Source organism: Macaca fascicularis, chromosome 7, assembly GCF_037993035.2.
Source record: "Macaca fascicularis isolate 582-1 chromosome 7, T2T-MFA8v1.1".
Lineage (NCBI taxonomy): Eukaryota > Metazoa > Chordata > Mammalia > Primates > Cercopithecidae > Macaca > Macaca fascicularis.
This window is the reverse complement of record NC_088381.1, coordinates 164,264,266-164,840,981: the sequence shown is the minus strand read 5'-3', so window position 1 is coordinate 164,840,981 and position 576,716 is coordinate 164,264,266. Positions and strand designations below refer to the sequence as shown.

Genomic DNA, 576,716 nt, shown 5'->3' with positions numbered 1-576,716 from the left:
ATGGAAAGGTGCATATTCAAAGAGACCCACTGTGCTAGCCATCCCAGTCAAGTCATCAGACATGTCAGTGCAAATGCTATCTTGGGTAATCCAGCCCTAGAAAACACAACATGGAGGCCGGGCGCGGTGGCTCAAGCCTGTAATCCCAGCACTTTGGGAGGCCGAGGCGGGCGGATCACAAGGTCAGGAGATCGAGACCACAGTGAAACCCCGTCTCTACTAAAAATACAAAAAATTAGCCGGGCGCGGTGGCGGGCGCCTGTAGTCCCAGCTACTCAGGAGGCTGAGGCAGGAGAATGGTGGGAACCCGGGAGGCGGAGCTTGCAGTGAGCCGAGATCGCGCCACTGCACTCCAGCCTGGGCAACAGCGTGAGACTCCGTCTCCAAAAAAAAAAAAAAAAAAAAAAAAAGAAAACACAACATGGAGACAAATTAAATTCAGCCAGCAGCCAGAACCAAGGCCCCAGTAACACAGCTCCAGTGGGGTCCCTCAGCCGTCTCTTATTGTTCAGGCCATCCTAGCTGAGGTGGAGCCATTGTGAATCAGAGACCAGCTATTTTGCATGTCCTGCCCCAATTCCTAACCTACAAAATTGTGCATATAATACAATGGGGCTATTGTTTTATGCCACTCACTTTTGGGGTGGTTTGTGACACAGCAAGAGATAGACATGATACTGGACAAATTCAAGTTGAAGTTCATCTGGTGAAACCATCCTGTGAACAGAAGTTACTGTTTGATAGCTACAGAGTTTCCCTTTGGAAAATGAAGAATTCTGAAGACGGATGGCACTGACGGTTTCACAACAGTGGGAATATGCTTAATGCCACTGAACTGTGTGCACTTAAAAATGGTTAGGATGGGAAATTTTGTGTTATGTGTATTTTACACAATGAAAAATTTCTCTGTCTTGTGAAAAGATTGGGAGTAGTGCATAGGCATGCACACACACTTCTCAAACACATTTCCTATTTCACAGCACAATCTTACCATGTCCTCTTCCCTAGTGTATGTCACTTCATAGCCACAATTCTGAAGCACCGGGGGCAGGGTCCCTTGAGAAGGAACATGGCCATAAATATGGAGAACCTCATTAGTAGGTGGGCTTCATTAATTAATGAGATTTAATACAATTCCAGGAGCCAAGCAACACCACCACGTTAGTCGTTTTGTTCCCATGGCAAGACCATCTCTGCAGCGATTTCTTATGTTCCTGGGTCAAATACAAGACCTCACTGCAAAGCCAGACAAAGCCTCCTTTCAAGGAAGGCACTTTTGGGCACTTCAAGACATTCGTCTTCTCCCAAGGCTCAAAGTCTGCCTAGGCACTGCCGAAGATGAAGCATAGCCTCCCACTGCCTTTCATATTGGAAGTGCAGGCGAGGTGCTGTGGGGCCTTGGGGAGGGGAAGCCATTCTGCAGGAAAGAGAAAGGGTTTGGGGAGGGTCCTAGAGTGAGCATCCTCACCAAGACGCTGCCAGAGAGGAGCCGAGCACAGGTCTCTGATCATATTTCACTCATGTTTCAGAGTGTTTTGTTATGTGTCACTCACATTTCAGAGTGAAATATAATCAGAGACCTGTGCTCAGCTCCCGGTTTGGAACCTAACAGTCTCTGTGATATTATGAGGGTTTCTCTGTGTCATGATGGGGGCTTCTCTGTCTCAGTGGCAGGCATCACAGGGTCACACTGAGGTACTAAACTTGCAAACTATCTATCAGGTCTGGGAGAAAGGGCCTTACCATGAGCCTAAAGGATTGTTGTGGTTGAATTTTGTCTCCCCAAAATTCATATGTTGAAGTCCTAACCCCTAGTACCTAAAATCGGAGCTTACCGATTGCAATATAATTTAAGATAAAGCCATACTGGAGTAGGGTGGGCCCCTAATACATCACAACTGATATGCTTAGTACAAGAGGAAATTAGGACACAGGTACACACCCAGGGAGCATACTGTGTGAACATCAGAGTCTGCGGCCACAAACCAAGGAGCTACCAGAAGCTCCAAAAGAGGCCTGGAACAGAGCCTCCCCTAGCACCTTCAGAGGGAACATGGCCCTTCCCACACTTTGATCTTGGGCTTCTAGCCTCCAGAACTGTGAGACAATAAATTTTTGTTGTTCTAAGCCAAGCAGTTTGTGGTACTTTGTTACAGCAGCCCTGGGAAACTAATACAAGGTTGATTTGTTTTGCAAACATGTCTTCCCGGAACTCCTCCCATGTCCTGGGCCCCATGTACTGAGATGGGTAGGACACATGTCTCTTTGTGCTCAAGTGTCCACTTGAGGGAAAAACTCATCACAAAGTGTTATGAGCAAATTGTGTCCCCCCTAGATTCAATATGTTGAAGTCCTAACCCTCAGACTGTGACGGTTGATTTGGAAAAGGCCTTAAGTTAAAATGAGTCCTTGGGGTGAGCCCCGATCCAATAGGACGGGTGTCCTTATAAGAAGGGGCAATTAGGACGCAGATACACACAGGAGGAAGACAACTTGAATACACAGCAAGATGTCAACCGTCTGGCTGGGCGCGATGGCTCACGCCTGTAATTCCAACACTTTGGGAGCCCGAGGCAGGTGTATCACAAGGTCAGAAGATCGAGACCAGCCTGGCTAACACGGTGAAACCCCGTCTCTACTGAAAATACAAAAAATTAGGTGGGTGTGGTGGCATGCACCTGTAGTCCCAGTTACTTGGGAAGCTGAGGCAGGAGAATGGCTTGAACCCAGGAGGCGGAGGTTGCTGAGCTGAGACTGCGCCACTGCACTCCAGCCTAGGTGACAGAGTGAGGTTCTGTATCAAAAAAAAAAAAAGATGTCAACCGTGTATAAGCGGAGGAGAGAGGTCTCAGGAGAAACCAGTCCTGCTGACGCCCTGATCTTGGACTTCTAGCCTCCAGGGCCATGAGAAAATAAATTTCTGTTGTGTAATTCCCCAATCTGTGGTACTTTGTTATGGCAACCTGACCAAACCAATGTGAAAAGCAACGTGTTAAGTTCAAAATGAACACAATGCAGAGAAGAGGCTCCCAACCTGACCCAGGGAATCTGGAAGGGTTTATGAGAATAAGTGACATCTAAAATTTGGATAATCCCCAGGACTGTGAGGGACAAGTTCTCCATTCCAGAAGCATCCCTGTTCTGTTTCACTTTGGGGATTCTGGCACTGGGCTTACTCTCTCCTATCTGAAGACAAAACCCAGAATGTCTGGGTGTGACCAAGACAAGAATCTCCTTTCCACAGAGGGGTTCTCATTAGCAGAAGAGCAGCCAGGTTGCTGGGGAGGGTCAGCCAGTCCTCTTACGATTCTGCAATTCCACATGAACTCCATTGGGCAGGGAGGGATGTCATTTCCCTGACTCTACCCCCATCAGGATCCATATTACCTAGCAGGCTCTCCGAAATTGTTCATTGAACAGAAGTGAGAGAAGAGCTGGACTCCAGCCCAGCCTATTCCTGGGGTCCAGTTGCCACAGTGGCCTTGAAGTGTTTGCACAGCTTCTGCAGACAACTGGGACACATGCTCCTTCACATTGGGGCATGGACCCATCAAGTCAGCCCATCTGTGACCAATGCAATGGGTCACTAGACAGGAAGTTACACCGTGCAAGATGGCAGTACACTGGGCATCTCATGCAAGCTGAGCCAATCGGCCCCTTCTTTGAGGATTCTGAATTGAAGGGATGGGGAAAAAAGATGGTGAAAGAGAGACAGACACAGACAGAACCTGGGACAAAGTGACACACACGCGCGCGGGTGCACACACACACACACATACAATCCACACAGCCTTTGTCCCTGGTTTGGGTCCCTTCCTCCCTTCCAGAGGCTGACAAAGCTCACCTCGCAGTGATGGGAGTTGAAGATTCCTATTATCCCTGCCTCCAACCCCATTGGTTCTTCCCAGGAAGAATACTTAAATATGCCTACCACCAGGTGCCTTGAAGGGTTATTTCACAACAACACAATGAAAAAATAAGAGAAATCTTGGCAAACTTTAAAGAAAATACAGTTAATTGCCACTGACATTCTCTCTTAGGTTGCATAAGCAAGCCCTGGGCTTAATCACATGCATTATTGCAATCAGCCTGCCAATCACATTTTGAAATATTTCATTTTTGACATAATTACAGTAGAATACCCACAACCCATCAATAATATGGATAAGGCAAGATTGATATTGTGTTTCCAAGAGGGGCCTGACAAAGGCATCGTAGCTTTTGTTCAGGGAAGAAAGACAGGAGGGAGAGCATCTCCCTCTCCCTTTACGACTGGTTTAGCCAGACTGTCTAGAACGTCACTCACAAGAGGCTGGAAAACCCCACTCGCCGGAACCGTAATTGGGAATTTTCAATTATTCAAGCCTCATGTAGGTTATTCTTATGGAGTAACAAATTCAAAATGAATGCTATAACCTGGGGCCTTTGTGCTTACATGTTATTGTGAAATGGAAGCCTATTGTGAATTGCTCTTTTATGTTAATTTACCTCATTTTACTTATTAGATCCTTGCTGTAGATCAGTTGATTCGTGTGTACGATTCTCAAAAGTAAAATGTGCAGAGAGAAATTGTAAAATTCAGACTTCCAACATACCCAGTAGCTTGGCCATGGGCCCCCTACCACCCCCTACACCTTTTGTCTTTTCATCAAGGTAGGGCTTTGCCTTTATTCCCAACAGCGGGGATTAGAAACCTCAGACAAACCCTCAGACAAGGTTGTTCAAAGGATGACTTTTTTTTTGCATACAGAGTTCAGTTCTTTCAGGAGAACCCGTTATCCACTTAGTTGAAGTGCAGAAGTTGAGAGAAGGAGAAGGAAGCTCAGATCTAAGGAGAGCATTTCCCTACTCAAACCTTTGTTCTAGAAGCTTTGCTTATGATGGACAAACCACTGGGCGTGTTTGACCAACAAAAGGGGGCAGGAAACCTCTCACAAGCACACCCCGGGGGTCTGGCATGGAGATGGGGGTAGAGTCCTGTGGGTCTGCAGCGTGGCTTTGAAGCTATTGCGCCCATCCTGGGCTCTCCCTTTTCAGAAAGGCCCTGGCACCTGCCAACTGGCCCTGCCCACAGGGCTGACTTCCCTACCAGGCAGCGCAGGCCCAGAGCTAGGCCCCTGATACTTTCCAGGGCCTACAAACACGTCTGATTTTCTTTCAGAATTAGAGGAGGGGAAAAAAAAGAAGTTTTAGATCACAGAAAACGTTTTAATATGCAATGTTAATATATTTGTCTTTATACTCATGCATTCATAAAATATAGTTTAACACATTTAAATTTTTATTGTGATAAAATATACATAAAATTTACCATCTTAACAATTTTTAGTGTACAGTTCAGTTGTGTTAAGTTCATTTACATTGATGTGCAACCGATCTCCAGAACTCTTTTCATTTGCCAAACCGAAGTTCTATACCCGTTATACAATTCTCTATTCTCCTCTCCCCCAGTCCCTGGCAACTACCATTCTCTTCTCTGTCTCTATGAATTTGACTAGTATTGGTACTTTATACAAGTGGAATCATACAGTATTTTTTGTTTGTTTGTTTTAAAGAGACAGGGTCTCAATCTGTAGCCCAGGCTGGTGTGCAGCGGCATGATCATAGTTCACTGCAGTCAGGAACTCTTGGGCTCAATCAATCCTCCTGCCTTAGCCTCCCAAGAAACTGAGACTATAGGCATGCACCCCTACACCTAGCTAATTTTTAAATTTTTTGTAGAGAGAGGAATCTCATTGTGTTGCTCAGGCTTGTCTTGAACTCCTGGCCCTGGTAGTATTTGTCCTTTTGTGTTGGGCTTATTTCACTCGGCAAAATGAACTCCAGGTCCATGCATGTTGCAGCGTGTGTCAGAATCATCTTCCTCTTTAAGGCTGGATAACATCCCATTGTATGGATGGACCACATTTGCTTTCCAGTCGTCTGCTGGTGGACACTTGGGTTGCTGCCACCTTTTGATTATTGTCAATAATGCTGCTGTGAACATGGGCGTATAAATATCCGTGAGTCCCTACTTGAAACTCTTGAGTATATACCCAGAAGTGGAATTGCTGGGGATCATATGAGAATTATATTTTTAATTTTTTGAGGAACCACCATATTGTTTTCCCCATCAGTTGCAGCATTTTACATTCCTATCAATAGTAGACAAAGATTCCAACTTCTCCACATCCTCATCAACACTGTCAATTTCTGTTTTTGGTTTGATTTGGTTTTTTGATAGTGGCCATCCCAATGGGTGAGAGGTAGTATGTTTAATATTTTTTATTGGAGGAAGAGACCCACAAAGGCAATAGTGTCTCAGACTCATGACATTCAGAGTATGGCCCTGCTGGCCTCCATCAGCCTCTTGGGGGTCTCCTGGCCTCTTGGTGCCGCAGCCAGAGTGGCCTTTCCCATTCCTGCCTGGAGATTTCACTCCTCTGCTCCCTACTCTTTTATGGTGTTCTGCATCCAGAATGTTCTGATCCCCTGCTTCTGTGCCTGTCATGCTGCCTGAAAGCACCAGGAGACAGGGGCTGACTTGTGAACAGTACTTGGAAAATACGGACTGAAGAACAGATAGCATTGCCCTGTCATGCATTCAAGAATGCACAGTAGCCCCCACTGAGGTTGTCTGCAATCCATAGCAACCATTCATGGGTGGGCCCTCAGCACTCCACAGAGGTTGCCTCGATTAGTTCTATGTTGATTCCTGTGGCTGTTATAACAAATCACAACACACTGGGTGCCTTTAAGCAACAGAAGGGGAACCTCTCACAGTTCCAGTGGCCAGACCTCTGAAGTCAGCGTCACTGTGCTGAAATTAAGGCTCTAGAGGAGAATCTGCTGCGTCTCCTGGCGGCTCTTCCACATGGCTGCCCACATCCCTTGGGCTATGGCCACATCCCTCTAATCTCTGCCTCCATGGTCACATTGCCTTCTCCTTTGTGTGTGTGTCACATCTCCTCCTGACTCTCTCTTACAAGGATATAGGTGATAGCATTTAGGGACCGCCAGATAATCCGGGATGATCTCCCCACTTTAAGGGAGTAACTCTATCACATCTGCAAAGAGGCTTTTCCAAATCAGGTAATGTTTACAAGTTTCAGGGACAGGGTCCTGATATATTTGCGGCGCATTATTCAGGCTACCACAGTTCCCCACACAACCCCATGAGGCATGCACTGTCCCCTGCATTTTGGAGGTAAGAAGCTGTGACTTGGGAGGGTAGGTGCTTAACGAGTGACAGGCTAAGGTCATACATCCCCTTTGAGTGAGATGGTTAATGCGCCAGATTCCAGAGGCTTAGCTCTTCATGGGGCTTCTCAGAAACAAACCCCAGCTTCTAGGACTCCAGCTCTGCCTCATACAACCCCTACAGTCCTGCCCCTGGACCTCAGGATGGTAGAGACCCCCCCGCAACCCAAGACAGTAGGTACCTGTCTTATTGAGTGCCAAGACTCTTTTTGCTGTGCTGTAGAGGGAGATGTAACTATTTGTTTTAGGAAGATTTTCTGAAATAAAAACTACTGTAAGAATGGTTTCCACATTACCCAGTATTCAAGGCAGAATTGTATCCCTCTAAATTCCTATTTTGAAGTCCTAACTCCGAGCACCTCAGAAAATGACCTTCTTTGGAAATAGGGTCATAGCAGATGTAATGGTTGAGGGGAGGTCATACTGGAGTATGGTGAGCCCTACCTCAATATATACTTATGAAAAGGGGAGACGTGGACACAGACACACACACAGGGAGAATACGGTTTGAAGGGAGCTCTGCTGCCACAAGCCAAGGAGTTACCAGAAGCTCAGAGACAGACCTGGAACGGATCCCTCCCAAGAGCTTTCAGAGGGAGCACGGCCCTGCCCACACCTTGATCTTGGACTTCTGGCCTCCAACACTGGGAAAGCATGAATGTCTGTTGTTTAAGTCACCCAGTTTGTGGTGCTTTGTGACAGCAGCCTTAGCACATGAATACACCTGGTAAGGCAGATCACTGAACTAACCAGAAACTTCATTCCCTTCTGCCTCTCTGTGCCTGGGTAGGCAAGGCTGACCTGCTTTTAGTCTGGGGGGTGCTGTTTTGTACCACTCAATGCAGGCACCAAAGTGTGCTTTCTATGGCCTTCCTCATCAGCTGTGACCATTATCATCACAATATGAGGTGTGGCATGGTGTCTTGTATAATATGACCTGGGAAAAAGAAAGAAGAAAGGGAGGGAGGGAGGGACAGAGGAAGGAAGGAAGGAAGGAAGGAAGGAAGGAAGGAAGGAAGGAAGGAAGGAAGGAAGGAAGGAAGGAAAGAAGGAAGGGAGGGAGGGAGGGAGGGAGGGGAGAAGGAAGGAAAGAAGGAAAGAAAGAAGGAGGGAAGGAAGGAGGGAAGGAAAGAAGGAAGGAGGGAGGGAGGGAGGGAAGAAGGAAGGAAGGAAGAAGAAAGGAAAGAAGGAAGGAAGGAGGGAGAGAGGGAGGGAGGGGATAGAGGAAGGAAGGGAGGAAGGAAGGAAGGAAGGAAAGAAACAAGGAAGAAAAGAAAGAAGGAGGGAAGGAAGGAAGAAAAGAAGGAAGGAGGGAGGGAGGAAGGAAGGAATGAATATAGGAAGGAAGGGAGGGAGGAAGGAAAGAAGGAAGGGAGGGAGGGAGGAAGGAAGGAAGTAGGGAGGGAGGGAGGAAGGAAGGGAAGAAGGAAAGAAGGAAGGAAGGAAGAAGGATGGAAGGGAGGGAGGGAAGAAGGAAGGGAGGGAGAGAAGAAGGAAGGAAGGAAGGAAGGAAAGGAGGAAGGAAGGAAGGAAGGGAGGAAGGATGGAACAGAGGGAGGAAGGGGAGGAAGGAAGGAAAGGAGGAAAGATGGAAGGGAGGGAGGAAGGAAGGAAGGAAGGGAGGGAGGAAGGAAGGAAGGAAGAAGGGAGGAAGGAAGGATGGAAGGGAGGGAGGGAGGAAGGAAGGAAGGAAGAAGGGAGGAAGGAAGGATGGAAGGGAGGGAGGGAGGAAGGATGAAAGAGAGGAAGGAAGGGAGGGAGGGAGAGAGAGGAGGGATGTAGGGAAGAAGGGAGGGAGGGAGGAATGGAAGAAAGGATGGATGGAAGGGAGGGAAGCAAGGCTGGGAAGGAAGGAAAGAAGGAGGGAGGAAGGGAGGGAGGAGGAAGGGAAGGAGAGCAAGGGGAGAGGGGCTTATCTACACTCATAGGCAGACTTGTGCAGGCTCTGCCCTTTATCTCCTTTCAGCTGACCTCACTTCCTCTGTTTTCCCCTTCATTCTTGCAACTGTAGTGTGCCTTCCTGGTTGTGCCCTCTGTGGGCATTTCCTCCTTGATATCATGTATAAATGTGGGTCCCCAAGGTCCATTCACTGCTTTACCACCTTGCTTTCCATCTGTTTCAGCTTCTTTCATTCACTTGAGACCTTCATGACGTCCTCTTCAATTTTCAATCTAAACAGAAGAGCTGCTTCTTGTCCGATTTTTTGCCCCAAATCCCCCACTATATTAGGGTCGATTTCTTTTTTAATTAGATCCTTTATTAGCTTTCTTTTTCTGAAAATAAAATGTTAGTTTAAACTACATGAAACTTCCATTTGCATAAATCAAAATTGGTCAAATACCAGCATTTCAAATGGACCAACCTAATGACAAAACATAAAAATAAAAATAATACATGTAATATTATCTCTACATGAAATAGAGGAAATTTGAAGAATTCAAAACGTATAATGGTAAAAATAAAAATCACTCATTTCATGGCTGGTCACGGCAGCTCATGCTTGTAATCCCGGCACTTTGGGAGGCCAAGGTGGTCAGATCACCTGAGGTCAGGAGTTCGAGATCAGCCTGGCCAACATGGTGAAACCCAGTCTCTACTAAAACTACAAAAATTAGCTGCGATGGTGGCAAGTGCCTATAATCCTAGTCACTGAGGAGGCTGAGGTAGGAGAATCACTTGAACCTGCGAGGCAGAGGTTGCAGTGAGCCGAGATTGTGCCATTGCACTCCAGCCTGGGCAACAGAGCGAGACTCTGTTAAAAAAAAAAAAAAAAAACACTCATTTCAGAGAGGATCAAAGTGAACAATTTGTCGTTTTGCCTTCCAATTATTTTCTATTTTTATCTTTAATACATATTATTAGAGCATTAGTAATGCATGTCTTTCAGACGTATTTAAGGTGTAATTGCAACCACTACTACTAATACTAGCAAGCACATACATTAATAACTATGCACAGATACTGTGCTATGCACTCCACAAGTATGAACTCATTTAGTCATCATAGCAACCCTACGAGGTAAGTACTGTCAATCCCATTTTACATAGAAATATTATATGTACAGTTTTGTACCCACTTTTCTAACTTCATTTGTGGTTCTCACACACTGTTAAAAATTCCTTGAGATCATATTCTTCAATGTTAGCAGAGTTCTTCATAAGTTTGTGCTATGGGAACAGGAAACTTTTCTTCTGAAGGGTCAGATTATAAATATTTTAGGCTATGTGGGCCAGACAGTCTCTGCTGTAAGTACACAAGTCCGCTGCTGTATTGAGAGTTACAGCCAATAGGCAAAGAAATGGGCATGACTGTATCCCAGTGAAAACCTATTAACAAAACAGGTTGCCAGCTCCCAGGCTGCAGTATGTCTCACTCTGCACTGTTATTAGTTCACTGTTTTCTATTGTTGGACGTTTAGTCTTCTTATAATTTTTAACACGAAAATGAGAATTTCAATCTAGTTCAATCTACTCATATTTTTCTTCGGCTTTGTTTTCGTTACTTTACAACTCAGAGAGCTTTTTCCATTTGTATTGAAGTCCTTATCTGTAGGATCTCCGTTGATGCCTTTAAAACAACATTGAATGTTTTCAGTCATTGTGGATTTCTTTTGTTGTTCAGCAAAAGGGAACTTCCATTCTCAGGAAAGTTTCAACTTTTAATAAATTGCATAAAGTTGGAGCAAGGTGTAGTAATAAGCCCATATGTACATTTCTTCTGCCACCAAAATCCCTAGAAATTATAGGGAAAAATGTTAATAATGAAAAAAAAAAACTACATAAAACTCTGAATACAAGAAAGAGAACACTGCCACTTGCTATGTTCTAAATGTTCGTGTCTCTTCAAAATTCTTATGTTGGAACTCTAATCCCCAAGATTACAGTGTTAGGAAGTGGGGCTTTGGGAATGGCATCAGTGCCCTTGTCAAGGAACCCCAGAAAGCTACCTTGCCCCATCCACCATATAAGGACACAAAAGAAAGCTTTACTTATGAACAAGAAAGTGGGCCCTCACTAGACACTAAATCTGCCAGTGCCTTATCTTGGACTAACCCAAATGGAATGCTATAACACCAGCGTAAACACATACGTAAAAACCCTCATACACTGTACAGTATGTTTTCTATGGTGCATTAGCTTTCTATTGTTGCATAGTGCCCTAAAACCAGGGGTCCTCCAACCCCCAGGTAATGGACTGATACCAGTCCATGGCCTGTTAGGAATGGTCCACACAGCAGGAGGTGAGTGGCAGGCAAGGGAGCAAAGACTCATCTGTATTTAGAGCCTCTCCCCATTGCTTGCATTACCACCGGAGCTCCGCCTCCTGTCAGTTCAGAGGCTGTATTAGATTATTACAGGAGCATGAACCCTATTGTGAACTGTGCATGGGAGGGATCTAGGTTGCACGCTCCTTATGAGAATCTAATGCATGATGATCTGTCACTGTCTCCCATTACCCCCAGATGGGATTGTCTAGAACAAGCTCAGGGCTCCCACTGATTCTGTGTGATGGTGAGTTGTATACTTATTTCATTATATATTACATTGTAATAATAATATTAGGTTGGTGCAAAAGTAATTGTGAGTTTTGCCATTGAAAGTAAAGAAACAGCACAAAGTGGACCTAATAGACATCTACAGAACTCTCTACCCCAAATCAACAGAATATACATTCTTCTCAGCACAACATCACACTTATTCCAAAATTGACCACATGGTTGGAAGTAAAGCACTCCTCAGCAAATGTAAAAGAATAGAAATTATAACAAACTGTCTCTCAGACCACAGTGCAATCAAACTAGAACTCAGGACTAAGAAACTCAATCAAAACCGCTCAACTACATGGAAACTGAACAACCTGCTCCTGAATGACTACTGGGTACATAATGAAATGAAGGCAGAAATAAAGATGTTCTTTGAAACCAATAAGAACAAATATACAACATACCAGAATCTCTGGGACACATTTAAAGCAGCGCATAGAGGGAAATTTATAGCACTAAATGCCCACAAGAAAAAGCAGGAAAGATCTAAAACTGACACCTTAACATCACAATTAAAAGAACTTGAGAAGCAAGAGCAAACACATTCAAAAGCTAGCAGAAGGCCAGAAATAACTAAGATCAGAGCAGAACTGAAGGAGATAGAGACACAAAAAACCCTCCAAAAAATCAATGAATCCAGGAGCTGGTTTTTTGAAAAGATCAACAAAATTGATAGACCGCTAACAAGACTAATAAAGAAGAAAAGAGAGAAGAATCAAAAAGATGCAACAAAAAATGATAAAGAGGATATCACCACCGACCCCACAGAAATACAAACTACCATCAGAGAATACTATAAACACCCTACGCAAATAAACTAAAAAACCTAGAAGAAATGGATAATTTCCTGGACACTTACACTCTTCCAAGACTAAACCAGGAAGAAGTTGAATCCCTGAATAGACCAATAACAGGCTCTGAAATTGAGGCAATAATTAATAGCCTGCCAACCAAAAAAAGTCCAGGACCAGACGGATTCACAGCCGAATTCGACCAGAGGTACAAGGAGGAGTTGGTACCATTCCTTCTGAAACTATTCCAATCAATAGAAAAAGAGGGAATCCTCCCTAACTCATTTTACGAGGCCAACATCATCCTGATACCAAAGCCTGACCAAGACACAACAAAAAAAGAGAATTTTAGACCATATCCCTGATGAACATCGATGCAAAAATCCTCAATAAAATACTGACAAACCGAATCCAGCAGCACATCAAAAAGCTTATCCACCATGATCAAGTGGGCTTCATCCCTGGGATGCAAGGCTGGTTCAACATATGCAAATCAATAAACGTAATCCAGCATATAAACAGAACCAAAGACAAAAACCACATGATTATCTCAATAGATGGAGAAAAGGCCTTCGACAAAATTCAACAGCGCTTCATACTAAAAACTCTCAATAAATTCGGTATTGATGGAATGTATCTCAAAATAATAAGAGCTATTTATGACAAACCCACAGCCAATATCATACTGAATGGGCAAAAACTGGAAGCATTCCCTTTGAAAACTGGCATAAGACAGGGATGCCCTCTCTCACCACTCCTATAGTGTTGGAAGTTCTGGCTAGGGCAATCAGGGAAGAGAAAGAAATAAAGGGTATTCAGTTAGGAAAAGAAGAAGTCAAATTGTCCCTCTTTGCAGATGACATGATTGTATATTTAGAAAACCCCATTATCTCAGCCCAAAATCTCCTTAAGCTGATAAGCAACTTCAGCAAAGTCTCAGGATACAAAATCAATGTGCAAAAATCACAAGAATTCTTATACAGCAGTAACATATAAACAGACAGCCAAATCATGAATGAACTCCCATTCACAATAGCTTCAAAGAGAATAAAATACTTAGGAATCCAATTTACAAGGGATGTAAAGGACCTCTTCAAGGAAAACTACAAACCACTTCTCAGTGAAATAAAAGAGGACACAAACAAATGGAAGAACATACCACACTCATGGATAGGAAGAATCAATATTGTGAAAATGGCCATACTGCCCAAGGTAATTTATAGATTCAATGCCATCCCCATTAAACTACCAATGACTTTCTTCACAGAATTGGAAAAAACTGCTTTAAAGTTCATACGGAACCAAAAAGGACCCCGCATTGCCTAGACAATCCTAAGTCAAAAGAACAAAGCTGGAGGCATCACGCTACCTGACTTCAAACTATGCTACAAGGCTACAGTAACCAAAACAGCATGGTACTGGTACCAAAACAGAGATGTAGACCAATGGAATGGAACAGAGCCCTCAGAAATAATACCATACATCTACAGCCATCTGATCTTTGACAAACCTGACAAAAACAAGAAATGGGGAAAGGATTCCCTATTTAATAAATGGTGCTGGGAAAATTGGCTAGCCATAAGTAGAAAGCTGAAACTGGATCCTTTCCTTACTCCTTATACGAAAATTAATTCAAGATGGATTAGAGACTTAAATGTTAGACCTAAAACCATAAAAACCCTAGAAGAAAACCTAGGCAATACTATTCAGGACATAGGCATGGGCAAGCACTTCATGTCTAAAACACCAAAAGCAATGGCAACAAAAGCCAAAATTGACAAATGGGATCTAATTATACTAAAGAGCTTCTGCACAGCAAAAGAAACTACCATCAGAGTGAACAGGCAACCTACAGAATGGGCGAAAATTTTTGCAATCTACTCATCTGACAAAGGGCTAATATCCAGAAACTATAAAGAACTCAATCAAATTTACAACATAAAAACAACTCCATCAAAAAGTGGGCAAAGGATATGAACACACACTTCTCAAAAGAAGACATTCATACAGCCAACAGACACATGAAAAAATGCTCATCATCACTCACCATCAGAGAAATGCAAATCAAAACCACAATGAGATACCATCTCACACCAGTTAGAATGACAATCATTAAAAAAATCAGGAAACAACAGGTGCTGGAGAGGATGTGGAGAAATAGGAACACTTTTACACTGTTGGTGGGACTGTAAACTAGTTCAACCATTGTGGAAAACAGTGTGGTGATTCCTCAAGGATCTAGAACTAGAAATGCCATTTGACCCAGCCATCCCATTACTGGGGATATACCAAAAGGATTATAAGTCATGCTGCTATAAAGACACATGCACACGTATGTTTATTGTGGCACTATTCACAATAGCAAAGACTTGGAATCAACCCAAATGTCCACCAGTGACAGACTGGATTAAGAAAATGTGGCACATATACACCATGGAATACTATGCAGCCATAAAAAAGGATGAGTTCGTGTCCTTTGTAGGGACATGGATGCAGCTGGAAACCATCATTCTCAGTAAACTATCACAAGAACAGAAAACCAAATACCGCATGTTCTCACTCATAGGTGGGAATTGAACAATGAGATCACTTGGACACAGGAAAGGGAACATCACACACCGGGTCCTATTGTGGGCAGGGGGTGGGGGGAGGGATAGCATTAGGAGATATACCTAATGTAAATGATGAGTTAATGGGTGCAGCACACCAACATGGCACATGTATACATATGTAACAAACCTGCACGTTGTGCACATGTACCCTAGAACTTAAAGTATAATTAAAAAAAAAAAAAAAGAAAGTAATGAAATAAAGTGCACAATAAATGTAAAGGGCTTGAATGATTCCAAATTCATCCCCCACCAACCCCTGGTTCGTGAAAAAAAATTGTCTTCCATGAAACTGGTCCCTGGTGCCAAAAAAGTTGGGGACTGCTACCTAAAACAACATCCATTTATTGTATTAGTTCAGAAGGTCAGGTGTCACGATGACATTGCGGGACTCTGCTCAGAACCTCGCAAGGCTACACTGAGGGTGTTGGCTGGCTGCTTTCTTATCTGCAGCTTGGTGTCCTCTTCCAAGCAATTCCTGTTATTGGCAGAATTCAGTTCCTTGGGACTGTAAGTTCTTCTTGGCAATCACCTGGGGGTCCCCTCAGCTCCTTGTGGTTGTCCTCTGGTGCTTGCCTGTGGCTCCCTCCACAGGGATCCCTCGCATGCACAGTTCTCAATAGGGTCCACGCTCCTATGAGAATCTGATGCAGCCACCTATCTGACAGGAGGTGGAGCTCAGGTGGTAACGTGAGCAATGGGGAGCAGTTGTAAATACAGATGACGCTTCACTTGCTTGACTGTCACTCCTTCCTCCTTCTGTCTCCTTCCACCACAGGGGTTGGGGACCCCTGGCTTATATGAATTAAATGTAGGCTTAGCGGTTATAGCAAAAACCCAAAATAAGTGGCTCAAAGAAAGAAACTTCCACTCACTTAACTGTCTAGGAGCTGGCATGGCAGCTTCATGGCACTAAGAACCCAGGCTCCTTTTGCCTTCTGGATCTGCCACCCTCACTTGCTACCTGACCCACCTCTCAGTCCCCTTTCAAGGCAGAAAATTGAGGAAAGAAGGGGAACATTTCCACATTTAAAGGCATGTGCCAGAAGTGGCACACAAACATCACTTGTCTTCACAACTGAAAATCTGAAACTTTTCACAGCCTGGGCTTTGAAACTTGGCCACCTCCAGCCACAGAGAAGCCGGGAAAGTGTCTCCTTCTAGGCATTTCACTCAGCTACAAGTCAAGGGTTCTCTTATCTGAGAAAAAGGAGAGAACCAAGGTTGTGGACAATTAGCAGTCTCTGCCACAGTAGTCAAATATCTATCTCTTTTTAAAAAATCACCATGCCAGATCGTTTTAAGAATAAATTCCCTCAAATCTTTAAAAAATAGTTTTAGATCTATTGACTTTTATAGAGCATAGGAAGCTTCCCAGCCCATACTTTCAGGTTGGCATCACCCTGATATTAAAAACACAAATAATGCACAGATAAAGAGAACTACAGGTCAGTATCACTTATAAACACAGAAGCAAATCCTAAATAAGATATGATCAACAGTCTGTTATGGAAATCACACAAATTAATCAAGTAGAGTCTAATCCCAGAAATGCAAATATGGTTCAACATTAGGAAATTCACTTTATTAACAGATCACAATATAAAATAATATGGTCACCTCAAAATATGTTGAAAAATAATCTGGTAAAATAAAATACCTAATCCCAGATTTAAATTTTTAAAAAAAAACTTTTTATTACCTGGAAATAGAAGGAAATTTCCTTATGTTGATAAAGAACATTGTGGCATTGATTGCTCTAGTCCCCCATCATCCATTCTCACTTCCTCCCTTTTGTAATGGTCCCTAAACCCTAGCTTTAGGTGGGTATGTGGTCACTAAGTTACAGACTACATTTCCCAGCCTCCTTTGCCATTGAGAGTGGTCAGGTGATTAATTTCAGCCAATGGGGTGTGAATAGAAGGCACACCTACAATTGCCTTGTTACTGCTTTAAAGAGGAAGCTCGACATCCGTTTCCCATCTCCTGCTAGCTGGAAAACAGCAATGACTGATCATGTTTGGAAGCTACCTGAGGAGAATAGCAGAACCAGCCCTGTGCTGCCTAGGAGAATAGCAGAACCAGCCCTGTGCTGCCTACCCTGGACTACAACTGTGAACTCTTATGTAAGAGATCTCAGTTAGCTTCTATCTTATTTATGCCATCGTATTTTGGAGTCTTTTTCTTGCATCATTTAGCCTATGCCCTAAATCCCCACAAACATAATTTCCAATGATGAATCATTAGAAGCATCCCTATTAAAGTCAGGAACATAAAAAGGATACCTGCTATCATCTTTATTATACAACATTTTGCTGGAGGTACTAGTCAAAGCAATTAGGTGAGAAGAAGGATAAAATAATAAATATAAGAAAGCAAGAAATTTAAATTCCCATTTTGTGCAGGCAATATGATCATTTTCTTTCTAACTGAAGAAGTACTAGAAAGAATAAGAGATTTCCATAAGTTCCTGGAATATATATAACAGGTTTTCTTTTTTTATTACTTATTTTTTTCAATTTTAAGTTCTGAAATACATGTGCAAGATGTGCAGGTTTGTTACATAGGTAAACTTGTGCCATAGTGGTTTGCTGCACCTATCAACACATCACCTAGGTATTAAGCCTCGCATGCATTAGCTATTTATCCTGATAATAGTTTTTGATACACAATGACCAATTAGAAAATATAATAGGAAAAAAATTCTGTTCACAGAAAACAAAAAACAATAACATACTGACAAATATGTAGGAAGAAACTTGACAAAACATGTGCACATTCTATTTTTTAAAAACACTAAAAGCTTTTCTTAATGATATAAGAAAGCTTTAAAAAATCAAGAGCATACCATTTTTAGATGGTGTATGCCACTATAAAGATGTCAGTATTCCTCAAATTCACTTTTAAATGTTATGTATTCCCAATAAAAAGTTTATAGAACTTGATAAAGTGATTTTCAAGTCCATCTGTTTGAGTCCAAGAAGAATAAAAACATCAAACATCTTACATGTTCTAGTAGCCTAAGTACTAGAAACAGACACAGAAACAGACAAATAGATCAATGAAATAAGAGAGAATACAAAAAACAACTGTTGGATAAATGACAATTTTGTTGGTGGTAAAGATGGCATCTTACATTGGTGGAGAGCACAGACTATTCGAGAAATAACCTTGAGATAATTGGCCCTCCATTTAGAAACAATTTTAGAACTTTACCTCACACCATATACAATAATAGATTCTAGTTAAATCAAATAGCTAAGAATAAAATTTTAAACTATAAAAGTATGTGAATAAAAGATAGGGGAACATTCTCTAGAATGCCAAGTGAGCAAGACCTCCCTCAGCAAGGCGCAAAAGAAGCCATAAAGTGGCAGACCTCAAATCTTTCCCTCTGTTCCAGCCACACTCCTAGCAGTTCCTGGACATTGCAGGCATGCTCAGCTCTTGCTGTTCCCTAGGCCTGACTGTTCTTCCCCCAGGCCTCTGTTTCAATGTTATTTTGTTAATGAGGCCTTTCCTGACCCTTTTCGAAAAATAGGCTTGGCTGGGTACCATGGCTCATGCCTGTAATCCCAGTGCTTTGGGAGGCTGAGACAGGAGAATTGCTTGAGGCCAGGAGTTAAAGATCAGCCCAGGTAACACAGTGAGACCCCAACTCTACAAAAATAAAATAAAATAAAATAAAATTAGCCAGGCTTGGTGGTGCACACCTGTAATCTTAGCTACTCAGGAGGCTGAAGTGGGAGGATCACTTGAGCCCAGGAGTTCAAGGATCCAGTGAGCTATGATTGTGCCACTGCACTCCAGCCTGAGCAGAAGAGCAAGACCCTGTCTTCAAAAAAACAAAAAATAAACAAACAAAAAATAGGCTTTAAAAGTAAAGTAAGCCTCTACTGCAATTCTGTGCTGAAATATAGCTCTAAAGGAACATGGTGGAATCAGGGGCTTTCTTGCTGGAAACATCTAATAGATTAGTTTGTCTCACAACACATTTAGATCCTGAAGTCTCTCTGCAACCTGTGCTTAAATGCTTCCAATGTCAGGGAAAGCATTATCCTCCAGGAGGATCTGTTCTGTCAATCTATCCACCAACCCATCCGTCATCCACCCATCCATCCATCCATCCATCCATCTATCCAGCCATCTGTCCAACAGCCCACCCATCCTTCCTTCCATCCATTCCTTCATTCGCTACCTCCTCATCCTTCCATCCATCTTTCCATTTATCCATCCATCTACCCACTCATTCATCCACAGCAGCATTACACAAACATTTACAGAGCATGTATTATGCACCAGGCATGGTGGTAGGCACTGGAGTTTTTGAATTGAATATATCATGGTCAGGCTGTCAAGGACTTCAGAGTCTTGTGCATATAAACAAATAAGAGTAACACATTATGACAAGAGCTGCAATAGAGTTCCTTTTCAATTGCTGTGGAAGAATGGAAGTAATAACTTCTGGGGGTATCAGAGAAGGTTCCCAGCAGGGATAGCACATTAGCCAGGAGCTGAAGAATGTCTAAGAGATAGCCTCCAAGCAGAGAAGGGAAGAAAGGCATTATAGATGGCGGGAAAAGAAACAGGATGCAAACATGTATACACATGAGAGCTTCATAAAATTGCAAATAGGAGGGCAGGACAGGGAATGCATGAGATGGGGGAGAGTGAGGCAGGAAGAGAGGCATCAGGCAGTGTGCCTGGAAAGGCGACAAGAGATGGATTCTGAAAATCTTTGCAAATCTTGCTTAGGTTAAAGTTTTGGTGAGTAGAACATTCTCTAGAAATCTCCGTAAAAAAAATATGCAAAGAATCCCCATGATGTTCTTACATTAATCTGTGCTGCTGGCTTGGGCTTAGATGCAGCTTTGCAGAATATATTTTTTAAAGTTTCATTATGCCACTGTACATCAAAATAGGCCAATATAAATTATAATACGGTCATGCCAATAGGACTTGCAAACACAATATTTTAAGTTTATATTGCATTCCAAGACCCATAAAAATTATTCCGAATGGCTGTTTGCTTTTTGAAGCCAAATGAAAAGGTATTTGCAATTTGATTATTAACAAATCAAATCACTGATATGATATTGGATTCGGTACATCTCAAACTGACTGAGAGTGAAAAATCCTCAGTGGTCAATTATGTAGCATGGCTGGTTTATAGTTTCCTGTGTGTCATTAAGAATAAGCACCACAGCCAACTCAGATTTTATTTTGATTTATTTTAACCATTTCTCTACTCTGAGAATTTCTCTCCTAGCCTCTAGCAGGCATAGCAGCTTTGCCCTAACTGACATTGGTGTGGGAATGACCTGTTGGATAGTTGACTAAATGAACAGATTAAGGGGTGGATGCCTAGGTGAATGAATGAATAAATCGGACGAAGCATTATCACATGGAGGAGGGAATTCGTACCACTTACACTGCACTCCAGATTGGAATAACCGGAATCTCAAGAACCGAGTTGCTTTCATAGTGGAAAGAGTGCTGGTTTTCTGACCCGCAGCATGTGGTCGCCCTTATTTTTGATATTGCTTTGTGGTTTTGCTCTGTGTCCTTGACTAATATAAAAGTTCCCTTTTTTAGATATGTTTAAAGCCTTTGGAGAATAATAAAGAAAGAAAAAATAATATGTCTTCCAGTAAAATTGATCATTCTAGATTGAGCCTCCTGTGCAGTGTCTCTGATCCCTCTGCAGGTTCAGGGGAAACGTCCTCCTTCCAGCAAAGATCTCTCTGTCCTGCCTCAGTAGGATGTGCTTTTGTTTTTAAGAAAGTCTCTTCTCACTCACTTCAATGTGAGACCTTCATTCCTGAGAATTCTCAGATGACCTAAACTCTGCTAATGTGCAGAAATGCATGACTCCAGAAAACACAGGATACATGTCTCCTGTTGAGAGGTCACTCCGTTTTGCCTTCTGATCAGAAACCTTGGGTTTTAGTTCCCTTCCTCTCCAGGAAAAGGATTTGGGTTTGGGGCAGTCACGCCTTGTCCTGCTCAGTTTTGAGCCATCTCCAGATGGCTACTGGTGCAAACAGGCCCCCACTCCCAGGTAGACACTGCTTCTGTGACAGCTTTCACAAGCTTCTTGCTATGCTGTTTTCAAACCTGAGCCTTACAATGAGCTGGGCAGGACAAACTTTAGAAAAGTTATGTGTCTTATACAGGGTCACAGAAACCGACATCTACTTGTGTCTATCCAGTGTCCATTTCCCCTCAGAATAGATATTTCCCTTAGATATTTTTTTTTGACGGAATCTCTCTCTGTTGCCAGGCTGGAGTGCTACGGCACAATCTCAGCTCACTGCCACCTCCGACTCCCAGGTTCAAGCGATTGTCCTGCCTCAGCCTCCCGAGTAGCTGGGACTACAGGAGTACGCCACCACGCCCAGCTAATTTTTGTATTTTTAGTAGACATGGGGTCTCACCATGTTGGCCAGGGTGGTCTCAATCTCTTGACCTCATGATCTGCCCGCCTTGGCCTCCCAAAGTGCTGGGATGACAGGCGTGAGCCACCGCGCCCGGCCTACAGATCTTCCTAAGAGATATCTTCGCCCACGCTCAGGACTTGATTTGGGCAGAGCTCATGCCCATTCCATCTTGGAGGGGTAGAGAATGTGCCTTCCATACCCCTCCCTTCTGGCCACATCAGGAACGTTTCAAAAAAGAGCCTGCTACCAGCCAATGAAGTGTCTTTCCAGGACTTTTGTTGAAAGCAGTGAGCAAGAGTAGGTTTGTTCACTGGCATTGCTGGAAGCAGGGGTGAAACCAGTCTGGGAGTTCTGGGGGACAGCCAGTGGAGAGAGGTGGTTTAGAAAAGAAGCCAGCACAAGAGAGCAAGACATGAGACAGGGAAAAACCAACACCCAGAGATAGTCTTTGAGCTCCTGGATCCAGCAATGCCTGAAACTAAATCTCCCTGGACTGTTACATTATATACGTATTCTGATTCTTCAAATGATCCGTCTCAAAATACAGTGGTGTAAAACAGTCATTCATGATTATCTGCGTGGTTCTGTGGGTTGATGAGCTCAACTAGGTGGTCCTGCTCAAGGTTGTTGACACTACTGTGTTCAGATGCCAGTCAAGCTGGATGAGCTGGGGACTGGCCAGGCATCGCTCTCCATGTGGCCTCCCACATGGCTCATGTGGCCTTCCTCATAGCACAGAGGTCTCAGGAGAGCAGGACTTCCTACTTAGTGTCTGGCTTTCCCTAGAGTCAGTGTTCCGAGGGAACAAGGTGAGAGCTGCAACTTCTGCCTTGGAGGCCAGCAGTGTTATTTCCATGGGGTACCAGCAAGTCTCAGGGCCAACCCAGATCCAAGGGGAGGAAGCTACACAAGGGCATGTATACGGAAGACATGAGTCATTGAGAAGCTGCCTTTGGAGACCCGCTACCATGATATGCCAGCCAATACATTCACTTCGATGCCTGTAAAGTTAGGTTTCTGCCACTTGCAACTACAAGCAAGTTTGCCACTCACAGCCATAACCACAGCCCAGGTTAGGATGCAGCCCTGCTCTCCTGTCTCCCTCTCCAGCCCAATCCAGATGCCACTTCTTCGTGCACCCTCCTCCATCCTCTTCCCCATACCAGAATTAATCTCTTCCTTCTTGAAATCCAAAGCTCTGTTGGAAATCAGTAGAAAGAAATGAACAAACCTGAGTCATCAATGAGGCTCAACACTCTACTAAGGAAACTTAAGCTGGGGAAACTGAGACCCAGAGAGGCAACACCAAAGTCACTCAACAAGTTTCTGGATTCAGGGAAGCACACAGAGCCCTTATCACATTCTGTCTTGTAGAATGGATATTGTGTACATAGCTGATTCTCTGCACTGGACTGTAAACTCCTGATAAGCAGGGATTGTGCTACTTCCTCTCTGTATCCCCCACCACACCTTGGATGGGGTTTCAACAGGGGACAGCTGCAGAACTTGTTTGCTGAAGCAACTTTTACCTCAGGACCTTCCCAAGTCTGCTCTGCCCAAAGCTACCATCCAGTTTCTGGGGAGCCATCTCTCAGCCCCCACTAGAAAGTAAGGGCAAGAAGGACAAAAGGCAGCATGATGCAGCAAAAAAGCAGCACACAGGCTTGGCATCAGACAGGCCTGCGTTCTATTTTTTATTTTATTTATTTTATTTTTTTGGAGACAGAGTCTCACTTTGTTGCCGAGGCTGGAGTGCAGTGGCGCTATCTTGGCTCACTGCAAGCTCTGCCTCCCGGGTTCAAGCGATTCTCCTGCCTCAGCCTCCTGAGTAGCTGGGGTTATAGGTGCACGCCACCGTGCCCAGCTAATTTTTGTATTTTTAGTAGAGATGGGGGTTTCACCATGTTGACCAGGCTGATCTCGAACTCCTGAACTCAGGCGATCTGCTTGCCTCGGCCTCCCAGAGTGCTGGGATGACAAGTGTGAGCCACGGCACCTGGCCAGGACTGCATTCTAATACAGGCTCTGCCAATTGCCAGGTGAACCTCCATTTTCTTATCTGTAAAATGGGACGTGATAATTATGCCTGCCTCCTGGCCATGTGTCTGTGCCATGCAACAATGTATGCAAAAGGGCTTTGAGATTCTAATAAGCTACACGCACGCAGGGGGTTGGTATCATTAATAAAATCGGATGCACAGAAGCCCGTGTGCTGACTGGGCTGGGGAAGGGATGGAGGGGCACCACAGCCCAGATCCCCAGAAGAGCTGCCCCCTCTGCCTTCCCTTCTTGCCCACCCCACAGCTTTTTCCAGGCCCAGGGAAGAGCAATGGCACCAAGAGCTGCCCATCACAGCCCAATGCCAAGGAGAGCCTGAGTCCCCCTCAGATTTCTGCTCCCCCTGCAGATTTCCACCCATTATTAGCCCCAAGTGGGGAAAGAGACATGACTAATCGTGCCCACAGTTGCCTCCTGGCATGGACAATTAGCCACCTGCATCTAATTCTGAGGCACCCAGAGGCTAATTGCATCTGCCAGACCCCATGGGCGTGCGTGTGTGTGTGTGTGTGTGTGTGTGTGTGTGTGTGTGTGTGTGTATTCTTGAGCTACCAGTGGGCACCAAAACAGAGGCTGTTAAGATGAGTGGGTATGATTGCATTTAACACTCACCAAGAGCCTGCTGGCCCCTGAACACAAAGGAACCAGGGCATGGCATTGTCCTTCCCTACGGAGGAGGGACAAAGGAGGCTTTCATTGGTGAATGAGCAAAGCACATCCCCTAGCTGGTGAGCCTGCTCTGACTCCCTGTCGGGGTGGAGGGACTGACTTCAGGGTGGCCACTGCCATCAGAACTACGTGCCCCAGGGTTCCGGAAAGATGCCATCCTGGACCCTCCTCTAAACCCCTCTCCTCCCTTCAGAGCTCTGAGCATGCTCTACTTTGATGCAGATATGTTGGCCTGTATGCCTTCCCCTCTCTCTGGCTCAGGGTTGGGCACACAGTAGGTGTTGAGAAAATGTGTGTGGATGAATAAATGAGTGAGTAAATGAATGAATGACACCTGCTGCCTCCATCAGGGCATCCTGGTTTCAGCCTGTTTTGTTAGGGCACCCTGGCATATGCCTTCTCATTTCATGCCCATCCTCACCCCCAGCATGCAGAGACCTCCAGGGGGTTTGGCTCTATGGGGGAACACTGACATCTCCCCCGATTCCAGCCTGCACCTGCGTTGTTGATCTGGACGCAGGCCGAGTGCCTGACCTTCACCTCCAAGCCTTGCTTTCGCTCCCACTCCTGCAGCAGCTGCTCCCCCTGGCTGCTGAGGACTCTGGGCCCCATCTAGAGACTTCCAGCTGGAATTCCCAATCCTTGGCTCCACATCCATCTCTTTTGCATCTGCTTAGGAGGCGGGCCTGCCCTGGCTGGTCCCATGGGACTTAATCTTCTCAGGCCACCTCCCCTGACCCCCTGTGGGGCAGATGGAGACTATCCCCTCTGAGCCACTTGAGCCTATCCCTGCCCAGGCCTCCATCTGGCCCCATTCCACTCCCCCACAGAGCCCTTTGCCTAATGTGGCTCAGTTGTTTGCAGAGGATTCTTAGGGCTGGCAGCAGGGAAGTGGTTGTTAAGGTCAAAGTAGACCACTGCTGTGATAAACTCCCACGTCTCAGAGGCTTCCCACAATAACACACAATGTAGGCGTTTTGCAGTGACTCACACCTGTAATTCTGCAATTTAGGAGGCCAAGGTGGGAGGATCGCTTGAGCCCAGACCAGTTTGAACAACATAGTGAGACCCCGTCTCTACAGTTTTTTTTTTTAATAAGAAATAAATAACACACAACACAGCCCAACATGGGTGGGTGAGGGTGTTCTGCTCCATGCAGTGATCCCACCAGCCAGGACTCCTCCATCTGGGGCTCAGAGTCCCGCACTGCCCCATCTGCATTCATCAGGCAGATGAAGGACAAGGGAGTATGGAGGATAACAGGGACGTTTCCATGACCTTGTCGAGAAGGGGCATACCTCATCTCTCCCGCATTCCATTGAACTCAGTGTCATATGGCAGCAGCTAACTGCAAGGAAGCCTGGGACTTGTACTTCACTTTTTCCAGGAGGAAAAACGAACAACTCACTGGTCTCTGACACTCCGCACCTAGGATCTTGAATATAAAGCAAAGAAAATGAGCGATTAGGTATTTCCTCTGTGAAACACCACGACATGGTATCCAAACTCCCTGCCTCATTCCTTGGCCTTCCCTCTCCCCGCTTCCACACCCTGTGTATACTCCAGCCACTTCAAAACCAGTGAGTTAGGCCCCCGAAGCTGCCCCCAGGCTGCTGGAAAGGTCTGTGGTTTGCTTATTGCATTTCCTCTGCCTGGGGTGTCCTCTCCACGTCCCCCACACTCTACTCCACCTTCAAGACCCCCTTCAAGGGCATGCTTCCCTGCAGAACCCTCCCCAGCCTCCTTCCTAGAAGAGGTGGCAGCCCGCTCACTCTCTGCCACCATCATGCCCTGCACCTGCCCACACACACTTTCTTCTCCATGGTCCACCTGCATGCATTGAATTGTGTCCCCCAAAAAGATATATCCAAATCCTGACCCCTGGTACCAGTGAATGTGACCAAGTTTGGAAATAGGGTCTTTGCAGATGTAATTAGGTTGAGCATCTCAAGATGAGATCATCCTGGATCTAGGACCTGTGCCCTTGTAAGAGAAAGGAGAGGGAGATGTAACACAGAGACCCAGGAAGGCCCAGGGAGAAGGTCATGTGAAGATGGAGGTAGAGGTGGGAGTGACACAGCACGAGGCAGGAACACCGAGGACTCCTGGCAGCCACTAGAAGCCAGGAGGGAGGCATGGGGCAGATTCTCCCACAGACCCCTTAAAGCAGCAGTCCCCCATATTTTTGGCACCAGGGACTGGTTTCATGGAGGACAATTTTTTCACAGACTGAGTAGGGGGATGGTTTTGGGATGATTCAAGTACGTTACATTTATTGGGCACTTTAGTTCCATTGTAACATACAATAAAATAATTATACAACTCAGCATCATGTAGAATCAGTGGGAGCCCTGAGCTTGTTCTCTTGCAACTAGATGGTCCCATCTGGGGGTGATGGAAGATAGTGACAGGTCATCAGGTACTAGATTCTCATAAGGAATGTGCAACCTAGATCCCTCAAATGCACAGATCACAACAGGGTCCACACTGCTGTAAGAATCTAATGCCGCCACTGATCTGACAGGAGGCGGAGCTCAGGCAGTAATGCTAGCGACAGGGAGTGGCTGTAACCACAGATGAAACTTCCCTCACTAGCCTGGCACTCACCTCCTGCTGGGCCGCCCAGTTCCTAACAGGCCACAGACACGCTCTGGCCCATGGCCTGAGGGCTGGGGACCCCTGCCTTAAAGAACCAGCCCTGCCGACACCTTGATTTCAGACTTTTGGCCTCCATTACCGTGAGAGAACAAATTTCTGTTGTATTAAGCCACCAGATGTGTGGCGATTTGTTACAGCAGTTCTGTGAGTCAAATACACCACTCATGTGGCCTCTGACCACTGAAAGCCAGCTGCGGATGTTACATCCGGAGCCACAGCTCCAATGTTTTGAAAGGCCAGGTAGGTGATGCGACTATGTGTAGGACCTGAGAGAATGCCTGGGCCTGTGTTGGGCATGAAAATACATGCCTCCCTGGAGAATGCTCACGTTTATTTTTGTTTAGAAAAGAAGAAAAACTAAAAGATAGTGCTATGACAGTGAAACAAAACAGTGTTAGGAATTTGGCCTGTAGCTAGGTGACCATATGTCCTCGTTTTCCTGAGACGACCCTGGATTCTCCCTGTTGTGCCCGTGTAATTTTTCATAGGCCCCTGGACCCTCAGAAGCATCCAGAGTGAACGGTGAATGACGGGCTCACTCATGGGCCATGAGTTTTCTCCTGCCTTCAGAACAAGCATTCAGAAAAGATCTGCATTACGCCACCTCCAGTCACGTCCCCGCCCCATTGAGAGTTTAGATGATTATTCAGCAAATATTCGCTCCGTCCTGACCCCAGTTCCATAGGAGGAACATTTTTCCCTCTCCAGCAGATGCAGGACTTGCCCGTGTGATGGCTTTGGCCTCACCGTGGGCAAAGTGTGCTTCCCTGCTGCTACATTTTGGTCCCAGCCCCATAACTTGCTTTGGTTAATGGGATGTTAGCAGAGATCATTGAGCCGAACTGAAAAGCACTCGCACAAGTGAGACATACCCCTTACACCTGTGGCATCACACGGAGAGTTTCTCCCAGGTACTTGCTGCTCCTTTTTAAAATTTTATTTTATTTTTTAACCTTTATGTTAAGTGTGGGGTACATGTGCAGGCCTGTTATGTAGGTAAACTACATGTTGCAGGGGTTTGGTGTACAGATTATTTTACCACCCAGGTACTAAGCATAATAATAGGTAGTTTTTCAATCCTCACCCTCCTGCCACCCTCCACCCCCAAGTAGGCCCTGGTGTCTGTTGTTCCCTTCTTTGTGTGGATACGTACTCAGTGTTAGCTCCTATTTATAAGTGAGAACACGTAGCATTTGGTTTTCTGTTCCGGCACTAGTTTTCTTAGGATAATGACCTCCAGTTGCAATCATGTTGCTGTAAAGGACGTGATCGCATTCTTTTTCATGGCTGCATAGTATTCCACTGTGTACACGTAACACATTTTCTCTATCCAGTCCACCGTTAATGGGCATTTAGGTTGATTCCATGTCTTTGCTCTTGTGAATAGTGTTGCAATGAACATACAGGTGCATCTGTCTTTATAGTAGAACAATTTACATTCCTTTGGGTATATACTCAGTAATGGGATTGCTGGGTCAAATGGTAATTCTGTTTTAGTACTTTGAGAAATCGCCAAACTATTTTCTACAATGGCTGAACTAATGTGCATCCCCACCAGCAGTATATAAGCATTCCTTTCCTCTGCAACTTTGCCAGCATCTGTTATCTTTTGACTTTTAGATAATAACTTGCTGCCCCTTTAGCCTGGACCCTGGGATGAACAACCCTGGAGTAGATCTGAGCCCAGTCCTCAGAGAGAAGCCAAACCCAGCCAAGTCCTGCTTACATCAGCTGAACCCCCACCAACCTGCAGAGGTATGTGAGAAAAACAAACGCATATTGTGGTATGTCCCTGAGGATCTGTGATTGTTTGTCACCCAGCAACAGCTGACTTATACAGCCACACGCTACCATCTGATCCCACTCTGTTTGTGTTCACTCCCAATTCCCTGGGTGCCAACTCCAGACTCCAGGCCCTGACTTCAGTAAGGGTCTCGTGCCTCTCCACCCAGCTAGGACCTTGGCTGATCTCTCCATCCCACCTCTGGGGAGGCCTCCTCATGTCAGACTTCAGCAGTGGGGCAGAGGGGTGGGGAGGAGATCTGGAAAATTACAGGATTTCCCTTGTTATACTGTATTAAATTAATGACATGTCTGCAAACCTTCTAAGCCAGCACTGTCCAGCAGAAAGAGAATGTGAGCCAGGTATATAATCTAAAATTTTCCAGTAGCCACATTAAAAAGTAAAAAAGAGGCCAGGTGTAGTGGCTTACACCTGTAGTCCCAGCACTTTGTGAGACTGCAGGGCAGGGAATCACTTGAAGCCAGGAGTTCAAGGCCAGTCTGGGCAATAAAGTGAGATCCTGTCTCTACAAAATATTAAAAAATTAGCTGGGCATGATGGTGCACACCTGTAGTCCCAGCCACACAAGAGGCTGTGGTGGGAGGATTGCTCGAGCCCAGGAACTGGAGGCTGCAGTGAGCTATGATCACGCCACTGCACTCCAGCCTGGGTGACAGAGTGAGACCCTGTCTCAAAAATAAATAAATAATTAGTTAAGAAATAATAATAGTATTTTTTTAAGTAAAAAGAAAGTGAAATTAATTCTAATAATACATTAAATTTGGCCCAATATAGCCCAAATATTATTTCAACATGTAACCAACATTAATTATTTAAATTATTGTATGTTTCTAATATATAATAAATATGCATTATTTAACAGATATTTTGCATTTCTTTTCATACTCAGCCCTTGAGGTCCAGTGTGTGTTTAACAGGCACAGCACGCCTCACTTCAGACCTGCCACATCTCAGTGCTTAACAGCCACATGTGGCTTACGGCTACCATACTGGACAGAGCAGCTCTGAATAATGGAAGGCAGAACTCCATGTCACCAGTGCGTAACGTGGTGCCTGGCACGCCGGGGGCACTCAGTAAATAATTCCCGAATGGATGAATGATAAACACATAGGCATTGCTTTAAAGCTGAGAACAGGTGGGCAGACCTGTTATCCATCGGGGGGGGGGGAAAAACACCTATGGCTTAGACCAATCAAATTTTCAATATAACGGATGGTGGTGTTTTGGGAGGTCACGTTGGCTCGTGCTGTGTCTGCGTCCTAAGCAGACTTGCTCAAAGGGGTCATATGCGATGAAAATATAATCTCAGATAGCATTTCCCAAACTTGTCTGACCACCGCATGTTATTTAAATTGTTCTTTTTTTTTGGTCAGGATGCCAATAGAGGCTCATGTGATACTGTTTAAATTAAAGCAGAGAGAAAAAAAAGTGGTCCCAGAGTTGAATTAATTGCTGTAAGAAATGATCAAAATTTGATTCATATGCTTAATATAAAGTAAACATTGAATAATTGCACCAATAAATGTTAAAATCATGAGATAAAATGCATAACAAAGACCGGCAATTGTCAAATAGAAACACACACAGCTTGGCAGTGAGAGGCAAAATATACAACCTGCTGCCGAATCTCACGCTTCCGGCCTGAGGTGATTTGTCAAGGGACTTCCTATTGTCAGGTGCGGGAGACCCTTTCCCAAAGGAAGACCAGAACTTAAAAATAAAAACTACAACCAGCCTGGCCAACATGGTGAAACCCGTCTCTATGAAAAATACAAACATTAGCTGGGTGTGGTGGCGCACACCTGTGATCCCAGCTACTCAGGAGGCTGAGGCAGGAGAATCGCTTGAACCTGGGAGGCAGAGGTTGCAGTGAGCCAAGATCACACCGCTGTACTCCAGTCAGGGCGACAGAGTGAGACTCTGTCTCAAAAATAAAATAAAATAAAACTAATAAAAACTACCACTAGTCAAAGACGTATCATGTGTCAGGCACTGTTCTAACTCTCTGAGGCTGAGACCACAATCAGGGTCATTTTATGGATGAAGAAACTGAGTCACAAAGAGGTCAAGTAATTTCCAGGTCAGGTTGAACCTGGGGATTCTGGTTCCAGAGCCGGTGCTCTTAACTGTTATACCACACAGCATCTTTTGTTAAATAATTAGAACCACTCTATACATTTTTTGCATTTTTCTAATGTACACTTTAAAATGAATTTAAGACGAACAATGCCAACAGCTGTGAATGCTCCTGTCCTTTGGAACACCTGTGAACATCTCACGGAACCTTTGTGTGCCATGGAACGGAGTTTTGGAAATGGTGCTGGAGGGATATATGCAAACTCTATTTAATATTGCCAGAAGCTATTTCAAACCATTTACTGACTGATTTCATCACTCCCCTTTCTCGCCACCCCTCTTTCCAGGAGAACATCTTACAATAAAAACAGAGTAAAATCAGAGCAGGCAGAGAGGTGTAATATTACAGGTAATGCTATAGAAATTAAGGCCGAAATCTTGTTCTGAGCTTCCCAACAGCTGGAGTCTGGAGTGAAGGCCAGCTGGCCATGGAGTTCTTACTGTCTTAGAGGTAGGACCAGCCCATGTGTCAAGAGAACCAATTTTTCTTGGCCCAGTGCCCTAGAATGCATTTGTCATAGAGGCATTTGCATAAGTGGCATTGAGCAGTGTAATGAATTATATCCCCAATAGTCATTTTACAAAAAAAAAAAAAAAAAAATGCAGTGCTGTTCCTTGGATGGTTCTTGCATCACCGTGGAACCTTTGCTGAGGGCAAAATATTAAAGTTTTGCTCCACAAAAGCAATTCTAGAGGGGAAATCGAGTAACTCCAGCACCTTCATTCTAGACCAAAAAGGAAGCGAAAGTAATTCTGGAATTTCGGCTTAAGCTGCTTTCCAATCTGTTCATCCATCTTTATGCCCGCAGTCTTCTTCGGTATTGTCTCCCAATACCCAGCTCTGAGCACCTCCTGTCTTGCTCAAAAGATTGCAACCATTCTGCAAGAATGTGGAAGTGACTACCTGGTCTGTTCTGTTTCTCTCCATGCACCAGCACATGATAGGTGCTCACTGAGTGTTTATTGCTGAATGAAGGACTCATTCAAAACTTAAAAATAAGAAAAAAAAGGTCTCACATCACTCCTGCCAACTTGCTGGTCCCCAAAATCAATGTGCACTCGCCTTTCTCTGTGCCTCCCCTGGCCTGGCCCCTGCTGTTAAAATCATACTCCGACGCCAACTCCTCTATGAAATTTCCCTCCTTGCCTCCCGCGGAAATGCGTACCATCTTCTCCATTCTCCCCGGCACCCAGCACAGACGGCTGCTTACCCGGGGCGGCAGGCAGCAATGGCTTTTAATGTCAGGAAGCCTGGCTTTGCCGGTGAGTCACTTCAGCAAGTCTGAGCCTCGGTTTTCTTGTCTATAAAATGGCCAAGCGGGGATGAGGAGAGTCCTCTACGTTACAAAGAGCTACGTGAATGTGCATCCACCCAGCAGTGCCCCTCCAGCCTGCAGGTGGCTTTACAGCAAGGTACTCATCAGCCTCACCTCTCCATCACCAAAATGTCTCGCAGGGGCCTGGCTCAGAGGACTGAATACATGCTGGCAGATTTAAATGCGAGGGGTACGATACATGTGCTTTACGGCTGGCATGCTAGGTCTCCAACCCAAATATTCTGGGCAATATTCATAAATATCTAGAATTAACTCCCAACACTTCACATTCTTTGATTTCATGGTTCTAAGAATAGAAATAACCTTTCAATTTTAAATAGAAATTGCGGAGCTGAAGACAAGTGACGAAAGTCTTCCAAGACATCCAGGCTCAACTGCAGAGTTCAGGCAGGGCACGGAGCACCGAGGGGGAGGGCTGCTCGACACATCTTTGAGCGAAGCCAGAGTTCCGGAGAGCGAGGTCTGAGGTGGGCTCCGCTGGAGGCAGGCACAGCCTGGGCAGAGATGATGATGAGCAATAAATGGAGAACACCTCAGGGGACCCTCCTACAGACAGTCTGTCACCCAGTGTTTTTACCATTCCATTTCGAAGTTTAATTAGATAATCACTTTCCAATGCCTAGATGCAATTAACCCCTTTAGAGCAGCCCTCGTTCACAGTCAACTTTCACAGGCCGCAGAAGCTGAAATACCCATGATGAGCCTGAGCGTCGCAGATTTCAGGAAAACATTTCTCAAGGAGAAAAATAACTAACAAATATTTGTGGGTTTTAAAGAGAGAACTTCTTTCTTAAATGCCAGAAAGAAACCATTTCTCATCCAAGAGTTCAGCGTGAACCATCAGTCTCCTTCCTCGTATAAGCCCATGGACAGAACCATCTTTAGGCACAGCCAGGCTGAACTTTTCTGTTGAGGAAGAGAAAGGGGCTTGCAGTCTGTCCTTCAAGGCCACTTGCCTGGCCAGCTGCACGCGCAACCCCCTCTCCCTTCCTTGCAGGATGCTGTGCTTGTCCCATTTGATTTAACACACTGGGAGAATGCAGATTCCCTATGGTCCTCCTTCGCCCGTGTGATTCACAAACCCAAGACGGCAAAAGGCCAAACTGATTCCACAATGTCCCTGAACTTTCTTTTCTTTTCTTTCTTCAGAGATGGGGTCTCACTGTGTTGCCCAGGCTGGTCTCAATCTCCTGGCCTTAAGCAATCCTCCCACCTCCGCCTCCTGAGTAGCTAGGACTAGAGGGGCACACCACCATGCTCAGCTTCCCTGGACTTTCAAAAGCAATTTGTTTATTTGCATGGTCTTTTAAAGCACTCCTATATTTCACGTGACCCTTCCACTATCCCCATGAGGTGGACAGGAAAGGGACTATTATTTCCATGTGACACACAAGGACACTGACTCACAGAGAGGCCAGATTCAATGTCTCACAGCTGGTAAGAGGCAGAGCAAGATTCCAACTTACGGCCCCAGATCTAGGCTCCCAGTCACACATTCTTTCCACTACGCTGTCTTTATTTATTCCACACCTACTTATTGATTACCTACTATGTGCTAGGCCCTGGGGATTCAGCACCTCACAGGTCACAGGAGCTACCTATTCTCAATAGATTATGAAACTAATGGAGGAAGCAGACATAAAGCTGAAGCATGAGAGTCCAGTGAGAACTGGAAGCCCTGGAAGCCACAGAATCCCAGCCCATGAGCCCAACCTGACACTGGGAAGCCAGGTGAATAACAGCAGAGCCAGGACTGGGGTGAGCAAGGCTGGAGGAGACACTCAGTCTGTGGGGCATGCAAGTCCTGGCCCTGTGACTCATGGGCACACTGGAAAATATTTAATGACTGGCTCTGGGGGGAAACAGACCTGTTGTGTGGTGTCTGCCCATTCCCATGGTGTAAACGCTTCCACAGCAGCTGATGTCAAGCTGCCAATGTGAAGTCACTGCAGGTTGGGAAGAGATGCACACCTGTGCTCCTGCAAGCTGGCACAAGCTGGTGCCAGCCAGTGGAGGCCAACTCTGGCATGTCACTGAAGTGACATCTAGAGCAAGGCCTGAAGGGCTAATCACAGGGTGGACACAAAAGATGGATTTGAGTTTGAGTGAGGCCAGAGGCAGAACTGAGGACAGGTTTTTACAGAGCTGTGCTGTCCAATCTGTACTCACTAACCATATGTGGCTATTTGCTTTAGACTAAAATTTATGCCGGGCGCGATGGCTCATGCCTGTAATCCCAGCACTTTGGGAGGCCGAGACAGGTGGATCACAAGGTTAGGAGATCGAGACCACCCTGGCTAACACGGTGAAACCCCGTCTCTACTAAAAATACAAAAAATTAGCCGGGAATGGTGGCAGGCGCCTGTAGTCCCAGCTACTCAGGAGGCTGAGGCAGGAGAATGGCGTGAACCCAGGAGGCGGAGCAGTGAGCCAAGATCGCGCCACTGCACTCCAGCCTGGGTGACAGAGCAAAGACTCCGTCTCAAAAAAAAAAAAAAAAATTATTACAATTAAAAATTCAGTTGTTTGGTGGCACTAGACACACTTCAGGTGCTCAATGGTTACCTGTGGCTAGTGGCAATCACATTGGATAGCACATATTTTAGAACATTTCTATCCTCATTGAATGTTCTATTAGCTAGCACTGTAGGGAAGGAGGGAGGGAGGATGAATTTCTAGCAAGAGAAGAGAATCTGTGATATGGAAGATGAAAGGTCAGCTAAAATAAGTTTCCTCACTATCCCAGTTTTACCAAGGATCAGCCTCAAATGAAGGATGCATTGAATGAATCAAAGAAAGTTAAGATGTTGAGCTCCTCTACTGTGGTAAGCCTCTTCTCTTCTTCTCTTCTCTTCTCTCTTCTCTTCTCTTTCTCTCTCTCTCTCCTCCCTCCCTTCTGCCCTCCTTTCCTCCTTTCCTTTCCTTTCCTTCCCTTTTCTTTCCTTTTCTTTCTTTCTTTCTTTCTTTCTTTCTTTCTTTCTTTCTTTCTTTCTTTCTTTCTTTCTTTCTTTGTCTGTCTGTCTGTCTGTCTTGTCAGGGCCTCACTCTGTCACCTAGGCTGGAGTGCCGTGGCATAATCTTGGCTCACTGCAGCCTCGACCTCCTGGGCTCAAGCCATCCTCCCACCTCTGCCTCCCAAAGTGTTGGGACTACAGGCGTGAACCACCGCACCTGGCCCTGTAGTGAGATTCTTGCTGGGTGATCTGCTCCCTGCCCTTGAGGAATTTACAGCCCTGGTACACAGTAGGTGCTCAATACATGTGTCAAGCATTTTGGACCGTCTCTGGGACAGTGTTCCATGGAGCATGCTTTGGGATGCACCTGTCCAAACACAGCCCTGTGTGAACAGGTGAAGCCCAGGGCTAAGGCTACTACTTAGGTGCTCAGGTGCTGGCCCACAGAGCATCTGACTTGGGTTAAGACACCCATCGGGAAGTAGCTTTCTCTCCGAGAATGTACTGTGTATGTTTCTTGTTTCATCGGCATATAGGAGCATGGTGGTGATGATCACAGATACACAGTGCTTGGGTCAGCTGCTGAGGAAGCCAAGCCTGTGTTTAACAGCTAAGGCAGCAGCAAGCCTTTGGTGGAGCCCAGCACTGCCCCACCTCATGGAGTGGGAGCCAGGCCGGAACCTAGCTCCACTTTTCTCCAAAACCCATGCTCCGTCCCTACCCCCTACAACCTCACCTCTTGATCACTTCCATATCATAGCCCCTGTTCATCCGAGAACCTGGTTTCCTTCCCAGCAGTCCTCCTTACCTCTCTTCCCGGAGCCCGTGTCACTTTCACAGCCACTCTAAAAAGGAAAAAGAAAGGTGACTTTTATTCCATTCTAAAAGTAAAATTGCACTGTTTCAAGAAAATTAGAAGGTAAAAGAGAAGCGGCAAGATAAAGGAGGAAAAACTTTGCCCACAGTTCCAACCATACAGACACAGGCACTGTGCAGGTATTTTCCGTGCAACTTACTTTGTGTAGCATCTTTTTTGTGATCATGCTGTGGATTCAGCTTTGAATCCTGCTTTTCATCTCAGCACGTGATCACCTGTACTCCCAGGTTACGGTACATGGTTCTCCACGGCAGCATCAATTTTAGGTGGCCGATGGTCCCTGGTTTACTTAAACCGTCCACCTTTATTGGACATTTAGGTCATTTCCAATTTCTCTTTCATGTATGGCAGCTTGGTTTACTTCTCCAGACACAAAGCTTTTTCCATGTTTCAGATTATTTCTTTGGGATAGATTTTCAGCAGTGGAATTACTGGATCAAAAGGTATGTTACCTGACTGGGTGTGGTGGCTCACACCTATAATCCCAGCACTTTGGGAGGCCAAGGCGGGTGGATCGTCTGAAGCCAGGAGTTCGAGACCAGTCTGGCCAACATGGCAAAAGCCCGTCTCTTCTAAAAATACAAAAATTAGCCAGGGGGGTGGCACATGCCTGTAATCCCAGCTACTAGGGAGGCTGAGGTAGGAGAATCACTTGAACCTAGAGGGCAGATGTTGCAGTGAATGGCTGGGCCACTGTGCTCCAGGCTGGGCGACAGAGAAAGACTCCATCTCAGAAAAAAAATTAAAAAAGGTATGATTATCTTAAAAGTTCTTAATACAGATTGCCACATTTCTTTTTACCAATTTATACCCCCAAAGCTCTGTATGCATCCTGCCTTCTCTTCTCTCACCAGCCTTGGGTTTTATTGTAATCTTTCCTCACTTCACAGGTTCATGTACTAACTCATTGTTTTGATCTGAATTCCTTTCACTATTTTGGTGATGGAGCCTTCTCTCAAATACCAACAACCTTTGAAAAGTTTGGTGGCCACTAAAACTGGACACATCTTTAATAAAAGTGTGCCGGTTCCAAGGCTGCCCGATCGGCAGGGAAGACGCAAGGCTCTCCTGGAAAGTCCAGACTCTGGGAGCTTGGGGAGGATTCTCCGTGATCGCTGCCTCCTGGGCTCCGGTATCCTGTCCCCATCACCATTCCATTCCTACACTCACCTAATGCCACCTCTTGAATGAGGACAGTGAATTCCAAATGAATGCCGATTTGTCTGTGTTTATAAAGCAAAGGAAAAACGAAAACAAGCCTGGCCGGAGTGAGCTGCAGAAGGCACCTGTGACCCTACAGACCAGAAGCTCAGGCAGCAACTTCCGGGGGAGACTAATTCCAAGACGTTGGATGTAAAAGAGGTGGCTTGCATTCTAGATGACTATGCTAGAGGCCTGTGATTCTTCTGTGAAACTCCCTGGGGAGCAGGGGGCAGAAAGAATACAACAGAAATATGAAGCTGGAGGCTGAGAAACAGAAAAGAAGAGAAAAGGCAGGGCCTAGTGGCTCAGGCCTGTAATCCCAGCACTTTGGGAGGCCAAGGCGGGCGGAGCACTTGGAGGCCAGGAGTTCGAGCCAGCCTGGCCAACACGGAAAATCTCCGTCTCTACTAAAAATACAAAAATTAGCCGGGCATGGTGGCGGGCGCCCAACAGTGAGAACTGGGATCGCGCCACTGCACTCCAGCCTGGAGGGAGACTCTGTCTCAAAAAGAGAGAGAGAGGGAGATAGAGACAGAGAGAGGGAGAGAGAGGGGGAGAGAGAGGGAGGGAAACAGGGAGGGGGGAGAGAGAGAGAAGAAAAAGTTACAAAGAAGAAAAAAAGACAAAAGGCAAGAATGCTGTAGGATGGGGAGAGGCAGAAAGAGGAAAGCGGAAGACAGAAATGGTGATCCGCTGCTCTAAAATAAATTAAACAGGGAGAAAAGAGAGACTCAGGGGTATGTGGACAGAGAGTGGAATGCGGAGGCACAGGACGAGGGAGTCCCCCAGGCCGGAACAGGCCAGAAAGCCAGACCCCAGTCGAGGGGAGGGGGCGAGCCGAGGGGCGAGGAGCAGACGGGAGAGAGGGCCTCGCTGAGCCTCGAACACCCAAGGAAAAGCAGCCCCGCCGCGCCACTTCCGGGGGTCCGGGCTTGGGCCACTCGCCCCATGCCCAGGGTTCGGGGGCAACACCAGCGGGCGGCCGCAGCCAAGGAAGGGGCTCCCCAAAGTTTGCAATAAAATCACCCACGCCCGCCTCCATCTCGGAGGGACCTCGTGCAAATGCACGAGCCCGGGCGCTCCCTCGGTCCCTCGCTTGTCTCGCCCCCCTCGCCCCCTTCGTCCCCCAGCCTTTGCTGCAGCCGGGGCTGCTTCTCCCGCGGGCGGGTGGTGCTTGGCGGCGGCGGCGGCGTGTGAGCCAGCTCGAGGTAATCCCCGATGATGACGCTAGAGGGCGCGCAAGGGTTGCTGCGCCGCGCCGGGTCCGCGAGGAGCGGCGGGTAGAAACGCAAAAAGCGTAGGGTCTGCGGGTGTCGGGACGAGCAGTGGGGTGCTGGGGGCTGCAGAGTGGGTGCTGCAGAGCCGGGTAGTGGGGTGGTGGAGGCGCTGGCCCCGATGGCTGATGGGAGGGTGCCATGCAGAGAGGTGTTGCGCACTTTATTTGGAGAGAGGTTGCCCCTGAATTAAATCTTTGCAAAACTGAAACAAGCCGGTGCAAAACTAAATGAGAGACAGGTGGAGGCAGGCAGGGCAGGCGATGCCCCGCACCTCGCTCCCTGGGTTACTGAACCCCCAAAAGGGCTTAGAGGAAGAAATAGTCTGATCTCACCAGTACTCACCTCTCCACACACACACACACACACACACACGTCCTTTCAGAATGGGGTTGGGCGGGGGAGGTGGTGAACTTTAAAAGGCTTTTAAAGCAAAAAAAAAAAAAAAAAAAGAGGTTTGCACGAGGCTGAGGTACTTGAAATGATTTTTGTGTTGCAAATTGCTATGCTTTTACTGAGGCGCTGATGAAAATAAATGAAGCTCCTCTCTCTCTTTTTGCTAATAAATGAAATGAAAAAAGCGCCATTATTATGCCACCTGCTTCTAATTCCTAATTGTGGTAACTTAATTCTCAGATTGTTGTTAGCTGCTTAATATCGCAGGCGCACAAGCAAAAATAAAAATAAAAATATCAGGGCCGTTTGGGTCTTTTCTGGCCGACGAGGTGGAAGGTGCTTAGACTCAGTTTTTTGTTTAGTTTGGTGACAGTTTCCACAGTGAAATGTGCGCACGGTATTGGAAGGGAGAAATCTTTATTCTCTTCAGCATCCCAAGGGGAGCTCAGAAGGAATAAAAAGGCTTCTGAGATGCTCAAAATCTAAATAAATAGTCCATGAAAAATGATCAGTGACAAGATCCATATTTTTTCCGTCCTGAAATAGAATGGTGCATATTTCCTATAAAAGAAGAAAACATTAATTTTTATACGCTGGTTCCTAAATGCCGTCTATGAACCTCTGAACCACACAGTTCCCAGCCTGGGCATTGTAGCTGGGTCCCCTGGCTGAAAAACCTTTTTTTTGGGTGTGTCACAGATGACAGGTAAACTCCTTCCCAGTCATTATTTCCAGGCCCTCCAGTCTGGGGAGGTGGAGATGGCGATGGGGCGGGGCTGGGCGGGGGCAGGATGGGGGAGAGACTCTGATTTAAAATTTCTCCCAGGCAAATAGAAATTACCAGATCTGAATCACAATTTTGCCAAAGTCAAGAGCTATGTTTAGCTTCTTCTCTTATTTTCCATTAAAACCAAGTTTTTTTGTTTGTTTTCCATGGGCTCTCTTGTTGTTGGGAAGTTTCGGAGTATCAGAGGTGTTAGGAGAGTGTGAGAGAGCCCCAAAGAATTACAAATTCAGGAGAGAAAATGCCATATTTCTCTGGTACAATTATGAAAGGATTGAATATTGCCTTACGCTGTAACACATTTTTTTTCTTCTCTAGTTCTAGGCAAACAGCTAAATAAACACGTAAGAATAATAAGCATATAATCAAGAACAATTTGTCACGATGTTGCTAGTCAACAAGACAGAACTGCCTTCTGTGAAACCGAATGAAATCAACTTAATACTTCATGCCCTGGCCTCCTTGGCCTTTGAGTTTTTCACAAGAGATGCGTTTGTCCCTTATGGCTGTGAATGAGAGTACCTTGGAAAATGCTGGCTAAATTGCATCCAAGCCAGTTTGGGGTCTGCCGGGGAAAGCAGCCAGACCTTCATTCCCAGTTCAAACTACCCTCTAAGTGTTGCAGTGACACATGGCAATGTCCTGTTGACTATAAAATCCCGTTCTAGCAGAGGAGAACACCGTCTAGCTCTTAAGCAGAAGGGCAGCCCGCTCCAGCAGTCCGCGAGATGCTGCCCTGTCCGAAACATGAGCAAAGTTCAGGGGGTGGGGGCGTAGGGGGGAGAACGCAGAGCAGCCGCCCTGAGTCAACCCTAAAGCAAGAAAAACCAAAAGAAAACACTCGTGAATGAAACTTAAAGCTCTCAATGGAGCTGGAGCAGCAGGTGCTGTTTAAATAACCAAAATAAGGTTGCAAGCAACAGATCCTATGTTTGCTGGGTTCTTTCCTATGCTGCATGACATTAGAAAGGGAGTGTGTAAAAATATAAGCCTACATCTGCAGGCAGAGCTAGGCTGATGGTGAGGAGATGCAGCAAATGAACCCCAAATTCAGGAAAATATGCAAAAGGTTTGCTCTTTAAATTCTACAGGAAAACAGAAAGTGGAAAATATGTGTGTCTGGGTTGTAGTGAGGAGGGATAGATGAAACATGGAATGCTAATGTGTATCATGATCAACCGAGAGTATCTTATTTACATCTTAAGCTATTTGTTGCTGATTTTCCATGCAACTGTTTTGTACTGGAATTCTCAAAGCTGAACCAGAAGCATTTAAATGACCCTGTACATTTGCTGTGTGTCTTCTAGAAGGCGTAGACACACACACACACACACACACACACACACAGCCAGTCCCACATCTATGTGCATAAGCAGCATACAGCCCCCCTTATCTCTACAAATCTCTGCCATCTCTATATTCCCAAACACAGGAGAATCTATGTATTTATTTCTCTCTTGAACTCGACTATGCAACACAAGTCAACACTCTTAAATGTCATCTTTTAATACCTCATATAAAAGGCAAACTTTTCCTAACATGCTTTTCTCCAATCCTATTTAATGAACTCCCCTGAATGCTGCATGTACCCTATTTCATCTGTAGAGGTAAGGCATAATATTTTTTTAAAAAATTTTTTTTGTATTAAAAAATGAAAGGAAAAAAGCAGGGGAAATATTTTGAAAGTCAATTAAAATTTTGTGTACGTTTTCATTTTTTAATGATAAATTAAGTTACTAATTTTGTCCGTGCTCTTTGTAGACACTGCAGGTTTAATTGCTAATTGTTAACTGCGAATGAATACATTTGCATATTAATTAGCTCCCAATTTACATTTTTAATTTGCTTCCTTCAAAAGGTGCAAGATAAAAGGTCGTGTTATTTTAAATAATTTATGCTTTATTGCATGAAATACGCTAATATGAAATGTGCCTACTAATTTTAACCCCTTTTCTAAGAAGGAAAATGAATACCATTAAAAGGGGAAGGCAGAACTGGTGGTGTTTTGAAAAACAACATGATGCTACGTTGTACCTCAGCAGCAGAACTGCTTTTTCCTGCAGCCTCCTTGGGCTGAAAAAATGAATGTATTTTTTTCCTTTACCATCAGTTTAAAAAGTGATAATACATTTGAACACAAAACAGCTGCGGTGGGGGGAACCGATCAGTCCTTTATCCAGGAAAAGACTGACAAAACGAGTCTTATTTTCTAGTCAATATCGCCAGCAAGTGGAAGCCTCCCCAGCGCCCCCCTATGCAGTGGAGACGCCTCCAGCAGAAGCCGCTTCTCCCCACGCCGGTCTCCTCGCCCCCACAAACAAAGTTTTGCAGCTCACATCTTTTTCTAGGCTTTGGAATCCAAGTTCCTCGCCCGGGCTTCCTGAAAAATCGTGAGGTGGTTTGCACAGGGAAGAGTTCGTTCTTTCCCAATAGCTGACCAAAGAGGTTCTCGAATTGTAATTTTCACGCCTCATCCCTTGTCAGTCAGCTTCACTGTAAGAAAATAAAGCCTGTTGTTAAAGTGGTGATATTAATACATCATGGCTTGGACCAGAAAACTAATATTCCGTTCTGAAAGGGGTGTACAGATTGGTACATTTTGACCATTACTGGAAACGTCTCCTTTTATTTTCTTCCTCTTTTTCTTTTGTATGATGTTGTTTTGAGACATACCCATTAAAATGGTGCTAATATTTCACAGAGCTTTTAAAATAATTTGTCTAAATAAGCATGCATTAAAAATTTTAAAAAACTAGAAAATATGATTATGGAAAAATATATGTACCGTTTGGAGGAAATTGAAACCTGTCACTTTGTTCTCTGGATTACTGCTGAGTCTCAGCCCTTTTTATTGTGTCTTATTTTTTGCAGATGGAACCCAAGCCAGTCTCATGGTGAGAACCTCATACCTGAGGGCCACCTAAGATCACACTCGCCAGGATTAGTTCATGTAGATATACAGGCAAATAGCATTGGGTAGCCTCACTGCACAGATCCAGGGCTCTGACCAAAACCCTCTTGTTCTGACACCAAAACCCCCTTCCAGACTATGAGGGACAGGCCTGGGATGGAAATGCATTCCAAGTGTTAAGCAATGGAGTCGAGTCAGTTGTTCACCAGAGGGTCGATCTTTCTAGGCAATTATAGCTGCAGTGACAGGAACACTCGCAGGTTCATTGTGGAAGATGCACTGGCAGTTAGGTTTATCCCTCCAGAGGAGCCAGGTGCATGAACACATCCGTCCGAGTGATTAGGATTTTCAAGTAGAAAGATTTCCTTCTGCTCACATGAACATCAGCAGAACAAAAACTCGTGGCAAGATGCAACCTTGGCTGTTTGTCTGTCTAAGGGCGGGGGACTAAGAGGAGAGAAGCTGCATTTTAACCATGTGTTATTTCAGTCTCACCTGGTCATCAAAAGAGGCGTGAGAATCGCCAAATCCACAAAAACCAACGAGCTTACAGCCATCGTTGCCTAATAGGGAGGGGTTGAACACAGGAATGCGAGGGACAGTTGCCTTTTGTGAAACGTGGATGGATAGATGGGCAAATACATACAGAGATACGCAGGTTTCAACTGCAGTGGATATTTTGGCTTTTTATTCAGCTGTGCATTGACACTATCATAAATTCGCTGGCACAGACGCCGTGATTGAAGACAGGCTCTCCCCGCATCATCCCTGCACACGAGTCGTCCTGAGTTTCTGTCTCTGTTGCCGAGGTTTCTCATATTTCATACCTCTACAGCCCTCCCGTAAATCAGGGGTTAATTGTGATTCTTTCAGACCCATGGAAATAAGAAGCCGAGACTTCTGAAGGATCAGTTGCAAGTCAGGAAGGGTTCGAGGGGAGGGGGGTACTATCTGAAATCCAACTTTACTGCTTTTACCGAACGATTTGTTGTGCATGTGTGTGTGTCTAAAAAATACATTTGGTACAAATGTTTGAAAGCCTTGGTGCGCTTTAATTAATAAAGCCACTTAGGACGAGTGCAAATCGTGCACGCGGAGATGTGCACAGCCCAGCATCTCTCTGACATCCAGCCCGGTTTGTTTAGTGTAATAGTCAAAACATTTTTTCTTCTCTCGGGTCATGTTGATCTGTAGAATAATTTGAATTCTCAAGCTGTTATCCATACATCACTCCCAATAGCATCCAAATGAAAGGAAACAATTTTATATTCTATAATTAAGCAACACCAAGAATGCAACAGGCAGAAGGCGTTGTGAGGAGGGGTTGGGGGAGTGGGTAAAGGACTGAGGTCTGAGCCCCAAGCCCACCAGGCGCGACCCCAAGCAGGTGACACAGTGGCCTCACCTAAAAGACACCCTTCACCTAAGTATTCTCCATATTCAGCCGCAGAGCTCCCACCCGCACTGTCTTCCCTCCTGAAACAAAATCTTTCTTTCTGGAAAATTCCAACATGTTTGACAGATTTATTCCACTGGGGATCCTCCACCCCCCTTTTTAAAGGAAACCACTTCTGGGGTGCACAGAGCAACCCTATATACCATGCGCTGTAGAAGGCTGGGCTGATGCCTTTCTTTTAATTTTTTTTTCCCCCGTAACAGGAGAGGGTTTGAAGAATGCTTCTACCATGGATACCAGAGAGGGGAATTTTAAGTAGGCAGAATGTAATCACCCAAATTGGAACTCAGCCAGGACACTGCCAGGGCAATTACTCCTCCTCTCGTGCTAAATACCAGGGGAGCGTAAATGACCTGCGGTTTTGCACCCTCCTGCAAGTGGAGGGGCTCCCAGGGGCAGGAGCCCAGGAGCTCACCTCGGACAGCCCAGCAGCCCCTCCCCGTCACCCCTAACTCATCCCTGTCTTCAACTTGCCCTGCTCCAGGTTTCTATAATTCCAAGGGTTTTTAAGCTGAGGTCGGAAATCACTTTTTAAAATAATATTCATTGGCTCCCACCCCTGGGGTGCCTTCCCTCTCCCAGAACCTGAGCCAAGGGTTCCCTGTGTCCTATATGATGCAGCCCACCTCCCAACAGCTCTGGGGACATGGCTTCTCTTATCCCACCTCCTGAGGCCAAAACTGAGGACCAAGGAGGTGGTAACCTGCTCAAGGTCACAAAGTAGGGTTTCAGCATCGTCAGACCCCAGACCGCACATCGGTCTCTTCTTTGATGGAAAAAGAAAAGACACCTCTGCTTATACTTTCTCATAGAGCACATTTCTCTTTGCGGGCAAGGATTTATTTTCTAAACAGGTCTCAGTGTTATAAGTAGGATTGTAATGAACATCCTTGGTGTATTTGTCTTTGCACACTTCTCTACGTCCTTATAATAATTTCCTAGCAGTGGAGTTGTTGAGTCAAAGAAAATACAAATTTTAAAAAACAACATATGATTAAATTGCCTTCTGGTGAGGTCTGCGTGCTGGCCAGTGGTGTGAGAGTGTCTCCTGAAAGTGTGGTTCTTTTAAAGCTCATTGGATACACATCCAGACTCCACATGGACCCCGACTTTGTGAACTCTCACAGTGACTGGGACACCTGACTATCACTGCTGCGTTCATCGGCGGCTTTATGTGAATCTGTTGGTTGTTCCAATGGGAGGGCGAGCTCACTGAGGTCAGGAATCGCGTTTTACGCATCTCTGTAACCCCAGAACCTAGCACAGAGCCTTGCACGTAAAAATGGCTCCATGAATGCTTGTGCCTGTGAATTTGTAAAGCCCAAGGCTGTTCGAATGGAGAACACACCTGTGCTGAGTGAGAGACAATGTGCTCGGTGGAAATTAACACAGGGGTTGGAGTCAAGGCCACTGAAGCCCCAGTTCCTCCTCTACCACAGCTGGATCTGTGGCCCTTGAGCAAAATCACTTAGACCAGTAGAGTCCCACTTCCCCCATATATAAAATGGAGCTAACGGTGTCTGCCGTGCAGCGCTGCTGTCAGGAGTAAAGGTCAAGTATGGTAAACCCCTGGCTCTAGGATTTTTAGCCTTCAGGTTCCTATTCACAGCAGCCCATGACTCGCAGGTGATGCTGGTTTATAACAAGTTTTCACTAACCTGCAGCCAGATGAGAACGAGGAAGATAATATGTGGAGTTTTTCATAAAGCGAAATCCTTTCCATCGGAAGGGCTGTTTTATTATGAGATGATGTCATTTCTACTTCTTCTTTGCTGTTTAAACATCCTTTTGTTTATGAAATGATGGTGACAGTATGCGGAAAGCTGTTTTTGTGTTTCTTTCTTTCTACATTTTCAACTTTGACAAGATTCAAAAGTTAGCGACTCTCTATTAGCCTCTCTCATCCCAAATTTGTTTCATGTATTTCCGGCTCATAAACATAAAGGGCTTAGAACAAATGGCTGAGGCTAAGCTTCATTCAGATTTCTGATCAAATCTCCCAATTCTAAACCCTTATTGAGGGTAAGAGAAAAAAGAACTGGGAGGCAAAAATGCAAATGTCCCCCATAAAACTACTCACAGTTACTTTTGAGTGATACAAAGAATAAAATGAGTATTTTTTTAGAACAAAAATGTGAGAATTTTCAAGTGTGCATGTTGTTCCCTTGGCAGCAGTGACTTTGGGGGGCTCAACCTCCATGCCACATTCAGAACCGCTTTCTACTTTGTGCCCCTCCTGGCTTCCTTATCTGCCATCCTTCTTGACTCCAAATGGTTTCTCCAGCTTTTTGTCATCCATCTTAGGAGCTGCTTCAGTCCCCCATGGCTACTGACTGTTTCTAAAAATCAAATCTACCCATAAAGAATGGAGATTTGCCAAGGTCCGAGAGATTCAAAAGAGGAACCGAAGCTCTGAAATGTGAGCAAAGCTACGTTACTCTTGATTACCTTCTGGGCCTGTGCTTTTTCATGTATGGCCTTAATATCTTGGTGGGTGCCATTCCTGCTTGGCTAAGAGACTCGGGACCCCAGCCGTCTTGGCCGGATGCCTCAGGCTGGGATGCCTGGTGGGAAGGCTGGATGAAGAGGCAAGTCTAGAAACGGTCCTTGAAGGAGACAGATTGTTAAGACCTGCTCTGAGAAGCAGGTAGGTGACTGTGATGCCGCAGCACTGGGTCTCATCCTGTGACCAGGGTTTGAGGAGTAGCCCCAAACGCTGCAGCTTCAAAGGCTCTCAGAACCAAAAGCCCCAGAACAGCGTGGTTTGAGAAGGTGCTTTGTCTGCTCACAGGGCAGGGGGGAGGCAGGTAAAGATGGCGGGTGGCGCTGGTACGGAAGGCAGCCACAGGAGGGGCCTCACGGTGGATTGAACAGAGACTCCCAAAAAGCTGTGTCCACATCCTGATGTCTGCTCTGAATGTGGACCTTATTTGTAAAAAGGGTCTTTGCAGATGTAATTCACTGAAGGATCTCAAGATGAGATCATGCTGTATTATCCAGGTGGGTCCTAACTCCAATGGTAAGTCCCTAGAAGAGACGCAGAAAAGAGAACAGACGCCGAGAAGCCATGTGAAGACAGAGGCAGAGATTGGAGTGATGCCTCCATGAGCCGCGGAACACCAGGAAACTCCAGGAGCCAGCAGAAGCTGGAACAGGGAAGGACAGATTCTCTTCTAGATCTTTTGGAGGATGTGCGGCCCTGCCAACACCTAAATTTTGGACTTCCGACCTCCAGAACTGTGACAGAATAATTTTTGTTGGTTTAAGCCACTCGGTTTATAGTATTTTCTTCCAGCAGCCCCAGAAACTGATACAGACCTGTCTGGGCAGAGGTGAGCTTTTGTCATCTTAGGAGATCAGGGCAGCCCAAGGTAGTGGCTGGGAGGAAGAGTCCTTGATGGATGCACATAGAGAGTGGAGGGGGTGCTGGGATTACAGGTGTGACCCGGCATTCTGGGAGGTTGAGGCTGGTGGGTCGCTTGAGCCTAGGAGTTCGAGACCAGCTGGGCAATACAGTGAAACCCTGTCTCTATAAAAAATAAACAAAATGGCCGGGCATGGTGGCTCACGCCTGTAGTCCCAGCACTTTGGGAGGCCGAGGCTGGTGGATCACGAGGTCAGGAGATTGAGACCATTCTGGCCAACACGGTGAAACCCCGTCTCTACTAAAAATACAAAAAAATTAGCAGGGTGTGCTGGCGGGTGCTTGTGGTCCCAGCTACTCGGGAGGCTGAGGCAGGAGAATGGCGTGAACTCGGGATGTGGAGCTTGCAGTGAGCAGAGATCGCGCCACTGCACTACAGCCTGGGCGTCAGAGCGAGACTCCGTCTCAAAAATAAATGAATAAATAAATAATAAAAATACAAATAAAAAATAAACAAAATTATCCAGGTATGGCATGCACCCGTTATCTCAGCTACTCGGGAAGCTGAAGTGGGAGGATTGCTTGACCTTGGGAGGTCAAGGCTGCAGTAAGCTGTGATCCTACCACTGTGCTTCAGCCTGGGCGACTGAGACCCTGTCACACACACGCGCGCGCGCACACACACACACGCATACACACGCACACACGTGCGCACACACACATGCATACACACACGCACACACATGCACAGACACGTGCACACACGCACACGTGCACACACACACGCACGCACACATACACACTCATACACACACACACACACATATACACACGCGCACACACACGCACACACACTCTCTCTCAGAGGTGGGGTAAATGAGCATCGCCGTAAAGCCAGGGAAGTACTACTGGTAAACCTCAGAGTCTTAAAATCTGAGGCAGCGTCATGTTTCCGGGATCTTGAAGAGGTTCTGGAACAGGCAGAGCCGAAAAGAGAGATGAAATAAATGGGAGAGACAAAGCATGCGCACACAGATCTGAGAGCAGAAATCATGACCACATCTTCCACAATGGCAAAAACCTTGAAACACTTGTACCCAACAATAGGGGATTGAAAAAAATAATATAAACCATTGAAACATTATGTTGATTTATAGTCGGTTCAATGGGCAGGGCTCCACTATACACCATTAAATGTAAACAGTCAACTACAAATAAATATCTACAATGTGATCCTGGGCCTGTGTTATGTAAATGTATGTTCTCCCTACAGAAAGTCTAGAAGAAAAGCTCACTAATGTGATCATCACTGGATGATATTTACTTTTATTATATACATATGTATTTCCCACTTTTTCTAATTTTTTCTACAAAGGAAGTGATGATTGCATAATATTTTAAGGCTTTCTTTTTAAAAGATCCTATGATAGTATCTAAATAGAATCTTTTAAAGTGAGGTCCCTGATATAAAATCATCACCAAAGTTGTCTGCCTACCTAGAAAAGCCTCTAACACCACTGGTGCGAATGTGAATTACTTCAGTCCTTTTATAGAACAACTGTGCAGCATCCATTCAGATTTTAACTGCACATACCCTTTGATCCAGCAAATTCATTCCCCAGCTTCTATCTTAGTGACTTTCTCAAACATCCATGCAAATAGCTTGTATATGGTATTCATGGAAACATTGATTGTATTAATAGCATCAAAAAAGTGGAAGTGAGCTAAATGTTCATAATGGAGAAGTATAAATAAATGATGCTTATTACTATTGTGGAATACTATGTAAGCATTAAAATGAAAGAGGACAATCTATATACAATGTGTGTGTGTGTGTGTGTGTATACTGTGTGTGTGTGTGTCCGTACACTAGCGTGGAAAGATTTCTGAGATGTTGTTAAAGGAGAGAAAAACAAAAACAAAACAAAACCAGCAATTTGCAGAGCGATACGTACAGTATCATCTTGTCTATGAAAAAAACAGCAGCCTACTTTTCTGCAAATACACATAGGTTTATAAAATGCTGAGCAAAAGGGGTGAGAGTGTTCAATCCACCCCTGCCTCCTTCTGATAAGGGTGATTACACTCTGGGGCCCACCTGAGCATCTAGAATAATCCCCCATCTCAAGAGCCTTAACTCAATCACATCTGCCTCTTGCTTCAGATGTCTCATTGCGGTAGTCAAGGAACAGAAGTGGCATTGAGAGAAGAGTAGTAGACACTTTACCTTTTGCTCCCACTAATTATGTATGGTTTGAATAATATACATTAAGAATATAGTTGTGTTTAACAGAATAAATAAATAAGCTGAATGAGTAAAGAAGCTTGAAGGCTTTTGCGCCCCTAAATGAATGCAGGACTGTGAGTCGGGCCAGGCCCCTTGCTTGCCTGGTCATCATATAGTCACAGGTCACCTCCTCTTTTTGCTCCTTGGTCTCCTCATCTGTCCAGCCAGGGAGCTGGATACCGCAGCTTCTCAAAGCCCTTTCAGCTCAAAGAATCCCCAGTTGTCTGTCTGCCATGACAAGAGAAACGATTAACTTTCCTTCTGTCCTGTGAACCCTGACGGACACAATGAGGCAAAGGGTTTGGCAGGAGACATGTTTCTCTGTTTGCAAAGTGAGCAAAAAAATTTAAAAACCTCTGCTTATGTGACTTCCAGAGCCCACCCAGTACGCCAAGCCCTCAAAGGGCCTCTTCTGCAGAAAATACTGTTCATCTCCAGCAGACTTTAAAAATAGTTGATAAGCGAAAAGATTTTCTGAGACTCTTTGAGAGGGATTTTTTAGTACCTTGCTCTGTAATAACCAGAAGGTGTTTAATAAACATGATATGCAGCAGTTGCTAAGAGAATCTGATTTATGTACAAAAGCAATACAGAGCAACTGTGCATCAGGGTGGTGCCCTTTTATTTGACTGTGAATGCTGATATTCTGATGGAAGCAATTGGGCTGAACTTTATTTATAATCAGCTTACAGCATGGATAGCTGTATTGTAAGTGCTTCTCAAATTACATAGCAAATCTTGCTGTCTCCTTAGGCAAATAAGAGACCCACATCATAAGCTTTAATTGTAATACAGGTCACTGTCAAGGGTAAAATATTTCCCAAACCCTTCTGATTAGCAAAATCACATATAGCTTAAGCATGGGCTGGGGCTGCAGCCACAGCACCTGAAGACAGCTCAGAAAGCAGCCAATAAATAAATGTCCAAGGAAATTGACATTAAGGAAAATCTCATTACAAAAAAAAAAAAATTTACTTTTTCTACATTTGTGTTGAAGAGTTCACCAAGAAGTGCAAATCGCTTGGGCTAAGGAGCTTCCTGGTTCTAAAATGAGTCCTGAATAAATATCTGACAAGTGTGAGGCAGTGAAGAAAGCTCATATCATTGGCTGAGAAGGAAATCAGAACAGATGCGGAAGACCAGTTTCCCAGATACACAAATAGGACGCAGGACCAGACTTGGAGGCTTTTTTTCTTTTGCTGGGGCTGCCTGTCAGAAGATTGCATAGCGATTCTTTAAATGTTAAGTCTAAAATTCCTCCCCGAAGAGGTATCCACAGAAAGGATCCCAGAGGGGCCCACCACATCTTTCTGAAATGTTCTCATAATTCATAATTAATATGCTATGGATCGGACCAATACAGCCTGCTTTTCGGGTGCCCCTTTTAAGTCTCTCTGTACCCTGGCTTTCTCATTCTGCAGAAATCAGCTGTAAGTGACTTCAGATCAACCTCCTTGTCTGAGGCTTGTGTCAGGGCTGGTGAAAAGCTGGGTCATTCCAGGCATCAGGCAAATCCTGGGACCGTCATAAAATCTTCAACAAAATAAATCAACAACCCCAAAATAAACATCTTCTTTCTCTGTCCTTTTGTTCCCCTTCAAGTATCCTTTTCTCATCTCCTCCATTTCTTTGCCCCTTTCTAGAAATTAGAAGCAGGCACTTTTCCCCCACACCCATCTCAGTTGGCCTCAGCCGGCTGCTGTGTGCACATGGTGAGTCCTGATGTGCGCCTGTGTGTGTGGGATAGCTACTCCCAGCCATTTGATGGGGCTCTCCAGGAGCACTAAATCAATCCCTTCACTCATCAACAAATATTTATCAGTATCCACAAATATCCATCAAGCATTGTGCTAGACTCTGAAGATACAAAAGCAACTGAGACAGAATGGATACTTTATAGTTTTATGAGGCAAGACAAAGAAAAACAAAATAAAAAAGAAACTAAGTGTAAGTTGGGATGATTGCCGTAAAGTAACCAGGGTTAAGAGAAACAACAGCAGGGGTCTCCTAATGGTCAGGGATGGAGTTCATTCTCACCCAAAGAGCTGGGTACGAGGCTCAGGTGTAAACACGGCAAGGAGGAAAACCAGGCTGGACTCGGTGCACAAAGTCCGGAGTTTTGTGGTCTGCAGGGAGTGCCGGGTGTTGCCCAGCTTCTCTGCATCCTTTCTAAACCCTGGGACTCCTGTGAGCAATGCAGATGAGAGGCGTTATTGTCCCCTTTTACAGACAAGGGAATCAAGGCCAGAGGGGTTACTGGAGGTCACTCTGCTGGAGGTCACTCTGAGTGAGCGGCAGCTCACCCCAAGTCACTCCAAGTCACGAGCTCCACGCCGTTGTTCTGTTTCCACCACAGATGGTATGGGAGCCACCAGATGGGTTCTGGCTCACCCCAAAATGACCACAACCCTGCTCTGGAGTGACGAGAGTAATGCTGTCCTCAGAGCCCATAGGGCGTATCTGTGGGACACAGGAAAAGGCAACCCTTCCTTTGAGCAGACCCAGCCCAGCTTTACCGGCTGAACACTGGCTGGATGTCAGACCCTCTCACCTGTCCCAACCTGCCCTAACTGCTTTGGTATACTTGTGCAGTGAACAACCAGCACCACTGCACATGGCAGCCCTAGAGGGTCCCTTCTGACAGAACCATGTTGGGCTTTTTGTTTGATTGTTTAAGATGGAATCTCACTCTGTCACCCAGGCTGAAGTACAGTGGCACGATCTCAGCTTACTGTGACCCAGTTTCCTGGGTTCAAGCAATACTCCTGCCCCAGCCTCTAGAGTAGCTGGGATTACAGGCACGTGCCACCACATTCAGCTAATTTTTGTATTTTTAGTAGAGACAGGGGCTGGTCTCAAACTCCTGACCTTGTGATCCACCCGTCCCAGACTCCCAAAGTGCTGGAATTATAGACTTACAGACATGACCCACCACGCCCAGCCAACCATGATGCTCTTGCTTCCTATTTCCTCCCAACATGTGGCCCTGCCTGCTTCCCACCCCTCCTCACTCCACTGCACACACTAGCCTCCCCGCTGTAGCAGCTGGACCTCTACAAAAGCGGTGTCTCTTGCTCCTCTGACTTCCTCTCGACTTTTCGATTTTCTTAATCCTGATTCCAGACACCTGTCTTGCCCAAGTTGCAAAAGCCGTTTCTCAGATTCCCTGTAGCCTACCTGACTCTTCTCTGTTCCAGTCTCCACTCAGTGGTCAAAAGAATTTTTAAAAAGTGCAAATCACATTGTATCACTTGTTTGCCTAAAAACCACTCCAAATCTTCCCACGGTTCCGAGGATACATGTGAAATCCTCGCTGTGACCTCCAGGAACTTGCTGCATCTGGCCTCAGCTTGTTCCATATATTCACACGCCACCACTCTGTCTCTGTTCTGGCCTTTGTCTAGTTTTTTTGAATTCACAGCTTCTTCCTGCCCCCAGGCCCTTTGCACATGCTCTTCCCTCTGACTGGAATGCAGAAGGAATGCTCCCAACCTTCTCATTGGAATATGGTCCTCCTGTTTTATTCTGTTGTAATGATAGTCACTGCTTAGTGAGTAATGCATGTCTCAGATCACTGTTCTAAAATCCTTTTGTGTATTTACTTATTTAATCGCCACAAGCACCCTGTGAGGGAGACGCTAGTAGTATTCCCACTGAAAAGACTCAGGGAGGCCCCGAGAGGCTAAACACTTTGCCCAGAGGCACATAGCTAATTAAAGCTAGAATTGTCATTCAGGTCCGGGATTGCAGAGCCCACCGCCTACTTCTCTGATGCTCTAAGGGACATTACCTATTTACAATAGGCTATGCACAGCCTTGCCTTATAGCGCACACACACACACACACACACACAAAATATATTGAGTACATATCGGGTACTCAATAAATGTGCAGATCCATGAACAAGACGTACTTAGGGAACATCATGACCTTTCTTAATACCATCCTCTACCGCTACACACAGGAACTGTGTGATGCATAATAACTACATTCATTCCCCATGGCTACCAGAACAAATCACCACAAAATGGGTGGATTAAAACAACACACATTTATTTTCTTACCATTCTGAAGATCAAAGTCCAAAACCAGTTCCACTGGGCTGAGATCAAGGTGTCAGCAGGGCTGTGCTCTCTGGAGAATCCATTTCCCTGCCTTTCCCAGCTTCCAGAGCTGCCTTTCCTCCATTCCTTGGCTTGTGGCCCCTCCCTCCACCTTCAAAGCCAGCAGTGTCGCATGTGGCTTGTTGTCACATTTCTTCTGTGTCAATTTCTCCTCTGCCTCCCTCTTACAAGGACACTCATGGTTACATTTAGGGCCCACTCAGATTATCTAGGATCATCTTTCCATCTCAAGGTCTTTCCCTTGATCCCATCTGCAAAGTCCCTTTTGCCATGCAAGGTAACGTATTCACAGATTCTGGGGATTAGGGCCTGGATATGTATCTCTGGGGCCATGATTCAGCCTACTATAATAATAATGGCTGGCTGGGTGCGGTGGCTCATGCCTGTAATCCCAGCACTTTGGGAGGCCAAGGTGAAAGGATTCCTTGAGCCCAGGAGTTCAAAACTAGCCTGGGCAACAAAGCAAGACCTTGTCTCTAATAATAATAGTAAAATAAATAAATTAGCTGGGCATGGTGGTGCATACCTGTAGTCTCAGCTACTCAAGAGGCTGAGATGGGAGGATCTTTTAAGCCTGGGAGTTCAACGTTGCAGTGATCTATGATTGCACCATTGCACTCCAGCCTGGGTGATAAAACCAGACCATATTGCTAATAATAATAATAGCTGAAAACAAAGGGCTAACAGTCATTGCATGTTGACTGTATGCCCAATACTCTTGGAGCTTCACAAGTACCGGTCACAGCATTGGTAGTGCTGTGAGAGACATACCATCATCATCACTCCCATTTCTCAGATGAGAACCTTGAGACTCTGTAAGCAGTAGAGCCAGGATTTGAGTCCAGGCTGTCGAGACCCAGAACCTGTGTGACTAACCTCACGGCACCTGTAAGCACCGTGGTGGTCATCCCAGAATCCAGAGTTGAGGGGAATGTGGCTGGGTGGCTTCACAGGAAACCTCACAATAAGCTTCAGACAGACGCAGCCCAGCTGTCTCAGCACTGGTGGCGACCCTTCCTCATCGGGCTGTGGACACCTGTGGGCTGGGAAGGCGGGAGGCCCAGCCCCTACTACTCACTGGCTTCACTTAGTACTTGCAGCTTTATGGCCTCTGCTCCAGCAGACCGCTGCGTCTGGCAGGGCTCCATTACTGTCAGCCCCTCTGACTCGGGAGCGCTGCACCTCGTTAATGTATTATTTATTTTATTACCTTATTGTGGAAGTTGTTGTTTATAATTTGCTATTCTATATAATGGCCTTCTAATGCACACACTGCTAAATAATTAAAAAATGTTTTGCCACCACTCCTCAGGAGCCCCATTCCTTTACCCTACTAACTAAGTCCATTGTTTAAGTCCAGTCTGATGTGCTTCTTTCCTGTAGAGTGTCCTGGTGAAGTGCGGGTCCCCAGATGTGTGCTCAGACCAGGGTGGCCAGGGTTACTGGGAACTGAAATGGGGGTGCTGCCCATCCCTTCCACCTGTACAGCAGAGAACTTGTGAGACAGGCTGGATCCTGGCCCCCAAAGATGCCCACCGCCTCATCCCAGGAACCTGTGACTATGTCATCTTACACGGCAAACAGGACTTTGCCAATGGGATTAAGTGAAAGATCTTGAACTAGGAGATGCTCCTGGATGATCTTGGGTGTGCCCTAAGTGTAATCTTACGTGTCCTTGTAAGAGGGAGGCTAGGGTCAGAGGACAGAGAAGAAAGTGCTATAATAACAGAGGAGGGAGCAGTCTGATAGTCCCTGTTTGGCTTTGAAGATTAAAGAAGAGGCCACAAGCCAAGGAATCTAGGCAGCCTCTGCAAGCTGGAAAAGGCAGGAAATCATTCTCCTAAAAGGCTCCAGAAGGAACCAGCCTTGCTGCACTTGATTTTCATCTTGTAAGATGCAATTTCTGACTTCTGGAACTGTTAGAGAATGAATTTGTGTTATTGAGCCACTAAATGTGTCCTGATTTGTTATACTTACAGGAGGAAACTGACCCACCATGTCACATGCATCCACCAGATACAGAGCTCAGTGCAGGGCAGGCACTGAGGGGAGGTCAGGCTCAGGTGTAGATTCCACAGGCAGAGGGTTGAAGGGAAGGCCACACAGTGACTCGTGAACACGGACCACAGCATTCATTTGCATTGAGTCCAGCTTGGCAAAATCCAGGCCGGATTCCCAAGCCTTGGCCAAATGGGGCTGGCAGGCAAACAAAACCCACAGAAAACCCAGATCTTCACAGCGGTGAATGGGCTTCACTTCCTCTCTTGCCAAGCCTTTGGGGGGTGATACCTACAACGGCTTGCTCATAGTGGCACACGTTTTATAGGCAGCAAAGTCCCCATCCCAACCAGACTTGAGAGTTAGGCAGAACAGGGTTTGCAATCCTAACAGACAAGAAAAGCAAGGCTCAGAGAGGTGAAAGGGCTCATCCTGGAGAGTTCAGTGAGTCGGCAGGTCCTGAAACCCCTGCACTCCCACAGTCTCTTGGGATACAGAGCTGGGGTGCCTTGCGTGGATGCATTTTCTTTCCTCTTTCTGGGGGTGCTAACCCACCCTGCCAGGGAGCAGGAACAGAGCAATCAGGGCTGAAAGGTCCAAACAGGTCCCTAATTTAATAATTGCTCCCTGAATAATTGATTGCTTGTCCTCGTGAGCTATCGGTTGGGGGCAAATGCCTGTTCCTTTCCCATCTGGAATCCAGTCTCTGGTCAGCCAGTCACCAGCCAAGATTAAATGCCACCCGCAGCACCACACGCCAAGCCCAGGAGGAAATTACATGTGCTATGGGTCTAGTTCCTGGCCCTGGGGACCCCTGCATCCACCCAGGTAGCCAGCCCAGAGCTGGGAAAGCCAGAATCAAGGAGCAGAAGCTGTAAAGACTTTGCCTCACTTTCTCCTGTCATCCCTCAGCTCACGGCTTATTTGGGGGAACAGACAGGAGGAGAGAGCATTAAAGCAGACATGGTTTATAAAGAAATGAGCCAGGGCCCTCCACTGCGCCTCCCCACCATGGCAACACAGTTGGTCAGTCGGGGAAGAGGCTCCTGTTCACTAATGGAATTCTCCCCTTGAAAGTCGTGTTCCCGAATGCAAAACACACGGCGAATCTCTGAATGCACAGTAAGGAGGGTGTGTTCCCGCCACAGAGCTCCCACCTCTACCAGGGCGTTGCTGCCAGGGCATTGCTGCCATGGTGTGTGGTAGTCATATCCCTAGGGTTATATTATGGGTTTGCATCTATCCCTGCCTTCCTTGGCTCATCCCAAGAACACGTATTGAGGGCCTAGATGGTGCCAGGCCCAGCTGAGAACCACGCCCCTGACCGTGAAGGAGCGTAAGCTCTGCGTGGGAAAACTGATGTCAGCAGACAGTGGCAGGACGAGTGCCCACACGAGGGTAGAGGGAAGCTCAAAGGGCTGGGGGCAGGAGAACCCACCCATCCACAGAGGCTTCCTGGAAATGTGACCCCTGGTCCCAGTCCTGAGAGTTGGAATGTCGCTCTTATTAATGAGAAACCCAGAAGTAAGAGAGGAAATAAAACTTATTCAAGCCCCCAGAAGAAATCCTTTCTGCATGAATAAATGGACAACTCAACTTGCGATCTTAAATGTCAGGGGAGGCCACATGGTTCAAGAAAGCCGAGAGTCTCAGCTCTTTCAACTACAGCGCGTGTTTATTCAGGCCGGGCTGTGACAAGCCTCAACTGGACTTTGGGTAGATGGCAATAGCCCAGACCCTATCAGCCCCTACAGAATTTGTAAAGTAGGGTGTTGGGAGTACGCCCCAGGCAGACAGGGCCGCCTGTCATTTTAAGCACTCTTTACTTAAGTACTCTCTAGTGGGCACCTGCCGCTTGTCGGCACACTGTTCTTTCTTTCGGGAGGAGAGCTGTGTCCACGCTTGGGTCAGATTTTACAAGATGATGAGCTCCCTGGCGGCCACCAAGATGATGGCAGAAGGAGTTAGCTTTAGAGACTGAGGGCCTTAGAGACACTTAGAGGTAGTGACTCTTAGCATCTGAGTTGGATCTGCTTGGTCATATGCCATGAACAGACTTCCACCCTGTCAAAGCCTCAAAGACTTCTCTTTTAGACAATACAACAATAATAATCACTACCTCAGGCCTCATCTGCCCCCAGCCCTCAGACATGGAGAAGGTTTTCCACTCAAGGGACCCTGACAGGAAAACCATCTCAGGAAGGCATAATGTGGGTTCTGTCACTCCACCCTCAGGCCAGCTCAGCCAGCACTGATTGGGGATGGGGTGCCTTTCCAAGTCCTGCACTGAGCACCCCAACAGGAGTGGCCCCAGCAATTGGAAGGCCATTTCTCACAAAGCTCCATCTTCCTGCAGGTGCTGTGTCAACTTTTCCCAAGCTGAGTGACCTTCAGGAATACCCAGAGAAGGCTCACAATCTTCTCTCTTAAAAAAAAAAAAAAAAAAAGATGAATGCCCAGTTGATCACTTCTGGGGCATTTTGAGTGAGGCAAAAAGCAGAAAGGAGCCTGTAGAGGTCTGGAGAATAGAGACCGTGCTCCTTGCTGCTCCCCGCAGCTCCCAGGACAGACCTGGCCAGCCCACAGGCCCTGCTGTATCTGCATCCATGCTCTCCTTGTGAAACTCTCCCAGCAGCAAGCCAATGAGAAGTTTCCAGAAAGTCAGTGACACGAGTGGACTCCACATTCCTCCCCTGCATTCTGCTTCTCCTTCAATAGTTGGGCTGGGATTTATGCAGATGTACAGATGAACAGAAGAAAAACCAGTGTAACTTGCTGTGTTGTCTATAACTGCTTTCCTCTTGCTCTCGAGTCCCAATCCTGTGATGGCAGAAACCTTGGTTTTGCCAATTAAGACTGCTCTGTGGTTGTCAGGTGAGATCTTAGCCTCTTTCTAGGCTTCTGCTCCATTTTCCAGGATCTTCCCCTCCTCATTTCATGATGGAATCTGGGGTCAAGGGGTCAGTGAGGTGCTGGGGGTGGGGAAATGTTGCTTGAGGCTCCCAGTGACCTCCGGTTAGGGTGTGACCCACCCCATGGGATGACAGATGACAGCCCTAGTCCCTTTTCTGTCCTGTAAGGAGACATATGGCTGTCAGGTCTCTGGATACCCTGCTCTGGCACCCACTGGTCTTTGTAGCATTGCCCTGTGCTCCCTGGATCTGGTTCCAGGGCCCCACACCATGTGGCCTCCTCACTCCCATTCTTATTTTAATCACATCTGCAAAGATCTCTCTGCCACTGAAGTTACCATATTCACAGATTTCAGAGATTAGGATACAGACATCTCCTAGAGGGATGGGATTATTCTGTTCACAGTGTGGGTGTCAGAGACATTTGAAACAGAACAACTCCATCTTGAATAGGAGCTGGGTAAAATGAGACTGAGACCTACTGGGCTGCACTCCCAGGAGGCTAGGGCATTTTAAGTCACAAGATGAGATAGGAGGTTGGCACAAGATGCGGGTCATAAAGACCTTGCTGATAAAGCAGGTTGCAGTAAAGAAGCCGACCCAAACCTACCAAAACCAAGATGGTGATGAGAGTGACCTCTGGTCCTCCTCACTGCTACACTCCCACCAGTACCATGACAGTTTACAAATGCCATGGTAACATCAGGAAGTTACCCTATATGGTCTAAAAAGGGAAGGCATGAATTATCCACCCCTTGTTTAGCATGTCATCAAGAAATAACTATAAAAATGGGCAAACAGCAGCCCTCAGGGCTGCTCTGTCTATGGAGTAGCCATTCTTTTATTCCTTTACTTTCTTAATAAACTTGCCTTCACTTTGCACTGCAGACTGGCCCTGAATTCTTTCTTGCATGAGATCCAAGAACCCTCTCTTGGGGTCTGGATCGGGACCCCTTTCCTGTAACAAGGAGACACGAAGAGTCGGCCTGGGGTATCGTAGGAAGGCTCTGAGCCTGTTACCATCCGTGAATGCGCAAACATTCTGAGCATTGTATAGTATTTAGCTTGGACTGCTGAACCAGAGACCCAAGGTACCAAATCCTTGCCTAGGTAGAACCGTAATTATCTCCCCAGGTAAACAGCTGGGGCAAACAGTGCAGGGCTGGGCAGCAGCCTCACGGCATCACGGGCCAGGCCCCTTCTGTCTTACTGCTGTGCCCTGTTAGTGCATTTCCCTTTGCTCCACAGCTCAAGGGGGCTCTCTGTCATGCCCAAATTCCAGCCAGCCTGCAGGGACAGAGGAAGGTGTGTGTTTACTCTTTAAAGGCAGGATGTAGAACTTACTCCTATCGATTCCCTCCCATTCCCACTGATGCAGGTGGCCACACCTCACTGCAAAGAAGGCAGATAAATGCAGTTCTCATTCTCAGCATCCGGGGGCATCGTTAAAACTTCTGTGTCTATGGAGAATGGAGTGAACAAGGGCAAGTGTCTTCCACCAACACCTTCTAAGTACATAGCACATGGCTGGGGTGTTAGGGATACAGTAGCAAGGGAGTCCTTGAGGAGCCCTCAGACCACCAGGGGATAGTTTGCTGTCATGGGTGTCCATGCAGCATGCCATGGAAACCCCAAGGCTGGGCAACTGGCCAGTCCTGGTGGAGGAGAAGACCCAGGGTCACAGTAGATGTCCTAGGGAAGGCAGCATCTAGGCAGTCTCCAGGAATCACTGTTCCTCCCTCATCCTCTATGTCTCATAGGTCGGTAACTCAATGTCCTCAGTGTCCCCACCCCCATTCTCTCTCTCTCTCCATCCAGAAGCACTCTGGCCCATGGCCACCCCTAGAGACTTTGTTCTGAGTCAAAAGAAGTTCTTCTCTGTGAGTGTGCACGTGCGTGTGTACATTCTTGGAACTCTTAGAACCTGCCCCACCTCTCAACTATAACCCCTACAGAGGATGGTTTTGGCCAGGTGCTCACGCCTCTAATCTCAGCACTTTGGGAGGCCAGGGCGGGCAGATCACTTGAGGTCAGGAGTTCAAGACCAAACTTGCCAACATGGTGAAACCTTGTCTCTACTAAAAATACAAAATTAGCTGGGCATTGTGGTGCCCCTATAATCTCAGCTACCTAGGAGGCTGAGTCGGGAGAATCATTTGAACCTGGGAGGTGGAGGTTTTGGTGAGCCAAGATTGCACCATTGCACTCCAGCCTGGGCAATAAGAGTGAAACTCCGTCTGAAAAAAAAAAAAAAAGCAAAGCAAAGAAAATGGGATTCTTCTGCTTAAATTAACCAAGTACATCGTGCCCACACTTTTGCATGCACACACACACACACACACACACACACACACACTCGTGCCCAAATAGACAGTTTTTCAGAAATGAGGATGCAGATGAGAGACTCAAGGACAGGCCTTACTTGCTCTCTGTCAGTTTACAAGAGAATTTATTCCACATATTCATCCATGAATATTTAGCGAGGCAACAATAACATTCAATGACACCCATGAGATACACAACTCAGAGAGCCCTCCCCCAGGAACATACACAATGCTTGATGTCAACGTTTTAACTGGACTGAATGTTTGAAATGCAGGCATTAGCTTACAATAATCCTCCCCCGCCCTCTCTCTGTCTCTGTCCCTCACTCTCTCTCTCTCTTTATTTGCATACGTAGACATCCCTCCCGTTTTTGATACAAACTGCCAAGCAAATTCTTTAACAGAGTACACCTGGTGGGGTGCGTGGAGAGCTACCAAAGGTTTAAGTAGTGCTAATGGCACAAATGAATTTTCAGACATGCCACTCTTTCTTTTTTCTCAAGAGAAACAAAATGAAAAAAACATACATATGAGGCAAAGCTGTTCTGAGATTGGCAAATAAGGTTTAGCATTCAGTAAATCTGCAAACTTTTGACAAGCCACTGCAGAAGGCTGAATCATAGCCCCCGAAGATGTCCAGGTCCCCAGCCCTGGAACCTCTGTATGTTACCTTATGTGGCAAAAGGACTCTGCAGGTGTGATTAAGTTAAGGATCTTGAGATGGGGATGATCTTGCATTATCCAGGTGGGCCCTAAATATAATCACAAATGTTCTTTTAAAATGAACAGTGAGGCTTGGCTGTAAGAGAGAGAGGGTCAGAGGCCACATGATGATGGAAGTGGCAGTGCATTTGAGGAAAAGGCCATGAGCCAAGGGTTGTAGGTGACCACCAGAAACTGAAAAAGGAAAGGAAACAGATTTTCCTCTAGAACCTCAGAAGGAACTGACCCCATCAACACCTTGACGTTAGCCCACTGACATCAATTTTGAACAACATTTATTACAGTTCTGGTCTCTAGAACTGCAAGAAAATAAATGTTGTTCTTTTAAGTCACTAAGTTTGAGGAATTTTTACAGCAGCAAAGGAAACTCACACAGTCATGTGGCTCCAGGGACAGGGCTTCGTCCCCTCCACAGGCGCGCCAGGCTCCTTCTGAGGGGCTCCGGGAGCTCCATTGTCAGTGGGGCCACTGGAAGCCATGCAGGTACTTGGGCTTTTGTGTTTGTGTGTTTCTAAAAGTCCTCTGTTTTTCTAATAAAGTCCCACTGTCAGAAATTTAAGATGTAAAGAAAAATTGGAAGAACATAAAAAGAAAAAAAATAAAAGAATACAAACCAAAACCAAAAACATTACACTCAGCTATAATCTCACCCTCTGGAAATAGCCTTTGTAATAGTAATGATCACAATTTGTAATTACAGGTTAATTTTAATGATTATTATTTTATTTTATTTTATTTTATTTTTTAGAGACAGAGTCTTGTTCTGTTGCCCAGGCTGCAGTGCAGTGACGCAATCTTGGCTTACTGCAACCTCTGCGTCCTGGATTCAAGTCGTTCTCCAGCCTCAGCCTCCCAAGTAGCTGGGATTACAGGCATCTGCCACCACGCCTGGCTATTTTTTGTAATTTTAGTAGAGGTGGGGTTTCACCATGTTGGCCAGGCTGAACTCCTCACTTCAGGTGATCCACTCACCCCGGCCTCCCAAAGTGCTGGGATTACAAGTATGAGCCACCACGCCCAGCCTTAATGATTATTTTTAAAATAATGTCGCTTTGCCCATCCTTTCCCCTGACAGTAGGGCCCAGGAAGGCAGGAACCCACTCCAGTGAAGAGCTCAGTGTCTGAGATACAGCATCGATCCACAATGCTTCAGTGTGGTCACTGAACGAATGGCCTCTGCCAACATTTTGATATATTTCTTTCCAGTCTTTTTTCTACGTATATTGCATATTTTTACAATTGCAATTGTTCTATGAACGTGTGTTTTTGCCCTACATTCCTCACTTAGTATTTTATTCTGAATGAGTTCTAAAATCATTAAATAGTCTCCGGAACTTTATTTTAATGGCAGACTAATAGTTCATACTATAGATGTTTCTTTGTTAGGTTACATTCTCTTTTTTTCCTCTTTTTCTGTTATAAATAATTCAGTAATGAACATCTTGGTGCGTAAATCTTTATCCACGTTTCCGATTATTTTCTTGGGATCAATTCTTAGGAGGGATATTATAGAAACAAACCATGTCATCATTTTTAAGATTCAGGTTAATGATCAGTGCATGCATTCACATCACCTCTGTTTTCAAGAAGGGAACCTCGGGGACATAGGACTGCAGTGTACACAGTTGCACGGTGAAGCTGATCCACTGGGTTTTCGTTTAAGCAGAGAACACTGGCTGGGTGATAGGAGACCTGAACTCTGGTCTGAGATTTGCCATTTCTTGGTCACATTGAACTGGATGTCCTCATATTTAAAACAGAAGGGCCAGATGATAACGTTAAGCTCTCTTCTATCAAGAAAATTCTAGTGGCTGGGCAAGGTGGCTCATGCCTGTAATCCCAGCACTTTGGGAGGCTGTGGCAGGAGGATCACTTGAAGCCAGGAGTTTGAGACCAGGCTGAGCAACATAGTGAGACCTGTCTCTACCAACAACAACAACAACAACAACAACAAATTAAATTAGCCATGCGTGGTGGTATAAGCCTGTAGTCCCAGCTACTTGGGAGCCTGAGATAGGATGATCTCTTGAGTGTGGGAAGTTGAAGCTGCAGTGAGCAACGATCATGCCACCGCACTTCAGCCTGGGTGACAGAGTGAGACCCTGTCTTCAAAAAATGTAAACAAGAAAGAAAGAAAATTATAGCAACTCCTCTTGGAGACCATTATTAAAGGGGAAAAGCCAATGAAAATTAGGAGCAATTCATGCCAGATAATCAAATGTTGATCTTAAAAGTCCAAGCCATGAGGTTTGATAAATTAAACCATGGTAAAAAGCATTTAGCCACTCTCCTCTCTGTACACACACAGCATCTGTTGTACCTGTATGTTTGTTGAACAATGATTCTAACAATTTAAAGAATGTGCAGGCCGGGCGCGGTGGCTCAAGCCTGTAATCCCAGCACTTTGGGAGGCCGAGACGGGCGGATCACAAGGTCAGGAGATCGAGACCATCCTGGCTAACACGGTGAAACCCCGTCTCTACTAAAAAATACAAAAACTAGCCGGGCAAGGTGGCGGGCGCCTGTAGTCCCAGCTACTCGGGAGGCTGAGGCAGGAGAATGGCGTGAACCCGGAAGGCGGAGCTTGCAGTGAGCTGAGATCCGGCCACTGCACTCCGGTCTGGGCGACAAAGCGAGACTCTGTCTCAACAAAAATAAAAAATAAAAATAAATAAATAAATAAAGAATGTGCAAAGCCTTCCTCTCAGTCAATGGACTAAATGAAGTACAGTTGACCCTTGAATAACATGTGGGTTCGGGGCGCTGACCCCGCCCCCCATGCACAGTCAACAATCTGTGTATAACTTTTGACTGCCCCAAAACGTAACTACTAATAGCCTACTCTTGACTGGAAGCTTTACTGATAATATAAACAGTCAATTAACATATGTTTCGTATGTTATCTGTTGTATCATAAGCTGTATTCTTACAATAAAGTAAGCTAGAGAAAAGAAAGTTATTAAGAAAATCACAAGGAAGAGAAAATCTATGTATTATTCATTAAGTGGAATTGAATCATCACAGAGGGCTTCCAGCCTTGCTCTTTCAGTTGAGTAGGCTGAGGAGGAGGAAGGGTGGTCTTGCTGTCTCAGGGGTGGCAGAGGTGGGAGAAAATCCATAGAGAAGTGAACCTGTGCGGTTCAAACCCGTTTTGTCTAAGGGTCAACTGTAGTTGGCCTGACTAACCAGATGCAGCAAATTCCACATATGAAGAATGAGAAGAAACAAAAGGTGGGCCGGGCGCGGTGGCTCATGCCTGTAATCCCAGCACTTTGGGAGGCTGAAGCGGGTGCATCACTTGAGTCCAAGAGTTCAAAACCACCCTGGGCAACATAGTGAGACCTCATCTCTACAAAAAACACAAAAATGAGCCAGGCATGATGGCGCGTACCTGTAATTCCACCTACTTGAGAGGCTAAAGCGGCAGGATCACTTGAACTAGGAGGCAGAGGTTGCAGTGAGCCAAGATCATACCACTGCACGCCAGCGAGACCCTGTCTCAGAAAAAAAGAAGAAATAAAAGGCGATTTGTAGAAACATGATTGATATTACCGTATTCCAATGCTTGGAAAAGTGTAATCCATGTCTGACCACAACTCTATTAGCTAGTGCTCTTCCAACCTAGTTTGTGCCTCTAAGCAAAGTACCTGGGCCACTTTACAGCTCCCACTCCACAGTTATCCTGGAAATTAGACACTTGCTCATTCATTCTTTGATTCAGTCAGTCAGTTGGTCAGTCAACAAACATTTGCTGGAAAGCTGTGCCAGGCCCTTTGGAGGCCCCAGTGGGACGAGGCTGAATAGAACAGGGTCTCCCTGGCATAGTGAGGGAGCCCCAGAAATCCCAGCTCTGCCTCAAAGTGGCCATGTTATCTGAGAAAATGCACCTCTCCTTTCAGCCTCCTGTCCCTCATTGGTAAAGGGTGACCATTAATACTTCACTTGGTCTTGTTAAAAAGAATAAATCGAAGATGGCGGATGAGGCCACGCGACGTGTTGTGTCTGAGATCCCGGTGGTGAAGACTAACGCCGGACCCCGAGATCGGGAGTTGTGGGTGCAGCGACTGAAGGAGGAATATCAGTCCCTTATCTGGTATGTGGAAAACAACAAGAATGCTGACAACGATTGGTTCCGACTGGAGTCCAACAAGGAAGGGACTCGGTGGTTTGGAAAATGCTGGTATATCCATGACCTCCTGAAATATTAGTTTGACATCGAGTTTGACATTCCTATCACATATCCTACTACTGCCCCCAGAAATTGCAGTTCCTGAGCTGGATGGAAAGACAGCAAAGATGTACAGGGGTGGCAAAATATGCCTGATGGATCATTTCAAACCTTTGTGGGCCAGGAATGTGCCCAAATTTGGACTAGCTCATCTCATGGCTCTGGGGCTGGGTCCTGGGCTGGCAGTAGAAATCCCTAATCTGATTCAGAAGGGCGTCATCCAACACAAAGAGAAATGCAACCAATGAAGAATCAAGCCACTGAGGCAGGGCAGAGGGCCCTTTGATAGGCTATGATACTGTTTTCCTGTGCATCAGCAGTCATTGCTGGGGTAGAAACAAACAAACACCAACCAGTATTGCTACTTAGTTTCTAAGGCGGAAAGACTGGGCTTTGGACAATCTAGAGGTAATTTATATCCGCCCCCAGGTGGAGCAACATGCGATCCTGGAGGCATGGGGGTAACTGAAAGTGAGTACATAAAGTCTTTCTGGTTTCTGGAGATAACCCATCAATAAAAGCCGCTTCCTCTGGTAAAAAAAATAAAAATTAACAAAAATAAAAAAATAAATCCAGGTGTGTAATGTATGGCACAGAGCCTAGTACCAAGGAGACAGTAAATGTCAGGCCCTCCACCCTGACCTAGAAACACTCTCAGCTTGATGAGCAAGACAGAAATATAGAAGGTTATTTCAGTCTAACAGAGGTTTTCACAAAGTTCTGTGTAAGAGTAGAGAGAGAAACCGATCGCTCTGGTTTTCCTAGATGCAAGAAGAGGAATGAATGTTTGAAGTGTGCTGGGGAGAAAGGTGAAGGGTTTGCAAGCCCCCAGTGCTACCCTTCCGAGCCAAATGTTTAGAATCAGCCTGCAAGGATCCAGGCTGATGGGTGTTTATTTAGACACACACGCCAACAGCCTGTAATGTGCCCAGAAGAGGGAAGGGGGCCAGCGGGATGGATAGATTTTATGTGCAAGAAAGAATTGCGGCTGTGAAATGTGAAGTGAAAGATGCCTCGTTTTCGAATTAGGCTACGGGAAGAGAGGAAATGTATTTTTCCCAAAAGCTAGAGAATTGGGCCAAGTTGGGCTACAGAGAGGATTTCTGCATTTGGAAGACAATCTAATTTGGTGGGTTTGGGTTTTGGGGCAGGCAGCCTGGGTTTGTGTCTCAACTCTGCCATTTACTGAGCTCATGTGGCCAGGCAAGCTCTGTTTCCTAGAAAGTTCCATTCTATGCCAGGTAGGGATGAATCCAGGGCACAGGTCAGGGGGTTGGTGTGAGCATGGATGGGGTGCTGCTGGGAGGACACCTTACACGGTACCCAGCCATCAGCAATGTTACTGTTTATTATAACAATAATAAATGTTAGTTCTTGTTATTATCAGGCAGGAGGCTGGTTGGGATGCTTCTAGCTAAATGTCCCTGTGTCCTCACCGTATACTCTTTCCACCACAGTTATGGAGGGTTGTGGGAGAGACTTTTAAAAACAGAGGAAAGGGACAGGAGTGCATTTTCATTTTCACCTTGGTGTGGATGAACCAGCAGCTACAGCTGGCTCTCCTGATCGGCCAGTAACCCACCCTTCTCATTGATCTATCGATCTCATTCCCAGGTGGAAGAGTGTCTTAGGATTCAGAGCCAACAAACATTTTCTCAGTAATCCTCTGTTCTAGGCCCTGCACTTCAGGCAGCACCTCCCCTCATTTGTTTTTTTGTTTTGTTTTGTTTGAGACAGAGTCTCCCTCTATCGCCTAGGCTGCAGTGCGGTGGCATGATCTTGGCTCACTGCAACCTCCACCCCCCAGGTTCAAGCAATTCTCCTGCTTCAGCCTCCCGAGGAGCTGGGACTACAGATGCCTGCCACCACAACAGGCTAATTTTTTTATTTTTAGTAGAGACGGGGTTTTGCCAAGTTGGCCAGGCTGCTCTTGAACTCCTGACCTCAGGTGACCTATCCGCCTCGGCCTCCCAGAGTGCTGGGATTACAGGTGTGAGCCATGGTGCCCGGCGGCCTCCCCTCGTTTAATCTCAGTTCTCTCATCCCTTTGATAGCAGCATGAATGCACAGTCTCAGAAAGCACAGAGAGGCCAGGTGACTTGTCCAAGGATACACAGCTTAGAGGTGGGAGAGCAGGCATTTGTAGCTAGAGTTGAATGACTACTGGTCTTTCATTACTTCATACCTGGAAGGACGTAGGTTCCCTTCAGGGATTGGGGTGCCCTAGGAAGACCCACACAGGGACCACAAACTCCCTCCTCACACAGACCTCCTGGCTACACTCAGAAAGGCATCTGTCCTGCAACTGGAGACCGGCTGCATTCCAGACCCAAGTTCCTGACCTGCAGAAAGGGTGAACTTACTGTTAATTCAATCAGATCAATGAATCCAGGCAAATCATTATTTCTGCATTGCCATGAACCTGAAGCCTTCCTGGGGTGCAGGATAAGGAGAGGTTTATTAAGGGATTAGGAACCATGTGCTGAGCAAGGTCCTGGAGTGTCAAGAGAGGAAACTAAGCCCTGGGGCCTGTCCGTGCATCTCCCACTGCCCGGCACCGGCTGGGCTGGCACTTGGCATTGCCACTTCAGGGAGGCAGGATTTGCTCAGGAGAGGAACCAGCCTCCGTCCTGATCCACTCAAGCTCCTCAGGAGGACAGACACCATCTCTGAGCCACCTTTAGCCCTCAGGGAGGGCCCAGAGGAGAAGCTCAGCCCCTGGACACTAAGAAGAACATGAGAGAGCCAGGCATTTCCTGCAAGGACAACCTGATTGCTCTCCACACTGAAACAACTAGAATGCAGCAAATGGCCCGGGATATCCTAACTCGGCATGTGCGGTCCCCCGTCCAGCCTCTGACCTCCCTCAGGCTCCAGCCACCTGAATGGCCCAGGAGCCCATTTCCATTCAGGCCCTGGTTTGTTTCAGCCCTCCCCTCTGCCACGTGTCCTCTCCCCTTGCCTGTCTGCATTCTCTGCTCCTGGACAAAGGAATCATTTGCTCTTCTCCAAGCCCCTCTGCCACCCCTCCCCCCGCTATATTTGAAGAAATGTCTCAAAACTCCTCAGGGGTATTCATCTTTGCAGCTTCAGATCAGCTCACACCCAGAATAACTGAATATAGGCATGGTTAGTAAATTCAATAACTAGGTCAGGTGCGGTGGTTCATGCCTGTAATCCCAGTACTTTGGGAGGCTGAGGCGGGAGGAACTCTTGAGGCCAAAAGTTCAAGACCAGCCTGGGCAACATAGTGAGACCCCAACGCTACAAAAAAAAATTTAAAAAAATTATCTGGGCCCGGTGGTGCACACCTATCGATCAGATACTCAGGAGGCTGAGGCAAGAGTATTGCTCGAGCTTAGGAGTTTGAAGTTGCAATGAGCTATGATCATGTCACTGTACTCCAGCCTGGATGACAGAGCAATACCTTGTCTCTTAACAATAATAGTAATAATAAGTAAAAATACATTTAAAAATTCAATAATTAGTTATAAATTCCTCATTTTCCCCATATATCCTTGCACTCCCATGTTACCCAATGTGGATAATTAAATAGCTAGACTTTACCTTTACAAAGCGTTCTCCAGTATGATTTTATTTCTTACAGTAATCCTAAGAGATTGGGGTTCTCACCGCCTCACAGAAATATTCCTTTCATTTTCTCCCAATGCTGAGACTTGGACCCAGAGAATTAATGACCTACCCAAGGCCGCAGAGGTAGGTGGTCACAGAAACGGGGCCCAGCCTGAGCTTTAGAACCTGCATGAGCCAAGGCCAAACACGTCCCAGTCCCTGGAGCCAGTCCTGCCCTGGACATAAGGCCCCGGAAGAGGTCAAGCCATGCCCAGTCTCAGAGAGCCTTCTGGGCCTGGCAGCCCCTCACCTGGGCCAGGTGGGGTGTGGCCAAGGCCTCAAGGCCCTCCTGCCGGGCAGCCCATCCTGCCTGCCCACGGGCGGCTCAGCCGGCTGCCCTCCACCGTCTGCCAGTTCCAAGCTTTTTGGCAAACTGGCACCTAATCACCCACCATCTGCGAGCAGAGCGAGTCTTGGCTACCTCTTGGTGCTTCTTCAAATCAACTTGCAAGTTTTCAAAGTGATGCGAGTTCTTGGTGCTTGCAAAAATGTCAGCTTCCGTCACATCTTATTAAAACTGAAAATATGAAAAGGTTTCAGATAAACTGAAACAAGCCCAGTTTTAAGTGAGATCACTTTTTTTTTTCCTAAAATGCACAGAGTTTTGTTGTTTTTTTCTGATTACCGGGGTGATAATCATTATCTTTACATCTGTTGTCCTCCGTGGGGCCCACACCCGGACAGGGCTGCAGCTGACTCTGTGCAGAGTGTGTCAGTGGCGGTGACGGTCACTGTCTTATGGTGGCTTATTCATGCAGGGTCCCCTTGGTGAGGTTACAGTGGTGGAGAAAGTACCAACAGCAAGTAACACTTCTGTGCCAGGAACGAGGTCCTCTATGCATTCTCTTATTGAATCCTAAATAAGATTCTCCTGTTCTCTCCATAAAGGTGAAGAAACGGGGCACAGAGATGCCACTTGTCACATGGCTAGTAAGTGGCAGAGCTGGGATTTTAACCCAGGCAGGACACGGGCTGCTATGGGACCTGCAGGCTGGGGGAGGTGCTCGGATCCACCCTAGGGGCCCTGAGAAGCTGAGGGAGGGTTCTGATCAGGTGTCGGCAGGGTCAGGACTACGTTGGAAATGTCACTGTGGCTACGTCATGAATTCACTCAGCACTCATTCAGTGCTACCGCTGCATAGCTTGATGCTGGATTCTATGGAGAAATATGAGATGGATAAAACCCAAATCTAGGGAAAGAAGGCCTGTGCTTAATTATGGTGCTAGCAGAATGAAGCGATAATGGCATCCTGTTGCTTCCAGAATGAGCACCAAATTTCAGCCTCAGCCCCTCACTCACCCCCACCCGCACTCCCCTCCACCCACTGTCCAGGCCCAGCAGGAACTCACCCCAGACTGCCTGGCAAACAGACCCCCACTCTGCCTCCCAACTTAGTTCAAAGGCCTCCAAGAGCCCCCTGGGACATCCTCCTTCTGCGGACTGCTCTGAAACAGCCACGCCCCTCCAAGCTGGGGGCCTTTCCCAGGAAACTTGAATCCTGTGGGTGGGCCAGGCTCAGCAGGTGGGCTCCCTGAGGGTAGGGGCTCCTTCTCACGTGTCTCTGGGTCCGCAACCCCTTCCATGGCCCTGGCATACAAGAGGCATTCAGAAGATGTGTGTGAGATGAGCACTCAGAGCACTCATGCAGGTAACGTCCTAGAAGGGCTCCTCAGGAGACACGTGGCACAGAGCACAGCCAGAGCTGGGTATGAGTCTCCACTCAGCCAGCCCCTCCTGGATGGTGTCCACCTGTCTTTCCTCACCTGTGAAACGGGAGTAGGCAAAAACCATCACAGAGTTGTTGGATGAACTGAATGCATGGCACTTGGCAACGCTCAAGACACAGCAGCTTTTACTACTGCCACCACCGATGCCACCACTGCTACTCCCACCACCGTGACCACCACTGCTGCTAATCCCACCACCACTGCCACCACTGCTGCTAATCCCACCACCATGGCCACCATTGCTAATAATCCCACCACCACTGCCACCACTGCTGCTAATCCTGCCACCACCACTGCCACCACTGCTGCTAATCCCACCACCACTGCTACCACTGCTGCTAATCCCACCACCACTGCCACCACTGCTGCTAATCCCACTACCACTGCCACCATTGCTGCTAATCCCACCACCACGGCCACCACTGCTATTAATCCCACCACCACTGCCACCACTGCTGCTAATCCTGCCACCACCACTGCCACCACTGCTGCTAATCCCACCACCACTACCACCACTGCTGCCACTGCTATTGCAACCATTACCACCGCTGTTGCTACTGTCACCACTACCACCATTGCTACCACTGGTTTTACCGCCATGACCACAACTGTTGCTACTCCTATCATGACCAACACTGCTGCTGCTCCCACCACCATGACCACCATTACTGCCACTGCTATTACCACTATTACCAAAACAACAACTACTACTATCACTAATACCACCTTCACTAGCACTGCTGCTGCTGATACTGTTAGCACTGCGCTGATGCTACCACTGCTACCACAATCCCTGCTACTACCATTACGATTGCTACTGCTGCCAGTACTACTGCTATTAATACAGCTGCTGCTGCTACTGCCACCACTGCCACTACTGCTAGTGCCACCAGCATTGCCACCACTGCTGAGTCACTTCCACTGCTCGCTGCTGCTACGACCACTCCTGCTACTATTGTTATTATTACCTCTACTGCGATCACTGCTGCTATTGCCAGTTGAGGAAGAACAAAGAACAGGTATAAAATCACACTGTACAATAGTAAGTGTACAAATAGAACACTTTTGTGTACTATTTGAAGAAACTGCACAAATAGTAAACGTAAGGAAAAATACTATTTCTGGCTATGAAGCAAAGAAATTCACTTTACAGCACCCTTGAAATACCGTGTTATAACAATTAATTGGGGGGAACGATTTTAAATAGACCTGTGCAATGCTTGTGAGATGGAGTTGCAGGCCTGATAAAATAGTGCATTGTTACAATGGACTGCTTTAGGACGGTGAAAGATAAGAACTATCAAAAGCCTTAAAAATGCCCTTGAATCAACAATTTCCACACCTGGGACTAATTCAAGAGATGACAAGGTGGGAGAAAAACATATTCCCCGAACCTTGATCAGCAACAATAAAAACAGAGGGGAGCTGAAGCCAACGTTTGTCTCTCAGGGAATGAACACCTCGACTGGTATTTTCCTGCTGGTGGGAATATTACACAGCTTTGAACAACTGTGATGATAAAAAAAAAACAAAACTGTACTACCCAGAAAGATGCTTAGGAAGTACTGTTGAGAGAAAAAGATTAAGATATAACAAAGTATTTATACTCTGTTTTGAGTATTACAAAATATGTATGCTCATAGACTATAAAACATAGAAAAACGAAAATAATTATTGGAAGATTTGTATAGAAGGACTAAGAGATGTTTTTCACAATTCTCTTTAATGTTGCTGTCATATTGTTTTCTCAATACAAATGAAAAAGAAACGTCCCAACAATCTATTGATAGGTTTTTTTCCCCTTTGAGTATAATATAGATGTGTCTATTTAAAGGATTTCTCTTTCAAAATCTCATTTAGCACCACAACAAAGAGTGTCCAACTTTTAGTTCATTTCAAATGAGTTCCTAGTCATAAATTTATTCTCATTCACAATGTGTATAATTTGTGCACTTCAGGAGATTTGGTGATTATACAGGAATTCAGCATTTTTAATAATTTCCTGAAGGGTTTTTGAAGCAGACAATGTGCTTTTCCTATTTCCCAAACAATCTGAATGATGGAAAATCTCCAAAATAGCTATGCCTGAGTCTTCCTTTCTTCCCTCTAATTTCACATGCATTTTTGTTGTTGGCGTTGCTGTCCTTGTACTTCTGCAAGCAGGAATTCTCCTTTTGAAGCCGTATCTTTGCAGACAAGAAATTATAGTCATCTTATCCCTAATGCACTGCTCCCTAAGCAAAGGACTTATTATCCTTCAAGACTCTGTGTACAAAGGCTTCATCCCAGCAGGCAGACTGAATCTCTGTGGGGCAGGTGCACATACAGTCTGACCCGGTGGATTCAGAACCTTGGAAAATGGGTATTTACGTCAGCACTCACACTAACAACTGTTTTGATTTGTATTTGATGGAGACCTAGAAGTAGAGGGCAAAGGAGCCTTTCCGATCAACTCATTCAGCCACATCATTTTATAAGTGGGGAAACTGAGGCCCCCCTCACTAAGAGGCCGTGACTTGTCCAAGGCCACGCTGTCATTTAGGGACTGAGCGGGGACTGCAGCTGCTCCCAAACCGCTGTCCTTTCTATCCCCTTCAAAGTGACCACATTTTCTTTTTCTTTCTTTCCTTTTTTTTTTTTTTTGAGACAGAGCCTTGCTCTGTCACCCAGGCTGGAGTGGAGTGGCACAATCTCGGCTCATTGCAACCTCTGCCTTCCAGGTTCAAGCAATTCTCCTGCCTCAGCCTCCCGAGTAGCTGGGATTACAGGCATGCACCACGACGCCAGCTTTTTTTTTTTTTTTTTTTAGTAGAGACGGGGTTTCACCAGTTGGCCAGGGTGGTCTCGAAGTCCTGACCTCAGGTGATCCACCTGCCTCGGCCTCCCAAAATGCTGGGATTACAGGCATGTGCCACAGCACCCGGCGACCATATTTTCTTAATCTAAATGGAGCCAAGTCTTCTGATGAAGTTCTCCCTAGTTTGTGAATTTATTGATAAAACATGCAGAGACCTGACCACAAGGCCAATGTGTGTGAAGAACTTTGGTGAGTGCTGACAGAGATGTCTAATTGTTTCAGGTTGCTTTTAGAGAGAAAAACCAAATCTCATTTCGTTGTACATTTAACCCCTATTTTAAAATAAAATGACATTAGAAACAAAAATACAATTCATCCTTACCCAGCCCCCAAGAGAATTTTTTATATTTCTCCACATCCTGTATTTTCTGGGGCAGATTTAAAACAGTTCACAATGAAAGACACAATCGTCAAGTTATAAAGTAGAATCATAATTTAAAATCAGCCCAAGGTTGATATTAACGCACATCATTCACCTCTCCTCCCCCTCCAAGTTCAAAACAGAAGAGATTAGGAACAGGCTTGTGGGCTCCACGCAGATAAAAACATGGGCTCTGTGACTGGCCAGGAGGAGGGACCCGCAGCCTGGAACCATGGCCGGCTTTTGCTCCATGGTAAACAGCTGATCCAGCCAGTGTAAACTATGTGTGAGCCACTGCTGATCCAAAGAAAGGGATAAAACAAGAGGGGCCGTAGAGGAGCAGCGATCCTGTCCTATTAACCTGGCCCAAGAGAGACCCCAGCCCAGGGCCTGGAGCTCTCAAGATACCCTTTTCCCCAGGGGAGGAAGGCGAAGGGAAACTCCTGTTCAATCCTCCCTGCAAATGGCTGAGGTGTTGCAGGAAGGTGCCCAGCTCTTCCCTGGTGAGGCAGAGGGTGACATCACTTCCTATTTATGGGCCAAACTGGGAACTTGGGGGCAGAGTTCCCCCAAGCCCTTCCCCACACAAGGCAGAGGAAAATGCAATGAATCAGTTAATCCATTATTTAGCTGTTGGAGGTCCTGGAAAATCTGGGGTGCAGGAACAGCCCAATCTACTAAGTCAGCACTGCCCCTAGCACCCACCCACTGCCTTAGCACTCCCATAGCACCCACCCACTGCCTTAGCACTCCCATAGCATCCACCCACTGCCCAAGCACTCAGGATTTTGAGTTCACATGGAGGATAACCACTGCCATAGATATGCACTGGCCGTTGGTGAGCTTTGCTGTCACAGTGATATGACAGCAGCTTGGAGGGGCACGATCACCCCAACATACAGAAGAGAAGAGCACAGCCCGGAGAGGCCCAGGCCACGTGCCCAGCATCTCACAGCTGGATGCTTCTCCCAGGGCTGGGAGTGAGATTTGCCTGTCACTTTCTGGCCCTAGTGAACTTGCCTGGACACTGCTTCTTTGTGAAACTCGACCAGGAATTTGAAGAGAGAACTAAGACTATCCAGAGACCAGGGAGGTGGGCCGCCCTGCCACACAGGGCATGTGGAGACAGGGCAAGGAGGCACCACGGAGAGTGTCTGCACCAATTCTATCGACGAGGCTCGGGGCCAGACGATGTCCCTATCTTGTAAGGTCACTTTCCTCCCTCCTGGCCACGATCTCTCCAGCAGGGCTAGGGAGCTGGTGGCAACATGAGGGATGAATGCCTCTCTCCTCATCTTAGTTTGGGTTCCCCATCTCTTCCTGAGACAAGGATTTGGGTGCAAGTAGTTTGTTTCAGAGGTGATCCCAGGAAGCAGGAGAGGGAGTTGGGAAGTGAGGCCGAAGTGGGGCAAAAGGCTGTAAATGGTGGCATTGGGGACCCTCAGAGAACCCCTGACCCATCCCCTGTAGGAACAGGGAAGTGGGGGCCAGGGAGCATTTGTCTACCAGCCACGCTTCCTCACTGACTGAGGGGGCTCCCTGGTCACAAGCTCCCGGGCCTCTCCACTGCCCTGTGGGGAGGGAACACCCTTGGTGGGAGAAAGACACAGCAAACCGTCCACACGGGGCTAAGAGCTGCCTGCAGGTGGCCTCTGGGACAGGCTGCGGGGCGTGGGTGGGCACCGACAGAGTGTTCTCTACCTCCTCTCCCCTTCCCGACCCACAACTCAAACCCAGGAGCTCCACCCGGTCTAGCTCCATCTTCCTGCCTCTGGCCAAGCACAGGTGAAGAGGGGGCCCCAGGAGGCCTGCCTGCTCCTGGAAGCCCCTCCCTCACTCCCTACATCCCACCGCCACCACCACTCACAGCCTCACCCCCTCCATCTGCCTTGAGGTCATGAAGAAAAATAGTGCAGTGAGTACCCCTGTGGCTTCTTCAGTTCCCCCAAGGCGCTGGGGATTCCGACAGCATTCCTCATCCGTGTATGGTCCAGGGAAGCCAGGCAACCCTCAGGCCCTATTCTCCCACCATGCAACCCATTCCCCACCCCAGGCTCAACCCCCTGCCCCTGCCCAGCTCCCCACTCTCCAGCCTCAGCTCCTGCGTCATCTTCATAGCACATCCATCTGACATATAACACATTCACCCACTTGTTTGTCTCCACCCACTGAGGGCACGGCCCCAGGAGGGCAGATGCCTCCGCCTGTTTCACTCCCTACCATATCCCTGCACCTGGAGCAGAGCTGGCCATAAATAGTCGGCAGTCAGTAAGTATTTAATGTGTGCTGAACAACAAAGAGAGCCAGCCCAGGTATCAGAACTACTTCCTCTGAGGTCAAGAGAGGGCCAGAAAAACAAAAACGCCACAACAGTCACAATGTTTGTGATACACATCTCATGTGTACATTTACTAAACCAACGCTTTTAACGAAAAAAATGCAGCATAATTTACTGTGCTAGTCACAAGATAATAACCGCATTGGTTTTGCTTAATGGATTTTTACCACCCTGCCTGCACCCCAGGAACAGGGTCTGTATTAGTCTGTTTTCATGCTGCTGATAAAGACATACCCGAGACTGGGCAATTTACAAAGGAAAGATGTTTAATGGAGAACTCACAGTTCCACGTGGCTGGGGAAGCCTCACAATCATGGTGGAGGGCGAGGAGGAGCAAGTCACATCTTACGTAGATGGTGGCAGGCAAAGAGAAAATGAGAGCCAAGCAAAGGTCATGGGTCCTCTTATCAAACCATCAGATCTTGTGAGACTTATTCGAGACAGTATGGGGAAAACCATCCCCATGATTCAATTATCTCCCACCAGATCCCTCCCACAACACGTGGGAATTATGGGAGTACAATTCAAGATGAGATTTGGGTGGGGACACAGAGCCAAACCATATCAGGGTCTCTGCGGGACACACACACAGAAGTTGCACAGAGAGAGTCTCCTTGTTTCCATCCTTCAGTGTGTCCATGAGACGGTGTCTGTAACCTTATCTGGACAGTCTGCCCAACATCCACATTTGAGGTTCCTTGTTACTATGAGCAACCCTGCTTCCTCTCGCCATAAGCCCTGCTTTTCAGAACACCCTCTGAGAGTCCTCACCAAGCCACCTCCTTCCAGTCTGTCCCCTGTGCCCCTGTCCACAGTGGGTGCCAGGTGAGTAGCAAACCACTTGGAGAAAGGCTCACTTTGGTCAACAGACGACCTGGGGAGAGTGTAAGTTAGGTCCAGACACCCTGCTGGCCACTCATCCCACAAGGAACGGAGGCCACGGTCCTTCCCATCCCCTTCACCCCGCCCCCACTCTAGCTTATTTTCCCCAGTAGCACTTACTACCATACCTTCTACTGTGTTTTCTCATGTGATTATTTCTGTCTTCCTCCAACACGAGGGCAGGGATGATGCTCACTTACCAGCTGCGTGTCTGCTATCATTTAGCACTGTGCTGTGCATAGTAGGTGCTTAGTAGCTGTCAAACGAATGAATAAATTGCCCTCTCCCTCAAGGCACCAACCAAGCTACCAGGCAGATGGGGTGGTCTGTCCCCCGTGGGTGTTTCTCAGCCAGCCCCAGAACCTGGCTCCCAGGCCCTTCCCTCTGCTAGGATCAGCAGCCCAGGGGCTTGGCCTGCCACATTCTGCCCAGGCTGATGAAAGCAGCCAGTTTTTCTACAGACACACACCTCCCTCAAAACTGGTACCGACAGGCAGATCTCATTAATTAGGGAGGCTCAGCCAATGACCTGTGGCATGAATACATTATGTCGATATCTTGGGGGTGATATTTTCTGGCTTTTTGAACAGGTCCCTCGTTAATGACCTGCTTAATCCCCTGCTGAATCTGTGCCAGGCTCATCCCAGGGGAAGGCAGGGGCTCCAGGGACAGGAGAGAGACGCACACCCCAAGCGATCTCAGTTGAAAGCTGACCTATACGGTATACTCACAGGGAACTTACCCCAGCTAAGTCATCTGGATGTGCCTCAGTTTCCACAACAAAATGAATGGGAAGGCCATTTTCCAATCCAGGAAAAATGAAATGGACACAGCACACAATACTCTGCAGAAGGACCCATCTACCTGAATGATCTGGAAGGACTGACCCCCCTGGGCTACATCATTGATAATGATGGTGACGATGAAAAGCTTTAGTGAGCACCTATGTATGCCACTCTGTTAGGTGTTATCACAAAACTCTTCTCATTTAAACTTCCCTGCAGTTCAAGAAATAGGCATTATGACCCCATTTCACAGATGCAGAGCTGGCCCTCGAAGGACTGAATGACAATGCTAGTGGAGAGGTCAGGTGGGGGAGCCAGAAGGTCTTTTGAGAAGGACCCTGTCAGAATCCAGTCCCTTGTGCTGCTTGCACTTCTATCTCAGGCTCCAAGAGAATCAAGCCCCCCCCCCCACCCAGCCACATGGCCTAAGTGGCCTATTCCCAGACACACAAGAGATGCTCCCGGCCTCGCTGACCTCTCACCTTGTCCCCAAGCCCAAGTGGCCTTGGAATATTTAGTGAGACCTGCTGGCTGAAGGGTGGAGCAGCCTGAGGGGCAAGCAGGAAGAGGCCAGGTCAACACAGCGAGGCCTCAGATGAAATTAGGAAGAGCATCCAGGGTGCAACTGACTGCCGAGCCCCAGGCAAAAGGATCGGGCCAGCTCTCGGGCCAGGGCTGGACCCTCAGGGGATGTGGAGTCTCTCATTGGGGACCAAGTCCAGAGCTCAGAGACCATGGCAGGTAGAGGCCTGTGAGGGGTCAGTCACTTCTTGACACTTTGATTGTGGACTCAAGCTCCTTTCCCAAGGGGGTTCCATAGGAAACCAGTCACACTTGGTGCTTCTAGGTGGGAGGGGGGTCCTGGCACAGCACACAGCACACTCCAACAGATGCCAGTGACCTTCTACGGCACCAAGCACAGCCCCAGATTCCTTGACTATGGGTGCCTTTCCACCTGCTTCCTCTCATTTAGAAATACCAGCTTATAACAGTTCTCTTTCCCACCTCAAAGCAGGGAGGAAACTCTGTTCCGCTTGGTAAGTCCATTGAGACTAAGGGTCTACACAAAGGTATTCAAGGAGGAGGGAAAGGAAAAGAAACTCGTGTTTGCTGAAGTCCCGCCACAGCAGGCACAGGCGAGGTGCCTTTACACATGATAGCGCTTCATCTTTCTATAAGTCGTGTAAAAGTGGGCATTGACTGTTTTTCCCTGCCCAGCATCTGTTCTCTAATCTTCTAAAAATGGCACCCAATTTTCTTTTTTTAGGCACCGACCCCCTACAACTCTTTTTTCCTCAAATAACAGCTGTATTAAGACATAATCACATACCATACAATTCACCCATTTAAAATGTTCAATTCAATGGTTTTTACTTTCTTATTATTTATTTTTATAAACAGGGTCTTGCTCTGTGGCCCAGGCTGGAATGCAGTGGCGTCATCATGGCTCAGTGCAGCCTCGAACTCCTGGGCTCAAGGGATCCCCCCACTCGGCCTCCTAAAGTGTTGGGATTACAGGCGTATGCCACCGTGCCTGGCCTCAGTGGTTTTTAATATATTCACGGCTATGTGCAAGCATCGCCACAGCCAATTTTGAACATTTTCCTCACCTCAAAAATAAACCCTGGGCCGGGCGCTGCGGCTCACACCTGTAATCCCAGCACTTTGGGAGGCCAATGTGAGCAGATCACTTGGGGTCAGGAGTTCGAGACCAGCCTGGCCAACATGGTGAAACCCTGTCTGTACTAAAAATACAAAAATTACCCAGGCATGGTGGTGCAGGCCTGTAATCCCAGCTACTCAAGAGGCTGAGGCATGAGAATTGCTTGAACCTAGGAGGCTTAGGTTGCAGTGAGTTGAGATTAAGCCACTGCACTCCATCCTGGGTGACAGAGTGAGACTCCATCTCAAAACAATAAATAAATAAAAATAAAATAATGTACCCCCTTTTAGCTTCCCTCCTCATTCTCCCATCTCCCCAGACCTAAGGAACCATGAACCTACTTTCTGTCTCTATAGATTTGCCTATTCTGGACATACGTTATAAATGGAACCATGTACTATATGTCTTTTATGTCTGGCTTCTTTCCTTTAGCACAGTGTCTCCAAGGTTCCTCCACATGGTAGTATGTGTCAGTGCTTTGTTCCTTCTTATAGCTGAATAGTATTCTCTTGCATGAATAGACTACACTTTGTGTATCCATTCACCCATTGTTGGACATTTGGGTTGTTTCTGCCTTTTGGCTATTATGAACAGTGGTGCCATGAGCATTTCTGTACAAGTTTTTGCATGGGCACATGTTTTCATTTCTCTTGGGTATGTACCCAGGAGCGGAATTGCTAGGTCATATGGTAAGTCTACAGTTTACTATTCGGGAAACTGTCAGGCTCTTTCCAATGTGGCTGTGCTATTTTACATGTCCGCCAGCATGTATGGGATTGTGATTTCTCCACATCCTCACCAGTACCTGTTACTATCTGGCCCTCTCTAACTCATGATCCATGCCGTTGCAAGGAGCTCCACAGCTGTGCAGAGACTTTACCTTAGCCACTCTCTCCTAGCTGTACCTCCATACCAGGCACTTTGTGCAAAGGAAAATGGTGGAATCTATACAGATGAGTAGTAGGTCGTGTGTTGTGGGAGAGAAATTCTAAGGCAGACACTAAGGGAAGTAGAATTGTGGAGTAGAAAGAGCCCAGTTCTGAGACTGAACTCTGGCTCCCCCTGCAGGTTGGGTGGCATATTCACAGCTCTGAGCCAGTCTCCTCACCTGTAAAATGGGATCACCAGACCTTTCTCATGGGGCTGTGGTGGGGAGAGCCTGAGATGACACTTGCAGCATCCGTTATTTGAATTTGCCTCACATAACCCCCCACGCAATGTCGGGGTCTTTCCAAACCATGCCGTGGGTGTTTCCCCATTCTGCTTGCTGGGATCTGACACAGGAGTTTCATCTCTTTTCCGAGCTGCACCAGCAATGCCTCTGTCTTTCCCCTGCAGCTCAGGGACCTGGTGACCACACCCACTGTATTATCGAATGTTCGTGGTCTGCCAGGCCCCACGCTGGAGTTTCCCAGATGCAGTCTCTAATCCTCACAGCCACTCTGAGAGAGATTTCCCAGCTCCAGTTTTCTGATGCAGACATGAAGCTCAGAAGGTAGAGAGCTCGCCCCGGGTCACCCAAGCAGGACGTGGCAAAACCAGAACAGGACGCCAGGCCTGGCTGCAGCCCATGGCTATCCTCATGTCACACCCAAGGTGCTTCCTCACCCCTTTGTTCCTCTTCATGTGTGCAGAAAGGGTGGTCCACAGACTAACAAAGGAACCAGGCAGGAAGCACCTTCTCTCCCCAGCTCTCGCCCTCGGCAGGCCGCTCTCACCTCCACTCGCCGAGCCCACCTGGCCCAGCAGTTAACAACATCCCGGGTATCATGACGACGAGAAGCTGGCAGTTTCCAGCTGCAATGGACTCCTTTTCGGCTCTGCACTAAGAGTCCATTAAGGATGCCCTCTCCTCTGAAGTGTGGTGTCCTCGGGTTAAATTCTTTCTAAGCAGATGTTTATTTTTAGAGAGCCACTGTATGGGCTATTATTGAATGCTTAAGCAGTTCCTTAAGATGAGGGTCACTGAAGGCTTCCACTGTAGAAAAACCTCCATATAATACCACCTGCTGAACAACACTGCCAAGGGGGGAAAACAAGGAGTCTTTTATTTAAAGAAGGAGGAATCAGATGAGGGGGAAAAAAGAACTCTGAAAAGCATTTCTGCTGAAAGAAGCAGACTTGTATGTTTGCATTCAATGTGGAAATAGATTCAATAAAGTATATTTTCCCAGGTATTTTGAATGACAATGACAACACCTATGAGGGGCACAGGGGACCGGCTGTGATGCAGAGACACCGACAGGCCTTGAACACGCGGCTTCTAACGAGGTCGGAGGTTAATGGATGCTTCACGGTGCCCTTTCGTGTGTTGTGTTTCCATCTCAAGCTTTTAGGCAGGGGAGGATGAAGGACCTCAGCTCTCAGACAACTTGTGGGATCTGGAAGAGGAGGCTGTGGGGCTTCCTTTCGGGCTGGAGAGGGGAGGTTTTTAGGAGATGCTGCCAGGGGCACTAACAGTTTTTGTCCCCATGCAGCGGTGCTGAGCCCAGATTTGAAAACAATTTAAGAAGGAAATGAGAGCTCACGTGTCCCATGCACTCACTCTATGCAGTTCCTCTAGAAGCAACCTCAAAACACCAGAGGAAGGGGGTGTTACGGCTCCCCACTTACCGCACAGCCCAGTCAGAGAGGTTAAGTCACTTGCCTGTGGTAGAGATTACAGTGTGTGTTCAATGAAACTCCTCTCCTTTTCCACAGGGACATACAGCTAGTGAGATGCTCCGGCCTCTTTATTAGGTGTGGCCACAAGACTGGGTTCTGGCCGAGGAAATGCGGGCTGAAGGGATGGGCACCACGTCTAGGTCCAGCCCACAACACCCTTCCATGCGCTCCTGCAAGCTCTTTCAACATCCACCGGCTGGACAGAAGAGTACCCCAAGACACAGGAGCACAAGATGGAAGGGCGCAGTGAGCACAGGGTGGCTGACTGGCCAGGAACACCTGCATTAGATTGTAATGTGAGTGATAAATCAGTTTTTTGGGTTTGAACACTGATAACTCCTGGTGCAGCTATCACGGAAGGCCGTAGGAGTAGAAGCAGTATCCAATTCCACTCTTATATGACCCAGAGAAAACTCGGAGAGTTTAAAAACCCAGAGCTTGGCTCTGCTTGGTGCAAGATTCTTAGCTGGTTCTCCTTGAGACCACTCTGCCTCTCTGACTTAAAATGAGTTCCCCAGAAGCAGCTCCTGAAATGAGGATTCCTGTGAAATAATCAATGAAGAAGTGTTCCAGGAAAATCGGGTAGGGGGACAAGGAGATGGAACAGGGGAGGGAAGGACACCAACAAGGAACTGGCACCAAACAAAGTCCCATGGAGAGCAACTGTGGCTCAGTGCCCCGACTTGAGTTGTTCCAGTCAGGGTGAGGGAGCTGCAGCATTCATACCTCCACACCAGCCCATCACTGGAGAAGCGCTGACCTCTGCAGAACATCAACCCAGATCCCAAGCATGGCCAGGCATTCATGAACATGACCTGAAGGCAGTCCTCCAGCACCAAGACGCATGGCAGGCTGTTGGGAGTGGAGGCACATCAGCAGCCTGTAGGCCTGAAAATGATCAAGCGATCACAGGGGATGAAGTGGACGAGTGAACTCGAGGGGACAAGTGAAGCTTCTGCTACCCTCTCCAGGCTCAGCTTTGCCATCTGGACAAGGTGAGAGCTCAGGTCTCCTCTAACTCAAACTTTCTCTGGCTATGTGACTTCAAGATAATACTCCCATCCCCAGCAGGCTGTTCCTGGGGGCCTCGAGAAGACACTGCAGCCATCCAGAAGTAACAGTGGTCCTCTCAGCGGCATCCAGAAGCCTGGTAAGGAGCACAAAGTGTAGGTGATGCTCTTGCGAGAGGCTCATCAACATGGCACCATGAGCAGCCAAGAAAGTTCACCTGCCCCAGCTCTCGTCACTCTCCTGCTGTCTCTAGCAATCAGAGATGCAGTCTTGTGGGGGGAATTCGGGCCTGTAATTTGTAACACAGGCTTCCTTGGGTGCCTTGGCCTTTTACCAAGGGCGATGATGGGATTTTCATACCAGGAAATGGTTAGGACTTACAGTGGCATGTGCCCATCTAGTGAAACAAACTTAAGGAGTGCAGATGGACCAGTACTTGGAAGGAAGAGGGCTTTGAGAGTCAGAGGGACTGGAGTTGAATTATGGCTTTGTCTTTGACAACGGTGTGACCGTGGGCAAGTGACAGACTTCTCTGAATCTCATTTTTCACTGTTGTCAAACCACACATAATCTTAGAGTTGTTGTGAGAATTAAACTGGACATTTTATGTAAAGTGCTTTGTATATAGTAGGCGTTCTGAAAACATCACCCTTTTACTGCACTTTATTTACTCATTGCATGCCTTATGATCGGTGCTCAAGAAATACTGGTTGCAAGAATGAATATGTGGATGGACAGACGGACGGACGGACGGATGGATGGATGGATGGATGGATGGATGGATGGATGTTTGATGTTTACATGATGGATGGATGGAAAGTGGATTCACAAATGGTCTGGACAACTCTCTGGAGATGATATTCCCACTAAAAATATTGATGCAATTCAGGTTCTCTAACACTCAGTCTTTTCACAAAGGGTTCATCTACTAACTACTCTTTCTTAGGCAGTCTCTACTCTTCTTTCTGCCCGCTTTCCCTTTCTTCCAGCCAGAACTCCTACTTACCTGTAGTCCCTGGACAGCCCACTTTCTGGGACTGGTTAACTTCCCAGCTGGGAACTTTTAAGAAACATCCTGGGAGAAGTAATTCAAGTGCAGGGAGTTAAGTCTCCTTGCAGTCTGTGTCCCTGACCCTCTTGCAGCTGAAATACTGTGGCCAGGCTCTGATCCTCCTCTTGAGTCTTTGCCTAGATTCTGCCTTGCATCCTCAACAACTAACACTTGGCTTTGGGCACCTCTTGCCTCAGGCCTGACCTCGCCTTTGGCTATTCCATTGGCTGGTGGAGTTGCGATCCCCCTGCCTAGCCTCTGACTCTCTGCTCTGTCATTCTTCTTAGAGCCTGTGTCCTTCTGCCCATTGGCATCTTCCTGGCTTGTTCTGACCTCCAGGATCAGTAAACAGCCTCCATTGAACTGATTAACATAATTAACCTTATTTTGCCTTGACCACATCAATTCCTGGGCTCCACCCATCCTCTGGCTGTCCCACATCTATGCCCTGTGACCCACAAAGCTCCAACCATCCCATCCCTTTTGCCCATGGCCATCCAAAACGTCACCATTTAGTACATAAGGATATAATTCATATCCCTTCTTCAAAATGAAAAGAGTGGGGTCGACCAAGGAAAAGGACATGACCAGGATTACTCATGAAGTTAACTGGGACTGGGACTGAGATAGCCTCACTCAAATTCTATATTAATCATAGCAGAGGCTTGGATAATATTGAACAATATAGCCTTACATTTATATGGTGCTTTGAGATTCAAAAGCAATTTTATATACATTGTCTTCTTTGAGCTTCACACAAGCTTGTGAAGGGAGGCAAAATGGGATTTCAGTCCTATTTGCCAAAGGAAAAATCCCAGCATGGGTCAGTGGCATGGCAGGAAGAGTCTGGGTTTTGGAATCAGACCAACCTAAGTACTAATCCTAACTCTGCTGTGTAAGCTTCTTCAAGTTACTTTCCCTTGTCAAATCTCATCTATGGAAATAGTAATGCCTATTCTCCAGAATTGCTGAGAAAAACAAATGAGAAAGTACGCATCACAGACCCGCGTATGTGAATGGGAAATGGTGGATGCTCAGCAATGCCATTTCCTGAGGCAGATTAAATGGTTGGCTCCAATGCCTCACCTTTCCCTGCACTCACAAGCTTGAGATGGCCTTGTTGTGGACAAAGGGCTTTTCCCTACCTCCTGACTTTGGGCTTAGTGGTGTGACTTCCTCGGTAGTGACATACCAGCAGGAGTAAGCTGGACATTTCCAGACCTAAACCTTAGGAGACCTTGTTGTCTTCAGCTTCTGCCATTCCTGTAAGAAACCTTTCACCTGGGTAGCTGCTGTCCCTTAGCCTGAGCCACTGAATGGAGATACACATAAAGCAGAGATGCCCCACCAAGCATCACCAGATCCAAGTGTGAAGCAGAGCTGCTATCTGAGCCCAGACAACCTGCAGATTAGTAAGAATAAGTGATGTTTGAGACTACTGAGTTTTGGGGTGGTTTGTTATGCAGCATTTTGTAGCAATAACTAACCAATACATCTCTTTTCTTGTGGGGCTCCTTAGGTTCCCATCTGCTAACTTAGATATCTGAAATAGACCCCATCTCTCCTGGAAAGGAATCTAGCATGTTTTTCCCTCACCACCATACTGTCTCACCTCCTTGATGTACAAGTTTTGCTCCAAATGTCCATCTCCTGCAGACACTGGTAGAGTACTTCTCTCTTCCAGCAGCATATTAACAGAAATGTTTTCACAGGCAAAGATAAAGCAACAGAGGCAAAGGCCTGCTTCTCAGCCTCTAAAATAATCCTTTGTTGGTGATAACGCCTTTGTTGACAGTGCTCACATTCCTAGATCAACCACTCAGCATAAGTTAGGGACAGAGGTGTTCGTTTCACCAAAGCTGCCCACTTCAGTTTTCTCTTTGTCAAAAGAAGAAACATTAAAAGTGCTTCATGTGTGCATTTAAGTACATCATTACTTTCTGAGTGCTTTATCATCGCTACCGAGTGTTCTCCTTCCATCACAGGGAGACCTTGACTCGCAGTGAATTGCATTGCCTTCTGCTTTGGGGCTCCTCCGCCGGGTGGGTTGCAGGCATTGTTCCACCAGCGCTATTGATGCCTAATGTGAAGGAGATGGAGAGGAAACTCTCCAAGTAAATAGATATACTTTCTGTTTCCATTCAAGGCTTTGAGCCATTCTTTAACCTCCAATGATGCTGGATAAGTCATCTTTGCTTAGGAGGTCTGAAAAGGCTCAAAGGGAAGAATTTTCCTCATGGACCTCCATTTATCTCAGTAGATAGTAGGAGGAATACAAAGAGAAGAGAGAGAGTGCTGGGTGAACTTGAGATGATTTGGGGGTCTGTTTGGTTTGGTGTGTGCAAATTGGATGACGAGTGTGAAGGTTGTCTGAATTTAATTGAATTTCTCTAATCCCTTAAGGCACTTAGGTTTCACGGAGTTACCTAATACCCCCGGGGTGTAGACAAAATAGAAAGTGCAGAAGAGCCCTGCTGTTGTCCTGGAATGCAGTCTCCCTTGGCACACCCCTGAGGCTAGTGGGGATGGATTCCATCCTGTCCCCTCCACTGCTCCAGCCGCTCATGGAGCAAAACTGTAGCAAAGATTTCTTAGCCTCTGCCGTTTGCACAAACAGCACCGCATATGTTCTCTCCTTTAACCTTGGTGCAAGGGGAAGAGGGCAGCAGGACCCAGAAGGAAACTGAGGCTGGAAAGGTTTGTCAGCTAAAGACACTCAGAGTTTGTATGCAGGGCCAGGCCGAGGTCTTAATTCAGGACACTTTCTGCTCTAAATCAAGACATGACTACATCCGCCATTTGAACAAAGATGGGAAATGCACCCAGAAATCCTGCATTCCTTTCCCAAATATTTATTGAGTGCCTACCATGTGTCAGGGACTCCTTATTTTAGGTGCTAAATAATAGTGATTCCAAGCTGCCAAATCACAGGTCTGAAAATCAGAAATCAAGAATCTGTGGAGACAGCTGTATACTTGTCTCAGATCCCAGTGACATGACAGCGACAGGGGCTGGGCTTATTTGTGTCCTGATTCCCGCAACCAGCACACACCTGCCCGTCGGGGGCTCAGAGGTATTCACTTGGTGGCTCCATGGGAGTCATTCAGACACTTTCTACGCCAGTTGGTCTGTGGCCTGCCTCTACCCCTTGGGCTCCACAGACAGCTCCTGGCCGTCCTTTCCTCCCCCTGGCTCACCCCCTCAGGCTATCCCCCACAGTCCTGCCTGCTGGAGGGACCAGGCCACACATCACCTTACCTGCAACCCACTTTCCAGTGGCTCCCGGGGCCCCCCAGGATACAGCCAAAACCACCTAATGAGGCCTAAGGTCATCCTCGGTCACCTAAGGTCACCCTTAAGCCTCCTTCTCCAGTCTCATCTCTCACCACTATGCACCTGTGACGAAATCATACACATACACCCACAAACACTCCATATACACACATAGTATACACCACACACACACACACATACTCCCCCTGCTATTTTTTATTGTATATAGTGAATGGGTACCACATGATGTTTGGATATACACGTGCACAGTGAAATGATTACTACACTCAAGCAAATTAACATATCCATCATCTCGCTTTGTCACCTTATATGTGTGTGTGTGGTAAGAGTACCTAAAATCTACTCTACTACGTCCAGTATACAATACAGTATTATCAACTCCAGTCCTCATGTTGTACATTATATCTCTGCACTTACTCATCCTACATGACTGAAGCTTCGTACCCTTTGACCTACACCTTCCCATTCCTCTCCCGTGGTACCCACCATTAGTTTGTTTTTTCAGATTCCACATACATGTGAAATCATGCAGTATTTTTCTTTCTGTGTCTGGCTTATTTTGCTTAGCATAATATCTTCTAGGTTCATTCATATTGTCACAAATGGCAGGATCTCCTTTTTAAAGGCTAAACAATATTCCATTGTGCTATGGTTTGAATATGTCCCCTCCAAAATTCAGGTGTTGCCAATGTCATAGTATTAAGAGGTAAGGGCTTTAAGAGGTGATTAGGGCATGAGGGCTCCTCCCACATGTATAGGATCAGTGCCCTTATAAAGGGGCTTGACAGAGAGAGCTGGGTACTCTCTTGCTCTTCGGCCTCCCACCATGTGAGGACACAGCAAGGCCCTCCCAGACGTGGGTGCCCTGATCTTGGACTTCCCAGCCTTCAGAACTGTGAGAGAATAAGCTTTTCTTTATAGTTACCTAGTCTCAGGTATTCTCTTACAGCAGCACAAAACAGACTAAGACACATTGTGTATATCCATTTGTCTGAGACATGGATACTTTGTTTCTGTATCCCAGTTATTGTATCCAATAAAGCTGTATTGAATATGGGAGTGCACATATCTCTACATGGTGCTGATTTCATTTCCTTTGTATCTAACCAACAGGGATTGCTGGGTCATATGGTAATTTTGTGAGAACTGCTACACTGCTGTCTATCATGGCAACGCTAATTCACATTCCCAGCAACAGTGTGCACTCCCTTGCTATGTCTTACCCCCACACTTTGACTTAAGCCATTCATTCCCCCAGCGCAGCTTTCCTGACCACCTCCCCTTCTAAGTTCTCTCCTTCAGGTATCCCAAGTACTCACTGGAGGTTAGGTTCCTGCAGTGAGCATTTATCATGCATCAGCTCACCTGACTATTGATATAGTCCTGTAAGGTGGAGATTCTGACTGTTTCTACTTTGCAGATAAGGAAACAAAGACTGTAGTTATGCAATGTGACCAGGGTCACAGTTACTAAGTGGGGGGTGCCAGGAATTGACCCAGGCCTGTGTAGCTCCCAAGCTCAGGCATAGGAAGAGGTAATTCCCTTCATCTCATAGAGGCTGAACTTGTAGCTAGAAAAGTTAAGAGGTTCCCCTGATTCCACCATTGTTTCACAGGGGTCTGATCCAGCATCCAGCTCCCAAATCCTCCCTAGGACTGGGAGCTATTGGAGGACAGAGAGAGTTTCTTCCTTGTTTCCACATCCCAGCACTTGGCACAGGATCTGTCCCCAAGCAGGTGCACCAACAAATGGGAACTGAATGAATAACCAAGCCAGCCAAGTGGAGAGAGACGGTCACACTGTCATGGTTTGTGGGCTGTATCCATAGGTCTGAGGGACAGAGGAAAAAAGACTCCAAGGCCCCTGCCTGTAGCAACCAGTCCTAGTCCTCTAGGAAAAGCACGGGACTTAGAAGGCTCAAGTTTATGTCCTGGCTCTGCCCCAGTGCGCTGCGTGTATATTACAGAGACCGCCTCTTTGCTTCATCGTGTGTGAGGAAGGGACAATAACATGACTTGCACAATAACTCTATCTTTGTTCCTGTTTCCTTTCAGCCTGGAGGCATTCCCTGTCCTGCACTGACCCTTGAAGGCTCTGTAAGCCCTGAAGGACATAATAGGGACTTGGACTTGCATCCTCAAGGCAAGGATGGTTTGCTTTGAGCAAGGGCCTGTCCCAGACATGTTTTCATTGGAGAAAGAGCTCCTCTGGGGCAGAGAGGGCAGGACAGGTGGCAGGTGGTGCCATGAAGGGGAGGCTGCTGTAGGGGGCCATCCAAGGGGTGATGAGCCCTGCTGGGCATGGCCCAGGGAGCTCTTCACACGGAGCCTTGACAGCCCTGGTAACTGATCAACCACAGAGACTGTGGGAGAGAAGATTTAAAGCTGCCTCCCAGGTTTCTGGCCTGTGTGGACGATGACACAACTTACCATGTTTATAGGACCACGGGAAGAGTGTGAGGGCAAAATGATGAGTCCTGTTTGGGACCTATTTAGTTGGAGGGTCTGTGGGACAGCCCGACGTGACTTTCAGGAGCCAGTTGCATGGCTATAGAGTTTGTTTAGAAGGGGGCTTTGAATTGGAATGCACATTTGGGATAGATGCTACAATGAATGGCCCAGACAGTGGGGGGCAGGAAAGAAGCAGCAATTGAGTCTGTAACCCTGGGAAATGTCAGTGTCAGAGGACGACTGGGAAGGCCCTGAGAATGAATAGTTGGAGAGGTAGCAGAGAATCCCAGAGAGACTGCTACTGTAAAAGCCAAAGAAGGAAAGAATTCAAAAAGAAGGAAGTAATAACAGTGTCCTGGGCCTAGGGAGGTCAAGAAAAGAACTAAAAAGTATTCACTGGACTCATCAGCTAGCAGTGGGAAGAGCCACAGTAAACGCCCCCTGCTTCTCCACCTTCCCCCTCCTCCGCACAGCCCAACTTGCCCAGAGATGGTCTCTGTGCAAAACCCTTCCCTGCTCCACACTCTGACTCCTTTTTAAATATTCTTGACCTGGTTGAGGGCCCCAGAACCATAGAACTGATTTTTCCTTGTTTCCTTTGTAGATTCTCCTGCTCACTTTGATGACAGGTCTCTCCATGGAAACTGAGGCAGGAAGCATGCCACACTGACATTGTGTTACAGAGTTACTGGACTTTGGGGAGAGCAGACTCAGTGGCCTGGGAGCTGGATGTCCCTGGCTGGAGGAACTGATGGGAAGTAGGAACGGCAGAAAGATGAGGCTTGTTCAAGGTGCTACAGGAATAGTGGCATCCTGAGAGAAGGTGCCCAACCCCACCTGTACTGAGAACCACTCAGGCACACAGAGGAGGTAGGAACAGCTCCTGGGCAAGTCCACGTGGTGACACCAGTGTAGACTCTTGGGCTCAAATAGTTTTGTGCATGGAAGTGCTATTTTCAAAGCTGTCCTGAAGATTCAAGGAGAAAGAAACTTAGTTGTTTTTTAAGAATGAGAAACTAAAGGCAATTTTTAAAGAGAGAGAGAGAGAGAGAAGAGGGAAAACCCATCAAATGTCATTAGACTTCATCAGAACCATTTCTCATACTGACAAAAGAGAAATAACAAAGAGTGTGTTCTCATTATTTTTCCAGAGGGACAGTGTGTATGCCAGAGAAGAAGGAAGTCATAAAAGATACCAGGGAAATGCAATAACTGGATATTTCAGTGCATGGGAGTCTGATTCTTCGGGGGCAGGGAAAACCACAGTGGAACACTTTAGACGCCCTACTTAATTTTGAAAGAAAAGGAAAATTATTGGAGATTTCAATGGCAGGCCGATCACAGGCCTCTACCTCTGCCTCAGCAAGGAAATTAGTTGCCATGGCAACTTCAGGTTGCATCATTAAGAATTTTTAAAATGTTGAGAGAGTGGGGAGGCAGAGCTTTAAACACTGAAGGAGGAGGTAGAGACAGGAAACAGAAGTGAGGCTTAAGAAGTAAAAGAAGTGATTCAGGGATGAGCGGAAACCTTGGCAAAGAGAGGAAAGGAGTGGGGCCTCCCTTCCCAAGTGGATGTTTTTATTGTCCCTCTTAGAATCATGGAAGGAGATGGTATATTACCCCACATTTGGGTTCCTTTTTGTTTCATGTCATAATTTGATCATTTTTTTTTCTCTTGCCCATTAAAAGGCAGAAATTAGAAAATCTCAAGATCCTTTATTTTATTTTAATTTTTGTTTGTTTTTTGAGACAGGGTCTCACTCTGTCACCCTGGCTGGAGTGCAGTGGTGCAATCATGGCTCACTGCAGCTTCAACCTCCCCAGGCTCTGATGTTCCTCCTGCCTCAGCCTCCTGAGTAGCTGGAACTACAGGTGTGTGCCACCATGCCTGGTTAATTTTTGTATTTTTTGTAGAGATGGAGTCTCGGTGTGTTGCCCAGGCTGGTTTCAAACTCCAGGGCTCAAGCAATCCTCCCACCTTGGGCTCCTGAAGTGTTTGGATTATAGGTGTGAGCCACCACTCCTGGCCTGTTTTATTGTTTAAAAGTATAGAGCCGGGTGTGGTGGCATGCACCTCTAGTCCCAGCTACTCAGGAGGCCAAGGCAGGAGGATGGCTTGAGCCTAGGAGTTCGAGGCCTCAGTGAGCTATGATCTCGCTTGTGAATAATCACTGCACTCCAGCCTGGGCAACATAGCGAGATCTCATCTCTTAAAAAAGAAAGATAAAAGTACTGAATGGATCATTATATTTCAAGTTATTTCCCCAACGTTCTTAAATGGTTTGGTCCTGAATTTGCCCATCTGACAGAATATAAAAATCAAATTTTGTGTTCCATGTCAACTTCTTAAAGTTCTCCCCTAGCTGTCCAGGTGTATGGGGAAAAAAATCATGGGTGTTATTAGAGAGAATTATATTTCTGTCCAAGGAAGCATTTTTATCCAAAGAACCATGGATGAGAGATTATACCACCACTCTATCACTGTAATATTATTTCTTTTTAAGAAATGTGGTTTTTGTTTTCCTTTTGCCTGCATATTTACACAGAAAGAGGAAAGGGAAATTCAGATGATCGCCAGGTCATTAATTACCTGGGAAAGCTGGGAAAGTTCTCCACTTTCAGCTTGGAAATACGTGGATGGTTAAATGTCTGGTGGGTCATCAGTTCCATGTTGCACCTGTCCTTGTATCGGCCTCAGCAGTTCATAGCCCTTCCTTCTGATGTAGGTCCTGGTTTAAATCCTCAACTGTGCCTGTCATGGCCCTTTGAAAGGGGCTCCCCTGACACACAGTTTTCCTAAGGGTGAGGGTTTCTGCAAATCCTGTGGAAAGCTGGTGAACATACCTGCATGTCGTGGTGACAGAGGGACTCAAACCGAATACAACATGGCAGTGTCTGCAAGGGAGGGGCCCCACTTTGGGGCAGCAAAGCTGGATATAGGGAGCCCCAGGCTGGAGATGGGCTGCCTGGGAGCCACTTCGTCTCTGCTTCCATTGGAGAAGAGAAGACAGAGCCACCTTTTGTGGTCCTGAGCAAAATCTGCATACACTCTCCAAGCCTATTTCTTTCCAGGGCAAATGGAAACAGTAATAATAACTGCCGCTTACCTTGAAAAGTTGGAGGAGGGATCAAGTGGGGTGAGACAGAGAGCCCTGTGTGGACAATAAAGGGTTACATGGATGTCACGTGTCCTCTTCAGGGGTACAGGTGCCAGGCTCCAGGTTTTATGGCACAGGATGATGTTGGCCACACTGAAGAGGCTACTCAGGACCTACCTGCCTGGTTCTCTGGATGATGGAGGCCACTGTCTTGGCTTTGGGCCAAGTAAAGGCAGACAAGAAGCAACACTAGTTGAGAAGGTCCACACTGCCCAAGCCATATCAATTCCATGGAGGCTTCAACCCCAGGATACCAGCCTCCTTACTCATGGGGTAACAGAAGAGTGAGCTAAGTGGTACAGCATCCTGGGCAGGGCTATGGCAAGCCTCTGCTCTCTCCTAGCTACTGCTCACGTCACTGATCCATGAGGCTGGCCTCACTGCACCCTCCAACTCTCCTCCCATGCCCCCACGCCCAGGGCCCCCTCCAACTTTTCTCAGTGACCATCCTCCTCCTAGCGAGGCAATGCTCCCTGAACACAGGCAACTCTTTTTTCCCTCTTGTGCAAGTGGCTATGCGGTTAGTAGCAGGGCTCTGACTTTTTGTACTTGGATTAACCCAGTTTCCAAATACTCACAAGTTGCTCTTTCTGTCAACCATTCATCCATCCACCCACCCATCCATCCCATCAATCAACAAACATTTACATAACACCTTTGCTACACAGCGGCTGAACCAGAGGTCAGCAAACAACAGCCCATGGCCAAATCCAGCTTGATATCTTGATGTTTTTGTAGATAAAGTTTTATTGGAACACAGCTATGCCCATTGTTTACATTTTGACTATGGCCACTTTTACTCTAAAATGGCAGAATTGAGTAGTTGCAAGAGTCCTTATAGCCTACAAAGCTGAAAATATTTACTATCAGGAATATTTACAGAAAAGGTTTTATGGATTCTTGGGCTGGTCACTCGGCAGGGTGGGGAGGGCCCCAATAGCAGAGGAAGGAGATACAAAGCAGGATTAAATTTGGGTCCTGCCCACAAGGAGCTTACAGTTGCAAGAAATAAGTTGGGGGTGCTATGAGACTTTTACAGGTCAGGCTGTCTTCAGGGACAATCAGAGAAAGTGCTAAGAGAGCCCAAAGGCAGAAAGTCCAGGTCTGCAGGAGAACTCAGGAAGTGTCTGGAGGCTGGGTCTTGCAAGATGGGTTGACTCAGCCATATGGCTATGAAGAGGTGAGGAAGAGCATTCGCAGGCAAGTGGCTCTGTGGACAAGGCCGCCAGTGCAGGAACCAGGTTGCCCACCGAGGAAGCAGGTGCTTCAGTTAGGTGCGAAGGTAAGATGCCTGACAAGGAGGATCGAGAGAAACAGGAGAAACAAGGAGAGGTTGGGTCAGGGTCCTGGAGGGTCTTGAATGCCAGGATAAAGAATTTGGAGCTTATTCTCTACATGCAGAAAGTTTTTTTAAAGTTTTTGAGCTGGAGAATGAATGGGGAAGCTGTGCTTTGGGACCATTAAAACGGCAGCCAGGTATAGTATAGACTAGAGATTGATACTTCCAAGAGAAATTACACCTTAAGATTTATTCTCCCTATCCTAGTCAAATGAAGTAATCTATAAGAAGGATTTTGTAAGCTATAAAATGTATGGGATTATTGTGATTATTTATTATAACAATAATGCTAACCCAGGTAAGATTTAGTCCTTTCTGTTCAGATTCATTTCCATGTTTCAATCACTTTAACAATTCCCCCATGCTGGGTTGTATGTTGACTTCCCCAGACTGTAATTATAGCCCATTTAATATTGGGTGTGATGTAATTCAACAGTAACATCCCGAGCCTTCATTTCCAAGGAAGTTATTTTTGGTATGACACGGAACATGTCATGTCATCATAATATCACACAACAAAGGGTTGAACTCCATCCAGGACAGAGCACTTCCCACTAAGGGGACTTGGACATACCCTTCCCATGGCCTTGGCCCAGAGCAGGGCTGACTCTGCTGTAATAAGACCATCACCAAAGGGCCAAGTCAAAAGGATAAAGAGCCACAGAGCCACGCAGTCCCCAGGCAGCCTGAGGAAGAAATGAATCCTTCGAGGCTGGGCATGGGAGATCTCTGCTAAGAATAAATCCACTGGGATCAGGAACCAACAATTCATGCGATTGGTTAAAAATGTGACAGATGCACTTTGTTTTAAAAAGTAAAACTAAAAATCTTAAAATCAAGCTTATTTTTAATAAAGTCAATAAAATTTAAATTATAACAGTAGCTGTGCATTAATTCTTTGAATGAATAAGCGGTAAATTGATGAGGGGGCATGATTTTTCCAATAAAATTGCAAGACAACAGGTTTTAATGTCCTTCATTCCATGTTTGGCCTCCCAGTATAGTAATAAAGTTTATTTTTTAAACAAAAATCAAGGATTTAATCCATTATCTCAGAGGCTTTTCTCTATCCATTGATACAAAATCATTCAAAACATCGATTGGATATCACTCACGATGGTATCTAAGCACTAACTCTTCTAAGGTGAGTCTTCCTTTTGCCAGTGGCTTTTGCAATAGTTCAAGCAGTTCTCTAATATCACTTGCAATGACTTCAAGAAATCCTTCACCATTGGCCAGTTGTATAACTTCCCTTTGTAACTGGTTGGCCACCACTGTCATCCTATTCATGCCCAGACTGAGAGATAGCATTGATGTGGTGGGCAGAAGAGAGGTCATGGGTTTTCAACAGGAAGGAGACTCTCAGAGGTGGGGGCCAGAAAACCTCCATCCTGAGGCCAGGAGCTTCTACAGCTTCAACAGGGTCCTGAAACGGCCCAGCAATCCCTGCCGTGGCCCTGCTCCACTCCTTACACATTCCCAGAGTCAGCTGTACTTAGAACCTTCTCTACACTCTTTGGAGGCCTGGCCTCCTCTGCTCACCCTCTGGGAATGACTCATCCACAACTCTGCAGGGAAAAAGGAGGCCTGAGATTGAACATCAACCACCTCTTGCCCCCACACCCACAGGCTCAGGGGTGTCCGCCACAGACCTCACCCACTTTCCTCGAGCCCTCAGGCGGAGGTCCCGCCCTCCTGCATGAGCTTCATCTCTCCCTGTCTTCTGGGTTCAAACCCCTTCCCACCAGTGCCTGGAAGCCACCTGTCATTTTATTACCAGTCTTCCGTCCTTCCCTGCCTTCACTGTGGCTTCCTTGGGAGTGGAGTCAACTTCCCACCCCATTGGCTGTGGACTTGACCAGGTGACTTTGCTGTAGCCAATGAAACGTGGGTGGGAGGATGGTGTGACAGTTCTTGATGGGGCGTTAAGGAGCACCGCATGACCTGGTGCTCTTGTGCTGCTGCCATTTGCAAGGAAAAGCCATGTTCAAGGTGGTTATTGTATTCTCAGCCCCAGTCCTGGGACAAGAGTGGATCTGGACTGAAGGCCATAAGATCCATAGAGAGAAGAAAATATTTATTTAGAAAAGCCTGGAGAGTGGGATTGTTTGCAGCATATCATCATTGCTACAAAACTAATACACCCTCTTTTTCTCCACAGACTGTGAACACATATAAATTTCTATAATGTTTATCTTGAAAAAATTCTACGGGTACACAAGTAAAGGGTGTAGTCAACCCTGCCAGAGAATAAGAAAGAGGATCCAGGTTATTTTGTTTTTTGGGGAGGGAGAGTTGTATGTTTTTTATTCTCTATCCCAAGAGGCAGTCTTGCATGGTAGTAATGAGTGTGGATTTTGGAGCCAGTTGGCCTCGGTCGTAGCTCTATTACCGTCTGACTGTATAACTTTGGGCAAGTTACTCAACCTTTCTGTTTTTTGCACCTGTGAAAATGAAATGTCAATAATAATATCACCTCCATAGCAAGGTCACGGGAAGAATTAACTGAGCTAATATACGGCACTTGCAGTCGAGCCTGGCATAAAGTAAGACGTGTTCAATCAAGGTGATCATTATTATTATGTGACTCTCCTCTCCTGCTGGCTGTGAACTCACACCCATCTCTGTAGCCCTGTGGTCTAAACACACAGCCCGTTACATACTAGGTGCTTCGCCAATGCCTCTGGAAATACCTGCAACCCACCTACCATTTCTCAGACTTCCCTGACTCAAGCAAAAAAAACCCTGTGCTTTTTGGAGAGGCCTCCAGGGACTCACAATACACAAACTCCCACTGTGCCTCTCTTTTAAAGGGATCGCCTAATTAGGTCAGGCCCACCAGGACAGTCTTCCTTTTGAACCATTTACAGCCAGCTGATTAGAGACCTTAATTACATCTGCAACATCCCTTCATCTTTACCTATAAGTAACCTAATCATGGCAGGTTAGTAGCCTAACTAACTAACTATGAGTAACCTAATCATGGCAGTGACATCTATAAAATGTATGTAAATGGCATATTCACAGGTTCCACCCACACCCAAGGAAACCATATGCAGGGTGTGCATAACATCTTAGAATTCCATCTACCACACCACACTAGAGATTAAAAACTTCCTTTGCTGGGGAGAGAGTAGAGCAGGAGGGAATTAAGAGGGTTTGATGGTGGTAGGTGCCCAAGAAGGGAACATGAACCCTAGCATCCTTGCCTCCAAAACCTGGCTGAGCCTCATAGGAGGAAGAGTGGAGATTGAGAAGAAACCCAGAAGTGATGGGCAGAACTTGGGAGCAATAGGGTCTGTCCCTCTTTTTCCGGATGAAGACATGGGAGGGGCAAGCTGCATTAAGTCTGGAGAAAGAACAGTAAGGTATAAATGGCTACACAGGGTATTAGGCAGAGAGGACCTGAGACAGTCTCGTCTATGTTCTAGAAGCCTCAGAGTGTCCAGGACAAGAGTTGGCCTCTTCCCCTCCCCATGAGAGGGCCTGCGGAAGTGACTTCCATACAGTCTGATGTGGAAAGACCTTAAGGTCAGGATGAGTGATGGCTCAGCTGCACATCAGCAGGTAAAAGCTTGGGGATCAGAGAAGATGATGTACATCTCAGCCAGTGGCATAATGGACAGCTAATAACTGAGCAATAGACACTCTGCTTCCTGGCCTCATTCCATGCACTATGCAAGGCTCTGGGACATAGTTAGAACCCTGGAGAAAGGCGGGAAAGAGCTACAATTAGGTTGGATAGGATCACAATTAGGTGAACATCACTCAGTGGAATGGGATTTGGGTTAGTTTCCAAAGACTGCCCTAACTAATGACCATAAACTGGGTGGCTTACAACAAAAGAAATTTATTTTCTCACAGTTCCAGAGACCAGGAGACTAAAATCAAGGTGTTGGCAAGATTGGTTCCTTTTGGAGGTTCTGAGGATAAATATGCTCCATGCCCCACTCCTGGCTGCTGGGGGCAAACCTTGACTTGTAGATGCATTGCCCCAATTGCTGCCTCAGGCTTCACATCATCTCTTCTCTGTGTCTCTCCGCATCTCCTCCTTTGCTGTCTGAGAACACTTGTCATTGGATTTAAGACCCACCCTAAATCCAAGATGATTTCAAGTCTAGATCCTTAATTTCAATACATCTGCAATAATCCTACTTTTAAATAAAGTCACATTCTCACGTGCTAGGGATGAGGACTTAGACATGGCTCCTGGCGGGAACAGAATTCAACCCACTACAGGGTTCAAAATAGAAATTAAGGTAACGTCAGCAGCTGTCACACGTAAACCCCCAAATCTCAGCAACTGTACATATCAGAAGTTGATTCCTTACTTACGTGACAGCCAGTGCCTATATTACTGGTCAGCAGGCGGTGGGGCTCTACTCCACGCAGTAGCTCAGGGACTCAGGCCCTGCCATCTTCAGCCTGCAGCTTCCAAGATCATCTCGAGCCTTCATAGCCACCTGGAAGTTGTTGAAGAGAGAGGGAGAAGAATGAGGAGAACAGATTGGGTAGAGAAGACACATCTGTTTCTTACCCCCAACCTGGCAATGACGTTGCTGGGAAGTAGTCAGTGACCCCACCTATATGCTGGGGGCCTGGGGCTCCCCTGGCTGGACAGCCATTCCCAGACATTCCTGAAGGGATTCATGAATCCTTGCGGTGAATAGCTGGCCATTTATGCCACAGCTAGTAATGAGAAAATAGAGTAAAATTTCTTACACATGTAAGCTAATGATCTGAGTTTTGTGCCCATTACACAACCATAACAAATGTATTTTCTAGGCCACACCCTCTGGAGACACATTGAGGTCCTGTTTTATTCTGTTTGGGCTGCTATAACACACCATAAACTGGGTCACTTTTAAACAACAGCTTATTATTGTTCACAATTTATTGCACACAGTTCTGAAAACAGGGAAGTCCAAAATCAAGGTGCTAGCAGATTCAGCATCTGGTGAGGGCCTACTTTCTGGTTCATAGAAAGCACTGGTGGAAGGCCAGGCACAGTGGCTCACGCCTGTAATTCCAGCACTTGGGGAGGCTGAGGTGGGCCAATCATTTGAGGCCAGGAGTTCAAGACCTGCCTTGCCAACATGGTGAAACTCCATCTCTACGAAAAATACAAAAAAGTTAGCTGGGTATGGTGGCATGCACCTGTAGTCCCAGCTACTTGGGAGGCTGAGGCAGGAGAATCACTTGAACTCAGGAAACAGGGGTTGTAGGGAGCTGAGATTGCACCACTGCACTCCAGCTTGGGCAACAGAGCAGACTCCATCTCAAAAATTAAAAAAAAAATTTTAAAAAGAAAGCAAGCACTGGTGGAAAGGGTGAGGTAGCACTCTGGGGCCTCTTTTATAAGGGAACTGATCCCATTCATGAGGGCTCCACCCTCTTGACCTAATCACCTCCCAAAGGCCCCACCATCTAATACTATCTCCTTGGGTGTTGAGTTTCAACACATGACAAACATCAGACCGTAGCTGACCCTAACCTGGAGCCAGTTAGTTATTGTGCTTGCTCCTGAAGGCTCCAGTTTCCAGCAGCACTGCATTTCCCTCCGAGTACTTCCCTCTGCTCAAAGTGGGGAGGGTGCATCTCAGCTCTCCATACTTCCCACCCAGGCCTCCACTTGTCAGGCCCCTGTGGGTTTGCCTCAGTCATACCTAACTACTCAGGAGCACCGTACCACCTCAGCTGCCCAGAGAATCCGCAGCTCTTGCCAGGCCTGGGGAGAGTAAACCCCTAATGCAAAATGACCTTCCTTACCTGCCACATGCCTGGATCATTTTCACTGCTGTAGGTGTCCCAAGCCAGGGCTTAGCTCCTCCCTGGGCCTTTTCTCCCAGCAGGAGTTCACGTCAGCCCTAAAGACCTCCTCCCCAAGTCTGCCTGAGGACCTGCTTCCCACACAGGGTCAACCCTCCTTCACTCTTCTCTAGGAAGCCCCATTTCCTGTCCTCCAGCCAGATCTTCCCAACTCCAATAGCATTTCCTGCCCTCAGATGAGCTGTGTGTTCTTTTGGAAAGAAGAGGTTGCTACTTAAAAATGCCATGGAAGAAATATAGCCACCCTTGCATATGTTTCCAAAAAATATAGGCCACATGGCAGGGATATGTGACAATTATGGTCAGATGTGGGTTTTTAATTCTGTGAAAAAATCAGGAAGGAAGGTATCCTAGAGGAAAATGGAGGAAGAAACTACCAATACAGACACCATCATAGCAGTGTTCCTCTTTCTCTTCAATCACCGCTGCATCCTTGGGGACCCCAGTAGGAGAACAAAGTATACAAGGTATCTCTCCACACTGGGGCGTCTCTACACTGGAGCGTCTCACCCTCAGCACGAGTTGCATTTGGGGCTGGACAAGGCTTTGTTGTGGGACTGTCCTGTGCGGTGTGTGGTAGGATGTTTGACAGCATCTTCAGCCTCCACCCACTGGATGACAGTAGCATCCTTCCCACTGCAAGCTGCAGCAGTCAAAAACACCTCGAAATATTCCCAAATGTCTCCTGGAGGACAAAATCACCCCCAATTGAAAAGCACTGCTTTTAAGCAATAGGACAAACTGTTGTTGAAGAAGCACACAGAAATTTACAGTTGGGAACAGCGCTGTCCAAATACAATGTGAGCCACAAATGCAAGCCACAGATGTGATTTTAAATTTTCTAGTAGAGACATTTTAAACAGTCTTGAAAATGGTGAAATTAGTTTTAATCATATAGTTTGTTTAACCCAATACGTATTATACAAAATGTTCTTTAACATGTAATCAATATTAAAAGTTACTAATGAATAGTCTTTTTTTTTCCTGGTACTTTGTCTCAGAAATCCAGTGAGCGTTTTTTTTCTAAAGCACATCTCAGTTTGGACTAGCCACATTTCAAGTGCTCAGTAGCTACACAAGGTGAGTGGCTACTGTCTTAGCCAGTGCTGGCTGGGAAGCATGCATGGCTTTATGATAAAACCACAGACATTAGAATCAAGCAAGCAGTAGCCTCAAGTTCCAACTCACAGGCTATGTGACCCTGAGCAAGTAAGTCTCTCGGAGCCTTGATTTCTCTAGCTGTAAAATGTGACAGTGACGCATTCTGCATGGGGTCTGTGTAAGTCCGTTCTCACATTGCTATAAAGAACTACCTGAGACTGGGTAATTTATAAAGAAAGAAGGTTTAATTGGCTCATGATTCTGGAAGCTGTACAGGAAGCATGGCTGGGGAGGCCTCAGGAAACTTACAATCACAGTGGAAGGCAAAGAGGAAGGAGGCACGTCTTACATGGCTGGAACAGAAAGAAGAGAGAGGGAAGGTGCCACACACTTTAAAACAACCAGATATCATGAGAACTCACTCACTGTCATGAGAACAGCAAGGGGGAAATCTGCCCCCATGACCCAATCCCCTCCCACCAGGTCCCTCCTCCAACACTGGTGATTACAATTTGACATAAGATTTGGGCAGGGGCACAAATCCAAACCATATCAGGGTCGTTGTGAGGATTACGAAGGAAAAGAGAGGTTTGAAGCACCCTCAAAACAAGCAGAGCATAGTGGTCCCCCTTTAGGGGTTAGTCCCCTTCCTCCCAGGAGCAGCTCCCTCCTGAGCAATGGGTAAGTACGCCTCGAAGAAGGCCACCACAGGGAATCCATAATGCCCCCACCGACCTGCTTTGCTCTCCCTCCCTGGAAACAGCACATCCCCAAAGGTCTCAGCCCCACTAAATCTCCTCTTCCAGGCAGCAAGATTCATCTGTGCCATGTGTTTGCCTCTTTATTTGTTAATAAAAGTGCTTTTCCTAGAGTGCAGTCAAAAGGGGGAGTGGGGAGTAATAATGTGTTTGGTGTCTCCGATATTAATAGCACCAAGTGTCACATGCTATGACAGCGATGAAAGTGGGTATGGACTCGAGACCCCCTCTTTTCTGGGAGGCAATGCTCCCCCCTGCAAACAGAAAATAAACACAGCCCTGGTGGAGCGCAAATGCCAATAACTGTGAGATTTTGATTAAATAATAGATATGTGTTCAGAAGCACTTCTTTATAGTATGTGATTAAGAAAGATAACTAGACATTCTTACAGCCCTAATGATAATAATTACCACAACACATAAAGTGCAGAATATGACACCAGAAAGGCCATTATTAACCTTTCCCAGGGTTATTTTTTTGGGGTGTATTTTTGACACCATGGACACCGGCATTCAGAAACTAAATGAAACTATAGCTGAGGCAATTACCCTCAGCCATTGCCCTGATCCAGCCTGGGATCAGGACAAATAAAGGGGGATGAGAAGGGGAGAGAGAGAAAGAGACAGTGTGCAGGGGGCATAAAAAGTCTTTTATACAAAACAGATGCTTGTTTAATATCGAACATCTGGCCAGTCTTATAAAGATTTGTATTAACATTTCTGCAACTGTCAGTAATTCAGAAAACTGACAGAGCTTCCCTGTTTAAATTTTTGCTATAAATAACAACCTTAGATTTTTTTTTTCTGCTTGCATGCAATTTGGGTCCCTGACATCTGATACCCAACTGCTCAGCACTTCCTTGCCTGACCTGAGGGTGCAGAGGGGTGGCAGCTGCTCTGGAATCTCACTGCCCTGCACTTCCTCAAGAACTGCCCAAACCTCTCCATCCTGGCTTCACAATACCTGGCCTTCATGCCATTGAACTTTCCTCTACTCTACACCAAGTGCATCAGTCAGCTTTTGCTGCATAACAAACTATCCCAAAATTGAGTGGCTTCAAAAAGTGACCATATATTTTGCTTATGACTCCAAGGGTGGGCTATTTGGACTGGGCTCTGTTTGTTGGTTCTTCTGGTCTTGACTGAGTTCATTCATTCTATTGTAGTTAGTTTCCAGGTTGGCTCAGGTTTGGGTGGTCTATGTTGGTCTAAGCAGCCTCTAGTTCATCTCTGCTTTACATGCTCTCATCCTCCAGCAGGCCAGCCTGAGAACATTCACACAACACAAGCAGGGGTCCAAGAGAGCAAGCAGCAGCATGCAGGGTCTTTTGGGGTGTAGGTTCAGAACTGGCATGCTATCACTTCTGCTTCATTCTACTGATGAAAGCAAGTCACAAAACCAGATTCATGGGGTTAAGAAACAAATGTCATCCACTGAGAGGAGCTACAAAATCGGATTGCAAGGATACAGGCTGAAGAACAATTGTGGCAATTTTTGCAAACAAGATCTCACCTCTGGTACAGTTTCTCAACCATTCTCCAATGACCCTTTGAGTCAGGCAGAGAAGGTATTGTTGTTATCACAACTTTAAAGCTAAGGAACTGTAGAGGCTAAGTGATTCATCTAGCGTTGCATGGCCTCTTAGAAAGCAAGATTCTTCCCAGATGCCATGAATCGAAAGCAAAGGCAACAAGATGCCTGGAGAAGATAAAGAGCAGGAAATATTTCCAAGTGGGCAGTGAAGAAAATTCTGGAAGATGGAGTTTACCACCAGCTGTAGCTGCTGACCACGGTCAGGGCAGACTTTCTGGCTAATACAGTAGTCAGCCTGATATGAGAGTGATTTGAGTAGCATCAAAAGGTGTACTTATTGTTTCACAAATTTGTTTCTCCCACCTTCTTATTCTGTAGAGGAATAAGGCATGTAACAAAAATATATTCAAATGTTAACTATATTCAAAAAATAAATAAGAGAGGATGCCAGTGAAAATAGAAGAAGCAGCCACAAAGCAAATCTTACATTATCAAAGGCTTTAAGAAGACACCTGGAGGTGGGTGAGACCCTCAGAGAAGACCTTGTAACACATGGGCAGCTGCTTACCAGGGGAATCCAAGGTCAGTCCCTCAAGAATCAGATTCTCTCTGTGGATGGGACAATCCAACTGGGCTCTAACAGGTCACCTGATACACCTCTGATCTCTGCCTGATAATGACTAGCTGCCAGCCATTCCTCTTGGCTGTGGTTAGTGTCCCCTGAAAATCCTATCTCTGCATTAATGGAGCTTTCCAAACCCAGCCCCTAGCTGCCCATTCTAGGATGTGTGAACGTCTAGCGAGTGGGCTTTCTGTTACATTTTGTCAATAGAGTGTTCAGTGCCATACCAGGTGTTGCCCTTGGTAGTCATTGTGCCAACACCCAATTGGGGTGTGATTAATTCCTCCCCAGAAACCACTCATTCTTGCCTTGGCCCAGTGTTTAGAAGGCCCACAGCACTAATTCCCCTGACTTCAGGCCCCCAAGGCCCAAGTTGAAGTTATACTTAGGGAGGATGAGGATCTACTAACCTACTAACATATCAGCTGGACAGAGTTCAGCACAGTGGTTCTCAGCCAGGAACCAGGCAGCCCAACAGCTGGCATTTAGAAATGGTATGAGGTCATTTTTCATGGTTGCAATAATGGGGATGGGAAAAGCCACTGGCATTTAGCAAGTGGGAGTTTGGGATACTTAACATGATGCAGTCCTGCCTGACACAGAATAGTTTCAACTAGAACATCAAAGGCAATCTCATTTTCCTGCTGCTGGTCTACAAGGGCCCCTAAGGAAATAGGACCAAAGACCAGCAATCTTTGAGGAGAAAATAATGCATTATATTCGCATGATTGCATTGTTTGCAAAGTTAGACATCTTTTTTGTCATTTAATCCTCAAAATCACCTTGTGAAATGCAGCAAATCTGATTCTCTGTTACACACACAAGGAAACTGAGACTCAGGGATATTCACTGACGTGCTCAGATGCATCTGTTCAGATCCTTTAAGAAGCAGATGCCAAGAGGGATGAAGGGGAGACAAAGCAGGAGTGGGAGGGGAGAGCCTTCAGACAGTGGTGCACTGCACTCCAGCTTGGGTGACAGGGTGAGACTTTGTCTCAAAAAAATAATGAATGAATGAATGAATAAATAATAGATTGAGACAGGCGCGGTGGCTCACGCCTGTAATCCCAGCACTTTGGGAGGCCGAGGCGGGCAGATCACGAGGTCAAGAGTTCGAGACCATCCTGGCTAACATGGTGAAACCCCGTCTCTACTAAAAAATGAAGAAAATTAGCCGGGCATGGTGGCGGGTGCCTGTAGTCCCAGCTACTGGGGAGGCTGAGGCAGGAGAATGGTGTGAACTCGGGAGGTGGAACTTGCAGTGAGCCGAGATCGTGCCACTGCGCTCCAGCCTGGGTGACAGAGTGAGACTCCATCTCAAAAAAATAATAATAATAATAATAATAAATAATAGATTGATTCCTTTCATTAGAAATCATATCCAGGGCACCAAAAACTTAGAAAACAGAGAAAATGAATTGAACGGCATGACTCCACCAGGTCCGATACCTGGGAAAGGACAGAGGGAAGGAAGGGGATTGGGTAAGAAGAGACTCCAACCACAGGGAGCTCTGAGCAAGCATTGGCCACTCCGATGGGTAACCCCAGAGCAAAAACTGCCTGTAAGAGGAATCCTGGTCAGGCAGGAATGGTGCAGTTCCATCACCCCATCATGACCATGGAAGGCCATGGCCTCAGGTAACCGCTACCTAGGACCAGAAGATGTAGCAGCTGAAGGCTCTCTGTGTATGACCCTCTTGCAGCAGGGTCTCTGGAGGGAGACCTGGGCCGCCACTCCATAACTATCACATCACACAAATAAGATGCAGTGGAGTCAAGACTCAAGGCCCACTAGACAGCCAACTCAAATGCAGATGAAGAAGAACAAAGGGACTTTGGAACATGAGGGATGGGAAGGGGCACAGCCCAAGTGGAGCCTGAGGGAATTCTTGAGTGGGTAGAATGAAAAGACAAAGAGAGAGAGAGGCTCTGACATCAAATATCAGCTGCTGGGACCCATCTCAAAAAAATCAACCAAAGCTAGAACATGCTGGAAAGGTTGGGCCAGTTGCTGGGCTCTGTGTTCATGTGATAGGATGACGAGAAGGTCCAATTAGCCAAAGCTTTGCCAACGCAGAACCCACAGTGTCTTACTGAAGGAGAAGACAGGAAAACAAGCAAATAAATACCAGGCTGGCATTTTCTAGCAATTGTCACTGCAAAGGGCATCCTGCTGGCATCTCCCAGCTGAGTGCCATGTCATGCGGGTACCCTGGCATTGGAGATGCTATAATGGGGTCTTGGTGTTACAGGGACAGGAAGCCAGTGATGCAGAACCTCTGAGTCACTCTGGAACCAGAGATAAAATTAGACGGCTGAGGCTTTAAGGGACCTTAGACATCATCTAGTGTATGACCTTCTCACCTGCATTTTTCAGAGGAGGAAATTGAGGCCCAGAGAGGCCAAGAGATATCCTCTAGTCCAGAGTTTCTTAACCCTCAGCCCTGCACTACTGACATTTGGGGCCATACACGGTTTTTTTTGGGGGGGGTGGGGGAGGCGGGGGAGAAGGGGAAGAGCTGTCCAGTGTATTACAGGTTGTTGAGCAGCATCCACAGCCTCTACCCACTAGATCCCAGGAACATTTTCCCAGTCTCACAACCAAAAATATCTCCAGACCCAAATGGCACTGTGAAATGCCCCCTGCAAGCCACAGTTACCCCCAGCTGAGAACCACAGCTCCAGGACAAACATCCAGAGCGAGACCTCCAACTGGCCTCCTGCCTCAAAAGCCACTGCCCACCTCCAACATCACAACAGTCTGAGAGGACAGGACCAGTGTCTGCCCTTTGACGGTGGAAATTTGAAAAGAAAAACAGGGAGAATTTTGAACTCCACTGAAATGCCCTGGCTGCAGCAGAGAGGCAGCTAGAAATCTAATATTTGACCAACGTATAATCAGAAAGAACTGCACTTTAAAAAAAAATTAGGCCAGGCATGGTGGCTCACGCCTATAATCCCAGCACTTTGGGAGGCCGAGTCAAGTGGATCACCTGAAGTCAGGAGTTCAAGACCAACCTGGTCAACATGGTAAAACCCCGTCTCTACTAAAAATACAAAAATTATACCCAAAGGATTATAAGTCATTCTACTATAAAGACACATGCACACATATGTTTATTGTGGCACTGTTCACAATAGCTAAGACTTGGAATCAACCCAAATGCCCATCAATGATAGACTGGATAAAGAAAATGTGGCACATATACACCATGGAATACTATGCAGCCATAAAAAAGGATGAGTTCACGTCCTTTGCAGGGCCATGGATGAAGCTGGAAACCATCATTCTCAGCAAACCAACACAAGAACAGACAACCAAACACCACATGTTCTCACTCATAAGTGGGAGTTGACCAATGAGAACACATGGACACAGGGAGGGGAGCATCACACACTGGAGCCTGTCAGGGAGTGTGGGGCTAGGAGAGGGAGAGCATTAGGAGAAATACCTAATGTAGATAATGGGTTGATGGGTGCAGCGAACTACCATGGCACGTGTATACCTACGTAACAAACCTGTACATTCTGCACATGTACCCCAGAACTTAAAGTATAATTTTTAAAAATACAAAAATTAGCCAGGTGTGGTGGCACACACCTGTAATCCCAGCTCCTCAGGAGGCTGAGGCAGGAGAATTGCTTGAACCTGGGAGGCAGAGGTTGCCGTGAGCCAACATGGTGCCACTGCACTACAACCTGGGTGGCAGAGTGAGACTCTGTCTCAAAAATAAATAAATAATAGATTGATTTCTTTCATTAGAAGTCACATTCAGAGCACTGAAAACTTAGAAAACAGAGAAAATGAATTGAATGGCATGACTCCACCATCGCTTTCAATGGATTTCTAAATCTCTTTGATTTCCTAGAACTACTTGGGATGCCTCCTGGTCATCATTGATTTAAAGAAGTACAACGGGAAATAACCCTGTGGGTTTCCTTCCTCCACTTTGATTGGGCTGTTTGGAGGGCACTCGAGCCTACAAACGTAGACTCATTCAGCAGCATACTGCAGGGCTCCACTACTCTGGCCTGCTAGGGTTCACCTGTGCTGGGATCAATTGGCAATGCCTCATATTTGTATATCACTTGCATTAGGTAAGTGTCTTACCTAATGTTTGGAGTATTTTTGTTGTTATTTTTATCCTAACAACCTGTAAAGTTGTCTGGGATGACATTCTTAGATGAAGAAATGGAAGTTCAGAGACATAGAGTCACCTGCCCAAAATCACAGTGACCTAGAAGTCAAACAGGATCAAGAACTTAGATCTTCTGGTTGCTAGAGAGTGATGCAGGATAAAGGAGCAAGGGTTTTGGACTCAAGGTGTGCATGCCCATGCTGCTCTGGCCCTTATTTGCAGTGAACCATGTTTAAACCTCAGTTCACCTATTAGTGAATGTGGAGGATGAGGATGTAATGCTGCTTCATGGAGCTGTTGGGATAATTGTATGAGGTAACATATATGGGATGTACAGGGAAGGCCTTCAGAGTTTGCCTGATATGTTTGGCATTTATTTGGCAAGGCTTTCTGAGCGAATGAGTGATGACCACCTCTGTAAATTATGTAGGTGACTACAATTCAATTCTAGAATAAAGAGGGCAGGCTTCTGCCTCCATGGGTGATGGACTGGAGGAGGCATTGTCTTTTTTGCCACGAGGTGTCACCAGCATTGGTTCAAGGCAAAAAGTTCCTCTGATCTGAGAGCACCAGATTGTCACGATTCTGCTGAGCAAACCCTGTTGCTCTTCATCACAAAGATCCCAATCCACTGAGATGCTGGGACAGAGGGTACTGGCAGGGGCTGCATTTTCAGTGACTTTGAAATGCTGCTGCAGCTTTGGAGGGAAAGGGGTCCCCATGAGCTCAAGGAGTACACTAGAAAAAGCCCCAAATGCATCTGAAGTCCTAAGTTCCTATCAGCCTTTTGGTTGTGGAATTTCAAGTGTAATTTTCAAGTCTGCCCTGTATGGTTGCACAGGTGGCTTACCGCACAAGGCAGTGATTAGAGGTTGAAATCTGGTCTGCACTTTGCTTACCAAGCCATGCACCTTGGAACAGGACTACACCAGCCCAGAGAAAAGGGTACATTTTCCTTGTTCTCACAAAGGCATTCCATGGGTCAGTGACAGCCCTGGTCTATTGACTTTTTGGAGCTGCAGTTCTTCTCTGTATGAAATAAGAGATTTTTAGGGGTCCATCCCTAGAAATTCTAGATCCCTCTCCTTCCCATTTGCTATTACTTCGTTTCCCTTCCTTCCTGCAGGGGGGAAAAAAAGGCTTTTGGTTTGTCACTATGAGCTTGCAGAAGAGAAGATGGAGAGAGATGCAGAGTGTAGGCAGAGCCTACAGGTATTTAGAGGATGATTATAGCAGGACTTTCTAGGGCCTGGATGTGAGGGGGATGGTGGGGGAGCTACCCCTCAGGCTTGAACTCAGAGTGGGTGGAGGAGCAGGAAGCCAAGTTTGGGAACGGGGTGTGGTGTGGAATGAGCTTATCCTAGGCAAGTGGGTTCATGGACCTTCCAGGAGAGATGCTCAGCCTGCACAGGTTTGAAACTCAGAAAATCAGCACGGACTAGAGGCACAAATTGAAGAGTCATGGGGCACATCACAGGTGAGCCCATCAGATCTACACTCACGACTCCAACTGCTGTCAAAGAAGATAACTGTTTCAAAGCAGGAAAGGACAGGATCCTAGAGCCCACTTCGGCTCCAGTGCTTTAGAAGGCTTTGGTGCCAGGTGGGACTTCATGTCACAAAGGTGCAGGGAAAGGGCTCCAGATCTCTCCACAGGCAGAAAATGGCCACAACGGCTGAGCTGGGTCAGGTCTGTGTCCCCAGGCAGCTGGGCTGTTGGAAAATGAGATCACAGGGATTTGGGTCAAGCTCTGAAAAACGCTCCTGTCTGGGACACCTTCTCTGACCTGAATCTATTTTTAGAAACTTTTTTTAATGAACAGTATGCAAAACTATGAATTCAGCAGAGTATATTCCCCCTGAGCTCCCTCCATGATGCATTTTAAATGGAATCACTGGAGAAAGCAACTGTGAACGCTCATTAGGACCAGCTGAAACATTCTCAGGCTGTGCTTTCTGTGACCACTAGCTGTCCCTCAATAATATTCACAGTAACAGCCGCTCCCCTGCCTAGAGCACTTCACAGTTTGCGGAATGCAGTCATTCACCCCGTTGGCTCACTTGATCGTTACAACAGCACAGCAAGGTGGTATTATTATCTCACTGTACGAATGAAGAAACTGAGGCCAAGTGAGACACATCAGCCCACCCAAAGACCACACAGATGGAGGTCCTCACAGAAGTGAAGGGACAGCCAGACTAGATACATACAGATGGGACCAGGGCAACTCCTGTAGATAACCAGGACTACATAGTCAGGCCATTGTTGGAATGAATCAGCATCAGCTTTTTTAAAAATAATACATGCCTGTCTCTGCTCAAACATCTCAGGAGAGAATCTCATTGGTTGAGCTTGGGTCACGTGCCCATTATGTGTCTAGAGAAGTAAAGGACCCTTTGAATGACAGCTCCTTCCGGAATGCATACAAAGGAGAAGAGGTAATACTCCAGAAGGCAGCTGGGGTACTTTAGAATTAGAAGGAGAAATAGGCCCTAGAAGCAGAGGAAGCATCAGATATCCACTCCAACCTTTAAAAGCTCTGTGTGGACCAGATTGCTAATGAATGGGGTCCTGTGGATTTCTTCCCTCCGACCTCCATTCTGTTTCTAGCACTGCTTTCAGTTCATCACTGAATGCCTCGGTGGGTAATGCCACCAAACATTTTGGCTGCACATGGCTGTATGTGGCTTTGGACCTGTCTTGTCCTCTCTGAGACCCAATTTCCTCATCTACACCACAAAGGCAAACCTGTGTTTGCAAATGCAAGCAAGCCTGGGAGTCCTGCAAACCCAAGGCAGAGACACAAGTTCAAAAGGCTGATAACAAATAGACACCAGGAATCTTGTCAGTGCCCCTCTCACCAGTCATCTTTTCCATCTGAAATGATGGTAAGCCCCGGACTTGATTCCCCAACAGTCTCATGGGAACTCTGTGGCTCAGCTAAAGGATATTCTCCCACCAGCTTTTCCACTATAGGTAGAAATTCACAAAGGCTTCTAATCCTTCAGACCTTCAAAACTTGCTTCCTTCCCAGCTTCCTCCTGCCCAGGAGAGGCCCCTGCTCTTCCCATCTCTCTTCACTTGTCACATTCCCACTCATCTCTCAAGCCTCAGCTCCAATGCCCTTCTCATCCCTGACCACCTGCCCCAGCTGAATAAAATCTCCTTGCTTGGAACTGCCCCTGACTCAGTGCCTCATGACTATTCAAGCCATGTTAGCTTAGTTATTCACATCTCTTACGAGACTGTGAGCACTCTATAGGCAGTGCGTGTATCTCACTGTGTCTGCATTCTCATTGTCTACCATGATGCCCAGCTGGAGACAAGTGCTAAGTGACAGTTTATGGGATAACGAGTGAATGTATGAATGAATGAACTGATGGGGGATGGATTATTTCCTGAAAATCATGTGGACAGCTGGCAGCAAACCTAGCTCTAGATCCCAGTCTTTCCACTCTAAGACAAGGTACACTCAAATGGATTCTTTCATTTCCCCTAATCCATAGATGCCTATGTTCATTGTGACTGAACCGCAGCTCTACTGGACCTGCACCTCCAGGGTTGCTCCTTCATTAATTCAACCATTTGGCAAACATGCATCCAGTAGCTGCTCTATGTCGGGCATCACGCTAAAAGCAGGCAGTCTAATAGCTACGCTTTGCATGTGCACCCAAACAGCTTCTGTTGACCCCAGCCAGTAGGAGGCACAGTCACACTCTGAGAGGTAAAGAGGGTAAGAACAGTGGAGAGAGTCTGGAAGAGCCTCTGTAGGAAATGGGAGAAGGTACTGGCCATGAATCTTGGGAGCTTCCTGAGCAGCATGGTGGACCATAAGCAATGCAGCATCACGAATCAGTAGGGCAGCAGCTGAAAGGGAGGAGTGGATTCCTGGGAAGATCAATCTATAGTGGAAGCCGCTAAATGGAACTATGGTCTTGCAAATGGCATGAACTGCAGACAACCTAAAAGGAAGATGCTAACCATCACAGGCCTTCTGGTTTTGAGTGGGTAGAAATTCCTAAGCTTCACATATTGTCAAATAATCAGCAGTGGCCAATGGGGACATCACTTTTTAAAAATAATTTGTATGTCACAGAGAGGGTTTGGAGAAGGAAAAAGCAAGTCCACAAATTCCCAACCACATCACTGAAAGAGGATCTGTTGGCTGTAACTTGTTCTTGGAGTAGGAGAGGGTAGGGGTGGGAATGTCTTGTATATATTCAGTAAACAATTTCTCCCATCTCTGTCAAAAGAGATGTCAAATATATTCAAATGCGTATTTGGCTGTGTTCGTGTGTGTTTTTATCAGAATAGGAGACAAGGATTCTTGTCTTCCTAACTTTTAGCAAAGATGTAAAAGACTGTGGATATGCACACTTTTATGACTTACTTTATCCCTTTATCACATTTTCCCTACATTTTGAGGACAATGGAATTTTTTCCAGGTGAATCTTGGGTTTGCCACCAACCCGCATCATTTCTCCAGACCTCCATTTCCTTTTCCATACAATAAGGGACACAGAATCAACAGTCAGTCCCTCTGAACCCTAATATACCACAGGTCTTTGAGATCAATGTGAAAGAAGAGTACTGCATGGATGCCTGAGCGACATCACTTCTCCCAGAGGCATAGTGCAGACACATCAAATCAAAATATAAATCATCACACCCTGTTATGCGTCTCATACACAGTTTCTTTTAATAAAATATGCAAATATTTTGCAGTAAATTGATTTCCCAGTTTCATTCTCTTATCTCCATATTTATTATTCATGATTCCTCCACTCCTCATTGAAGCATAGGGGTAGTAGGGATAAATAGAATACAGAGTTTGCTAGGTTTCCTACAGTTATTATTAGCACAGTGCTATACTCCCAGGGGTAAAAGATACATGTAAATATGACTTCCAGTCTCAATTCAAGCTAAGAAAAAAAAATGCAAGAAAGTCTTCACTGATCTAAATCCATGCACTTAAACTTCCTGGCAAACTTTCATGAAAGTGTGACTTTGCTGAGGAAAATGATGATGGCTTAAGTTATGACTGCATGGATATTATTGTTTTCACTTGTTACAAGCAAATGCAGTAGGTCTCAGTCAAGAACTTGGAGAAGTAGAAAAATCTAAGAAACTTTTTATTGCTTTACTAGAGGGTTAAAAAAGATATGTGTGTCAGAGGTTAACAAATATTCATTGTGTGTCAGATATAAAGCCTGGACCCAACTGTTACAGTCCCAAAACAATGTCCCATTGAAAGTGGGGAAATCCAAACAGGAATTTTGACCATTATTTACATAATCTATAGCAACTCTTAACAAAACCAACTGTCCTCTCCTTTCCTCTGGCACTCTGCCATTCCTGGGAGCTTTTCCCTCTCCGGCCCCAGCAGACTTTTCTTTCTTCCTTGCCCCCTTCTCCTGGCCTCCCTGCTCTGGGTCTCTACTCCATCATTATGCCCTGCTTTTGCAGCCTCTCAGCAGCCCACAGCTCGCAGGGCATCAGCCTTAGTGGGTTCATTCTTTTCTGACTTCCCCCACTGTAGTGGGTTTGAGGGATTCCGTGGCTGATCAGGAAAAAAGATATAACCATAAGGTGGCAGTAGTACACAATGAACTTTATTTGGGTGCCACTTTGACAGGTTTGCATACAAGAAAAGTTGCTCACAGTATGACGCTGTCCAGGGGCCACCACCCAGAAGGGTAAAGGAGAGCAAAGGGAAGAAGGAGGGCAAAAAAACTCCTGGGAGAGACGGAGATTGGAGAGGAGTCTTACACATCTAGGTGGTGTTACTCAGCAGCCCAGAGGGGAGTCTGGATCAGAGAGCTGCAAAATAGGGATCTTTATAGCTACAAGGTGTATCGTATCTATGGTTAGCAGATGTTGGGCACTGTTTTGTAGGGTATGCAAATAATGCTCATAATGCTCACTCTAATTGGCTAAAAATTTGCTTACTGGGGCTGTTTAAAACAATTGGATGTCTATGAGTTTGAGTGTGGTGCAGGAGGGCCTTTGAGCCACCATGTGAATGCAACCACATTCACATCTGACAGTGCTGGCTGCTGGTTAGGATGCCTCAGTTCTCAACACGCTGTCTTGTCCTCCACTAGGCTAGACCAGACTTCTTTGTATGTTAGCAGAAATCCCCCAAGAGGGCAAAGTCAAATGTGCAAGCACTTACGGTCTCTACTTACATCATATTTGCTGTCGTTTCATTGGCCAAAGAAAGTCATACAGCCTAGACCAGAGTCAAGGCAGGAGAGGACTACACACAGGCATAGAGACCTGGGGGTGGACTCATCTGGAGCCATTACTGTGACATACACAATAGATCACAACTCCAAAGCTTTGGCCACAATAAATTTTTTTATATGGTATAAACTTTCCTGCCTACTGGAAGAAAACATTTTCAACCTGGATTCCAATAAGAAAGTTACTTTTTCTGATAAAGAGTTCCCTCCAAAGCAGATCCTGATGAAAGGACTTTGGTGCAGGTAGCTTACTTGGGAGACAATCCTAGGAAGTACAGTGAAGAAGCAGGGAAAATCAGACAGGGAAAGGAGGAAACCCAATAAGCATGTGCTAAGGAGTTACCCTTGGGGGAATCTGGACCTTCATGCTGCTGGGGACCCTCTGAGAAGCCACGCGGGCAGGCCTCAGAATTGTCCATCAGAGGATGGGTAGGCTGGAGCATTCATCCACCACTGGTTGAACCACTTCTGAGATAATGGGGAAAGCGCTAATGCAGAGAAAAAGAGAACCCCAGGTACTCGAGGTGGGAAGCTGTCAGTGGGCTGGAAAGAGTCCACCCCAGCTGCAAGTGATCCAGTGGGCCCAGGTCATTGATGACCATCTGATACAGAGAGTCAAGAAAGTCCCACTTACCATCAAAATGCGAGTACAACTTGCCCAACACACACAGAGAACACAGAGCTCAAGGGGAAGAGAAGATCAAGTGACAGAAAATCTACATCTGGGTAATGTGTAACCATCACTGGGTATTCTACTGAGCAGGCAAACCACCAGCATCGCCAGTGAGAGAGAATTAGTACAGAAAGTAAACTTTGAGCAATCTAGAGACAGATATGCTTTCCAAAATAAATAAGGGTCTAATTCCAGAAAGTGGTGTCCTTCCTGGTATTCTTATTGTGGAACAAAATCTGCTTGGGATACAGAAAGTTCTCACTAATTTCTTGGCAAGAGCAGAACAGAAAGTTAACAGCACAATTCTATGTAGTATATCTGTGGCTGCTTGTGGATAATGATGCTTAAGTTAACTGTATAGTTAACTATAGGTACCATACTTCATTGATCTAAAAAAGCAATTTCTTCACATTTAACATTTCTGGAATCAGGATGCATCTTACAATTATAGCTGGCAGAATTTTTCCTTCCTTGATCTACAAAATATTGGTGCATTTTAGTATCTTAGAGATGATAAACTATGGGAGTTCTCATTTCAGATCATGGATCAACCAGGTTGGAATAAACCTTGTATTGACTATTTAAATTCTCAAATTAAAAACACTTTTCCAAACCACAGTTAGGGAGAGATGCTTAAACCAGGAAGTCCCCTCCTGCCTTTTCTGGTCAAAACTCTGAGGTCCCAGCAACACACACAGAGAAGTTCTGCAGTCCTCTTTACAAAACTTTGCTTAAAGCTCCTACTTCTGCGTGGGTTGCACAGGCTATCTTTCATTATTCAAGATGTTAACTTTTCAAAGAATTTTCACATCTATCGGAAAGAGTAAATGCTATGAAATCTAAAAAGAATGCAGGAAAAATGACCGAACTCTTGGGAAGGGGAACTCGATGAAGATTGGGTTCCACTGCACACAACAGGAAGCCCAGAATAATCCAGATTAAACAAGTTTGAGGTTCATTTCTCTCATGTGAAAAAAGGTTGGAAGGAGGTAATTCCAGGCTGTGAGGGAGAGTTCTACAGCCAGCAGGGATCCAAGCTCCTTCTATCTTTCTTATGCAACCTCCAAGCACATTGTTTCCATCCTCAGAGTTTCCTCATGATCCACCATGACTGCTGGAGCTTCAACCATCTCATCTACATCCCAGACTGGAGGAAAGAACGACGGCTGAGAGCAAGCAGGACTCCTTCCCCACCCGCTTTCAGAAAGACTCCACAGAAATTCTGCCCAGCAACTTCCACATGCCTCTCATTGGCTAGAACTCAGTCACATGACGAGCTCCTGCCGCAAGGTAGGCTGGGAAGTGTAATCGTCCAGCGGGGTGCCATGTTGCAGCGTGGTGTGGAGGTTGTGTTATTAAGGGAGGAGGAAGGAGCGGGCGTCAGGTAAGCAGCTCGCAATTGAGAGGCCTGAAAGGTTTTCTGGGACTAAACGAGAATGTGGGTTGAGAAATTATACCAGCATGGAAGATCTCAGAAAACTGCGGAAGGGCCGGGCGCGGTGGCTCAAGCCTGTAATCCCAGCACTTTGGGAGGCCGAGACGGGCGGATCACGAGGTCAGGAGATCGAGACCATCCTGGCTAACACGGTGAAACCCCGTCTCTACTAAAAAATACAAAAAACTAGCCGGGCGAGGTGGCGGGCGCCTGTAGTCCCAGCTACTCGGGAGGCTGAGGCAGGAGAATGGCGTAAACCCGGGAGGTGGAGCTTGCAGTGAGCTGAGATCCGGCCACTGCACTCCAGCCTGGGCGACAAAGAGAGACTCCGTCTCAAAAAAAAAAAAAAAAAAAAAGACAAAGAAAGAAAACTGCAGAGGAAACAGTACAGGACGCTTGGCAGAGAGGTGCCTTGGCAGCTGTGGTTAGAACTGGGCGGGGAGGCCTCGGGGCGTGGATCCCAGCCCTGACTCTGACACCACTGGCCTCAGAGGCTACTCAGGAGTCATGCAGGATACATCACAGGCTGCGGAGGGACGGCCGAAGTCTCCGTCTCCACGACAGGAGAGGGTCCCCGCTAGGAGAGGTCATAGTGCGCATGCTGCTTTCTTCTCCGGAAGTGAGCGGGGGCTCCCGCCTCTGCGGCTGGGCTTCTCGCTCCCATTAGCACACCCTGGGTCTCACGAGGCGAACGAGCCTGGTTATTAATGGACTTTCCAGGCGGGAGTTCCAGACTGGGCCTTTTTCATGGTCACTGGTGGTCTCTGCGTCCCACCAGCTCCGCGGGAATCTGGGCCACGGCGAAATGTTCTTAAAAGAAGAAAATTACCCAGAAAGCGACTCCCAAAGAAAAGTCAGCTTTAAAAAAGTTTGTGCGTGTTGCAAAGCATTATCGTTAAGTCCTCCAGCTAGGCTAAAAGCCTATCCCATTCCTCCCTGGGATTTCTAGTGAATTAATAATGCCACTGATGAATATTCAAAAGTAGACAGCTATTGTGCCTCCAAGCACATAATTAATTATTCATTACACATTTTTATTCACTGAATTAAAAAACACAGGGTGCTCTGGGAAATGAAGTGTACTTCACTGCAGGGGCATGAAATTCCACACTGCCCCTTTAAGGACTATTATTCTCTATTTGTGGTTACCAAGCAACATAAATGCTGGGCAATTAGATCATGGGTTGTCCCTGAAGACTGATGGGATAATAAGCAGTAGTTAAGTATTAAGTTGACCCAGTGAAGGTCCCGTATGAATAAACCTGGGTAGGACCACAGCTGGTGTCTTTTAAATGAAACTTTTACATTAATACCGTACAAAAGGTGATTCTGTTCCAGGAGCACGCGTCGGCAAAACTTGCTAGTCTGCGATTCCCGCACAGGTTGAATGTGCTGTTGATCTGGCGCGCCTGTACTCGAAAGGTTGTGCAAGGAGTGCCCTGTCCTCTCCCAAATGGGGCAGCAGCCCGCCTTCAGGGACCAACGGGGCGAAGACGTCAGTCTTCAGCCTCAGCCTCCCAAAGAAAGAAATACATTAGTTGAGGGACTTCCAGGGAGGGTGCGAGTGGAAGTGATGAAAACTGAGCTTCTCTACGAGAGAAGCTGAAGTCTGAGCAAAGGCCAGCCCTGCCAGAAAGGCCCAGCTGAGAAGAATGCTGGTTGCTCCCTGCTCAAGGCCACACACTCATCCTGGACCCCAGCCCCAGAAGGGCCTTCTGCCCTTGACCCCAGTGCAGTGTTCTGACAGCCCAGGCTGGAGCACCAGGTCTATTCAGCTGCCTCTCTCTCAAAATTCAGGTCATAGTCATGTCTGTACCATCAGAACCTGGCACACAGTAAGCCTTCAACAAATGATTATTAATAAACAATAAGAGTTTGGGACACTTGATGGTGTGAGCTGGCTGAAGGTGAAAGTAAAGGAAAATAAAAGTTTGGGACACTTTATTAGTCATGCTGTTTGGTTATAAAGCAAAACTTAGACTAATGATTGCAGTTAGCTGTTTCTTTACATACTCGTGTTTGCAAATCTCTTGGCACTTTTCTTAAATGCTCCTGAGTGCTGCCAGCAGGAATGCCATATACAGTTGTACAGGATGTGCACTGCACAAGGATGCCTGGTTAAGGGAGTGTGACTGGAGCCTGTGGTTCACCTGCCAAGTCATAATGTTGTCTAGAGTGGCTGCCTTTTCTCAACTCTCACAAAGGCATTGAATGGGCTGAGAGCAGCCCTGGGTATCGTTGGAATATGGGTGACAGGAGAGGAGAGCTGGCTCGAGTGGAGCCAGAGGTTCTGCTCAGGAAGAAGCAGTTGTCAGCTGGGGCGGGCAAAGGGCAGGGCCCAGAAGGCTGTAGCCTTCACCAGTATGATACAGGAGAAAAATCCCCAGGCAGAGCCTGCCTTCTGTCCTCTCCCAGCCTCTGGTGTGTGGCCGTGTATAGCCGAAGGACAAGTCCCCAGGTTATCCCCACTGTTGATGTAGGGACATGGAAAGAAAGTCTGAAGTGCTAGCAGTGACAACCGGCAAGATAGAAACCAGACATTTTTATTAGTGTGAGTCTCAAAGCAAACCTATGAAGTGTGTATCCCTATTTGCAGATGGGGAGACTGAGGCTTAGCGAGTTTAAACAACCTGTCCCGTCACAGAGCTGGAGAGAAACCAGGGTTTCAACCTGGACAGGCTGGCTGCAGAGTCCATGCTCTTTAGCAGGGCTTGTCTTGAAAATACTTAACAATCAGGAGGGTACTAAACCAGATACCTGCCTTAGGGCTAGAGCAGGGGCCTGGAGGCTCCTGGAGGTTCTTAACCCCTCAGCTGCTGGATTATTTGGTGGTCAAGAGAAGTGGGGAGGGCCCTCGAGGGATCAGGCCATGGCTGTTTACCAATTGGAATGCAAACATTTTAGTGTTTTGACAACTGGTACACCATGCAGGTGCCTACCGGCGAAATGTCAGCCTGCCTCAAAGCTTCCCTGAATCTGAGAGAAGCATGAGGGAGGTGGCCAGAAGCAGAGTCCTGAGCAGGGAGCAGAGTCTGGAGACAGCAGGTGCAGATGAGGCAGCAGGAAATGAGCAGAGTGGGGAACTTCCAGCAGCTGGCTTTTCAAGAACTGGGCTGGGGCCCCCCAGACCAGCCAGAGAACTGAAACTTACTGATGGGCAATTGAAGGAGGGAAAACATGGCTGATGATGGAGAGGCCAGGTCCTGGACCCAGCACTCCTGCTGACCCGGCATCGTTGAACACGTCTCCCGTCCGCTTCCTGGTAAATAAAGGATTTAGGCTAGCAAATCTCCTAGAAATGCTCCAACAATAACATTTTATGATTCCATGTTTCTAACAAATGGAAACGCTATTGAAGGAAAAGGAAAAATAAAAACATCTGCACTTTTTGCCATTGAGATTTTGTGTTGCTGGCGTTTTTTTAAGCTTAGAATGTCCTGTGATCCCTACTGGTGACAGGAGATGATGGTTTTATTGTAGTTGTAGATCATTAATTTTGTAAACAAAAATGTGAAAACACAGCTTATCTCTGTCTGCAGACACTTTGTTATGCCAGAGTGTGAAACAGTTCTCAGCTGAAGATAAAGAACTGCTGTCTAGAGTTTTATGATATGAAGCAGGGAAGACAATTCCTCCCAAAGCTAAGTGGACTCCATGTGAGACATGAGAGATACAGCCGCAGTAGTCTCTAGGTAAGGACTGAAGTGTGTCAGGCAGGAATGCAGGGCTGGGGAGGGCTGCTGGAGAAGCTACTTCCAGGCCAGAATACCCTACTCTGCTTCACTTCCGCCCCAACCCTCCCAGCCTAGCCTGATCCTGTGTAGACTCTCAGAGCTACTGCTGGGGCACTGACTGTCACCATGATTTTCTTCCTTCCTGCGTGCTTTTCTTGAGAGCAAGAGTGTTTATTTTGTGTGTGTTCTCGAAGTTCCTAGCACAGTGCCTGGAAAGTGAACCCTTGATAAAGGTTTGATAAATGATGGGATGGAGGGAGGGAGGGAGGGAGGGAGGGAGGGAGGGATGGATGGATGGATGGATGGATGGACAGATGGACAGCAATCCAGGGATTCTCAGTGGCTCCTCTCTCACCATTCTCAAGGAGTCAGCATTTGCAAATTTAGTAAATCTGCTTACTACAAGGTTTGTTCTTGCAGATGTCGTCCAGGTCCTCTGTACCTCTAAATCTGAGCCCTGAAAAGTAAACGCTGACAAGACTTTTCAGTATAGCAAAGTGAGGAGCAATGATAAACTCAGCAATGTCCAAAACAGCCGTTGCGGACTGGCTGCGGTGGCTCATGTGTGTAATCCTAGTACTTTCGGAGGCCAAGGCGGGCGGAGCACTTGAGGTCAGGAGTTCGAAAGCAGCCTGGCCAACATGGTGAAACCCTCTACTAAAACTACAAAAAGCAATTAGCCGGGCATGGTGGCATGTGCCTGAAGTCCCAGATACTCAGGAGGCTGAGACGGGAGAATCGCTTGAATCTGGGAGGCAGAGGTTGCAGTGAGCTGAGATCGCAGCACGACACTCCAGTCTGGGTAACAGAGTAAGGCTCCGTCTTAAAACAAAACAAAACAAAACAAATATCCATTGCAGAACCTGTAAATCGCACCAAATCGAGAACTGGTTATTTGGATAAGAAAAGTAGAAGTAAGTAGCATTCTTGCCTAGGGCTGCTCCCATCTCCCACTCCTGATCTGTTCTCCCAAGGCCAGTCAGGTCATGAAAACCAGTAGTTTTGATGCCAGAAGGGGCTCACTTGATTGGAGTGGAGACTGAAAAACCCCACACCCAGTGGCATTGTCAGAAACAGTAGCAATCTCAGTGGCAAATGAACAGGAATGATCAGTTCGGCTAGCCTGGGATTGAAGTTCTGACTGTGGCAAGCACAGACCAGCAGAGTAGTCAGAAATTTCACAGGGAGATGCAGGAAATGAGACAACAATAGGGAGCCTTGATAAACTCTTGACATATCCAAGCAGGAGAGACCTGATAGGGCCCAAGCTCTCCAGACTTTCCAGACAGACTGTGAACATGCGTACACGTGCTAAGAGATGTGAAAGAAAAATACAGAGCAGATTGAACTTTGAACACGTTACCGGGACACACTGATATATCAGTAGAAGGTGGAAGCCTTACTTGCCCAAGGTGGATGAGCACAACATAGATAATCATTGGCTGACTAGTAGACTGTACAGACACAGGGGTAGGTCCTAGAGAGCCAGGCTTAAAATCAAACAAAACAAAGAATTTTTAAGAACTGAATGGAGACATATGCAGCTGCCTTCTGCAGTAAAATAGATACCACAGATATTCAGGAAAGTTGTTAAACAGCAATCAAACAGCTACAACCAGCACCTTGGATCAAAATCCAGAGTTACTAGAATATAATCTTAAAATATTCCTTTTATAACAAGAAATTATGAGATCTGCAAAGAAACAAGAAAGCATGATAAGAAAGGAGGAGGCACTTTGGGAGGTCAAGGTGGGTGGATCACCTGAGGTCAGGAGTTTGAGACCAGCCTGGCTAACATGGTGAAACCCTGTCTCTACTAAAAATACAAAAATAAGCTGGACATGATGGCATGTGCCTGTAATCCCAGCTACTCAAGAGGCTGAGGCAGGAGAATCACTTTAACACAGGAGATGGAGGTTGTAGTGAGCCGAGATCGCACAACTGCACTCCAGCCTGGGCGACAGAGTGAGACTGCATCTCAAAAAATAAAAATAAATAAATAAATAAATAAAGAGAAAAGAAAGGAGAAGGAGGAATCAGTCAGTAGAAATTTTGTCTAAGGGGGGGACCAGATGTTGGAAGTAGCAGACAAAAACATCAGAACACCTATTATAAATGTGTTTTCTTAAAAAAAAAATTAAAGGTAACTGTCATTTAAAAAATTTAAAGAAAGTATGACAACAATGCTTCAAAACATAGAGAATATCTGCAGAGATATAAATTATTAAAAAGAACCTAATAGAAATTCTGAAAATGAAAAGTACACTAATGGAAATGAAAAAACTATAAGAAGGACTCAACCCCAGAACTGAAATGACCAGGAGACAGAATTAACGAACTTGAAAATATATCATAGGAATTATCCAATCTGAAATAAATGGGCAAAACGAATGTAGAAAAATGAACAGAACCTTGAAGGTATGTGGGACAATATTGAGTACACCAATATATGAGAAATGGGGATTCTAGGAGAAGAGAGAGAGAGAAAGTAGACGATGTAGGAAAAACCAACTCAGCTTCTCCTACTATAGTCTCACAACACACAATACTTCTGTGGCCCCACAGGTGTTTGGGTTTATCCACACACACCAAGCAAGTCATCCTGCAGTGGACACCAGCTGAGTGTTCTCTAATTCAATTTGGTTCTAATAGTGTCTTCCTGGAGATAGCATTAGATCCCACAGATTAAGACCTCAGTCTCCAAGGTTGCCCCCACTTCAGACACCAGTAGCAAGCACAGGTTGTGGCACGAGCTTCTGACCAACCAACTATAAATTGAGGGATCCCCTGAACCCTTCCTCAGGTTCAATTAATTTGCTAGAGTGGCTCACAAAATTCAGATAAATACATTATTTACATTTACTGATTTGTCATTAAGGTAATTACAAAGGATACTAGTAACAGCCAGATGGAAGAGATGCATAGGGTGAGGTATGAAAGAAGGGGGCATGGAGCTTCCATGCCCACTCCAGTCATGCTAACACCAGGAATCACTGCACGTTCAGCTATCTGGAAGCTTTCCAAACCCAGTCCTTTTGGGTTTTTATGGAAGCCTCATTACATAGGCATCATTGATTAAATCATTAGCCATTAGTGATTAGCTTAACCTTTAGTCCCTCTCCCCATCCTGGAGGTTGGGGTGGTTAGGCTGAAATTCCCAGCCTTCTAATCATGCCTTGGTTTTTTCTATGACCAGCCCCCATCCTAAAGACACCTGGGGCTTCCAGCCACCTGTAATTAGTATACAAAGACACATTATTCCAGAGATTTCAAGGGTTTTAGGAGTTATGTGTCAGGAAGTGGGAAGACCAATTAGTATTTCACAATACCGCCAAAAAAGAGAGAGAGAATTATAATGAAATAATGGCAACTATTTCCCAAATTTGATGAAAAACATGATATATTCTAGAAGCTTAACGAACCACAAGTAGAATAAACACAGAGGTCCACCCTAGACTTATCATAATACAATTGTACAAAGAGAAATCTTGAAAGCAGCAAGAGAAAAATAACTTATAACATACAAGGGGGACCACCAGTATGATTAATGATTGCCTTTTCATCACAAACAAGGGAAACCCAAGGACAGTGCAGTAACATATTCAAAGTGCTAAAGAAAAAAGAACTGTCAACTAAGAATTCTATATCACTAAAAGTATCCCTCAAAGAATAAAAGTGAAATGGAGAGACATTGTCAAACAAAAAGCAACTAGATAATTTGTTGCTAGCAGACCTGCCTTACAAGAAACAGTAAAGGAAATCCTTTAGGCTACAAGGAAATAACATCAGACTTGAATTCATGCAAAGAAATGAAAAACACCAAAAAATGTAAATATATAAATAATATTTATAAACTATATTTTTTTCTTTAAAAGATGTAAAATTGCAGAAAACAATATAACACTGTATTGTTGGTCTTATAACACATATACATATATATGCATATAGGATGGAGGAGGAAATAGACCTATATTGCAGCAAAGATTATGTATTTTACATGAATTAAATTAGTATTAATCTGAAGCATATTGTGATAGATTAAGAAGCATATAGTAATCCCCAGATCAATCACTGAAGGAAAAAAAATAAGTAATAAACTTTTTTCAAAAATTTTAAGCCAAGAAATAGAATGCTAAAAGTGATCTATTTAACACAAAAGAAAGTGGAAAGAAGAAACAAAGGAAGAAAAAAGGAATGGGACACATAGAAAACAAAAAGCAATATGCGAGATGAATTCAATCACACCAATAATGACATTAAATGTGAATGGATAAAACACTTCAATTAAATGGCAGAAATTGTCAGACTGACTTTTATTTTTTAATCCAGCAGTGTGGTATATACAAGAAACCTCTTCTAGATTAAAACACACAAATAGGTTGAAAGGAAAAGATAGAAAAAGATATACCATCAAGCAGTAAACAGAGCTGGAGTGGCTATGTCAATCTAAGAGAAAGAGAGAGAAAGAGGGACATTTTGTAATGATTAAAGAGATCAACTTATTAATAAAATATAACAATTATAAATATATAGAGACCTAATGAAAGAGACCCAAAAGGTAGGAAGTAATAATTAACAAAATTAGGCCAGGTGCAGTGGTTCATGGCTGTAATCCCAGCAATTTGGGAGGCCAAGGCAGGAGGATCACTTCAGCCAGAAGTTCAAGACCAGCCAGGACAACATAGGGAGATCTCATCTCTACAAAATGAAAAATAAATTAGCCAGACGTGGTGGTGCACACTTATTGTCCTAGCTACTCAGAAGGCTGAGGCAGGAGGATTGCTTGAGCCCAGGAGGTCAAGGCTGTAGTGAACCATGTAGTGCCACTGTCCTCCAGCCTGGATGACAGAGTGAGACCCTATGTGGAAAAAAAAAAAGGATGTTCATTGCAACATTATTCACAATAGCCAAGAAGTGGAAGCAATCTAAATGTCTATCAGTAGATGGAGAGATAAAGAAAATACAGTATATACCTATAATGGAATGTTATCCAGCCTTGAAAAGAAGGAAATCCTGTCACATGCTACAACACGGATAAACCTGGCAGATACTATGGTAAGTGAAGTAAGCCAGTCACAAAAAGTCAAATGTTATATGATATACTAATGTTTATATATATTACATATGTACTTATATGAGATATCTAAAGTAGTCAATCGAACTTGTAGACTGCAGAGTAGAATAGTGGTTTCCAAAGGATAGAGGAAGAAGAATATGGAAGCTGTTGTTCAATGAATATAGAATTTCAGTTTTCTAAGATGGAAAGGTTCTAGAGATCGGTACACTTAACACTTCTGAACTATACACTTAAAAATGGTTAAAATGGGCCAGGCACGGTGGCTCACACCTGTAATCCCAGCAATTTGGGAGGCTGAGGCGGGTGGATCACCCGAGGTCAGGAGTTTGAGACCAGCCTGGTCAACATGGTAAAACCCCATCTCTACTAATAATACAAAAATTAGCCAGGTGTGGTGGCATGTGCCTGTAATCCCAGCTACTCGGGAGGCTGAGGCAGGAGAATCGCTTGAACCCAGGAGGCGGGAGTGGTGCTAAGATAGCACCACTGCACTCCAGCCTGGGTGACAAGAGCGAGACTCTGTCTCAAAAAAAAAACCAAGATTAAAATGGCAAAATGTATGTTTTTTAACCACAATTAAAATTTTCATATTCCTGAAAGGGAAAATGGGAAGTAGTGTTTTTTAAATAATAAATAAATAATAAAAATTCAAAAAGTTGAAGGAACAGACAATTCTATAATCATAATTGGAGATATCAGTACCCCACTATTAATAATCAATTGAATAACTAGACAGATCAGCAAGAATATAGAAGATAATATCAGTTAATTTGTTCTAACCAACATCTATAGGATACTCATTTGATGAGGCAGAATACACATTCTTTTCGAGCACACTTGGAACATTCTCAAGGACAGGTTGTATTCTAAGCAATAAAACAAGTTGAGGCAGAATACACATTCTTTTTAAGCACACTTGATACATTCTCAAGGACAGACTGTATTCTAAGCAATAAAACAAGTCTCAATAAATTTTAAAGAATTGAAATCATCCTAAGTATGCTCTCTCATTACAATGGAGTTAAATTAGAAATTAGCAAAAGAAAGAAATGTGGGAAATCTCTAAATATTTGGAAACTAAACATCACACTTCAAAATAACCCATGGGTCAAAGAAAAAAAATCATAAGGAAAATTAGAAAGTATTTTAACTAAATGAAAACAAAAATAAGACATATGAAAATAGGCCGGGCACGGTGACTCACGCCTGTAATTCGAATACCTTGGGAGGCCAAAGCAGGTGGGTCACTTGAGGTCAGAAATTGAAGTCAGCCTGGTCAACATGGTAAAATTCCCTCTCTACCAAAAAGTACAAAAAGTAGCCAAATATGGTGATGCGCCTGTAGTCTCAGCTACTCAGGAGGCTGAGGTAGGAGAATCACTTGAACCCAGAAGGCAGAGTTTGCTGTGAGCCAAGATTGGGCCACTGCACTCCTGCCTGGGCGACTGAGCAAGATCCTATCTCAAAAAAAGAAAAGAAAAGAAAAGAAAAAATTTATGGGGCCCAGAGTGGCGGCTCGTGCCTGTAATCCCAGCACTTTGAGAGGCTGAGGAGAGTCAATCACTTGAGGTCAGGAGTTCAAAACCAGCCTGGCCAACATGCTGAAACACATCTCTACCAAAAATACAAAAATTAGCTGGGCATGGTGGCACAGGCATGTAATCCCAGGTACCAGGGAGGCTGAGGCACGAGAATCACTTGAACCCAGGAGGCGGAGGTTGCAGCGAGCCAAGATGGCACCACTGCACTCCAGCCTGAGTGACAGAGTGAGACCCTATCTCAAAACAAAACAAAACAAACAGGACATCCATCTTCTCCTGCCATCAGACATCAAAACTCCAGGGTATTGGACCTTCAGACTCAGGACTTAGACCAAGCAGCTCCCTAGTACCCAGGCCTTCAGCCTCCAACCAGTTACACTCTACTGGCCTTCCTTGTTTTCCCTCTTGCAGACAGCATATTGTAGGACCTCTTAGCCTCCACAATTGAGTGAGCCAATTCTCACAGTAAGTCCCCTCTTGTATATGTTCATATTTCCTATTTGTTCCATTTCTCTGGAGAACCTTGACTAATATAATTAAAAAAAGAATTTTTAAAAACAGTAATTTTAAAATCTTTCTGGCCGGACGTGGTGGCTCAAGCCTGTAATCCCAGCACTTTGGGAGGCCGAGACAGGCAGATCACGAGGTCAGGAGATCGAGACCATCCTGGCTAACACGGTGAAACCCTGTCTCTACTAAAAAAATACAAAAAAACTAGCCAGGCGAGGTGGCGGGCGCCTGTAGTCCCAGCTACTCGGGAGGCTGAGGCAGGAGAATGGCGTAAACCCGGGAGGGGGAGCTTGCAGTGAGCTGAGATCCAGCCACTGCACTCCAGCCTGGGCGACAGAGCGAGACTCCGTCTCAAAAAAAAAAAAAAAATCTTTCTACAAAGAGAAGCCAGTCCTCAATGATGAATTCTATCAAGTATCTATATCTAAAGAAGAAATAATACCAATCCTTTACAAACTTTTTTAGAAAACTCATTTTATTGTCAATGCCTTCATACAAAAGTAAGACAAGATATCACAAGAAAAAAAAAAACTATAATATCCCTTATGAACATAGATGTAAGGTTTTTAAACAAAATACCAGCAAACCAAATACAGCAATATAATAGAAGGATTATTCACCATGACCAACTGGGATTTGTCCCAGAAATACAAAGTTGGTTTAACATCTGAAAATCAATTACTGTAACACACCATATTCATAGAATAAAGAACAAAACACACATGATCATTTTAATAGGTGCAGAAAAAAATTGACAACACAGAAGGAATAGAAGGGAAAATCCTCAACTTGATAAAGGGAGCTACAAAAAGCCTATTGCTAACATCATATGCAATAGTGAAATACTGAACACATTCTCCCTAAACAAGGCAAGGATGTCCATCCTTACCACTCTATTCAACATTGTACTGTCAGTTCTAGCCAGTGCAGTCAGGGAAGGAAAATAAATAAAAGGTATCCAGATTGGAAGATAAGTAAAACTGTTTATTCGCAGATGACACGATCCTGTAAGGGGAAAAACCTAAGGAACACACACATACACACACACTCACACTCACACACACAGCTAGAACTAATAAATGAGTTCAGCAAGCTTACATGATACAAGATTAATATGCAAAACCACACTTCTATATACTAACAAATAATCTGAAAAAATGCAATAAAGGAAAAATCCCATTCACGATAATATCAAAAAGAATAAAAACATTAAGACTAAATCTAATAAAAGAAATGGAAGGTTTGTATGCTGAAACTATAAAACATTGCTGAGATAAAGAAAATTTAAATAAATGGAGATACGGTCCATGCACATGGATTGGAGACTCAATATTGTTGAGATGAGAATTCTCCCCAAATTCATCTATACATTCAATGTAATCCCTATCAACATCTCAGTAGGACTTTTTTGTAGAAATTGATTAGTTGATCCCAAAATTCATATGGAAAAGCAAATGACCCAGAACAGTCAAAACAATTTTAAAAAGAAGAACAAAGTTGAAGAGCTGCTTGACTTCAAAACTTACTGTTAAACTTCTATAATCAAGATAAAGTGGTATTGGCATAGGATAGGATCAATGCAGTATACCTGAGTGTCCATTATGACATTCATGATCAACTGATTTATAACAAAGATGTCAAGGCGATTCAATAAGGAAAGAACAGTCTTTTCAACAAATGGAACTGGAACAATTGGATATCCGTATGCAAAAGGATTAATTTCAACCCTTACCTCACACCATAAATGAAAATTAATTTAAAATGGATTATAAACTTAAATATATAAACTAAAACTATAAATCTCCTAATAGAAAACTTACCAGAAAAAAAATTGTACACTGGGTTAGGCAAAGAGTTTTTAGATACAATATCACAAACACAATCCATAAAAGAAAAGATAAATTGAATTTCATCAAAATTTTAAAATTTTTGCTTCAAAACATCATGGAAATGAAAAGTAAAAACACAGACTGGGAGAAAATACTTGCAAATCATATATTTGATAAATAATTTGTATCCAGAATATATAAATAACTCTTAGAACTCTTCAATAATTAGAAGCCAAATTAATTTTAAAATCCAAATTAAAAATAGACAAAACTGAATAAACATCTCACTGAAGAAGATATACAAATGGCTAATGTTCACATGAAAAATGCTCAACATCACCAGTCATTAGGGAAATGCAAATTAAAACCACAAGTAGAAATGAAGGTTCAAGATGGCTGACTAAAGGCATTCAATGCTCACCTCCTCTGCAAAGAAGAACCAAAATAGTTAAGTACATAATGTCACTTCAAATAGAACATCTGAAACACTGGAATTTGACAGAAATGTGATATGAAACACCCAAGGCACAGAAGGAGAGGGAAGCAAGGCACTCAGCTCAGCCAGAGATCCCCAGTGGTTAGGAAAAAGGTAAATGAGAAGTCTCCAGAGATCCACATTCTTACTGTAGGCTCCTATAGCTGTAGGCACAAGAGAACTCCTAGACCCTTGTGGGCCTTGAGACTCCCATAGGGAGCCGCCCAGAGACCACATAAAGGCATTGCTCCAGAGAGAAAGTTCATGCTGGGTCCCACACACACCCTGAGTTTTAAGCAGTTGCAACAGGGCACCATTTTGAGAGCTCAGCCCCTACCAGACTACGTCCTGCCCTGGGGCCCAACAGCCCCTGCATCTTTACCTCCCTGGAGCCCCACTGACATCCCGCTGTGTCCACCAGAGGGCTGCGCTGGCATGACACCAGTTGAATCCAGCAAAGTGACAAGATCCCCAGCTCCCTAGCACACACAGTGTCCTGCACTCCAGGGAATGGACACTGCAGTACTCTGGGAAGACTGCCCTGGGACAATGGGAGCCAAAATATGTACTCCTCAAAGCATGAAACCTACCTGCCCGGGCCCCTGTTACTGACAGCAACCCTTAACTCACCAGCAGCAGGGCTACAGCAAGCTTTCATGCTCCCTGAGGACATGCTCTCCCAGCCTGCAGTTGCCACTGCTGCTGCCACCAGGGTCCAAAGTACTTGCCACTGGCAGCAACATTGTACTCCTCAGCAATGGGGTCATCACATACTTGAATGTGCCTTGAGGACTGGCTCTCCTACTGCTGCCACTGCCGTCACCTCCACCAGGAGCCAAACCAAACACTCTCCAGATTCTAAGAGCTGCCTGCCTGCCTGCAGCTGCCGCCAATGACAGCAACCCCACACCCGCTAACAGCAGCTTCTCAGCATACTTGCATCACCCTAAAGACAGTTTCTTTCTGTCCTCAGCCATCTCTGCTGCTATCACCCAAGTACTCCACCATAGGGCATGGGGATCACCCTACCCTGCCCACCACTGCCTGCATTCATGCACACCGCCAAGAAGCCTGAAGATGGGCCTGCCTGGCCTGGAGCCCCTCCCTCAATGCCCAAGCATGTTCCCCAAGGGCCTGGGATCACCTTTCTCCATATGCCACCACTGACATCTGTGCACTTTTCCAAAAGGCTTGAGGACTGGCACACCCAGCTTACCACTACCATCACAGCTGGCACCTACCCACGTGTGTCACCTGAGGGCCTGGGGTCTGGCCTACTCAGACCATTACAATAAGCACCAACACAAGCACATGCTGCGTGGGAGCCTGAGGGTTGTCCCACCACCACTACAGCCATCACCCACGCCACACATGCTGTCCAGAGTCCTGAGGACCCATTCACCCACCCTGCCCACTGCTGCCACTGCTGACACCTGAGTAAGCCTCCTGGAGGTCCAAGAATTGGCCCACTTGGAAATGCTAAAATGGGTGATCTTGTGCACCACCTGAAAGCACAAGGACAGGCACACTCAGCCTGCCACTGCCACCACTGGTGACTGAGGACTGGCCTACCAGGCATCCCTGTCCCCAGGAAAACCTCATCACAGCCTCTGCTAACAACCACAGCCTAAGCCACTGAGGAAATCACAGATACCACTGGCACTGCTTACAGCTGAGGAAATCATATGGAAACTACACTACTGCATGCACGCAGAATCACAGCTAAAGTGCCCTATTAAACCAACACTATAGATATATCTTCTGAAAAATGTCTTCCCCTATGAAAGCTAACCCAAAAATTGGAAGAGGCAACTGTTATACCAGATGTGCAGATATCAGCTCTTACACAGATGTGCAGATATCAACATAAGAAGGCAAGAAACATGAAAAAATAAGGAAATATAACACCTCCAAAGGAACACAATAATTCGCCGGCAGCAGTTTTTAATGAAAAACAAAATTATGGAGTGCTGGAAAAAGAATTCAAAATAATGATCTTAAAGAAGTTCAGTGAGCTAGAAGAGAGCACAAATAAACAATACAAAGAAATCAGAACAAACAATTCAAGATATGAATGAGAAATTCACCAAAGAGATTGCTTTCATAAAAAAGAGCCAAACAAATCCTGGAACTGAATAATTCAATGAATAAAATAAAGTAAAAAAATTTATTTGAGAGCTTCAACAATAGATTAGACCAAGCAGAAGAAAGGACTTCAGACAGGTCTTTTGAAATAGCCCAGTCAGACAAAAGAAGAAAAAAAAGAATGAATAAAGCCTAGGTGACATATAGGACACCATAAAGAGACTAGACATTCTAATTTTGAGTTCCAGAAGGTGAAGAGAAACCCAAAGGCATAGAAAACCTATTTAACAAATCAATAGCTGGAAAATTCTCAAGTTGAGCCAGAGATTTGGATATACACGTACAGGAAGATCAGCAATCTCCAAAAAGATATAACCCAAAGAAGTTTTCTCCACAGCACATTACAGTCAAACTGTCAAAAGTCAAAGACAAAGAGAGAATTCTAAAATCAGCAAAAGAAAAGTGTGTACTTGCATGTAAGGGAGCCCCCACCAAATTACCAGCAGAATTCTCAAGAGAAACATTACAGGTCAAGCAGAATGAGATGACAGAATGAGAGAATGGGATGATATATTCAAACTGCTGAAAGAAAAAAAGACTGTCAGACAAGAATACTATACCCATATAAAGTTGTCATTCATAAATGAGGGAGAAATAAAGTCTTTCCCAGAAAAGCAAAAACTGAGGGAATTCACAATTACTACACTGGTCCTATAAGAAATGCCTAAGGGAGTCCTGCAGTTAGGACTGGTAGAGCAAACACATGAATAAGGATGAGAAAGGAATCAAATATTACCACTACAAAAAACAAAGTAAACAAAAGCAGAGAAAGAAAGGAGCAAAGCACATAGACAACAACCAGGAAACAATTAACTAAGTAACAGGAATAAGTCCTCACACATTAATCATAACCTTAAATGTAAATGGATTAAATTTTCCACTTAAAAGATCTAAACAGACTGAATAGAGGAAAAAATGGACCCAACTATGTGTTGGAAACCTGCTTCCCCTATAAAAACATATATAGACTGAAGATAAAGGAATAGAAAAAGATATTCCATGCAAATGGAAACCAAAAGTGAACAGGAGTAGCTATGGTTATGTGAGATAAAATAGACTTTAAATCAAAAACAGTAAAAGAAGACAAAGATCATTATATAATGGTAAACGGATCAATTCAGCAAGAGGATACAACAATTAATAAATATATATGCGCCCAACACCAGAACGCCCAGATATATAAGGCAAATAATATTAGAAGTCTATCTCTCCCACTAAAGAGATAGACTTCAATACAATAATAGCTGGAGACTTCAGCATCTCACTCTCATCATTGAACAGATCATTAAGATAGAAAGTTAACAGAAACATTGGATTAAACTGCACTTTAGATCAAATCAACCCAACAGGCATCTACAGAACATCTTATTCAACAGCTGCAGAATATACATCCTTCTCACAGCACATGGAGCATCCTACAGGGTAGACCAATGTTAAGCTATAAAAACCAGTCTCGATAAATAATTTTAAATTGAAATTACACCTTACAACACAAAGAAATAAGTATCTTCTCAGGTCACAATAGAATAAATCTAGAAATCAATAACAAGAGGGACTTTTGAAACTATACAGTTAAATATAAACTAAACAATGTGCTCTTGAACAACTACTAGGTAAACAAGAAGGAAATAAAAACATTTTTTGTGACAATTGAAAATGGAAACACAATATCTGGAAACCTATGGAATACAGGAAAAGCAGTGCTAAGAAGGAAGTTTATTGCAATAAACACCTACATCAAAAAAATAAGAAGCCGCCGGGCGCGGTGGCTCAAGCCTGTAATCCTAGCACTTTGGGAGGCCGAGACGGGCGGATCACAAGGTCAGCAGATCGAGACCATCCTGGTTAACACGGTGAAACCCCGTCTCTACTAAAAAATACAAAAAAACTAGCCGGGCGAGGTGGCAGGCGCCTGTAGTCCCAGCTACTCGGGAGGCTGAGCCAGGAGAATGGCGTAAACCCGGGAGGCGGAGCTTGCAGTGAGCTGAGATCTGGCCACTGCACTCCAGCCTGGGCAACAGAGCTAGACTCCAACTCAAAAAAAAAAAAAAAAAAATAAGAAGCCTCCAGATAAACAATCTAAAAACAAACACACCTGAAGGAACTAGAAGAACAAGACCAAACCAAACCCAAAATTAGAAGAAAAGAAATAATAAAGATTAGGGCAGAACTAAATAAAGACTAAAACAAATACAAAGGTTCAACAAAGTGAAAACTTGGTTTTTTGAAAAGAAACAGAATTGGTAAGCCAGCTAGACTAACCAAGAAAAAAAGAGAGATGACCCAAATGAACAAAATCAGAGACAATAAAAGGAGACATTACAAATGACACCATAGAAATACAAAAGATCATCAGAGATTATTATGAACGAGTAATGCACAAGCTGGAAAACCTAGAGGAAAGGATAAATTCCTGGACACATGCAACCTACCAAGACTAAATTAAGAAGAAACAGAAAACATGAACAGACCAATTATGAGTAACAGGCTTAAATCAGTAATAAAAAGTCTCCCAACAAAGAAAATCCCAGGAATGGATGGCTTTATTGCTGAATTTTATGAAATGTATAAAGAAGAACTAACACCAATTTGCCTCTCAAACTATTCCAAAAAGTTGAAGAGGAAGAAATTCTCCCCAACTCATTCTATGAGGCCAGCATTACCCTGATACCAAAACCATACAAAGACACACACACACACACACACACACACACACACACACACACACAACAAAACAAAACAGAAAATTATAGACCAATACCTTTGATGAACATAGACACAAAATTCTCCAACAAAATACTAGCAAATAGAACCCAATAGTACATCAATACACCATGATCAAGTGGGATTTGTCCGAGGAATGCAAGGATAGGTTCACATATGCAAATTAATCAATAAACATGATATATGACATCAACAGAATGAAGGACAAAAAACATAATTATCTCAATAGATGCAGAAAAAGCATTTGGTAAAATTCAGCATCTTTTCATGATAAAAACTCTCAACAAATTAGGCAGAGAAGGTACATACCTCAACATAATAAAGGCCTTATATGACAAACCCACAGCTAACATCATACTAAATGGAAAAATGCTAAAAAGCCTTTTCTCTAAGAACTGGAAAGACAAATATGCCCACTTTCACCATCCCTATTCAACATGAAAGGAATGTCTTCCACGTCTTCCATGCCTGGAAGCCCTAGCCAGAGCAATCAGGCAAGAGAAAGAAATAAAAGGATAAAAGGCATCCGAATTGGAAAAGAGGAAGTCAAGATTTTCCTTTTTGCAGATGACATGCTTTTATATTTAGAAAAATCTAAAGAGTCCATCAAAAAACTCAGATCTGATAAATAAATGCAGTAAAGTTGTGGGATACAAAATCAACATTCAAAATTCAGTAGCATTTCTATCCACCAATAAAATCATTAAAAAAGAAATCAAGAAAGCCATTTAATTTACAATAGACAAAAAGCAAAATACCCAGAAATAAATTTAACAAAGGAGTTGAAAGACCTCCACAAGGAAAACTACAAAACACTGAGGAAAGAAATTGAAGAGTACACAAACGAATGGAAAGGCATTCCATGCTCATGGAATTGAAGAATTAATATTGTTAAAGTGACCATACTGCCGAAAGTAATTTGCAGGTTCAATGTAATCTCTATCAAAATACCAGCATCAGGCCAGGAACAGTGGCTCACACCTATAATCCCAGCACTTTGGGAGGCCAAGGTAGGCAGATCACTTGAGGCCAGGAGTTCAAGATCTGCCTGGCCAATATGGTGGCCATCTCTACTAACCATGCAAAAAATTAGCGTGACATGGTGTCAAGTGCCTGTAATCCCAGCTACTCAGGAGGCTAAGACAGGAGAATAGGTTGAATCCAGGAGGCGGTGGTTGCAGTGAGCCGAGATCGCGCCTCTGCACTCCAGCCGGGATGACAGAGTGAGACTCTATCTCAAAAAAAAAAAGGAAAGAAAAAAAAAAAGCCCAACATCATACTTCACCAAATTAGAAAGAAAAAAAGTCCTATAATTCATGTGGAACCAAAAAGGAGCCTGAACAGCCAAAGCAACCCCAAGCAAAAAGAACAAAGCTGGAGGTATTACATTGCCTGGCTTCAAAATATATTACAAGACTATAGTAAACAAAACAGCATGTTGTTGGTATACAAAGAGACACAGAGACCAATGGAATAAAGAACCCAGAAATTAATCCATATATTTACAGCCAACTGATTTTTGACAAAGGCAACAAGAACATACATTGGGGAAAGGGCACCCTCCTCAATAAATGGTGCTGGGGAAGCTGGATATCCGTATGCAGAAGAATGGAACTAGACCCCTATCTCTCACCATATACAAAAGTCAACTCAATATGGATTAAAGACCTAAATATAAGACCCAAAACTATAAAACTGCTAAGAAGGCCAGGCATGGTGGCTCACGCCTGTAATCCCAGCACTTTGGGAGGCCAAGACAGGCGGGTCACGAGGTCAGGAGCTCGAGACCATCCTGGCTAACATGGTAAAACCCTGTATCTACTAAAAATAAAAAAATATATATAGCTGGACATGGTGGCACGTGCCTGCAGTCCCAGCTACTCAGGAGTCTGAGGCAGGAGAATTGCTTGAACCCAGGAGGTGGAGGTTGCAGTGAGCCAAGATTGCACCACTGCACTCCAGCCCGGGTGACAGAGTGAGAATCCATCTCAAAATAAATTAGTTAATTAATTTTTTTTACAGGACATTGGTCGAGACAAAGATGTCATGGCTAAGGCCTCAAAAGCACAGGCAATGAAAACAAAAATGGACAAATGGAACTCTGTTAAACTAAAAAGCTTCTGGGCAGCAAAGAAAATAATCAACAGAGTGAAGAAACAATCTGTTGAATGGGAGAAAATATTTGCAAAATATTCGTTGGACAAAGGACTAATATCCAGAATACACAAGGAACTCAGACAGCTCAATAACAAGAAAAACCAAATAACTCCATTGAAAAGTAGACAAAGAACTGGATGTGGAGGCTCTTGCCTATAATCCCAGTGCTTTGGGATGTCAAGGCAGGAGGATTGCTTGAGATCAGGAGTGTGAGACAAGCTTGGGCAACCTAGCAAGACCCAGTCTCTACCAAAAAAAAAAAAAAGCCAGGCATGATGTTCACACCTCTGGTCCTAGAAACTTGGGAAGCTAAGGTGAGATGATCATTTGAGCCCAGGAGTTCAAAGTTGGACTACAGTCATGCCGCTACACTCCAGCCTGTGTGACAGAGTGAGACCCTGTCTCAAAAAAAAAAAAAAAAATTTCATGTGCAAAAGACACAAATAGACATTTCTCAAAAGAAGACATGCAAATGGCCATCAGGTATATGAAAAAAATGCTCAACAACACTAAACTTCAGGGAAATGCAAACCAAAACTACAATGAGCTATCATCTTAACCTAGTTAGAATGACTATTATTAAATAAATAATAGATGCTGGTGAAGATCTGGAAAAAAGGAAACTCTTATGCACTGTTGGTGGGAATGTATATTTGCACAGCCGTTATGGAAAACAGTATTGAGGTTTCTCAAAATACTAAAAATAGGACTACCATATGATCCAGCAATCCCACTACTGGGTATTTACCCAAAGGAAGAGAAATCAGTGTATCAAAGAGATACCTGCACCCCAGGTTCATTGCTGCACTATTCACAATAGCAAACATACGGGTTCCTAAGTGTCCATCAACAGATGAAGAGATAAAGAAAATGTGGTACATATATGCAATGGAATACTACTTGGCCAAAGAAAAGAATGAAATCCTGTCATTTGCAGCGACAATGATGGAACTAGAGGTCCTTAGGTTAATAAGTCAGACAAAGAAAGACAAATATCACATGTTCTCACTCTCATGTGGGACCCTTAAAAGTTGATCTTGGCTGGACGTGGTGGCCCACACCTGTAATCCCAGCACTTTGGGAGGCCAAGGCAGGCAGATCACCTGAGGTTAGGAGTTCAAGACCAGCTTGACCAACATGGTGAAGCCCCCATCTCTACTAAAAATACAAAAATCAGCCAGGCCTGGTGGTGCGCACCTGTAATCCCAACTACTCGGGCGGTTGAGGCAGGAGAATTGCTTGAACCTGGGAGACGGAGATTGCACTAAGCTGAGATCGTGCCACGGCACTCCAGCCTGGGCGACAGAGCGAGACTCCATCTCAAAAACAAACAAACCAAAAAAAAAACAGTTAATCTTGTGGAGGTAGAGAGTAGAATGGTAGTTACTGGAGACTGAGAAGTGGGGTGGGGGATGAAGAGAGGAGAGTTGGTGAATGGGAACAAACGTACAGTTTATGTTCCAATGTTCAATAGCGGAGTAGGGTAACTGAAGTTAACAACATGCTGTATATTTCAAAATAGCTGGAAGGGAGGACTTGAACTGTTCTCAACACATAGAAATGAAAGATACTCAAGATAATGGACACCCAAAATATCCTGACTCAATCATTACATTCCATGCATGTAACAAAATATCATATTTCTCCATAAAAATGTACAAATATTAGGTATCAATAAAAAAAAATTTAAACCACTGTGAGATACCTTTATAAAGCCACTAGAACTAGCTGTAATCAAAAAGACAGTAACACATATGGTAAGGATGTGGAAACTAGAACCCTCACACATTGCTGGCGAGAATGTAAAATGATACAGTCATTTTGAAAAACAGTGTGGCAGTTTCTTGAAAAGTTAAATATAAACTTACTCTACAATTCAGCCACTCCATGGCTAGGTATCCATTCAAGGGAAATGAAAACATTTCTCCACACAAAGACATGTACAAGAATGCTCATAGCAACATATTCATAGCAACCAAAAAACCTGAAACAATTCAAATGCCCATCAGTTAATGAATGGTTGAACAAAATGGGCTGTATCCTTACAATGGAATTACATTCAGCAATAGAAAGGCATGAACGAGTCAAACATGCTACAACTTAGATGAGCCTCGAAAACATCATACTAAGAGAAAGAAGCCAGTCACAAAAAAGCCACATATCATATGACTCCATTTATATGATATGTCCAGAAAAGGCAAGTTCATAGAAACAGCAGGTCAGCGGTTGTCAGGTGCTGGGGGGAGCAGGAACTGACTGCATATTGGCAGGAGGAAACGTGAGGAGGATGGAAGATTCTAAAACTGGACTGTGGTGATGATCGTACAACTCTATAAATTTAGTAAACATTGAATTGTAGACTTAAAATAAGTACATTTTAGTATTTATAGTTTACTTGGAAAACGCTGTTTAAAAATTAAAAAAAAAAAAAAAAAAGTCAGGCCGGGTGTGATGGCTCATGCCTGTAATCCCAGCACTTTGGGGTCCTAGGCGGGTGAATCATTTGAGGTCAGGAGTTCAAGACCAGCCTGGCCAACATGGTAAAACCCCATCTCTACTAAAAGTACAAAAATTAGCTAGGTGTGGTGGCATGCGCCTGTAATCCCAGCTACGTGGGCGGCTGAGGCAGGAGAAACACTTGAACCTGGGAGGTGGAGGTTGCAGTGAGCTGAGATCACACCACTGACTGCACTCCAGCCTGGGCGACAGAGCATGACTCCACCTCAATAAACAAACAAATAAATAAACAATAAAATTTAAAAACAGAAAAATCATTGCCCCAGGAGAGGACTGAATGTATTAATAATAGGACCCACCTCCACCCTTGTCAATCTGACCTTCAACTTCCACAAGACCTACACACCAGACAAATGAATGGTTTATTTACTGAAAGGTTAGAGTTGGGGCAGTTTCAGAATGGGAACTGGAAGACCAAAGAGGGAAAGGTTAAGATGTCAAGATTTGGGCACTGCCTTGACTCTCACAAGACATTCATACCCACATCCTCTGAGCCACCCCTGCTCCCAAACACTGTTAATTCCTTGGTGCTTTTACATTCTTCAGCAGCCACCAGGCCTCATCCAGTGGATTTATTACAACTCTGGGGTAGAGCCGTGACTCCAGGCCCATGGGTAGGGCCCATGCACCTTCCATTCCAGGGCCTCTCATCTCTCCTGAGAGCTGGGCCATGGCTTACTTTACCAATTGCCCATTTCAGTAGGCCCACCTCCCAAAGCAGGATTTCTCTTGAAGACAGGCAGAGAGTCCATAAGGAGAAAATTCCATTTTCCTCTTCAAGACACAAGCTGGCCCTCAGAGCCTTTGAGACCCCATTCCAAACCTGAGAAGATTTTAGGTTCTTTCCTGCTCCTCCTGGAGCCTGAGGGTCTCTCAAAAGAGCTGCTGCCTTGATTATATTCAGATTCTAGAATGTCCATCCCCTCTGAAAGGTGGGTGGGTGGGCAGCTTTATTCCATCCCATGTGCTTGAATGGTTTTCTATACCAGGACCTAGAGAAGAGGACATGACGGGCCCCAGAGCAGCCAGTCTGTAGTTGGACTTGGCCAGGACCAAGGTCACCAGGGCAGGACCACAGGGTTGGGGCAGACAGGCAGTCGCAGCAGAAGTGGAACCAGCTGAGCAGAGCCTGAGCAAACAGAAGAGCAGCTGCTGGTGTCAGCGTGCCATGTCCTAGACGGGGACAGTGCATCCCTAGGTGGGGCCCTCCTAGGGCTGGTGAGGGTGGGCAGCCGATCACGTACAGCTGGCTGGAGCAGGAGAGCAAGGCAAAAGGACAGGAGACAGATCCGAGATAGCTACCTGAGCCCAGAGACCACCTGGGCCGGGGTGGCAGCCACTCATTTGGTTTATACAATAGCCTGGCTTCTATGTTTGCCCAATTCTTGGCACCCAGCCACAGTGATTCTGCGAAAGCCTAGTTCAGATGGCGGAACTTCTGTGCTGCGCATCCTCAGCCAGAGCGGCCGAGCTCCAAAGAAGGTGACACGGCCAAGCAAGGCCAGCCTGCCACACCAAGGCCAGGGCCCTGATACACGACGACAGTGTTTACGTTCATACCCCCAAATTCTTGAATCATCAGACTCCCTGCCCTCTTGGTGGCCCACCCTTCCCCATTAAAAACTAGCTCTCCCCCCGGAGAATCACTTGAACCCAGGAGGCGGAGGTTGCAGTGAGCCGAGATTGTGCCATTGCTCTTCAGCCTGGTGACAGAGCAAGACTCCATCTCAAAAAAGAAAAACATAAACAGCAAAAAAAACTAGCGTCCCCATTGCTTGGAGACAATGCAGAGACCCTCCCCTACGAGTCAGTATGTGCCCCCTCAGAATCGATTCCCATTTCCCCTTTAGACTGCTAGGCCTAGAATTAGGATTAAATCTCAACGTAACCCAGTAGGGGATATGGACACCAGAGGACCTCCAGGACCCAGTAAGCATGACCAGCAGGAGCCTGCCAAAGTGTGTTCATGGCACTGGAGTCTGAGGATCCCTGACCAAAGGGGTCTGAGTATAAGACTGGAAAAGGGAGACTTCATCAATGTGAGTACAGTCCCAGGATTTCACCTCCCGATGAGGACACCGAGTGATGGTGCAAACTCTACAAGGATGTCTGCGGGAAGTATGGATAAAATCAGGCCCACGTTCAATGAGGCTGACCTGCCAGGATTGCCACGGCAGACAGCTCCACAGGAGACTGAAAGGCTCAGAGATGTGGGTATGTTGGGGTGGATACGCTGTGTAAGGTCAGAAGACACACTGGATGAATATGTTCCATGGAATACGTGTCATTTACTAACGCCATAATAAATAGGCTGGTAAGGGGGTGCCAGCATCATTACGAAGTTCACTGGGGGATGTGAGGGTGATCTGGCTGTGACATCTGTCACCCCATTGATCACCCAGGTTTATTCAGTTGATCTTGCTGGCAAGTCAGGGGTCCCCTTCCCCACTCCATGTGTGTCCCTCCCGAAGCTGTGCCAAAGCTTCCCCGATAGAGGAGGACCGGTCTTTGGTCAAGGATATATGAGTAGCTGCGGTCCCATGCTAGAACCTCCAAACAAGCTCTCAGACCTCACTGGGGACTCCTCTCTGCAGGGGTTTTGCCTTGCCTGTCTGCAGGGCCTCAGCCACCACCACTATCCCCTCTGCAGGCCAAGGCCAATGGCAGAGAAGACACCATTGCAGGACAAAGTTCACTGATCACAAGGGGGATGAGAGCCATCAGAAACCAGAGGGCCACAGCTGTTGTACTGAAAACAGGGTCACAGTGGCAGCCACAGGGCTTAGAATGTGGGGGCAAGCTGAAGTCCACTTTTGTGACGTAAGGTTGGAATAGAGGCAGCCTCATGATCAATGGCAATTATCTTGGCAAGCTGGCCAGCAGTTTGTAGGGAGGAAAAGCTGATAATCTGGGACAAGGAGGTCTGGGAGGGAGACATGGTTGGATGCCTGAAAGTGGGCGCCAAAGGTGAAGACCCTCTTCTCACACAGCTCACCAGAGCACATCCAGCACAGAAGCGCTGAACAACCAAATGACTTGGCCAGCTGGCACCAGCCAGCCCTGCCATCGGCCATCCGAGTGCTGGCATGAGGGCACCTGAGCAAAGTGGAAGCTCTGCATGGCCCCAACGGCATGAGCTCCCACTCACCAAGGCTGGTCCAGCTACTGCCACCCCCAGACGTCCAACCTGACAGAAGCAGGGACTAATGTTGAGTCCCCAGTATGGCACCATGTGGCACTTGGTGGCATATGGACTACATTGGACCCCTTCCACCCTGAAAAAGCCAGACAAATATTCCAGATATGCTTTTGCCTTTCCTGCCTGCAGGGTCTCAGTCAACACCACTATCCAAGGGCATGTAGAGCATTTAATCCCCTGGCACAAGATCTCATATGACCTTCATCAGACAAGAGAAGCTGCTTTATGGCAAAGAAGGTGCAGGGAATAGCCCATGATCATGTAACCCAGGGGTCATATCTATATCCAGAAGCGTGGGCATGATAGTGTTGGAATTGCCATTAAAGGTACAACTGAGGCCACAGTTTGCAAAGATGAGGTGTCATCCTCCAGGACACAATATGCAGTTTAAATCAAAGACCTATATATGCTGCTATGCCCCCAACAGAAAGAATACGTGGGCAAGTTCAGAACTAAGAGAATGGAAGCAAGAGTCTGTTATGGGCTCAGTTGTGTCCCCCACAAAATTCATATGTTGAAGTCCTAACTCCAATTACTTCAAAATGTGACTGTAATTGGAGACAGAGCCTTTAAAGACATAATGAAAATCAAATGAGGTCATGGGGTGGGCCTTAGCCCAATATGACTGGTATCATCATAAGAAGATATCAGGACACAGACACACACAGAGGAGACATGGGGGAAAAAAGTAGCCATCTACAAGCCAAGGACAGAAGTCTTAGAAGAAACCAACCCTGCCAACACCTTCATCTTGGACTTCCAGCCTCCAGAACTGTGAGAAAATAAAGTTCCATAAATTCCATTGTTACCCAGACTCTGGTTCTTTGTAATGGTGGCCCTAGTAGACTAATACAGAGACCCTTCGCTTTCAGCAACTCCCTTGGGGAATTTGTGCTTTCTGCACCCACAATTTGAGCTCTGTGTGTTAAGAGGTCCTGGTTCCCCAGAAGAAAAATTCCACCAAGGGCTCAGCAAGAATCCTGTTAAATGATAAGCTACAAGTGCTACCTGATGCTTCAGAATCCCAAGACTGAGGAATTGGCAAGTAAGAGTAGAGTCAGCATCCTGGTAGAGCTGACTGACCCCGATCAACAAGAAAAGCAGGTTGGCTGTACACAGTGAGGGCAGGGAGGAAAACATTTGGCATCTCTTGATATTTCCTCCTCCAACCGTGATGGGCTGAGGAAAGGCCTGGTGGCTAGGAGTCAGACCCACCAAGGATGAGGATCTGGGCCATGCAACCAGCTAAGAGCAGCAAAGGCACTAGCTGAGGGTGAGGAGAACCCAAAGTGGCTACTGGAGGAGGGAGATGAGATGAGGACTATCAACTCATGGCCCTGCGGCCAGCTGCAGCCTCAGAAGCAATAGTTTCCTTAACCTTCCCTTTCTAGGTTTCTCCCAAGAGGAGAGGTTCACCCGGGATGTGGAAGAGTGATGCTCAGAACATATTGGAAGAAGTAGGTCCTGGAGGTCCAAAGGGAGGACTATGGTGGACACCGTGATACTCCACCCATATCCCCTTCGATGGGAGTTTTGCCCCAACTTCTGGGAGTGCTATAAGCAGACAGATTTCAGCTCTAAGCTCCTGCAGGGATCACATCCGCTGCAGTTAAGTACCCTAACCCAAGGACACATTCCTTCCAGCGCAGCCCATGTGCAATGACTGATCCATGTGGGAGCACGAAAGCCTGGCCATGTCACCCAACTCGGGACAACAGGGATGGCCATGCTAGTTCCAAAGCTCGCCATGGGCTCCACTGAGGCTGTCCTTGGGCCTGCTCATAGCTCAGCTTCTCCCTGTGCCCAGTTTTCTTCCTCGCCCTTCCATTGCTTTTGGTTTCTATATAAATAAATATATTTAAGCACAGTCATTGTTCATATGCCCAAGCATTGTTTTTTTGTTTTGAGATGGAATTTCACTCTTGTTGCCTAGGCTGGAGTGCAATGGTGCGATCTCAGCTCACTGCAACCACTGCCTCCCAGGTTCAAGCAATTCTCCTGCCTCAGCCTCCCAAGTAGCTGGGATTACAGGCACCTGACACCTTGCTCGTCTAATTTTTGTATTTTTAGTAGAGATGGGGGTTTTGCCATGTTGGTCAGGCTGGTCTCGAACTCCTGACCTCAGGTGATCCACCCGCCTTGGCCTCCCAGAGCGTTGGCATTACAGGCATGAGCCACTATGCCTGGCATCAAGCATTGTTTTATAATTACACTTAATAATATAATTCCCCTTCCATTTCAGAACCCACACCTTTGTCCAAGGTTCTGAGCTTTATCAATCTCCATGCCCACATCCACTCGTTCCCCTGGCATAGTTTTCTAGGTCCCGTTGCCTGGCAATTTACAACAATATGGCTATGGTTGTTTTTAGTGCCTTTGTACCAGGCATTTCTCCTGCATTCTCTCATTTGATCCTTTTAACACCACTCTCAGTCAGACACCACATGATTTCCATTTCCAGTGAAGACCCTGGGTCTCAGAAGGCTCAGTTACTCACTCAAGGTCACATCCTGGGTCCGCGGGGAGACCAGGAGGTGCTCAGGCAGCCCGACTCTGAGTCCACTAGTTCTCCCTCTGCTGCTGCAGCTCTGATGCAAAACGAGGACACCTGCTTGGTGGGCCCAGCTGCTGGGAGTTTAAGCAAAGGCGGACCGGACGCCACACAAAGGGAATTCTAGGTCAGCCAAAGGAGGAGCTCTAGCAGTGGGAGGGGCTTCTTTGAGAAGTCATGAGACCCCTATCCCTGGGAATATCCAAACTTCCACCAGGCCTACAAGAAATGTTATGCCGGGCAAGCAGAAAGGTCCCAGCCAACTCAAGGTAGAAAGGATTCTCTGATTCCATCCATGACATTCAAATCTCCCCACACTGAGCTGACTTGAAGTTTCCAGCTGACAGTGATTTGAGGAGAGGCAGACTTGTGACCAGCACAGAAGCCCTGGAACCGGATGAAGCCTGACCCACCTCTGGAGCACTGCCAACCACTGGTGGTGACTCTGACTGGCCTGAGAGCAGGAGGCCAGACTGCGATACCTCTGGGGTCCATCCACGGTCTCAGTGCCCTTGACTGCAGCCCGCCAGGTGCCTAACGGATGTGGCAGCTGTGCATGGGAGTGAATGCCAATCAGCCCTGGAGGGCAAACCCCATGGAGATGCAGATGGAGGTTCACCAACCACAGCCCCTCTTCCCACGTTTCCTTCCCTTAATGCAAAGGCGGGTGGGTCCAACACCCTGGCAGGTGTGTGTGTGTGCATGTGTGTGTGTGCATTACCTGTATACGTCAGTGCCTGCTCCAGATGCCTGCTTGGCTCACCAGTAGGCATCCAGCTTCCCACAGGACCAGGGTAGCACCTGGCAGCAAGCCTGGATTTCTGAAGAGCTCAGAGTAGTTCCTCACTGAGGCAAGCACAACTCTCAACTCAATTCACCTCTTCTTCATCTCTCCTTTCAACCAACATGAAGCCAAGAGAATATCCGTGTATCAACACAACAAATTAGATTATTCAGGGTTTCCTACTCTCACCTGAAACTCATTCACTCATTTAACTAACATATATTGAGCCAGGCCCTGTAATAGGCTCAAAGATAGAGCCTACAAACTTTTTCTGTAAAAGGCCAGATAGTAAAAATTTGGGCTCTGTAGGCTCACTTGTCTTGGTCACAACTACTCAACCCTGCTATTGTAGCACGAAAACAGACGCGGACAATATATAAACAAATGAGCATGGCTGTGTGCCAGTAAAACTTTGCTTACAAAAATATGGCACAGGCCAGATTTAGCCCCATAGGCTTTAGTTTGCCAACCCCTGATCTAAGAACACAGAGAATAGATATATCTGCCTATGGGGGATGGAGGATGGAGGTAGGGTTCTCCCTGTCTTCTGAAATTTTATAAAACTAGGAAAAGAAGTCTTAGGCCAGGCGCAGTGGCTCATGCCTGTAATCCTAACACTTTGGGAGGCTGAGGCAGGAGGATCGCTTGAGCTCAGGAGTTCAAGACCAGCCTGGGCAACATAGTGAGACCTTGTCTCTACTAAAATATAAAAAGATAGCCTGGCATGATGTCTAGTAGGTGGCCTGTAGTTCCAGGTACTTAGAAGGCTGAGGCAGGAAGATTGCTTGAGCCTGGGAGATCAAGGCTGCAGTGAGTTATAATCATGACACTGTACTCCACTGTACTCCAGTGACAGAGAGACCCCACTGAAAGAAGCAAGGAAGGAAGATGGAAGGAAGGAAGGAAGGAAGGAAGGAAGGAAGGAAGGAAGGAAGGAAGGAAAAGATTAAGAGAGAGGGAGGGAGGGAGGGAAGGAAGGAAGATGGAAGGAAGGAAGGAAGGAAAAGATTAAGAGAGAGGGAAGGAGGGAAGGAAGGAAGGAAGGACTTTATCAAGGAAGGAAGGAAAAAAGGAAAGAAGGAAAGAGAAAAAGAAAGGAAAGAAAAAGAAAGAAAGAGAAAGAAAGAAAAAAAAGCAAGAAAGAGAAACAAAGGAAGGCAGGCCTTTATCAAGGAAGGAAGGAAAAAAGGAAAGAAGGAAAGAGAAAAAGAAAGGAAAGAAAAAGAAAGAGAAAGAAAGAAAAAAAGAAAGCAAGAAAGAGAAACAAAGGAAGGCAGGCCTTTATCAAGGAAGGAAGGAAAAAGGAAAGAAAGAAAAGAGAGAGGAGAGGAGAGGGAAAAAGAAAGGAAGGACAGTCTTAATCATAACTAACTTTGACATGTCACAGCAAAACCAAAGCCTGGCCAGTGAATGACTTCTGACCCTAAGTTCCTGACAGCGCTGGGCAGCCCTGGGGCAGGAGGCTTGGGTTTGAACCCACTCTCTGCCATTTTCCGGCGTATACACCACTTCCATGATGTTTGGTTTCTTCTATAAAATGAGGCTATTGTATAGAATACAGTGGCTCACGCCTATAGTTTCAGCTATTCAGAAGACCTGAGGCAGGAGGATTGCCTGAGCCCAGGAGTTCAAGGTTACAGCGAGCTATGATTTCGCCACTGCACCATAGCCTCGGTGACAGAGAAAGACCTTGTCTCAAAATAAAAAAAAAATAAAATGAGAATATTAGTGCATATACGCATCATGGGATCACTATGAAGATAAAAATCACATCATGTGGAAGTGCTCCCTAAATTATAAAAAGCTATGGAAGTGTAAGAGATTGTCACTGTTATCCTCCAACCTATTGCAAAACTTCAGATGTGGTCCCAGCCCTGCAACTGATTACCTGTGGGACTCTGGGCAGGTCACCTCTCCCCTCTTCACCTCGGTCTCCTCGACGCTGAGATGCTAGAAGGAGATAAGGGAAGTGCTTTGTACAGTGTAGAGTGTGCATTTTCTATGTTGTCTTGATGTCATCATTAGATAATTATTATTATCATCATCATTTGATATCATTATAATTGTCTGTGTTTCTAGCTAAAAGCTCCCTAGATATTTCCAGCTGCCAAAGCCACTGAGGAGTCTCTTTCTCTCTTTCACTTTGCAGCAAGTCCTCCTCATTTCTCTCAGCCCAGGATGGCGTCTCTCCTTCTCTTCAAAACCCTGTACAGTAACTGTCTCTCTGCCTGCCCGATCTGTCTGTCTGTCTCTCCCACTGCCCTGTGAGCTGGGGCGGGGAACCGGGTCTGACTCATCTGTGTCCCCGCCCCTCCCCCAGTGCCTGGTGCACAGTGAGGTCTGCCGGGTCCATCTGATGAGAATCCCTGGACCTCCCTGGCCTGATGTGCTACTCCGCGTTGCTGCTGGCCCTCCAGGAAGATCGTCCGGCACAGCCGCCTGCTTGAGGGCCACGGAGGGGAGATTCGGATCTTCCTTGCCATTCGCATAGCAGGGTCGTGTTGCCAAGGTGCTCCTGCCAGGCCTCCTGCTGTGGTCCTACCCAGTCTTTCAGGTCCCCAGGAGCCACCCCAACAGCACCTCACCTCTCACCTGCTGCGGGGTGCACTCGGAGGTGCCACACACCTGCATGGCTCGCCCACAGGGGCCTGTGAGTCAAGGGCATTGCGTTCACGTGGGGAGACTGTGCACATTCTCTGCACAGTCTGGCCTCCAGCCTTGGCTTGTATGGGTCCTTCTGCCTTGTATGCCCTTTCTACCTTTCTTCCCCTGGCCAACTCTCTGCCATTTTCCAAAACCCAGCTCCCGCATCATCTCCCACAAACCCCCATTGGCAAACATCCTCCTCCATCTCTACTGCAACCTTCTGACCTGCATGTGTGGGACGTTGGGCAGAGTGAGGGTAACAGCCACCTCACCACACTGTCACTAGGACCCACTGAAGGACAACAGGGTACTCTGCATGAGACCTGGCCCATAGTCAACAATTCACAGCTTGTAGCAACCATGACTAGTAGCCTCTGTGCTCTCTAGGGTACCCCCTGACCACCCTGTCCCAACCCTCACGACTCTAGGCTGCTTCCTTAACTGGGAGCTTGCTGACAGAAAGAGAGGTGGCGTTGTTCCACCCCCAGAGCCTGCACAGTGCCTGGCATAGAGGAGGTGCTCAGTCAACATCTCTGAACTAGACAAAAGAGCTGAAAGGTGAAAGGAAAGGCAAGAAGCACCTGTCCCCTTAAGCATAGTGGTCAACATGCCGGGCCCCTCCTGCTCTATCATCCATGGCCTGGTGGCCTTGGCCAGGTGACCCCAACTCTCTGAACCAAAGCTCAGAGAGTTTTGGTTACCTTTAAATCAGGGGCTCTAAGAGTGCACAGGGGGGTTGTGCACAGGGACACCCATTTACCCAGGGTCAGCGTGAACCCACTGCACTGCAGCAGGGCCCTGGACCGTCCTGTCCCAGCCCTGCATGGGTGCAGTGGGTCCTTTCCCCACTTCTTCCTGCCAGGCCAGCCAGGCAGCGTGGAGAGCCTGGGGGGCACACATATGTGCTGCAAACTTGTTTTCTTGGAAAGGAGGCATCATTTTGTCCTTGTGGTTGCCTGCGGGTGCCTGCAGACAGCCTGTCTCACTGGGGGAGGTGTGTTGGTGGGAGTACGGGGCCAGGGAGCTGCCCACCTGCACCCGGGGTGCCTGGCCCACGCTCACCTCGCTGCCTCTCTCACCTCCTCTCCTCTCTCTCCTTTCCTTAGCCCCTCTGTCCTTTCCTCCCTTCTCTCTCTCTGCTTTCCCCTCCTCTCCCCTCTTTCTGGCTTTCTTCTCTCTCTTCTCTTCCTCTCCTGTCTCCTCTCCTTCTTCCTCTCTGCCTCCCGTGTCTCCTCTCCTTCCTCTCTACTTCCTCTCATCTCCTCTTGCTCCCCTATCTGCCTCGCCTCCTCTGTAGCACCATCTCTCTGCCTCTCATTCTCTGTCTTGTTTCTGTTTGTTTCCCTCTCTTTTCTTTTTTTCCTCTCTCTCTGATTGCTTTAGTCTTGTTTATCATACCCTCCCTTTCTTTACTCTCCATTCTGTGCAAAGAATTTTTCCCCTCCTGCCTCCAGGCGAAGTTGGTGGAGAAGAATGAATTTTTCATTTGTTTTTCCATATTCTGCTCCTGTACCCAACAAAGTGGAACTAAGGTCCCTCTGTATGTGTCTGGAGATACGACACACCTTGATCTCTGAGTTTTTGCTTTGTCACTTCCCATAAAAGTAAAACCCGTTCAGAAAGTCAGGTGCCAGGCCCAGGGAATCAGAACGGCAAGCCCATCGGCACATCCAGTGAACCTCACCCTGTTGGCAGCCATGGGAGATGGGGAGCTTCCTTTGCCTTCTGTCCCACCGGAAGGGTAAGAACCTGTTAGAATGGCTGTATGTTTCCAAGGATGCCGGAGCTGGAAGTTAGGTTTCTAGCCAAGGACACCAGCTGAGTGCATGTGTGCATGCGAGCACACACATCACGCACACACACGCACACTCACGGGAGCTCCTGTGTGGCTGTCCCCCACCTCCTGACAAATATGTTTACCAGGTAAGGGTATTGAGTCACTGGAGCCCATGGGACAGGGAGGATTGTGGGGAAAACAGACTTCCCCTAATGAGCTTTTCCTTCCTTTCTCTTATTTCAAAAGAGAAACGGAGTTAGGATCAGCTCAGCTGGACTCGTTCTCTGTTTACTTTGAGGATGTCCCATCCCTCCCTGCTCCTCTGTTTCCCCCAATACGACTGGGTTCCATGAGACTGGATCAGTGACAGATGGGAGTGCCATGGGTTTGTTCAGTGCTGCCCGAAGGGACTGGGATTGTCCCTACCACTCCCCTGGCTCCATGTCACCCTCCAGGTCTCAGTGTACATGACCTCTCCAGGGATGCATTCCTTACCACCCTGGCCAGAAACATGGGAGAATGAAAGTGCTTGCTCCCTTCTCAGCGCCTCCCTCAATCTGCAGTTGTCTGATTTGTTTGTGTGATACTTGTTGCCACACCTTCCCCGCTAAAATGTAAGCCTCATGAGACAGAGACCGAGCTGCTATTGTTCACCAGAACATCCCTGACACCCGGCACAGTGCCTGGCACATGGTAGGCCACCAATAAATAAATATCTGCTGAATGAGTCAGTGAATGAATGAATGGGATCATCTTATCCAAGCCCCCGATGTTGGCGATGATGACGCTGAGAGGCTCCAGGGGAAAAAGCAATTGCCTGAGAGTGCACAGCTGGGGGTGCCTGGCCAGGATGAGGGTTCTGGTCCCTCCCAGCCTCCTCACCCCACACCAGTTCCCTGCAGTCCCTTCTGAGCTGGGCCTTCTCCCACTAACCAACAGTCCTTCTATAAGAACTTCATACACCCGCCTGCTATCCTCTTAAGCCAGGCCCATATTTTCTTTGGAGTAATAATTAAAATAACATATTCACCAGCTGTTTTTTTTTCTAGATGTAATCTGCTCAGGCTCTGATTTGCATATTAAAAGCACTAATTAGCCCCTCCGAGTGCTTGGGCACGGAGAGTGCAGTAACTGGTCACATCGTCCCTGAAGACCCATCCCCAGCGCTCTGGGCGAGGATGCGGATGGCGGCGCGAGCCCTGGGCACGGAGAAGCAGCCTTTGTTTCCCAGCATTTGGGGACTGGAACGCTCCACTGCTCCATCCTTGTGGCTCTTCTTCTCTTTGAAGTGTCGTGTTTGATGTGTTAGCTTGTCTGTCAGTTTTTATTTTAACTCCTTTAGAGTGTGTGTTTTAACCCCTCCTGGTCACACCGGGGCAGAGCGTCCCCAGAGAGTGTGGGCAGCCTTCGACCAGGGGCGCCACGGTGAGCCCCAGGTTCACGGGCAGTGAGGCTGTCCTCCTTCCCAAGCTCGCTCCCACCCCTGCCTCCCAGCAAGGAGGAGAAGGGCGATTCCAGCGTGCCGGTCCCTTTAAATTATTCCTTTACTGGACCCGTACAAAGGAATAGCTAATTGCGTTGTTATTATTTCCTACAAAACAAAATTTGGGGAATGTGTGTGAGGGGAGGATGAGGGGCCCCGTCCGTAAAAGCTGTCGGCCGTGCAGCGGGGTTCTGCCCATGCTCCAGCACACTGGACCCCCTGGGCAGGATTCAGCGACCCCCAAAGACAGCTCTGATTTTCTGCTCCCCCGGGGCTGAGATCTCAAATGGGCACCTGCCTGCTCTGTCCACCGCTCTCAAAATGAAACCGAGGCCTAAGTCTCGCAGGAGCTGGCGGAGGCCAGCCAGGGACCCGGCTAGGGAGACAGTCCCAGAATTTCAGAAATTCCAGCCTGGCATCCCACAAGCTGCTTCCCCAGACCCTGGATCTTCACAGACGAACAGCCCCTCCAGGAAGGCCTGCGAGCCTGCGGGGGCTGGGCCACAGCAGAGAGAGCCAGATGGCGGCTGTGCGAGCACCAGGGGCAGGGCCAAAAACCGTAACTGGGAAGAAAGCGCTGGCAAGAGAGCCCCTTTATTTCTTCTGCCCAGGCTCGGGGTGGAATCCAGCTCCGACGGCTGGAGCCCGCTCAGCCTCCAGGCGGCCGTGGCCCGTGTGGAGGCCTGCCCAGAGCACCTGTAAGAAGGCCGTCGGGCCCTCCACCCGCGAGGCAGCCCAGCCCCTCCCAGACGGATCCCCGGCCACTCTGTCTGTCCCCACCTGCTGCGCCCTCGCCTGTGCCTGAGCAGGAGCCAGAACACCCTAAACCCCTCCTGGGCCGATCTGGAGTCATTTTGGTGGGCCTCCGTTGTCCATGTCTGCACTGGCCCCAGAGGCGCTTGTTGGACATCTCGCCTGCTCCAGACCCGAGGGTGGAAGATTGAGAAGGTGTCTGGGAGGGAGAGAGTGGATCCTTGACTCTGCCTCCAGCCAGAGCCCTGTGTAGAGGAGGCAGCCTTGCTGGAGAGCCGGCTGGCTTTGACAGCAACGCCAGCAGGAAGCTTAGCAATCAAAGTGTGCGCCTCACAGTCAGCACGGAGCTGCGGTGAGAGGGGAAGGAGACGGGTCAGGCTATGCTCCGGACAGAAGACCACCTCTCAAGCCTCTCTTGACTTGGTCGGGAGAAGGGGACACCCACTAGGAACGCAAGAAAACATGGAGTCAGCTGAAAAGTTTTGCGGTGCAGACAGAAACTGTGGGAGAGAGAAGCAAGGGAATTCTTGGGTTTAGGAGGCAGAAGAACAGCAAGAAGCAGGGGGTTCCCGAGCCAGTCATGGAGGGCCGGGACCTCAGGGAGATGGAGCCAGGGCTGTCGCCTGAAAGAGAGTGACTGTGAGGGCCACTGGGGTGCCGTCCAGGTGGGATGGAACGTAGGCCGGGAAGGAGAAAGAGACTCCTGATGGGGGAGAAGTGCCGTGTGGTTCTCACTGGGCCTCTGGAGAGCTCTCAGATCTTTCCAACTTCCAAGGATGCGGTACAAGAGGGGTGGAGGGAAGCAGCAATCCCGGCAGGCAGGAGCACAAGTGCGCCCGCCATCGGCGCAGAGGGCAGAGCCCGGGAGGGGCTTCGCCTGGCTGGGCCAGCCTGGGATCTCTGTGGGGGCGGGAGAGGAGCTGGCCCCGGAGCCGCACGGAGTTGCAGCAGTAGGGGAGCTGCATTTAGGATTGCCCAGCGGCCTGATGTCACTGCGCTCTGTTGCCGAGGAGCAACGGTAACCCTGCCTCCATCAGGGGTCCCTGGGTGGGGAAAATAGAAGACAAAGAGAAGGGGCAGGTTGGAAAAGGCGACGTGGTGAGTGACGCCAGTAGTGGGGAAGACCTGGACCAAACTTGGAAACTCAGGGATTACAACCCACAAAGTCCTACATACCCCAGGCGGTACAGGTATTCTGGGTGCTACTTTTCAAGAATGGTGGGTTTTCTGCTAGGGAACAGAATCTCTCCAAAGGGGGAACAGGGAGCCCAGATCAATCTGTTGTTGAAACATCCTCTGCAAGTGCATTCATGGCCCACAGAGGAGCAACCCCCGGGAGTCGCGTATAAGCTTGCAACACAGAGCTTGACCACACCATCTCCTCTCAACACGCTCAGCCCCTCTCAGATACACCAGCTGGAAAAATCTCTTCTCTGTGGCCAAAGATCTAGACTGCCACCCAAAAGCAGGTCACTATGGGTCTCTGAGAGAACAGCTATGACTTGAGGAACGTGGGACCAGTGGCCATCAGAGACGGTCAGCTGCCCCTGCCATGGGCTCTCTTGGATGTAGGATCTGGGTGTTAGTCAGTGTGAGGCTGGCAGGGTGCTCCAAAGAGGCCCAAAGGCCCAGAAACAGTGCTGAGGTGGAACATGAGGATGATGGCGGGGGCATGGCATCGCCCTTCCAACTGGACTTGAGGTTGGAGAAAGCCAAGTTGAGAGGAAGCAGACTCACACCTCTACTGACCCTCGGGGAGAGTGCAGATTCACCGTCTCAGACAGAAACTGAAAGACCTAGATTCAGTCAGAGGCCCAGATGAGTGCACTTCAGCTAGAACCAGGTAGAACATGAAGACAGCGTAGACAGGCGGGAGACTCCGTCCACGTGTTACCATTTAATTTCTCCAAATCAATTTCAGAAAGCAAGAGACTGATAGCCACGTCTAACTTTTCAACAGGAGAGAGTGCTAAGTGACATATTTGCAAGTTGACCTGGTATTTCAGTGCTTCCGGCCGTGGATAATGTGCTTTGACCATCTTGTTGTCAAAGTGAAGACAGAAACACCTGCTGCAGATGATATGACCAAGGCTGATGGGTTGTTCTGGGTGACACTCCTGACAACCTTGCAGATTAGGGGGCTGAGGTGGAGACCTGAGCCTTGTCTCCAGTAGACTTGGATAAATGCGTGGTAGACACAGCTTGGCGTATTTCAGGGGCTTCTGGGGCAGCACAGACTAGATGCTCACGGCCCAGAGGAGCTGAATTTCCCATTATCCTGGACTTAAGAGGGTTTTGAGGAGCTCTAGAAAGGTTAGAAATTGAACTTCCAAGGTGCATCATCTCTGAGATGCCTTAATCTCTTCCCCAGGAGTACACAGCCACATGCCTGGCTGACCCCAGGCCTGGAGGCACAGCATCCGTGGGAAGTTGGTTTCATCCTCCCCCCAACCTTCCCAGGGAGTACCCTCAGGCATCAAGGACTCCTTTGCAGAGAGGGCTAAAGAATCCCACAGAGAAGAAAGACCTAGAAATAGGTAGAACAGAGCCCCATTTCTTCTTCCTAAGACCTCTCCTCTCCTCTCCTTTCCTCTCCTCTCCCCTCCCCTCCCCTCCCCTCCTCTCCCCTCCCCTCCCCTCCTCTCCCCTCCCCTCCCCTCCGTTCACCTCCCCTCCCCTCCCCTCCCCTCTCCTCTTCTCTCCCAGGAGACCTTTCCTTACCCAGAGCATCCCAAGGAGATGGGCAGGTGGGGAAAAAATCACAGGTTGTAGAAACTGTGCTCCCCTCTTTTGTCCTCTTTCCACCTTTCTCTCTGCTGGATGGTTAGTCCAGGAAAATGCTGTTGGGACTGACAGCTGCTCTCTCTGGAAGGAAACTTTGGTCCCAAAGAGAGCCTGGGTGAGAGCCAAGAGGGGAGGAATCAAGTTGCTGGTGGCTTGGGGTGAGCCAAGCTGGTGGCTTGCCTAAGGTCATGCTAGTTGATGAGGCTCCTCTTATCTGTAGGTGGAGTCAATTTCCGAAAGGACAAAGATGGAAGCTGCAAGGTCTCTTGACACCTAGGCCCTGAAGTTGCACAGCATCATGTCTGCCACATTCTGTCGGTCAAAGCAAGTCACAAGGCCAGCTGAAATGCAAAAGGTGAGGAAACAGATTCCACCTCTTAACAAGAGGAGCTGAAAATATCATGGCCATGTTTTATCATCTACCACACACACACTCCACAATTCAGCAATTCTATTTCTAAATGTGTAGCCTAGACCCAGAGAGACTCTTATACAAACTGACAGGAACAAGAATGTTCATTACAGCATCCTATGTTATGGCAAAATAGAAAACAAAAATGCCCACCTTTGGGAGAATATATAGATTAAAAATGGCATGTTCATGCACTGGAAAACAGCAATTGATAAAGGAACTAGATCTCTATTTGTAACTCAGATGAATCAAAGATTTTGCTGATTGGAAAAAACAAGTTATAGAATGAATGTATGAAAAATTAGCTAGGCATGGTGGTGCACTCCTGTAATCCCAGCTACTTGGGAGGTTGAGACAGGAGAATTGCTTGAACCCAGCAGGTAGAGGTTGCAGTGAGCCAAGATGGTGCCACTGCACTCCAGCCTGGGTGACAGAGCAAAATTTTGTCTCAAAGAAAAAAGGAAGAAGAAGAAGAAGGAGAAGAAGGAGAAGAAGGAGAAGAAGAAGAAGAAGGAGAAGAAGGAGAAGGAGAAGAAATAAATGTATAGTATGATATAATTTTAAGGAAAACTTTTCAAATACAAAGATAATACTGTATATTTTCATATACATATGCATGTAAAAGGCCAGGAGGAAATTGAAGGTTCAGCATTAATGAGATGAGATTCCGTGCAATGGGGAGAAGTGGAATGGGCATGGAGGGAGGCTGGACTGGACTAATGAGGGCATGTCATCTCTAACGGAGGAGAAAGATGAGTAAATAGATCATCCAGGTTGTGCTCTTGAGATCCGCACACACAGAACAATTTCAAAATAAGAAGATAAACTTGATGAGAGGAAGCCACGAAGGAAGAAGATAAAGAGGGATAACTGGCGGAGGGAGATTTGTAGAAAGTTGAAGGAGGGTTAGCAAAACATGTTGCGGTAGGAGCCATGTTCCCGTGGGAGGGCCAACACATACAGACAATTCGTACTCAGTGCTTTGCTTTTAAAAAAGTGTTGCTTATGGCTGGGCACAGTGGCTCATGCCTGTAATCCCAGCACTTTGGGAGGCCAAGGTGGGTGGATCACTTGAGGCCAGGAGTTCAAGACCAGCCTGGCCAACATGGTGAAACCCTGTCTCTAATAAAAATACCAAAGTAAAAATAAAAATTAGCCAGACATGGTGGTACATGCCTGAAATCCCAGCTACTTAGGAGGCTGAGGCAGGAAGATAACTGGAACTGGGGAGTTAGAGGTTGCAGTGAGCCGAAATCATGCCACTGCACAGAAGGAGGGAGGAGGGCAATAATTAAGTTCTGGAAGAGGGGAAAGGGAACTGAAGGGAGACAGAAAGGTGAGGGAATACTGGCCACTCCCTGCAAAATGCCCAGGGGAGGATGTGGCTTTAGCTGGGCCCTCATATGTCTCAGAAAATAGGTAGGAGCCCCAAAGCTATAGTCACACTCAGAAGGTACCCTCAGAGCACAGCCACCGTGTGATTCTATTGCAGGACCAAAGGCTCCAGCCAAAGCCCAGGGGGGCAAGGGTTTCTGCTTAAACTCTGTGGTTCATGCAACACTCCAGTTCTCCCTAGAGTGACATTATCTGATTATCTTCCTTCTTGCACATTTGCTGATTTAATATTCATCTGTTAACAGTTGCAGGGCCAAGCCTGCACACACCTGCCCTTCCCACAGCTCTCCAGTTTCACTTCCAGGGTTCCCTTTAGGCTCCTCCTCCCAAGCCTGAAATGCTGCCTTCCATCCTCCACCCTCATCTGTTCTCAACTCTCAGCCTCTCCCTGGGCTCATCCATGACCACAGCTGATGACCCACAGAACTTCAACCCAGGCTCCTCTTTGGGGGTCCTGACCCCTGGATCCAGTGGAAATTCTCCACCAGGGTGTCCCACAGTCACCCCAGCGGTCTCAGTCCACCCAGACCTGAACTCCTCACTCCTGGATGCCTACTCCTCCCCTGGCTGTATTCCCACCATCTACCACCCAAAATTGAAATCCAGAATCTTCCTGGACACCTTCCTTGCTTTGCCTCACATTGAAAGAGTGACCAAATCCTATGAATTCAACTTCCTTAATATCTTTTTCTTTTGTCACTTCGTTTCCACGTCTTCTACTCAAAACTCAAGCCTCCTCATCTCTTATCTGGACCATAGACATTTTATCCCAGGAGGTTTTGCTGATCCAAGTTCCCCGTCCTCAGCCCCTCCCCACCCTGGTCATATTTCTCCCATTGATAGTGGCCAATTCCATGAACTTGGCTGAGTGTCTAATGTGCCTTCACAATTCTGGATATGAGGGAATTGATGACAAAACATGGTTCTTCCTTTAAGTAACTCCAAGTCACACAGTAACAGCAAGTAAGGAATGAGGTGCCCGTGCAGATTACAAATCACAGTAGACATTAAGTGGCATAGAGGAAGCACATGGGGCCATTTGGCAGTCTTAGGGGGCCATGAAAGGATTTTTGGAGGGACCAATGGCAGAAATGAGTGAAGTCCCCCTCATTGTCACAGGCCAAACAAAACCTCCAGTGGGCCTGAAAGACCCTTTGTGAGCTGGTCCCAGGCTACCCCATCCTCCTTCTGCTCACCCCCGCTTACACACACACTCACACACAGCACTCCCCCGGCACGCCCCACCACCACATGGCCCGGGGCGGGGGTCCGTCTCGCTGCCATTCCGGCCCTGGTACAACATCTTGCGTCAAGGATTGTGTCAATTTGTGAGCTTGCAAATCGGCACTTAGCTTGCATGCCAAAGTCCACAGTCCTAAGTTTCAATGGCAGAAAGACATTGCTGAAAATAATTGTGCCTGGCAGCACTGGGGCTGGTTCCAAAAGCCGTCCAGTGATCCAGTGCACGCCGAATCTTTGCTTGCTCTATGCGGCAGCCAGATGCCTCTATATCCTGCCCAATTAATCTGGAATGAGTTGGATTATGATAACGTACATTTTGCAACAACCTGCTACTGAAAGAAGGATCACAAAGCTACTTCCTGGTTCTTTCCCCTCCCTCCTCCCTGCCTCTCCCAGCTCTGTGGCTCACCCCAAGGGCCCTGCTGCTGCCAGCCCCTACAGGTAGACAGCACCAGGTTGTGGCAGAAAGCGACAGCCCACCGGCAAGCTGGCAGCAGAGACCCCTGCACTGCCAGCCATTAGCCATTGACTACAGTCCTGCTGGCTCCAGCAGGCAATGCTTGCAAATTCCTGTTCTCTGGGAGAAGTTCGTGCACCGAGCCCTTCCCTGGAATGTGACATTGGCCTGTTTCATGCACTGAAACTCCAGAGGCATTCTTGAGGTGAGGCCTGGCCTCTGCAGGCAGGGAACTGTTTCCCCTCCTTAATGCTCCCCAAAGAACCAGGAAGATGTGAGGCAAAAAAAAGTGTCCAGAAACCCCTTGGAGGGAAAGAGGGAGGGAAGGAATGGATGTGAGGACCTGCCAGGTGCTGTCACTGCGTCACCCTCCCAGCAGCCTTGGGAGGCTGTGCGCCTCTTCCTGTTCTACAAAGAAGCGAACTGGAGAGAGGATGAGTGTGGCCCCCTACTAGTCAACGATCCGGGTCAAAGCCTCCTGACTCACACCCCCTCTTTCCAGAGTGCCGCCCCCATCACTCCAGCCCTTTATCAAGGGGGCAGTAGAGTAGAAGCCTGCAGGCCAGATGTCAGCATTCAGAGGCAGCATTTAGAAGCTCAGTTACTTCCTCTCCTTCCCCCTTTTCTTGCCCCTCTCCTCCAAACCCTCACATCGTCATCCCAGAGATCTCAAGGGGACTGTCCCAGTTCCCACCTTCCTCTTCTCATCCATTCCTTGGCTATTCTCGGAGCACAGAGAACGCCTGACTCCAGAGGGTATCCGGGGCTGGCGGATGGTGGGAAACGCCCCGTGGCTTGCAGGGGAGTCATTCTTAGGAAATAAATGACCCAAGAAACTGTTAATATTGTGTTCCTCCCGGGAACTTGGGAAGTTCAGTGAACTCTCAGACTCTTGGAGCTGGTTTGAGTTTGGCCTTTCTTCAGAAGATGTTCTCTTTTTCCGCCCGGCGCCCCAACGTCCCCAGGATCTAAACACAGAACAAACAGCCACGCCTCAGCATCCAGGCGGCTTCTCCCTCTTCCCCTCCCGCTGGATGCTGGAAACTGTGAGCTTTTAGTCTGCTGCCCTTCTGCGCCCCCTACGCCACCCACCCCGCCGCTGTCACCACACTCCCACCCTCACCCCCACCTCACTTCTAAGACACTCTTAGCTCGCATGCCAAAGTCCGTCTGCTCACATCGGCTCTGGTCTTTGGACGACGCCCTTGACCAAGAGGAATATCAAACGTTCCCCTCCCACCAGCGCCCAGAGTTCCAGTTTGTTTCTGGACTGTGCACAGAGCTCAGAAACAGGGAAAGAAGCTGGAAGGTGGCAGAGGAGGAAGGGAAAATGATATTTAACTGCCTCCTCAAGAGAGTCACCATCAAAGTCAAGCAAGGTTTCAAGGTAGGGACGGACTATCAGCTGGGCTCCTGGCGGCCTCGCCAGCCATCCGAGAGCCCAAGGGTCTGGCCTGTTTCAGGCCGGTCTGGCACGAGTATCTGTCCAATCGTGCTGAAAGTCGCTCCAACAATTAAGCTTGGTCCCTTTGTCTCTCCTCCCCTTCTTCCCTCTCTCTCTCTCTCTCTCTCTCTGCTTCCTGCGAGTGTCCCACTGTGCGGGGCTCTGCAGCCACCCTCCCCATCAGGCCGTTTCGCAGTGGCACTGCGGCGCCGTGGAGAGGAGCTAATTGGATTTGTTGTCAGCTCCTGAAGCTGCCAGGAGCTCACGTCTGCTCTGGTTACAGATGAAGACATCACGGTGACAGGCTCAGAGACAGCTCAGCTGGCATCCCAAGGCCACTAATAGAGCCATGTTGATTTAATGTCCGAGTGGAGAGGTGCAGACAAGCTGTTCAAGTTTTCCCTTCCAAACAAAGCAGGGATATACCATCCGTCATCTGTGGATCAGTAAATAAGCATCCGCGTGCCTCTAGGAGCTCTTAACCATTGCCACAAAAGAATGACAAACTATTTTAAACAGGGAGACGGGACTTTGAAACAGAGAATCTCTCTCTGGTGTATGCCGCCCTCAGGGAGCCCAGCTAATTCCACCAAACATAAATTTTCCTTAACTATGCAATTATGGACGAATCCCATTAGCCTTAAAATGGCTTGCTCACTAAAGGTGTGCCCCTGTGTATATGGGCTTTGGTGTGGGGGGGATGTGGAGAGGCGCCAGTGAAGATGAGAAGACCTGCTTATTGTCAATGAAGTCATTTAATGAGCACCTACTGTGTGCCAGGCACTGGGTGAATGAGGTATGGCGTCTGCATTCAGGAAGCTCATGGATGAGGCAGTTCCAGCCCAGGGCAATAGTTCTACAAGATAAAAACGGGACCATCGGGAACATTGACGGGAGGAATCCTCTTCCCTTTGAGGGTCTGGAATCGGTTCCCGGTGAGAAAAGCATCTAAGTCCAAGGTCTTCCCCAAGCCCCTTCAATCTGAGCAGCTGGGATCTGTAGCAGGTAGATCCCTGGGGTGACCATCCCCTCTGTCCCCAGACTGGTCCTTTCCCTACAGCCCACTAATGACCCTTTGGTCCTCCCCAGGTTTGCAGAGGCTTGAGGTGTCCTCACAGGGTGGATGGTGGTGCCTGAGGTCCGAGAGCACCAGGAAGGGGTGGAACCACGCATCTGGCAGGGGGCCTGTCTTGGAACTCAGCCTGCCTGCCCAGCACATCACGGGCCCATGGGCTGTGCTCTATCCTCTGCTTCCTCACAGCTCCTGGACCTATGTGAGAACTCTCCTCCCAGAACCTGCACATGCCAGGCTGCTGACCACCCATGGCCACCTTGACTTCTCAGTGATGGGGCCCAAGCAGGAGTATATTTTTAAAAATTATATATATGACAGAGTTTTTGCTCTGTGGCCCAGGCTGGAGTGCAGTGGTGCCATCTTGGCTCACTGCAACCTCCACCTCCTGGGTTCAACAATTCTCCTGCCTCAGCCTCCCGAGTAGCTGGGATTACAGGCACCCGCCACCACCCCTGGCTTATTTTTGTATTTTTAGTAGGGATGAGGTTTCACCATATTGGCCAGGCTGGTCTCTAACTCCCGACCTCAGGTGATCCACCACCTTGGCCTCCCAAAGTGCTAGGATTACAGGCATGAGCCACCGTGCCTGGCATATATTAAAAATATTTAACATCAGATCGGATGATGGTCACTGTTTCCTGTCAGCTGCACATCACCCTGGGGCCCCAGCATCCAACTGCCTGCTCCTAGGGCCCCCTCTTCCCATCCATGCCAGGTCTGTCTTTAGACTCTCATCCGCCGAGACCACATGTCACTCTCTCCTGCCCAGATCTCTGAGCCCACCCGAAACTCAGCAGCCCACATGCAGGTAGAAGGGAGATCTCAGGGCTATACCAGACTGGGGAGCCATCTGAAGCCCACCATGAACCAAGGACGCACACTCTGGTAGAAGGCATTTAACATTCTCTCAGACGAAGCAGAGGAGCCCCTAAGCCTGACAAAGACCCCCTGCTCCCTTGCTGAACCGTCTCCCCTACCCCATGGCCACCCACATGCCCACAGGCCTGTACCCAAGTCCATTCCAATGGGGCAACTTGAAAATAACCACGAATGCAGATAGTCCTCAGGAATGAAAGGGGAGAGAGGGAGGGAGACATGGAGAAACAATCCTGACCTAACAGAAAGCTCAAGGAAGAGAGGGAATTCCTCATTATTGAACACCGAATGAGAATGGTGACTCAACAAAACAGACGCACAATGACAAGATACTAAAACAACAGGAAAAGATGGAAAAGGACATTGCTCAGACCTAAAGGTACAGATGGAAGCCAAAACAGTGCCACAAGAGCAACAATGACCTTCCAAACCAGGAACAGAAGACATTCTTAAAAGTAAAATTATTGACATAGTGGAAAAGCTTGAGAAAACTGGTGAATGCAGATGAAATAAAGAGATTAAAGTAAGTAGAGATAAGATGACACAGAGAGGCCAGGTGCAGTGGCTTATGCCTGTAATCCCAGCACTTCGGAGGCTGAGGTGGGCAGATTGCTTGAGGTCAGGAGGTTTGAGACCAGCCTGGCCAACATGGCGAAATCCCATCTCTATTAAAAATACAGAACTTAGCCGGGTGTGGTGGCATGTCTGTAGTCCCAGCCACTTGGTAGGCTGAGGCAGGAGAATCGCTTGAACCCGGAAGGCAGAGTTTGCAATGAGCCGAGATCATGCCACTGCACTCCAGGCTGGGCAACACAGTGAGACTCCATCTCCAAAAAAAAAAAAAGATGACACATAGGGAACTGGTAAGGATGGTACAATGTAAGAAATTTGCGTCCCTGAAGTAAAGAACGCAACAAATTGAACAGAAGATGTCTAAAGAGATGATACAACACTGTTTCTCTTAAATGGATGACTTTTTCAAAAGATCAAAAATATACTCGTACAGTGTTCCAGAAAATCTTAATGGAGAGCCATGAACACTGAAACATTGCCTGGACATCAAAGATAAAAATGAATTCTTTGGAGGTCAAGACAGAAAAAGCAAATCAACCACAAAGAGAAAAAGCTAACTGACTAAAGACATCTACAGTCATGTTCAATGCCGGGCAACTACAGAGCAAATAGCTGCAGGGTTCTAGAGTGACAAAGTGTAACCAGGAGATTATAACCCAAAAAGACGCTATTGGAATATAATGGTAACAGGAGATGTCCTCAAACATGAAAAACCCTGGGAATATAGCACCCTTGAAAAAATGACTCTCATCAAATTCATCCAGTTCCCATAAAGACCCATGAAAGAAGGAAGTATGGTGAAAGCACAGGTGGCAGAGATTTGGTCCATTTAAATACAGAGCTAAAATTCAACAGCCATGGAATGACGGTTTTAGAAGAGTCTTAGTGTTATACAATACTCAGTACTGGGGAGTGGGGCTGAGAGGAAGGAGCAGCAAGGCTGGCTGATAGCGGCACAAATGGAAACACAGAAAGACTTGCAGTTAAGCCGGACAGATGAGACATACACCTTCACTCTGGGTTTAGGAAGCCCACCCAAGGGATGGTAACAGAACAAAAGAGCTATCAACCCACAAGGACAAAGAACACAGGAAAGATGAACCAGGAGATGGGAGATGTTGACAAAATTCTGGAAGATGGACAGTTGATAGATCAGTAGTAATTGACTCAGCAAACCAGACAGCCAAAACTTAACTGATTTCAAGGGGTGGGGAGGAGGGTGTGCAATGAGAAGCAAACCTGTCTTCCACCTCCCATATCACTCCAGAAAAGCTGAGGAGCTAGAAGAATCAAAGACATCTGAAGGCTGGAGAGTGGGGTGGGGCTGAAGACAGAAGGATTGGTGGAAAGTTGGGAAAAGAAGCAGCAGGATGACCAAATAGCATGACCAACTGTCTCAGTTTGCCTGGGACTTTGAGGGGATGGGACAGGGGGGTGCCTGGGACTTTGGGTACAAAAACTAGGACAGCCCCAGGCAAACCAGGATTAGTTGATCATCTTACCACCAGGTTTCCTCCCTGACCCTAACTCGGGGCACTTATGAAATTGCCCCTTCCACACCAGTAGAAGACTAGAATAAAGCTTGTTTTGTGATAAAAATGAACTAGATTGTATATTCAACAAGCCCAGGCCCAGTGAAGATCCTACTGAAAATAGAGGCGGTAAGAGAAAGCCGGAAGTGGGAACATGGGGGAAGGTCCCTTTCCTCACTTGGTTCAGAATCTTGGCAGCCAGGTTTATATCTCACAATCGCCTCCACACACACACTCCCACTTCTACAGATTTGGAGAGTGTCCTTTGAGGAACTAGTTCAAGAAAAACGATCTACAGATAAGGACATTTGGGGTACCCTCCCCACAAGAAAATGACCAGATTGCCACCAAACCATCCCATAACAAGAAACATCAGTCCACAAGCCCAGCCCTCGGACCCAGCATTTCTGCTCAGCTTTTTAGTGCCTCACTCTTAAATATCTTTAGGGCAGCCAAGGATCACCAGATGTGATCACCAGATTAGAGAAGATCCTTTCACAGAAAAGTAGAAGACTGAAGAACAAAACATAGAAGGAAACAGCAGCAGAAATAATAGAAGGTACTGCACTTGTTGAACAAAAATGAATGCTAGTGAAACAACAACAAAAGAAAAAACCAGAGAGTAAGAAAGGGACTACCAAGTTAAAAGTATGACTAAAAAATTTTAAACTGAATAGATGGCGAAGAAGGCAAAGTTGAAGAAATCTCAAAAACAGAACCAGGCAAGGCAAAGAGATACATTCACAGCACAAATTCAGCTGCCAAAATTCAGCCACAAAATTTTCTTCTTTGTCATTTTGTGTGTTTTCCAAATTTTCCACCGTGGACCCATATTAATTTTATAGTCAGAAGAAAAAAGTATATAAAGATGTCATTGTCAAAAGCCCATGACCACACAATGGGCAGCATGCTGGGGGCTCGGGAGCGAGGGCTGGGGTGGGCTGGGGAGGGAGGCTGCCAGCAGGGCCCCCGTTTCCCATGGGGATGCAAGTTCATGGACAGCAGGGGCTTTGGGGGCCCACTTGGCAGGGGGAGGGAGTTTCCAGAGTCCTCCCAGGACAGACTTTCAGAAGCTCAGGGCCTGAGTGGTACTGAGCCTATGGGAGGCTGGAAATGGGGGCAGCCAGTTGGGCAGGGGCTGAAAAGTGAGGAAGAGCCTGGATTTAGATGAGATGGGTCATTGCGCTCCAGGTCCACAGAGGACCAAACAGAAGGAGTGCCACACGAATGTCTGGGAGCTACCAAGCAGGATGACTTGCTGGGGTCTTTCACACAGCTGAGGAGTGTGGTCACAGCTCCCACCTCTCAAGAAGACTTCAGTTCAGGCTGTCATCCAGCAAGGCTCAAGCAAACGCCTTCTCTGTGCCAGGCTCTCGCTAGCACTGGACGTATAGCAATGAATCAGGCCTCACCAAGCCCCAAATCAGAGGGCTGGGCCAGACCCGCTCTAAGCCCCCTAAACTCTACACCTCAGGGGTGGTGAGGGACTCAGGAAGGGAGAGGAGAGGCCCAGCTCTTCTGACAGCTCTCTTAATGTGAGAAAGATTTTGAAAAGAGAACAAAGGCAGAGAACAGTGGTGATTATGGTCATGATAAGTCCATGAAGAAGAAGATGACAATGGTGAGGAGAGGCCCTAATGCTTGCTGGGACTGTTGCAGGCCTTTCATCCCTCCTCAGCTCTCCCAGCAGCTCCGCAGGGCACACATGCCCACCTCTGTGGCCACAATGAGGACACTGAGGCTCAGCAGTAGAGGCATCTCCCACAGGAGGCCAAGTTGCTAAGTGGCAAAGCCCAGCTCCAGCCCCAGCCCAGCCCCACTCCACGTTCTGGGCTCCAAGCTTCCCCCAGCCACACTGAGATAGAGCACAGGACAATTTACCCATGAGGTGATGGATGCAGGGTGGGCAGGAAAGGCCTGAAATGGTCTGAATGTGTATGCCCATCCCCCAACACCAAAATTCAGTGTTGAATGCTAACTCCCAAGGTGATGGTATGACTCCCACCTTTGGAGAGTGATTAAGTCATGAGGGTGGGGCCCTTATCCATGGATTAGTGCCTTTATGAAAGAGGCCCCAGAAAGGTCTCCAGTCCTCATTTCACCATGTGAGGACACAGCAGGAAGGTACCTTCTATGAATCAGCAAGTGGGCCCTCACCCAAAGCAGAATTTGCTGACTCCTTGATCTTGGGCCTCCCAGCCTCCAGAATCATGAGAAATAAAAATCTGAGTTTATTATAAGCTCTCCAGTCTGTGATGTTCTGTTATTGCAGCCTGCACAGACTAAGACAGGGTCAGTCTAGGAACACACACCCACTCATTCCAACTCTCCACTGCCTGTTGGCCGAGTGTCCTACCCAGACCTCACCATTCCCAGGCTCAGAGCACCACAACCTCGGCAGGTCAGCCTGGAGCCCACCCCTCAGTTCCCAGCATCTCCAGGACAACCAAAGCAATAATTGAAGACATAGCACTGCTCCAATTTGGGGTTATCAACTCGATTTCTACCAGGCCCCACTAAGGAATGTAAAACTTTCTACCCACCTTGGGCGATCTGCCAGGTGGAAGGGAAGTCACAGGGGCAAGTGCACATCTTTCTAGCAGAATCCAAATGTGCCCTTGATAAGTCCTGTATTAGTCCATTTTCATACTGCTATGAAGAAATACCCAAGACTGGGCAATTTATAAAGAAAAAGAGGTTTAATGGACTCACAGTTCCACATGGCTGGGGAGGACTCACAATCATGGTGGAAGGTGACAGAAGAGCAAAGGCACATCTTACATGGCTGCAGGCAACAGCGTGTGCAGGGGAACTGCCCTTTATAAATGCATCAGATCTCATGAGACTCATTCACTATTATGAGAACAGCACAGGAAAAACTTGCCCCCATTATTCAATTACCTCCCACCAGGTCCCTCCCATGACATGTGAGGATTATGGGAGTTACAATTCAAGATGAGATTTGGGTGGGGACACAGCCAAACCATATCAGGTCCCCATTCTTTTTTGACATGAACTGGAATGACAGTGACCAGTGGGTACCATCACAATTAATAGATAATCACTGCAGACCAACTGTGCCTCATCTTTCAGATATGTACAAGTACACAAGTGATGCAGTCATCAAGTCCCCGGCTGATGCTCACACCTTGTCCAAGCCCAGGTGGGCCAGATCCAGTACCAGCCCCATCTCCTGCCCACACACCCTTGGGACCTAACCCCCCCTATATCCCGAGCAGCTGCACTCTTTCACCTCCAGGTTTTACTCCTGCACTATCTCTGTCCAGAACCTCTTTCTCACCTCCTTCGATGTGGCTGCCTTCTACCCAGACTTTGAAACCAGTTCAGATGTTGCTGAGACTCAGAGAGGTGAACTAACCTTGACTACCATGCCCAAGGCCACTGAGTCTGATTCACATAGTTGCCTCCTCCTCTGAGAAGCCTTCCTGGATGCCCACAGCAGGTTGGGGTCCCTGATCTCAGCCCCGAACATCCACTAATAACACTATAGTGTCTGTGTGTCTCCTGGACCAGACCAGCTCTGCATAGGCAGTGACAATTCTTGTTTCCTGCTGGATTCCCAGAGCTGTCTGTCCTCCTCATTGGTCTCACTGCTATGGAAATACTTGGACCTTAAGACCTTCCTCCACCTTACACTACTGGCTCCAGCCAGGGAACCAGAACCATTCCCAAGGAGACTGCATCCACATGGGAATCAGGTTGCAGGGCAGAGTTGGGAGATGGCTGACCCCACCCTGACTAGGAGCCCTACATATCTCTGCCCACCACAGTGCCCTCTCCCATGGCGTCATTATTCTAGAATAAACACCCAAGAAGAAAGAGTCTACTAAGTCACTAGAGCAGAGGGGCTGGCCAAAACACTTCCTCACTGACGAAGCAGCTGAGTTCACTGGGTCCAGGGCCTGCAGAGGAAGAGAAGGATCTAAGTGGGCAGAAAGAGGGGGTGGGCCTCCTAGAGGAGCTGGACTTCACCCATAGGTGTCAACTTGCCATCAGAGTGGCCACAAATAAAAGAGCTGGCTTCTTGAAGCCTCAGTTTCTCTCATAAGAAAGGCATCCTGTGTTCAGGTGGCCATGCATACGGTTGGCGCTCCTCTTCCCCAACCCTCTCCCTCTCATTCTTTCTCCTTCCTGAAGGCACCTTATCTATCAGTCTCCTTCACCAACAGCTCCACGCAGAGTCAGCTGGGGCGGTTGGTCAAGGGCTGAAGAGGTCACTTCCCAGGCAGCGCACTCTCATGCTGGCTTTGGCTGTGGTCAGAGACCTGCCTTCCTTTCCACAGCCTGCTCAAGATTTCTCCTGGTGGGTGGCTGGGTTCCAGGAGTGCGTGTGCCAAGAAAGCCAGGCAGAAGTCATGTCACCTCTCATGATCTCGCCTCAGGAGTGTCTTTTTCACCACAGTCAGAAGCCCAACCACAATGAGGGGAGGGGACACGGAGCCCCCTCCATGGGAGCAGTGTCAGCATCACATTGTAAGAAGAGAATACAAATGTGGTAAGTTTTGGAAAATCCAAGCTGCCGCACCCACTCCAGAAGGAGTTTGGATGTTATCGTACACGTGACAGTAGGATGGCAACAAGACTGGGTTTACATTTGAGAAGTGGCTGGGTGGAGGGTGGGTTAGAAGGGAGCTGAGTGGAATCCTCCTAGTTAGGAGGCACTAGCCCTAGTCCAGCTGAGGGGTGCTGTGGATTTATCCCCAGGGCAGCAGTGGAGATGGGGTGGGCACCAGGACCTGCACACTTTGTGGTTCACTAGTAGGTAGAATGCCCAGACTCAGACATGTCAGGAAGGCCATGCAGGACATGCTTGGGGGTCTAGACTTTTTTCTGGGGCAGTGGGGACCTACTGAGGGATTCTAAGCAGGAAAGTAATATGATCAAACTGTGTCTTAAGGAAAACTCTCAAAGCATTCCAAATCTAGGACAAGACTCACAATCTGACCTGTGTAGTAATGGTCCAGAGAAACAGGTGTTGCTATTCCTCAGAAAGCCCAGTAAGTTCACCAAAAACCAATATCCCCCAACCTTCTGCCTCTTGTTTCAAGCCCTAAGCCATGGGCTGTTTCTCTCTGAATTCACAGAGCTTTTGGAGTCGGCCTCTCTGGGGCATATATATTGTTTTCACCCATCCAGCACCCATTCCCTCTGTGTATCAGTCAGTTTCTGCTAGATGCTGCAGTAACAAATGATCCCCAGATCTCAGTGACTTCCAGTGGCAAACATTTGTCTCTTGCACTCAGTTCACACAGACTTCAGGTTAACTGCAGCTCTGTTCCATGTGGCTTCTTCGCACTTGGGTCCGGGCTGAAGGAGCAGTATCTATTTGGGACAGCCCCTTCTAGAGGGAGAAGGAAAAGAGGAAGAGAGCTGGTGGAAGTCTGTAATATTAAAGCTTCCGCTCAGACATGGTGCATATCACATCTGCTCACACACCGTGAGCCAGAGCAAGGCACATGCCAAGTTCAAGGTTAGTGGAGAGGGGAGGTAGACTCCTCCCACAGGAGGCACTGCAAGGCATGAAGTATGGGAGGAGATATATGGTCTTCTTACAGAAAAGGAGACTGAAGAGTTGAGAGCAAGAATACAATCTACACCCACGTCACCTGGTGACCCCTTTGCCATAGGTATCGGTTCAAGGACGGGCATGTGACCCAAGCCAGGCCAGTTGAGTCAATGAGATTCATTGCTAAGCCTTTCATCTGGGCTGAAGGGAAAGAGAAGGATTCATTTCCATTGTTGCTTCTGAGGAGGTGGCTGTGAACCTGATGCTTCCAGCAGCTGTCTTGGCACTACAGGGGACAGGGCCCTCCCAGAGACAGCAAGCACAAGACCAGACACCAACAATGTCTCTTGGGGTCCTGCAGCCAGATGTGGTGGAAGCCAGCTACCCCTGGCCTATTTGATTATAAGAATCTGCTCAAGCCATTTGCATTGGGTTTCTGACACTTGCCACCCAGAGTCTGATTCAATACCACAATTGAATCAGACCCACTCTTTGGCTATGGCAGCCTGACTTCCCTGAGGGTGTGCTCTGCCTTCTCAACTAGACAGTCGCACCTTCAGGATAGAAACCTGTAGCACCCATTTTTCATGACCCTGAGTATCTTAACACACATTTTGGGAGAGAAGCATTTATTGAACATCTACTACGAGCCCGGCATTGTGCTACATGTTTTTACATGTACTATATCATCCCAATCTTTGAGAAATCCTGTAAGGCCAATGTTACTGTCAAGATTCAAGAAGATTAAACTCTCTGTCCAATGTCGCACCCGAATCAGTAACAGAACTGGGACTGCAGCCCACCTTGGCTGTGATGTGGACAGTATTATCCCCTAGGTCTTCCACACCACCGCCTAGTGTGCTATGCAAGGTTCCCAGTGTCTTCAGGGGAAGGATGGACGCAACACAGCTCTGCTCTCAGGCTGACCTATTTGTGAGCAGGACTGATAAGAAGGCTGGCCAGGGCGAGGTCTGGAATGTTTGGTCAAAGCAGAGTCCAGCTGGCTTTGGCTGAAAACCCCCATGCTCCACCCTGACGCCCAGTCTAGTTGACCTCAACAACAGGCACCAAAGCCTGTATTCATTCAATTCAACCCCCTCTAAAGGCGACCTCATCTTTGTTCCAGCCTTCTGCACCTTCTCCCATAAGTCTTGCAGACTGAAGCTGCCTCCTGCCCAGATTCTAATCACGGGCCAAGCTTCCAGATCACTGTGCCCAAGCTGCCCCGACCCAAGTCCTCTGCCTTCCTCTAACTCCCTGTCCCCAGCATCCAACCCTCCCACCCAGAGATTATTAAATATAACCCCCATTTGCAGGAAATATGCACAACTGTTTATCTTTGGAAACTAAAATATATGAAACTGAGTCATCAGGCAAATTATATGCATCAGTAAGTGATAAATGTTCAGGGCCAGCAATCCTGAAATAGCACATGAAAGCCTTTTTGCTACTCCTCTTTCTGCCTACAGAGCACTTTTGAGCAAAGTTCATTGCCGGCAGTACAAAGTCAAGCCCCACAGAGCCTCTCACACTGGTCCTGCCCGCTCGAATGGGTGCCAGAGGGACTCCTAGGGGCAGGCAAAGCCCACGGGCCCCTATCCCAGCCCACCCTCTCTCAACCTCAGGGCAAGGCTATTGGGACATCTCTGCTCCAGATGCAACCCCTGGACCCCTAAGGCTCAGCAGCCTGGGATTAGAAGTCCAAAAAATGTTCCCTTCCCTGACATACTCGGTACACCGGCCAGAGAGGCCAGATGCCGACAGCACCTCCCCATCCAATATGGCCTCTCTGTCAAGTTGGCCCAGAGAAATGGCAAGGCAGAGCGCAGTAGCCGAAGGATCTCTTGCCCAGAGAGGGACAGCAGCTCCTGGCGGCGCCCCTCTCGAATGCAGTCCTCACTCAGGCTTCTGCATCCTTTCCCTCTCCCCTCCCCAGACACACATACCCACCTCCTTCTTCCCCTCCCCACACAGCTTCTGACCATGTGGCCTTTCCTACAAATAAAACATGGAAGTCCCCTGGCCTGGCCTGGACCGCATGTCAGGAGGCCCGAACTCCAGTCCTGACCCTTCCCCAACGTACAGCATGATCTTAGACCTTCCCTGAGCTCTTTCTACATCTGCCATATGAGAGGCTCCTACCCAAAGGCCCATGGTGGATGTTTGGCCCACGGTGGATGTTCGCTTTCTAAACAACTGCTCTGGATAGTTCAGCCACAAACACAGACACTTGTTCATTCATTCAACAAATACCGGGAAGCACCTCCTGAGTCCCAGGCACTATGCCAGGTCTTGGGGTGCTGAAGCCTTTGAAGCAAGGTCCCACCCATGAGCTGTTCACTGCCCAGGGCCCAGGGTGCCACCTAAAGAAGGTGCCTACTCAACTACAAATGCATTGGCTGTGCTTCACCCCAGGACGGGGAAAGAGCTCCATGCCATGCATGAGCTTTATGCATTTGCCTCCCAGATGGAGAGGCCATAGTTTCCATTTAGCACCATGATGCAACATCTGACAGAACTGAGTCCCAGCTCAGAAGCCTCCACTTACTTTTCTTGACCGCAATTTCCTCATCTAAGAATGTGAACAATATAAGGACAGCCTTCTAGGAACTCTGCAGGAATTAAGTGAGAACATGCATAGGGTTTGGCCCAGAGCATACAGTTAATAAATGTTGTGGTTGTTATTATGAAAGAGAGTCATTTCTACCTCCCTGCATCAGTGCTGGGCCATGCTGCACACGCTGGTGCTGCACAAAGCCTGGTGTGGTTTTCTCCAGCTTCCAGGTGGCTTCACTTTTACTCTCAGCTGTCAGGTAACAGGAAAACCTGGGGCTGTCCCCTGCGGCCCTCCAATCCCCACTCCTGCGTTGAAGCTCTGGCCCTATCACCACGTTGTTCTCTGTCCTTAGCCTTAGTTGCCCTCATCTGAGACAGGGAGCCAATGCCACACTTCCCTCCCTTAAGGGCTGCCATGGGATCAAAGGTGACAGCATCCACAGAATCTGTTTGTTACCCACGCAGTGTTCCATGCAGACAGCATGAATCTCCTACAAAACCAGAAAGTTACCCTTCTTATGTGGGGTCAACTGGAGTGCTTTGGGCTGCAAGTAACAGACACACCAACTCAAAGAGGTTTAAACATCTCATCAAAAAGTGGGCTAAGGACATGAATAGATAATTCTCAAAAGAAGATATACAAATGGCCAAGAAACATGAAAAGATGCTTAACATCACTAATGATCAGGGAAATGCAAATCAAAACCACAATGTGATGCCACCTTACTCCTGCAAGAATGGCCATAATCATAAAATCGAAAAAACAGTAGATGTTGGCATGGATGTGGTGAGCAGGAAACACTTCTACACTGCTAGTGGGAATGTAAACTGTACAACCACTATGGAAAACAGTGTGGAGATTCCTTAAAGAACTAAAAGTAGAACTACCATTTGATCCAGAAATTCCAGTACTGAGTATCTACCCAGAGGAAAAGAAGTCATTATGTGAAAAAGATACTTGCACACACATGTTTATAGCAGCACAATCCACAATTGCAAAATCATGTAACCAACCCAAATGCCCATCAATCGACGAGCAGATAAACTGTGAGATATATATATGATGGACATATATATATATGTGTGTGTGTATATGTATATATGATGGAATACTACTCAGCCATAAAAAGGAATGAAGTAACAGCATTCGTGGTGACCTGGGTGACATTGGAGACTATTATTCTAAGTGAAGTCATTCAGGAATGGAAAACCAAACATCGTATATTCTCACTGATATGTGGGAGCTAAGCTATAAGGACGCAAAGGCATAAGAATGATACAATGGACTTTCAGGACTTGGGAGGAAGGATATGGAAGGGGGTGAGAGACACAAGACTGCAAATAGGGTGCAGTGTACACTATTCAGGTGATGGGTGCACCAAAATCTCACAAATCACCGCTAAAGAACTTACTCAAGTAACCAAACACTACCTATATCCCAATAACCTATGGGGAAAAAAAAAAAGATGTTTAAACACTGAGGGTTTTCACGACCTCATGCACAAAAGACCCTCAGGTGGCCAACTTCAGACCAGCTTCAATGTCGGAGGAATGAGAACCATAGACCAAACACAACTTACCTGAAACCTGGCCAGGAAGAGGGTGGAGCCTGAGCAAATCAGACTCCGCCAGCAGGGAAGTAGGGATTTGGAGTGAGCAACAAGAGTGGATTTGGAGTGAGCAACAAGAGTGGATTTGGAGTGAGCAACAAGAGTGTCTGCCACACCTGCTTACGAAACAGCTTTGCGGGTGAGTTTTCTCATCTACTTGCAAAGCATTCTTACTTAGCATTTCCTAATGATGCTGAGAAAACAGGAAGAGCTTTGGTAAAACCTTGCTCAGGAAAAATGCACAGTCTTGCCCTTGGTGCTTCACACCCAAGAGCCACGGGTTCCCAACCCCTGTGGAAGCAGCCTTTGGTGGCTTCCTTGCCTGTGACCCCAGGCCTCCAGTCAAAGGCACGGCCTGGCAAAATTCCTTTCCTGGAAAATGCCTAAGATGATCTGCCTGAATCCTCCCACCCAGCCTAGGGATTGCAACCAACTGGGAAAGGAGGGGAGGAGGGAGGTCACTGGCCCCAGGAGGGTGAGTCACCTGTCCTGCCAACCCACCCACTCGCTCCTGATCTCCTTCTGCTCTGATCCATCTCTCAACAAAGAGCTGGAGCTGGATCTCTCAAGATCCATCTCCTGGCCTCATGTTCCTGTCTGTGGACCACACTCTGGCCCCTCTAAAACCAGCACTTGCACAGGCCCTGCTGGAAGTACAGCCTCAGCTGCTGGGTCAGTTTCAGCATGGCTTGACTCTCAGGCCCTGCTGCCTGGGGAGGGCCACGCAGCCCAGACTCAGCCTCAGCCTTAACCTCAGGAAAGCCAACCCCCACCCCTACTTGGCCGCATTAGCCAGCGGAGGAGGGGGCGGTCCTGACGCCACTGCCATGAGCCACAGCAACTGTCAGCTAAGACCCCAGTCCCATAATCGGCACCCAGCAAACAGTCTGGGAGGTGCTAGGGCTGGGCCCCCAGCACGCGTTAGCCATCGTCGTTACAGAAGCAGCAGCCTCCCGAGGGCAAACGTGGACCGCAGTGGCGGTGTGCTTCCTAAAGCATTGGTCCCCAGCTCAAGCATGGCCCCAGGGTAAGTGGGGGACTACGAGTGAGGCACAGAGTCGGAGCACAGAGCCAGGCGAGGCCCTTGGCTGTCCTGGCTTTGGACCGCAGTGAGACAGGCACACCCATCTGTAGCTGCACATCACGATGCCGCAGTATCCACATCGTGGCTGGCTGGCTCCCTGCTATTTCCCCTCTTCCAGAAGTAGCCCCCTGTGCAGGCCGGGTCCTGAGTATCTCCCACCCATGCACTGCAAAGACACCCAAGTGGATGGGCCAAAGAGTCTGCGCACCAGAATTTGGGAATTGACAGCTGGTGGTACCAAGACTCAGGCCAGTGGGCACTGAAGTCGAGTCCCATAAGGGCAGGGCCCCCAGAAGATGGCCACCGCCTCCTGCTGGCCCAGTCCCCACGGCTGCCTATTCTTCCTGGGCCAATAACTTCTCTAGTCCACGAAATACCCTCACTTCCTGCCAGGAGACTTTTTTTTTTTTTTTTTTTTTTGGTCAGATAAGACACGGTTTCTGTTGCTTGAGTCCGAATGAACACAGGGCCCTCAGTCACGCCCTCATTTTACAGGTGTGACCTGGGGCCCGGCAAGTGTGACTTGCAGAGGTTGTGCTGACCATGCATGCAGGTCTGAGAGAACCCCGGTTTCTAGACACCCCCTCACTCCTCTTTCTGACAATCCGCTTAGTAAATGTGTGGACTCGGCCCCTTCCTGGGGCCCTCTTGGCTCTGGCTTCAGAGGAGTCCACATGCCCCGTGTTGGTGCTGCTGGGGAAGGCAAAGGCCCCGATCTGCCCAGACCAAGTGGTAAGCTTGGACCAAGTGGACCCAGACCTGTGGGGAGGGAAACCTACCCTCGCCACCATCCCTCTCCAGGAGCGCATCCAAGGGCCTGGCGTCCGGGCTTTCCGAGCTACCAGGAAAGGGCGCTCCACAGGTGAACACACCTGCAGCTCCAACAATTTCCTAGGGAAGAAAAAGTTGCCACGCCCCTAGATAAAAGATGTGTGGAGCTGCAGGGGAAATGGCTTCTGGTGTGTGCACTGCTCCCTTAGCTGCAGGGACGGTCCCTGATCTCAGTAGTACATAAACTCTTGGCAAAGTTGGGTTTTCCATGGTTTGCTGAACTCCTGAACACAGATGTCCCATTTGTGTTTCATTAGTACATCAGCCGCTCTGCGGCTTTCGACCTCTGCACCAGGCAATAATTACCTGGCTCGGGCCCATCCCCTCACCAGCTGGCCGGGGACTTGCTCTGCCCGACCAGGGCTGTGTCTGCTGTCAGCCCTTTCCAGGCAACTGGACAGCTCTGTCATAACCAGAACGCCCCAGCTGGGCCTGTGTTAGCATGAGGAGCTGGTGGGGGTGGGGTCCTGTCGACTCTAGCAGATACCTCTAGAGGGAGAAGAGGCCTCCAGAGCCCATCTACCCTGGGGAGGCTGGAGACAGGGAAGGGGAGGAGGTAGAGAAGGAGGGGAGGAGGGGGAAGAAACCTAGAGGGGCAGGAGAAAGGGAGAGGAGGGGAGGAAGGGAGGAGGAAGAAGAAGGAGGAGGAAGGGGGAGGGAGGAGGAGGAGGGAGAAGGGGGAAGAGAGGGGGAAGGAACCTAGAGGGGCAGGAGAAAGGGAGAGGAGGGGTAGAGGGGAGGAGGGAGGAGAGGGGAGGAGGAGGAACAGGGAGGGGGGAAGAGGGAGGAGGAGGAAGAAGGAGAAGGGGGAAAAGAAAGGGGAAGGAACCTAGAGGGGTAGGAGAAAGGGAGAGGAGGGGGAGAGGCGAGGAGGTGGAAGAGGAGAGGAGGAGAAAGAGGGAGAAGGGGGAAGGAAACTAGAGGGGCAGGAGAAAGGGGGAGGGGAGGGGGGAGGAGAGGGAAGAAGGGAGGAGGAAGAGGGAGGAGGAGGGGAGGTAGAAGGGGGAAAGTAGGGGGAAGGAACTTAGAGGGTCAGGAGAAAGGGAGAGGAGGGGGAGAAGAGAGGAGGGGGAAGAGGAGAGGAGGAGGAAGAGGAGAGGATGGGGAAGAGGGAGGAGGAGGAAGAGGGAGAAGGGGGAAGAGGAGGGGGAAGGAAGCTAGGGGGCAGGAGAAAGGGAGAGGAGGGGGAGAAGAGAGGAGGGGCAAGATGGAGGAGGGGGAAGAGAGGAGGAAGGAGAAGAGGGGAGGAGGACCAAAAAGAGGAGGCAGAGATGGGTTGGGGCCCAGGCATGGAGCTGGGAGCTGCACCTCTGAGCTGAACATGCTCAGGTGGGCCTGGCAGGCTCCATGGACCCCTGCTCCATTGCCTTCTGGCTCCAGCGGAGGGGCGAGGGTATCATCTCAGTCCCACAGCAGAGGACATGTAGGGGAGGCTTCTGACGGGATGTCGGCTGGGTCTCAAGAGCAGCCTTGGCAAAGTGCAGGGCTTTCCCCGCTCTCGTCCTGGACTGACGCACCTGGGCATGGGCGAGGGGGTCAGGGCATTGCCTTCCCTCTGGGTCTCCCCTCCCCAGGCTCTGCTCTTGGGGCTTCCAGAAAGCCACCAAGGAGGCCTTCATGGAGTAAGGCATTACGTCTAGGCTCTGAGGCACACAAACAGAAGGGTCCCTGAGCCCCAGCTCACTTGTGTGGAATTCTTTTTTTTTTTTTTTTTTTTTAAGACACAGCCTTGCTCTTTCTCCCAGGTTGGAGTGCAGTGGTGCGATCTTAGCTCACTGCAACCTCTGCCTCTCAGGTTCAAGCCATTCTCCTGCCTCAGGTTCCCAACTAGCTGGGATTACAGGCACCCGCCATCATGCCAGACTAATTTTTGTAATTAGTCTAATTTAGTAGAGACAGAGTTTCACTATGTTGGCCAGGCTGGTCTCAAACTCCTGACGTCAAGTGAGCTGCCCACCTCAGCCTCCCAAAGTGCTGGGATTACAGGCGTGAGCCACGGTGCCCGGCCTACTGCATGTGAAATTCTAACGTGGGCAGATCAAAGGGGATTTGCCGAGAAGCGAGTGAAACTTAAGCTCCAGGCCCCCTCACTTGTCCAGGTACCTTCCAAGACCCTGAGCTGAATTTAGAATTATAGTTCTGTAAGAAGGTGCCCCAAATTGTATAGGTTCTAGGACCCCTAAAACCGAGATCTGACTCTGGTATAAATTTTCAACTCCACCTTTTCATCTACATTGAAATGTGGGATATCTACATTCAAATCAGGAGTCACCAAGGTGGGACTCAGAGAGGCCAAGTCTTAAGTCAGAAATATATTGACTTTTGGAAGGAGGACCCACACAGAGAAGGTAGCGAGGGAGTGAGGGTGGCAAGCGGAACAGAAAGGGTGGCCGACATTCTTTAGGTGCATCATGCACATACATGCTAAGCATTCTGAATCGTGATCTTGTTTAATCTTCCCAGCAATCTGAGGAAAAGTTGTTCTCCCATTTTGCAAATGAGAATGGACCTCAAAGAAGTAACTGGTCTGCAGAAGTGGAGTTGGAATTGAAGCTCAGGTCGGTGGGCCCTGGAGACCACACTCTTCCCATGACACGTCATGTGCTCAGATGTGTGAGGGAGCTGATGGACCGGCACAGTGATCGGAAGCATTTTGGTGAAATTACAGTCCTCAGTATCTATGGTTCCCATATGCACAGATTCAACCAACTGCAAGTCAAAAATGTTTGAAAAAAATAAAAATACAACAATAATGGCCGGGCATGGTGGCTCACATCTGTAATTTCAGCACTTTGGGAAGCTGAGGCAGGAGGATCACTTGAGCCCAGGAGTTCAAGACCAGCCTGGGCAACATGGTGAAACCCTGTCTCTATAAAAATACAAAAATTAGTCAGGCATGGTCGCAAGCACCCGTAGTCCCAGCTACTCGGGAGGTTGAAGTAGAAGGATCACTTGGGCCCAGGATGTCAAGGCTGCAGTGAGCCCAGATGGTGCCACTGAATTCCAGCCTGGGTGACAGAGAGACTTTGTCTCCTTGTCTCCAAAAACAACAAAAACAAACAAAAAGACAACAATAAGAAATACACATTTTTAAAAACAGTACAGAATAACAACTATTTACATAGCACTTACATTGTATTATAAGCAATGTATACTTACATTGTATTATAAGCAATCTACAGATGATTTAAAGTATATGGGAGATGTGTGTAGGTTACATTCAAATGCTATTATTTTATTTTATTTTTTTAAGAGACAGGGTGTTGCTTTGTCACTCAGGCTGGAGTGCAGTGTCACAGTCACAGCTCACTGCAGCCTCAAACTCCTGGGCCCAAGTGATCTTTTCACCTCAACCTCGTGAGTAGCTGGGACTACAGGTGCACACCACTGCACCCAGCTAATTTTTTTTTTTTTTTTTTTTGTAGAGGTGGAGTCTATGTTGCCCAGGCTGGTCTCGAACTCCTGACCTCAAGTGATTCTCCCAAAATGCTGGTATTACAGGTATGAGCCACTGCACCTGACCCACATTTTATATTGTCTGTTCATCCATGGAGTTAGGGTCCAAGAGGTTCCTGGAACCAATCCCCCACAAATACCACAGCACCAGTGTACTGACGACACTGGTCAGTGACCCTAAAACATTTCTCATGTGACCAGTACATGGATATTAACTGCTTGGTACACTTTGTTACTGGTGTACAACGTATGAAATGTCTGTGGTGGTCTCTTTAGTCAGACTGATGTCTTACTTTTAGTTTTGATTTTTAGTGAATGTGTATAAATCCATTGACATTGATAAATTAAGTTTCACTTGTGATCTTGCAGTTTCTTCATCCACAAATTCTCTCTCAAGGAGCTTTTAAGAACCAAACTATCACCACCAAGGAGAGGAGAGAGAGTTGATATAGCCAAGGATAACAAATTTCATCTTTCTGCACCAACTCCCATAGGTCAGCAGCAACTTCTTGCAGTCCTGCGTGCGAAGGGACCTCTGGGCCCAGCAGCTGTGATCTGTCAGCAATGCCTGCTCCAAGCATGGGAGGGAAGAGAGGCAATTTTTCTGGCAGGTACTTGTCAGCTTCCAGAAAAGCAAAGATAGACAGAGGCCAGGCCCTCCGGCTACAAAAATGAGTATTCCTTTGGGGCCTGTGACTAGACTCAAATGTCCTCAGCTAAGAAGGAGCTGGACTCCTCCCACCCCAGAGTCCCTGGGCGCCTTGTTAGCTAGGGTGGCTCTGGCCATTGATGAGAGAAGGCCAGGGAGGATTAAGACCAAGATTTGAACCTTGGACAGCCAGGAAATTGGCATCACCGTCACCAGAAGTCAGCAGCCCACCTTATGCTCTTCTTGCAAATGTGGCAGATGTTGAAAGCAGCACTTTCCTTTAATTTTCACAAGAAAACACTCATGTAAGACCTTTGTGTATGGGATTTTACTGAAGCCTGGGGCTACAGGGGATCCCACTGCGGCAGTGAAACAGCTTAGGGGTTCTGTGGTAGTCTCCCGAATGCTTACGAATCCACCATCCTCCCGAAATGGGACTAGAGTGAAGCCCACTTGCCTTGGGTGCAGAATTTAAGAGTGCGCCAGAATTCAAGATGAATAATGTTAATGCAAAAAGTAATGGGGAAAAAAATCAACCATGAACAAAAAATCAAAATTTTAAATAAAGACAGGATCAACTATGCCGACCCATATTGGACCCTGAGGCAAAAGGAGACATCCACGAAACAGATCCCGTCTTTATTTGAAATGTTGATAGTTTGTTCATCATGGATTTCTTTTGTTAATTTTGAGTTTTAAAACATGGCATTAAAATACGATTTCTCTTGATGACTGCGATTTTTGGCACCCCTTCAATTACGTGCCCAGGCCAATGCTTCATTCTCCTCACCCCTGCTCTTCTCTGCCCCTCTCCGCCTCTGCTCCCAGCCTCACAAGAGCATTAAAAATGTCTTCCTCCAGTTTTCCCAGGACACTTCAACCCTTCCCTGCCTCTACTCCCAAATACAGCGCCCCATCTCCCAAGATCTGCCACTTTGAAATTGCTCTTGGTAGAGGACGCCTCAATGCAGACAGTCAGGTGAAGGCCACATGCAGGGACAGGAATGAGTCCAAGAGGGGGTTTTCCCCAGTTGGATGCTTCCTCACATGGGGGGGCTGTCTTTCAGCTACTGTGACCCCACAGGACAGCCCCCAGAGCCAGGAGGAGGCCACAAAGGCGGATCCAGGTAAGGTGTCCTAGGAATTGGGAGGATAAAAATGGTTGTCACTAGACAGGAAGTCAGATACACACGGACACAGAGTGCACTAGGAAGGGGAGTCCCTTCTCTGGCGGCCGGGCCCTCCTCTGGGTCGTGAATATTCTGCAGCTCTGCTTGGCATCCAGGGAGGTGGGGGTGCCCCCTGGGCAGGATGCTGCTGGGTCCGAGGCTGGCCTGGAGGATGAAGGGGGATGATGAAGCCATTCTTGCCTTTACCTCTGGAGCTAGGCCGACTCCCCATGGCTCCTACCGGCCCCTCTGCTCTTTCTGCTCCACCCTCCGTGTCCAGGGGAACCCAAGAGAGCACGCCGGAAGAGCTGGGTGTCTACGCTTCTGCGACTTGGGCTGCAAAGATCAAGAGAAGTCAGGCTCTGGGAGGACGTGAGGCCGTCCAGGAATGGCAGGGAGGCCCGCTGGAGCCTGACTTTGGTCCAAATGGACCAAAGCTTCGACGGAGCAAGGCCGGGTGTCCGCGGTGGCCCCTCTCACCAGTGGACGCTGGCGAATAACTATGGGAACAACATTTAACACCAGTGTTTTCTATGCCAGGTACACAGCCACCTTGGCGTGGGTTGATAACCATGCCTATCTCACCGCGGGGCACTGAGCCGAAGGCATACCCAGGGCCCCGGGCTCCACGGCTCGCTTACTCGCTCACTCCGTGAAGCATTCCGGCAGGAGCCGGAGCAGCGGCAGCAGGGCTGGGCCCGGGGGCGCGCGCATGCGCAGGCCGTGCTCCAGGAGGGGCGGGGCACTGAGCCTAGGGGCGGGCGCCTGGCGGAGGGCAGGGGACCGCCACGCGCCCCGGGACACCTCTGCGGTGACTGAGAACCGACCCGGCAATCGGCGGCCCGGGTGGGCGGAGTCTTGTGTCTGCCGCTGACCAGGTGCGTGACCTTGGGCAAGTCACTGAACCTGCAGGTGCCTCCGTTTTCTCGTCTGGAAAATGAGGGTCCTAGAGTCGCCCACCCCATAGGTCGTGGTAGCTCCGGGTATAACAGGCCGGTGGCAGGCACGGATGCGGGCTCTCTGTGCGGCAGCGCTGAGCATTCCTGTGGACGCCTAGGAAGGGCTATTCTTATTCTTTTTATATTTCCTACCTAGTCTCAGCAAGATGAGACCCAAAAGGATTTCTCCGCCACCCAGTGCTTAGCTTGCTTTTCCTCTACTAAAATCACTACTAACTTTTTGTAATTTGACAGGATACTTTGCATGTATGCCTTCTCACTTGACTGTCACACGAGCCTTTTGAGATAGATAAATTTTAGGATTCTTCCCATTTTCCAGATAAGGAAACTGAGGCTCAGAGATTTAGTGGCCAGCCCAAGGTCCCACAGCTAGAAAGTAAGGAAGCCGGCCGGGCGCGGTGGCTCACGCCTGTAATCCCCGCACTTTGAGCGGGTGGATCACAAGAGATAGGGAGTTGGAGATCAGCCTGGCCAATATGGTGAAACCCCATCCCTACTAAATATACAAAATTAGCGGGGCGTGCTGGTGGGCGCCTGTAATTCCAGCTACTCGGGAGGCTGAGGCAGAAGAATTGCTTGAACCCAGGGGGCAGAGGTTGCAGTGAGCTGGGATCGCGCCACTGCACTCCAGCCTGGGTGACAGAGTGAGACTCGGTCTCCAAAAAATAAAATAAAATAAGATAAGAAGCCAAGACTGAAACCCAAGTCTTCTGATTCCAAAGCTGGGGTGCTGCTGGCTCGTTCTGAAAGCAAGCATGATGGACATCTTTTAGACATATCAGTGATGTAAATTCACACTGAAACTGCCCTGCATAATTAAGGATTTTCTATTACTGGGGGGAGTGTGATAATACAGTAATGTTACAGTTATACTTTGAAAAAGAGCCCCCTCCCTTTAGAGAGACACGCTGCAGTCTTCCCAAATGAAAGGATATGATGTCTGGTGCCCATTTGTTTTTAAATAATGGGGTGGGGGCGCACAGATTAAGCAAAACTGGGCATAAAAATTGTTGGAAATGGGTGATGGGCACATGGGTCCATCACATGAGTCTGTCTACTCTTAGTACATGTTTAAAGTTTCCATAATAACAATAAAAATAAATCACGTTTTCTTAAAACTTCTGAAGCCGAAGCACACCCATGTTGCTGGAAGAACTCAATCCCAAGATCTGTTTTCCAGCAACTGAGAACCGACCCCACAGTCCACAAGCCTAGGGGCAGTCTTGTCTCTGCTGCTGACCAGCTGTGTGACCTTGGGCAAGTCACTCCAACTGCAAATGACTCTGTCTCCTCATCTCAAAATGAGGATCACAGGGGTGACCACCTCATAGAGAATGAGACCCCTTGGACTGGATGCTGGGTCCTTGGAAGCCACTGAGCCAGGGGTCCCACACCCAGGGCCTGCAGGGCCAGGCAGGCAGCGTCGTTGAGAGGAATGGCAGGTAGGGACAGTGGCAAGTGGAAATGTTCCCTCCAGCCTAATGCTGTGAAGGGGCCACATAGTCTTCTTCAAGAAAGGTGGTGAGCTAGCTCTTGACCTGGCATTTCCTGGTTTCTAAAGGTTGGCAACCAGTTCCAATGTAACTGTGAACCAATTGCCTATATGTGACCAATTTGCCTCCTGGAGGCTGGGCTAGCCCGTCTCCTCTTCCCCACACCCTTTGGAGAAGAGGAAACCAAAGCCCAGAGTGAGGAAAATCTCCCAGAGTCTCACAGCGAGTCAGATCCAGCCCTAGCACAAGACACGCATCTCCCCTCCCCTGGCCCACTCCTGGTTCCATATTTCAGTAGTTGGAGGATCTCTCCCAAAGAAGAGACCATGGAGAGACAGAACAAAGAGCAAGCGCCAGATAACAACGTCTAGGAGAATGTCAGTTCTGCTTCTGAACCCAAATTAGTGAATATGCCCCAACGAAGGCAAGTGAGGGCAAGGTTAAGCCGGGGAGGGGGAGGCCATCACTGTAGACCTTAAGATCAAACATTTGGGCCAAATGAGTTTTACTTATTACTTGGCTAGGTGGGTTTACCGAGCAAGTTATTTAACCAGGCATGACCTCTGTTTTCCCATCTCTAAAACAGGAGCATACAAACAGCTTACCCTTCTCTGTTTTATAATGGCATTTACATTTTATAATGTAAATATTTCATTTGCATTTTGTAATGTCATTATTAAAGCTCGAAGCTTCTTACAAATTGTGGTGATGTGCTCAGAGCCTGCAGCCTTGGACAAGCGAGGGGCCACTCCAGTGTATCACTGTTATCACTATTAAGCACTATTATCAACACAAAACTGGAAGAAGAACCAGTGCCCAGAACTCATGGGTCTAAATGGCTGAGCTCTGGAATCTCTCTTTTCAGAAAGCAGCATCTCAGGTGAAGGAAAGAGCATCAAAGATTGGAAGGCAACAGAGACTCATAGTTCTCATAGTTCTCGTCACAAGGCAGAGACAAGCCCATGGGGAGAAGATGCGTATACACAACATTCCTCTTGGAGCTTTTCTGAGTTAGATAATGACATTTCTAACCCTGTGCCAATAGTGTTTGAAACATCACCCAGAACCAGCGACATGGCAAGAATATGGAGCTACAGAAATAAAATATGCTGAGCATAGAGAGGGGAGGGCAGGGAAGACAGAGGGAACATCTCAGATCCAGAGGAGGAAAAGCCACCTGTGACCCTGAAGAACGCTGGACTCTGCAACCAGCTCAAGCTGCTAAAGACAGATCCAGCTCTTCCTTGCCCAGACGGTAGTCTCCCCAACACCCCAGCAACAGAGCTGCGAGCTGGCCCGTGGGACCCAACGGCCCTCCTGCAGCTGCCTTCTGAGCTGAGTTTTCACTTCTGCAAGAAAGGAATAATGAGCTCCACCTTATGAGATTTTTGGAAGGGTTAAGAAGATGACTGTGGACAACCAGGAATTTTTGGAGACTCAGTAATTTACTTGCCCAAGGTCACGCGGTGTCCAGGCTAGGACCAGATCCAGGCCTCTGGGTTCTTGTTCCCAGCCTTGTGTTTGTTCACTAGGCCATCCTGCTCTAAGTGGCCTGACACTCTGTCACTTTATTAATCTACCAGGACAGAGTCACAATCTGGTGATATGAGAGACCATTTTGGTCTCCACGGCATTTGAATTTTTATTTTGTTGCTGGAATTTTTTTTTAAGTGGGAAATTACACATAAAAGCACAGATTTGCAGCTTCCCTTGAGAAATTATAACCTCTGCAAATGCTGGGCCTGGTTCCCACATGGAGACAGCTGGCTGGCCTGAGAAGTAGCTGCCTCCCCCGGGCAGGTCCCGGGCCCTCAGCATCTTCCTCCAGGCCTGCTTCATCCACTTCCTTCCCCCTCGGCCCGCGTGCACGCTTGGATGTGGGACACACAGCCTTTTAGAGGGAGAGCCCTTGGCCTGCCTAGAAAAAGCCAGGGGGCCTCTCAGCACCAGAGCCAATGAAAATTGCAAAGTTTCCCTCGAAATGCGTCCACGGTGATGAGCAGGCTGGAGATGTGACTTATGAAGAATGAACACAGGAAATGTGCCGGCCTTGGCTGAACAGTGACGTGGGCAGAGATGCGCTCCAACCATGGCCTCAGGAAGGAGCCGAGTAGTTAGAGAGAAGCCCAGAGGGGCAACTCAGGGAAACAGAAACTGAGCCGGGGAAATTTTCAGCTGAATTATCAGGAAACTACCTCTGGATTGAACGCCTGTGCAAAGCGGAGGTGTCGATGCAGAGAGGGAGGGGAAAATATCGTTTCTGTTTCTTCCTGACTTCTCAAAAGAGGTCACCAGATCCATTCATTGGGCATTCAGGAAACAGCTCTGCAGAGAAGCTGTGTGGACTGCAGAAGTGGCTCCAGGAGGGGTGACCAGCTGTTCAGCCTTCAGCACACAAAGCGGCAAAGTCAGGGTCACTGGGGCCTGGCCTGCCTTGACATCAAAAATAGAAGGACAGCACTGGGGGTGGATCCAACCTGGCATAAGAGGCACAATGGCTGGAGTATGCGGACAGTGTTGGTTATAGGCATGACCAAGGGATTCTGGTTTTGGAAGAGTAGCCGACTGAATAGGTGTCTCTTTTCAGTTGCAGCAAAAACCCAAGTCAAACTGGTCCATGTGCAAAGGAAAATTGTTGGCTTCCATAAATGATCACTTCAGAGGTAAACTGCTTCAGGCATGGCTGGATCCAGTGGTTCAACTGACATCCTCAGGACCTGGGCTCCCCATCTTCTAACTCTGCTTTCCTCTGTGTTGGCTTCGTTCTCAGGCAGACGCTCCCCTGTGGTGGTAAGATGGCGCCCACCAACTCATCTTCAGATCCCATGAATCCCAGGAGACATCCTGAGGGCAACTCTTATTGGACTAGTTTTGGATCACATGCCAATCCCATAGCAACCAATCAGGTTGGTGTAGGCATATGGTGCTGTGATTGGCCATGCAACACTTGGGCCACCCATGGCACTAGGGGCAAAGTGGGGGTTCTCCATGGGAAAATTAACATGCCATTTCCAGAAGTAGTGGGGATAGAACTGAGAGGGCAGATAACATGGCAAGGGAGCAGAGGACAGAGAATGGTATCAGGACCCAGCCAAGCAGGGCTGTCACCAAAGCTCTGAGGACACTCAGTGGGATCTGGAAGACCACCAGTGAGGCTGGCCCAAGTCTCACATTGGACCCCAGCCCCAGGTGCCCCCACGAGCTGATAGGGCTGGGACAGTTAACATTCGGGTCCCTAATGTGGGCTGCCTCAGGGTCTGGGTGAGCCTGCATCTTAGAGGGGTCAATGCCCACTGCCAAGAAGAGCCTAGAGAAGGCGGGATGCTGGGGTTTCAGGGTTCTAAGCCCAGAAGGGCAGGAGGGCACATCCCAGGCACCCAAAGTGTAGTGTCAGAAGGGCATGGATTTCGCTCTCCTTGCCAGGGACTGCCTGCCTTAGGCATGGGCATGGGCATGTGTCCCCGTTCTAGCCCACGACAGGGGCGGGGAGTTGGAGGAAGGAAAGGCCTGGGCTTCTGGACAATATTTTCCTTACTCATTGATAATTTAAATTTTAAAAAATCCCATTTGAAGAAAGAGTCCAGTTTCCACCTTTGGACTGCTTTGAGTCTGGGTGGCATGCAGGACTGGAGCGGACAGCCAGGCTGCAGCCACGCGGAGCAGCTGAAGGTGGCCAGGGAGCCAAGGAGCCAGGGCCTCTCGTGGTGGTGGCGTCACCTCAGGAAAGCCCATCAGGTAATGCAGTCCCCGTACTCGCTTTTGCAGCGGGTTAAGCAGCGTTTCTGTTGTCCGGAGCTGAAAGCAGCCTCCTTGACACCAGGAGTCAGAGCTGGGATCAGCGTGAACTACGAGTGACAGGGGAACCGGACCGGCTGCTCCAGCTTCCCACTGGCCCTGAGCCAGCCCTGTGGCTTGTCTTACTGAAGACACATCGGTCAGTTTCTGCTGCAAAAAAACTGCTTTTTCCTTCACTTCTAGGTCATGAAGGGAAAACTGTTTCCTAAATAACTTTCTTACCCTGGTTTAAATAAGCCTCCCACAAAATGGCCAGAGACTGACGTTTCCTTTCTACACAGTCAAAAAAGAAAGCTCCCCACCCGACTGTCCATCAATAGAGGGTAATTAAGTTCATTCAACTACAGCCATTTGATAGCTGTGTGCGCAGCCGCTAAATTGATGCTGACAGATGATGCTTAAAGACACTGGAGATGCTTTGTATGTTACTATTAAATGAAAGAAAAAAACACAGGTTACTAAACTCTATGTATGCAGTATGATCATATGTATATTTTTTAATATGCACACACATAAAATAAGACTGGAAGGAAACACCACAGTGTTTGGGTGGTGGAATTTGGGGTAATATTTATTGCCAACTTTATACTTCTGCTTATTTTTCAAGTTTTTTACAATAAGCATATATTATGATTGTAACCTGAGAACTAGGGTGAAGACCCCGAGGACACATTTGGCAATCCTGGGGGAGACACTTCGAGGGAGAGGACAGGAAAATCTTTCATGTTTCCATCAAGATCCAGGGCTCCAGCACCCACAGATGCCACATTGGGCCAGAGTGAGCGTCTGAGTGTTTCTGGCAAGTGCAGAAGGAAAAGTCAGAAGCACAAGATTCTGGGGTGCAGGAACCTTTCAGGGTGTGCAACAGCCTCCTCCTCTCCCTCTGCCTCTATCAAGTCTACCTCCCGCCAGATCTCTGCGGTTCTCTCACTCAGACCGAGCAGCAGCAAAGCCCCCGTAAAAGATCTGGTGTCAAAGCCGACCTCGCACAGGCCGATTCCTTGGGAGTCCCTCATACTCAGGGAGTTTGGCACGTGGGAGGTTAATTCTCTTATCAAAACTGTACAAAATCCTAATTTTGCAGAGTGGCAATTTGGGGGGAAAAGAAAACCCAGCAATGGGAAAATGTTGGTTATGCAGCACTCGACATTCAGTTCTCAGGGGATCAATTATAAAAACACTCATTCAGCTATTTCTATTCAAATGAACACCTGAAGAGGAGGCCTCAATGGTTTTAAAAGTGTGTGGATATTACTGGATAAATGTTAGTCCAATAAAAGAGATCATCATCCGCTATTTGTGTACATTTAAGTTGACACTAAAAAGATCTTTGTGGAGTATCGCTGCGGCTGCTTCTTTTTCTGCATGCATCTTTTTATCTCCTATTCCCTTAACACTTTAGCAACTGAAGAAAACAGACCAAATGTGGCTGGTCATGGTTTTCTTCTTCTTCTCCTTCTTCCCCCAAGATGAAAGGGACACGGGTGTTGGGAAGGCCACACCTGAAGTGGGCAGCCGGGTTGCTCACACTTATGAATATGTAATGTCCTGCTTGGAGGCGCAGTCACGAACTCCTAATAAGAATTCACGAGTCTGTGTTTGAAAACAGACATTTGCATTTGCCCTGTGGTCATAGTACATGGACCATTCTTATTCAAAAATTTATTTTTTTTCCTTCTTCTTTTTAAGGCCTGGAAATATTCTATGCCCTCTCTCCCCACCAACACACACACACACACACACACACACACACACACACACACACTTCTTTCTACGTTCTCTTTAAATGGAAATTAAGATACGGAAGCCCAGAAAGCCCAGCAGCCCCCTCTCCTGCAGCCACTGGGCCTGGGGCAGGCACTGCAGCTCCCAGAGAGATGGAGAACCGTCCAAACCTGCTTCAAGCAGATACTAGTTTTCTCTCAAGTCCAAGAGCTTTCTTGGTCCAGAATGAAATGCAGAATTTTTTAAAAGGGGAGTAAAACAACATGGGGAGACTATGTTGAGGCTCAACAAGCCTGCTAAAGCGAAGCCAGGGTATAATCTACTTGGCAGCTGTAGGAACCTGCCTGGCCCGGGGCTGGGACACTGTGCCCCGAGTTCCCGGCGGCAATTTGGTGGTGGCAGGCATTTCCTGGTCAGTGGCTGTGGTTTATGCAGTTAAATTTCCTGCAAAAATAGCACCCCACCAGTCCTTTTTATAAACACTTTGAAAAGGGGGCCTTTTTTGTCTGTGACTCCTGAACCTCTAAGTCATTATTAATGTCTAGAGGGCAAGGGTGCCACCATTTGAGGTACAAGGAACAGAGCATCAACACCCCATGTTTATTTGGGTCTCTCCTCCTCTGCAGCTTCCTCAATAAAGCACAAAGCTCTTGGCCTCTTCTACCCAGGGGTCCCCGCCCTCCCTCAGTCCTCACAGGCCCCCCAGGCCGGCCACACTGACTGCATGGACGTGGCCACACTCAGCCTCCCTGCACTCCTCCTTCCTGAGGGGTTGGCCAAGGTTAAATGCTGATCCCACAAATGTCCGGGTTTTGAGCATTCCTTCTAATTACAGGTGTTCAGAGAGCCATTTGCATGCCTTGTGAAAACGGTGCTTTCTTGGGGGCCAGGCTATGGTCAGTTAGTATCGTCTTTACTTTAGCTACGGGTGGGCAATGTCCACACAGCCAGGGAGGCACAGTGTAAGACGAGGGAGTGCTGTGCCCGTTCCAGGGCTCCCTCAGCCGGCCAAGCTGCTAGCCAGGAAGATTCCTTTGCGGCTGCCCAGGGGCCGGCCCAACCAAGCCCCCATTTCAGGGCTAACAGTGACACCTGCAGTTTAACCTGCCACATGTCACTCTGTGGGACAACTGCCCTGGGAGGGGGCTGAGGGACCTTGGGCCACGCGGCCACCACTGCCCTTGCCAGGGGTCCCCAGGGAGAGGGCTGAGGAGACTGAGTTCTCTGGGTGTGGTGTAGGAGCCAGACAGAGGGCAGATCCACCTGCTGTTCTGGGAGGAGGCCACAAGGCAACAGTTTCTAGCCCTGAGACTCCAGAACCCAACACCTGTGCCTGTTGCTCTCCCCACTCAGCCACCAACCTAAGAAAGCCAAGGCCATGGGAACTTGCTGGGTGGGGAGGCAGCAGGGACCAGAGAACACCAGTTGCCACAGGAGCAGCATCTAAACAGGTTTTACTGAGAGCCAGCTCTGTGCGGCACTTTCTCACCTTCCCCCTGCTCCTCTCAGCAAGGCGTGACCACCTGACCCAGTGCCCTCGCTTTACAGCCCGGAAGACTGAGGACCACAGAGGGCAGGTGGCTTAGTCAAGGTCATCTAGGGGGATAGTACCTAAGTCTGGTCTCCCACCTCTGCCTACCTGCAGGACAGTGCTCAGGACTGCCATGGCGACATGCTCAGGACTTGATCAGGCGACATGCCCTTCCTGGCGTGGTCACCATGGGACAATGCATGCACAGCTCTCCGTAGACCATCTCCTCAACACCACCACCCACCCTCCCCCAAACACACTCACGTGCTTGCACACAGGCATGCACGCTGAGAAAAGACAGTAGGTCCAATATGAATTATCTGAGTCCAGCCCCAGCTCCCAAGGCATGGCCCCAACAGCCGCGGCTCCATTTCCTCCCCTGCACTTGCTCACAGAAATCTGAGAGCCAGGACACAGGGAGTTGGGAATGAAAATGAACCGATGCAAAGATTTCTTTATAACTTTTCTCAATATTCTGCTGATTGCTAGCTCAGTAGCAGATGTGGTGTGCTTAATGATGCATAGACAAGAAGCAGCCCCTGATCCCTAAATGAACTTCTTATCTCTAAATATATACAGGGAAGGCTATATAAACTCAATTTAGCCCCTCTGCTCTTCCAGCTACCCTGATCGAGGAGTGGAAGGAGAGAGTGGGTGCCTGGAAGACCTGGCAGGGGCAGACAGAGGGCAGGGAAGAGAAGGTGGGGAGGCTTCTGTGGCGTCCGGCCATTGTGCTCACGGCTCCCCAGTGACTGAGCTGGCCACACAGACAGGCAGCCCACCTTCCTATTTCCCAGGGTGAGGGGGTGGTTTGAGGGGGTTCCTCCTGAGAAAACCTTCAGTGGCAGAAGCAGCAATAGCAACAAAAACCTTCACCAGCAAAACCTCTATTTAGCCATTTCCATTAAACATGCCGCATCTGTATGTAGCAAGACTCAGCAAGTGCTTAGAACTCAAGTTCTCGGTAAAGGGGTTAAAAGCACATTGGCCCTAAGCGTTCCTCGCTTGGTGGCATCCACTGTGTGCAGGTGCTAGGCCAGAGTCCCAGGGAGGACCCAGGGTCCAGCAGGGACAGATGTGAGTTCCAAGTGCAGGTGTGTGCCAGAGGCAGACACACTGGGCTGCAGGAACACAGAGGGGAGCCCTGGATCCTTCTCTCTGCACCTCCCACCCCCAGGAATGCCCAAAGGGCAGAAGAAACAGCAGGTGTGAAGGCTTAGCAGGCAGGAGAACACCAGGCCTGCTCAGGAGCTGCGGTAAGTCTGGACACGGGATGATGGGTGTAACAGAGAGCCCAGGGGCAGGGGAAGCAGGACCTCCGACACCATGTAAGGAGCTTGACCTTTATCCTGCAGGAGGTGAAGGGGATGCTCGGCCTAGTTCTAGGTCGCTGCTGATACATAAAAGCTGCCGCCGCCATGCTGAGTGGATGGGCAGGAGGGTGGGGGTCGGGTTCAACACTCAAGTCCCAGAGTTCCCAAGAGGCCAGCCCAGGGCCTGGCCAAGTCACTTCAAATAGCTGTTTAGCCCAGATGGCCTGTTAATCTTGAAGGAAACCCAAAGAAGCACAGAGACACAGTTGAAATGGGAGTAAGAGCACCCAATGCCCATCCACAGCCAAAGGAAAGCTTATGCATATGCAACATGGGCCCACTCTGTAGGCTTTTCCATTAGCCGCGTGGAGACGCCGTGACCAGGTTGGGGGAATCTATATTTCACCTTACGTTGCACACAGCTGGGCTCAGACTGGCACCAGTGTCAATATGCAAACGAGGCAGTATCTGTATTCATCAGGGCTCTGAGAAGCCAGGATCCTTCTCTTCCAGAGCAGCAAACAAAGAAAGGTGGGTGGGGCATGCCAGAGGGGGCGTGGCTGGTAGGCAAAGACCAGGCAGGAAAGAGGCCACTGGAATGGGAGGAGAGACCAAATTATGTCACATCAGTTTTGGGGGGTGGGGAACATTCTCAAAGAGGAGACTTAGAACTCAAAGGGTTTTGGAGCCAGAAGTTCCTCCTCCGCCTAATGGTCTCATTTAATTGATGAAAAAACTGAGACCTAGAGAGGAGAAATAATTTGCTGAGAGACAAACACCTAATGGTAGTTTTTTGTTCATATGCGAATACAGCTGTGTTTAAATTTAATTTTTGTTTATATAGGTAAAGAAAGATCAAGGAGCTCCTTAGAAGGTCAGTCCTATCAAGACCATATGAGCACCGTGTGGAGAAAAAGAGAGGCCATGGTCCTTGCCTTCGACATGTAATAAGAACTCAAAGAATGGGGCACCGTGCGTTCAAGGAGGTCATGAAGTGAACGTGCCACCCGCCAGGTGTGGGCTGGGGAACTGGGTGCTGTTGGTGTTATCTCAGAGGTCCCCGGGCGGGTGGAGGAGCTCAGAGTCACACCCCACCCTGCGCTTTCCTTTCGGCTCCGCTCTGAGCCCCAGTCCTGGCTCCCCTCTCCAAACCCCCTCCCTTTGGGTTCTCTGGGAGAAATGGGCAAAACCTCACCAGTCTGTAGAGATGGATACAGTTTCTCTAGCTGGACACAGCTCCAGTGGTTCTAAGTGTGCATCTCTTAAAAAGTCAACTGAGGCCAAAAAGCTCTCCTATGCCCATCCCCTCACAACAATTAGCAAATCATCAGCACAGCACTTGTCTATACTAGACATACAACCTATAAGCTAGACACCTCTTAAGCGAACTTGTTTCCTCATCTGTGAAATACGGTTTATGAGGCCTGTTTTCTGTGAGGAGTAAAAAGGATCAGGTATGTGATGACATTTAGTGTCATACCTGGTATACCTGAAGCTAGCTGAAGTTACAGGCCTCTAGGATAATCTGCTGTGAGCTGTGAAAAGAGGCACATAAGTCAAGTGTTAACCACAAATGACACAGGAGACAGCCGTGAAGACCTTTGCTGTGCACCTAGAGGACAGGGCGTGACCTTGGTGCATGGGCTGTGTGACATTTCTTCCCAGAGCCTACAAGCCTTTTCTACTTACTGCTCAGTTCAGATTCAGGGCTGGGTTCCAGAGGGATGCAGGAACTGCAAGCCAGGCTTCCAGATAAACAAGCTTTCGTGTGTAGCACGGAGTGTCTGTCCTCCTTCCTGAGTCTTCCCTTCACCCTTTTTAATGCCAACTCCATTTGTGATGATCACAGAAATTACTCTAAAGTCAGCCTGTGCTCCTCGGAAGGACAAACTGTTAAAGCTGAATGTAAATTTGGCATTGCTCTCCCTTGAATGCTCTTGGCATCCGTTTAAAGAAATGAGAATTAGGGCAGTTATCGCATATTCATTTTTATAAAAACGAATTACAGACCAAGACCGGTTTCTTGAAATCCCGTAAGTTACAGGTTAATTTCCTTCACCAGCACTGGTCCAGTCCTATGCTACACTGGCTTTGGCCACACTCACAAACTTGTTTAGCCTCAGTCACTTTATTCTGCAAAACCTGCCATAGCCACAGAGGTGGTGGACTGGAAGACTTAGGGTAACCAGCCATGAGTCTTAATCCAAGAAAAGGCTTTGACAGTGGCCCCTGAGATCTGAGAGGACTGTCCAGTTACTAATGCATCCCCATTAGCTGGGCTCCCTATGACGGTTTATTCAGCAAATGACGGTAAGGATTGACATGTCAGGCCACGTGTGGTGGTTCACGCCTATAACCCCAGCACTGGGAGGCAGAGGCAGAAGGATCACTTGGTCCCAGGAGTTTGAGACCAGCTTGGGTAACAAAGAGAGACCCTGTCTCTACAAAAGAAAAAACTTAAAATTAGCTGGGCCTGTGGTGCCATGCACCGTGGTGCCAGCTACTCTGGAGGCTGAGGCAGGAGGATCACTTGAGCCCGGGAGGGCAAGGCTGCAGTGAGCCGTCATTGTGCCACTACACTCCAGCCTGGGTGCCAGAGCAAGACCCTGTCTCAAAAATAAAAAAGAATTCTCATGTCAGAGCCCCTTTCCTGCAAAGTGGGAGAGAGCACAGGCAGACACAGCTCCTGCCTCGAGGGGCTCCCTTAGTGTTCAAGCTACGATACCCGAGAGTCCTCTCTTTAGGGTCTGTCTGCCTAAGAACAGTCAGAGGGTTTGAATCTTGGCTCCACTGCTTCCCAGCTGGTGGCCACTGACTCTCTCTGAATTCTTAGGTTCCAGGTAACAAAACCAGTCCTGCAGGGCTGTTTTGGGTACTAGATGAGAGGTGTGCATAGTACACAGTCAGGTGCCTCTCTTCTCTGTCCCATCACCCTTAAACATTCCCATCATTGCGATTGGCACCATGGGTCCTTGGACAAGTATTTCTCGGTGCCTCAGTTTCATCATCTGGAAAATGGGAACTGTAATATGTGTTTCAAAGGATTGTTGGGGGGATTCAATGAGACAGTCCATGTAAGGCATTTAGCACAATCTTTAGACCATGTGAAGTCTTAATACACACGAGCTCATATTCCGCTGGTACACGGGGAGCTCCTCAGGAAGAACTTGGTCAAGTCCCTCATTCACTGAGCTTTCCACAGACACTGACAAGCAGTTACACATCATGCACTGTGGCTACAGGCATGCATCAAGACACGGCCTCGGCCGGTCGCGGTGGCTCAAGCCTGTAATCCCAGCACTTTGGGAGGCCGAGGCGGGTGGATCACGAGGTCAGGAGATCGAGACCATCCTGGCTAACATGATGAAACCCCGTCTCTACTAAAAATACAAAAAACTAGCCGGACGTGGTGGCGGGCGCCTGTAGTCCCAGCTACTCGGAGGCTGAGGCGGGAGAATGGCGTGAACCCGGGAGGTGGAGCTTGCAGTGAGCCCACTGCACTCCAGCCTGGGCGACACAGCGAGACTCCGTCTCAAAAAAAAAAAAAAAAAAAAAAAAGACACGGCCTCAGCTTTGCAAGAGCTGGTCCTACCTAGGGCAATACTGCAATATGGTAAGTGCTGAGAGATTTAGCTACAGGGTGCTTTGGGAGTGGAGATCTAACCCAGCCTGAGGGATCGGAAGACTTCTCAGAGATGATGATACCTAAGGTATATCCCATGGGATGATGAGTACAACAGGGGGTGAGCAGTGAGGTGCAGGGGCAAGAACTTCCACGCACACAGAAGAGCATGTCGTGGCAAGTGGGAGAGCGGACAGGCTTCGGCTAACTCGTTGACACACCCAGAACTCATGCCAGGCACTTAGGGCTCAGGAGGTGTTGCTGAATGAATAAACAAGCTTGCTGTACATGGCTCACATCTTCCCTTCCTACCTGCTGCTCCAGGTTCCAGGGAAGAGATGCCCGCTCCCTCTGGCGCCTAACCCAAAGCATAGCCAGGAAGAAGAGGGCAGCCTGTGGAGAAGTGCATCACTGGACATGCCAGGTCAGGATGCCATGGGAAAGCACTCCAACCCCCGGAGGACTGCCCATGCCCCCAGGTGCCCAGAATCCCAGATTCTCAGTGAGAGGGACAGGCTGGGGCCCCAAGTGCTGCTGCAAGTGGACTCAAGTGGTTTAAGTTCAGAAACCAAGATGCTAGGCACAGTTGTCCAGGGGTGGGGAAGAAGCACCCTCCCCTGCCATGTGGTGTTTCTTGACGACGCAGGGGCCAGGTGTGTGAGCCTCACCTCGGGCTGCATTCCCATTACATCTTCCTAGCAAAGTTTCCAAAGCTTTGTCCTCATTTCTCCTCTTCCCACCCAGGTGCACCCCTCTTGAAATTCCCCTCCTGAGAGGTTTGTTGTTCACTGCTGTACCCTCCCCTTCATACTTCTTGAAGGCTGTCATTAGAACCACCAGACAGGCAGCGTCAGGAGAACAGGCACCTCCCCGGATGCCTGTTGGGTTGTCTTCTCCAGTCTTGCACTTGGGCTACAAGTTGCCAAACACCTTGGGATAGGGCCCTTCGGTCAAATAATGGTCAGTGCAAATGTCTCTCTTTGCCTCCACATTTTGGGGGCACTGAAAGGAATCCCTGCCTTGATTTCTTTCCAGTGGGTGGTAGAGACTGGAAGGCAGTCAACAGCATGCCAGAAACAGAATGAGGAGCAGTGCCTGGGCCAGAAGTTGGCGGTGGGCTGCAAGGTGTGGTGAGGACTAATGGGGCAAGGGGTTGACTGCATTTATCAATGAAGGTATGAAAGACTTAATTAAATAACGACTCATAAATATTCAGCTCAGCCAAGCTGAGCCCCACAATGATGGATGTCAGGGACTAAAAGGCTTTCAAGGGGAGGACTCTGCAGAGATGTGGGCCCCCAAACGTGTCAGAACGGAAAGGGTACACTGCCCACAGCTTCCGCTGGCTCATGACACATCATTCCCTCGTACCCATCCTGCAAGCCAAATGCACTTTAAGGCAAGCGGTCTGGCTCCCTAAGGAAGAGACTTCTCCATCAGGACCCTGGAATTTGTAGCTCAGTGATCCCCTTTATCCATGGTTCCGCTTTCTGTGGTTTCAGTTACCTGCGCCCAACCAGTCTGAAAATGCTAAATGGAAAATGCCAGAAATAAACAATTTCTAAGTTGTAAATTGTGCAGCCCTCTGGGTAGTGTGAAATCTGGCACTGTCCACTCCATCCTATTTGGGATGTAAACGTTTGTTTTATCCAGCATGAAGCTGGATCTGGAAGGAAGGGAGGTGCGAGAGCAAGCGTGCGACGGTACAAGTCTCCAATATGGGGATATGGGACCAGGTACAAGCACGAGTGACCAGGGTCTTTGTGTGTGTGCTCCTTATTCTCCTTTACTTAGCTTCTACCACCACTAAGAACCTGGACCACATCTTAATCATGTTGAGCTGCTTTGAGCCTCAAGATCTTTCTCAATAGGGCAGTAACATCTAACCTACTGCTCCCCACCCACCCCACCCAGTCACACACTAGCTTTGCTGGCTGCTTTGTTCTCTGACCTTGACATGCTTTCATACCCCATGCCCTAGTGCAAGCCCTTTGCTCCGCTTAGCAGGCTGTCTCCTCTGCTGTTTCCGGATCACAACCAAATTACCCATCAAATGGCACCTGCTCTCCCACACCCTCCCCAAGGCCACCAGGAAGCTGCATGCTCCCTCAGCACTTCTGGACCTTACTATACTACTGTGATACATCTGGGCATTTACATCTCTCCCAACCCCACTGAGCTCTAAAACTCCAGCACTTTCCTGTTCCTCTGCAGTTGCCAAGCTCCTTCTTCAGAAAAATGCTGCTCCCTCCCTCTGCGCCACCTTATTCTTCAGGTCAAAGCTTGTCCAGTTTGAAAGTGTGCTCCTAACCCTCCAGAAGCACTCTTATTTCCGTTCAGAGCCCACTAGTGACTTGCAGTTCATTTGTGTTGTCAGGCATCTGTATCCCCTGTGAACTATAAGCTTTCCTAAGCACAGGGGCTTACCAGTTTTGTTCCCCATGTATAACTAGGGCCTCTCCTTCACTGTTAAATGTGCCTCAAAATGGTAACAACTTGGGCTTTAGAACCAGACAAGTTCAACTTATTACGGGCCTCACTGCTCTGTAACTACCCCCAGGCAGCTGTCATGGCAGCCGAGTGTGACGCCCACCACTCAGAGTGTGCCAAAGTGCCTAGAACACTGTGGACACTCAGGAAACCCCCGTTCCCTCTCCTTGCTTGCCTTCTTCTCGCCATAACAGCACCTGGTACATGATAGGGGATCAACGAACATCTGTTGAATGAACGAATCCTCACAGGAGGCAAAACCATGCCCATTAAACTACAAGAGTTTGGTTTTTTTCTAAGTTTCTGATAGGGGTATTCATTTAAAGCTAAAGTCGGTCATTGTTGTGAGCCTCCCTGATTAAACCCTCACCTGGCAAACCAGGGAGTCTTTCTCCACTATACAGCCTGCTTCCCTCTCCATACCCCTCCTACATCCAGGCTCTCCCACATTTCTCCTCAGGCCTCAATCCAAGGGGTAGGTCCCCAGCTTGTGGAGACACACACAGGATTCAACAGCCATGACAATCTCCAGGGAAAATGCTTGATATAAAATTACTTACCTAGTATGTCCTCATTTTTTTTTAAAGGTTTATGGGTGAAGTTTCTTCTTTATGCTTTTCTGTATTTTTTAAGTATTACAATGAGTATGTATTATGACTATAATTAGAAAAAAATCAACATTAACAAATTCAAGATAACATCAAATTTGCCTAAAACCAATTCACCTAATAATCAATTTGCCCAGTGACATATTCACCCACAATTCACATTTTAGACATTTACCACATTCACATTTTACATACAACATAATGAAGCCCTCCCCACAAAAAAAAAATCATTTTTAGATGCCAATTTTTCTTTTTTTAAAAAATAAGTATTGTTTTCATCCAATTCCTCTAAAAGTACCTCTGCCTTTATTTTTAATAAAACTTTGTCTAGTGTAATTAATGCCTTCAGATATGATAGGTAAAGCACCTCCTCGACAGCCTCTAAGGCATCTCTGTTGAGGTTTCATTTACTCTAGTCTTGAGTACTTTTAAGGATTTTTAGCATTTCTTTTAGGAGGTCTTGTTTTAATTGGCTTAAAATGAAAAACATTTCAAGATGCAAAACTTCTCAAGGAGAAACCATCCCAACCAATATATAAAATTACTTAAACACCCAAATTTTAGTTAAAGCTGTTAAGTGACTTGAGTGTGAACAGGTCAGTTCACCCCAAACTAGTCAGGACCCAAATCTTCCAGTACTAATAAATATAGTACACCAGTGTCATCAGAGCCCAGCTGTTCACTATCGTTCTTTGCAAATCTCTCCCCCTCCTCACCTCCAGCAGGCCAGCTTTAAGGGCATCCAAAGAGCAGAAATGTATTTTAGCTGTTCTGAAACTAGAGGCATATGCAAAATAGAGCTAATTACCCTTGCCTTCTCAACGATAATATCCAAAGAGATACTAAGGCAATGCTGTTGAATGGGAAAACACAGGGTCATATTTCAGGATTAAGTTTTAGAGTCAAACAGAACCAGGCTCAAATCCAATTTACTGGGTGACCCTGGGCAAGACACTCTGCCAAAATAAACCTGTTTCCTCATCTGTAAATGGTGACGCCAATGAATATGTGTCAAATCTTATAGGTTGCTATAACAATGGCCCTACCGTTTAACACCTAGTAGATATACTCAATAAAAGGCAGCTACTGTCAGGAATTTTTCCCAGACCCACTCACTGCACTTGAACCCTTGCCAGAAGCAGACAGGCACGCTGTCTCCTCAGAAGCGCGCACTGCATTTGTCTTGGCACTAAGGGAGAGAACGTTTTTTAATGAAAAGGTCAGTCTGCCCCAAACCCACATTAATTTTGTTTTGTTTTTAAACAGGGCTTTGCTTGACTCCACTTTTTTCTCCCTACTCTGGGCCTGCCCAAATTTCCTAGCAGGAAGACAGATTTGAGAATTAGCAGGGGTGGTTTGCCAGATGTTCCTTTGCAGTCTGCCTTTGTGACTGCCCTCTGACTAATTCAAACTAGGTTTAACCTAGTACTGGAAAAAAAAAGTCTGATTGCTTAAACATGTCCTACCTGCTTGCTAATCCACATAAAGCTCCAATAAGAAAGATCTAAAGAAAAACTTAACATTTTCCTCAGAAACTAGGGGAAGGTGTTAAATAGCTTACCCGCGGTCACCAGGCCTTGGAGGAGAGAAGGATCAGATTTGTCCTTCCTGAAGGCCAGGGCTTGTTCTTCCAACCACTGGACCAGGCTCCCTTCAGACATTAATCAAACATTGCACCACACTGGTGGTGGCTTCAGAAGCATAAGGTAGACCTCATGCAACTTGGAGTACAATTCAACTGAGAGGCCAAGGTCTGGCAATATTCAATTTGTACATCATAAAAAATTATTTAACAATATCCAAGTCCTAGATTGATTGTATAATTCAGCCAGGATGTAAAACAATGGAATTTCTCTCTCCAATTCAGCTGCATCCCCTTTTACTGCCTTGATCTTGTCTGACATCTTATTTTCTTATTTGCTCAGAAATTGTCTTTTCTTGAGGCCGGGCGCGGTGGCTCAAGCCTGTAATCCCAGCACTTTGGGAGGCCGAGACGGGCGGATCACGAGGTCAGGAGATCGAGACCATCCTGGCTGACACCGTGAAACCCCGTTTCTACTTTAAAAATACAAAAAACTAGCCGGGCGAGGTGGCGGGCGCCTGTAGTCCCAGCTACTCGGGAGGCTGAGGCAGGAGAATGGCGTGAACCCGGGAGGCGGAGCTTGCAGTGAGCCGAGATCCGGCCACTGCACTCCAGCCTGGGCGGCAGAGCGAGACTCCGTCTCAAAAAAAAAAAAAAAAAAAAAGAAATTGTCTTTTCTTTTCCTTCCTCCCACTCTTATCTGGGAACCTTCAATGGGTACTTAGGCTCACTCCAACTAGATATGCAAAATTTCAAGAAACTAGCTGGTGACAGTGTTAGGCTGAAATGCGTTATTTACAAACAAAATCCACAACCAGGATGACCTAGACACAAACTTTAATGGAATCTCAAGCATTCAACCTCTTTCCAGTGTTAGATTTCCTCAATTCTAACCTGGACCAAAATTCAAATAGCCATAGATCACTTGGCTATCCCAAGTGAGGAAGAATTGTTTGTTAGAACACTTAAGCCAATGAGTGCTGAAGGGTGAATGCTCAGAGAGCATCAGGACACAGCCGTATCAGCTGCAGTATGAGGCTCTTCATTTACTTACCTTTTATCCTCACAATCACCTTAAAAGGACATTGCTCATCTCTGCTGAAAAGGAATACGAGCTTCAAAAAAAAAAGAAAAATGCCGTAACTGCATGAGCTCAACAGCTAGTAAGTGCTGAAGTTAAGACCTGAATGCGGCTCTGCCTTAAAAAGAGGCATTCTTTCCGCTACACACAGAAAAGTTGTGTACTAAATGTTTTAATTCAGCTGATATGATAAAATGGCAGTCAAGATGAACTGCCTGATGGGCAACTTTGCTGAGTATTTCTAGCATGTGCCAAACCTGGCAGATGATGTATCCTATGGAATTTAATTCTTACAACCAGAAATTAGGCATCCGTACCACAATGCTAATGCCATCCCCCTTCCACTCAACAAAATGCCCACACAGACCTCTTATTTTCCATGCATCTTTATCACAATGCCAATGCCATTTCCCTTCCACTCAACAAAAGGCCTACAGAGACCACTTATTTTCCACGAGGCCCCAATCTTTAGTTGGCCCCAACATCCGGTCATGCCTCAAACTCCCTGTATTCTCCCCCATGTTAAACCAATATGGCAGGTTTCAAGTGAAACACCACTCAAGTCAGAGCCTCAAGGTGCTTCAACTTCTAATCCTTCCTTCACGGAAGCTCCGATGCTTTGGATATTATGATCTTGAGTGGTGATCAAAATAAGATTACAAACAAGAATTTCCAAAGAACTCAGAATTAATGAAGTCATGCTAATTTATATGGTGCAGCCACTTACTAGCCATATTACTAATTAAAATACAAAAATGTAACAAAAAAAATTAACTTTCATTGGAATCTAAGTTCCTTGAAGTCAGCAACCAGGAAGATTTCAGGCACAGAGACAACTCAAAAACATTTGTTGAAAAAACAAGGGACGAGAGATTAAGTTATTTTCTCTAGGCTTCAGGCCTCACCTTACTGTTCAATACTTGTTTCCCCACATCCCAGTTATACTACTCTTCTTTAAAAATTCTGTTCCTAACATGTGAAAATTCTACTTCAAACCCTTTTGAAAATGAAGATTTTCATGCTTTCCTACAGCCTGTTTGGTTAACAGCCAAATTCAAAGCTCTTCATACAAGTACTGCAAGGGGCCAGGTGCGGTGGCTCACACCTGTAATCCCAACGCTTTGGGAGGCCGAGGCAGGCAGATCACTTGAGGCCAGGAGTTCAAGACCAGCCTGGCCAACATGGAGAAACCCCATCTCAACTAAAAACACAAAAATTAGCCAAGTGTGGTGGTGCGTGCCTGTAATCCCTGCTACTTGGGAGGCTGAAGCATGAGAATCACTTGAACTCAGGAGGCAGAGGCTGTAGTGAGCCAAGATTGTGCCACTGTACTCCAGCCTGGGCGACACAGCAAGACTCTAGACAAAGTGCCACAAGGCCAAGGGGGAGCTAAGAAAATACCAGGAGTCCTTGCAGCTCACCTTTCTTCTACCCATCCTGAGTCTATCTTACAGGGATTACGACTTAAGAGTCCATGAATAGAACTCTCCTTTCAAAAGCCAACCCTGGCAAGTCTGGCAGAGGAAACCCTTCTTTGGAGGTTTCTGAGAACAAATCTGGCCTCAGAAAACATGCTCTCAACATGCTACAGTTCAGTTCACTAAACCAGAGTCCTGTAAGACATTCCATCTGACCTCTTCCCACATCAAAAGTGAGTCAGTAGAACAAATAATACAGAATAGCAAGAACACACTTTACGAGATGGGCAGAAGTAGAGAGAAATTATATGATCTTTGATGTCACTTGACAGTTTCTTCAACTACTGCAAATTACTGCTTTCATCTTCCTATCAGTGGATTTCTAGCTTAGCAATAGCTCATGCTCACCATAAACCTCGCAAAAGCCTACTGAGAAAACCTGGTATCACCCTAATGTACAAGTTGCTCCACTACACCCACAAGTACTACTTCACTTGGGGGATTTATCCTGATTACGATATATCCGAGGACATGAGCTAACCTTATTCCCCTCTTCAGGTGTGCGGTTCTTACAGAATGAGTGCTGTTAGACCACCACCACTCAAATTCCAGGGAATCAGTGATGTGCTAACATACTCTGGTTATAAAACACATTCCTACATTTGACTTGGGATAAGAAAACCAGCTAGTGACTCCTGAGAAATGTTTTAAGGTCCCCTGTTAAATGAAGTAGACAAGGGTCATAACTTGCTTCTAAGGAAACTATGGGGATTAAGAAAATCACCTTGAGCCAAGCTAAAACTTCAGTTGCTGCCTAGAGATGGCAACATGAAATACAGACTCCTCTCTCAATGGAAATAGTTGAGAAGAGGCCATCACAGACAAAATGAATGAGAAGGCTCATTAGGTGCCTTCTACTTTGAGATTTTAAAATTTAAATATTTTAAATTTAAATTTTTAAAGAAGACTGGTTATTTTTAAGGAAAAAAAAAGTTATTCAACAATTTAGGCAGATGACAAAGAGCATGCTTGGAAAACTAGCTTTATGGGAATTTTCATTGTTAAGAAACCAAAGTGTTCACATTTGGGTCATTCAACATGACAAAGGCCACAATGGTATCGGTTTCCTTAAAAGAGAAGTCTACTAAAATAGTCTCATATTTAAGAAAACCTAAGTGAAAAACATGTAACCTAACACAGCTTAAAAATTACAGGAAAAATTTGTACCTTTAAAGTCGCATTAAAGAGAGTCAAAAAAAATCTTACGGGTTATCAAGGAGACCACAAAAAACATGAACAGCTAAAGTGGATGCCAGTAGCCTAAGTTTACTAACAGTGATAGATGAAAAATACAGTTACAATAAGTATGGCTAAAATGTTTAATATCCCATAACAAATGCTTATTGAAGCCAATGCTTATTCTTGAGCCAGGCTTTGTATGAAAACTGTAGTAATAGTTTTAAAACTTTTACTATTTTACTATAAAAGCCAAATTAGGATGAACTGAGTGCTTTAAAGAATTTTCAAAAATAATTATTTTACAGTTGGAAAGTGTGTGTCATATATGCAAAGAGATTTGTTCTGAGTATCTCAAGAACTTCAGGATAAAAATGGTAATGTGAAGTAAGCCAAAGCGACAGAGAGAGAAGTAGTAGCCTAATAGTGCAGTAAAGCTCCCCTAACAGTCTTGGCACAGTGTCCAGGCACGGTCGGTTCTCTGCTGGGGGCGACTTTCTTGGCTGTGAAGGCAGATCATGCCCTCTGTCACTCATGGGGAGCAGTTCTGCCCAACTGTCTCTTTTCGACAACTTTATCATCAATCTCTTTATTAACAGCTCCACTGCAGTCAGAAAACGCAAACAAGGACCAATTCTCATGCCAGATTTCTGGAAATCACATAGCACCAGGCATCACACAGTGTGAAAGTTTCTAAGGAGGGTGCTGTGCCAAGAGAGAGACAGCATCCACAAGGAAGAACACAAAGTTGGGACATTTTACACACACTCACACACACACACACACACACACACACACACACACACACTCTCTCTCTCTCTCTCTCTCTCAATTTCTGATGCCTAGAATCTGAAAAGAACCCCAATACCCACATATATGTATATGCATGGGGATTGAGAGGGGCACGGTAGTGAGACAGAGATCACCTTACTCCCCAGAAATAACTTTGCTATTTTGCACTTCCAGAAGTCTTTGAGCAAAAACAGTATTATACCAAAAAAAAAAAAAAGTTTTAACTATTTTAGGACTACATGACATTATTAGAAAACACACAAGACTGAGATAAATGTCTCCAATGAGCTATAAAAAAAAACCCATAAAACTGAAATGTTTGAATTATTCAAAATATATATTTTCAGCATGAAATCTGTTGGATCAAAAAATAACATCCCACAAATTAATTAAAGGAAACACTTCTAAAAGGCTTGTGAAGTATTTTTAAGAGACTTAGAGATAATTTAAAAAAAAATCAGGTCATAATCATATCACTAATAAAAACCATCCAGGTTATGTGAAAAATGAGGATACCATCTACGTCGTTTCGAATATTGTGATGTGTGGTGATTAAAAGAGGTGAGACTTTATCATTTAACTACTAGTAACATTAAAACCAGCCCAAGACTAAAACCTACCATAACAAATCTGTTGACTTATTTGAAAAACTGACAGAATAGTATTCAGTGACTACAGAGGAAAACTCTATAACTTTAAGACTGGTAATATATAACTGAATTTATACTGTTGCAAAATTTTGCATTTTGCTGTGGTATGTCATAATGTTCTGACACCTGTGCTCATGTGAAAAGGGAACGCTGCTGCTTAGACCAAGTTGGCAGTGCCATTCAAGTCCAGGGTGAATCAGTTCTCTAGCATCCAGACTCTATTTATACCAAAATGAAAAACAAAACCAGCACACCTTTCCCTAGTCAATTCTGCAACTCAGTGAGAGGGAGTGTGAAGGGCTGAACATAAGTCCATTCTCACCATTAAAAAACTAAAACAACATATAACAAACAAACTCTAAGCTGGTGGCACAAAGCATTATTCTGTACCTTAGAAATATCAAAGCAAGCCAGGCACGGTGGCCCACGCCTATAATCCCAGCACTTTCGGAGGCCGAGGCGGGTGGATCACCTAAGGTCGGCAGTTCAAGACCAGCCTGACCAACATGGAGAAACCCCGTCTCTACTAAAAATACAAAATTAGCCAGGCATGGTGGCGTATGCCTGTAATCCCAGCTCCTCGGGAGGCAGGAGAATCGCCTGAACCCGGGAGGCGGAGGTTGCAGTGAACTGAGATCGCGCCATTGCACTCCAGCCTGGGCAAAAAGAGCGAAACTCCGTCTCAAAAAAAAAAAAAAAAAAAAAAGAAATACCAAAGCAAAAAATAATGCTTTGATACACACACACACACACACACACACACACACACACACACACACACACACCCTCACTCTTGCTCACTCTTCTGTTCTTTACCTGAATAGACACATTTCCCACCTTACTGGTGGAATTTAAAGATACCCAAACCAGAGGAAAAAAATGACTGCACTCTTATTTACATTAAAGCATGAATACTTTGAAAGTTAACATTTTAAACAGCAGGTAAACTCTATAAACTCAACAAAAACTGTGCCCTTTGTAGGTGTGACTCTTAGCTGGATTAAAATAGAAAACATATTAAAAGATAATTGCACAAAAAAGCACAATAACTAAAATCACAACCTTTCACACAAATGTAAAGTTTCCGAAATGTGAGCTTAAGCACAGTCTTAAATTCTACCCTTTTAAGGAAAGGCCTATGAATTGGGAAGGGATGAAGAAAGAAAAAATGTACTTAAAATTCCATCCCTTTCAACAGAATACTTGTGTGGTTTGATCAGCTGTAATGATGTTCCCAGAATATTGAGACAAAAGCATGTCTCCAAAGAAGAAAAGAAGTTGAAATGATTTCCCAAGTATGTAAAATCACTTCTAGAATAAAGTACAATCACTTCTGAAATACATGGCTCAAAAACATTGAGGCTATCTTCCCTTACTGGTGCCAATAAAAGCTATGTAAAATTTAACAATAATTTTTAAATTGATAAAAGAATGAATTGATTCTATGAGAAACAGATATTAGAATTAAACAGACCACTTGTTTCTATATAACTGAAGGTCCTATTTATTACAGAACATAATATTTCATTTACCAAATTAAGGTCTGAGTGAAGACAGCATCCATTTGTGATGCTGGTTCAAAGAAAAGCTAACAAGCGAAATAAGGTGGAGAAATAAAAATCAAAATAAAACATGTAATTCAGGCTAAAAACCAACTAATTTTCCTTGTACTCATCACTTTTATTAGAATAAAAACAGGTAAAAGTATATCCAAAGGATTGCTCAGTGCTGCTTCAGGTAAACAGTTTTATAATTTAAGTGCATCTAAGTGCACTAACAGTATTTCCAGGGCTCAGTCTACACGTCCGTATACATTAAGGATTTCTCTGTTCATATGTCCATTACAACTTGGAGCTGCTGATCATTTATTGCCACCTTGAAGGCAGCCAGAATTAATACTATGCAGAGCTCTAAAACATTTTAATTTGTGGTGGAAAAAAAACCTCTTAATTAGAAAAATAAAAACTTTATTCTAGACTATACCCACAACCACAAAACACAACTTTTTCCATTATAATTTTACTAATTCAGCAAGATGCATGAAAATGCCAAGAGGCCATGTGGATGATAAAACTCAGAAACTGTGATATATAGTCCTGCATCTAGATGTCTACCAAAGTAGAGGAAGTACAGCCAGTCCAATTATTTTAGTGTTAACAAGGGAGACAAGGGTAATTCCTACAATATTTTCCCTTTTACTGAATAGTCTCAGAAGTTAAATTTTGCTTTTACTAAAAAGTTATCCTACAATGCAGCCACATCCCCATTATTATATATAGGGAAGGTTATATTAGAATTTTAAAATAGAATTTTAGAAATGATATATGAACAACTACATGTCCTTCAGAACAATGGCTTTGACATAAAGAGGTCCATCTCTCCACTCAAAACACAAGATAACCATACCCAAGAGCTGACCATCACAAAGTACACAGAGCAGCTCACTTCTACACCATGAGTTAAGTATTCAATGCTGAGCATCTGGGGAATTAAGAAAAGCAATATCTGATTTGCATTTAGTAAAATAAGAAATGGAATCCTGGTTGGTTGTTGTCTGTAATTCTAAATTCACTGAAAAACAACAGTGCCACCTGCTGACATTAAAGTGCTAAATGCTTTGAAAAGGACAGTACACTGTCTACAGGCATAGAATAAATATACAGATAAGTATGGTGTCTACAGACACAGAATACTTTAGAGGACAGAACAGCTAAAATTGAATTAATAGTCACTATATTAATGTTTTCTTCCCTAAAGATCAATTATATGAAAAACAAACACCTAATTATTATCTGAGCTATAAATACAAGGCTGCTGCCAATGGCTTAAGTTAACCAGAAACAAATATTTTCTAATGTAACCAAATTCTTTTGCAAATCTTCACTTAGAATCACACTATAAACTTATGACAGAACCAATTAAATTACTGAAAAAAAGGAGTAGTCAAAATAAATCAGGCAACTGTGAGATTGTGCTGTTTTTTTTTATTGTGTTTTCAATGGAGAAATACATCATCTGTTTACAAAATAGCTCTTGAAAAATACAAGGAGTACAGATACTATAAAACAAAGCAAACTCCAGTCATGAGACACTACATACATCATGCGAAAGCAACAGTCTGATCTCCAGGTTATGAAAACTATAATTAAAAAGTCACTACACAGAAAAGGTCCAAGTTTCCAGCTTGGCAAAACTTGGGTGCAGTTACATGAAACGTTTAATAAACTGAATTGTTTTCCCCAATGTGTAAACAAAATGACAAGACTAAATCTGTGCCTGGTAATTTCAATCTAACTCTGAAGCTACACAAAACACACAGACACCTTGTACACTTCACCTGTTAGTATGACCAGCTTTTTTCTTCGGTGGTGGAAGGAAGGGCAAGGTGACTGTGTAAAGCAAAGATGTGGGAAGTAGAAATATTGTTTACTAGACATTATAAAGTCATGGTGAAAAGAAAGCTTCGATTAATGCATAGCCTAAGGGGGAAAAGACTACACTCCAACTTCAGAAAATTAATTTAGAAGGATAGGGGAAGAGATTAAGTAATTGCAGTTTAACATGAAAAATGCACATGTGATAGAATGGAGCACAATGGAGGATTCATAAAACATGCTCATCAGAAAAATCTGTTAAGTTTACTTTGTCCAGATTAAGAAAGAGTAAGTTTATCAACATCTGGCATCCCTCATACTTTGTAAAGATAGATCTTCTACTGCTTAATTATGAGAAATTATTTTATTCAAAGAAAAGAGCTCTTAATCTTTTGAAAAAAACAAAATAAAGGAGGAGTAGAGAGCTGACTAGATGTCAAGTGCTTGCTAGAAATGATTTTTAAAATGCTTCTACATGTAAAATGTACTGACAAATTTTGGTAAACCATTTAAAAATAAGAATTAGTTTTAAAATCTTGGAGAAAATGACTTTTTGCCCACATTTAAAACTGAAAATCAATTTTACTATAGATAGGAGTTCTGTGGAGTGTACAAAATTCCTCTTAGAGATCAAATGGCCATCCCAGACAGATACCATGTTTCACAGGCATTACTTTTAGTCACCCTCAAGTTTCAGCCATGGGACCAAAATTTAGTGTTCTGTGCCATGTGGTCACAGGGTCATTGGTTTCACATCATGGCTTAAGAAAATACTGGCATTTTGTTTCTTACAAAATAAGTCCTACCTTGTGCATACAAGCAAAAAGAAAAAGGAAGGGGAAGGTGCAAGAAGCTTTTTGTTTTGTTTGTTTGTTTTGAAGACAACAGATTGAAGGCAAAAGAATACAGAGCTTTCATAAGCTCAAAGAAAAATATTTGCTGGCTGATCGCTGATTTGTATGCACTATAAAACAATTCCATAAATAAAACCAATATATCATTTCTTAATCATGACCCTATCAAAACCAAGTTATTTCCTAACTATTCTTTCAATGTCAAATGTACCCTAGAGTTGACGTTTCATTTTTAAGGGTTACAGCTACCTCACAGGAACTGAACTAGATGTACTCTTACCCTTTCTCTGAAGTATAACAGTACACCACTGCACAACGGTATCCAATTTGAAGACTAAAGGTAAAGAAAATTCTTCAGGAAAAACTGAAAATCCATCAAGCTGAAACTCTAAAATTAGTTCTACTTTCTAATGAAAAATACATAAAAGTGCATCATCAGAATAAGTAATTCTTATGCCAGTTTGTATTGCAAATTTTCCAAACAATGCATCAAACATAAACCCAATCCAGATGTCAATTATGAATACAAATATAGCTTGAGGTTGTTTTTTTAAAGGCAGTAATTTTTGAAATAGTTAATGCAACTGTTGCTAACACAATAATAATAGTACTCCTGGCTTCACATACTAACCTGGACTTCCGATCAAGTGCTGATTAGCCCAGTAAGGGAGGTCACCAAAAAACCCAAATCCATTTCAGTCATGTCTAGTCTTGTACCCTCCATTCTCCTTTTTTAGCATTTGAAGACAACAGGTTGAGTTGGCAGATATTGTTTATGGACCCCTGAGGTTGTTTTTACCGATTCAATCTCAGTTTTATTGAATTCTTGATAACAGGAATAGGATTTGCAGGGAGAGCAGGGATATCAGAAAGGTCTGTACTGGATGTTTTCTGAGAATGAAAGCAAAGAACACAACATTGTTCAAAGCACCATAATTTAACAATGAGATGTATTTAAGAAACCTTATGAGAAAAGCATTACAAATTTAAAAACTCTATAATGTTGTCAAAATGGAATGTAAATATGACTATCACATTATTTAACAAATAATGTGTTCAACAAAGGAATTTTCAAATAGGTATATTTTAACAATATTTTAAAAACTCCTAAGTAATTTCAAATAGTTTTTTAAATTGTTCCTCTAAGAATCACCTATCACATAATGCTTAAGTTACTGCTAAACCGTATTCACTTATTACCACACTAATAGCGGTAATATTAACTAGTATTGGAGCACCCCCAAGTGGGAGAATACTTAAAGTTCATTTTATACAAAGCAGCAGCAGTAAATTTATTTTCTGACACTGTAAATTATACAATTAAATCTATACAGCTGAGCAATAATTTAATCATCCTACATTTTAGATAGATTATTTTCATATTAATTAGATTAAATCACAAGCTTTCTTTAACACTAAAAAAAATACAGAGATGGATCTTTTAAAGTTTTATTATGGAAAATTCCAAACATACACAAAAGTAGAGAGCACTGTATAATGGATCCCCATGTATTCATTACCCAGCTTCATCAATTGTCAAATCTAAGCCACCGTCCTCCCACTTTCAATTCACCTTGTGTTATTCTGAAGCAAATCCTAGCGATCCTATCATTTCATTTATAAATATTCCCAGATTTATCTCAAAACAGTAAGAATTCTTTATTAGGTATAGCCACAATATTATCACCTCCCCAGAAATAAGTACATACCTAACATTACCAAACATAGGAATGTATTTTTTTTTAAATCAACATAATCATTCTTCTTACATAACTGGGTGATTTTTCTCTCTATGGCTCTATGAATCCTTTCATTAGAAAGAAAATTCTACTCACTCATAAAAATATCTGAAAGGTAAATACCCATGGGTACTAATTACTACAGGGATAAATTCAGTAAGACAAAACTATGAAAATAAGTCCCTAGAGAGTATGTGGCAAACCAAACACATGCAATCACAGGACAGTTTACGAATGATAAACAAGTTTGTCCACGTATCAATATTAAACATGCTTCCTGATGTTAGTTACTCCCCCTAAAGTTTTATTAGATTATGGAAAAGGTATTCTGGAAACTAAACATAATATTTATATATCTTTAGAGACTATAAAAGTTAACATCTAGCAAAAGCACATTTTTAAATGATCACGTTAAAATAACTCTGAGCTGCAAAGCAGCAAAATATCATCATAGTATCAGTACAGCAGCAGTTGTTATCTCAGTTACTTTGTAGAGATTAACCAGTTTTATCATCTATTAAAGAATATATCTACTTTGTGTCAGAGTTTGAGCTAGACGTTAGGGTTCATTCATGTGAAAGGATTCAAGAAGAAAATTATTTAACAAAATGAAGGTTCACAAACAAATCAATGAAAAAAGATTCCAGATGCCTACTGTGAGATTCCGTATGTGAGGGTCTGTCACAAGTAGAATTGCTAGGACAAATGAAAAAGTAATTCTGAAGAGCTATGGGCTATATTAATAACTAACTGAAATCAGTAGTGGAAAAATAAGGCAGAAACACATTTTTAAAATAAAAATAAATTAGCCTTTACAAAAGAAATACATGAAGAATGTTTTTTAGTTCATTCCTAGTTTGAATTTCACTCTTTGACCTACAAATAAAACTTACATATGAAACCTGTATAAGTGACTAGTGAAAATTTAAATGATTTGCAGTATCAAATAATATATTAATATAAGGGGATGAGTTAACATTGAAACAGTCCCAGAGAACGGTTCCGTCAAATCCAGGGCCCTGCCTTAAAACTACAATAAATACGTTTATAGGCTAGCAAGTAATTACTTTCACAAAGATTAATTTTAATAGTCTTCTATGAACTCTCACTTTAATTCAATATACCACACTAATCTTCAGGACATTTACAAAATTCTCCTTGCTTTTTGCACTTAGTACCTGAGAGGCCAACAGAGAAGCCGCTGTCTGAATAGTTTCTGATTGAGTTGTACTTGTCTCTGTATCAAGTTGTTCCTGTGAGACAAAGAGGATGGGGAAGGGGGAAAAGAGACTTAAAAAAGAATAAAAGAACATAACTGGGTTTGGTGGCTAATAAAGAAGACAAACTGGAAGACAGGAGGGATCAAGAGAAAGATGTGACTACATTACAAAAACACCTAGTGTGTAGATGCTGTAGGTTATTTCACCATTTCAGATATTAATAAATTTCTATTTGCCTACTTAAATCTTATAAGGCATGGGTCAAAATAGCTCATGACTTTCCAACCAGCTCCAACTTGCGACATTTTAAGCAAATGATAATTAAAAACACACATAGGCACATCATGAAATGTTGCCCAGATAATAACAGAGCATAAACCCAAGGAAAATTCTTAGCTTTGAGGGAGAAAAAAAAAAAAACAAAAAAACAAAAAACTTATTCAATACTACTAAATAAAACAACCCCACACCTTTAATTAAAAGTAGAAAATATGTCTTAAAAAGATTTCTCCCTCCTTATGGTCTCTTCACCCCTCCTCAGTAATCAGTGCACTGGTTCTACTCATCAGAAAACACAGGGTAAAGTATGTCATACCATTACTCTAAACTTTTTAAAAGCAGTACACAAAAGAAAATAATATATACACAAACATATAAAAATAAAAATATAGGTCAGACCTGGTGACTCACACCTGTAATCCCAGCACTTTGGGAGGCCGAGGTGGGCAGATGAGGAGGTCAGGAGTTCAAGAGCAGACTGGCCAACATGGTAAAACCCCGTCTCTACTAAAAATACAAAATCAGCCAGGCGTGGTGGTGCATGCCAGTAATCCCAGCTACTTGGGAGGCTGAGGCAGGAGAATCGCTTGAACCCGGGAGGCAGAGGTTGCAGTGAGCCAAGAACATGCCACTGCATTCCAGCCTGGGCAACAGAGCAAGACTCCATCTCAAAAAAAAAAAAACAATTTAAAAAAGAAAATAAAAATATGAAAACTTCAATTTGAATGAAACTATACCAAAAAAATGAAACACTGCTTTCTCCTATGAAATTAAAAAACGTAAATAAGATGTAAGAAGTAGGAATGGAAGACATGCAGGCTTCCTAGAGGACAACTTGGTGATGTATACCAAACTTTAAGCATACTATTTTCCTCAATAATTCTTCTTCCATTGATTTATGCTAAGTAAATAAACATGAATGAATGGCAGATATGATATTTAGCTGTAACCAGTATTACAGTAGGAAAGCACAGCTTGCTTTTTTAAATGGAAATAATTGCTATGGATAGGAAATTGGCTGGATAAAAATAATCACAGCCTTAAGACGGCATTCTGTGAAGCCATTAATAATTTTGTAGATTACGTAATGACACAAACATTTTTTTCTTGGTTTACAAAGTACATTGAAATTATAAAACAAGGGCATTATGAGGGCACGCACAAAACCTAAGAGAGTATTTGTTAAAATATCCATCAGAGAAATCTGGAGAATTTGGGAGAAGGGGGAGAATTTCTAATTTTTCCACAACAAAAGAAAGTTAAAAGCCTTCAATATATTTCAAATTCTAGGGGAAAAAATGAGTCTTTTACATTTTGGGAAAAAAAAATTTCTTCCACCCCTACACCTCGTTCAAGCCCCATGCACCCCAGGTTCTAGCCAAAACCTTATGCCAAAAACTGCTTCTGTAATCATACCATATTCTCAACCCAACAGAGAGAGATCATGATCTCAGCCTGGACTGTCAAAAATCCTATGTATCCTTCGAAGCCACTTCAAATGCTACTTCTTTCTTCAGTGAAGACATTTACTGCTATTTCTGCAGTCAGAAATAACATCTTACTTCTCTTGCCCCTTGGCCCCCAGCCCTCAATTACTTTGATTTTCTTTGATAATGTAATTAATTACATTCATGACTTATCTTCTCTACTTAATTATAAGCTCCTTTAAAGGCACAGAATGTGTTACACTCATCACTATATTCCCTTCAGTGTTCAGCATTACATAATTAACAGTAAAAATGAACAAATACATCTCCACAAACAACACTAAAAAAATCTAAAACCTATAGCACAAAATACAATATTTTAGAGACATTTCTATTACATCTTCTGAACTCTCAATTGTGTATGTATTCTAAAGGCTAAATTAGTATACCTTTGCTTCTGTTTTATCATGTCCACTCAAAGCAAGACAGTTAGCATCTTCACTTGTTTCATCCTGTTTTTAAAAAAAAAAGCTTTATTCTCTAAAATGAAAAATTTAGATTATTTGCCAATCAATGCTTTACTTTATAAACTTTTTTAAAACTACAAAATAATTAAACCTGTAAGATCAACTATAGCCTTAAAATAGATAACTGGTTCTTCTTTTAAAATGTTTTTATCAAATTAAATTTGGCTTCAGAAGCTAATAAAATTTTAAAAAGCATCAGGAAAACTGTTACTGCAGATTACCACCTAAAGTACGTTTCCAAAACCACTAAGAGTTCATAGAAATATATTTTGTAAGGAAAAGAAAAAAAAAAGAGATCCTGATCAAACAACTTTAGGAATTTGGCATAGTTATCACCCCCATTCTGGAAGCCTCACATAGAGTGGCACACAGAAGGTTCTAATCAATTCTACCAAGAAAGAACACCACTTTAATCTTCCCAAGCCTAGTTAACCAGAGAATCCTTGTTCCTGGTACAACCTACTAACATCCTACAGAACACAAGACTCGAGAAACGCCTTGCTTAGGTCTTAAGAACTATTTTGACACTATTTTCTCAGCAGAATTAAAATTTAATTTTAAATGTGACTCTTAAAACAGGCATAGAAAAACCACAGGCTAACTTACAGCTTAGAAGAGATTTAATACAGTACCAGTCAATTCCAATAAGGACTTTATTTGTACCCTGCAAATATGCAAACTTTAAAAATAGTAATGTGTCACAATTGGCCAAATCTGAATACTGACTGATATGTAACACTATGGATTATCAATATTTGTGTGATAAATATACTGTACTTATATTTTATAGACGTCCTTATTTTGGCCGGGCGCGGTGGCTCAAGCCTGTAATCCCAGCACTTTGGGAGGCCGAGACGGGTGGATCACGAGGTCAGGAGATCGAGACCATCCTGGCTAACACGGTGAAACCCCGTCTCTATTAAGAAATACAAAAAACTAGCCGGGCGAGGTGGCGGGTGCCTGTAGTCCCAGCTACTCGGGAGGCTGAGGCCGGAGAATGGCGTAAACCCGGGAGGCGGAGCTTGCAGTGAGCTGAGATCCGGCCACTGCACTCCAGCCTGGGTGACAGAGCGAGACTCCGTCTCAAAAAAAAAAAAAAAAAAAAAAAAAAAAAAAAAAGAAGTCCTTATTTTTAGATATACAAAGAAATATTTTTGGTTATGCCTGGGGTTTGCTTCAAAACAATGGGGAAGGAAGTGATGTGGGTACGTAGATAAAACAAGGCTGGCTGTGAGTTGTTAACTGTTGAAGCTAGGTGATGCAAACATGACAGTTCGTTATACTTATGACATGTTTGAAATTTTCCATACAAAAAGTTTTTTTTATATATATATATGTGTGTATATATATATATATATAGAGAGAGAGAGAGAGAGAGAGAGAGAGGTTAATTTAGCTATATAATCCAGGAAACAGAGTAAACATTTTCCATTTTTATTTCACATTACCATTTATATTTATTTGAAAAACCTTAGGATATGATGACCATTAAGCAGAACTAAACTACCTCAGAGTATCTAAAACTCTCCTATCTATATACATTTAGTGCATTACTGAGTGAGGCCAGTATTTATTTCTGGTTTGCTAAAATTTCTAATACCGAGTACTCATTAGCAGATAATAAAAGACCCAATTTAGAAGGGCTTCAAAATGAGGATTATTTCTACTACAGCAAATTTCTTTGACTAAAGCACTATGAGATTTAGGCCTGGGTTCTAATCCTGCCTCTAACTGTAACTAGATCTGTAACTGGAAAAGCCACTGAACAGCAAGTTCTTCTGGTAGGAAATGAGATTAGCCCATGGAATAACCTAATATCCCTTATCTTCTTAAAATGCTATGTTTCTATTAATCAACTCCATAGAAATGCCATAAGCAAAATTCAGACTGAGAAAATATATACCAAAAAAAAAAAAAATTACAGGAAAAAGTGGGGAGGGATGGAGGAGGGAATCTGTATTTTAAAGGACACTTACAGATATCAAACAATTGCAACACAGGGATCTTTTTCGATTTCCGGATTTGAACAAACAGCCTATTTTTAAAACAATCAATGAAACAATCGGGACATTTGAGCACTGACTAGATGTTTGATGATATTAATTGTTAATTTTTGTGAGTAGGCTAATTTTACTCTTAATGCTTTCATTCTTAGATATGATTTTTAAGATTCTAATTAAACATGTCTAGATTTTGCTGTTAAGTAATTCAATCGCAAGAGAAAACGAAAAAGGCTGAAAGAATTAAGAATACAAAGACTGGCTGAGAGTTAATTATAACAGAAGCTGTGTGATGGGTACACAGGTACATAAAATGATTCTTCTATATGTATTTTTAATTTTCCATACTTAAGTTTAAAAATTCTATATTCTTATTGCTTTTCTAAACCAGACAAGAAACACAAGTGTTATTCTACCAAGGTAAGTGCAAATAAAATTGCAAAATACCGCACTGGTACAAACTTATTTAGAACTCTTAGGGTGCCATTTTTAACATTAAAAAAAAAAAAACCCAATGTTAAATGCATAGAATTATACTTAAATACACTTTACTAATGTCAAAAGAAATCTGAATTCTGAAATGCCCTGACAACTTCAAACCGGTTATCAGTAGTCTGAATGTGTAACTGACACAAAAATTTAGCATATTCTTAAGCTGCTGCACAACACAATCATGTGGCAGTGGGGCTCTTAATAAGATCTCCAGGCCTAACTTCTAGAAGATCTCTGATTCAGTTCGTCTGGAGAAAGCCCTAAAATCTTTATTGAAAAACAATAACCAAAGAAAACCCAAAAACTAATTCTGTTGCAAAACCAACAATGAAAATCACTGCCTTAAGAGATAATTACACAGACACAGATGAGTTTTCAGAACACATCTTCTAAGTTACGATGATTTACAGTGGGCCCTTCATATCTGTGGATTCTGCATCTGCGAATTCAACCAACCATGGATCAAAAATACTTGGAAAAATAAAAATAATACAACAATAAAAATGACACAAATTAAAAAATACATCATAACAATAACTTAAACGGCATTTACATTGTATTAGGCATCATAAGTAATCTGGGGGGATTTAAAGTACTACACAATACTCATTTTTCATTCTCATTTACCATCTTAAGAGTGACAAAATTCATCAGATTACTTTTAGTTAATAGCAGCTATTTCAAAAAAAAAAAAAAACTGAAGTCTTCAGAGAATAAGCTAAATAATAAAATAATTTTCACCATTCTTAATCAAAACATAATAGAATCCATGAGCAATCTAGAGGGTTTTTTTCCACTCTAAAGAAATTTTGTTGTAATAAGTAAATTACTAAATACATTCTTAGCTTAAAAAAAAAAATCACAATGAAATTGGTGCTTTTAGACTGTCACCTCTGGGGAAATAGCGAATGCCTCATTGATTGGAAAACAACATGAAAGTGACTCGAGGGAGAAATAAAATTGTGTAACAAGACTACCTCTATTTTAAGACTCATACCAAATCAATGTACACTTTTAATGGTTTTCCCAAAACTAAGACTGTAACAATTGTAAACCAGCTAGTATAAAAAGTTAATACAAGCTCACAAAACATAGTGGTTCCTGTGACCTCAACACTTTGGGAGATCAGGACAAGAGGATTGCTTGAGCCCAGGAGCTGGAGATAAGCCTGGATAACATAGCAAGACTCTGTCTTTACAAAAAAAAAAAGTCTTTTTTTAAATTAGGCACGCATGGTGGTGCGCACCTGTAGTCCCAGCTACTTGGGAGGCTGAGGTGGGAGGATTGCTTGAGTCTGGGAGGCAGAGGTTGCAGTGAGCTGAGATTGCTCTGCTGCACTCCAACCTGGGCAAAAGAGCCCAGGTTGGGCTCTTTTTTGTTTGTCTCAAAATAAAAAACAAAAAACTAAGCTGGGCATGGTGACATGCACCTGTGGGTCTAGCTACCTGGGAGGCAGGAGTCTGTGCCCAGGAGTTTAAAAAAAAAAAAAAAAGCAAATGATGCTAGAAAGTTTCTTTAAGGGTTAGGGAACTAACCATTTAGGGTTCAAAAACTAATGTGGCTGTGTGTACTTGTTTATCATTCAATAAGAATTCCCTGAGAACCTCTAGTATTCGATGGTCCTATAATACCAAGTACAGGAGAGAAACTTCAAAACTCCATTTGGATCACAGAAGCAAAAAACTGTCCAAAGGACCATCAAAAAATCAGTGCAAAAAAAGACAGTCATTAGAGAATAATAAGTTAAGAATACATATAATTCCATGTTAAATTCTGTTGTAGACAATACCTGCTAACTACACGCACTAAAGAAGTTTAAATGAGAGGGCATAGCTTTATGGCAGAGGTAGTTACTGAGAAGAATGGGAAAGGTGAAGAGAAACTATGGCACTAAAACACTACAGACACACCTATGATTTTCTAAAAGCTTTGTTCCTTGATCCTTCTCTATTTTGGTTCATAAAGTTTTCTTCCAATGGATTTAAAAATAGGCAGCTGGTGTTGCCATGGCTAACTAATATGTTTTTTATATATATACCTCTTCTGTTTTGGTTTTCTTGGGACTCTCTTCTTTATGAGGTGAGGATGTCCTCTTGACTCCTACTATAGGAGTAGGTATTTTTGTTGCTGCATTTCCTGAAGTTGCTGCATTTCCTGAAGATCTAGGTGGTGGGTTTACCAGACGTGTTGAAGAAACAACTCTGGAGACCGTAGGCTTTGGTGGTGGAGAAATGGCTGGTTGTGTGGCAGTTTGAGGAATGCTTTCACTCGATGTACCTAAGGAGTAAATATATGAGCATATACAAATTAACCACATCAGTATCAAGTTGTAAGTTTTTGTTTCTCTGAATTTGATTTCATGAATAACTTTACATGCAAAAAATAAACTGGCATTTAAAAAATTGAATTTCAACTACTTAACAAACCCGCTTTTCAAAATGAAGGTTAAACCAAATATAATGTAAGAATTCTCAAACCTGACAAACCCAATCTCCTTACCCCCTGAGCTTTCACTGGAATTTACTTGTGGCACAGAAACTTCAGTAGCCTGTATGTTGGTCACAGATGCTGCTGTTACAGCTGGAGCAGGACTGTTTCTGCTAAAAAAAAAAAAAAAAAAAAAAAAAAAAAAATTAAAAATTGTCTCAAAATTTAAAAGTAGAAAAATAAATAAAAATAAAATACAATGATCTATAACATGCACAGAAGTTATTTTGTAAAGTAAATGATTCTCTGATTTTACTTCCTATACATACACTTTAGCAACTGACTTTATTGGATAAAGTATAACAACAGTAAAAAGTACACAAACCTTCCAAAGCAGCACTGTCTAATGTTACTTCCTGAGATGACAGAATGTTCTGTATCTGTGCTACTGGATATGGTAGCCACTATTAAAACATAGCTACTCTGCACTTAAAATATGACCAGTGAGAGACTATTTAATTTTAATTAAATTTAAATTGTCACATATGGCGGCTGGCTACTATATCGCCAGAGTGGTTCTAAAAGATCTATTCTTAACTGATTTTGGCTAAGAGACTTAACTGAAGGATTTTTTCGAACAAAAATTATTTATTAATAAGAGGCCAGGCATGGTGGCTCATGCCTGTAATCCTAGCACTCTGGGAAACGAGGCGGGAGGATTGCTTGAGTTCAAGTTTGAAACTAGCCCGGGCAACACAGTGAGCCCTCGTCTCTACAAGAAAAAAAAAACCTATATTATTAAAAAAAAAAAAAAGTTATGAATGAGAAAATGTTCTGAGAAACAGAAAACAGAAATAAACTTCTGTACACAAAGTATAAGGGTTTTGTAAAACCCTAAAAGCCCATCCAGTGGCTCAGTTAAACAAAGACTTTTAAGTGACAAGGAAATATTTCAATATTTAACTTTAAAAATAACTTATTTTAGGCCGGGCGCGGTGGCTCAAGCCTGTAATCCCAGCACTTTGGGAGGCCGAGACGGGCGGATCACGAGGTCAGGAGATCGAGACCATCCTGGCTAACACCGTGAAACCCCGTCTCTACTAAAAATACAAAAAACTAGCCGGGCGAGGTGGCGGGCGCCTGTAGTCCCAGCTACTCCGGAGGCTGAGGCAGGAGAATGGCCTAAACCCGGGAGGCGGAGCTTGCAGTGAGCTGAGATCCGGCCACTGCACTCCAGCCCGGGCTACAGAGCAAGACTCCGTCTCAAAAAAATAAAAAATAAAATAAAATAAAATAAAATAAAATAAAAATAACTTATTTTAAACCCTCTTTACTCCCCTGAAGTTTCTCTCCCATTTTCTCCTTCTCATGTCAATCTCAAATGACCTTCCTACTTAACAACCAAAAGCCACTAGCCAAATATTACCCCAAATTCTAAGTATAAATATTAAAGAGACACACCTATTTCTATAATTAACCCCTATTCTTTCCTTATTATTCCTTATTATATAAAAAAGCCCAATCTATGTTCTAAATCTCACTAACTCCTGTCATCTCTTTTTTTTTTTTTTTTGGTTTTTAATTATTTTAATAAGATCTCCTGTCATCTCAAGAAACTCAAATCATCACTCCTTTACTCTCCCAACCAACTTTCCTGTCTCAAGTAAATTCTACACATTAGCATTTAAATAAACTCAAGTTTGTATTATCTCCTAAAAGAAAAACAAAAGCAGAAAAGTCCTCTGGTTCCTCTCTCTCTCTCTCTCTCTCTCTCTCTCAGAGCTACCACCCACACTCTGAAACTGGTGAATGATGACGCCATAAGGAGGTAGGCAACACTTGGAAGACTTGTTATTTTTGGTACCTACATGACATCCACGTGGAACCACAGAGCAGTCAGCTTACTAAAGCTATGGATATCACTGGTACATGAATGTAAATGTAGTCAACAGAGAAGGTGTTACCACTCAGGGACAATATCAAGATGGGATAAACAGACAAAAGAATAATGAGAGAGCCCTCAAGGGCACAAATATTAAATGAATAAAAAGAAAAGGACAGTTGGCCAGAGAACAACCACACATGCAGGAGGAAAGCCTGAAATGGCTAGCAAGGTGCCTAGTATATAATAAACACTCAATGCTTGTTGAACAAATATACAACTGTATTCTAAAAACCCAGAAGTTTTATTTACAGAAGTTAGTATTACTTCAAGAAACTAAATTTCAAAACTAAATTTGTGAAATTTAGTACAGTTGTACACGTTTTATATTCGTGCACAAACTCAAAAGGACACAAAGGCTTTTACACATCCCAAAATTCTTATTAGTCAGCTTCTTCACTTAAAAAAAAACAAAAAAAAACCTTTTAAAATGATTAACACTTACAGGACATATTCAGGCCTAAAGTCTTTGAACTATGCATGATTTGCCTAAAAACATATCACACACACCAAGTCCAAAAGAAAGAAAAGACATCCACGAGACTTCAGCATTTTCTATTTCACACTCATCCAGGGAATCCTCCCCAGCTTGCACTTCTGCCATCGGTTATACGTTAACTGACAAACAGACTTCTAAAACTGCCTTTTAAAAATTGTAATATAGGCCAGTCATGGTGGCTCACGCCTGTAATCCCAGCACTTTGGGAGGCCAGGGTGGGTAGATCACCTGAGGTCAGGAATTCAAGACCAGCCTGGCCAACACGGTGAAACCCCATCTCCACAAAAATACAATTAGCCAGGCATGATGGCAGGTGACGGTAATCCCAGCTACTCGGGAGTCTAAGGCAGGAGAATCGCTCGAACCTGGGAGGCGAAGGTTGCAGTGAGCCGAGATCGTACCATTGCACTCCAGCCTGGGTGACAGAGTGAGACTCCATCTCAAAACAAAAAACAAAACAAAACAAAAACAAACAAAATGTGTGCATGTGTGTGTGTATATATGTGTGTGTGTATATATATTTTATATATATATATTTTATATGTGTATATTTATATATAATATATATTTGTATATATTTTTATATATTTATATGTGTGTATATTTTATATATTTATATATTATATATGTATATTTTTATATGTGTATATTTATATATATATTACACACATATATAAACATACACACATAAATATATATATATATTTATTACTTTTATTTTATTTTATTTTTATTTTTTTTAAAGACAGGGTCTCACTCTGGTTGCCCAGGCTGGGGTGCAGTGGTGGGACCACAGGTCACTGTAGTCTCAACCTTGCAGGTTCAAGCAATCCTCCGACCTCAGCCTCCTTAGTGGCCAGGACTACAGGTGCACACCACCAAACCTGGCTAATTTTTTTACTTTTTTCTAGAGATGGGAGTCTCACTATGTTGCCCAGGCTGGTGTTGAACTCCTGGCCTCAAGTGATCCTACCACCTCAACCTCCCAAAGTGTTGGGATTACAGGTGTGAGTCACTGCACCTGGCTGAAAATTTTTCACTGCTTCATACCCAAGGCAGTGGCATGCGCCTCTAGTCTCAACTACTCAGGAGGTTGAAGTAGGAGAATCGCTTGAATCCAGGAGCTCAAGGCCAGCCTAAACAAAACAGCCAGGCCCCATCTCTTAAAATAATAATAAATTTTTAAATTTTTACCTGCTGTGAATGTTAAGAGAGATACCTAGCTCTAAAACAGGTTTCCCTAACTATCGTAGATACATTCCCTTGTTACAAAGCTATAAGCAGCTCTAGGACAGAAAGGTGGTTTTGTTCCTTTTGTCTGTTCTCATTAGCACACCATACAGTGCACTGTAGCAGTAGCCATCTAAACACATGAACTTGGAGGGGTTATGCGCTAACATTCATTCACATCTGACTGAAGACATCATCAGTGTCAAAAATAAAATGTTAAGTATGACAAGACAAAACCAAAAAGTACTATCCCCAAAACTAGGAATTAAATTGCTATTAAAAAAAATTAGTAGATGGAATGAAAATAACATTCTAAATAGATGACTTTAATAGCAAAATAAGAATGTATCTGATTGATTCAGCAAACAGCCACTCCATTTCTGTTTTCCTCTTTTTCCTTACCCCTGAGAGCTGCCAGAACTGTTCAATGGACTGGTCTTCGTAGCACTAGTAGGTGAAGGCACAGACATGCTGTTATCACTGTCCATAGACAAGTCAAGGCTGCTGTCATTGAGAGCTGTCAATTTGACACCTTCTGTTGAATGCTGCAAACAATGAAACATTTTACTGAATATATCTTTACTTCATCCAGATGCTGAAACATGGAAACCTTTTACTTAACATATATGGTTTTTACTGAAAAGCACAAATCACTAAATCTACGAAAGTTAGATGTGCCATGCTGATTCTAAAAGGCAACAATTTGGGAGTCAAGTACTTTCTTCTAAGAAGGCCTCAACATTAAATATAGTTCTTATGTGGGAGAAAAAAGGAGAAAGAAATGCTGTATTAAATGTATCTACTGACCATAAGATACAACACAAATTAAAAACACTATAATATAAAACAAAAGAATCTCCAATCAGAGAACTCTAAATATATACACATACAAGAAAAAAATGTCTCAACAATAAACATGGTACTACAATGACTCTCTGTAAAGTGGGTCTAGAAGTGATTCTGTTTACATATAGATTTCTAATTATCCTACAATAAACATAAAATTTTTTAAACTTCAAACTTATTGCCACTCCTTACTATTTGTCAATAAAAAGAGCCTCTCTCAAAAGCGAGAGACTTTAGTGCTCTAATTGCAATTTATAATTTTTTAAATGGCACGCTTAATACTGTAAATTATCCTGTGAAAAGAAAAGCAGAAATAATTTTCTGAAAACTAAACATAATATACAAATCCTAATGTTGGTCCTCCTTAAAAATCAAAGCACTCCAAAACAAATAAAGCAGAAAAACCAAAAACTATGGATGGTTTCATGGAATTAAAGTTGCTTTCTAGTAACAACGTTTAAATTTTTGCTATTTGGTGCTACTGTAACATTACATTCAGGTTCATTTTTTTTTTCCAGAATGTTTAGCCTGGGTTCACTTACCTACACAAACATTTTAATGACAATAATTTATACTGTTGACAAAAACACATTCCTTATATATGTGCCTGCATTCTGTGCTTTCTAGTTCCCCAAATAACAAAATATTCTCATCTTTGATTTAGCACTAGACATATCACTTATGTACATGAATGAAAATTGATCAAATGGGGAAGGTGAGATATGGTGGAAAGGAGAGGAAGAGAGAGTAACGCCATTTGCTTATGAAGTCAGTTGTGAAATAAAAGTACCTAATATTATAAATGAGTATCTCTTACTATTCAACAATGCTACCAATCTTACTCTCCCCTAGATATGAGGATTTATTCAGTAAGTAAATTATATTGAGTTCTACAGTTACCTGCCTCCCTAAGTGACCAAACAGCTGTGAGTTAACAGGCCACCGTTGGGGATAAATTGTGAAAGTTTAACTGGTTAGTCTAAACACAAAACAGCATTAAGCTACTTTGCTTTGTTTGCTTCTATATCCAGATCAAGTTTGGTAGCAAGAGACCTCAAAGCCAAAGAGTCATAAATATTCTATCATAATTTTTAATAAAAGAAATAAAACAAAGAACATACTACAGAAAGAAACATACACACATACTTTGTAGTCAGACTTAGGTCCAATTCACAGTTCATACTACATGACCCAGGGCAAGGTTCTTAACTCCTCAGTTTCTGCTATTAAAAGACAATACCCATGGGTTGCTGGAACATTAAATATAAAAAGGACTGGTACAGTGTTATGCAAATAGCAGTTAATAAAAGGAAGCTATTTATAAGAGTCCAAACAAAACATTCATAGATCTTGACTCCTAGACACTTGTTACTTACTAAGCAAGAAAGTGCTATTTTACTAATGCAAACTTAGAAATACTCTAAATGATCTCAAATACAGGGTAGATGTAATCATACTGTAGCTAGATAAAGAGATATTAAACAGCCACTAAAAATATAATTTGGATAGATGGTCACGATATGTTAACACAAAAAAAGGCAGGTCACAAAATAGCAAGTTTCATCAAAAACCTTTTAAAAATCTGTATGTGGTAACATGCACTGAACAGTCTGTGTATAAATAAAATGTTAAAAGTAGGTTTGCTGTGAAATTATAGTTACTTCATCTGATAGAATTTTTGGACTAAAAAACAAATTTCCAATCATTAATGATTCTCTTTATATTCTAGATGACTATATTTAAAGAAATAATACCTTAAGAAATAATAAAACATCTTATATTCAAATTTACTTAAAATTTACATAGGATGGTTCCAAATATCAGTACTGTCATGGAAATAGAACTTAAAAAGGAAATCTGAATATAGGATTCTGAGAAATCTAATTATCTGTTTATAAATAGCTGTTAATAGCTATTTGATTATGAATTAAATATTAATAAGAAATAGCAAAGTTCTAAAGAACATAATCTACTTTCACTTCTGAAAACATAAAATCTTTATATACTTTTTTAAAAAAATTATTATTTTGTAAGAGACAGAGTCTCGTTCTGTCACTCAGACTGAAGTGCAATGACACAATCATAAGTTCACTGCAGCCTTGAACTACTGGGCACACGTGATCTTCCCACCTCAGCCTCTCGAGTAGCTAGGACTGTAAGATGCATGCCACCATACCCGGCTAATTAAAATTTTTTTTTAGAGACGGAGTCTTGCTGTGTTGCCCAGGATGGTCTTGAACTCCCAGCCTCAAAGGATCCTCCTACCTCAGCCTCACAAGTCACTGGGATTACAAGCTTGAGCCACCATTCCTGAGTCCAAAGGGTTTATATTTTTTGTATGTGATAAATTTACATTTAAGTACAATTGATTTAACCCCTTAATAATACAACGCTAAAGGACAATTAGAAAGCAAATGTTTAACTTGATATTTTAGGTTTGTTTTCCTGAGGCTAATCTCTAGCTGAGATACTTTAGTTTTAAAATAAAACTGTTTGATGGAAAATTTTACAATAAATATGTTAACATGCACTGAACAGTCTGTGTATAAATAGTACACTGAGAATAGTACATGTTTGTCAATTTTTATCTAGTTAACTAAATTTTTAGTAAACCATTAGGTTAAGAATAAAACATTTTTAAAATAACATCACGTTTAAGCCTTAAAAACTGATTTTACACCCCTCCTCATTTATCTACCTATCCCCAAGTTGTGAATAATAATGATGTTATGTGATAACAAAAGCCAATATGAGCATTTATTATATGCCAGGAGCTAGTCTAAACCACCCTTTACATGTATTGGCTCATTTAATCCTCATGAAATACCTAATAAAATAGGTAAAAATACTGCCACAATTTTAGAGATGAGACAAATCAAGAACAAGATGTTTGCCATGTAACTTGCTCAAATTTCACAGGCAGGAAACAGTAGAGCCTGAATTTGAACAAGGCAGTCCACTCCAGAGTCCTTGCCTTTAATTAACTTCAATGCTTTTGTATTACAATATATTCTGTTTTAAGAAACAAAACATTATAAAATTAAAGTCTTCTGTGTATTAATTTCATTCCTTTCCTCCCAACCCCAATCCCAGACAACCAGCCATTTTCCTGAATGCAGTGGTTATCATTCTGTAATATATACTTTTATTTCATATTCTCTCCTAAATACATTGTTTTTTAAGTTTTTAAACTTGTAATCTTTATATGGAAGTAACAAGTGAGACACACATATGTGTGCTTTTTTATTCAACATATACTAGTATATGCAGTTGTAGTTCATTTATTTTCACTGCTACATACTGTGAAGTATTCCATTATAAGAATAAACCATCTATTTTTGAAATCACCTAAAGAAAAATGTAATTTGTATCTGTGCACTAAAATTCCAATATGCTCACTAAAGTTCAAATAAGGAAAAAATAGCTCTAAGTTATTCAAAAGAAGCACTAACACTAGAAAAATGTAATGCAAAATATTAACTCAGTGACCTCTGTTCATGACCTCCTTTATACTCAGCAACTTTTGGTTTTTAAATAATATACATGTTATATTTCTCACATTCATCCAAAAAAGCGATTTTCATTTTTTAAAAGTCTCACATAATTTACTTGACCCACATATTTCCTTACTAATTTAATTGAGTTTACTTTTTAAAGGAAAGAAAATTAAATACTGATGTGGGATTTTTTAATGAATAAGAATAAAAAGTGCTTAAAGAGAATATGGGTATATACAAAGTAAGGATATGAAGCATCACTACTAACCCTTCTAAAATCTAAAGCAACTGTGTGCAAGAAAACTGATTAGAGTCAGATTTCACATAATGAAACTGCTCCATGAAACCCATGAAACAGATTCTTAAAAAGCTGTCATCTATTTCAAATATGACTTATTAACTGAGCCTAAATTCTGAAATAATGATAGTCCAGATGCATAAAACATTATGTTAGTAATGCTTTTGTAAGTACTTTCTAAATTTACCTTTTTCTTTTTCTGAAGCACATGATTAGGTAGTAGTTGATGGAGTTGCTTTCTTTTTACATGCATTGCAGCAATTTTCATATCCACCTCAAACATCTTGCTGTTTATTGCTTGCCTATAAACTATACAATTAGGAAATTGTTACAAGAAATAGAAACATTTTAATAAAGGCAGTTAAACTCACTCCAGAGAAACTATTCTAAGTAGGGATCCTTTTTCCATCAATACTGCATACCTGTAAATCAGTCAAGACCTATTCCTAATCTGACATAATTCATTGCCTGAGTAAACTCCTTTTACCACAAGATGCGCTGAATAAAAGCACAAAATGTATTAATTCTTCCAGTGTAGTAACTCTTTAAATAGCTCTTAAAGTAGTAACTCTAAAGAGTAACTCTTTAAGAAATGGCAGAAATGAGGGGAAAAGGGTTTCTTAAACTCATATCCTTTTATGCTACCAGTACTATTGTTTAAAACTTTACCCAAGTATATAACACATGCTGTAAAATAAGTCAAACTTATTAAACTATACCTATAGGTACCTTTACAAGAATCTGCAAGATAAAACTAAGTAATGACATACTTTCTATATATAGTAATAACTTAAATAATAGAGGTCACAGGTACAAAAAGAAAATGCTACAATTAAATAAATTCAAATTATTTAGATCCAGAGGGCCCCAAAAGGTAAAAGTCGGTCATACAAAACATATTTATGAAACATCTATACTTGATTCGTACTGTTCTAGACACTGGAGATAAGCAGTGAACAAAGACCAATGTAGCCTCAAAGGGTCTACATTACAGTAGGGAGAATAGAATAAACAAGAAAAAAATAAAACCTAAACTACAGTCCATGTCAGATGATGATAAGTATTACTGAGAAAAACCACACAAGGAGTAGGATAGGAAGCTCAGCCTGGAAACTGAGTTGACATCTGACTGAAGATTTAAATGAACATGAGGATGTAAGCTGAGAGTACCTGGTGAAACAGCATTCCAGAGAGAGCAAACATCAAGAACAAAATGCCCTAAGCAGGAGAAAATGCCTGGAACATTTGAGAAACAACAAAAATGCCAATGGAGAAGATGACGAGTAGAAATCCATAATCCCTTATGTGCAACTCTAAAATCCTAAAAACTCCCAACACACAAGTTTTTCTAAGATAGGAAACAAAATTCATCTAGTAACAAACCCTGTTCTGAACTACTTGTGGCTGTGGCTATTTGGTCTTTATCTTTTGCTCCATGTGAGTATCAATGGTTCCCTGCAGAAATGATACTGTCTTTCAGTACCAAATACCGCTCCAGGCCTCAATGGGTATATTACTAACTGTATTACCTTTCTGGCTCCAAAACTTACAAATAAAGGATTGTGAACTTATAATAGGAGGTAAGGTCACAGACATAATGAAAAGGGCAGATCAGGCAGAAGTTTGCAAACCACAGTAAGGACTTGGACTTTTATTCTGAGTAGATACTCAGATACTCAAAGCTTTTAAGCAGGCAAGACATGATCTGGCTTAAAAATATCATTTGGACTCTAGGTAAGAACAGCTGAAGGCGCGAGGGCAAAAGAGAAAGTTTTGGCAATGACAGTGATCCAACAGCACTATAGTGGCTAGGACTTAGGGTGAAAACAGTGGGATTAGTACTAAGTAGCAGAAACCTCAGTATATTCTGAAAGAGGAAGCAAAAAGATTTTATAATGGATTAACATGGAGTAGGGTCAAAGACTGATTCCAAGGTGTCTAGGATGAACAACCAAAATTACTTGAAAAGAAACTGGTAGGGGTTGGGAGTGAATATTTGTGTGCTGAATATGTGAAATCTATTTTCTTTTAAAATCCCATAAAGTATTGGATTAAAGTGTTTCAATATACAGGACAACTAAATTTTCCTTCCCAAAATATCTCAAACATCCTTGAAAATCTTGATGGTTCATTAGTGTAATCTTTGATAAACATCTTAATTTGAACGCAACATACAGAACAAATTTCTAATCCAGGTAGGTATCCGTGACTTACTAGTTCATAAGTAAGTTAACATCAGAATTTTTACTTCAGGAAAAAATACTTCTTTTTTTTTTTTTTTTTTTTTTTGAGACGGAGTCTCGCTCTGTCGCCCAGGCTGGAGTGCAGTGGCCGGGTCTCAGCTCACTGCAAGCTCCGCCTCCCAGGTTCACGCCATTCTCCTGCCTCAGCCTCTGGAGTAGCTGGGACTACAGGCGCCCGCCACCTCGCCCGGCTAGTTTTTTGTATTTTTAGTAGAGACGGGGTTTCACCATGTTAGCCAGGATGGTCTCGATCTCCTGACCTTGTGATCCGCCCGTCTCGGCCTCCCAAAGTGCTGGGATTACAGGCTTGAGCCACCGCGCCCGGCCAGGAAAAAATACTTCTGTGGTGTTCAGCAGGTGGAGTATCACCCTACATACGACATTCTAAAAATCTGTAGAGGTCTTTTTGTTGTTGTATTGATTAAAAGGTACTATGGCTAGAAACATATATATATATATATATATATATATATATATATATCCTTCAACATGGACAGTTCTACCCAACACAGAATTATACCATGTCCTTCCTACATTCCTAAGACAAAAAACCTACTTAGCAATTATTTAAACAAGAAATCACTTCAATTCTACATTTTAAAAATGGAGTATTTAAAATAAAAAACAAGAAAAACAAACAAACAAAAAACAGAGTATTTTAATTTGCAATTTCCAGGAATACAACTACCACCAAGCATATCAAAATTAGATCTCTTTTTATTTGCAACTTTCACTCTTACAAGGTCACCAATGCTAACGCTGCTGGTGATACCTGAATCACCACAGACAACACCGGTATTGATCAGAATTTATAGATGTCACATTGCTAGCGAATCCACATAAAGTGTAATCACTTGACACTTAAGTTATCTTCTAGCGTCATTGTATCTGAGCAGTGACATATTGAAATACATATTCTTTTCCTTTTATTTTCTCCTTTGTATCACAGTTAGTGCACGATACTGACTTTTTAACAAACTGGCACTAATTTTTTTCTCTCCTGTAACTAGGTAAAAAAATTCTTAATTTTAAGTCTATATGTTCTCCAGGGAAAACTCCTCATCGTGAATAAAAATGCCATTTAGATTTTTTTTAATGGGAGAGAGGAGGACAGTGTCTGAGAGAGAAAAGGATTAGTCCTTAAAGTAGATGTGCAGTTGTCCCTATGTGTAGTATTCGCCATTCCCATGAAAAGTTGTGCACTTACATATAGACTCATTCTCTCAACTACATCCACCATTTGGTCTTTAGTTAAAATGAACTACCTTTCATCTTAGAGTACAGGTCAATCTGAAATCTACACTTAATCAGCCTATTTCCCACCTATGCATTAACATTTGAATCTGTATTTGAGACATAGTAGGACAATTTCTCCAGGTCATCACAAGTTACACTTCATTGATTTCTCAGGTTCAAGATGATGAAGGCAGTCAGACACAGATTCAGTCTAGACAACCATATATTCAAGTTGTTTCCCATTTTTTAGGAAATTATGGAGAAGTCAAGTTTGGAATGGTTCTACTTAAAGGTTGCCACAATAGCGAAAAATCATGTATATACAGGTTGAGTATCACTAATCCAAAAATCTGAAACTGAAACGTCTACAAAATGCAAAAATTTGTGAGTGCCAACATGCCACTTAAAGGAAATGCTCATTGAAGTATTCAAATTTCCTATTTTCAGACTAGGGATGCTCAACTGGTAAGTGTAATGTAAATATTCCAAAATCTGAAAAAACTCCTAAACACTTCTGGTCCCAAGCATTGCGGATAAGGAATACTCAATCTGTATTAGACTAATACAAAACCATTATTCTGATGACAGTTCAATATTCGCAAGTAATTTCAATAATTATTGTAAATATCACTATGGTGTGCATCAAGACAATTTCAAATATGCAAGAACTGAAGTGTTTTGATTATCCAAGTAAAGACATACCTGTATCTGTGAAAGACTGAATATCATAGGTGAGATCAACACTGAGGTTTTCAGAGTTTTCTGTTTTTTTAAACACTAACCCAATCACCCACATCGTGCGAAATTCTTCCCTGCAAAGAAAAGCATTACCATAGTTTATCTGGATTTCATGAAAACGTAGCTATCAATGTGGCTGACAATCTGAGACATGGAAAAACTTGTAATACAAATGTATGAGCAAACTAAAAGTTCTAAGCCCAAGCTCCATCAAAATGCAAAGTTCTCACCGACACCTGTCCTCTAGATTCCTACTACAACATACACAGAGATCCAGGAGAAACACAGTCTTATTAACTGTACATTGATAGTCAATGTCCTTAATGATGATTCTAAAGAACCAAATCCACTGAAATCAAAGAAAAATTATCTTTAAACTAATGAAGGAAAAAGACTTTTTAGAAAGTCTGGGAAAAAAAGGATTTTCTAAATACAGAAATTTAAGTAGAACTTAATAGCTATTTCTTAAACTTCAAAAATTCATTTTAAAAGGCCACATGAACAGAAGCATAATACCAGGAGTAATTTGTGATTTAGCTACTTTTGAACATTTAACAGTGTATCTACTGAATGGAACATCAAACAGTCTTGTAATAATTAAGATCAGAATTACCACAAAATGTAAAAAAACTCTTATCATATAATTACAAAATTAAAAACATCTATATAATCATTAAGAATACTGTGTAACACAAATTTAATGATCCTTCCACTTATCTTTTTTTAATGCTGCTTTTTTTTTTTTTTTTTTTTTTTTTTTTGAGACGGAGTCTTGCTCTGTCACCCAGGCTGGAGTGCTGTGGCCGGATCTCAGCTCACTGCAAGCTCCGCCTCCCGGGTTCACGCCATTCTCCTGCCTCAGCCTCCCGAGTAGCTGGGACTACAGGCACCCGCCACCTCACCCGGCTAGTTTTTTGTATTTTTTAGTAGAGACAGGGTTTCACCGTGTTAGCCAGGATGGTCTCGATCTCCTGACCTCGTGATCCGCCCGTCTCGGCCTCCCAAAGTGCTGGGATTACAGGCTTGAGCCACCGTGCCCGGCCGATGCTGCTTTATTTTTTAAAATAAGCTTATTACTAGTACTCTCCAACTCTCCAATGCAACAAAGTATAGTCTAGTCTCATATTAACAGCAAACAATCAAATCAGCAACTAACCTATATAAATAAAAGACCTCTAAAAAGGCAAACTGACTCTGCTTTTACGTACGTTAGCTTCTCAACAGTCCAGAATCAAGCATAAATCAGATTTTTATAAGTTCATATCAAAATGTTTGTTCCCTTTTAACAAAAAATTAAGATAAAAAGCAAAGACTGATGTATGGTATACCAGCTGTTCTGACAACTACTGTACAAAACAGGAGAAGAAAATATTAAGAAGGAATGGTAAAGACAGTATTAACGGAAAACTGTAGAATGTGAACTCTAGCTAATAGGCACCTCATCACTGGAAGAATATCAGGAAAAAAAATGTGTGCTGATTTTTCTCATAAAACAGTCTTTCTTTTCAATGTTTCTGATCAGAAAAACTAAGTTACAAGTTCTAAATTGTCTATTAGCCATATGTAGTCAACAGAATAGTGATACTGGTTATAAAAATTGCCTGTAAAAGCTTCTATGAATAAAAATTGGAAATGGGAAGAAGAAATTAAATTAGAAAAGGTCTTACTTGTCGGGATTTTCTTTGGGTGCTGGAAATGACTGGGGATTCACATGAGCCAGTGTAATAAATTCATTCTTCTCCAAGCTTCCAACCAGGATTCGGATTTTTGATTCCACCAAGCCCACCCTGAACAAATGTCACTTAGTATTAACAAAGAGTTTTGGTTAACTTAAAAATAAATAAAAAAATGCACATACCAGGGCATTTCAACTGGCTGAACTCCCACAAATAAAACCAGAAGCCTTATGTTCTACCCCAAATTGCCAAACAACAGGGAAAAAAGAGCCAAGAAACACTCCATTCACACCAGCAAGGCTGCAAAAGTTCTCCCCACAGAAATTTTAAGAAAAACAAGCTATAAGTGCAATTTAAATATACAATTAAGAAATGATGCATGGATCTCTAAAAAGCAAACAAAAAAATAAGTTGCATATGGATTCCCCTGATTTCTATGTTTTCACTACACACAGTAAAGCAGCTCCATTTGTGAACAAATCAAACCAAACTAGAAGTTTTAAGGACTTCCTCCCATCTCCTACTGTGTTCAGTGGCTATGTGATTCATTCTGAAGTTTGCTTTTTCTGTAAAGTCTATTCTTATACTCACCATTCTAGGCGTTGTTTTTCTGTTGGTGCACTTGCTAGAAGTACAATATAATGCCTTTGAAGATAAAGACAACATGCTATTTATTTTATTTACATGTTTTGTGCTGGATATTAGACCATAAAGTAATAAGCTTCCTTACAATTATAGATCCACATCAATTTAGCAAGGGGCACTACAATCTCAATATGCACATAAAATCATATATGCTAAATTCCACGTTTCTAACTACTAGTGAGTTTAATTCTTCTGAAAAACAGTGACTTTATGAATAATTACCGAAAAGCAGCTTAATTGAAGAAGTATAAATAAGCATTAATAGTTTTGCTCAATGACACCGATTGAGTGCTCTGCCTTAAAGAGTTGCTCACTAAAATATAATCTACTTAAAAATGTTTCAATGGAATCAAAACACCATGGCTTTAGACACAATTTATCACTAAATACACACACTACAACAGTAACTTCAAAAACAGTATCGAACACATCATGCTTCTAAATTCAAATTAAACAGTAGTGAAAATTAAACTAAATACTACAGTTAGGCCCTGTGATTTTTTTCCCAATTAAGAGTATACGTTTCTATAATCAAAAAAGAAAAAAAAATCACTAATATGACAGCAACAAAGAAATCCGATTTTTATCCAAAACTCAATCCCATTCATATTAGACAAAAGCCAAGTTTTCACTTCAGAAAATAGCATCATGATCAAATAAATACTGAAGTCTTTTTAAAACTATTTACAACTCAAATGTAACTACTATGATTCAGTTTTCTAAGACTAAAAAAGTTCAATCCAATATACTCTTCTATAGTACCCAGTGCTGGGAGCCAAATTTCACACCAGAATCTCTACAGCAAAAAGCAAACTGACATCAACTAGTATTGATAAGTATTGATACTAGTTTCAAAAGTAGCAGTATCACCAAAATTTTAAAATTATTTTACTCTTTGAAAAGTCTACCTAATACTTTCTAACACATTTTATAAGTGTAGTTTCTAACCAAGAGCAAAAATCTGACCTAGACCCAGAGAAAAAACTACCAAACCTATTTTAAAAAATGTATTTGAAAAATGGTTTCAATTCTTCACAGCTATGTAATCCTAGGCAATTCTAAGTCTTGCGTACATCGTCTGTAAAATGGGGTAATAGTACACATTCTACTGGCAGAGGTATGTAAAGTTCAATGGAGTTAACTTGAAGTCTATAAACTTAAGGTAACAGAGATATATAAAAAACAAGGAATATAGAGCCATGTGAATATGCAGTCCAAACCCCTACAAACCAATACTTCCTTTACCAGTTTAATTTGCTCAGCATTATTTGGAAAATGTCAAATACATGAGCAAGCACAGATGGCCCAAATAAGTCAACAAAAGTCATATAAAAGCATTAAAAATTCATGTATTTTATGTATAGAAAAATCCATACTCAAGAGTTCCAAATGCTCTTAAATCAAAATCCTAACAAGCTCACTAACCTGATTTCTAGGTCCCTAAAATATTAAAAATGGCTAACTGGTTTAAAAAAAAAAAAAAGGTAAAGAACATGCAGAAAGAGCTCTCTCACAAAAGTACAGCAACTTATAACAGGAGACAATGAAGTACAGAAATCAGGCACGTACACAAAAACACAAAGCTGTCTGGGTCCATCTAAGGGCAGGGACAAAACTCCTGCAGTCTCTAAATCACTCTTACAACACATTATTAAAATGGAAATTCTTAATAACCACCTTAGTCGTCAACAAAACCTTAAATGATATACAATGTTCTTTATTTATAAAGAGGAAATACACAATCCATTTGGACACAGTTTTGTTGGCAATTCAAAGCTCTGAATCCTAGAGTTCAACATTACTTCTTACCAAAATCCAAAAGGGAAAGAGTACCTACTCTGTACATATCTTACACACAAATGCAAATATTCACATATAGGTAGAAATGTTAATTCTAACAAGTATTTACGCTGAAGTTAAATGTCCTTTACTCAGCCACATTTAAACAAATTTGAGTTGAGAGATATAAAATGCAATAGTTAAGTTTAATAAAAAATAACCTGCAAATATCTTGAGTCATTAGGAATTCATTTACAAAACAAAATTCCAACTGCATTCTCTAAACATCTCTATTTTTAATTTTTAAAACCAGGACTGGTACTCAATTCTTAAGGTCCCAATCAGACCACAGAAACCTAGTGTACATGTACATCTAAATTAGACTACATTTTGTTGATGTACCAAAAAACGATCCCCTATTTTACAAGTGCCATGTTTAAACTGTCATGTTTATGATGCTCAAATGCCTCCATGTGAGACTTTGAAGTCTTAATGCAATTGCCATTACCTTTTCCCCAAATTAAAAAAAAATTCAGTTTCCAATAAAAATAGTTTAAAATAGTTAAAAGTAAATTTAACTATAAAAATATATCCCAAAATAATTAGTATTTATGCAAAGTGCCCTAAAAACAATTAATTTAGTTACTGTATTACCTAACTGCTATTTGCAAAACAAATTCTCTAAGTGAATCTCTTGAAGATCATTTCATCTCACCTGGGAAGATAACTCAGATACATACAATAAAAAGCTGGCACATCTTAGTCAAAAATGTTTGTAAGTCTCTATCTACGTAATTCAAGACCAAGATTTAGTTTCCTGTTTTTAACTTTTTTAAACAAATTTAAGGTTACTATACATACACATGAAATTATAAAATCATCTTGCACCTTAGAGAATACACTGGTTTACCTAATACTTTTCCTTTATTCCTAGTGAAATCTAACACCTGAAGTAAGTATTCACATTTCCTAATGTTAGTGATTTACTGCTAGTTACTTGTTAACTCGAATTGTCTCAGAGGCGGCATTTAAAAAACTGTTTTCTTAGAACTCCAAAAACTTCACAAAACAATGTTACCCCTTTTTGTTAAGGAACACTGACATATCTTTCTGGAAGATGATTAGTTTGCCTTTTAAGACAAATGAGATTTTTCTCCATGGTTCTGGCTCCTTCCAAGAATGTCAGGTATATTTCACATGATTTAAAATCCTACACATATCAACAGGCAGTATTTCATGATATGTCTCAATTAAGATTGAATCAACTCTGACTTATGGGAAGACTAAACATTTCCATTTGGTTGTACAGTCAATCTTTGGGGTATTTTACATGAGGATGTTTTTAAAAATTCAAATCTGTGAATACCTCCAAAAGCCTAATGATAGTCATCACTTTATCTTAGACGCAAATTTCTGGAGAACAATTAAAAATATAAATAGAATTTGGTATGGATAAAAATAGCCCACTGTCATATTTCAAAAGTTTTCAGAAGACACTCAGCAGAAATGTAAATTTTCCTGATGTAATTTCCTCTATTTGTTGCTGCTTCCTTTTTTATAACCTAAAAAAATTTGATTGTTTCACAAAAACTTCAGTGAAGATTAGTAATATATCTTTTAACCAGTCAAAGAACTTATAGGTACTATCCAGCAAGGACTGAAACATAGTTTAAAACTTTTAAAAGAAACAGTAAGCAAGCTTTAGAAAAAGCACCAAAGTGCTAATAATGTGAATTTGAATAAAATGACATTAAGGTTTGTTCAATGTAAACATTAATCTTTCTTAAAGTGAAAGAAGCCCCATCACAGTCCTATAAGAAAGTGAATAGAACAAAGTTTAAATCTAGTTTCATCATTGATTCCAGGAATTAAGGGGTACTAATACTTTCCTGTAAAACCAATTCCTTTATTATTCTCCTTACATGTAACTGTGTCTCCTGTGTATCAAGTTTTAAAAGTATCTATATACATGTTTATTAGTGTAAATGTTCCAAGGTACTTCCTCTACATTGGTTAAAATAAAAACAAAGAAAAATTATCTGTCAAACAGAAATCACAATTTATGGGGGAAGCTGTAATAAAATAAGAGTATTTAATGGTCATGCTACTTTAACGTTCACTGACAACACAGTGCTTCCTTACTGGCTCGTTACTGCTTCCTCATGCAAAAGATACAGAAACAAAACACAGAGACATCATGGAGGTCGTCATTCTTGCTTTTAATTGGGGAATAGCATAAAGCAATCCTGCTTAGATTATTACAAAACACAATCCAACACAAGATCAAATGGTCAGAAAAGTTTCAAGCATTTAAAAAAAAAAAATTGTAAGTGGGACTTTGGCACATTTTCAGCCCAGGGCAAATAAAAGTGCAAGCCTGTGGTTTGCCTGCTTTTTTTAAATAAGATTATAACTTACATTTTTCATCAAAACTAACACAATTAATGAAGCTTTTAACCTGTACTAAGGCATTAAACCATTAATTAAAATTATTAACACCCACTTAGATTCATGAAAGCTAGTTGTAGAAATATTTGAAGGGGTTTTATTAACAATTGGGGGAAAATGGCAGGCCAATAATGTGCTGTAACTATTGAAAACATTTAATTGAATATATATTGACATTTTATTAACTTTGTCTTTGTTTTAAAGATTCTTAGTGATTAACGAGTTTCCAGAATTAGATGAAAATACTGTGTCTTAGTAGAGAATTATTAACTACAGATTTTCAGGATGCATCCACTTGCCACTATACAGATGTACTGTTTTTGTCATGACTGAGGTATGCCTACGGAACTGATGTTGCTACAAACGTAGCAGGAGCTCAGTTAGATGGAGCAGAAAAATCAAAGGGGCTTCACATTCATTACCACAACCAAAAAAAAACTAAGGAGTTCACTAAAACAGTATGTCCTTGTGACAGGAAAGAAAATTCTACAGATGTTTAAAGGAAAATCCAAAACATTAATCCAGCAAGAAGAAAGCTCATATGTGCTACCATTAAACCATTATTTAAGAGAGCAACATGTCCGACATGCCTTAAAATACATACTTGTACTTTTGAAAGAAGTTTGGAGCTTCAAAAAGTTTGGACCACTCTGCCTTACTCAGCAAAATTTCATCTGTGATAGCAAGACCTAAATTAAAAACATATTAAAATGTTTGCATACTTCAGTCTATAATCTAGAATTTTACATAATCTTAATCATACTACATGCACTCACTATAATCCTAAAACCAGAATTTTAACATATATAGTTTTAGCTTATGATTTTAGACATATTCTTATATACATACATACTTTTTTTAAAAAGCTGGAAGATATTTTCAGAACCAGGTTTCTGGTAAAGTACGATTATTCTAAAATGCCATGCTCATAGAATGACCTTCTTTCTTAAACACTCCAGTTACCCGAGAAGGAAAAATTTCCAATATACTTTGTTTCTTGCCTTTCTAAAAACAAGTTTTCCTGTTGTTTCTAAAGGATAGAGGCATCTTCCCTTGATGGGCCTCTTTAGACTAAAGATGAAACTAAAGCATAAAATACTCAGGAATTTTAAATGTGTAAATTTAAAGCTAGTAGTCAAACAGCTGATTCTATTTCATTGTTTTCAGTCAAACCACTGTTTTCAGTCAAACCAATCTTGTTTCAGTTCTCTCAAAGACTATTTGGTAGTAGCTATACCTTCAAATTAACAGCACAAGTAGGTTCAAAAGTTAAAAGGTTCCTCCAAAAAATAATGGAATCTAATTGGGTGGTTTGGCCCCATTGCTGCTCAAAGTTCTTTCCCAGGAGTACGCAGCCTGCTAAACATCTCTCATTTCAACCAGTGTAGACAAACTGTCATCATTTATAATTTTACAAGGCAATAGTATGGAACTAAACCAGCCTACTGGTTTTAACTGTTGGTTAATCTTCCAACTTGTTATAAAACATAAATTGCCTAAAAGGAATTTTTTGCAGTTCTCAAATATATACTGTAATAAATGAACACCAAAATCCACTTCAGTGAATCCTTCAATTTAAGTTGCACAGTTGACTACCGGGTCTACAATGGTATGTAAATCCTTCGTGTATAAATCAGAGCATAAGGATAAACACTTACCTTGTTTAAACTCCTCAACCATGACCATCCGTGTTGAAACGGACACATTGTACGTGGAGTTCTGTTGTGGGTATGCTGGTGTAATTATAGGCATAAGATGGTACCTATCACTGGGGTTTACCTACATACAACAACAGCCAATCAGTTTCTTCAAGTACATATGCAACAGATACTTGGGCTTTTTACCCCTTGTTAAACTGAACCAATGATTATATTTTTTATTTCATTCATAGCTGGAGTTGAGAAAGAAAAACCATGTAGAGACATTGTTTTTATAGGAATTTTTTATAGAATCAAAGATTTCATCTAAACTAATGATCTGTTTCAATTTGGATTTTGGCAACCTTACTAGAAAGTGTGCCTGGCTGAACAACAACAAAAAAGTTCTGCTTGGGAATCTATTGATGTTTAGTTTTTCTTTATTCAACAACAGAAATAGGGATGCACATACAATTACCTTTAGAGACATGTCATGCTACAATATGTTTTGTAAAGCTAATTTTCAACAAGATAGAAACGTAAGTTCTTACTATACCCTTAAACTATTAAGGAGTTCAAGCTTATTAACACACGGTGAAACTATATTATCCATGTTGAAATGTTAGGAGATAATGAAATGATATACTGTTAATTTTAAATCTGTATATCAGGTAAGTGGCACACTTCCACAAAGGAAGTTGTAAATTCACATCCTCTAAAAGTAAATGCCTTGAGGTTTGGAAAACCTGAAAATGCATAGCTTGATGTAATTCAACAGAATTTAAAATTTTTGATATTGCAGTAAGATAAATTTAGAAAAATAGGATTTCATAAACTTAGGAAATCTTATTCAAACCTAAATTTCTTTTATCAGTTTATAAAGTGCATGTTGTTAACATTTAAAATGAGTAAGTGGTAAATGTTGTAACTTCCCAAGAAACAGAATGGAAGGTCTTCTTTAGCCCAACCATGTTTTTATAATCTCTAAAATAATCTAAACCAATTTTTTTTTTACAATTACATCATGGTAATTAAAGTGAGACTGCTTAGAAGTTATATGCCACATGTAAACATTAAGTAACAGCTTTCCTATAACAACCCAACTTTAGCAAAATACTTAGATAAAATAAAAAAATACAGGGATTTTTAGTATCCTTTTATTTTTTTAAAAGCACAAATGCCCACACAACTTTGACTTACAAGGTAGTTCTATATAGAATAAATTAAAATGTTAGTAAAATCTGTATTAAAAACTATGTACAATTAAATGTGGTTTACAGGGTACATAATTATGCTTCTCACATCAATTATAGTTGAGGACAATTATAGTTGAGGTTATCTAAAAGAAAGTGTAATACGGACATGACCACTCATAAGTAAAAGGCTGGAAGTCTCCCTGGAGTTTATGCAGATGATTTTTACTTGTTATTGCACAGTGTGAATTGGTAGGGGAAAAAATAATACACTAACCCTTGGGTCCCATACAGGCAAATTAAGATTGCATTCTTCAGGCTGTTTCAATAGCACTGGATTTGGCCATTCCCTGTTTAAAAAGATTGTAGCACTTGATAAGACTATTGGATATTACCATCTAAACGTATTTTGTTAAACATACAGCATTTGTGAATGTGATCCTTCTTCATTCTGCCTTCTTGGTACATACAACGTTTTATTCCTTTCTGACGACATTAGACTACTCAAAAATCTTTTTCTCCTAACTATGAAATGAACTTAAATCATCTGGTAGCCTTCTCAGACTGAAACAAAATATATTCTCTGCCACTCAAAGAACTTTAAAGGACTATTTAAATAAAGAAGTACCATCCCAAGATAATGATGTGTCCACTTCAACCTTGAACAGAATAAATCTCCACTGAAAAGACAAAATTCCTGCCTTTATACTAGTTCCATCCAAAGTCAACTGATAATTTTAAAAGTTACTTCTGATCACAGGCAAAAGGGTATGAATAATTATGAAAATTAATAAGGATTCATGACTTAAAAGTCGTAAGACAAGTATAGTAGTAAAACTTGGGTGGCATAAACACATGTTCATATGTGTTCCATATACTAGCTACTTTGGTCCCATATGAAAGAGGTAAAAACTGGAGAACATCTGCCATTCTTAACATCAAGGTTAGCTTCTTAAAAACATTATTTGCTTATATATGTGTAGCATTAAGAGAAATTCTGACATTCTTTAATCTTATCACGCCTGGTTATTAGTGCTACTAAATCCCCAAACAGCCAGAATGTGTACTGAAAAGTGTGGCATGGTTCTAAATTTTTTTTATTTTTCCTCCAGTTGAACACAGTTCTAAATTGTCTCAAATAACTCTAATTTTTATAAAATTACTAGAAAAGAACATCTCTTTTGCAGAGGGAGGAGCAGGAGTTCGTAAGAACAGGAATGGACGATTTATCTTAATTTGATTAAAAACCAAGAACTCTCACCTATTGGGCCAAGGCAATTAATATAAAATGGCAGTAATCTTTTATCCTAATTTTTCTTAAATCATAGTTGACAAATGTGGAAATGAAATGAAGAAACTTAAAAAAAAAGAAAAAAAAACCTCTCCTGGGTTAATGACTAATCTCAAATTCCTTTTTTGTCCTGAAGCACTTAATGTTAATTTATTCTTTAAAAGCTTCTTATGAAAATTTGTATCTTTAATATTAGGCCAAAATAAATGCTGAAAGCAAAAAGAAAAAAAACAATCACAAGAAACTAATGGCCTATACTGACAGAGGATTCAAAGAGTGCAAGAGGTGGTGTGTACAACTTTTATCCAAAAGTATAGTAACCGATTTCCCAACCTATCAATAAATTGGATCTTAGCTGCTAAAATTCAGAGTTTATTCAGGGGTAAGTTTATGCAAGGAAGCACAAATAGAATCTGCCTTACTATCCTGGCCAAACTAGGGAAAAGAAATAGAGTTTCAGTTTGCCATTTTAAATACAATGTGATCTCCAAGGCTGCCTACATGACTACATCATGAACTAAAATTTGAATCTGAAACCAGCTGCAGAAATGTCATAGAAATAAGACTAAACTTCAGTGTCTACAATCAATTTTATTTTAATATAATCTAAACACATACCATTTAGAAAATACCAAGAAAAATTTATGTACAAGAGTTGATGCTATTGCATTTGGATAAAGCTGGCAAGTTCTTGCTACTAGCATAGCCCAGGAAACACCACCGAGGAAACCTAATATATTGGAATAGATGTTGTGGCCTGTTGATAAGGGAAAAGCAAAAAGATAAGTTAGTGTTGAACAAAAGCTTGAATATTTCTAATAAGCCAGCCAACAAATTCTCAACTCACGTTTGGCCCATAGTTTGATAGCTCTCAGAGTTAACCTGAAGTTGTCAATGTTTGGTACTAGATGTAAAATTTCATCGGTTACCCTGCAACCTAATTAATAGGGGTAAAAAAAACAAAACAACAACAACAAAAAAAACAGAACATTAAATCATCAAAAGTTTAATGGTAATGCTTCCAAATTTTCTGAGATTGAAGTTAAAAGTAAACATAAATTTTCATTTGGTAGAACCGGTAAAGCTAATTCAATTAAGAGGGGGAAAAAAAAACTAAAGCATTTATCTCCTATCATAAGCACTGACCAAAGAAACCAAAGTAAACTGTAACCTGCCTAATTTTGAATTTTAGACTCACAATTAAAACTTTCCACATATACTGAGGAAGACTTAATCCACTCAAGTTTCCAAGAATTGCTCTTCAAGAGCACAGTAACAAGCTATGCTAATATAAAATTGTACCAAAGTAGTCCTTCTGATCTCAGCAATGCTGAAAGCATTACTAAAGAATAACAGGATCAAAATTAATTAGGGTTAGGCCATGAAACCTAAATCACTAGCAACAGAGTACAAAAGCCAGATGGTCTTTTCAAGTGTCCTGAATACCATTAATGACAGAAGAAATACAGTATAAAATACTGTAAGAGTGAAATAAACTACTACATACTCTTTCTGTAGTTTATTAGGCAAAGTACATTTTATTTAACTCACTACTGTGTTAACAATATAGCTATAAAAAGCTTCAATACAAAACTTGTGTAAAAATAACTAATATCTGACAAAAACTGAAGTACACAAAAGGAAGTAGGCTTTCTCATACCGTTAAGACTTCTTATACATCTTATATCTAAATTTTTAAGCAGACTGTCATCTCGTAGATCCAGATCTTCTGGAATTGTCTGCAGTGCTAATCTTGCAAACAAAATATCAATCTGAAACACAAACAAAACAACAATCCATATCTGTCAAACTACTTTTAAGGCATTTCTATTAAGAAAAAAAAAAAAAAAATCACAGCACTCTGGGAGGCTGAGGCAGGTGGAACACTTGAGCAAGACCAGCCTGGGCAACATGGTGAAACCCCACCTCTATAAAAAAAATACAAAAAAATTAGCCAGGCATGGTGGCACGCACCTGTGGTCCCAGCTATGTGGGAGGCTGAGGCAGAAAAATCATTTGAGCCTGGGAGGCGGAGGGTGCAGTGAGTCAAAACTGTGCCACTACACTCCAGCCTGTGTGACAGGAGTAAAACTCTTGACTCAAAACAGCAAAACAAAAACTTAATTATCCTTAAAGCCAGGATCTTTTCGTTATCTGGGAACATGACAATGTCCCTCCAAAAGTCCAAACTATATTATTTCGTATCATAGGTATTTTAACCAGATAATTTTAAAACATGGCAATATAGGCTGGGGATGGTGGCTACCGCCTGTAGTCCCAGCACTTTGGGAGGCCAAGGCAGGAAGACTGCTTGAGGCTACAAGTTCGAAATCAACCTGGACAACATAGCGAGGCCCCATCTCTACAAAAAAATTTAAAAATTAGCCAGGCATGGTGACAAGTGTCTGTAGTCCCACCTACTTGGGGGGCTGAGGTAGGAGGATCCCTTGAGCCCAGGTTGAGGCTACAGTGAGCTGTGATTGCAACACTGCCTCTAGCCTGTATAAAGGGAGACCCTGTCTCAGGGGAGGAAAAAAAAAGGCAATATTTTTAAAACAGAAATGGAAATGTACAAATACCCAGTTGTCACTTTAATCACAATTATTAAGGTTGTTAAATCCATCTACTGGGTATACTAAGTCTACTAAATACATACACTGAATTAAAGTTAGCTGTTTAGTTCTTCATCTATATGAATTAGAGACTGATTACATACTAAAAAGTACCCAAATTTAGGCAAATAGCCTTACAGTTAGCCAAAAATACTTCTCAGTAAGGGGAGATCTCATTACACGAGAACTTAAAAGTACTCAAATATAAGGCAAGCATCCTTATATTTAGCCAAAAGTAACTCTCAATAAAGAGAGTTTCTGGCCGGGCGCGGTGGCTCAAGCCTGTAATCCCAGCACTTTGGGAGGCCGAGTCGGGCGGATCACGAGGTCAGGAGATCGAGAACATCCTGGCTAACACGGTGAAACCCCGTCTCTACTAAAAAAAATACAAAAAACTAGCCGGGCGAGGTGGCAGGTGCCTGTAGTCCCAGCTACTCGGGAGGCTGAGGCAGGAGAATGGCGTAAACCCGGGAGGCGGAGCTTGCAGTGAGCTGAGATCCGGCCACTGCACTCCAGCCTGGGCGACAGAGCGAGACTCCGTCTCAAAAAAAAAAAAAAAAAAGAGAGAGTTTCTTTGTATCTGAGAACTTCTATGTCTATAATACTACAGTATGTTTTTCCAATTGAGTTTTAAGTAAAACAAAAACACTGGGGAAAGTACAGTCTAAAACAACCAGAGTTAAGGCTAATTTTGAAGACATAGAATTCAGCTTACAAAATTGTTTCTTTTCTAAAGGAAAGGTAACAGTGCAAAGAAACAGCACAGATTTGGTCAGCACAGATCCCTGAGGGTATGATTTCATGGTTCCAAAAATGCGGATGCTGCTGTAAACAAGCCTTTTATAAGATAACTTTTTTTTTTTTGAGACAGAGTCTTGCTCTGTCACCCAGGCTGAAGCGCAGTGGCAGGACCTTGGCTCATTACAACCTCCTCTTCCCGGGTTCAAGTGATTCTCCTGCCTCAGTCTCCTGAGTAGCTGGGACTACAGGTGCACGCCACCATGCCCGGCTACTTTTTTCTATTTTTAGTAGAGATAGGGCTTCGCCGTGTTGGCCAGGACGGTCTCGATCTTCTGACCTCGTGATCCACCCGCCTCAACCTCCCAAAGTGCTGGGATTACAGGCATAAGCCACTGTGCCCGGCTATTAGATCATTTTTTAAAAAGCATTATTTTAGGAGCACATTTTAAAATATCATTTAAACACACCTACAGAAAAAAAATTGTACTGTTACACAAATAAGTACCTGTGGTCTAGGATAAACTGTCCAATGAAAAAGAACAGATTTCAAAGTCTAGTATCTTCCGCAATTTGGACAGAAATAAAGATGATAGGCTCATAAAACTAGATAACTGAAAAAACAACTCAGTAATAATACTGACACATTTTTTAAAGGATGGAATTACTTCAAAAAATACTGAAATGTGAAAATGATTACTAAATTTCCTAAAATATTATGTTCCTAAAATACTATTTTTTAATATAGCATGTATAATAGAAAACTAACACATTAAATGCTTTAAGTAGCCATCTAACTTTCCATCTTGATCCTGTACCGTTTACAAAGTTAGGTCAGGTCTCCTTCCAAAAAAATGTCCTCTTTGTCAGTAATATTCTTTTAAGGAAAATGAGGCATCACCTTATACTTTATATTACAGATTATTTTTACATTTACTTAAAACACTGACAGTAAATCAAAACTACATGAACTTGATAATCTCTTACCAAATGTAACATTTTATGTCTACTTATTAAGGTCAGCCACTTGACTTTTCATAAAATACAGAGTTGAGCATCTTACGCAGCAACCTTAGAAGCAGCCATTTTTTTTTTTGCAAAATAGCACAACAGTGATTTATCTTTTTATTTTTTAAAGAGATGAAGTCTTGCTATGTTGCCCAGGCTAGATTTAAGGGCTCAAGAGATCCTCCTGCAGCAGCTTCCTGATAGGTGCACATCACTGTGCCCAGCTTCAATAAATTATTTCTCTTACAGTTTCCAAACTGTTACAATCTTCACTTTATTATCTCTGACTTTCCAGTACCATTCGGTACAGCAAAAGTAATGAATTACTAAAGCTGCTTCACTGTCAACTTTATTCTCATCACTTTAATTACACACACGGAAAGCAGCAAGAAGAAATGAACATCTCAAGAATTTGAGTCCATAAATCCTCCCCTATTGGAAAACATTTCAGCACTGACACTTTCCTCCCAATTTTTAAATGAAGTCAAAGCAAAGTGTTACTTGCAAAAATACATTATGCTACTGCCTTAATGAGACTAAAAGCACACAAAACTGGCATATGGAAAAGCTACCAAAAAAACTTTTTTGTAATAGCATTTCAATCTTAAGGTTTCATTACTTCTGTTTTAGCTCCAAATTTCACTTGGCATTTTTAAAAAGACTTAAAATGGTATATTCTACAAACAACAGGCAGTCACTTCCATTTAAAAGCCTTAATCATTAATATCAACCAACTACTAATTGTAAACTTTAAAATAAACCAAGTTCTTAACCTATATCAATCAAAATTAGTGACAGCACATAGCAAGAACTGTCAATTTGAACTATACCTTACCTCTATACCATCAAAACAGAGTTTAATAACTGGTACGAATGCCTCTTCAACAGCCTATAAGAAAAGTAAACAAGTTTAGGGTCTCTGAAACTACATTTTAGGCCTCTACTAGTTTTAGTACGCTAGCAAAACACCTGACACAAAAATAGCTAGCTTTAAGGCTGAGCTCTTGAATTGGACAAATCAGATCAGAAATCAAGGTTCAAACATTTGATTTCACCCACTCATCAGATGTATGACTGCAGCCAGATTATTTCATATTTATTTTGTTTGCCTCAATTTCCTAATCTGTTAATGAGTTTATAATTTTACACTTGCTGTAAAGAATAAAACACAAACACATATGCCAAGTGCTTAGAAGGGTTTGGTAAACTGCAAGAACTCAATAAATGATGGCTGTATCATAAAATTCACTCAACTGACTAAATGAAAGTTCATAACTCCTCCCATTACACCCCGAACATTTACGCACTCTTAAATCTTTTACTTCTTCCTGTAATTTCAACTTATCATAGAATGAGGTGAAAAAGTCACTTCGATCAACATGTCTTGGTGCAACACACAACGCATCAATATCAGCACCTAAAAAAAATTAAGCCCATCAACCACTAATTAATATTACAAGAAAATTATTTTGCATCCTATCATGGTAGTATTTGATGTTGAGAATCTGTTTAACATATTGGTGAGCTTCTAGAAACTTACTAAAAATTACCAGTCAATGGAGGACAAACATGATTTTAATTGATGGGGTGTATTTTGATCCTGCAGCATCCTCTATTTATAGTGGCCCAGATAAACTGGGAGCCCAAAGAAAGATGGTTCAGCAAGTACTTTCATGGAGAGGGAATTATTCAAACATACACCCAACATCTTGATGTCATTAGTCATAGCCATGTTCATTGGTTAAACAAAAACATAGTTTTCCTCTATGTACAACGTGTTTGGTGCTTATACGCTCTCTACCAGGCCCCTAAATGGGACCTACAAAATAAACTTCAAGCAGAAGAATCCAAAGAGGTAGACAATGGTAAAATATTTGTCATTAATTCAGTGCTTGATAAGAGGCCAGCACTGAGTACATAGGCAGAATTTTAAAAAGGAGAATTAAAATCAACTAATTGGGGTCACAAAGGGGAGAGATTAATGTGGAATCAGGTCAAGAGTCATTTTCCTAAAAGCCAAGATGTTGAGGTATGACTCTGAAAGCTATTTATTATAATAGAATATTCAAGAACAGGAGGAAGGTTGTATAGCACACAGGATATATCAAAAGTAATGTACTAATGGGACAGAGTGATGGGAGATAGAGAAAGGGAAGGATACTAGAAAACAGACAACACTAACCTGGCAGATACAGTTCATGGTTAAAGAATACAGCCTCGGCTGGGCGTGGTGGCTCATGCCTGTAACCCCAGCACTTTGGGAGGCCAAGGCAAGTGGATGGCTTGAGCCCAGGAGTTCGAGACCAGCCTGGGCAACATGGCAAAATCCTGTCTCTACCAAAATAAAATAAAAAAATTAGCCAGGCATGGTGGCGTGTGCCTGTAGTCCCAGCTACTCAGGTGGCTGAGGTCTGAAAATCACCTGAGCCCAGGAGGTGGAGGGTGCAGTAAGCCAAGACTGTGCCACTGCATCCAGCCTGTGCAACAGAGTAAGACCCAAAGACAGTAGAGCCTCAGGATGTGTGAGTTGTCACTACCCTGCCAGGAGAAGGCTGAGAAGAACTGTTCAAGCTTTACTGCCTCTTTTAGTCTCAGGCTTCTGTTTGTTATGTGAGAATAACAATACTGGAAGAACTAAATAAGATAATGAAGATCCCAGTGCTCAGTGAAAGAAAAGAAGCTCAATAAATGTTCTTTAGGCCGGGCGCGGTGGCTCAAGCCTGTAATCCCAGCACTTTGGGAGGCCGAGACGGGCGGATCATGAGGTCAGGAGATCGAGACCATCCTGGCTAACACGGTGAAACCCCGTCTCTACTAAAAATACAAAAAACTAGCCGGGCGAGGTGGCAGGCGCCTGTAGTCCCAGCTACTCGGGAGGCTGAGGCAGGAGAATGGCGTGAACCCGGGAGGCGGAGCTTGCAGTGAGCTGAGATCCGGCCACTGCACTCCAGCCTGGGTGACAGAGCAAGACTCCGTCTCAAAAAAAAAAAAAAAAAAAAAAATGTTCTTTGCCGTGGTAACATTTTTATTGTGTATTTATCTGCATAGAGGAAATAACTACAAGTATAAACTATTAACTGATTATCAATGGCTATGAACACACATTTTTGGGGTTTTTGCTTAGCTATATTTTATAATTTGTCTATAAAGGTATTAGCGGGGGCATCCACGAGGTTTTCTTAAAAGCTGGAATTCGTTTTTGTTCTATTTCCAGAATGATATTCTGCTGGTGAGGGAAAATGATATACATGTAGATAGCAGCACTGTCCAAAAGAGCTCTCCAACAGAAAAACTACTCTATATCTGTACTTTCCAATGCAGTAACCACTAGACATATGTGGCTACTGAACATATAAAATGCGGCTACCTCTACTGAAACTCTGAATTTTTATTTTTTTTTATTTTTGTTTCTTGAGACGGGGTCTTGTTCTGTCACCCAGGCTGAAGTGTAGCAGTGCAATCACAGCTCACAGCAGCTTTGACCTCCCTGGGCTCAAGCAATCCACCTGCCTCGGCCTCCCAAAGTTCTAGGATTATAGATATGAGTCTCCACACTAAGCTAATTTTATTTAATCTTAATACTACTTTTGGATAGTGGCGATACAGAAGTCAGCATTATTTTACATCTTTCTTACTGAAAATTTAGACTCCTCAAAGCACTCTCTCTTCCACGCAAGCCTAAGCTATATGATACACAAGTAACTGAGATGGGTATGTCATCACGTTTAAGAACTAAAGGGTCCCTTTCTAGGAAAAATGAAATAAAACTTACCTTTTGTATGCACTCCTAATCTGTAAGATCCAAATGTAAAAATTTTTCCTCCAACATTTTCAATTACAGATTGTGGAAGATTCTGTTGAAACAAAAAATGGTTATTTTGCCAGTGGAGCACAAGGGCAACTATTCAAATGACACTACACTTGGGTGGGGGAGTGGATCCCAAGAAAGATTACAGTATAAATTTATATAAAGGGTATTCAAAGTCTATAAAAGCTCTTTAAAAATACCAGCCCCTCAAATCAATCATATTTGAAATTCAAACAATTTTCAACTTTTAAAGAAGTTTATTCTTTATTGTTAGATTTTTGCCCTATTTCTAGAAACTGCTATAAAGAAGACTGTGATTGAGAAGATCACGTAATCCCACAGGAGCACATTAGAATCAGGGACTTTATTCATGACAAAGATGCTGTACATAAAATGAATCATCAATTTAGAGTATAATAAAAACACATTCTGATCACTTTAAAGAAAAAGATTATATTCAACGATTTTTACCAAATATCCCAAAGCATATTAGAGTATTTTTTTTATCATATCAAAAGTGACTTGAAAGCCAATACCAGCCACGCGCAGTGGCTCACGCCTATAACCCCAACACTTTGGGAGGCTGAGACGGGCCAACTGCTTGAGCCCAGATTGAGACCAGCTTGGGCAACATGTGAAACCCCATCTCTACAAAAAATGTGTTAAAAATTAGCTGGGCATGGTGGCGTATGCATATAGTCCCAGCTAATCAGGTGGCTGAAGTAGGAGGATTGCTTGAGTCTTACAGGTCGAGGCTGCAGTGAGCCATGATCACACCACTACACTCTAGCCTGGGCGACAGAGTGAGCCCCTGTCTCAAAAAAAGAGAAGAGGAAGGCAAAGAAGGGAAGGGGAAGGGGACAGCAAAGCAGAGAAGAGAAAGCCCATATTGGTAAATAATTGCTTAGTTTTTTAGATTTCCAAAAGGCTTTGGTGAAGTAATTTAGAAACAGCTAAATTTACTTTTCTTACTCAGAAAGAGTAGAGTCACCAGGAAGAGGGAGAAAGCATTCAAAAACTGCATTCCTAGCCCTGGCACTAGTGTAAAATCCCAGGCTTTACAGTTTAGTATTCAATGGCCCTGCTCATAAGAATGACAAGGTCTGTACAAACAAAAACAATTTTAGTAAGTGTTTAGTCAATATTTCCTCTTACCTAACTCCTCGGTATAATAAAGTATCTATTCAGTACCAAAACATGTAAAAGACCACCTCCCCACCCCCTCAAAAAAAAAAAAAAAGAACAGGCCAGGCGCGGTGGCTCAAGCCTGTAATCCCAGCACTTTGGGAGGCCGAGACGGGCGGATCACAAGCTCAGGAGATCGAGACCATCCTGGCTAACACGGCGAAACCCCGTCTCTACTAAAAACACAAAAAATTAGCCGGGCGAGGTGGCGGCGCCTGTGGTCCCAGCTACTCGGAGGCTGAGGCAGGAGAATGGCGGGAACCCGGGAGGCGGAGCTTGCAGTGAGCTGAGATCTGGCCACTGCACTCCAGCCTGGGCGACAGAGCGAGACTCCGTCTCAAAAAAAAAAAAAAAAAAAAAAAAGAACATAAAATGAAGTGCTATTTCATACTCCAAAAAACCCTAAAGACAAGTTCTAAAGAGTGAGATCCCACCTCAGCCACCTGATTAGCTGGGACTATATGCATACGCCACCATGCCCAGCTAATTTTTAAAACATCTTTTGTAGAGACGGGGTTTCACATGTTGCCCAAGCTGGTCTCAATCTGGGCTCAAGCAGTTGGCCCATCTCAGCCTCCCAAAGTGTTGGGGTTATAGGCGTGAGCCACCGCGCGTGGCTGGTATTGGCTTTCAAGTCACTTTTGATATGATTAAAAAAATACTCTAATATGCTTTGGAATATTTGGTAAAAATCATTGAATATAATCTTTTTCTTTAAAGCGATCAGAATGTTTTTTTAAGAGCATATTTAATCATCACTATAGAAAATAGACAAGTTATGTATGTAATGCTGTCTTTTTTTTTTTTTTTTCTGAGACAGAGTCTCACTCTGTCCCCCAGGCTGGAGTGCAATGGCACAGTCTCAGCTCACTGCAACCTCTGCCTCCTGGATTCAAGTGATTATCCTGCCTCAGCCTCCTGAGTAGCTGGGATTACAGGTGCACACCACCACACCCGGCTAATTTTTGTATCTTCAGTAGAGACGGGGTTTCACCATGTTGGTCAGGCTGGTCTTGAACTCCTGACCTCGTGATAAGCCCGCCTCAGCCTTCCAAAATGTTGGATTACAGGCGTGAACCACTGGTGCCCAGCTGTAATGTTGTATTTCTTAAAAGTAAGCAAAGCCTTTGTCTTCCTTTGTTTAGATATTTTAAAACCTCAATGGCAACGCTGACCTGGTTATTTAAAATTAGCCAGCAAGATGTGTGCAGAAGTAGCCTACAAAGGAGATGAAGTAGAAACTATCTTAAAACACTGGTCCACAGACTTCTCTATTAAGACATAACAGCCTTTTGAAGAATACTCTCCAATGGTACTTTCTGCAAGGATGTAAACATTCTGTCACTGCTACTCATCACTGTTGAGCACCTGAAATGTAACTAGTGTAGTCAAGAATCTGAATGTTTAATTTTGATTAATTTTAATTTCCATTTAAATACTCACGTGGCTGGTGACTAGTATATTATAAACTACACTTATAGATATTAGTATGTTTATACCTATTATCATCATTGTAACCCAGAAATTTAAGATTTCTTAATTCAGGTCATGGAAAAACATTTTCACTTGCGAAATCTTTTTTTCATTTTAAAGTTCAGAGTATTAGATGTCAAACATACCCCCCAAAAAATCTTATTTTCTATTAGAAACTAAAATCAGTAAGAAATACGTGGTACATAAAGTCCACAATTTAGAATACTACATTTGCTGAAGTTTAATTTCTATTTTGAAATATACATATACATTGCTTTAAGCAAACAGTCCTATAAATTTGACTAAAACCAAAAGACTACAACTTTTCTTCTAAGATGACACCCTCTTCTCCCTGCTCTATGAAATTTTTCCTTTACCCTTGGTTCTCTTTTCAACCTTTCAGTAATATTATAAACATGGATTTTGCACTACCCTGGAAAAATTACCACTATGTTATTTTTTTAAATGGGTCAAACTCCATATACAACTCTACAAAAACATTTTCTCTACCAGAAGAATCCTAGCCATGTACTTATGAGTTGTATGTACAAGTATTCATAATGAAGAGTTAGAAATTCAAAGGGGCCGGGGCAGTGGCTGACCTCTGTAGTCCTGGCACTTTGGGAGGCCAAGGCAGGCAGATATCTTAAGCCCAGGAGTTTGACACTAACCTAGGCAACATGGTGAAAAGCCATCTCTACAAAAAATACAAAAAATTAGCCAGGCGTGGCGACCCCCGCCTATAGTCCCAGCTACTCGGGAGGCTGGGGTAGGAGGATCGCCTGAGCCCGGGAGGCAGAGGATACAGTGAGCTAAGATCATGCCACTGCACTCCAGTCTGGGCAACAGAGGGAGACCCCGTCTCAAAAAAAAAAAAAAAAAAAAAAAGAGGCTGGGAACACGCCTGTAATCCCAGCACTTTGGAAGGCCGAGGTGGGCAGATCATCTGAGGCCAAAAGTTTGAGACCAGCTGGTCAACATGGCAAAAGCCCATCTTTACTAAAATACAAAATTAGCTGGGTATGGTGGCACACACCTGTAATCCCAGCTACTTGAAGGACTGAGGCAGGAGAATCAGTTGAATGCGGGAGGCAGAGGTTGCAGCTAGCCAAGATCGTGCCACTGCACTTCAGCCTGGGCGACTGAGTGAGACTGTCTCAAAAAAAAAAAAAAAAAAGAAAGAAAGAAAGAAAGAGGTTAGGTGCAGTGGCTCACGGCTGTAATCCCAAGCACTTTGGGAGGCCAAGGAAGGCGGATCACTTGTGGTCAGGAGCTCAAGACCAGCGTGGCCAACATGGAGAAACTCCGTCTCTACTAAAAATAAAAACAATAGCTGGGCATGGTAGCACCTGCCTGTAATTCCAGCTACTCAGAAGGCTGAGGCATGAGAATCCCTTGAACCTAGGAGGTGGAGGTTGCAGTGGCACCACTGCACTCTAGCCTGGGTGACAGAGTGAGACTCTGTTTCAATAAGAAAGAAAAAAGGACAAAGAATGTTATTATAGAAAACTAAATAGGCCAGGCAGTGGCTCATGCCTGGAATGCTAGCACTTTGGGAGGCCAAGGTGAGAGGACTGCTTGAGGCCAGGAGTTTGAGATCAGTCTGGGCAACAAAGCAAGACCCTACATATACCATTAGCCAGGTGCGAAGGGACATGCCTATAGTCCCAGCTACTTGGGAGGCTAAGGCCAGGAGGATTGCTTGAACTCAGGAATTTGAGGTTACAGTGCACTATGATGGTGTCACTTGCACTCCAGCTTGAACGACAGAGCGAGACCCTGTCTCTTAAAAACAAAAACACTAAATAAACAAATATTCAGTTTGAAAAATACCTGAAAATCTTTTTTAAAAACTGTGGCAGAATTTCTTAAAAGGCAACAAGATTCTCAAATGTTTAAAGCACCTTTTTAGAGAAACATCCATCATTTCTGCGAAGAGTGTGAGCAGTTTACAATTACTGAGTTTCAGTTTTCAAATGTTCCAAACAAACAGTACTTATTTTTAAAAATTGCTTAACTCAGTTCAGTTTTTCCTGCTTCCAAATTAACTAGAAAAGTAATGTAAAATCTGTTATCAATAGTCTAAAATTGACTCCACATTAAAGACTCTAAATCTACTCAAATAAGGACAGGTTACATAAGACATTTGCTGTGTTCAGTCGGCTATATACCAATTATTTTATACACAAAAAAGTTGCCTTACCTTGCTTTCACTGATTTCTCGTATCCACTCTTTTACCAGGTTATTTAGTTTTCCCAAAATTAAAATCCTGTTGATAAAACAATTATCAATCAAGTATTCCAGATCATTACTGATTAAGTTTCTCAAAGTTTTAAATAGGCATTCTTCCTAAATTATGATTTTTTAAGTGATCAGAAACACAGTATATTGTAGTTAGCACGTGCTCGCGCGCGCGCGCTCTCTCTCTCTCTCTCTCTCTCTCTATATATATATACGGGCACTGTTACACTGAGTAAGGTATTCCTCTTTCTCCAGACAATTCAGTACTATAATAACCAAAAGCATTAAAAAATCAGAATTATTGCTTTAAAAAAATAAACAACATCAAAATTAAGGGAAGAGAACTCTATGTAGAAAATAAAGTTTTCAGCCGGTTATGGTGGCTCACACCTGTAATTCCAACACTTTGGGAAGCCAAGGCGGGCAGATCACCGGAGGTCAGGAGTTCAAGACCAGCTTGGCCAACATGGTGAAACCCCATCTCTACTAAAAATACAAAAAATTAGGCAGGCGTGGTGGCGGGTACGGGCGTGGTGGTGGGTGCCTATAATCCCAGCTACTCGAAAGGCTGAGGCAGAAGAATCGCTTGAACCCAGGAGGCGGAGGCTGTGGTGAGCCAAGATCGTACCATTGCACTCCAGCCTGGGCAACAAGAGGAAGACTCTGTCTCAAAAAAACAAAAAAAAGTTTTCTCTCTTAAGTATCGCTCTTCTCTGAAACAGATATATAGATCTGGGCAAATAACCCTGGCCTTCTGAGTGAGTACAGAATGCCTCAAAATCAGTTTATGTTAACATCAATAAAAATTTCCAAGTTAAAAAAATACAGAATATCTATTTACCTGCGCTGCAGTTCCTCTTCCTCTTCGAAAACCCCAAAGGGTTTCAATGTCTCAATTAGTTTCTGTGTAAGTATGCAGTCAGTCTCCTTGGGGGCTGCTAAGCTGATAGGAGAAGTAATGCCATAGTGCTTCTGTGGCGGCTGTGTTTGTTGTGATCCCTGTGTTGTAACTGGACTGTAAATAAAATTGGATAAAATTACTCCCAAAAGAATTCTACAATTTGAAACAAATCAGCATGACCAGAAAAACTAACTTAGTAACACATATTTCTAAACATGATTGGTTCCCTGCAATACCCCCAAAATTTTTATGACAAAAAGTGACCAAAAGCAAGTGACCAAAAAGAGAAAATTCTACCCCAAGGATTTTAACTCTGTCACTACTTAAACACCTAAGTTAGAATCCAGACCAAATACACTGCTAGAGAAAACACTATCCAGAATATAGTAAACTTCTGTAAAATTTCACCTCTTGAAAATAAGCCAAAATCTGTTTCTTAAACATTGATAAACACGCTACAAAAATGTTATTTTACCAATATAAGACATTCCCCAAATGAAACCTGGCATCTGACTCACAATGAACGAAGTTCATAGATAATGAAGCAAATAGCATAACAAAATTTGAAGGGAAAGAACTGTATTCACCCTAGGCTTGTTAATGATCTTTTAAAGAGATTTACACTTCAATAATGATGCTAGTCTAAAAGGTTTCTTTTACACACACACAGCTACATTTTTATCCATCTTAAGATAAGTTCCAAATTTGTAAAAAGGCATAGCATGCTTTAAATGCTTTGGAAATAAATTTGACTCAATCTTTTTTCATAATTTTTTTCATTAAATTAACTTTAAAAAGTCAACACAATATTTTTAAACTAACAGTTGAATAACATACAAAACCAAGTATATGATAAGGAAAGACCCCAAATCTGGATTAGTTATTTCTTCCAAATTCCATTCCTTAAGAAATTAAGTGTTTATAGGCCAGGTGTGGTGGCTCACACCTGTAATCCCAGCACTTTAGGAGGCTGAAGTGGGAGAAAGGCTTGAGCCCAGGAGTTGAGGCCAGCCTGGATAACATGTTGAAACCCCGTCTCTACTAAAAAAAAAAAATGTTTTTTACACACACACACACACACAGCTACTTTTTATTTTTTGAGATGGAGTCTCACTCTGCCACCCAGGCTGGAGTACAGTGGCGCGATCTCAGCTCACTGCAACCTCTGCCTTCCGGGTTCTACTGATTCTCCTGCCTCAGCCTCCCGAGTAGCTGGGATTACAGGTGCATGCCATCACACCTGGCTAATTTTTGTATTTTTGGTAGAGACAGGGTTTCACCATGTTGGCCATGCTGCTCTCAAACTCCTGACCTCAAGTGATCTGCTCCCTTTTGCCTCCCAAAGTGCTGGGATTACAGGCATAGGCCACCAAGCCCAACCACAGCTACTTTTTTACCAAGTTCTAAATACAATTTCTACTTTATAAGTTAAAGTGTGATAATCTACATAAGCAATAAAGTGCTAAATCTAAGAATGCTATACAGGTAAGGCTTATGATGCATTTACTACACAAATCCACTGGGTTCTGGTCTATACTGCGACTGCTAGACTGTTCTGTAATTTGTCTTGTGATATCAACACAGATCTAAGAATGCCAGGAAGCCCATACTGTATGTTACTAATTAGCTGCTGGACTGCATGTCATCTGTTTACTGTTGCCTGGTCTAGTTACATACTGTCTTAATTTTAATTCAGATTTTATAACAGCATTTACTGAATAAATACGAATCAGACATATCTCTTGCAGAAATTAATTCACGTTGGATCGTTTCCTCTTGCCCCTTTAATCTAAGCTGCATAGCTACTCGATACAATGTTCATCCACATCAGCACTAAGCATTTGCTGAAGACTTGCAAAAAGCATGGTGTCTCACACTTGTAATCACAGCAAACTTTGGGAGGCCGAGGAGGGCAGATCATTTGTGGCCAGGAGTTCAAGACCAGCCCAGCCAACAAGGCGAAAACCCATTTCCACTAAAAATACAAAAATCAACCAGGTGTGATGACATGCTGTACTCTCAGCTACTCAGGAGGCTGAGACCGGAGAATCGTTCTAACCCAGGAAATGGAGGTTTGCAGTGAGCCAAGATCATGCCACTGCACTCTGGCCTGGGCAACAAAGCAAAACTTCACCTCGGAAAAAAAACAAAACAAAACGTATTTGCTGAAGACGAAATAAAAATGTTCTGTTTTCTAATCGTATGCAGCACCTACTGCACTCTGGCCTGGGCAACAGAGCAAAACTCCACCTCAAAAAAAAAAAAAAGTATTTGCTGAAGACGAAATAAAAATGTTCTGTTTTCTAATCATATGCAGCATCTCCTAAGGTTAAAATATACACATGAAGTATAACTGAATTCATAATGTCTTGGTCATTACACACAGGTTTTTTTTCCCCCTAGTTTTATTGAGGTATTGACATACCAAAAATACTGAACGTAATTAATGTATATAATCTGGTAAGTTTGGACATATGCGTACACTTGTAGTTCCATTAGCATAATCAAGGTAATAAACACATCCATTACCTCCAAAAGTTTCCCTGTGTGCCCCTCTGGTTTTCTGCCGTAAGAGCACGGAACTTGAGATCACTCTTTTTTCTTTTTTTTTTTTTTTTTTTACTTTTTTTTTTTTTGAGACGGAGTCTCGCTCTGTCGCCCAGGCTGGAGTGCAGTGGCGCGATCTCGGCTCACTGCAAGCTCCACCTCCCGGGTTCACGCCATTCTCCTGCCTCAGCCTCCCGAGTAGCTGGGACTACAGGCGCCCACAACCACGCCCGGCTAATTTTTTTGTATTTTTAGTAGAGACGGGGTTTCACCGTGGTCTCGATCTCCTGACCTTGTGATCCGCCCGCCTCGGCCTCCCAAAGTGCTGGGATTACAGGCGTGAGCCACCGCGCCCGGCAGAGATCACTCTTAAATTTTCAAGTGCACAATACAAACTATGCTTACCACCTATCCTAATGTAATTGTATTATCTTGTGTTATTCATTGCTTCATGAGTTTTTCTTAGTAAACTACAGTCCTTCACAATTATCCTGGGATTATGAATGCTTTCATAAATGATTTTAACATGAGTAAAGCCAGAAAAAAGAAGTGTAAAAACTTCATTTTGTCTAGGCTAGATCTGGTTCAAGCAAGGAAAGCTTGTAAGTCAAGTATAAGCTGAAATCGTATTTTTGTAGCCTCAAGCAATAAATCTCTATTTTTGTTTTGTGCAAGTAATATGTTTCTCTGCATTCTTTTCCATTCTCAAGGAATTAAATTCATTACCAGTTCAGTTTGGATCATTAAAAAAACAGAGTATCCATTGTAAGATTCCTCTATCTTTCCCATTTTTTTCTTATCCAAATCTTCAGACTTTCATTGTCATAATAAACAACGCTTGGAAAGCTCCTGTCTACTTTAACTTTCTCACTAGAATGTTAGAATACAGGCCCTGATTTCTAAACGTGCACAAGATTTGCTCAGCCTAATTTGAAAAAATATTGATTACACTAACATTTTGATAGGGAAATAAATCACATGCAAGCTGGAAATTTTTATTTACTTTATTCCAAATGTAGGCACATCATCCAGCCTCAGTATTACTTTGTGTCAATATAAAACCACATGTATTCCACCTAATTCAAGAAAGAACATATATGGGCCAGGAACCGTGGCTCATGCTTATAATTCCAATGCTTAGGGAGGCACGGCAGGGGAAAATCACTTGAAGTCAGGAACTGACCAGCCTGGGCAACACAGCGAGACAGTCATCTGTATGAAAAATAAAAATTAGCTGGGCTTAGTGGCACAAGCCCATAGTCCTAGCTACTCCGGAGCCTGAGGCAGGAGGATGGCTTGAGCCCAGGAGTTTGAGATAGGAGCCCAGGAGGGAGGGAGGGAGGGAAGAAGGAAGAGAGGGAGAGATGGAGGGAAGGAGAGGATGGAAGGGGAAGGAAGGAAAGAAAGTAAAGGAAAAACTATGTAACAAGACCTACCAAATAAAAAAAAAACAAATGCATACTCTGAAATTTACAAGATACTTGTGTATCCAATAAAAATGGCTCAGCATGAGCTTAAGGAGCTAGACTAAGAATTCCAGACTCCCAGATATTTCAAATGTCCAAAATGTCCAAAGTAGAAACATTAAACATTATAACACTTTAAATGAAAGTGAAGATTTTCCATTTAACATTAGAAATAAAGTAGAATGATAAAACAGTTTAAGAAATCTTTTTGTTGCTGTTCTCCTTCCAACAAAACAAAACTATATACTCCAATATTGGGCAATCTGGAACATAAACCTCCAAAGATTAAGGATTCTTCTGCCTTATATATGCACTGACACTCTCCTGGAACCATACACCAGACAGCTACCAACCCCAAGAATGCAAAGTTCTTCCTCCCATTTTTGAACGCACTAGACATCTATCCATTCTAGAAACATTTTACCAGTATTTAATTTTCTTCAGATACTATTGTACTTCGAAAAATAAACTTCTATAACTTATGTAACACAAAAACAAAAAACACAAACCAGACATATAGCTGCAGTATTTGTGATTCCTTAAAATGTCTTCCTGGTTTTTAATATCAAGAACACTGTGCTTTGCTTGAGCAACTGGTCCATTTTCATCTCACCAATATAATTAGTATTTACCTTTAGGGTACCGCCTGAATTTTTAGAGTGTGACTGGCAGCCATCTAGCAAGCTCTCTACTCTATAAAAATACAAAAATTACTGTATTTCCTTAAGAACTATTTTTAGTAACCCAATTTTTTGCTCCATTGTGTATCTATCCTTATTCTTCCTTTTCATCCACATCTAATGCAAACATCTTGTCAGTTTTTAATATTATGACTAAAGCATTCTTAAAAGTTTTCATCCTTTCTGGATCAGAGTTACACATAAATACATACCTACATATAATAGTACATATATGAATTCTGCCCCCTCTCAAAACCACAAAAGACAGCCAAACACTCCTCCCCTACAAACACCTTTTTTTTTACTGGTTCAAGGTATTGTATAAAGAATTTTCAGAACTCTTCTCTCCTTAGAATATGCAGAGTTTTCTTTATAATATTTAAATTATTTTCATCAAGGCAAAGTTCACATAGAACACATGCCTTTTAATTGTTTTAGCATTCTATGTAACAATTCCTTTTCAACTATTCTAGTTCTAACTCTTGGCAATCGTGGTTCCAACTCCTTTCCTTCTACTCCTTTGTCACATGGTTCCACCAGGCATACTACTACTAAGTATGTCTTCCTAAAATACAACTGTATACTAAAAAACTGTAACTTCTGGTAATGGCATTCAAGACAGACTACAAAGTCTGGTCTCAACTCAAAAATAATCTGATAAAAAAGGGAGAAAGCAAGCCTGATTCCACTTCTACTCGTCGTATTACTCTGGTTTCATTTCTGCCACTAGTTATATTATTCTTGGTAAGCTGCATCTCTGTGGATTTACCTTAGAATTATTATATCTCTTCGTTACTTTGGATAACAAACTAGGAATTTTACAAGTACAGCATATAACACTAACAAGAAGTTTCCAAATACAAAAGTTTTTAGACCAAAGCTGAGACACAGGTCTTTCCTTTCCCCATTCAGGGCTGTCAAGATGACTCTAATTAGGATAAATATCTAGGAACTTAGAATAGTGACATTTTTGTTGACTGTTGGCTGTTTTGGCGGGATATTTGTTTCAAAAGGTTAGACATTCAACTTAACTAATACATACAATCTCAACTATCAAGAACCACCTTGGTACAGTAGTTAGAAATCTAATGCAAACAGTGCAAGTTCCTATGATTTGTTAACTGGAGTTTAATGGTCATACATTCAAATAGGCAAAGTATGATCATCTTCGCACATACAAAGATCCCATTTCAAGTCAGTGAAGACGACTATGAAATACTTGAATGGCCTTGATTGTCCATAGTAAAATCTAAATCCCAGATGCTATTTCAAAAATATTTAAAAAGCATAAAGGCACTAAAAGAAAATAAAAAACATTTTCAGAGCCTTACTCAAGCAAGACACAAAACGCAAAAGCCATAAAAACAGGTTTACTTGTATCAAAATATTCCAACTTTTATATAGTAACAATATAGCACATAAGGAAAGTTAAAGCAAATGATAAAAGGAGAAAATACATGCAACTTATGTCAAAACAGTAATAGTCTGAATACATAAAGAATTCATCAATTTTTTAAAAAGTTTCACTGCATATCAGGGAAGCAAATTAACACAACCAGATAATGAAAAACAAAATTTAATGTATGTGGTAAGAATGAAAGACCAAAAAACCTCCAATGTTGGCAATGGTGTAAAAAAAAAAAAAAAAATGAGCCCTTATTCATCAGGATGAAAGCAAACTTGTTACATCATTTTAAAAAGCAATCTGGTATTTATCAAAATTAAAAATGCACATACCAATTTTAAAAGTTTGTCTAGCAACTTTATCTCCAGCGATCTACTTATTACAGAAATACTAGGACAGAAATACTAGGGCAGAAGGCTCAAACTGAAAGCCCTGAAGTTGGAAGACATATTCTCTTTAATCACACATTTTTAAGCTATAAAATATTACATAAAAAGCTAAATCCCCAGGCCTGGTGCAGTGGCACAGACCTGTAATACCAACACTTTGGGAGGCTGAGGCAGGAGGATCCCTTGAGCCCAGGAGTTTGAGACCAGCCTGGGCAACATAGAAAGACCCCATCTGTACAAAAAGTTTAAAAATTAGCCAGCTGTAGGGGCATGCACCTGTAGTGCCAGCTACTCAGAAGGCTGAGGCAAGAGGATCTCTTGAGCCCAGGAAGCTGAGGCTGTAGTGAGCCGTGATCACATCACTGCAATCCAGCCTGGGTGACGAGACTCCATCCCCCAAAAAAGCAAAAAACAAACAATAAAAAATATATAAATTTCCAGCCACTCCTAGAGTATGGGTGCAAAGACTGGAAGACAGACCAAAATAGGGACCCAAACTCCGGCACAATAGAAATAAGCTTGAAATGAGCAGTGTCTATCCCAGGGCTATCCCCTAAAAAGGGAGTTCATTTGGTACTTAGTTCATTCATTTGTAAGTTAACTCTCTTGATCTCATAGGTTCTGGAATTTGAACCTTTCTCATAGAACTAACACAGAAAGGTATTCAAGGTTGTTCACTGAGGAGAGTATGCAATGAAGTAAAACTGGAAACCACCTAAATATCCATCAATAAAGAACTGGTTAATTACAGTACATGCTTACAACTTAAAACTATGCCACAATAAAGAAATGAGATAGTACATGTAGCAGCATGCGTATCAGGAGAAAAAAAAGTGGCAGAATATAATTATGATCAGTTGCCATCTACTGAAATTTCAACATATCCCACATATTAAGTCAAGCACTTTACATTATTCCTAAACTTTTCTAACAACTCTTACTATTAAACTAAGAAAGAAGGCTTGACTAAGTTTACTGGACCAGAATATGAACCTAGATATCTGATTTCATAGCCTATAATAATCATCTCTATACTGAAGCACCTCTTTACATCACTTATAATATGTAGTCATATAGATACAGTTTTTTTTTTATTATTGTTTTTAGAGATGGGGTCTTGCTCTGTTGCCCAGGCTGATCTAAACTCTTGAGCTCAGGTGATCCTCCCTCATAGCTCAGATTACAGGCATGCACCATGACACCCAGTTATTTATTTTTAACTCTTTGTATATTATGTCTATAACACATTCATAGAAACACAACCAAGCAGAATTGAGACCATAATATTTTGCCTTATATTTTATAAACTTGTTTCAACTTGTTAAATTATTTAAAGTAGATATTAATAATCTTGCAAAAGTTGAAAGTCAACTAATTCTACCATTCACCATTAAATTAGAATAGTTATAGCAAAGAGGCTAAAATCACCCCTAAAATATCAGCAAGGGGCACCAAATAAATCCTCCAATTAAAATAATTCGCTTTTGGTTATTAGCTAAAAACTCAGTTCATGCTAATTAAAACACTATTTTGTGAAACAAACCAAGATTTTTTAAATAGCTTTTTAGTGCAATACTCTGTGGCTAGAAATAGTAAATCCAAAGCAAATATTGCTTTATTTATTGCTCCAGGAAGCTGCTAGGCCAACCAAGGTTATTAAACATCAACTCAATTTTCCTAAAAGCACTTTTTTCTCATCTACCTTTTGTCAGAAAGTACAGTATTTATTAGGTTGAAATGTACCGAATTCCTAAATATGCATAAAAGACAATGCTAAATAAAATCAGATATACAAAGATGCTTAAGGTAGTCTCTGTTTTCAATGACAATCTCAAATTTAGTCTGGGATTCAGATCCTTAAACAAGTCCAAAGTAGAAGCTTGGAAAAAAAAAATTAAAGAAACAAAGATAAAAACATGACTATGCCAGAAGGTTAAGGTGTACACAGTAAATGATTGGAAGGGAGAAGCGCAATCTAGACAGATGACTACTAACACACAAAAGGACAGAATATCGTATTTCCATTGGTGTTTTCCTCAAATAGTTAATGTTTAAGTACTTTGCATCTCAATTTAATTTTTTTTAACAGAGTCGGAGTCTCACCACGTTGCCCAGGCTGGTCTCAAACGCCTGGGCTCAAGCAATCCTCCCACTTTGACCTCCCAAAATGCTGGGATTACAGGCATGAGCCACCACAGCCCACCTGTGTCTCAATGTATACAAAGCTCATCAGGCACTACTGATAGTAGGCATTTGGAACAAGTTGTGGCCCATGATATTAACAGAGTCAACTGTCCCAATTCATAGCTACTACTTAACAGAAAATGCTTGATGATGTGCATGATGGAGTTAAAACTGAAAGCCAAACTTGCTAATCTTGTTCTTTGGAAGCCATGGGAGAGACTGCAGTAACTGACAGAAGGCACAATTCCCCACAGTACCAGGTGCTGCTGAAAGGTCTCCACCTTAATGTGCTCATTCGAAGGACATGAACAGAAAAGACACAGGGATCTCTCTAAGTATCTCAATGTGCATTAAATATTAATTCTGAGCCAAAATAATACAATCTCCTTTTTAACAAGGTATGCAGCATATGATGATAGTAGTTTAGAGGCAAGAATATTGCCAAAATAACGTATATGCTAAGAAATTAAAAGGCTGGTTAAATGGCCCACCATAAGGTGTTCTGTGTAAGTGGTAATAAAAATATTTAGACCCCACTATGTTCTTAAAAATGTACTGCAGGTGGGCAATCCAGTCAATAGTTAGTAAAGCAGTAGCAGAGGCTCAAAGATGACATAATTGTTTACGCTCAAGGAGAATAAAGCATGTATGATAAAGCCCAAGGCCAAACTGAAAATTCAAGGTTGCTTATGCACAGAAAGGGTACTTGCTGTTCAATTACTACAATAGCCAAGTTATTTTTCCTCACTTCATAAGGGTACTTCCAACTGCCCCTTTGCGCACAAGTGCATGTATTTGTGTGTGTATGTCCCTCTCTCTCATATGGCTAGGACAAAATTAAAAAAAAAAAAAAAGTTGAATTGTGCACTCCTACATCAACTTGCCAAGTACAACTTGAAAATGAAAGAAATGTAAATTTAATAAAGTATGAAACAGGACCTGAAGAAGTATGAAAGAGTGCGAAAATGTATCAGAAAATAGTCAAAATCATAGTAAGTCATAGTGCTACAGATTCATACTACTAATTTCAGGAAATGCAATTTAAATGTTTCTAAGGATCAAAATGACAGAAACACTATACTTGATCAACCCAAAAGTTATAAAAACTGCCATAAAATGCAAGAAGCCAATTTCTGGACAAAATACAGAGGGAATACAAATTTGAAAAATAATTATGTAACAAAAGAGGAAGAAAGAAATCTAACAGAATGCCTCTATTTTTTCTTCCCAAATCCTTAAGTTTCCACAAATGAGATTGCTATACAGTTCAGCAGGCCTACATACAATCCAAAGATTTAAAAAAAAAAAAAAAAAAAAAAGCAACTCCCACAAAAGGTACTGGCCACAAAGTGGGGTCTGTAAGTGGCAAATCTGTGCATGGCTTTAAATAAGAATATATACACAAATAAAGTCACTAAAAGTATAGTCGTGTGCCACATAACAGCATTTTTCAGTCAAGGACAGACCACATATATAACAATGGTCCCGTAACAGTATAAGACCGTATTTTTACTATTCCTTTTGTGTTTACATACATTTAGATACACAAATGCTTCCTAATGTATTACAACTACTTACAGTATTCAGTACAGTAACACGCTGTACAGGTTTACAGCTTAGGAGCAACAGGCTGTATCACACAGCCGAGGTGCATAGTAGGCTATACCATTTAGGTTTGTGTAAGTACACTGTTCCCACAGTAAAATCACCTAACACATTTTTTCAGAATATATCCAATCATTAAGCGATGCACAAGATCTCAGGTTCTATAGTATGTTACATTCTGCGTATACTACAAGTATATACTATATGTTACTTTGGTTTATATACTTTTGTATGTATTTTTCACTATATAAATACTTTGAGATTTAAATGTTATACACACAAAAAACTTGAGCTTGAAAATTATTTCTACTTGAAACTATATAGAGATTCCAACTGGCCAGGCGTGGTGGCTCATGCCTGTAATCTCAGCATTTTGGGAGGCCAAAGCGGGATTGTTTGAGCCCAGGAGTTTGAGACCAGCCTAGGCAACGTGGCAAAACACTCTCACAATAAAAAATACAAAAATTAGCCACGTGTGGTGGTGCATGCCTGTAGTCCCAGATACTCAGGAGGCTGAGGTGGGAGGATCCCTTGAGCCTGGGAGGTCAAACCTGCAGTGAGCCATGATCACACAACTGCATTCCAGCCTGGGTAGCAGTGACACCCTGTCTCAAAAATAAAGACTCCAACTGAGCTAACCACACATGGTTCCCTACAGTGTCCACAGGAAATGGTATAGTGTACTGGAATGAGAATGGAACATGGAATCCAGAGCTGATTTAAGCCCCAATCTACAATTTAGTACCTTTATGACCTCTGTCAAGTATTCTTTTGAGCCTCAACTTTAACCAACTTTTAAGGGAACCAATTACCTCCTATAATGTTGCTGCTTTGTAAATCATAAACTGGCATTGTCCAATTATTTGAAAGCTGCTAAGTAATTAGAACCCTGAACATACAGAATAAAACAGATACACATACCCTCCCAAAATTAGAACTAGCTGAGAAGTCAAATGGTCTCTTTTTACCTGAAAGAAGCTAGCTTTATAAACTTGCCTAGATAAAACTAAAGATGAAATTTAATTGTAATGCTAACCTAAAGTTGACTTAGTTAACCAGGAATAGAATGTTCTGATGAGTCAAAACATTTTTAAAGTCGTTATCAAGCCAGAACTGGCTTCTGCCTTAAGAAAGTGAGGAAAACAATCAGGGATAGGAACTGAGCAGGCTCATAAATTTACTCAACTCCCATACCCTTCCAAGTTCTCTACCAAAAAATATGGACTGAAAATATGTTTCAGGTAAAACACCACATCTCAAAACCATAGTCAACATTTACTGAGCAGCAATTCACTATAAAAACTCCAAATTTTAAAATCTGAGAATCAAAATCTCACAGTTCTGTTATCTTTCCTAAAGGTTATCTAATACATTGTTTTTCACTGACAACAACAAAAAAATTTTATTTAAATCACAGTGGGTTGGGGTGGAGTGGGGTGCAGGTCCATCCCCAGACAGTGTTCAGAAAACCGCCAGAGACCGGGTGTGGTGGGCCTGTAATCCCAGCACTTTGGGAGGCCAAGGCAGGCAGATCACCAGAGGTCAGGAGTTCGAGACCAGCCTGGCCAATACGGCGAAACCCTGTCTCTACTAAAAATACAAAAATTAGCCGGACGTGGTGGCACAGGCCTAATCCCAACTACTCGGTAGGCTGAGGCAGGAGAATCGCTTGAACCTGGGATGTGGGGGTTGCAGTGAGCTGAGCTAGCACCACTAACACTCCAGCCTGGGCAACAGAGCAAGACTCCATCTCAAAAAAAACAAAAAAAACACCAGAGGTGCTGAATGAGCAGCTCACACCACCACTGAAAAGTCTACTTCATCTTGGGGCAGCTGTTCTCAATCAGGATTTCTCAAGTTTTCAAACATTTTGGTCTCAGGACCCCTTTACAACTCTTAAAATGTACTGAGCACTGCAAAGAGCTCTTACTTACATGTATTATGCTTACCAATATCCACTGCATTGGAAATTATAACTGAAAAACTTGTAAAGTATTTATTCATTTAAATAGCAAGAAACTCATTACATGTTAACGTGCTTTAAAAAACTGTTTTCCAAAACAAAAAATTTAGTAAGAATGGCATGCTTTTGCATTTCTGTAAATCTCTTTAATTCTGGCTAAATCAAAGATGGCTGGATTCTCATAGCTGCTTCTGCATTCAATCTGTTGCAACAAATTGTTCTAGTTGAAGCATATGAAGAAAACTTGGCATCAAACCAACATTATAACTGTTTTTGTTTTGTGGAGATGGCTATGTCACCCAGGCTGATCTTGAACTTATAGGCTCAAACAATCCTCCCACCTTGGCCTCCCATAGTGCTGGGAGCAACACTGTAATTGGAAAAGAGCAGTATTTAGTCTTTTCAATTAATTATGGGTAGTCTTCTTTGATACTACACCAGAACTCCCCAAGTGGTAGTTTTGCAAAGATTAGTTACAATACGAAAGTTAAAACCCTATTAATAAACTCTCGGTACTCTGTTGCATTAAAATCTGATTTACCTTGCACTCTGTACCCTTGAATGCATACACGATTTTATTACATCACAAATGGTCATTTGGAAAACTTGGGTTCACTGAATTATACAGGTCTACCAAATATTAAAAAACGTTATTTTTTTAAGCACACATTATACAGCATTGAAACTATATGCATTAATCCACCAATGTCAGCAGAAACATCTTTTAAGTATTGGGAAAAACTGTCAAGCTCATGTCAGAAAAGCAAGCTTTCTAAAATTCTATATTTTGCTTGAAAGCTCAAATTTTTCACTGGCCAGGAATACAGTCGTTTACCTTGAAGTGACAGACTTGCTTTATTCTCATGTAAGTCTCCTAAATACTCAAATATGAATATCCACAGTTCATCACTTGTTCTTTCAGATAAAAACGGAGCTCCATGAAAACACCAGCTTAGCTCACAAATCAACATACAAGTGCTCCTCAAAACCACCATTTTACTCCCCAGTACACAGCTTCACAAGTACTTTCCATGGTCACAGTACATTAAAAAGATAAAGTGTCAAGATTTGATAAAATTAACCTCCTTTTACTGTTTCATCAAAAGCTTTTTTAAACTAGGAGTGTGCAGTCTTTAAGAAATAAAATGACGGCCGGGTGCGGTGGCTCGCGCCTGTAATCCCAGCACTTTGGGAGGCTAAGGTGGGCAGATCACGAGGTCAGGAGATAGAGACCATCCTGGCCAACATGGTGAAACCTCGTCTCTACTAAAAATACAAAAATTAGCTGGGCGTGGTGGCTGGCGTACACCTGTAGTCCCAGCTACTCGGAAAGCTGAGGCAAGAGAATCGCTTGAACCCGGAAGGTGGAGGTTGCAGTAAGCCGAGATTGGGCCATTGCATTTCAGCCTATCGACAGAGTGAGACTGTCAAGAACGAACGAACGAATGAACGAACGAACGGACGACAGCAAGAACGGAAGGAGGGAGGGAGAGAGGAAGGAAGGAAGGAAATGACTATATACAATACCGGATCTCTGCCTTGATTGTTCCTATGATGGATACAGCATTTCCCACCACTGCTTTTGCACTATAAGTACAAATGTTGAAAGACAAAACATCTCAGTAACATGAAAACTGTTTTAATATTATGGACCCTCTTTAAGATCTCAGTGGTCCCCCTCCCCAAGCATCCACAGATCACGCTCTGGGAAGTACAGAACATCTACCAGCAGGTACTGGTTCTGCTTGTTATGGCGATGTAAAAGTACTCCAATTCCCTCTTTTTTGTGCAGCACCCGCAAATATTTGAGAGGAAAGCTATTGTCTCACCTAAGTCTTGCAGTAACTCTTTTTGGTAACTTCGACAACATTCTATGCGTGAAGCATAAATGTTACTGATACTGGTTACTCTTACTTTACACCTTTTTATCATCCGTCTGATATTCAGAACTGAGCTGATGCCAAAAATATCTGACCAACACAGAGTAGGGCAGAAATACATCTAATTTCCATAAGGGCATCACACTTTTTGTTAATGCCATAGTTCTCAACCAGATTTTGCACCCCAGGGCACATCTGGCAATACATGGAGACATTTTTGGTTGTCATTACTGGGGAAATGGAGGGGTGGAGCTCCTGGAATCCAGTAGGTGGAAGGCCAAGGATGTTGTTAAACAAACTACAATACACAGGATAGGCACCTGCAAGGAATGAATCTGGCATAAATGTCAATAATGACTAGGTGAGAAACTCTGTTTAATGGATCCAAAGACTATCAAAACTTTCAGAAGCTTTACCACCATAGCTCTTAAATCAGACTATAATCTTTTCAAAAGTATGTTTGTAGCTACATATGAAATTTAGACAAAATATGGACACTTGATCAAAATGTTCTGTAACATCCTAAAATTCGATAATTTTGATTTAAATTCATTCTGACAACTCACCTAGGGTCCATTCCCCAATGCCACTCACCCATCCAAATTTAACATTAGGACAGGTGTACCAAAAATGAAAGTCAAACACAACATAGCGGGGAAATCACAATCCAACACATCAAAAAAACAAAATTTATGACAGTGTGACAGCAGTACATGAAAAACCAAGCAAATTCATGAGGAAGAAGCCCTATATTTCTTTAATTCTTTGGGCTCTCTACTGTTCACTATAGTAATTATGGTATACTTAGTTTTTGAGTCTCGCTTTGTCGCCCAGGCTGGAACGAAGTGGCATGATCAAGGCTCACTGCAGCCTCGGTCTCCTGGGGCTCAAGCAATCCTCCCACCTTAACCTCCCAAGTAACTGGGATTACAGGCATGAGCCACCACGCCCAGCTAATTTATGTGTTTTTTGTAGAGATTAAGTTTCGCTATGCTGCCCAGGCTGATCTCAAACTCCTGGTCTCAAGCGATTTACCTGCCTGGGCCTCCCAAAGTGCTGGGATTACAGGCGTGAGCCACCGCGCCTGGCCCCGTCTTCCATTTTACACACTTCAACGAACTCACGAAGAATTTGAAATACCTAAGGTCTTTCACAGAAATGTATACTTTCCCTCTTCAAAGAACGTTGGGGGAAAGTAGGTATAAAAGTACTTTTAATTCCTAGAAATAAGACACAAAATTACTTAATGTTATGTCTTCATTGAAGCCTTTTAAGGTGTACATCTATCATTTTTAATGTTGGTATGATTATAAGAAAAAGAAGTCCCTTTTCAAAGACAGCAAAATGTTAACTGTTCATAACGCCGTCATCACATGACATCACTGCAAACATTTATTTCCTACTGAACTGAGAAACACCACAAAAATCTTGCTTAGACTCAGTTCTCCTAGGGTCTCTTATCATTCCATGAAAGGGAAAAAATCGATAAACAGAAACCATGCAGATTCCAAGATTTTAGACATGTATAGTTAATTAAGTCTAACAAACGTTTTCATCACAGAAGTAATGTGATAAACTTCCTAATAACATAAGGGGGTGGGTGGGAGCCTTGAAAAATTATTTTAAAATACATAAATTTCGATAGAAGTCATGAGGGTCTGTGTCAAAGTTAAAGTCTCACCTGTAAAGAAACACATCGACACACACACATATAATCGTAAAACTACAATCGGTGATTATATGCAAAAGAAATTATCCTTACTTAAAAAAAAAATAGACCTGAGTTACTACATTCGATGTCTAGAAACCACAAAAATCTTTATCCTGAATTTAACCAAAACTTTGAGTGTCAATTACATGTTGCGTTTTGAGGCTAAGATGAAGAAAACTCGGTCCCTGGTCTCAAAGAGGCACTCTTACGCTTCAATCTTCAAAAATGGAAAAATGCGGTCTCACTACTTAGGCCTCTACAATGCTGTATATTTGCAGAAAAAAAAAATCCGTAATCTACTAGCAATGAGCTGCCAAATTATATCTCATTATCAGAAAGGGGGAGGGGAGGAAAAAAACTTTTTAAAAATCCTCTAAAAAAAGAAAAACGCGTAGTGGGATTAGAAAGCATAAAGAGACTAGCTTTAAGCCTTACAACCAGGAGGGGGAAAAAATAAAAAGTATCACCAGAGACAGAGAAAGGAAGCAGAATGAAACCCGGTTACCCCCTCAAAACAAAACAGGGAAAGCAATACATAAGTCGTTTCGGAGGAGGGCACCCTGGGAAGTGCCCCCTTCTCCGACCGACCGTGAACGCTAGGGAGGACTGGGGCGGAGGTGGAGGCAGGGGGACTCAACACTCAAAGCTGGGCTTTTAACTCGTGCTCCTACATTCAGACAAGGTCAGTGGAAAGGAGCTAACTCTGGCGCACAACACAGGCATCTGGAAATGGAACAGAGTGAGCAAGCTGAGGCAGACCAGGAACAGAAAAGCAACATCGAATGGGCCCGAGGGGCGCCGAGAGCGAGCCCGAACCCCAAGTGCTGATCCCGCGTGGAGCAGGGTCTCGGTTCCCCGCCGCCAGGCAATGTTTTGTTTTGGGGTTGTTTTGGTTTTCTTTGTGGACGGGGCGGAGAAGCTGGAGTGGCCGGGCTAGTTAGAGGTTCCTCCAGCTCTTCCGGAAGGGGAAGGCCCCCGGCCCGACGGCAGGTGACCCAGCCAGGAAGGGTCGGGGGACGCGGGAACCCAGCACACGGGAGAAGTGCGGCGGCGAGCGGGCGAGGAAACAGGAAGGTCCCCAGTCCTGCCTGCCTCCTACCGGGGGGAGGGTCGGGCTCGCGTGCCACCCTCTCCGCCTACCCTTTCCCCTTCCCGGACGCCCCCCAAGGCCCAGCCGGCGAGCGAAAGAAAACAGAATACAAATTACTTACAACGGCATCGTCTCCTGCGCCGGCACCGCCCAGTCACTTCCCCCCCGCAACCGCCGCCGCTGCCGCCCTGGGCATGATCCACTGAGGCGGGAGGGAGGGGGGGGCCTGCCTCAGCCCTGGGTCCAACCCCTCTCCCGCACCGCTCCCGCCGCTTTAAGCGCTTCTCCTCCTTCCCCTTCGTCCTAACATGGCGCCCGAGCGCTACCACAGCAACGTTCTAGAACTGCTGACGCCACCACGCACGCCGTGCGCGCGCCTGCGCACCAGCGCCGCTCGCCGCGAAGCCTCACGGGAAGCGGAGTTCTTACCGCCGCCGGCGGCGCGGCAATTACCACGCCGGTCTTCTCCTGCTTAGTTGTGGGTGTCAGATGGTGGAAGGGAACGGTCAGGGAGGCTCCGGGAGGTGAGTTGTGCCTTGGGCGGGGACGCTCTCGTGGGCAGTGCGGCGTGGACGGCGCAAGGAAGAACCCGGAGAGATCCCAAGCCCACGAGGCACCGCTTCCGGCGCATTGTGAGGTCCCACCTTTCCCGCCGCCTGAGGTCGCGGCGGCTGCTCTTTCCTGGAGCGGCGTCCCTGAAGGCGCTGCCAGGGGGCTGAGGCACCCACGCGTGCACCGTGTGTACCCCACAGCGCGGCGCTTAGAACGACTCGCAGGAGTCGCTGCCTTGGGTTGGAACCGGTTAGTCAGCCGCTTCGTACTCGACTGCAAAGTAACAAGTACTTTACCGGGCAACGGTGCCGGCCGCGTGTGACACGGCGCGAGGTCTTATCCCACAGCCGACGAAAACATGTCCCCAGTACTCCGTTTCCCTCCCAGACTGCGTCCCACCCAGTGGACCCAGATGGAGCTTTCCGTCTGTTTTAACACGTGATGCCTGACCCAGGCTCTGAAATATTTGTTGAGCTAATAAATGTGTAGGTTAGGACTGTGAGGACAGTCCCCGAATACAGGAACACGGGCTGATTTTACTTTTGAACAAATGATGCACTGGAACTTCCTGACAGAGCTGACCTGTTTTATAGGAACATCAATGGCAGTCACCGCTGGCATTTTAGCAAAGGCTGTCTTGGTCATAATTTTCCCTTGACTGTGTTTCCAGCCCGTCATCTATCTCGGGTGGGACCTGGAAGTCTACCTTGTCGCGACCTCTCGGCAAAAGTGTGAGAAAGTGTTTGAGGCAGAGCCTCCTCTCTCATATGCCCTCCATCTGCGAATTATAACGAATTATAAGTTCTACGGTGTCACATAGGGGGTTAGTGGAGAGGAGGAGGGAAAGAATCAAATACAGGACGCTGCATTAACCAAAGTTTTAAACTCTTAAATGTAATACGCATTTGTGAGTCGTCAGGAAGTTTCACAAAGGCTTTCCCCTTTTTCACAGAATGTCTAGTAGGACTAGTGACTCCCAGTGGGAAAAGCACAGGACCTGTCCTTAAACCTGCCCTGTGCATTAGGGTAGCCCCTTGGCCACTTAGGGCCACTGAGCACTTGAAATGAGGCTAGTTCGTTTAGGAGGCACTGGAAGTGCAAAATACGCACGGGTGTCAGTTCGAGGAATGTGAAATACCTCTCTGATCACTTTTTGTATTGATTGCACATTGAAATATTTTGGATATATTGCAGTAAAGAAAATGTAAGCCGGGCACGGTGCCTCACACCTGTGATCCAGCACTTTAGGAGGCTGAGGTGGGAGGATCGCTTGAGCAGGAGTTGGAGACCAGCCTGGGCAATATAGGGAAACTCCTGTCTCTACAAAAAGTTAAAAAAAAGTTAGCTGGGCATGGTAGTACGTGCCTGTGGTCCCAGTTACTCCGAAGGCTCAGGTAGGAGGATTGCTGGAGTGGGAGGTGGAGGCTGCCGTGAGTCGTCATCTCTCTGCTGCACTCCAGCCTGCGTGACACAATGAGACCCTGTCTCAAAAAATATATATATATACTATTAAAATTAATTTTACCTGTTTTTTTAAATGTGATCACTAGGAAATTTTAAGTTATATATGTGGCCTTCATTTCCATTAAATAGTACTTATCTGGAAACAGACTTATGTTTGATTCTCATTTCTTCCACTTAGTCTCTTTTCCTTTTGTCATCAAGGTGGCTTTGGCTGGGGACCCAGCAGCATAGTTGTCCCTAAAAGACTGAAAATCTGAGATCCAGAAAATTCAATAATGTATTAAGGCTGTGGACTTAAAAGCTGCTTATAAAGATATGCCCTGGGGCCTGGCACAGTGGCTCATCCACACCTGTAATCCCAGCTCTTTGGGAGGCAGAGGATTCCTTGAACTCGGGAGTTCTAGACCACCCTGGGCAACATGGCAAGACCTTGTCTCTACTAAAAAAAAAAAAAAAAAAAAAAAAAATCAAAAAAATTAACTGGGCTTGGTGGCACACACCTGTAGTCCCGGTTACTTGGGAGGCTGATGTTGGGAGGATCACCTGAGGCAAGGAAGTCGAGACTGCAGTGATCCCTGATCATGCCACTGCACTCTAGCTTGGCAACAGAGCAAGACCTTGTCCAAAAAAAAAAAAAAAAAAATGCACTAATGATGTACTTTATGAATAAAAGAATGGGACTTTTTCAGCTTATGTTGTCCTCTGCCAGGCATCTCAGAAGGCAGTGAAGAGAGGGACGCTAAACATCCATGCTTTTGGTCTATAATTGCTTCAAACTATTTTTGTTTCAGCCTTCCATAGAATGAGGCCGCTAGATAGCCAGCTGATGAATAGTACCTAGAATGTGCTAGATACCACACTACTTGCCTAAGACATTTAAAAGGAACAATATCGAGGGTTGAGGATGGAGTCAAGGTAGACTTCATGTAAGAGAGGTCACTTCAGACATGTCCTGATATGTTAGGGTTTGGTAAGTGGACAGAAGGAATAGAAGGGCATCTCAGGTAAAGAGAACAATTTTTAAAAATAAAATGAGGCCGGGCGCGGCGGCTCACACCTGTAATCCCAGCACTTTGGGAGGCCGAGGCGGGAAGATCACTCAAGGTCAGGAGTTGGAGACCAGCCTGACAAACATGGTGAAACCCCATCTCTACTAAAAATACAAAAAAATTAGCTGGGCATAGTGGCAGGTGCCTGTAATCCCAGCTACTTGAAAGCTGAGGCAGGAGAATCACTTGAACCCAGGAGGTGGAGGTTGCAGTGGACCGAAATTGTACCATTGCCCTCCACCCTGGGCAACAAGACCGAACCTCCATCTAAAAATAATAATAATAATAATTTAAAAGTGCAAATAATTTATTTGGAGAAAGGGAGACTTTTGAAGTGACTAAACCACAAAATATTTAGTGAGGAGTGGTGAAAATAAAGCTGGAAAGTGAGAGGCAGAAGATAAGGGGCATAGTGGTGCACACCTGTAGTCCTCTATTCCGAAGGCTGAGGTGGGAGAATCATCTGAGCCTGGGAAGTCAAGGCTGTAGTGAGCCAAGATCATGCCACTGCGCTCCAGCCTGGGTGACAGAATGAGACCATGTCTCATAATAAAGGGAGTAGGGGGAGATGGGAGAGCATATAATGACTCCATAAATAGACAAGGGAATTATAGATTGTGATAAGAGGCATTAATAAACCAGGCATTAGAGTTGTGGTGGAGGCCAACTTCAGATAGAGAAGGATTTCAGAGGAACTGACTTTTGAGCTGAGACCTGAAGTTAATTCTGAGAGATTTAAAATTTTTCTTTTTGTGAATGGAGGAGCCATTGAAAGTTTTAAAACAGGAGTGAGGTTACATTGATATTTTTGGAAAGATGACAGAAAGTGTAAGGAATGAATTTGAACTAGGAGAGGTTTTGAAGCTGGAAGATGGGTGAGGTAGCTCTTGCGATCATTCAGATGAGAAATGAAGTTTGAAATAAGGAAGAGAAGAAGGGAGCAATTTGAGAAAGATTTAGAAGGCATAGCTAATTCTGGATGTGAGAAGTGATGGAGAGGAAGAAGACCAAAGTGATTTCAGAGGTTCTGGATGGGGGCGGGTGACAATGATTGGAGCTACTGATAAATGAAATAGGAAATAGAGGAGTATAACTAGGTAAGTGGATGAGATTGAGAGAGTAGTAACTATGTGTTGATTTTGAACTGCCTGTGGGACATTCAGAAATGTCTATGAGGCAGTTGAAAATATGCTTCCGGAGCTAAGAGGAGAAATTTGAGCTGGAAACATTATAAACTCTAAAAACAAGAATCATGGCTTGGAATCATGTTTCGGCTCTGGAAGGACCTTATATACACCCAGCGACTACTCCAACTCAAATTTCATGAATGAGTAACGAGCTAGATGCTCACAGATCCTATTTAGGACCCAGTTAAGAATAAAACTCTAGCCAAGGAAAGTGAAGAGTAAGATAAGACCAATTAATAGTATATTGGTACAGTCTACTGTTACCCTTGCCTTGCTTGTCCTGAGTCCTGCCCACACCTCCCTCCAGCTGCTGCTGGTCTCCATGACTATTGCCCCATCACCTAGTGCCTGTTTTCTTCTGGCTGCAGAGAAGGGGGAAGATGTGTTCTACTGGAATTTTAAGTATAGTAGTCTCTCTCTACCCCCAGGGGATACCTTCAAAGAGTCCCAGCACATGCCTGAAACAGGGTAGTGCCGAACCCTGTATTTACTATGTTTTTTCCTACACATATATACCTATGATAAAGTTTAATTTATAAATTAGGCACAGTGAGAGGTAAACAGCAACAATAATAAAATACGACAATTAGAACAATATACCAGCATGACTACTCTTGTACTTTGAGGCCATTATTAAGTAAAATAAGAGTGACTTGAACACAAACACTGTACTATTGGACAGTTGATCTGATCATGGAGAGGGCTGCTCTAAGTGACTAACTGGCGGGCAGTATATACAGTGTGTGTATACAGTGTGGAAACACCAGACAAAGGGATGATTCATGTCCACCTGAGCAAGAAGGCGCAAGATTTTATGACACTACTCAGAGTGGTAGGGAATTTTAAACTTATGAGTTGTTTATTTCTAACATTTTTCATTTACTATTTTCAGACCACAGTTGACCACAGGTAACCAAAACAGGAAAGAGAAACCCCAGTTACGGGGGAACTACTGTGTCATTCGGATTGCATTTTCCACAGAACAATGTCATAAATAGTGGAAAGAATTTCAAAACTGGTTCCCAGAGGCCCCCAGTGCATTCAAACAAACAAACAAAAAATACATGAAAATGTTTTTGAGAGCAGAAACTCTTCATACAGAGGGAACTACATGAATTGTGTTTTATTGTCATTTAAGAGTAGTCATAGGAGATACTGTGTGACACAGAGATTTTTATCCCGGTAATGAACTCTGATGATCCACTGGGCCAATACTTTTCAAAAAATTAAAGACCAGACTTATTAATTACTAAAATTAAAATAATAATATAAGCATTTTTATCCCATGAGTACTATACTCTTGAGCAGTCCTTTCATTAAATTCATATCCCCTTTTATTTTATATATCTATTTTTTGAGACAAAGTCTTACATTCTGTCACCCAGGCTAGAGTGCAGTGCTGTGATTATAGCTCATTGTAGCCTCCCTCTTCCAGGCTCAACTGATCCTCCTGCCCCAGCCTCCCAGGTCGCTGGGACTACAGGTGCATGCCACCACACCTAGCTAATTTTTATTTTATTTCATTTTTAGTGCAGATGAGGGCCCAGCTACGTCACCCAGGCTGGTCAGGAATCCCTGGCCTCAGGCAATTCTCCTACCTCGCCCTCCAGCAGTTCTGCCTTGCCCTCCCAAAGTGCTGGAATCACAGGAATGAGCCACCACATCCAGCCACTTTATTATTTTGACTTTCACATTTAATTCTATGCTCCACTTCAAAATAATTTTGTGTGCAGTATGAGATAGAGAACAAGGCTTGGCTTTGTTTTTAATATGTGGATCTCTAGTTGATGGCCATGTACCATTTATTTAAAAGATCATACTTTCCTATCGAATTGCCATGGCACCTTTGCTGTAAGTCAAGTGACTATAAATGTGTGGGTCCATTTCTGGGTTCCTGATTCTGCTCCGTTGATGTATGTGTCTGTTCTAATCACTGTAGCTTTGTAATAAGTCTTGATATCTGGAGAGTTTAGTTCTCTAGGTTTGTTCTTCAAAATTGTTTTGATTATTCTAGGTCCTTTGCATTGCCATATACATTTTAGAACCAAATTACTGATTTTCTTTTCTTCTTTTTCTTTTCTTTTCTTTTCTTTTTTTTTTTTTTTTTTTTTTTTTTGAGACAGAATTTTACTCTTGTTGCTCCAGGCTGGAGTGCAATGGCGTGATCTCGGCTCACTGCAATCTCCACCTCCCGGGTTCGAGCAATTCTCCTGCCTCAGCCTCCCGAGTAGCTGGGATTACAGGCATGCACCACCACACCCAGCTAATTTTGTGTTTTTAGCAGAGATGGGGTTTCTCCATGTTGGTCAGGCAGGTCTTGAACTCCCCACCTCAGGTGATCCGCCTGTCTCGGCCTCCTGAAGTGCTGGGATTACAGGCATGAGCCACCACACCCGGCCCAGATTACTGATTTTCATCCCCCCAAAAAACAAAGGTAGAAGGAAGCAAGCAAAGATGGAAAGAAAGATGGAGGGAGGGAGAGAGGGAGGGAGGGAGGGAGGGAGGGAGGGAGGGAAGGAAGGAAGGAAGGAAGGAAGGAAGGAAGGAAGGAAGGAAGGAAGGAAGGAAGGAAAAGAAAGGAAGGAAGGAGAGAAAGATACTGGGATTCTCATTGGAGTTACATTGATTCTATAAATCATTTTTGGGGAAGAATTGAAGTATTAACAATATTGGGTTTTATAAAGTATTAATATGGTCTGTCCCTTCATTTCTCCATTTATTTCATGTTTAATTACTATCAGTAATGTTTTGTAATTTTCTGTAGAGGTCTTACACATGTTCCTTAGGTTACCCCTACCTGTTTTATTGTAAATGATACCAGCTTGCTATGATTTGAATATTTGTCCCCTCCAAAACTCATATTTAAATTTAATCCCCAATGTGGCAGTATGAAGAGGTGGGACCCTTAAGAGATGTTTGGGTGATGTGGGCCCTGTCCTCATACATGCATTAACCCATTCATAGATTAATGGAATCATGGGTTAATGGATTAATGGATGGTAGTGTTGGAAGGATGAGAAGCACAGAGACTCCAGATACGTTTTGAAAGTTGAGCCAATATAATACATTGATGTATTGGATGGGGGGTAAGAGAAAAGAGCTGGGCACAGTGGCTCATGCCTGTAATCCCAGGACTTTGGAAGGCCGAGGCAGGTGGATCACCTGAGGTCGGGAGTTCGAGACCAGCCTGGCCAACATGGCGAAACCCCGTCTCTACTAAAAATACAAAAATTAGCCAGGTGTGGTGGCAGGCACCTATAATCCCAGCTACTCAGGAGACTGAGGCAGGAGAATCACTTGAACCCAGGAGACAGAGGTTGCAGTGAGCCAAGATTGAGCCACTCCATCTAAAAAAAAAAAAAAAGAAAAAAGAGAGAGAAAGAAAAGGAAAAGAATCGAGAATGACTCCAAGGTTTTGGGCCTGAGCAACTGGAAGGATGGAGTTGCCAATAACTGAGGTGGGAAGATGGGGGAGCGGCAGGTAGAGGGGAGGGAGGACGGGGATCAGGAATCAGCGTTGGCCATGTTAAAGTTTAGTATGCCTATGAGACATTCAGATGGAGGGAAGAAAGTGTTTCAAGGAGGAAATGATAAAATGTGTCAGATGTTCAGAGACACCCAGTAAGATGAGGCCTGAGAATTACCAATTGGATTTGGAAATATGGAGCTGGCTAGTAACCTTGCTATATTGGGACCATAGCTGGAGGAGGATGTGGAGGTGTGGGAAGGTTTTTGCATTTTAATTTGGTTTTGTCTTGTTTTGAAGTACGGAAGCTAGTACCTCATGTTTAAAGCTTGGCATGATGATCCAGAAGTAAGAGAAAAATTAAGCTACGAGAGAGCAGACAATTTTAAGAGTTGAATCTGATTATGTGAGGAGGGACAGGAGCGAGGGCAGAAGTGGAGGGCTGACCTCAGACGGGAGCACACACAGTTCTCTGTAGCAGATGGGAAGGCAGAGAGAGGTTTGTAGTGGGAGAATGTAGAAGCTCTCTTTTATTCTTTTTTTTCTTTTACTGGTTCCATGCCCCATGAAGACAAAGAAGCTCTCTTTTGATGGCTTGTTTTTTGATTTGATTTGTTTTTTGTGTTAGTTTTCAGTAAACCAGGAAGCAAGGTCATGAAATGAAGGCATGAAAATGTAACTATTATAAAGACTAATGATTTCAAACTGTGGAAAATGTATTCTTTTTATTGAGATTTTTTATTAAAATATAAGGGTCAAAAATAGTATAGAGTGCAGCCATGAAAAATAAATCATGCCTTTTGCAGCGGCATGGATGCAGCTCGGGACCATTATCCTATGCTAATTAACATTGGGTACTCGTGGACATAGAGATGGCAACAATAGACCCTGTAGACTACTAGAGGTGGGAGGAAAGGCAGGGACAAGGGTTGAAAAACTAACTATTGGGTACTATGCTCACCACCTGAGTGATGGGGTTGTTTGTGTCCCAAACTTGAGCATCACACAATATACCCATGTAACAAACCTGCACATGTTACCCACTGAATCTAAACTAAAAGTTGAAATTATATAAAAAAAAAAAAAAAGTTTCCAAAAATAGTGCAGTGAAACAAAACCAAAAATAGGTAAATTAAACTTCCTCAAAATTAAAACCTTTTGTGTCTTAAAAGGCACTCTCAACAGAATGAAAAGACCCATGGAATGGGGGAGATCTTTGCAAATCATACGTTTGACAAGGGTCTTGTATCCATAACATGTAAAGAATTCTTACAATTCAACAACAAAAAGACAACCCAAATAAAAAGTGAGCAAAGGGCTTGAATATACAGGCACACCTCATTTTATTGTCCTTTACTGCACTTTGCAAGATACCATTTTCTACAAATTGAAGGTTTTTGCAACCCTGCATCAAGCAAGTCTATCAGCACCATTTTTCCAGCAGCATGTGGTCATTTCATATCTTTGTGTCATATTTTGATAATTCTTGCACTGTTTCTAAGTTTATTGCTATTATTCATTAGTGATTTTTTTATGTCACTATTGTAATTGTTCTGGGGCGCCACAAACCATTCCCATATAAGACAGCAAGTTTAATTGATAAATGTGTATTCTGATTGCTCTACTAACCAGCCATTTTACCATCTCTGTCCCTCTTCTTGGACCTACCTTTTCCCTGAGACACAACAATATTGAAATTAGACCAAGTCATAACCCTACAATGGCCTTTAACTATTCAAATGAAGAGTCACAAGTCTCTCACTTTAAATTAAAAGGTAGAAATAATTAAGAGTAGTGAGGAAGGCATATTGAAAGCTGAGATAGACCAAAAGCTAGACCTCTTGTGCCAGTTAGCCAAGTTGTGAATGCAAAGGAAAAGTTCTTGAAGGAAATTAAAAGTGCTGCTCCAGTGAACCCACAAATGATAAGAAAGTGAAACAGCTTTCTTGTTAATATGGAGAAAGTCTGAATGGTCTGGACAGAAGATCATACCGGCTACAACGTTCCTTTAAGCCAAAGCCTAATCCAGAGCAAGGGCCTAACTCTTTTTAATTCTATGAAGGCTGAGAGCGGTGCAGAAGCTGTAGAAGAAAAGTTGAAGCTGGCAGAGGTTGGTTCATGAGGTTTAAGAAAAGAAGCCATCTCCATAACCTAAAAGTGCGAGGTGAAACTGATGTACAAGCCGCAGCAAGTTACTCAGAAGATCTAGCTAAAATCATTTAAGAAGGTGGCCGCACTAAACAACATTTTCAACATAGCGAAAACAGCCTTGTATTGGAAAAAGATGCCAGCTAGGACTCTCCTACCTAAAGAGCAGTCAATGCTCAGCTTCAAAGCTTCAAAAGACAGACTGACTTTCTTGTTAGAAACTAATGTAGCTGGTACGTTTAAGTTGAAGCCTATGTCTATTTACCATTCCCAAAATCTTGGGGCCCTGAAGAGTATAGCTAAATCTACTCTGCCTGTGCTCTCTTAAGGGAACAGTGAAGTCTGGATGACAGCACATCTATTTACAGCATGGTTTACTGAAAAATTTTTTTTAAAAGACAGAGTGTCAGTATGTTGCCCAGGCTGGAGTGCAGTAGCGATTCACAGGTGTGATCGTTGCACATCACAGCCTCAAATTCCTGGGCTCAAGCAATCCCCTGCTTCAGCCACCTGACTTGCTGGGACTACAGGCATGAACTGCTGTGCAATGGCTTGGTTTAATGACTAGTTTAAGTCCACTGTTTAAGAACTACTGCTCAGAAAAAAAAAAAAAAAAACTGAGTCCTTTCAAAATATTGCTGCTCATTGACAATGCATGTAGTCACCCAAGAGCTCTGATGGAGATGTACAAAGAAATTAATGTTTTCGTGTTATTAACAAAACATTCTGCAGCCCATGAATCAAGGAGTAATTTCGACTTTCAAGCCTTATTTAAGAAATACATTTCAGAGGCCGGGCGCGGTGGCTCAAGCCTGTAATCTCAGCACTTTGGGAGGCCGAGACGGGCGGATCACGAGGTCAGGAGATCGAGACCATCCTGGCTAACATGGTGAAACGCCGTCTCTACTAAAACATACAAAAAACTAGCCGGGTGAGGTGGCGGGCGCCTGTAGTCCCAGCTACGCGGAAGGCTGAGCCAGGAGAATGGCGTGAACCTGGGAGGCGGAGCTTGCAGTGAGCTGAGATCCGGCCACTGCACTCTAGCCTGGGTGACAAAGCAAGACTCCCTCTCAAAAAAAAAAAAAAGAAATACATTTCAGGCCGGGCGTGGTGGCTCACGCCTGTAATCCCAGCACTTTGGGAGGCTGAGACGGGCGGATCACGAAGTCAGGAGATCGAGACCATCCTGGCTAACACGGTGAAACCCCGTCTCTACTAAAAAATACAAAAAACTAGCCGGGCGAGGTGGCGGGCGCCTATAGTCCCAGCTACTCGGGAGGCTGAGGCAGGAGAATGGCGGGAACCCGGGAGGCGGAACTTGCAGTGAGCTGAGATCCGGCCACTGCACTCCAGCCTGGGTGACAGAAGCGAGACTCCGTCTCAAAAAAAAAATAAAATAAAATAAACAAAAACACAGAAAATAACAAGTGTTAGTGAGGATGCAGAATATTGGAATCCCTCATACACTGCTGGTGGGAATGTAAAATGGTGCAGCTACTGTGGAAAACAGTGTGGCAGTTCCTCAATAAGTTGAGCATAGAATGACCACATGACAGCAGTTCCACTCCTAGGTATCTAGCCAACAGAACTGACAACCTGTGTTCAAATAAGAACTTGCACACAAATGTTCATGCCAGTTATAGTCACAGTAGCCAAAAGGTGGAAACAACCCAAATGTCCACGAACAAATGAACAATTAAACAAAATGTGGTATATCCATACAATGGAATAGTATTCAGCTATGAAAAGGAATGAAGTACTAATACATTGTATGACATAGATGAACCTTGAAAACATTTTGCTTAGTGAAAGAAGCCAGACATGAAAGACCACCCATTGTATGGTTTTATTTATAATAGGTAAATCCATAGAGACAGAAAGCAGATTCGTGGTTGCCTGGAACTCGGGGGAGGGAGTAATGGAATATGACTGCCTAATAGGTGCTGGGTTTCCATTTGGGGTGATGAGAAAGTTCTGGACTAGATAGTGGTGGCTGCAGATCATTGTGAATGAACTTAGTGCCACTGAATTATATGCTTTAAAATGGTGACAGTGGTCAATTTTATGTTACATGTATTTTACCACAAATAAAAAATCAGGCAGTTGTATTAGGTTACATTATTTAAAGGGATAAAATACATATGCCGTTAAACCTAGTTTCTCATTTAGGGTAATTCTAGGAATCTTACGGGATTTTTAGAACTGGAAAAGACCATAGGATTGATAACTTATGCCTATGTTATAAAGTGTGTTGAAAATATTTAGCAACTTCTTACTTATCACAAAGATTGGAATTATCCTGTTATGCAAATTTCTCTGCCTAAAGGTTTATAGTTTTCTCTGATTCATTGTCTGGGATCCTGACCCGGAACTCAAAGCCACCTTTCCCTAGCCATTGCTTCATCAAAAAAAAAAGGCAATCTTACAGACACCAATCTTGTCTGATTTACTGTGAGTCAACAGGCATAAACCACTTCAGTTTATTTCCATTTCTAATAACATTGTTACTGGGGCAATAACAAGTCATGTAAATTAGCCTACATGTTAGAATAATATATAGTCTACAATATATAGTCTGATTTTCTTCATGCTATAAATACCTATAAACATTAGTGTACAGAAGCGAATAAAATGTTCAATTGGTATTTGTCTCATGAGCTATGCACAAATGTCTTTATCAATTTACATTTCAAATACAGTTTTAATGACGTAGTCATTCATGTCATATAGCTTTTAATAGGGATTCTAGTTGATAGTATATTTGTCTACAAAAAAAGAATTTTCTAAGAACTGGAAAAGCATTTTTCAAAGCAGTTTTTCAAAGTACAATAAGTGATCTGTGGTTCTGTAAAGGTAGATAATACTAGATCTTTAAAGTTTCACTGCGCTTCAGGATTGTTCTTGAAGAGATATTCTGCCTACAATTGAAAAAAAGACAAGTCAGCAATTTGCAAGTTATTATTAGTCATGTATTTGTATTAGTAACAATTTAAAAATCATCCAGGGCCGGGCTCATGCCTATAATCCCAGCACTTTGGGAGGCCGAGGCCGGTGGATCACTTGAGGTCAGAAGTTCGAAAACAGCCTGGCCAACTTGGTGAAACCCCATCTCTACTAAAATACAAAAAATTAGCTGGGTGTGGTGGTGGGCGCCTGTAATCCCAGCTACTCGGGAGGCTAAGGCAGGAGAATCGCTTGATCCCAGGAGGTGGCGGTTGCAGTGAGCCAAGATGGTGCCATTGCATTCCAGCCTGGGCAACAAGAGTGAAACTCTATCTTAAATAAATAAATAAATAAGTAAAAGTACATACATTTTTTACTTTCAAATGAATAATAAAAATCTTACATGGGTTTGACCAATGAGGAAAAAAAAAATCTTATTATAAATGGCGAATGTATTAGAAGCTATTTCCCAAATAACCAGAAACATAATTTTGTTTTTTTTTTTTTTTTTTTTTTTTGAGACGGAGTCTTGCTCTGTCGCCCAGGCTGGAGTGCAGTGGTCGGATCTCAGCTCACTGCAAGTTCCGCCTCCCGGGTTCACGCTATTCTCCTGCCTCAGCCTCCCAAGTAGCTGGGACTACAGGCGCCCGTCACCTCGCCCGGCTAGTTTTTTGTATTTTTTAGTAGAGATGGGGTTTCACCATGTTAGTCAGGATGGTCTCGATCTCCTGACCTTGTGATCCACCCGTCTCGGCCTCCCAAAGTGCTGGGATTACAGGCTTGAGCCACTGCGCCCGGCCCAGAAACATAATTTTGTTATCTCGACTGGTTTTCTGTTAAAATTCAGGCAGATTAGGCTGGGCGTGGCGGCTCTCCCCTGTAATCCCAGCACTTTGGGAGGCCTGGGTGGGCGGATCACAAGGTCAGGATTCAAGACCAGCCTGACCAACATGGTGAAACCCTGTCTCTACTAAAAATACAAAAATTAGCCTGGGGTGGTGGTGCAGGATTGTAATTGCAGCTACTCAGGAGGCTGAGGCAGGAGAATCGCTTGAGCCCGGGAGGCAGAGGTTGCAGTGAGCCGAGATAGTGCCACTGCACTAAACTCCGTCTCAAAAAAAAAAAAAAAAAAAAAAAGATTCAGGCAGATTTTGTTTTCTTTTATTTATTTATTTATTTTTTTGAGACGGAGTCTCACTGTCGTGCCCAGGCTGGAGTGCAGTGGTGCGATCTCGGCTCACTGCAACCTCAGCCTCCCGGTTCAAGCAATTCTCCTGCCTCAGCTTCCTGAGTAGCTGGGACTACAGTGTGCCACACCATGCCCGGCTAATTTTTGTTGTTGTTGTTGTTGTTGTTGTATTTTTAGTAGAGATGGGTGGGGTTCACTATGTTGGCAGGGTGGTCTCTAACTCCTGACCACAAGTGATCCCCTGACCTTGGCCTCCCAAAGTGCTGAGATTACAGGTGTGAGCCACCGCACCCGACCTCAAACTGATCTTTTTAAAATAATTAAATATTTTACCAGAAAATCAACAGGGTCTTCGGGTCGGACGTTGCAACATTCATTCAGGCCCTGAATAAGAGTTGGCATCACGTAGGTCATTAAATAGTTTCTCAGGGGAATTGATTGAGCCTCCAGTAATTCTCTTTCTTCTCTTTTCACTTCCTCTAGTCGTTTATTCTAAAATAGAACATTTGGGGGCAAAGTAAATATGTAGTGAGAAAGGGGAGAACACTCACACAGTTCACCTTAGAGTGCACTGAGACACTGCTAGAAATAGTCACCATCTATGATACAGATGGCATTTCCAATCAGCAGGGAAAAGACATAAATGGCGTTATAACAACTTAGTCATTTGGAAAATAATAAATTGGATCACATCTTACACCAAAATAATGTCTAGCTGCCCAGATGAAGCAAAATAGAAAGAAAAAAAAAAATGCCACTAGAAAGTCTGGAGGGCATTGGGATAGTGACGTGTGCAATTCTTTGCTCAGCATACAGCCACCCTCTCTTGTGGGAGTCATAATTCCAGATTTCTTTTGAGAAATCTCCCTTCTCAGCATAGTGGTTTAGTTTGAGTGGGATTTAAGCCCATCATCCAGCCACCTCCTGGCCATAGATTCTAATTAAGGATCGGCACAACATCAAAATTGGTTACAATTTACAATACCTAAATTGTAAACAGTACTAGTACAAATATATGACTAATAATAACTTGTAAATTGTTGACTTGTCTTTTAAAAAAATTCTAGTTAAAGATGAGCACATCAAGTGCCCTGCCATGCATGGTAGGTGCACCTAAGAATGAAGCCTCCCATGCAAGGCAGGACAGAGAGGGGGATCCTAAGTCCTTGGCAACATCATTTGAGCCACTATATCACACCTTACCTGAAGCCAGCCCTACCCCTGGACTTCTCTGGTTTTCTTTATGATGAAGTCATTTTGAGTTTGCTTTTAATATCACTTGCAAGATAAAGAGTCCTAGCTGATATTTGTTTGAAAGGAGGTCTTGGCAAGATTGCCAACCCAGAAATCAAAATGGGAAACAGGTGGATGGATTTGACTACATGTAAACATGAAACTTTTGTGTGGTCAGAGAAAATATCATAAATGATGTTAAAAGATAAATGATGAATTGAGAAAAACTGCAACACATTATAAAAAAGATGTGATGAGGATATTACGTGATGCACACTACTTGCCAGGCGCTGTGCATAGTTTACATATATTACCTCTTTAGTCACCTCAATGACTGTATGAAGTAGGTACTATCATTATCCCCACTTTACAGATGGCGAAACTGAGACACAGAGAGGAGCCTGCACAAGGCCACATACCTACAGAGAGAGTGGAGTGGGATTTGAACTCTAGCAGCACGACTCAGGAGGCCAACTGGAGCCATTCCTGTTTCTATTGAACTAATTTATCAGGAGTTCTTTTTGCAAAATAATTAGAAAGAGACACACAGCCAAAACATGGGCAGAGAAAATATGCAACATGAGAAGAAACATAAATGCTTAACAAACATAGAAAAAGCTGTAAGATTAGTGATCAGAGAAATGAATATCAAAACAGTGAGAACAGTTTTTATCAGCCTGACATGTGCGAGCAAAATTGAGAAAGTAGGTTTAGAGAAGGTGTAGGGAAATAACCACCTGTTAGATGATACGTAAACTGGTTTGCCATTGCTGGAGGGCAGTTTTAAAATATGTATCAAAACTTAAACCATGTCTAGTCTGACACAGCAAACTTTAGGAATTTAAGATTAATCAGGCACCCAAAATGTGTGCATTGGGCCTGCCTCCCTCCCTCCATCCCTCCCTTCTTTCTTCCTTTCTTCCTTCCTTCCATTTATTGAGTGCCTGTTACGTGCCAGGCACTATTCTAAGCATTGGATATATGGCAGTGAACAACATAGACATCGCTGTCCTCATGTAACTTAAGTTCTGTGCAGAGAAAAGGCAAGAAACAAGGTAAATACATAAACTGTAAAATAGGTAGAGTAAGTACAAAGAGGAAAATTAAAAAGTGTAAAAGGGGATGTGACAGGTTGTGGGAAGGGGTAGGCATTGAATTTTACAGAGACCAGGAAATGCCTCACTAGAAAGACGACTTCTGGTCAAGATGCCATGTGTCTGTGAGGCAGTGAGTCATGCAGATGACCATCATTGGTGCACTGTTTGAAACTAGGAAGTATCAGAAGCAGCCAGGTCACAAAGGACCTTGACCACAATGACAAGTTTGGACTTTTATCAAATTGTGATAATCGAGAGCCTGTGAGGAGCTGTAAGCAGAGAATGGCCATGGTGGGTCTGCAGTTTGGAAGGATCACCTGGCAGCTGCTTGGGAACAGACTGGAGATGGACCAGACTGGAGTTGGGGAGGACAGTGAGAAAGCACTGCATAATTCGGATGAGAAACACTGCCCCTAATCAGAATTAGAGAGCTGGGGACAGATTTGGGTGTCATTTTTGGTGATGGTATTTGTTTTTTGAGGCAGGGTCTCACTCTGTCATCCAGGCTGAAGTGCTGTGGCATCACCATAGCTCAATGCAGCCTCAATCTCCCAGGCTCAAACAATCCTCCAGGCTTAAGCAATCCTCCCACGTTAGCCTCCCTAGTAGTTGGGGCTACAGGCATGCCACTATGCCCAGCTAATTTTTATTTTTATTTTTAGTAGAGTCAAGGTCTTGCTATGTTGCCCAGGCTGTTCTTGAACACCTAAGCTCAAGTGATTCTCCAGCCTCACCCTCCCAAAGTGCTGGGATTACAGGTATGAACTACCATGCCCAGCCTAAGAGTGCTATTTTTGGAAGTAGAATTATTTGCTACACCAGTGATTTGGGGAATGAGGAGGGGTTGAATGAAGCTGACCACCTGGGTAGGTTACATGGGTAAATGGAGGAAAATAAAATAAAATAATGAGGTCAATGCATAGTAAAATGTTACATATTTATAGGAATTTGTATGACTAATACACCTGATAATGGCTAGTTTTTGTTATTAATACTAAGCAAGCTGGGCACGGTGACTCACGCCTGTAATCCCAGCACTTTGGGAGGCAGAAGCGGGCAGATCACTTGAGATCAGGAGTTTCAGATCAGCCTAGCTGGTCAACATGGTGAAACCCCATTTCAACTAAAAACAGAAAAATGAGCTGGGCTTGGTGGTGCACACCTGCAGTCCCAGCCCCTGGGGAGGCTGAGACAGGAGAATCACTTGAACCCAGGAGGCAGAGGTTGCAGTAAGCCAAGATTGCGCCACTGCACTCCAGCCTGGGCGACACAGCCAGACCCTGTCTCAAACAAAAACAAAAAGGGAAAAAACTAAGCAAAAGACCATGGATATCCTTTTTCAAACGTTACAAATGACAAAAAGCAAACGCAAATTTGTTTGGGGTATTTTCATGACATTTCCCTAAAGCAGGATGGGAAGTGGAACTGGCCTAAATGGCTTTGCCAGGCACCGCACCCCTGCTCCGCACACACACAGACTCACACACACACCCAGACTCACACACACACCACTCACCCACTCCTCCCAGCGAGCTATCTTCTCTGCCATCTCCACGGCCTCCTGGTGCTCGCGTTCTGCTTCCTCAGCAGCCTCCCTGGCCAGCCGCTCCTCCGCAGCCTTCCGCTCCTCTTCTGCCTTTTCTTCGTCTGTTAAACCATAATTTCGAGGCTCCCCAATCTCTTTGATGAGCTGTTTGATAGCAAGTCTATTCTGAGCATCTTCAAGTTTTCCTACATCTTTAAATACCAGGAGAGAGATCAACACATACTTATATTCTAGGCCTGCCTGCAATTGGGAAAATTCTTTATTACTATAAACTTGTGATAGTCAATTATGTAAATTACCACATGGGGCTTTCTTTTCTAATTGCCAGCATAGTTCAGACTTTTTTCCCTCATGGGCAAATATCAGACCAGAGTCTGAGAGTCGTGGGTAGGGAAATGTGGACTTGGGTCTATGAGTTCTAACGATGACTTGATTAGAGTGGTTGGATGGGGGAATGGATTGCCTGAAAAGTAATGAGCTCTCCATGCCTGGAAGTATTCAAGCAAAGACTGGGACACTTCTTTCAGAGGTTTCTACAGAAGGAAGTCCTGCACTTGTGGGAGGCCAAACAGGGTGACCTTTCTGAAAATCAACGATTCTGGGATACGTTTTCAATTCACAAAAAAATAACCATTTCAGTGAGTCTACTTGAATAGGAGAAAAAAAAATCCAGACTCCAGAATATCTGAAAAATGTTAGTATCAAGACTGAAGAGAAGAAAAAGAAAAATGGTGTATGGATAAATACTGAGATCTCCATGGTCATTGAGGTGGTAAATTCTATACCACTTTCTTAGGGCTGCTTGGAAGGTGTCTGCAGAGAACGGTGTGCAGCGGACAAATTTTGGTACTAAGCCCCTTCAGACCTTCCTCTGGGCAACTGCTTACCCCACTCCCATTCATAGTCACTGCTATGCCCACCCCACCCATGTTTGTTTTTTATAGTTTTGTTTTGTTTTTGTAGACACAGGGTCTCCCCATGTTGCCCAGGCTGATCTTCAACTCTTGAGCTCAAGCAGTCCTCCTGCCTCGGCCTCTCACAGTGCTGGGATTACAGGGATGAGCCACCACCCCTCCCATGTTTGTATGACCTTGACCTAGACCAGAAGCACCACCGGGTTCTAACATGGGAAGAGGGGAGGAGCAGAGCCAATGCACTAGTTGGTGAACAGAAGCAAGCCCTTAAAAAAGCAAAAAACAGCTGGCCACGGTGGCTCACACCTGTAATCTCAGCACTTTGGGAGGCCGAGTAGGTTGAGGTCAGGAGTTCAAGACCAGCCTGGCCAACATGGAGAAACCTCATCTCCACTAAAAATACAAAAATTAGCCTGGCATAGTGGCGCACGCCTGTAGTTCCAGCTACTTGGGAGGCTTAGGCAGGAGGATCACTTGAACCCGGGAGGCAGAGGTTGCACTGAGTTGAGATTGAGCCACTGTACTCCAGCTTGGGTGACAGAGTGAGACTTTGTCTCAAAAAAATGAAAAAGAAAAAGTCATATCGAGTAGCTCTTCATTGCCTGACCTGTGACATTTAAATGCATTTCTCACTGGATGTGGTGGTTCATGCCTGTAATCCCAGCACTTTGTGTGGCCGAGGTGGGCAGATTGCTTGAGGCCAGGAGTTTGAGACCACCCTGACCAACGTGGTGAAACCTGTCTCTACCAAAAATACAAAAATTAGCTGGGCATGGCAGCATACGCCTGTAATCCCAGCTACTTGGGAGGCTGAGGCAGGAGAATTGCTTGAACCCAGGAGGCAGAGGTTGCAGTGAGCTGAGATTGTGCCATTGCACTCCAGCCTTGGTGACAGAGGGAGACTCTATCTCAAAAAGAAAAAGTAAAATAAAATAATATAATATAAATGCATTTCTCCCTGATTACTCTGAGTAATTACAACCTTGATATCACTAACTGGACACCTTTGAGAAGGTACTCAGGAATGATTCCCCCTGGCAATATTCCACTCTGACCCCAGAGCCGGGCCACTGCTGATTAGACTGGGGTGGGGCACCTCAGCCCAAACTGTGACCAGCAGAGTTGCCCTTCAGGGAATGTGGGACTGAACAGAGTAAAGTCAGCTCTGGCCTTAGCTCCCAGTGTAGCATTGTAACTCTGGGTGTGGGGTGGCCTCAGCCTACCACACAGGCCACAGAGCGGGAGAGAACCCTGGCCCAAAGAGAGAGATGACAAAGAGACACTGAGAGAGAAGCAGAGGCCAGAGCTGATGAGAGGATGCGATTCCCAGCATCTTTCCAGGGCCCCATTCGAGACCTTGCAGAGGCTGGGCTGCATCCCCTACCGTGAGATGCCCTCCCCGCCTCCCATCCTTAGGATGCATTTCTCCCCTATGCTTTTATATTCTTTCCCAGTTGTCAGCTGCAGATGAGGCCAAATGAGGTGGGCACAGGATGAGACGGAACACAATGGCCACTCATTCATTCCTCCCTGTTATTTCTTTTTTTCTCAACATTTTTCCCTGGGCTCTCCTGATCTTCCTGTAAACAGTTTTCTGGACCTAACTGAAAAGATGACAATCACTATTTTTCTGAAATATATTCTTCCTTCTTTCCTAGTTCTCTAAATAATGTAAACTAATTTCCATACTAGGAGGTGCAGAACCCTTAGCTTTTACATATAAAGCATGTCCAACATGCAGAAACATGTCTAGATGAGAACAAAACCCAGTGACTGCTGAGGGTGCAGACAAGAAAGATTTGCAGATTTACAAATTGTTATTTTTATATTTCTTTTTTTTTTTTTTTTTTCCTAAGACGGAGTCTCACTCTGTGACCTAGGCTGGAGTGCAGTGGCATGATCTCAGTTCACTGCAACCTCTGCCTCCTGGGTTCCAATGATTCTCCTGCCTCAGCCTCCTGGGTAGCTGGGATTACAGGTGTGCACCACCACGCCCAGCTAATTTTTGTATTTTTCGTAGAGATGGGGTTTCACCATGTTGGCCATGCTGGTCTCGAACTCCTGACCTCAGGTGATCCACCCACCTTGGTCTTCCAACATGTAGGGATTACAGGCATGAGCTACCGCACCCAGCCATTTTTAAATTTCATAATAGTATGTCATTTTATGCCTTAGTATTGGTAGGAATAACAAAATGACCACTTGTTGAACTCCTTCAACATGCCAGGCACTTTGTGTCTCTCATCTCTACTGTTTATAACAATCCTGCAAGCCTGATTATTTTCCTATTTCACAGATGAGAAAACTGAGGCCCAGCCACAACTGGAATTAGCTCTCCTTCCTCCTGCTGACATTATCCCTTAGCACTAAGTCTCCCGATACTCCAGGGCCCAAATGCTTTCCCATTGGGCAGTTGGGGGTAGAGAGCAGCCCCTGGAGTCCCAAGGGTGGGCCTGGCCAGGAAGCTTCCACCAGGCAGAAGCTGGTTCTTTCTCACCAAGCCCAAAGGAGGAATAAGTGTCAAGGTCCAGAAAACCAGAAAGGTAGGTCAGGGGTTCAACAAGCCCAGGGAAGTCGCAGCAGCTGTGAAAGCTAAGAGCTGGAGCCAGGAATCATAATGGTGGTGATGAGGCCGATGTGACGATGTGATGCGGGATCACAAGTGCTTGCTGGTGCTAAGCTCAGCGCTGTGTTTACAGGAAACAAGAAGGAATGCGGTGAAGAGCTATTTGCTCTTCTGGGTAGCTACGGGGATGGGCTGGCCAGTCAGAAGGCCAGGAAAGGGTCTGGAAAAGCACCAGTGCCCAATAATTTAACAGGGACAGAGCACTGCCCCCAAGGAACCTGGGGTAATGGCCAAGCAGCCAGCACCGAACACACATTTCTTTTTTAAAAAATGAGTTTGTTGGCCAGGCATGGTGGCTTACACCTGTAATCCCAGCACTTTGGGCGGCCGAGGTGGGTGGATCATGAGGTCAGGTGTTTGAGAGCAGCCGGGCCAACATAGTGAAACCCCGTCTCTACTAAAAATACAAAAATTACTCAGGCATGGTGGTGCATGCCTGTAGTCCCAGCTACTTGGGAGGCTGAGGCAGGAGAATCCCTTGAACCCGGGAAGCAGAGGTTGCAGTGAGCCAAGATTGCACCACTGCACTCCAGCCTGGGCAACTGAGCAAGACTCCGTCTCAAAAACAAAGGATTTGTCATTTTACTTCATAATATACCCATAAATTCTCATACAATAATAACACCCACCACCAAATCCCCACGTAGAATGACTCCCCAGAAGGAGTGCCCTGTGTATTCCATGGCTTCCTGTGCCCCAACCCATGGTTATACTCCCCACCCTCCCCCAGCCCCACAATTACAGCTAGACCTGCACCAAGCTTTACTGGGGGTCCTGGACATTCACATTATCCTTGAATTCATTTAATACCAATATGTATCGGGTGAATTTCAATTTCATCAAAATAGTTGAAGACAGTCTCATCTTCGATATTGATGTCCCGGTAGTTGCTCAGAGCCCGGAGGAATCGGTCTTGGCTATAGTGGGTCCCGGCCACGATCCTCTCAGGAAGGTTTATCACACGCTCCTTCAGAAACTCATCCGAAGCATCCAGTGCACAAACGAATTCTGGGGAGAAGGAGAGACTCCAGAGTTGGCACAGTACAGCGCAGCTAACTAGCAGGGTGCTGGAGAACGCATGGGCCCCTGGTAACCCAAGTGTCTGGTTACCCGCCAGGACCTCCTGTTGCCACAAATAGCCTGTCCAATTGGCTTTGCTGCCTCTCATGGAGGATAAATAGATGAAAATCACCCCATTTCCAGAGACCACCCTATGAGGCCCAATTGCTATTTTGTGCAATCAGTTATTTTCCCTTTCTTCCTCCCTCCCTCTCTTCCTTCCTTCCTCCCTCCCTTCCCCCACCCTCCCTCTGTCCTTCCTTCCTTCCTCCCTTCCTCCCTTCCGAATAAAAGCAGCAGAAATCATAAGTAGCAAATCTCAGATAACCCTGTGATATCAGCTTCCTAATTTTCAAATTGTCTCTTTTCTCTTTTTTAAAAAATATATACATATATATGCATATATGTATGTATATCTATCTTAGAGAGAGACAAAGTCTCACTATGTGCAGGCTGGTCTCAAATTCCTGCCTTAAGCAGTCCTCCCACTTTGGCCTCCCCGAGTGCTGGCAGGGATAGGCCACGGCTCCTGGCCTCACATTGCCTCCTGTCCAGCACAGTTATCACAGGCTTCCAAAGAGAACTATGGCTACAAGCAACATGCTTTGATGGCCAGTTTGCCAAATTAATAAAAATGGGAACACCCCTTGGAATTTTCATGGATCCAGCTCTTTCCTCAATGCCATTGACTATGAAACACGTTCAACATGATATGGTCAGCACTTATCAAATTCAACACACAGATCATGTTAATAATGACCATTTTACCCACCTGTGATTTTCTTTTAAACTGTGAAAGCAGCTGTTCCTTCAGCTTCTAGTACAAATTCAATGGATAATTGTTGAGTGAATGAGAGATTCAGGTGTGGATCAGTGAAATAAACTTTCCAAGGTGAGTTGTGATTCTTAGAGGTTCTCTTTTTTTTTTTTTTTTTTGAGACGGAGTCTCGCTCTGTTACCCCGGCTGGAGTGCAGTGGCTGGATCTCAGCTCACTGCAAGCTCCGCCTCCCGGGTTCACGCCATTCTCCTGCCTCAGCCTCCCGAGTAGCTGGGACTACAGGCGCCTGCCACCTCGCCCGGCTAAGTTTTTGTATTTTTAGTAGAGACGGGGTTTCACTGTGTTAGCCAGGATGGTCTCGATCTCCTGACCTCGTGATCTGCCCGTCTCGGCCTCCCAAAGTGCTGGGATTACAGGCTTGAGCCACCGCGCCCGGCCTAGAGGTTCTCAACTACAGGACCAGTGTACACTGGTGCCCAGATCAGTGGCTGCATCACAAATACCTTGCTATCTATTAGAGCTCAACAGAACTTAGGAATGATTTGATTTTTGTTCTAAAATTGTATTGGCTTGTAACATCATAATGCCATTCTCGTTTACTTGTATTCTAATAAGCTTCCTTGAGTGGGTGAAAAGGGAAAGCGCACTGGGGAAAGCCCACAGGAGGTGTGTCCCCGAGGCATGTGGACATATGTGAACATCATCTGCTGCAGATACTAACTGTGAAAGCAAAGGCTGAGACAGCCTGTGGAATAAGATCCTGTAAATTCATAATAGTTTGATAACTACCTCCATTCTGCATATGAGAGGTATTTTCGCAAGGAAGTTGTTCTATCTTTTGCTCATCTTTTACCATTTGATTGTCATGATGTTCATGAGTGGCTGCCTTTTGAAAAGGAAGGTAGACATCTGAACCCCCAAATGCTGGTACGGTACTGAAATCAAAATGATGTCAACAGATTTGCTGAAAATTGAATCCATTTAAGCTCTGTGATGTCAGACATCTATATGAAAACTTTATTTTTTTCCCTAACATGATACTCATTTGTTAGAAAATGTGTGAATTATGTTAATAATCTGTGAATTTCAAAAATATATTCTACCTTTCTTCCAGGCTGATCGGGAGGTGTAAGATTCCAGTTAATCAAATAATGAGTAACATCCTTGGCTTTCCAATTTGCAACGATTTTTAATATGATAAAATATACTTCTCACTAGATGATTTTTAAAAAAAATGTTCATTCATTCTCTTTGTGACTCACAGAGAACTTCAATATTCTGCAGTATCTCAAGACAGTTATTCAGAATGTCTATTGTCCTCGCACTGGCTAACTGTGGATAGCAAGTAATAGATTTCTGCTTGGTGAGACTGTAGATAACAAGGAGGTCACTGTATTTGGCTATCTGGAATCACATGAAAAATCTATGGGTTTTTGTTTTGTTTTTAGGCAAAGTCTCGCTCTTGTACCCCACGCTGGAGTGCAGTGGCGCGGTCTCGGCTCACTGCAACCTCCACCTCCCGGGTTCAAGTGATTCTCCTGCCTCAGCCTCCCGAGTGATTATAGGCTGGGATTATAGGCATGCACCACCATGCCTGGCTAATTTTATATTTTTAGTAGAGACGGGGTTTCACCATGTCGGCCAGACTGGTCTTGATCTCCTGACCTCAGGTGATCTGCCTACCTCGGCCTCCCAAATTGCTGGGATTACAGGTGTAAGCCACCGTGCTGGGCCGAAAAATCTATGTTTTAACAAATTTCCAAATATTCATCAGATAGGTACAACTTTAAACTTATCTCCTTCAACTAAGGTCTTGAAAGGATCAAACTGGACATAGGCTAACAGCAGTGGTAAAATGCAGTGGTTTCTCACTGGGAGAGAATACCATCTAGAACTGGATTATCATAGGTTGGAATGTGTTTCTTTTATTTTCTGTGTCTTATGCTTTGATTTCTTTTTTTTTTTTTTTTTTTTAAGAGACAGGGTCTCATTCTGTCACCCAGACTGAAGTGCAGTGGCATGATCAAGGCTTACCACAGGCTTGACCTCCTGGGCACAAGAGATCCTCCCACCTCAGCCTCCTGAGTAGCTGGGACCACAGGCACATGCCACCACACCTGGCTAATTAAAAATGTTTTTGTGTGTGTGGAGATGGGGGTCTTGCTATGTAGCCCATGCTGGTCTCCAACTCCTGGACTCAAGCAATCCTCCTGCATTAGCCTCCCTGGGATTGCAGGCGGCGTAAGCCACCCACTTGGCCTGTTTTGATATCTTGAGGGGGGCCTTACAGATATGGGGAGAGACTGCTGCCCTTCCCAGGCCTAGCCAATACCTAAAGATAGTAACAACTTACTTGGGAATGCCCCTCCTATGCAAGCCACTCAGTCCGTTTATCTAATCTCACACAGCAAGCCAGTATTTCCCTTGCCCTAAATCATCCCAGGACCAGGCCCCAGGCAACTAGAGACCACCCCTAAACTCAAACTAGCCAGTCCTGAATGGTTCACTGTGGCCTGTCTCGGCTTTCCCAAAGAAACCCCAACAACGGCTTTAATCTAGATCTTGCCCTTTGTTCTTGCTTCTGCCGCCTGACCAAACCTGGCATTCCCCATGTGCCCCCATCTCTAGGGAATCCTAAGCAGTAAATTATTTCAATGGCATTGACCTTTCCGTGTTACCATTCAGTTCCCTCCCTCAATTAAAATCCCACAGGTATTTCTTTTAGGGAAATAGAAAATAGGGACAATTTCTGGAAAGAGGGTAGTTTGCTAACAACAGATTAACATTCCAAATAGATTACGTCTTAGACGTGTTTGCACTGTGTCCAACAAAGAGAGGACAGCCCAGTGGCCTACGTTTAAGAGTTCTTGGTCACTTGACCTCTGTGCTTCCATTTCCTTATCTTACAGGCAGGTTTCATTAATTCTGTTTTGGAGGCAGTGGAGTGAGAAGACCTGAGTTTTAATTTAATCCCCCTACCATTTACTAGTGAGTGGACTTGTATACATCTCTGGGCTTTAGCTTCTGGATTGGGTAAACGTGGGTGTAATTCCTGCCTTGCAGGATTGTGAAAAGGTTCAATGAGTGCCCGGCACATGACAAATTGCACACGAAAAATTGCCAGTTGAGCTGAAATGTATCCAGCTGCCCCAGTGAGGGTGTTATGATTTAGCGCAGTTTGCAATTAGTGAATATTGCCTAGAAGTGATAAACATACATACACTGGACATACCTACCCAGAATCTAATAATCAACAATAAACTTTACTTTTTATTTTATTTTTTTAATTAATTTTTTTGAGACAGGTTCTTGCTCTGTTGCCCAGGCTGGAGTGCAGTGGTGCAATCAGGGCACCTGCAGCCTTGATTTCCCATGCTCAGGTGATTCTGCCACCTCAGCCTTCCAAGTAGCTGGGACTACAGGTGCATGCCACCACCCCGGCTAATTTTTTTGATTTTTTGTTTTTCTTTTTTTTAGTAGATATGAGGTCTCACTATGTTGCCCAGGCTGGTCTCTGACTCCTGAGCTCAAGAGATCCTCCCACCTTGACCTTCCAAAGTGCTGGGATTACAGGCACTGTGTCTGGCCAATCAACTTTAGTTTTTAACTTTTTCTGAGGCATTTGCCTAAATTAATGGGAAATCTGAGACAAACCATCCCTGTGGCATTTCATGCCTCTGCCATTGGCTTCACAGCCTACAGGCAAACAATAAATATCCATCCCCAAGGATGACTGCTATCTGGTGGCCTCAGTGCTTCCAGAAGCTTCTCTGCAAACTGTGTTGGACCAAGAGAAGGTAACAGACACAAGCTGCCTTCGTTGGGGACTGGATACCACTGAGCAGGCAGGCCCTTTTCAGTTACAGCCTTGTCCTAAGTTGCTGAAAATAGCTTTTCTTCTAGTGATCTTATGACCCAAAATGATTCCCTATGAATATACACCTCAAGCAAACTGACTGAAAACAACACTTGTTAACGTTTATAGGAAGGTCACAAGAAATGCCTGCTCAGTACTAAATAAATCCTGTTGTGTACGATAAATTGCTTATGCCTTGCTTTCAAGAGTACTTTGTGAAATCCTGTGTAAATATGTGATGGAATAAAACCGCTGTGGAGTTAAGAGTGAACTGAAAAGCTTTGGACCTGTGCAATCTCAAGTCAGAAGCTGAAGGTCTTGATGATGGCATGGTTAGCACCAAAACCAGGGCAGGGAAGGAGCCTACGTGACTCAGGAAGTCAAGCCATCAATAGATTTGCTACCTTTTGCTTTGTTACAGGAGAGAGCAGTGGAAGACAATGTTCCCACAGGGATTTCTATTCATTTCAGCAATTTAATATTCCTCATGTTTATCCCTTGGTGCATTCTCTAGTTTGCAAGTTTATGCTTGAGAATATCTTTTAATTTTTTTCCTAAAAAAAAAATCCTACTTTATTAAACTCAAAAAGATTGTTTTGGCACAAAAGGGGTATCGGGGCTACTCTAGGCACACTGCCTATGGTGTAGCCCTGCTCCTTAAGGAGTAGTTTAAAAAAAAAAAAAAAAGAGGCTGGGCAAGGTGGCTCACGCTCGTAATCCCAGCACTTTGGGAGGCTAAGGCAGGTGGATCACCTAAGGCCAGGAGTTTGAGACCAGCCTGGACAACATGGTGAAAACCCGTCTCTACTAAAAATACAAAAATTAGCTAGACATGGTGGCAGGCACCTGTAGTCCCAGCTACTGGGAGAAAAAAAAGAAAGAAAAAAGAGACAGATATCAGACAGCATTCTTCTTTTTTTTTGAGACAGAGTCCCTCTCGGTTGCCCAGGCTGGAGTGCTGTGGCGTGATCTCGGCTCACTGCAACCTCCGTCTCCTGGGTTCAAGTGATTCTCTTGCCTCAACCTCCTGAGTAGCTGGGACTACAGGTGCACAGTACGACACCTAGCTAATTTTTGTAGTTTTACAAAATTACTTTTACCTTATCAGTGAATCTTCCTCCTCCTCTCCCTCCTCATCCTTCTCCCCCCTTCTCCTCCCCCTTCTCATCCTCCCCCTCTTCCTTCCCTCCTCCCCCCTCATTTTACATTCTTTTAAATGTGATCTTGGGAAAATAAACTTACCAGGTATAATTAATTTATCAAAGGGAAACATTCTGCCTCTGACTTCATCTTCCTCCTCCTCATCTTCCTCTAAGAAAACAAAATATTCCTCATTGTGTTTATTAATATATTATTACCATGGATCACAGCAAAAAAATCCAAATATCTTAAGTAGCAAGCACTAATGAAAACTAGCCATAAAGAGCACATGTATTTTTAGAAATAGTCTCACAAACTAAATGTACATTGATAGATGCATGGATAAAGAAAATGTGGTATAGACATTCAACAGAATACTATTCAGCCTTTAAAAAGAAGGAAATGGCTGGGCACCATGGCTCACACCTGTAATCCCAATAATTTGGGAGGGCAAGGCAGTAGGATCACCTGAAGCCAGGAGTTCAGAGATCAGCCTGGCAACAGAGTGAAACCTCCAGAAAAATTTTAAATTAGTTGGGTGTGCTCATGCACGCCTGTACTCCCAGCTACTCGGGAGACCGAGGCAGGAAAACCGCTTGAGCCCAGGAGGTCAAGGCTGCAGTAAACTGTGATCATATATATCACTGTGCTCCAGCCGGGGTGACGAATGGTCTGCTTTTTTTTTTTTAAAGGAAATTCTGCTTTGTGCAACAACAAGGATGAACCTTGAGGACATTATGCTAAGTGAAATCAGTGACAGAAAGACAAATACTGCATGATTCCACTTAAATAGGGAACTTGAGTAGTCAAATTCAAAGAATGAAAGGGTGGGATGGTGGTTGCCAGAGGCTGGGGAGGGGAAAAACAAAAGTTACTAATCAACAGGCATGAAATTTTAATCCGGAAAGATGCATAAGCTCTAGAGAGCTGCTGAACAACCCAGTGCCTATAGCCAATGATCATGTATTGCACACTTAAAAACCCGTTCCGAGGGCAGATCTCATGTTAAGTGTTTGTGCCACAATACAATACAATAAAATTGTAAAAAATTTGTAAAAGGCTATGCACCTTGAGCCATCATCCGGGGGGGAAAACCATAGAAAAAAAAAAGCTACCTAATGAAAGGTGAGCCAAGGCTCAAAAATAGTCTCTCTAGTTTTCTGTTTACTTTAATTGAGTGACTATTTCTCTGAACAATAAAGTTGCAACTTACCTGAATATAAATACTCAAAATAGAACACTCAAACTTACGATTGAACAGGTCTTTTGCTTGATCATAAGTCTTTGGGAATCCATCCAAAATGTAACCTTGATTCCTGCAAGGCATTGATTTTAGCTTTTCTTTCATAAATCTAATTATATATTGATCGTCTAGTTGACCTGATAAAAAAGCATATATGTAAATATTACTGTGGGGTCACATTCTGCATAAGAGTTGTTTTAAAGTTATCTCAAAAATTGTTCTGTAGTCAAAGGTACTATTGGAAATCCCTATTTTGTTTTGCTTTGCTTTTTTTTTAAGAGACGGGTCTCACTCTGTCGCCCAGGCTGGAATGCAGGGGTGTGGTCATAGCTAACTGCAGCCTCAGCCTCCCAGGCTCTGCAATCCTCCCACCTCAGCCTACCAAGTAGCTGGACTATAGGCGCTTGCCACCACACCCAGCTGATTTTTAAATGTTTTATAGAGAAAGGGTCTTGCGATGTTGCCCAGGCTAGTCTTGCACTCCTGGCCTCCAGCAGTCCTCCCACCTTGGCCTCCCAAAATGCTGGGATTACATTTTGGCCCTTAAAGTAAAAAATATGTGATTTTGTATTTTGAACGTGACGTGAATTCTAATGCACAATAATGTAGGAGAACCCAGTGAACTCATCTGCAAGAAAGAGCATGGGCGAGTGCTGATGTCTGCACTTTCAAAATGTTCTATAATCCCAATTTTTGGTGAAATTGATTGAGGAGAAGCAACTGGAGCAATGCAGAGAGCTCCCCGCAACCCCCCGCAGGGTTTCTGTTTTGATATTACACCTCTGTAACCTTACTATACAATAATAAATGCTTCTGTTGTGAGAATTGTGAGATAGCATTCATGGATGTTGCTAGCACATGATTTACTAAAAGAAGGTGCTGGATTTGACTAACAATCAAACTTGACCCGACCCTCAAAGGCACTTTTCTCTGTAACGCTTCAGAAAAGAACGTGGCTCCCTTCTCCCTGTCTTTTCCAGTTGGCATTTCTGACCTCAGCCCCACTGGACAGTTCCCTCTCAAGCCCTGACACTGGGTTCCTGGCACTGCTTGGGGAGGATGAGGAGGGAGGAGTTTGTTCTAAAACCGGTACAGTGGTTTAACAACAACATGCTGCAACTCCACCACAATATTCATCTATCATTCCATCATAATTATCGAACAGCTACAATGTTCAAGACACAGCCCTATCCTTACCTTGCTTAATGTGTACATTATAGTAATGTAAGTTTGACAAGTTAGAGAACTTGATCTTCAAAGCTCTTGCCAGAGTTTGTACTACTCTTTTACCTTATCAGTGAGTCCTCCTCCTCCTCTCCCTCCTCATCCTTCTCCCCCTTCTCATCCTCCCCCTCCTCCTTCCCTCCTCCCCCCTCATTTTACATAATGTAAAATAAATAAGTTCAGGCTTCTTTTTATTACTCTATCAATGACAATAAACTGATCTAATTAAAACACCTCCCCCAGCAGTGGCTCACACCTATAATCTCAGCACTTTGGGAGGCCAAGGTGGGCTGATTACCTGAGGTTGGGAGTTCGAGAGCAGCCTGACCAACATGGAGAAACCCCCATCTCTACTAAAAATACAAAATTAGCCGGGCGTGGTAGCACATGCCTGTAATCCCAGTTACTCGAGAGGCTGAGGCAGGAGAATCACCTGAACCCGCGAGACGGAGGTTGCAGTGAGCGGAGATCGCACCATTGCACTCCAGCCTGGGCAGCAAGGGCGAAACTCTGTCTCAAAACAAAAAAACAAACAAAAAAAACACCTCTCCCTTCTTCTACCTTTCAGTGTCACACCACCCATTAGGCAGTAACACGTTCAGAAAATAACTGTGTCTTTCAGAAATTTAAATATTATGGCTAAGACAAAAAAAAATCTTAAGTAGTATTTAACATAATGAAATTCCTCCGAATGATTCTACATTACTTCCCAGTAAGGTTCACAGGGGTGCCAAGAAATGAAGCCAGGCCGGGCGCGGTGGCTCAAGCCTGTAATCTCAGCACTTTGGGAGGCCAAGACGGGCGGACCACGAGGTCAGGAGATCGAGACCATGCTGGCTAACCCGGTGAAACCCGTCTCTACTAAAAAATACAAAAAACTAGCCAGGCGAGGTGGCGGGCGCCTGTAGTCCCAGCTACTCCGGAGGCTGAGGCAGGAGAATGGCGTGAACCCGGAAGGCGGAGCTTGCAGTGAGCTGAAATCTGGCCACTGCACTCCAGCCTGGGTGGCAGAGCAAGACTCCATCTCAAAAAAAAAAAAAATGAAACCAAATAAAAACATGTCAAAGGATTCACTAATATTCTAAGTCTGATTTTATTAAGTTGTCTATTTTCTTTTTTGTTTGTTTGAGACAGAGTCTCACTGTTTCCCAGGCTGGAGTGCAGTGGTGCAATCTTGGCTCACTGCAACCTCTGTGTCCTGGGTTCAAGAGATTCTCATGCTTCAGCCTCCTGAGTAGCTGGGATTACAGGTGTGCATTACCACACCTGGCTAATTTTATTTGTATTTTTTAGTAGATACAGGGTTTTGCCATGCTGGTCAGGCTGGTTTCAAACTCCTGACCTCAGGTGATCCACCCGCCTCACCCTCCCAAAGTGCTGGGATTACAGGAATGAGTAACCACACCCGGCCTAAGCAGTCTATTTTCATTTTTCAATGGCTTTGTTATTAAATTAAATGCACTTAATCTAGAAATCTAGCTGCAATTCCCTTCAATGCCTCCCTCAGTTTATTTCAGGCCCTGAGTTTAGCCATTCATTTCTGCTTGATTCGGAACGAAAGTGCTCAGTAATTAAGAAGGGACCTTCAGCAGCATTTTTTGGTAATTATGGGATGCTTAAGAGGCGTGACCCAGTACACAAAGGACCCAGCCCAAGTGCCTTTCTCTTGAGAAATGTGATCTCTTAGAGATAATCCGATGACCTTTGGCCAGGGTTCAGCTCTATGGCCGGCAACTGCGCTGTTTGAAAATGAATGAGCACAGCCCTCCTACATAGCTTTTAAAAACGTCATCCTTTTTCTAAAAAAAATTTGGCCGGGCGTGGTGGCTCACGTCTGTAATTCCAGCACTTTGGGAGGCCGACGGGGGCGGATCACGAGGTCAGGAGATCAAGACCATCCTGGCTAACATGGTAAAATCCTGTCTCTACTAAAAAATACAACAAAAATTAGCCGGGCGTGGTGGCGGGCACCTGTAGTCCCAGCTACTCCGGAGGCTGAGGCAGGAGAATGGCGTGAACCCGGGAGGCGGAGCTTGTAGTGAGCAGAGATCGTGCCACTGCACTCCAGCCTGGGCGACAGAGTGAGACTCTGTCTCAAAAAAAAAACACAAAAAAATTTAAATGTATCTTTCAAATACCAGTAATATTCAAAATGTTCATATTAACACATACTCATAATTACTAAAACATGTTTACAAATAGAGAGCTGCTCCCCTGAGCAGTGGTGGGAATGTGAGGGAATGCATTTGGGATTACAGCTTGGCTTCTGTTCCCTCATCCCCAGGAAACTGCACTGTCATAACTGATGATGACCAAACAGCAAGCGGTGATTTCAGAAAGGAAAGAGTCCAACAGCTATGTATTTGTAGGAAATCTGCCTCATGGGAGAGATCACCCTTTCTTTCTTTTTTTTTTTTTTTTTTTTTGAGACAGGGTCTTACTCCTGCCACTCAGGCTGGAGTGCAATGTCGGGATCTTGGCTCACTGCAGCCTCAACCTCCTGGGCTCAGGTGGTGCCTCGCGCACCACCATGCCCAGCTAATTTTTTTTTTTTTTTGTAGAGACAGGGTCTTGCCATGCTGCCCAGGCTGGTCTCAAACTCCTGGGCTCGGGCAATTTTCCTGCCTCAGCCTCAGCCTCTCAAAGTGCTGGGATTACCGGCGTTGAGCCACCGTATGTGACTTTCCTTTTTCTTTGTAGAAGCAGAAGCAGAAGTGTTCCACTTGGGTCCCAGTCTGAGCTTGGTAAATAAATGTACCTCAGAACTAGAATTATCCATACAGCTATTCTTAAAGGTAATTAGAAATGAAACAAAATGAGTGGCTTTTTACTCACTTCACCAGGCAATGGGTAAAACTCCATTTTTGGCTGAGATACAGAAGTTTAAAAATCTACATCTCATCCAGGCAGTTTGATATTTGGATAAATTTGTCTAAATCAGGTAATGTATCTGTAAGCAGCTCAGGGAAGAAATACCTTAAGAAGAAGCGGCCAGCAGGGTGGCTCACGCCTGTGATCCTAGCACTTTGGGAGGCCGAGGTGGGTGGATTGTCTAGGCTCAGGAGTTCGAAACCAGCCTGGTCAACACGGTGAAACCCCATTTCTACTAAAAATACAAAAAAATTAGCCGGGTGTGGTGATGTGCGTCTGTAGTCCCAGCTACTCGGGAGGCTGAAGCAGGAGAATTGCTTGAACCTGGGAAGCGGGGTTTGCAGTGAGCCGAGATCACACCATTGCACTCCAGCCTGGGTGACAAAGTGAGACTCCATCTCCAGAAAAAAAAGAAGCAGCAAAAGATGGCTCTTGGAAGAAATTTTGGAATCTTCAATTTGATCTAATATGGATACATTAATATTCCCAAATCTTTCATATTGCACTAATTTATTAAAAGAACTGTGTATTGGAGTTTGCAATTTAAAACTAACTGAGGCATGATGGACTAGTTTAAAATATTTTACTTGATTATACATATACACTTTCCAAAATTCTTATGTAATCTCTAGTGAACTTTTAACTGGTCAAAACTTGTGTTCATGTGAACTTTTTTTTTTTTTTTTGCATATTCATCTACACTTACAGATTTCCTCAGTAATATTTTGAGTTGTTGGTTATTTGCTTTCAGTTGCATTTTTTATTGTGCATGCAGAATGTCCATTCCTACCGGTGACTTTAGGTTCATTATAGGTTTATTTGGGCAGTATTAGAAAAAAAAATACTGTAGCTGGGCGCGGTGGCTCACGCTTGTAATCCCAGCACTTTGGGAGGCCGAGGCAGGTGGATCACCTGAGGTCGGGAGTTCAAGACCAGCCTGACCAACATGGAGAAACCCGGTCTCTACTAAAAATACAAAATTAGCCGGGGTGGTGGCACATGCCTGTAATCCCAGCTACTCGGGAGGCTGAGGCAGGAGACTTGCTTGAACCCGGGAGGCTGAGGTTGCGGTGAGCCGAGATCGCGCTATTGCACTCCAGCCTGGGCAAAAAGAGCGAAACTCTGTCTCAAAGAAAAAAAAAATACTGTAAATCAAGAGATACTCTCCAGCATTTTAATAAGGCCAAAACAAAGTTGGTGATCTAAAGGCTTATTAATGGTATGGAGTTTCTACATGACATTAGTGAAAAATGAGGTTTGTTTTCTGTTAGGAAAATGGGCAGCTCTCTCCGGCTGTGTATTTTTCATGTTAATCCCCAAAGTTCACCAAATACCTAATCATGAAGTATGTAGGCAGCTAATATCCCTCCAGGAACGGGCCAGGTGCTCACACCTGTAATCTCAGCACTTTGGGAGGGTGAGGCAGGAAGATGGCTTGAGCTCAGGAGTTCGAGACCAGCCTAGACAACATAGGGAGATCTCATCTCTATTAAAAATAAAAAACAAGGCCAGGTGTGGTGTCTTACGCCTGTAATCCCAGCACTTTGGGAGGCCAAGGCGGGTGGATCACGAGGTCAGGAGATCGAGACCATCCTGGCTAACACAGTGAAACCCCATCTCTACTAAAAATACAAAAAAAATCAGCCAGGCGTGGTGGCGGGCTCCTGTAATCCCAGCTACTCGGGAGGCTAAGGCAGGAGAATGACGTGAACCTGGGAGGCGGAGCTTGCAGTGAGCCAAGATCGTGCCACTGCACTCCAGCCTGGGTGACAGAGAGAAGACACCGTCTCAAATAAAATAAAATAAATAATAAAAATAAAAATAGAAAACATTAGCCAGGCATGGTGGCTACTTGGGAGGCTGAGGTGGGCGGATTGTTTGAGTCCAGGAAATAGGGTCTGCAGTGAGCTATGATTGCACCACTGTACTCCAGCCTGGGTGACAGAGCAAAATCCTAACCTCCCCCGCCAAAAAAAAAATTCCTCCAAGTATCATTCCTTCCTATGGTGTGTGTGTGTGTGTGTGTGTGTATATATATATATATTTTTGTGTGTGTGTGTGTGTGTGTGATGGAGTCTTGCTGTATCGTCCAGGCTAGAGTGCAGTGGCGTGATCTCTGCTCACTGCAACCTCTGCCTCCCGGGTTCAACCAATTCTCCTGCCTCAGCCTCCTGAGTAGTTGGGATTACAAGCACCTGCCACCGCACCTGGCTAATTTTTGTATTTTTAGTAGAGACAGGGTTTCATCATTTTGGCCAGGCTGGTCTCTAACTCCTCACCTTGTGATCCGCCTGCCTCGGCCTCCCAAAGTGCTGGGATTACAGTCATGAGCCACTGTGCCCGGCCTCTTTGGTTTCTTTTACTCACCTACTTGAATACTTGGGTAAACCATTCACCAGTTTAATCCTTTTATTTTAATCCTTTTACATAAAATAATCTGAACTCTGACAAGTTTCACAAAAGCTTTTTGGCATTAATCTACTTTTAGTGTATTGATAAAAACAAACAAAAACAAACATGATTTTCCTTTACTTTGACAAAGTAATATAATTTTTACCTTATTTGTATGGAATTCCAGAATTAATGTGGACATTGATTTATATGATGTTTGTATTTTTAGTCTTTTTTTTTTTTTTTTAGACCGGGTCGTCACTCTGTTGCCCAGGCTGGAGTGCACTGGCGTGATCTCGGCTCACTGCAAGCTCCGCCTCCCAGGTTCTTGGCATTCTCCTGCCTCAGCCTCCTGAGTAGCTGGGACTACAGGCACCTACCACCACGCCTGGCTAATTTTTTTGTATTTTTTTAGTAGAGACAGGGTTTCGCCGTTTTAGCCAGGATAGTCTGAATCTCCTGATATCGTGGTCTGCCCACCTCGGCCTCCCAAAGTGTTGGGATTACAGGCGTGAGCCACTGCGCCCGGCCTTATTTTTAGGTCTTTAATACAGTGTTTCTGCCTCTCATTTGTAACTACATGCATTATTCTTGAAAATTAGTAAACTCACTGAATTGTTGTGTAATAGTTGTTTAATTATTGCCTGTACAAATGTATATTAAGGTAAAATAAAACTGACAAAATATTTCTTTTTTTTTTTTTTTTTTTTTTTTTTGAGACGGAATCTCGCTGTGTCGCCCAGGCTGGAGTGCAGTGGCCGGATCTCAGCTCACTGCAAGCTCTGCCTCCCGGGTTTTTACGCCATTCTCCTGCCTCAGCCTCCCGAGTAGCTGGGACTACAGGCGCCCGCCACCTCGCCCGGCTAGTTTTTTGTATTTTTTAGTAGAGACGGGGTTTCACCGTGTTAGCCAGGATGGTCTCGAACTCCTGACCTCGTGATCCGCCCGTCTCGGCCTCCCAAAGTGCTGGGATTACAGGCTTGAGCCACCGCGCCCGGCCATAACTGACAAAATATTTCTAGGGTACAGTTGGATCCGTACTAAGTGGCTTGTCAAGCTAGATACATCCTTAGTGGGTCTGGAGACTTGGTCATGAATATCCTTTGTCCTAACCAGAGTGACTCCATCTTGAATAAAGGCCAGATAAAGCCAAACCTGCTGGGTAACATTCCCAAGGGGTTGAGCACTTTTGGTCACAAGATGTTTATGGTTGAGGGACCGAGTTAATGATGCTAACTAACTAAAGACTGAGAACTTAAGGAAATGTCCTGATATTTCGAGAACAAAAAGCATTCTTAGTTTAAGAATAGGTTTTGCTTTAAATAGTACACTTGTAAATTCTCGCTGAAATCAATAGTAACATAGCATACTTATGTTCTTAAGTAACATAAGAAACAATACTAATAGCCTGTCACAAGTTGATCATAAGCCTTTATAAAAAAGTACACTATTCTCTCATTCTCTCCTTTTTTTTTTTTTTTTTTTTTTTTTTGGAGACAGGGTCTTGCTCTGTTACCCAGGCTGGAGTGCAGTGGTGCAATCTTGGCCACACTACAGCCTCGACCTCCTGGGCTCAAGGGCTAAAGCCATCATCCTGTGTCTGCGCCCAAGTAGCTGGAACTACAGGCATGCACCACCACACCTGGCTATTTTTTTGTATTTTTTGTAGAGGTGAGGTCCTGCTATGTTGCCCAGGCTGGTCTGGAATTTCTTGCCTCAAGGGATCCTCCCACCTTGGCCTCCCAAAGTGCTGGTGTGAGCCACTGCACCTGGCCAAGTATACTGTTCTTAACAACCTGTACAGGCCGGGCACGGTGGCTCAAGCCTGTAATCCCAGCACTTTGGGAGGCCGAGATGGGCGGATCACAAGGTCAGGAGATCGAGACCATCCTGTCTAACCTGGTGAAACCCCGTCTCTACTAAAAAATACAAAAAACTAGCCGGGCGCGGTGGCGGGCACCTGTAGTCCCAGCTACTCGGGAGGCTGAGGCAGGAGAATGGCGTGAACCCGGGAGGCGGAGCTTGCAGTGAGCTGAGATCCGGCCACTGCACTCCAGCCTGGGCAACAGAGCGAGACTCCGTCTCAAAAAAAAAAAACAAAAACAAAAACAAAAAAACACAACCTGTACAATCAAGCACTGTTTATAGTATGGCCTTCCTCCTCATGCTTTCTGAAGACGCCCTACTCTTTGACAGAGTCGCTTTCAATAAACTCTTTCTTCTCACTATGGGGCCTTCCTTCTCTTGTTTTCTGAGGACACCCTACTCTGTAATAGGGTAGTCTCTAATAAACTATCTTCACTTCACTATACTCTGCGGCTCACTCTCAATTTTTTCCAGCGTGAGATCTAAGAACCTGCTCCTGGGATCTAGGATGAGACCCCCTTTCTGGTAACATTGCGCCAGGATTGAATTCTCAGTGACTGTAATGCAGCCATGTCCAGGCTTCCATGGACACAGACCGTTCGGTGGTGATTCCCACCCTTCCCTGTTATTGGTGATACTGTACTCTGTGTAAGTTTTTAGAGTTTACAGTGCAATTTCATTCATGTTCCCTTGGTTATCATTATGTTATCCTCAGTTAATCCTCCAAGCTGGTGGATTTATTCTGTCTTCTCCTCTCCTCTTTTTTTTTTTTTTTTTTTGAGACAGAGTCTCGCTCTGTCGCCCAGGCTGGAGTGCAGTGGCACGATCTCGGCTCACTGCAAGCTCCACCTCCCAGGTTCACACCATTCTCCTGCCTCAGCCTCCTGAGTACCTGGGACTACAGGCGCCCACCACCACGCCCGGCTAATTTTTTTGTATTTTTAGCAGAGACGGGGTTCCACTGTGTTAGCCAGGATGGTCTCGATCTCCTGACCTCGTGATCCGCCTGCCTCGGCCTCCCAAAGTGCTGGGATTACAGGCGTGAGCCACCGTGCCCGGCTCCTCTCCCTTATTATTATTATTTTCTTTAACACAGGATGAAACAGGTTCAGAGAGAGGCAGTGACTGGTCTGAAGTGAGGAACTAAGCAAGTGGTCAAGCCATGCTCTGTGACTTCCAAGTGCATTCTTCATCTTCTTGTTTAATAAAGTCTTGTGGAAGATAGTATGTGAAACAGTGAGTCTCAACAGCAGAAAAGAACGCAATGTTAATTCATGAGTCATGGTTCTGATTAGACTTCCACTGCCAAAGTTAACTGTTTTTTGTTTGTTTGTTTGTTTGTTTTTTGAGGCCGAGTCTCACCCTGTCGCTCAGGCTGGATTGCAGTGGCACAATCTCAGCCCACTGCAACCTCTGCCTCTAGGGTTCAACTTGCCTCAGCCTTCCGAGTAGCTAGGATTACAAGTGTCCGCCACCACACCCAGCTAATTTTTTGTATCTTTAGTAGAGACGGGTTTCACCATGTTGGCCAGGCTGGTCTCGAACTCCTGACCTTGTGATCCGCCCTCCTTGGCCTCCCAAAGTACTGGGATTATAGGCGTGAGCCACCATGCCCGGCCAACGTTAACTGTTTTAAGAAACTTTGCCTTGATTACAGTAACATGCGTTTTTTTTTGTTTTGTTTTGTTTTTTTTTTTTTTTGAGACGGAGTCTCGCTCTGTCCCCCAGGCTGGAGTGCAGTGGCCGGATCTCAGCTCACTGCAAGCTCCGCCTCCCGGGTTTACGCCATTCTCCTGCCTCAGCCTCCCGAGTAGCTGGGACTACAGGCGCCTGCCACCTCGCCCGGCTAGTTTTTTGTATTTTTTAGTAGAGACGGGGTTTCACCGTGTTAGCCAGGGTGGTCTCGATCTCCTGACCCCGTGATCCGCCCGTCTCGGCCTCCCAAAGTGCTGGGATTACAGGCTTGAGCCACCGCGCCCGGCCTGCGTTTTGTTTTTTAAAAAATTAGATAGCTGCAAGCCAAGATTTTACAATGACCCATGTATAGTAGAGACATCAGGTTGGTACATTTACAGACTTTTCTTCCCCTTTTTATTTTCAAACTCAGAGAAAAGTTGAAAGACTAGTCCAGTGATCACCAGGAATCCTACCAACTAGATCCAGTAATTTCACAATGCTTTTGAAATATGTAAAGTGAACACAACATCTGTAATTAGCACACTCTATGGTGTAACAAAGCCCTTATTTTGCTGCACCGTCAGGGGCCGATGGGAGTGGAGTTGGGACATGGAGGGGCCTCACTGTGGGACTGGGAAACTCATTTTGCTAGAATCATTGGAATCATGTGATAACAAATGCAGCCATGTGAGGGAAAAGTGAGCTGACCTCAGTGCCATGGGTTCAAAGGTCTTGTTTTGTTCAAACATAGGTCAGGTCTATGTTTTTGTCTCAGGTGAATATGGATCGGAGGGATTTTTGGACACACCTGAGAAAGTGAAAAGGAATTGAATGATTCCAATCTTGTAGGAAGTGGGGGAGCGGAGAGTCACATGTGGGAGAGCAGCTTCGAAGGATGCTGGCTGTTCTAAAGACTTATCTTCCCCACACGACCACTTCTTCTGCCCCCTCCCAGGGCCCCTCTTACATCTCTCTTGACGGAGGCTGCTGAACCTGTTTGGCCTGTCACCTCTGGGGGAAGAACAGAGTGCGAGGACAGGCCCTTCAGGAGCCTGGGGGCCTCAGTGAGTGTTCTCAGCTGGGCACTGTCTCTGCTCTAATTCTTGTTCCATGTGGTCACCTCCCCAAGCATGAAAAGAGCTCAGTTGGTACTTAACTGTTAGGTTAAGCCTTGGATAAGATTTTTGGGCCCTTGCAAAGGCCAATTATATAGGCCTCTGTCAATAAATAATGTTCAGCCAAGCACAGTGGCTCACACCTGTAATCCCAGCACTTTGGGAGGCCAAGGTGTGCAGATCACTTGAGGCCAGGAGTTCAAGACCAGCCTGGCCAACATGGCGAAACCCCATCTCAACCAAAAATACAAAAAATTAGCTGGGTGTGGTGGTGCGTGCCTGTAATCCCAGCTACTCAGGAGGCTGAGAATTGCTTGAAGCTGGGAGGCAGAGGTTACGGTGAGCCGAGATCACACCACTGCCCTCCAGCTTGGGTGACAGAGTGAGACTCATTCTCAAAAATAAATAAATAAGTAGATAAATAAAGTTCAATGTTTGCTGAGTCCTGTTAGCCTGATTATTAGACATTCTTATCTCTCCTTAGGGGCTGGCATAGTTCCTTGCTCCTGGCACCCTGTTTCTAGCCTTACACCCCAGCTGTAAGCTTTACTTACACATGGCCATGTACACTGTGGCTTCCTAAAACTCCCAGCCCCACACCCGTCAATGTGGCCCTGACAGATATCCATCGACAGATGTCCTCACAATGGAATGTCTTGTTTTTTTCCACCTCACCCAAAAGGTGAGCATCAGAACTCTGCTAGACTCTTTTTTGTAGGCATGGGGCGTCTTGCTCTGTTGCCCAGGCTGACCTCAAACAATCTTCCCACCTTGACCTCTCAAAGTACTGGGAATACAGCATGAGCCCCCGTGCCCAACTCCACCCTTTTAGACTCTCTAAAACCAAAATAGTGATCCCCAAATGCCTTATGGGAAGGCACAGGCAATGTTATACCCCCAAGCATTCGTCTGTGCACTCCTTTCCCCTCTGGGAAATCTCTCTGGAATTCCAGATGCCATTTCCTTCTGGTGCAGCTCACAAGGAAGCAGAAACCAAGACTCAGATGATGGGCTGCTTTCAGCGGACACTTGGTGTTTGCACACGAAACCACCTCTCCATCCTAGAAAACTAGGTTGATCTGGTAGAGGGGAGGAGGAGAGAGGTTCAGGGCTAACCTGGCCTTCAGGGAAAGGGTCGGGGGCCTAGAGACCTCGATGGAAGCGGGCAGTGACAAACATAAGGAACCAAGACCAGGGACCAGAGCGAACCCTCCTCAAGCTGGCCAATGGCAAATAGCCCCCGGACAGTCGCTGGTTCCCTGAGTGGAACGTGGGTGATGTGGACACCTGGTAGGTAATAGGATGAAGTTAGGAGAGGGAAACTGGGTCTCCAACCCAGGTGGAGGTGAGTAACTGGGAAGAGGGCAACCTCTGGGACAAAGGGGTGGAGAACCAGAAGACCAGTGATGGCCATGGAGGCAGTCAAGAGCCATGCCCCAGCGGTGCAGTGGGCAGTTCTCAGTGGGAGAATCTCAAGAGCCCCTGAGAGATGACGAAGGAGCAGTGAGCATGCCGTCTGTCATCCAATGCCAACTTACATCTGAGTTGGCCACATCCGTCCCTGTCCTTCTCCCCTGTCCTTGATCCCTGGAGGATCAGAAATGGCCACCAGCAAGAAGGGAGGAGGAAGGAAGAGGAGAGAAAATAAAGGTGATTGAGAAGTCGGCAAGAGGAGAAACTGCATTAGATGAGTCTGAAGGCGATACTAAAATAACCAGATGATGGAGGATCTCAACTGTCCAAGTGTAAAAATGAAGAAATGGCTTTATTTTTCTAATAACTGCTACTGAGTGCTTTCCTGCAGGTAGCAAGATCCCTTAGAGACCTCTCAGCTCAAAACCCACTTTGTAATTATTTGATTGGAACAGACTTCCTAAAGCATGAATAAACAAAGGGGCTACTCACTATCTAAGAGTGGCAATGAAACCAGCCTGAAATTCTATCCAAGGGAAAGAGCGAATCCAGTCTGAGTTTAAAGCAACACCTTACTGTGATTACTTTGTTCAGCAAACTGGTTACAATTAATTACTAAGCGAGTAAGAATAAGTTTCCATTTATTTATACATCTTCCTGTATTACTTATTGGCCCATTTCATTAATCAATTTTTTTCTTTTCTTTTTTTTTTTTGAGAGGGAGTCTCACTTTGCTGCCCAGGCTAGAGTGCGGTGGCGCGATCTTGGCTCCCTGCAACCTCTGCCACCCAGGTTGAAGCGATTCTCCTGCCTCAGCCTTCCAAGTAGCTAGGATTACAGGTGCCTAACACCGTGCCTGGCTAATTTTTGTAGTTTTAGTAGAGATGGGTTTCATCATCTTGGCCTGGCTGATTTTGAACTCCTGACCTCGTGAGCCACCGCGCCTGGCCTCATCCATTCTTTTTCTATTAAGGATTTCATAACTCTCTTATCAATTTGCCTGAACATTTTCTATATTAAGGATATTAATTTATCATAGCAGTGGCAATATTTTTTCTTGGTTTGTCCAATTTATGAACTCGTGTGATTTTTTTTTCTTCTTTTTTTTTTTGAGACGGAGTCTTGCTCTGTCACCCAGGCTGGAGTGCCATGGCACGATTTCGGCTCACTGCAGCCTCCACCTCCCGGGTTCAAGTGATTCTCCTGCTTCACCCTCCCGAGTAGCTAGGATTACAGGCACGTGCCACCATGCCAGGCTAATTTTTGTATTTTTAGTAGAGGTGGGTTTTCACCACGTTGGCCAGGCTGGTCTCAAACTCCTGACCTCAGGTGATCCACCTACCTTGGCTTCCCAAAGTGTGGGGATTACGGGCGTGAGCCACCTCATCCAGCCGATTCTCTTTTTCTTTTTAACTTAAGAAGTTCTTCCCCATCCTACCAACAGATCATCACCAAAATGTTAACAATGAGATTATGAAGGAATTTTTTTTGTTATAATTTCTGTACTTTACTTTTTTCTTTTTTTTGTTTTGTCGAGACAGGATCTTACTCTGTCACCCAGGCTGGAGTGCAAGGGCACGATCATGGCTTACTACAGCTTCAACCTCCTGGGTGCAAGTGATCCTCCTGCCTCAACCTCCCAATAGCTGGGACTACGGGCACATGCCACCATGCCCAGCTAATTATTTTTTTTGAGACAGAGTTTCACTCTTGTTACCCAGGCTGGAGTGCAATGGCATGAACTTGGCTCACTGCAACCTCCGCCTCCCAGGTTCAAGCGATTGTCCTGCCTCAGCCTCCTGAGTAGCTGGGACTACAGGTGTGCGGCACCATACCTGGCTAATTTTTTGTATTTTTAGTAGAGATGGGGTTTCACCATGTTGGCTAGGCTGGTCTCAAACTCATGACCTCAGGTGATCCACCTGCCTCAGCCTCCCAAAGTGCTGGAATTACAGGCATGAGCCACTGCGCCTGGCCTTGCCTAGCTAATTTTTTTTTTTTTTTTTTTTTTGAGACGGAGTCTCGCTCCGCCACCCAGGCTGGAGTGCAGTGGCCGGATCTCAGCTCACTGCAAGCTCCGCCTCCCGGGTTCACGCCATTCTCCTGCCTCAGCCTCCCAAGTAGCTGGGACTACAGGCGCCCGCCACCTCGCCCGGCTAGTTTTTTGTATTTTTTAGTAGAGACGGGGTTTCACCGTGTCAGCCAGGATGATCTCGATCTCCTGACCTCGTGATCCGCCCGTCTCGGCCTCCCAAAGTGCTGGGATTACAGGCTTGAGCCACCGCGCCCGGCCTTTTTTTTTTTTTTTTTTTTTGTAGAGATGGGGTTTCACCATGCTGCTCAGGCTGCTCTCAAACTCCTGGCCTTAAGTGATCCTCCCACCTCAGACTCCCAAAGTGCTGGGATTACAGGCATAAGCCATGCCGCCTGTACTTCACTCTTAATAGTAAACAGTCTTTTATTTCTCTTTCTTTTTGTAAACAGTCTTTTATAACCAGATTTTTAAAAATAGCCACTCTTCACAAGAGCGGCGCGGCTCTCTGCTGGGTGTGCATTACCTGCGTTCTGCTCCATGCTCTCCTTGATGCCATCTAGGAGCTCCTGTGCATCTTCCACATTCTCCTCCTCCTCTTCCTCTTCGACTTCTTCTTCTCCTTCCCCTATATCCTTAGGGGCAACAATCGTCTCCTGCATACCACAGGGATATTCACATTGGATGATGCCCCACATTGATTGGCTACTCACAAATCAGCTGGCAGGTGATCCTGGAAAAAGCTTGGGACCCAAATAGGACATGTACCCTATGACAGCTGTCATGCAAAATTTTGCAGGATGCGCATATCCACAAAGACACATGAGATCCTTGAGGTTTTTCTTAACAGCATATTTAAGAGATTAGTATATTTTTGTGCTAATGCTGGAACTGCTTGAGTCAACATTTTTCTAATGTGTTATTCTAAGGTATTGGGTTGTATCTTCCTTAAAGGAACCACATGTTGTAGAAATCAAGACTTTTAATAATCATTTATGAAAACTACCTCAGTATCAGCCATTTCCAATAAAATGATAAAAAGCAGTTTATAAATAAAGTTTGATAATACCCTGAGAAACATACAACACAAATAAAGCACCTAAAAGTGTTCCAGGCAACAGAGAGAACACAAGCTACACTTTGAACCGCAGCTGGAGGCAGACTACATTTCAAGGGCAACCCATGGAAGCTGCTTCCATCTCAGAGGAAAGCCCTGTAGAGTTCTGTGTTTTCATAACTGGGGGCAACAACAAAATTCAATGAAAATAACATCTTCTGTTTACTGACATATAAAATCAGTTACTTGTTTATTATAAAACTAAAAAAAGCATTTCTAAAAATGTCAAAATTCCCAATAAAGTAGTTAAAAGCCATTTCAGGCTGGGCGTGGTGGCTCACACTTGTAATCCCAGCACTTTGGGAGGCCAAGGCGGGCGGATCACCTGAGTTCAGGAGTGTTCTAGACCAGCCTGGCCAACATGGTGAAACCCCGTCTCTACTAAAAATACAAAAATTAGTCAGGCGTGGTGGCACATGCCTGTAATCCCAGCCACTTGGGAGGCTGAGGCAGGAGAACTGCTTGAACCCGGGAGGCGGAGGTTGCAGTAAGCCGAGATCGTACCACTGCACTACAGCCTGGGCAATAAAGTGAGACTCCATCCCACCCCCCAAAAAAAAAGCTATTTTACAAGATGGCTCTGAAGGTAAAGAAGGAAGATCCTTTCTTTCCCTAAGCCAAAGCAAAAGCAAAAGCTTTGAAGGCCAAGAAGGCAGTGCTGAAAGGTGTCCACAGCCACAGAGAAAAGAAGATCTGCACGTCATCTACCTTCTGGTGTCCCAGGACACTGCGGCTCCAGGGGCAGCCCCGATATCCTCCGAAGAGTGTCCTCAGGAGAAACCAGCGTGACCACTGTGCCATCATCAACTAACTTCCCCCGGCCTCTGAGTTGGCCACGAAGAAGAGAGGAGACAAACACACACTTGTACTCAATGCGGATGCCAAAGCCAGAAAGCGCCACATCCAACAGGCTGTGAAGAAGCTCCCTGACGCCAGTGTGGCCAAGGTCAACACTCTGCTCAGGCCTGAGGGGGAAGAGAAGCCAGATGTTCCCCTGGCTACTGATTAGGACGCCTCGGATGTTGCCAACAAAATTGGGATCATCTAAACTGCGTCCGGCTGGCTAATTCGAATAATATGCATATTTTCACCCTAAGAACAATACAGTAATTAATTAAAATGCCCATTATTAAATTAATAATTTAATAATTAAAATAATTTAATTATTTTAAATTAATTAAAATAGTTTAAAGTGTTACCAGTTTTGCTATGGCTTCAGAAATAACATCCTTCAGCTGGATGTGATGCAGTTTGTAGTACTTGGCCAATTCTTCAGCAATACTGGATTTTCCCACAGCAGGGGGACCGAGAATGCAGATCTTGACTGGCTGAAAGAGGAGAGAGTAAGGAACATAGGGCAAGCTATGAATGATCTGTAGCTAGACACAGTGGTTTTCTATTTCAGGGGAGTGCTTTTTTCTTTTTTTTTTTTTGAGACAGAGTCCAGTTGCTCAGGCTGGAGTGCAGTGGTGTGCATCATCTCGCTTACTGCAACCTCCACCTCCCAGGTTCAAGCGATTCTTGCCTCAGCCTCCTGAGTAGCTGAGACTACATGTGTGCACCACCATGCCTGGCTAATTTTTGTATTTTTTGTAGAGACAGGTTTTCTCCATGTTGGTCAAGCTGGTCGCGAACTCCTGGCCTCACATGATCTACCCACCTCGGCTTCCCAAAGTGCTGGGATTACAGGCATGAGCCACTGTGCCCAGCTGGGAGTGTCTTTTGAAAACAAAGTCTCTGGACTCTGCAGGCTAACTGTCACTCTTCTGTGGAGACTCCAGAGCCACGCCTCCACCCCCACCACCACCACGGTGGCTGCCATGTCATCCCTAAAGCATCTGCCCCCTGGTCAGACAGTTCATGTTCTGGTTCATGTCCATTCATTCAGTAGGTATTCAATAGGCACCAACTATGTGGGCTGATCTGGGCCTGGTGGATAGGACCACGTAAGAAGATGTGTCAGGAACAACTCAAATCACTAAAGAGTAAGTGCTCAGGAATTACATGCTGCCAGTTTCACAAGACAGTGCACAGTACAGGGCATTTTGCTACCTTTGTAACAGTAACAAAGCAAAGAATTTCTGGTTCAGTGTGCAAGGGGCCTAATTTACTGCCTGAATACTATTTCTGTACTGAATTTGGTCTTTAATTATTAGTTTTGTTTTGTTTTGTATTGAGATAGGCGCTCCCTCTGTTGCCCAGGCTGGTGTGTAGTGGTGCGATCACAGCTCACTGCAGCCTCAAACTCCTGGGCTCAAACTATCCTCTCAGCTCAGCCTCACAAGTATCTGGGACTACAGATGCACACCACCATGTTCATCTAATTTTTATACTTTCTGTAGAGATGAGATCTCACTGTGTGGCTCAGGCTGGTCCCAAACTCCTGCACTTAAGCAATCCTCCTGCCTCGGCCTCCCAAAGTGTTGGGTTTACAGGTGTGTGCCACTGCACCTGGCTTAGTCTTTAATTATTATTATTATTATTATTTTGAGACAGAGTTTCACTCTTATTGCCCAAACTGGAGTGCAATGGCACAATCTCGGCTCACTGCAAGCTCTGCCTCCCAGGTTCAAGCGATTCTCCTGCCTTAGCCTCCTGAGTAGCTGGGATTACAGGTGCACGCCACCACACTCAGCTAATTTTTTGTATTTTTAGTAGAAATGGGGTTTCACCATGTTAACCAGGCTGGTCTTGAACTCCTGACCTCAGGTGATCCACCCACCTCAGCCTCCCAAAGTGCTAGGATTACAGGTGTGAGCCACCACGCTTAGCCAATTATTTTTAGCACAGTTAATTTATTCTAATTTTTAGGCCAGGCATCGTGGCTCATGCCTGTAATCCCAGCAGTTTAGGAGGCTGAGGCAAGAGGATCCCTGGAGCCCAGGAGTTCGAGGCCAGCCTGAGCAATATAGGGAGGTCCCCATCTCTACAAAAAACGAGGCCAGTTTCAGCAATATAGTGAGATCCCCGTCTCTACAAAAAAAAAGAATTTTTTTTAATATTGGCTGGGCATAGTCACATGTGCCTGTGGTCCCAGCTACTTGGGGGCCCAGGCTGAGGCAGGAGGAGTGCTTAAGCCCAGGAGGTCTAGGCTGCAGTGAGTCGCAGTCACACCACTGCACTCCAAGCTGGGCAACAGAGCAACACCCTGTCTCAATTTTTTAAAAATTTATTCTAATTTTTAAAAAACATACTCATTAAAAAAAAACACCATTTATCCTGCTGATAAATTTGATTGAATGCTAAAGAAGCCCTGTGGTGTTCCTAATCAGTGAGTAAATATTCATTTCTAACAGAGGTCAAAATATCAGTAACATATAGTTATTTATTTCAAAAAGATCCAAACAGTTGTGAAACTGAGGGCCCATATTTTGCAAGGTAAATTTTGGAATTGTGCTCATGAAAAGGATTTCCATTGGTAGAGTGTCCGTATGCTTACAGATTATATAATTTCATCCACCGAGTTGGTTATTATCATTACTACCATTTGACAGGCGAGGAAACCAAGACGGCGAAGGAAGTAGGCAGCACACAGGATGGTTCTGGTGAGGAGTGTGACCCCTTCGGATAGGGATGATGGATGGTTCTGGTGAGGAACGCAGTCCTGTCGGATAGGGATGATGGATGGTTCTGGTGAGGAGCACGGTCCTGTCGGATAGGGATGATGGGTGGTTCTGGTGAGGAGCACGGTCCTGTCGGATAGGGATGATGGATGGTTCTGGTGAGGAGCACGGTCCTGTCGGATAGGGATGATGGATGGTTCTGGTGAGGAGTGTGACCCCTTCGGATAGGGATGATGGATGGTTCTGGTGAGGAACGCAGTCCTGTCGGATAGGGATGATGGATGGTTCTGGTGAGGAACGCAGTCCTGTCGGATAGGGATGATGGATGGTTCTGGTGAGGAGCACGGTCCTGTCGGATAGGGATGATGGGTGGTTCTGGTGAGGAGCACGGTCCTGTCGGATAGGGATGATGGATGGTTCTGGAGAGGAACGCAGTCCTGTCGGATAGGGATGATGGATGGTTCTGGTGAGGAGTGTGACCCCTTCGGATAGGGATGATGGATGGTTCTGGTGAGGAACGCAGTCCTGTCGGATAGGGATGATGGATGGTTCTGGTGAGGAGCACGGTCCTGTCGGATAGGGATGATGGGTGGTTCTGGTGAGGAGCACGGTCCTGTCAGATAGGGATGATGGATGGTTCTGGTGAGGAACGCAGTCCTGTCGGATAGGGATGATGGATGGTTCTGGTGAGGAACGCAGTCCTGTCGGATAGGGATGATGGGTGGTTCTGGTGAGGAGCACGGTCCTGTCAGATAGGGATGATGGGTGGTTCTGGTGAGGAACGCAGTCCTGTCGGATAGGGATGATGGATAGTTCTGGTGAGGAACGCAGTCCTGTCGGATAGGGATGATGGATGGTTCTGGTGAGGAACGCAGTCCTGTCGGATAGGGATGATGGATGGTTCTGGTGAGGAACGCAGTCCTGTCGGATAGGGATGATGGATGGTTCTGGTGAGGAACGCAGTCCTGTCGGATAGGGATGATGGATGGTTCTGGTGAGGAACGCAGTCCTGTCGGATAGGGATGATGGATGGTTCTGGTGAGGAACGCAGTCCTGTCGGATAGGGATGATGGATGGTTCTGGTGAGGAGCACGGTCCTGTCGGATAGGGATGATGGGTGGTTCTGGTGAGGAGCACGGTCCTGTCGGATAGGGATGATGGATGGTTCTGGTGAGGAACGCAGTCCTGTCGGATAGGGATGATGGGTGGTTCTGGTGAGGAGCACGGTCCTGTCGGATAGGGATGATGGATGGTTCTGGTGAGGAACGCGGTCCTGTCGGATAGGGATGATGGATGGTTCTGGTGAGGAACGCGGTCCTGTCGGATAGGGATGATGGATGGTTCTGGTGAGGAACGCCGTCCTGTCGGATAGGGATGATGGATGGTTCTGGTGAGGAACGCAGTCCTGTCGGATAGGGATGATGGATGGTTCTGGTGAGGAACGCAGTCCTGTCGGATAGGGATGATGGATGGTTCTGGTGAGGAACGCGGTCCTGTCGGATAGGGATGATGGATGGTTCTGGTGAGGAACGCGGTCCTGTCGGATAGGGATGATGGATGGTTCTGGTGAGGAACGCGGTCCTGTCGGATAGGGATGATGGATGGTTCTGGTGAGGAACGCGGTCCTGTCGGATAGGGATGATGGATGGTTCTGGTGAGGAACGCAGTCCTGTCGGATAGGGATGATGGATGGTTCTGGTGAGGAGCACGGTCCTGTCAGATAGGGATGATGGATGGTTCTGGTGAGGAACGCGGTCCTGTCGGATAGGGATGATGGATGGTTCTGGTGAGGAACGCGGTCCTGTCGGATAGGGATGATGGATGGTTCTGGTGAGGAACGCGGTCCTGTCGGATAGGGATGATGGATGGTTCTGGTGAGGAACGCGGTCCTGTCGGATAGGGATGATGGGTGGTTCTGGTGAGGAGCACGGTCCTGTCGGATAGGGATGATGGATGGTTCTGGTGAGGAACGCGGTCCTGTCGGATAGGGATGATGGATGGTTCTGGTGAGGAACGCAGTCCTGTCGGATAGGGATGATGGATGGTTCTGGTGAGGAGTGCGGTCCTGTCGGATAGGGATGATGGGTGGTTCTGGTGAGGAGTGCGGTCCTGTCGGATAGGGATGATGGGTGGTTCTCGTGAGCAGTGTGACCCTGTCAGATAGGCATGATGAATGGTTCTGGTGAGGAGTGCTGTCCCATCGGACAAGGATGATGGATGGTTCTGGTGAGGAGTGTGACCCCTTCGGATAGGGATGATGGATGGTTCTGGTGAGGAGTGTGGCCCCGTCAGATAGGCATGATGAATGGTTCTGGTGAGGAGTGCTGTCCCATCGGATAGGGATGATGGATGGTTCTGGCGAGTGCAGTCCTGTCGGATAGGGATGATGGATGGTTCTGGCGAGTGCAGTCCTGTCGGATAGGGATGATGGATGGTTCTGGTGAGGAATGCGGCCCCGTCGGATAGGGATGATGGATGGTTCTGGTGAGGAGTGCGGCCCCGTCGGATAGGGATGATGGATGGTTCTGGTGAGGAGTGCGGCCCCGTCAGATAGGGAGGATGGATGGTTCTGGTGAGGAGCGTGGTCCCATCGGATAGGGATGATGGATGGTTCTGGCGAGCGCAGTCCTGTCGGATAGGGATGATGGATGTTTCTGGTGAAGAGCACGGTCCCGTCGGATAGGGAGGATGGATGGTTCTCGTGAGGAGTGCGGCCCCATCGGATAGGGAGTATGGATGGTACTGGTGAGGAGTGAGGCCCCATCGGATAGGGAGGATGGCAGCAGTGGAAGGAGGCAGTTCCGGAGCTGAGTCCTGATGAGCCGGGCTGGGTCCCTGGAGAGGTGCAGTGCATTCACCAAGGCCTGAGATCCGGCTGTCAACTGAGCAAGTTCAGGTGTCTCATTTGTCCACGGACCAAGAGTGGGTCCTTTCTCCTGGCGTAGGCTCACTTTATCCGGGTGTAAAACCAGGATGCCAATCCATTCATTTATTTACAGTGAGAAGTATGACTGCCACTGAATCAAATGACTGCCACTGAATCAAATGACTGCCACTGAATCACACAGTCCAAGTCCACATATTTGGTACATTTACTCCCTTCAAGCCGACGGACACTGGGAGCCAAGTCTTCCAGGGCTGCTTGATGAGCTTTGATGAGAACAAGGGAAGTAGGATGAACTGACTGGAGGCAATGGGTCAAGGCGGCTTGATGCATCTGTCTCTGAAGCAGCAATGACTTTTCCTTGCTAAAGGAACTGCAATCACGCAAGTGCATGACTTGAGACTCCATCTTTTGGGGATGTCTCTGGGTGACACCTGTGGGTCTACACTGGCCTCGGTAGTGTTTCCTGTGGCTAACTGCCCCTAGGGACAGACATATTCTATTTAGTTTTTAGATATACTATTCCTTCTATCATGTTCTTGTCCAGTCTTGCTCATCAGGAACCATACGGTCTCTTCAAACTGTCTTGTCATATTTCTACTCTGTGTGTTGTTGTTACAGTTGACCTAGAGAGGACATTAGTCTAACCTCTGAGGTTGGGTTGGTGTATATCTCAGGATAACCTCCCAGTACAGCCACCATGAGGATCTTAGATGCTTAAAGGGATCATTATTTCTTTTGCTAAGTGATACATGTTTTGCTTATTCTTAACTAGACATGTTTTTCTCCCAAGAGAATATGGTTCTAAAGATATGACGGTGACACTATACTTGCTTATGTAGAGCGTTCCCTTCAACAGTGGTAATTATGATTATGATGACACCTGTTACTCACATAGGCCATTTTACAGTTTTCAAAACACTTTCTTGTGTATGACCTACGTTTGTCTTTAGAATGTTTCCCTGGGATCCAGGCAAAGCTCTGCACAGGTGCTTCATCGATCTGATTTCAGAGAGCCAAGTGCAGCGGCCCTGCAGTTAGACGTGGACATTCCAGTTACGTCTGCGTCCTACCTAGTTTGAATCTCTGACTAGCTGTGTGACCTTGAAAAAGTTGCTACCTACTCAGGAGGCTGAGGCAGGAGGATCACTTGAACCCTGGAGGCAGAGGTTGAAGTGAGCCGAGATCACGCCACTGTCCTCCAGCCTGGGCTATGGAGCGAGACTCTGTCTCAAAAAAAGAAAAAAAAGAAAGAAAAAGAAAAAGTTGCTGCAGCCAGGCACGGTGGCTCAAACCTGTAATCCCAGCACTATGGGAGGCCAATGCAAGTGGATTGCTTGAGGCCAGGAGTTCAAAACCAGCCTGGTCCACATGCTGAAACCCCATCTCTACTAAAATTACAAAAATTAGCCAGATGTGGTAGTGCACGCCTATAAGCTCAGGTACTACTCAGGAGGCTGAGGCATGAGAATTGCTTCAACCCAGGAGGCAAAGGTTGCTGTGAGCCGAGATCATACTGCAGGACTCCAGCCTGGGCAACAGAGTGAGACTCTGTCTAAAAAAGAAAAAGAAAAAGAAAAAAAAAAAGTTACTTCATCTCTCTGAGCCTTAGTTTCCTCATCTATACTATGGAGATAAGAATATCTACCTTTCACCATAAAAAAATGGTAAGTGTGTGAGTTCACACAGATGTTAATTAGCTCGATTTAGCCATTCCACAGTGTCTATATATTTCAAAACATTATGTTGTACAGGATACATGTATGTAATCTATTTGTCCATTTCAATTAATTAATTTTTAAAAAAGAATATTGACCTTGAAAAGCTGTGATAATTAAAATGACCAGTGAGTCCTCTGACCACTTAGAAAGAGATCGAAGTAGTAATCAGGCTTCTTCTACCTCTCACATGTATACCTAGGACTGAAACAAGCCAGCCAGCAAGGCGCTTGATATTTTTCCCTATTTAATATTCTCCTTTATATGGACAACACCGTGACATCACTGGAGCTTTCTATCATGTGCAATTTGCATACATTATTATCTATGTTAACTTTAAAACTGTTCATGTTTGGTTGACAAGTATTAATTTAACATACACATAAATTTGTTAGACCTGGACAAATTTGTCAAATTTGAAAAACAACTTGAAATTAGAAATGTGAATGTTTGAAAAAGCAAATACTTCCATTGGCATCATCACACTTAGAAGTCTGATTTATTTCTCTTGAATCAGAAGTTTCAATGGGAAACGGTGATAGTTACCATTAATCCTCTGCTTTGCTTGTACTCTTTGAGGATACTGTTGATATTTTCCACAAATCCTGTTTGGGCCACCCACCGGATATTAAAATTTTCCTTCACAAAGAGCGCTTCCATTCTTAAGTTGACCAGTAAGTGGTCGAGACAATCTTGCTAAAAGATAGAGGAAAATTAGAGATTTGTCTTTTTTTGTTTAATTCTGTCATTAACAGACCAAAATCACTACGGTTATTAAAGAAAGACAATATCCATTCACTAAATGTGGAAGTCAATTAATCCAGCACTGAGTATTTACAGAGCACCTGTGTGATGCTATGTTACTTCTGAACAGTCTCCATGTCTACTCTGATGGCGGGCCACATTCTGGCTGAAAGAGTAGGAAGATACTGGAAATCCAAATTTTCTTTTTAAAATATTTTAATTGCATCTACTTTTTGAATACTGTAGTTTCATGGTTCAAAATCTAGAAGAACAAAAGGTGTAGAGAAAAATATTCCCACCGGGTGGGGTGGCTCACACCTGTAATCCCAGCACTTTGGGAGGCCCAGGTGGGCGGATCATGAGGTCAGGAGGTTGAGGTCATCCTGGCTAACACAGTGAAATCCCGTCTCTACTAAAAAATATGAAAAATTAACCGGGTGTGGTGGCAGGCGCCTGTAGTCCCAGCTACTTGGGAGGCTGAGGCAGGAGAATGGCATGAACCCAGGAGGTGGAAATTGCAGTGAGCCGAGATCACGCCAGTGCACTCCAGCCTGGGCGAAGAGCGAGACTCCATCTCCAAAAAAAAAAAAAAAAATTCCCTCTGACCTTTGACCACCAACAACCCAGTTCTGCTCCTCAAGGCAACCCATAGTATCAGTCCTTTCAGAAACATATTCGAGTGCAGTGTTTAAATGCAATTTATTCTTAAAAAGAATTGCATTCTAATGCAAGCTTAAAAAACACACTGCAAAAAACCCTGTTGTTTTGTTGTTGTGATGGAATTGGAATCTCAGCCTGCTGTTTGAATTTTAGAAAGAGGCCAAAGAAAATAATTCCCAGTGTTTGAATGGCATTTTACGTATCAAATAGCTTCCAAATACATTTTGTTTTGTTTCTTTTTTCTTTTTTTTTTTTTGAGATGGAGTTTCTCATTGCCCAGGCTGGAGTGCAATGGTGCGATCTAGGCTCACCGCAACCTCCGCTTCCTGGGTTCAAGTGATTCTCCTGCCTCAGCCTCCCAAGTAGCTGCGATTACAGGCATGTGTCACCAAGCCCAGCTAATTTTGTATTTTTAGTAGAGACAGGGTTTCACCCTGTTGGTCACGCTGGTCACTGTGCCCAGCCCAAATACATTTTCTGACCACGACCTCTGGGGGTTTTTCAGGAAAGACAGCTGAAGACAAGAGTAAGTTGTCTTAGGGTAGAACATCTGGTGTGGTAGGAGTTGAAGATGGCATTGGAACCTAGGCCTTCTGACTCCAAATCCCTCATGGATCAATGTTATTTAGCCAAAACCTATCTGATATTAAAAAAATAATAATATTATTGAGAAAGATAGTTTAAAAAAAAAACAAAAAACACCTCATATACTAACCGTTAAGTCCTTGGTTAGGTATGCATTTTCTCTGGGTATTTTCTGGATTTTCCCAGGGCCAGTATTTTTACTGATACACTGTTAGAGGAAAATCGAAATATTATTTGGTTTACCTGGAAGGCTTTACTTTATATAAAACTCAAATGGACCAGGCACAGTTGCTCACGCCTGCAATTCCAACACTTTGGGAGGCCGAGTTGGCGGATCACCTGACATCAGGAGTTCGAGACCAACCTGGCCAACATGGTAAAACCCCGTCTCCACTAAAAATACAAAAGTTAGCCAGGCGTGGTGGCACGTGCCTGTAGTACCAGCTACTCAGGAGGCTGAGACACGAGAATTGCTTGAACCCAGGAGTCAGAGGTTTCAGTGAGTCGAGATCACACCACAGCACTCCAGCCTGGGTGATAGAGTGAGACTCTGTCTCAAAAACAAACAAATAAACAACCCCAAATGAATGTGAACATAATTGAATTTTTAAAAATAGCATTAGTGCCAGGTAGTGGAGATAACGATGAGCCTGGCCCGGGATCTGCCCTCAAGAGCTCCCAGTGTGAAAAGAAAGACAGAACTGTACACAGATAATGATCATGTGGAGCGTCTGCAGCTCAGCAAAGGGGATTCTGTGCTATAGTCTGAATGTCTGTGTCCCACAAAATTCACATGTTGAGATCTTCACCCTTAAGCTGATGGTGTTAGGAGTTGGGACCTTTAGGAAAGTGGATCATAAGGGTAGAGCCCTCAAGAATGAGATTAGTGTCTTATAAAAGGACCCCAGAGAGTACCTTCGCCCCTCCACCATGTGAGGACACAGGGAGAAGGCGACATCTATGAAGCCGAAAAGTGGGCCCTCGTCAGACACTGAATGGGAGTACGGGTGTGAGCCACCGCGCCCAGTCAATTCCTTTTCTTTTTAATCTTATTTTCTGCACGCTGCTGTGTGTGTGTGTATGTGTGTGTATATATATATATAAAATAAAACTACATTAATAAATTATAATATATTTATAAATATTAATTTTAATCTATGAATATATCTTAAATAAAAACTAAGTAACCATCTGCCTTTTTTTTTTTCCCACAATTTTTCTGTTTGTTTGTTTTTGAGACAGGGTCTTGCTCTGTTACCCAGGCTGGAGTGCAGTGGCACAATCTCAGCTCACTGCAACCTCTGTCTCCCAGGTTCAAGCAATTCTCCTGCCTCAGCCTCCTGAGTAGCTGGGACTACAGTCATGCATCACCACGCCTGGCTAATTTTTGTATTTTTAGTAGAGAAGGGGTTTTACCATGATGGTCAGGCTGGTCTCGAACTCCTGATCTCAAGGGATCTGCCTGACTCGGCCTCCCAAAGTGGGATTACAGGCATGAGAAGAGACAAGGTCTTGTTCTATTGCCCAGGCTGGAGTAAGGTGGTGCAATTACAGCTCACTGCAGCCTTGAATTCCTGGGTTCAAACAATCCTGGCACCTCAGCCTCTCAAGTAGATGGAACTATAGATGTGCACCACCACCAAGTCTGGCTAATTTTAAAAATTTTTTGTAGAGAGGGGGTCTCACTATGCCCAGTGCTGGTCTTGGACTCCTGGCCTGAAGTGATTCTTCCACCTGAACTCTTAAAGTGCTGGAATTACAGGTGTGAGCCACTGTGCCTGGCTGAATCTGCCTTGATCTTGCAGTTCCGAGCCTCTGGAACTGTGAACAATAAATGTCTATTGTTTATAAGCTGCTTGGTTTATGGTATTTTGTTGTAGCAGTTCAAACAGACTAAAACAACCTGGGGTGAAGAGAGACACCTGTCCCGTGCAGGAGGTGGGAATGAGGCAGGGAGGGTGCACAGGAAGATAGATGAACTGAATTTTTTTTCTTTTTTTCTTTTTCTTTTTTTTTTTGACAGGGTCTTGCTCTGTCACCCAGGCTAGTATGCAGTGGTACAATCTTGGCTCACTGCAACCTCTGCCTCCTGGGCTGAAGTGATCCTCCCACCTCAGCCTCCTGAGTATCTGGGGCTGCAGGCACACCACCATGCCTGGCTGATTTCTGTATTATTATTATTTTTTTTTTTTGGTAGAGATGGGGTTTCACCATGTTGCTCAGGCTTGAGCTGAATCTTAAAAATGAATAGGGAGCAGCCAGAAGAAGGCTGCATTAGCTGGGCCACATGGTAGCTGCTTTAGCCAGAGCAGCCTGGACTAGAAGAGGAAGCTCTCCCAGATCTAGACTCCTGAAGCTGGGCACAATGGCTCACACCTCTAATCCGAGCACTTTCAGAGGCCGAGGTGGGAGGATCATTTGAGCCCAGGAGTTTGAGGTTGCAGTGAGCTATGATCACCCCACTGCATTCCAGCCTGGGTGACAGAGCAAGACCCTGTCTCTAAAAAATTAAAAACAAACAAACAAACTTAGCCAGGCACTGTGGCTTACCCCTGTAATCCCAGCACTTTGGGAGGCTGAGGCAGGAGGATCACTTGGGCTCAGGAGTTTCAGACCAGACATGGTCTGGTCTCATGGTGAGACCTCATCTTGACAAAAAAAGAAAAAGAATGAAAATTAGCCAGGTATGGTGGTGCACGCCTGTGTTCCCAGCTACTTGAGAAACTGAGGCAGGAGGACCTCTTGAGCCCAGGATGTCAAGGGTGCAGTGAGCTATGATCACACCATGGCACTCCAGCCTGGGCGACAGAGCGAGACTCTGTATCAAAAAACTAAATAAATAAACAAATAAATAATATTAAAAACAGAGCTCCTGGAATTGGCCAGTAGGTTGGTGAACCTGAGCACATCAACACTTTGGGGCAACTGCCTGTTGGTGGATTTCAGGGTTCTGGTGTGTCAGCTGCGTGTGTGTCTGGGGTGCAGTGATCACCATCTTCTTAACCTAGCCCTGCAGTGGTCTTTCTTATTTCCCTCTGTGCATGTGACACAGAAAGGATATTTTGGTAGTAACGTTAAAGTATACACTGCAAATGCAGATAATGAGTTTGGGTTTTATGGATATTCTACTGAGGAGTCCCAGTTTTGCTAGCACAACTGATTGTATAACTACACTCCAGTAGGCAAAACTTTTTTTTTTTTTTTTTTTTTGAGATGGAGTCTTGCTCAGCCGCCCAGGCTGGAGTTCACTGGCACAATCTTGGCTCACTGCAACTACCGTCTCCCAGGTTCAAGTGATTCTCCCGTCTCAGCCTCTCGAGTAGCTGGGATTATAGGCACCCGCCATTCTGCCTGGCTAATTTTTGTATTTTAGTAGAGATGGGGTTTCATCATGTTGGCCAGGCTGGTCTTGAGCTCCTGACCTCAGGTGATTCACCCGCCTTGGACTCCCAAAGTGCTAGGATTACAGGCATGAGCCACCATGCCTGGCCGGCAAAACTATTTATGATATGTCATCAAAGTATGAGATGAAACCACTGTACCTTGACTATATCTTCCAGGGTATGAACAGACTCATCCACAGCAACCAGGTAGTGAGGCTTCGGCGTGTGATCTATGACGTTTTGTATCACTCTGCAGACCCACAGGTAAAATAATCATCAGAGGGAAAAGGCGAAAGAGATGCAGTAAACTAGAATTCACTGACCACCACCCCCATGACTGGGCGTGGGGTTTGGTGCTTTGATAAGTTATCTCCATTTTCAGTAAGGTCAGGGTTGGGATGGTTATCTGCATTCTCCACATGAGGAAGATGCTAAAGAGTTCGGTGACATTTCTCAGGCTGAGGAGCTATTGCGAAAGTGGAAGAGCTAGCTTTTGACGTCAGATCCATCTGTTTCTGGACCTGTCTTCTTTCTAGCATACTGCCCTGTCTCCCAACAAGGGGACCTGAGCCCAGTAGGACCCCAGTTTATGAAGCCTTCCCCATCTAGTGGCTCATGTGAGCCTCACAACAGTGCTTTAGGGAGATATTTTACAAAGTAAGACACAGATTTAGACAAGCTGTGGCTCTTTTAAGGAAGTCACGTAGCAACAGTGCCTGAGCCTGCTTTCCTATTCCGAGTTGCCAAGGTTTCCGAGTGCTTGCCTCTGTGCTGAGGGCGGCACAGGTGTGATCCCACTGAATTCTCACAGCCCTAGCAGGTAGGTACTGCTGCTATTCCTGTAAGTAACTTTCCCAAATTCACACAGCTAGTGAGAGGAAGAGCAGGAATTGGAACAAAAATTAAATAATTCCAGAGAGAAAAAAATAGTGAATAGATGTCTATCACAATGACTTGTCAATTCTACCTCCATCTTAGCTTCCTTTCAATAAAATGAAAATAAATCGGATCCATGCTTCCAAATGTGCAGGTCACATTTATTTTGTATTTATTTCTTTTTTTTCTATATTTATTTATTCATTCATTTATTTATTTATTTTGAGTCTCGCTCTGTCACCCAGGCTGGCAGGCAGTGGTGTAATCACGGTTCACTGCAGCCTCAACCTCCCAGGCTCAAGTGATCCTCCCACCTCCACCTCCCAGGTAGCTGGGACTACAGGCGCAAGCCACCAAACCTGACTAATTTTTGTATTTTTTGTAGAGACAGGGTTTCACTATGTTGTCCAGCCTGGTCCCGAACTCCTCGGCTCAGGCGATCCTCCCACCTTGGCCTCCCAAAGTGTTGGGATTACAGGCGTGAGCCACTACGCCTAGCCTATTTTGTATCCATTTCTCAGAACATTTCAGCTTTTTGCTTTTTCCTCTGTTAAATATTTGACAATCTTCAAAGAAACCTCTGGGGGAAAAATGCTACTTAAATGGGCCTGTCAAAAGATAAAATTATAACAAATCTAGTTAAAGATTTCAATTGACTTTATTTGTGATTCTAGAATCAGGCAACATTTCATTCCATAAAAATAGAACAAGTGTGCCAGTGAAATGAGCAGAGGCGGGTGGTTCGATAGGCAGAAAGGGCTGCAGAAAGCAGAAACAAAAAACAAAAAACACATTGGTCATTTCAAAGTTACTTTCCTTGTAAGACAGGGACAGGTAGAACAACAGAAAGATAACTAACGGGGCCGGGCACAGTGGCTCACACCTGTAATCCCAGCATTTTGGGAGGCCGAGGTGGGTGGATCACCTGAGATCAGGAGTTCGAGACCAGCCTGACCAACATGGTGAAACCCTGTCTTTACTAAAAATACAAAAATTAGCCAGGCGTGGTGGCTGGCACCTGTAGTCCCAGCTACTCAGGAGGCTGAGGCAGGAGAATCGCTTGAACCCAGGAGGCAGAGGTTGCAGTGAGCCAAGGTTGTGCCATTGCACTCCAGCCTGGGTGACAGAACAAGACTCCATGTCAAAAGAGAAAAAAAAAAAAAAGAAAGAAAGGAAAGATAACTGATAGGTTAGCACCAAGTTACTTCAGGCTACTTTTTGTCATAAGGATGAAAACACAGAGAGTTTTATTATCATAGCTATTGAAGATTGAAACTGGCTTGTTTGGGAAATTAGCTTTCTCGAAAGGTCAGATAACAGCTTAGTTTCAGTTTGGTGCCTGGAGCTTTAGCATGGGTGATTCCATTTTGATTTTCAGTCTGGTCTGTTGGGGCCTAGTACAAGAACTTAGTCCAAAACAATGGCCTCCTATAACTTGTTTTTAACAGGCCCCAAGTCCTTCTGTAATGGGAATAATTTCACACTCTAATTTATGTTTGGAAGTAATATGTTAAGGACTAATGCCAAGTAAGTTATATTAATAATATAGAAGACTCTTCTATATCTTTGAAATCCAGTAATGTCATAATGTAAAATCTCTGCAGAAAAAATGGGTATGTTACGGCCCCTCCATCCCCAGGGATGGAGCAGGTCCAGGGTTTTGTAGTGCCTGAAGCTTAGCCCATTTACAGCAAGCTTGTCAAACCGCGGCCTGTGGGCCACATGAGGCCCAGGATGGCTTTGAATGAGGCCCAACACACTTTATAAACTTTCTGAAAACGTTATGAGATTTTTTTAAAAAAACTCATCAGTTATCATTAGTGTCAGTGTATTTTATGTGTGACCCAAGACAAATCTTCTTCCAATGTGGCCCAGGGAAGCCAAAAGATTGGATATCCCTGACTTAGAGGATCCTCCTTTAAGAAAAATAATAAAGTGGATCACGGTGGCTCATGCCTGTAATCCCAGCACTTTGGGAGGCCGAGGTGGATGGATCACGAGGTCAGAAATCGAGACCATCCTGGCTGACACGGTGAAACCCTATCTCTACTAAAAATATAAAAAAATTAGCCGGGCGTGGTGGTGGGCGCCTGTAGTCCCAGCTACTGGGGAGGCTGAGGCAGGAGAATGGCGTGAACCCGGGAGGCGGAGCTTGCAGTGAGCGGAGATCGCACCACTCACTCCAGCCTGGGGGACAGAGTGAGACTCCGTCTCAAAAAATAATAATAATAATAATAAAAATGAGGTTCAGGGTCTCGGAAAGAGATCTGCTCAGGGATGTGGCCCTGAAGTTTAAACTTCCTTCATTTCCCAGTAAATCTAGAAATTCATCTGAGGTTGTGACTAATTTACCAGTGGCCAGTGGATGAGGGAAAGAGTGGGAATCTGAAAACCAGAACCTCGGGGAAGTGCAGAAATTGCTCCCTTCTGGGCATGTGCCATAGAGGTGACAGAATGAAGTCCCCGGAAGCTGGAGCTGATGAACCACAAACACAGTGAACCAGCTCATTGACCTCACATTTAAGTCAGGGTCTTCAAAGGAGGAGACGGGTTTCTGGACCTGCCTGAATACAGGGTTTAGATGCTCTGTGAGTATAAAAAACATATGTCAACTTTACCTACAACTGTCAAAGAAGAAAAAAGCTTCAGGTTTACAGTTTTCCATCTGAATTCTAGAATTTAAATTGGTGAGTTACACATATTAATCTCATCTGGGACAAAGGAATAAGAAACTACGTCCTCAGAATGCACATACCAAAGTCTTTCTTTTCCAAAATTGGAGGGCATTGCTATTCTGCTGATAGTTTCTAAGAGATGAACCTGAACTTGTCACCAGAAAGTAGAACTTTTGAACAGTGGACACTATTTCTTTAGATGCAAAATGGAGAAGATGGTACCTTCTGCATGGGGTTGTTATGAAGAACAAACACAATAATGCATGTAAGGGTCTTAGCACTGGGCAGATGCTCAAAAAGTATTAGCCTACAAACAAACACATTAACCAATTCTATGAAGGTCATGTCTCTGGGAGAATGCTTACCCTGCTAGATCAAGAACGTGGATTGTTGGAATTACATTTGTTCCATCGCCAAAAACTGGTAATGCGGGAATCTCACCCAGCCAAGCCATCTGAAAGAAAAGCAAAATCATGTCCCCCAGTTATACGTGGATGGCTATTACAGCTCACACATAAGTCTACAGTCAGAGGCATCCACAAGGCCTAGCTATCTGCTTAAGTAATTTCCTCCAGGGGGTGTTTTATAAATCAGCCCTGATGAGATTTAGGATCAAATTCTGCCAAGAGAAATAATGTGTAGCCTTGGGACTGAAATACTTTTCAAGAGATCTACAACCAGTTGTATTTAGTAGCTATACGCATGCCATCTATATAGAGAAGAATGTTTTCACATGCATGACGTCTCAATTCTCACAAAAAAGACAAATTAAAATTTAAAATTACCCCCACCAGTAGGGATGAGGTGACGGGAAATAATTACCATCGGTACAGGAGTGAAATGCTTAGTGGATAAAGTAGCATGCAGGAGGTTACACTTGTGAGAGCTTGGACTGGAACCCCAATCCTCAGAGTCCAAATCCTCGTCTTTTCTTCTCATTAAGTATTTCAGTAACCAAACAGACATCCTGAGTACTGTTTAAGTGTCACGTATTAGATTATTTTGAATTGTTGTTAAGAGTGAAAGAGGTAGGGGTGGGGGTCACAGTAGACCACTGGGTCTTGTAAGATATTTTGGACTTCGAGAAAGTGTTGAAGGGTTCTAAGCAGTGATGTGACACCAGCAGGCTTGCTTCTGTTGCCTTGTGGAGAAGTGGTGGGAAGGAGAGTCCGATGGGGAGAGAGAGATGATGGCAGGTGTGCAGGTGAGATGGGGTACCCTAGCTTGGAAGTGGGAAGTGCACGGAGTGGGGATGGAGAGAAGGGAGATGTTGAGGAGGCTGACTGTAGTAACTGGGAATTTTGTGATGGGTAATGTGAATGGAAAATAAATCTTGGGACCCCAAAATCACTACGCCAGAGGGAAAAGTCAAGCTGGGAACTACATAAAGCAAACCTGTCTCTCGTTCAAAGATTTTATTTTTGTTTTCTTTTTTAAAATTATTATTTTTTGAGATTTTTGAGATGGAGTCTTGCTGTCACCCAGGCTGGAGTGCAGTGGCACAATCTTGGCTCACTGCAACCTCTGCCTCCCAGGTTTAAGCGATTCTCCTCCCTCAGCCTCCCAAGTAGCTGGGATCACAGGCATGTGCCACCACACCTGGCTAATTTTTGTATTTTTAGTAGAGATGGGGGTTTCACCATGTTGGCCAGGTTGGTCTCGAACTCCTGACCTCAGGTGATCCGCCCGCCTCGGCCTCCCAATATGCTAGGATTACAGGCGTGAGCCTCATTCAAAGATTTTAAAAGCTACATACCTTCCTCACAATTTGCCCACTAGGAAATTATTTGTAGGCCCCCAGAGCTTTACCCGAAAACAGTTCTGTTGAATTTCACCCTGACAATGTAAATTGACAGCTTATCTTCACAGGTACAGGACAAGGACAGAACTCAAAGTCATCCCTAGGCTCACCTGACAAATAAATGCATATCTGATTGCTTCCTCTGCCCTATGTTTATTTTATCTTACGTAAAAATGCAGATTCGCTGAGCTAGATAAATGCATAAGTGACTATTCCTCTACCCTTCCCTCATGTTGAACAGCTGATCAAAGACTCAAAAGAATACACCCGCTTGCCTCTTATCTACCCACACCTTTTACTTATTTTTTGTAGGCACAGGGTTTCACCATGTTGCCCAGGCTGGTCTCAAACTTCTGGGTTCAAGCCATCCACTCACACTGGCCTCTCAAAGTGCTTTACTGGGACTATAGGCATCAGCCACCACGCCTGGCTTACCCACATCTTAAAAAAATTCTTCCTCTTTCTCTAATATCTACCCTTTTCCCTTTAAATACTGAAGCACATCTTCAGTATTTAAAAGTATCACATCCATACTTTCTTTCATTTTCTGCTATTCTATTGCACTAACCACATCCAAAGCAATAAGAAACACCTTCCCTTCAAATTGTGTATCTTTATCGTAAGACACTTTTAAACATTCCATGTCATCACTGAAAAGCCATACCTTAAAAAATGTGTGTAACATGCCTCCTTCTGCTCCATACTGGAGTCCAGCAGCAACTACGTAAGTTGCAAATTTTCTGGTCTATTAGATAAAATACAGAAGAAAAAAGCTGGCTGTAATATTATTAATCATATTGAATTAGATTATTTTAGTAGTTAAAATGAGCACTTTTGGAACTTCCGTCAACACTTGCAGGTTACTGAGGTATTGTTCGGGATACAAATCGTATCTCTTAAAGGGAGAAACAACACCCCTATGCTATTCAGGAATACCTCTGACCACTATTAAAATTTAACAAGGACTCCTAATTAAATTAAAGCCTGGGTTTTTGTGAAAACTTAGTACCTGTAAGCTCTGTGCTGGGCACTGAGGGGGAAAAGAAGATAGAAAAACAGGTCTTTCCATGAGGATCTTTAATGATCTAGCACATGAAACCAAGAAGCTGGTGATGGGTCTTAACACAAGGATGGGAATTCACATGGATTGTCCATTTCACCCTGGACGAGCAGTTTAGGCACTGTAAGAACGGGCCTCAATATTTCTTTATTTTTAATTTTTAATATTTGTGGCTATATACTAAGTATATATATTTATGGGGGTGTATGAGATGTTTCAATACAGGCATGCAATGTGAAATAAGCACATCATGGAGAATGGGGTATCCATCCCTTCAAGCATTTATCCATTGAGTTACAAACACTCCAATTACACTTTTTAGGTTATTTAAAAACCTACAGTTCAGTTATTACTGACTATAGTCACCCTGTTGTGCTATCAAATAGTAGGTCTTATTCATTCTTTCTAACTTTTTTTGTACTCATTCACTATCCCTCCCTCCCCCCATCCCCTAGTACCCTTCTCAGCCTCTACTGTCTGCCTCCATATTTAACCAGATAAGCTCAAAATACCATCTTTATTATTGATATGAGCTCTACTGGCGGCCATGCCTTAGGTGATCTATGATGATGAGCTTCCTAACCCTGAATCTGGAATAAAATTAACTTTTCCAACCAGTCCCAGGCAACACTGGACAACGAGGGACTTCTCCACATGACGGCCTGCTGCTATAAGTCTCAGGGCATGAGGAAGGTGAAATGCACAGAGTCCCAGAGAGAAGGGAAGGAAGAGGGGCCAAGCTCACATGGCCAGGCCCTCCCCAAACCCACCAATGAGAAAACTCACTTGAGCTTCTTCAGGCAAACAGGGGATGGTGCAAGAAGATAGGAGATTTTGTTTGTTTGTTTGTTTTGAGACAGAGTTTCACTTGTTGCCCAGGCTGGAGTGCAGTGGCATAATCTAGGCTCACTGCAACCTTGGCCTCCTGGGTTCAACTGATTCTCCTGCCTCAGCCTCCCAAGTAGCTGGGATTACAGGTGAGAACCACCATGCCCAGGTAATTTTTGTACTTTTAATAGAGACGGGGCTTCACCATGTTGGCCAGGCTGGTCTTGAACTCCTGACCTCAAGTGATCCACCTGCGTCGGCCTCCCAAAGTGCTGGGATTACAGGCGTGAGCCACCATGCCCAGCCTACAGGAGTTTTTAGGAAGAATGTTACTCAGGCTCTTGTGGGAAGATAGTAATCCCACCTCACAAATATTAGGCCTGAGAAGGGGGACATAACCACAAACACGATAAAGATTTTAAAAATTATAAGAGGGACTTATGGAAAACTTTCTGCCAACTAATTTGAAAATTTAGCCTAAAGGGCTCATTTCTTGCCCCCAAACTCCTGCTAACTGCCTTCCCACAGTCCCGGACACTTTTTCAACCAAAGTCTACCAAACAGTCAAAGGATAAGCCCAGAGGCAGAGCAAGATGGCGGGATGGAAGTCTCCCCCGCAAGGACAATAACTATCTACACAGAGAAAAGCTTCATAAGAACCAAAAATCAGGTGAGCCCTCATAGTACCTATTTTAACTTCATATTGCTGAAAGAGCACTGAAGAACCAGAAAAAACAGTTTGGAATTGCCAAAGCCACCCACCCCCGCCAGCAGGAGAGCATCTCTGGGCGCTGCAGGAGGGAGAACACAGCATTGAGAGGCATTGAACTCAGCACTGTCCTGTTAGAGCAAAAAGGAAAACCAGACCAAACGCAGCTGACACCAGCCCAGCCCACGGAAGGAGCATTTAAACCAGTCCGAGTCAGAGAGGACTCTCCGGCATCAGTGGTCAGAACTTAAGTGCCTCCAAACCTCGCCACCGAGGGCTATAGCGCTCTGTGTCTCCAAGCAAACTTGAAAGACAGTCCAGGCCCTAAGGACTGCAACTCTAGGTGAGTTCCAGTGCTGAGCGAGGCCCAATGACAGTGGACTGGGGAGGGCACACAACATACCGAGACACCAGCTGGGGCAGCCAAGGGAGAGCTGGCACCACCTCTCCTCTAACGCCAGGCTGCACAGCTCACGGCTCCAAAGAGACCCCTTCCCTCCACTTGAGGAAGAGAGAGGGAAGAGTGGGGGGAACTTTGTCTCGCATCTAGGACACCAGCTCAGTTACAGCAGGAAGGGGCACCTGTGAGTAGGGAGGCCCTCATTCTAGGCCCTAGCTCCCAGATGACATTTCTAGACACAACCTGGGCCACAAGGGAACCTGCTGCCCTGAAGGAAAGGACCTAGTCTCGGCAGCATTCATCACCTGCTAACTGGAGAGCCCTTGGGCCCTGAATAACCAGCAATGATACCCAGGTACTATGTCGAGGGCCTTGGATGAGACTTACTGGCTTCAGGTGACATTCAGCACATTCCCAGCTGTGGTGACTACGGGGCAAAACTCCTTCTGCTTGAGAAAAGCAGAGGGAACATAAAGGGGACTTTGTCTTGCACCTTAGGTGCCAGCATGGCGAAAGTTGGGTAGAGCACCAAGCAAGCTCTCGGGGTCCCTGCCATGACCTGACTCTTGAATGGCATTTCTGGACCTGCCCTGGGCCAGAGGGGAGCCCATTTTCCTGAAGGGTGAGTCCCATCTGAAGGGTGAGTCCCAGGCCAGGCAGCAGTCAAGACCAGCTGACTTAAGACACCTTGGACCCTAAGGGAACATCAGCACTAGTCTGTCAGTACTCCTTGTGGCCTGGGGTGGCTACTGGGTGAGGCTCCTCTGTCTTTGGAAAGAAGAAGGAAGACTGGGAAGGACTATGTCTTGTGATTTGAGTGCTAGCTCAGCCACAATACAACAGAACACCAGGTAGACTTAGTTTATCACTAAGGTTTATCACTCTAGTCTCTGACTCCCAGATGGCACTTCTTGACCCACCTGGGGCCTGGGGGACCTTGCCACCCTGAAGGGAAGGACACAGGCCTGGCTGGTTATGTGACCTGCTGATTGTGGAGCCCCAGAGCCCTGAGTGAACAAAAGCAGTAACCAGGGAGTGGTTACAGCAGGCCTTGGGCAAGATCCAGTGCTGTGCTGGCTTCAGGTCTGACCCAGCACAGTCATAGTGGTGGTGCCTACAGGGGTGCTTGTGTCACTCCACCCCCAGCTTTAGGTGGCTTAGAACAGAGAGAGAGAGAGAGAGAGAGTCTGTATATTTAGGAGAATGTAAGGGAAGAGAACAAGAGTCTGCCTGGTAATCCAGAGAATTCTTCCAGATTTAGTCTAAGACTATCAAAGTACTACCTCTATGAGTCTGCAGGAACTGTAGCATCACTGGGCTTGGGGTGCCCCCTAAAGCAGATACAACATAGATCATAACACCCAAGTCCTTTCAAATATCTGGAATGCCTTCCCAAGAGGGACAGGTACAAACAAGCCCAGATAGTAAAGACAACAATAAATACCCAACTCTTCAATGCCCAGACACTGAAGTATATCAGCTAGCATCAACACAACCCAGGAAAGCATGACCTCACCAAATGAACTAAATAAGGCACCAGGGATCAATCGTGGCAAAAGAGAGATATGTGACCTTTCAGACAGAGAATTCAAAATTAGCTGTATTGAGGAAAGTCAAAGAAAATCAAGAAAACACAGAGAAGGAATTCAGAATTCCATCAGATGAATTTAACAAAGAGATTGAAATAATTTTTAAAAAATCAAGCAGAAACTCTGGAACTGAAAAATGCAATTGCCATACTGACGAATGAATCAGAGTCCTTTAATAGCAAAATTGATCAAAGAAGAAAGAGTGAGCTTGAAAACCCCCTATTAAAAAATATAGTCAGAGGAAAAAACCAGAGTGCTGCTTCTCCTCCAAAGGATCGCAGCTCCTCACCAGCAACGGAACAAAGCTGGATGGAGAATGACTTTGATGAGCTGACAGAAGTAGGCTTCAGAAGGTCGGTAATAACAAACTTCTCCAAGCTAAAGGGGGATGTTCGAATCCATTGCAAAGAAGCTAAAAACCTTGAAAAAAGATTAGACGAATGGCACCTAGAATAAACGGTGTAGAAAAAACCTTAAATGACCTGAAGGAGCTAAAAACCATGGCATGAGAACTACGTGATGCATGCACAAGCTTTAGTAGACAATTCGATCAACTGGAAGAAAGGGTATCAGTGATTGAAGGTCAAATTAATGAAATGAAGCGAGAAGAGAAGTTTAGAGAAAAAAGAGTAAAAAGAAATGAACAAAGCCTTCATGAGATATTGGACTATGTGAAAAGACCAAATCTACATTTGACTAGTGTACCTGAAAGTGACGGGCAGAATGGAACCAAACTGGAAAACACCTTTCAGGATATTATCCAGGAGAACTTCCCCAACCTAGCAAGGCAGGACAACATTCAAATTCAGGAAATACAGAGAACACCGCAAAGATACTCCTTGAGAAGAGCAACTCCAAGGTACATAATTGTCAAATTCACCAAGGTTGAAATGAAGGAAAAAATGTTAAGGGCAGCCAGAGATAAAGGTCAAGTTACCCACAAAGGGAAGCCCATCAGACTAACAGCGGACCTCTCGGCAGAAACTCTACAAGCCAGAAGAGAGTGGGGGCCAATATTCAACATTCTTAAAGAAAATAATTTTCAACCCAGAATTTCATATCCAGCCAAACTAAGCTTCATAAGTGAAGGATAAATAAAATCCTTTACAGACAAGCAAATGCTGAGAGATTTTATCACCACCAGGCCTTCCTTACAAGAGCACTAAATGAGGAAGCACTAAATGAGGAAAGCACTAAACGAGGAAAGGAACAACCAGTATCAGCCACTGCAAAAGCATGCCAAATTGTAAAGACCATGGATGCTAGGAAGAAACCGCATGAACTAACAGGCAAAATAACCAGCTAACATCATAATGACAGGATCAAATTCACATATAACAATATTAACCTTAAATGTAAATGGGCTAAATGCCCCCAGTTAAAAGACATAGACTGGCAAATTGGATAAAGAGTCAAGACCCATCAGTGTGCTGTATTCAGGAGACCCATCTCACATGCAGAGACACACATAGGCTCAAAATAAAGGGATGGAGGAAGATCTACCAAGCAAATGGAAAGCAAAAAAAAAGCAGGGGTTGCAATCCTGGTGAGAGAGGGAATGCCCTCTCTCACCACTCCTATTCAATGTAGTGTTGGAAGTTCTGGCCAGGGCAATTAGGCAAGAGAGAGAAATAAAGGGTATTCAATTAGCAAAAGAGGAGGTCAAATTGTCCTGATAAAACAGACTTTAAACCAACAAACATCAAGAGACAAAGAAGGCCATTACATAATGGTAAAGGGATTAATTCAACAAAAAGAGCTAACTGTCCTAAATATATATGCACCCAATGCAGGAGCACCTAGATTCATAAAGCAAGTCCTTAGAGACCTACAAAGAGGCTTAGACTCCCACACAATAATAATGGGAGACTTTAACACCCCACTGTCAATATTAGACAGATCAATGAGACAGAAGGTTAACAAGGATATCCAGGACTTGAACTCAGCTCTGCACCAAGCAGACCTAACAGACATCTACAGAACTCTCTACCCCAAATCAACAGAATACACATTCTTCCCAGCACAACATCGCACTTATTCCAAAATTGACCACATAGTTGGAAGTAAAGCACTCCTCAGCAAATGTAAAAGAACAGAAATCATAACAAACTGTCTCTCAGACCACAGTGCAATCAAATTAGAATGCAGGATTAAGAAACTCACTCAAAACTGCTCAACTACATGGAAACTGAACAACCTGCTCCTGAATGACTACTGGGTAAATAACGAAATGAAAGCATAAATAAAGACGTTCTTTGAAACCAATGAGAACAAAGACACAACCTACTAGAATCTCTGGGACACATTTAAAGCAGTGTATTAGTATATTAGATGGAAATTTATAGCACTAAATGCTCACAAGAGAAAGCAGGAAAGATCTAAAATCGACACCCTAACATCACAGTTAAAAGAACTAGAGAACTAGAGAAGCAAGAGCAAACAAATTTAAAAGCTAGAAGAAGGCAAGAAATAACTAAGATTAGAGCAGAACTGAAGGAGATAGAGAAACAAAAAATCCTTCAGAGCTGGTTTTTTGACAAGATAAACAAAACAGACCACTAGCAAGACTAATAAAGAAGAAAAGAGAGAAGAATCAAATAGATGCAATAAAAATGACAAAGGGGATATCACCACAGATCCTACAGAAATACAAACTACCATCAGAGAATACTATAAACACTTCTATACAAATAAACTGGAAAATCTAGAAGAAATGGATAAATTCCTGGACACATACACCCCCCCAAGACTAAACCAGGAAGACATTGAATCCCTGAATAGACCAATAACAGGCTCTGAAATTGAAGCAATAATTAATAGCCTACCAACCAAAAAAAGTCCAGGACCACATGGATTCACAGCCGAATTCTACCAGAGGTACAAAGAGGAGCTGGAACCATTCCTTCTGAAACTATTTCAAACAATAGAAAAAGAGGGAATCCTCCCTAACTCATTTTATGAGGCCAGCATCATCCTGATAACAAAGCTTGGCAGAGACACAACAAAAAAAGAGAATTTTAGACCAATATTCCTGACGAACATCAATGCGAAAATCCTCGATAAAATACTGGCAAACTGAATCCAGCAGTACATCAAAAAGCTTATCCACCAAGATCAAGTTGGCTTCATCCCTGGGATGCAAGACTGGGGTTCAACATATGCAAATCAATAAATGTAATCCATCACATAAGCAGAACCAAAGACAAAAACCACATGATTATCTCAATAGATGCAGAAAAGGCCTTCAACAAAATTCAACAGCCCTTCATGCTAAAAACTCTCAATAAACTAGGTATTGATGGGATGTATCTCAAAATAATAAGAGCTATTTATGACAAACCCACTGCCAATATCATACTGAATGGGCAAAAACTGAAAGTATTCCCTTTGAAAACTGGCACAAGACAGGGATGCCCTCTCTCACCACTCCTATTCAACGTAGTGTTGGAAGTTCTGGCCACGGCAATCAGGCAAGAGAAAGAAATAAAGGGTATTCAATTAGGAAAAGAGGAAGTCAAATTGTCCCTGTTTGCAAATGACATGATTGTATATTTAGAAAACCCCATTGTCTTAGCCCAAAATCTCCTTAAGCTGATAAGCAACTTCAGCAAAGTCTCAGGATACAAAATCAATGTGCAAAAATCACAAGCATTCCTATACACCAATAACAGACAAAGAGAGAGCCAAATCATGAGTGAACTCCCATTCACACTTGATTCAAAGAGAATAAAATACCTAGGAATGCAACTTACAAGGGATGTGAAGGACCTCTTCAAGGAGAACTACAAACCACTGCTCAATGAAATAAAAGAGGACACAAACAAATGCAAGAACATTCCATGCTCATGGACAGGAAGAATCAATATCATGAAAATGGCCATACTGCCCAAGGTAATTTATAGATTCAATGCTATCCCCATCAAGCTACCAATAACTTTCTTCACAGAATTGGAAAAAACTACTTTAAAGTTCATATGGAACCAAAAAAGAGCCTGCATTGCCAAGACAATCCTAAGCAAAAAGAACAAAGCTGGAGGCATCAGGCTACCTGACTTCAAACTGTACAACAAGGCTGCAGTAACCAAAACAGCACGGTACTGGTACCAAAACACATATAGACCAATGGAACAGAACAGAGGCCTCAGAAATAACACCACACATCCACAACCATCTGATCTTTGACAAACCTGACAAAAACAAGAAACGGGGAAAAGATTCCCTATTTAATAAATGGTGCTGGGAAAACTGGCTAGCCATATGTGGAAAGCTGAAACTGGATCCTTTCCTTACACCTTATACAAAAATTAATTCAAGATGGATTAAAGACTTAAATGTTAGACCTAAAACCATAAAAACCCCAGAAGAAAACCTAGGCAGTACCATCCAGGACATAGGCATGGGCAAGGCCTTCATGACTAAAACACCAAAAGCAATGGCAATAAAAGCCAAAATAGACAAATGGGATCTAATTAAACTAAAGAGCTTCTGCATAGCAAAAGAAACTGCCATCAGAGTGAACAGGCAACCTATGGAATGGGAGAAAATTTTTACAATCTACCCATCTGACAAAGTGCTAATACCCAGAATCTACAAAGAATTTAAACAAATTTACAAGAAAAAAAAACCCCATCAAAAAGTGAGCAACCCCATCAAAAAGTGAGCAAACAGCCGGGCGCGGTGGCTCAAGCCTGTAATCCCAGCACTTTGGGAGGCCGAGATGGGCGGATCACGAGGTCAGGAGATCGAGACCATCCTGGCTAACACGGTGAAACCCCATCTCTACTAAGAAATACAAAAAATAGCTGGGTGAGGTGGCAGCGCCTGTAGTCCCAGCTACTCGGGAGGCTGAGGCCGGAGAATGGCGTGAACCCGGGAGGCGGAGCTTGCAGTGAGCTGAGATCCGGCCACTGCACTCCAGCCTGGGCTACAGAGCGAGACTCCATCTCAAAAAAAAAAAAAAAAAAAAAAAAAAGTGAGCAAACAACCCCATCAAAAAGTGAGCAAAAGATATGAACAGACACTTTACAAAAGAAGATATTTATCCAGCCAACAGACACATGAAAAAATGCTTATCATCACTGGTCATCAGAGAAACACAAATCAAAATCACAATGAGATACCATCTCATGCCAGTTAGAATGGTATCATTAAAAAGTCAGGAAACAACAGGTGCTGGAGAGGATGTGGAGAAATAGGGATGCTTTTACACTGTTGGTGGGAGTGTGAATGAGTTCAATCATTGTGGAAGACGGTGTGGTGATTCCTCAAGGATCTAGAAGTAGAAATACCATTTGACCCAGTGATCCCATTACTGGGTATATACCCAAAGGATTATAAATCATGCTACTATAAGGACACATGCACACGTATGTTTATTGCAGCACTATTCACAATAGCAAAGACTTGGAACCAACCCAAATGTCCATCAATGATAGACTGAATTAAGAAAATGTGGCACATATACACCATGGAATACTATGCAGCCATTAAAAAGGATGAGTTTATGTCCTTTGTAGGTACATGGATGAAGGTGCAAACCACCATTCTAAGCAAACTGTCGCAAGGACAGAAAACCAAACACCACATGTTCTCACTCACAGGTGGGAATTGAACAATGAGATCACTTGGACACAGGGTGGGGAACATCACACATTGGGGCCTGTCATGGGGTGGGGGGATGGGAGAAGGATAGCATTAGGAGAAATACCTAATGTAAATGACGAATTAATGAGTGCAGCAAACTACCATGGCACATGTATACCTATGTAACAAACCTGCACGTTGTGCACAGGTACCCTAGAACTTAAAGTATGTGTGTGTGTGTATATATATATATATAAAGTAAACAGGTTTTCAAAGCTCTCTACATGCAAACTTATACAATTATCCCTTTAATTTTTTTTTTTTTTTTTTTTTTTTTGAGACGGAGTCTTGCTGTGTCACCCAGGCTGGAGTGCAATGGCCAGATCTCGGCTCACTGCAAGCTCCGCCTCCCGGGTTCACGCCATTCTCCTGCCTCAGCCTCCCGAGTAGCTGGGACTACAGGCACCCGCCACCTCGCCCGGCTAGTTTTTTTTTTTTTTTGTATTTTTTATTAGAGACGGGGTTTCACCGTGTTAGCCAGGATGGTCTCGATCTCCTGACCTCGTGATCCGCCCGTCTCGGCCTCCCAAAGTGCTGGGATTACAGGCTTGAGCCACCGCGCCCGGCCTATCCCTTTAATTTTTATCTTCATATATATATACATGATCTACTTGTTTCTGAGTATAAATAAAACTATATATTCTTGACAAAATATATATATATGTATATAGTCAGAGGAGACAAAAGAAAGAAAAACGATGAAACATGCCTATAGGATCTAGAAAATAGCCTCAAAAGGGCACCTCTAAGAGTTATTGGCCTTAAAGAGGAAGTCAAGTAAGAGATAGGTATAGACAGTTTATTCAATGGGATAATAGCAGAGAACTTCTCAAACCTAGAGAAAAATATCAACATCCAAGTACAAGAAGGTTATAGAACACTAAGCAGATTTGACTCAAACAACATGATATGGCTTGGGTCTGTGTTCCTGCCCAAATCTCATGTCAAATTGTAATCCCCAATGTTGGAAGAGGGGCCTTGTGGGAGGTGATTGGCTCATGGGGCCAGATTTACCCCTTGCTGTTCTTGTAATAGTGAGTGAGTTCTCATGAGATCTGGTTGTTTATAAAAGTATGTAGCAGCTGCCCCTTCACTCTCTCTTCCTCCTTCTCAGGCCATGTAAGATGTGTCTGCTTCCCCTCTGTCTTCTGCCATGATTGTGAGTTTCCTGAGGCCTCCCCAAACATGCTTCCTGTACAGCCTGTGGAACTGTGCTGTGAGTCAATTTTTTTTTTTTTTTTGAGATGGAGTTTCGCTCTTGTTGCCCAGGCTGGAGTGCAATGGCATGATCTCAGCTCACTGCAATCTCTGTATCCCGGGTTCAAGTGATTGTCCTAACTCAGCCTCCTGAGTAGCTGGGATTACAGGCATGCACTACCACGCCCAGCTAATTCTGTATTTTTAGTAGAGATGGGGTTTCTTCATGTTGGCCAAGCTGGTCTTCAACTCCCAACCTCAGGTGATCTGCCCACCTCCACCTCCCAAAGTGCTGGGATTAGAGGCATGAGCCACCACACCCAGCCTAAACCTCTTTTCTTTATAACTTACCCAGTCTCAGTTAGTTCTTTATAGCAGTACAAGAATGGACTAATACAGAAGACAACCTATAGGCATATAATAATCAAACTCACAAAGGTAAAGGATTAAAAAAGGATCCAAAAAGCAGCAAAAGAAAAGAAACAAATAACATACAATGGAGCTCTAATACACCTAGCAGCAGACTTTTCAGTGGAAAACCTTACATGCCAGGAGAGAGTGGCATGACATATTGAAAAGTACTGAAGGAAAAAAACTTTCACTTAGAGTAGTATATCTGGTGAAAATCTCCTTCAAGCATGGAGGAGAAATACTTCCCCAGACAAACAAAAGCTGAAGGATTTCATCAATAGCAGACCTGTCCTACAAGAAACACTAAAAGGAGTACTTCGGTCAGAAAGAAAAAGACATTAATGAACAATAAATAATCACCTGAAGGTATAAAACTCACTGGTAATAGGAAGCACACAGAAAACACAAAATATTACAACACTTTACCGGTGGTGTGTAAACTGCCTCATTCTAAGTAGGAAGACTGAACAATGAACCAATCAAAAATAATAACTACAACAACTTTTTATGACACAGTACAATAAGATATAAATACAAACATCAAAAAGTTAAAAAATGGGGGGACAGAAGTAAGGCACAGAGTTTTTAATTAGTTTTCTTTTTGCTTGTTTCTTTACACCAATAGCCTTCAGTTGTTATCGGATTAAAATAATGCGTTATAAGATAGTATTTGCAAGCCTCGTTGTAACCTCAAAAAAAAAAAAAAAAAAAAAAAAAAACTTACAATGGATGCACAAAAAATAAAAAGCAAGAAACTAGGCCAGTGCAGTGGCTCACGCCTGTAATCCTAGCACTTTGGGAGGCCAAGGAGGGTGGATCACGAGGTCAGGAGATCAAGACCATCCTGGCTAACACGGTGAAACCCTGTCTCTACTAAATATACAAAAAATTAGCCAGGCGTGGTGGTGGGTGCCTGCAGTCCCAGCTACTCAGGAGACTGAGGCAGGAGAATGGTATGAACCCAGGAGGTAGAGCTTGCAGTGAGCAGAGATTGTACCACTGCACTCCAGCCTGAGTGACAGAGTGAGACTCTGTCTCAAAAAAAAAAAAAAAAAAAAGCAAGAAACTAATTAAATCATATCACCAGAGAAAATCACCATCCCTAGAGCAAGATAGGAAGGAAAGAAAGAAGAGGAAGATAAGACAATAAAACAACTAGAAAACATATAACAAAATGGCAGGAGTAAGTCCTTATCAATAATAACATTGAATGTAAGTGGACTAAATTCCCTAATCAAAAGACATAGACTGGCTGAATTGATGAAAAAAACAAGACGCATTGATCTGTTGCCTACAATAAAGACACTTTACTTGTAAAGACACACATAGACTGAAAATAAACGGATGGAAAAAGATATTCCATGCCAATGGAAACCAAAAAAGAGCAGGAGTTGCTATACTTATATCAGACAAAACAGTTTTCAAGACAAACTATGGCCAGGCATGGTGGCTCATGCCTGTAATCCCAGCACTTTGGGAGGCCGAGGCCAGTGGATCACCTGAGGTTAGGAGTTCAAGACCAGCCTGGCCAACATGGTGAAACTCTGTCTCTACTAAAAATACAAAAATTAGCCAGGCAGCAGGCACCTGTAATCCCAGTTACTCAGGAGGCTGAGGCAGGAGAGTCATTTGAACCGGGTAGGCAGAGGTTGCAGTGAGCAGAGGTCACACCACTGCACTCCAGCCTGGGCGACAGAGTGAGACTGTGTTTAAAAAAAAAAAAAAAATTCAATGCAACTCATTAAAAGAGGAACGCAATTTTGGTATCAGGCAATTCAGGACTATTTTTGCAACTTGTATAATTATTAGAGTCTCCTCTTTGCCTCAAAATACTGAATAGAAGTCCACCTTTTGTGTATATAATCTTGTAAATGAATGTGCTGACTGAGGATGTGATAGCAGTAGATAAACACTTGACAACCAGCCTCTGGGGTGCATAGACTGTGTCTGCTTTATTGAAGGCCGTGAGGACAGCTCCTCATCACAGTGCCTGGTCCGTAACCGGATCTAACTGGACATTTGTTAATGAATGTGTTAAATGACGATTTCCAAGGGTCTATCTCCCAGATGAAGACATTAGCATCACTGATCAAAAAGGATCATTGGGATGACCAAATTGCCTGAATCAATCTTATTAATGGTGTAGAAAAGAGTGATTAAGAAAGTTGGGGATAAAAAGGATAGATTTTGACAATGAAAATTTGATTTTATTATTTAAATGACAAGTGTAAGGTTTTGTAATAAAAAAGATATTAAGTTGATCATACTTCTCATTTTAGACTGTTATTCACTTAAATCAGCTTTATATGTGTGAGAATACATTTTCAACCTGTAAATTAAACATAAATGATCAAGAAATCATGGATTCTAATAAAATAATAGTTATGGAATTTAGAACTGGAATAAATTTAAATCCAATCTAGCCCCTTTACTTATTGTACGCTCAAAAGTGTAATAACTAGGTTAAGGTCATATGGTTATAGAAATAAAAAGGGCTAGAATCCCTAATTTCCTGTTGTTTCTTTAAATGTTTTATGCTCACAGTGTTTTATTGGTAAAGTGCTTTTTATAGTAGGACAGAAGTTCCTATTGTAATATTCTCTGAGACCACTAGGTGTCATCTTAGAACTATTATTAGAGTTCACTTAGCGCTGGTCTTCCACTAATGGGAACAATGTAATGGCACTTTCAGAGAGTTTGGGGTTTTCTCCAAGTTAAATGAGGATGATAGTACCTACTTCACAGAATTTTGGGAATCGTATATGAGACTCTTGAAGATGACATGAGATACCATGAGTAAAACACTGAGAACTCATGAGCTACCATGAGTAAAAACACAGACGACATGAGATACAATGGGTAAGACACTGAGAACACTGAAGAACGCCCTCCGTAATTTTTCAGCTGGCGGTGACTCCCGTGTCGCCGCTGCCGGGGGTGGACCTCAGCCAGCGGTCCGGGCCCTGGAGCCTTCAGCAAGTGGATGAGCAGCCGCAGCACCCGCTGCATGTCACCTGCACGGGGTGGCGGTGGACGAGCGGGGCACAGTGCTGACCCCACCCAGGTGAAGAACAGACCCACCAGCATTTCGTGGGTTGTTCTTGATTCAGGGAAACTCTACACCTGGGTCTTGACAGCCCGGATGCTCCCAGCAGGAAAGACCCCCAATACAGGGAATGGCATCATTTCCTGGTGGTCCACCTGAAAGGCAGTGACATCAGCAGCGGCACAGTCCTCTCCAGATTATGTGGGCTTGGGGCCTCCAGGGGGCACAGGCCGCTGAAGTGTGACGAACCCACCCTCAGCAACCGATCCGGAGACCACCGTGGCAAATTCAAGGTGTCGTCCCTCCGTAAAGAGTACGCGCTCGGGACGGCACGTGTTACCAGGCCGAGTGGGACGACTATGTGCTCAAACTGTACCAGCAGCTGTCTGGGAAGTAGGGGGTGGTAGCTCGGGGACCTGAACCGTCCCAGAGGCCCCCAGCTGTGTTCTCCAGGTCAGTGGTGCATGGTCAATAGCTTTCTCCTCTTCCTGCTCCCCTTTGGACAGACAAGACGCGAGCACTGAGGTGGTGGCTCAGGGCGACTTTTCCCGCTGCCTGGCCTTTATCATTCTAGTCACTCACTCTGGTTTATGTTTTGATCAAATTTGAACTTCGTTTTGGGGGATATTTTGGTGTATGATGGGGTCATCAAATTGTTAATATGAAAATAGCAACCCAGAATTTAAAGAAAAAATTAGGCAGAAATAGACCAGGTCTACAGTAATAGAGTAAAGCATCAAAGAATCTTTAAGGGAGGTTAAAAACAAAACAAAACAAAAAGCATTGGTCGCCTCTGCCTTTGTGATCCTGAGACCAGAACTGTACACAGTGTGTTTTTATGGCACCGTCGCTAGACAACCAGAGGCTGGCACTGAGGTTCAGCCCCAACACGGGCCTCTCAGATGCCTTGATAGGCGTCAGTATCACTCTGGTTCCTTTAGAGAGCGATCCGGAAAGAGGAGTGGGGAGAGTGGCTTTGCAGTTGTTGGGGCATGGCCCTCTAGATGGGCAGCAGTGCTAGCTGACAGCTTATCAGGAATCCCTACATCTGTGTCTGTTAAATTGATTGTTCTTCATGGAGGTAAGAAAAGCTGGTCTGGAGCTGCTGAGTGTTGTGTTAATTCTGCTGTTTGCTTATAGTTGAATAAAAATAAAAACCCTGATTGAAAAATCATCATCATCATAATTTTTCAGCTGTCACTACTTATTCATTGTCAGACCTTACCCATCATCTATTCTGAAGAAAGGCAAGAGAAATAAAATAATTTTATAATGGACGTGTCAAAATGATGAATTTTGCTGCAATAGAAGGGACCAGGCACAGTGGCTCACTCCTGTAATCCCAACACTTTGGGAGGCCAAGGCGGGCAGATCACCAGTTCAGGAGATCTGGACCATCCTGGCTAACATGGTGAAAACCCACCTCTACTAAAAATACAAACAATTAGCCTAGTGTGGTGGCACGCGCCTGTAGTCCCAGCTACTCAGGAGGCTGAGGCAGGAGAATGATTTGAACCTGGGAGGCTGAGGTTGCAGTGAGCCGAGATCGCACCACTGCACCCCAGCCTGGGCAACAGAGTGAGACTCCATCTCAAAAAAAAAGCTACAGGAACGTCTTAATGACCCGTGAGTGACCAAGGATGTCTCAAGATAAATTCTATTGAATGATGGGGTTTTGGATTCCAAAGAAAAAGGCAAACCCCACAGGCTTTGGTGGCTGATGGCTCTCAGTCTGAATCTCAGCACCATACCAGGAAATGCGCTGAAGACAACAATGTGCATAGAGAATAGCCTTGTTAGAAAGAGTAGATGAGTCAAGGCTGAGATGTGCTCAGGACAGTGCTCAGTAAATCCTAGTTATGTGACCTTGGACAAATTATTTAACCTCTGGAGGCTCCCATCTCCTTATTCATAAGAGGAGGTTAATAGGCACTTTTCAGAGTTCAGAAACAAATGAGATCGATTCTGGGAACAGGGAAAACGTGGCTCCCCGGTTCCCCATTCCAACTCTGAGTTATTTGCCTCTTTTGGGCCAAACAGCTTTTCAGACACACAGACCCCTTTGTAGTAGAGGGCTCAAGCTCGGCTGAGTGTTGATACTGGGCTTTCAACCCAGTGTGCTGGACCAGAACCTGGGCCAGGACCCCTAAGGACAGTGTGTCCTGGGATGAGCCTAAAGCTCAGACATCTGCGGGTGTAAGTCCCGGGAAACTAAACAGAGATGTTTAAAGACTTCAGATGATGTCCATGTTCCACTATGCCAGACTTACCTTTCTTCCAAATTTGAGAACCATTTTTTCAGCATTTATGTGGTCCAGAAAATTAGGATGAGACTTTCTTCTTCGATAATCTTCTTCAGTGAATGGAACCTCAGAATCCTCCTATTATAAGAAAGAAAGAAAAGGTACAGACTTGGTGAATTAGAGATACGTATGACTTCTAAGACTAAAGATATGTTCCTTTAAGCTCAAATAAAGTTTTAAACTACAGTTTATTTTTTTATTTTTGAGACAGGGTCCCGCTGTGTTGCCCAGGCTAGTCTTGAACTCTCGGGCTCAAGCAATCTTCCTTCCTCGGCATTCCAAAGTGCTGGGATTATAGGCATAAGCCACCGAGTCTGGTCATACTGCTTATTTTATTTTATTTTTATTTTTATTTTTATTTTATTTGAGATGGAGTCTTGCTTTGTTGCCCAGGCTGGAGTGCAGTGGCTCACTGCAACCTCCACCTCCCAGGTTCAAGTGATTCTCCTGCCTCAGCCTCCCAAGTAGCTGAGATTACAGGTGCCTGCCACCACACCTGGCTAATTTTTGTTTTTTTGAGACAGAGTCTCGCTCTGTCACCCAGGCTGGAGTGCAGTGGCACGATCTTGGCTCACTGCAAGCTCTGCCTTCTGGGTTCACGCCATTCTCCTGCCTCAGCTTCCCAAGTAGCTGGGACTACAGGCGTCCGCCACCACGCCCGGCTAATTTTTTGTATTTTTAGTAGAGACAGGGTTTCACAGTGTTAGCCAGGATGGTCTCAATCTCCTGCCCTTGTGATCCGCCCGCCTCGTCCTCCCAAAGTGCTGGCATTACAGGTGTGAGCCACCACACCCAACCATACCACTTATTTGAATAGTGATTTACTCTTCTTAAAAATGCTTTAGGAGGCCAGGCGTGGTGACTCACGCCTGTAATCCCAGCACTTTGGGAGGCCAAGGCGGGTGGATCACCTGACATCTGGAGTTTGAGATCAGCCTGGCTAACATGATGAAACACTGTCTCTACTAAAAATACAAAAATTAGCCAGGTGTGGTGGCAGGGGCCTGTAATCCCAGCTACTTAGGAGGCTGAGGCAGGAGAATTGCTTGAACCCAGGACGCGGAAGTTGTAGTGAGCCGAAATCGCGCCACTGCACTCCAGCCTGGGGGACAAGAGCAAGACTTCATCTCAAAAAAAAAAAAAAAAAAAAAAAAGAAAGAAAGAAAGAAAAGAAAAAGAAAAAAAAAACGCTTTAGGAGACAAATTTTATAATTTAAATTCAATCTAAACAAAATTAAAAACTAAAAGTCTTTCACAAAGATGGTATCAGGTTGCCACTAAGATTCCATAAAGGTATTAATATTAAATATATATTTTTTTGTTAGAGACAGGGCCTTGCTCTCTTGCCCAGGTTGGAGTACAGTGGCCTGATCATAGCTTACTGCAGCCTTGAAATCCTGGGTTCAAGTGATCCTCCTGCCTTAGCCTCCTGAGTAGCTGGGACTATATAGGCACGCACCACCATGCCCAGCTGATTTATTTTGAGTTTTGTAGAAACGGAGTCTCCGATTGTTACCCAGGCTGGTCTCCACCTCCTGGCTTTAAGCAATCCTCCCGCCTTGGCCTCGCAAAATGGTGGGATTACAGGCATGAGCTACCTCGCCCCAGCCTGTAGTTTTTTTTTTTTTTTTTTTTTTTTAACCTAAATTGTTTTTTCTTTTTTCTCTTTGCCAAACTGGCCCTCCCCAAAATAAATAACATGTTAAAAAGAACATTGCATGTGCAGGTCGCTGGCTCAGGCTTTAAAAACTGGTTTCACTGGCTAAGATTAAGTACACCCTGGGAATGAGGCATGAAAAATATTTCTTGACAGTTCACTGACCTGTACCTCATATTCAGTCTCTCCCCCATCCTGTGCAGTCCCATAGAGGGATGCAACCAAAATAACTACATTAAAACCTACTGGAATCAGAAGAAAAAATTGAGAGCCATGCAACAGTGTGATTTGGTAAAAATCCTTCCAAATTCGGAGATCCTTGTTGGAGCAGGGTTTCAGGGTTTTAAAAATATAGTGTTCGATATGGAACCTTTCAATCACAACACATTGGTCTAAGTTAAATAACCCATCCAAAGTTTTGAGCCCAGAGCTTACAAGGAAACAGCTGAAGAGGCAGGAGAAACACACAATGAAAACCCTACTGAGGCTAGGTGAGGTAGCTCATGCCTGTAATCCCAGCACTTTGGGAGGCTGAGGTGGGTGGATCACTTGAGGCCAGGAGTTCAACCTGGCCTCAAGAGCCTGGACAACATGGTGAAACCCCGTCTCTACTAAAAATACATAAATTAGCTGGGCATGGTGGTGGGTGCCTGTAATCCCAGCACTTTGGGAGGCTGAGGTGGGTGGATCACTTGAGGCCAGGAGTTCAAGACCAGCCTGGACAACATGGTGTAACCCCATCTCTACTAAAAATACATAAATTAGCTGGGCATGGTGGCGGGTGCCTGTAATCCCAGCTACTCGGGAGAATGAGGCAGGAGAATCACTTGAACCTGGGAGGCCGAGGCTGCAGTGAGCTGAGATTGTGCAACTGCACTCCAGCCTGGGTGACACAGCAAAAATCCTTTCCAAAACAAAACAAAACAAAACAAAAAAATACCCTACAGAGGTAGGAGTACGATTGCTCCTGAGAAAATGACTGGAGCCAAGCTGGGAAGTGGTAGGGGATGTGGTAGGTGATAGCCATTTATCAGGGTTTCTGAACCATGCTGAGGAGTTTCAATTCATTCCAATAGCAACAGAAGGCTATGGAAGGGTTTTAAGCCTTTTTTTTAGACAAGATCTCACTCTGTTGTCCAGGGTGGGGCGCTGTGGCACAATCGCAGCTCACTGCAGCCTCAACCTCCTGGGAACAGCTGAGCCCACCTAGACTCCTGAGTGGCTGGGACTACAGACGCTTGCCACCATGCCAGGCTAATCAAAAACATTTTTTTTTGTAGAGGTGGGCTCTCATTGTGATGCCTAGACTGGTCTCAAACTCCTGGTCTCAAGCAATCCTCCTGCCTTGGTCTCCCAAAGTGCTGGAATTACAGGCTTGAGCCACGAAGCCCAGTTGAGTTTTACGCTTTTAAAGCAGGACGGTAACATGATCTGAATTTATTTAATTTAATATTTTGACACATATTTTAATATATCATAGCGCATATATTTGGGGTACATGTAATATTCCAATACATGTATTTCTTTCTTTTAGCCACCTGGTTTGCTATTGATTGATACATGTATTTTTAACTTGACATATCACCCTTATACAGATTCTGGAGGTACCTGTGATATTCTGACGCATGTTTTTACTGATATATCAGAGTTGTGAATGACATTTCAACAAGATGGCTGAGGCAGTGCTGTGGAGGATGGATTGGAGGGCACAAAGGTAGGCCACAGCTGCACAACCATTTGAGTAGTTCAAGAAGCTAAAGGCTGAGGCTGGCTAGAAAGTTGCCATAGATACAAAGAGAATGAAATGTGTGTATGATACATTTCGGATGATGAATGAACAGAATTTACCAGTGAGTTGGCTGGTGGGAGGAGGGGAGTGAGGCTAGAGCAACTGAGATGCTAGGAGATGTCCTTGGGGAAAAGCTGTGAGAATGAGTTGTTGAGGGGAAGATCCACTTCAATTCTGTGTACATAGTAGATACCTAGTGAATACATACTGCACAATTAACTGTCCTCGTAAACAGGTCTAGTGGCCTACACGTACAGTTGCCAGGTAGAACACAGGACACCCAACTAAATTTGAATTTCAGATAAATGACTAATTTTTTAGTACAAGCATGTCTTCAATATTGCACAGGGTATAGGTATGCTAAAAATTATTCACTGTCTATCTGAAATTCAGCTCTAACTCAGTGTCCTGTATTTTCACTTGCCAGCTCAAGTCTGGAAACAGTGTAGTCAGCTTTGCCTTCAGGATAAATTGAGTCCTGGCTCCTCTGCAGCCCTGGCTCACATGGCGTGCTGGGCCAGCTTGCCTAACCCACCCTCCTGCTCCCTGTGACTGGCCCAACACCCCTCTTCTGGATTTGCCCTACCCTTTGTCCCCACGGCTGCCAGGGAAATGGTCACATTCCATGAGGTGAACCACAAGAGAACCACAGGTTGGATGGCCAATCTCTTCCCTGACATTCTGAGAATGTGACTGAGAGAAAAGGAAGATCAATCTCTCTCTGGCCAGTGGCACTGGAGCCCATAAACTCCAACCAGAGGGGGCCGCAGGTTCCGGGCTGTCATTCCTCGATTCCTGGTTGGGACAGAGATCTGTTTGTGTATGACGCACCTTTGCGACCAGTTGCTGGGCTGTGTTCCCTTTAGTCCTTAAATTTCACTTGTTACAAACACAACAAATAAAGTGTATTTTGAACCCAAACCTTTAATATGGGTTTTAGTTCCTCCCAACTGTTTGCATCCTTTGCCTTTCCAGTAAAGGGCGAGTGGTTGACCTTTCCTTTAGCAGGGGTTGCAGCTGTGATCCTTTCATTGTTACATTATAAATCGATGGCGGTCAGCATTTCTGGAAACTCAGCCTGCCTTACTACTATCTTGTTATAATTACTAAGGTCATTTAGAGGCTTCCTCTTTCTAGGAGGTAGAGAACACAGTCTACAGAGCAATCTCCCCTGTCCTTTATTAGACCAACGGGCGAATCTGTCATCTTGTAACACTCTAACACCCTGTTGGATTCTTTCTTTCTTTCTTTTCTTTTCTTTATTTTTTTTTTATTTATTTTTTTGAGATGGAGTCTCACTCTGTCTCCAGGCTGGAGTGCAGTGGCGCGATCCTGGCTCACTGCAACCTCCACCTCCTTGCTTCAAGCAATTTTCCTGCCTCAGCCTCCTGAGTATCTGGGATTAAAGGCATGCGCCACCACACCCAGCTAATTTTTTTGGTACTTTTAGTGAAGATGGGGTTTCGCCATGTTGGCCAGGCTAGTTGTGAACTCCTGGCCTCAGGTGATCCACCTGCCTTGGCTTCCTAACGTGCTAGGATTACAGGCATGAGCCACGGTGCCCGGCCTGGATTCTCTTTTTAATTGGTCATTGTGTTTGATTGCCCACGTGGATCACTTGGTGGACTCTGTTCCTACCTGGTTATTATGTGTGACAATCAGAGCCCATCGGCCCTTGTTCTGGAATATTTGGTTGAATCAGGGTCACCTCTGGGTTATATCTCCTTACACATACAGAAACAAGCACATAGCTAGACTTTAAAAATGAACAGGTTCTAAGGGAAAAACCAACCCCAATATATATTAAGATTGTCCTATTATTAAAATTAATACATTAATTATTAATTCATTAATTAATTTAATTAAATGAATCTAGCAAATTAATTTAATTAATTTATTAAATTAATTAATAATAAATTAATATTTACCCTTCATTTGTAACAAAACTGATTTTTGTGCAGTTTTTATCCATTTGGATGCTTTTGGCTACAAGCGACAGAAAACCAAACTCAAAAAGACCTACACACTGGGAAAATCATCTCCCATAAGTAGTGTTCCTGAGTAGGGTGGCTCCAGGGACCACGGGCTGGCCTGCCTCTGCTGTTTTTTTTCTTTGTTTTTCTTTTTTTCCAAAAGTTTATTTTTAAATGTACAATAGGCTCCAAGACAACACTTCATTCCAGCTACAGGTAGCAAAAGATGTGATGCAGGGAATCCAGATGTTCAAATACACATGGATGGAATCAAGGGTCACCATCTCCTCAGGCACAAGGCACAGCTTACTGCTCGCCAGATTTCTTTTTCAAAATATTAATTTTTTATTTTTTCAGATGGTGTCTTGCTGTGTTGCTCAGGCTGGTCTTGAACTCCGGGGCTCAAATGATCCTCCCCTCTTAGCCTCCCAATGTGCTAGAATTACAGGTGTGGGCCACCACGCCCAGCCAATTGCCAGATTTCTTAATTCCACCTGTGGCAAGGGGTCCCTTCCCCATGGCCTTTGCTTTTAGCCCCTCAAATTTCTTCTGCTCCTCTTTTTATTTCTGCTTGAAAGCCTTATCTTCGGCCGTGCTTGGTGGTTCACACTTGCAATCCCAGTACTTTGTGAGGCCAAGGCAGGTGGGTTAACTGAGCCCAGAAATTTGAGACCAGCCTGGGCAACATGGCAAAACCCTATCGCTACAAAAACATTTAAAAAATTAGCTGGGCATGGTGGCAGGTGCCTGTAATCCCAGCTAATCAGGAGGCTAAGGCCAGAGAATCACTTGAGCCCAGGACGTGGAGGTTGCAGTGAGCTGAGCTGAGGTTGCACCACTGCGCTCCAATCTGGGGCACACTCAAAAAAAAAAGAAAAATAAAGAAAGAAAAAGAGAAAGAAAGCCTTGTTTTCTTCATCCTCCATGCATCTTCTTGGCCTGTTACTTGGGCTGTTTCAGGGACTTTTTTTTTTTTTTTTTTTTTGGGATGGAGTCTCCCTCTGTCACCCAGGCTGGAATGCAGTGGCATGATCTCGGCTCACTGCAAGCTCCGCCTCCCAGGTTCATGCTGTTGTCCTGCCTTAGCCTCCCGAGTAGTTGGGACTACAGGCACCCACCACCACGCCTGGCTAATTTTTTTTTTTTTTTTGTATTTTGGTAGAGACAGGGTTTCACCGTGTTAGCCAGGATGGTCTCGACCTCCTGACCTCATGATCCGCCTGCCTTGGCCTCCCAAAGTGCTGGGATTACAGGTGTGAGCCACTGCCCCTGGCCGTTTTAGGGACTTTTTCTTGCCACCTTTGTGGCTGGACATGGCGCCTACCACACCTTCCCCAGACCCTGCCACTGGAAACTGGCTCTGCTTTGCTGATGCCTTCTGAGCGCTGCCTCCTGTATGTGGCCTTTCTTTTCAGGATCATAGCAAGACTAGTAGCAGCAGTCTAAGCTTCACATCCAGACGTGACAATATCCACAGAGAAAGAAAGCCCGTGTCTTCCTTGAAGTCTCTCCTAATCAGGGATGAGCCCTTCCTGGGAGTCTCCTGGCCATCCTTCCTCTGTGCCAGAGACTAAACCAGACTGATTTCCTGGACGCAGTTATACTACATATTCTGGGCTCCTCAGCTATGGGCTGAGGTTTAGTCAAAGAAATTTGCAGAAGTGATGAGCATCTCTTCCAAGCCTGGTTCGTAAAGCTTCCCATGCGTAATTTTTTGTGTTTCTCCCCCCTCCACAGGCCTGATGCAGGTGTGCACAACAGCCCCAGAGGTCATTCTGGAAGGTGTTGGAACCATCCAACAGAAGGAGCCTGGATCTTGAATTAGAGTTGGGAGAAGACTGACTTGATCATCAGGAACACCTGTTTTACATTTTACCTGAGCAAGCTATACACTTCCTCCATGTGTAAGCCACCCTACATTTTGGGGAGTAGGATTGTTACATCCCACATCCCAAAATTGGATTGCATGCCCACCCCGTAGCCAATCATCGGCAAGAAGAATGGGACCATCATGGCTAGTTTGCATCCATCAGGATTTTCCCGTGGAATGTGGATAGAGTCTCCCTTCTCTGGATCTCATGGGCAGTGTGGACACTTGAACTTAACAAGTCATGGCTCTGCTGGCAAGGAAGACAGTGGGGTGGCTTCATGACAGGGAGCCAGCAGCATCTACAACAATCTAATATTCACTTTTCTGAGTTACATTATGGAGGCATGGCTTTTCACAAACTCAACTGATTTCAATTAAGCATAATGTATTCGTCAGGATCCTCGTGGGAAAGAAACAGCATATTCAACGTTGGGTAATTTCAGGAGAGTTTAATAATAGGACTATTGACGAAGATGTGGGCAGGGTGTAGGGAAACCGCATCACCTGGAGCCGGGAACAGGGTGCTCTGTACTACTCCTAAATCCAAATGTGTTGAGTGGGCAGGCGACGGGAGGTTGCCCAGCAGGCGCAGTGGCTTGAGTTCAGAGACTCAGGCTACCCACAGCAACTCTGAAGAAGGGAGCTAGGGGAATAAGTGATCTGACCTCATTCTTCTCCATTCCGCCATCCTTCCACTGGTGAGCCCCACTGGCCACACCCAGCTGGGAGCAGAGGAGAAGGTTGCTTGCTGATCTAGACTACAAGTTTGGAGCAGGGTGGAGAAGAGCAGAGAGTAGCTCTGGAGGGGCAGATGAGAAACACCCAACAGACAGAATCACTTTGGTGATGCTCGCCTTCTCACAGTGTGGCCGATGGGGGCCCTTTTCGTCCGCTCAGGCCTACTCAGGACATCTCCGAAAAGATCTTGGCTCTGTAGCATCAACAATAGGTTCCAGCCTATCCCAGTTTTCACTGGCCCAAGACACAGAATCAACTCCCTACCAATTCCAGAGTCCTGGAGTTCCTTCTACTGGAAAACAGATAATACAATTTGTGTATTGGGGGTGCTCAGAAGGGTTGCTGGTGGGACATTTTTCATAGTGACAGAGCTTATCTTTTATAAGGTCATCAGCTGACAAATATTTTTTTCCAACCTATTATGTTAGTGACTCTTTCTTTACTTAGAACTGGTTTCCTTGGCTGTTAAGACTTCCTGTGTAGCTGGGGGTGGTGGCTCACGCCTGTAATCCCAGCACTTTGGGTGGCTGAAGTGCACAGATCACCTGAGGTCGGGAGTTTGAGACCAGCCTAGCCAACATGGCGAAACCCCATCTCTACTTAAAATGCAAAAAATTAGCCAGGAGTGGTGGCACGCGCCTGTAATCCCAGCTACTTGGGAGGCTGAGGCAGGAGAATCACTTGAACCTGGGAGGTGGAGGCTGCAGTGAACCAAGATCATGCCACTGTACTTTAGCCTGGGTGACATAGCAAGACTATCTCAAAAAAAAAAAAAAAAAAAAAAAAAAGGTACTGCAAGGACAAGGAAGACCTAAGAAAGTACCAGGAGTCAGGGCCTGGCGCAGTGGCTGACGTCTGTAACCCCAGCACTTTGGGAGGCAAAGGCAGGTGGATCACCTGAGGTCAGGAGTTGGAGACCAGCCTGACCAACATGGTGAAAACCCATCTCTACTAAAAATACAACAATTAGCTGGACGTGGTGGTGGGCACCTATAATCCCAGCCACTCAGGAGGCTGAGGCAAGAGAATTACTTGACACGGGGAGGCAGAGGTTGCAGTGAGCTGAGATCGCGCCATTGTACTCCAGCCTGAACGACAGAGTAAGACTTCATCTCAAAAAATAAACAAACAAATAAAAATAAAAAAGAAAGAAAGAAAGTAAGTACCAGGAGTCCTTGCAGCTCACCTTTCTTCTTCCCATCCCAAGTCTATCTTATAGGGATTACGATTTAGAGTCCATGATTAGAACTCTCTTTTCAAAAGCCAACCCTGGTCAGTCTGGCAGAGGAAACCTTTCTTTGGAGGTCTCTGTGTTATAGACTTCGTCTCTAAAAACAAAACAACAAAACAAAACAAAAAAGACTTCCTGTGACGATGACAAGGAGACAGAAGCAGACAAAAGCAGAGAGGAAAGTGGGAGACTTTACCGGGCTCCCCATGGCTCCCAGTCCTTGACGCCCAGTGGCATCTCTGACTGTGGGTTTTGTAAGATATTGTTTACGCTAACACGTCTTCTTTCTGATTAAGAAAGCTGGATTCTGTTGCTTGCAAGCAAAAGTCTTACTCAGCTTACTCTGACTTCAAACGGATGCCACATCTTCTGCCACGCCCCCTTCAATTAGACTTGTTGGGGATACACTTGTTTGTTTTGCATAACCGGTCCTGTTATATCTAAACCCTCACTGACTTCCTCATCCTCCTGGATTATTTAGAAGCAAATCTTAAACACAAATATTATTTATTACTTCATTAATTCTATCGCAGCTAGATTTGTCAATTAAAATCATATTTAGCAGTATCTGGTCTTGTTTGAGGAATCCTCCATAAATTCTATAATTTTTCCTTTTTTTTTTGAGACAGGGCCTCTCTCTGTCGCCCAGGCTGGAGCACTGTGGTGCGATCTCTGCTCACTGCAACCTCTGCCTCCCATGTTCAAGCAATTCTTCCACCTCAGCCTCCTGAGTAGCTGGGACTACAGGTGTGTGCCACCATACCCAGCTATCCAGCTAATTTTTGTATTTTTTGGTAGACATGGGGTTTCACCATGTTGACCAGGCTGCTGTTGAACTCCTGACCTCAAGTAATCTGCCTGCCTTGGTCTTCCAAAGTGTTGGGATTATAGGCGTGAGCCACTGTGCTGGGCCTAATTTTTCTTTAAAAAAATTAAAGGTTTTGCTTTTTAATTTTAGTTATGTAATCCAACTGGAATTGACTTTGTGTGTGTCATGAGGTAGAGAGCTTTGGAAAGTGATGAAAGTGTTCTGTATCCTAATTGTTGTGGTGGTTGCACAACTGTGTGCAGTTGTTGAAACTCAGGACTATAAAAGGTTAACTTCACTGTATACAATACAGTAAATTTATTTATTTATTTGAGGCAGGGTCTCACTTTGTCACCCACGCTGTAGTGCAGTGGCGTGATCTCAGCTCACTGCAGGCTCGACCTCCCCAGCTTAAGCAATCCTCCCACCTCAGCCTCCTGAGTAGCTGAAACTACAGGTTCGCCACCACACCTGGTTAATTTTTGCAATTTTTGTAGAGATGTGGTTTCACCCTGTTACCCAGGCTGGTCTTGAACTCTTGAGCTCAAGCAGTCCTCCTGCCTCGGCCTCCCAAAGTGTTGGGATTATAGGTGTGCACCACTACCCCTGGCCTAGTACATTGATTACACCTTGATAAATCTTTTAAAACCATCATTTGTCATTGGGGAAAGGCAAACTAAAACCACAGTGAGAGGATGAGTGCATGCCACAGGACAGGAGCTAACACAGGGGCCACTGCCCCATGTTTTCTTTGTGGAACCATCTCTTCCCCATTCTCAGTCCATTCAGTGTAGGGGGCTTACTAGAGAGTGAAGTCTACTCAGGGCAGAAAATAAACCATAAAAGAAAGAGAGAGAGTCAGTGAGCGTTGAGGACATTGTTGAATCCTCTGCGCCCAGCTGTTCCCGAAGTCTGCTATTGAACTTATTCATTATTTTGCTTACTTTGGTTGGGACAATCGGGACACTAGCACAGCGGTCAGCCAGTCCATTGACTCGTAATTGTTTTATGGTGGACACCTAGCTGGACGCTCTGAGGAAAGGGATTATAACAGGAATAAAATGACCATGACCTGCTCCTTGAGGTGATGGCATCCAAAGTAGGTGAGTAAACTTTACAAGGAAAGAGCATGAAACCTGTGGTCCCTGCCCTCTGGGGGGTTCTCAGTCCACCAGAGGAGAGACAGTGAAACAAATACATAGCATTTGGTGCAATAAGTGTGATGAATCCCTAAATATCTCCTTGTTATATATAATATAGTCCATTGACCATATCATGCACTTTTTCACATTTAACATTTCTGAAATTAGAACATATCTGGGATCAATGGTTTATCATTGTAGTCAGTCGGGAAGCACTGGCAATGTTGCTGCCAGTGACTGTGACCTTGAACACACCGTTGCTATCGTTATCACTTCAACTTGAGTCAGGTGCTACTCCTGTTGATTTAATTGCCTTTTAAAAGAGTGTACCGTGATTCAGCACTGAAATGGAAAGGTACTGCATAGGCACAAGGCACGGGAACAGAGCAGCAAATGTCAATTTGACATTAGTCAAGAGAGTAAGCAATGTTGGAAGAATGTCTGTGGCTCATGTTTTCTTGCAACGTAATAACCACGTACTTTATAGGAAAGTCCTACAAATAAATGATGTGATTCAAATAAATGACATGAGTTGTGTGGAAAAAGACAGAATGTGGTGTGATTCAGAGATGGACTCTGAATATGAGGAAGTTTTGGGAATACTATAATCACTATATTTACTTACATTTTCTTTTGCTTTTCATTTATTTTATTTATAAATAAAATTTATTTATTTATTATTCACTCTGTTGCCCAGGCTGGAGGGCAGTGGCATGATCTTGGCTCACTGCAACCTCTGCCTCCCCGGTTTAAGCGATTCTCCTGCCTCAGCCTCCCGAGTAGCTGGGATTACAGGTGCCCGGCACTATGCCTGGCTAATTTTTGTATTTTTAGTCAGGACAGGGTTTCGCCATGTTGGCCAGGCTGGTCTCGAACTCCTGACCTCAGGTGATCCACCTACCTTGGCCTCCCAAAGTGCTGGGATTACAGGTGTGAGCCACCGCCCCGGCCTATATTTTCTTTTTAATGTATGCACAAGAATGTACATGACAAAAAATATGGTCTAAGTAAGTCTAAAAGAGACCTTTTTCAGTGTGTTTAAAACACAAAGCAGAAGTGATAAGCAAGCTTTGCTATAGTTTCATGGGCAGCATATTTTTCTTTCTTAGAGGCATATGAAACGATGAAATCCCTTAGAATTGAATGTGCTTAGAGTCAATGAACTCTGTTGGGTGCTTATCATGGGATAGGATTCAGGAGTGTGAGAATACACAACTCGCTGTAGGAAGTTCCCTCCGCACACAGATTACAAGGTGTTAAGGGTGAAATGTTACCCAAAGGAAAGCTAACGTTCTACTTACAGGGTCCAGGGCTTTGGATCGCGCCCAAGTCATCACTGTGGATAGTAAAATAAATACCTTTCGCTTTTCAAAGTGGCTGACTTCTTCATTGAGTGCTGTGGGGTCAAAAAACAGAATGGTTATTTGGACCCATGCACAATTTGGTTTCTAAATCACATGTACTATTAGTCACCAGTAGGAGCCACTTAACACCAGGGTGCTATTACCTCGGATGCTTCGCTGACCTGTTCCCATCATCATTCTTCAAATTCCTCCTCCTTCTCGCCAAAATGCGGATCGAAATGCGGATCCTCGCAGGGTGTTCGCAACCAAGCATTTCAGCCTCATCAGTGCTCTCCACTGCAGCCCTTTCTCTCCACTATGCTCATCAGTTGCTTGATCCCTTCCAAGCTGAGCTCAAAATTGTGGCCCCTTCCTGTTTTCTGGCCTCTGGCCGTGGGCTTTTACTTTTTGGGAGGGTTGGTGACAGTAAGGATCATAGGATCATAGCTGACATGAATTAGAACAAGTCATGGGCTTTGTTGAATTTCCCCCACTGTGAGATAGGTATTCTGGGTTACAGGTGTGGAAACCGAGGCACAGTTTGCCCAGGATCATAGAGGGAAGTGATGGGGCAGAGAGTCCAATCCAGGCTGTCTGGCTGCCAGGCCCGTGCTGTCCCCACCATGCCACCTAGCCAGCTGCCCAAAAAGGGAGCAGGCTGGGGATGGGGCAGCAGAGGCCCCACATCAGAAGGGCCTCTTAGGAGTTCCCATAAGGCAATCCTGTTCAGTGAAAGCCATCGTGGAAGGAAGTAATTCAGGGTGTGCCCACCCTTCCCACTCCACCCCGGGGCTGTGGGCTGTAGTGGAGAGCACCGATAAGGCAGAAGCGTTTGGTTATCAACAACTTGTAGGGATTCATATTTAGGATAGAGGTAGAGGGAAAGGTGAGCATTTTATTTCCAAAGGGTTTGTTGCTTTGCAAAAAGGCTCTCTACACAGTTAAGCATTGAATCTCCTTGAATGTATTTGGCTAAAGGATTCCATTAACATATTCTTCATGATGTATAATTTTCAAGAAACATATTGAAGCTGCAAAGTGAGGTCTAATTAAACTGTCAGAGGGGCTAAGTGGTGCAGGTGCCATGGTATGATTCTAGTATCATGAGGTGATTCCCTAAATAAGCAACAAAATGAAATGCTGATATCCTGGATCTAATAAATGTATGGATTTCTACCCTAAAACAAGAAAGTGTTATTGAATTAAGTCTAAGAACACTATGATCATGTATTATTCCAAACTTTAAGTGTTACTTTTGTTTCTATTTTTAGTCTAATAACAAAAATTCTCTCTTCAATTTAATTTTGCTCTTTTAACCTTTCTGCTCTGCTGAGCTTCAGTTTGGCCTATTTTGTGAATACTCGGCACACTTTGAGGTCCTCTAACTGGGTTATTCTTTTTTATTTATGATATTTATAATAGGTCTAGAATGATCTGCTTGTTCCCCTTTGAACACATCCTTCGTCTATATGCAAATATTTTCTCTCCTTTCTAATAATGTATTCCTTTCTCTTCTGTCATCCTGCCTTCCTTCCATAGTATCTGCAAAAGGATAGGAGAATTCTAAGACATTTAAAAATAATTTAATAAAACATTGTTAAATATAATATATAGCCGGGTGTGGTGTTTCACGCCTGTAATCCCAGCACTGTTGGAGGCCAAGGATTGCTTGAGCCCAGAAGGTGGAGACCAGCCCGGGCAACATGTCTAGACCTCGTCTCTACAAAAAGTTTTTAAAAAATAGTTGGATGCACACCTGTAATTCTAGCTACTCAGGAGGCTGAGGCAGGAGGATTGCTTGAGGCCAGGTGTTTGAGGCTGTAGTAAGCTATGATATACTACTGCACTCCAGCCTGGGTGACACAGCAAGATCCTATCTTTAAAAAAAACAAGAAAGAAAGGATTACATATCCATTGCGAGAAAAACAAAATCTAAGACTGTGCATTAGGTAAACCAACCCCTACCTCCCAGGTGACTCTGGTGACAGACTGAAGGATATCTGACTATACTTTCTTGCAGACACAAACAAACACTCTATATCTCAAAAAGGAAGTAATTCAGCTAAAAGTTTTCATCTAAATAGAAAAGTAAAATTTTCTTGATTATTTGAACCTCTTTATTAGAAGAAAGCAGTAAAACACTCTACATTTTAAAGCTCATGAAAGGAAATGCAGTCTCAAAGCTTGAGAAAAGGTTACATTTCCTTGAGGGGGAGAGGGTGGTCCTAAGAAAGGCCGATGCCCATCTGTCACAGCAAGAAGTCAGTGGTTAATGTCTGAAATTCACAATCGAGAGGCACCTATGGAGGCATTTTGATGTATTAAATGAGGTTGCTTGGTTGGGCGCAGTGGCTTGCTCCTGTAATCCCAGCCCTCTGGGAGGCCAAGGCAGGCGGATCGCTTAAGGTCAGGAGTTCAAGACCAACCCGGACAACATGGCAAAACCCTGTCTCTACTAAAAATACAAAAGTTAGCTGGGCATGGTGGTACATGCCTGTAATCCTAGCTACTTGGGAGGCTGAGGCAGGACAATCACTTGAACCTGGGAGGTGGAGACTGCAGTGAGCTGAGACAGCGCCACTGCACGCCAGACTGGGTGACAGAGAAAGATCTTGTCTCAAAAAAAAAAAAAAAAATGAGGTTGCTTTGGGGGAGCATGAATCACAAAAGTACCATCTTGCTAAACACCTCTTTGTTCTCTTAGACTTGAGGTCCTTACAGTTCATTACATTTTTCAAAGCAAGATGACAGAGCAAGATCTTGTCTCAAAAAAAAAAAAAAAAAAAAAATGAGGTTGCTTTGGAGGAGATGAATCACAAAAGCACCACCTTGCTAAACATCACTTCGTTCTCTTAGACTTGAGGTCCTTAGAATTCATTACATTGTTCAAAGCACTTTCATAATACAAGCATTCTCTACAAGCTTTCCCTGACCTTTGCCATCAGGGAACATTTGTTGAATTGAATCAAATATTTAGAGTTAGAAATAAGTCCTCCCCTCTTAAAGTCACGTGCCCCTTATACATAACTTTCTTGTGAGCACATCCCTGTTTGTTAAGTTAAAGTTTCTCTCGGGTGCCTTGTCTCTTATGTCATGACTTGTACCTTGGGGTGCCTTTTCTTATCTGTCTTTGTATCTCCCCAGTACATTCAACCCCACCTCCTTAAGCAGTGCCTATGGAATGAGTCAGGTTGAATTTTAAAAGTTAAATGTTTTGGCCAGGCATCATGGCTCATGCCTGTAACTCCAGTGCTCTGGGAGGCTGAGGCTGGAAGATGGCTTGAGGCCATCCTCCAGGGGTTTGAGACCAGCCTGGACAACATAGCAAGTCCCCATCTCTACCAAAAAAATAAAAAATAAAAATTAGCTGGGTACGGTGGCAGAAGCCTGTAGTCCTAGCTCTCAGGAGGCTGAGGTGGGAGGATCTCTTGAGCCCAGAAGTTCGAGGCTATAGTGAGCTATGATCAGGTCACTGCACTTCAGCCTGGGTAATGTTTCATTAAAAAAAATACATTTATTTTATTTTATTCTTTCTGTAGAGACATGGTCTCGTCATGTCGTCCAGGCTGGTCTTGAACTCCTGGGCTCAATAATCCTCCCACCTCGGCCTCCCAAAGTATTAGGATTACAGGCATAAGCCACTATGCCGGCCTTCATTTTTTTGATAATTAAAAATATTCTATTCTTCAGAAGTATCTATTCATATTATTATCACGGATTTCATACTTTAGGTATGTCTCAGACCAGTTTTTCTATAGCCCTACTTTGCCTAGTGTTCCTAGATGACTATTAGGTGAAGTAAGCAGCACTACAATAGCATCTCTGGAGATCAAAGAGTATACCTCACTGACCAGAGACTGCCCAGATGGCTTCCTCCACTTGCTGTGAGCTCTCAGTGATGTTATAAATAATAACGTCGCACTCCAGCAGGCGCATGAGAAGGTCTTCTCGGGAGATGGCCTGAAAAACAAAATTGACAGTCATTTGCAGCTGGCAGCTAACAAGGTAACCTTAATATTTCAATGAAATGATACTTTTCAAAATAGGTATGCTACACCAAAGAGTCCCACAGGAAACGCTTGCAGGAGGATTTCTATTTAAAATGAAATTGTGACTCTCTTCTGTGTGTAGTTTTCAAGTAACAAAGAAGTTTATGAAAACAGCTTGGAACAGATGATTTAAAAATTGCATAATAATCTTAGGTACTATTTCTGCACGCTGTTTAAGCTCCAATTCAGAAGGGAAGAATTAGAACACACTGAAAGAAAATGAGTGAGGCATTTAAAACTAATTCAAACTCTATGCAAGATTATTTGAGCAATTAGATATCACGAATCACTCAGAAGTGCTGAGGAATGATGAATGTGGATTGTCTTAGAATTCTCAAGATGGATTTAATCTGCTCTCTTTCTAGATGTAAGGTATCTTATTACAGTTGACATCTGGGAATATTTTAAAAATACAGAAACTTTTAATGATTAAAAATGTAAAGTTTATACATTAAATAGAAGTAACTTTGCTGATCATTTTCGGTGCTTTTTTTTTGTTAATTTGAGACACAGTTTCACTCTGTTGCCCAGGCTGGCATGCAGTGGCGTGATCTCAGCTCACTGCAACCTCCGCCTCCCAGGTCCAAGTGGTTTCATACCTCAGCCTCCCAAGTAGCTGGGACTACAGGCACACGCCACCATGCCTGGGTTTTTGTTTTTTTGTTTTTTGTTTTTTTTTGTAGAGATGGGGTTTCACCATGTTGGCCAGGCTGGTCTCAAACTCCTGACCTCTGGTGATCCGCCTACCTTGGCCTCCCAAAATGTTGGGATTAGAGGCGTGAGTCATGGTGCCAGCCGGTGATCACTGTGTTTTAACTAGTCATTCCTTGCTGCATGAATACCAGTACACTTCCCAATAGTACAATACCTTGAGTACATTAAGAGAACAATAAAAAGAGCCTGCATTTCCAAACCAAGATTTGCATTATTTGTTATTCCCATTGTCCTGAACAGTAGCTATTTTTCCACAGTTCCTTGACCAACTGTATTAAAGTAGAACCTTTTAAACCAAGCTGAAGAACAAAGGCAAGCTGATGCGTTTCCTCAGGAAATGACAGTTCTGCTTTGGCAAGGTAATACATCCTTGTTAAATTCAACAGCATGCACTAGGTTGCTAGTTTCTCCAGTCCTGTTCCCTAGATCCTTTTGGATGAATCTGCATTAGTTTTCTAGGGCTGTTGTATCAAACTGCCACAAACTGCATGGCTTGAACAACCAAAGTCTCACTGTTCTGGAAGCTAAAAATCCAGGATCAAGGTGTTGTAGGGTTGGTTCCTTCTAAGGGCTGAGAGGGAGAGTCTGTCTCATGCCTCTCCCCTAGCTTCTGCTGGTTTGCCGGCAATCTCTTCCTCATCTTGTACATGCATCACCCTGATCTCCGCCTTGATATTCACATGGTGTTCTACCTGTGTGCCATCTGTGTCTAAATTTCCCCTTCTTATAAGCTCACTGGTCATACTGGATGATAAGCCCACTTACATGACCTCCATTTATTTATTTAATTAATTTATTTATTTGAGACAGACTCTCGCTCTGTCGCCCAGGCTGGAGTGCAGTGGCACAATCTTAGCTTACTGCAACCTCCACCTCCTGGATTCAAGCAATTCTCCCTGCCTCAGCCTCCCGAGTAGCTGGGATTACAGGCACCCACTATTTTTGTATTTTTAGTAGAGACAGGGTTTCACAATGTTGGCCATGTTGATCTTGAACTCCTGACCTTGGGTCATCTGCCCGCTCGGCCTCCCAAAGTACTGGGATTACAGGCGTGAGTTACCATTCCTGACTGATGACCTCCATTTAATTGGATGTCCTCTGCAAACACCCTATCTCCAAATATGGCCATATTCAGAAACACTGAGGGTTAGGATTTCAATATATCTCTTCAGGGTGTGGGAGAAACAACTCAACCCCTACCACCAGCCATTCAATTCCTTCTCTGGACTGAATGTGCAAGAGGAGAGCCACTGGCAATCCTGAACAAAACATCCATTTTTACTTTACCAGTAGCATGACAGTGCGAAAGGACACTACCTTCCCAGTACACCTAGGATGGATCAAGATTCAGAAATAACACATGAAAGAAAAGAAGAAAACACTGGGAGAATACAAGGACTCAAAGATGTGTATTCTAGATGTGGTCCCAGAGAAAGGAGCTACAGCATCTATGTTTCCAGCTTGTAAAAGCAGGTGCGAGTGGTGTCCATAGAAAAACATGCACACGCGTCAAATTATGGTTGGATCTATTTAAGACGAAACAGCCACATTTTCAAGAGAATGGTTGTCTTCACCCAATGTGGAGTGACTATTTTTGTGCATTCATTTGTTCACTCAACAAACATTTGTGGGCCCTGCTTTTGACTGTAGTAAAAAAGGCAAAAATGCATAATATATAGCTGCTGATACTAAGGAGCATTGTGTGTGTGTGTGTGTGCGCGTGTGTGTGTATGTGCTTTCTTGAGAAGATTTATACCAAATAATTGTGGTCTAATGTAGACAAGGACCCAACCAAGCACATATGAAGCCCTTGTACAAATGAGAAAAAAGGTGACCTGCTTGGTGAAAAAATTATAAGAAGGGGCCCAGGACAGCCAACATAACAGGCTGCTCTTCAGCCCCTACTCACTCCCTTAGCCAGGGACTCTTGCACAGTGTGCAACCTGCACAGCTAGCCCCAAATGTGGAAAGGGCTGTCATAGATAGAGGCACATTTGAGGTTCGATGGACTAAGAGAAAGACATGATTATGTCTCATAGGAGAAGATACTTGAGTTGGGCTGGAAGGATGAATACGAGCTCACCTGGCAGAGCCCGGAATGCTCAGGGAATAGTAGGTGGCCTGTTGAGCCAGGTAGAGGCACCTTTCATAACCTGGACCAGGCCAACGGTTTCCATTCTCACCTCTCCCTCACCTTTTCTTTTCTTTTATTTATTTTTGCTGGTCTTCTCTGTATCGTTCCAATTTCAGCATGTGTGCCGCTGAAACGAGCACTCTCCCTCACCTTTTCTGCCACCTTTGTGTCTTCTCCGTGGCTCCCCATAGCCCATGCTCTTTCTCTGCCACAGCCACCACATACTTTCCCAGGCATTCCCCCCTGCTTGGTGTTTCCTTCCTCCCTTACCTGTCTGGCAAGCTCCACTCAACCACGGAAGACCAGCCTCAGCCCTACCATCTCCAGTAGATCCCAACCTTCCAAGGGATGGCCATCTGCAGGACTTTGTGCTAATGGAGGCTCCAGGATCTCAAGATCAGAGCATAGGAGGCCTCGATCTGCTTGGCATGGAGCTATTTGAAGCTTCATTTGCCTGTCTTTCTAGATAAGACTGAGAACTCCTTAGGTGCGCCTTTCAGAGAGCTTTGGGTGATGCTCTGTGCCCACATTTACTGTCACAGAGTCCCTGCCAAGCCGTGAGCTCCACGCTCATCTGTGGATCCTTAGGGTACACAGGAAACATTTGCAGAATCAAATTCAGGTGAGTAGTGAGAGATGCTGGAGATCGGAACTAATGCACATGGCTATGAGAATGGAAAGGAGGGGCAGACTGGACACCTGACAAAGAGATGTGCTGAGGACCCCATGTCCAATAGGATTCAGGGTCAAGGGCAAGCGAAGAGCCCACAGCTCTCCGAGGGGTTCAGCTTTGATGGAAGGCAAGTGCACGATGAATGGGATAAAAGACACTGTTGTTGTCTACAAACTTCTGTTAGCTCTTCCTTTTCTCCAACAGAACCCCAATTTTGCTTCAGATACTCCTCAGCCTGCGGGAAATTAACTCCCTCTTCTGGCTTAAAGGATGAGCCTAATTGATCTCAGGGTAAGTGCCTGTCTCAGGAAAGGGACAATGACTCCATTCAAGACAGTGAGACTCAAAGAGATGCTTGCCAGGGACTGCTGGCAATGTCCATCTTCCTTTTTTTGAGACTTTCTGGAAGTTTGCTTTGCCAGAGTGTCACTGTGTATGATGAACTAAGGCCCTGGACTGTTGCAGCCTTGCTGCCAGCCTGAAGATAAAGTCATCTCTCAAGGAGGGCAAAGCCCAGGAAGGGGCAGGAAGAGGAGCTGGAGCCTGTGGATCAGCTCTGAAGCTGGTTCCACTTCTGGGCCACCAGCTACATAAGCTGATGAATTTCCTTATTTATTAAGGCAGTTTGGGTCACCTCTGTTTTCTATGACATGCAGTCCAAGACAGCCCCAACTGATAGAGATAGCAAGGTCTTTAATACAAACCAGAGTACAAAGTCACACAAAGAGTGGTTTTGGGCTGGGCGCAGTGGCTCATGCCTGTAATCCCAGCACTTTGGGAGGTCAAGGTGGGCAGATCACCTAAGATCAGAAGTTCAAGACCAGCCTGGACAACATAGTGAAACCATGTCTCTACTAAAAATACAAAAAATTGGCCGGGTGTGGTGGCGCGCGCCTGTAGTCCCAGCTACTCGGGAGGCTGAGGCAGGAGAATAGCTTGAACCCAGGAGGCGAAGGTTGCGGTAAGCCAAGATCGTGCCACTGCACTCCAGGCTGGGCAACAGAGCCAGACTCCATCTCAAAAAAAAAAAAAAAAAAAAAAGAGTGTTTTTGTGGGGGGTCTAATAAATATGATTTTGGATATGTTGATTTAGCAATGCCTGCAGGACAACTGGAGACTGGTCTAGGAGGCAGCTGGATTTGGAGGCTACAGACAGGTGAGAAAAGCATTAGCTATATGGGGAGCTGAAGCTATAGGGCTGGATAAAATTTAGGAAGGTCACCTTTGTAGGAAGGGAGGGAGCTCTGGGGAAAACTGCTTTTAAAGGGTAAAAAGAGGAAAAGGAGCCAGAGAAAGCAGCTGGGAAGAAGGGCTTGGGTACTTAGTCAGTGCAGAGCCGAGGCACAAGAAGGGAAGGCGAGTTTCTCTCCGGAAGCCAGGCTGCTGCTGTGAAGCCAGGTGAGCTAAGCCCTCGGGACTCAGGGGACTGCTGGTGACATTGGCCAGGGCACCTCCTGTGAAGTGTTGTGGGCAGGGCCGGCCAGCATTGGATAGACCAGTGAATGGTGGGGGTGAATGGGTGAGGCCTGCAAATGCGGGTGGTCTCCTGAAGTTCAGTGGTGGCAGGGGCCAGGGGCAGAGAAAGAGGCTGGTGGCCAGCAGGGAGGTCAAGTTAAGTGCTTTTTACCGTAGGAATGATTTGAGCATATGTGTAGGTGTAGAGGAAGAAGCCAGTGGCAAGAAGAGAGAGAAGGGAGGTGAATGAGGAAGAATACCCAGAAGACAGAGGAAGGGGGTGAATGGGAAGGTCCTAAAGATGTCTGGAGGGGATGCCTCTGTCCATTCCACTAGTGTTTATTAAGGCCACTTTGTGGCAGTGGCTGTGTTAGGTGCCACAGATACATGGATAAACACGGGGATAAACAAGTCAGGGTCTCCATCCTCAAGGAGCTGACAGTCAATGTCCATGGACCCCACGATAGACAGGTGATAACAATGAGTGTGAAAACCATTATGATCTAGGCAGATAAAGGATGATATGGGAGCTCAAAAAAGAGCTCAGAATCCAAACTGGGAGTGAGAGAGAAGTAGGAATCATGAACAGCTTCCTGGAGGAAGTGACACAAGTCTTGAAGGATGAATAAGGTGGGTTGGGTTAAAAAAAAAAAAAAGAGAGAGAGAAGGCTGCTGCAGGGTACAGCATGTGGAAAGCTGTATGGTAGGCCAGAGAGTAGCAGGCAGGGTAAGGGAGGAGATGGCCCGGGAGAAGAAGGGGCCACTCCTTCTCAGATATTTAAATGTCTCAGGACTAGGACTGTGTTGAATTTGTTTTGTGGAGACAGCACTGTTTCCGGAGACAGCAATGGTATATTATTCCTGAGTGGCGCATTACCAAAGGATGGTTCTCTTAAAAAAATTATTTTCATAAATATAAAATAGAGACAGGAGCTTGCCATGTCGCCCAGGCTGGTCTCGAACCCCTGGCCTTAAGTGATCCTCCCTTCTCAGCCTCCCAAAGTGCTGGGATTACAGGCGTGAGCTGCACCCGGCCTATTTCTCCTTCACAGACAGCACCCATCATGGCACAGACTCATCTTGGATAATCCTGGGCAGAATATGCTGGAGAGAAGAATTGTATGAGTCTGAAAGTCCAAATTAGATCCATCCTTTCCCACACTATCTAATTTAAACTCTTTGCTTTGGCCCAAAATTGAAAGTGGGGTCAATGAGGTAAATCTCCATCACAGCAGAAAGCCATTCCCTCAACCTGGCCATGTCTGTGGAAGAGAGGGGAGGGGAGACAAACGGTAAAACAAGTTGTCAAGGCATTGGAGCCGAAGGCGACTCTTCTCTCTGTCTACTCCTGGCCAGAGCCTCCGGGACTTACAGAGTACGTCTCCACCGCAAAGTCAGGCCGCGGGCTGGCAGGCTTGGACAGCGTGCCCACAATCTGGAATGTGCCTTCCTTCACTTTGGTTGAGGAAGCTTCCAGCGTAGTTGACTTATTTTCATCTTCCTCTTCCTCTTCCTCTGTAATTTCTTCAAGTGAAGCCCCAACTACACAGTTAGATAGAAACTGCAAGGAAACAGAAATTTCCCAAATGTTGTAAGAACAAATTAGAGTCAGGGAGCCAGTGAATGACGATTCTAGAAACTTACCTTTCCTGAGTGCTTGCTGGGCACCAGCAAGGCAAAGCAGATGCTTTGCACACTGTCATTTCATTTAAGTTGATTGAATTCCTGGAGGAGTGGGTACTGTTATAATTCCCCATTTTACAGGTGAGGGACTCAGGGTCAGAGAGCTTCATTAACTTGTTTCTGGATACTGCACTCCTCTAGCAGCAGGCAGAGCTGGGTCACAGGGATGACATTTGTGTTGTCCAACAGAAATGTAGAAATGTAATAGGAGCCACATAGGTTATTTTATTTTATTTATTTTTAAAGATGTGGTCTTGCTATGTTGCCTAGGTTGGTTTCAAACTCCTGGGGTCCTCCTGCCTCAGCCTCCTGAGTAGCTGGGACTACAGGCACTTACGTAGTTTTGAATTTTCTAGAAGCAACATTTTAAAAAGTGAAAACAAAGGGTAAAATTAATTTAAATGCTCTGAGGTCAGGCGCAGTGGCTCATGCCTGTAATCCCAGCACTTTGGGAGGCTGAGGCAGGTGGATCACATGAGGTCAGGAGTTCGAGACCAGCCTGGCCAACATAGTGAAAACTCATCTCTACTAAAAATACAAAAATTAGCCAGGTGTGGCGCCGCACACCTGTAGTCCCAGCTACTGAGGAGGCTGAGACAGGAGACTTGCTTGAACCTGGGAGAACTGCTCACTTGCAGTGAGCCGAGATTGTGCCACTGCACTCCAGCCTGGGCAACAGAGCAAGCTGACTCTGCCTTTAAAAAAAAATGAAATGCTGTGGTATTTAATGCAATATATCCAAAATATTATCAACTTAATATGTAATCAATATAAAAATTATTGAGATATTTTATTTTTTTATCTGAAATTCAATCTGCAGTTTACACTGACAGTACATCTCCATGTGGACTAGTCACATTTCTTTTTTTGAGACAGAGTCTCGTTCTGCTGCTCAGGCTGGAGTGCAGTGGTGCGAGCATAGCTCAATGCAACCTCAAACTCCCGGCCTCAACCAATCCTCCTGCCTCAGCCTCCCGAGTAGCTGGGACTACAGGTGTGTGCCACCACGCCTGGCTAATTTTTTATTTTTATATTTATTTTTGTAGAAATGGGGTACTGCTGTTGTTGCCCAGGCTGGTGTGGACTAACCACATTGAACACATAAGTGTTCAATGGCTACATGTGGCCAGTGGCTGCAGTATGGAATAATGAAATAGACAGAAGTTGGCAAAGTTTCTCTTCCTGTTTTCCAAAAGCTATCCTTAGAAGTGGCCTCCGTGGTGGTGAAGAGTTTCATTTGTTTATATGTCAATAACTACTTATATATGTCCACAATCATTTTATTTTATCTATTAAGCATATATAAATAATGATGGAATTACCATACCTTGGGAATAAAAAATTATAAAACCAAATAAACAGAAAGTCCCACCTCATTTATTTTGATAGAAAACAGTCCAGGTTAGCATGCAAGATTGCCAGCTTCAACCTCCTATTGGAATATATTTCTCCCAAGTAAATTATGTATGTTTTCATTTCATTTATCTCTCAAACGTACATATTCAATTTTATTATCCCCTTTCACAGTTGAGGAAATTGATGCGCAGCAAAAAGAGATGGGGCTAGGGTGGCATTGCTCAACTGGGCTGTAAGCCTAACGACGAGACACAGCTTCCATTTCTCTCATATTCCTTATATTCCCACTCCCATGTTCCTTGGAGGAGATGATCAGTAATTACCTGGAATTTGAGAAAGGCCCTGATTAATTAAGGACCAACTAGAAAATTCTGTTATTGCAAAGCTTTTGAAAAAGATCTCTGTACAGAGCGTGGTGGCTCATGCCTATAATCCCAGCATTTTGGGAGACCAAGGCAGGGGGATTGCTAGAAAAAGATCTCTGTATACTAAAAGAAGTTTCATTATAAAAATATTGTTATAAAAAATAATCAAGATCTTTGAGAGACCAAGGCAGGCAGATCACGAGGTCAGGAGATCGAGACCAGCCTGGCCAACATGGTGAAACCCCGTCTCTACTAAAAATACAAAAATTAGCTGGGCATGGTGGCACATGCCTGTAGTCCCAGCTACTCAGGAGGCTGAGGCAGGAGAATCGCCTGAACCCAGGAGGTGGAGGTTGCAGTGAGCCAAGATTGTGCTACTGTACTCTAGCCTGGCGACAAAGCGAGACTCCATCTCAAAAAAAAAAAAAAATCAAAATCAAAGGGGATTAAGGAAGGAGATAATTCCCTTCCCTCATTCTTTTTTTTTTTTGAGGCAAGGTTTTACTCGGCCCTATGTATACCTCCCAGGCTGAAATGCAGTGATGCAATCACAGCTCACTGCAGCCTCAAATTGCGCTCAAGCGATCCTCCCCACTCTGCCTCCTGAGCAGCTGGGAAGGTAGGCGTGTGCCACCATGCCTAGATTCTCCTTCATTCCTAATCTCAACCATGTTCATGTCCCCTCCCTTTTTTATACAGGTGACCCTTAAGCCACACAGGTTTGAACTTTGTAGGTACACTTGTCCACTTATTTTCTTCCACCTCTGCTACCCCTGAGACCAGCCCCTCCTCTTCATCCTCTGCCTCAGCCTATGCAACATAAACACAAAAAGGATGAAGACCTTTAGGGCAACCCACTTCTGTTTAATGAATAGTAAATATATTTGTCTTCTTTATGATTTTCTTACAAACATTTTCTTTCCTCTAGCTTACTTTATTGTAAGAACGCAATATATTTTATGTGTACAAAATACGTGTTGACTGTTTATGTTATTGGTAAGGGGTCCTGTTAACAATAGGTTATTAGTAGTTTAGTTCCGGGGAGTCAAACGTTGTACACAGCCTGCAGTCCCAGCTACTCAGGACACTGAGGTGGGAAGATCACTTGAGCCCGGGTACTCGAGTCCAGCCTGGGCAACGTTAATGAGACCCATGTCTCTAAACATACATAAATAAATAAGAGTTATGTGCAGATTTTCAACTATCTTCTCTATATGTGTATCTTTTTTTTTTTTTGGCAGATTTTTACTCTGTCGCCCAGGCTGGAGTGCAGTGGTGCGATCTCGGCTCACTGCAAACTCTGCCTCCCAGGTTCAAGTGATTCTCCTGCCTCGGCCCCTGGAGTAGCTGAGATTACAGGCACAAGCCACCACATCTGGCTAATTTTTGTATTTTTAGTAGAGATGGGATTTTGCCATGTTGGCCAGGCTGGTCTTGAACTCCTGCCCTCAAGTGATTCACATGCCTTGGCCTCCTAAAGTGCTGGGATTACAGGCGTGAGCCACTGCGTCCTATATCTGTATCTTTTCGAAAAGCAAAACCCCTAGCCCCTGCGTTGTTCAAGGCTTCCCACTGAATTTAAGAGTATAAATGAAACTCCCGACCAAGGCCATCCATGTCTGTGCTAGCCTCTGCTCCACTAATCTATGTAATACATTTCTATGGAGCACAGACCATGAATGCATCCCTGCTTAGGAGCTGACTGGGCCACATTCTGGACTCCGTGGGCCCTCTCCTCCATTAAAAAAAAAAAAAAAAAAAAAAATTAAACATTATATTTCTCAATTGCATGCTGTAGAGACAAACACATTCATTGACTCTAAGATTTGTTTCCTTCTGATTTTAAAAGAAATTAACACACTTTTTGTGGGCCCCTAAAAGTCTCATGGGCCCTGGGCACAGTACTTGCTGCACCTAATGAAGAAGTGGGCCCAGGAAACCTGGTGCACTGCCCCCTAGCCACTGTGCACACAAAACCCGCCAACCCTATCCCTACTTTGGAACCTGTGCCTTTGCTGTGTCCTCTGAGAACTATTTTCTCTGGCTTGAGCCTTATCCTGTGTATGTTAGATTAAATGTCACCTTTTTGTTTTTTGAGATGGAGTTTCACTCTGTCGCCCAGGCTGGAGTGCAGTGGCGCAATCTTGGCTCACTGCAACCTGCACCTCCCGGGTTCAAGCGATTCTCCTGCCTCAGCCTCCTGAGTAGCTGGATTACAGGTGCCTGTCACCACGCCCAGCTAATTTTTATATTTCTGGTAGAGACAGGGTTTCATCATGTTGATCAGGCTGGTCTCGAACTCCTGACCTCAGGGACATTTTCTGTGTATTTTCTGTGTACAGATAAATCATCTGTCTTCTCTATGTCTGTATTTTTTTTTTGAAAAACACAAATAAGATTATACTACACCTGTGTGGTAATGCTTCCTTTCTTTAAAAATATTTTGTTACAGTTTTGTTTGTGTCTTTGCTTCTTCTTTCCTACCTTTTCTGATAATTTGGAAGATGTATCATGTGTTTAGAGTCCCTTCTGGTAGATATAGGTCATATGTAATATACATATATATATAATCTTGTATAATTATATGCCATATATATATAGGTATATATACACACACACCTAAATTATATTCCTTAATCTCTGGTTTTTGTTTTTTTGTGTGTTTTTTTGAGATGGAGTTTCGCTCTTTTGCCCAGGCTGGAGTGAAGTGATGCAATCTCGGCTCACTGCAACCTCTGCCCCGTGGGTGTAAGTGATTTTCCTGCCTCAGCCTCCCGAGCAGCTGGGATTATAGGTGCTCACCACCATGCCCAGCTAATTTTTGTATTTTTGGTAGAGACAGCGTTTCACTATGTTGGCCAGGCTGGTCTCGAATTCCTGACCTCAGGTGAACCACCCACCTCGGCCTCCCAAAGTGCTAGTATTACACCACGCCCCACCCTAAATCTCTGTTTTTTGATGGATGCATTTTAGAAGGTATACAGGGTTGAATAGTGTCTACCCCCACCAAATTCCTGTCCTCTTAGAACCTGTGAATGTGGCCTTATTTGGAAATAGGGTCTTTGCAGATGTAATCAAGTTAAGATGAAGCCATATTGGATAGGGTAAGTCCTAATCCAACAACTGGTGTCCTTAGAAGAAGAGGGAAGTTTTGATGCAGAGACACAGGGGAGAGAACACCATGTGAAGAAGGTGGCAGAGATTGGAGTGTACTAGCCAAGGGGTGCCAAGAATTATTGGCAACTACCAGAAGCTAGGAGAGGGGCAAGCAACAGTTCTTCCCCTGGAGCTTCCAGTAGAAACCAACCCTGCTGACACCTTGATCTTGGACTTCTGCCCTCAAGAACTGTGAGAGAATAAATTCTGTTTTATAAAGTCACCCAGTTTGTGGCAACTGGTTACCACAGCCCTAGAAAACTAATACAGATGGCACATACTGTAGCCTCATCCTATTTTAAACAGATTTGTCCCGTTCGAAAGTGCAGTCATTAGCCTCAGAGAAGTCTGTTCATGGTGAGGTTAGATTTCTCTGTAGCTCTAGAGTACAGAATTAAGATCGATGGGTCCTACCCACGGAGAATGATAAAATCATGGCTTTCTTTTGACAACTGGTCATATTAGCACGAAGGGCCTCAGAGCCCTTTTTTTGAATATCTTCATTTTCCAGGGATAAAGACAGAGAAAGGTGAGAAACTTAATGGAACTCAGGGACCCAAACAGTGTCTGGTCCATAATAGATGCTCAAAAACCATATATTGAAGGGATGGATGAATGAAAAACGCTTCATGGGCAATATAAAAATTTGATATACTCATGCCTGTAATCCCAGCACTTTGGGAGGCCAAGACGGGCGGATCACGAGGTCAGGAGATGGAGACCATCGTGGCTAACACGGTGAAACCCGTCTCTACTAAAAATACAAAAAAAAAAATTAGCCGGGCGTCGTGGTGGGCGCCTGTAGTCCCAGCTACTCGGGCTGAGGCAGGAGAATGGCGTGAACCCGGGAGGCGGAGCTTGCTGTGAGCCGAGATCGGACCACTGCACTCCACCCTGGGTGACAGAGGTAGACTCCGTCTCAAAAAAAAATTTTTTTTTTTGATTTATTTTCTCGTTTAGCTGCCCGCTGCAAAATCGATGGAGGGGTAGAAAGCGAACCTAGTAGGAGGCAAGAGACCTGGACTCTCTGTCCAGGTTCTGGCCTCAACACTCTATGTGATCTTGGGCAAGTCCCTTCCTCCCTGTTAGCCTCCGTTTCCCCTCATTAAAAGGAGGAACAGGGGATGGACCAGTGATGTCCAGACACCTGGGCTTCCACGTAGGATCCCTTGTCCAGCCTGGGTGCAGACTGGCGTCCAAGGGGCATTGGTGGTGCCCAGGACGCGGGACCCTCCCCGAAGAAAGGCCCCGACAGCGCCCTGGGGCGCAGACCCTCGCTGGGTTTGCGGACCGGGGCCCGAGGGCTGGGAGCTGAGAGCTGGCTTGAGGCTCTGGGCCGCCGCCGCCGCTCACCTTCCCGATGTTTCCGCTGCTATAGGAGTCCAGCAGGTTTATAAACACCCTCTGGATCCGGATAACTTTCTCCGTGGGAGCAGCAGTTTCCTCTTCTTCAGCCATGGTGGGAGCCGCGCCGGTTGCTAAGGTGAAAGCGTCACTCCGCTTGCCAAGGAGGCGGGGCCCGGGGCGGGGAGGCGGGGCAGGTTCTCTCTCTGGGGGCGGGGCCTGGGCGCCGGGCACGCTTGCCGAGCTGGGAGGGGCGTGTCGTGGGCGAAGCAGGGAGAGCCGGGCGCTGGGCGGGGCGTGCCAGGCGGGGCAGCGCGTGTTGTGCCCGGCGCTAATCAGGGCGTGCCAGGCGGGGCGGGGCGTGTTGCGCCGGTCGCTGGGTGGGGCGAGCTGGGTAGTGCGGGGCGTGTCGTGCCTAGGGGCTGGGAGGGGCGTGCCGGGCAGGGCGGGGCGTGTCGTGCCGGGGGGCTGGGCGGGGCGTGCCGGGCAGGGCGTGGTGTGTCATGCCGGGGGCTGGGCGGAGCGCTCTGGGCGATGCGGGGCTCGGGTTCGCAGTTGCGCGCTCTCTAGGCCGCTGGGCGCCAGGCGGATGTCCCGGCGAGTGCTCTCCGCGGCGCCGCGCGTGCAGCCCGGGTCTCACCCTGGCTTGCTGCCCACTGGGAGCCCTTGGGCAGTGCACGGTTTCTTTCGGAGTCTCCCTGGGCGTCTGTCCCAGGGGGCCATGTGATTGCTGTGCCTTTTTATCTCCGTTGTTGGTAAAGTCTGGAATCATATCCCAGTGTCCGCTGACCCGATGACTAAAAATAATGAGGATTCTGAAGAAGAGGGAATGCCCCACAGCCTAGGCCTCTCCCCGACGCGTGGGAGTTTCTGAGCGCGCTCCCACGGGGTGCTCTAGCCTTGGTGACGGGACGTAAGCCTCAGCTGCGAAGAAAAGCTGTTGCCATGGAGTTTCGGGCTCCGGAACGCCCGAGCGACGCTAGCGTGGTCCCGCCGTGGGCAGTTGCGGCTTGGTCCGCGGGCTCAGCTCCCTTGGGGGATGTTTCCAGACGCAAGTTCCAGGAAAACCCCTGGTGTTGGCTGGGAGCGACCGGAGGCCGTGGGTGCCCAGGATTCGCTCACACTTACCAAGGGACGAAATTTAGACTTGACCGTTCCAGACGAGATTATACAGGCAGTTGCTGAGATAAATCCACAAATTAAAAGATAACATTCAACTCGGTGATCGCTGGACCATAAAGGTTGTAGTGGACTAAGAATACATCCCGCAGTTCCCTTGGAATAGCCTGATCATGTTGAACTGTTTTCATGCCTTAAGCATTAATTAACTCGTCAAATGCAAATATTTAACACTTGCAGCAATTGTATGTGCCTGGTTTCTTCTCGTTCTTTTTATTTTATTGTTTTCAATAGAGACAGGGTCTCACTATGTTGCGCAGGCTGGTCTCTAACTCCAGGGCTCAAGAGATTCTCCTGCCTGGTCCTCCCAAAGTGCTGGTATTACAGGCATGAGCCACGGCACCAGTCTTCTTCTTCTTTTAATTTTTCATTTTTTTTTTGAGACGGAGTCTCACTCTATCACCCAACCTGGAGTGCAATGGCATAATATCAGTTCACTGCAAACTCGCCTCCCGGGTTCAAGCGATTCTCCTGGCCTCAGCTTCCGGAGTAGCTGGGATTACAGGCGCCTACCACCATGCCCGGCTAATTTTTCTATTTTTAGTAGAGAGATTTTCAGCATGTTGGCCACGCTGGTCTTGAACTTATGGCCTCAAGTGATCCGCCCGCCTCGGCCTCTCAAAGTGCTGTGGTTTACAGGTGTGAGGCACCTCACCTGGGCTTTTTTTTTTTTTTTTTTTTAAATACTGGTTGTTTCAAAAAACGGAGGTGGCCCACGATCTCTAGACAGCTTGGAGGCGTTGGGCTTTTAGTCACTTAGGAGACTTGGCTTTGAGTTTCAGCTCTCCAGTCATTTGTGGGAGGCTGGGACCAATCTTTTAACTTCCCTAGGCTGTCAAATTGCCTGTGAAATAGTAGTGATACCACTAGCCTAACAAGGCTGTTAGGATTAAATAAGACACATGTGAAGCATTTTCTGAAGTGGTCTCCAAAGGTGAGAAACTATTGCTTTTTTTTTTTTCCTGCAAGGCTAAGGCACACTTCTACAGATGGGAGCCTTTATATTTCGTTTTTCTGTCCCCAGCCCGTTTTCTTTTTTATGCATGCAAGTCTCATTAAAACTTGTTTTGAAAAACTAACACTTTGAGGTTTTGCCAACTCAATTTGGGAACAGTTTGCTCATAGCAAATTTATTTTTTATTTTTTTGAGACGGAGTCTTGCTCTATCCTTTAGGCTGGAGTGCAGTGGCGACCTTGGCTCACCACAAACTCTGCCTCCTGGGTTCAAGCCGTTCTCCTGCCTCAGCCTCCTGAGTAGCTGGGATTACAGGCACGTGCCACCACACCCGGCTAATTTTTCTATTTTGAGTAGAGAAGGGGGTTTCACCATGTTGGCCAGGCAGGTCTTGAAGTCCTGACCTCGTGATCCATCTGCCTCAGCATCCCAAAGTGTTGGGATTACAGGTGTGAGCCACCAGGCCCGGCATTTTTTTGCTTTTTTTTAAATCAACAAGAAAGTAGTGTCAGTTTAAATGTAAAAGTATTCATGCAAGATCAGTGCAAAACTTAGAAAATATACTTCAGCATTCTTTCAAATGACTTACTAGTTCAACTATTCTAAAATTCATCTGATTCAAATTTTTAGTTTATCTCTGCATTCCTTGTTGATATGCAGTTAAGCAGGTAAATACTTTGAAAGTTATTCAACCAGTCATGTTAACAATGAAATATTATAACTTACCTGTTTCTTTCATGAAATGAGCTTGCCATAGTTACAAGGGAGACGGCTTCTAGATAATTTTATATATATCGATAGGTTAGAAAAGGAGATTTTTTTTTTTTTTTTTTTTTTTTTTTTTTTTTTTGGACACTGAATCTCACTCTGTCCATCAGGCTGGAGTGCAGGGGCAATCTTGGCTCACTGCAACCTCCACCTCCCGGGTTCAAGCAATTCACCTGCCTCAGCCTCCCGAGTAGTTGGGATTACAGGCGTGTGCCACCATACCCAGTTAATTTTTGTATTTTTAGTAGAGACGGTTTCACCATGTTGGCCAGGCTGGTCTCAAACTTCTGACCTCAGGTGATCCACCCACCTCAGCCTCCCAAAGTAGAGGTGTGAGCCACCACGCCCGGGCCAGATATTCTGCTAATTCTATTATACCAACTAATGTATGTTTCCTTTGTTATTATTTCCCTCTTTTAAAATCAGTTTTCATATAAACACAAAGTTAACGTGATGGCTTTTACTAACACATACTGTATGGGGGACAGCCAGTGGAGTCAGAAGACGGGTTCTGATCCAACTGCGCTGCTCACAGGCAGTTGCTGAGCAAGTTGCTCAATCTGTCTCTCACCCGTATCATCCAGAAAATAAAGGGATTGGAAAGAAAGTTCTGAAGTCGATGTGGCACCTATCAGAATCTCAGTGTTTTCTTACTATGTTCCTCAACATTCAAACAGCACATTTTATGTTTTCGAACACCGGGGAGAGAACAGCACAGTGTGCAACAGAAGAAGCTAATGGTTTTAAGTACATTAGTAACAGCCGGACCTGGAGGAAAGGTGGGAAGAGTGTCATTATGGGAAATGAGGTGTGCACTCTTCATAATCATACTGCCTCTTCAAGGATCCTGGGAGCAGACACAACTCAGCAAGGCTTGGTGCTTTTGCTAGACAGCCTCTAGCTAGCTTAAACCCCACATCTATTGCATTTCCTGCTTCTAATTAGTACATACAAGCTAATGTATAAAATGTGAAAAAGCATTAATGAAAATTACCTATTTTATCACCTAGTGATGACTACTAACAGCCTATAATCTTCATTTCTTTGTTACATATACAATTATTTTTCAAAACACAGTATGTATAGTTTTATGTCCTTTTTTTATGTAGCATAATTTTTTCCCATTGCCATTTTTTCATGATTGTTAGTGGTTGCATATTTTTCCATCAAAAGATGTAGTATAACTTTACCACTCTTTAGAGTCTTCCCAATTTTTCATTAGGGAAAATGAACATCCTTATATAATAGTTTTTTTTGCTGAATCATTTCCCTATGCTAGATTGCTAGTATATTACCAATTCAGAAGTTATAAACTTTGTAAAGGATTTATTACCAATGTTTCCAGAAAGATTTCACCAATATACCCTCCAATAGACTGTAAGAGTGCTTCCTCATTAAATCCTTACTGGTATTAAGTTTAAATAAGAAGAATCACAAAATTAGTAGGTGAAATGACCCAATCACTTAAAAGTTTTCTTTCTTAGTGGTTGGGTTGGACCTCTTTCAAGTAGTTACTGACATCTGCATTTTTTTTTCTGAGTTGATCAATATTATTTGCCCACTGTTTGCATTTTTTCTTCCTATTGATTTGTAAGAGTTATTTACATAAAAGTTTTTTTTTTTTTTTTTTTTCTTTTTGCTTTAGAAGTGAAATCAAGGCTTAATTTATCTGGTTAAGTTTTGTAATTTTTTTTTTTAAAGACACGGTCTTGTTCTGTCACCCAGGCTGGAGCGCAGTGGCACGATCATAGCTCACTGCAGTCTCCAATTCCTGGGCTCAAGTAATCTTCCTGCTTTAGCTTTCCTAACGGGCTAGGACTGCAGGTGTGTGTCACCAGGCCACACTTTTATAATTTTTTGTAAAACTGGGATCTATGTTGTGCAGGCTGCTCTTGTACTCCTGGCCCCAGGTGATCCTCCTGCCTGCGCCTCCCAAACCACTGGAATTGCAAGTGTGAGCCACCACACCTGGCCTATCTGCTGGTTAAGTTCTTTAAACAGAACAGGTAAAATGGAGGTTTTAATATCTGGATTCTCATGTATATCTGTGTAGTTTTATTAACGTCCTCTCCTCTTGTTCCTCATTTCTCTTTCATAGTAATAACAGAAAGCTCACTTCAGTCACTTCAAATCCAAATGTAACAATGCAGAATTAAAAAATGGAAACAAGCTCTTGGAATTAATCATTTATCACAAAATGAACAATTTCAATTCTTAAACATACAATCACTTTTCTTCATACTAACTCAAAATGAGTAAACTGAATTTTATTCAAACTTTACAAATATCATTTACATTTAGCCTGAGATTAAGCATGAGAAAGTTCAACCTGAAGTTAGACTTCATTGCCCAGTTAAGCATCTGAAAATAAAGCTGAGAATGAATATACATCATCAAACAAAGCATTCCAAAGAAGTCTGGCAATGAATTGTGACACAAACTGAACTTTAATTTGCTCTGGTCCACATGATCTTCAGAGCCTAAAAGTTCCTATTTTTTAATAATGATGGAAAAATATCTGCAAATGACAAATGCATGAAGGTGTGACCAGATGCAAAATTTTAGTTCAACATTTCTACAGCAGCTGCTTTAGGTGACCATTAAAAAACAACTCCCCAATCCTTATTGTTCAACATGTACTTGAAAACATGCGGCAGCATGGTACAGTTTATTAAATTTATAAATATCAGTACCTGTAATAAAATATAAAATACTGAGTATCCCTTTTTCAAATATTAAGTCTCTGAATGCTTCATTCATCCTTTGGTTTCAAACCCATACAATGCACTCATATTACATTGTAGATTTTGCATGGAGACAGAACACTGTACATCTGTTGGGGAAGGTGGGGTGCTGTGGGAATACCAAAGCACTACATCATAGAAAGTAAATGTTGAAGCAAAAATACTTTCTGAATATATACTGTACATTATGTAAACACACATTCAGAATAAGAATCAACACAGGCCAAAATATTGTTTTCTAGGAAACCAGAATCTTCTTTCTTTTAAATCACACACTGAAGATGCTTTTTGTTAAGAAAAAGAATGAAGTCTGTTCCTGTATTTGCTTATGTGCTTAGATATCTTGGAAATGAGTAATTATTACATTCATTGCTAACGGTTTATCCTCTGCTTAGTTGGCTGGCTGTTGCAAACACGGAATACAGAACTATTTCAGTCCCTGTTTTTCATTTAATACTAGTTCAGTAATATATAATTAAATAATCTTTATTAATCCATTATTTCTAATATAAATAGATTAAGTGAAGCAGTGAATTTCAAAATTTGTGCAGGGGAAACTAGTTGATAATTTGTTTCCAATAAGGCTAGTAGCAATTAATTACTACAAAGTTTCTCCAAGCTAGTAGTGAACCCCTGATTTAGCAGGTTGAATCAAAGTGTATAGTTAGGTAATTCTAATTCCTCTATTACTGTGCAAATCTAGAATTTCCTATGTAAAAGACAGTGCTAGCAGCATCAAAGCCCTGTAATAAGAGTATGAAATACTGATTAGGATTTGAAATGAAGAGATATTATATGAAGACATGTGAATGTCTTAATGATGGTATCATAGCAACGGCCTCAGAATTCCCTTACTGAAACAGAAACTAAGACAAATCATTATTCAATAATCTTCTGAGCCAAAAGCCTAAGTTGAAAGCAAGTGATAAAAACACAAAACCAAAGATGCATTTTCTATGACCATATGCAAGAATTTCAAGCTTTATATCAACATTCTGTACCAGCACCAGCCCCTCTGAAAGGAAAAAGTGTAGTCATGACTGTCCATCCCTTTTCAAAGCTTCCAGTCTTTGAAGGAGTGCGTTTCCAAAGGCTTCCCGGTAGGCGGGGCTGAGTGTATCCAACAGTGAGTAGACTGTTTCGTGGTAGGGAGTCTGTAAATGATCATCCACCTGGTCAAAAGCATAGCCTACCACCTACAAGAGAAATGCAACAGTGAATTCATTAGTTTTCATGCTGGTACAGAAAACAAAATCCAAGTGTTTACGTGAGTAACTATCCTTTCAAAAAAAAAAATTATTTTTTTTTCCTAGCCACTAGACCACCAGATACATGGATAATTATTGAGTGACACTATTTCTCAATCAATGTCAGAGTATGCACATTTTAAAAACAACCTTTAATACTTCAGCAACTTACAATGTGTAACACAGAAACACCACCACTAAAATGCTCCCTATAGAATTTTCTTTAAAATTTAAAAGGTTTTACTTAGAATCTCAAGGAAATGCAGAATTTGAAAAGCTACACAAAAACCATTTTCATATTCTAAAACATGCATCTATTATTTACCCTATTTAATTCCACATATACTGAGGGTCCACTATATTAAGTACTGTAATAGGTAATATGTTAGTTCATATTTTTGTAATAGGTAATATATCATTGGTTCATATTTTTATCATTTTTTACTCCTTTTATAAATAGAATTATAGAAATTATTCCTAACAATTTAGTTTTAATAATTAGTTGTTAATTTTAATAACTGTTTTATTAATTGGTTTAATAATTTAATTATTCATTTTAATAACTGCTTAGCTTTATTATTAGTAATCTGAAAGGCCACTTTCACCTAATATATTTCTTATCTGACAGGGAATAAATGCTCAACTCTGTGAGATAAAAGGGAATGTTACTGTGTTTTCTTTTTTCTTGGTAGGGGTACACTATTTCTGGAAGTATTGCAATACCAGGTCGATGAGTGAAGTGAATGGAGCAAAAGCCTATTCTATCTCCCTGCTCCAAAAATCCATTTAATATATTGTCCTTGCATAGAGGATATAACAGATATTAAACTGATAAGAAGAGATACTCCAACTGATCTAAGTCAAAAGGCTGAGAGGTGATTTTTTTTTTTTTCCTGTGACCACAGCTACAACTTTTCTTTCTGACAAGATTATAAGGTATATCATGGTTCACCATCACAATATAGGGCAAAATTAATTTAGTTTTTGCTGACTTAAGTTTGTACATTCCCTATATAAATCCTAAATTTTTATGACATCTACTTAAGCCATAGAAGGTGAAAGTTTATGTTAGAAATAGAAGCTGAGTTTTTTTTTTTTTTTTTTTTTTTTAATGAAAAGCAGAGGCAGACGCCTAAGGAAAATGAATCACACCTCTTCAGATCCATGCTCGATTACTGTACTCTCTACAGTGGAGTACAGTTCAGTTTGCCTTCTTCCTCTTATCACTGTTAGACTGTGATCTTCCTGGTGGACAGGGATCATGTCTTATTCATGGTTTGATTTTCAATTGCTGACACAGGATAGTTGCTCAATAAATGTTAACTGAATCAGACTGAAAAACAAATACTTGAGCACCTACTACATGTCAGGTTTTACAAATGGTTCAGATTTTTCTGTATCACACCATCATATAATCATTCCCCAAATCATTTTAAGTTTTTGTAAATCTCCAAGTTATAGATTAAGAAGTAGGAACTCTCAGGGGTAGACAGATTCACCTAAGATCATTTAAATTCACATTTAAGACTGCTGACTCTCTGATCAGAACTCCTTGTATCTCCCCAGCGCCAACTTAGAATTAACCAACACAAGACAGAATTAGCTTACTAATTCTGTCATTTATCTCTACTTCTGATTTAGGGTTCGCCTCTAAACACTCTGAGCTTTTAGTACAAATTTAAGGATGTGAAAAGAAGTGCACAAAAATTAGTTAATTCAGGTACTATGCTTAAAGTTAAGCAGCTATCTTTCTGGCAGCTGTGAGGAAATTGAGGGTAGTACAGATGCTGGCCTTGCAATTTGCTCCATCAAGGAATATACAGTATACACGACTCATCTTCAGCAAACTGAATCCAGTGAAGTAAAGAGATGTTTATGTACTTAAGATAATATCATGTGACATTCTTACTTGCTTAGGTAGGCCTAGCTCACCACCTTATGATAATGTACAATTACTTTGAACAAATATAGAAACACAGAAATGTATGACATTTGTTAAGACTGAAGATTCATTGATTAGTAAGGTTAAAACTAGATTTTAGATTTTCTAATGTCTATCCCGTTGTTCAGTAGCTCAAAGGTTTTTATAACAGTTTTTTTTTTTTTTTTTTTAAACAGGGTGTGTGTACCCAGGCTGGAGTACAGTGGCCCAATTCTAGCTCACTGCAACTTCAGACACATGGTCCCCCTCCTAAGCCTCCCAAGTAGCTGGATTACAGGAAAGTGCTGCCATGTTGGGCTAATTAACAAAATATATATTGTAGAAACAGGGTCTTGCTATGTTACCCAGGCTGGTCTCGAACTCCCGGCCTAAAATGATCCTACCAGCTTGGCCTCCCTAAGTGCTAGGATTACAGGCAAGAGTCCACAGGCCTGTCCTATAGTTTTTTCTTTTTTAATTAAAAGTTGCTCTCAGGTGATGTTTTCTACTATTCTAAACTCATGATTTTGGTTTAAAGAATGGAAAGGTTAATCTGCCTAGAAGAGCTCTCATAATAAAGAGATACTCATAATAAAGGGTTAATGGGACACTCTTGGAAATCTGGGGGTGGAATGTTCTGCTCTGATTTATTTCTGATCTAAGAGTTGGAAAACAGTGTTGTCAAGTATGTTATTTTAACAGAAGAGACATTTCCAAGGGGTTGACGAAGATCTTTTCAACACAATAACTGCAAAACCCATTCAATGCAGAGAATGTATATATAATTTTGGTGAACACATTCAGCTATAGATGAGAAATAAATTAGTTTTGGGGGTCATGATTAAAACAAAGTCACACCCTGCAAATCAAATGTTTTTCAAAAAAATTCGGTTTCCCTGTATCGATCAAAAGCCTTTAAAATTAATAAAAATTCTAGGTAAAAAGTTTTTCTTAAAAAAATTTAGAAGCTACTGAATATTCAGTTCTCATTTAACACTCTTCCCCTCCCCAATACCTCTCTTTTTGATAAAGTGGTGAAGACATATTTTTTTTTTCTAAAAAGAGAAGTGAGTTACCTTGAGCCCTGCTTCAGTGAGCTCTAAGCAATATCTGTTTCTTTCCTTTGTTTCCACATTGATATAGGCCACATCATCTGCACACCGCAGGCTTTTCGAGACAAACATGTTATTAACGGCAAAGAGAACATCATTTACAACTGCTTCAGCTTCTAGCCTCATGTCTTTCATGTCAGTTCCTTCAAAACCATTAAGTTCTGAACCTTCTTCAAATCCTGACATACTGCTTAGCTCCATGGGATTACAGTCTGTTTCCATTCTGTGAAAAAAAGCAGTTATAAAATTTGTTTATAGAAAGACATTCAAAATACTACATTTGATTAAAAGTAGCCATGCCTTACAATTGCTACTTAGTACAAAACACTAGCTAACAATTTTTAGGAAAAATACTATCTAAAAACATTTCTAGTGTTTTTTCACAGCAAAATCACAGACACCTATAGATTTTCAAAAAAAGAATCTCCCTTCTCCACTTACCCCCAACAGGTCAATTTCCATATTGATAAGCATTTAGAATATATATATATATTTTTAGCTATTTTGAATAATGCCTCAGTAACAATCCTAGTACATATTTTAAAATGTATAATTTTTCTCTAGGACAGATATTTAGAACTGAAATTGCTGAGTTAAAGGACATACTTATTTTAACTTTTTTTTTTTTTTTTTTTGAGATGGAGTCTCGCCCTGTTGCCCAGGCTGGAGTGCAGCGGTGCGATCACGGCTCACTGCAAGCTCCGCCTTCCGGGTTCACGCCATTCTCCTGCCTCAGCCTCCTGAGTAGCTGGGACTATAGGTGCCCGCCACCATGCCTGGCTAATTTTTTTGTATTTTCAGTAGAGACGGGGTTTCACCGTGTTAGGTAGGATGGTCTCGAACTCCTGACCTTGTGCTCCGCCCGCCTCGGCCTCCCAAAGTGCTGGGATTACAGGCCACTGCGCCTGACCTATTTTAACTTTTAATATATACTGCCAATTTGCCCTTCAAAAAAATACAGTATGACTTATACTTCACTGACAGAATATGAGGGACTGTACTTTTTCACCTCTTTCCAATTCTTTTAAATTTTTGCCAATTTAAGAGGTGAAGAATGATAGCTCATTGTTGTAATATTATTTCCTTGAGTAAACATCTTTTTAGATGTTTATAGGATATTTTTAGTTCTAAGATCATAGAGCTGCAATAAGCAGAAATGGAAATAAATCTAAACTGCATGAAATCAGACGGCAAGTCTTTACCTACCACAGTATACTACCACTCAGTAGTTCCTTTTATGACTTCTAGATTGGGGTTCTGCTCTAGGCCTTCCCCATCCCATGATCACATTTTAAAAATCCCCTAAATTCTCGTTGTATCTGAATTTAACTCTTTCATCCATCTGGAATTTATTTTGCATAACTTTATTTTCCAGATGGATAGCTAACTGTCCCAACACCACTTACTGAATAACCCACCTTTTCACCACTAATTTGAAGTGACCCAAATGTTATATTTTGAAAAATATTATTTCTAATTTTTCATGTTAACTGGATCCAATATTACTGCCAGGCTGCTATGTGGTTTTAGCTTTTCTGTGACTGGGGTTAAAAGAGATCTTCCTGGCTAAATGTATTGTTAAAATTTGAAATGTGTGAATGAGAAAAGTTAATTAATGTGAAAGTGCTTTGGAATGTAAACAAGGCTTTATAGAACAAACTATGGTGAGCGATTGTGCTTTCTTTTTGCTTGGCAGGTTTTAAAAGTAAAGTTTCACTTCTCTGATACGGATTAAGCATATGTCGTCGTGAATGAAGCATAACTCTTCATTCACTCACGTATTCAATCAACCTTCATTTCCTATCTACTTGAACACTGTGGTCAAGGTCTAGTCCCACCCCCTAACCACACTGGAGTTAGATTAGACTGGTAATAAACGGTAATAAACTCACTGTATTTTAAGAGACAAGGTCTAACCATGTTGCCCAGGCTGGAGTGCAGTGTGTGATCATTGTGTACCATAACCTAGAACTCCTGAGCTCAAGCCATCCTACTACCTCAGCCACCTGAGCAGTTGAGACTACAGGCTCGAGCCACCACGCCTGACCCTTAAATGCTTTTTTAGAAGAAGTCTCAATTTTTTTCTGACAATATGGACAATTTTTTGGGCATTTATTTAAACCACTGATCTGGTACATTACACAGTCCATCGCTATTCCAAGTTATGCCCTATTTGTGTAATATTCAAAATCCTTCAAGATAGTGATATTCAAAATTCTTTAAGCTAGTCAGTAGAATTACTTTTAAGAGCTTATAAAATTATAGATACATTTTCCTCACTGCAGAAAAACAAAATCAAAATCAAAAATCTCTGGAAGATGAGTTATTTTTTTCAGAGCTCCTGAGTGATTTTGCTGTGCAGCCACTGCTCTAAATTATCAGCAAAATCTTAAGAAGCTAGAGTTCCTACAGCTGAATGTCATTTCCACACTACAAAAGTCAAAACTACTTGCTGAAGGCAACTTATAACATACGTAAAGCTATTTCAAAAAATTACATAGCAAATGTATAATGTATTCCTCCAATGCTATTTCAATTAATATGTTTTAAAGACTTTATCTTGTCTCTCATAGCATTTTACAGAATTAGTCACTCGCTACAAACAGAAGTTAATTATAAAATTACCAATTATTGCTGGAGCAATCTGTCGGGTAACTGAAAGCTCAAATTGACTTATTATATAGGAAAAAAAATTTAGTTTTCCAAATTTTACCTTATTCCAAAAATAATCAGTATACTGCTTAAGATTATATTTGGTTTTATATATACAAAATGAGCCCTTTCTTTTTTACTAGTTTTGAAGATTTAGAAATGACTGACTACTATAAATCTCTTGACACCATGAGTATCAAACATCTTAATTTTGCTTCAGTTATCAAGAACTTCAATTAGAGATGTCAGAAATAACGATCATTACATAAAAAGATGTTTATATGAGAAAGTTTTACATTTATAAAGCTTTTTTTTTTAAGCAAGAGTCTAATTCATTGCAATTAGGACTTTGATGATGCAGAAAGATCAAGAATCCAGTACTTAAAGGGAAGAAATCCTCACAGGTCGGTGAAGTAGGTCACCAAACAGTTGTAATAATCAGCACCGAGCTGCAAAAAAGGAGGAAGACACCCTTCCTAAGACTGAACTTTTAAGACACCTTCCCTGAAATGTCTTTGAGTAACATACAATTTAGAACTTTTGATGACACATACAAATTAAAGTAATGGAGCATTACATAAATAACATTTTTAGCCATTATTTTAAGGTATGATTACAACTTGTTTTTTGTTGGTTGAAACAGGTTCTTGATTATTTACCAATATCCTTTTCCCTGCCTACGACCACCCATATTTTCCAAGGGCAACCATAATGCCCCCTTCCCGTACTAAGTAAAGTAACCAAGCAATTTGGCTGAGATTGACTCCAATCCCCAGATACAGGCTCTTCCAAACTAATTAATACCTGAAATTCCTCTTGGTCACTTTATTTTTCTGAGACAGAGTCTCGCTCTGTTGCCCAGGCTGGAGTGCAGTGACGTGATCTCGGCTCACCGCAACCTCTGCCTCCTGGGTTCAAGACATTCTCCTGCCTCAGCCTCCCGAGTAGCTGGGATCACAGGCCTGGCTAATTTTTGTATTTTCAGTCGAGACAAGGTTTCACCATGTTGGCCAGGCTTGTCTTGAACTCCTGGCCTCAAGCAATCTGCCTGCCTCAGCCTCCCAAAGTGCTGGGATTACAGGCATGAGCCACCACGCCCGGCCTTCCTGGTCACTTTAATCAGAATAGTTCAGTCACAGCACACAGCCCAAGCTGTTCCAGGCAGCCACGTTGAGATGGGGCCACTAGCCCAAGCACGATGCTGACAACGGAAAAAAACAGAGCCAAGAGATTCACAGAGAAATGCGGCCAGAGTCCACTCTGGTTTCCCAGCCTTTGCACTTCTCAGTTATTGGAGCCAACAAATTCCTATTATCTTACTGGCAACAGAAAGCATTCTACTGGATTTAGGAGTCTACCCATGATGAAAGGCAGTGATTGATTTAGCTCTACAACAGCCCTATGAGGGTAAAAAGATTTAGAAAATGGAGCTCAGATGATGATGATGATGACTATTTTTGTGCCTGTCATGTAGAAAGTGCTTAATAAAAGCTTTGTAGAATCTGGATATCAATTAGTTTCCTTTTGCTTCTATAATAAATTACCAAATTAGTGGCTTAAAATAGCACACACTTACTCTCTTACAGTTCTGGAGATGAGAAGTCTAAAAGCAAGATTTCAGCAGGTCTGTATTCCTTCTAGAGGCTTCAGGAAGAAAACTCCTTACCTATTCTAACTTCTAGAGGACATCCGAATTCCTCAGCTTATGATACCTTCCTCAATCTTTAACATATATAAAAACATTCAAATTACTTCTTTTTCTGTTCTTCCTTTTTTTGGAGAGTTATCTATTTACGAGACAGGATCTTGCTGTCGCCTAGGCCATAGTGCAGTGGCACAGTCTTGGGCTCAAATGATTCTCCCACCTCAGCCTCCCAAGTAGTTGGGACTACGGGTGGGTGCCATCAGGCCCGGGTAATTCTATATTTTGGAGAGACAGGGTCTTCCTATGTTTACCCAGGCTAGTCTTGAACTCCTGGGATCCAGCAATCCTCCTACCTTGGTCTCCCAAAATGCTGGGACTACAGGTGTGAGTCACTGTGCTTGGCCATAATTTATTTTCAGTGAACACATTTGATGGGCAACATAAGGTGCTAGGCAGTACATGCTTCTCTTAAAAGGAGGTCTAGAATACTTGCCAAGCCCATTGCCTTCTCTGGAAAGGTTTCTGAATCATGGGTTTCATGCTTTGTATTTTAATTCCAGCATCATCATAGCAAAATGTACTGGGGATGGGTATTTCAATTAAAGGCACCATCTCAAGGTTGGCAAGGGGTTTATTTATGTCTTAAGTCAAGAGCTTTGCCCAACTACTTCCGGATGGTGGTCTAGCTAATCAGATTCTCTCTCAAGGAGTTTGAAAAGAGACAAAAACCATGAAGTCAGTTAGCTGGTGACGACAGCTAACTGTGATGACAGGAGTTACAGAGGAAGAGCAGTGAGCAGCTAGGTTGCTATGTTGACAGACACTTGAGAAGCAGCTTCCACACTTTGGATTATGTACCCCAGAAGATAAAAATATTTTGAGCAGATACCTTATTATAAGCATTTATATAAATATTCTACCACAATTAAAATATTTAAGACATATAAATACACACTTAAACAGAAGGTAAAGATGGAATATATATTTTCTGCTCAATGGATTATCTGTGTACCTGACTAGAAGCCTGTACCATTGAGGATGAGAAAATACAGGCCCATTTCAGTGAAGGAACAACCACTGGAATTACTACTGACACTTTAGAATTGCCATCAGGTTACCAGAATGGTTGACTCATCAATGTGAATCCTGTAAAAATCTTTGCTTTCCCTTTTTGTACACAAAACAATTTATCATCATATAAGAAATTCTAGATGAACAGAACTTTCTGTGATGATGGAAATGTTCTTTATTGTTGTCCTCCAATACAGCAGCTAATAGCCATCTGAAGTTTGGCTACTGGGATGGAGAAATTGAATTTAAAAATTTATTTAATTTTGGTTCATTTAAACTTAAATAGCTAGTGGCCACTCTATCAGATAGCACAGGTCTAGACCTCTGTGAAAACTTGCAGATAATATAATAAGCAGAGTTTATACTAAGGCTGAAAAATCTCAGCGGATGTAAAGGCACTGAATCAAACTTTATATGAGTAGCAAAATTTGGAAATTGAGATATAATTGAATCCTAACTACTGTACATAAAGGAATCTATCATCGTTTCAAATAGTAAAAACTAATGAATCATCATCCTATGTTTTATAATCTTGTCTACTCAGATTCTAGGTTTATTAATCAAATATCATAATCCACTCTGTACCTACATACCCAGCATTTTTTAAAGCACTAGAATACTAATAAAAGATGTCTACTGGTAGCTCACAGTCTAATTTGGGAAAGAAGACAGGCACATAAAATATTTGCACAAATATTAATGCCATACACACACATCATAACTATTCTCCCCAAACATACTTAATTGTGAGTGGCAGATAATTACAGAAAACAATGATACGTCTTGGTCCTGCTACACTATCACTAAACTTGTATGAACCTGAGTTGGCCACATAATCTCATTGGTCTCAGAGAGTTCTCATCTACAAAATAAGGTAAATGGGCAGAAAATTCTTCACTGTTCTAAGAGTTTTGACATTCTATAACCTATGACAATGGTTATGATGGGGCTTGACTAAGGGGACAGGTCAGTCAAAACTGGTCTGGCATGAGCACGAATAAAGAGTTATAAATAAGCAAAAAGGTCTTGAGAATTGTGAAAAATTCTGTGTAGGGAACAAAACATAAGCAAGGGTCAGCACAGGGTGTGGCAGGAACTAGTCGGGCTAAAGTACAAGGATATGCAGGGATGGCTCAATTTGACAGCGTGCTGACACCTAGAGAGAGGAATTTGATTTTGATATAATAGGCTGTTTTAAGGTCTTGGGAACGGAAATACAAATATCTTTTTATTTAATATAGGTTTATTATTGGCAGTATGTAGTATGGTTCTGCTTTTTTATCCATCTGGCAACCTCTATCTTTTAATTGGGGTGTGCTATGGTATGAATATTTGTCCCCTCCAAAACTCATGTTGAAATTTAATTTCCAATGCAACGTGGCAGCACCAAAAACTGAAGCCTTAAGAGGTGACTGGGTCATGAGTGCTCTTCCCAAAGAGTGGATTAATCCATTTACGGATTAACAGTTCAATGGGTTACCATGCAAGTAGAACTAATGGCACTGCAAGAAGAGGGGGAAAAGATGTGAGCCAGCACATTCAGCCCCCTCACCATGTGATGCCCTGTGCCACCTCAGGACTCTGCAGAGTCTGCACCAGCAAGAAGGCCCTCTCTAGATGTGGCCCCTCTACCTTGGATTTCTTAGCCTCCATTACTATAAGAAATAAATTTCTTTATAAATTATCAACTTTCAGGTATTCTGTTATAAGCAACTGAAAATGGACTAAGGGTGTTTAGACCACTTACATTTAATTTGATTACTGTGATTATTGATATAGTTGAGTGTGAATTTGCTATCTTGCTATTTGTTTTTAGTCCCATCTGTACTTTATTCCCTTTTCCTTATTTTCCTCTTTGCTTTTGAATTAACCACTTTTTAGGATTCTATTTTATATCCTTTGGTTCTTATTATATTTTTTGTTGCATGTTTTTGGTGGTTGCTTTAAAGCTTATAGTATACATCTTTATCATAATGTGCCTCCAATTAATACTATACTATTGCATGTATATGAACTTTACAAGACACTACTACTATGTAGCATTTGCTATTGTCACATATTTTACTTCTACATAAATGATAAACTTCATAATAATATTCTTGCTTTAAACAGTCAATTATTTTTCAGAGATTTAGGTAATAAGTAGTATTTTATATGTAACTATATAATTACCATTTTTTGTGCTCCTTCATTTGTACTGATCTATATCTACATGTATTATCTGTATCATTTTCCTTCTGCCTGAATAACTTCTTTCAACGTTTCCTGTAGTGCAGGTCTGCTGTTGATGAATCCTTTCATCTTTCCTATGTCTGAACTAGTCTCCCTTTCACCTTCATTTCTGAAAGATATTTTTGCTGGGTAGAGAATCCTAGGTTGGCAGTTTTTTTTTTTTTTTCTTTCAAGTCTTTAAATACGTTTCTTGGGTGCAGTAGCATGTACCTGCAGGCCCAGCTATTGGGGAGTCTAAGGTGGAAGAACTGCTTCAGCTCAGTTCATGACCAGCCTGGGCAAAATAGTAAGAGCCTGTGTCTCTAAAATAAAAAAATGAAACAGATGTTTCTCAACTATCACCTTGCTTGTCTTGCTTCCCATGAGACATTTGATGTCATTGTTATCTTTGTTCCTCTTGGTGTAGTTTTTTCATGCTTCTTTTCCTTAGGTTTCATTGAGATTCTGGAATCTATAGGTTTATAGTTTTCAACAAATTTGGAAAATTTCTAGCCATTATTTCTTCAAACATTTATGTGTTCCTACCCTCTTTGGGGACTCTAATTTTATGTATATTAGTCCAAGTGAAGGTGTCCCATTCCTCACTGCTGTATTTTTTTCACTCTCTGTTTCATTTTGATTTATTGATATGTCTTCAAGTTTGTTAATCTTTTCTTCAGTATCTATTCTATTTGTGTCTTTTAATCTTTTAAACACATTTTCCATGTCTTTGCTTAATTTGCTCAATCTTTTTTCTAGTTTTTTTTTTAACATATAAAATACAGCTGTAATAAGTGTTGTAATGTTCTGCCTACTAATTTCTTTTTTTTTTTTTTGAGGTGGAGTCTCGCTCTGTCGCCCAGGCTGGAGTGCACTGGCTGGATCTCAGCTCACTGCAAGCTCCGCCTCCCGGGTTTATGCCATTCTCCTGCCTCAGCCTCCCGAGTAGCTGGGACTACAGGCGCCCGCCACCATGCCCGGCTAGGTTTTTTTTGGTTTTTTTTTTAAGTAAGGACAGGGTTTCACCGGGTTAGCCAGGATGGTCTCGATCTCCTGACCTCGTGATCCACCCGTCTCGGCCTCCCAAAGTGCTGGGATTACAGGCTTGAGCCACCGCGCCCGGCCCTCTGCCTACTAATTTCAAGTATTATTTCTGGGTTAGTCTCAACGGACAGATTTTTCTTCTCAATTATAGGTTATATTCTGCTGCTCTGCATGCCTGGTCATTTCTGACTGGATGCCAGACATTGTGAATTTGGTGCTGAATGTTTTTATATTATTTTAAATATTATTGAATTCATTTGGCTAGACACATGGTGAGAAAAAGTTTAAAAAGTAATAAATATTATTGAGCATTGTCTTGGGAGGTAGTTATCTGGAAACAGCTTGATCCTTCTGGGTCTTGCTTTTAAACAAGATCTGTATTTAATCTCTAGTTAATTTTGTCCCATTACAGAGGCAAAACCTTTCTGAGTACTCTACCCAGTGCCCTATGAATCACGAGGGTTTCTATTCTGTGTGATATGAGAATTATCCCTGGTCCTGCTTTAGCTCAGAAAATTGTTTCCTCTAATTATTTTTTTTAATGGAAGAACAGAAACGATTACTAAACACATGAAAATACACTCACAGTTAGAAATCATAGAAATAATTAAAATGAGGTAACATGCCGGGCGTGGTGGCTCAAGCCTGTAGTCCCAGCACTTTGAGAGGCCTAGACGGGCAGATCACGACGTCAGGAGATCGAGACCATCCTGGCTAACACAGTGAAACCCCGCCTCTACTAAAAAATACAAAAAACTAGCCGGGCGAGGTGGCAGGCGCCTGTAGTCCCAGCTACTCGGGAGGCTGAGGCAGGAGAATGGCATAAACCCGGGAGGCGGAGCTTGCAGTGAGCTGAGATCCAGCCAGTGCACTCCAGCCTGGGCGACAGAGTGAGACTCTGTCTCAAAAAAAAAAAAAAAAAAAATGAGGTAACATTTAACATCTTGCAGATTGGTAAAACATTTTCCTTTTTGAGTCTACGCATGAAAAATTTTCTAAATCAAGTATTATTGAGGACGCAGAACAGAGAACATTTAGACACTGAGTGGGAGTGTAAACTGGCACAACACTTTGGAAAATGATTTGATATTATCCAATAAAGAGGAAGATCCAGCAATTTAGGCTCCAAAGAAATGAGGAGATTTATAATTTTCATATCGCCTCTGCTTCAGAAAGTCCCAAGCTGAGTATCCTCCTCTCTTTTTTCTTTTTTTTTTTTGAGACAGAGTCTTGCTCTGTCACCCAGGCTGGAGTGCAGTGGCACTATCTCAGCTCACTGCAATCTTGGCCTCCTGGGTTCATGCGATTCTCCTGCCTCAGCCTCCTGAGTAGCTGGATTACAAGCAGCCACCACCGTGCCTGGCTAACTTTTGTATTTTTAGTAGAGACAGGGTTTCACCATGTTAGTCAGGTTGGTTTCGAACTCTTGATCTCAAGTGATCCACCCACCTCAGTCTCCCAAAGTGTTGGGATTACAGGCGTGAGCCACCGCACCTGGCCCCTCCTCTAATTCTTTTTGGTAGTTCTTTCCCCAGCCTAGGGCAGTGAACTCACAGCCGTGAATCAGTATTCAGCTGCAGGCTGGAGGGAGACCCTTTGTATATCTTCACAGTCCTTGCTTTCTGTGAAGCTATTTACTTCCTAGGACTCTCTGTCCTAGCTGCCTTGGCCTTCTTGGGTTTCTAGCTCTATGTCCTCAATTCAGGGAGACCATCAGGCTTTACCTGGTTTTTTCTTTCCAGTGCTATGACTGGCTTTAGGCAATACACTGGGGCAACAGGCTCACCATATTTGTATCATGCTTCTCAGGGATTACTGCCCATTACCTGATGCTCAAAAGTCTTGAAAACATTGTTTCATATATTTTGCCCACTTTTTCTTTTCTTTTTTTTTTTTAAACTAAGGTGAGAAGGTCCTTGTTAGTCTATCTTGGCCTTAAGGGGAAGTTCCAATAATCAGTTTTGAGCTAACTTTGCAAGCCTATTTTATTGGTTTCTCTTTCATTGACTTTAGTCTCTCCTATACCACTCTGAACCAACGTTTACCGTCTTGCTGTTTCCTTCGTTAATGAATTAAATGCATCTGACACATGCTCACCATATGTTTTATGGCATCCATGTTTTTAACTTGAAAAAAATTATTTTAACGCTACTTTGAAGACATTTAGACCTCTAAAATTCAGCTCAGACAAACCTATTTCAGGATTCTGTATCTGATCTCAAGATGGTCAATCACTGTATCTTCCTGAACAGTATCTCTGTTTTGGTACTGCTGTACTTAAGCCTCACGGCAAATAACTTTTGTGTCTGTACTACCACAGATCCATGAAGATGGGAGCCTGTGATATACATATCACTAGCACAGTGTCTGGCATAAAGGAGGACTTCGTTGAATATTTTCTGAATGAATAAAACACAGAGAAAATTCTAACTCTCTGCTTCTCAAGTGTGATACTTGGCTCTGTGACAAGTAGTATACAAAGACTCAGGACAAACATGGCAGATATTCTTGGAACATACACATTGCTCTTACTATATCAATATCAGGAAATATTACAAAACTGCCTAGAATGTTAATGAAAAAGTACACAAATGTTTGGCTATCTCAAGTCATATCCTCTTTAGGTTACACCCCTACGCGTCTAGGGTTTCCTTTGCCTCTAAAAGGTACATCTGAGTGAGGACTATTTCCATGAAAAATAAGTTTGACAAGTATAGCCCTAACCCAAGGAATTAATTCAAGAAGATGAAAATTTCAGGCACTGTGTCTGGCAGTATAAAGTTAAAAAGCAGAGGCAGGAGCTGGTAAAAGGATACAAGGTTAGGGCTGAGTCAGGCTTTCTCTAAGTTTTTGCAACTCTTTCCACTTCAGTTATGCTATTGCTCTGTCAAAAATTAATTGTTGATAGTTTTGGCTGGGTGTGGTGGCCCACGCCTGTAATCCCAACACTTTGGGAGGCTGAGGCAGGTGGATCACTCGAGGTCAGGAGTTCGAGACCAGTCTGGCCAACATGGCAAAACCCCATCTCTACTAAAAATAGAAAAAATTAGCTGGCCATTATAATCCCAGCTACTGGGGATGTTGAGGCGGGATAATCTCTTGAACCCGGGAGGCAGAGGCTGCAGTGAGCTGAGATCGTGCCACTGCATTCCAGCCTGGGTGACAGAATGAGACTCTGTCCCCCAAAAAAACAAAACAAACAAACACAAAATATTATTGATAGTTTTAATTTTTTAACATTCGAATTTTCCTATGGTGAAAAGAAAATGATTGTTTTCAATAAGAAAAAACAATTTAAAAATTGCGATCCTTTGGAAAGTATAGGGTGTAGGAAGCAGAAATCCTTTTCTTAGAGAAATCAGGCTATTATTCAGACACTTAAAATAACTGGTAGCATCAGTTGCAAATAAAACAAGAGCTCTGAATTTATCTGCATTTCCAACAACTGTTTTGAAAGTAAAGATGAATAAAGTTTATTAATTATTATCAGCAACATTTAGAATTTAGGCAAAGCTAAAACCCAATTTAACCTCTGCTTTCTGTAACACATAACATTTAATCTGTTTTCAATAGCTTACAGACATATATATTTTAAATAACAAATTTTAATTCAGAATCATGTGTAGTATCACAAATATAAAGTATTTGTAATTCAAGTAAGAATGGCTATTTTCCCATCTTTATTTTTATTTTTATTTTTTTTGAGATGGAGTCTTGCTCTTTCGCCCAGGCTGGAGTGCAGTGGCGCAATCTCAGCTCACTACAAGCTCTGCCTCCTGGGTTCAGGCCATTCTCCTGCCTCAGCCTCCTGAGTAGCTGGGACTACAGGCGCCCGCCACCAGGCCCGGCTAATTTTTTTGTATTTTTAGTAGAGACGGGGTTTCACTGTGTTAGCCAGGATAGTCTCGATCGCCTGACCTCATAATCCGCCCACCTCAGCCTCCCAAAGTGTTGGGATTACAGGCGTGAGCCACCGCGCCCGGCCTATTTTCCCATTTATACACTAGTTTATAAAATTATTCTGCACCCCATTTTCAGTAATGACACAAACATATATATATTCTAGTAATTATAAATCTAGACAACAGAATTGTGCTTATCTTAGTCTCTCTGTATTGCTATAAAGAAATACTTGAGGCTGAGTAATTTATAAACAAAAGAGGTTTATTTGGCTCATGGTTCCACAGGCTGTACACGAAGCACAGTGCCAGCATTTGCAATGGCCTCCAGCTGTTTCCACTCATGGTGGAAGGGGAACCAGTGTGTGAAGATCACACAGTGAGAAAGGGTGGAGGTGGAGGAGATACACAGGTAGGTAGGTAGGTAGGTAGGTAGATAGAGCAGGACACCCAGGCTCTTTTCAACAACCAGTTCTGTCAGAAACTGAGAGAGAAAACCCACTCGTTCCTGGGAGAAAGACACAGAGTCATTTGTGAGAGATCCACACCTCTCCCACCTCAAACTGACACCCCCACCCCACCCTGCCCCAACCCTGCCCCAACACCTCTCACCAGGCCCCATCTCCAACAGTGGGGATCAAATTTTCCCAACAGACTTGGTGGGGCGAAACAAACCATATCCAAACCATAGCCTTCCACTCCTCGCTTCTCAAATCTGATGTTCTTCTCATATTCAAAATACAACCATTCCCTCCCAACAGGCCCCAACTCTTAACTTGTTCTAGCACCAACTCAAAAGTCCAAAGTCTCATCTGAGACTCAAGGCAAGTTCCTTATAGCTATAAGCTTGTGAAGTAAAAAACCAGGTTATTTACTTCCAAGATACAATGACGGAACAGTCATTGGATAAATGCTGTTTTCCAAAGGGAGAAATTGGCCTAGAGAAAAGGGTAAGAGGCCCTATGAGAATCTGAAACCCATCAGGGCAGACATTAAAGTTCCGAAATCTCCTTTGAGCATGTCCTGCATCCTGGGCACAGCAGTGTGAGGGGTGGGCTCCCAAGGCTTTGGGCAGTCTCATCTCCATGGCTCTGCTGGGTGCAGCTCATGTGGCTGCTCTCATGAATTGGAGTCAAATGCCTGAGGCTTTTCCAGGATGAGGGTGCACACTGCCAGTGGCTGTGCAATTCTGTGGTCCCCATGGCATCCCTGTTCCCACAACTCTACTAGTCAATACCCCAGTGGAGACTCTCCATCGGGGCTCCAACACCACATTTCTGCTTGGCAACATCCTAGCAGAGTCTTTCTGTGACACCTAGGCCTTCTGATACATCCTCTAAAATCTAGGTGGAAGCTGCCAAGCCTCTGCCACTTTTGCATTCTGTGCCCTGAAGTCCTAACAACACATAGAAGCTGCAAAGGCATACAGCTTGCAGCCTGAGCTGAGTACCTGGAGCCCTTTGAAACAGCTGGAGCTGGAGCAACCAGGATGCAGGGAGCTGCATTCCAAGGTGGCAAAGGACAGTTGCGCCCACAGCTTTGACTGTGGAAACCATTCTTGTCTTCTAGGCTTCTGGACTTGCGATGAGAGGGACGGCCTAGGAGATTTCTGAAATGCCTTGAGGGCCTTTTCTCCATTGTCTTGGCTATTAGCATCTGGCTCCCTTTTATCTGAACTAACTGGATTCTTCTCCTGAAAGTGCTCTTTCCTTCTTTAACACAAGGCCAGGCTGCAATTTTTCCATATTTTTATGCTCTACTTTCCTTTTAAATTCCAACTTTAGATCATTCCTTTCCTCCCATATTTGATCCTAAGCTGTTAAAAGAAGCCACACCACTTCTTGAACCCTTTGCTGCTTAGACATTTCTTCTACCAGATACTCTAGGTCATCACTCAAGTTGGGCCTTCCATAAAGCCCTAGGGCATGGAAGCAATGCAGCCAAGTTCTTTGCTACAGTGTAACAAGGGTCCCGTTAGCTCCAGTTCTCAATAAGATCCTCATTTCCCTCTGAGCTCTCCTCAGCATGGCCTTTACTGTCTATATTTCTATCAGCATTTTGGTCACAACCATTTAACCAATCTCTAATAAGTTCCAAACATTCTTTCATCTTCCTGTTTTCTGAGCCCTTCAAGCTCTTTCAACCTCTGTCCATTACCCAGTTCTAAAGCTGCTTCCGCATTTTCAGGTCTCTTTATATCAACACCCCACTCTCAGTACCAATTTTCTGCCTTAGATGCTGCCACTCATGACAGAGGGGGAGCCGGGATATGCAGATCACGTGGTGAAGGAGGGAGGGAGGGAGGGGAAGTGGGAGAGAAAAAGGGAGTAGGGAAGAGGGAGGCAGACATATACAGAGAGAGATAGAAAGAGAGAGGAGGTTCTTTTCAAAGACCAATTCTCAGGGGAACTAAGAGTGAGAGCTCATTCACTCAGAAGGGCACCGACCCATTCATGAGGGATCCACCCCCACGATCCAAACACCTCCCACCAGGATTCACCTCTAACACTGGGGATAAAATTTCAACATGAGGCTTGGTGGGGCCAAACCATTTCCAAACCACAGCAGTGCTTTTGTTGATTAAGGAGGGAACTCAGGAATAAGAGGGAAATACACAGGGTTAATTTGAGTTTTTACAAACTGTAAACAGCAACACTGACTGGGTGCTATGGCTCATGCCTGTAATACCAGCATTTTGGGAGGCTAAGGTAGGTTGATTGCTTGAGGCCAGGAGTTCGAGACCAGCACGGGCGACATGGTGAAACCCTGTCTCTACCAAAAAACACAAAAATTAGCCAGGCATAGTGGCACAAGCCTGTAGTCCCAGCTACTTAGGGGCTGAGGAAGAGGATCGGGTGAACCTGGGAGGTTGAGGCTACAATGAGCTATCGCACCATGCACTCTAGTCTGAGTGACAAAGTGAGACTCTGTCTCAAAAAAAAAAAAAAAAAAAAAAGTGTAGCAATACAATCCTGTAAACCTTTCCTTTGAAACCAGAAACTGTAAATGAGACTCTAGGAAAAAACACTCAAAAATGGAATGTTAAACAAAAAAAACAAAAATCCAGGTATGACAGTTTCTTATTTCTATATAATCCTCTAGGAAATAAGTATTACTTGGCACTATATTTAAAGTACATTCTAACAAACATAAATCAATATCTACAGAGACATGAAGTAGAAAACCTCACTGCTTTCCATTTAAACTTCAGGATCTCTACCAGATCCTGAGCAATATGCTCTTTCTAGCAAAGAGACAAAAATTGGAATACTTTATACTTGCTATTATTTATTCTGGTAGATTGTATCACCTGATGTAAAGTTTCCATAAATGATTCCTGAAAACATCATACACAAATTATTTAGGAACCAGCTCTTTCTCCAACTGTTGGCATAATTTTTGGGTGGTGTTCGGGTGTTTGTGTTTTTGGAGGATTCATAAAACTGGTTATTATGACACTGATTACTAAATCGTTGATTCTTTACTTCCTAATTTATTAGACTATTTTGTTTCATTACGAGTTCAGAGCATCAAAGAGCTTTGACCTTGATGACAAAAAAATGGGTAAAGACAGTCATATATACCTAGCCTGACAAAAGAACAGTCCCAGAAAGATTTCAAGAGCTTTACAGAGACTGCAAATTTTCACCTTCAAAGTCTGACCTTTCGGTTGACATTGTAACAGTCAGCTGAGGGCAGGATACAGTATCTTAATCATGATTACCTTTATCTGTACCATACACTACAACCTGGAAAATCTTCTCAATAGGAACAAGAAGGGGCCAGTAAGGTGTGATGGTTAACAGGCTCTCAAGCAGACTGACTGGGGCTAGAATTTTAGCTCGGCCACTTAATTTACTCTGTGACTTAGAAAAAGATGTTTTAATCTTTCTCAGTTACACATTCCTCCTCTTTAAACTGATGCTAAAATAGCATCTACCTTTAAGTGTATAGAGAGAACTAAATGAGTGAATTCATGGCAAGTGCTTAGAACTGTGCTGGGCAAACAGCTGAAGAAATATCATCTATTCTATTAAAAGTATTTAACACTATCTTTCAAGATGAAAGCCTTGCCCTGAAGCTCAAGCCATGTGCCTCCAAGTTACGTGCTCTTTACATTATGTAGGGGATTGGCTGCTGCTGTGTTGCTCTTCCTCCAAGAGCCATAAGGCATGGAGCCCTGACAGCAGAGTCCTGTTACCTCAGGTGCAAGTCATAAAAAAAGGTCAAATACATCTCCTTGGCTTTTCTTTCATTTCCCATGTTAACAGATTTCTCTGAAGGACAATTATTTTGCCATGACCCATCTAGCCTCTGGCATACAGCCCCTCACCTGTCACTTCAAACTTTTATATAATTCTTAATAAGTTGACAATATTCGATTGGGTAATCATTTTCTTCTTTTTAAAATTTATTTTTATTTTTTGAAATAGGGTCTTGCTCTGGCACCAAGGCTGGTTTCAAACTCCTGGTCTCAGGTGATCCTCCCGGCACTGGCCTTCCAAAGCGCTGGGATTAGAGGGACGCTTCACCACTAATTATTTTCATCTTCCTGAAGTAATGCAAGGTGTTAACATTTTGTGACAAGTACTTTGTCTTTCACAAAACACAAAAACGGCACTGTGAATTGGGATGAGTTTGTTCCCTACTGTAGCCAAAGACATCATGATGACAGGTCCTAAACCTGGATATTTATACTGAATTTCTCCTAGAAAGCATAAAGTTTACAAGGCTACACACAATACTCTGAAGAGAGCATATTTGTTATCGCAAAACCTTCGTTTTAATTTTTCTTTCTGATATTTGAAATTGCAGGCACTGTATGGATAGCCTGAATGCAACTGTATATTGAAAAAGAAACCACTTATTTAATAGCTGCTGAAAGAAGTTCAAATCGTATCTATTTGTCAGAAGTCTATTTCAAACCTTCCAAAGCCTATTCTAATTTATTGCCGGATAAGATCCCACCTTTGACTTTTCACACCACCTTGCTTATATTCCTTTTATGGCAAATATTAGAATTATTATTTGCAAACATGTTTTATCTTCAAAATATATCCAGAATCCAACAGCTTCTAACTAATCATCTTCACTGCTACCATTTTGGTCCAAACCACTGTCATCTTTTCCTTGGATTACTACTACGATATCCTTCTAACTGGTTTTGTTGTTTTCACTCTGGTCCTCCCACTTCCACACCAGACTATTCTTAACATAGCAGTTAGCATGATCCCATAGAAACTGAGGCCATATTACGTCACTTCTCTCCTAAATCCACCTCACCCAGAGTAAAGGCCAAAGTTCTTTTTTTTTTTTTTTTTTAAAGACAGAGTCTCACTCTGTTGCTCAGGCTGGAGGGCTGGAGTGAAGTGGCATAATCTCCGCTCACTGCAACCTCCGCCTCCTGGGTTCAAGCGATTCTCCTGCCTCAGCCTCCCAAGTAGCTGGGATTACAGGTGCATGCCACCACACCTGACTACTTTTTAATATATTTTTGGTAGAGACAGGGTCTCACCATGTTGGCCAGGCTAGTCTTGAACCCCTGACCTCAAGTGATCTGCCCGCCTTGGACTCCCAAAGTGCTGGGATTATAGGAGTGAGCCACAGTGCCCGGCTCCAAAGTTCTTATCAAAGGCCCAGGAGGCCCTACATGATGTGCTTCCTCTGCGCCCCCAGCCCCCAACTGCCCAGCTTCTACTTTTTCCTTCACTCACTCCTGATGTTCCCTAAACTCATCAAGCATTCTCCTGTGACAGCACGTTGCACTTGCTGTTCCCCTTGCGTGGAAAACAACTCTTCCAGGTATACGTGTGCCTCACTTCCCAGCTTTCTCCAAGTTTCTGCTAAAATGTAATCTTATTAAATAAGAGAATGTCTCTTACCATCTCATATAAAAATGGCAAGTCCCTTCTCTCTTCCCCATCTCCATCCCCTTTACAATGCTTTTGTTTTTCCAACAGCCCTTATCACCACAAAGCATATTATTCACTCATTGATTGCATGTTTCTCCTCCCTTCAATAAAACGTAAGTTCCGGGAAGGAAGAGACTTATCTGTTCACTGCTGTATCCCCAGCACCTAGAACAGTGCTTGGCACACAGAATGCAATCAATAAACATTTACTGAATAAATGAACAAACTTCCACTTTATTATTATTTTTTAAAGAGACAGGGTCTTGCTCTGTGGTTCAGGCTGGAGTGCAGTGGCATAATCGTAGCTCGTAAGATCCTTTCTGATATTTGAAATTGCAGGCAGTCTATGGATAGCCTGAATGCAATTCTGCAGCCTCAAACTCCTTGGCTCAAGCGATTCTTCCGCCTCAGCCTCCAGAGTAGCTGGGACCACAAGCAGGCACCACCATGCCCAATGACCTTCCACTTTAGAACATAAACTCCTTGAAGGTTCTGCCTGATTCTTGATACTGTTCACATCATCAACTGTGGTGACGTTCATTTAACAGACCTTAACAAAATTTTTGAGTGAAGAGCAAGGGAATCTAAGTTACTGAGAATACTTGGGGTAAGTCTACAAGGAATTAGGGGAATCAACAATCCAAGCAACTGCATACAGAGCACCCTGATTCTAAAACGAAAAGGTGGTTGTGGAAAGCGGAATCAGATGTTTCTCCATCTACCAACATTTTGGGCAGTATTTCCAAGGCATTCATGAAAGTTGCTGAGACAGTAAATATTTCACTCCTTAAACTGCTCGTCTTAATTCACTGGGATTAAACAGCTGTATGTTTCAGGACTCTGTTCAGGTTCGTGCCCTACTCATATCATTTAATCTTCCTAATAAATCCATGCACATAAGATTTTAATCCACTGACACTGGGCAAAGGAGGCAACGTGGACTCGGGGAGGGCAGTGGCCGGCTCAAAGTGGCTGGGCTAATAGGTGTCAGTGCCAGGATTCTAACCCAGGACATTTGGCTTCTGGGCCATCGAACACCGGCACCCAGGCCTTTCGAGGTTGACTAACTTAAGAGCCGGCTCCGCCTCTGCAGGAGTTGCCTCCCAAAAGGCAGAAATACGATTGCGCAGACGACCAGAACAGCCCAAGTTCTTCACCCAGGTTCCCGCGGGATCAGGAGCCTTCAACATTTCTCAAGGAATGCAGTTTTGCCCACAGATGCTTCGAAAACCCAAGTTTCCTGATCGTTGGTATGACACACCCAGGATTAAGCGAGCGTATGCGAGAAGCGCTCTGCAAACCGCCAGGCGAACGGCAACGAAGAGGAAGCCTCGGAAACAATACCTGAACGAGGCGGGGGCTGAAGAACTTGCTGACAATGGGCACCGGTCAATGCTTGGGGGCGGGCGGGGATGTTCAAGAAGGGCTCCAGTCCTCCCCGCGGAGACGGCGGAGCCCCAAGCGTGCGTTTCTGGGGCGCCGAGGTCTGAGGGGGGGGCCGGGAGAGCCAGGTCGGTCTTAACAAGCCCCCAGACCCCTCTTAACACCGGCGCGGGGCCCCTGCAGCCTGCCGCCCCTCTCGGCCCAGCCCGCTGCGCGGCGTCGCGTCCCCGTCCGGAAGGCCCCACGGCCCGCCGGCGCCCCGAGCCCCTAGCCCTTGTCAGAGGCCGCCCCTCGCCCGCAGCCCGCCCGGCGGCTGCTTACCTGCGCACCCGGCGTCCTCTGCTTCTTCCCTCCGGAGGCAACTGGAGCCGACCGGCGGTGCCGCCCCCTCCCTCCCCGCCCTCGCCCGCCCCGCCCCCTCGGAGCCGGAACTGCTCCAGCTCCCGCCCTTCTGCCCGCCTTCCGCGGCCCCCTGTGTGGTGTCACTTCCGCCAGCGCCCGACGGCGCGCCGGGAGTCTGGGTCTCGCGAACGCGCCAGAAGCGTCCCTACAGCCGGGAACGCGCCTCGCGGATGACAACAAATTCGTCGCGCGGCGGCAGTGGAGGTGTCTGCCTCAGCCTCTGCCGCCTCCCCTCGCGCTCTCTTGCACTTTCTCTGAGCCGGTTGGGATCTCCCTCGGAAGTCCCCTGGCCTGGGGCCAGGAGGACCCCTCTGCGTCTTGCCTCCGCCAGGCCCAGCGCGAGCGGCGCGGCGCCGGCGATGGGGTCTCCCTGAGGAACTCCCGGCGCCAAACAGCGATGAAGGGGCCGCCCCAGGCTTAGGCCCCGCCGCGGCCTGGAGCCGGAGTCGCTACCCTGAGGCCGGAGCCAGCGCCACCCGCAGCCGCAGTCAGCCCAGCTGCCACAGTCACCATGCCTTGGCCGTTTTCGGAGTCTATCAAGAAGCGGGCCTGCCGGTACCTCCTGCAGAGGTACCTGGGCCACTTTCTGCAGGAGAAGCTGAGCCTGGAGCAGCTCAGCCTGGACTTGTACCAAGGCACCGGGTCCCTCGCCCAGGTCCCCTTGGACAAATGGGTAAGAGCTGCCGGGCAGCCAGCCGGGCGGGGCTCGCTCCCCTCTTTAGGGCGCTTTGAACCGGTGCCATCCAAGATTGGTGACAGTCATTCCCTCCTTGGGAATTGTTTGGACCCGAGTGTGGCACGGCTCAGAGAAATGTGTTAGAGTGTTGTTTAATCTGTTTAACAAGTTTGCTCTCCTGAATCACGTGTTCCGGAAACTTAACAGATGTAATGGAATCTACACTATGGGAATAATTGAGTCAGTGCTTCGGGGGGTCTGTGAAGCAGGCTCAATAGGTCCGTGGGAGGAGGTGACCAGAATTGTCCCTTAGGATGTGAGGGGCCGCAGGGTTTTGTGGCAAACAAACCCTGCCTTGTGCGATGACATTCTGGAACGATTAAGGATGAAGAGGACCTCTGGATGTCAGAATCCCTAGTTATTGGTTTTGGGTTGGCCACTTGCACACCATGTTTGCCTTGTTTGTCATCGTGCAGCGTTTGCCATCTGGAAGAAAGTTAGGTGAAGGCCTCCTGTGCCGGTTTGCCTGCTTTTGCTTGATTATATGTTTACAAGATAGGTTTGTGTACCCAGCCTGTGAATGGTCGTGTGGCCCTAGTAGTGCTGTTGAGTTACGCCTCTTTGCTTCACGTGACAGATCGTAAAAGCAGGTGTTGCAAAAGCGCTGAAGCTGCAATTTTCAGACATTTTAAAACCTGTCTTCTACTTGTCATCTAGAGGCTGTGAGTTCACTCATTGGTATACAGGTGCTTCATCTGAATTTCAACTCACCACATACAGTTGTACCTGCATTTGTGTGTTCAATGCATAATATTTTACTTAAAGTATATTCACTTTTGGGTTTGACAGGAATAGAGTGGCTTCTACCCTTTGCCCAACCCATACTTCCTTAGCCACAGAAAATCTTAAATGATGGAAATACCTTATTATGACCCTTAAGTGAATTTGTGCTAGAGACTATAAATCAGTATATAATTTTATCAGTATGTACATGACTTAAACTAGGGAGAGTACGCAAGATAGTGGAAAGAGCCCTGGTTTGAGAGCAGTAAGACCCAGTCCCTCACCAGGAGGTGAGAGTCCTACCCTTGGAGAGACTCTCCGGTCCGCCACAATTAGCCAAATGGTAATGGACTTAGCAATTCACCTGAGTTCAGTCAACACTAATGGAGCATACACTTCATCTCTGTGTCGTATTATGGTATTGTAATGCTGTAATTCTTTAAAAAGATAGGGATTCTGATGTATATTTTTGAATTCAACGACCCATGATTCTATACTTTTTATACGGTTAGGAATAGATTATCTTGAAAAAAGAGGGTTCAAGATTTATTAATGCCTTTTGTGGGTCGAAGGACTTTATATGCATTATTCTTTGATGACTTTAGCCCTATAAGGTGGGCATTAATATTTCCATTTTACAGATGGAGTTAAGCAATTTGCCCCGTCGCACATCTAGCAAGTATTACATCACATGGCCTAAGATCAAAAGAAAGGCAGTTAATGTTTATTGAGTATGTATTTATGTCAGGCATTGTAGTAGGCACTTTCATTTGTGAGGTTTTATTTAGTCCTTATGGGAAGTCAGAGGTAGTGATATTTGAATTTTATAGTTTGAGTTCAGAAGCATTGGCAAAATGATTTTTGACTAAACTTAATCTGAGGATTATGTTTTGTTCTTGATGGGTGGGTTTTGTAAACTAAAATAATGTTAAAGCATCCAGTAAACATTTCCGGTTGCTGATTTTTTATTTTCATGTGCTGTGTTGATGGTTAGGATAAATCTTGGTGTAACACTTAGATACAGCTGTTCAGAGTTCTGATTCCAAATTTAGTTTATTTTGACACTTGATTTTTTTTTTTTTGGTAGAGGATTCTCTTGCTTTGTTGCCAAGGCTGGTCTTGAACTCCTGGTTTCAAGTGGTCCTCCCACCTCTGCCTCCCAAGTGCTTAGATTACAGGCATGAGCCACAGGACCCAGCCAGATACTTGATTTTAATGACTTTCATGACTGGAAAAAAGGTACCTTCAGAGATTCATCGATCCTAATGGAAAAACTGATCCTAATTGAAGAATTGCTCTACGCCTAATGTTTCAATTCTAAATGATCAATTATGCAAAGAATTGTGTTGAACTTGGCAATGACATTCCTTTCATTCCTGATCTCAATCAGTTTTTCTGTTACTATGACTAATTGACATTGCATATATACACACAGGTTTAAAATTCAATTTTTCAAGCTCTTTGTTCAGAAGACTTAGATTGGTTGGAATAGTCTTTACATGTCTTTAAACATTTTGTAAGCTATATAGATAATGACTTAAAAAATAAGCAATGTTTTTAATAGACATCGTTTTCAGCAACAAAATTATGGAACAATGGAAACATTTCCAAATACAGTTTTTCAAATGTTCTCCTCATAGTACAAGTAGTCTTTGAAAAGTGGTTGCTTTCTTACTCATTATTAAAGTGCTATCTTTATTTTGAAAAGACAGATTAAGTGTGTTCTGTTTTTTGGAAAATATCTGCTAGGGAGCATGTACCACTGATAGTCCTTGTCATAAATTCATAAACAGTCAGTGGAGAATTCTTCTCTGTGTAAAAGGAAAATGCTTATCTTTAAATCCAACCCTTACACACTTGGCCATAGGAGAGACCAGGAAACCAGAAAGTAATTGCCATTCACTGTCTCTTTACAGAGATTCTACTGTTTAAAGATCTGTTTTTATTCTGTAGAATGTATGCGGAAATGTTTCGGTGTGCAGAAGTGGAAGGAACATCCAGCTGAGGGCACCACTCTTAATCCTTCTCTGTTGTGGAACTACTAGTCTTCTCTTTGTACCAGTTTGATATATGGCCTGAAGGAAGGTGCCAGTGCCCATTTGTATATTAAATACAAGTACAACTTTTTAATCTAAATTTGGAAAATGTAGAATGTCTCATTTTCTTCTCACATCCTTATGAATCATCTGATAATACTTTAGGATATATACATCCAGTTTTGGAGATTACTACCTTAAACGTGGCATGAAGTGGAGGGAGGAATAGAGGCAAGGGGTTTGGGATTGTTCCATCATTGGAATAGTCTGTCTAAGATGGAATAGTCTGTCTAAAGATTTCATAAACTCCTTGTCCCTAGAAGTGGTTGAAATGGCAAAATGTTGAAAGGAGGAAATTCTGTTTGGGTAGGAAGTTGGATTTAATGACTCATTCCTTTTTAACTCTTTATGACTGTGCCTTTATTTTTGTTTTTTAAATGGAATTTCTTTCATTAATCGATTCAATACATTTATTGAGCTCTTAGCATGTGCCACTGTGAGGGGCTGGGGGATATAGCAGTGAACTAAACAAAGACCCTTTTCTTACACGAGCTCAAGAAGATAGACATTAACAATTTATTACACTGAGGCCTTTTATTTTATTTTATTTTTGAGACAGGCTCTCACTCTGTCACCCAGACTGGAGTGCAGTGGCATGATCTAGGCTCACTGCAGCCTCAACCTCCTTGGCTCAAGTGATCCCCCTACCTCTCCTCCCCTCCCTGCAGTAGCTGGGACTACGGGTGCTTGCCACCACACCTGGCTAATTTTTGTATTTTTTGTAGAGACGGGGTTTCGCCATGTTGCCCAGGCTGGTCTCGAACTCGTGGACTCAAGCAGTCTGCCCACGTCAGCCTCCCAAAGTGCTGGAATTACAGACATGAGCCACCTTGCTCGGCCACTGAGGCCTTTTAACTTCAGTTTAATAATGTTTTGATTGCTGCTTATATTCTCTTGGTGTTTAATAAAATCATCTTCAGTTCAAGAAACATTGATTACTGATTATTTGTCAAAGACCACCTGGAGACTAGAATGTTGCCTTCACTTTTTCTGTTTATATGCGTGAAACTCATTGATGATAATTGAAAGCAAAATGCCCTTAAACAGAAAAATAAAAAGCTCTAAAGAACTCTATATTGGCCGGGCGCGGTGGCTCACGCCTGTAATCCCAGCACTTTGGGAGGCCGAGACGGGCGGATCACGAGGTCAGGAGATCGAGACCATCCTGGCTAACGTGGTGAAACCCCGTCTCTACTAAAAAATACAAAAAACTAGCCGGGCGCGGTGGCGGGCACCTGTAGTCCCAGCTACTCGGGAGGCTGAGGCAGGAGAATGGCGTGAACCTGGGAGGCGGAGCTTGCAGTGAGCTGAGATCCGGCCACTGCACTCCAGCCTGGGCGACAGAGCATGACTCCGTCTCAAAAAAAAAAAAAAATAAAAAAAAATTAAAAAAAAAAAAAAGAACTCTATAGTGGGACATTTATTTGCTGAGTAGTTCAGGTGGCTCCACTTTAAGAGTTATTTTCTTGTAGTATAGTAGTGACTAAAAAAAAAAAAAAGAAACACTTCATAGGACTGGTGAGGAAACACTTCATAGGACTGGTGTGGAAAATGTTGCTTGAGCCAAGTAGGTTGAGAATTTTTACTACTCATATATTATAGTAGCCTTGGATTTTCACAGAATGACTGAATTTCAGGGTACCTTATGCTACAAGATACATGGGATTTTGCCTAAGTGGTTATAAGACTGGACATAAATATTACCTATTTAAACATCTTATACTTAGGGAAATTATTTTGTAGCTTAGTGGTACAGTGTAAATTCTGAAACTGTTGACTCTCCAAAACTGTTAACATTTACCAGTTTTTTTCTTTTTTTCCTTTTGTTTTTTTAGAGACAGTCTCTGTTACCCAGGCTGGAGTACAGTGGTGTGATCAGCTCACTGCAGCCTCAAACTCATGGGTTCAAGTGATCCTCCAGTCCAGCCTCCTGAGTAGGTGGAGACTACTGGTGTACACCACCACAGCCAGTTAATTTCTTTTAATTTTTGTAGAGATGAGATTTCACTATGTTGCCCAGGCTGATCTTGACCTCCTGGGCTCAAGGGATCCTCCCACCTCAGCCCCCGCAGTTGCTGGAATTATAGGCATGAGCCACCGTACCAGGCCTCTTTAATATTACTCTTCACTGCTATAATAAACCTTTCTGTATTTAGAGGTTTAAGTTTATTTCAACTTCTCTGCCACAAAATTGGGACAGAAAACTTGGTGTTTACTGAGAAGAGTTCCATCAAGTCCCGTTTCTTACATGGTTATCTAAGGTTGACAGCTCTCCACTTTACAAAGGCTAAGTCATTGCCTACATATGCTTTAAAAGACTGTTAGGTTTTTAATTGTTCATTTTTAACTATAAAATTAATATATGCTCATTACAAAAAATTCAAACAGTAAAGAAATATATGAGGTATGAAGTAATAGAGCTTAATCCCATCTCTTCCGGAGATAACATATGGTACAAAAGTTTCAAACTTTTAGTTCTGGAAATACTTAATACATGAAGCAAGCAGTTCTACTTACCTTTTTAAGTATTTTATGATGGGCCATTTTTTTTAATGGAACGTATCAGACATTCTTTAAAAAAAAAAAAAAAAACAAACTTTGAAAAAATCTGAAAAACCCAAGTAGAGGGAAGAACCTTGATGTCCGTAACTTGTGGTACCTAGTTGCTGTGAAATAGGAAATTCTAGAGAAGGAGCAGGTTTTCTCCACTGTTTGGAGTTGGGAGTGGGAGGGGAAGATTGAGATTGGATAGAGAATAAGTTTTACTATATTGATTTTTGAGGGGACTTTAGAATGTGGGGGCTTTAGAATGTGGGGACCTTAGATCCAGGTAGAGAGGCTCAGGAGGCACTGGGAAGTATAGGAAGATTGCAGTTGTGAAGATATGGGAGTTACCAGAGTATCAATAGTGAATAACACAGTGGGAAGAGATGGAACTGCACAAAGTGCATGGGTAGTAAGTAGATTAGCTTGAGAAACAAAAAAGGCTGAAGATGAAACTTAGATGAACTCCAACATGTTAAGTTGTAGAGGATCAGAAAAAAGACCGAGATGGTGAAGTGTTACAGAAGTCAAGGGAAGTTAGAATTTCAAAAAGGGGGAGTGGTCCTAGGAACTAGGTAGAGATGAGAATTCAAGAAAGACGAGGACTGAATATTATTTATTGCATTTGTCATTTTAATGGTGGTTACGAGCAGTTTCAGAGGAGCTGAGGGTTAGAAAGTCACTTGTAGTTTGCAGTTTGAGCAGAAAAAATGGGGTTGATGGCTAGGGGAAACATGGAGCAAGGTAGGGGTTTTAGTTTACTTTTGAAGATAATAGTAATCATTTATTAAATACCTTCCATCTCTATATACTGTACTGTGTGGGTGCTTTTACATACATTATCTTACTCTAAATTGGGTACTATCCATTCACTGTGAGGTTAAATAACTTACTCAAGCTTAGTATTAAACAGTGCAGCAAGATTTGAAACCTGTCTTTCTGACTTCTATATCTTTTTTTTTTTTTGTGCACCACACTGCCCCAGATTCAGAAACTTGAGCTTCTCAGACATAACAGCACTGGGTTCACCTGGGAATTTGCTGACATTCAGGCTTCTGGCTCCTTCCACACAGATTTTGGCTCTAGAAATTCAAGAATCTGCATTTTTAATAAACATCCTAGGAGATTCTGATACATGTGGTCCTTGACTGCGTTTTTAAAAGCACTTGCACTAAAGGAATGGAGAGTTTTTCCATTGTGTTTTAAAAGCTTGTTTTATGAGCCAGCCCCAAACCAGTAAGTACTACAGTAAAAAAAAATTATGATATGTTAACACATGATTTTGCTTAGCCTCCTGCAAAATCTTCCATTGTGAAAATACATTCCTCTTTTTCTTGTTGTGTTTCTGCAGTGATTAATTGAAGACCTTTTGCAAATTACTTAGTTTTTCTGATCCTCAATTGCTATATTTGTAAGGTAGGCACAAAAATACCTAATTCGGAGGGTTATTGTGAGGATTTAATGCAGGTATAAATGTAGGTATAAAATAGTACACTCTAGTGTCCTGTATGTAGTAGGTGCTATTTAAATGTTAATCTAAATTAGTTAATGCAATTTTTTTTTTTTTTTGAGACAGAGTCTTGCTCTGTCGCCCAAGCTGGAGTGCAGTGGTATGATCTCTGCTCACTGTAAGCTCTGTCTTCCGGGTTTACGCCATTCTCCTGCCTCAGCCTCCCGAATAGCTGGGACTACAGGAACCTGCCACCACGCCTGGCTATTTTTTTTGTATTTTTAGTAGAGATAGGATTTCACCATATTAGCCAGGATGGTCTCGATCTCCTGACATTTTTTTTTTTTTTTTTTTGAGACAGAGTCTGGCTCTGTCGCCCAGGCTGGAGTGCAGTGGCCGGATCTCAGCTCACTGCAAGCTCCGCCTCCCGGGTTTACGCCATTCTCCTGCCTCAGCCTCCCGAGTAGCTGGGACTACAGGCGCCCATCACCACACCTGGCTAGTTTTTTGTATTTTTTAGTAGAGACGGGGTTTCACCGTGTTAGTCAGGATGGTCTCTATCTCCTGACCTCGTGATCCGCCCGTCTCGGCCTCCCAAAGTGCTGGGATTACAGGCTTGAGCCACCGCGCCCGCCCAATCTCCTGACATTGTGATCCACCTGCCTTGGCCTCCCAAAGTGCTGGGATTACAGGCATGAGCCACCGCATCCGGCTAGCTCATGCACATTTTTATGCTCTGTCTTATCTCGATTTGAATTCTGATGCCTTGGTTTAAACTAATAAAGATGTATTCTCTGCCTACTTAATCTATGGAACTACGTATTAAAAAGAAACATATAATTTAATGTTTGCTTTTCTTCATATTGTCAAGCACACCTTGAGTTCCTTTACAGAGCTCATCATTGTACTAGGTAGGTACTGTGAAAGAGAACGATGGCCGACATTTGCAAAGTGTTTGCTTAGTACCAGGAACTATTAATATGTTGGTAGTTTTACATGTATTACCTCATTAATGGTCACAGTAACTCTGTGGAGTTACTATTTCTATTTTATGGAGGAGGAAATTGAGACTTGGAGATTAAGGATTTGTTCAAAGCCACCCAGCTAGCTAGCTAGTAACCTTAACATATGCTATTTTAAAGGAGTGGGCTTCTCACACCTCCAACCATCTGATCTTTGACACACCTGACAAAAACAAGCAATGGGGAAAGGATTCCCTGATGGTGCTGGGAGAACTGGTTAGCCATATGCAGAAAATTGAAACTGGACCCCTTCCTTACACCATAAGCAAAAATCAGCTCAAGATGAATTAAAGACTTAATTATAAAACCCCAAACTATAAAAACCCTAAAAGAAAATCTAGGCAGTACCATTCAGGACATAGGCATGGGCAAAGATTTCGCAATGAAGTTGCCAAAAGCAATTGCAACAAAAGCAAAAATTGAGAAATGGTTATCTAATTAAACTAAAGAGCTTCTGCACAGGAAAAGAAACTATCATCGGAATGAACAGACGGCCTACAGAATGGGAAAACATTTTTGCAAGCTATCCATCTGACAAAGGTCTAAAATTCAACATCTACAGGGAACTTACACAAATTTACAAGAAAAAAACAACCCCATTTAAAAAGTGGGCAAAGGACATGAACAGACACTTCTCAAAAGACAACATACATGTGACCAACAAACATGAAAAAAGCTCGACATCACTATCATTAGAGAAATGCAAATCAAAACCACAATGAGATACCATCTCTCACCAGTCAAAATGGCTATTATTAAAAAGTAAACAACAACAAAAACAAAACACATGTGCTGGTGAGATTGTGGAGAAAAAGGAATGCTTTTACACTGTTGATGGGAGCGTAAATTAGTTTAACCATTGTGGAAGACAGTGTGGCGATTCCTCAAAGCCCTAGAGGCAGAAATACCATTTGACCTAGCAATCTCATTACTGGGTATATGCCCAAAGGAATATAAATTGTTCTGTTAGAAAGAGATATGCACGCTTATGTTCATTGCAGCACTATTCACAATAACAAAGACATGGAATCCACCCAAATGTCCATCAGTGATAGACTGGATAAAAAAAGTGTACATATATACAATGGACTACTATGCAGCCATAAAAAGGAATGAGATCACGTCCTTTGCAGGCACATGGATGGAGCTGGAAGCCATTATCCTTGGCAAACTGATGCAGGAACAGAAAACCAAATACTGCATGTTCTCAAGTGGAAGCTGAATGATGAGAACACATGGACACATGGTGGGAACAGCACCCACTGTGGCCTGTCAGAGGGTGAGGAGTGAGAGGAGGGAGAGCATCAGGAAGAATAGCTAATGGATTCTGGGCTTAATACCTAGGTGATGGGATGATCTGTGCAGCAAACCACCATGGGATGCATTTACCTATGTAACAAATGTACTACACATGTATCCCTGAACTTAAAAGTTGGAAAAAATAAATGAAGGAGTGGTCTTTAAACATGTTTGCTCAATTATCTCTGAAATTAAAAAAAAAAACTTCATATTCCTTGTACGTTTAAAATTGACTTACTTTTTAAATTATAATTTTAAATAGTTGTAAAGAATAACTTCTGTTTAAATATTGATATTAAAATATAACTTTTTTCATCCAGTGGGATTTAAAAATCATACACATTATCCATTAAAAATGCTTGAACAATCTCTTCGTTAAAGTTGGAAATTTAACGTTGTATCTTTTTCCATTGAACTCCTATGTCCATTTTACTTTCTTTGCAAGATTACATTGTAATTGATACAGTTTATGCTTGTCTTTTATTGATCATGCTGTTATTTCTCTACAATAAAAACATATATAAATTGGAATTGTTTATATTAAATTTTTTTCTGTTGCCATTAGGCTTTCTTTTGCATTAAGCAAATATTTTCTAGTGTAACATTTTAATTCCTTTAATGGTTATATATATATGTATAATTTTTTTGAGACAAAGTCTCGCTGTGTCTCCCTGGCTGGAATGCAGTGGCACAGTCTTGGCTCACTGCAACCTCAGCCTCCCGGGTTCCAGCGATTCTTGTACCTCAGCCTCCCGAGTAGCTGAGACTACAGGCCCACCATGCCTGGCTAATTTTTTGGGTTTTTAGTAGAGACAGGGTTTCACCATGCTGCCCAGGCTGGTCTTGAACTCCTGAGCTCAGGCAATCTGCTCGCCTCTGCCTCTCAAAGTGCTAGGATTACAGGTGTGAGCCACCATGCCCGGCCCAGAATGTATTTTTAAATTGTTTCTTAGGGGTTGCTCTAGGGCTTACTATATTCATTTTATCAGTAACAGTAATGTGTTGCTTAACGACAGGGATATGTTCTGAGAAACGGGTCATTAGGCAGTTTTGTTGTGTGAACATCATAGAGTGTACTTGCCTAAACCCAGTGGTATAGCCTACTGTATATATAGGCTATGCAGTACAGCCTGTTGCTCCTGGGCTATAAACCTGCACAGCATGTTACTGAATACTGTAGGCAACTGTGACACAATGGTATTTGTGTATGTAAACATAGAAAAGGTATGTACGAATATGGCATAAAATAAAAAAATTTTAAAAAGATAAAAGTTGATATGGCTGTTTGGAGCACTTACCATAAATGGAGCTTGCAGGACTAGAAATTCCTCTGAGTGAGTCAGTGAGTGAATGTGAAGGCCTAGGCCATCACTCTCCACTACTGTAGACTTTATAAATACTGTATGCTTCGGCTAGACTATATTAATAAAGGCATCTTTCTTTTTCAATAATAAGTTAACCTGAGGTTACAGTAACTATAAACTTTAAAAATGTTTTAAACTTTTTGTTTCTTTTGTAATAACATTTAGCTTAAACACACATTGTACAGCTATGCAAAAATATTTTTTCTTTATATTCCTATGCTATGAGCATTTTCTTTTCTATTTTTAATTTTTTTTTTTTACTTTTTAAACTTTTTTGTCAAAAACTAAGACACAAACACACACATTAGCCTAGACCTACACAGGGTCAGGACCATCAATGTTACCGCCTTCTACCTCCACATCTTGTTCCACTGGAAGGTCTTCAGGGATGGTAACATGCATAGAGCTGTCCTCTCCTGTGATAACAATGCTTTTTTCTGGGTACCTCCTGAAGGACCTGCCTGAGGCTGTTTTACAGTTAACATTTTTTTTTTTTAAGTAGGAGTATATTCTAAAATAATGATTAAATAGTATAGTATAGGTATTAAATACATAAGCCAGTAGCATGGTTGTTTATTATCACTCTCAAGTATTACGTACTGTATGTAACTGTTTGTGCTAGACTGGCAGAGCAAGAGGTTTATTTACACTAGCATCACCACAGACATGTGAGTAATGTGTTTTGCTATATCGCCTTATGATGGCTACGATGTCACTAGGTGATAGGAATTTTTCAGCTCCATTATAATCTTACAGGACACTATCCTACATATGGTCTGCTGTTGACCAAATGTCCTTCTGTGATGCATAACTTTATTTCCTTCAGAAAATCATGGAGCTTTAAGTGTTACTTTTCTTCTGGATTGTGTTGTAATTGCAATTATTGTTAAGTTTATAGTTGATCAAAACGGTATAAATTTATGCATTTTGATAATTAAGATCAAAACAGTATAAATTTATGCATTTTGATAATTACCCCCTTTTTTTTTTGAGACAAAGTCTTGCTCTCTCACCCAGGCTTGGGTGCAGTGGGTGATCACAGCTCACTGCAGCCTTGAGCTCCTGGGATCGAGCGATTATCCCCACCTTAGCCTGCCAAGGAGCTGGGACTACAGGCATGGGCTGCCATCTAGTTTTTGTATTTTTGTATTTTTTGTTTGTTTGTTTGTTTGTTTTAGATGGAATCTTGCTCTGCTGCCCAGGCTGGAGTGCAGTGATGCAATTTCAGCTCACTGCAACCTCCGCTTCCTGGGTTCAAGTGATTCTCCTGCCTCAGCCTCTCTAATAGCTGGGATTATAGGCATGGGCCACCATGTCCGCTAATTTTTGTATTTTTAGTAGAGACAGGGTTTCACCATGTTGGCCAGGCTGGTCTCAAACTCCTGACCTCAGGCAATCCGCCTGCCTCAGCCTCCCAAAGTGCTGAGATTACAGGCTTGAGCCACCACGCCCGGCCAATTTTTGTATTTTTTGTAGAGACAGAGTTTCACCATGTTGCCCAGGATGATCTCAAATTCCTGGATTCAAGCCATCCTCCTGCCTCAGTCTCCCAAATTGCTGGGACTACTGGCATGAGCCACTGTACCCAGCAAACATAAAAACTTTGATTGGAAATACATTTCTTAATGATACAGGTTGGTTGTGATCCCCTCCTCCCTAATTTGTTAGTGCATCCGTAGGTGAATATACTTAGAGCTGGAATTCAGTAGGGGTCAGCATACATTTTATTCTAAATTTAAAAAATAGATAGAAGCTTGAGAAATACCAATGTTATAAATCAGTAGATGAGAACTGAGAGATTTTGCAGGAGCAACATCACTTAGTTCTTTGAATTTCTGAGTGTCATGCCAAAAAAAAGTATAAGATGGGAAAAGATAGAAAATGTACTGCTGGCCCTGTCTGGAGGTTTTTATACCTTAGACAGTACATAAGGGAGAATTTCTGAAGGGAGAAATATACGGCTTTTTTGGCTAAGTGGGAGAAGGAAGATTGTACAAGGAACTGTGGGACAGGAGACCCAGCGTAATGCCACCACTGTCTGTAGTCTGCTCAGTCGGTTTTAGGAAAGAATATGTCTGGATGTTTATACCTTAAAACCATCCATGCCCATGTACTACTGGGAAAGTCTTTAGGATTAAACAAATGTCAGCATGAAGAAAGCCTTTTAAAGTAGTAATCTCCAAAAATAAAACAAGCTGATCCAAGTCTCACTATTCAACACTGGGGTGTAATACGACAAAGAATTGTAATACTACCCTATGCAATATACCATGCAGGAAGCACTTTACATATAAGCTGGCATTTAATAAATATTTGTTATTTTAATTTGAAAAGTAAGTTGTCTTTAAAAAATTGCATTTACGTTCATTCTGTCTGTCTCCTGTTGTAATCTGGTTTGCCCCACGATGCCACTGAAATTGGTTTTAATGGGATCACCAGTACTTTAAATATCACTTGAGTCTAGTAGGCATTTAAAAATCTTTGACTTCTTGTTAGCTTTTGTTGAGCTTGACCACTTTTCTCTGTCATGTTGTTTTTCCACGATTTTCTGGGACATGAACCTCTTTCAATTTTCCTTCTACCTCTCTGCTTTTTTTCTAGTTTCTTCTGCATGCTCCTCTTTCAAAACCCTTTTCTTAAATATTGGTGTCTATGAGTTCTGTCTTAAGCCTCCTCTCATTTTACTCTATAAAAGTTCCCAAACATTTCTCTCCTCATGCTGTGGCTTCAGTTACTCATTTGTTTATTATTTTATTATTTTTTTGAGACAGGGTCTTACTAAGTTGCTCAGGCTGGAGTGTAGGGGCACAGTCTTGGCTCACTATAACCTCTGCCTCCTGGGCTTAAGCATTCCTCCCACCTTGGCTTCTCGAGTAACTGGGATTACAGGCATGCACCACTATGCCTAGTTAATTTTTGTATTTCTTGTAGAGACAGGGTTTTGACGTGTTGCCCAGGCTGGTCTCAAACTGCTCAGCTCAAGATCCTCCCACCTCAGCTTCCCAGTGTTGGAGTTAAAGGCTTGAGCCACCATACCTGACCCATCCTGTGTGTTTGTAATGTTAATTTGTATCTCCAGCCCGGATGGCTCTCCTGAGCTCTAGCTGGAGGAAGCTCCAGCTTCGTCCTTAGCACCTGTACCTAGATGTCTTCTTAAATGTGTACTTTGGAACTGAACTTCTCATCTTCCCTCTAACCTGCTTCCCTGTGTTTCTGTATCTCAGTAAATGACACCTCTGTCTAAGCAGTTGCCCAAGCCAGCCTCCTAAGTGTCATTCATAATTCTTCCTTTCCTTTATCCCTCATGATGCCAATTAATTATTCTGCTTCCTAAATATGTTACAAAAGTTTATCCACTTCTGACTGTCCTCAGTGTTGCTATCTGTGCCAAAACAACCTCTCTAGCTTCTATTACTCATAACAACCTTCCTACTGGCATCTTCACTTCATGCTGTACATGGCAGCTGAAGAGGCCCACTCAAAGTTTTAATCTAATCATGGCATCCTTGCTTAAAGCCCTTCAATGGCTTCACATCACCCTTGAGATAAATTTCAGACTCTTTAACATGCATTACAAGGCTCTTTGGATCCTACTCTTCCTTATCTACATAGTCTTGTCTCAGGGTCTTCGCCCTGACACACTAAAGCCTAAAGCAACTTTTCTTTTTCAAATACTGTGGTGTATCAAATATATGTGCGTGTATTTCCTTGACTTCTGCTTTCTTTGAATCCTTCCACATGCTTTGTTTTTGCCTGGACCATTTTGCCTGATTAACTCCTTCCAGTCCTCTGGTCCCAGCTTAAAATAGCACTCCTTCAGGTGGGCTGCCTTGAATCTGCAGGTTAGGTTCTATTATGTGTTCAAATAGCACAGTGTATTTCCTCTGTATGTAATCATCACACTTTAATTACTTGTCTCTTTCATAGTATACTATCTTGTAAGCTTAGTGAGGATCGGGATCATCTTTATCTTGGTCTCTGCTTTCTTTTTAATTTTTAACTTTTAATTTTTGTGGGTACATAGTAGGTGTATATATAAATGGGGTACATGAGATATTTTGACACAGGCATACAATGCCTAATAATTACATCAGGGTAAAAGGGGTATGCCTCACCTCAAGCATTTATCCTTTGCATTACATATAATTCAATTGTGCTCTTTTAGTTATTTAAAAATGTACAATAAATTATAGACTGTAGCCACCTTGTTGTGCTATTAATTACTAGATCTTATTCAGTCATTCATTTTTGTTTTCTTTTTTTTTTTTTTTTTTGAGATGGAGTCGCCTGTCACCCAGGCTGGAGTGCAGTGGTGTAATGTCTGCTCACTGTAGCCTCCGCCTCCTGGGTCCAAGTGATTCTTCTGTTTCAGCCTCCCAAGTGCCTGGAATTACAGGCACGTCCTACCATGCCTGTCTAATTTTTGTAATTTTAGTAGAGATGAGGTTGCACCATGTTGGCCAGGCTGGTCTCGAACTCCTGACCTCAGGTGATCCGCCCGCCTCAGCGTCCCAAAGTGCTGGATTATAAGTGTGAGCCACCATGCCTGGCCCTTGGGCTTATTCATTTTAACTATATTTTTGTACCCATTAACCATCCCCCCACCCTGCTACCCTTCCCAGCCTCTGGTAACCGTCCTTCTACTCTCTATTGCTGTGAGTTCAATTGTTTTAATTTTTAGCTTCCATAGGTAAGTGAGAACATGCAAAGTTTGTTTTTCTGTGCCTGGCTTATTTCATATAACATAATGACATCTAGTTCCATTCAGGTTGTTGCAAATGACAGGATCTCATTCATTTTTATGGCTGAATTGTACTCCATTGTGTGTATGTACCACATTTTCTTTATCTGTTAATCTGTTAATGGACACTTAGGTTGCTTCCAAATCTTGGCTATTGTGAATATTGCTGCAATAAACATGGGAGTGTGGATATCTCTTCAATAAACTGATTTCCTTTTTTGGGGGCTATACCGAGCAGTGGGATTGCCGAATCATATAGTAGTTCTATGTTTAGTTTTTTTGAGGAACCTCCAAATTGTTCTCCATAGTGGTTGTAATAATTTATAATTCTACCAACAGTGTATGAGGGTTGCCTTTGCTCCACATTCTCTCTAGTATTTGTTATTGCCTGTCTTTTGGATAGAAGCCATTTTAACTGGGGTGAGATGATATCTCATTGTAGTTTTTTTTTGTTTTTTTTGAGATGGAGTCTCGCTCTGTCGCCCAGGCTGGAGTGCAGTGGCCGGATCTCGGCTCACTGCAAGCTCTGCCTCCCGGGTTCACGCCATTCTCCTGCCTCAGCCTCCCGAGTAGCTGGGACTACAGGCGCCCGCCACCTCGCCCGGCTAGTTTTTTTGTATTTTTTAGTAGAGACAGGGTTTCACCGTGTTAGCCAGGATGGTCTCGATCTCCTGACCTCGTGATCCGCCCGCCTGGGCCTCCCAAAGTGCTGGGATTACAGGCTTGAGCCACCGTGCCCGGCCCTCATTGTAGTTTCGATTTGTGTTTCTCTGATGATCAATAAACACCTTTTCACATTCCTGTTTGCCATTTGTATGTCTACAAATGGCATGTAGACTTCTTTTGAGGAATGTCTATTCAAATAGTTTGCCCATTTCTTAGTAGGATTATTAGATTTTTTTTCCTGTAGAGTTGTTTGAGCTCCTTATATATTCTGATTAGTAATCTCATGTCAGATACAGAGTTTGCAAATATTTTCTGCCATTCTGCAAGTTGTCCCTTCACTTTGTTAATTGTGTCCTTTGCTGTGGGAAGCTTTTTAACTTGGTGTGATCCCACTTGTCCATTTTTGCTTTCATTACCTGTACTTGTGGAAGTCTCTGCTTTCTTTATACCTAGTGCCTAACACATATGGGGGCATATTTGACGCCTTTGAATAAGTTCACAACTTTGTGTTCTTGTTCTTGTGATTCAAAATGAACCTGTTTTTTTCTCCTTAGTGTCTCAATGAGATCTTGGAGTCAGCAGATGCACCCTTAGAAGTCACTGAAGGATTCATTCAGTCAATTTCCCTGTCAGTTCCATGGGGCTCTTTGCTGCAGGATAATTGTGCACTAGAAGTGAGAGGATTAGAAATGGTCTTCCGGCCTAGACCTCGCCCAGGTTGGTGTGTTGTATGTTTCTGTTTTGTGTGTTTCTATTTTTATTCTTCAGAGACTGGGAAAGTAGCCTGATTACATTAAATTTAGTATTTAATTTATTATTTTGCTTTGTATTTGTGAAATTTTCCATTGATAATACATTATGACTTGGCTCTTTGTATAATGTACATGTTTACACATTTAGAGTTGTTTCTTTCCCTGATTATTCACAGAAACTTTAGTATATAGATTATTTGGTTTATTTAATTATTTGTTACCAGTTATCTAAAATGAGACTTGGGTTTTAAAGATTCAAAATTATTGTGCCAGAAAGCAAGGAAGAATGTTCAAAGATTGATGGAGAAATGTTAAAGGGACACAGGATTGGTTGTCAAGGGGCTTCCATTGGCCAAATTTGGGGAAATTTGAGTATTACAAAGAATGATGACAGTAATGGTTTGTAACACATGAAATAAAAAAATCTCTAGGACGATACTGATACAGATAAATAAGTACGTAAGGTGGACAGGGAGAAGGAATGCTCTTCTTTATAGCAGAATAGCTACTTATAAATATAGAAAAACATGATAGAATTAGATAGAATTGACAATCTAGGTGACAGATATGTTGGTATGCAATGATAGAATTATAATCCCAAGTGCTGCCCAAAACATGAAAGTTTAAATTATATTTAGTAGAGTTAAAGTGAAATTCTGTATTTTGAAAACTGATATTGCATGCATGGAAATCATCTTTAGTAATCTGGCATTTAATTTACAAGAGTATTCTATCTTTTAGCCATGATTAGTGGATATAATATTTTTCTATGGGAAGGCAAACTTTCAAATATTTTTCTCTTTAAAACATTCCATTAGAAAGTCTTTTAAATTCCATTTTGGAAGGCAATAATTCTTGCGATCTCTGTCACTTTGCTTTGAATAATGTAGGGAGGTGTGGGGAGAATTTTCTCATGAGGGAAGATCTGGAAATGATTTTTCACATCTCATACGCTTCCTCCTCCAAGGATGCTCTTTTATTTTATCTACATTTATACTAATTTCCAAAGCCTGTATCATCTGCTACTTCTGCCACATTTCCTGTTAATTTTCTCAGCTAGAAGGGAAGAATTAACTAAAGAATTAATCTCTTCTTTTAGCTTTCATAATGTTTTCTGTTGACATTCAATAGTTGTCTATTAATTGTATCTTATTTCTTTATACAGCAGGTTCTCTGAGGGCAGAATTTACTATTATTTTTTCTACTTTCTACAGCAGGGTTAGCAAACTGTAACCTGTAGGCCAAATTGATCCTGTCATCTGTTTTTGTTAATAAAGTTTTATTGGAACACAGCCATGCTTATTTGTTTATTTACTTTAATGGCTGTTTTGTGCTCTGATATGAGAGTTGAGAAGTTGTGATATAGACCATGTGGTCCACAAAATAGAAAATATTTACTGTCTGACCCTTTACAGAAAAAGTTTGTCAACCCCTGCTTATAATATTTAGAACAGTTCCATGCATCTGTAGAATACCCATTAAGTATTTGTTGAATGAATACATGAATTGATATTTGGTAAAATATAACATGTTATGAGAGCACATTCTCTGGACTTTTTTCTGTGATTTTTTTTTTTCTTCTTGGTTATTATAAGGTGATACTTAAATCTCAAGAGTACTTTCTAGAATATTGTTTACCTGGGTAATACCATGATGTTAAAAATCTCTTAAAGGATTAAGAATTTATCTATTTGAAATGTGTTATTTTAAGAACTGGCATTGTTATAACTCTGAGAAATTATTTAGGATTAATTTATATTTTCCACAGCAACTGGTTCTGAGCCTATGTATTGGTCAAGTTTTATGACCAGCAGTATGCAATTGGCAAAAGAATGTCTTAGCCAGAAACTAACAGATGAACAAGGAGAAGGATCCCAGCCTTTTGAAGGACTTGAAAAGTTTGCTGAAACCATTGAAACAGGTTTGGTGTTACGGAGAATTTTAAAAAATTTAGATTTGATTTGGTAGTTTCGTGCCTTCGTGTAATAAGCTTTGTATAAGGCAAATCCATTGGAATGGATTTTTAAAAGAATGACTGTTCCCACTTCAGAACTTTAGAATGGAGGTATTTTAAATATTCCATTTAATTGTGTGGTTTTTTTTTTTTTTGTACCTTAGTTTCTCCATTTATTACGCTTGCATAGTGAATGGATTAGAATACAACAAATAGTGTTAGTCATTGTCCCAAGCATCTGTTGAGATGTAACATGGTTAAATGCTCAGTAAGGCAAAATATTTATCATAAAACTCAGGATTTAAGGATTTTAATGGAAAGAAATTCAGCTTCTTTATTTTGTAAACAAAAGTTCTTATCAAACTTGTATTTATTTATTTATTTGGAGGTTTTTATTTAGTATATATGTGGTCTCTTATGTTGACAATTACTTGTTTACTTTAGTACTAAGAAGAGTAAAAGTCACTTTTATAGATACTGTTTTGAGAATTGAACATGTGCCAGAAAATTCCAAAACTGGAACTGCACTTGAAATTCGAATAGAAAGGTAAGAATTCTTATGTCTGAAAATAAATGACCCTATTGTAACTCTTACATTACACTTTCAGGGAGGTTTTGGAGATTAGAGGTAATGATATGAAAATATTGCATAATTTCAGAGTATAGTGCTGCTCTTCAAGTTGTGTTTTAATTCTAATTCCATTATTGAAAACTTGAAAGTGCCAGTTGTGGTATAATTATGTCTAATACCATGTTGAATTTAAAGCAAGTTATTCTGTTTTAGTTAATAGCAAATCAGAATAATAAGCATTTGAGTGCCACTAAATTTAAGGCATTCCTGTGGGAAAGTTTCAGTTTTTTCATATTAACAATGCAATATTTAGCCATATTTCATTAACATGAAAGACATTTTTGTTTTGCTGTGCTTAATCTAAGTGCTGCTTTAGTGAGAAAGGCTAAGGCCACTATTTTGAGGATCCTGTAAGGATTATGTTAAGGTCAATACGCTCAATATTTACTTAAAAAGTATAAATACATGGGTTTTAGTTTTTTGTGTATGCCCACTTGAAGCCCTTATACGTAGCTGTAAAGCAAAGTTAATTTACATACATATACCTAAGCATTGATTTGAGGGAGTAACTGGTCACCCATGTATTAATGCTGTATGAACTGCCAACAGAAATGAGCAGGATGAAGTGCGTACACTGCATGAGCACCAGAGACACTTCGTACATGGATCTACTGGGGGTCTCTACTGCATTTTAAGCAGCTGTGTTATGGTTTCTGTCTTTCACAAAACACCTATTAGTAAAACAGTTGTTGTTAGCAGATCTTTGGAATTAGGGTCCATTGCCTTAAATAGTAGATTTTTAAAAATCTAAAATCTCATGCATTTAGAACCACATTATGTGTTTTGTTTAAACTAAAAATTAGTCACATGTAGGAATTCAAGAAATGTCTTTTGTGACTTGGAGCCAAATGCTGTCACACTGTTACCAAGAGATGTTTTGTGGGGGAGTACAGGAATTGTTTTCCTTAAAACTAACTTTAGGGAGTTAGTTTTTTTCTCTCAATTTAAGCCTCATAAAGTTACCATTTTGGAGTTAAGACCTCTTCATGAAAATATTTACGGTAGTAAAGCACGGTGAGACTGACCCACATTATAGGCATATTCTAAAAAGTGCTAACACTTGAAAAAACCCTTTAACTTAAAAAAGCTATGTGCGTTTCTTATTGTAAATAGGTTTTTCTGGGAGCTTTTTGTAAATGCTTTTTTAAAAAAATTTCAGAACTGTATACTGTGATGAAACTGCTGATGAATCCTCAGGAATTAATGTGCATCAACCCACTGCTTTTGCTCACAAGTTACTTCAGCTCTCTGGAGTGTCTCTCTTCTGGGATGAGTTTTCTGCATCAGCAAAATCTTCCCCAGTGTGTTCAACTGCACCAGTGGTAAGAAAAACAAAACAAAAAACCCTAAAACCATAATCAAAGATTTTTTGAAAGGTTTAAATGGGGGCTATTAAATTTTGCTAGGATATATGATATGTCTGAATGAGTCTCTGTCTTGAGATTTAATGCAAATATTCAGTAATGGTAATATGTATTTCAGAGATTTGAAAATACTAATATTTATATTCCTACCAGTGTGCTGTGTATTAGTCTGAAAGAGAAATGTTGGGTACTGTATGTTGGGGGGAAATGGTGTTGAAGTTGAGTATCCCTTATTCAAAATGCTGGAACTGTGTTTCAGATTTTTGAATATTTTTATAGATATAATGAGATATCTTGGGGATGGGACCCAAGTCTAAATACAAAACTCATTTATGTTTTTTTTTTGTTTGGAGAGAGTCTCCTGTCGCCCAGGCTGGTGTGCAGTGGCGCAATCTCGGCTCACTGCAGCCTTCGCCTCCTGGGTTCAAGGGATTCTTCTATCTCAGCCTCCTGAGTAGCTGGGATTACAGGCACGTGCTACCATGCCCGGCTAATTTTTGTATTTTTAGTAGAGACGGGGTTTTGCCACGTTGGCCAGGCTGGTCTCTAACCCCTGACCACCTGCCTTGGCCTCCCAAAGTGCTGGGATTACAGGCATGAGCCACCACATGTGACCCATTTATGTTTCATATATGCCTTATACACATAACCTGAAGATAATTTTATAAAATATTTTCAATAATTTTGTGCATGAAACAAATATTTGACTGCAACTCATCATGTGAGGTCTGGTGTATTTTCCTGACCTTGTGGTAGTTTCATGTTGGCATGCAAAAACTTTTGGATTTTGGAGCATTTTGGATTTTGAGTTTTTGGTTTAGAGATGTTTAGCCTATATTAACATCTATTTTTTTTTTCAATAAAAACTGGAAATTAAGCAGTGTTCAAATTTACCTTACATAGTGACTGTATTGATGAAACTTTATTCTACAAATCATGTCTTTAAAAAGCTTTATAATTAAGGAACTCTGTTAAATCCCTTCCGAGAGGAAAGTCTTTTTATAAGTCACTCTATAATTTGCCTTTCATGTTATTTTACAAATCAGATTTTCTTAATTGTACAGTGCCCATTAGGTTTTCTTACGCTGTAACTTGAAGAGATACTGTGCCTTTTTTCATGAAGTCCTTTTTCATGATTTGCTTTTATTACCAGTGGACTGCTAACATATTACTGTGTTTCCTTTTAGCTGTAAGATACTGGTTTGTCCATTGTAATGTCATACAGTTTTACATGTCTAATATTTTATTCTTCTTAAGTTGACATTTATATTTTACGTTTCATTTTATTTATATATTTTAAATAATTATTTTTGTCACTTTATTGTAGGAAACTGAGCCAAAGCTGTCACCTAGCTGGAACCCCAAAATTGTTTATGAGCCACACCCACAGTTAACTAGAAATTTACCAGAGATAGCACCCTCTGACCCAGTGCAGATTGGAGGGTTGATTGGTAGGTTGGAGTTGAGTCTCACGTTGAAACAGAATGAAGTACTTCCTGGAGCTAAGGTCAGTGTTTGTTTCACTTTCTATAGTAAAACCAAAGTAAAAGTACAAGTATTCTTTATTCTATGCAGTGATTCACTGATTGATCACTGCAGATTATCCTGTCTCTAGTGTACCGCTGTCACTGAGTTAGCATTTTTACTCTCTGTTGATGCTTCTATCCTAGGTCACAAAATTTACGTGAGGACTGCCTTTGCCCTACTGTTGCAGCTCAGGTGTTACAAAGAGCTGCCTTCTACACTCACTCTCCCCTATTCCGACAATTCGAAACCGAGAAACCTCTCTTTTTGGTATTAGGCGTAGTTTCATTTGTTCAGATGACTAGGAATTTATTAAAAAAATTCTTTCTATTGTCATAAAATTAAGTTTAAAGGAAAAGAGATTTGGTGAGCAGGAATTCTGTAGAAGATGTTTTAAAATTATATATATGTAAAAATATCTACCCATCTATTTTGAACAGAATGACCATTTTTATATAGTTGTATAATATTTGTGAAAAGAGAGACTTTTCCCATTGTCTCATAGCTTTAAAAAGTTTTGACACAAAATAAACCTATATTATATATCATCTCTACTTTTTCTTTTTGAGATGGGGTTTCCCTCTGTTGCCCAGGCTGGAGTGCAGTGACAAGATCTTGGCTCACTGCAGCCTCAGCCTCCTGGGCTCAAACAACCCTCCCGCCTCAGCCTCGCAAGTGGCTGGGGCTACAGGCACATGCCACCATGCCTGGCTAAATTTTGTATTATGTTTTTTGTAGAGACAGGGTCTCGCTATGTTGCCGAGGCTGATCTCGAACTTCTGGGCTGAAGCAGTCCTTCTTGCTCAGCTTCCCAAAGTGTTGGGATTATAGGCATGAACCACCTCACCGGGAACCTTTACTATTTTTAAGTGTAAGTTAAGTGATAATCAGTATATTTATATTCTTTTTCCCTTCATTTCCCCACTGTTCCCAGCCTCTGGTAACCATCAGTCTACTCTGAATATTCATGAGATCCCCTTTTTTTAGCTCCTGCCTATGAGTGAGAATATGCGTTGTCTCTTTGTGCTTGACTTACGTCACTTAACGTAATGGCTTCTAGTTCCATTCATGTGGTTACAAATGACAGGACTCCATTATTTTTTATGGCTAAATAATATTCCATTGTGCATATATACCACATTTTCTTTATGCATTCATCTGTTGATGGATATTTAGAATGAGTCCATATTTTGGCTATATTGACACACATCACACTATGTGAATAGTGTGCTGTAAACATGGCAGTGCAGATGTCTCTTTGGTATATTGCTTTCCTTTCTTGCGGGTATATACCTAATGTGGAATTGCTGAATCATATGGAAGTTCTATTTTTAGTTTTTGTTGTTGTTGTCCCTTTGTTTTCTTTTTTCAAAAATTTCAATAGTTTTTGGGATACAGATGGTTTTGGTTACATAGGTGAGTTCTTTAGTGGTAAATTCTGAGATTTTAGTGTACTTGTCACCTGAGTAGTGTACAATATACTCAATATGTTGTCTGTTATCCCTCACCTCTCTCCTAAACTCCCCTCCTCCTGAGTCCCCACAGTCAATTATATTCCTCTGTATGTTTTTGCATTCTCATAACTTAGCTCCCACTTGTAAGTGAGAACATATGGTGTTTGATTTTCCATTCCTGAGTTCCTTAACTTATCATAATGGCCTCCAGTTCCATCCAAGTTGCTGCAAAAGACATTATTTTGTTTCTTTTTATGGCTGAGTAGTATTTCACTGTGTGTGTGTATGTGTATACATATATGTACACATATATTTGTGTGTGGTGTATATATATATATATGTGGTGTGTATATGTAAGTGGTGTGTATATATATTGTGTATATATGTACGTGGTGTGTATATATAGTGTATATATGTGTATATATGTGTATACGTGTGCACACAACGCACACACACACACTGTGGAATTGCTGGCTGGAATGGTAGATCTACTTTTAGTTCTTTAAGGTATTTCCATACCGCTTTCCATAGTAGTTGTACTAGTTTACATTCCTACCAGCAGTGTAACAGTGTTCCTTTTTTATGACATCCATCCCAACATCTATTGTTTTTTGACTTTTAAATTATGGCCGTTCTTGCAGGAGTAAGGTGGTATCTCATTGTGTTTTTAATTTGCATTTTCCTGATGATTAGTGATGTTGAGCATTTTTTCATGGTTGTTGGCTGTTCAAGTATCTTCTTTGAGAAATATATAATCATGTCCCTTGCCAGCTTTTGGATGGGATAATTTTTTCTTGCTGATTTGTTTGAACTCCTTGTAGATTCTGGATATTAGTCCTTTGCGGGACACATAGTTTACATATATTTTCTCCTACTCTGTAGGTTGTCTGTGTAGTCTGCCGATTATTTCTTTTGCTGTGCAGAAGCTTTTTAATTTAATCAGGTCCCATTTATTTTTGTTTTTGTTGCATTCATTTTTGGGGTCTTAGTCATGAATTTTTTGTCTAAGCCAATGTCCAGAAGAGTTTTTCCAGTGTTTTCTTCTAGAATTTTTATGGTTTCAAGTCTTAGGTTTACATCTTTGGTCCATCTTGAGTTGACTTTTGTATAGGGTGAGAGATGAGGATCCAGGTTCATTCTTCTACATGTGGCTTGCCAGTTTTCCCAGCATCATTTATTGAATAGGGGGTCTTTTAAACAATTTATTGTTTTGCATTTGATGAAATTCAGCATCCCTCTATGATAAAAACCCTCAACAAAATAGGCATAGAAGGGACTTACCTCAAAGTAATAAAAGACATATATAACAAACCTACAACCAACATCATACTGAATGGGGAAAAGTTGAAAGCATTCCCCCTAAGAACTGAAACAAGACAAGGATGCCCACTCTCACCACTTCTATTCAACACAGTACTGGAAGTCCTAGCCAGAGCAGTCAGGCAAGAGAAAGAAATAAAGGACATCCAAATTGGAAAAGAGGAAGTCTGACTATAGCTGTTCACTGATGCTGCGATCATATACCTAGACAACCCTGAAGATTCATCCAAAAGGCTCTTAGATCTGATCAATGAATTCAGTAAACTCCCAGGTTACAAAATCAATGTACACGAATCAGTGGCAGTGCTATACAGCAACAATGACCGAGCTAAGAATCAAATCAAGAACTCAGTCCCCTTTACAACAGCTGCAAAATAAATAAATAAATAAAATAAAATACCTAGGCATATACTTAACCAAGGAGCTGAAATCTCTCTACAAGGAAAACTACAAAACACTGCTGAAAGAATAGATGACACAAACAAATGGAAACACATCCCATGCTCATGGATGGAAATAATGCATATTGTGAAAATGACCATACTACCCACAACAATCCACGTATTCAGTGTAATTCAAAATACCGTCATTTTTCACAGAACTAGAAAAAACAACCCTAAAATTCATATGGAACCAGAGAAGAGCCCACACAGCCGAAACAATACTAAACATAAAGAACAAATCTGGAGTTATCACATTACTGGACTTTAAATTATACTACAAGGCTGTAGTTAGCAAAACAGCATGGTGCTGGTATTAAAATAGGCACTTAGTCCAATGGAACAGAATAGAGAACCCAGAAATAAAACCAAATGTGTACAACTAACTGATCTTTGACAAAGCATACAAAAACATATTTTTAGTTTTCTGAGGAACCTTCATACTGTTCTCGATAGTGGTTGTACTAATTTACATTCCCACCAACAGCATATGAGGGTTCTCCTTCTCATAGCTTTGACACTGTATAAAGACACTGTATGAATACAACTGTATTTATGTCTTAGGGAATCATATTGATCAGTCTTATGGAGAACCAGGAAATTTGCATTTACTTAGCTAAAAATGTATTTGTCAAGCATTATTTTCACACCTTGAAAACAAATTTTCTATATAATCTGTATAAAACGTTGTTTTAATTAAGAAGATACCAGGATTTATTCATTTGTTTATGTACTGATCTCCCTAGTTGTAGATGTTCAAGTGACTACCGTATGCCAGCCACTTACCTGTCCAAGTTCTTGGGACAGATGCAAAGATGAGTGGAATACAATCTACCTTGGTAGAAGATACAGTAAGGGTATGGAAATTGCTATGGGGACATGGAAGAGGAAGCCACTAAGTACATGTCAATATACATAAAACGATTTTTCAGAGGATTGAAGTATCTCCGAAATCCCTCCTTGGATTGGAACCTCTGACTAGAGTTGGAGGAGGAGGAAAGTAGAGTGAAGACACACCTATTACTGATTACTCAGGCCCCTTTTGTTTACTGCTCTGTCCTTCTTCAGATGGTGCAAAATCCTTTCACAATATCATAAGGCCCTTTATAAGTAACATGTTGGGATTGTTAGCAGAACAGATAGTCAAAGGGTTATGTAAACTCTACAGGGAATCCTCTGCTGTGATAACATCCTTGGGAAACTAATACTAATAATATGCTTATGTCTCTGGGGAATGCATTTGCCATGTCTGTAAGAAGGAGGAAGCATAATAATAACTTTTTAGTTCTGTTTTGGTTAATTATATATAGTCCTCCATATTTGTATAATTTTATATTTATGTAAACCCAAACTTTTGCACGTGTCGATTTGTACAAATGTCTTTTATAATAAAACATTACGTATGCATTTATACGAATGTATAAATATATGTTACTTTTAGAGTTCTGTATATTAGGTGACAAATGAACATCTGGAAAAATTGCATAGTGGCATTGTGTGCCAGCCAGTATTTAATATTTAGAGGTACTATCTTTTCCTATAGAGTAATTTTTGTATAATGACTTATATATTTGAGTATAACTTGTTTTTATTTAATGCAAATGATGCTAAGTGGAAAAAGACAAATTCTGGATTTTAGTATTGAGGAACATAGATCTCATAAAATGTAGTGTAGATAAGGATGGCATTAATTAGGGGTGCTGAAAACGTCAGATCTTTAATCTGTTTCTGATGTACGTTAGACTTAACTCTTTCAACTGCAGATTTGAAATATTATGAAACATTTCATTTTTTTTTTTTTAAGTTCTCAGGATAGTATTCCCTTGAGTAGTGTGTAAGTCTGTGTTTCATATATTCGGTTTTAGCCTATGTTTTTAGGAATGCATTTGTGTGAAAATTGGAGACTGCCCATATTGAATTTAGAGATGTTTTGTTTCAGTTACTATGTTACATTGAGTTGAGATTTCTTAGTTATGTTCTTTTATGTTTCCAAAAGAAAGTAATAAGTACTTTGTTCTTTTTATGCCGAACTCAGAATGTACAAATAATGAAATATTTCTATGAAAATTTTAGTTTCAATGAATTAGAAATGAAACTCTTGATTGTCCATTCTAATGAAAGTCAGAGATTGTGCTTTCAGTACAACAATTGTGAAATTATAAAACAATTTTTAAATTTGGCATGTAATTAGAAACACATTTTCTCCTCTCAGCCTTAGGTTGGCTCATGGCTTGGGATGTCAGTAGTCAGGAAGGTGCCCTGTAAAATAAGCTGTCTGTGGGCAGAACAGGGGAGCCATGCCATTGGAAGGAGTGAGGGCCTTCCCTCCAGGTCAGCCTAGCTGAAAATCCAGGTCTGGATCTGCTACATGGCCTTGTGCAATTCACTGAATCTTTGTCAGCTAATTTCTTCACCTGTAAAACAGGAACAGAAATGAGAATTAGAGGAAATGTATATAAAAGCACTTAGCATGGTACCCCAATGCTAAAAAACAAAATGTGATAATAATGATTAATTTTACTGGGTAATGTCTTCTTAGGTCATAGAAATTTCTCAATCATTATGTAGTTTATTTATTTATTTATTTTTTAGAATCAGAAGGAATCCCTTTTCCTCCTGGGGAAGAAGTGATTTTCTAGATATGAGTGTTTTGTTAATTCTATTATTTTTCAGTTGCAAATGACATAAAAATAATAGGAGTCAGTGTTAACAGGAGGCGAATGAAAAGTAAGGCAAGGATATTCTGCTTTTTAGAATGTGATATAGACAATAGAGTAATTGCTTTTGTCAGAGTATTCAGGAATCATCAGGAGAGTGGGATGGAGCTTTTATTTCTAGATGGAAAAGTGGGCAAAGAGTTGGAAAAGAGAAAGGAAGTCTACATAAGCACCATCTTCTATCCACATTTCTGTACTGGCTTCCCCTTACATGCAGAGCAGGCTTTGTGGACCACAGGAGGTACTGGGAGGGCACAGTGTTGGTGGAGAAGGTCCTTACGTGCTCTGCTAGAGTATGATTGATAGCGTACTTAAGAAAGCCAACTTTATTTGTTGTTGATGTGAATCAGACTTTAAGGATTATGATTTTAGTCTTTTGAAAGTCAACGAATACTGTACTATTGCTACCTTAATATTCATCCTTGGAGACTATGTCTTAAGTCCTCCTCAAATACTTTAAGTACTCAGAAGACTTGAAGAGACAAAAAGTATAACATTGGACTTGTCAGCATGGAATTTCTCAGGAGGATTTTTCCTTTTGGAACAATAGTTTGGTGGCCTCTAAATCTTTTCATTTAGATGGTGTGAATTAGTAGAGAGAATCTCAGATGAAGGACTCCAAGACTAAAGACTCAGTATTCATCTCAGTTCACTAAAATATACTGACCTTTATGGTGATAAGGTGTTATAAAGAATACTCCTCCTGAATAGTTTTGTTTTGTTTTTTTTTCCCTTAAGTTGGATATTGATGGACAGATAGACTCTATTCATCTACTCCTGTCACCGAGACAGGTGCACTTGCTTTTGGATATGTTGGCGGCTATTGCTGGACCAGGCAAGTATAATTCTGTTATTATATATACTTGTTACTTTTTTAAATTTTAAAAAACTTTAAAATATGTAATGTATGTACATGTAGGAAAGTCTCTTATTTTTGATATGTGAATTGAAAGACGCAAATAAGAATCTTAAGTAGTTAAATTTGATTGGGTATTTTGAATTGTGTTACCGTGGAACATATTCACATTCAGATTATGTGTGTCACATTCTTAACTTTTCTAAAATTGTTCTGAGTTCTTTGGTTGGGGATAGTACTTCATACAACCAAGAAAGTATAATTCTTGAACACAGTAAGTGGTGCACATTTTAAAATATTTTCAATGGCTTCTATCTATCAGAGATAAGATTTTGGGATTCCTGACTAGTTGCTTAAAGCTATTGCTTAGAGCTCTGACTCATTAAATAGCAGTAGTTTTGCACTGTGGTGTTCAGGTCCCATTGTTGTTCCATAAATGGGTTTTGGGAAAGAAATGCTTAATTAACTCCAAATTTAATTACTGTTTTGGTTTCCTTTTGTATGCTTGTAGAAAATTCTAGCAAAATAGGGTTAGCTAATAAAGATAGGAAAAATCGACCCATGCAGCAGGAAGACGAGTATCGAATTCAGATGGAATTAAACCGGTATTATTTGAGAAAAGATTCCCTCTCTGTGGGTGTATCTTCAGAGCAAAGCTTTTATGAGACAGAAACAGCTCGTACACCTTCTAGCCGTGGTAAGCAACTCAAACAGTTGACACCAGAATCATATATTATAATCATGGATACAATTACACTTAATTTTGGCTGCTGTGAACAGAAGTTTAGGAATGAAAGAACAAAAATATCCACATTGTAAGAAATCCACAACTTTTCATAATTAATCACAACATTATAGTAATGCACCAGCACATAGGTGCTCTAGTATATTTTTTTGATTTTGATTGTATAGTTTTGTTTTGTAAATGATTTAGTCTAAGGAAAACCAATTTACAAAAATGTAAATTTGTGTGAAAAAGTAGGTAGCTATATATTTTGTCAAATTATTATGTGCTCATGTAATGATTTATAGATTAAGAAACTACTAAACTACTAAAGTTTGATAAGGAAACTTTCCTTTCTTGATCTTTCCATCAGTTATATGTAAATAATAATCTCTACCCAGCTTACTTTACATTTATAGGTGTTTCACAATGTATAAGTGCTAATAACATAAATAATATGAATCAATTTAAGTATGGAATGCTGGACAAAATGAGAAATCAAAGCCTGCTAAAAAAATTTTGGCCATAATAAACTTCATTTGCATGAGGGTAAAACAATCCCAAAAGAAGGAACTGAAATGTAAATGGAATTCCGAGTAATGTTTTTGGCTCTGAGTAAAAGAAGTAACTGTATCCAGATGAAACTAGAGGTTGCGATATATTTATACTATTTTAAAATCTGATTTTAATTCCTAAACTGGCATATCACATTAAAAATATACCAAGTAATACTACATTTATATATTTAAAACGAAAGAAAACATATTCATCAGTGGGATAGCTTCCTTTTTCATTAATTTATATTGAGTTTTTACTATGCCATTAATATTTTGGATTCAAATAAATTACTCCACTGGAAGTAACATAAAATTTGGGACATCGCTATATCTCACATAATCTGAAGGAAGAGGATTGTATTAACGTATATTAACTTACTTAAAAGACTTGAATTGGTGAGATTACAATACAAGTGACATAGTTTAATTCTCTCTAGAAGAAGAAGTATTCTTCTCCATGGCTGATATGGACATGTCTCATAGTCTCTCTTCTCTTCCACCCCTTGGGGACCCCCCAAACATGGACCTTGAGTTATCATTAACTAGTACATATACAAATACCCCAGCAGGATCTCCATTAAGTGCTACTGTGGTAAAGTATTACTTAATTTTTCTTCTGGTCTTGAAAAGTTGCTTCTAAAATTCTACACTTCATTCATGTGCTTTAAAAAAATCTTTTATAGCTTCAGCCCACTTGGGGAGAGTTCCTTGATCATCATAAAGAACAGCCAGTAAGAGGGTCAACATTTCCATCCAACCTAGTTCACCCAACATCTTTACAGAAGACATGTAAGTAAAAATAGACATTTGTTGTTAGTTTCTGCTGGAATTTTTAAAATGCCATTCTACTGGTGCTTTTCTTTCTTTTTTTTTTTTCTTTTTTCTTTTTTTTTTCTGGTCTTGGCCATTTACAAAGTTGAGAAAGCAAAAATGAACCATTGTTAAACAATTCACTGTGAAGTGTTTTAGAATAATTGCTCATTTATTGTATTCTTTGTGTATTTAAATACTTAAATATTTTTAGTTAAAACTACACTGTTAAGTTTCATATTATTATTGCAGTTTAGGACCCTCAATCAATCATGTGATTTTTGTTTCACTGTTTACATTTTCCTTGAAAGAGAACCTCAGGTTTCTTTTCTGCCAAATTTAATTGATATACACCCAAGGCTTAAAGGAAAATTTGGCCAAATTTAGTTGATATACACCCAAGGCTTAAAGGAAAATTTGGTGAGCATACTGGAAAATCTTGAGTTTTCCAGTATGTTTTTATTAATGTAAAAGCTTGATTTGTACATTTACTGTTGTCATGTACTCTTGTACTTCAGTACAAAAATCTTAGATATAAGATGCAGCAAGATAGCAGTTGGTTTTACTTACATTAATTGTTTAATATCATTCAAACTGTTGTATGGTCATCTTTTTTAAAGCTAATAAATGAGTATATGTTTTATAATTTTGATATAATAGTTTTATGTGTTAAATTTTATGTATATAATTTTAATACTTGTATTTCAGCTCTCCCATCTAGATCTGTTTCAGTGGATGAATCCAGGCCTGAACTTATTTTTAGACTAGCTGTGGGAACTTTTTCAATCTCTGTGCTTCACATTGATCCTTTATCTCCACCTGAAACGTCATTGAACCTTAATCCATTGACACCTATGGCAGTAGCTTTCTTTACTTGTATAGAAAAGATTGATCCAGCAAGGTTTTCAACAGAAGATTTTAAGTCTTTCCGAGCAGTGTTTGCAGAAGCTTGCTCACATGATCACCTTAGGTAAACTCTCACATATGTGTTAATAATCCTTTAAACTTCCACACATGTGCTAATGATCCTTGAAAAAGAACCACATGTGGACTTTTGTATCTGCCTATCTGCATTTGTTTTTCTAATTCACACTTTATTTGTAAATGAATGGAATGAGTGAAGTTTTCTTGCAATGCTGCAAAGATGTTTATTGTAGAATCTTTCATTCAGGTTATTTGGCATGCGAAATAACAGATCTAGATAACAGGAGTTTTCTAAGTGATCTCTTTAGCACCCTGCCCAGCTCTTGTCAACTTTTTTTTAACCACATTCTGCCATCATCCCTACTGACACCATTGCAATTGTGAAAACAGTTTTTATTATCACTGGCATTAGCAGAGATGGCAATGGTGATGAAAAATAAAAAAATACTGTTGGAACTGATCCATATGCCACTGGCCATAGGGTGGGAAACATTACCAAGGCTGATAGTGAACTTGAATGCTACGTTTCAACTTCTGCTTAAGAAAAATCAAAGCTATCCAAATAGCCAGTGAGTGATCCTTTCATGGATTGAGTCAATAGATGAAGAGATAATTGAATTTGTAATATAGTTTTTTTTGTTTGTTTGTTTTATTGTTTTTTGTTTTGAGACAGAATCTCACTCCATCGCCCAGGCTGGAGTGCAGTGGCACAATCTTGGCTCACTGCAACTTCTGCCTGTCAGGTTCAAGCTATTCTGCTGGCTCAGCCTCCCGAGTAGCTGGATAGTTTTTGTATTTTAGTGGAGATAGGGTTTTACCATCTCTATTAAGACTCACCCTGTTGGCCAGGCTGATCTCGAACTCCTGACCTCAAGTGATCCACCTGCCTTGGCCTCCCAAAGTGCTGGGATTACAGGCGTGAGCCGCCGCGCCTGGCCTTTAGTATTGTTAATGAGCAAACTCTGTTTATTTTAATGTGAAGGTGATCTATAAATTGTTGAATGATGTCTTATACAGTGGTTTAAACGTATCATATATATTAGTATTTTTAAAAAATACTTTGGGCTTTTATTTAATCTTTTTAACTTTTTTTAAGTATGAAAATTGATATGAAAAGTAGTGTTACACCTAATACAAGAAAAACTTTACAGTTTAGGATTACAGTATTTGTAATCAAACTGTAAAAACATTTTGTTTTCTTCTACCCCTTCTTTTTTTTTCTTTTTTTTTTTTTTTGAGACAGTCTTTTGCCCTGTTGTCCAGGCTAGAGTATAGTGGTGTAGTCTCAGTTCACTGCAACCTCTGCCTCCTGGGTTCAAGCGATTCTCGTGCCTCAACCTCCTAAGTAGCGGGACTGCAGGCATGCAACCCACCCCCAGCTAATTCTTGTATTTTTAATAGAGACAGGGTTTCACCATATTGGCCAGGCTGGTCTCGAACTCCTGACCTTAGGTGATCCGCCCACCTTGGCCTCCTAAAGTGCTGGGATTACAGGCATGAGCCAGTGTGCCTGGACTTTTTTTTTTCCCCCCCATTTTTGACAAGGTTTCAAATATCTGCCAGTAGGAAAATATAACAAAAGCAACAGAAAATAGAGGTAGACCTCATTTGGGCCTCACTGACTAAAGTTTTTGAAATATTGCGTGATGTTTTTAGGTAACTTTAAGAAACTATTTTATATATTTTACAGATCTGAAAGATTTTATCTTTGCAATGTAAATTTTTAATTGTGGAAGAGGAAGGGCAGTGTTGAGAAATAAATAGATCCTGAAAAATCTTCAATCAACAGAACTGATTTTTTATCTTAAGGAAAGGGAAATTTGAAGCAATCTTTCTGGTTAATTTCCTTAGGAGTATTAATTATTGATAACAACTTGAACTTGTCAGACTAGGTGGATAATTGTTAGATGTTAACACTTTGTTCTATTCTTTGTCTACTTGCACATTGTTTAATCTAGAAGTATATGAATAATCTTAAATGGTGCATTTTTTATAATAGATTTATAGGTACTGGCATTAAAGTATCCTATGAACAAAGACAAAGATCAGCTTCCCGATATTTTAGTACTGATATGTCCATTGGGCAAATGGAATTTTTGGAGTGCCTATTTCCAACTGATTTTCATTCTGTTCCTCCTCACTATACAGAGGTAAATGTTGAATACTTTTTCTTTAAGATTATTTTTTAAATCTATCTTGCTTTTTAATAATTGTATGAGTCAGTGATTTTCTTTAAAAATGTATAGAAAGTCATATAGGAGGAATATTGTCATTTTCTTTTTGTGTTTGTGTTCTATTGAAACATTTTTAAGAATGTCACTCAGCATCGTTATAAGGATCTGTTAGAATTTTAGAGTTGACTTGTTTAGGAGTGACAGGTGGGTTATGAGAGAAATGACTTCATTTCACTCATGTTCAAAGCACTCTTCATTTCAGAAGAATTTGATTATTGAACAAATAGTTATTGAATGTCTGCTGTGTGCTAAGCACTGTTCAAGACAAGTTAAATGTTTTGTGTTCATTTACCATTATTCTGATATTTTCCCTAATGTAAAAGTGTGACCTAAAGAAACTTTAGAAAACTGTCAAAGTTACATTCATTGCTGTTACTTTGACGCTATACTGTTTTATTTCAACAACACTTTGTTGGAAATGAATTTATTTGAATCCTCGCTTACATTTTACCATGAGATATCACAGGAGTTAACTAACTTGTCTAAGGTTCACATTGCTAATAAGTGACAAAAATGAAACTTAAAACCAGATTTCTGACTTCAAAAAGCCTTTCTCACTATTATATGGGCACCTCTGTAAATTCATGTGATTAATTGTAGGTTAATCTTACCTTTAATTTATCTTCGTCTTTGCTTTTAAGCTTTTAACGTTCCATTCCAAAGAAGAAACTGGTTCCCATTCCCCTGTGTGTCTTCAGCTTCATTATAAGCATTCTGAGAATAGAGGGCCCCAGGTAAGAGATCTTTTTCTATAGTTGCCACCTGTAAATTTTCATCTGATATATATTTTGTCACAATTAAAGATTTTAACCCAATTTTATAGTAGTTTTTAGTGATTGGATTAATGCCCTTTTTTTTTTTTTTTTTTAAAGGGTAATCAAGCAAGACTTAGTTCAGTTCCTCAGAGGGCAGAATTGCAAATTAAATTAAATCCAGTGTGTTGTGAGCTGGATATCAGTATTGTGGACAGGTTAAATTCCTTGCTTCAACCACAGAAACTTGCCACAGTAGAGATGATGGCATCCCACATGTATACTTCATATAATAAGCATATTAGTCTGGTAAGTATTCAAAAGCTGCAAATACTAATCATAATTATGGTTAGCTAATAGGGTTATTGAGATAATTTCTGAACTTAAGTATTTTTAATAGATTAAACAGTATATATTGTTAAAACAGCATTATTTGTAATAATAAAAAAAGGAGACATCTGTTATGTCTTGATAGTAGACTAGCTAAATAAGTTTTGATATACACTGAATGAAATGTCATGTGGTCATTTAAAATGATGGTTATGGCCGGGTGTGGCGGCTCACGCCTGTAATCCCAACACTTTGGGAGGCTGAGGTGGGAGGATCACTTGAGGCCAGTTTGAGACCAGCCTGGCCAACATGGCGAAACTCTGTCTCTACTAAAAATACAAAAATTAGCCGGGCATGATGGCACCCATCTGTAATCTCAACTACTCAGGAGGCTGAGGCATGAGAATAGCTTGAACCCAGGAGGCGGAGGTTGCAGTGAGATCACATCACTGTGCTTCAGCCTGGGTGACAGAGTGAGACTCTGTCTCAAAAAAAAAAAAAAAAAAAAAAGAAATAAAATGATGGTTATGAAGATGGTATAGCAACATGAAGAAGGCTCATCAAGAAGGATTAAATGAAAAAGTAGAATATATTGCTTTATGTAAACTTGTCACACCTGTGTAAATAAAATTGATGTATAGAAAAAGAATGCCTGGAAATATGCCAGTCAGTAGCATTGCTTATGTTACAGTGGAATTAGGTTTTCGTTACTTTTCCATGTCTATCTGAATTTTTATAAGCTGTGATTATAACGTCTTCATAAAATTTTATCTATTTATATATTTGATAAATGACTTGAACTACCTAAAACATGTAGCCCAAACAATATGGGATATACTTTTGAAAATAATCTATTGAACATCACATTATATCACTTTTACTTGGATCTGGTGCCTGGGGTCTTTTCTCAGCAAATTAAGTCAGTCAGGTTTGCAAGAAGTCTATTAGGAATTTTGGGGCCAGAGGACCAGGATCAGATGGAGACAACCTTTGTTAAAAAGAAAATGAAAAAGATATTTTATTTTTCTACTTCTTTGCTTTTCTCTTAGTATTGAGTATTCACATCAAATTAGCATTCTTTATTATTATTATTATTATTGTGACAAAAATCTGTTGCCCAGGCTGCAGTGCTGTGGTATGGTATCGGCTCACTTCAGCCTTGACCCCCTTGGCTTAAGCGATCCTTCTACCTCAGCCCCCCAAATAGTTGGGGCTACATGCATGTGCCACCCAGTTAAGTTTTTGTTTTTTGTCTCCCTATGTTGCTCAGGCTGGGCATTCTTTATTTGTTACTGTTATCAATTGCTAGTTATTTTAGTTTCTGTGGGGTAGTCTCTGTATTAGCTGTTAACTATATATGCAATCGGATGATGGTTTAATCTGTTGGGTTATTTTTGCCTGAGAGTGGTGGTTAATATTATCAAATCAAGTGGGGAAGAGTTAGAATAGATTTGTTAAAAATCCAAGTCTAGATGGGTGTGGTGGCTTGCACCCATAGTCCCAGCAACTCAGGAGGCTGAGGCAGGAGGATTGCTTGAGCCCAGGAGTTTGAGACCAGCTGGGTGATACAGCAAGACCTGTTTTAAAGAAAACAAACACAAGATTTGTACGTCTAGCATATGAAGGGAATTTTCTAATCATGGAGGTTAGAAATGGATTGAAGAAACTGAGGAGTATTACAAGCTAGAGTGGAATAAAGCTTTTTAAGTTTCAATATATTTTAGAGAAAAAATAGAAATAGATTTCTTTTTGAATGGCATGTTCTTTGACCCTTCTATTGTAAGGTGGCTTTGGGTAAATGGTGCATATATCTTGGTCTCATAGAGCCATTTGATGAGCTCATGCCCTTGGATTGGATAGGAGCTCAGGGTGCATCATTTAGTGAATATTTATTTAGAACCTGTGACGTGCCAGCCTCTGGGTTTTATCTTAGAAGTACAAAGTTGAGTCAGAGATTGTATTTGGCATAATTCATCTGATTTCACATTGAGTCTTTAAAGTCATATATTAGTAGAAAAGTCTTTCAAACTGAATGTTGGACACTATAGTGATTTTAACCATATTGAATTTGTTGGTAGGCTAATTTACACAGTATTTATAAATTTATAGTAAGATAAATATTAATCTGTAGTGCCTTTGTCTTCACTTTGGCTCAGTTTTTAATTTGATTTTTTATTTCAGAGTTTAACTTTTGCCAGTAGTTTTCACTTTTGCCAATAGTTGTTGCATTATAAATTTGTTTTTACACTAAATTAATATGGTAGTGGTTAATTTGAATTGACTTTTAATGCATTATACCAAATGGGGAGATAGTGATTATATATATTGTAATGTTGAATACTGTGTCATTTATGTTCATGTACTTAATTTAATATTTTGGCTTATTTTTGATGTTTTGTGTTTTAGCACAAGGCTTTCACTGAAGTGTTTTTAGATGATTCACATAGTCCTGCAAATTGTCGAATATCAGTGCAAGTTGCCACACCAGCATTAAACCTTTCTGTTCGCTTCCCAATACCTGATCTTCGATCCGATCAAGAAAGGGGACCATGGTTTAAGAAGTCACTTCAGAAGGAGATCCTTTATTTAGCCTTCACAGATCTAGAATTTAAGACTGAATTTATAGGAGGATCAACCCCAGAACAAATTAAATTGGAACTTACCTTTAGAGAACTAATTGGTAAGATTGAATGTGTCTGTAAAAGAACCATACTAGATAACAAACAACTGCTACTGAAACTTACATCACAAAAGTATCTGACAGCCCCAAAATATAGTAAAATTAAAGCACATTATGTTAAATCAAGAGCAACAATGTCTTTCTAGTATTGTATACAAATATATGATATAGGTAATTTTTAAAAAACTAAGGATGATGATTCATTCACTTTGTTAAAATTCCTGTTTACTGCAGGAGAATATAGTACTTTAGCCTACATTTTTATTATCACCTCTCATTTATTTATTGTAGGACTGATAACAGAACTTGTTGAGTGTCACTGTATGTTAGATATTATGCTAAGCACTTGATACACATTGTCTTGTTTTTTTTTAGTCATCGTAATCACCATATGTTTATTTTTCCAGTTATTTTTATAATTTAATAGATGAGACAGTCTGTGGACTTAGAAGCAAGTATCTACCAAGATCATGTTGTAGTCAATGGCAGAATCAAGATTTGAACCCAAGTCTGACAGTGCTTGAGCTTGAGCTTTCAACCATTATACTAATTGCTAGTGACTTTTATTTGTAAAACTTGTTTTGATTTTTTCTGTATTACTTTGTTTTTGTCAGTTAATGAAGGGAATTTATAAAAACTTTAAAGTGAACCAAGTCTATGAAGACCTGGAAAACCTTTTATCCTGTGGTTCCTAGACCACCTGCCTCTGCCACGACACCCTCTCTCTGCAGCCATACTCCCACCCCGCCATGAGAATAGTTTGCACAAGTTCCCCTTCTCTCTTGGTTTTAGAGATCTTAAGAGATATTTAAAATGAACTTTTGTCAATTATGACTTCATGAAAGGGCCTTCAGGTGTTGTGGGATCATCCCTTATTTCCAGTGGTGAGAAACTCATTATTCTGGAGGAAAGCCATTTTTCATTTGTAAAATGGATTGAAAAAACATGTATAAAATTTTTTGTTGTTGTTGTTGTTGTTTTTGTTTTTCAGAGTCTTGCTTTGTTGCCCAGGCTGGAGTGCAGTGGCGTGATCTTGGCTCACTGCAGTCTCCATCTCCTGGGTTCAAGCAATTCTTGTGCCTCAGTTGGACGCCACCACACCCAGCTAATTTTTGTATTTTTAGTAGAGAAAGGGTTTTGCCATGTTAGCCAGGCTGGTCCCTTAACTCCTGACCTCAGGTGATCTGCCCACCTCAGCCTCCCAAATACTGGGATTACAGATGTGAGCCACCATGCCCAGCCCATATAGAATTATTTTGAACAGAGGTATTTCTTACAGTGTTTCGTACAAAATACATATTTAAGAAATGTAGTTATTTTTCTAGTGGTAGATTATATAGACTTTAAGAAGAAATAATCACTAATAGCACTTAGTAAGTGGTAAGTGCTTGCTGTATTTACTGTGTCATTATGCACTTTATGCAGTATACATTGGTACTTAAGAATTTGAGTTTGAACACAGAATCTTTACTTTATTGGCTCATTTTGTCTACCGCATGTGCACATGAAACCAGAAGGATTGCAAAATGCTGTAGTACTTAAGGTTGCATTATGTTCCTGATTGAGAGGATCTTTGCTCCTCCATCTCTTCTTTTAGTACTTGAGAAGAAGCGCATTTCAGTAAATCAGTCTTGTTTTCTCAGGATCATTCCAGGAAGAGAAAGGAGATCCATCTATTAAGTTTTTCCATGTGTCTAGTGGAGTAGATGGAGATACAACATCGTCAGATGACTTTGACTGGCCACGGTGAGTAAGCAAGCACATAGGTTTAATAGGATTTTCCTTTTAACAATAAAATATTCTTTTAAATCAACATTTTGGCTATTAAATATAAGCTAAACATGTCCATCCTTGACTCTTTTGTGGTTCATAAGTGTGATGATGGGGTGTTCACAGGAATGTGTGAGATGTGTCACCTTCAAACCTTGTTGTGTCATTTTTCTGCCTGCCTTGCTTTACTCCTCTCCACTGTCTGTTAGGCTGATCAGATTCTTAGGATAGGTGTTGCTCATACACACCTGGTAATTAGCATGAGTTTAGAGCACAAGTTTCACAAGAATTGGATCTACTTCTGTTAAGTAATTCAGAAGCACGATTTACATTGGGATATATATCAATTCGGACAAAAGCCCGTGATCATTTACGAACCAAATAGCACCACTACCTAGGGAATAAGAGTTATAGTTGCAGCACAGCTATTCTCTTTGAGGGTTCCATGCCTCCTTATAACAATGGGTGGATATGGTCATCAAAGGAGAATGAAAAGTCTGTGCTAGAGATGTTCTGTAGAAGCTTAGGAAAGGAAAGGGATTACTCTGGAGTAAAAAGCTCTTTAGTTTTTGTAGTCACAGGCTGCGTTAACTCAGTCGTCTTTAGGTTTTGTGGCTACAAAACAGCACCAGCCGTTTATTATTGAAATTCCTAGAGGAAAAGGTAACTTTGTTGTTAGAGTTTTGAAACTGTTTCCTAATCAGTTTCTCCCTTTTCCCTTTGAACAACTGATATAATGTAAGATTGATATAACATGAGGTTTCTTAGGTAGACAAGTATTTTATTATAGCGGAACAAACTATATGTGAGAGGATTTGGGTTAATGATAACTAGAATCCTTAGGTAAAATTTGCTGACTTTTAATGAAATTTAAAAATAACCTTTTTGCCCCCGAAAGGTCAGACCTTCAGTTAGCCAGGTATAAAATGTTGATGTCTTTCTGTTACTTACTTGTTTCAGTTCCACACTTTCAAGTTTACAACATGTTCATAAGTGGGTTACCTTAGACATAATTAGACTTTGTAGAGAAGTTTAATTCTATCATTAAGATTTAACCAGTGGTGTTTGTATTAATTTGCACAAAAGTTTAAGTTTTGCTGTATACACTTAGATCTTGGTCTTTTTAAAATTGTCTTTGATATCAGAATTGTACTGAAAATAAATCCACCAGCCATGCATTCCATTTTGGAGAGAATTGCAGCTGAAGAAGAAGAGGAGAATGATGGTCCCTACCAGGAGGAAGAGGAAGGAGCTGCTCATTCCTTGAAAGATGTTTGTGATCTAAGAAGACCAGCACCATCTCCTTTTTCTTCTCGTAGAGTAATGTTTGAAAATGAACAGGTAAGATAAAAGTGTGAGCAAGCTACAAAGGAATAATATTATTATTCTCTGTCATAGAGCAATGCTTTTAATTTTTTATTTAAAAAAATGCTCTTTGTACTGTTTTTGCTAGGTCTTAAACTTCAAAATTAAATAATATCTGTTTTTTCTTGGTGTATATTTTCTCCAGTTAAATGTTTCATGCTTATTTATTTCTCACATACCAAGTCCTATGGATAGGCTAAGAAGATGCTACTACTATTTTAAACATAAAATGGTTATTTGATGCTTTTTTTTGCACTAAACTATTATGTTTTAGATGGTGATGCCAGGAGACCCTGTAGAAATGACAGAATTTCAGGATAAAGCAATCAGCAATTCTCACTATGTGCTGGAACTTACGTTACCAAATATTTATGTAACACTACCTAATAAGAGCTTTTATGAGAAGCTTTATAATAGGTGAGTTTATACCCATTTAGATGAATCTTGGGAATCAGACTTTCTAATTGCCTCCCTGATTTTCCTCTTCCCCCTTTCCTTTCCTTGCGTGAATATTATTTGCCATCTCTGTGTACTTTGTGTGGTGTTGGTGGTGACTATTGCCATTATGATGTTCTATTGTCATAGCAGAGTTTCCTAACTAGCGTGGTGCTGGGTGTGTGAGATATTTATTTCCTCAGCCCTGAGGTTGGCTGATTGCCCTCTGTCAGCTTACTGCAAGTTACCGATCCAATATGATTTTTTTTCTTCACATGCGGTGACATGAAGAGTTAGGAGATACTAATACAGCTAGCCAATGCTGGAGTAGAATCAGAACCCCAGTCATTGTACAAGAAGCATCTTTTCCTCAACAGTCAAAAAGATACCTTGTTGGAATTCAAAATTCTATGAACATGTACAAAATTTAAATTTATTATATTTAGATACCCCTCAATATTTATGCCAGGCAGATATTCTGATATAAATGGAATTCTAGGTCATAGACTCTGAAGGCCTTGCGCAGTTTACCTAGCCTCCATAAGACTCAGCATTCTCGTCTGTAAAATGGAGATGATCCTGGCTCCCACCTATAAGGGTTGTTTGGAGGATTAAATGATACAACACTTGGAAAGTTCTGAGAACAGTGTATGGCATATCATAAGCACTTAGTAGTTGTCTATTATAATTTCTACCCACTGAAGGGATTTCTCTGTGGCATACCTGAAAGATTGTCATGTAGGTTTCTAGAAAAAGAAGTCCTTAGTGTTTGTCATCACTAGCTTCCTACATGTAGACAAGTTATTCTAGTTTCCATTAATCTTCAGAAACTTCAGACTGTTGTTTCTGCTGTAGGATTACTTGGTATCAGATATCACTCGGTATTTATTCCTTAAATGTTAGTAATAAACCCTGGGTTTTCTCACTGGGTGTCAATGACTTTTGCTCTTAGAATCAGAAAATTAAGTTCTAGGATTCTTCTAGGGTTCACATTACTTCAGTGATCTTGAAAATGAGATTCAGAGAACAGTCCGCTCGGGTATAGGAAGAAAATGTTCGCACTTATGTTTATCTTAAAAAATAATCGTTTAAAATTTGTATTTTTATATTTGTTTTATAGTATACATTATAAATAGCACCTAATTTATATTAAATTCACATTAGAGAGATTTCAAATTGTTTTTAAATGTTGGAGTTTGTTTATATATGATCTGCAGTTTGGAAATGACTGATCTCTAGGCTCCTCCTTTTATTTCATAGTTCAGGGCTGTCTGCAAAGAGCTGATGTATGTGCAATGCTGAGATTGAGGGAAATGAAATGACTCTTTCAGGGCCTAGCCCAGAGATCAAAAAGACTTGACCCATTTTTTTTTTGGTCATTCTGCACTGACTGAGCAGATTGCTTTCGATTAAATCAGGGTATCGAGAACAGTAATACATACCTTAAACATTCATTTTATAAATATATATTTATTTACCACTTCATTTCTAAATACAGGACAAGGCCTTTTCTTTGAGTATGAGCCGCTGATTGGAATTCTCTGTTGTCTTTTTTTTTTCCTTTTTTTAAATCCTGCATGTGGCATCTGACTACTTTGTCTTTTTTTTTTTTTTTGCATAAAGTGTAGCCAGAAGGCATTGTCTACTGTTTTTAGTACCAGTTTCTTTAAAATGGAGTGAAAAAAATTTTTTCAGAGATACGTGAGAGGAGAATCTTTGTAGGTTTTTAAGACTTTTTTTTTTTTTAACCGTCTGCATTAACTAAAACAGCAGTTTTTATTTAAGCTTTACTTATATTAACAAATACAAGCAGATTTGACGCCAGACACAGTCTTTGACAAGTATATAAAATATATAACTCCACTGATAGGAAGGTTCTCAGCTCTGCTAGAGAGACGTCCAGCAGCAGCAGGCAGTTAGCATATTGAAGGCTTCCATTGTTGTGGCACTTTGGAGTAACTGGGTAGGTGACTGCTTAAGTCAGGGAGTATGTATTAGAGCGTGTATTAGAGTATGTATCTGTTAATCTGGGTAGTTGGTTTAATGGATTGCTTAAGAGAGTTTCTATTCTATTAAATACCTTCCACTAACCACTTTTTGGTCTCTCAGGCCCCTGGAATTGCGTAAATACTGAAGCGCTCCCTCACTCTCTGGGATCGTATAAATCTTGTATCTAACTTCCTCAGGGTTTGCATCCTTTGCCCGTTATTCGGCTTTGTATTTTCAAATTCATATGTTTAAACAATTTTCAAACATTCTCAGAGAAGATTTGCAGTACAGTACAAAGAACTCCCTGTGCCCCAACCATTTGAGAGTAAGTGGCTGACCTGAGTCCCTTCAGTGTTTAGTACTTGAATGCGTATTTCCCACATACTTGGACATTCTACGTTAACTGGCAATTCAGCTCTCAGAAGCAGGAAGCTAAACTGGATACATACTACTATAAGATCCTCATACCCCATTCAAGTTTTACTAAATATGTCAACACTGTCCTTTTATTTATTTATTTTTTCTGAGCAGGAGTTATAACCAACTTTGCCTTTATATATTTAAAATGTTGGTTTACTCCTTTAGTGCCTTGGTCAACAGGCTCTTTTTAGCAATATGGTTTTAGGTACAGGAGAATTTTTTCTGTGTCAAAAATTGTTTAAAATAGAATGTAAAAAAGAATTCTCATTGCTTTCATTAAATATGTATTGAGCATCTATTTTGTTTCAGCCTCATAGACAGAGTCATGGTGATATGTCCTTACGTATCTTAAGCATTGTTTTGTTTTTTGATATTTCTTGATATTACAAGCACCATCCAATATTTGATATTATTAATGGTATCAGGACTGTGTTTAGACAAAAATATAAATAAAGAGAAAATAATAGGTGGGTGGATTATAATCTCCTGAGAGTCGCAATCCTCAGTCCTGGTGTACACCTTCTAGTAGGACTTCAGAAGCTCAGGAATTGGCCTGGCAGTGGCTTCTCACAGAAGGGGGCAGGGCTACCCCCCACATGGTGCCTTGACTGGTATTCACACCAGGCTTTACGATGAGTCTGGGTTTTGGCAGCACTTTCATGTGAGTCACGCACTGTCCTCACCAACTGTCTGTGCCTGTTACGTGACAGCCACTGTGCTAGGTGCATGTAGAGATGATCGACACAAGTCCCTCTCTTGGGTGGCTTGCAGTCTGGAAAGGGGAAACGAGGAAATTCAGCAGGGTGCTGTAGGTGCTGTGATTTAAGTGGGTCTGTGTGAAGGATGTGCTGTGGGTCCAGATCTTACAATGGGCTTCCTAGAAGACACGGTGAAGTTTGAGTTTTCTTGAAAGCTTTGAGGATGGATGAGGGAAGGAGGCTAGGACAGGGAAGGATGAGGGAAGGAGGCTAGGACAGAGGGCCATCTGAGCAGTGACAGGTAGTTCCTTGTAAAAGTAGGATGTGGTGACAGCCTAGGTATGATATATGCCTTCCCATTGGTTGCCAGTGTTGATGGGGCTAGTCTCACTAGTCATAAGGGTTTTTCTCTCCTTATTTTGTGCTCCATATGCATTCTTCATCTCTTGAAGTCTTCCCAGTGAAGCTGTGCTTTCTGTTGTTGATGAGAGAAAAAGCAGGTATCTCTAGGGAAAGAACTGAATTGATCCCACAGGTAAATACTTGCCTTAAAAAAAGAACTGAATTGGGAGCTGGATGTAATCAACATAATCTGGACTCTCATCCCCATTTTTCCACTAATTAGCCATGTAACCTTGGGAAGGTCACATAACCTTTATGAGACAGTTTCTTCAAGTGTAAAGTGAGAATAATGATTCTGCCCTGGACGCCCCACAGGACTGAGGGGAGGGTCAATGAGATGATGCGGGATCAGTTCCAGTTTACAAAGCGCTCTCATATAGGTGAGCTGTCTTCCTTTTTTGTTCTTTGTGGGTTTTTATTTTTCATGAGCTTCTGTCTCTAAGGTATATTTTGAAGTATAATATGAATTTGTAATTTGATGTATATAACACAGGTAAAATTAGGCAAGTATCTAGTTAGGTATCTAATTGTGCAGATTCTTTTGTCACTGCCCTGCATTATAGCCATATAGGTTATTTTTTCATTGAAATAATGCAGTTGTTATTTTTGTTGTTTTTCCAAATTCTTGTAGGATCTAATTTCCATTTTGCCATTTAAAAAGTTATTGTTCATGTGATCTTTTGAAAGGATTTTTTTTTTTAGTTTGTCTTCTGTTGAACTAGGAGTTATGTACTTATTTTTCAACTTTTGTCTTTATAGGATCTTTAATGACTTGCTGCTGTGGGAACCAACAGCTCCTTCACCAGTGGAGACGTTCGAGAATATTTCCTATGGCATTGGGCTTTCAGTAGCCAGTCAGCTCATTAATACTTTCAACAAAGATAGTTTTAGTCCATTTAAATCTGCAGTTCACTATGGTAATATATTTTTAATTTGTTTTGATTTAAAATACCTAGTTTATCAGTTAACAAAGTACTAACCTTTCAATTGTGGATTTAAAAATCTTTATTTTTCATTGTGACTGTATTTTGTAATTTCTTTTAGTAATGTATAAGAATATTTCCTGTTTTCTATTTGTATATTGAGCATATCATTATCACTTAAATATGTTTTCTTTAGAATGATAGTGTGCACATTGAAGTTCAACGCTAAAGAGAAAAACAAAATATATTTCTATGTTCACACCATATTCTTTGTAAAACTAAGCAGGTTATAAATATAAAATATTTTCGTGATCATTTTTAAGTTGTTGTTTTAATAAGCTATCAGAACTGTGTAATTGTATGTTTATTTCTCATAGATGAGGAGAGTGGATCTGAGGAGGAGACTTTGCAGTATTTTTCCACTGTTGATCCCAACTATCGTTCTCGCAGGAAAAAAAAATTAGACTCTCAGAACAAGAACTCTCAGAGTTTTCTCTCAGTTCTTCTGAATATTAATCATGGATTAATGGCAGTGTTCACAGATGTGAAGGTGAGGTTTACAAATCCAAAGTGGTTTTTCAAATGTATCTTATTTTAAATAAATCTACTAGGATACATATCCAGTGATTGAAGTATTTGATATTTTTTTATTTTTGAGACGGAGTCTCGCTCTGACGCTCAGGCTGGAGTGCAGTGGCGCGATCTCCACTCACTGCAAGCTCTGCCTCCCGGGTTCACGCCATTCTCCTGCCTCAGCCTCCCATGTAGCTGAGACTACAGGCGCCTGCCACCGCACCCAGCTGATTTTTGTATTTTTAGTAGAGACGGGGTTTCACCGTGTTAGCCAGGATGGTCTCTATCTCCTGACCTCGTGATCCACCTGTCTCGGCCTCCCGAAGTGCTGGGATTACAGGCGTGAGCCAGCGCGCCCGGCCAGTATTTGATATTTTGAGGTTGTTTCAGGGACTGATGAAGACCAGTGTTCTGGGGCAAACCATGATGACAGCAACTTTGGGGATTTAGCTTTTGTTGCAGATCAAACTTTGTGTGGCTCTCCCTTTGGAAAACAGGTGCTAATTCTGCTTCTGGGGTGACAACAAAGTACAGAGATTCATCTGATAGAAGAGGTTCCACATAGCATTTAAGTTATCCAGTTTTATTTTTTACCGTGATATTGAATGGTTCAAGGATTAGATTGCTTTGCTGCAATATGGGAGATTTTCCTAATCTGAATCAACAAAGAGCATCTCAAGGGACATGCTTACTTTTCTGCATTTAAATAATAACTTATGTGTATTTCTGATCTTTTTACTAGCAAGATAATGGAGATCTGTTGGAAAACAAGCATGGTGAATTCTGGTTAGAGTTCAATAGTGGTTCATTATTTTGCGTGACAAAATATGAAGGTTTTGATGACAAGCACTACGTTTGCCTTCATTCTAGCAGTTTCAGTCTATACCACAAAGGTAGGACAAACATGTGTCTTGGTTTCTTCTCTTTCGACATGTTTAAATTTCTTGTTTAACAAAGAAAATCTATTGAGAACAGAACTTTGGTATTAGAAATTATTTTCTCTGCAGGGTTCTGATTCTGCTGTCAAAGTAATATTTACAAATTAGAAGTCAACTTCAGGTTCTTTTTTTGCAATAGCTTTGTTGAGATATAATTCACACACCATACTCATTTAAAATATACCTTTCAATGGTTTTTAGTATTTCACAAGAGTTGTGCAACCATCACCGGAGTCAATTTTAAAACATGTTTATTACCCCATGAAGAAATTTCATACACTTTAGTGATAACCTTTCACCTCTTCCACTCTCTCCTTCCTATAAACACACTAATCTATACTCTATTTCTATGAATTTGCATATTCAGAAGTTTCTTATAAATAGAATCGTACAATATTTGGCCTTTTTGACTGGCTTCTTTCATTTGACACACTTTCAAGGTTCGTCCAAGTTGTATCCATACTTCATTCCTTTTTATTGCCAAATAATATTCCACTGTAAAGATAGATCAGATCTTATGTGTCCGTTCATCAATCGATGAGATTTTATGTTCTTTATTCTCCCTTAAGGAATATTTCCTTTTGGTTCCAGATATAGAACTTACCATTTTTTGAGCAGTTACCTGAGTTTACCTTGTTTCATAGACATGAAATGTTTGTGATAGTTTTCTATTTAATTTTCCTAGCATTTCAGAATTTTTTGTTTCTTTAAGCTGTGCACTGTCAGTCATACTAACATTAGCAAAGAGTAGTGGATTATTAATGCCATGCTGGTTTTTGTCATCATGCCTCCTTAAGTTATATTCAGTGGAAGTATGTGGAGTTTTGTTTTGAGTCATGTAAGTTGATTAGCTAATTTCAAGTATCATTTTGTTACTGTTTTTACCTCAATGTGGATCTCTAGGCATAGTGGATGGAGTGATTCTCCCGACAGAAACACGACTGCCCAGCTCAACCCGCCCGCACTGGTTGGAACCTACTATTTATTCCTCTGAAGAAGATGGCCTCAGTAGAACTTCTTCAGATGGAGTTGGAGGAGACAGTTTGAATATGCTGTCTGTTGCCGTTAAAATACTGTCTGATAAATCAGAGTCCAATACAAAGGTTTGTGTTTTGTACTTTTATGCCATTAAGTACTTGCTGTTGATTTGATTCTAGTTAAAAAAAATTGCATAAAAGGCAACATATTTATTTTCTTGGAGAAACTTTTGAGTTACAGGATTACATGGTGGTAAATGTCATTCTTTGTATTGTTCTGTATAGGAATTTCTCATTGCCGTAGGACTGAAAGGAGCCACACTCCAGCATAGAATGCTTCCTTCTGGGCTTAGCTGGCATGAGCAGGTAAGAGAGCTATTATGTATGTATCAATTTATTTAAAAATTTGTATTGACATCTAATACACATACTGAAAAGTTTGTAAGTCATAAATGTTCAGCTCAGTGAATTATCATGAAGTGAATACTACTGTGTCACCACCTTTTAGGTTAAGAAATAGAACAGTATTGGCCGGGCACTGTGACTCATGCCTGTAATCCCAGCACTTTGGGAGGCTAAGGCAGGCGGATCACCTGAGGTCAATAGTTCGAGACCAGCTTGGTCAACCCTGTCTCTACTAAACATACAAAAATTAGCTGGGCATGGCGGCACACACCTGTAATCCCAGCTACTGGGGAGGCTGAGGCAGGAGAATTGCTTGAACCCAGGAGGCAGAGGGTGCGTGCGGTGAGCTGAGATCCCACCGCTGCACTCCAATCTGGGTGAAAGAGTGAAACTCTGTCTCAAAAAAAAAAAAAATAAAAGCAAAGCAAAGCAAAACAAAACAGTATTATCACCTCAGAATGTAATTGATTTTTTACCTTAAACTGTGGTCCTCAAAACCTCTCAATGACAGAGTTATCTTTTATGTCATTAAAGGAAGGGAAGGGACTCTGTATCCCAGGACTTGTAGAACACCTGGCATAGAGGAGCGGTGAATGGTGTCTTGAATTGCTTTTATAATCAGAAGTTCTTTAAGTGCAATATTTCCATATAATTCCCTAGGCCAATAATATGATGTTGCTTTAAAGCATTTTATCAGTACTTCTCTCATTAATTTCCAGTTGAACAACATTTTATGGTAATAAAATACAATTGGTTATTTTTCAGAGGAGACTTTGAGGAAGAAGTTAGCTTTTCCTTACGTGAGAATGAAAACTAGTGCACTGTGATTGCTTCTCATGTTTCTTGTAAAGGGGAACTTCTCAATTATGCTGGGAAAATAATACATTATTTAAAAACTTGAATGTTTTCAAAATGCTTTTCTCATGAAAGCATTTGGGAAACATGAGGATATCTGACTTTCTGTCTATCTTGTAGGAGTAGAGAAGTGGTTAGTGTGAATAATCAGCTGGAAGGGAGACATTTATCTGAACCTCCTTATTTGTTTGGATTAGAAATATGAGAGAATAGATGTTGGTGAGAGGGACTGGTTTTTAGACTGAGCTAGGTATAAATTAAGGAAAAAGAGCTTCCTTCAACAATGACTTATATGGAAAACCAATACCCCCACACACAATGAGTTATATAGGAAGCCAGATTAATAGTTTTAAGCAGTCTTCAGCAAAATTTATTTTTTCTAAGAATTGTTCCAAGCCAAAAAATATGAAATTATATTATGCATACATTGTTATTAATTTCATAAGTTATGATTTTTCTGAGATTTCTATAGCATTGGAGTTGTCCGATAGGCTTCTTCATTTCAAATTCTAATTTTGTAAATACTTTAAAACATTTATTATATATAAGGTGAATAACATGTTTTGATATACATTGTAAAATGATTATTATAGTCAAACAAATGAACACATCCATCAGTATCCATTACCTTCTTTTCTGATGCAAGTACTTTTTGAAACTAATTCCTTCAAAATGATGATTTTTTTCCTTTTACTGTTATGATTTTCCAATTAAGTGATTTTTTTCTATGAGATATTCTGGTTTACATTGGTATTAAGGATAGTATATGAAACCTTTTTTTTTCTTCTAAAGCAGGGCATTTTAATTTTTTGTGATTATAGATTTTATACTTCTTGAATATTGCTGATGAACCTGTTTTGGGATATAATCCCCCAACTTCCTTTACAACTTTTCATGTTCATCTTTGGAGCTGTGCACTTGATTATAGGTAAGTTCACAAATGGAACAAAATAAAGTTTTATTATTTAAAATACATACTAAATTTTGAAAAAAATACATAATTCAGTAGAGTTAAGATGCAAATTGTTGTTGTTTTTAAAAGAGTTTCTGGAGCCGTATCAAATTGACATTCTTTTGTTTCTCTTTGGCATTAGACCCCTTTATTTGCCAATCCGATCTCTTCTTACCGTGGAAACATTCAGTGTTTCCAGTAGCGTTGCATTGGATAAATCTTCTTCTACTCTCAGGTACCTGTGTAAACTTCACTGTATACTAAACATAGCTGTTCAAAACATACCAACTGATATTTACCTAAACCATTTTATTAAAGTCTCAATTTTTTGTTAAAATAAATGTTCTCTTACTAATAGTGATAACCTTTTACCCAAGTTACCCAATTTTTCTCAGGTGACATGTTTCATCTACCCATTTATTATTGCATTTCATTTTTAGGGAATAAATTAATTCTGGAGATTCTTTTTTTTTTTTTTTTTTTGAGGCGGAGTCTTGCTCTGTTGCCCAGGCTGGAGTGCAGTGGCCAGATCTCGGCTCACTGCAAGCTCCGCCTCCCGGATTTATGCCATTCTCCTGCCTCAGCCTTCTGAGTAGCTGGGACTACAGGCGCCCGCCACCTCGCCTGGCTAGTTTTTTGTATTTTTTAGTAGAGACGGGGTTTCACTGTGTTAGCCAGGATGGTCTCGATCTCCTGACCTCGTGATCCGCCCGTCTCGGCCTCCCAAAGTGCTGGGATTACAGGCTTGAGCCACCGCGCCCGGCCCTGGAGATTCTTTAAAAGTTTGCATTTTAAAACATATGGTAAACTTCCCATAGTACCTGTTACACTTTATAATTTTTATTTAATTTTTTTATATTTTAGAGACAGGGTCTTGCTCTGTGTGGCGCAGGCTGGAATGCAGTGGCATGATCATAGCTTATTACAACTTTCAACTCCTGAGCTCAAGCAATCTTCTGCCCTCACCCTCCTGAGTATCTAGGACTATAGACGTGTGCCACTATCCCTGGCTGATTAAAAAAAAAAAATTTATTTTTGTAGAGAAGGGGTCTTGCTATGTTGCCCAGGCTAGTTGAGAACTCCTGATCCTCCTGCCTTGTCTTCCCAAAAGGCTGGGATTACAGGTGTGAGCCGCTACATCTGGCCCACTCTATCTTTATACTATAGTTTAAACCTTGTGAATTTGGGCATCTCTTTAAAAACTGCCAAAAATTTAGAATTAATTTGAGTAGATGATTTAATCTAATTCTTTACACAATTTAAATATTCCTAGCATTCATAAACAGTTTTTAAAAAATGTTAGATGACAGTTACTAAGTTAGAAACTGCCTATAATTTCAACAGTGTTCATACAAGAAAGAATGATGCAATTAAGCATATAGTGATTATGGGGTATGATACTCAAAGCTTAGTTTTTCAGATGTTGGTTTTATCTTTCTTGCCTCAGAATAATCTTGGATGAAGCTGCTTTACATCTGTCTGACAAATGCAATACTGTCACTATAAATCTGAATAGAGGTAAGAGTTAAAAAAAACAAATGGAGTAGATGAATTCTGCCTCATTTTTGTGTGTGAATAATTTGAAAGCATTTTAACTCTGGGATAATGCTAGTGAACTAAGAATCTTATTAAAGATCCTTAGAGATTAAAGGGTCTTTAAGTATATAGTGATCATGTGGTATATATTCACAGCTTAGTTTTTCAGATGTTGGTTTTCAGTTTGAAATTGTAATGTTCTTATAATGCTAGTTAAGTACATCAGATTACTATATATGCTACAAATTTTTGTTTAAGATAATTTTTGTTTCTAACAAAAAATGAAGTGAATTTTAGGACTTTTATGGGATGAAACTATTTTCATCACATTATAATTATTTGTAGTGCTCTCTACAATGAATTTTAAAGGAATGCTCGTTGTATTGGGTGTTGGTTGGATACACATTTTTGAAAGCTGTACTCTGAGATTTTCTTAATTTAAAAAATTTTAGATTATGTTCGTGTGATGGATGTGGGGCTTTTGGAGTTAACTATTACTGCAGTGAAGTCTGATTCTGATGGAGAGCAAGTAAGTTATTAAAATAAATGAAAATTTTAAGTTCTATTTTTTAAGAGATTAAAAAATTGAGTTTTTTTCTGTGTACCTAATTTTGGTCAGAAATAGAGTAAATATATTAAAAATGGGTTTATTTAAATACTTTTTTAACGTAGCGAGACAGATTATCATATATCTTATTTCATGTAAATCTATGCAAAAAAAGAAACTTCTGTCTCGTTTGGAAAACATTTTCATCCCTTTTTCTGTGTCTCGTCCAGACTGAGCCCCGCTTTGAGTTACACTGTTCCAGCGATGTCGTCCATGTCAGAACATGCTCAGACTCTTGTGCTGCACTAATGAATCTCATTCAGTACATTGCAAGCTATGGTGACTTGCAGACACCTAACAAGGCAGACATGAAGTCTGGAGCCTTTCAAAGAAGGTCTAAGGTACAGTCAGCAATGTTATTCCTCCAGTCCCTGCCATGTCGTGACATGTTTACATTATTGAGGTCTTCATGACAGTCATAAGGTAGAAAAGAAACTTTGAAAGTCATTCATCTGTTCTTTACGTTCAGAATAATGGAGTCTGGAAGGGTGATTTCATGGGCCTTTTTGGAAAACCATTCTGCTGCTTTGATATTCTTTGTTTCCATTAATCTTCTTAACAAATATCATACTTTTTTTTTTTCTAGACTTAAGTTATTTTCATCTGTCCTAAGGGAAGAAAGAAAACATTTATCATGTAAAAGCTTGTTCTATGCAAGTTGTACGTAAAAATGCTCTGAAAAGATAGATGGCAGGTGTTAGTATTGTTACCAGAAGACTTAATTTATATCATCATATTTTCCCTATTTCTTTTTTTTTTTTTTTTTTTTTTGAGACGGAGTCTCGCTCTGCCGCCCAGGCTGGAGTGCAGTGGCCGGATCTCAGCTCACTGCAAGCTCCGCCTCCCGGGTTCACGCCATTCTCCTGCCTCAGCCTCCCGAGTAGCTGGGACTACAGGCGCCGCCACCTCGCCCGGCTAGTTTTTTGTATTTTTAAAGTAGAGACGGGGTTTCACCGTGTCAGCCAGGATGGTCTCGATCTCCTGACCTCGTGATCCGCCCGTCTCGGCCTCCCAAAGTGCTGGGATTACAGGCTTGAGCCACTGCGCCCGGCCTATTTTCCCTATTTCTTATCTCTAAGACAATCCAGTTTTTAATGTACTTTCTCATATATGACTTCCTTTTCCTTTCATGATGACCTGGTGAGATAGAATGGTTAATGATTAATAAGACCCAGTGATTTTAGATGATTGCCCTAATGAACAGCAGAAACAGCAGCAAACCCAGATATTTTGGTGTCTAGTTCAATGCACTTTTCTGCCCCAAGTGTCACCTTTCTATCTTCTCTTATGTCCAAATTGAAGAATGTCCAGTTTGTTTAGCATTTTTTCTTTTCCAGTGTTGTTCTTTGTGGTCTCTCTTATGAACAGAATTCTCAGTCCCTTTATGTTCTAGAGCCTCTGTTATGTACTCTAGCAAATGCCTGACTGGCATTGTGTTTGTTTTCTTTTGTTCAGGATTATTTTACACTTACTTTATTTGTGTTACATTTCTGTTTGTGACTTTTTGTTCCTGCTGTATTCTCATGATATGGTGATTTATGGCACCCCTCCTACTGTTTATTCCCTTTTAAAAAACATTCTTCTTATTTTAAATTATCCCTTTCAGCTTGGAACTTGCTATTTTAGAGTCATACTCACATATAAAAAGCATGATCTGGGTTTAATGAATCTACAGTTCACTAACCAAAATGGTTAGGTATGGGTGCTGGAACTAAACTCTGAATCACTGTTTAGTAGATTTCCCCTGCTGTGTGTTTCCCCTACTGTGGTTAGGTGTCCAAGAAATGAGGCTTCAACCTACAGGGACTTTATGTCAAAGGGATGAAAGTCATTGCAACCATCAGAGTTGAGGAGATCAAACTTATTTAGTTATCCCCTTTCCCAGCTTTATTGCAGTTTGTTCACCTTCCCTGTTTTCAAGTGCATTGCCTCTTCAAGATCCCAGTTCACTGTGCTCACTTTGAGGTGATGACACGTTTGTTGCTCTTTGCCAGTATCTGTTAGGGTGATAATACTAAAAACTTGAAATATAACAGCTGCTGGGCATAGAAAAGTGAGTAGGTTTCTATTTCTGATGTTTTTGTACAATGTACAATGTTTTTGTACAGTGTTTCTGGGATAAAATAAATGTAAGTAGTTTGCCTCTTAAGAGCATTTTCAGTTATTTTTAATTAGGTTTTTTGTCTATAGGTAGATTCCAGTGGTCGATCATCCTCCCGTGGTCCAGTACTTCCTGAAGCAGATCAACAAATATTACGAGATCTGATGAGTGATGCTATGGAGGAGATTGACATGCAACAAGCCACCTCGTCAGTAAAACCACAGGCTAATGGTAAGACCAGGACTCTTCTCAGGGAGCACTGATGTTAATGTTGGGGCTTACATTATTTGTGTTCTCATAAACTTAATAAGTCATTTATTAAAGACGCATATGAGTTTTTATAGATACCTGTTAATCATTCAGCTTGTGTCTGCTCAGTGTCTAGTAAACTCTGGCCAGGATGGTGTCAGGGATACAGAGGGAGTAGAAGGCAGAGCTTATGTTTTCTGATAGCTTGTAGCCTAGTAAAACAAATGGTCACAAGACTGGTGCCAATACTTAGACCGATTGATAAATGATGTAAGAAAACACTTCAAATGTGGTATATCCTCTGCTCCCCTCAGAAAGGATTGGGATAATTTTATTAGACTTTAGTAAAGTAAGATGGCTTGGCTTTTTATAAGTGGATGGGATTTAGGTAGGTAAAGAGGGAGGAGAAGGTGATCTTGGCAAGGTCACTAACATCAACAGAACACAGAGAAAGGCATGCATGAGCCTCAGTTATTTAGCCATGACATTCGGGCTCTTACTGAAACAAAAGTTCCCTTCTTGTTGAAAAGAATTAGATAATAAAGTTGGATAAGCAAAGAGGGACCCAGGTGATTTAAGATCCTTGAAAGCCAAATGGAAGCAGGTAAACATTTTAAAGCCTCTATTTCAACAGTATTTTTTTCTAATTGAATGGTCATAGCTGTATCTATATATTGGGAAATCTTAATTAAAAAATTATTTCATGGTGTTTTAAAAGTCTAGTGTTAACTGTTGCTTTCTTGCTAATTTAGGATAAATTAGAACTAAGGAAGCAAACTGGGACTTCTAGTGTTCTATGTACTACAATATTTGTAATAAATATTAGCAGCTAGGCTGGGCACAGTGGCTCACGCCTGTAATCCTAGCACTTTGGGAGGCTGAGGCAGGTGGATCACTTGAACTCAGGAGTTTGAGACCAGCCTGGCCAACATGGTGAAACCCCATGTCTCCAATTAAAAAAAAAAATAGCTAGATGTGGGGTGTGTTGGCAGGCGCCTGTAGTCCCAGATACTTGGGAGGCTTAGGTGGGGTGGGAAGATCACCTGAGCCCAGGAGACAGAGGTTGCAGTGAGCCAAGATTGTGCCACTGCACTCCAGCCCGGGTAATAGAGCAAGATTCTGTCTCAAAAATAAATAAATAAATAAATAAATTTATATATGTATTTATATTATATTTGTGTGTGTGTATATATATGTATATATATTAGCAGCTACCTTAATTACATGGGAAAGAATATTTAGTGTTTATTTACTGGGTGGCTTCAATATACAAGATTCTGTACTAGGCCCTGGGTACCTGTAAGGATGAGTAATTCTGAGGTACTGCTGTAGAAGAATTTGAAATCTAATCTGTGAATCTCTTAAAGCCAAAATGTATCTTGATTCAGCTTAGTGTTCTCAGCCCCATCACAGTGTTTGGTTTTAATGAATGAATGGGGAAAGAATGAGTATGAGTGACTCTTAATATGTAATATAAACATATTAAAATATACGCTGATATACAGATTTTGGTGCACATGTAATCTTTCACGATAGCTGCCTAAGATTAGGTGTCCAGTTTGGGTATCCCAGGCCCCAGGTAGTGGTCTTCTTTTCTTACTTGAATCGCTGTCTCCTCTGCCACCTAATGCTTGCTCAACAGCTATTCTTCTCTCCCCTCAGCAAGGCTCTGCTAAATGTAACCAGTTTTCCCTCCCATTGTAATATCGTCCAAGAAGTTTCTTCCAGAGCTCCGCCCATAGGACAGAATTGTCAAAGGTGAAATCCTGGCTAAAGCAAAACTCCACTCAACACTAACTAGCAACTGCTGAAGTCCTGAGCTTCCCCAACGCCAACTAACTGAGAGGAAACTGTCTTTATGACATTGCCATTTCAAATGTATCATTAATCTTTTTATTAGTTTTTTTTTTGTTTGTTTTGTTTGTTTTGTTTTTTTTTGACAAGGTCTTGCTCTGTCACCCAGGCTGAACTGCAGTGGTGTGATATCAGCTCACTGCAACCTCCGCCTCCCGGGTTCAAACGATTCTGCTACCTCAGCCTCCCAGGTACCTGGGACTGCAGGTGTGCGCCACTGTGCCCAGCTAAATTTTGTATTTTTAGTAGAGACGGGGTTTCATCATGTTGGCCAGGCTGATCTCTTAACTCCTGACCTCAGGCGATCCACCCACCTCGGCCTCCTAAAGAACTGGGATTATAGGCTGAGCCCCCATGCCTGGCCTATTAGTGGTTTTTGATGTATTTCTGACTCTTGTAGAGGTGTTTTGGTTCATGTTACTTAAGCTGTCTTTAAGCCTCAGATTCATAGACTTATTTTAAGAAATAAATGAGATATTGCAGATAAAAGCACACAACATATATCTGACACATGGTTAAAATGCTTGTTGTTGTTGTTGATATTTCAAAGTGTGCCAAAATGTTGTAATCTTTTTATCTAGGTGTTTTGGATGAAAAATCTCAAATTCAGGAGCCATGTTGTTCAGACCTCTTCCTGTTTCCTGATGAGAGTGGGAATGTATCCCAGGAGCCCGGCCCCAACTATGCCTCATTCTCTCACCATTTCATCAGTGATGCAATGACAGGCATACCTACTGAGAATGATGACTTTTGCATTCTTTTTGCACCAAAAGCAGCCATGCAGGTAATAAATTAATAACATTATTGAAGTCTTGAATGGTGTTACAAATTGGATTGACCAAAGGGGTACCTGGAGAAAATTCTGTTGATTTTGTCAATTCTTTATAGTTCAGAATTACTTTGTTTTTTTAATATACTATTGACAGTTTGTAAATGGTTACTGTACTTTACTATTTCTGTGACACATCTAGAGACTCAGAGAAGAATGTTATTTGCAAAATTTCCAACATAGATTATTGAACTCCAGATTTTTTATGTAGTAAGATGACTCTTCAAGGATCGTGAAATTAAATGGCAGAAGGATCTGCTGCACAGAATTGCTAGTCCAAGAATTGGAAAAGATAAGATGTGGTTTGTGTGAAGGCTGATGGTTGGGGTGTGTTTGTGTGTATGTATAGATATAGGGGTGTGTGTGTGTGTATTTGGAAGGTTTCCAGGAATTGTCCAGTTGGTGACTGTATTTGTCTACTAAATTCTGAGAACCTTCTGGTTAAATTTTTAAAAATCCAAACAATCAAACTCAGGATAAACCTGTTATTAAAAACATGGTAATATCATCTGTGTGTTGAAATTTGTTAACTTTTGGTTTGCAGTATTGACTTTAAACAACAAAAAAAATACCCACACACTAAATTTTTGCTTTTTTATTATCAAACAAGTAGTGAAAGCAGAATTGTAAACCATAAAAAATCCTTGTGGAGTGGTTTACGTGGAACAAAGAGAGTTTATTTTATGGTTAATGAAGCAGAATATCTTTGTGATGACTAGTGTCAGTAACCAGCATGTTATTTTATATATTGGAATTATTAAAAAGAATGTAGAAGCAAGAATGCCCCTTGAGATGCGCAGCATAATCAGTTCTTTCTAATTAGAAAAGAGAGTATGTGTTACCTGTTTGTTTATTTTAGGAGAAGGAAGAGGAACCAGTTATAAAAATCATGGTTGATGATGCAATTGTGATAAGAGACAATTATTTCAGTCTGCCTGTTAAGAAGACCGATACGAGCAAAGCCCCCTTACACTTTCCCATTCCTGTGGTTCGCTATGTGGTGAAGGAGGTCTCTCTTGTCTGGCATCTTTATGGAGGAAAGGATTTTGGAACAGTCCCTCCCACTTCTCCGGCTAAAAGTTATATGTAAGTTAATTACTATATAAGTTTATTTGGCAGACCAATATATTCTTTTCATAGAAAAATAAATAGAATTTTCCATTTCCCCTTTAGAGAGAAAAAAATAGAATTTATCGTTTTAAGAATTATTAATAAAGTAGTATTAAAAACTGTAATTTAAATGTCACTCTTACAGTTTTCCAATTGTGAACTTATTTGTATTATTTGTATTTTTACTAAAATGTTGACTTTCGTCATTTTCATTCAGCAGAAATTTTCAGGTATCTACCATGTACTTACTTCACAAAAATAAGTAAGTCCTGTGAGTCATGTGAGTGACAGAGGGCAGTGAAATGCAAGAAGTATGTCAGGAGGCGGGGCCCGGGCAAACCCTGTCCCCAGCATCCAGCAGGGCACTGAGCAGAGAGTCAGTGGTCATTGAGCGCCTGTGAGACAAGTGCAGTGTGCCGGTCGCTGGGAGAGAATCAGGTGGACAGAATCTGTGTAGGGGACAGACTTCCTTGTTGAGGTGGGGCATGGCATGGAGGCTGCATGGAGCAGTAACATTTGACACAATGGTTCAGCAACTTTTTCTACTTAAAAGTGATTTTAAAACACATCGAACTTTACTATAATTATTTTGTGTATTAGTTGGGATTCCAAGGACTTGTGCTCTGACTATAAAGGGTTTCCAAAGTGACAAGAAGCTTATAAGGAGGTCTTATTTCTAAGTGTATCCTGTGATATGGATTCCAGCATCATGATTAGCTTTTCTGGTAGTTTTGAGTATTTAGCAAGCAGATGATTACTCTAATGACAATAATAAAATGTGTGTTTTCAATGTCTCCACAGTAAAGAAGATATGGTTTTGGTTTCTAGTAATTTGTGGCAGTGTTCTGATAGCTCTGTACTCTTACTTTGTCTTTCATCTTATCATTTTCCTTAATGTGATTCATTGACTTTCTTTGAATATTCCTTTAACAAAAGGGTTTTTTTTGTTGTTGTTGCTCATTTTAGTAGTCCGCACAGTTCGCCTTCTCACACACCCACAAGACATGGACGTAATACAGTATGTGGGGGAAAGGGAAGAAACCATGACTTTTTAATGGAAATACAGCTCAGCAAGGTAAGATGGCATTTGAAAGGAAAAATCCACTTAAGTAGGACATTGCGGGGGGTTCTTTTGTTATCCCCCACCATGTAGTCTTGAGCCTTAAGTCCCAACCCTTTGGATTGGAAAAGTGCAAGGATCTTGTATAAAACTCTTACCTCTTTTTCATTCTCAAATGTTCTAAGAAGACTGAGGTGTTTTTCTTTTATTTTTGTTTGCCTGGGCTACCTGTAGAGCAGTGGTTCTCAGAGTTGAGCAAGCTCAGAATCCCCTGGAGGGCTTATTAAAACGCAGGTTTCTGGACTCCACCCCAGAGTTTCTGATTCAGGAAGTCTGAGGTAGGGTCAGACTGAGGAGATGCCGCCCTAGAGCATCTGTCTGGGAAAGCCTGTGTTTGGACAGTGCATCTGGCAGGTCCTTTGTGAATGACTAGAGACCAGTAGGGCCAGACCACTGATGGCATCACATGCATTTAATTCTACCAGCTTGTCTGAGATTGTACCAAGTGTCATATTTTAGGATAGTTAGCATAGCAATATTGTAGTGATGACAATTCCATGTATTTAATCATATCTGTGCCTCCTTTTGGAACTTGAACCCTGCCTCTGTTGATTCATTCTAAAGCAGTTTCATAGGTATACAAGATAATAATTTTATGTCTTATTCCTACTGAGAATTTTCCTTGGAAATAAGGGATTTTACCAAGGTCAAATAAGAAATGTTAGTCAAGCTTCTCTGTGTATGGTAGGGTCCACATAGTCCCCCTTATCCACAGGCATACATGGTAATAGTCTCAGTGGATGCCTGAAACTGCAGATAGTACTGAACTTTATGTATACTGTGTTTTTTCCTATTTATACATACCTAAGGTAAAGTTTAATTTCTAAGTTAGGCACAGTAAGAGGTTAACAATAATGAATCATAAAATAGAACAGTTATAACAGTATACTACAATAAAAGTTATGTAAAAGGTGTTTCTCTTGGTCTCAAAATACTGTAATATTTTTGGACCTCAGTTGACCATTGGTAACAGACTGTGTAAAGCAAAACCTTGGACAAGCAGGGAGCACTGTAGATTAATAAATGAGTGAACAAGTGAAGGAATGTCATGTTGTTGATTTTTTTGAAGGTGGAATCGTAAGCTGAGGTAGAATTCAAAGGAAAGATGAGTGATATTTTGCATTTTAAAGAGAAAATACAGTTTAATAAAATGTAAAGAATTGTTCTACATTCGTTCTCCTTATCTGTTAAGGTGAAGTTTCAGCATGAAGTCTACCCCCCATGCAAACCTGACTGTGATTCCAGCCTCTCGGAACACCCAGTCTCCCGGCAGGTGTTCATTGTTCAGGATCTTGAGATTCGAGATCGTTTGGCAACATCACAAATGAATAAATTTTTATACCTGTATTGTAGTAAAGAAATGCCTCGAAAAGCTCACTCCAACATGGTAAGAGTAAACCTCATTGTTTTGTTATGTTAGTTTTGGAAACGTGTTTTTATTATATCTAACTGTAGGAGAGTTAAAGTAGGGAAAATTACTAGATATCTTTTCTCATTTTAATGTGGAAAATCCCTTTTGAATGTATTGCTTAAAGTTTTATGTTTAAAAAATTATTTTGTATGTCACTTCTAGGGTCCATTAACTCTAATTGCTAATAAATTGATATCTGAGGGAAACTAGAAGTCCCTAGTGATCTATACAAAATATGTAGTATTGCTGAAGGTGTTCCAGATTTCTAACACTCTTTACATCTTGGTAAGGTAGAAATGATTCATTCAGGACTTTGGAGGTCCTTCATAGAATTTGCTTTTGGAATATGGGCCTATGGTTAGCTTCAGGGTTTCAGTAAACTCCTGTTACTAAGTACAATATTATCCATCTGCAATTTTTCCTCTAAAAGAGAGTCTATATCTTTAAGCAGTTCCCCTCCCCCCCCCCATCCCCGACAGCGTCTCACTCCGTAACCCAGGCTGGAGTGCAGATCATGGCTCAATGTAGCCTCAACCTCCTGGGCTCAAACTTCCTCCCATTCAACCTCCTGAGTAGCTGGGACTACAGGCATGCACCACCATGCCTGGCTAATTTTTTGTTTTTTGTGGAGATGGGGTTTTTGTATGTTTCACAGGCTGGTCTGGAACTCCTGAACTCAAGTAATCCTCCCACCTTGGCCTCCCAAAGTGTTGAGATTACCAGCATGAGCCATCGTGCCCAGCCTTTAATCAGATTATTGATAGGGGCATGTGACCCAAAAATGTTTGATTCAGTCTTTTAAGAAAAGAGGGTGAACAATTCCTCTTTTTCTCATACAGTATAGGAATAGGAATTTTTCTTTTTTTTCTCATTTTTAAAGAGAAGAAGGTCATCATATTATTGTGGAAAAATGCTATTCTCTTTCTTACCTTGTAGTTGACAGTGAAAGCCTTACATGTGTGTCCAGAATCTGGCAGGTCCCCACAGGAGTGCTGCTTGAGAGTGTCGCTGATGCCGCTCCGCCTCAATATTGACCAGGTTTGTAGCATAAGCGCGATTCCTGCTGTTACAGTTAGATATAGACTGCATGTTCAGAATAAGGGAATTGCAATGTTTATCATTATTGAACTTTTATAGCGGTTACATACTTAAAGCAAACTTCTGATAAAGAATAGGGCAAGTTCATTAGATGTTTGGAATCTGAACTGTGGGTGAGTAAACATCATTAGATGTTATTCCCCAGTCTCCTACTCATGGTGTGATGTAGACCTTAATACCTGCTTCTTGTTCTCTAATCCTTAAGTACTGTACTCCCAGTTCAGATATGCATATATTTTCAGAGTGTATTAGAGGATTCCCTGATGAATTGAATGCTGCTCTGTCTTCATTGAAGCATCTGGAAGAGAATTCTTTCTGTGCTGGGCAAAATGAGAAATGAGTAAATTGGTATACATAAAGAAGTCAGAAACAACAGAGATTTAGACTTTCCCTAAAAAAAAATTGGGATTGGGCACAGTGAAATCCACTTTCCCATATTCTAGCAGGCATCCCAACAAATTCTGGACTTTGCTTTGACCCAGAGAGCTGTTTAAAACATAGCTGGTACCTCTTCCAGAAACTTTTTCCCAAGATGTATGAAAATAGGATGCTTAGCCAAGGTATAGTAATATCATGGCGAGAAGCATGGGTTTGGAGTCAGACCTGGGTTCCAGTCTTAGTTCTGTAGCTTTTACTAAGTTGTATGGCTTTGGGTAAGTTACTTAACAGCTCCAAGCCTTAGTTCCTTCATTGATAAAATGGAAGAAGTAGTAATACGTGTATCATAATGCTTTTAAAATGAAGTTTAAATAAATCAGTGTGTGAAAAACATTAGTTGGGTGCCTGACACACTAGGTTAGGGATCAGTAATGTTAACTGTTGTTAGTTAATAATAACATAGCATATGATAACTGCAGTTTTTATGTTATGATAACATAAATGGAGTTTTTAACTAATCTGCTTTGAAATAACAAAACCCTCTTGACAGAAATTGTGTTGATATGAGCTCAGGTTTCAAAGTAGAGTATTTATTTGTGGAGTGGATGTTATTAATTTGCTTAAATAGTACTGATTGAATAATGTTCATTAGTTGTTTAAATAAAACTTGAATAAAAGCACGTAACAAGTATTTCAAGAATGAGCTTAAAATAGTGTTTATAAACAAAAAATAGGCACTGTCTTAGAGAAAATGTACTGTGAAGTACAGAAGCTTAGCATAGCTCTACATTAATGCTTATAGCCTCTGAGCTAGATTAGACTTGCCAGTCAGTACTTAAGGTTTATGTTTTATCATTATGAAAAGAAGATATTTTGATATCCATACTTTAACTAAATGTATCCATATATTGATTGGTCTAGTGGAAATACAATGAAATATTTGTGGGAAAATTGATCTGTGGAAATCGCCAGTGTGAACAAGACTTTGAGTAAGATACATCTTTCTGGCATGACTTTACCAAACTTAGGAAATCCAATTTTCTTTCTTTTTTTTTCCCCTGACAGTGTCTCACTCTGTCACCCAGGCTGGAGTGTAGATCATGGCTCACCGTAGCCTTGACCTCCTGGGCTCAAACTGTCCTCCCACCTCAGACTCCTGAATAGCTGGGATTACAGATGCATACCACCATGTCCAGCTAATTTTCTATTTTTATTTTTTTGTAGAGACATGGTCCCATTATGTTGCCCAGACTGGTCTTGAACTCCTGGGCTCAAGTAATCGTCCCACCTTGGCCTCCCAAAGTGCTGGGATTATAGGCATAAGCCACTGTGCCCGCCCTAATTTTCTTTAATAGACTTTTAATTTAATATTGAACATAATTTCTTATTTAGAACTATAAGGCATTATGATTTTAAAGTGGGGAGTTATTAATCTTAGAACCATCAGGGAAATCAATTTTATGACTATCCTGAGGAAGAATGAGAAATAATTCATTAAGACATAAAAGCTAGGAAAAAAGCCACACTACAAATATGTAAGTGTTAATAAGCTATATCACCTAACACAAAAATTCTTTTTAGTTTGCCTCTTTTAAGATTGCTATACCATATTTTGGGATAGTAAATGGTCATCTGAGTAGAAAACCAAATATTTTTGTTTATTTTTTCTTGTGAAAACAAATCAGTTGGTGAATGATAATGCTTTGAGTATTATTTTTCTAACCAAGCACATCCCCACTTACTCATCTTAATTGAATCATGTGAAGTATGAAAGCAACACATTATTCTTTCATGTTTTGGAAAAAGCTGCATTGCTATTGAAGTTAAGTGCAACTGCTTCCAAAGCTCAGTGTTCCCATAGGGCAGGCAATAAGCATTGCAGACGGAATGAGTCCCATCTGGTGGATAAGTGGATGATGGAGGTCATACAACTAGTTTGAGATTCAAAATAGGAAGGGGGCCAGATTTCCTGACTCTGCTAGCCTGTTGTCCATTTTAGTTTTGTACTGCCGGGAACTCTGCAGGGAAAGTGTATCAATTCATTCAAAACCATTTGGTGAATACCTACCTTGTCCTAGGTTTTATGCTAGGATGCTGGGGATACAAAGATGAATAAGACATCTCTCTCTTCAAGGATGTCTTTATAGAAGACTGACATAAAGAGAGAGTTTTGATGTGCTGTGATTGAGTACAAGTGATACAGATAGGCATGGGATGGTATGCCTGACCAGAAGACGGCTCTTAACCTAGACTGGGAGTTTGGAAGGGTGAGGGATGCTCAGGAAAGGCTTTCTGGAGGTGGTGACATTCAAGGTGAATCTTAAGGAGTGTAGTGGAGCTAGGCAGGTGAAGATTTTTGTAAAGGTACCAAAAGCCTTATTCTGATTGTGGACTGGGATTGGGAGACCATTCTAGTAAATAAGATAAGTAAGTGCTCAACCCAGGCTGTATAGGATGAACACAGAGCACCAGTTTGCACAATTGTGTTTTTCATCATCATTGCTTCCTTGATTGTGACATTAAAAGGAATTCTTTTAACACTGTAAGTCATAGTGCAGTATTAATATCATGTATCATAGGATCTTCAAACTAGACATATTTTACAGTCAAAGTTTAGCATAAACAAGTTTTTAAAGTTTTAAAAAATTGATTGCATTGAGGTATAATTTACATATACTAAAATGCACAGCTTTTAAGTGTTCAGTGGAGGTTTCACAGATTTACACATTTGAGTAGCTACTACCCCAGTTGAGATATAGAACATTTTCCATACCCTGAAGACTCCACTCATGTCCCTTCGTAGCTCATCTTCACCATCCCAAAGTGACTACTAACTGATCTTTTGGTCACCATAGATTAGTTGTCTCCTGTTCTGCAACTTCATGTAAATGGAATTGTACTTGACTTCCTGTACTTACCCTTAAGTCTTTGAGATCCATCCATGTTGTAGCATGTATCCACATTCATTTTTATTGCTGAGTAGGATTTCACTGTGGATATACCACAGTTTATCTGTTTACCTGCTGGTTCACATTGAGGTTGCTGCATGGTTTTGGGTCTCAGGAATAAAGCTGTTAGGAAATTTATGTAGAAGTCTTTTTATGGGCATATGTTTTCATTTATCTTGGTTGAATAAATACACATGTAAGAGTAGAATTTCTGGGTCATAAGATAGGTGTATGCTGAGCTATCTTAAGAAGCTGCCAAACAGCTCTTCACAGTGGCTGCTGCATGGCACATTCCCACCAATAGCCATGAGAGCTGCGGCTGCTTCATAGCCTTGCCAAACTTGGTATTGTCGTTTTTAAAATTTGAGCTGGTATGCTTTGTGTACACTGTGGTTTTAAATGGAATCTCCCTGATAACAGGTGATGCTGAACATCTTTTCATGTGCGTATTAGCCATTTGTGTATTTTCTTTTGTGTTTGTGAAGTGTCTGTGTCTTGCTAGTTTTAAAATTGGGTTGTTTGGGTTGGGTGCGGGTTACTCATGCTTGTAATCTCACCACTTTGGGAGGCCAAGGCAGGAGGATTGCGTGAGCCTAGAAGTTCAAGATCAGCCTGGGCAACATAGTGAGATTTTGTTTCTACAAAAAATAGAAAAAAAATTAGCCAGGCATGGTGGTGCCTGCCTATATTCCCAGCTTCTCAGGAGGCTGAAGTGGGAGGATTGCTTGAACTCAGGAGGTGGAGGCTGCAGTGAGCCATGATCACACTACTGTACTCCAGTCTGGGTGACAGAGCGAGACCCCCATCTGTAAAATAAAATAAAATAAAATTGAGTTGTTGATCTTACTGATTTGTAAAGAGTTCAGCATATATACTAAAATCAAAAAATTTTGAGAACATTTTAAAAAGCTGGTGATTAGCATCTCTTTATCTGTTGTTTTGTGCATTTGTGGTGAAAAATGAGTAGAAACTATTGTCTCTTTGGTTTCCCCCCCTTTTTTTTCTTAAAGAGCAAATTGATACTTGAACATTTGCTGGTTTTTTTGAAGGTAATCATGGAGTCCCACCATTTATGGCATTAAAATATCACCATCTAGTGGCCAAAGAATAGTATTTTATGTGCTGTTAAACTGTAAACATGTAATCTTTGGTAAAATAGGAATTATATATATTAAATGCGTATAGTGGAAATAATATATAAAATACATACATGAATATATATGTAAAGCATAACAATATAATGAACAATTCATGAACCCACTACCCTGCTTCAGAACCAGAATATTTCCACTACTGTCGAAACCACCTGCTTGCTCTGCAGTCCATTGCTTAGTCTCCCATATGCATGTTACTTAGAGTATCCTTCTCATTTGCATCATTTGTACTTCTGAGATATGTGATCAGTAGACAGAGCTTTTGGAATTGTCAAACTGTATTGGTGTGCCACCACATATTTTGACCCTTCACATTGCATTTTGGCACAGTATTAATGTTTTGTGTTAGTTTAGGTTTTTTTTTTTTTTTTTTTGGAGACAGTGTCTCGCACTATTGCCCGGGCTGGAGTGCAGTGGTGCAATTTCTGCTCACTGCAGCTTCTGCCTCCCAGGTTCAAGTGATTCTCTTGCCTCAGCCTCCTGAGTAGCTGGGATTACAGGCGCCTGCCACCATGCCTGGCTAATTTTTTGTGTTTTTAGTAGACATGGGATTTCACTGTGTTGGCCAGGCCGGTCTTAAACTCCTGACCTCATGATCTGCCTGCCTCAGCCTCCCAAAGTGTTGGGATTACAGGTGTGAACACCGCACTCAGCCAGTTTAGGATTTTTTTTTAAATGAAAGAAAAGAATAAGATCAGGCTTAGGCATGTATACAAATATATCCTCAAAGATATATTTGTCAGTTTGAGTGAGATAGGCAAAACGAAGCTGCCAATAATGGGCAAATATGGCATGTACATACAATGTGAAGATGGAGCCATGCAGTTTTTGTTTGTAATTATGTAATTTCAGGAGAGACCACACTGAATGGATTATTTTGATTATTTTGAATATCATGTTCAATGATGAAATGTATTAAGGCAGTATAATGTATGATAAAAGCAGAAGTAAGTCATTTGAAACTTTGAAGACACTTAAAAGTGTACACATGGTGAAACCCCGTCTCTACTGAAAATGCAAAAAATTAGCCGGGCGTGGTGGCGGGCGCCTGTAGTCCCAGCTACTCGGGAGGCTGAGGCAGGAGAATGGCATGAACCCGGGAGGCGGAGCTTGCAGTGAGCCAAGATCGCGCCACTGCGCTCCAGCCTGGGCAACAGCCAGAATCCAGCCTGTGCAACAAAGCCAGACTCCATCTCAAAAAAAAAAAAAAAAAAAAATGTCCAGCACATGATTGTTGGTAATATTATCACCACAATGCAGAATGAGAGCTAGTGCCAAGAGTGAGAGTGCTCCATTTCTAAAAAAACTCAAGTGTACTTTGATTTAGTCCTTTTTACCTTTGTAATCTTTAACTTCTGTCTGTCAGTTTTCATACCTATAAATTAATTTCCTCATAGAGTTATGAGAATTAAAAGGGAAGTGTGTATCTGTGTGTGCGTGTATGTGGTCTGGGGAAGAATAGGAATAATGACTGGCATAGAGAAGGGATTCAGTAAATTGTAGCTATATTTGAACAATGAGTAAAATATATGAGTTTAAGATACTTTGTTTCATAGTTTTAGAAATAGGTGATTTTTTTTCTTCCTTAGTTAAAATTACATCTCTTAATTTTAGGATGCCTTGTTCTTCCTGAAGGATTTCTTCACAAGTCTTTCTACAGAAGTAGAGCTTCAAATGACTCCAGATCCAGAAGGTATTAAATATGTATAGTTTGAAAAGGCTATACCAAGTACTTGGATTGATTTTGATTGTTATGAGGCTTTTTTGAGACTGTACTTATAATATTTATTCCCACTTATGTAAATGTGTTCTGTGTTTATTTTTGTTGATTTTTGCGAATGCTGTTTATATAAAAGTAATAATTTAAAAGGTGAAAGCAAATTTTCTCTGTAACAAGAATCGTATTTTGATTAAATAAAATGTAGGAAAACAAATTAGATCAAGTTTGATTTAAATGGTTGCTCAGAAGAAGCATATCTAATTTTTCAAACATGCACATTACATTTTCAGTTAAAAAGTCTCCTGGAGCTGATGTCACCTGCAGTTTGCCAAGGCATTTGAGTACCTCAAAGGAGCCAAATCTAGTTATTTCTTTCCCTGGGCCAAAACAACCTTCCCAGAATGATAGTGCCAATTCAGTGGAAGTGGTGAATGGCACGGAAGAGAAGAACTTCTCTGCTGAAGAAGCATCTTTTAGGGATCAGCCTGTGTTTTTTAGGTAACTAATTTAGTTTTAATAGCAAATGAAGTTATTTTAGACTTTTGAAGATTGTTCTGTGATGTGTGTGCTGGTAATCGTGAGGTTCCATCAGCTTTTCTTTGCACTGCCAAATCATCAGCTGGTGTATTTATCTGTATGTGGTCTCCATCTAATTGCATCCCCCTTATTTGCACATAGTAACCTGGTTCAAAATTCATCTCTCTTTCGATTCCCTGGCAGGAATTTCCTTTTCTTCTAGCTTCTTCCTTCTTTCTCTCCTCTGTCCCCTCTTTCCAGCAGTGTTATGGCGTGTTTGTACCAGACCAATAGGATATCCTTTTGCTTTTTTTCCTTTACGTATCTCAACCTGGCTATACCTGTCTGTCTTTTCCTTTGTGGGGATTTTCTACCTATTTTCTCTGTCAGCCCTTCCCAGTCGTTGTGTGTCTTTCCTGACCCTTCCCTCCCCGCTCAGTGGGCACTATTGGGGTACCCAGGTCCCCAGTGCTGCTGCCGTCAGCTGTGACTGCTGCCCAGTGGCTGGGCCAGCTTGAACACAGCACACTGCAGTTTCCTCATCTCCAGACCTGTTCATTCTTCTCGTCTTCTTTCTTTTCCAGCCCTTGATGGTAGGGATGGTGGCTTGGCCTTATGGGAAAGAGAAGGGATTGAAGATCAGTGCCCCCTTGTTATGAGGAACAGTTACATCTTCCCTGATTTTCTGTGCCGCTTTCTCACACATCCCAGGTTCCTGATTTCTCTCTTTCTCTCTAGGTTCTGAAGTTAGACTTTAGGTATGGGCCAAAGTCAGCAGTATTACTACTTGGAAGGGTTGTCACGTTTTAAATATTTTGCATAGTGATGAAAATAGGTAGAAAAAATGGAATCTGATAATTGGAAAGATCTTGGAATAGATGATTTCTGGTGGTTCTAAATCTTTCCACCACCAAAGGAAGGACCTTTTAAAATTAATTTCCTACATTGATCCTTTTATTTTTACAAAAACATATATCTTAAGTGATAATTTGCATTCTTATTTTATTAGTCACATTTATAAACTGCCAATTTGATTTTTGTAAACATAGGCCTGAAAGCAAAGAATTTTGCCTTTTTCTTTTTTTTTTTAGCCCAAAGGAAGTTGGGTTGCTCATATATTTAGGTTTAAAAAGTACACAAGCCCTATACTTACTTAAGTAAATGTTTATTTTTTCCATTAGACTATTTAAAATATTGAGAATCGCTTATAGATTTTCATTTGTACTCTCAAAGGCTCCTAATCAGTGCCATAGTCCAAATTACACACCTTACAAATGAGTAAGTGAATGCCCAGAGAGATGAGTTGACTTTCTCAAGACCACAGTTAGTGGCCAAGGAACAACTAGAACACAGATCTTCTTATCCCCAATCCAGAAAATCCAGTACAGTTTTTAGTGATGTCATGAGAGCCCCCTTCCTCCAAACATTTATTCATTTTACAGATGTTTATTGAGCACTTTTAACTGTATGCCAGGTTTTGATCTAGGCACAAATGAACAAAGTAGAGAAAATATTTAATTGAAATTACAAATAATTAAAATAAATAGTTTGTCCTATTAATATGTGCCATGGAGAAAACAAAGAGTGAGAAAGGAGAGCATTGAGAGGGCACTGGCCAGACAGCCAGATGGAGCTGAGTACTCAGGGGACAGGCGTGACCTGAGGCCCGAGACTTCTTGTAGTGATTGGTGTAAATATAGCATCTCCATTTTGTTGTAGGCAAAGTGGACTTTGGTGAGATGGCTTAGGATGTAACCACCACCATTAATTCTATGGGAAAACTGTGTTTCAAGTTCCAAACATTGTTTGCAGCCAACTTTTGGAAGCCGGATCATTTTGTTAGATGTGTATCATCAGTATACAACCAGCCCTCTATATCTACGAATTCCACATCTGAGAGTCAACCAAAATATTAATGAAAAATGACAATAAAAATAATACAAATTAAAAATACAAGAACGATTTGCACAGCATTTATGTTGTATTAGATATCATAAGTAATCTAGAAATGATTTAGAGTATATGAGAGGATATGTGTGGCATATATGCAAATACTATCCCATTGTATATAAGGGACTTGCACATCAAGGGGTTTGATATCCATAAGGACCCTGGAAGCAGTCCCCTTCAGAAACCAAGGGACAGCTGTATAATTATAATTTCATTCTCACACTGTTCCCTGTATCTGCTTGTCGATATTCTGTTTACTTAGAAGCGTTAGTTTCAAGGATTCTCACAACATTTAACAATGTAGGTGGCATTTTAACAATTTCTGAAGACTGAACAGCAGAGAGTTTAAGTGACTGGTCCACAATTGCATCTCATAGATGAACCTGGGGTTCATGCCAGGATTGCTAGCACTTCTTCACCAGACAGTCAAAATAATTCCTTAGGCTTTCTCTTTTTATTTCTTGGTAATGACTATCTGGTTTAATCTTGAGGGTTACTTTTATTAATTTGTTCTTTGAATGAATTGAGAATATATATAGGAATAAATTTTTTTGTAAGTGTACATTATTTCATAAACTGAGAAAAGTTTTCTATTACATTTTATTTTTGCATTCTTTTTTATTTTTATTTTCCCACAAGATATACAGACATAACTAAGAAAAGCTTTTTGTGAGAAACGCAAATATAATAATATATGAACGATTGACATCTGTTTAATTGTTGTATTAAGAAAAGATAGAGCTAAAAGACATTCTCTCTTATTTAGTTCTTAAGATATTTACATGATTAATTTTGTGGTTTTGTTTTTATTCTCCAATTGAACAAATTAATGTATATCTAATTTCACCTATTAGTAATTGTAAATGTAAATAACTCCCCTCCTTCTTTTATCTTCAGAGAATTTAGATTCACGTCAGAAGTTCCCATTCGACTTGATTATCATGGCAAACATGTATCAATGGATCAGGTTGGGAAACTCTACAAATATACTCTACAAAATTATCTTATGTTTCTCTAATGAACTTGTTTTTATTTTTAACTTTGCTTTGTCATAGTTTATATATATGTTTGAAATGAAGTGCAAGGTTTTTAAATTTAATTGGTTTTAATGTAAATACTCAAGTACCATGAGTAAAACTTGGTATAAATTGGGTCATATGTATTGTAAAATATATATTTTTGCTGTAAATATTTTGTTTTAGTCTCAATAACGACTACTGCTTTGACTTTCAAAATAACAATGATTTTAGATGTTGAGTCTCCTAATTTACAGGTTAATTTGGCCTTTTTAAATTTTGAAGGGTACGCTAGCTGGGATTTTGATTGGTTTGGCTCAGTTAAACTGCTCTGAACTAAAGCTCAAGAGGCTTTCCTATCGACATGGGTAAGTGAATTTATTCTATGAAGCTTTAAGTGAAGTTACCAAAGTTAGTTTCCAACAAATTTAAAAACTGAGTTTTCTTAGCAAGCATACACAATTTTATAGTATTTTAGAGAGCTCATTTTTGGAGAACTCTTACAGATTTAGGCACTGATTTCTATTCTGAGGGATTAGAAGTAGTTTGAAAAGAGTTATATTTGGAAAAAACAGTTATAGTTTAGGATATTTTAAATAATTTTCTAAGGTTGTAAATTAGCTTATTCAGTGAACAGATTGGAAGTTCACAAGGTAGTAGTGGTTCTTAGTAGCAATTATTGGCAGTTTAGAAACTTTGGGTTAATCCTATGCCAAAGCCTTAGATGTTCAAGAAATAAGAACAGTGGGAAGACACACTATTACCTGAGTCTTGTAGAAATTATTAACATTAGAATTGGATTTTATATATATGTGTGTGTGTGTATGTATATGTATATTTAGAGAAATTCAGGTTGTGAGTTAAATGCATGATTTATATTTCTTTTTGTTTTGAAAAATGTTTTGCTATTTTTGAAGCATCTGTAATATTTGTCCTTATAATTTGTAGATTTTAAGTAAAAACTCTCAAACTAATCTATGTCTATAAATGTATTTCTCCTTTTGACATACTAATAATCATTTGCCCTAGTTTACTAGGTGTTGACAAATTATTCTCATATGCAATCACTGAGTGGCTTAATGACATTAAGAAGAACCAGCTGCCTGGAATCCTGGGAGGTGTTGGGCCTATGCATTCACTAGTACAATTAGGTGAGTTTCCTTTTTTTTTAATCAAAAGATAAGTTATTTTTTCAGATCAGTAATTCTTACCCTTTGAGAATTTATGTGAGGACCATCAGTCTAGAAAACTCACATATGTACTCGTACACACAAAACTTTACCTCCAGTTTTAGGAGTTAAAAACGCCAGGCTTAGAATGATTGAAAGGTCTGAACTCCCTCACTGATGTTGGTTTTGTGTTGACTGTTCTAGTACAAGGCCTAAAGGACTTGGTCTGGCTCCCAATAGAGCAGTACCGGAAGGACGGCCGCATTGTCAGAGGGTTTCAGAGAGGCGCTGCTTCCTTTGGTACCTCGACAGCAATGGCTGCTCTAGAACTCACAAACAGAATGGTTCAAACCATACAGGTATCTTTCCTTAGACTGCCTTAGTCTATCCAAAAAGAGCCATTGTGAAATGGTTGGGTCCTTTTGTTTTTAAAACAATACTGTGAAAATATACAAAATGTGAGTAGATACTTTATTTGTAATGATTTAATGTCATGCTTGTTTTATTGCTTAAATGTTTAGTGTTAAATAATTAGAATAAAGCAGTGGAATACAGTGTCAGATTTGTTTGCATGTTTCAGGTAAATTGTAAACATTAAGTTAGCAGAGGATTTATTTCACCATATTTGTATGAAAGGATCATAGCTAAGTTTGAAGAAGGCGTTGTAGATTAAACAGAAGTATTGAAGGTCATTCTAGTAAGTATTAAGCTCCATAGACTGATGTGGAAATGTTGAGTGTTCTCAGTGAACAGAGGAGGGGCTAAAAATTTACCTCAATCCAGGTGTTAGTTCTTAGTTTATACTTTTATGTTCTTGTTATAAAAGTCATCAATTCTTGTGGTAAAGAATTCAGATATGCAGAAGTGTCTCCATTAGGGCTTATGAGTTCCTCTCCTCTTCCTCACTCCCTGTAGGAAGTGCTCTGCTGGTCCCTAACTCTTCAGACTTTCTTCTAATTCATTTCTTCCTTTTGACAAAATGATCCAGGCAGCTGCAGAGACTGCTTATGATATGGTGTCTCCTGGTACCCTTTCTATCGAGCCCAAGAAGACCAAAAGGTTTCCTCATCACCGGTTAGCCCACCAGCCAGTAGACCTGAGGGAAGGTGTGGCCAAGGCCTACAGTGTTGTGAAAGAGGTAATTGAATACTTGGGTGGACACATCAGAACCCGTCTTTGTGCTTTCCCAACTTTCACCTAGAGCATTTAATGGCTTAAATTTATTCTGTAGAAATCCCTGGGAGCGGAATGGCAACTGCTGCTAATAACATGTGCCCACATCTGTGTGAAGTGATGGAAAAGGGCCAGTCTGGGACCAGTAGGCTTGCAGGAAGACTGGTGATTGTGTGGGTGGACGGATTCTCTCTCTTCACCTGCAGAAGCACTCAGGGAGTGATAGAAACAAATGCCGTGTGTTCGCTGTCTAGGTTTAACACACTTATGCTCTGCCCTGCTTGCTTCAGATGTGCTTAAGAACTAGAACTTTTCAGATGAATCTCCCACCCTGATCCTATTGCCATGCCTTCGCTATGCTGAGCATGGAACATATGTTTTTATATAGTTTTATTATATAAGTATGTATTCATAAGCAAAACATACTAGTGTTTATGTTTTAAAAGTTTCCATAAATGGTGTTATGTGTCTCATTCTGCATCTTATTTCTTTCAAGACAGATCCATGTTAATCTTAATCCATGTAGGTCTAATTTCAACAGTTTTATGGTATTTCACTATATGAATATATCATAATTTATTTATTTTCCTGTTGGGGAACATTCAGTTTCCATTTTTTCCCCTAAAACACCACTATGGGGAGTGCTCATTTAACTGTCTTTTTGTTCATATGTACAATAAATTATTTAGGGTGCAACTGGGGAGTAACTGTTGGAATCTTGAGATTTATTAAGCATTGCTGATTTGCTCTCTGACACAGTTGTGCCAGCGAACTCTGTTTTTTTTTTCTGGGTGTTGTCAGGGTCATTCCTTGGCATACTCTTTTTGACATTCTTTTTAATATGACATAAGGGAGTTTGAGGTCATTTGACTTATGATTTGTGTTTTAGGATTTCATGAAAGATATTTTTCTCAGTCATATTCTAACAACAGTCAGACGTGCCTAGGACGGTCTTTTACTTGAGAAAAGTAGCCTCTGTGGTCCCAAACGGCAGGAAGTCCACGAAGGTAGGGCCCCAAGAAATGTATTAGTGGATAAATAAAGGTAAGACCAATGGTCAGCTTGGAAAAAAAGATTTACTGGGGAGAATAAAGAGATAATTACCAGTCAGACTTGCTCCTATAGATGTCAGGATTGGGCCAACTATCAATAGGTTAAAATTAGATCTGTGAAACAGACACTGGGGTTAGTAAGGGCAGTGGGCAGTAAGATGTAATAGCAGTTTGATATTTAGCAACTTGTGAAATGGTTGCCTGATTTAATCTATATTAATTTTAAAATAAATGTGTGCTTACTTTGTGCCAAATGTATAATAATCGCCATTAGAGATAGGCGATATTTCTAATTCACAGATGAGGAAATGGGTTCCGCCAGACAGTGGCCTCCCCCAAGTACCACAGTGAGAAGGGAGTGGAGCCAGGATTGGAACTGGGTATTTGGGTTTAAAGTGTAGTTCTCTTTCTCTAAGTTGTCACTAGGAAGAATGAGGGAAGGGAGGGTGAGATTAGTAAGTGTGAATTGAGATGGTAGGATGTGCTTGTTTGGACTTACTCTGGATTCTCTATTAAAGTTAAAAAAAAAAGTTCCTAAGTGGCAATTGGTATTTCTTTTCCATTTTAGATGTCAGTAAGTCAAAGATGAAGAGAAAATGCCATTTGTGTGTCATAGATAGGCTCATCTTTTAGATCAGACGTTGGCAGACTAGGCTGCAGGGCAGACCTGGCCATGCCTCTTTTGTATGGGCCTTTGAGCTAATAATAATGGTATTTACAATTTTAAAGGATTGTAAAACAAAACAAAAAAACAAAAAATAAGTAACAGAGACCATGGCCCACAAATACCTTCTATGTGGCCCTTACAGAAAAAGTATGTCAACTCCTACTTCCGTAGTTTTATTTGGTGGTAGTCAGGCACTTATGAAGGTGGTAGCAGGAATTATTTATTGAACACTTACTGTCTTCCAAACTCTGTCAAGCTCTTGAGATGAATTATTCTAACAATCACCATAGGAGGAAGGCAACATTTTAATTTCCTGTTTAAATGACTGGTCACACAGCTAACTAATAGGACTGAGATTGGAATTTGCTTCTGTTGTCTGCAAACGTAGTGGTGGTCAGCCTCGTACTGTACTCATCTACTCCTGTTTATCTCGGGTGGCATAGGGAGGAGAGCTGGTGGAGACGGGAGGGAGATGGTGCAGTGAAATGTACAATTTGTAAACATTTTCTTTGTTGTGCTCATGGTTTCTCATTGGCTATTTTCTAGATAGTTTTTAAAGTAGTACTTATTATTTCTTTGAGTTTTTCTGGACATCCTTTTTTTTTTTTTTTTTGAGACGGAGTCTCGCTCTGTCACCCAGGCTAGAGTGCAGTGGCGTGATCTTGGCTCTCTGCAAGCTCTGCCTCCTGAGTTCATTCTCCTGCCTCTGCCTCCCGAGTAGCTGGGACTGTAGGCACCCACCACCACGCCCAGCTAGTTTTGTGTATTTTTAGTAGAGACACGGTTTCAACGTGTGTTAGCCAGGATGGCCTTGATCTCCTGACCTCGTGATCACCTGCCTCAGCCTCCCAAATTGCTGGGATTATAGGTGTGAGTGACCGCACCCGGCCTTCTAGACATCTTTTTTTTTGCTCTGTGGTATTACATGTTTTTGCCAGATGTACTGGGTAGATAGGACACTCTTGTTAACTTGCCAAAATGATGGCTAGATTCTGGGTTAGGACAAGGTCCTTGATTTCCCTGGAGAATTCAAAGTTCCTTTATGCTGTCCCCATCACTGAAGCTGTCACAATAATATAATGATAATAATAATAATAATGTAATAATAATAATAATGGAATATTGCTTTGAGTTCCCTAGGGATTTCTGAGTTAGATAAATGGTAAAGATTCAGAAGGCACGTGAAGTTTTACCACATTGGTTTGACCTACATGTTTGTATATTCAGCTTCAAAGCTTAGCAGTCATTATTAGCATAGAGACTGAGTAAACAAAAAGAAAGCTTAACAATCATCATTATTTTATTGTTATATATTGTGAGAAAGATAGAAAATGCTGTTGAAGTTTTGTTGAGAATTATTAAACATGTTCCTGCTTTTTGTTCTCAGAATTCGCTAATCCGATAAAATGTTCTATTTAGCTTTTTATCGTAATTGAATTTTCCATTTTTTTTCCTAATACATAGCCAGTAATTTAAAACAAATTAAGTAATTTCCCAAAGCTTAATAGAATTAGGTGTTTTTATGTTGAATCAAAGGGAACTATCACCATATTTCTTTAGTGAGTGTATTCAAGAAGCTTTGTTTGCCAAGTTTAACTGGAGTGATTAATAGTACCAGCAAAGCCCGTATTTCTGTCTTCCCAATGCGAAATTTTAGTTTACCTACATTTTCCACACGCTAGTGTCACAATAAAATACTAAATCATAATTGCCTCTTTTCCTTATAGTTAGAAGTCTGTCATTAAAAATAATCCTGGGTTATCAAAAAGCATGGCAGTTTTGTTGTTTTTTTTTTGTCTGGTTACAAACATAATGTTGATTACCTGCTTTAAAAGTGCGTACTGCAGGATAGCTTGGAGAGTTTTTCGACCAGAGTTTGTTCACTGCCCTCCTCTCTCCTACCTCCCACCTCTATGCAGGGAATCACAGACACGGCTCAGACCATTTATGAAACTGCGGCTCGAGAACACGAGAGCAGAGGGGTGACTGGTGCCGTAGGCGAGGTTCTGCGCCAGATTCCTCCGGCAGTGGTGAAACCTCTGATCGTTGCCACAGAAGCAACGTCAAACGTGCTGGGTGGCATGAGAAACCAAATTAGGCCGGATGTCCGGCAAGACGAGTCACAGAAATGGCGCCACGGGGATGACTGATGGCTCGGAACTGACAGCGTGAAGATAAGGAGAGTGGAACCAGGAGCTCAGCGTCCCAACGGCAGCTTCAGAGGAAGCTTGTTTAATTTTATTATGCTCATCTCAGGAACAAAAGCATTTTTTAGTTAAATAATTTAATGTCAAAACAACATGCAACCAAAAACTTCTGACATTTAGTGCTAGTTGATACTTGCCTATAGAAATGTTTGGTGGCTGGTGTCAAAGTTCCTTAAAGCATTTGCTGCCAAGTTAGTGGAAGGCTCACTTTTGTTAAATGACTGTAATTCTCCTTGTTACCAACGAGATCATTGGAAGCCGCCTTCTAAGACACTCTTTGTGTAGCTCTGTGGAGTGAGTTTTCTTAAGGTTTCAAAAGAATCACAGCTTCAAAACTTTAATTGAAAATGAGAGACAGAAGCCACAGGGGAAGCAAAGCAAATAGGATTTTTAATATACATATCAGTGTGGAAAAATAACCTATTCTGTTGAATTTAGTGTTCATGCACTTGAAAACAACATTATTTCCATTTACTCTGAAAATCCTTCTGTGGGGGTTTGAGAAGGTGGATGTTGCAGACATGTTCTGTTGTGTTGCACTTTATCCTGTGTGTGTGTGTGTTTCGATTAATTCAAGTTGTGTGCTGTATTTCTTGTATAATTTACGAAGTTACACAAAATACAAAGAGCAGTAAACTTGTCTGAAAGTTTTTGGCAAAGGAAAGTAACTTAAATGTAATAGCTTCCTTTAAGAGTACAGGAAAATATGCATTCTATAATGAAGTGGGGCCCATGTAATTGTTTATATTTTCAGTTTTAAGCAGCTATAGTGCAAGCTTGTTAGGAATGCGTGGAAGAGGAGATTAGAAGTGATTTTTCCTCTTTTAAAGGTAAACAAAAATTCTTCAAATATGCCCTAGTTAACTATTTCAGCGTACCATTTTTACTTGGTTAACAGTGTACATTTTGATAACCTATCAGGAGTGAATAAAGTATTTTTATTTAAAGGCGATATTGTTTTATGCTTCCATGAATATTTTGCTTTTCTTAGAGCATATTCCTAGGTGCAGCACCATGATTTACCACAAGATAATTGGGAATACTTTCTCAAAATTGATTTTGCTTAATATCAGGTAAATCATTACCTAGGAGTAAGAGGGAAATTGTTCTCAATTCCTGACTTTGGATTGATCCAGCAGAAAGAAAAGGTGGAACTTTGTGTACATCCACTGTTTAAAGTTGCATGACGTGACTTCCTGTTTCCTAAAGTTGGGGGAATATCATTGAATTTCGATTTCAGAACTGCATGTCAATTTGGGACTTGGAAAATGAAGTTAAGTCAATTTCATTCTCTAAATTTTCTAAGCAGGAAAGCAATGTAAACCAAAAATCAAAATGTTTAGAATTTGTAAAAATGGGGTTATATAGCTTTTAATTTTAGTTTCCTTTTTACTGCCCAAAAAACTTAAAAAGACAACAGCGTAATCACCTGTTTAAGCACTATGGGACCATCTGCTATTCAGTTCTGGGTAGAGCCTGGTCCTGGAGACACACTAACAGGAAGGCGTGCTGTGTTACCGGGAAGGTGCCTCTGGCCGTGGGGTGCGTTCTCACCACCCCACTCAGATGCCAGCATTCTCCATTTGCCCTTAATAAGGAAGCTTGCTATGTGTGTTAACCCAGTTATGATTAGTCAAACTGGAAGACACTTGATCAAACTTAAAATTGTAAAATCTCTCTAACTTTTAAATATACTTTCCGTATTTATACTTAAGTTCAGTTAACTACAGTATGGAGACAAATAATTATTCTCTTCTTTGCACCCTGAGTTGCAAACAAATTAAGTTTACAAATCTCATTTAAACATATATCTTTATAATGTAACCTCTATGGTTCTTTCTTTGTTCTGCCCTCCTGCGCCTGCTGTTGATATAATCATTTTGGGAACAGAAACATTGTGTCTCAAAAAGATTCATTGTCAGTTCAGCCAAGATGTTCTTTACCTGAGATTCTGGAAGGATGTTTATCTATATCTGAACACTTCTACATTATTAAATGTCCTTAAGTTTTTTCTTTTTTACAAGTGTCTTTTCAAACTTTTGTGTTGTGATGACACAGCAGAAAGAGTGTGGCTAGAATCCGTGGTTTGCCACATCTGCAGCTTGCCAAAGGATGACTTGTCCAGTACGCCTGATCCCTGTAAGCCTCAGCATCCCTCCCGGTAAACAGAGGGTTTTTTACGACAAAGCCCAAGGCGGAGTTTTGGATGATTAGTCCATGTGTGCGTGTGAGAATGATTGCATGTGGCGTCATGCTTTGTACAGAGCCTCAGACCACTGGGCCTTGTCCAGTGAGAGTCCTCTCTCTGGTGACATCACACACGGAGCAGCCAGAGGCCACCGTAGATCTCAGATCTCAGAGCAATACTTTTCTGAACTGCCACTGTGCCTGCGTGGTTGGGTTTGGTGTCATGCTTCTGATGAGAGTAGATCACGCGTGTCCACCAGTGATACGTTGAGTCCTTACAGTTGCCCCCCCCATGGAGTTCCATAAGCAGCTCCATCGAGATCTGTCAGCAAGTTGCAGGACCCCACAATGTTCTGGCACGTTAAGACCACCTGACATCACGAGTAGAGAGGCAGCTGAGGCCACAGCCATGTCTTCCTCTTGAATGGAGCTAACTTGGAACCCCCCATTTTCCCTTCCTGTCTGCCCGCCACTGAACATTGTCCTTTAGATAACTCAATGTTTCTTCTAGATGTCATAGCAATAGACTTTCACTTTCATGAAGTTTGGGTACAATTTGGATTCTCAAGTACATATATTTATCAATATTTTTATAAGGCAAAGTTCACTTAAAAAATCTTTCCAAGTAGCAGTGTGCCTAAGATGGCAACATACTAAAAACCAGTGTTTCCTGCTCCTGTTGTATGTCACTTTTCAAGCCGATTGAAACATTTCTGGCTTGTAGGGCATTACTTTTTAACCATCTCCTTTATAAACAGTGTTCTGTAGGTTTGGTGTCTTTGTTCAGTTCCAAAAAATGTCCAGACAACTGTGTCTGCCCCTGCAGAGGCTGCTCATCCAAAGGCAGCGTGTGCCGCTGCCACCGGAACGCAGACAGCAGGGGAGCCGAATTCTAAAGCAGCGACTTAAAATGAGGAATCCACAATGACACTAAAAGGTTTCAGGAATGACTAATCATTGTCTTAACGGTAACTCAGATTTTTGATGTATAAACAGCTGTGTGACTTGGCGTCTGAGAGATCGCTCTGCTTTGCTTTGCTTCAGAGTTCTTGCACCCGCATCCTCAGAACCGTGGGGCATGGTGGGCTCTGACCAGCGCTCCCCTTCTGTTTTCCTTCACTACTTTTGACCTACTTAAGACTTCAGAGAGAATGTCCTTCAGGTTCTTTTCTCCATCAAGTTCTTTAAGTTCTTTGAAAGGAAGGGACTGTGCAAACACAAAGTGATATTCTTTTGTATCTGCAAATGCATCAGCTGGACATACCAATTGGTATCAAATAGAATAAAATGAAATACAAATTTTTGAGTCTTAGGTTAAAAAGGAAAGTTACTTGTATAGTTTATAGATAATGAAGGAAAAAGATTTCTTCTTTTTCATTGCAGGAAATCTTGTTTACTGGAAGATAGAGTCACTGTTTTCATATAAGACAAATAGTGCTTTAATGCCAACTTATTTTTATCTCAACATTTTCAGGATCATGCTAGGCACACTGCCTCCTTGAATAGGCATTATATGCACAGCTGCAAGTCAGCCAATTTTTTTTATTCAGAAGTATTTTCCCCCCCATTATAGTGCCTGCATATCTGAGGTACAAAAAGCATTCAACACACTACCATAATAGGCTTCTTTGGGGATGAGAAATTTGAGTCTCAACAACTCAGAATTTGAAATGTCAGCGTTTTTGGTAAACGTAGGTGTTAGAGGTATATTTTGCTTTCCTACAATTGTTGGGCCCTTGATTCCAAGCATGTTGCTTCATAGGAAGCACCAGAGTGCCATCTGCTGTATTTTAAGAGATTGTAAATGTCATCTCAGCTGGCTCAGTTATATCTCTAATGTCCCGGGTAGCAGCCCTTCCCTCTAAAAACATGTTTACTTTGCTGTTTCACTTGTATTTTGTGTATACGAAATGGCAGCTTCCGATTTCTAGTTGGATTTGTCTTGCATTGTTTGTATAACTTGCTGGTCACCCAGGGCTATTTGCTTTTTCACTGAGAAATTTGGTAGGGGTGTCTAGTTCAGCTTTTATGTTGATCCATCCTAACTTATTTTAGACATTGAATTTATCTCACCGCAAGTAAAAGAACGTATGTGTATTGACTGTCTTTGCTAAGTTTCCTAATTTTTCCTAATTATGGCAAGTATGGATGTGAATAAGAACACTGATGCTGTACAAATATTTTTGTGGAAATGTACCATGTTAATGTGACTATTTAAATAATACGAAAATAAGAATACTCTTGAAGAAAAAATTAAAATATTTACTCTTTGGATTTTGCTTTAAACACTCTTGTCTTTCACCAAGAAGTGTTCCCAGAACTTGTGTAAAACACTTTTTGGGGTGGGGATGTACAAATGTGTCAGACTTTGTGATTGGGAAATGATGTGCCAATGCCCTGGATGTTTCTGATAGCAGATCTCGGGTCTGTCTGCTACTGATTTCTGAGCTGTATGGAGTTTTAACAGTTCTTCCTCCCTCCTCGCTTTGGATTTTGGTCCCTCTGTTAGTTACCCTATCCCTGCAATATGGACTTGGTGGCAAACACATCTCCTAGTTTGATCTCACAAAACTGATAACTATTTGGAGGAGTATTTTTGCTTGTGAAGGAAATATTTAAAAGACATACTTATTTTTATTTTATTTATTGTTTCAGATGGAGTTTTGCTCTTGTTGCCCAGGCTGGAGTACAATGGAGCAATCTCAGCTCACTGCAGCCTCCGCCTCCTGGGTTCAAGCGATTCTCTTGCCTCAGCCTCCTGAGTAGTTGGGATTACAGGCACCTGCCACCACGCCCAGCTAATTTTTTGTATTTTTAGTAGAGACGAGGTTTCACCATGTTGGCCAGGCTGACCTCAGCCTTGTCTTGAACTCTTGACCTCAGCCTCCCAAAGTGCTGGGATTACAGGCATGAGCCACTGTGCCCGGCCAGACATACTTATTTTTAAAGGCAATTTACTTTAAAAGATTTTGTTGTGACAGATGTCACTAACATCCACTTTGAACAATTAGGGAAAAATGACAAGTCACACTTCACACATGGCTTTTGTTGAAGAGAGGGATGGGGACAGTTGTGAGATGCTCACTGTGTGCCAAGTATCTGAGCCCCCGCTCAGAGGCAGTTTAACTAGAGTGCCTGTTTTGCAGATGAGGAGACAGGTTCAGAGAGGTCAAGAAACTTGCTCACCATCACATGGTTTGACTCCCAGACCTCATGCTCTTCCCAGGACTTCTTTTAAGAAAAGCTTGGAGCAGTTACCTAACTTAGCAAAATCTCTTCACTAATTGTAAAACCACAGAATTTTGCGAGAAGATTGAGATTAAAGGCTCTTAGAATATTTGAGCAAGAAAGTGATGTGCTTGATCTCTTCCCAGCGTCTCCAGCCCTTCTCCCCTCTTCTGGCTGTGCTTAGCCACCCTAGCGGTTCCGTTCTGCATGCCCGTGAGCAGGGGTTAGCTCCACCTGGCAGATTTCTTTCTGTAAATGCTGCACCGCAGGCCACAGGCAACACTGATTAAAGCAAAATCTCAGAATGGGGCTAAAGTGGGGTTTCTCCACCTCAGCACTTGACATTTGGGACCAGCCTGGGCATTGTAGGATGAAGGGGATGTTGCCACCGCTCCCACCCCCCAGTGACCTCTGGCCACTGGACACCAGTAACAAACTCCCCTCCCCCAGTTGTGACAACCAAAGATGTCTCCAGACGTGGCCAAATATGCCAAATATGACAAAAATCCCCTGTTAAAAATCACTGGGCTAAGAGCTCTCCTGGGGAAAATCATGCACAGCTTGGGGCAAGAACAAGCACTATGGCCGCCCCCACTTGGGTGCTTCCGTCTGGATCTCTGCCTCCTCCTACCGTCTCAGCCCAGAGGCTCCACTTCCAGGCATCCTGGCCACCCTCCCTGCCTCTCTCTTTCCCACTATAGCATGCTCTCCTTTTCTTTGTTAAACTTTGCAGCACTCCTCGCATACTGTAGATCCATGTCTGTTTCTCTGTTTGACTTCCTTCAGGAGGGCAAGGGACTTAGGGACCTGGGGCCTAGCACAGTGCCTTGCCCAGAGTCAGGATCAGCGAATGGTGAATGAATGAATGAGTAGTGAACCTGAGTTGTCATCTAGTCCTGTCTGCAGGTGAGGAAACCGAAGCCTGAAGAGGGGAAATTCTTTGCCCAAGATCACATGATTACTACTTACAGATGTCCTTTATTCAGTGTAAGCTCACGTTTTCTTGGTTTTAGCAATACTTATAATAATTTTAAAACTATAAATACATATAAAATAAAAGTTCAACATTGACTGAATATTTCCTATGTGGAGACTTCTCTGCTAGGCACTCGACAACACTCTTGGCCACTGTGTCATGGTTCCCAAACTTGTCTGCACATTAGTCCCCTGGGGAACTTTAAAAATACACCCCAGGGATTGGGATTTAGCTGGTCTTTGGTGTGGGCTGCGCTTTGGCGTTTTTGAGAGATCCCCTGGTTCTTCTCATGTGCAGAGAAGTTCCAAGACCCGGTGCATTACACTGCCCTGCCCCATTCACCAGGGCAGGGGAACATTCACATTCAGTATCAGCCAGGGTATATAACATTCACATTCAGTATCAGCCAGGGTCCCAGCAAGAGATGTGACTGCTCCCTGTGACAGGCAGATGCTAGGAAGGAAATACTCAGCACATGGTGGGCAGCACAGGGTAAGGGAAGCCCACTGGCACCTCGTGGCTGTCTGTGAGCCCAGTGAAGACTTAGTAGCTCTTCTGTAATCCACTTTCAGCTCTGGGTCTGCCCTGGCCTCAAAGTCGTGTGAGCCAGTGGCCATTCCTCACCTTTTGTGGCTCTCCTTGTGGGAATGGGATTAGGATGCCCCTCCTTCTTCATCCATCTCTCAAGAGACTGAAAACCAGGCACAGCCACAGTCCTGAAAAGACTAAGGGAGCAATTCCGAGAACTTACAGCTGAAAGAGGGCTGCCTGACTGGAGCTATGACCCTAGTTGGAGGGAAGCAGCCAGAGGGATAGACCCCCACCCCGACTCTCCTGCCCTTCCATCTCCTTCTGGAGCCTTCCATGGGTGGAACCTGACTCATGCCCAGTCCATAAGGCACAGGGTCCTGGGCAGAGGGCAAGGTGGAGAGGGGCAGAAAAGAGGAGAGTAAATCTACTTTGCCTTGTTCATATTTGTACCATTATTTGTATTTTGCAGATGACACAACTAAGGCTTAGGTTAAGTAACCTGTCCCAAGCCACACCATGTACTTGTTAAGGAATACGAGTCACTAGTGACAGCTAGATCCCCAAATCTCGGCAGCTTAACAAAAAGAGAGGTTTATTTCTCATTTCCAGAAAGTCCAGTTGGCATTCTGGAATATCTGAAAGCTCTCCTTCAAGCAATGATGGAGGAGCCCAGGCTCCTTCCATCTTGTAGCTCTGCATCCCCTGGAACCTCAGAATCCCCAGCTGGGATCTCTGCACAGGAGAGACAGGAGGACCACTTTTATGGCCAGGACATAGCCAGGGATACAGGAGCAAACATCACTTATGCCACCATTGGTCAGAATTCTATCATGTGGTCACAGCCAACAGGAAACACAGGTAATGGAGTCTACCTGTGTACCCAGGAAGGAATGAAAGTGAGGTTGGTGAGCACCTGGCCTGACTGCTACCTGCAGATCATAACCAGCCCATTTAGACTCTGAATGCAGGAAATCTGACTGCAGATCCATGTGCTTACATGCTCTATTGGAATAACATTCCGCTGCACTCGAAGATAATTTGCTGTTGCCAGAGTTAGGATTTTTTTCCCTTGGGCTTGTTTATATCCCCGAAAGCAGTTCCACACAGAGCAAATCCCATTCAGCAAACATCTGCTGGTGAATGGGGCAGGGCAGCATAATGCACTGGGTCTCAGAACTTGTCTGCACCTGAGAACCAGGGGATCTCTCAAAAATGCCAAAGCGCAGGCCACACCCAAGTCCAGCTAAATCCCAATCCCTAGGGTGTATTTTTAAAGCTCCCTAGGGGACTAACGTGTAGACAAGTTTGGGAACCATGACACAGTGGCTAAGAGTGTAGACGTTAGAGTTAGGCTACTTGGGGCCGAACTCAGGCTCCATTACTTCTGATCTGTGTGGCCTTGGGGAAATTACTTAACCTCTCTGTGCTTCAGTTTCCTTCTGTATAAAATAATAATACAATTGGCAGGAGGATTCAAGTGCTTTGAACAGTTTCTCTCTGGCACACGGTAAGTATGACGTAAGACTTAGACACTGTTACTGTTTCTTGAATGCCTACTGTGTGCAAATGCCTGTGCTAGAGAGGAAAGAGATGGTCCTTGCTCCCTGGGAGCTCAGAATCCAGTGAGAAGACATCAAACTCTCCACACCATGGAAAAGGCAAAAGAAAAGAAAAAAAAGAAAGATGTCAAACTCTACTATGCAAGAGATGAAACACAATTAATCATCCCAGCCATTTGTCCCTTACAAATGTAAATCAATTTGCTTTGCTCCCCAAGAGATTTGAGTGGCAGTTCACAATGCTGAGGAAAGGAACATACACCACTGAGAGCAGCGTTAGAGTTGGAATTCCTGGTTTTGAAGACACCACCTGGTCTCCTCCTGTTTCTGGGCGTCTGGACTTCTGCTTCCCCCGGCATTTAACACAGAGCTGGGGTGGCATCGGGGTAGGTGGGGGAGCCAGCTCCTTTTTAGCCTGATATTTAGGATTGCCTACTTACAAGGAAATTTGCTCTTAGAGATACAAAAATAAATAAATAAAAATAAATTTCAAAAAGGGTGTTGGAGGCCAAGTTTTTTTGGGATTTGGAATAACTGAGAAAAATGAACACTACTGCATCCTTACAGTAAGAATTTCTAAGCCTACCAGAAGAGGACGAACCATTCTTTCAAATTTGGATTCCACTGAGGTATAGAGGAAAACGCAACTGCTCAGTGCAAAGTACTCACTTGACTTCCAGAACTCTAAAGTGAACATGGTGTCAGCCCAGATGTGGCCCAGTTATTTTCAGTGATGGAGACTTCAAGGCAATCCCTCTATAAACTGTTTAACATCTAGTAAAAGATGAGTGAAAAAAATGCCAACATCTATGCTATTTTCAATACAGTATCAACGTTCTAATGCTGTAGACAGAAATCCTCCTTCCATTAATAACGAACACTTCAAAGGCCAAATACAGTTTCCCTCATGCCTCCATTTCAGTTTAAAGTACACTAAAGTGAAACTTTAGTTGTATTTGGCCCCTTCAACTCCCACTCTTTCAGGACTTAACTATTTCTTCACACCAGATTCTGTTTTAATTTCTTCTTAATTGACCGTACCTGGTTCCATTTGGAAAGCAATCTTAATGCGGCCCAGCCTTTATTTCCATTTTCTTTGGTGCCAATGGACTGGAATTTCAGCCAAATCTCCGCCCTAAACGTTCACCTTGAGCCACTTAACTTTGCTGCTTCTCCATTTTTGATAAGTATATCTGATGGATAAATCATTATAAGGGTAGCACTATGTCAATATGGGACACCATTTGAAATTTGGGTAGCTATTGTCAACTGCCTTCCCATAGAAGTTGTATCTATTGACATGCCCACAAAACAGGTTTATTATCTTTTTAAATTTTTTTTGAAGATATCTTTAAACAACACCCTTCAAGAAGCATTGTTGCCTTGTCCTGTTTCTATGTTCTGTTTCGCTTTGGAATGGATCTGTAGTGACCCCATGTAAGGGCTTGCTTTAAAAGAATGTGTGCAGAATCTTGTCTGGGGAAAGAGCAGTCTGCCCTTGATGCCAGCAGGGGGCGCCCGCTCTCTTCTCAGTGGAACTTTGGTTTGGAAATCACCCCCTCCCAAGCATGGCACCCGAGCCTGTGCAAATTCCGACCCCACGCGCCGTGGGAACGACTTGGAAACATCCTAACTATCCTAATTCTTTCACGAGGCTTGTCGGTGACAGCTTCCTCTTAGTCAAGGACACTGCGTAGATTAAAAAGAAAAACATCACGTTATTCCATAATTAATTTCTCCCTGTAAACATGGGGCTGGGGGCCAGCACGCCAGGCCCTCTCTTGACATGAAAATTGCCCCTGGTGGCACTTTCACGGCAGATTGATAAAGCCATATGTGGGGCATGAGAGAATAGAAATGTGCTTTGTATACAGATAAAGAGCTTCTGTGGCCTTCTCTGAGGGGTGTCTACAGATGCGTGTGACACAGAAGCCTGTGGAAGCTTCTCTGCCAGATCTCTCTGCTGGAAATGCAGCCCCCACCCTCCCACTCAAGGTGGGATTAGGGTGAGGCAAGTGAGGCTCTCACCTGGGTGCAAAGTCTAAGGCGGGAGCACATCTGTCATCAAACAATAATGCAAAATTTAGAAAAAAAATCAAAATTAATGCAAAACATCCATGATGAACAAAACCTCAAAATTTTAAATAAAGACATGATTTGACATGGCATCTCCATGCTTGATTTGCTTCCCTCAAGGTCACCCTGGTCCCATTGGATCCTGATTGTTCTAAGAACGTTGGCATTTTGTTCATGATGGATGAATCTGCTTCCTTTCTCATCCCTTCCCAGTCTTACATTTTCCCTGCCACAAGGTTGGCTGTAGGACAGTGAAGGGAAAATCACACTGGAAGAAGCCACAAGGCATTGGCTGGGGCGTGTTGTGAAACACCAGGGAATGACACCAAAATCAATAATAGCGACTTGTTCGAAGTTGACGCCACGTATTGCACTTGCAGAGAGATGGTAGCAAATACTTGTATGTGCAATGCATGCCAGAGATGGTTCAGACTGATTGTGCATGGTTGGCTATGTCATCATTCTAGCTGCTGTTCGTGTGATCCCCCTGCTCCCCTGCCATCCCATCAGCGCCTGCCTCCAAGCCTCCCTTTGCTCACTCTTTCCTTCGCAGCACCACGGCCTCCTCCTCCATTTCGTGAAGTCCAATTCTTCACGGGCTGAAGTCCTATAAATGAGTACCCCCTTTTTTTCTAAGAGAAAGAGAGTGAGCTGGATTTTTTAATTATTATTTTCTTCTTTTCTTTTTCCCCCTTACCCCCTGTTCCCCACTTCCTACTTAGCTCTTTAGAAATGCAATTTATAACCTTCCCTTCACCAGACACTCACTACAGGGCAAGCTTATCTAACCATGTACTTGCTTAGAAGCTCCAGAGCCCAGCACCTCTCCCACCAGAAGACTGCCTCGAGAGACACTGGTCAATTTACAACGTCAAGTATGCCTGCTAGGAAACTCTGTCCCACCTGGACAGTATCTTGAGACAGTGGGCCGCGTTACAACCTAGTTCTGCTCTGCCAGATGGTTGAGCAGGCACCATCGCAGGCAGAACTAGGAAGAATCACGTTGACCCCCACCTGCCGGCTCCCTCCCCTACATGCCATTCATGCCAAGTCCCACTTTAACAGCCCCTGCTTTCTGCCCCAAAAGTAAAGTGGTACCCTTGAGGCAGGAGCTTGCACTTCTTCCCCTAAGTGAAGCTTTGGCAATAAATCAGTTTCTTTATACCAGGCCTTGCTCTTGTTAATTGGACTCTGCCAGCGGCAAGTGACTGAACCTGTGATTCGGTTTCAGTCCCACCACCTCCAAGAAATCTCTCCAGACAACCAGGCTTTCCTTGAGGCTGTTGTTGAGTGACTTGATCAGATAAGCGAAAATGTGGTTCTCAGCTGGGGAAGCGGGTGATTTTGCTCCGTAGGGGACATTTGTAATGTCTTGAGACATGCTGGTTGCCACTACTGGGAGAGGAAGGCTGCTCTGGGCGTCTAACACATAGAGGCCTGGGATGCTGCTAAACATCCTATAATGCACAGGACAGCCATCCGTGAGAAAGAACTATTGAGTCCAAAATATCTATAAGGTGAATGCACCCTACATCAGAACTCACTAAGATATTTATAAGGATTTTGTGAAAAATCTGCCATGAATGAGATTTGTAGTTCACCAATAAACTTTCTCCAAGGGATAACAGATATTTGAAATGTGCATCCTCTATAGTTAAAGAGGGACAGGATAATAGGAGCTGGGGTGTGAAGACACTCCTGCTTTCCCTCATGAGTTCTGCACTAAAGAGGGAGATGGTGGAGTCAGGGCACAGGGCCTGCACTCTCCTCTTTATTACTGATAAGGGCTAGGTTGGAAGGTATCACTCAGGCATGTGGCCACAAAATGGACTTTTTGATGCTGAATCCCAGAATCAGGCCTGACTTATGAAGGCCCAGGCAATGCTGATGACTTCCCCACTAGGGCAGAGCCTTTAACTCTATGCTTACCTTATGGACAAGAGAAGACCAATCTGCAGTCAGGCACTTCTCAAAGAGTGAGAATGGAGGAAGGAACTGAGCTCCACAGGCCAGGCCCAGTTCTTTTTTTTGTTTTGTTTTTTGAAACTGGACAATCAGAGGAGTCACTCCTCTTCCAGGGAGAGGAGTCAGGGGTGGGGAAGAAGCCAAGGGTTTAGGGAGCAATCCTTCTTCATCAAAACCTGATGAGTCAGACAGGATGAGCTGAGTTCTGCTGCAGTAACAAAACCCTCGACTCTCTGTGGTTTAAAACAACAAATGTTTGTTTTCTCCTCACCTACATGTTTGATGTAGGTTGGTAGGGAACTTTGCTTTTCCTAGTCACTCAGAGGTTCAGGTTGATGAAGTCCCCAGATCTTAATGATATCACTATCTTAACATAACTTTTCAGGTTTTTCTACAGCAGAGAAAGAATGGAGGTCTATGATGTTGAATTTTCTTCTGCCTAGAAGTGAACACAATTTTGCTTACATTGGCCAAAGCAAGCAAGAAGCCATTCTTAGTCTCTATAGGGTGAGGAAGTTCAATGCCTTCAACCTCCTATTTTTCAGAAGAAGAGGAAAACTGGAATTCTCAGTAAGCAGTAGTAATGCCTCCCACAGAAGAATGGGGAAGAAGAATTTTCTGCCCTTCACCAGTTCCCAACCACAAATCAACATTGACCAAATGGCACTTCTATTCTAAAGACAAGCTGCTCAGGAACCATTTTCTAGGGAGCACTATGTGGGGCTACAGTACTCAGAGTAGAAGAGCTGGCACTTGATCCCAGACCTCACACTGATGAAGTTGCTCCATCAGAATGCAAAGCATTCTGGACCTCAGTTTTTCCATCTATAAAATGGGCATGATGAGCTTTTTCATGTCCTGTGAACTCACTGAAGGTGGGATTTTTATATTTTACTTTTACATGCCGTGTATTGGACACTCAGTAAGTGTTGGACACACAAAGCCATGAATGAAGAAGCTGCTTTGATTCTGTCTTAGATTGTGGAGGTCAGGGTTGGGATACTCCCTAGTCTGCCATCATTTCACCTAACCCCGTAGTGTTTTTTTTTTTTTGATGGAGTCTCATTCTGTCACCCAGGCTGGAGTGCAGTGGTGCGATCTCAGCTCACTGCAACCTCCACCTCCCAGATTCAAGCCGTTCTCCTGCCTCAGCCTCCTGAGTAGCTGGGACTACAGGTGTGCACCACCATGGCCAGCTAATTTTTATATTTTTAGTAGAGATGGGGTTTTACCATGTTGACCAGGCTGGTCTTGAACTCCTGACCAGTGATCCACCTGCCTTGGCCTCCCAAAGTGCTTGGATTACAGGTGTGAGCCTCTCTCAGCCCCATCAGTGGGCTTTAATTCCATCTGATGTTGACCTTGTGCTTGCTGCAGCCTCCTGCCCATTCTCCAGAAGCAGAGTGACTAGCTGCCTGGCTGCTGATCACAGATTCATGAGTAAGCCCAGCCAAGACCAGTAGAAGAACCACTTGGCTGAACCCAACCCAAATGGCCAATTACAGAATTATGAGTTGAGGTGGTTATTTTAAACCACTAAGTGTGGGGGTCATTTGTTATGCAGCATAGATAACTGATACACTGTGCAAGCCATCATCCATATTCTAGTGAAAGTGATCTCTCTGAAATGCAATTCCAAACCTACCACTTCCTTGTTCAGTTTTCACTGACTCACATGGCCTAGAGGGCAACAGTCACTCCTTGGGATTGGCATACATCTTCCAGCCCTTGATTTTGTTGACTGAGAACTTGGGTGAGGGAAAGGTTGCAGGTGGCCAACACCCTCATTGTCCTACTTAACTTTAAGATCCAGCTCAGAGAACCCCCTTTCCTTCTGGGACTCCTTGCAGCAGACTTCGTCACCTCATGATGAGACATCTAACACTGAGGAATGATCTCTTTTCTTTTCTGTCTCCCTTATATGTAGTGAGCTCCTCAAGGGTGAGTGTGCAGTAGATGCTTCCTGGATTCTTTTGCAGGCTTCTGCCAAGAGATCCTGCAGCTTTACTGGGCTCCTCCAGAGACCAGGAACCCACGTAATTGAAGGCCATCAGTTCTATCATGGGACAGCTCTGCCTGTCAAAGAGCCCTTCCTTAAATTAAGACAGAATGTGTTTTTCAGGAATTTTTTTCTCTTTGGTCCCTTTGGGGTAACACTAAGTGCATTTGTTCCTCTCTCTGCATAAGCTTATCTTCTGTGGTAAGCCCTCTGCCACCGTGTGTCTGGAGGGTGTGCTGTTGTGTCTTCTCACCAGTCTGATCCCTGTCTTTGGAATCAGCCAAGAACTGGACACAATACTCCAAATGGACCCTGTCCAGTGATAATTCATGGAATATCACCTCCCTCATTTTAGAGGCTATACTCATTTTAATGCAGCTGAGAGCTGGCAGCTATTTTGGCAGCTACAGTACACCAAGCCCCTTGTTGACTGAAGCCCTGAAATGTCTTGCTGTCATACTTGCTGGGTCCCAACTAATCCTTTCTGATAGTTTTCTGTCCCCTGAAGCTCCTGGAAAGTAGGCTTGGCTTCCTGTTTACTGCCTTAAACACAACCCCGGCCATAGGGAGTCTCTGCCACCATCAGGGCCACTCAAATGGGATCCCTGGCACTCAGGCCTCTTCTCTGACCTCAGCCTGAGACTGAGACCTATCACAGGGGCCCAGCAGGCATCCTGGGTCTGAACAGAGCCCTTCAGCGGGAGCCCTGCTTACTCGGTGACCTTGGACAAGTCTGCTTGTCTCTGGACCTTGGTTTCCTCATCTGTAAGGCAGAGTGGTATAACTTAATTACGCATTCTTTTTAAGGTTTTTAGTAGGTTTGCATACAGTGATAAGAAAGATGCCTTGTACTCATTCTTTTTTTTTTTTTTTTTTTTTTTTCTGAGACAGGATCTTACTTCGTTGCCCAGGTTGGAGTGCAATGGCACGATCATGGCTCACTGCAGCCTCGAACCCCAGGCTCAACTGATTCTCCTGCCAGTCTCCCGAGTAGCTGGGACTACAGGTGTGCAGCACCATGCCTGGCTAATTTTTGTATTTTTACTAGAGACAGGGTTTCACCGTGTTGCCCAGGCTGGTCTTGAACTCCTGGGCTCATGTGATCTGCCCGTCTCGGCCTCCCAAAGTGCTGGGATTATAGGCATGAGCCACTGTGCCCGGCCCCATTACTCTTTACTCAGTTTCTCCCAATGGTAACATCTTACACAAGGATGGTGCCATATCACAACCAGGAGAGTGACATGGACACCATTTTTGGGATTTTATTCAGACTGCTTTGACATGCATTCATTTCAGTCATAATTAAAGCCTCTTCTGCTCATAGGAGAAAACAGTTGTTGGTGTTTGCTGGGGTGGGCCCTGTCCTGATGTCTCATACACATCTTCGATCTTCCTCTTATCCTTTCTCGCCTTTCCTTCCCTTTCTTTGCTCATTACCTCTTTCCAAAAAGGGAGTAAGGCAGTCCTTTGGGTCACTTAATTTTCACAACAACACAGTGAGGCACTGCTCTCCTCATTCCCATTTGACAGATGGGATGCCGAGTTTCTGCGGTGGTGGAGCGAGGACTGGAACACTGGCCTGCGTGACTGAGCCCTGGGCCTCTTACCGGCTGCACTGTGCACTCAGTAGCCCCGCTGTGAGGCCCTTCTTTGGCAGGGGCCTGAGCTCAGGGGGTCCGGGAAGGCATGAGGGTACTGAGAGGGAATCAAGGGGGTCTGGAGAAAGGCGCTGGGCACAGGGAAAGAGAATGGCAGGAAGGAGCGGAAGGTGCACAGAGGCCAGAGCGGAGCTCAGCCGGAGCCAAGGGCTCGGATCAGCCCTGGTTGGATGCCCAGGCTCCTGGGAGTGTGGTGGGAGCAAGGGTGGGGAGGAACACTTCCCAGGGCTGCTTCCGACCTGCTCCTCGTCAAACTTGTGACTCATCTCCGGAGAACAAGAGCCTGCTTGTGGCCATTGCGACATCGGGGAGTTTCCCCAAGGCTGGGATTTGGAGGGCCTTAGCACCGCCCACTCCCCATGATGGATTATTGGAGGGCCTTAGCGCCGCCCACTCCCCATGATGGATTGGGGTGATGAAGGGGTAGGGTGGGGGCAGTTTTCTTACTTTCCCACTGTAGGGAGCAGTGAAGGCCACATATGGCATCTGATCATGCGGTTCTGGAGCCCAGGACAGACCCAAAGCTGGGAGCGGATTGGAGTGGAAGCTCCTCCGTCTCTCTACTTGGCCCTTCTCAGGGAGAGAGTGGAAGCCCACATGGGGGCCGGAGCTGGGGATGCTGGAAGACTATTTACTAATTCCTCCCTCCACCCCAGGTGTTAGCACGACAGGTATGGCCTGAGCCTGGCCCCATGTGGAACACGCCAGGCGAACCTGTCAACCAGATCCATGGGAACTCAGATATATTACCTTTTCCCACAGCATCGATCGTTTTAGTCAAGGCAGAAATTTCTCCCTCTGCAAATGAATAACTGGCCTTCACCACAGAAGGGCAACAGAATTCTACTGTATGAGTTTGCCAGTTTCTCTCCCGCTGTGGGGCCATTTGCTGGGCTTCCGTAAACGTTACTTATGTGCGTCTCATAAATCAGGTGTCTGACTTCTCAGAATGTGGCTGCAGTCTACCGTTGAATTAGATCCTGTGAGCAATGTCCGATTTCACTGGCCAGCACGTTCTTCTCGAGTGTGGGATTGGTTTTTGCAAGCCCTAGAAAGGATTTTGATAAGCCGCCAGCTTCAGGCAGGCTGAGAAACAAGAAAGGAGGGCATACATGGGTCAGTTCACTCAGAGTAGAAGAGGGATCAGGTATTATTTTCCCTTTCCCACTCTCTATTCCTGCCTGTTCCTGCCTATTTTTGCCACTTTGCCACAGAGCCTTTGCCCAATGAATTCCTGCCTGGGGGCTTGGAAATCACACTGGTGTTGGAGTCAGATGAGTTGGGCGAATCCAGCCTCTGCAGTCTGAGCAAGCCCTGCCTTCCTTAGCCTCCTCTTCCTCTCCTAGAAAGTGGACGTCCTGAAACAGACCTCACAAGGGAGTCAGGTGATTAAATGAGATGACTGAGCCTATTGCTGTGTGTGGCTGCTGTGAGTCCTACTGGGTGAACTTGGACAGGTCTTACTGCTCTGTTTCCTAGACTGCACAAGAAGAGCTGGTCCGGATCAGGGGTTGCAAACCCAACCTCCCATAGCTGCCATGTGTGTGAATCTGATGGGAGGGCGCCCTGTTCACGGGGCTTCTGCTACGCAGCACCAAAGAATTGGAGCTCTGGGGGGACCCCGGAAGGTCAACCCCAAGGAGCCCAGGGATGTTCCTCTCTTTTGTTCACTGCCATATTCTCAGTGTCCACAACAGTGTCTGACAAAGTAAATGCTTAATAAATATCCGCTGAATGAATGAAATTGAATCAGTGTTGCTGGATCTTCCAAACATTCAAGAGAAACTGGAAAGCTGGCTCCCTGTGGGGAGTTTCAGTCCCGGCAACCAACTCAAGAGCCTGGGGGCTTGGAGTTCTAAAAAATGCCATGTGGTCCAAATTAAACACATGTGCAGGCTGGATCGTGCCTGTTGGCTCAGCTCCAGGCCTTCTGACCACACTCTGCTCTCCGGAAGACCTGCAGGGGCTGGAGCGCAGGGCTATCGCTGATGAGGTCCCGGGGGCCCAGCCGCTGCCAGCCTCTCACACCCTGTCTCCAGGCTGCAAGAACATGGCATTCTTTCCATTCCTGGAACGAATGAGTCTTTGCTGCTGTTCTGTGAGGACCAGCCCTTCCCGTGCAGCTGTGGGGACTGCCATTCTCCCCATTCCCCCAAGTGTCTTGGAGTCCAGTCACTGCACCCTCTCCCCTACTCCATGGAAACTGACCTCGGAATGGCCTCTTGGCCCACGGACTCTCTCCTCCCCAGGGCCTGACAGTGTCCCACCTGCCTGCAGGGGCCCAGTGGAGGGCCCACCCACCACCTGACCTCCCCATTCGCTGACTATGTTGTCTCCAACCTCCTTCTTCTTCCCTCTACTTCAGCCACCTGCTGTCAGGGATATACTTGGTCCTTGTCATCTCCTGGGATGGCTCTGCCTCTGGAATGTTCTATTCAAACATTCCTGCTCTGTGGCTATGACTTCCTCTCTCTCTCTCTCTCTTTTAATGAGACAGGGTCTCCCTCTGTCAGCCAGGCTGGAATGCAGTGGCACAATCTTGGCTCACTGCATGTAACCTTGACCTCCTGGGCTCAGATGATCCTCTTGCCTCAGCCTCCCGAGTAGCTGGGACTACAGGTGCGCACTACCACGCTGGGATAATTTTTGTATTTTTTGTCGAGATGAGGTCTTGCTATGTTGCCCAGGCTGGTCTCGAACTCCTGGGCTCAAGTCATCCACCTGTCTCAGCCTCCCAAAGTGCTGGGATTATATATTGCACCCTTTGTGGAAATCAGGCTCACGACTGACTCCCTTCACAGTGTACAGAAGATCATGCCCAGCCCTTCTTCTCCTTCTTGCTCTGTCACCCAGGTTGTCTCATTACACCCGTCCTTTAACACACTGATCTCACTTCACTTCTTTCTCTCCCTGTGCTTGTTTCTTCCTTCTCCATTATTCCCCAGAGTCTGACCAGGATCCCCAACTCCCATGACGTATGGCCGTCTGTCTGGCTAAACCCTCCTCCAGAGCAATCCTTTCCTGGGTCTGTCGAGCATTGAGAGTAAATTCACACAACACAGCCATGCTTTCCAGCTTCAAGGGGGCCCTCAAAGCCCCCTGGAGCCCACCATGCTTCCTGGGTGAACTGTCTTTGCCAGCTGACCATTGTGGACCCAGCCTGTCCATTCTCCTCCAGCCCCAATTCCCTCCGTGACCCACCTCGTCCTCTGCCGTCCTTCAACCTCTCCCTCCTAACCTGTAACCCCACCTGCCTCTGGGCCTACTTTGTTCCTTCGGTCTGGAACACTCCTTTCCTCCATTTTGCTTGGTCAGCTTCTCATTTTTTGGGATTCAGTTTATGTGTCTCTTCTTCCAGGAACCCCTCTATAACGATCCCTCCCAGCCACCCAGACTGGAGCCCTGCTCTGGTTCTCACGGCACCCCTCACCCTGATGAAGGCGGGCACCCTGCTCTATGACAATCTCTTAATTATTGTCCCGGTTGCTGTGAGTCCCTGGAGGGTAGAGACACTGTTAGGTCACCTTTGGGTCTCTCATAGCAAGACCTGCACCAATGCCTTACACATTCAACAAGAGCATGCGCAAGCATTCTTTTGTGAGCAGCTCCCCCTTTCCCGCCTCCGCCAGCCCTTCCTCCCTGTCTCCACGTATCCAGGTTGCACCCTTTGTGGAAACCAGGCTCACGGCTGACTCCCTTCACAGCGTCTTCTCTGCTAACCTGAGAGGGAACCCATCCCCTTTCTCTCTGAAGGAGAAAGATGCTGGATCCGTGGTGTGCTCATGCAATTTCTCATTTCATTTTTTATATGATAATATGTAGATGTATGTAAATTCCTTGGAGATAGAACTTCTAGCTGTACCATCCCTGTATTCCTGGCAGTTAGCCTAGAAAGCTTTGAAAAGACAAATGGAAGTGTAATAAGAGAGGCCATTACCCAATACTTGTTATTTGTTTCCTGCTGCTGCTATGACAAATTACCAGAAACTTGGTAGCTTAAAACACAAATGGGACCCGGCGCAGTGGCCACGCCTATAATCCTAGCATTTTGGGAGACCAAAGTGGAGGATCACTTGAGCCCTTGGATTTGAGACCAGCCTGGACAACTCAGGAAGACCCCATCTCTACAAAAAATAGAAAAGTTAGCCAGGCATGGTGGTGCACACCTGTAGTCTCAGCTACAGGAGGCTGAGGTAGGAGGATCCCCTGAGTCTGGGAAATTGAGGCTGCAGTGAGCCGTGATTGTGCCAGTGCACTCCAGTCTGGGCGACAGAGCGAGACCCTATCTCAAAAAAGCAAAGCAAAGCAAAACAAAACAAAACAACAAAACACAAATGTATTCTCTAACAGTTCTGGAGGCCCGAAATCCTCAATCTGTTTCCCTGGGCTGAAGACAGGGAGTTGGCAGGACCCATTCCTTCTGGAGGCTCCTGGGGGAAGCCATTTCCTTGCCCTTTACAGCCTCTCGAGAGTGCCTGCAATCCTTGGCTCACAGTGGCTGCCCTGAATTCCTATGGCCTCTGCTTCCACAGTCACATCTCCCGACTCTGAGCCTCCTGTCTCCCTCTTATAAGGACCCTTGTGATTCTATAGGGCCCACCTGGATAATTCAGGATCATATCCCCATCTCAAGACCCTTAATTTGGTAACAGCTGTAAAGTCCCCTTTATCACATAAAGTAACATTCATAAAGTCCAGGGATTAAGTACCCCCCAACCGATGGGAGTGATTATTTAGCCTATCACAATAGCATTTATTATGTCACAAAGAATTGATAAGAAAGTCAGGCTTCTTGGTTCAATGCTGTTTTAATTCCGCCAGAAAAGTTGGAAGATTTCTTTCCTGTGGGATGAAGATATTGGAGCAAGACTTTTAGGGGTGCATTGTTTATAAAGTTCCCAGACCTTGGTCCTGAAGAGCCGGCCCGCAAAGACATAAATGACTGGATTCAGGGAGCTGTTGGTGAAGGCCAAGAAGTTGGCCAGTTGCAGGCCCAGGTCAATGAAGTCCTCCCAAAAGCAGCCTCGGACTGCTTGCACCTGGAATAAGAATTCCAGGAAGGCAAAGAAGTGGTAAGGGGCCCAGCAGACCAGGAAGACCACCACGAGCGTGAGGATCAGCGCTGTGGTCTTGCTATCCTTGCTGCCCCCGCACCTTGTCCTGCTGACCTCCTCCCGCCCTCGCAGGGAGGCCAAGATGTGGTAGTTGAAGAAGATGATCGCAGCCAGTGGTAGGAGGAAAGCCAGAATATTTAACTCCACAATCCTCGCAAAGTGCCAGGCCTCATGCGGGAGGAGCAGGATGCAGGCGGTGATGTTCAGATCTGGGACGGCTTGGATGGATCGCAGCAGGAATGTGGGGATGCTCAAGAGGCCCCCCACAACCCAGATGAGCACGCAGGTGACCCGGGCCTGCCTCCGCCGCTGCCGCCTCCGGCTGGCCATAGGGTGCACCAGCACGCAGTAGCGGTCCTGGCTGATGGCCACCACCAGGAAGATGCTGATGAACAAATTAGCCTTGATGATGCCGTTGATGACACGGCAGAGGAGGGCTCCGAAAGGCCAGTTAAACTGGTTCCAAATGTTCTCTGCCCAGAAAGGCAAACCCAAGACAAACACCAGATCAGAGGCCGCCAGGTTGGCCAGGTAGATTTCTGCCACGTTCAGTCGCCGCCTGGGCAGGAGGAAGACCAACAGGACGAAAAGGTTCCCTAGGAGGCCGAAGGAACAGATGGAGATGATAAATGTCGGCAGCACTCTGTGCAGCAGGTCCCAGGCTTCTGGAGCATTGTCACAGGCTGTAGCATTTTGAGGGAACAGCTGGCTCTGGTTGGAGGACTGGAGCTCTAGAGGGGGCCAGGATGCCATGCACAGTGACCTGAAATGAACAGCAGGTAGAATAAAACAGGAAGTGGCAGACTACAGCCTATGAGCCAAACCAGCCTGTCACCTGTTTTTGGACAATAAAGTTTTATTGGCACAGAACCACACCCATTCATGGACACATTATCTACGGCTGCGTTCATGCTACAAGGGTGAGTCAAGTGCTTGTAACGGAGACTGTCTGGCTTGCAAAGCTGAAGATATTTACCATCTGTTCCTGCAGAGAAAAAGTTTGCTGACCTCTGGTTTAAGGGATGGTGCCTGAGTCCAAATCCTGGTACAATCACTCAGTGTGAGCTACTTAGACCCATGGACTTTCACTTTCCTTTTTAAATATTGGAAAGAATCGTGTCTCTCTTGTGGGATCATGGGAGGGCTGTTGTTAGGATCTACAGGGTGCTTAGCTCTGTACCTGGCATAGAGGAAAGACTTTGGAAGGTAGTCATTAGTCTTAGTAACAAGTGTACCATTATTATTATTATTACTATTAGGGTTTTAACGGCATTTAATGAGCAGCTACTTCACACCAGCCCCTTGCCAGGCACTGGAGATATGCAGGACAGAGTAGCCCCAGCCTCATGGGGCTGCAGACATGGAGGCAGAGGTCATGGCTTGAAACAGAACTGAGGGAAGCCCGGAAACAGCAAAGGAAGCTGACCTGTTGTGGCTGGGACCAGTGTGGTGGAAGGGATGGGGGCAGTGCTAGGAGGTTCCTCTTATGGGCCTGAAAAACATGAGTGCTGGCCGGGTGTGGTGACTCACACCTGTAATCTCAGTACTTTGGGAGGCCAAGGCAGGTGGATCAGATGAACCCAAGAGTTCAAGGCCAGCCTGGGCAACATGGTGAAATCCTGTCTTTACAAAAAAATACAAAAATTAGCTGGGCATGGTGGTGCACACCTGTGGTCCCAGCAACTCAAGAGGCTGAGGTGGGAAGATCGTTTGAGCTTGGAAGGTCGAGGCTGCAGCGAGCCATGATTGTGTCACCACACTTTAGCCTGGGCCGACAGACTGAGACCCTGTCTCAACAACAACAACCACAACAACAACAACAACAAAAACAGAGAGAGAGAAAAAAAGATAAAAGAAAAAGGAAAGCATGAGTAATAAATAAGGATAACAACTACATTTGTTAGATGGTATTAATGGTCTCTGTGTTCCAGGTGCCATTCTAAGTGTTTCACATTTAAGTATTTTCTCATTTAATATTCCTAGCAGTCATTCAAGGTGGGGGCCATTGTCATCTCCACTTGGCCAATGAGAAAATTGAGTGCTGAGACCCGGAGTCACCTGTCTGAGGTCACACAGCTGGTCAGTAGAGCCTGGATTCAAACCCAGGCAGTCTGATTTGAGAGCCTGATTGACAGCCTGTGCTTCTTTCTGCTCTCTTCTGCTGCACCTGTCCCTGCTCGGTGAAGGACAAAGCCAGGCTGAGAGAAGTTAACCAGCTTGTCGGAGAAGACCTAGGTGGTGTTTACAGTGCTACGCTAGGAACCTTGGTCTGCATGGGCCCCAGAGGCCGTGCTCACAGCCATGCAGCTGACTGGCCTCCTACGCTTGCTGGAGGAGCTAGAGCTGGTGGGCACAGAGTACACTATGAACTTTGGTCTGCATGCCCCCCGTAGCTCACGTTCACAGCCACGCAGCAGACCTGCCTCCCATGGTCCCATGCTGAGTTTCACCGGGAGAGGGATAGAAAGCTCTGTCTCTTTCCATAGGGAAGACTGTGTCTCCCAGCCCTCTGTGGTCCCACAAGGGGTAGATCCCATCCTGTGCTCATGGCTTTGTGGCCTCCTGCCCGCAAAACCGGCCACAGCCAACTCGGGGACCCACAGAACACTATCCGCAGAGTGAGCAGCTGCCTACACTGTGGGATTTATGGGGCTCCAGATGATCTTCAGAGTCTAAACATTCTTCCACAACTTGGATAGGTTAATATACACCCAGTGCTTAGCAGGGTTCCTGACTTATCGTAAGCACGTGGCAAATGTTAGCTGTCACCATCATGATTGTTATTACTGGGTGACACCTGAGATTGCTTCAACTGCGCAAAGCCTCACAGATACCAACAAAAGCTATCGTGTAGCAGAGAATTAGTCCTGGAAGAGCATATTTGGCTGTGTAACCTCGGGAGAGTCAGTTCATGTCTCTGAGCCTGACTTTCCTCACCGAAGGAAGACACGATGTCCTCAAGAGGCTCTTCTAGCTGTGATAGTCTGTCATGTCACTCACATGGAGTTATTCACACTGGGGTATAATTCACTGGTTCCTCCAGTCATTTTTTTTGCTGAACAAGTATTTACTGAGAATGTACTATGTGCCAGGTACTGTTCTAGGTATTTAGGACAAAGCAGTGAATACAGCAGGCAAAAACCCCTGCTCTCAGTGTGCGTATAAGCCTAGCGGGAGGAAGGAGTTGATAAACAACACACACACTAAATAAACATGCTGGCGAGTGACAGCTGGGGAGAGTAGCAGTGCAGGTGGTGAGAAGTGATCAAATCCTAGAGGTGTTTTGAAGGTAGTAACACCATGATTTTCAGTTGGATCTGGGTAGGAGAAAGGAGAAATTGGACAATGCCAAGGTTTTTGCACTGAACACCTGGAAGTATGAAGTTGTCATCAGCTGAAATGAAGGTGACAGAATGAAGATGAAGCAGTTTTTTTGTGGGGGGTGGGGAAGATCAGGAGTTCAACTTTGGAATTGTTAAGGTTGAGATGTAAATTGGACATCACATGGGGACATCCGGTAGGCAATTAGATAGACAAGTGTGGTATTCAGGGACAAGATCTGGGATGATGAGACATAACTGGGAGTTGTAACCACAGGAACGGCATTTAAAGTCACACAGCTGGATGAAATCACCGAGAGAGAGTAGATAAAAGAGCAGAAGCTGCAGAGCTGCCAGTTGACAGATCAACAGGAGACACGGGAAATTATGATTTGGTGGTTGTGAAATATCCATGGCACATGGAAGCCGAGCAGTCCCCACCCAGAGCATAATATGGAGGAGGCTGGAGGCTCTTGTTACAATAGTTTGGTCATTTTTTGCAGGGCATAAATCCAAAACTATGTTTATTTTATCATTTGGCAATACTTAAAGAATTTGCAATAAACTCTTTTGGAGTGATGAGCTAAAAAACAAATGTTTAATGGAAATTTAAGTACTGCACTTCTGTTGCTCAAGGAAGTTGCTGATGAGCAGATAGCTTGCATAGAATATTTGTTGACATTTGCATCACTATGGGGTCTGTAGCAATTTCACTGATTGCAAGAAAACCTGACACAGAGCTGCTACTTTAGAAATTAGTAATTTTAAGAACATTGCACCAGGCCAGGCACGGCAGCTCATGCCTGTAATCCCGGCACTTTGGGAGGCCAAGGCAGGTGGGTCAAGAGGTCAGGAGTTCAAGACCAGCCTGGCCAAGATGGTGAAACCCTGTCTCTACTAAAAATATAAAAATTAGCTGGGTATGGTGGCAGGTGCCTGTAATCCCAGCTACTTGGGAGGCTGAGGCAGAGAATTGCTTCAACGTAGGAGGCAGAGGTTGCAGTGAGCTGAGATCGTGCCAGTGCGCTCTAGCCTGGGTGACAGAGTGAGACTCTGTCTCAGAAAAACACAAAAAACCAAAAGAACATTGCGCCCTAAGACACGGTTCTCATCCATGTAGTTGCAAAAGATGCTGATATAAGATCATTCTGAGGGGCATGACTTTTCCCTTAGATCAAATGACTGTTTTTTAAGTTAACTCAGCTCACATTTAATTCCAGCTTTTCTTGTGCACGTGCAACAGTGGAAGTGATGGCTGACTGTGCGTTGGCTCCATAAGAAGAATGTCATAGAAAGCAAAATGGTGCCCGCTCCACACCAGTATCCTCAGACTCTTCAGACAGAAAAGCCTGTCAATTCCAATCACAATTCATTCTTTCATTCAGCTCATGGAAGCAAAGCAGGGCTTTGCAACATTCATTCTGGCAAAGTGAAACAACTGACTTTTTGTGAATGCTATTTTAAGTTGTTTAAATTTTCCATATTGGAAATAAAGTCATTGCATTTTTGTGAGGATAAAACACAAATTTTGGTGGAGTCCAGTGTCATGGTAACAACAATATTCCTACTAAATTAAGACACTAATGAAACAGAAATGTGATTGGAACAGGTCATGGTGCATACACAATTTGTTACTGCATGTAAATAAATGTCAATATTCTATAAATAGAAATAGATGTACGTGACAAGATTTATAAAATGTTAAAACATATGCACAGATTTACTGAACTACAAACTTGATGTGATAAAGTTGTTCATGAATTTTTTTAAAAATTTGACTTTCACGTGTGTTTTCTTTTTTATTTTCCCATTATCAACCAATTTTGGAGGACACTGAGTCTCAGTGCCATAAAACGTTATTAAATAGTGTGTTGAAACAGATCTCTAAATTTTTGTTGAATTTTGTTCCAAATCAGTTGGAAATATTTAGTCAAGTTATTCAATAAATAGAGCACCAAAACATCAGCTTTCAAAGCTTTTAGTGAATTATAAGTATAGAAAACAAAGCTGGTATGCAGAAAAATTATAAAATGTATCAGAAAATGATCAAAATCAAATGCTGTAGAAGAGTTAATTTTGAAATTCTAAAATGAGCTCTGGAATATTTCAGTTTGTGGGAAGAATCTTTTTAATTGGATAAATTCATGTTCTGTATGGAAATGAAATGAAATTGAGAAAACCAGTGATTTGCAGTATCTGAATTTGACAAAACATTCAAAACTTATAAGTAGGTACAACTTATTTGAAAGGTTTAATCTGGTAAAAAAAAAAAAAAAAAAAAAACTTGTGGGCTGGGCGCGGTGGCTCATGCTTGTAATCCCAGCACTTTGGGAGGCCAAGGCAGGTTGATCACCTGAGGTCAGGAGTTCAAGACCAACTTGGCCAACATGGTGAAACTTCATCTCTACTAAAAATTAAAAAATTAGCCAGGCATGGTGGCGGGCACCTATAATCCCAGCTACTCAGGAGGCTGAGGCAGGAGAATCGCTTGAGCTGGGGAAGCGGAGGTTGTGGTGAGCCGAGATAGTGCCACTGCTCTCCAAACTAAGGCACAAAGACAGCACCTGTGAAAATATCTGGGCTAAAATATTATGCAATTCCATGGGCAAAGAATTGGACTTGAGAACAGCCTCTGCCTGGCAGAATTTGCTGAGAGCTTATCACTCAGAACCTACAGACGGAACATTTTCTCAATATATTATGGTTCAAGAGAAGAGTCAATTGAAGGTACTAATTTAAATTTGTTAATTGTAAAATTTGTGGAAAAAAGATTTCAGGCAATTATATGGAAAAATTAAAAATAACAAGACCACATTGAAGAAAATACATTATTGGGGAAAATGCCAAAGATATGGTATCAGTCAGGTACAAGAAACCGTAGCATGTGAATATGCAACGAGAAAAATTATTTTGCTTATCTTATTTATTTATTTTTTGAGATGGAGTCTGGCTCTGTCACTCAGACTGGAGTGCAGTGGTGCAATCTCGGCTCACTGCAAGCTCTGTCTCCTGGGCTGGCACCATTCTCCTGCCTCAGCCTCCCGAGTAGCTGGGACCACAGGCACCTGCCACCAAGCCCGGCTAAGTTTTTGTATTTTTAGTAGAGATGGGGTTTCACCATGTTAGCCAAGATAGTCTCGATCTCCTGACCTTGTGATCCACCCACCTCCACCTCCTGCTTATCTTATTTTTAAATGTTCAGTTAATTAACATAAAAATGTTTTATTTTGCTTTAATATTCATAGGTGCATGTATACGTATTTAAAGACTTTTTTTGAAAATAGTTTTTATCTAGAACTACTTTATAACACCATCAATATAATATAACAATTTTGTTGGACTTTTTTCCTCCCTCCCTCCCTCCCTTCCTTCCTCCTTTCCTTCCTCCCTTCCTTCTTTCCTCCTTTCCTTCCTTTCCTCCTTCTCTCCTTCCATCCCTACCCTCCTTCCCTCCCTTCCTTCCTTCCTCCCTCCATCCCTCCCTTCCTCCCTCCCTCCCTCCCATCCTGCTTCCCTCCCTCTCTCCTTCCTCCCTCCTTCCCTCCCTTTCCTTCCTTCTTTCCTTCCTTCCTTCCTTCCTTCCTTCCTTCCTTCCTTCCTTCCTTCCTTCCTTCCTTCCTTTCCTTCCTTTCCTCCTTTCCTTCCTTTTTTCCTTCCTTCCTTCTTTTCTCTCTCTTTCTACCTATAAATACTGATTTTTTTTGGAAATAATTTTTGACTATTGGAGTGCCCTGGCAGTGTGCACAATACATGGCCTGGCCATCCTTCTAGCTATCTCTGATGATGGCCAGGAAGCCGAAGTCTATGGTGACAGAGATTGGCCAGTGGGAATGGGTGAAATTCCCCTGTGATAGGTTGGGAATTTTCAGGGAGAAAGAAGGCGAGATCCTGACCTATGGTGCAGGGGCTGGGGCATTGAGAGTTTGAGAAGAGACAGGAGGGTGCTGAGCACTGATATGGTTTGACTGTGTCCCCACTCAAATCTCATCTTGAGTTGTAGCTCCCATAATTATCGTGTGTTGTGTGAGGGACTTGGTGGGAGATAATTGAATCATGGGGGTGGAGAACAAAGCCAAGCCAATATCTTGACTTTAGTTCAGCGAGACTGAGTTTGAACTTCTGATCTCCAGAACCGTAAGACAATAACTTTCATCATTTTAAGCCATTAACTTTGTGATAATTAATTACAGCAGCCTTAGGAAACCAGCACAGGGGGTGAGGCTGCACCTTGCCCAGGAAGCCAGAGACGACCAGCTATGCAGGGACTTTAGCTCGAATCTGATTAGGTCAGCGGACACCACCCCCATTCCCAGGACTGGGAGGTGGCTGGGGCCACTGCAGCCACAGCATGTGTCTGCTCACGTGGGGCTTATTTTTAAAGGGATTGTCCTCACCTGCTGCTGTCTGTGTTTATAAAGTTGGCCAGAAAGGAGACATCTTCCTTTGCCAGGTTTAGCTTTAGCTCTGATATTTGCCTGGAACATAGTAGGTGTTCAATAAACAATATCTGTGGATATTGTTAGTAATATGTGACCCTATTTAAAGAACTCAGAAGGGGCATTGGGCAAGTCTACGAGGGAGGGAGATTCTGTAATTTCTGTGTGGTATTTTCTGGATTCTGCACATTTTAACCTTGGCTATGAGAGAGTGTGACTTTTCCCAACAAATTAGTTAATTCTTCAAATTAACTCCAATTTCAACAGCATGGTGATGAGAAAGGTGTTGGAAATCCAGCCACAGATGTCAAAGACCGTCAGCACGGTCACATAATAAGATGCTACTTTCAAGCCACGAATAACCCAACCAGTTATTGGGCTTATGAAATCTTGTAAGCCATTCCAGAGAGACTAATTTAATTTTTATGATTCAGAATTTGCAGGCTATAACGGGTCAGAGTCCATGCAAGCTCTGGGGGCTGTATTCCGCCCTGACATGTTTCACTTGATTTTGATATAAGGAGTTACTGGAACCTTCCCAACAGTTCTAAAACCTTTCCCTCCTCCTCCTGTTCTGGAAAAGCAATTAAGACCTAAACTAGACATGAAATAAAAGTCTCTTAAATTGATTTAGAGTTACTTTGAAAAAGTACCCTCACAGAAGCGGAACATTTTGCCAAGAGGTAGGTGTAAAAGGAAGTTTTTTGTTTTTCTAAGAGACACAGATTTCCCCTTATATTGTACTCTCATAAAAGAGAAAAAAGGTGGTCATTTACTTACTCAGGCAGAAAATGAAGGCGTTCACAACTTTAGCTGGGTTTTCTGATAGTGAGAGCTGCCTTTGGAGGTGTTTTCTCTTCTGGGAAGCTCTGTGGAAATGTGGTCGCTTTAAATTATATAACCTCCTCTCCAGTGACGTCATTGTGGGGATTGCCGCAAAAGTGAGTCTTTCGGGACTCACTCCAAGTGGATTTGGAAGGAAAAATCCACTCTCATTTCACTTTGCACTGAAGGGATGATGACAGATTATTCAGTTACCATCTCCTCTTTTACTTTGGTACCATCTGCAGAGGCCTGCAATCCTGCCCAAGACCTGTACATTGGCCAATAGGCCCTAAAAACACGTTTTGGCATTGCCAACTTGCCCCAAGGCTCGCAAAGTATCAGTGAACATTGAAGGACGGCTTTTGACCCCTTCACTGTTGGCTTCTGAATGTCTGGGGCTCTGCAGCTGCTTTTGTGGGAGCCACTTCGAATGGCCCCTTTTGAATTTTGGTCATGAAAGATAAATTGCCAAGAATTCATCAGAGTGGACCCATCACACAGAGAGCTAGGAAAACGTTTGACTCATGCAATGTTCAGAGTTGAGTAAGACCAGATACGCTTTTTCCTAATCCTCCATGGCGGCTCTGAAATTATGTTGGCATGGGTCAAGTTGAACTACTCAAGACCTCATGTTTCAGACAGTAAGATATTTTTGGCTTTCTTTGAGAATCAGGTGGCAAGATTCTCCAACTGAAGGCCCCTTACCTGCCATCTTAAAAATTAAGATCTTTCCAGGCCACCCCCTACATGTAGGAGAACTCATTCATGCCAGAATTCAGGGCTTCGAGTCTGACTTCTGGGAATGTGACTCTCTAAATGTTTGGAGCAGAAGGTGTTACCTCTGTCTTTAGAATCTTGCCTTTTCCTTGTGTTCCCTTTTTCTGCTAGTGACATCTCAGTGGGAGCCAACTGCACTTCAAGTTTTCCTGCTATTTTCTCCTGTTGCTGAAGACCTTAAAATTGTGGAAGTAGGTGGAACAAATAGCATTCTGAGGCTCAGTAGTGGATGTACATTTCAGGGAAGAAGTTGGAATTTGCCTTAGAGGATGGTTCCTTCCTATCAGGAGAGACCTCCTGGGTGGGATTTGCAATAAAAAAAAAAAATTGTCAACAGGAAAGCATCTTCCATCATTCTGGGGATAGATCTGAACCAGAAGAAGGCTCCAAATCTTAGCCTTTCCTATTACTTAGTAATGTAGGCGGGGGTCTCTCCAGCCCGCGGCTGGCTTGTTCTCCCTTCAATATGAGTTTAGACGATACTGTTTCTGAGAAACATTTATTCTTAGGAGATGTCTCCCTGTTGATTCACCCAGGAGCGCGTATAAAGCCAGCTCTGCCACGAAGAGCACATGCAGGTCTGATCTCTGCTCTGCCTCTCGCTGGAAGACAGGCCATGAAGAGAGCTGGCCTGAGTGAGCTGGACTTCAGAGATGCATCTGGCCGCCTTGCTAAGGTGATGGTGGGGAATGGAAAGTTCTTTAAGAAGACCCATGTTTCCCCTTGTTGCTCATCTCCATGGGAAACGCGAGACAGGCCTGGGCTCAGGGGAGCAGAGGGTCTCCTACTGTCTCCGGGGCTAAGGGAGTGGGGCTGAGGGTAGGGGGAGGAGACCCCAAATCTGTGAAAGAAAAGCAGGTCCCTATAGCGAGGCAGAAGACAGTGGGGGGCTAAGAAGTGGGAAAGCACTGAGGACCCTCTGCTGAGGCTTCACTTGCCTTTTCTTTTCTTTCTTTCTTTCTTTTTTTTTTTTTTTTGAGACGGAGTTTCGCTCTTGTTGCCTAGGCTGGAGTGCAATGGGGCGATCTCAGCTCACTGCAACCTCTGCCTCCTGGGTTCAAGCGATTCTCCTGTCTCAGCCTCCCGAGTAGCTGGGATTACAGGCTCCCACCACCACACCCAGCTAATTTTGTATTTTTAGTAGAGACGGGGTTTCTCCATGTTGGTCAGGCTGGTCTTGAACTTCCGACCTCAGGTGATCTGCCCGCCTCGGCCTCCCAAAGTGCTGGGCTTACAGATGTGAGCCACCGTGCCCGGCTGAAACTTGCCTTTTCTGAATTCAGTTGTTTGTAATTCCCACAGCCTCCATAAGGTTTGGTTAAACCTTACAGTCTGATGTGCACTGTGCTTGATGAAGTCCCCTGGGTACTTGGGTGAAGAGGTGGCCACAGAGGATAAAGGGCTGCCTCTGGAAATAGAGGACAGGCCCACCTTCCCTGGGGTGTCCTTAATACCAGTGAGGAAGCACTTCAGGCAGGCTGGACTCCCTGTAGTATGCATCAGCTTGGACCATACTGGGTGTGTATTTAAAGGAAGGTGAGCTCTGGAGTTTGAGGCCCCTGGGGACATGCGGTCCCAGTGCCCACTGTGACATCAAGGGAAACTTTCCCGTTCTCTAGTCGATCAGTCCTGGAGTTTTTTTCTCCTTTACTTTTCTAGTCCTATCCAGCAGGTTCTTCAAAATGAAAGATTCTAGTACATGTCACCCAGCACACCTCTACAAATAGCACCCAGATGCTAAGCCTCTCCAGGGTTCGTTCTTAGTCCTTACGACATCTGATGTCTCCAGTGTTCTCCCAATTGTAGATGTAGGACAGAAAGCCACAACTGGGCAGAATTCTTGCCAGGATGAAATGCAGCACCCTCACTGTGGTCCGGCTCGTGTCCTTTCACCCCTGACCCCAAGGCTGTTGGCCATCACACCTTTCTTCCCATCGCAGGGTTTAGAAACTCATGCAACGTACATACAAGTCTGCAACAAAGGGCTGTAAATCAATCTCCTGGCTTTCCGATTCCTTTCCTTCAGTCTATCCTTCTGCTGGATTAATATTCTGGAAACACCTGCATTTTGTCATGTCAGGGGACAATGACCCAACCCCTTGGAATTCACGAGTTCCCCCATAGTCTTGCTGTAACATCCAGAGCCACCCTCCACGCTGAGTGAGTGACTCATGGGCTCTGAATGCATCCTGCTTGTGAGCATTTGCTGAAAATGACCTCCCCCTCCTTGCTTTGTTCAGTGCTCATCCATCACTTAAGTCCTGGTGTAATCCTCTGCTCTTCTGTAAGCACAGTGTCTGAGTGCTTTCCCCTTTATTCTACAAACACATATGGAGCACCTACCAGGTGCCAGGCAAATACCACCAGGCAAATGCCACAAAAGCATATGTGTCTGGCACACAGGAAGCAGGGAATGGATGGGGTGAACAGAGGGGGTCAAAGTGTAAGGGGGGGTAAGCAGAAAATCACAAATGTACATTCAGCAAAGCACAAACACTTGGAGATCTACAGGATGACAGTGCGGACATGAGCATGTCCTGGGCATTCAGGCAGCTCCAGGTGCTGTCTTGGCCTGGCAGCCAGCCCTGAAGTGAAGGGTCCTGGGTGCTGGCTCTGGGGTGGGAAGGTGCCCACTTAGCAGATAAAGCTCCACTGGGTCAGGGGTTCCACGGGCCAGGAAAGTTAAAAAAAAATCCATATGAAACTCCCTGCCCTTGTGTGGCCCTGCGTTGGCAGATGAAGGCCTTCTCACCCGGGCAGAGCACGGGATCACCAGACCTTACTCCTTAGGGAGCCTCAAGAATCCCAGGAGTGCACATGCACTCAGAACCAGGACAATCAACTGCATTTCTCTGTCTCCTAAAGCCGAAGCCAGGCCATGTCACGTCTCTTCTCAGACTCCTCTGTTGCTGTCTCAGGCCCAGGAAAACACACAGACCTGACATCGGGAAGGCTGCACATTCGCAGACCCAGCTGCCTCCCAGAGCACATGTGCAGACCCAGCTTCCCAGACCACCTGTCTCATGGTGCCTGGCTGCCCTGGCTTTCTAAAGCTGTGTTTTTTTTTGTTTTTTGACACAAGGTCTCACTATGTCGCCTAGGCTGGTCTCAAATTCCTGGGGGCCCAATCCATCCTCCCTTCTCGGCCTTCCAAAATGCTGGGATTACAGGCACTTCCCACTACGCCCAACCTTTCCTCTCTCTGTTTTGGATGTGTCACCTTCTCTCCCACCTCAGGGCCTTTGCACGGTCCGTTCCCCTGCATGGAGCACCTTGCCATTGAGAGCCCCACGCTTGCTCCCCCAGGTCCTTCTTGTCCTCACCAATCCCCCCTTATCAGAGAGCCCTTTCCTGAAATAACCTCTCCTCCTCTTGGCCTGCTACACTGCTCTTTACAGCCCTATCGCCACCTGCTCCACCAGGCAAGGGATTCGTCTCTTTTGATTAGATTTATCTTCCCAGCTCCTACAACAGGGCTGATATGTAAGAAGTGCTTAAATATTTGCTGAGTATATTCATAATCCTATGTATTATAAATAAATATGTAATAGCAATAACTTGTCTTATGTCAACAAACGTGTCCCAAACCTCTTGTAGGGGCCAGGCCCTGTGTGGGCATGGGGGGTGCAGAGATGAACACAGCCCACTCCCTGCCCACTTAAGGAACTCTTGGGATGGCTGAGGACAAGGACAAGCTGACGTCCAGTGACAACATATTGTAGAAAGCAGAGTGGCAATGAAGTTCTGAGGCTGTGTCCGAGTGTGAGGTTTGAAAAAAACGAGTTCTGCTCGAGGGGGAGTGGGATGGGTAATTTATGTGTCGTGCTGAGTGGGCCATGGGGTGCCCAGACATTTGGTTAAACATGGTTTCTGGGGGTGTCCGTGAGTGAGTTTAACCTTCACAGGTTAATTCGAATGATTAATGTTTGAATGGGTAGACTGAGTGAGGCAGATTGTCTTCCCCAACGTGGTGGGTGGCATCGAACCTGTCGGAGACCTGAATACAACCAAAAGGAGCAGCAAGGGAGAACTGGTTCTCTCTGCCTGGCTGTTTCCAATCTGGGACACCTGTCTTCTCCCACCTTCTCACTGGCCGTCCTGGGTCTCTGGCCTTCACACTCCCACTGAAACTACATCACTGGTCCTCCTGGGTCTCCAACTTGCAGATAGCAGATGGTGGGATTTCTCAGCCTCCATAATCGCATAAACCAATTCCTTATAACAAATCTATCTATATTTATCTATTTTCTGTTGGTTGTGTTTCTCTAGAGAACCTTGACTATTATGCAGAGTTGGGGAAGAATTCGTGGCAGAGGATTATTTAAACTGGGTTTTCAGGGCTGAATAGGAGTTTGGAAGGCAAGCAAGCTGAGAAAACCATCGCAGGTGGGGGGACCAGTATGTGTATTGTAACACACACATGTTCATAAGCCTCTGTGGAAGGCTCACTTGGAACTTGGAGTCAGAAAGCCTGGGTCAAGCTCCACACCCCAATTACTCATTCTATCCATGAATATCCCATATCCCTTACCCTCCAGCAGGCCCTGTGCAGCTCTTGGTTTGGTTCAGGGAAGAGAACTGAGTGATAGTTTCAGCCCAGAGTAAGGGTGCTTTGAGAGAGCAGGTGCAGAAAGTTTTGTAGCTCACAGAAGCAATTTCCATTTCCCTGTACTTGGAGTTTTATAGCTCCAACTACACGATCTATTCTAAAGATAAATGCTCACAGCAGGTGGAGCCCACCTGCAGGGCTTCCAGAAGAGAGCCGGGGTGGCGGTCCTGGAATGCTCTGGTCCTACCTGCTTCTGAGAGTTGTTGTTAGGGTCAAATAACTGTGTGGGAAATGTCAGTACCGTGCTGTATAGATGTTCCCAGGATAAGATGAATATGTACATGTTGATCCATCTTTTCTCAGTTTTATGACCTTTCTATCTTAATCTGGCAGCAAGTGCCATGTGGAAAATCTCTTACATCATTTTTCAGTCAGCCTAGATGCCGAATTAACCCACGTGTACAGCAAAGAATGGGGGCATGGAATCAGATGTTTTCCTTAGAAACCAGTATTTCCTTTATGATGTTTTAAAGAGATGGAATTGGATTATAAAGTTGATGCTGTGAACATTTATCTTTCATTTAAATCATGTTGGTCCCCACGATGGAGATGCAAAACTCTGGGTCCGGGGAAACTGAAATTTCTTCTGTAAGCTGCAGGACTCTGAGTATAGGGGAACTGAAATGCTGAAGATAATCATAACTTTTCTTGAAGACTTGGGGTCATTCTTGACTGTCCCAGCCCTCATGGGGGCTACAGACTTGGGATAGAGACAGACTAACAGAGAAACCTGTACAGGATTGTGATTGTGAGTTCTATGAAGAAACAGAACAGGATCCAGTGGTCTTCAAAACAGAAAGGCATGAGGCTCTGTACAGCAGTTTCCCCTTAGGCATAGGGAAAACATTCCAAGATCCCCAGTGGATGCCTGAAACTGCAGATGGTATCAAACCTTATAACACTATGCTTTTTGCTATACAGGAATTGTGGGTAACTTATGCAGCATGGGTACATTGGACAAAGGGATGACTCATGTCCCAGGTGGAACAAAGTAGGATGGAGCGAGATTTCATCACACTACTCAGAATGGTGCATAATTTAAAATGTATTAATTGTTTATTTCTGGAATTTTCCATCTAATATTTTCAGACCTGTATTGGCCACAGGTAGTTGAAACCATGGATAAGGGAGGGGACTCCTGTACTTAGGGAGGTCAGGGAGACACTGAGCAAATCTCATTGCAAAAGCAAGTCCCTGGTCCTTAAGGTCTGATTTGGAAGTCTGGGCAGGCAGGTGTACGGTGTGGAGCTGCCTCAGCAGGGTTGACACCCTAGCTCCATCATTGCTGAGAAGGTGAATCTGGACCATTTTCAATTCCACCTTCCGGAGCCTCAGTCTAAAATGGAGCACATTGCAGAGTTTGAGAATCGCATGGGATAATGTGGTGATGCAACTGGCCTTTGGTAGGCACCCCACAGTAACTGTTCCTGATTTTGTCATTTTACTGTTGCACAAGACAATGGTAGTGTCATTACGAGGAGGGCCCACACACGCTGTGCTCTGTCTTGGCTGGAACTGAGGAGATGAAACAGACGCTCATTGCTCGCTGGCTGAGTGGACCACAGAGAGTGACTCAGCATAAAGGGAGGCATCCAGAGAGTCTCAGAACCCTGCCTTTGGCCATCTTTCAGGGTTGTCTACAAATAGCCTCCCACCTGGGTGGGGTTGGTGGCTGGGCTGTCTGGCAGCTGGGAGCTGGGCCGTGAGGCTATTTATTTATTTATTTATTTAAATCCTGGTCTGAGACTCCTTGAATTGGTCTGCCTTTTGGTTCTGGGGAAGGAAGAAAGAATCAGCAGATCACAGGTCCCAGGTTCGCAAGGATGGGCGTTTACACTCAGCACCTCGGACCCATGATTCACGCTCTGGGGGCTCAGGCTGGCCCGCAACATGGGAAAGGCCTCAGTATCTTCCATTTGAAAAAAATTCTCTACAGTAGCATTTCCTATCATTTCTTAGGAAATCTGTGCTAACAAGTATCTCTAACCCTAAAAAGATCCGAGAAAAACATCCAGTGTGCTCTCTCATTGTTGAGAGAAGGCGCCTGCAGGTACCTTAATGGGAAACTTGATGGTGAGCATGTGCTCAAAAAGACTAAAACACCTGAATCCATTTGCTCAGGCTGCCATACAAAGTATCAAAATCTAAGTGGCCTAAACAACGAACGTTTGTCCTCTCACAGTTCTGGAGGCCAAGAAGTTCAAGATCAAGGTGCTGGCAGTGTTGGTTCCTCCTGGAAGGCCCTGAAGGAGAAGCCGCTCCTTGCTTCTTCCTCACTTCTGGTGATTCTGGGCAATCCTTCACATTTCTTGGCTTGTGGAAGCATTGCTCCGGTCTCTGCCTCTATCTTCTCACGGCCTTCTCTCTGTGTCTCTGTGTGTTTTTCTCCTCTTCTTATAAGGACACCAGTTATTGGATTTAGGGGTCACCTTAGTCCAGTACAGGTTAGGTATCCCTTATTCAGAAATGCTTGGGACCAGAAGTTTTTGTGTTTTGGATTTTGAATGTTTTTGAATTTCGGAATATTTGCAGAATACATACCAGCTGACCATCCTTAATCCAGATATCCAAAATCTAAAATGTTCCAATCACATGTCCTTTGAGCATCATGTCAGTGCTCAAAAAGTTATGGATTTGGGGGCATTTGTGATTTCAGATTTTTGGATTAGGAATGCTCAACCTATGTAACCTCATCTTAGTTTAACTACTTCTGCAAAGACCCTATTCCCAAATAAGGTCATATTCTGAAGTTCCATGTGGACATGAGTTGGGGTGGAGGGATGCTCCTCAACTCATCACAACATCTTTATCAGACTGAATCTTCACAATACTTGGATCTTCATTTACTAGACGAGAAAAAAGACACTCAGAGAAATTCACTGACCTTGTTCAAATTCCCACAGCTGGGAAGCGGCAGAGGTGAGATGTGACCCAGGAACCTGCCTCCAAGCCCCTGTACCATTGGTGCTGGGGCCTTCGTAAACTATAGAGGACAGCATCAACATCACATAAGGAGTCCTTGGAGACCACTGGTCTACATGCCAGAAGCCTGTTAGAGTCATTACTTATTATCTCTCCATTTGACAGATGAGCAAACTAAGACCAAAGGTGGTGGGAGGGAGGATGAGTAAAGTGACTTGCTGAGATGACACAAGTGGCATGGTAGGGAACCCATGGCCTGGTCCCCAAAGTTCTCCCCCAACAATTAAACATTCTAGCTCAGTGTAAGCAGGTAAAAGGAGCCAGACACAAAAGGCACATGTTGTAGGCTCTACAGAGACAGCATCCTACAACATGTGCCTGGCTTCTTTCACAACAGGTAAATCTAGAGACAGAAAGATTAGTGGCTCCCCAAAGCCATGAGGAAGGAAGAATGGGATGTGACTGCTAATGAATATGCGATTTCTTTGGGGGATGATGAAAGTGTTCTGGAATTAGATAGTAGTGATGGTTGCATGAATCAGTTGTTAAGTAAAAGCTGAAGTGGGTGAACTTCATGGCATGTGAGTTACATCCACCAGCCTCTGGGAAGGGGATCTGCAGAAAGCAAGTATGCACAAGGCTTACGAGATTCAAAGCTTTTATTGCAGCAGAAATAGCCCAAGCCCTGGCTCATAAGCTCCTCATGCAAGAAGGCACTTCAAGGACTTTTCCTGTGACAGAATTTGCACCCTCCGTTTGTCAAGGCATGAACACCCCAAAAACAGAGAGAGCTTCCAGAGCACCCCCTTTAAGAACTGCATGGCCTTGGCAAGTTACTTCCCTCTCTGGGCCTCAGTTTCCATACCATGAACCAGTGATCATGCAAACTCTCAGAGTGGTTGTGAGCATGAAATATTTTGATGAGGTCCCTTTGACCTAGGACTGTTTTGCCTCAGCCAACAAAATAAAATAAAATAAAAAACTAAAACCAGAATAAAACTCTCACGAACAAACGATTAAACTTTCAGCCATTGTTATTACCAGACCATGACCTCTGTTGCTCATCCCTGCTCCCCACCCGCATCCTTGGTGAAGGATCAGAGCTATGTAAGGGTCAGGAATTGGGTAACAAGGAGATAATGCAGCGCATGGCTGGGGTCTGCAAAATGGAGACGCCCCACTCTGAGTCATGAAGGCTGTACTCAAGAGGCTCCAGCACTAGCATGAATTCCGTGAGGTCATCCGGTGTCCAGTTTGCATCTCTGCATCCTGTTCTCACCCTCTCTGGCCAGGGAAGACTCAGGAGCTAGGCTCCTTGCTTGGTCCCATAAGCCCACCTGGGCTTCTTCCCATTGCGCCAGCTTGCTGGAGCCAGGGAGGGTCAAGAGTTGAGGGGCTGCTTCTGTTGCCTGGCTGGTGAGGCTCTCCCAGCCCTTTTTTTTTTTTTTTTTTGCCTGCTAAGAGCCCTGCTCAGGTTTCCAGGCATGTGGTTTCCCCTGGATTGCAGACTCCCTTGAGTAATTCAGGCATCTGTGAACAAAATTCCCTGGATGAGTGAGCTCCCTTAGGCACTTGTGGACAATTTCCTCCAACCTCAGGGCACTTAGTGAGGGGGTGCAGCCTGGGTGGGAAGAATGGGCACTGAAGGCAGAATGAAATATCTTCTGGGATATCTCTAGGTTCTTGCGTCCAAATGGCTGGGCCAGTAGAGAATGAGCCTGGAGCAGAGAGAGGAAGACATAGAGACAAGATAGGGGCCAGATCATGTAGGGTCTTGCAAGCCATGTTACAGCTGTAGAACCTTATTGCAAGAGGGGTGGGACACTGCAGAAGGGTTTCCCTTGGAGGATGCTCCCATCACACTCACTGCCAACGTCATCATCATCATCGTCATCATCATCATCATCAAAGCTAGTACATGTTCAGTGCCAACTATGTACCAGGCACTGTGCTAGATGCTTTCATACATTAATCCTTTTAACAATTTTATAAGGTAGATACCATTATTATCCCCATTTTACAGATGAAGAAATGTTGACTCAGAAAGGATAACTGAGGTAACCAAGACTACAGATCAAATAAGAGCCCAAGGCTGAACCACAAGTGGAATCCAGGTCTATCTAATCCCAAAGTCTTGGCTCCTGAACACAGTTCTCTATGTTTATAGCCTCCCCATGAATGTATTTGCATTCTTAAAAGACCACGTTGGCTACAGAGTGGAGAATAAGAATTGGGAGATGGTAGAGGTTAGGATTGGAGGCACCCATGACAGACGATAGTTGGACATAGAAAGAAACATAGATTTAGGAAACACTTAGTGAGTAGAATCTAAAAAAGGTGCTGATCCCATTACTGGGTATATACCTAAAGGAATATAAATCATTCTATCATAAATGCACATGCATATGAATGTTCATTGCAGCACTATTCACAATGGCAAAGGCATGGAATCAACTTAAATGTCCATCAATTGTAGACTGGATAAAGAAAATGCGGTACATGTACAACCATGGAATACTATGCAGCCATAAAAAGGAATGAGATCATGTCCTCTGCGGGAACATGGATGGAGCTGGAGCCCATTATCCTTAGCGAACTAACCCAGGAACAGAAAACCAAATGCCACATGTTCTCATTTACAAGTGGGAGCTAAATGATGGGAACACATGAACACAAAGAAGGGAACAACAGACACTGGGGCCTAGTGGAGGGTGGAGGTTGGGAAGAGAGAGAGGAGCAGGAAAAATAACTAATGGGTATTAGGCTTAATGCTTGGGTGATGAAATAATCTGTACAACAAACCCCCATGACCTAAGTTTACCTATGTAACAAACCTGCACTTGTACCCCTGAACTCAAAATAAAAGTTAAAAAAAATAAAAGAGGTGCTGACCCACTAGATGGAAGGCATGAAGGAGAGAGTACATTGAATGATGAGCCCCAGGTTTCTAGCATGGATGGATGGATGCGTGGATGGACGAGGGGCATTTATGGAGACAGACTAGACAACTTTTGTTTAATAAATGAGTGAAGGAATGAATACATGAATAATGAAGGGATCCCAAAGTGGAATGGATAATGAGTTCCCCATCGTTGGGAGTATGAAACAAGTGGCTTTCATCAGGATATTGTAGAGGATACTCCTGATTTGAAGGGAAAGTCAAGTGGTAGGCACTCAGTAAGTCTATACTGCAGGAATAAATGATTGAATCGCTGCTGCGCCTATGAGGCTTCATGAGGAGCTCACATGCACCTGGTGGGAACTTGGTAATGAGTTACTCCTGCAGAAATGTAAGATGGAAGGAAATATTCAAGCACTGTTAATATTTTTTACATCTTCTTTCTTAAATTTCTACTGATTGATTATATTTTAGAATGCACATCTTCATACATATTAATAAGTATACATATTGGGTATGCATAATCAATCCTTTTTTTCCTATAGGAATATACAATCCCAGAAGCTTGGAGACCACTGATCTACATGCCAGAAGCCTGTTAACAGGTTGAGCAGAAATAAATAGCACCCCTTCCCAAAGGCTTCTGAGTGTGCAAGGCAGTGTCCCAGGGACCAAACTCGGAGGTTTTGGGAGTTGTAACAAATGCTAGAGCTATGCAAAAACCTCATCCATTTATTATGCAGTACAGAAAAGACACATGTTTACATGATTCATCCATTTTCTCATTCGGATGTGAAATGCTTCCTGTTTACAACATAACAGCTCTTTGAGTCTTTCACAGGGTAGATGTTTTTTATCAGGGTATCTACACCATGCACAGGGCAGCTCTTCTCCCGCAGACTCAGTTGCCCCTCAGACCAGGTGTGGATCCCCACATGGCCATTGGGATAGAGCTCTGCTTCTAAGAGAGTCTCAGACCATCACATGCTCTGCTGATGAATGACTGCCCTGTGTGAAAAAACACAGCCTCTTTTTGTTTTTTCATTCATCATGGATGGCACAGTTTGACTTCATTCTAATACTAAATGGTTTTTACTTCTTCTTTCACCTGTTTTCTTTCTCCAGGTATTTATTGGGGCAGAGGGGTGTGGGTGGTGGGAAGAAAGAATGGGTTGGGGGTAAGGAGGGAATCTTTTTTTTGACACTTTTGCTTTAAAATTCAGAGTTGAATTGGTCAGGATTTATGGGCTCTTTGCCATGTAAATTTTTCTCATTCTCCAGGTTCTAACCCTCCAGGTTCTAGCCCGCCAGGTTCTAGCCTGCCAGGTTCTAGTCTGCCAGGTTCTAGCTCTCCAGGTTCTAGCCCTCCAGATTCTAGCTTTCCAGATTCTAGCCCTCCAGGTTCTAGCTTTCCAGGTTCTAGCCCTTCTACATTCTAGGCCACCAGGTTCTAGCCCTTCTAGGTGCTAGCCCACCAGGTTCTAGCTCTCTAAGTTCTAGACTAAGTTCTAGCCTTCAGGTTCCAGCTCTCCAGGTTCTAGCGCATCAGGTTCTAACCCTCCAGATCCTAGCTCTCCAGATTCTAGCCATTCAGGTTCTAGCCCTCCAGGTTCTAGCTCTCTAGATTCCAGCCCTTCAGGCTCTAGATCTCCAGGTTCTAGCCCTCCAGATTTCAGCCCTTCAGGTTCTAGCTCTCCAGGTTCTAGCTCTCTAGATTCCAGCCCTCCAGGTTTTAGCCCTCCAGTTTCTAGCTCTCCGGGTTTTAGCTTCTCTAGGTTCTAGCCTCTCTAGGTTCTAGCCTCTCTAGGTTCTAGCCTTCCAGGTTCTTTCCCTCCAGGTTCTAGCCCTCCAGCTTCTAGCTCTCCAGGTTATAGCCTTTCCAGATTTTAGCTTCTTTAGGTTCTAGCCCCTCTAGGTTCTAGCCTCTCCAGATTCTAACCCTCCAGGTTCTAGTTCTCCAGGATCTAGCTCTCCAACCAGCTAATAAATATTCATGTATCAAGTGAATGAGTGCTGCCCTGGCACTGCTGATGGTGAATGCCATTGCCATTCCTACTCACACTCTTCTAGGGCTTGTACTGGGATACCTTCCAATAAACCATTGATTGACAGGAACAATCCCTTGTTGCTGAGAGAGGAACAGTCCCTGAGCAGGCCTGCACTCTCCCCCTCCCCAGGTACCCGCTGGCGGTGGGAGTCTCAGCACTGTGATCCTCTGGGCAAGACCGATTAGAAATTTCTTCCTCTGCCTCATCACAAATCAAACTTTGAAGACATGGCCTTCTCCCCAAATGCTCATGTGTGTGTGGCAGTCGGGGGCTCAGGGTGGCGGGGAGGACAGGTGGAAGGGAGCCAATGAGCACCTACTGTGTGCCAGACACTGGTACTTCACACTGCCACCGGCTCCCAATACTGATTCTGCTCCACGGAGCTATTTCTAAACCTCAGTGTCTTTTCCTTATAGTAAACATATCCCAGTTACATGTGCATAATAATGCCTCACATGTACATAGCACCCTTTGCTTTTCAAAGTACTTTTATACCTGTTACTGCCTTTAATCCTCACAACGACTTCATGTTACAGAAGAGGGAACTGAGGCAGGGACAGGTGGTTGTGCAATAGTTATTGGTTGAGCTGGAACCTTGGGCTCTCCCTTTCTGCTGTCCATATCACCCACAGCACCCTGCTCAACCATCTCATCTAACAGCTTTCTGGCGGTGGCAGTGCCCAGTCATTGCCAGTCGAGTCTTTGAGTTCCTTCAAGATGGAGATGGCTCCTTCTCTTTCTTCCCTCTTGCCTCCAGTGCTCAATATTGCTTATACAGCAAGTGCTCAATATGTGCTTATTGGATTCTTCTTTGGCACAGACCACCTTGTCCATCAGTGAGGGGTGCCACAGAATCCTGGTATCCAGGTTCTTATCAGGGACCCCTCAGGGCTTAACCTTCATTAATGCAAGAAATTGTCCTCCAAAGTTCTCGCTGAATGGATTAAAGAAACCCAGGGCAACAATTCACTTGTGCACTCAGCCATTGCACCAAAGCTGGATGGTGGTTCTCCTGGAGATCCAAGTTGTCTTGCTGGGGCAGGGAGGGACACCATGTGGGAGGGAAGCTCAGTCACTCCTGTCCCTGTCCCCAGGCCCCCTCCACTCCTGGGAAGGAGCAGGCTGGCTCAGGTGTGGCAGCAAATAAGAACAGTAATGCTGTCGTGTTTATGGAGTCCTTGGCTGTGCATGAGTTCACCCCATCCTCATAGCCATGCTCCCTGCAAAATTGGGCAGGGCAGGAATTATTCTCCTGTGTTTTACTGGAGACACCAACTCATTTCCCAAGGTCATGCATGGATGTCCCCATGGCATTCCTGGGCCCATGCTGAAAAGCAACTGTCCCTCAATCCTTAACACAAATTCACAGCAGCCCTGCTGGCGTTTGCTCACTGTCTGCTCCCTGCCCAGTCCTGCAGTTTGTGAATCTGGCGTTCCACCGAGATGGAGGTCCGCAGTGTGCCCATGGAGTTCTCCATCTGAATGGATTCTGACCTACAGCCCCCTTTCTGGCACACTCCCTGGTACACCTCCCAAGACTTCTTTCGGAAGCGCTTGCCCACAATCACATACACCAGTGGGTTGAGGCAGCTGTTGCTGTAGGCCATGAAGGAGGCGATCTGTGTGATTACATCGATGATGTGCTCGTCCCAGCAGCTGGCGAGGATGCCGAGGCGATGCAGCGTGTCCAGGAAGGTGCTGACCTGGAAGGGCAGCCAGCAGATGACGAACAGCAGCAGCACAACCAGGACCAGCACCGTGGCCCTCCTCTCTGTCTGGATCTCCTTGAACTTCTGCATCTCATTGTTCCGCAGCACCTGCATGATCTGCATCGTGCAGAAGGTGATGACGCTCAGGGGCAGCAGGAAGCCCACGATATTCAGGAGCATGTTGGTGAACACTTCCCAGACGAGGGATGGGTAGCTGATGACGCAAGCAGTGACGTTGTGGCCCTCGTCACTGTACTCCTCCATGGTCCGGAACACCAGCATGGGTGAGCTCAGGAGCAGCGTGCATGCCCAGATCACCAAGCTGTAGAGCTTGGCCCAGCGCACACCGCGCATCCGGCCCATGGACATGGTTTTCACCAGGGCCAGATAGCGGTCGATGCTCACCAGCATCAGGAAACAGATGCTGCTGTACAGGTTCATGGAGATAATGGCATTCACCACGCGGCAGAGCGTCTCCCCAAAGAGCCAGTTGAAGTTGTTGGAGATGGTGATGGCCCAGAAGGGCAACCCGCAGGCCAGGATCAGGTCTGCTGCGGCCAGGTTCCCCAGGTAGATCTCTGCCACCGTGCAGCTGCTCCTGTGCAGGCAGAAGACGCTGAGGACAAAGATGTTCTCTAGGGTGGCCAGCACGAACAGCACCCAGAGGAAGGGGGCCTGGATGGTGTTGAGCCAGCCCAGCCACTCCACTGGGGGGCATTTGCTCTGGGCAAAGGTCCCGTTAAGAGCTGGCAATTGCAAGGTGACATTGAGCATGTCGGCGCTGAAAGAAAGTAGAAAAGAGGCTGTTTACCCCTCAGGGTCACAAGGGAAGGACAAAAACTGGTGCAGAAGGAGGCAGGGGTTAAAGACAACCAGCCAGGATGTGGAGAAGTCGAGGTGGAGCTCAGGCTGCTTTCTGCAGCCAGCGCTTCGGCACACCTGACTCTCCTGGGTCTTACAGAGCCCCCTCTGATGCTTGGATCTAAATGGGGCCTCATGTTCTTCATCTCAAGGCTCCACTGGCATATTTCCTTGGCCAGCATCCATCAACAGCACTAACAATCTCAAGTCTTGGACCCTTGACCTCCTTGAAGCTTCCATGATGGGAGGATTCACATTCCTTCCTTATCATCCGGGCCCCTCCCAAGGGAGTTGGTCACCTTTCAGCCTCTCAAAGTCCTGTGGTGGGTGAGTTAATTCATTAAAAGAGAAAAATGATATCATGCCAGACCTGGAGATTCCAGTCTGGCTTAGAGACCAAGGCCAGCCTATCTGCTTAGTTCCTGTCTTCCTGGACGGTCTGGGGTGGCATCATATTTCTGTGCCTTCTATCAGCAAAGCACTGAAGAGAATAGGAGGATGCAGATAGCGAGGGAGGGTGGGGACTTTGGAGCCAGATAGTCCTACTGGGTTCACATCCTGGCTGCCTTACTTATAAGCTGTGTGATATTGGGGAAGTTACTTAACGTCCTTGAACCACAATGACCTCACCTGTAAAATGGGAATTTAAAAATCTCCCTCTCAGGGTTGGGATGGGGATCTGAGACAATGTACAAAATGCCCCAAGCACTGCACTTGGCTCAGTAAACATTAGTAATTAACTATTCTTGCAAACCTATTAAAATAACCAGCGGTAAACTCTAACACCACCGTTTGTTGGTGACCCCATCTTTAATCTACTGGCTCCTCTTTCATTCTTAGGCGAGACTCACAGACCACAGGGCAGGTACCTTTCTAGACTTGTTGCTGTAAATCATCTCTACCTTCAGCAGAGGCATGGGGCTTGGACAGACCTGGGTTCCAATCCTAGCTGTGTGATCTTGGGCAAATTGCTTGAACTCTCTGGGCTTCTATTTTGCCTTCTTGGGAGTGGGGTATTGCTCTCATCCTGACTCGCTTTGCATTTCTTTTTTTTTTTTTTTTTGAGACGGAGTCTCACTCTGTCGCCCAAGCTGGAGTGCAGTGGCCGGATCTCAGCTCACTGCAAGCTCCGCCGCCCAAGTTTACGCCATTCTCCTGCCTCAGCCTCCTGAGTAGCTGGGACTACAGGCGCCTGCCACCTTGCCCGGCTAGTTTTTTGTATTTTTTAGTAGAGACGGGGTTTCACCGTGTTAGCCAGGATGGTCTTGATCTCCTGACCTCGTGATCCGCCCGTCTCGGCCTCCCAAAGTGCTGGGATTACAGGCTTGAGCCACCGCGCCCGGCCTGCATTTCTTTTTACATGGTTGTTGCAAGATTCAAGTCAAAGAGTGGATGTGAAGACACACTTAAAAGTCCAAAGCACAACCCAGAGGACAGGACTCACAGGGCATTTTCCCAGTGCCCTGTGGTGTGGGTGAGAGAAGGAAAAGGTGCTCTTTCTGGGAGGTGCATTGCTAGACAGGCTCATGGAGGAAGAGCTGAGCTACAAGTCAGGAGGAGATACTGATCATCACCTCTGGGGTTTCCCAGGAAAATTCCCTTTGCTTCTAGGAGCAGCTGGCTGGCATCCTGGAGCCAGACTGGGGGACCCGCAAAGCAATGCTTTTAACCTTTCAATGTTTTTTGAGCATCTGCTCTGTGCTGAGCTCTGCCTTGAGTGCAAAAACACAGAGAGGATACCACCCGGCCCCTGCCCTGCCTGACTCCTGACAACTGGGGCCCAGAGTGTGGAGGGTGCCCTGGAGGGAGCAGGAGGGATGTGGGACACAGACTTGGAGTAGGGGCAGGTGGGTAAGGTTAGAGGTGACTCTAGAGCTGGGTCTTGAAGGATAAGAAGCAGACAGGGCACAAGAAGGAGGACAAGCAGACCAGGCAGGGGGAACAGCCTGAGCAGAGGCACAGAACTGGGGAAGCTGTTGGTATGTTCTGGAAAGTGACACTAGATGTTGGACAGGAGAGGTGAGAAGTAGCAAGGGGCTGAGTGAGGAAGTAAGTGTGGTCTTCACTGGGTGCTAAGGAAGTGAGGCTTTGCCCCTGAGTCTTCAGGGACTGCAGTGTTGGTATAAGAAGTATACTCTGAAAAGATCCCTGTGGTGCCTGGTGACTTTCATATGCCCCCAAATTACTTGATATTCTTCCTTTCAAAAGGAGGAATCTGCTTCCTCTTCTCCTGGATGTGGGCTGGACTTCTTACCAATGGTGGCGGGGATGGTGTGTGATTTCTGAGGCTAGGTCATAACATCCTTTGCAGCTTCTTCCTCAGCCTCTTGCATTGCTTACTTGGAAGGATGTGAGCCGCCATGTGAGGATACTCAAGCAGCCACAGAGCGGGGAACTAAGTTGCCACCTTGAAAGTGGATCCTCTGGCCCCAGTTAAGCTTTCGGTGGATCCTGGTTTCCCAGCCTTTGAGTTTTCCAACCAAGGCCCCAGACATCTTGGAACAGAGATAAACTGTCTCTACTGGGCTCTGAATTCTTGAGCCATGAAAACTTGCAGCCTCCTTTTCAGAGTCCTCTGAAGGTAAGATTTCCCCTGGGTAGTCCCCTTGGTCCAAGCCTCAACCCCATTTCTGTAACTACAGAAAACCCATTTCCTCCATACCCCTGGCTTCGGGAATCAATCATCTCTCATAGGCTAACTCACTAGAGACCAAAGTATAGCACTAGATGCTGCTTATTAATTTCTCAGCAAGACAATTGATAGCCAAGGGGATGGATCCTGGCCCATCCTTGGCTCTGAGAAGCCATAGGATCATCAAAAAGATGCCTGGTGAGTGCGGAATTGGAAACTATAGGTCCAGTGCACTGTGGCCTCAGCTGAGATGGCCATCTGCTCACTTTCATCATAGGCCGCACCTGCCACAAGATGGAGAAGTTGGAGTGGACCCCTCAGCCTTGTTTCTTGCAAATGCTGCCTCCCAGAACAGATCTCCCTATCCTCTGTTTCTACTCTGGCTCAGGTCTCCCTCCCCCTCCCCTTAAATTCTCTCTTTAGAGTGTTCTGATCTTCCACCAGATGTCAGCCATATATTGGAGATATTTTGTCTCCAAGGCAACCTGGCACATTGCTGTCTGATCTGCTGGGTATTGACTTCAATGTTTAACTCTCTTACCTTCACTTCCAAGTTCATCTGGGATAGATCACATATGACAACCAGGAATGTATCCTTCTCCTCCCTGAGCCCCTCTTCCTCTAGTTCCACAGAACATTCCCTCTGCTCCCGACAGGCCTACAGGGACTTGGACGCTTGAGAAGTTTTGTCTTTGGGCTTTAACATCACTGGTTCCTTCAACTGTTGTCCAGGGCATGAGGATTGAGCTTTCCAGGGAGTTCTCCAGGGTGTCTGCCCCCCACCCCTAACTAGTGAACCGAGGAATCCCTTTGACTCACCTGAAAGAGGCTGTGGTGGGCACGGAGTCCTCACGAACAGACAGAAACATCGGTGTCTTCCAGGGAGAGAACATTCGGACTCAGAGTGGGATGTGAGCGAGGCCACACCTGGGCTGAACAGAGAAGAAAAGATGGTTAGATGGCACAGGGGCTGGGGACTGCAAAATACACGCATTCTCCAGCAGGGAGGAGAAGTGGAGACTGCTGAGTCCCTGACTCAATGCACATTTGTGAAGTGCTCCCACACAGTGGTGTTAGGGACACAATGGCCAGGAGCTGACAGTCTCCTGGAGAAGCCAGACATTGCTCACTGAATAACTGCAAACAGACCTAAGTACAGTGAAATCAAGCAAAAGCTTCTGTGACTGCATAGAACACGGGGTCCCAAAATCGCCTGCGAGGGCGAGTGGATATTGATGATAACACTGAGGGTGAGCAGAACTAAGCAGGGTGGAGGGATGAGGGTGCAGGAGGATATCTCAGTCAGGAAGGCACTTGGTGTGAATGTGGATTAGGCCCTGGCCGCTGCTCAGGGAGTTGGGATTGCAGTGGGGGTAGAGTGGAAGCAGGGCCCAGTTAACCCATTAACTTAGGCCTGGGATGATGGAGGCTGAGAGGCTGGATTCCAGGGGAGTTTAGAGGGTACGCCTGACATGGCTGGTGCTCGATTGGACATGGATGGGGTGAGGACAGAGGCGAGGCAGGTTTCGTGGCTTCTCTCTCCTGCAAAGGCGGAGATGGGGGCTGATTTAGAGGAGAAAGGTCATATGTTTAGACTGGAAGCTGTTAGAGGGGAGGTTTTTTGGAGAATTCTAGGCGGATGGGGATGGGAATGGCTGTTGGGTACAGCAGGGTCTGGAGCTCAGAGGAGGGGTCTGGACTGGAGCACTGTGATGGAGACAGGGTCTTGAGGGACTTTGAGCCTAATGAGGGAGACAGACACAGCTGAGTATTTCCAGTCCCTTGGGCTGGTTACCGATACAAGGTGCTGTCAAGTTCTCAGCCCAGGGCCTCCTCTGTGCCCTGGTTGAAAGGGCCTTTTTGCCCAACGGGCTTCCATTGATGACCCCTGTCTCTATCCCTCTTCAAGTTTCACATCACTCCCATCCAGGGAGCGAGGCATGGGCTCTGTGCTTGCCTCAGAGAGGAGGAAACGAGGCATAGACGGGTGGGGGTGACTTGTCTCAGTCCCAAGGCTAGAGGGGGGGCTTAACCCCCTCTCTTTCCATTCCAGACTTCACACCCTCTCCAGGATACTAGGTGACCCCTGTCTAGGAAGGCTGTGGAAAGCTGTGGTCTATGCATGTGCAAGTGTGTGAGTGCATGTGTGTGGAAAGCTGTGGTCTATGCATGTGCAAGTGTGTGAGTGCATGTATGTGTGTGTGCATATGTGCATGTGTGGGTATATGTGTAGGTGTGTGTGTGTATGAATGTAGCCACAGATCTGCCACATCTCGGCTTTCAGCCACTCTGCAACACCCGGCACCTGGGTTTCCAGAAGCCCAGCTCCCCTAATTCAGTCGGGCGGTGGAGATCAGAGAATGTTCAGTTCAGGGAATTCAAACACATTAAAACAAAAAGCTGAGTTGATAAACAGGAAATGAAGTGGGAGGTAATTAACACCCAGAAAAGATTTGCACGAACCACTAAGCAGAGCTGGGATCAGGGTTTGGAACTTGCAAAGGATGCAATGAGCAGCACTGTCGTTCTGATTCTTCAAGGCAGGGAGTTTGCAGGGGGAAAGGAAGACCTAGGAGTTTTCCTCTCTGAGAGGCCCTCCTGGGCTCATGGAGACAAAATTCAACGGTCGTGAGAGGTCATGTGTTTGAAACATTAATTTTTTTTTTTTTTTTGAGATGGAGTCTCGCTCTGTCACCCAGGCTGGAGTGCAATGGCGTAATCTTGGCTCACTGCAACCTCTGCCTCCCAGGTTCAAGTGATTCACCTGTCTCAGCCTCCTGAGTAGCTGGGATCACAGGTGCCTGTCACCACGCCCGGCTAATTTTTGTATTTTTAGTAGAGATGAGGTATTGCCATGTTGGCCAGGTTGGTCTTGAACTCCTGACCTCAAATGATCCACCCGCCTCGGCCTCCCAAAGTGCTGGGATTACAGACGTGAGCCACTGTACCTGGCCTAAAGCATTCTTTTTTTTTTTTTTTTTTTTTTTGAGATGAAGTCTGGCTCTGTCGCCCAGGCTGAAGTGCAGTGGCCGGATCTCAGCTCACTGCAAGCTCCGCCTCCTGGGTTCACGCCATTCTCCTGCCTCAGCCTCCCGAGTAGCTGGGACTACAGGCGCCCGCCACCTCGCCCGGCTAGTTTTTTTTTTGTATTTTTTAGTAGAGACGGGGTTTCACCGTGTTAGCCAGGATGGTCTCGATCTCCTGACCTCGTGATCCGCCCGCCTGGGCCTCCCAAAGTGCTGGGATTACAGGCTTGAGCCACCGCGCCCGGCCTAAAGCATTCATTTTTAAAAGCATTTAACAAATTATTGATGGTCTATCATGTGCTGGTGATTCAGAAGAGAAGAATGAAGACTAAACTCCCCTGTCGTCCTGGGGCTCACTCAGGCTGAAATGTCCATCTGAGAGGCCTCAGCCTGCATGTACGGCTTCCATTTCTACATGACAGTGACTGCCGCACAGATAACTCAGGTCCTCACAGCTTGGTCATGGGGGACGTGTCCAGCGTTTCCTCGATGACCTCCGTTAATGGGTCTGTTGAGCATCTACCTGGCTGGGTGTCCCCAGATCTGGCCACATCAGCCCAGCTGGATCCTAATTGCTTGCTAGTGGCTGTAAACATTGCTTTCATTTTCAAAACAAAGTTGAGAGCTTTTCGTCTCAACTTTCTCCTGAAGTCCAGAGGGCAGGCGGGTTAAGGAACTGGGAGAATTTGGGAGTCTGAAGTCGACCGAGTTGTTTTCTCCATCTGCTCTAGAGGTATGCCCTGGGTGAGGATCCCTGTCAGGGAGCTGCTGTGTCCTGCTCCGGGTCACCTCCTGGCCTCTCCTCTGTGACCCCTGCCTCGGGAGCCCCTACGGGTACCCTGGGGCTCTTTGCCTTCTGGCTTCTCTTTGGGTTTGGCCAGTGGGAGCCCCAGCAGGAGCCTGAGGGAGGGCGAGAGGGAGGATGGGGTGTTGTTGGCTCCTCTCTTGGGGCCTTTATGCTGGCTTGGCCTGGAGCAGAGTTCACTGCTTTTATCAGGGGCCTGATCGCGAGGGAGGGAGGGAGGGAGGTAGGGAGGGTGCTAAGGCTTTGTCGCACCAGCACCGAGGCACCTGGGGTGCTGCCTGCTCCTCGCAGAACCCCAATATGCTGCCGACACCACTGTAAAGAAATGCTTCATTAACATCCTCTTCCTATTACCCAATTGGAATGTGCCCTCTCTTTTTTTACTGAGACCCTGATGAACGCATCCTGGGAATATAAAGTCAGGCAGGGAGGGGGTGCTCCAGGTGGGCCGCTGTCTGTGGGATCTCCATCCCTCTGGACCACAGTCTCCTTGTCTACAGAGCTAGGAGGGTGGACTCGTGGCCCTCACAGGCGCTGATCCTCAGAGCTGGGGACAGGCGATGACTGTGCTGCTGGGTTTTTCCCCTGATTTTTTAAACAGACACCTTAGAGGGAACATCCAACATCTGATTCACTCATTCTCTCTCTGCCTCAGAATTCTGTCCAAGAAGACTTACTGTAAAAACACTTTCTTCATTTACTCCTACAGACACTGTGGGCTTGGCGCTGTCAGGAATCAATTCCACTCGAGCCTTCGAGACAGCCTGTTTGGGTTTCCCAGGAATCCACACCTTAGGGCCTTTGAAGCAGTGGCCTCCGCAAAATACATACTGTCACTGTCTCAGGGGCCAAGTGTGCCTCATATGGGGCCCCCGACCTTGTAGCCAATGATGGGATTCAGGGCACGCTACCCCAAAATGTGGCAGCTTCGCATGTTGAATATTTTAAGTGGAAAGAATCCAAGAAACAGTAGGTGCAGGAAGGACTCTGTGATTGTTCCCTGAAGCAGGTCACCAGACTCCACACCCAGAGGAAAGGGGCACCCTCCCCTCCGAGCACTGGGGACAGAGAGGAGCCCCGACAGGCCTTGCTCTTTCCTCACTTCTCTACACTTCGCTCGTGCCCCCTGGTCCCACCACATCCCACAATTCTCCACTCTTCATCACATCTAATGGAAACACTCAGGCCAGGCACAGGGGTTCACGCCTGTGACCCCAGCACTTCGGGAGGCTGAGGCAGGCGGATCGCTTGAGCCCAGGAGTAGGAGACCAGCCTGGCCAACACAGCAAGACTGAGTCTACAAAAAGTACAAAAAAGTTAGGTGGGTGTGGTGGCGCACACCCGTAGTCCTAGTCCTAACTACCTGGGAGGCTGAGGAGGGAAGATCACCTGAGCCCGGGGTGATCGAGGCTGCAGTGAGCCGTATGGCACCACTGCACTCCAGCCTGGGTGGTAGAGTGAGACTCTGTCTCAAAAAAATAAAAAGGCTCTCAGGCTTAATCACTTCGTTTCCTTATGAAGGTTCCCATGTCACATTAAACTTACATTAAATTAATTTGTTCACTTTTCTCTTGTTAATCTGTTTTTTGTTTCAGGGCCCCCAACCAAGAACTCAGGAGTGGAGAAGGAAAAGATAGTTTTCCTCCTGATGTCAGCTTGTGTCCTGTATTTTGTGACTGCATGTTAGAGCTGGGAAGCATTTCCCAGCAAGGGAAGTAGTTTGGCTGGCAAATAGCCTTGAATCATTTAGTCATTCCTCCTGATTAGGCCAACAAGACAGTCTCAGCGTGGTGTCCGTGCATCTTCAACACCTTTCTGTATGCGCAATCTCCCCTTTTGACACGCTGCACAGGCTCAGAGCCTTGGCTGGCCCCCGAATCCACCCAGGCTTTAATAGCAATGTTTACATTCTATTGCTTTTCTTTTTTACAGTTACCGTCTTTCTTTTATGATACGTGACACTCATTTTCCATTTAAATTGGTGATATGAAGTTACAGTTCAAAAGTAAGTCACTACTAAAGACATAGTTGTACAGGTGACATGGATATGGCAAAAACTGCGAACGTGAATGTAAATGGCTAAGTGTGGGAAACCCAGCCTGGAAGTCTCTAGCTGGAAACGTGCATTACGGACGGGAAGCCAGCCTGGCACTTAGGCCGATGGGCTCTGGAAGCTGACTGTGAATTGAGTCCTCCTCTCTAGGGCTCGTTATTTAACCTCATCGCACCTCATTTTTTTCAACTATACAATGGGGATTGGTATTTCAAACAGCCCCATCTCCTAGGGCTGCTGTGGGGAGTAGACGAGTCCGTGTGTGTCAGACGCATGGAGCACATGGTCAATGTATTCGAGAATGTAAGCTGCTCTTCCTGCACCAGCCCAGGAGGCCCGTCTGCTTTAGCTACACCAGGGGCTGTAGGGTGTCAGGGATTCCCTTCCACCTGGTCAGCTCTCCTGCTCACAGGCCAGCTGAGGTTTTCAGTCATTCATTACACAGCTGGATGGAGAGATGGGGGGTGTTGCTGGGACACCACCAGTCTGTCCATCCAGGAGAGCTCTTGAGACAGCTGGGCTCTGTCCTTAGTCAGAGGGTGGCTGTTCTCCCTCTGCCTCTGCATCTCCTATCTGCTCTCAGTGGCAGCTGAGCGCATGGTGTGCGTGCATGCGTGTGTAAAGTGTGTGTCTGTCCCACCACATTCGCTGTACTCGGAGAGGAGGACCCTGCCTTGCTCATCTTCCCACCCCGCACGGTGCCTGCAGCTGAGTTTTGCACATCCTAAACTCTTGAACAACATTTGCTGTGTAAATAAGTGAAATCCTTCAGACCACCCAGCAAGTCGATGTCAAGGCCAGAGCTAGAAAGAAACAAGATCTCCTGAATTCTTTCCCTGACACTTCCCCAGAATAAATGTTTTCCTCTAAAAGCTGATTGACGTGGTTACTGAGTCTGGATGCTGTTTATAGACAGTCACGAAGGTAAGCCTCAGGCTACAGCAGGCAGGGGGTGGCGGAAGGGGGCGATGGTGCCTCATAAACCATATCAGTCTCAACAGCAGGAGCTGTGTGGCCCTCAAGAGGGCTTCCAAGAGTCCCTTTTCTTTTCTTCCCTGAAAAGAAGGCCAATGCTGTCTGTAGGGGGAGGACGTGGTTCTGGGAAGTGACTTCCATTCTCAGAACTCCCAAAGACAACTGAGTCAGAAGATTTGATTCAATCCCAGACATATACATGTGGGTCCTTCCAGCATTTGGACACTTTATGGGCCTGGAATGTTCTGGAAACATTTTTGGGGGGACATGGAGCCTGGAGAAGCAGAGCCCCTCATCCATCCTGCTTTCTGCAGGGGAGGAGGAGGCCTGCCAGCCTGGCTTTGCTCGCCCTTGGAGACCTTGGAGCTTATGTTATTCTCGGTCTATTTTCCCTGTTCGCCGTGGTTAGATTACTCTGCTCAGTGTGTTTTGTTTCTTTCCCCACATTGGGGTTTTCAGTTTTAATAAACAAGCAATTTCATCTGACATCCTAACACCACTCATTCCCCTTAAAAAAAATAACATTTCTCTCTTAAAAAAAAAAAAAAAAGAGAAAAGATAACTAGGCTGAGTGCAGTGGCTCACGCCTGTAATCCCAGCACTTTGGGAGGCCGAGGTGGGTGGATCACCTGAGGTCAGGAGTTCAAGACCAGCCTGACCAACATGGTGAAACTCCACCTCTACAAAAATACAAAAATTAGCTGAGCATGATGTCGGGTGCCTATAATCCCAGCTACTTGGGGGGCTGAGGCAGGAGAATCACTTGAACCGGGAGGCAGAGGTTGCAGTGAGCTGAGATCCCACCATTGCATTCCAACCTAGGTGATGGAGCGAGACTCCATCTCAAAACAAAAACAAAAACAAAAACAAAAAACCAAAACTACAGCACAGAGCATTTAAAACTAATATTAAGCCCCGTCTCTACTAAAAATACAAAAATTATCTGGGCGTGGTTGCAGGTGCCTATAATCCCAGCTACTCGGGGGGCTCAAGGGGGAGAATTGCTTGAACCCAGGAGGCGGAGCTTGCAGTGAGCTGAGATTGCACTGCTGCACTCCAGCCTGGGCGACAGAGCAAGACTCCATCTCAAAAAAAGAAAAAAAAAAAACCCTACATAAAAGAGCATTTAAGGCCGGGCACGGTGGCTCAAGCCTGTAATCCCAGCACTTTGGGAGGCCAAGACGGGCGGATCACGAGGTCAGGAGATTGAGACCATCCTGGCTAACACGGTGAAACCCGGTCTCTACTAAAAAAAATGCAAAAAACTAGCCAGGCGAGGTGGCGGGAGCCTGTAGTCCCAGCTACTTGGGAGGCTGAGGCAGGAGAATGGCGTGAACCTGGGAGGCGGAGCTTGCAGTGAGCTGAGATCCGGCCACTGCACTCCAGCCTGGGTGACAGAGCAAGACTCTGTCTCAAAAAAATAAATAAATAAATAAAATAAAAATAAGAGCATTTAAAACTAATAGGAAAATCTGCTGGAGTTCCATCCCTGGACACAGCTGCTTATGTATGCCACATGCAGCCGTATTCTGTCGCGGTGGTTTTACATGAAACCTCCTATCACGGGAATGTTTCCGTGTTGCTCCATCATGGCTGTAGTAATGATGCCTTCAAATAAGGCATTGCATTTGTTTATTTTTGTTTATGAAACCATTCTTTTATTCCAAATCTTTTTTATTTTATTTTATTTTATTTCATAGTGCTGCAGCCATGTTGCTATACTCCCTGATCTCCAAGGACCTCTTCTACAATCCCCTCTAGGAGCCTTTGCTGGGGCTGCCCCCTGCCCGGGTGCCCTGCCTGATTCTGCTCTGTCACTAACCCTCCGTGGCCTCCTGTAGGTGCTCTGCTGCGGTGAGTCTGTGGGTCCGCCTGGCTGGACAACAGGCCCCAGTTATTCCGTTTCACGCTAATCTCAGTATTGCTGTGAAGCAGTTTGTCTGTGTGGTGACAGCCCACAGCCAGCTGGCTTTCACTAAGGAAGCTTGTCTTCGACTCCCTGCATGGGCCTGATTCAGTCAGTTGAAAGGACTTCAGAGCAGATCTGAGGTTTCCTGGAAGAAGAAGAAATTCAGCTTGCGGGCAGGAGCTTCGGTCCAAGGCTGAGTGTTCTGGCATGCCCTTCTGGGCAGCTTTCCCAAGGGACTTCTGACTTGCCTAGTCATCCCTACAATCACATAAGCCAATTCCTTGCAATACATCTCTTAATCTGTGTCTTCTATTGGTTCTGTTTCTCTGACTGATATCCTCCTGCAAGCAGGAGGTTCTCTTCCACCACTACCCGCCTCCTGCTTCTATAACATTTATTATAGGGCACAGCTATAAGAGTTGCTTGTGTTGTTATTTCATTTCTCTGTCAAGTGACTGACACATAATAGGTATTTAATAAATGGTTGTTGATTGACTGGTAGAGGGCAGGGTGTGATCCTTATTTCTCCTCTTCTACCCAGCAGACATAGTTGCTGGGCGGAGGCCAAGGGAAATGGAGCTTACAGTGTGCCCCGCCTGTTCCAGCCTCAACACTGCACTGAGTGGCTGATGCATCACTATTCCCATGTTCCAGATGGGAAAGCAGAGGCAGTGAGGCAACTGAGATAGTTGAGGTCACCCTGCTCATCAGAGTCAGGGCCAGGATTCAAGCCTGGGTCTGCCTGAGGCCAAGTGTCAAGTCCTTTCTCTGGCTCTGGATTGGCTCCCACCCAGCGAGGTTCTTGGTGCAGGTGGTATGGACAGGAGGCAGAGAAATACTGGGTAGAGGAGGACAGTTCTCTGGTAAAGGCCTCACCAGCAAGCCTGGGTCCACGGCCCTAAACAAGAATTTCACATTCCTGTTTTCCCACCTGAGTGTTGCTTTTGCCAAAACCACCCTGGCCTGCCATGCCCCCATCCTATACCCATAAAAACTCCAAACTCCATTGGCAGAGGAGCAGAGCAGCATGGCAGAGAAGGAGAGAAGAGAAGAAGTGTTTGAATGTGGAAGAGGCAGCTGGACAGTTGGAGAAGAGTTCAGCCATCTGGAAGATTACCTTCCCACTCCATCCCCTTTCCAGTTCCTCATCCCACTGACAGCCACCTCTATCACTCAATAAACCCTCTTCATTCACCATCCCTCAAGTCCATGTGACCTGATTCTTCCTGGATGCCAGACAAGGACTCGGGTACCAAGAGGGCAGGGTGTAACACTTAGCTGTTGGTGGATGGCAACTGCTAAAAGAGCATTAATTGTAACACACCCCTAGACGGTACTGTAGGGCCAGAGCCCAAAAGCGCTTGCCCCAGCCCCAGCACCTGCTCATCTGCGTGCTTCCCCTCCCACAAAGGATTTGAGCAAGTGAGCCACATCCCTGTCACTGCGAGTCCCAAGAAGGGGTCCAGGGAACTCTCCCCTCTCCCAGGGCAGGCCCCAAGGAATAGTGAGGAATTGAGGGGGTTCACAGGACTGGCTATCCTGGAGGGGATGCTGTGACTTGTAGCCCTCCAGGGAACAAGCCCTGTGCAGATGGCAGCTTGGACATGGGCTTAGCTGCCCATAGGACTGGGGGGCTACTGGGGAGTCAGCAGCATAGGTCAGCAAAATTGGCAGGTCCCCCGTGTCTCTTCTCTCCCCCAGGTCTCTGATGGGTGTTCCGTCCCTGAGACAATTTGATGGCACAGAGTTTCCCATCTCCAGAAATCTGTCTCGCAATCTTGCCAGTCACCTTTGATTTGGGGCTTAAGCCAGGTTTGCCCAGCAGGCTGCAGAGGAGTAGCCACAGTGTGCATGTGTGTGTGCATTTGTGTGTGTGTGTGCATGTGTGTGTGTTTGTGTGCACACGTGTGAGTGTGCACATGTGTGTTTGTGTTGGTGTGTGTATGTGTGTGTGTTTGTGTGTGCATGCATGTGTTTGTTTGTGCACACATGTGTGTATGTATGTGCGTGCATACATGAATGTTGGACGAGCATGGGTCAAGTGCCTGGAGATGTCCCCAGGGGGTTGGAACTACACGAGTCTTGTGGTTTCATGAGTGAGGTCCACTCCCTATCAGAAGCCCAGCTCCCACATTTTACCTTGGATAAGTGGCTTAACTCCTCAGGGCCTCAGTTTCTTCATCTGTCAAATAGAGATAATAATAGCACCTACTTTGTGGGGCTGATGTGAGCACAAAGTACATTAATGATTGCAAGGTTCTTAAACAATCCTTCACACGCTTCAAACACTCCAGAAATGCCAGTGTTTCCTTTCTCTTTGTGTGATATCCGGTTTCCATCACAATTTTATTGGAGGAAAGAGCCCTGGTAGTTAAGAAGAAAATGCCCAACCTACCCCACCCTATCTTTTGCAGAGGGGAAAACTGAGGCCCTCGAGAGGTGATACAATGTCTGCAGCCACACAGCAAGGCAATGCTGGCCTGGAGCAAGAGCCCAGGCTTTGCCTGTCTCTTGCTGGAGTGGCTTTCACGGGTTTGACCCAGGTTAGAGGGGCTCAGGGTCTGGGGCCAGGGCTGTAGCCCTGGGGAACACTGCCGAGGAGCCCTCTGACTTGAGCATAGGGTTATTAGACTGGACATATTCCTCCGTCCATCTTTTTTCCGCCATTGGAGTTCTTGCCAAGTTAACCTTACAGAATCCTGGAGTATTAGTATGGAAAGGGCTCTCGGGCATTATTTCATCAGAATCCCTCATGTTACAGAGATGGGCATGGAGGCCCAGAGACAGAGGATAGGCATTCTACCAGGACACACAGCCAGTGTGGCTGAACCTAGTTCCTACAATCTTGGTATTCAGCCACTTTGCTTTTTTTTTTGAGACCAAGCCTCTCGCTTTTGTTGCCCAGGCTGTAGTGCAATGGTGCAATCTCAGTTCACTGCAACCTCTGCCTCCCAGGTTCAAGCAATTCTCCTGCCTCAGCCACCTGAGTACCTGGGATTACAGGCATGCACCACCACGCCCGGCTAATTTTGTATTTTTAGTAGAGACGGGGTTTCTCCATGATGGTCAGGCTGGTCTCGAACTCCCAACCTCAGGTGATCCGCCCACCTCAGCCTCCCAAAGTGCTGGGATTACAGGCGTGAGCCACCGCGCCCAGCCTGCCACTTTGCTTTTTAAAATTGTCCTACAGTGCCGCATCGCAGGTGGAAGACAGAGCGCGTGCTAATATTGTCTGGCTGTCAAAACCAAGACCTCATACCCCAGGCCGAGGCAGAGGGGTATTGGGGGTGGAGAGTGAGGAGCTTACATCAAACCTTAAATGCAATGGCCTTTGCGTGGTGGTCACGATGTCCCCATTCCACTTTCCTGCATGCCATTCACGTATACCAGGAAAAAATAGAAACCCTCAGCAGAAAGCAAAACCAAAAACCACATAAGAAGGCTGCAGGTCTGGAAGAGGGTGTGTTTCCCAGAAAAGCAATTCCTAAGCAACAGCTCAGGCTGGGAAGTGAGCCCTAGCTGGGTGTGTCCAGGAAGGCTGATTATCCTGCAGCCTCTCCAGCCCCCTGGTGGTCTCTGGTGTCCTGGGGATGGCACAGGCCCGGCTGGGGTGGGAGCAGAGGGCGGTGGGCGGGATCTCTGCCTAACCAGCTACTGGCCCCGCTCCTCCACCACGTGCAAGCCTGGGCTGTGACCTTCTTCCCACCCAGCTCGGTATACAAAACAAGGAGGAGGAGACACAGTAAACAGAGAACCTAACTGGTCGGTCACAGAGAAAAAGGAATCATGAACTGGTTTGGGCCCTGCCCAGCAAGCAGGCCAGAGGAGCCGGGGAGAGTACTGAGTTGGGACAGGTGGAGTTTTATCCCTGTCTGCACAGGGTAATACCTGGGGTCTAAGGGCTTCCCACAACATACCCTCGGTACTGAAGGGACCTATACTATTGCCCTTTCAGCTCCTGGGAGTCGCTTTATTGCCCCTTTCATCCCTTTCTTCCTTCATTTTACTCTGCTTAGTGTGACATGGCAGCACAGGCACAGACATGGGCAGGGCAAAAAAAATTAGGATATCAAGCGACATCTTAGTGCCACCCTTCAAGGGCCACCTCCAATCTCACCTCCTCTAAGAAGCCTTCCCTGATTTCTCAGCCAGCCAAGATTCCTCCCTTGTCTGAGACTTTATAGCAAAGAGGTGGAAGGAGTATTGTCTAGGGGTCATAGGCCCAGGACCAGGTGTGCCCTTGTGTAAATGCCTCATCATCTCTGGGCTTTAATTTCCTCATTGGGAGAATGAGGGGTTGTAACAGATGATTCTGGAGACCTTTGTACAACCATAATGTCCTTAAAGAGGGGGATGCAGTGAACTCCCCATCCTGAGAGGCATGCAAGCAGAGACAATGGGATCAGCACACTGAATTTGCAGAGGTTCAGCTCCTCACCCACTGGCATCCAAAGGCTCTTCTGGAGATGGGAGGAACAAATCTGTCGTAGCAAGTTCCCCTTCACTGGGTGTGGCACTGCTCCCTGCCTCACTCCCTGTGGCTTCTGAAGATCCTGGGTCCTGGCCCTGACCTGTCAGTCCTTCTCAGTCTTGCCCATCTCAAAGCCTCACCCTAGCCACGTGACCTTTGTCCTCTATCCAATTCCGCTCGGGAGGTAGAGCCCCTTGGGATTGAGGGAGTCAACCTTCAGAATTCTAGAGTTCCTGGTTCTGCCACTGTTATGCCTTTTCTGGAAAGGAGCAGGAGAGAAGCACGTTCCTTAGAGGTGATCTGCAGGGAAACAGGCCAGAATCTCTCAAGACTGGAGACGCAGAGAAGACAGGAAACGTTGAGCCCTGAGCCCGAGGCAAGAACATTCAGGTCATGCCTGAACTCAGAAGTCAGACGAACTCAGGACATGTCTTGGCTTTGCCTCCACTGACTGGATGACCTAGGGCAGGTGACTTAACCTTTTGGTAAATAAGGATAACCTCCCTGGAACAGGGCATTGGGAGCACCGTGACAGTGTGCAAAGGGCCTGCAACGTATCTTCATTTCATTTATCTCGTTTCCACATTTTTAAGCACATTACAGATAAACCCCTGCAATGTAGGGACTAATACTATCATTCTCATTTTGCAGATGAGTGAACAGAGGCACAGCCAGCAAGACTAGAGTTGGGATTCGAAATAAGCAGTCTGGGCCAGAACCTCAGGTGGGGATGGTGGTTAGTTTTGTTGTTGTTGTTGTTGTTTTAAACTTTTTATTATGGAAAATTTGGAATATACCTACAAGTAGATAGACTAGCATAGTGAAACTCCACATACTTCACCCAGCTTCAGTAATCACCAACTCGCAGCCAATCTTTTTCCCTATGCCCAAACCTACCCTACCCCTCCTGTAATATTTGAAGTAAATCCTGCATGTCTGTCATTTCATCTGTAAATATTTCACTATGCTTCTCTAAAAGCTAAGGACTCTTATTTCAGAAAGCATAACCAGACAACCATTATCACATCTCGAAGAAACTGACAATAATTCCTTAATAGCATCAACTACCCAGGAAGTATTACAATTTCCAATCATATAAATTTCACGCTATTTTTTTCACAGCTGATTTTCTTGAATCAGAATGCAAATGACTTTACACATTGGGTTGTTTGACAGGTCTCTTAAGTTTCTTTTCACCTACAGCCTTCCCTGCTATCTCTTACTGTCTTTTCTTCCAACTTCCAGTTGTTTGTTCTACGGAATTTTCCATAGCTCAGAGCAGTTGGTGATGTCCAATGGAGCTACAAAGTTAGCCACAGAGGTAACTTCAAATTTTCTAGGAGCCACATTAAAAAAAGTAAAAAGGACACAGGTGAAATCAATTTTGGTTGTATATTGGGTATAATCAAATATATCCAAAACATTATTTTAATGTGTAATCAATACAAAAAGTCATTGAGTTATTTTGCATTATTATTTTTTTCCTGCTAACTCTTCAAAATCTAGTGTGTATTTACTCAGCATACCAGTTTGAAGCAGCCACCTTTCAAATGCTCGGTGACTGCATGTGGTTGGTCACTGCCATATTGGAGAACATGCAGCTCTGGAGCTTGACCATTGATTGCATTCTTCTCACAGCCTGTGATATCGTGATATAATAGAAAATACATATTTGGTCTTTGACACCAGTTCCTGACACGGAGCTCCTAAATCCCTTGACATATCTAGATGATAGAAGCATCTTTTGTTCTAATGAGGTGACTCTTGGTGGTGGCTGGATAGCTCAGGATGGGGGCTGTCATCAGAAAGACCAGGCCATGATACGAAGCTTGGAACTTTCACCCCTGCATCTCCAGGAAGGGAAGAGGGGCTGGAGATTGAGTTTATTATCCATCATGCCTATATGATGAAGCCTCCATAAAAATCCCTAAGAGACAAGATTGGAAGAGCTTCCAGGCTGGTGAACACAGGGAGATGATGAGGTGGTGCTGTTCTCAGAGACAGCACCAAAGCTCCAGGCCCCTGCCCCACGTGTGGGTCTGTGCCTCTCTTCCATCTGACTGTGGCTGAGTGTTATCTGTTATTATAAGTCAGTAATGTAAGTAAATGTTTCCCTGATGCTGTGGGCCATCCTAGCAAATTACTGAACCCGTGGAGGCGGTTGTGGGAACCCTTGCCTTAAAGCTGGTTGGTCACAAGTGTGGCCACTTGAAACTTGCGATGGGTTCTGAAGTGGGGACACTCTTGTGGGACTGAGCTCTTATCCTGTGGGGTCTGTGCTGCCTCCGGGCAGATAATGTCAGAATTGAATGGAATTGTAAGACAATTTCTGAGGAAATAAACCCACACATTTAACCACAGAGGGGTTGAAAGTATTGAGTGGGAAACCACTTTTCCTACACAGAGCCCTCACTCTCAACCCCCATGACCCACTCAATGGTCCTTAATCCTTCCTCTCACTGCTCTCCAGGGACCTTGGCCCCTTCCTTCTAGACTCAGGCTTTCTGTCTGTCCCAATGTCCTATGTCCTTATCCCAACCTCTTCCTTGCTGGTCTAAACACTAGGACATTCCGGTTCCCCACAAGCCTCCTTGCGCCAAACACTCAAGCACCTCTAGAAAATCCTCTTCCTCCAGGAAGCCTTTCCAGACAGCTGATTCTCCCCAGCAACCCTTCCCAAATAAACACAGAACTCTGTCCTCCAGGTGTCTACTCAACCACACTGGTTGCATGGTCCCAGTGTAAATACTGTGAATGTCTGTTGATGTCTCCTGAGTCCTCACATACTCTACTTGAGCAGGGGCCTAGGACTGTGCCCACATTGGTGCTCTACAGCCAGCAGGGCTCTAGACAGCACACCCACCATCAACAGCATCAGGGCAACGTTGATGACGACAATGAAGCTGACAAGCTTGCACCAGCATTTACAGAGCATTTCCCTGTTTAGGTTGCATTCACTCAACAAATTTATGAGTCCTTACTCTGGGCCAGCAACCAGGGAATAATAATAGCTTCAGTTTTTGGAGGCTTACTATGAATGCCAAGCAATGTTCTAAGCACTTTCCACGAAATCATGTAATCTACATCCATTTTAGATGGAGGCACTGGTACTATCCCAATTTTATAAAAATTGGAGGAACAGGGCAGTGAGGTGACTTGTCTAGAGTCACACAGCTGGTGACGGGTGGAGTTGGGATTTGAACCTTAGCACCTTACTGCATTATCTCTCCTTATGAGGGGATATAGTGGTGAAGGACAGATGGTCTCTGTCCTCAGGAGTCTCCTAGGTGGTGGGAAGTGTGCCCAAGATGGGGACAGGAGGTGTGGGAGGCTTGGTGGGGGAGATGATGACCTGAGGCCATGGCTGTGTCCATGCACTCCAGGAAGCCTCAGTTGCATCCCTCTCATATACGCTCTCAAGTATAAATCTCATCTTGGCTTTTGTGCCAGGATGCCTGGACATGGCCTAAGGTGGGGGTGATTGGCAAAATCTGGAGGCAGGAAGTGAGGAGGCTGAGGCATCAGACCAGAGGCACAATGGAGGCCTGAGCCAGGTCTGGGGAGATGGAGGGAAAGGAATGGATTCCAGAGAGGGCCTTAAAGGAGGTGGGGAGAGAGGGGCAGAGGAGGTGGCCCTCGGAGTCTCATGTTGGTACCTCCAGATCTGCAGGATCTCAGGCAGTGACCCCAACTCCTTAGAAAATGGACAAAAAGACCTTGATGATCTCATTTGTTCCCAAACCTCCACTTCTCCTGAAGCAAAGATCTGTCAGCTTCCTTGTACTTTTGCATTTTGTAATTGATTTAAAACACTTCAGGGTCTATGTGTCATGGTATGGATAAGCTTGTGCCTAGGAAACCTCCTCCAGTTCCTCCTGAGCTGCTCGAGGGACAGCCTCATGCCTCATTCACCTTTGAGACCCCTGGCATGGTGTAGACTCCTGATAGACACTTTTTAAAATAAATACCCCCAGCGTTTCCTCTGACTTGCCCAGGGCCACACAGCTCGCAGGGGAGGGGTGAGGTCTGGGACCCGGTACTTGGGCTCCTGCTGCTCTGCCCTATGCTCTTGGGGACTTCTGGACAAGGGTGGGCTTCCCTGGGCTGGCAGAGGAGACAGGCAGTGGTGTGCTGGTAAATGGTTAACAACAGGCTCTCTGGAAAAAATGCCCTAACTGTAGCATTTGCAAATTTCTATGGTATAAACACTCTCGCAGTGACCAATTTCAAGTCCAATGTCACAATGGGCTCTAGGCCTGGTCGGCCAGAATGGTCCTAGGACCATCTCCCACTCCACAAAGGGTAGGAGCCCTTCCAACTCCTAGTCATCCTTCAGAACCTGCTTGATGTCACCTTCTCTAGGAGGCCCTCCCAGTCGCTGTAGAGACACCCCAGCTCCATTGCTCCTATATGGCTGTCAGCGCACTTTATGGAAACAGCACACTTAACTTTCTGTCTTCCCTCCACTGTGTCCTCACCTCTTAGCACTGGGCCTGGCCTATGACGGGGGCTCAGGAAATATTTGTTGAAAGGACAAGTAATGATGCTGATGCTGATATTGACAGCAAATGCATATATCATCTGCAATGTGCCAGTTCTAGTCTCTCTCTCTTTTTTTTTTTTGCTACAGTTAGAGCATTTTTCTTCCAGAGAGCCAGTTGTTAACCATTTACCAGCACACCACTGCCTCTGTCTCCTCTGTCAGCCCAGAGAAGCCCACCCTTGTCCAGAAGTCCCCAAAGGCATAGGGCAGAGCAGCAGGGGCCCAAGTACCAGGTCCTGGTCCCTACTCCTCCCCTGTGAGCTGTGTGACCCCGGGCAAGTCAGAGGAAACACCGGAGATATTTATTTTTCTCATAAGAAAAAACCCCATTTCTCTTATGGGATTTTTGGTTCTTTTTTTTGAGGCAGAGTCTTGCTCTGTTACCCAGGCTGGAGTGCAATGGTGCAATCTTGGCTCACTGAATCTTGCGCTTCCTGGATTCAAGGGATTCTCCTGCCTCAGCTTCCTGAGTAGCTGGGATTACAGGAGCATGCTACCACGCCCTGCTAATTTTTTTATTTTTATTTTTATTTTTATTTTATTTATTTATTTTTTTATCATTGGTATGAATTTTTGTATTTTTAGTAGAGACAGGGTCTTGCCATGTTGGTCAGGCTGGTCTTGAACTCCTGGAGTCAAGTGATCCCACCCGCCTCGGCCTCCCAAAGTGCTGTGGTTATAGATGTGAGCCACCGTGCCCAGCCGTGCCAGCTCTGTTCAAAGCACTTAACAGATATTAACTCATTTAATCCCCACAACACTCTAGATGAGTTTTTTTGCTTTGGTTTTTTTTTGAAACGAAGTCTCGCTCTTTTGCATAGGCTGGAGTGCAAAGGCATGATCTTGGCTCACTCACTGCAACCTCCGTCCCCTGGGTTCAAGCAATTCTCCTGCCTCAGCCTCCCTAGTAGCTGGGATTACAGGCATGAGCTAATTTTTTGTATTTTTACAAAATAGTAAAATTTTGTATTTTTAGTAGAGACGGGGTTTCGCCATGTTGGCCAGGCTGGTCTCGAACTCTTGACCGCAAGTGATCTGCCCGCCTTGGCCTCCCAAAGTGCTGGGATTACAGGCTTGAGCCACCATGCCCAGCTCTAGATGGGTGTTTATGTCCTCATTTTGCAGGTGGGGAAACTCAGCCTCAGCAAATCAGTGGCGGAGCAGGGCCTGGGATGCAGCTCAGAATGCTCTCATGTCCTTGGGCTTCCCTTGTCCTGTAAGATGGGTGGGGCCAGTAGCATTACCCTCACTTTGAAAAAGCAAAACAGGTTCAAATTCCAGCGAGGGGCTTATGGAAGTTTAGGTAAAGAGCCTAGGCTAAGGTCATCCCACTATTAAGTGGATGGGGATGTGGTAGAATTAGCACTTAGGGGTCTCAAGTGCAAAAGCATTTTGTAAACCATCAAGGACCACAGACATGCTATGAAGTTGGAAGAATCTCACCTTTTAGAGATTTTTAGTCCAAGCTTAACAAATAAGGAAACGAAACCTCTGAGAGGGAGGTGACCTGCCCCAAGTCATGCACGAGCATTTCAACCCTGCCCCTCTGCACTTTCCACAGTCCCAGAGTGGCACGCATTCCTTAGTGGCACTGGGCACTGCACTCGACAGCTCATGCCATGGTGGGTTTGCATGACAGTCCTTTCCCTGAGCCTCACGATTGTCCTGGAGGAACTTGTTATACCCATTTACAGATGAAGGAACCAAGGCTCAGCAAAGGGAAGTGATTTATCCCATCTCACAGGCTCGTAAGTGGGAACCTGGATGACTCTACATACAAGACCATCAGAGAGATGAAAAGAACCGAGAAAGAGCTGGGTTGATTGTGGTCAAGTGTGTAAGGCAGACCTGGCTGGAGGAGCCTGGAGACTGGGGCTCAGAAGGGACTTAGGGATCCCTGCCTGATTTTTGGTCACCCAGAAGTTATAGGGCTGCCTCCTTAGAGCCTGGGAGCTTCCTGGATGCATGGTCTGTCCCTGCCTCGAGGCTCCCAAGACAGGTGCCCTGGCTGGCCAAAGGTCAGCCTGGGGCTGGCACTACTGGAAGAGTGAGGAGGTGATGGCAAGATCTGGGATAGACCCCCAGCCCCCAGCTTCACCTTTCTGAACCTGGGCTTCCTCATCTGCAAGACGGGGGACCCAGTTGTTATAGAAGTGAAATGAGCTAGTGCCACCAGATGCCTAGCCTGGGGACTGGCATGGAGCCAGCGTCCATCTAGGACAGCTGCCCTCACTGTTGCTATTGCTGTTGCTATTATTATTATTAGATTCAACAATATGCCTTTGAGCAGGTGGCTTTTGCTCTTTGAGCCTCAGTTTCCCCATCTCTAGGGCAAAGGAGGGTGATAAGATAGGTTATTCTGTAAAATCCTTCCAGCTGTGACAGTCTGCGATGACTAGCTTTCTTAAATCTGTTCATTCTGGTGCCATGTGGGCCTCACCACTGTAGTGACTTCCTATGAATACTTATTGCAGTGTCCGTGTCTTGTGTGTGCCACACACACACACACGCTGTCCTTTTTCCTTACACTATCTCGATTGTCACACACCATCAGCCCCTTAGTCACAGAACAGGATGTTTGCTTATCTGAATCTCTGGTCCTGGGGAAGGGCAGCTGATCACCGAATGTTTGCTGAGCTGAGTTAGTTGCCTTTGGAAATAGTTAGTTCTCTGTCACTAAAGGTATTCAAGTAAAGTCTAGGCAATGTTTCTGGTGAGTTTGGACCCGGATTACTTAAATTCCACGGATTTAAGCCCTAGGACTATGTAGAGTTGCCCCACTCAATGCCACAGCCCCTCTCTCCTTGGACTTTCTGGTTCAAGACACACATTTTACATTTGTAGGATGTGTGGCTACTGGAGGTGCTGACTGTATATCAGATGCGTGGGCCTAATTTTCCCATAATCCTCCAAACAGTGCTGTAGGGTCTCCTCCTCCTCCTCCTCCTCCTCTTCCTCCTCCTCCTTCTTCTTCTCCTTCTCCTCCTCCTTCTTCTCTTTCTCCTTCTTTCTTCCTCTTCTCTTCCTTCTTCTTTCCTCCTCTTCTTTCCTCTTTTTCTTTTGTTGAAATAGGGTCTTGCTCTATTGCCCAGGCTGGAGTGCAGTGGTACAATTACAACTCACTGTAGCCTCGACCTCCTGAGTTCAAGCTATCCTCCCACCTCACCCTCCCAAGTAGCTGGGACCACAGCTCCTGACACCACAGCTCACTAATTTTTAAATTTTTTTTAAAGATGGGATCTTGCCCAGGCTTGTCTCGAACTCCTGGCTTCAAGCGACCCTCCTATATTGGTCTCCCAAAATGCTGGATTTACTGGCATGAGCTACCATGCCTGGCCTACTTCTTGCAGGGAGGTGGGAGGTACAAAAGAGTTCTGTTCCTTGTTATGTAAATGCCCACCCTCCAGGAACTGTGATTTGTAGCTCAGTTGGTAAGAGGGGTCTTGCAACCTTGCCTGGGGCCATGAGGCCTTTGCAGACCCTGACTTAGGCACAGGCTCTATGTAGGGCCCTGGGGTTTGTCATCTGTGCTGCTAACAAAGGTGGAAAATTCCTACTTCCTGAGCTGAGATTGAGGATTCTGACATGCATGAGCTTGCCTGCTTTCCTTGGTATTTCACTTTTGGAGCCAGAAACAAAATCCTCCCAGATGCTCTGCTTGGCCCCTGTGAGTCTGACCTGCAGGCCGGTGCCTGGCAGAGAGGGCACACCACAGTGGCTCACCCTCCCACTCGCACTGCGCAGGAGCTGACGCAGGGAGAACGGGAGTCACAGCTCTGTGTCTGTGCTTACTGCAGCACCCTTAACCTCTCTGAGTCTCAGTTTCCTTATCTGTAAGATGGGATTGATTATTAGTAGGTGTCCAATCAATGTTAGGGATGACTATTAATAAGAAATTGCGTCTGGTAAGATGCCAGCTCCTCTGTCTCCAAGGACCCACCTTTGCTGCCTGTTCCTGATTCCTGCAGAAACTCCTGTCGCCAAGACAACATAAAAATAATCTGGTTTGCAAATATGTAATGAGGCAGTTACAGACAGAGAGGAAAGCAGATGGCAGCTTCCAATGTTTTATCTGAATAGGTCAGCCAGGAAGAGAGGGTTTAGTGGCTCCCAAACCTGTCTCTAGATCATTTAGTTTTTGGATAATTCAGTGACGCAAACCCAGAACCTTCAACCCCTTCCCTTTTTTTTGTTTGGCATTTTTGAAGATAATCAAAAGGACAGGAAAAGCTTTATGCGTAGAGATGTTCCTCATCATGTAGAAGGAGGGTCACAGGAAACAACCTGGATGTTTAGGACCAGGGAACTGGTTAAATACATGATCTTATATCCATTCAATAAATGTCAAGCCGACATGACAAAAGGATGCTTCTAAGAGTTCACCAAAAATGCGAGAATATTTCTGATAGCATGTTAAGGGAACAAAAATCTGGGTAACCAAATTGTATATACAACAAGGTTCAAAAGTTGAGAAGGCGAAATACCAGATGATTACTGGCAGTGGTTGTCTTTGAGCATGAGATCGTAGGATGCTTTTGGGTTTTCTTTATTGTTTGTCACAATATCCACGTTTTCTATGAAGAACACATATTGCTTTGGCAATAAAAATATTTAAATAAGCCAAGTGTTTGGAATGAATTATGGGTTTATTTAGATAAGAAAGATAATCAGCCAATTCGTGCTTAAAGGAAAGGTTTTGCTTACATAAAAGCTGGTAAAGAAACGCACAATCATGTTTGAATTTAAAATGAAATGTTTAAACGATTTATGAACTGTTTGTTTAATGATGGCCCATAGCACCCAGCCACCCTTCCTGAGCAGGTAGAATCAGAGGGCTTCTAATAACCTGAAAAGCAGCAACCAGCTAGGAGCCAGTGGAGAGAAGCTCTGGGAAGATGAGATTTCCTCCTGGGCTGCAAAATCCACTCATTCTCACAAAATGCAGCCTGGTTCCATAATTTGCTGTCCCCATGAAACAAAGGACAAGGACAGAGACACACCATTCTCCAGCCTCCAATCTTCACTTTGATTCACATCTCTGCTGACTGGGTTACCTCTTTGAGTGTTTTTTTCATGAAGCTGCAGGCATGGCATTTTCTGGGCACCCTCTCACATTTGAGCCTGTCTTTCTGTTGCCTTCTCTTGCGAAGAACCATTCAGCATCACACCGGCTCTCTCAGTCTACAACTGCCCCCGGACGGCTCTGATGCATTCGCTGCTGCAGAAAAACCTGAACCCAGCCTGATTTTTCTTGCTTTATGGATTGCCTATCCCTGTCCCCACCAACTCCCCAACCTCCAGTCAATCTGGATGCTTATAGTATTTTCTTTTTCTCGTTTCCATTCAAAAGTGCTGTCAGATGTATTTAGGGGACACTGTCTCGTCTCACCCCTTTTCATAGGCTGTGAGCTGGGCAAGGCACCATTGCATAGGTGAGGGTTTGGAGGCTGGAGAGAGGAGGCACTGGGACTCAAACCACATTCGGGGATTTGGGGACATCCCCTGGATGTGCCCTGAGGCCACCCCGACTCTGGCATGTGAGGCAAACCTGCTATGCAATGAAGGAGCCTGGACAAGGGAATCTCACCAAGGGTGTTCAAATCCCAGCTCTGCAGGTCACTAAGGGTGGGACTGCAAGTGCGTGGCCTCCTGTCGGAGCCCAGGTCCTCGCTTGTGGGATAAGGAGCATTGCCCCTGGCAGGCGGGCTGTTGTGAGGATCCAGTGTGATCATCCCTGACACTCAGGAATCCTTCCTGTTGGTTCCCATCCTGTCTCAGGCATGACAGTCGCCTCCGCCTTCCCCCAAATCCCCAGATTGTTCTGTCAAGTGATGACCCTGGGTGCCCTCACCTCCACCCCCTCAGCCATAGACACCACAGTCCAAACAGACTCCCGGAAGACATGGCCCAGGCCACTTGCAAGGAAAGTCCCTGCGGCTGCTACTCATCCTCATGGAAAACATGACGACTGGGGAGGACTGGAGGGCAGGGAGTGTGGGGACAAGCAGGACACCCCCATCACAGGGCAGACGGCTCTGGCTGGGGCTTTTGGATCACTGCCTACCATGGGGAGGCCCAGGCCAGGGACTCAGGCTCCTACTCACCTCTCCAGCCCCAGCTCCTCCTTCCCCTCCTATCCCCTCCCTGCCCCACTGGTCTCCCCTGGCCCTGCCTGAGCAGCTTTGGGAGTTCTCACCTCTAGACCTTTGCTTATGCAGGGAGGCAGGATGTGACGGGAAGACCCAGGTCAGGCTCCAGGGCCAGCCCAATCTCTAACTAGCTCTGTCTCACCTCTAGGGAGTATTTCCTCAACTGTCAGGTGGAGACACAATACCCACTTGGCAGGTTTACTGGGGGGATACTTGTGATCATTTGGGGGGTCAAGGGTGCCCTGGGGCTCGAGCATACATCCATGGCACTGGGCAGTCTCCCCTGCCCTTTCTTTCCACTGCACGCCCTCCCTCACTTAGGCAGACCCTCTACTTTACCTGGGTCTAGGTCCTCCAACTTGAAACCTGCCCACAATGACACATCAGACATTGTAGATGTGTCATAAGCTGGTGCTGGGACATGCAGGCAGCAAAGAGGCAGCTTGTGTGTGTACGTGTGTGTGTGTGTGTGTGTGTGTGTGTTTGGGTGGTCCACACAGAGGCCCAGGAAGAAGAAGAGTGGAGATCTTGCCACATGGCTCCTGATGCTGGAGGTTTAGGGACAAATCATTAGTGTGACGGTCCCAGGGTCCTCTGGAGATAGTACTTAGGGTTACAAATTCAGAGAGCTGTGTTAGAACCACTTGGGTCTCTGCTTATCTCTCCCACCAGGCTCTCAGCTCCCTGTGGGGAAAGATATCTGAGCTGAGGGGAGCCCTGAGCAGTCTCTCAGTAAATGGTTAAGGGAAGAAGGAATAAACCAGCTTCTTGGGCACAGTCTGGGCACAGTCTGGGTACTTTCAAACACAGTCCTATTGCGCTGGCACAGCAGTAGTCTTTATCATACAGGTGAGAAAGGAGAGGTTTGGAGAGGCCAGTGACCTGCCCTGGGTTACTCTGCAAGTAATTGGCCTAGTAACCTAACCCAGGGCTGTTGAACAATCGGGTCAGTTGGTGCCAATTTCTGAATATTAACTGCTAAAAAAATACTGGTGGCGAAATAGCTAGCACATCAGTGAGCCTGTTTGGGCTGTGGGCTCAGACTGAGCTCCTATAAAGGGTATGAAGCAGGCAGGGGCCATGGAATGGGGGAGGGGGGTTAGCAACTGCTCTCCTACCTTTTTATAGATGAGGTGCCTGCTGTTCAGAGATAAAGGATCACTAGCAAAACCCACTAAAGACGTGGGGGCCAGGGTGGAAAGGAGGCCTTTCTGGGGGTGCTGATGGAAAACCCCATCCAGGCAAATCTTGCTTCCCAGGCATTCTCCCAGTAAAGGCTGCATTGCTGTGCCCTACTTTGGCTGCAGGCTACTGTTTACCACCCAAGAGAGCAGCCACCAATTAATCTCTGTCCATCAACTTATTCTAATTCTCTGCATAGCACATAGCACTTCCTGGGGTTGCCCTTCTCCTGTCTGCTCTTCAAAGAGCCATCCTTAGATGACCTACTGATACTGCTTTTTATCTTTCTAACTTGTCATTTTGTTTTTGTAATTCTTTTCTTTCTTCTACTTTTTAGGGTCATTATTATCTGGTTTATTGAATTGAACTTTTTTTTTTTTTGCAATCTTTTTGGCTTAATAATTTAAAATTTTAAAGGAATGAATCCTCCCCTGACTATGGCTTTGGCTGCATCCCGTAAGTTTGGTAAGCAGTGTTCTTATAGTTAGTCATTTCTCAAATATCTGTAATTTCAGTTTTGATGATCTGTCTCTTTGATGGTCTTCCTTTTGAGTAACAGTGTTTTCTAAACTTTTCAAGTTGTTTATTTCTATTCAAGTTTGTTTTGCTTTTTATATATAAACTTTTGCAAAGAGATATGCATCCTCATGGTAACATTTCAGAGTGCAAAATAGAATACAGTGAGGGGTAAGTCTCCCTCCAGGTCCCGTCCCTGCCCATCGCCCCCAGAGACAGCCAGACTCACTGGTGTCTCCTGTTGCTTTCCAGACATCTTCTGAGCTTTCAGGAGCAGATGTGCATGTATCCATGTATAAGGACGCCTGCAGAAGCACCCCAAATGCACCGCCAGCTGTGTCCTCACTTCCTTGCATTTAACAATCTGTTGACCCACCTCGCTTTTCAATGGTCTCACAGTGTTTCAGAGTAGGACTGCCCTGTAACGCACCAGCCTCCGCAGGGAGTTCCTGGTTTTCATAGGTAGTTACCAATTCTACTATTATTTTTAGCTGAAGGAACAAAGGATCCCAGAGACCACATGCCTTGCCCTAGGTTACACAGCAGGGGAGGAGCGGAGAGGGATTCTGTCCCTGTGCCTGGCTTCCGAAAGAGGAGGAGCAGGGGCAGGAGGAAGAAGGGAAGTGGGTGGAGAGAGGAATCATCTTCATAGAGTCCATCTCCCTAATGTGCTCAAGCTACAGTTCATTTGAGGAGTCCCCCGTAGTGTTCACTATTTTTGGCTGTCACAAATGATCAGCACGAGACCCCTCATCTGCAGGCCCTAGCCCGTGTGTGAGCACACCTGTATCAGGTGTGCAGGCCCTCTTCTGCCTCCCCTGCCCTGTTCTTGTGTTCTAGCCATTGCTGTCTGAATCTTTCTGTTCAAAGAAGACCCAAGAGGTCCCTTCTCTCACCTCTCACTTTGCTAACTGGCCAGTGGGCTCCAGAGTGGGGGCGATGTTCCCCAGGTGCAGTTGTGCATGCATAAGGTACAATCTCCGAGGCTCTGGGAGAACCCCAGAGAGCCTCCCTCTGTGGTCAGGGAGTGACCCCTGCACTCTCAGAGCACAGCAGGTGCCAAGCATGAGCCTGGATGCTAGGGGCTGAGGGAGAGGCCCAGTCTTTTCCCTTAAGGGGCTTCCTGTTTGGTAGAGGAGGCAGGGCACGGCCTGATGCTTCCAGAAATGTTTGGACCCAAATCTACCTTGAAGGGAGCTAGCTGTGAGCTGTGTGCATTTCACAATCTGTCCATTTACGTTTTTGCGGAGATGTTCAATTTGCTAATAACTTGGAGCGGGGAGGGTTTCTGTCCTTTCCTGAGGCAGCTGGCACACGAGCACAGGTGCCAGAGAGTGAGGAACAGGTGTGGGGACCCCAAGTCTCTTGGCTGGTGGGACTTGGACGAAGGGCCCGAGGAGAGAGGCTTTTGGGTCCAGGACAGATCATTCGGTAAGGTAGCTTGTTTCAAAGTGTGGCCCATCTGTTTTGAAATCCCCAGAGATATTAGCAAGTCCTTGGGTACTGTAACAGAAATCTTGGGACCCCCAAACTCTTTATGCCAAAGGGAAAGTTAAGCCTGGAGACTGAGTCAAGCAATATTGTCATCCTTCTTCCTAATGACAGCTGTAATCTCACAACCTTAGACATTAGCCAGACCCCCACAGAAAAGAAAAGGCCTCGGATATCTCCCCATGACTACCCCCACAAATTGTTCTTTGCTGGGTGAAACCTTTCAGGATGTGCATCTTACTACAAAACAAGGACACATCAATTGTAACTTGAGGTCCGCAATCCAAGCCTAGCTCCTCACACTCAAATCTGCTAGATTCACACTGATGGTGCTGATCTCCCCAGGTACAGCATGAAAACAAGGCAAGGGCAAGATGAGATCAGTCCTCCTTCTGCCTAACCTCCTCTTCTACATGCTTTCTCCACCTCAAGGACGTGTGTAAATACTGTGAAAGAAAAATAAAATTAAAATCCCGGGACCCCAAACTCACTAAGCCAAAGGGAAAAGTCCAGCTGGGAGCTGGGTCATGCAACCTGCCTCCTGTTTTGTGTCTAAATGGATAAGACTTCCCTCCCTCTCATTTCACTCACAGTGAAATTCCTTGTGGGCCCCGAGATCTCTACCTTCAAGCAGCTGTGTTGTATTTCACCCTCATGATGTAAATTAACAGCTTAGTTTCACAGGTATGGGACAAAGGATAGAACCAAAAGTCATCCCTCTGCTCACCTGAGGCAAGTGCATATCTGATGGCTTCCTATACGCTATGATTATGATTATGATTATGATTATTTGAGATAGAGTCTTGCTCTGTCGCCCAGGCTGGAGTGCAGCAGTGCGATCTCAGCTCCCTGCAACCTCTGCCTCCTGGGTTCAAATGATTCTCCTGCCTGGCTAATTTTTGTATTTTTAGGAGAGACAGGGTTTCACCATGTTGGACAGGCTGGTCTTGAATTCTTGACCTCAGGTGATCCACTCACCTTGGCCTCCTAAACTGCCGGGATTACAGGCATGAGCTACGGTGCCCAGTCCTGATTATTATATAAAAATGCAGATTGACTGACCACCAGGTGAATGCCGAATTGATGATCCCTCCACCTGCTTCTTTCACATGAAAAATGTGCATTCAGTGAAGTGAATGAAAAGGCTCAAAGGGGTGCTACTGCTTGCTTCTTTATGCCACCTTTCCCCCCTTTTTCCTCCCTCTTTCCCCTACCGCCTGCTCTTTTCCCTTTAAATAGTGAAGCCCCTTCTTTGCAAGAATCATGGGCCAGAGATGTTTCCTGTGATTCTGTGTCCCTCTTTCCTGGTTGCGTCCTTAACCTTGGCAAAATAAACTTCAAAAATAATTGAGACCTGCCTCAGTCAGTTTCTCTTTGATTTACAATACTAAGCCTCAGGAAAACCTCTTCGGAGAGCATAGGCCACACATATTTTCTGTGGTTTGTGTTTTTCCCAGGTGCACCCTCAAACTCTCGATAAACGTCAATTGAAGCTTATCAACTCAGTAAACCTCGATTGACTGAGACTTGCCACAGTCTGTCATTTCAGTGAATAGTACCCAGACCTCAAATCACAGTCCCCAGAGCAGGGCCCTGGCACCTGCGTGGGTGACCAGCCTGCAGGTGATTCTAATGTACAATAAAATTTAGTCTTTCTCCAGCAGACCACCCCGCCACTGGAGTGTGACCCCTTAGGAAACCCGCAGGGAAGAGGAGAAGCAACCTCATGACCATGATAGCAACCACGGAAGCGACAGGGCTGTGCTGGAGCCTGGCACTGTGCAGGTCACAACACCCCGCGGACGTCCCCTCAGGCACTGCTCATTTCTAGATGTCGCTCAGCTGGGCCACTTCTCTGTGCCCCCTGCCCCCCTCCAACTGCCCTTCACCGGTGGCACAGATCAGAGAGGGTCAGAGGGGTTGGCAGCGAATGGGATGGGACAGGCCGGAGTAAATCTAAAGTTTGAGCCCTGAAGAGAAGCGTGAGAAGGACTCTTGCTATCAGTGCCCGCAGGCTCACTGCCTGGACACAGGAGCATGTGCATGTCAGAGAGGGCTTTTTTCTGGACACCCTGGAGCGGCTGTGGCCTTACTGCAAGGCAAATGCAATCTCTGTGACCGTCCCAGACCCTCACTCCTGCCTCTGTAGACCGGCCGTCTGGTACCTGAGCTCCTGCAGTGTGCCTCACACCTGCTTTCACTACACCAGCACAATCAGAGGTAAGCCTCCCAGTGGTCCTCAAAAACAGGAATGATGATCCCCACTGTACAGGAGAAGAAACTGAAGCTCAGGAAACTTTCCTGGTAGGTAAGTGACAGGGTTGGAATTCAAATCCCGAGTTGTGTTTGTTCCACTCTGCTTTATGCTGTGATGACTTTTTTGGAATGTATGTGGCGGGGGGGTACACGTTTCTAGCCTCCAGAATCCTCCAGAGCCGTCAGTGATGAAAGAGTCAAAGAAATACTTCACGCCTTTGGTTTGTTCTAGAAAGAAACCCTGGAGTGGGTGTTTTGGGGAAGCAGAGCCTTGGGTCCCCAGGAAAACCAGAGGAACTCAGAGGAGGAATTGAGGATTTAACACTTTTCATGGAGGGCAGATTCAGTAGCTGTGGATATTTAGCTCAGAGAGAAGCAATAGGACTAGAATGGTACAAACCCCAAGGAAATGAAAGTGGGCCCATTGCTCAGTGGGTGATAGTTGGAGGAAGAGCTTTTAAATAGTAGAACTCTCCTGAGATCGAATGGGCTGCCTTGCAAAGTAGTGAGCTCCCCATTCTTGGAGGCATGCACACTAAGATGGATATTCACAGGGCAGGAGATTCCGGGACCAAGTGGATGTCAGAAGTGATGCATTTGGGGTCTTAAGTCTTGGCAGGTCTGATTGTTTGCCTCATGACCCTGAGGTACTGTAATTGTCCTAAGTGCCTTCTGAATCCTCAAAGCAACATGCAGACCTGCTCTGTGTGCCTTTTTCTTTTTTTAAGAGCAGTTTTAGATTCACAGCAAAATTGAGCAGAAAGTACGGAGACTTACCGTATATCCCCTGCACCCACACATGCATAGCCTCCCCCGTTACTCACATCCCCTACAAGAGCAGTCAATTTGTTGTAATTGATGAACCTGCATTGACACATCATCATCACCCAAAGTCCATAGTTTTCATCAGGGTTCGCTCTTGGTGATGGACATTCTGTGGGTTTGGACAAATGCATAATGACATGTATCTACCATTATAGTATCATACAGAAGTTTCACTGCCCTAAAAGTCCTTTGGGTTTCTCCTCCAGTTCTCTCCTCCCTCCCTCTAATTCCTGGCAACCATTGATTTTTTTTATCTTTTACTGTCTTCATAGTTTTGCCTTTTTCCAGAATGTCACATATAGTTGACATTATACAGCATATGCCTTTTCAGAGTGGCTTCGTTCACTTAGTGATAGGTTCTGTGTGCTTTTTTATGGCCTGCTATATGAGCAATATTTATTTATTCATTTAACCATTCAGCATTTCAGCAAACACTGACCCATGTTGGGCTAGGCATCATTTTGAGTGCAGGAGAGGCAGCTTGAGAGGATAGACTCTGCTTTCATTCTGAAAACCAGAGTCTCCTGGTGCTATGATCTGAATGCCTGTGTCCCTCCAAAATTCACCTGTTGAGACTTAATCCCCAAGGTGGTGATATTAAGGAGGTGAGGCTTCTGGGGGGTCATTAGATCATGAGGTCCCCCTCCTCGTGAATGGAACTGGTGCTCTTTAAAAGAGGCCTGGGAGAGCGTGTTCACCCTTCCACTGTATGAGGATGCATAGAAGATGCCATCTATGAGGACTAGGTCCTCACCAGACACCCAATCTGCCAGTACCTTGATCTCGGGCTCCCCAGCCTCTAGCACTGTGAGCAATAAATGTCTGTTTTTCAATAAATTACCCAGGCTAAAGTATTTCTTATAGCAACTCAAATAGACTACGACATCGGGCAAGTCTGCAGGGCTCCCCCCGCTCCGCCCAGGCGGGCCCCTCCCTGACCACAAGCAGCACAGGTGAGGGGGTTGCCCTAATGTTACCCCTGGAGCCCTCGAACTTGTTACTGAGTCAGTCACTGTGTTAGCAGAGACCACGTGGCGCAGTTATTAGGCTGGTGCAAAAGTCATTGCGATTTTTGGCGTTACTTCTAATGGCAAGAACCGCAATGACTTTTGCACCAACCTAATAGTTCCATGTTGGATCCCACTGGCAGGCAACGACCACATTCAAAGTCCTCAGACCCACTGTGCAGGCCCAGCCATGGGAACCTCCTCCTGTTTGCAAGGGAGGGAATCCCAAAGAGACTGAACCCCAAAGAGGTTGAGGGATTCCCCTGGACACTGAGTGGAGGGCTGGCTGAGGTCATGTCCCCGCTCTGAGACTCAGTTTCCTCTGTGCAGAGAGAGGCTTGGAGTGCAGGGTTGCAGGGAGAGCTGGGATGAGGCCTGGGCTCCTGCCTGTGGGGACAGCACACAAGCTTCCTCTTTTTCATCCAAAGACGCCTACTCCTGGCTGTCTTTCCCCAGGTAGGGGAAAGAGCAAATGCTTCCTCCAAGCTTATGGGGCTCACAATGTGGAATGTCGCTTGCTGCTGCCAGGGCTCGAAGGACACAGCAGAGGTTTTTCTCCAGAGAACCTCGGGCAGGGGATGTTAGCAATGTCCTCTGGGGTCGCTCACCAGTCCCCCTGCCACCTAAGCCCTTCTCCCACTCAGAAATGGAATTAGGGGTGGGGTTGGCTGGGGAACCCCCCGTCACCCCACACCCGTGCCAGAGTTCCCACTTCCTGTAGGCTGGGGAGCCACAGGCGGCCTGTGACTCAGTGAGGCGCATTCTGACCTGCCTGGAACAGCAACACCTGCTGTCCACCTCCACCCAGGCTGCGGAAGCAACCTACTCTTCAGCAACTCCAATCACGGCTGCCATTTATTTAGCGCCTATGACACACGTGGTGCTCCACAGGCAAGAGCCTACCTCTATCTTTCCATAAAGAGGAATTACCAGGTCTTCTTTACAGCTCAGGAGACGGGGACAAAATAACTTGCCCAAAAACGTCACTCACAGGGTGAGAGCAGAACTGGAACTCCAGCCTGGGCTGGATGCAAAGCCGGTGCTCGGAACCCCTGCACTATCCTGCCCCCCCATCCCGGTCAGCGAGGACCGTGGGAAGAGGGTCGCTAAGCCCTTCTGAGATAGTCACCACCACCTGCCTCCTGGAGGCACATCAGCCAGTATTCACTAACCCCTCCCGCCTGCTTCTGATTTAACCCTGCCATCCCCAGGGAGCCAGCGAGCAGGCTGCTTTGCAGACAGAGAAACTGAGGCTCAGAGAGGTTGAGTAGCTTGTCCAGGGTCACACAGGGCCAACGAGTGGCACGGCTGTGAGTGAAAAGCCAGGTTCTGGCGCCTCCACCCAGCACCCGTCCCTGCTGCACCACGCCTCGCTGCTTTACTCCAAGGTGTCCACCCAAAGTATGTGAAAATCCAATCACGAAATCCCTCACACACTGGACACACACAAGCCTGTCTGTCACCTTGATTCAGAGAAGAGAAACCTACAACAGACAAAGAGGGCGATTCCTCCTGCTGGGAATCCTTCTTCCCATTGCCTGTCAGACCTCCCCTCCGGAAGGAAGGGAGCTTTTCCCAACTCCCCATGACCAGAGGGAAACTTCTCCCCGCTGCCTGCCTTCCTTCCCCCTGGGCTGGGACAGCTTGTCCTCCCAGCAAAGGTGAGGCGGCTGGACCAGCCCCTGCCCGGCACCCACCTTCTCCGGAGCAAGCAGCATGGGCACTTCAGTCACTCCCTGGGTACTGCGAGACAGCCTGATGTCCCCACCGTCTCCGCCCCTCCTTGGAGCCCAGAGGCCAGAGCTGTAGTGGCAGCGGGAACAGCTCATCTTTCAAGGGCTGGGTGGTGATGTCATCAGCCTCCTGGGCACTTCCCCCTCCGCCTCCAGCCGAGCTCTGCTCTCCTGCCCAGCCCGAGCCAGGCTGCCTGTGGGGCCAGGGTGGCTGCGGTCACCTTTGCTCTCCGCTCTGCCACCCTCTGAGCCCTGGGGGCCAGCAAGGCTCTTGGAAGATTTCCACGTTTGCATAGCCCGGCTCCCCACTGGAGTTGTGGTATGGCAAAAGCGTCCCTCCCGGCTGACCACAAAGTGGCCTGTGGAGCCCC

At 43.7% G+C, this 576,716-nt stretch overlaps 6 protein-coding genes, 1 long non-coding RNA gene, 1 other non-coding gene and 3 pseudogenes across 25 annotated transcripts; 5 read left to right on the top strand and 6 right to left on the bottom strand.

Moving 5' to 3' along the window:
- The first annotated feature begins 65,840 nt into the window (after window positions 1–65,840).
- On the top strand, window positions 65,841–66,350 carry LOC102130273 (ubiquitin-fold modifier-conjugating enzyme 1 pseudogene; annotated as a pseudogene).
- A 125,997-nt stretch (window positions 66,351–192,347) lies between these two features.
- Window positions 192,348–194,016, top strand: LOC123574636 (uncharacterized). The gene is made up of 3 exons (XR_006699673.3): window positions 192,348–192,430; window positions 192,907–192,985; window positions 193,887–194,016. It is a non-coding gene; the product is annotated as an uncharacterized lncRNA (long non-coding RNA).
- Window positions 194,017–209,485: 15,469 nt separating this feature from the next.
- On the bottom strand, window positions 209,486–275,277 carry PAPOLA (poly(A) polymerase alpha). Of its 8 annotated transcripts, none has more exons than XM_005562169.4 (22): window positions 275,067–275,277; window positions 257,966–258,139; window positions 257,086–257,152; window positions 252,189–252,270; window positions 249,724–249,833; window positions 249,252–249,305; window positions 245,719–245,830; window positions 244,906–244,995; window positions 244,677–244,815; window positions 243,045–243,117; window positions 241,596–241,716; window positions 240,542–240,626; window positions 235,657–235,710; window positions 235,057–235,176; window positions 233,354–233,463; window positions 229,360–229,481; window positions 224,934–225,076; window positions 220,933–221,033; window positions 220,472–220,710; window positions 215,864–215,926; window positions 213,667–213,741; window positions 209,486–211,640 (listed from the first exon to the last, which is right to left on the bottom strand). In XM_005562169.4, exons 1-22 carry the CDS (start codon window positions 275,072–275,074, stop codon window positions 211,545–211,547), a joined length of 2,238 nt encoding a protein of 745 aa, XP_005562226.1. In that variant the 5' UTR covers window positions 275,075–275,277; the 3' UTR covers window positions 209,486–211,544. The 8 variants fall into 8 exon arrangements, with proteins under 8 accessions (XP_005562226.1, XP_005562227.1, XP_005562229.1 ...); XM_005562170.4 differs by having other exon boundaries at window positions 220,933–221,030; XM_005562172.4 differs by lacking the exon at window positions 215,864–215,926.
- An 11,366-nt stretch (window positions 275,278–286,643) lies between these two features.
- AK7 (adenylate kinase 7) lies at window positions 286,644–385,844 on the bottom strand. Of its 3 annotated transcripts, none has more exons than XM_005562168.5 (18): window positions 385,707–385,844; window positions 379,166–379,354; window positions 372,620–372,728; window positions 368,727–368,821; window positions 356,185–356,295; window positions 339,696–339,776; window positions 337,596–337,684; window positions 333,839–333,929; window positions 330,427–330,504; window positions 328,854–329,003; window positions 321,342–321,470; window positions 319,552–319,681; window positions 304,445–304,573; window positions 303,296–303,364; window positions 297,170–297,367; window positions 292,790–293,010; window positions 289,277–289,435; window positions 286,644–287,729 (listed from the first exon to the last, which is right to left on the bottom strand). In XM_005562168.5, the coding sequence occupies exons 1-18, from the start codon at window positions 385,809–385,811 to the stop codon at window positions 287,691–287,693; spliced, it is 2,172 nt and encodes a 723-aa protein (XP_005562225.1). In that variant the 5' UTR covers window positions 385,812–385,844; the 3' UTR covers window positions 286,644–287,690. The 3 variants fall into 3 exon arrangements, with proteins under 3 accessions (XP_005562225.1, XP_065405412.1, XP_045252876.1); XM_065549340.2 differs by having other exon boundaries at window positions 368,784–368,821; XM_045396941.3 differs by lacking the exon at window positions 330,427–330,504.
- Window positions 340,746–354,311, top strand: LOC102123845 (phosphatidylethanolamine-binding protein 1 pseudogene; annotated as a pseudogene).
- A 4,928-nt stretch (window positions 385,845–390,772) lies between the features above and the next one.
- Window positions 390,773–415,853, bottom strand: GSKIP (GSK3B interacting protein). Of its 3 annotated transcripts, XM_065549341.1 has the most exons (4): window positions 415,762–415,853; window positions 398,657–398,724; window positions 395,588–395,846; window positions 390,773–392,539 (listed from the first exon to the last, which is right to left on the bottom strand). In XM_065549341.1, exons 3-4 carry the CDS (start codon window positions 395,843–395,845, stop codon window positions 392,378–392,380), a joined length of 420 nt encoding a protein of 139 aa, XP_065405413.1. In that variant the 5' UTR covers window position 395,846; window positions 398,657–398,724; window positions 415,762–415,853; the 3' UTR covers window positions 390,773–392,377. The 3 variants fall into 3 exon arrangements, with proteins under 3 accessions (XP_065405413.1, XP_045252875.1, XP_065405414.1); XM_045396940.2 differs by lacking the exon at window positions 398,657–398,724; XM_065549342.2 differs by lacking the exons at window positions 398,657–398,724; window positions 415,762–415,853 and adding an exon at window positions 399,080–399,470.
- On the bottom strand, window positions 393,280–393,470 carry LOC123574917 (U2 spliceosomal RNA). Its single transcript, XR_006700100.1, has one exon. It is a non-coding gene; the product is annotated as a U2 spliceosomal RNA (small nuclear RNA).
- Window positions 415,854–416,014: 161 nt separating the features above from the next.
- Window positions 416,015–499,534, top strand: ATG2B (autophagy related 2B). Of its 4 annotated transcripts, none has more exons than XM_005562164.5 (42): window positions 416,015–416,515; window positions 433,038–433,200; window positions 435,004–435,156; window positions 435,634–435,736; window positions 436,980–437,142; window positions 438,512–438,691; window positions 445,378–445,474; window positions 446,007–446,192; window positions 447,217–447,368; window positions 447,460–447,565; window positions 448,295–448,556; window positions 450,510–450,660; window positions 451,386–451,478; window positions 451,617–451,805; window positions 454,233–454,506; window positions 456,150–456,252; window positions 457,422–457,617; window positions 457,916–458,058; window positions 462,345–462,502; window positions 462,886–463,058; window positions 463,824–463,974; window positions 464,923–465,122; window positions 465,282–465,362; window positions 467,078–467,184; window positions 467,351–467,443; window positions 468,656–468,726; window positions 469,197–469,273; window positions 469,522–469,692; window positions 471,542–471,683; window positions 474,137–474,339; window positions 475,244–475,470; window positions 476,461–476,569; window positions 477,807–478,001; window positions 478,962–479,063; window positions 485,218–485,296; window positions 485,614–485,821; window positions 488,687–488,756; window positions 489,091–489,173; window positions 489,835–489,956; window positions 490,179–490,333; window positions 490,963–491,112; window positions 494,786–499,534. In XM_005562164.5, the coding sequence occupies exons 1-42, from the start codon at window positions 416,354–416,356 to the stop codon at window positions 495,014–495,016; spliced, it is 6,234 nt and encodes a 2,077-aa protein (XP_005562221.2). In that variant the 5' UTR covers window positions 416,015–416,353; the 3' UTR covers window positions 495,017–499,534. The 4 variants fall into 4 exon arrangements, 3 of the variants coding, with proteins under 3 accessions (XP_005562221.2, XP_005562220.2, XP_005562223.2); XM_005562163.4 differs by having other exon boundaries at window positions 447,214–447,368; XM_005562166.5 differs by lacking the exon at window positions 446,007–446,192 and having other exon boundaries at window positions 447,214–447,368.
- LOC123575044 (small nucleolar RNA U13) lies at window positions 456,361–456,457 on the top strand (annotated as a pseudogene).
- Window positions 499,535–516,041: 16,507 nt separating the features above from the next.
- BDKRB1 (bradykinin receptor B1) lies at window positions 516,042–576,417 on the bottom strand. Of its 2 annotated transcripts, XM_065549339.1 has the most exons (5): window positions 576,310–576,417; window positions 573,605–573,714; window positions 544,224–544,336; window positions 524,903–525,129; window positions 516,042–517,129 (listed from the first exon to the last, which is right to left on the bottom strand). In XM_065549339.1, the coding sequence occupies exon 5, from the start codon at window positions 517,117–517,119 to the stop codon at window positions 516,061–516,063; it is 1,059 nt and encodes a 352-aa protein (XP_065405411.1). In that variant the 5' UTR covers window positions 517,120–517,129; window positions 524,903–525,129; window positions 544,224–544,336; window positions 573,605–573,714; window positions 576,310–576,417; the 3' UTR covers window positions 516,042–516,060. The 2 variants fall into 2 exon arrangements, with proteins under 2 accessions (XP_065405411.1, XP_015308746.2); XM_015453260.3 differs by lacking the exon at window positions 573,605–573,714.
- On the bottom strand, window positions 536,869–576,417 carry BDKRB2 (bradykinin receptor B2). 3 transcript variants are annotated; one of them, XM_065549338.1, is made up of 4 exons: window positions 576,310–576,417; window positions 573,605–573,714; window positions 544,224–544,336; window positions 536,869–540,692 (listed from the first exon to the last, which is right to left on the bottom strand). In XM_065549338.1, exons 3-4 carry the CDS (start codon window positions 544,295–544,297, stop codon window positions 539,591–539,593), a joined length of 1,176 nt encoding a protein of 391 aa, XP_065405410.1. In that variant the 5' UTR covers window positions 544,298–544,336; window positions 573,605–573,714; window positions 576,310–576,417; the 3' UTR covers window positions 536,869–539,590. The 3 variants fall into 3 exon arrangements, with proteins under 3 accessions (XP_065405410.1, XP_015309681.2, XP_015309682.2); XM_015454195.3 differs by lacking the exon at window positions 573,605–573,714; XM_015454196.3 differs by lacking the exon at window positions 573,605–573,714 and having other exon boundaries at window positions 544,224–544,331.
- Window positions 576,418–576,716: the final 299 nt, after the last annotated feature.

What these genes read in the sequence shown, in the direction of transcription:
- GSKIP (XM_065549341.1), bottom strand. Translation starts at nt 395,845, where the DNA reads ATGGAAACAGACTGTAATCCCATGGAGCTAAGCAGTATGTCAGGATTT. An exon ending in TCACTGAAGCAGGGCTCAAG is followed by an intron (nt 392,540 to 395,587) that starts GTAACTCACTTC and finishes TTTCTCTTGTAG; the next exon opens with GTGGTAGGCTATGCTTTTGA.
- PAPOLA (XM_005562169.4), bottom strand. An exon ending in GAAGAGGAACTGCAGCGCAG is followed by an intron (nt 257,153 to 257,965) that starts GTAAATAGATAT and finishes TTTTATCAACAG; the next exon opens with GATTTTAATTTTGGGAAAAC. An exon ending in TCTGTTTTGATGGTATAGAG is followed by an intron (nt 245,831 to 249,251) that starts GTAAGGTATAGT and finishes TTTGTGTTTCAG; the next exon opens with ATTGATATTTTGTTTGCAAG.
- AK7 (XM_005562168.5), bottom strand. Translation starts at nt 385,811, where the DNA reads ATGGCTGAAGAAGAGGAAACTGCTGCTCCCACGGAGAAAGTTATCCGG. An exon ending in GAGCATGGAGCAGAACGCAG is followed by an intron (nt 304,574 to 319,551) that starts GTAATGCACACC and finishes CTTTTTTATCAG; the next exon opens with GTCAACTAGACGATCAATAT. An exon ending in AAGACCCTGTTGATTTTCTG is followed by an intron (nt 287,730 to 289,276) that starts GTAAAATATTTA and finishes TTTCAATTGTAG; the next exon opens with GCAGAATATCTCTTCAAGAA.
- ATG2B (XM_005562163.4), top strand. Translation starts at nt 416,354, where the DNA reads ATGCCTTGGCCGTTTTCGGAGTCTATCAAGAAGCGGGCCTGCCGGTAC. An exon ending in TGCTGAAACCATTGAAACAG is followed by an intron (nt 435,157 to 435,633) that starts GTTTGGTGTTAC and finishes TGTTTACTTTAG; the next exon opens with TACTAAGAAGAGTAAAAGTC. An exon ending in CTTGAAATTCGAATAGAAAG is followed by an intron (nt 435,737 to 436,979) that starts GTAAGAATTCTT and finishes AAAAAATTTCAG; the next exon opens with AACTGTATACTGTGATGAAA.
- BDKRB2 (XM_065549338.1), bottom strand. Translation starts at nt 544,297, where the DNA reads ATGTTCTCTCCCTGGAAGACACCGATGTTTCTGTCTGTTCGTGAGGAC. An exon ending in CCCACCACAGCCTCTTTCAG is followed by an intron (nt 540,693 to 544,223) that starts GTGAGTCAAAGG and finishes ACTTTCTTTCAG; the next exon opens with CGCCGACATGCTCAATGTCA.
- BDKRB1 (XM_065549339.1), bottom strand. Translation starts at nt 517,119, where the DNA reads ATGGCATCCTGGCCCCCTCTAGAGCTCCAGTCCTCCAACCAGAGCCAG.